General features: G+C 47.0%; 16 protein-coding genes and 1 long non-coding RNA gene across 29 annotated transcripts; 8 read left to right on the top strand and 9 right to left on the bottom strand.

The window, feature by feature from the left end:
• Window positions 1-10,210: 10,210 nt before the first annotated feature.
• On the bottom strand, window positions 10,211-23,626 carry PARM1 (prostate androgen-regulated mucin-like protein 1). Its single transcript, XM_052813019.1, has 4 exons — window positions 23,476-23,626; window positions 11,949-12,641; window positions 11,098-11,176; window positions 10,211-10,501 (listed from the first exon to the last, which is right to left on the bottom strand). Exons 1-4 carry the CDS (start codon window positions 23,522-23,524, stop codon window positions 10,417-10,419), a joined length of 906 nt encoding a protein of 301 aa, XP_052668979.1. The 5' UTR covers window positions 23,525-23,626; the 3' UTR covers window positions 10,211-10,416.
• A 3,185-nt stretch (window positions 23,627-26,811) lies between these two features.
• BTC (betacellulin) lies at window positions 26,812-31,087 on the top strand. 2 transcript variants are annotated; one of them, XM_052813032.1, is made up of 6 exons: window positions 26,813-27,006; window positions 29,658-29,753; window positions 30,066-30,183; window positions 30,325-30,471; window positions 30,763-30,870; window positions 30,983-31,087. In XM_052813032.1, exons 1-5 carry the CDS (start codon window positions 26,931-26,933, stop codon window positions 30,866-30,868), a joined length of 543 nt encoding a protein of 180 aa, XP_052668992.1. In that variant the 5' UTR covers window positions 26,813-26,930; the 3' UTR covers window positions 30,869-30,870; window positions 30,983-31,087. The 2 variants fall into 2 exon arrangements, with proteins under 2 accessions (XP_052669002.1, XP_052668992.1); XM_052813042.1 differs by lacking the exon at window positions 29,658-29,753 and having other exon boundaries at window positions 26,812-27,006.
• A 7,035-nt stretch (window positions 31,088-38,122) lies between these two features.
• DCTN6 (dynactin subunit 6) lies at window positions 38,123-40,741 on the top strand. The gene is given in 9 exon segments (XM_052813006.1): window positions 38,123-38,409; window positions 38,582-38,646; window positions 38,802-38,864; window positions 38,867-38,906; window positions 39,516-39,604; window positions 39,808-39,855; window positions 40,139-40,194; window positions 40,196-40,282; window positions 40,389-40,741. Coding segments are annotated over 9 exon segments (570 nt in total). The 5' UTR covers window positions 38,123-38,386; the 3' UTR covers window positions 40,488-40,741.
• Window positions 40,742-43,684: 2,943 nt separating this feature from the next.
• Window positions 43,685-57,577, top strand: RBPMS (RNA binding protein, mRNA processing factor). Its single transcript, XM_052812972.1, is given in 9 exon segments — window positions 43,685-43,717; window positions 43,719-43,748; window positions 50,480-50,557; window positions 51,120-51,158; window positions 51,299-51,361; window positions 52,109-52,259; window positions 53,199-53,329; window positions 55,204-55,273; window positions 56,716-57,577. Coding segments are annotated over 8 exon segments (588 nt in total). The 3' UTR covers window positions 55,267-55,273; window positions 56,716-57,577.
• A 9,389-nt stretch (window positions 57,578-66,966) lies between these two features.
• GTF2E2 (general transcription factor IIE subunit 2) lies at window positions 66,967-93,016 on the bottom strand. The gene is made up of 8 exons (XM_052812963.1): window positions 92,905-93,016; window positions 92,272-92,440; window positions 80,428-80,519; window positions 79,770-79,877; window positions 77,811-77,993; window positions 77,235-77,328; window positions 68,860-68,975; window positions 66,967-67,827 (listed from the first exon to the last, which is right to left on the bottom strand). Exons 2-8 carry the CDS (start codon window positions 92,432-92,434, stop codon window positions 67,708-67,710), a joined length of 876 nt encoding a protein of 291 aa, XP_052668923.1. The 5' UTR covers window positions 92,435-92,440; window positions 92,905-93,016; the 3' UTR covers window positions 66,967-67,707.
• On the top strand, window positions 82,318-90,085 carry SMIM18 (small integral membrane protein 18). The gene is made up of 2 exons (XM_052812985.1): window positions 82,318-82,904; window positions 87,167-90,085. Exon 2 carries the CDS (start codon window positions 87,212-87,214, stop codon window positions 87,503-87,505), a length of 294 nt encoding a protein of 97 aa, XP_052668945.1. The 5' UTR covers window positions 82,318-82,904; window positions 87,167-87,211; the 3' UTR covers window positions 87,506-90,085.
• A 385-nt stretch (window positions 93,017-93,401) lies between the features above and the next one.
• WRN (WRN RecQ like helicase) lies at window positions 93,402-141,258 on the bottom strand. 3 transcript variants are annotated; one of them, XM_052812939.1, is made up of 36 exons: window positions 141,054-141,258; window positions 139,405-139,519; window positions 137,278-137,393; window positions 136,169-136,314; window positions 133,200-133,348; window positions 130,767-130,916; window positions 128,755-128,827; window positions 127,690-127,798; window positions 126,696-127,110; window positions 125,934-126,014; window positions 124,540-124,684; window positions 123,233-123,308; window positions 122,102-122,169; window positions 121,616-121,724; window positions 119,849-119,917; window positions 119,225-119,307; window positions 117,934-118,040; window positions 116,999-117,186; window positions 115,881-116,058; window positions 115,103-115,284; window positions 113,679-113,780; window positions 113,209-113,301; window positions 111,753-111,894; window positions 107,865-108,035; window positions 107,691-107,785; window positions 105,583-105,658; window positions 105,337-105,410; window positions 103,648-103,729; window positions 103,250-103,362; window positions 102,178-102,292; window positions 100,780-100,905; window positions 98,807-98,969; window positions 97,515-97,729; window positions 95,990-96,061; window positions 95,279-95,443; window positions 93,402-93,660 (listed from the first exon to the last, which is right to left on the bottom strand). In XM_052812939.1, the coding sequence occupies exons 1-36, from the start codon at window positions 141,062-141,064 to the stop codon at window positions 93,538-93,540; spliced, it is 4,497 nt and encodes a 1,498-aa protein (XP_052668899.1). In that variant the 5' UTR covers window positions 141,065-141,258; the 3' UTR covers window positions 93,402-93,537. The 3 variants fall into 3 exon arrangements, with proteins under 3 accessions (XP_052668899.1, XP_052668912.1, XP_052668903.1); XM_052812943.1 differs by lacking the exon at window positions 95,279-95,443 and having other exon boundaries at window positions 93,405-93,660; window positions 141,054-141,079; XM_052812952.1 differs by lacking the exons at window positions 95,279-95,443; window positions 95,990-96,061 and having other exon boundaries at window positions 93,404-93,660; window positions 141,054-141,079.
• An 812-nt stretch (window positions 141,259-142,070) lies between these two features.
• On the top strand, window positions 142,071-168,631 carry PURG (purine rich element binding protein G). Of its 7 annotated transcripts, XR_008238974.1 has the most exons (4): window positions 142,071-142,148; window positions 143,279-144,109; window positions 158,619-163,553; window positions 163,704-168,631. XR_008238974.1 is itself a non-coding variant. In XM_052812901.1 (3 exons), the coding sequence occupies exons 2-3, from the start codon at window positions 143,292-143,294 to the stop codon at window positions 158,752-158,754; spliced, it is 954 nt and encodes a 317-aa protein (XP_052668861.1). In that variant the 5' UTR covers window positions 142,071-142,148; window positions 143,279-143,291; the 3' UTR covers window positions 158,755-168,631. The 7 variants fall into 7 exon arrangements, 6 of the variants coding, with proteins under 6 accessions (XP_052668861.1, XP_052668879.1, XP_052668886.1 ...); XM_052812901.1 differs by having other exon boundaries at window positions 158,619-168,631; XM_052812919.1 differs by having other exon boundaries at window positions 143,279-144,128; window positions 158,619-168,631.
• A 6,941-nt stretch (window positions 168,632-175,572) lies between these two features.
• PPP2CB (protein phosphatase 2 catalytic subunit beta) lies at window positions 175,573-190,045 on the top strand. Its single transcript, XM_052812881.1, has 7 exons — window positions 175,573-175,841; window positions 184,170-184,379; window positions 184,613-184,786; window positions 185,336-185,425; window positions 187,527-187,688; window positions 188,549-188,667; window positions 189,292-190,045. The coding sequence occupies exons 1-7, from the start codon at window positions 175,740-175,742 to the stop codon at window positions 189,362-189,364; spliced, it is 930 nt and encodes a 309-aa protein (XP_052668841.1). The 5' UTR covers window positions 175,573-175,739; the 3' UTR covers window positions 189,365-190,045.
• Window positions 190,046-190,130: 85 nt separating this feature from the next.
• On the top strand, window positions 190,131-194,976 carry GSR (glutathione-disulfide reductase). Of its 2 annotated transcripts, XM_052812868.1 has the most exons (13): window positions 190,134-190,301; window positions 191,056-191,082; window positions 191,376-191,464; window positions 191,879-191,948; window positions 192,121-192,268; window positions 192,385-192,439; window positions 192,519-192,618; window positions 193,133-193,219; window positions 193,416-193,577; window positions 193,814-193,925; window positions 194,010-194,141; window positions 194,341-194,474; window positions 194,664-194,976. In XM_052812868.1, the coding sequence occupies exons 1-13, from the start codon at window positions 190,173-190,175 to the stop codon at window positions 194,811-194,813; spliced, it is 1,395 nt and encodes a 464-aa protein (XP_052668828.1). In that variant the 5' UTR covers window positions 190,134-190,172; the 3' UTR covers window positions 194,814-194,976. The 2 variants fall into 2 exon arrangements, 1 of the variants encoding a protein (XP_052668828.1); XR_008238969.1 differs by lacking the exon at window positions 194,664-194,976 and having other exon boundaries at window positions 190,131-190,301; window positions 193,714-193,925; window positions 194,341-194,477.
• Window positions 194,977-204,047: 9,071 nt separating this feature from the next.
• On the bottom strand, window positions 204,048-378,632 carry FRAS1 (Fraser extracellular matrix complex subunit 1). The gene is made up of 73 exons (XM_052812807.1): window positions 378,551-378,632; window positions 374,198-374,238; window positions 317,485-317,592; window positions 314,280-314,372; window positions 312,222-312,381; window positions 311,493-311,626; window positions 308,626-308,709; window positions 307,896-307,997; window positions 307,601-307,792; window positions 303,274-303,363; window positions 301,620-301,767; window positions 299,143-299,286; window positions 298,686-298,820; window positions 290,802-290,945; window positions 288,907-289,047; window positions 288,335-288,475; window positions 287,265-287,438; window positions 284,615-284,755; window positions 282,235-282,378; window positions 274,680-274,832; window positions 271,667-271,813; window positions 267,991-268,137; window positions 266,340-266,480; window positions 265,971-266,111; window positions 265,189-265,332; window positions 264,291-264,561; window positions 262,995-263,079; window positions 259,689-260,015; window positions 254,713-254,866; window positions 250,768-250,946; window positions 247,793-247,909; window positions 242,901-243,015; window positions 242,258-242,395; window positions 241,386-241,418; window positions 240,529-240,660; window positions 239,687-239,812; window positions 238,638-238,885; window positions 236,996-237,144; window positions 236,387-236,549; window positions 235,496-235,631; window positions 234,236-234,432; window positions 233,677-233,830; window positions 232,833-233,096; window positions 232,529-232,717; window positions 231,994-232,113; window positions 231,373-231,552; window positions 229,175-229,299; window positions 228,356-228,496; window positions 227,180-227,407; window positions 226,782-226,895; window positions 225,372-225,522; window positions 224,155-224,314; window positions 223,494-223,656; window positions 222,778-223,024; window positions 221,492-221,836; window positions 221,011-221,171; window positions 220,476-220,623; window positions 219,336-219,541; window positions 218,696-218,852; window positions 217,826-218,026; window positions 216,281-216,468; window positions 215,819-216,094; window positions 214,540-214,772; window positions 213,980-214,140; window positions 212,988-213,202; window positions 211,439-211,589; window positions 210,301-210,408; window positions 209,988-210,147; window positions 209,130-209,246; window positions 208,339-208,505; window positions 207,815-208,020; window positions 206,475-206,621; window positions 204,048-205,455 (listed from the first exon to the last, which is right to left on the bottom strand). The coding sequence occupies exons 1-73, from the start codon at window positions 378,630-378,632 to the stop codon at window positions 204,871-204,873; spliced, it is 12,009 nt and encodes a 4,002-aa protein (XP_052668767.1). The 3' UTR covers window positions 204,048-204,870.
• Window positions 378,633-392,557: 13,925 nt separating this feature from the next.
• Window positions 392,558-411,663, bottom strand: MRPL1 (mitochondrial ribosomal protein L1). The gene is made up of 11 exons (XM_052812847.1): window positions 411,340-411,663; window positions 410,873-410,981; window positions 410,254-410,373; window positions 408,573-408,684; window positions 407,201-407,444; window positions 406,013-406,096; window positions 404,357-404,428; window positions 404,018-404,129; window positions 402,468-402,568; window positions 394,940-395,021; window positions 392,558-392,984 (listed from the first exon to the last, which is right to left on the bottom strand). The coding sequence occupies exons 1-11, from the start codon at window positions 411,661-411,663 to the stop codon at window positions 392,830-392,832; spliced, it is 1,515 nt and encodes a 504-aa protein (XP_052668807.1). The 3' UTR covers window positions 392,558-392,829.
• Window positions 411,630-449,650, top strand: CNOT6L (CCR4-NOT transcription complex subunit 6 like). Of its 3 annotated transcripts, XM_052812834.1 has the most exons (14): window positions 411,686-411,740; window positions 413,494-414,482; window positions 416,297-416,733; window positions 432,166-432,287; window positions 432,757-432,943; window positions 433,417-433,502; window positions 433,958-434,047; window positions 434,865-434,933; window positions 436,935-437,092; window positions 438,132-438,286; window positions 439,713-439,864; window positions 441,033-441,257; window positions 441,944-442,146; window positions 442,517-449,650. In XM_052812834.1, exons 4-14 carry the CDS (start codon window positions 432,176-432,178, stop codon window positions 442,727-442,729), a joined length of 1,650 nt encoding a protein of 549 aa, XP_052668794.1. In that variant the 5' UTR covers window positions 411,686-411,740; window positions 413,494-414,482; window positions 416,297-416,733; window positions 432,166-432,175; the 3' UTR covers window positions 442,730-449,650. The 3 variants fall into 3 exon arrangements, with proteins under 3 accessions (XP_052668780.1, XP_052668794.1, XP_052668786.1); XM_052812826.1 differs by lacking the exon at window positions 416,297-416,733 and having other exon boundaries at window positions 411,687-411,740; XM_052812820.1 differs by lacking the exons at window positions 413,494-414,482; window positions 416,297-416,733 and having other exon boundaries at window positions 411,630-411,740.
• Window positions 414,656-415,648, bottom strand: LOC128153457 (uncharacterized). The gene is made up of 3 exons (XR_008238964.1): window positions 415,575-415,648; window positions 414,839-415,002; window positions 414,656-414,732 (listed from the first exon to the last, which is right to left on the bottom strand). It is a non-coding gene; the product is annotated as an uncharacterized LOC128153457 (long non-coding RNA).
• An 810-nt stretch (window positions 449,651-450,460) lies between the features above and the next one.
• LOC128139102 (interleukin-8-like) lies at window positions 450,461-452,017 on the bottom strand. The gene is made up of 4 exons (XM_052781035.1): window positions 451,948-452,017; window positions 451,268-451,403; window positions 450,850-450,933; window positions 450,461-450,728 (listed from the first exon to the last, which is right to left on the bottom strand). Exons 1-4 carry the CDS (start codon window positions 452,009-452,011, stop codon window positions 450,590-450,592), a joined length of 423 nt encoding a protein of 140 aa, XP_052636995.1. The 5' UTR covers window positions 452,012-452,017; the 3' UTR covers window positions 450,461-450,589.
• Window positions 452,018-452,542: 525 nt separating this feature from the next.
• LOC128139101 (alveolar macrophage chemotactic factor-like) lies at window positions 452,543-453,476 on the bottom strand. The gene is made up of 4 exons (XM_052781034.1): window positions 453,405-453,476; window positions 453,044-453,173; window positions 452,774-452,857; window positions 452,543-452,653 (listed from the first exon to the last, which is right to left on the bottom strand). The coding sequence occupies exons 1-4, from the start codon at window positions 453,466-453,468 to the stop codon at window positions 452,587-452,589; spliced, it is 345 nt and encodes a 114-aa protein (XP_052636994.1). The 5' UTR covers window positions 453,469-453,476; the 3' UTR covers window positions 452,543-452,586.
• Window positions 453,477-454,696: 1,220 nt separating this feature from the next.
• On the bottom strand, window positions 454,697-456,990 carry LOC128139100 (alveolar macrophage chemotactic factor-like). Its single transcript, XM_052781033.1, has 4 exons — window positions 456,873-456,990; window positions 456,348-456,477; window positions 455,510-455,593; window positions 454,697-454,974 (listed from the first exon to the last, which is right to left on the bottom strand). Exons 1-4 carry the CDS (start codon window positions 456,988-456,990, stop codon window positions 454,962-454,964), a joined length of 345 nt encoding a protein of 114 aa, XP_052636993.1. The 3' UTR covers window positions 454,697-454,961.
• Window positions 456,991-491,126: the final 34,136 nt, after the last annotated feature.

Raw genomic sequence — 491,126 nt, 5'->3', positions numbered from 1 at the left:
TGGAGAAATGGAGGCTGGTGGTCCACACCATCTCTTTGGGAAGGGTTTGCCCACCCTAACCAGGGGCTGCATTGCCGCCCCAACGCCGGTGCTGGTGAGCCTTTGGGCAAGGATGCTGTTATCCCACCGGGTCCAGTAGACCTCATGGTTCTTTCTGGCAGGCCTTCTCCCTCCAAGACGAGCACTGTGGCCATGAAAGCCTGAGCGCCGCCGATGACAGCGGGCCGTGCAGGACGTGAACCTCTTCAGCCGGCAGATGATTGCTGCTGGGGGCAGCTAGAAGCAGCAATCCAGCCTTAATTAAAAAACAAAAAACAGAGCAGGCAAATTCTCCCTGCGAGCAGCTGCTAGGGAGAAACAGATGCAGCAACTTGTTCATTAACTCCATGAAATATATATTTCAAGAAATACGCTATTCCAGGGCTGCTGCTGAGGTCATGGCCTTGCAAATGCAAGCGGGGACAGCTAACGGAGGAGTGGATCGGTTAGGGCTGAAGGATATATGTACAGTGGGTAGTGCTGCTGGGGAGCACGGGGGGACAACACAGGCTTGTGGCTTGCCAAGGTTGACGCTGAATTTCTATGCATCTTGCAGCTATCGTTTCCAGAGCACTCTGTTCATTACCAGCAAATTGTTTCCTGTTTGTGCTGTGGGTTTTTGGGTTCTGGTTTGTGTTTTCTTTTCCCTGCAAAAGTACTGTCAGTTCGTTTAGCTGATAAATAATATCGTGGTGCAGCTGGGAAGCCAGCTTTGGAAAACTCGATAGCGAAGTAGCCTTTGGCTATGTTGCTAATTGTAAAACTGTGCTGGTCAAGTCCAGAACCAAGCAGGTTTGATACTAAATGGTAAGCTAACTTTATCCCAGCTGGAAATATTCCTGTTCGGGTTCCAACCACAAGAGCAGGCCGAAAGAAAACCCTTAGTTGAGCTGAGCTTTGGAAGAACAGCTCCCTCCCCAGCAGGGCTTTTGCATTGGGTTGAGAAGGAAAATGATCTTGGGAGTGGCATCCAGCTGATTTTGACCTTTTGCTTTTATGATTTTGGTATTTGCCTCTGCAAAGTGAGGGGGGCAGCCGGGGAACCCGATGCCACCAGCTAAACTGCTGTATCCTGCATTTAGCTTGGCACCAAGCCCTTAACTCCCTTTGCCAGGGAAATAAATTGCATTGCACAGCAGAAAAATGGATGGGTTTCCAAAGTGATAAAGATAAAATGTAGTGGATAAAGACAGGCAAGAAGCTGCTATATGGGGTGGAAAAGGTGCCGCACTGAGCTTTGCTGCCCTGTCCCGTGGAGATGCTGGATATGCTCTTCTTTTTGGGGGGGGTGTCCTGTATAGCAGCACATGAGCAGTGCTGTCGTGCAAAGTGGGCTTCATTGCCATGTCCCTGGGGTTCAGTCCCGTCCTCCCAGGGACTGGAGCATCTGGGGAGGCTGGTGCCCTGCATCCTGGCCCCTCTGCTTCGATGGAGCAGCAGGGTCTGCTCGGCCTCTGGACGAGGGATGCAGGGCAGGTCGTGGGGCAGTCAGACCCACGATTTGTATAAGGGTGAGCTGGTGCTGCTTTCTGTCCTTGCTGTGGGCTGGCATCAAGGGGAGAGACATGGTATTGACCTTGGGTGCTTCCCTGGGTCAGGCATGGTGCCAGCGATCTCCATCCTACCGTGTGCTGCCTGAGTTTGGATGTGCCCAAGCTGCCGTGCGCTGCTGGGAGCGGGAAGGACGCTTGGATCAGAGGGATGCAGTGGTCCTGGGATGAAGGCAGTGTGGTGGCTCAGCCAGGGCTCGCCCACTGGCGAAGGGGAGCTGTTGCAAAGTTGTCCATAATGTGGGACCCCAGATTTGCCTGGACTTGTTGGTGCCGAAGGCAGAAATCGCTGTGAGCCGGCAGGGAGTAGCGGGGTTTGCTTATCTTGCAAGATAAAACGGCATGGTCTAAAGCTGCTGAGCGACGCCTGAGGTGACGTGAAGGTGTCACAGCCTGATGTTGCTTTAGTAAAGCTAGAAGGACTCTCGTAAATCTGCACTGGGTTCCCTGGCCCCCATACTGACTCACTGGGCCCCGCAGAACTTGCAAACTGCAAGCCTTGGTAAGGGCCAATCAGCACATGATAATTGACTTAGTCCCACCTCACAAGAGCATAAATTTGGGCTTTAGAATCCTCCATTTTGAGGATGAGAACTCCAACTACCGGATGGGTCGACAAGCCCGGACCTCTCCTCCCCAAGCAGGAATGCCTCTTTGGTAAGATGTGCACCTCCGACAACGTCGGATGTTACCAGGGAAAACATCTCTAACAAAAGCGCTGAACTATTAACTCGAGCTCGATTTTTGCAGTAAGCGTATTTACTAACGGCAATTCCGAACTTGTTATGTCTGTCGCCTTAATAAATTATCTATCTTTTCAACTTTGCGAAGCTGTTTCAGTGAAAGTCTTTGAGAAGGCTCTGACAGGCAAACATTAACTCTGATAAGTGGCTATACGTGCAATCCTTTAGATGTAAGCCGTTGACCAAGCCTGAGACTAAGACTGGACCTAGCCACACCTAGACTCCTCTCTGAGAAGAAGTTTAGAAAGCAAGGGGGTCCTTTCTGAGCCTCGTGACTCAACGGGAGGTTCTCCCCAGCCACGCGTCAGACTCGTACCCCTAACGTGACATGACGTCGCAGGGCACGGCAGCGAGCTCCCACGCTGCCTGCCACCCGAAATCGAGCCTCGCTCGTTGGTGTAGGGCAAAATTAGGAGCAGATGGGATTATCGCTGCCTTGTGGGAAAAATGTAGTGATCCAGCAGGCGCAAGGGCCGCAGGCACAAGCAAGGTCAGCAGAGCTATTAATAAAGCCAGAGCCTGCCAAAGTATGCAAAACTCGGGAGAGGGACTTGTTAAGCCAATGAACGGAGCGATGCAGGACTGGGGGCTTGGCTGAGCCCTCCATCTCCCCGGGAAGGTGCAGGGTGATGGCTCAGGAGCAGAGTGGAAAGGGGATCCCCGATTTTGGGCTGCAAGAATGGGTGTAATGACTCTGGTGTGGTTTTTGGCTTGCTGGCAGAAAGCAGATAAGTGTGGTCTGACGGCCTTGGGTCCAATAACATCATTTGTGGGGGAAGTGTATAGCCTTCCCCTCCCATGGGCTCTTCTCAAGCTGGCTGTGTGCCCAGGGATGGGGGTGCGGGTGCAAGGCTGGAGCTGGAGGGGTGCTGGGGTGGTACCCTAGAGCTGACGGATGCTGAGCTGGTGGCAGTGGCTGTGAAACTCAACCCTAAGCTCTACTGAAGCAGCAGCAGTGTGTGTTTTCAAACTGCATCCCTAGGAGGGCTGGGAGAAAGGCAGGGAGTGCTCTGCTGCTGGCCCCCGCCTCTTGGGCGGGAGAAGACCTTTCCCTGAAGCTGTGCAGGTTCCTCCTTGCTTGTGCATGCTTAAAAACCCCTGTCCCGCAGCAGAAGAGCCCTGGCTTCCCCGGGGCCGAGGCTGATGTCTTGCCGCTGCCTGGCTGCAGAGAAACCGTCTGTTTTTCCTTTCCAACTGGAAGGAACACAATTAGGGAAAGGCTTGTCATGTCGTGCTATTTATAACTCAGAGGGCTAGCAGAGCATCTGCCTCTCCAGCTCCAAGCAGGGCTGGCTTAGCCTAGGGGTGTGTTGGGACCTCTGCACTGGAAACAGGGTGATTTTCTTGCTTTTTCTCCTTGACGGTCCTAATTGGAATTGGGGGGAGAGTTTGCACGTGGGGCTTTACCTTGTCACTTTACACTGTCATGAAATAGTTGCTCTCTGGCACCCGCATCTTGTGCAAGGAGCTGGCTCTGGTCTGGGTGGCGGAGGCTGGAGCAGAGCCGCAGGGGGACCTTGGGGTGCTGGCCCCACCACTTTCCTCCTCTCGCTCATCTCCTACAGCTTTTGAGGGCAGGAGTCCCTCAGGGCTGATGGAGTTATAAGTCCAGGTCCCTGTAATACAGCTGCTGCCCAGCTGAGCAGATAGGATAGGGTGGGTGGAAGAAGTCTGGGTGCTCTGCGGAAAAAAAACAACCTTTCTAAACCTGTGAAATAATTGCAAAATAATGGATTTTCTGAGGACTTGTGAGAAATGGTTAGGTCTTCAACACTTATTTTTCTGGTTGTGCTTGCAAGTAGCTTTGTTAGCAAAATAGAATAAGAAATCGCACACCTGGAGCTCCTGGCTGGCTGTAGCTGCTGGCAAGCGGTAGTGGCTTTTGGGAGCAGGGGAGGTGGCAGGATGGTGGGTGGGCTCCAGCATGCCCTTGGGAGGTTGCTCACCCAAGGGTGAAGTCCCACCAGAAGCTGATGGCTCTTGGTTGTGTCCCTTGACCCAAGCAGAGCTGCTGTTTGCTTGCCAAAGCTCAGACATTCACCCTGCCCTGGGTGTGCTGGGGAAACGGAGAGCAGAAGACCTCCCCAGCTGAGTCTTAGCTTGCGTTGAGTGCCTGAGGCTGCACTTGGCTGATAAATAAAATAAAGGGCTAAAAATAAAAATGCACAGATCTTTCTATAGCATCCAGGAAGACAAGCTGGATGGGCTGAAGGCCAAGTAGTTTTACTGGAGGTAGTTGTGAGCCGTGGGAGCTAAAGGAGAGGGCTTCCCCAAGCTGCCTGGTGCTTGAGAAGTGACTTTTGAATAGGACTGGCACCTGAAGATGACAGCAATCCAGCGATGTGTGCTAAATGGGCTACAGAAACAAATTCGGTGACGTTTAGTCCTCATGTTGCAAACTTTCCGGTGAGTTTTTGGTGGAAGTGACTGTTGTTGGAGGCTGTAGCTGTAGGAACATGCGGTGCAAAGACAAGGTGATGCCTTCAGCTGTGGTCTGAGCTGCTGGGTGCTTTACGTCCCCTGCTCTCACCTGGGAGGTAATTACTTATCATAGAATCATAGAATGGTTTGGGTTGGAAGGGACCTTAAAGATCACCTAGTTCCAACCCCCCTGCCATCGGCAGGGACACCTTCCACTAGACCAGGTTGCTCAAAGCCCCATCCAACCTGGCCTTGAACACTTCCAGGGATGGGGCATCCGCAACCTCTCTGGGCAACCTGTGCCAGTGCCTCACCACCCTCACAGGGAAGAATTTCTTCCTTATATCCAATCTAAATCTCCCCTCTTTCAGTTTAAAGCCATTACCCCCCGTCCTATCACTACACGCCCTTGGAAGAAGTCCCTCTCCAGCTTTTTTGCAGGTTCCCTTTAAGTACTGGCAGGCTGCTCTAAGGTCTCCCCGGAGCCTTCTCTTCTCCAGGCTTAACTACCCCAACTCTCTCAGCCTGTCTTCATAGGAGAGGTGCTCCAGCCCTCTGATCAGCTTCACGGCCCTCCTCTGGACCCGCTCCAACAGGTCCATGTCCTTCTTAAGTTGGCAGCTCCAGAGCTGAACACAGTATTCCAGGTGGGGTCTCACGAGAGCGGGTCCTTATTTACCGAGGGGTCCATCCGTCAGATCCATATCTCTCCAATTTAGAGACAGGGATGTTGCGTGGGACTGTCAAATGGTTTGCACGAGTCCAGGTAGCTGATGTCAGTTGCTCTTCCCTTATTCACCAACACTGTAACCCCCTTGTTGAAGGCCACCAAATTTGTCAGGCACGATTTGCCCTTAGTGAAGCCATGTTGGCTGTCGCCAATCACCTACTTCATCTCCTGAGCATTATTGCTCCTGGAGGCTGCAACCAAGAGCTATCTCTGCTAAGAAGTCATTAATACTTCATTGATTCCACCAAGAGTCTGAGAAGATGACACTTGGAAACATGGTGATGAGATATTAGCGTATTCACAAATAAGCCAAACAAAAGCACAATGAGTGAGGCTGGACGGAGCGTGGAAGCGGTGATGAGAGCAGCCTGCCGGCTCTCCGGTGAGGGCAAGGCAGGAGACCTGGAGAGGGATCACGTCATCTGCAGCGCTGCTGCCAGACTCTGCTGCTGCCTGAAAGGCCAGGGGAATGGGATGTTCTGCACAGAGCTATGTGAACTATTTTTTCTATATAAATAAAATATCCCTGCGATGAAATCAAGCCAAAGGCGGGGAGGTGGGAAGCCTTTGGGAAAAACGGGGGGGTTGCTATTTTTGTAAATAAAACAAGCTGATGGCAGAGACTTTTCCTCATCTTTTTAAAAAAAGAGAAGAATAAAAGCAAGTCTATTTTTAGGGCATGTCCTAGCTGGTTTTTTTTCCCCTTCTTTGCCATAGTACTGCGGGAGGACAGAAATTCCTGGGTAAACTGGAAGGTCTGAGGTGGGAATATGAGAGGGGTGTTTGCAGCCATCACCTTGAACACAGGCATCGTCCCTTTGAGGGCATCATCCCCCATAATAAAATGCTTTTTCCACTTGGCAAGTGTATCTGTTATTTTTCAGGCTGTCTTGCGCCTTGGCCCTTGCTGGCGTACAGTGCTGTAGACATAAATGCATAATTGGTGTCGCAGGGTGGATGCATTATGAATAAATGAAATGGGAAGTCCGGTGTATCTGTGGTGTGGGTCACCCAGGAAAGCCCTTTGGTGCGGTGTCGGCACCGGCTTCCTCCGCCTCATCTCGGAGCTGCCTGCGCAGCACCCTTCCTCCAGCAGACCCGATCTCCTGGTACCCCTGAAGTCCCCAAATTCAGCAGGCAGCTGAATTTAGCTGCGTGTTTCTGGGCAGGCAGGCTGGGATGGGGCTGTCTGAGTTCAGAGAAGTGGCCGGCGAGGCTTGGGGAGAGCTCTGGGCTTTACGTGGGGTTAGCTGAAATAACACCCAGCTCTTTACTCCTTGCAAAGCGACGTATTTAACATCCCTGAGGCGGTGCAGAGGGCTGACTTGCACCATCCTCGTGTGGGCAGAGTCAGGGCATCTCTGCACCTCAGTCCCGTTCCCTGTCTCTGCCCCCCGCAGCTTTTATCCAAGGCTGATGCTGGATTTCACCCAGCGATGCCTTGGAGCTTTATGGGGTGTATCTTGCGGTACCCAACCTGGCAAGCCCTTCCCCAGCTGGTTTTGGCCCCAAACTGGGAGCCTGGCTCAGCTTCGCTTACCCCTTTCATTTTAAGGAGGATGCTCTGAGTCACGGGGGTGGTACCACAGCACATAACCCAGCCTGCTGTTTTCGGCTCCGTTTCCAAACTACGGGAACAAATGTGTTATATTCATTTATGATTTGCTGCTTGTAGTCGGTGGGTAACGGCCTCACAGTGCCTTTTCTACCCGCAGCAGCGAGCGCCATTAAAAAATAGAAGCCGTTTTGCAAGAAGCCCTTTTTCACTAGAGGGGGAAATAAAGCTGAAGCTCAGGTGCTGTGTAAATGTCTTTAGAAAGGCTCATGGCTGGCTGCAGGGGAGAGGGCAACCCGCTGAGGGTCTCCAGCGGGGTGTGCCTTCCCTTCGGCAGGCCTGAGGCCCGGGTGACGGGCTGGGAGGCTTGGGCCGTGTCGGGAGGTGGGATGTCCATCCTTTCTTCTTTATCTTACCTGTTAGGTGAGTGCTTTAGGGCAGAGGCTTTCCCTTGCTGCTTAAACCATTCCAGGGAGCAAAGAAAAGGCACTGGTGATGGTTTCTGGTCCCAGGCTCTTGCGGGAAGCAAGGAATCCCCTTTCATGCCAGGATATCCCTAAAAATACGTACAGCCTCTTCCTTGCATTGTAGGCAAGAGAGATTAATTCATTTTAATCATCCAAGTGCAGGGTTGAGCAGGAAAGCGGACCCCACGTGCGAGCCTTGCAGACCCACAGCTCGGTGGTGCTGGGGACGAGACAGTGTCTCTGGTTTTCGCCGCTGATGCAGAGATGAAGTGTGAATTTGCGTGTGAAATCAGCCCACGCTGATAAGGTTTGGTTTAATTTCTTGGCCAAGCCTTCCTCCTAAAAACTCACAGCGTCCTGCAGAAGATGACACCCAATTTTTGTTCTCCTTCGTGAGAAAGGAATTTATTGCCCTGGGGATTATATTTTTTTAAGTGAAGGTGATGGCTTTTCCTCTCCCTTTATTCCCTCACTTATTTGAGCAGCAGCATTTGAGCAGAGTGAGTGATTTTTTTAATAGCTTGGGGTTTTTTTAATGCCTGCTCTTTGCTGTTGCTGGACAATACTGAACTGTAGCTCAGGAGGGGTTTTAAAGCCGAGCAAAGCAGACGAACTCCCCAATGGGTGACTTTTTGCTGGCAGGGGTGAGGGAGAGCCTTTTCTGCGTGGTTTCAGGGAGGGCGAGTGCAGCACCGCATGGTCCAATTTATTTCAAGAGAAGGGTGGGATTTTTTTTACTTAGTTTGTGTTTTTTCTTAGCTGAGGTGGCCTAATTCACTGCTTCTTGGCTGCCAAAAAGGTGAAAGGGAGTTTTCCTCGTCCCGAGCATCCTCGGAGCCTGCACCGCCGCTGTGCTTCCCACCTCGGCTTCGCATTCTCCTCTCCTCCCCTGCCTCCCTAAATGCATCCCGTCTTTCCAGAGCCTGGTGGGAATAGTTAGCGGCTGGCAGGATGCTGTCCCAGGACAGAGATGGGATACAGAGCAGTCCTACCATAAATCTCGCTCCATATATGCTCCCAGCCCCAACAGTTTCCTGGGCTGGGTGCGGTTTGAAGTTGCAGTGACTGATCGCTGCTTTATTCTCTTTTTCTACCCCGTTTGAACTAAAAGAAGGTGAGGAAGAGCTCGGTATCCACACCTTAGCAGGTACACTTAGTGCCAGCAAATCCCACACTGAAGTCTTGCTGTTGAGCCAGGCTTCAGCCACTGGACTAATGCTAATATAAAAAAAAAGGTGAAAGGATGGGCCACTGAAGTGGCTAAAAAAGGCTAGAAAGGAAAATGCATAATGATTGCATTTCCTTTGGGGAAGCGGAGCTGGAGGAGATGTCCTTTTTTCTCCTGACCTTTTCAGGTGGCTGCTACGGCCGCATTTATTATGCTGGCTTGATGAAAATCAAGAGATGATGCATCTGTTGTGGGAAGCAATCATGCAAACGCCCCGAGCTTTGATGTTCCCCAGGACGCTTTGTTTAGCAGCCGGGGCGAACAGCAGAGCCTGTTTCCCAGCCTGTGCCGCCGACGCCGATTAAACTGAAGCAAACCAACGCCTGCGTTTCGGGTGAGATGGCAGCTCGAGCCTCTCCTGCCTCATCTGTTTACATCCCATAGGGAATGGCGGCTTCTTCTTAGCCGCCCTCCCTATGGCAGCAAATGTCCCCCTGCTTCAGGGCTTCAGCTTTAGCGAGAAGGTGTCTTGGAGGATACCCTGATGAACTCCATGCCCTCCCCATGCAAGAAAATAGTCAGTAATTAAAAGCAGGGACATAAACTGCTGCAAATGGGCACATCTCTACCTTCCCGGGGGTGCTGCTGCCTTTCCCAAAACTCCTCCAGAAACTCGGTCATGCTGCTGTCTTGCTGAGGGTCCCTGGGAAGAGGCTGATCTACAACCTTTGGGGTGATGGTGACCAGCTTTGGGGGCTTGCTGGGATGCCCCAAACCTTTGCAGCATTGTTTAGAGTCGATTTATTTATCAAGGCCATGCGAGCCAAGGGCTTTGCTTTTCACTGCCGGGGGATTTAGCCAGAGGTAGAAGTGGCTGAATGAGAGGATGTGGGCTGGGGTGAGCATCCCCTCCCCAAACCAGCCCTGGCATCGGCCACCCCCTGGCTTTGCACGCTAGTAGCTGAATGCATAACTTGGGGATTAAAAAAAACACTTTGCGGTATTTTAGCAGCCAAGTTTTTCAAGGATTAAAAATAAAGCTGTGGAGCAAGCACCCACGTGTGTGAAATGGGCCACCTCTTGGCCCAGGAGCGTGGGTGGTCAATGCACCTTCCCACGGGCTCCCAGCCTGTGTCTGGGGGGGAAAAAACCCACAAATAAATGGAAAAAACTGAAATGACGAGCTCCTGCACAGAAGCACCTGCAGGAAGAGAAAGGGAGCGGTGACGGAGCTGCCCTGCAACTGCTTGTGGTCCCTGGCGAGGCAAGGTGAAGGATTTCACAGCGGGGCGATGCAGGGAGGTGATTTTGGAGGAAGGGGCATGTGAAAGCATGGGAGACCCCCTGTCCGCTGCTGGGTCCGGCTCAGCAGCCCCCGTGTCCCCCTCCCTGAGCCGTGGGGCAGCAACATTTCAAAGGATGCCATGGTGCTGGCTGAACCTCCATCCTCTCCCTTTACCTCCCCCCATCCCTTACCCCTGGGGAACTTGGGTTCCCTTGCCTACAAACCAAGTGGCCAACATGCTCCAGGACCCAGTTTCCTACGCAAAGGCCAAAATTCAGGTTTATTGTGGGCGCCGCGCACCTGCCCGCTGGTTGCCTGTCATCCGCCGGACCCGCCATAATCCTGCCCGTGGTGGTGGCTCGGCGCCCGGGCATCTCCTCGACAGCGGATGTTGTGCTGCAGAAGCGCTTATAAATTAAGGATTTTTTTTTATTATTATTTTTTTTTCCTCGTCCCTGCTAGGAGTCGTCATAGAGAGGGTTGTTGTAGTTGCCCCAGGAGCCATAGTCGTGGTCATCCAAAAGCCTGCCGTAGGAGGAGTGCCTGCCAGGGGAAAGCAAGCAAACCGCTCAGTGTTACCGATTGCTTTGGTGGTTTATCAGTTATTTTACCGTGGGGCAAAAAAAAAAAATGCATGCAAGTCCTCACTAGGTTGAGCTTTGGGATATTTTAGCAGGAAGCACCAGGAGAGAAAATAAGCGCAGGCAGGATTTTGCCCCCGTTGAACCAGACTGGGACATGCCAGGGAATTAAAACAAGACCTTTGCTCGTCTCAGTTGTCGGCAGAGCCTCATTACAGATGCTCAGCGCTGGGCCGTGCTGCTGTTTATTGTCTAAGTCACGGCAAGACCCGTGGCAGCAGCTTGCCCCAGGGATAATTACTGGTTATGACTATGCTGAACAGCGTCTCCGGCATTTGAGTGAGGCTGTTGTAAATCGAGGAAGAAAAACTCTGCTTTTTCAATACAGACGTGGGAGAAAATGCAGCAGTGCTGGCTAGGACCAGAGACTGCACGTCACCCCGCTGGGCTTGGGGACAGCATCTCCCCAGGGCTTCGCCCCTGAGCATCACCCTTGCGATGGTGAGAGGGGCTGCAGCCTCGGAGGTGGGGGGGGGGGCACCCCGAAAACAGCCTTACCTGATCTTGAGATACGCCGCTGCCCCGAAAACCAGCACCACCACCACGATGACCGTCACGGTTATGGCCACGATGCTCCCTGCGGAAAGTCCATCAGAAAGGGCAGCGCTCAGCTTTCCCGAGTCCCAGTCCCATCGCCGGCCCCGTAGCACTCAGCCCACACCCCGGCTGTTCCCGATACACCTGTGCCAGCTATCTCTGGTGGGTGGGAACATTCCCGCACTGCTTCCCAAAGCTCCTGTGGAAGATGCTGGGCACGCCTGTATTTTTGCAATGACCTCCTTCCCGTAGAGGCAAGGCAGGTGGATTTGGGATAAAACACAGCTGGGCTTTGCTTGAGGACTATGGACTTGATCCTTGATGCTCCTCCCAGCACCAGGCAGCACTTAGTGCTGAGTCAAGGCTAGAAAATGTTCCAGATCCCTCCCTTTTCTGGCCTTATGAAGTGCTTTTAAGCTATGTGAGCTTGCAGAAGAGGACAGGTGAAAGCTAGTGTCAGCTTAGTGAGCGCTCCAGGAGGGAGAAGAAAAACCCACGTCTTCCTAACTCAGGCTGCATCCACCGTCCAGGCACTTGTTTCCTCTCCTCTTTAAGTGTTTCGAGTCAAATTCGCAACTAAGGATTTTATTCACATCTCTGGGCAACTGAGGTTTGGTATCTATGACTCCTTGTCTCCGTTGGTGGAGCAGATGACATAGGCTCCTCCAGGAAAGCTCAGCTTTTGCTGAATGCCGCTCTCAGAAAGTTGACCACCTCTTCCCTTCCAACCTGGGGGGTCTGCCCCTCTTATCTAAGCACCTTGAGGTTGACCTTATATCTTACACACACATACGGAGAGCAGCGGTACTTACCTGCGCTCAAGGCGCGCGGGACCTCTTCCATCGTGACTCCGGTGGAAAGGGTGGTTTTGTCAGTGGCGACGGCATCGGCTGCGGTGGGGCTTGTCACAGTCACTGGTGGGGACGTTGGCTCCGCGGCCAGGCTCGATGCCATGGCCAGCGTCCCCAGCGAAGGGACATCCTTGGTCAGCGTCGGTGGCTGTGTGGTGCCAGGGCTCATGAGGACAGGCGTTGGGGACAAGACTGTCGCGGGGGACGAGTACAGGTGGCTGGTGGCGAGGGAGGAGGAGGAGGAGGATGCAGGTATACCCGTGGGGCTGGGAGCTGCCCCCAAATCCATCGTGCCTCTTGCCAAGCTGGCAGTATTTGCTGTCCGAAGACCTGGGGCTGTCTCCAAGGTTGGTGGCACCGAGCTGGGGTTGGAGGCTACGGATGAGCTCTCTGCTATGGTGACGGTGCTCACAGTGACGGAGGAAGGAGGAGGGGACAGTGCCGCCGCGGCGGTGGCATTGCGGCCATCCCCCTCCGCCGGCCTGGAGGACACCCCGTCTCCGGCAGGTCCCGTGGACGTGGGCAGCGAGGTCTGGCCAGGAGCTGGCACGGGGACAGCCGCATCCCTGGAGCCCGGCCCCGCTGGGGTCCCCTCCGAGGGGAAGGGAGGGCTGGCAGGGGCGAGGGGCAATGCTGTGGAGTCATCCCCCAGTCCTAGGAGTGAGACGAAGAAGTATTAATAACGGGGAAATCCTTGGGGCAACCTGGTGTTTGGGTGAACATTAAAGGGTTTGGGAATGAAGCTGGAAATAACTTTATTGTTTTTAAAATGCTGAGAGCCATCTAAAATAAACAGATGGGAGATACCCCTGCGTAGCTAGAGGTGAGGTTTAAACCAGATCAGTTGCCCCAGCATGGGTCGGCACCATTTTTCCCCAAGGTTGGGATCCCCCCCCCCATTCCCCAAACGCTCCATCCTCCCAGCATCTTCTCCCAGCAGCCAGCAAAGCAGCAGGGGAGCAAGCTCCTCCTCAGCAGCAACAACCACGCAGCTGGGAATGATAACACAAGACCCTTCTTTCTCCTCTCCCCCCATTTCCTTGTGCATTCATTCATTTGTCTCCATTTCTTAGCCTGAAGATGAGTCATTTTTTCCTCTATCCCCACCAGGAGACTGCTGGGGCTTTCTCCCCCCCCTCCTCCTTTTGACTCGCCAGGGCTAAGCTCAGCACTGGGCCAGCGCTAGCAGCTAGCTCCCTCGGCACGGTTGGGCCAAGGGAAGAGCATGCCAACGCTAAGTGACATTGGGAGGGATTTTTATTCCCATTTATTCATTTATTTACACCCCCAGAGCATCCCAAGCCCAGCACTGGGAAGAACAAGAACTTGCTCTGGTACAAACAAGCCACAATGAACTAATTATTATATGAGTGTGGAGGACAAAATAAAAAACCTCAGCCAAATGCTGATTTTGTGGGAATCCTGAAGCCAAACTCCCACCTCAGCTCCAGAGACAGGAGCTTGGCGCTTATCTAAGTGAGAAGCAATAGCAGTGAAAGCACAGACAACCATGACGGTAGCTCTTCATGAGCAGGAGCTTGCAGATCCTACATGGCTGGGCGTCGCTGGCAGGCACATAAGGCTCTCCTCCCCATCACCACGCCATCCCCCAAGGAGATGTTATCAACCACCACAGCCAAATCTGCTCTCCCCCCCCCCAAAGTCAAACTGAAATACCACCCATGCAGGTGACACCCAAGGTAGCGAGAAAGGACACAACCTGCACCAGATACGTGTTTTAGACAGCACAGAGCTGTTGCTGGCCCACCATACGACTCTTATTGCACGTAAAGCTGCGCCAAGAAACACTGGCTTGGGAAGGACTCAAATTTGGGAGCAGGGGCCGTGCAACACAGGGTTCCTCCAGCAACACCCCTCGCCGCTGAGCACCCAGGAGAGCCAGAAGTCTCCCAGGGCACAGACAGCATGTCATGCTGAAGGAGGGATGGAAACACTTCGCATCCGTGTATAGAAATGGTGGGTTGCAACACTGGCGAGCAGGGACTCACTAACCATGTTTTTGGGTGTTTTCAGCCATCAGTACAAACAGAAGGCTGCAGGTGTCTAATACAGCTTCACTCAACCTGCACACCTTCAGTGGAGGACAGCAGAAGGGATGTCTCAGCTAAGGACCTCCAGCTCACTGCAGCGAGCGCTGGGTACGTAGAACACCTTTCGTGAAGGTATTTTCTGTCTAGAAACTGCAAACATATGCTTGGCCAGGGATTTAAAGCCAGCTCTGGGGCATGGTTTCATTTAGGAGCACAAGTCCCTGACACACTCGACCCAAATCTTTTTTCTCCTGGCACTGCAGATACTCCTGTGATGGGCCCCATTTCCCAAGCAGGAGGGTCTGGGAAGTGGGAGCAAGGCCATGGGTGCTCTTTTCCCAGGGACAGGCACTTGGAGATGTCTCCGAGCTTTCACCTTCCTCAGGCTCTCGGTCTGCTGAGGTGCAAGTCTGATAGGATAAGGGAGAGGAGACGGATGACAAGCTGGAGTCTGGTTACCAAATAAGCCACCTGGCTCAGCACCAATGGTTTCCATCCCCAGCCCAACCACAGCAGCAGGGAAGCACCCAGGCATCCCACCTCCTCCTTCTCAGCTTTCCAAAGCATACCAGGGTCCTGCAAAGCTTCTGCTGTCAACAGGGCACTCTGATCTCTCCTCATCCCAAGACCTCTACATCTCAGGCTTCCTGGTTAATACCTGGGAGTTACTGGCATGCAAACTTGAGCTGCATTACTGTGATAATCCTGAGCTTAAAAGCCATTAGTTCGGATGAATGCACTGGTTTTCACAGCTTGGCTTCACCCGCAGCGTGTCACCAGGACAAAGCCTGCCCACAGCTTTGGCCCCAACCGACAAACCCAGTGGGTCCCCACTCCTCCTGTCCCCTCCTCTTGCAGAAGCTGGTGGCTCCCTTCCCTTGCTCAGTTCAGGCACTGCAACACCATAAAACCAAATATTCCCTGTGCTGCTCCATCCCCTTGCATAGCTTTCCACGCTGATGTGCCGCAGGCAGCAAGTGCCTGGTCCCCTACAGCACAGGCAGGTCCCGTGCCAGTGTGGTGGGACCTGCAAAGCACCTGCAGCAACATCTGTTAGGGACCAACACCATTCAGTACATCGCTTTCAGTGGCCAGAAACAAGCTGCAAGAGCCTGCCTCTTCAACATGTTGATATTGAGGTTCAAGTGGTTGATTTGTGCCCTTTTTGCTTTTACACTGCTACCCACACCACCACCACCCCTTGCCCTTTCTTGATTGGGTTGAAGCATCCCCATATGGTCTTCCCAACACACTCACTTTGGAGGCAGGTGGTAGAGTACAAAGAAGGGAGGCCGCCGAAACCGCATCTCCTTTTTTAAGGGAAAGAAGGTGAAAGTGCCATTTCTAGCAGGTACTGTTAGTCCACAACTTTCCACATAGCAAGAGCTGAAGGTGCCATCAGCCACAACTCCGGGAGAGCACAGTCCGCTGGTTTTCACGGCTAAAGGTGGGACACGAAATCCCTGGCTGGATTCACGAGGAGCATTGACCAACAGGGTCTCTCTCAAGTATTTAACAGCATGCAGCCATCCTGGGGCTTATGCAAGAGGAGACAAGGTCTTTGCCAGAGAGCAGAGGGTCTGCTTTAGAAATGCACAGGTCGAAAGGCATATCAGAGATACAAGTTGATGTAAAGGCATAAGCAAAGAACCCAAGTACTCTGGCCCAGCATGCCCTGCCCCAGCTCCACCAGCCTCCCTGCACCCGCGCTTCTGATTACAGATAATTGGATTATTTCCCCACACTCACAAGCTACACCGACACCAAGTCAGCCTCCCCCACCAGCAGTGATGCAAGGCATCATCACCGCAAGTGCTATTGCGACAGCAAAACCCTCAACCTCCGCTACGCTGCCTGATGGTGCCCAGCTGACCTGACATTGCATTGCCAGAGCAGCTTGCAGCTCCCGCATGCCCTGAGCAGAGAACTCATCCACTGTTTTAAGAGGTCCGCGCTGGAGGTGGCTAAGCCAGGGCAGAAATCAGCTGCCACGTGGTAGCAGAGGGTGCTGGAAGTGCTGACAAACCTGGACCGAGCATCCCTTCACCCTTGGTGTTCTTCAGATTAGAGTTCAACATCTGTATTTCTGTAAAATAAGCCTCGCAGTTCAGATGTGCAACTTCTCCAACGTGTAACAGACAGCTTCTGCAGCCCGTAGCACAACATGTTGCTGTTACATCAAGCGCAGCGAGACCCTCCCGGGGCTGGTAGCACCTTGAAAGTTTATTACTTCTCTGTAAATGTAGATGCTTCCAGTCTCTTGGACACAGGCAGCTTATCACCTCTCTGCAAAGCCACCCCGGTGTCCCCCGTTGCTTGAACTTTGGAGGCAAACCAATAGAGACCTCAAAAAGCTGGCGATGCTGCTACCCAGGATGAGTCAGGAAGTTTCTGATAATATCTAAGGGCTATAAATTCAGAGGATGAGCCAAAACTGGATGCAGGAACAATCCTTGGCTGCTGGCTGAGCGCTCCCAGCCAAGCAGGTCACAAGTCACAGGGACTTTTCCCAGGAGATCAAGCACAGCCAAAGGCAGCACGCTGCTCAGCTCAGCCCTGGTTTTCCCCATCTCCCCCTGCTCCCGCACGGTCATTGCCAGCCAAGCTTTGGTTTCCAGATCGATAATGCTGCATTCATCTCTGCTAGCAAACCCCACCTGTGCCAGCCCTCTGCTATCCTCTTGTTCCCCCGAGCCATCAGCTTCCATCGGGTTTTTCGGGACCAAGCAACTGCCCTGGGGTCCAGCTCTCGCCCACAGCACATCACCCCCTCACGCACAGGCTGTGCCGCAGGAAAAGCCCAGCCGGGATCCCAGAGGCAATGCAGGCTGCTTCTGAACCGGGTTAGGATGAGGGGACAAAAAAGGACCTGGCTGAGGACCCCCTTGGCTGGTAGGTCCACATGTCCTCATGCAACTGCAGCCAGGTCACGAACAGCCTGCCCCGCAGGTGGGTGGGCCAGAAGACCAGCCAGCTCATCTGCAAGCCCAGTCCTCTACTGACACATCTGAAAAGGAAAATAAAAGCCAAGGTGGGGGTTTCCTTGTTTTTCCGATACCTGGTCTGTAGGAGCTGCAGCTGTCAGCAGGAACCAGAGCAGTGCACTGGAATAAGGGACAAAAAACCACTAGAAAACTTCTTTTAGGACCACATGATTTCAAAGGCTAAAAAAACTCAAACAAGGGTTGTCAGAAGGACTGAAGGATGTTAGCTATCAAAGGATGCCAAGCATAGTTCAGCCCTGAGGAATTTGCCCATCTAATCCACTTAAGGCAGTTGACCACCCCGCTAGAATCCAGCTCAGAGCAGAGGTGGGCAGGGAACTGCCAGGACAAGGTAACCACTTGGAAAGATCCTTTTTCCAGGTTGTCTCCCCTAAGAGTATGGGAAACAGCCAAGAAAAGAAAAACCCAAATCCCTATAATTGTACTATCTTGCTCTTAAGGAATATTAACCCTAACCACCTGCCAACCCAAGGAATAAACCATCCACCTGATGGACCATCTCCCTCTCCTATTTTCATGCTGTTCTCCTGGCTTCTGCAAGCCACACAAAGGTAGAGGTCTCACCCTTGCAGAAGCTGAACATTTCTGTTCTCTGCTCGGGAAACCGCTGCCCGACCTGGCAGCCTCTCCAGCAATGCATCTTTCAGGCACTCCAGAAGCAATTGCAGCAAGCTTTTAAAATTGTTCTGCCAGCTGAAACGCAGCATAAAAAACAAGAGAACATCTCCAGCCCAAGTGAATGACATCAGATTGGAGCAGCCATGCCACAGCAAACAAATATCTACTGATAAGGCAGAGATGGAGCTTTTAACGAGCTTTGCTTCATGAATCATCACATCTGATGTAACCACCAGAAGGTCCACATGACCTAACCAACACACCACACGCCTGCTCTCAGCCTGAATTAACTAAGGCACCCGTACCACAGCTGCAGTAGGTGACGGTCCTCTAGCAGCCAAGGCCCCACGGATAATAAAAGTTTCTATAACATCGATATTATTTCTTCTCCCTCCCAGCAGCTTATCCTGAGTGTAGTTACACAAGGAATCTAGCCACCCTTTCTGAACAAGAAATGTAACGATGGAAGAAGAAGAAGCCACCACAACAAGGAGGTCTGGTGGGCACCCACAACATACTGTGCTCGTGCAGCAAGGTTGGGTACCACTTGCCATGCCGGCTCAGCAACTGCTTCCAGGGCAGGCACTAACAAAAACTTACAACCGAGACAATATCTAAGCACCACACTTTTTTTTTTTTTTTTTTTTTAAGGCAAAAGTCCATAATAAACTCACTATATACCCACAAGACTTAGCCTGAGTAGGCAAAGAAGGATGCTGATACAACCCCATCCTCTGCTCAAGACAAGGAGATAAATTAAGTTTGGGGTCAACACAAAAAAACAATTAGAAGCAGAATCAGAGCATCAGCCCCACCCCCCCCCCAAAAAACCAGGATAAAGATAACCTATGCACAGCACAGATCTAAAACCCACCCAACACTGTAGACACATATACCCACCACACAACAGAGACAAGGAGGTGAGACCTGAGCCCAAGCTTAAATGGAGGTCCCGGCCCAATGGGCAGAGGGTGCGTGGGTGGGGGGTCCCAGGTAAGGCTTGTCAGGGTGATTAGGTGCTATTAGCACAATGGGGGGCTCTGACATAAAACCTGGTAGCTGGAGCTGTGTCCTTTCTGTATAGTATTGTTGAGAATATAGGAAAAACATTATGGATAATTAATTGCAAATTATGGTACCAGTGAAGGAAAGTACATGCACAGGAGAGAATTCTTCTTTCAACTTTTCCAGGGGAGCAACTGGAGCCTAAAAGCCAAGGTAAGGTGATATGGCTCATGCTGGGTGATGTATTTGGCAGTGCCCAATCTTCTTTGATTTTCTGTGGGTCCTATATTATGCTGGTTCTCACCAGGTAATGATGATAGAGCAGCCCTGACTCCTCTGGTCCTGCAGCATGCGTTGGTTTATTACCAGGTTAAATGATGCAGAGCAGTAAAACAATTTATTTTTAAATATAGGGTGAGGACTTCCTGTTCATGACCTTGTTGGCTTGGCTTTGGTTTCTGTGGCTGGGGATTCCCATACCTTGTGCTGTTTTTCTGCAGTTCCCTTCCCCCTTGCTCATGCTCAGGTGTAACTTTTATTGTGCTATTGCTTCTTGGCTATAAAACTGGTAGCATCTAGCTGTGGATGGCAAAAGGTCTCTTTGTGGTGGCTAAAACAAAATAAAACTGGTTTTTGCTTTGGGTTCAACTTGTTTTTCAGGCTGGTCAGCACTGGGCTGCCTCACCTTCCCTGTCACCGTGTAATTTGGGCTTTGGTGGCGTTCATTTCGCTGTCCTCTGGTTGGAGGGCCCCATCTGCAGTAAGCAAGGGTCTGATTAAGCTCTGTACTGATATGGGAGAAAGAAGAGGGAGGATGTGGTGGTTGCCTTGGGCTTTGAACTTGGCTCTGCTCTTGCAGGGCACTGTTGCAGAGCCCTGCCTTCTTATCCCCAAGAAATAAGGGTGACGGGGTGGTCCGGGAGCAGCTCTGCAGGGTCTGAGCTCCGTCTCAAACCCAACAAGCTTCCCATGCCATCCCAGAGGGAGCACTCAGATGGGTTGGTACTGGGAAATGGTAACTCTTGGGGACATCTCTGACTGCCGTTGAGCTTCAGTGAGGAAACCAGGGCCAACACGGTGGCTCTCCAGGTCTGTAGCAAAGCTCCAGCACTGCATGTGCCTGCTGGTGACCTATAATGCCAACAGCAGCGGGGTGCTGGGCACCCCTGGGTCGTGTGCTGCTTCCTTGCTGCCAGCTCGGCTCCTGCTATATCACCTTTCTTTTCAGTGCCAGGTTGTGTTGGCAATGGTATAAAACCGGTTGTGAGAGGAGGAGGAGGAAACCAAGTGAGAAAACCGGGGGCCAGAAACATCAACAGGTAAAAGGCAAAGCTATCAAATAACTCCATAAAGGAGCCAAGGCCATCGGATCAAATAAATCTGCAGTTGCTCTCATTTACTGCTGAGCCGAGCTGACTTCCTGCGTTATTAGTTTTCTTCTGCTGCGTGGTCGTTAAGTGGTTTAAGTCTAATTGCTCCGAAGCCTGAAGCTTTCCGTAGCAAAGAGAAAGAGTTACGCAATGGAAATCAGTGTGCTGTCTCTGTGTCCCTCACCATCCAGAAGCCCCATCCCTGGGGGAGAGGCTGTCCCAAACACGCAGCTGGCCAGGGCACCTTGGGGATGTCCCTTGGTAGCCCTCCTTGAGGACGTAGCCCCCCCAGGGACTGCTGCTGAGGAAACCCATTGGAATCCACCTCCCTGGACGTAGGGGTTTTACCAGCATCTCTTGTAGATGCGTGGCCCGCCTTTTGCAAAAGGCAAGAGCAAAATCCATGTGGCCCAACACATAAAGTTGGGGGCTTTGGGCAAGGAGGGGCTCCAAGCGAGGTCTTCAGCTGGCTGGTGGGTTATGGCCTGGATTGGGAGCAGCAGCCGCTCTTCTCCATTGCATGGGGGGAAAGGGTTAACACGGGGGCCTGGCTCGCTCTTGCATGTGTTTCAGACCCTGAGGAAAGCTCTTGTGGGCAAATTGCTCTCAAGGAACCAGGCAGACAGCTTCACCATCCTGTGGCCTCTGCTCTTCCCAGCTAAAAATGATAATGGCAACTTGTAAAATAAAGATGGTTGCCTGCACGTTCCCTATGACCAGCTCCTTTCTTGCCTGGGGTGGGTGTCCAAGTCCTCGGGCCACCATCTGCCCTACTGTCCAAACCGAACAGCAGCAAGGGCTGTTGGTTGCACAACAAATCCACCCCTGATCCACAGCAGCCGCAGAGCTGGGTGGCCACACCACCCTCCGTGCAAAGAAAAAGTGATGTTTCCCCCTGCCCTGCAATGCTAAGTGGGGCTTAATTATTCAACTCCTGAAGCACTGGCTCCTGAAGTTGCAGTGAAATTATAGCAGAAAAGAAGGTGAAGAGGAAGACTTCAGAGGTTTTTTTTTTCCTTCGGAGAGTGACAAAGCGACCCGCGGCTACCCGTCAACCCACGCAGCCAGAGGTGTCTGATGAGGACCTGGGGTGGAAAGCCTCTGCGTTCCTGGAGAACCCCTGGCTGGCAGGGCTCTGCGTCCCTCTTGGGGGGTGTTGGCAGGCTGTCACCTCACACGCTGGCTTTAGCTGATTGCTGGACATAATGAGGCTGCTGGGCACTGTGGGAAGTTTTCCTCTTGGTGAGCTTTGCCCTCATTAAGAGCAGTAGTTTACAGCGCCAGCTCTTTCTAAAATGATTTTTGCTTGATTTAAATAGAAAATACTTTAGATATTGCATGTTATGTTTTTGAAAGACGCAAATATATGCGAAGCTGTGCGTATTTCCCTGGGATGTTACATGTGTCAGCTCTTCGGGCTGGGAGGCTGGCAGATGGACCTACCTGTCTGCCCGTGCAGCTGGGCTCGGTCCCCCTCACAATACATTTTTGCAGGCGAATATCTTGGATGTGGCTCGCGAGCCGGCCAGGCATGTTGCAGACAGCAGCTCTGCCCAACTGACAACGCACCAGCTAAATAATTTTCCTGGCTAGCTGCTAATTACTGCTTCTAGGTGCAGCTTTCAACATGCAGCAGCCCCATGCCAGCCTTGCCCAGGAGGGGAAGCAATAGGGTTCAGCAGAAGAATTTCTGAGCATTCTCTGGTATTAGAGACCGAAGCTGTTGCTTGCTCGTTTGGGCTGAGAGAGGGGATAATTAACTACTCATCTTCCCTGTCCTTCAGCTCGCGTACAGGGGAGTGGGGCCAGGAGAGCTCAAAGCTTTTTCTCCTCTGTGGCAGCTCAAAGCAGCTCCGAGACCCCCAAAAAGCAGCTTTTCCTCCCGAGAGGCTCCTTGCAGAAGCACCCAAAGCCTTTGAAGCTGAAAGCTGCATCTTGCAGGTACTTTAAAATGTCTCAGCTGCTGCCTGGGGAGCAGGGCGAATTGCTAAAGGGGAAAGCAGGCTCGGTGTTCGTATGGGGCTGGGCATCATGTCAGGAAAGCAAAGCAGGTTTGAATTTACATCCAGCGTAAAAAGTAATAATAGGATAAAAACTTCCTTATGCTATTATTTCATTACGTGGCCAGGCAAAGCCCAATCTTATTTTGCTCCTGCCCAGTGACGTCCTCTCTATCACTAAGTCCTGAAGAATGAGCTCGAAGCATATTTACGTCATGCTTTTTGTTTTCTCGTGGGTAATAAATATATATATTAAGTATTATTTCTATGGGCACAAAAAACTCATAGAAAGCATCTGAAAGATTTGGGGCTTTGGGGGTGCTTGGGAGCAGCCCGAGAGCCACGGGACCGTACTCCAGGGAAATCTTTCCCCGCTCTTCTGCCAAGCCTCACTGGCGTTGGTGCTTTAGAGAGGGATGGTCGTGGGAACAGCTTTGGGTTTGGCCTGGGTGCTGGGAAAAACCCGCCTCCCAACCCCAAAGCGGCCAAGGGCTGACTCCCAGCAGCGGCTGGCCGCTTTCGAGCGGCTTGCCGAGGCGGTGGCCGAATCGGGGCCGGGCAGAAGCCCACGAAGGTAGGCGAGCGGCATCCCTGCGGAGCAAAATGTAGGTTCATCCCCATCCTTCCCAAATGCGCTTGCTTGGAAAGTACAGAAACAAGAGCTTGTTGGCAAACTCCCCCTTTACGAGGAGAAGGATTTAGCCAGCTCTCCCTCCTCTTGTGCTAGTGGGGGCACTTAACAGGGGAAGATCTCCCACAAGCCGATGTGGTCCAGGATGATGGTCTGCGGCTCCTGCAGACGTGGCCTCCCCAGTTGCTGTTTTGGGGATATGGCTGCTGGCTGCGGGCTTTCGCAGGCAGCTCAAAACCTCCCTTAGCCTTGTCCCCTCGCGCTGCTCTGCTGCACACCGACAGCAATTTAATAACAGCAGCTTTGCCCGATGTATTTCTCCTTGTGCGCATCCCCGTCGCTCGGTTATGCAAGTGTGTTTTTCATGTTTCTGAGCAAGCAGCTCTCGGTGGTGTTTATCCAAAACCCAGCCTGGACGGAGGGATAAGCTGTGCGTGCCGTCATTTGAAAGTGCTCGCTGTCGCACCGGCCAGGGACTGAACTGTCTCCTCTGACCGTTTTAGCGGGGGAAAGATGTCAAATCGGGTGTTGTAGTGAAATGGGGAGGCTGATATTGCTTCGAAGGGGGGGCAGACGGAGGGAGATGCCTTTAGCTGGTGGGGGAAAGTGCCAGGTGCTGGGTGTGCGGGAGCCTCCGCTCAAGGCCGGGGCGAGCGATAAAAGCTCCTTCAAAGCAACTGGGGGGGGGGGGCTGCCTTTCCCATCCCTATCGCATCGCTCCCAGCCCGGCACCGGAGGTCCCCGGTACTACCCCCCTCCACCACCCTCTCCGGTAACCCCTCAGCCCGGTACGGCGGCGAGCTCTTACCTGCCGGGAGGAGGAGGAGGGCGAGGAGGAGGCGGCAGCAGCAGCCCATGGTGCCGGCGGCGGTGGCGGCCGCGGCGGGGAGGGACGTCCAGCCCGGCCCCGCTTCCCCGCCGCCCCGGTCCGGCCCCCGCCGCCGCCGCCGCCGCCGCCCCCCCCCCGGTCCGCCTCCAGCGCCGGGCGCACAGCGGCACCTGCCGGTACCGGGGACCGCGGCGGGGCTCCGGGATGGAGCACCGGGTGTAGGATGGAAGGCACCGGCAGCCGGGTACCGGGTAGCGGTGGGGACTGGGGACCGGTTGTAGGGGACTGGGCGGTTCGTACTGGGCACGGGCAATCCTGCTCTGGGACGAGGCGCTGGGCAGGCAGCAGTGGTACTGGGCGCTGAGGAGCGCGTCAAGACCCAGTCCCAAGCGTCACGCACCGGGCATGGGGTGCTCTTGTCCCAGCCGGCGGCATCGGGCGGGTGCTCGGGGTGGCCTGCGGCACTGCCCTTTGCCCCTCTGCTTCCCCGCCGGCGCTCTGCCTGAATATAACTTATGCTTTTAAAGAAATAAATGCTGGGTGCGCCTTGCCGGGGCATCCCTCTTCCCTCGGGGGGGACGCGGGGCAAAGGCCCTCCCCTGCCCCGCTGCTGGGCATCGTCTGTCACATCTGGGGGGGCCGGGGCCCGTCGGGGGGGACACCCCGGGTATGTGCATCAAGGGGAGCCAGGCCAGAGCCAGGCAGCCAGGGCCCTGCCTTTCCACGGCATGAACGACTCCCAAAATGCAGCTCCCGGTGCCCAAAGGACTCAGCTGGGAGACACCTGCGGCGCAGCGGGAGGTACGAGTACCATGGGTTTTATCTCTTTACTTCTGGAAGGCGCTTTGCCGCAGGCGAAATGTTTTCAGGCTGAACTCGTCTTCTCCGGGCTTTCGCACGCTTGCTACAGAAAAGGATGTCATCGAACCCTGGCCGTGGCCGAGCTATCTTTAACTGGGGTTACGCAGCCATCTATTCTCTTGCATTGTGTGGTGTTTTCTCGGGACGGATCCTGGCTCCGGGCCTAAAACAGCAGGACACAAAATCCAAGTCAGCTGGCTTTTCTGGAGCGGCCGGCATGCCAGCTGCCTTGCCGTACGTCGGGCGGCATCAGCATCTCAGCTCTCCTTGAAACTTTTCCTCCTCTTGGGAGGAGGAAAAATAATGCTCTTATCGCTGCGGGAACTTGGTGCCGTGGGAACTGCTTGATAATTTCCCTGCCGCCTGTCTCCCATCCTTTTTTTGACTTCCTTTTGCAGAAGGTGCTGCATGTTTCCGCAGGCAGGGGGAGAGGGAAGGGCTGGGCTCGGCCGCCGCTCCCCACCGTGGCGTTGGGTGCAAACCCCACGCCTGAGCTGGGTGCTGGGGTGCAAAGGTCTGGGCTGTAGGAAGCCTTGAATGCCCCTGCACCGTCCTCGGGCTCCAGCTGCCATCTGCAGGCCACTTCTGCCTGCTCTCATCAGCACGGTCACCTCTGCCTGGTCACCTCTGCCTGGTCTCATCGGCATGGTCACCTCTGCGTGGCCACCTCAGTAGGGCCGCACCTGCCTGGTCACCTCTGTATGGTCACATCTGCCTGGTCAACCCTTGCCTGGTCTCATCAGCATGGCCATCTCTGCCTGGACTCATCAAAATGGTCACCTCAGCAGGGCCACCTCTGTCTGGTCACTTCTGCCTGGTCTCAACTGTCGGGCCACCTTTGCCTGGTCTCATCAGCAGGGCCACACTTGCCCGGTCACCGCGGCATGGCCAGCTCTGCCTGGCCACATCTGGGGGTAACATCTGCCTGGCCACACAGGTCCCTGGGCCTCCCTCGGGAAAGGTGTGATACTCGCGGCGACAGTGAGAGCGGAGGACGTACGGCCAGTGAGAGGTCCCTTTTTGGAGATACCTTCTGCCAGCCCTTCCCTGTTCCTACTGGAGAACGGAAACCATTGCCTCTGGTGACATCTGCCCTGGGGCTCCAGCTCTTTTAAAACCTCTTTAAAATGCTTTCTCTCCTCAATTTTATCCAAATATGAAGGGTGCTGAAGGGAGACCGTTTTCTTTTGCTGGGCACAAGGATTTTTGCTGCTTGCTCCCTGCCTTTGCCTGCCCCACAGGGATGAAGCTGGCTCCTCTTGGGTGGCCCCGTGCCACATCCAGGTGCTAGCTGCTGGTTTCCCCGGTCTTGCCCAAGTCGCTGCCGTCCCCGCCGGAGCTTTGCAACGTTTCTCCAGTGGTTTAGCACATCCTGCCTGCTTTCGGGGGGTTGGGGCTGGGGTCTCCCCCCAGCCACCAGCCGGGAGCCGGGGTGGCCGCGAGCCAAGGGGCCGGCAGTACCGATGTGCCAGAGCTTGTGGCTGGGTTTTTTGGCTGGCCGAGGCCACGGGAGCTCGCTCACCCCCTGGCCGGCGGCCAAATGGCATGGCTGGGTGGCTGCCAGCGCTTGCATTAATAGCTGCCAGCTTGCGGTTTGAGGTCACCCGTTCTTTCCAGTCTTTCATTTCCCGCCCCCCCCCCCCCCTTATTTCATGCCTGTAATGACACCGAGCAGGCAGCAGCCCCACCACCCCTCCCTGCCTGAGCTCCTCTTTGCCGGGCGAAGTTCTTTTGCTTTCCTTAGGGCCAGCGCAGCATCAGCTCGTGGCACCGCATCCCTACTGAGCATCCCCAGATGCCAGGAGGGGATGTGCCAGCATCCTGGGGGACACCTTCACCCCAGTGGGGCTCTCCTCCTCCTCCTCCTCGGGACATCGCTCGGGGCAGGGGGGGACCAGCAGCATCCTCCCAGCCACCCCAAGGCAAAAAAAAAAATCAAAACAACCCCAAGGCCGGCGTGCAGAAGGCTTGTGCCAAGGCACAGCCCCTCGCAAAATTATTTGTAGCTGCCGTCATTCCCTGCCAAGGGCTTTGGGAGGGTGTTTTATTAGCAGCTCGCTAGGAATAAATCTCCCTTTTCGTAACACTCCGGCCAGGGATAAACAGCTTTGGGGAGGTGAGGCTGGGCTGCGGCCCTTTGGGGAGGGGAACGCCCGGAGCCCCACTCGGAAACCGGGATGGCGGGATGAGTGGGGGGGGTCCCACTCGCTCCCCGAATCCCCAGGGATGCCGGGGCGAGGCATCTGCTCGACGCCTCCTGCGCTCGCTGCTCCTGCCAGGCCGGGCAGGCGGGGGCCAGGAGTGGCTAATGCGGGGGTGGGACACGCGTGGGGGGGACCGGACACGCGTGGGGGGGGGACGGGACACGACACGCGTGGCGGGGAGGCAGGGGGCCACCCCCGGTCCGCCAAGGGATGCCTCCGGCTGGGTAGGAGCCGGGCAGCTGGAGGAGGAGGAGGAGGAGGAGGAGGAGGAGGAGGAGGGCGGCGGTGCTGGCAGCGGCCGCCCCCGTCCCGCCGCGGCCCGCCCCGCCGCAGCCGCCGGGCACCGGGCAGGCGGAGGCGGCGGCGCGTATGGAAGCGGCGGCGGCGGCCCCGGCCCCGGGCGGCGGCCCCGGTACCCTGCTGCTCTGCCTGGCCCTCGCCTCCGGTAAGTAGGGGGTACCCGAGGCGGCGGGGATCGGCACGGGGGTCTCCCTGCCACGCTACGGTCCCGGTCCCCGGCCCGGTCCCGGTCGCGGGCTGCCCCTGCCCGGCTGGCTCCCCCGCCCTGTCCCGGCCCGGTGCCCCCCCTCCGTCCCAGCCCCGTCCTTTCTCTGCCCCAGCCCGGGCTGGTCCCAGTCCCACGCTGGTGATCCTCCACCTGCCTCCCGGTCCCGTCCCGGTGCTACCGGATCCCATCCCGCTGATCCCCTGTACCCCCATCCCACCCCATCCCCGTGTTGCTCCTGTCCCATCCCAGTGCTCACCGTGCCCGCCCTGGTGTTTCTCCAGTCCCATCCCTGTGTCCCCCGGACAATCCCATCCCAATCCTTCCCCCATGCCCAGCCTGGTGTTTACCCAGTCCTGTCCCTGTGCTCCCCCATGCTTCCCCGCACCCGTCCCAATGCTCCCCCCACATTCCCCCATCCTGGTGCTCCCCACCATCCCATCCCAGTCCTCCCCCCTGCCCATGCCGGCTTGGCTCTGAATCCCTGAACCCCTTGGGGCCAGGGTGTCCTGGCTGAACCCTGGAGCGGGGCTGGGATGCTTTTACCACCTGTTGATGGGACACTGCTCACGGATGCCCAAATATCCATGTTTTGCCATCCTCGGCAACGCCGGGGGATTGGGGGTGTGAGAAGGGAGGCAGTACCTATTCGGCAAGTGCGCGACTGACCCCGTGTTAGTTCCTAAGTGCTCGGGAAGCAGGCAAAGCTGCAGGCAGCTGCCTGCTCGGGGCTGGCGGGAGATAACCACGCGTAGGGCTGAACATCAGCCGGGCTTGGCGATGCGCCCTGGCAGAGAGTGCCAGCCCTGGGGTTTTGGGGGAGCCTTCCCCTCCGCCGGGAGCAGTTTGGGTTTGGCCCTTCGGCAGGGCTGGTGACAGCGCTCTGCAAAACCTGCCAAACCTGTGCTGGCAGGAGGAAATCAAGGGTGGCCAACCTGTTTTGGGGCTGGGGTGCCCATCAGACCAAGGCAATGCCCCGGGCGGTTGCTCTCCTGCAATTCGGGCTTTCCCAGGGAAGCATAGGGGGTGTTAGGGCAAAATAATCCGGTATTTGGGATGCTTTCCTCAGTTATCTCCGGCTGCTCAGGAAAGGGCACAGCCTTAGATAGCGGAGCTGGGCTCTCCGTGCATCAAAGAGGTGAGGTGGTTTGCACCCGCAGCTCCTGGGTGCTGAGATCTGGGTGTCGGGGGGGACCCCCCTGCACCCCCCCGGGAGCTGGCGGTGCCGCCGGGGCGGTCCTCGCCGAGGGGCTGCCAGCCCGGAGGATGCCAAATCTCTGCATCTGGTTGCAATAAGGGTGGGGATCTCGTCTTGGTGGGGAATCTTTCCATGCCGAGCTGCGAACTCGGTCACCGGGGGTGAAGTCAGCCTCCCGCCCTGCGCCGCTGCCTGCCCGTGCCGCCCGCAGCTGGTTCCCGGGGAGGGGGGGGCAGCCGCCCCGTGGCTCATCCCTTGGCTCCCACCGGGCAGATCCCACCCCGCTGCCTGGGCCAGATCGGGCGGTGGGCTCCGTCTCCTCCCCGGCGGGCTTTTTCGGCCGGGGAGGGGATGCTCGTTAGCGGAGAAGGCCTGGCCAAGGCTCAGCCCCGGCCTCGTTGCAGCTCTGTTACCCAAAGCACGTCGTTAGCGCGGCGGTGGCTATATATAGCCGGGAGGGACGCGTGTGCTGGGAACGTCCCTGCCATGGGACGGGGGGGACGAGGCTGCCCGGGCTCGGCTGCCCAAACTTCCCCCTTTCCAGGAGGCCTCAACGTGGCCGAGATGCAAAGCGTACCCACTCGTGATGGAAACACCCCCCCGCCTCGGTGTGCCACCCCCCGTGGGAGCCACCCAGCACCCTGCCCCATCAGGCAGGACCTGTCCCCCCCCTCCCCTGGGTGCCACCGCAGCAGGGTGAATCCCTGGGGAGGGCCAGGCTGGGAGCGGGGCCCTGCTGAGTCAGTGCTGGTATGCCAGCGATCCGGTTACTGCCGCCGTGACGTGCCGGGGCTGAGCCGGCCCTTGGCTTCGTCCCGTGGCCACGGCGAGCATGGTCGCCCCTTTGCCGGCTCGCTTCGTGCCGGGCATCCCGTGGCCCGGTGCGGCAGTGACCGGTGTTGCAATGGAGATTTAGCACTTGCGCGCCGGGAGCAACTGGGTTTCGGTGGGTGCTGAATGGCAGCGCTGCCGTCCCCTCGCTCCCATGGCAGGTGTGTTTTTCAGCGGCCCTGGCTCTTCAAAAAGGGCAGTGGAGCGAGCCGGACCTCCCTGGGGATTCCCCCCTGCGTCCTCCCCGGGCAAAGGGGCCGCTGGCTGCCTGCAGGCAGGGCTGTGCCCCCCAAAACCCACCCCGCTGGCTCCCGGATCCCCCATGCTGGGGTGTTGGTGGGTGGAGGAGGCAGGCGGGGACCGGCTTTCCCTTCTCCTCGCCTCTGGGGAAAAGCTGATGCTGCCAGGGAAGGGGGGCCGTGGGCGCAGCTGCGGAGCCCTTTGCCAGTCCCCTCCCTGCGGCAAGGGCCAGGAGAGCGGCTGCGGTGGGGCGGCGGTGGTGGTGATGCCGGGGCTCCGGCCGGGCTTCCCCCCCCCGAGCCACCTCCGCTGCTTGTTTCAGGCTTGGCGTTTTTCAGTTGCGTGGGCGCCGACGCCAACGTCACCGCCGGCCACGGCACGGAGGGGCTCACCTGCGGCGCGGCCGAGAACTGCACGGGTAAGGCGGCGGCACCGGTGCCAGGATGCTCGGGGGAGCTGGCGTCGTCGGACGGGAGGTGTGGGGGAGAGGGCCGGGATGGAGGATAGGCAGGGTGTTTTGTCTAGTGTAAGCCGTGCGGCATCCACCGAGCCGGGAAGCGGCCAGGGCCGGCACGCCACGGCCAAGGACACACATGCCGGTGGCTCTTTGCCTCTCGCCGGGCTCAGACCTGCCGTGGAGATGGACCAGCTCCGGGATGCTGCCACCACCCCCGGGCAGAACCGTAACCCCTGGGGGGGGGGGGAATTTCTTTGTCCTTGTCACCCCCAGGGAACGTGACGCAGCTGAGGCGACAGGGTCACTTCTCCAGGTGCCCGGAGGAGTACAAGCACTACTGCGTCAAAGGGAGATGCCGCTTCCTCGTGGCCGAGAAGGCTCCGGCTTGCGTGTAAGCCACTGCCGGCGGGGACGTGGTGGCACGGGGTGGGGACACCGTGCCCGTCCTCCCCCGCTGAGCGGGAGGAGGGGGGCACAGGCACCACGGCGGTTTTTCGGACCCCCCCTCTGCGTCCCCTGTACCACGGGGCAGGTGCGAACGAGGCTACACGGGGGCTCGCTGCGAGAGGGTGGACATCTTCTACCTGCGAGGCGACCGGGGCCAGATCGTGATCATCTCCTTGATCGCCGCCATCGTCAGCCTCATCATCCTCATCGTTTGCGCCTGCCTCTGCAGTCAGTACGTGGCGTGGGGGGGACGCACATGGGGCGAGGGGCAGGAAGGGAAGGGGCAGCCTCGGATTGGGAGCAAATCCTGCCCACGTCCGCTGGCTTGGGGCAGGTTGAATTTGGGATGCTTCGTTCGCTTCTGAGGGTGCTGGGAGGTGCACGGGACGTCGCTTCGGGGCTGGAAACCACGTGCGATCCCATCCAGGGCTTCTGCAAGGTGAAAGCAGAGGGAGGAGGAGCAGCATCGCCACGGTGCCTCGTTCTGCTTTTTAATTATTACACACCTCCCCCCCGCCCCCAGCCACTGTCGGAAGCAGCGTAGGAAGAGAAAGGCAGAAGAGATGGAGACGTTAAACAAGAATTCGCCTTCCAAAAGCGAGGACATGCTGGAGACGGGCATCGCGTGAAGGTGCGTGGGGACGGGGGGGGGGGGGGGGTCGGCCGAGCCCAGGGTGACGGGAGACCCCCGCCCTGTTGGGGGTGGCCGCTGAGGCTGAAGGCCTCCTGCCCTCTCTCCGCAGGAGCTCCAGGTACCTGCAGGCGGGTCCCGGACGGCGGCACCGGCTGGCTCGATGGGCGAGGGCTAAAACTTACGACGGCTTAAATAAAGGGGTGACGGAAAGGTGTCCCCGTGTCGCCGTGGTCCTTAGGGGCCCCCTCTCGCCATCACACCCCCACCGGTGGGAGGGGAAGGGGGGGGTGTCAGGCCCAGCCGTGCCGCTGTGCTCCCCAAATTCCTTCCCCCCCCCGCTCCCGGGCTCCCACCGGCCTCCACCCGCCCCGGTGGTCTCACCGCTGCCGCTTCGCGTCCGCCAGGGGGCGCCGCCGTGCGGGGCAGGTGCGCGGCAGGTCCCCGAGGCTTCAAAACCCACGCGCGGCCGCCAGGGGGCGCCGCCGTCGCGGGACCGGCGCGGCGGCGGCGGGAGCGGCGTCCCGCTCCCGGTCCCGCTCCCGGTCCCGGTCCCGGTCCCGGCTCCCAGGGACCCTGTCGGGCTCGGGGCCCGGCTCCGGGCGGCCGTGCTGGGGCTGCTTCTCCGTCTCCGTCGCGGCCGCTCCTGCGGCTGCCGCCGCGTCTCCCCGCCTGGGGCCGAGCGGACACCGGTGCCTCCGGGCGTGCCCCGGGCCGGGGCGAGGGTGTCGCTGTGTCGGGTACCGGTTGTAGCCGCGCCGGGGGTCGGGTGTCCCGGCTTCTCCGGGGCGGCTCCGGCCGTGGTTCTCGGGAACCGGGGGTGACGCCGCCTCCCGCCTGCCCTGGGCGGCCTCGGGGTGCCGGGACGGGGCCGGGCGAGGGAAACCGGGCAAAACTGGGGGGAGACGGGTGAAAACCGGGGCCGAACGGGGCGAGCCGGAGCCGTTTCGTCCCTTCTCCCCCCCACGGGCGGGCTCCGGTGGGGGAGCGGGGGCACCGGCCAGCGGGGGCTGCCCCGTCCCGTCCCCTCCCGCGGCCGGACCCCCTGGCTCTCGGCGGGGGGGCTCCTGCCGGGACCCACGGGGGACCCGGGCCCGGCGCCGGCTGGCTGTGGGCCCCCGGCTTTCCCAGCGGCAGGAGCTGCCGTCGCTGCCTGCCCTGGCAGCCGCGGGCCGGTGGTCCCTTTCCCTCTCCCCCCTGGAGCGGGACCCCCCGTGGGTGCCCGGTGACCTTCCCGGTGGGTTTGGGCACCGACCCTCTGGGGTCCCCTCTTGGGGTGAGGGGTGGGGGTAGCGGCTGCAGCTCAGACTGTGGGGCTGGGGGTCCCCGGCAGCTCCCCGTTTCCACCGCGGGATCAGCCCCTGCTCGAACCGTGACCCGGCGACCGGCCGTGGGGGCTCTGCATGCCGCGTCTCCCACCTGGGACCTGGGCGAGATGGGGACCCGGCGGGGCCGGGGGTCTGCCGGGGCGGCCGGTGACCCCTCCTGCGGCCGGGTCCCCTCCCGGCACAGGCGCCGGCTGGTTTCTTCTCCCCAGCTCTTTTCCGGAGCGGCTGCCAGCAGGATGGACCCCTCCTCTGCTGGAGCCAGGGAATGCTCGGACTGGTGAGTGTGGGACCTGCTGCTGGGGCGAACTGGTTTCCACTGGGGTTCAGCCCTTGGGGCTTGCCTGGCGTCATCCTCGCTACGGCGAGGGCCTGGGGGTGGCTCTGGGCCTTGCACGAAGCCCTGCTTCGACTGAAATCCTTCTTTTTTCAGCTCAAAACACACTGCGGTGGGAGCAGAGGCCGCTCCAGGGACCCACACCGGCTCCCACAGCCCCATCGGTGAGATGGTGAAGCCGACCTGGCCGGGAACAGGGACCGACGGCCGTCCCAGTGCTGGCGGCCCATGCGGTGCCGCACGGCTGTGCCGGTGCATGGGGAAGGCTCGTCCCGACGCCCGGGCTCGGAGCGCGGCCCCGAGGGCCGGGGGACACCGGCGGGGAGGACATGCCTGGTGAGGTGAGTGTCCCGAGGCGGCGACTGAGCGGAGCTGTGCGGTGGGACTGGGGCGCTCGGCTCCTGGGGCCAGCTGTGCCTGGGGGATCTCTGGTGCCAGGCCGGGTCCCTGCAGGGTCCCTGGGAATGGAGGGGCAGGCGGGGGTCCTGTCCCTGGCCGTGGGAGCGGGGCACGGGGGCTGCCAGGACGGAGCGGGTGTGAGGGAGCTGGGCCTGGCCGGAGCTCGGGGAGCAGTTTTGTGCTTGGGGCACGTTGGCTTTGCACCTTGTCCTGCCGGCCGAGGGACGGGGAGGGTGGGTGCCTTTGGGGGGAAGGAGGGATCCCAGTGCACATCCCTCGGGTTGTTCAACCTCGATGGTTGTTCCCCCCGTGGCTGTTTGTGGGTGCAGGGGGGCCCTGGGGGGGCCCACGGTTCCCCTTCCCGCAGCCCACCCCGAGCCAGGGCCAAGCAGGTCAGTGCTGTGCATTTGCAGGGGCAGGAGCGGGTGCTGCTGGGGTCAGGCCCAGACCCCGCTGGCACTGGTGCGGTGCTGGCCCCAGCCCCGGGGCTGCCATTTGTCGGTCTGTGCCGCCGCTGCCGCTGCTGCATGGGGTGTGGAGGGTTTTCAGCCAGCTCCTGGCTCTTGCCCGCTCTCCTGGGGAGAAGTTTCTGGTGTCCTGTCCCTGTCTCTCCCTCCCTTCCCATCGTGGGTATGTGGCACTGGCAAGACGCTGCCAAAAGCCCGGGCAGAGCTGCCCGTGCCCGGGAGGCAGCAGGTTTGCAGGGGCAGCAGCTCGGGGGCTCTTTGGTCCAGGCCGTGCTGCCAGGACCTGATTGTCCCACATCCCTCCCTGCGCAGGGACCGACGCAGGAGCCCCAGGAAGAAGCCGGGCTGCCTGCACCGAGACTGACGCTGATGCCTGCCCTGCAACGCTGCTGGGACTGCGCAGCTCCAGCTCAGTGGGGCTTCAGGTCAGTTGTTTGGGCCCCCATTTGTTTTCATTTCTTTATTGGTTCAGGCTCCTGTTTGTTTGCAGGTCCAGCTCGTTTCTGCCCTGGTTTCAGATCCAGCTCGTTTGTGGCTCCAGCTCATTTGCAGCTCCAGGTGGGTTGTTTCTGCCCCTGTTCATGTTGGCTCCCCCCCTGTTTTCAGCTCCACCTTGTTTGCACCTTCAGCTCATTTGTTTCTGCCTCCATTCATTTCAGGCCCAGCTCAAGCTCTTGGATGGCTCTGGCTTGTGTTCCAGCTCTAGTTCATCTGCAGCTCATTTGTTTCTGCCCCGGCTCATGGACAGCTCCAGCTTGTTATAGACTCCAGTTGGTTTCAGCTCCATCTCCTGTTCCAGCTTGTGTTTGTTAAGACGATCTTGGCTTTTGGCAAGGTCGTAAATCAATCACTGTCATGACTTGAATATGAAATGTCATAACTGTACAGGCAGTGACTCGTGTGTTTACTGTTCAATCACTGGTCCGGGGGTGGGACACCCCTTGAATAAAGAGTTGGAAACCCGCAGCGAAAAGCACCTTTTCCCCCAGAGACTATCTCAGACGTTTAATTCGGCCTGGTGCATGCCAGCCTCCCAAGCTTCGGGGACCAACGCGACCAGACCCCCACCTCCGGTGGGGGTCCACGCACCCTGCCCACCCCCCCCCACCCCAGCCCTCACCCACCACCTCCCACCACCCAACCCAGGCCCCTACACCTCCCACCCACCACCCAGTGCCCCCCCAACACCCAAACCAGTTCCCCACCACCCAATTCTCCAACACCCAACCCAGGCCCCCACCACCCAATTCTCCAACACCCAACCCAGGCCCCCACCACCCAGTGCCCCCCCAACACCCAAACCAGTTCCCCAACTTCCCCCAACTCCCACCAACACCCCCCGGGCTCTGGCCGCAGCAGCAGCCGCCCGGGGCTCCGTTTCTGAGCCCAAACCAGCGGGACTGGGGCTCTGCTCCAGCCCCCGGCCCAGCCCCATGACTGCAGCCCCGGGGCTCTCTGCTCCGCCCGGGGAAACGCCCGGCTCGGGCCGGGACCCCCGCGGCTCTCGAGTCCCCAGAGCGCCCGGCGGAGCCCCAAACCCCGCCGCTGCCGGGCCGGGGGGACCGGCGGGGCGGGCCCGGCCGCGGGCGAGAACGAGGACGGGGCGGGGGGCGCCGGGCTGCGGCCCTCCGGGCTTTATTCCCCGAGCCCCGCCGCCCCTCCGCCGGCAGCACCCCGCGGCCCCTTCCCGGCTCCGCGGCCCCGGGCCCCGCCGGGGGAACCCGGCCCGGCCGCCGCCGCTGCCGCCGCGGGGGAACGAGAGGAGGGGGCCGCCGGCGGCCGCCGGGGCTCAAATCTGCTCGGCCCCGCCCCGCGCAGGCGCACCCAGGCCCCGCCCCGCGGCCCCGCCCGGTCGCACCTGTGCCGCCCCGCCCCGCGCAGGCGCCCTGCGGCCCCGCCCCACCGCACCTGTGCCTGCCCCGCTCCGCGCATGCGCACGGAGACCACGCCCGCTCGCACCTGTGCCTGCCCCGCGCATGCGCGCCGAGGCCCCGCCCCTCCTCACCTCCTCTTCCGCCGCCAGACCGGCGCCGGCAGCGACCGCGGCGGACGTTGGTAGCGGGTCGGGGGCGCTCGGCGGGACCCGTCGCTCGGGACGCGGGGACGGAGCCCCGGCTGGGCCCGGCGGCTTTTCCGGGGGTGGTGCGGAGGCCGGGGGCGGTGAGGTGGGGCCGGGCCTCGCGGGCGCGCGGTGCCGGCGGGGTGCGGGGCCCGGGGCTCTCTCCCGCCCCGAGCAGCCGGGGAACCGGCCGCTCCGGAGCCCCGAGCCCCGCCTGGCCCTCCCCGTCCCGGCGCCGCGGGCAGGAGGAGCCGCGCTCCGGGGTCGGGTCCGGGTCCGAGCCGGGAGCGGGGACCGGCGGCCCAAGTCCCGCCTCTCCCGCTCCCGCCGGGGCCGGTGTCCCGCAACAGGCACCGGCGGCTCGGCGCAGACGCCGGACGAGGGCTGGGGCAGCCCCGGCACCGTCTGCCCGGGTCCCGCCGCACCCTCCCACCCCCGGGGAAGGGGCCTCCCGGCTCCTCCCGCAGCGCCGTCTGCCCCCGGACCCTCGCCGGGAACCCGCGGGGCTGGGGCTCTGCCGCCCGGCCCCGCAGCAGCGACGGGGGCCGGTCCCGAGCCCCCGAACCCGGGGCCGGGTCTGTCTCCCGAGCCCCAGCACCGGGCAAGTGAGCCGAGCCCGGCCGGGAGCCCAGGGAGGCCGGGCTCGGTCGCTGCCTTCCAACCCTCCGGCTGCCCCCGTGAGCCCAGTCCCGGTCCCAGCAAGGCCGGGCTGGGGCTCTGGTTTTCAAGCACCGACACGGGGGATGCGGCCTGAGACCCAGCATACAGGACTTGGGCTCCAGTTCCCAAACCCCAAACTGGCCCAATGAGCCTGGTCTGCTGCCCCAAAATGGGCGAGGTGAGCCTGGTTTTGAGCCCCAGAATGCAGGACTTAGTCTCCAGTTCCCAAAGCCCAAACTGGCCAAATGAGCCTGGATTGAAGCCCCAAAATACAGGACTGCCTTAGTCTCTGTTTCTCAACCCCAAAACACAGGACTTGGTTTCTCTTTTCAACCCCTTAAACTGCCCAGATGAGCCTGGTTTGACACTCCTGAAACACAGGACTTAGTGTCTCTTTAGGAACCCAAAACTGGCCAAATGAGCCTGGATTGTAGCCCTGAAATGCCAGACTCAGGCTCTGCCTCTGAGCCCCGAAGCGCAGGACTTAGTCTCTCTTTTCAGAAACCCCAAATTGGTCAAATGAGCCTGGCTTTTGAGCCCTGAAACACATGGCTTGGTCTCCAGAAACCCCAAAATTGGCTGAATGAGCCTGGTTTGAAGCCTCAAAATGCAGGACTTGGTCTCCAGTTCCCCAAATTGCCTGCATGATCCTGCTTCTCAGCCCAAACATGCAGGCCTTAGTCTCTTGTTCAGGAGTCCAAAACTGGCCGAATGAGCCCGGACTGAAGCCCTAAAATGCCAGACTTGGGCTCTGCCTCTGAGCCCCAAAACGCAGGACTTAGTGTCTCTTTTCAGAAACCCCAAATTGGCCAAATGAGCCTGAAGCTCCAAAATGCTGGACTTGGTCTCTGCTTCTGAGCCCCAGAACGCAGGACTTAAACCTCCCGTTCCCAAAATTGCCTGAATGATCCTGCTCTGAAGCCCCAAAACGCAGGACTTGGTCTCTCTTTTCAGAAACCCAAAATTGGCTGAATGAGCCCGGTTTGAAGCCCCAAAACGCTGGACTTGGGCTCTGCTTCTGGGCCCAAAATGCTGAACTTGGTCTCCTGTTCAGGAACTCAAAATTGGCCAAATGAGCCTGGATTGAAGCCCTGAAATGCTGGATTTGGGCTCTGCTTCTGAGCCCTAAAACGCAGGACTTGGTCTCCCTTGTCAAGTCCTTAAACTGCCATATGAGCCTGGTTTGACACTCCCAAAATGCAGGACTTTTAGTCTCTCTTTTCAGAAACCTGAAATTGGCCAAACGAGCCCGGTTTAAAGCTCCCAAATGCTGGACTTGGTCTCCGCTTCCGAGCTCCAAAACACATGACTTGGTCTCCAGTTCAGGAACCCAAAACTGCCCGAAGGATCCTGGTTTGAAGCCCCCAAATTGCCGAACGAGCCCGGCTTCACGCTCCCCCAACGCAGGACTCGGTCTCTGCGTGAAGCGTCGCGTCCCGCAGACGCTCGGCTCCCTCTCGGCTTCCCACCCCCAAAACAGGGGCCTTGGCCCCCCCCCGCCCCCGCCGGCTTGTTTCCAAGGCCCACGCAGCCAGGACTCGGGCTCCCTCCCCCAGCCCTGACCAGACGGGGCTTTGGGGTTCCCGGGCCGGGGTCTGACCCCACGACTCGGCTTCTGGAGCCCCCCCGGAGTTACTGTCCTCCCCCCGCAGCCCCTTCTCCACCTCGCCAGCCCGGCTCTCGCTGCGGGAAAACCCACGGCCGGGCCCGGTTCTCAGCCCCGGAACAGGCCCCGAGCCGGGCCTCTGCTGCTGAGCCCCACAACCCCTCCGCCCCGCCCCGCCCCGCCCGTGCTGTCGGAACAGGCCCAGGAGCCCCGAGGGTGTTTGGGGACTGTCCGCGGGCCAGGCCGCTCCGCACCCGGCCCGGCCCGGCTCCGCTCGCCCGCCGGAACGGAGAGAACCGGCCGGACGACAAGATGGCGGCCGCCACACGGCAGAGCTCCCTCGGCCCCGCCCCGCGCAGGCGCTCTGGGGCCCCGCCCCGCCCGGGGGGGAGGAGACTGAGCGGGGGCGAGGTCAGCGAGAGGGGCGTGGCGAGTGGGCGGGGCTGCCCATCGGCCTCCGGGGTCCCAGCGCCCGCCCGCTCCCGCCGCCGGTATCACCGGGGACGCTGCGTTCAAACCGCGGCTGCCTTTGAGTCGCAGGGGGTGCGTGGGAAGAACCGCCCACGGGGGATCCCCGGTTCCAGGGGAGAACGCAAGGCCGAAAGTGCACGGCCCGAAGCCCCGCGGCCCGGCGCAGGCGCACTCCACCCCCCCAGCGCTGTCATGGCGGAGAAGGTGCAGAAGAGGTGAGTCCCGGTTCCCTCCCACGCACACACCGGGACGCGGCGGGGCCGTATCTCTCGCTCCCCACACATACTCCCCTCAGCCGTGTGTCGTCGTGTGTGTCCCCCCTCCCTGTTCGCGCCCCAACGGTTCCCCTCACAGACCCCCCCCAACCCTCCCACCCTCTTCCCGCAGCGTGAAGATCGCCCCGGGGGCCGTGGTGTGCGTGGAGAGCGAGATCCGCGGGGACGTGACCATCGGTAAGGGCCCCGCACCAGCCCGCTATCACCTTCACCCCCCCCCATCACCCCCCTCCGTGGGGGGTGTGTGTGCTGTCGGGGGCGGGGGGGGGGGGGGTGTGCTGTCGTGGGGGTCGCGACCGGCCGTGGGGTGACCGTGGGTTGTTCCTCATCAGGTCCCAGGACGGTGATCCACCCCAAAGCCAGGATCATCGCCGAAGCGGGACCCATCGTCATCGGGAAGGCAACCTGATTGAAGAACAGGCGCTCATCATAAATGGGTCAGTTGGAAGCTGGATTTGGGGGGGGGGGGGGGGGGGCGTTCCCCAGCCCAGCGTGTCTCGTTTCACGGGAGACAACTGCCGCTCAGCTTCCCAGCACAGCTTTGGGGTGAACGGTGTCCCTCCGAGCCAGGCTGGACGGGGAGGGGGTTTGTTCAGGATCCCGCGGTGATGTTCCCGCGCTGGGTTTGGCAGAGGTTTGGTGCTTTCTGAGCTATCTCGACACGGATGCCGTGTCAGTCTTGTCAACCGTGAGCTTCTGTTTACAGCTCTTTAAGGAGCAGGGCATTAGCCGAAGAACTCTAGGGAGGTAGAATTTAAAAGAAACAAAAACACCCCAACAAACTAATGTGCTTTTGTGATGTGCGTGGCACTGCGACTAGGGAATAAGTCCTCCCTCTGTGAATCCTTCTCCAGCGGACAGAGGAGAAGGATCCTAATCCTGAGGGTAAAAGACCCTGTGCAAGAGCAAGGGGTCTCATGAACCCTTACAGCCTGGCCGGATTGGGTGGGATATACATAACTTCAGCCTCTTGCAAAATTGAGCTGCCCACCAGGACAGCACCTTTGTGATCTCAAAACTCGAAATATATTGTTCCCGTCTTGCAGGTATCCAGAAAATATTACACCAGAAACTGAAGAGGTGGAGCCCAAACCAATGGTCATTGGCACCAACAATGTTTTTGAAGTTGGGTGTTGTATCCTTGCTGCGCAGCGAGACAGACTGTCCGACACACCACGCTTTCGGATCGGTACAAGGGGAAGCACATGTGGGCTCTGTCAGGGTTTCAACAGCCCCGGGGCTATTTAAGGTGCAGGGTGTTGGTTTGAAAATGGCATCGGGTCTTACCTTTTGAAATAAAAACAACGTTTTTCAGTTTTCTTTAACATGGACCTATAGATTCCCAAGCAATGAAGGTGGGAGATAACAACGTCATTGAATCCAAAGGCAAGTCTCAGCTTATCATCTTGGCCCTTGTGAGGTTTTGCTCTTGTAGATGTAGGGAACAGCTGGGGATTACATGGTGTTGTCTTGCTGTAGCTGAGCCCAAGCTGGAGCTTGTCACAAAGCTGTGGTTTTCACACAGAACCCACGTGTGATACTGCCTCGGTGGGAGCTGGGCTGGGCTGGCTCTGGCTCCTGGCTTTGAGCAGCTTGTGATGTTGATGTTTGGTGGTTTAACCCCACCGTGGGCACGACTCTCAGAAGGATTCCTCTCTCCCTCCGGCAGCATTTGTCGGCAGGAACGTGATCCTGACGAGCGGCTGCATCATCGGGGCCTGCTGTAAACGTCAACACCTACGAGGTGATCCCCGAAAACACCGTCATCTACGGGGCCGACTGCCTCCGCCGCGTCCAGACCGAGCGGCCGCAGGTGGGTGCGACACACGGGTGACACGCCGTCACCCTCCCGTCCTCTACAGACCACCTTCGCGGTGGCAGCAGGGCCGCTGCCTGACCTCCCCTGCCTCTGTTTCCAGCCCCAGACGCTGCAGTTGGATTTCCTGATGAAGATCTTGCCAAACTACCATCACCTAAAGAAGACCATGAAGGCCACGTCCACTCCTGTCAAGAGCTGAGCTCCTTCTGCTGCTGGTGGCCGACTGGGGCTTTCATCTGGTCCTGCGAAGCACTGCATGGCCCCGGGAAGCAGCCGGTCTCCTCGTCCCTCATTCCATCTTTGAAAAAAACAAAACCGTCTTGTTTATTCGTGTCCTTTATTTATATTCCGCCGAGCATCTCGGACCAGCTTTGAATCCGTTGCCTCTCGCGCACTAACTCTATTCTACGTGCTTTGTTTGGGGAATAAAAATGTCACCTGCTTTTCTCTCAAGGGGAGGAACTGCAGTTCTTTTGGGGTCAGGTAACGTGCCGGACCCTGCTCATACAAGCAGTGACAGGGTCTTTCCCTCGCCCAGGGGCCAGTGTCCCGGCCGCCATCCCACCTCCCCGCTCCTTCCCCGGCCTGCCGGCAGAGGGAGACGGGCCCACGCCGGGGGACAGCCGGGTTCCTGGGAGAAAGGGGTGTCCTGGCCCCGTACCCCCCAAATCCATACGGATAGTGGGGTGGGAAAGGCTCCGGGGCCGGTGTCGTGCTCTCTCCCCCGGCTGCCTCCTGCTCGGCTTCCCTCCCAGAGGGTCCAGAGCGGAGCTGAAGCTCCTCCGCTCGGCTTCCCTTCTTCTGGAGAGCTTCGGATGCGTCCACGCTTCCCAGCCAGCCCCCGAGATTCCCCAGGGATGTTGTTCACAACTTCCCCTTCTATCCTTGTACAGCACAGCCCGACGTTTTGTCTCGGCGCAGAAGGAAATCGATGTTGGAGCAGAAATGCCTGTAGGAAAGAGAGGACAGAGGGAATCGGGAACCGGAACGCCAAGTACCAGCTGGGCTGCAGGACTTGGGTTTTTGGTTTGGGACCAGGGGTTTCAGGTGGGGCAGGCCAAGGTACAAAAGCGGTGCAGCGCCCACCGGAGCTGATCAGATTTTCTCCCTGAGTTCAGTTGCAGGGATACCAAAAATAAAAACCTACCACTTTTTGGCTTCGCGATTCCAACCCCAGAGTCCAGCGCTGTTGGGAAACGGCAGCTCTTCCCTAAAGCCGAGTCTAAACAACAGATATTGTCCCGGCCGCCACCCGCCTCTCCAGCCCACCCGAGCGGCCCCAGCCAAAGCTTTTTGTGGAGATGGCCACGGAGCGGGGGAGAGGAATGGGAGATGAAACACGTCTCTCGTCTCCAACTTCTCCCCTTGCTGAAAGACAAGGCAATCTTTTGCCGGGCATTTACCCCAAAAGCAAGAGGCTTCAGCAGATTTGGGTAACTAGATCGGTCCCCGTGCTTTCGATTCCCTCTCGGGGCCACCTGCCCTTGTAGCCAAACATGTCACGCTCCCCCAAATCCACCTGGCGCGGCTCATTTCTATCTCCCTCCCAGCACGAGAGGTTCTGCTCTGTAAATCACCGCTGCAGGGAGGCTGGAAACCCTCTGCTCCGAGGCGGTGGCAGGGCTGAGTCCATCCCGGCAGCTGGCAGGACACACAGGCAGCCGCCCGCAGCTCTGTTTCGGCCGCCGAGTTGCAGAAAGGCAAGCCGTGACCTTAAACGCCCGTTCGGTACAAGCCCTCTGCCATCGGCAGGATGTCCTCAGCGTCACCTCCGGTCCCCGCGCATTGTGCGCGGGCAGCATCTGCTCTGGACACGGCCGCTGGTCAAACTCTTTTCACCCCCAAGGTCTCCGGATCACGCTGCTCCGGAGCTGAGCCTGGCCCTGCGGGACCACAGCCCCATCCGTGGGGATGTGGCTGGGCTGGGATCAACCCAAAAACAAGATATAAAATCAAGTGAGCCAAATACAAGGTCTAGTACAGGCTCACCTAAAGCCCAGCCTAACCAGGGTGGGAGCTTAAATATAACCCCGGGGCCAGGTGGGGAGGTGGTGTGGGTGGCCGGGACCCCAGGTGGGGCTGGTTGGGGTGATGAGCCCCCACCGGCCCCCGGGTCCTGCCGGGGGCGAGGGCGGAGGGGTGGGCAGGGCTGGCACGCCACAGCGGGGACCCCTGCCCTAATGTCACCTGCCTCCCACCATGGCCAGCCCCTGGTGCCCGGCTCCCTGTCCCACGGCCAGCCCTGCCCCTGGTGCCCCCCCTCCCGTGCCCTGTGTCCCCAGCACTGTCCCCCTCCTCTGCCCCACAGCCCTGCTGCAGCCATGTCCCTGGGACTGTGTCCCGTCTCCCCAGCCTTGTGTCCCATGTCCCCGGGACTGTGTCCCCAGCCTTGAGTCTTTTGTCCCCAGCCTGTGGCCCATGTCCCCAACCTTCTGTCCCACGTCCCCAGCCCTGTATCTTGTGTCCTCGGCATCTGTCCTGTATCCCCAACCCTGTGTCCAGTGTGCCATGTCTCTGGGACTGTCCCCCGTGTCCCTAGCCCTGTGTCCTGCATCCTCAGCCTTCTGTCCTGTATCCCCAACCCTGTGTCCAGTGTCCCCAGCCTGTGTCCCATGTCCCCAGCCCTATGTCCTCAGCCTTGTGTCCTGTATCCCCAACCCTGTGTCCTAGACTGTACCCCATGTCCCCAGCCTTCTGTCCCGCTTCCACAACCCTGTGTCCAGCGTCCCCAGCCCGTGTCCCATGTCCCTGGGACTGTGTCCCACGTCCCCAGCCTTGTGTCCTGTGTTCTCAGCCTTCTGTCCCATGTCCCTAGGACTGTACCCCATGTCCCCAGCCTTCTGTCCCACATCCCCAACCCCGTGTCCCACGTCCCCAGCCTTGTGTCCTGTGTTCTCAACCTTCCGTCCCATGTCCCTAGGACTGTATCCCGTGTCCCTAGCCCTGCCTCCTGTGTCCCCAGCCTTCTGTCCCGCGTCCCCAACCCCGTGCCCAGCGTCCCCAGCCCGTGTCCCATGGCCCTGGGACTGTGTCCCACGTCCCCAGCCTTGCGTCCTGTGTTCTCAGCCTCGTGTCCCGTGTCCCCGGGACTGTGTCCCGTGTCCCCAGCCTTGTGTCCTCTGTCCCCAGCCTCGTGTCCCGTGTCCCTAGCCCTGTGCCCCACGTCCCCAGCCCTGTATCCCCACCCCTGCGTCCCACACCGTCCCCAGCCTTCCTCCCCAAGCCCCCCCCCGCCCTCTCCCTCCCTCCCTCCCCGCTCCGCTCCTTCCCTCCCTCCCCCGGCCCCCGCCGCCCCGCCCCGGTCCCCCCCGCCGCCGCCGCCGGCCAGCCCTTCAGCACCGCCCGCCCCCGGACGCGGCTGCCGCCGGCGGGACGAGGAGCCGGGCCGGACGCACCATGAGCAGCCTCCCCGCCGACCGGGAGGGCGGCCCCCGCCGACACCGGCCTGCCCGAGGAGGAGGTAACGGGGGGGGGGGGGAGATCGGTCGGTCGGTTTTGTTTTTTTTGTTTTTTTTTTTTTTTTTTTTGCGGGGGGGGGGGGAGTCCGGTATCCCCCTCCCCACCCGCGATCGCCACGCACCCCCACGCTGGGGGCGGGGGGGCCGTCGGTTTGCGCGGTCCCAGGCAGCCGGGGGTGCTGGCGTGGGAGGGGGGGACACACACGGAACCGTATCCCCCCACCCCACGGGTCTCCCCGCAAACACGCCGCCGCCTCCCCGGGGAAGAGCAAGACACGCAGCTCCCCTTGGGTGGGTGTGGGGGTGGGTGGGGGGGGGGCAAACCAGCCTCACCCCCAGCCCCCGGGGCCGGTGCTCGGTGCTGCTGAGGGTGACTTGGAGGGGTGACGGTGGGTCCCGCTCACCCGGTGGGCTTCGCGTCTCTCTTCCCGCGGGTCTCACCCCAAAGACGGACGAAACCCTCTCGTCCCCCGCGGGGAGACAAACCCCACAGCCCCCGCCACGGGGACCGGAGCGGGGTTTTCCTCCGTCGCGACCGCAAAGTTCCTGGTTTTGCCCGTGACCTTGAGATGGGAATCTGGATTTTGGGAGGGTGAGAGTCGGCAGACGGGATCCTCTCCTTGCCTTTCGCCCGCCGGGCGGCTTCGGCACGTCCCCGCCGGCTTTTCGGTGGTGGGGTCCCTGGTGGGTAGACAACGCCGGGATGCACCGCAGCTTCGCTCTCCTGCTGTCACCTACCTTGATTTTTCTTTTTCAGTCCAGAGGTGGTTCCGGCCTGAAACTTCCCAAAGTTTCCCAAAGCGCTCCAATAATGGGGAATTTTCCCGCCGGCGGCCTCGCCGGGCTGCCGGGTCCTTGCGGGTGATGCGGCGATGCGGCTCGGACAGGCATGGCGGTGGGAGACGTCCACAGAGGCCCGTCGCCTTTCCCAACGGCGTGGCACGTGCCGTGCTGGCGACGGGCGGCCCTCGCCCCGCTCCCGCTTGGATCCGAGGAGGGGGGAACGAGGGGCCGGCCATCGCACTGCCGGCCCTCGGGGACCCCCTGACCTCGCGACGCAGCTCTGCCCGGGGGGGACGGCTGCGAGGTGCCGGGGTCCCCCGCCACGTTGGGGACGTGTTAGGAGGGCGATGGCCGCTCGTGCTTGCGTGCCGGGCTCCTCCGGTGCCAGGCAGGTATTTTCCCTGCACGAGTTTTGCCCAGCCCTGGCTGGAAGAGCCGGTGCTGTCGAGTATTTGCTTAAGCGCAGGCGAAGGGGGTTGCCCAGTTATTGCGCCCTACCTCTCCCCTCCCCGGGGCTCGCCTCCACCCCTCCAAAAAAAAGAGAGAGAAGCAGCACCCGTCCTGGGGAGGAGGTCAATCAGGGTGCTGCCGGGTGGGACGAGCCCCCCGCTTCGGCCCCGCTCCTCCTGCCTCTTCCCCGGGTCCTCCTGGCACCCCGGGGTGGCCTCCCCCCCTCAGGAGGGACCCCTCGGTGCAGGGGAGCTGTGGGCCGGGGGGGGGGTTCCCCCCCCAGAGGAGCCTGGCAGCGAGGTGGGGGGGGGCAGAACAATTTGGAAAGGAGGTCACGTCGCTTTGGCCGGGCGAGAACGGCATGTAAAAGGCTCGACGGAGGCCTTATTTGGTAGCGGAGCGGCTCCAGAGAGCCCGGCTCGTGGCCCTCGTCCCCATCCCATGCCAGATCCCTCATCCTCAGGGGAGCGGGGCGTGGGGAGGGGACCCCAGGGACAATTTCTTGGGGGGAAGGTGCCCGGCGAGCGGCTAAGGTTTGGCCCGTGGCCCCTGCGTCGCATCCCCCCTGGTGCTCCTGCTTCCTTCCCTCCTTTAAGCGTGGGGTCCGGAGGATTTGGGAACAAGCGCCGGGTGGGACGCGGCCAGGCGTGACCCCTGCCCGTGCCCGCCGCTCCTCCGCTCTGTTGCAATCTCCCATCTGCTGCTCCCTTGGCTTCTCGCTGGCTTTTCCTCCGCCGCTTCCTCGTTCCAGCCCTGGCAGCTCCGGACTTGCTCTTCCCCGAGGGCTGCTCCTTCTCCTCCCGTCCTCTGCCGGACGTTTGGCTACCGGTCCGGAGAAATGGCTACGGGTGGGTAGTGGGGCCGGAGGCTGAGCCTGCTCCTGCCGCATCCCCGGGGCGCCGGAGCCAGCATCCCTTGGCCTCAGCCTTGTTTACGTCGGGGAGTTTTGCGGGTTGATGGCGTGCGTACGCACGGCTCGGGAATCTAAACCCGGCCGAAGAGGAGGCTCCATTAGCGAAGAGAGTATTTACGCAAGGATGAACCCCCGCAGGGCTGGAATGCACCCCGCTGCGGGGGAGGCAGCACCCCGCTTTGCTGGGGAGGGAGGCGGGGAAGGGGGGGAAAGCTCCGCCAAGCCCTGTTTTACGGCTCGATCGCAGCCCCGTGCCATCGCCTTCCTGCTCCCACCGGGATCCGGCTGCCCGGCGGTGCCTCCCCGGCAGCGGTGGGCAGTCAAGCGGCTAATCGGCTGGTAGAGAATTAAAGCGAGCCCCTGCTGAAAGGTGGTGGATGGGGAGCTGGGGTTGAAGGAGGCAATTAAATGCCTCGTGAATGAATCACCCGGGCGCCTTCCGCCTCTCCCCTCCGGCCCCCGGCCTGTTAACGTTTACCGGGGTTGGTTTGCGCAGGGGCAGGGGAGCGTGACCGCGCCGGCGGGGCACCCGGCATCCCTCGGGGTGCCACCGTCTGATGGGGGTCCGAGGCGGGCAAATGCCTACCTGGTGCCTGCTTACCTTTGGGAGACAAACCCGGCTTTGTGGCTTCATGGGAGGAAGAGGAGGAGGAGGAGGAGAGCTGCCAGCGCTCCGCCATAGACTTCTCCATGCTGAGGCCATCCTTGAGCCATGGTCTGGAGACCCCAGCCACCTCTTGGCCCAGGTCCCCACCAATTCTTGCGTGTCCCCAGCCCTGACCATCCCAGCAACCCGCTCCCCCAGACCCTCTCCAGCATTCCCTTAAATTGGCCCCAGACGGGACGTGGTATTTCGGGGACAGCAGAAGGTGAGGGTGGGACGCAGAGGAGCAGAGGTGAGAGGGACGGGCCAGAAGTGGGATGGAGATGGCTTCCGAGGGAGAGGAGAGTAGCAGAGGCTAGGAGAAGACTTTCTGCAGGGACAATAAAAGCCAGGAGGGATCAAACCAGGAGCGAGGTGGCAAAGGTGGGATCCAGCGGCCCTGGCAAACGTGGGAGCTGTGGGGCGCAGCGGCAGGAGCAGAGGAGGACCCTGGAAAGGGGACATCGCGTGCTCCTTGTGCGATCCTGTAGCTGTCGTCCTCGCTGAAGGAAATCAAGGTGGTGGTCGCCTGCGAGGTCCTGCGCCCATGGCCAGCAGCTTCCCAGAGCAAACATCGGTACTTCTGACCTGGAAGAAACCTTTGGTTTCACCCCAAATTGCAACAAGAAGGGGAGATGGAGGAACGCTCCACCAAGAAGAAACTCTGAAAAATGTCTGCGCTGCAGAACTGAAACAAAACACCGTGGGCTGCCCTAAACCGGGGGTGTCTGGGCTGCGGGAATCCCACCGCCATGCTCGAACGCCCTTCGCTAATCCTCGCTCGGGAGCTGTAGGTCTGGCCCCGTCCCACAAGACGCTCGGGAGCACGCGTCTCGCCCCATCCACCTCCGAGAAGGGGACATTTTTCCCTATGGAAGAGCATATAGCTGCCTGCCGGCCGGCGATTTCTCTGACAAGGCTTTTTTTTTTTTCCCCCCGTCAAGGGCAGGATTTTGCCCTGGGAGCGTTTCTGGTGGAGGATGGAGGCTGAGCCCCTGGGATCTCTCGGCACAGGAAAGCCTGGAGCAGCTCCCTGCAGGCTGAGGCTCCTCTTCCATTTAAGGGCAGGAGTAATATTTCCGCCTAAAAATCTTTCCCTTGGCAAAAGGATATCCGTCCAGCCTGCTGGGAATTATCCCCGAGGACGCTCCCTTTCTCTTGCCAGTCCCACCTCGTTTTAACACAGCCCAAATCCTCCCACCTGCTCGTTACCCAGCCCAGCGAAAGGACGCTGTTTACGTAGGACCTACTCAAACGTCCCTTCGGCTGGGGTACGCCAGCCCCCCGGCACCCTTTCGCGGGGTGCAGATGGGGAGCACCCGTGACCTCGTATCTCCTCCCTCCCACCTCCCACCCCCGGCCCCCAAACATCCTTTTGGGGCTGGAAACCAGCTGGGGGATCCTTTGGAGCCCTTCTCCCTCTCCCGCTCGCCGCTGTATAATTTTACGGTTTAAAACTTGGCCGACCCGTGTTTGAACTTTCAAAGAAAACAAGTCATTACCGAAGAGAAGGCTTTCCTTTGCGAGGCCGAATTTCAGAGGGTTTTTCAGGGTCTTTTATCTCTCCCATCTCTCTGCCGCTTGGCTATGGGGCTAAACGATCTGGCAAGCCGGGCTCGTAGGGGTTTGGATTTCAGGGACGCGGCAAATTGGCGGCGGGTTCTCCCCCGGAGCCGTCTCTGACGCCTCTGGTGTTCCACGCAGCTCCCTGGGGAGAGGAGAGGTGGGAAGCCAGCGTGCCGGGGAGGACCGGAGGCTCGAGGGATGATGGAGACGGGGAGGACCGGAGGCTCGAGGGATGATGGAGACGGAGAGGACCGCGCAGGGATGCTCACCCTCCTTGGGAGACAAACCCAGCTGGGAAGGTGGATGAGCCGATTCCCTGGATAGCAGCCGTGCTCAGGTGGACCTGTCCGAAGAGGAATACATTTTTTCCCCTAGGAAAGGCTAAATTTGCCGCCTTTACATTGAATTTCAGGGGTGCTCCTCCGGCTGAATCACTCCCCAGCCCTTGCTGGGAGATACTTGAGTAGAGTCTCCGGTGCAACACTGAGCGCCTTGGGATGCTCCATCACCTTCTGATCTCGGAAGACAGGCAGAAAGCTGGCGGGGGGTCCCCCAAGGTGCCTTGGTGGGTGGCTTCCAGCCCACCGCCGATGGTCCCAGCGGAGGGGACAGGCTACCAGGCTGTGCCTAACTGCAGCCCTGGCTCTTGAAGGGGTGAGGACATGCCTGCGCTGATCCCAGCCTGCCGGGAGCTCTCGGCATCCCTCTGGGCAAGGCCCTGAGCATCCTTTCCTGGCCGGAACAGGCCTTGCTTTCCAAGAGGAGTCAGGCGCGGGATGGCCGTCGTATTTTCACGGCTGGCTTGTTTTCTGGCAGCCCTCATGCACCCAGCGACGGGTGCCAGCAGCGATGGGTACCAGCAGCGATGGGCATCACCGGGGCTGCTGACACAAGGACCATGAGTACCTTTTGTCATTTAATAGATATAGGTCAGCCAGAGGTTTTGTTACACAAAGCAGGAATGTTTGCTGCTCCCAGGCTGGGAGATGGGCTAGATAGCTTATCTGCAAGAGAAAGAAGAACTGTCAGCGGAAGAATAGGCCCGGGCTGGCTGTTTCTGGCTGTTTCGCATGTCTCTGTCCCAGGGAATGGAGCGGGCAGGGTGCTTGGCCAAAAAATAAAATTAAAAAAAAAAAATAATCAAGGTTTTCCCCTCCTCCAGCTTGGCACTGGGGTGGGTGACCTTAGCCTAGCCCCTCTGGACCAGCTCTCACAAGGCATTTGGATGCCTGAAAAAATAAGTTACAGCTACCAAATCCCCTAGATTACCTCCCGGTAAAATGCTACGGGAGCAGCAGGAATGGGGCTGGCTCACAAGCAAGCCTGGAGCTGAGTGGGACGGCAAGGCAGGGACCCCATCGACACCGGCACCGTCCCTGGGTGCCCCAGCAAGAGGCAGAGCTGGTGGGTGACGGCAGCCGGGGTCAGACCCCCCCCCCGCCATGGGGACAAGCGAGGCTGAGACCAAGGCGGCAGCTCTCTCCCGCAGTGAGGTCTGAGCCTAAATACAGCCCCAGGGCCGTGGGCAGGGTGCGTGGGTGGGGGGGGTCCAGGTGGGGCCAGTCAGGGCCCTCGTCAGCCCCCGGCCAGCCATCACCAAAGTGTTTGGATGAGATTTTTGGGGATGAGGAGAGGGGGGTCCAGCTGTCGGTCTCCTGGCCCACACGGCTCCCCCAGTTACAAGCAGGTTGTAAAGCAAAACCATCCCAGCATGGGTCTTGCCCAGGTGGGGTTTGCCCGTCCCCGAGGAGCCCCACATCCCCCCTCGGGGTCGGTGGAAGCAGGGTTTCTGCAAGCCGCCCCGGCTCTGAGGATGCTGCACCACGGCAAACATTAGATCCACCCAAAAAAGAGTTAAAACCCCTTAAAATGTGACTTTTATAAATAAGGGACAGGCTGCTAAAAACCAGCTCCCTCCAAAACTGGGCCATTCCTCCAGGAGGAAGAGTTGGGGTTTGCTTCTCCCTGTCCTTAATGAGCTGCTGCAATTAAACGGAGACAATAGGCATTGTCTGCAGAGTAAGGGCTCTGCTGGGGATGCCAGGGGAGATCCTGTTTGCCGGACCGGGGTAGGAAGGCGCTGGGATGCTGGCAGCCTTTTCGACCCGGAGAGCCCTCGGTGCGGTGAGGACGGGTCTCAGTTACCTTTCCACGATGCCTTAGCAGCTTGCTCCGCCGTTGCCCGAAGGATGGGGACACCCCTCCCAAAAATGCCACAACCTCCACGTGTGGTTTAAGGCTTTTGGCTGCCCACGAGGTTCCACTCGGGCTGGCATCATCCCTCTGGCGTGCCACCACCTAAGGCTGCGGGAGGTGTGGGGTATCCCCAAGTTAGGGATGAGGGAGGGTTCCCAGGAACCTCCTTTCTTCTTTTTTAGGTGAGGACGCTCTTTGTCAGCGGGTTGCCTTTGGACATCAAGCCCCGGGAACTTTACCTGCTCTTCAGGCCCTTTAAGGTACCAGATTGCGGAGGGGAGAGGGGGGCTGGAAGCGTGGGGCCGGCCCCCTGCCCCATCCCTGTGGCCCCTCCAACCTTGGTGGGATCTGGTAGCTCACTGGTTTCCCCCCAAAAAAGTCTAAATTGGGGTCATTTTATTCACAGAAACAAGTTTCTGAGCCTTTTTCCCCTCAGTAAACCATAGGAAAATGGCATCGGGCGCTTTGATTGCACTGGGGTTTTAATTGCACGTTGACTTGCACCCCATTTAGCAGCAGCAGAACATTGGCTGCAAACCTCTCCAGCCTCTTTGCCCTGCCAGACCCGCAGCTCAGACACCGGCTCTTTTCAAACACGAAGGATAATATTATCAGGCATCCAGCATCCCTACAAAAATCCAGCGGCGGCCAGTCCCTGCACCGGTGCTGAGCCTTGGCGAGCTCCCCCCCGGCCCCGTGCCCACCTGATGCCCCCCAGCTGTAGGGCTGCCGGGTGATGGATGCCAGAGGTTTCCCTCTCCCAGGGGCAGCTGAATCGCATGGATCTCCACCAAACGTCCTTTTTTTATTCTTTTCTTGCAGGGGTACGAAGGATCTCTCATCAAACTCACCTCCAAACAGGTAGGAGCTGCTCAAAACGGGGCAAGCATCCCACGCCAAGCTCCCACCCTCCCCTGGCATCGCCGGTCCCTGGGGTGGGGGGGTCCCCCCTCGGCTCCCCGCCAGCCTGATCGATGGTGCCTCCTCTCCTTCCTCCGCAGCCCGTGGGCTTCGTCAGCTTCGACAGCCGCTCCGAGGCGGAGGCGGCGAAGAACGCGTTGAACGTGAGTGCGCCCGACCGCTCCATTTTTTCGGGATGTTTGTTTTCTTTTTTCCCCCTCATTTCCCCATCCCCGGATACTCTCTGAATTCCTCCATCCTGGGGACGGGCATCTCCCGCACCGGCTGGCCCCACCGCATCCCCATCCCTCCAGCTGATCCCCATCGGCTGCTTCTCATCTGCATCCTCTCTCCCGGGGGGCTGCATCCCTCTCGCCTTTCCCAGGGCCATCTGGGGGGGGCCTGAACCCTAAAGATTAGAGCCTTAGATATGAGTCAGCGAGAGACGCCCTTCCCAGCCTCTCCTGTTTCTTCACTGGGAAAAATCCCAGCTAAAGCTCTAAAAGAAAAAGCAGGTTTTGCTTTCCTTTAGCAGCTCCCTCCTACCTCTGCGGAGTTAACCTCCTGAAAACAGTCACGGGGAGAACCGCGTGGAGCCAGTTCTCCAATTCCGCCCCGGGTTTTGGTTTGGTTTTTTTTTTTTCCTCCCTTGTCTTCATTTTCAACGTAAAACTTTTTTTTTGGCTCTGCTAATCCCTCTGGATAAGAGCTGGGCCGCGCGGGATACCGACTGCCAAATATGGTGCCGATGCTAAAGATGCTGGAGGAATGCGAGCTGCCTCGGGGCCCGGCAAATTAGCTCATTTCAAGGCTGGAAGTTGAAAAAAAATAAATAATTGGGAGTTATTTTTGCCGCGGGGCCGGCACGCGGCAGTGCTCGCCCACCCGCCGTGCCTCCTTCCCTCCCGCAGGGCATCCGCTTCGACCCCGAGATCCCCCAGACGCTGCGGCTGGAGTTCGCCAAGGCGAACACCAAGATGGCCAAAAGCAAGCTGGTGGGCACCCCCAACCCCAGCACGCCTCTCCCCACCGCCGTACCTCAGTTCATCACCCGGGAGCCCTGTAAGTACCGGCCCTGGCTCTCCCGAGGGAGCCCCGCGCGGTCCCCCCGACCTGCCGCCACAGCAGTGCCAGCGGGTTTTGGGGTGGCAGGTGCCAGGGGTTGCCCCCATCCTCGTTTCGCCTCGGGAAAACACCTTATTCAGGCAATTCGGTGTCGCGCAGAAATCGCGGGTGGACGTAGCGATGCCGGCTCCCCGGCACGGGATGCTGGAGGGAGCAGGGGTGCCGCGGCGGGGGGGTGGCGATGGGGAACGCCAGGTCCAAATGGAAGCAGCAGCGCCTGCTCGCTGCAAGCGCAGTGGCACATGCCGGCCGGTGGCCAAGGGTCCCCACGGGGGTCCCTAAAGGCGTCTGCTGGCGCTGGAGAGAGGACCCGGGGGCAGGAGACAGCCGGCTCAGCACGGCACGTGGGAGCGGGATGAACCCGTGGTGCTGCTTCATCGCGCCGGGCGGTTTCCCAGTCGCGGCTGGGGGTCTCGCCGGAGACCTCGGCGACGTCGTGCCGTGAGCGCGCCGTACCCGTTTCCGCTACTGGAAGAGCATTTCTCACGCGGGCGCCGCCGATTCGTCGTCTCGCTGCTGCGCACGGGCACGAGCCGCGTGCTCTCCTTCGTGCCCGCCGACGCCAGATCCCCCGGGGTAATTAAACCTCTCGGAGACGACGAACCCAGCCTGGCCTCCCCCAGCGACGCACCCAGCCCCACGGCATCGCTCGCCGCCGGCCGAGCCCCACGTTCTCCCAGCGGGCGAGTTCGGCGTTGGCTTTGCGGGTCGGCTCTCGCTGGCAGCGCCGGCATGCCGCGCTTCTCCGGGGGATGCTCTGCTCCCGCCTGCTTTGAGGGGAGAAGGAAGGACCAGGGGTGCCAAAAATCGGCGCGGGGTGTGGCAGGGGCCGCGGCCCGGCGGTCGCCATTAACTGTCCTTCTTCTTTTCTTGCAGATGAGCTCACAGTGCCTGCACTTTACCCCAGTAGCCCTGAAGTGTGGGGGCCATACCCTCTGTACCCAGCGGAGTTAGCACCTGCTCTACCTCCTCCTGCTTTCACCTATCCCGCTTCGCTGCACGCCCAGGTAATTCAGACCCATCCACCACCACTGCCGCTCACCCTCCCACCCGCCCCGGACCCCCCCTCCCTCCTTTGCCCTCGGTGTTCGCCGCACCACTAACCTCTACCCGGCTAACAGGCGCTCACTCCCCTCCTCTCCCTGAGATTTAGGGATGGCACCCAAACCGAGCTGAGCGCTGGCAGCGGGGTGGCGCGGGCAGCACCGCCTGCCTCTCCCCAAACACCTCTCTCTGCCTTCCTACCTTCGCTCTCGCCCGCGCCGGGGAGGGAGGGAGGGAGGGATGGGGGATGCTCGCCGGGGCTGAACCGTCCCCCAAATAGCTCCCGGCACCGAACGACCCGGCCGGCTGCTGGCGCGGCTCAAGACGGGGGCTCCTGAGCCCCCGGCCGCCCCTCGAGCATCGCTGGGATGCGGCTTGCCGGACGCGGGGTGTGAAGCAAAGCGACTCTGACGGGGAGGAGAGAGCAAGTGAAGCGCAAATGGAGGACCCATCTTTTATTGACGAGGCGCGCTCGTCACAAGCGCTTTTCTGCTGGCTGCCACCGCCGGTGGCCCCTGATGACAGCACGTGGCTGTTAAAAATTAACCACCCGCCCCGGGAGAGGAGCGGGGAAAAGAAGAGAAGAAGTGGAAATGGAGGTGGCAAAGGATTTCTTTGCAGCACCAGCCTTTGGGATGTTTGCCGGAGTGGCATCGCAGGGATGCCAGGAAGAGACCCCCGCCATGGCGGGGGGAACGGGCAGCTGCCTCCCCAGCAGCCATGCCGGATATCATCCTGGCTTTTGCTCCTCACCGCCGGCTCCGGCTTGGCGGTGAGCAGGAGGAAACGAGCGTACGGAAACAGATTTGCCGGATAAGCCACATCTGAAAGGCTTTTGGCCCTGGCCCGCCAGGATTGAGCCGGGTTATCCGGAGCCGCTATCGCTGGGAGCCGGAGGCAGCTGGGGGCTGGTTGGAGCAGGAGGGTGAGGAAAAGCTCTCGGCGCACAAACCAGCCCCAGCCTTTGGATGAAACTCCGGCTTTTTGGGCCCTGCTGTTTATAGGAAGAGTGGCGGTAAATATTATTGCAGCTACGTACTTGCCTTGTCAAATAACCGCTAACAGGCAGCACCTGCGCTGCTCGGGAGGCTGGGGAAATGGCCGGCGAAGGAAACGGAGGCGTAAGGAGGCTCCGAGGGCCCCCCGGGAAAACCCAAGCTGAGACGTGATGTTAGATGCTGTTAGAAGAAACATTATCCGCCGCGGTTATAGAGCCGGTGCGGCGGAGAGGGGGGTGGTGGCACTTTCCCCGTCGCCTCTGGGTGCTGCAGTGAAGCAGGCAGCGTTCCTCTCCTGGGGCCTGCAGCCGGTCCCCGTCCCCGCCGTGCAGCTGCCGGCATTGCAGGTTTGGTGGGGGTCACTGGAGATGGGTGCCACCACCCAAACTGGAGCTGCTCGCTGCAGGGTGGCCTCCCCGGCTGGGTCCTGCAGAGAGTGGCAGGATGGTGGGGCCGACCTGGCGTTATCTGGCAGAGCACCGAGCGCCCACAGGCAGGTGGGGAGAGCCGCCGGGTTTTGGCGTCTGACATTTTCCCCACTCCGTCTCACGTGGGCTTTGCAGGTGTTAAGAGGGGATGAGTGCACGTCGTGCCTGGTTGAGACCGTGGTGGTGCCGTCCTGGCTCATTCCTGCTGCAAGCAGTGATGCCGGGGGGCCGCGCTCAGTCCCAGCCAGTGTTACTGTCCGAACTGGAGCTGGGACGGCTGTACTGTTTCGCTCCACTTCCCTCCGCCCTCTGCCCACGGAAGGCCAGGAAAGGGGAGCCCAGAGGCAGCCAGCTCTCGCCAGGGTGGGTGGCCACCACCCCTCTCACCCTGTGCCCCTCTTGTCTTTGCAGATGCGCTGGCTCCCTCCTTCCGAGGCTGGTTCTCAGGGCTGGAAGTCCCGTCAGTTCTGCTGAATGCCGGGTGAGTGCCGCCTCTCCGCTCCCATCCTCCTGCGCCGGCGTGGTGGGCTGGGGGCCACCTCTGCCCTTACCCTGAGCTCCCCCCGCCGCGACTCTCGGGGTCTCCAGCAGCTGAGGGTGGGTGTCCAGACCCTTCCAGCCACTTTCCGGCAGACACCGTAGGTCCGGGCGCCCTCCGTGCCCTCAGGGAGGGGATATCTCTGCCACCATCGACTCCAGCGCTTTCCCAAATTTCCCGGGGCAGGATGGAAAGGCAGGTCCGCGGTTTGCCAGCCCATGCTGCTGCAGCAAGCGGAGACTGCGTGCCTGAGAGGTGTAGCGATGGGGCTGTCCTGCAAACGAAAGCGGCAGCAGCAGGGCCACCCGGCTGAAGGCAACCTCCGCCTCTTGGTGCAAAGCAAACATCTCATTAAACCCTAATGAAAACTCTCCTGGCAGCCTGGGGTGGCAGGGCTGCCAAAACAAGAAGCGTTGCGTTACCAAGTGCCCGGCTGCCTGGCAGGAGGGAGGGGGCTGGTTCGACGACACCTGGAACCTCTTCGGATGGAAAAAGCCTCGCAAGATAACGCTCCGCAAATAACTCAGCCTTTCGTGGATAAATAAACAAAGGGGATTCAAATGGAGGAGGGGAAAGAAGCTCGGTTGATGCTGAGCATCGCTTGTCCCGTGACCCCAGCCTGCCTCGACCGTCCCCGCTGCCATCCCGCTGACCCTGCCGATGCCTGCCGGGAAGCCTCTTGTGCCACGTCCGCACCCACCTGCGGAGAAACCCCAGCGGATCCAAGGAAGTGGCGAGGCTCTGGCATCGGCTGCCCGTGCTCCTGTGCCATCGCTCTGCCTGTCCGCCTGGCACCTGCAGCCCTGCGCCGCGGCCACGAGGCTCGCTCGCCCGGGGGAGGGCAGGAGGACCGGCCGTGGCTGCAACCGACCCGAGACTCGGATCTGCAAAGCATTTACCGGCTATTTTAGGCCCAGCAGCTAAAAATAGGGAGTGGCGAAGCTTTGAGAACCAGCGTTTCTTCCAAAATACGGAACGTGCCAATGTTTCCAGCTAAAATGTAAGCAGAGCAGTATTTGGGAAAGGGAGATGAGCGACTCCCTTAGAACAGGTCCACCTGCCCGCAGTGATCCCAGTAGCCACAACGGGTGGCGAGGATGCAGGGTCGAGGACCTCCCGGCTCCCCCCCAGGCTCCTTCAGCCCCGAAGGGCTACGGCACAGCCTGGCGAAGGGTTTTGCTGCTGCCCTGGCTCTCCCACCTCCATCTTCCCCGTATTTGCCGCGTGGAGCCCATCAGGGCAGGGTTAAGCTGGAAACTGCCCCTTTAGGAAGCACCGACCCCGGCCACTGCAAAATAACTTCTCCCCGCAGCACACCGACCTCAGCCCTTGGCTGCCGGCTGTCCCTGCCGGCGTCCCTAACCCTCCGCTGTGTCCTCTCGCAGGTCTCAGGTGTGTGATGGTGGCCTACAGTCAGTCTTGTGGGTATTAACGGAGTCTTCCAAGGCGGCTACTGGGTTGGCGTGCTCTCCGCATAACCACAGTGTGCTGGTAAGGCTGCAGCGGGGCGCCCGGCTGGGCCAGGGGGATGCGGCCCCTTGGGCTTTGCTGCTTTGGGGAGGGGGTAGAGGGGTGAGGAAGGCAACGCGATGTCCCCGAGGAAATGGGCAGCGAGGCGGGCACGTCCCTGGGATTGATCCCTGCAGGGTGGCATCGCAGCTCCCGCTACGGCACGGCACGGTGCCTCTAGCACCGAACCACGGCTCTGCCATTCCCGCGTTTATCCTTGTTATCTGGGGCGAGAGTTTCGACAGCCGAGGAATGCCTCTCGGCTTTGAATTACCCCCGGTAATCTCATCTCGCTGCGGTCCTCGCTTCCTGCCTTGGATCAACAGAGACTGAATTCCTCTTAAGTGCAAAATTCAATGCAAATTTAACTCTCAGCTTCCCAGCTGGTGCCTCTTCAAGTTAAAACCCCAGGGGCCACAGTCATCGGGAGGAGCAAACTGGGACCAGTGGGGTCCTTCCCCTCTGCCTGGCCAACCGACCCTGGGGTACTGACAGCCCCGGCTCTCCACGCAGGCATTTCCCACCTTGCCCTTTCCCGGTTAAACAACTGTCCTTGGAGCGTGGTCCCGGCCTGGGCTGCTCTCCCTTCCTCGCCCCGTTTCCAAAACAAGCCTCCCTCTCCCCCAGGCTGCGGCACAGGAGCTTCCCCACGAAGTAAGAGAGATAAACCACAGCCCCTTTTCCACTTTGCCTCAGCCCAAGATTACAGCAGCTTTTTTTTTCTTTTTTTTTTTTTTTTAAACACCTCTCTCTGTTGTTACAGGCTTGAAAAAAAAAAAAACCTCACACAAGTTTGGATTCCTCCAAGACTTTCCCACAGCCTCTATCACACATCTGCTCTCCTAGAAGAAAAACGAAAAGCATACCTAGTAATAATGTTTTCCTCTTTTACACTGTATATTTGTAAGAAAGAGTGTGTTACTTCTGAAAGCATGGTTTGACAGGCATTGCTGTAGCGTTTGAAAAGTCTTTTCAAACAGAACCATAGGAAAGCAGACTACAAAAAAAGCAAAACGAGAGCAAGTATTTTTGTACCAAACCTCCTAAATAGGACAATCTTACACTGGGTCGGACCACAGGTTTTGTGCTTGACTTTCAAATGCGTGTAATTAAGAGCCTCTATCCCCCCCGCCCCGTCAACTGCATGTCAAAGGCATGATGTTCACGTGCGCGCAGGTGTCGAGACACACGATTCAGGTTGGTAGGAATTGTGCTCCCTCTGGCAAAGGAATTGTGCTCCGGCTGTGTTGGCAAGACATCTGCGGACGCTTACAGTATTACCGTTTTCTTCCCAGTTGTACCAAATGACAACCAGGCAGGACAATCAGAAACTTTCTTATGGTGATTTTTTTTACCTTAGGGCTATGTTAATAGCTTGCTGTGCAAAGCTTCGGCATGGTACAACGGCTCGGATCAGGGATGGGCAGAGACAGCCCGCACATGTAGCAAGGTGACAATTTGCCTCCTCCTCCTGCCATGACTGCTTGAAGTTGTTACGGGCAACGTAAACTGCTGTATGAAAGAAAAAAAAACAACAAACCCGCCGTTCGCCAGCTTACTCGAGGTTGGGTGCGAGTCCCCGAGCGGGCCGAGGGGCTTAGACACGTGCCTACCGTTACGCCAAAGCGCTGGGCTGAACTGGGGTTTTAGCGTCAAGGTTATGCCGGCCCGGCGGCTCGCTGTGTAGCATTTCCATGTTTCCATGTGCAAAGACAAGAAGGGAGGCTGCTAACACCCTTGGGGCAGTATCTGTAACCTTTACAGAGATAGCGTACCAGCAAAGAGACCGCTTGACATACTAGTTTCTCCTTCTCCTTGCTCCAGGAGGAATTTGGAAAAAGAAAGATCAAAGCAAACCAAAACAAAACCTCCAACAGATTTCAGTTTCTTGCAAAAGGAGGTGCAAAACTTCTCCTTTCATTGCCTTTCCCCCCACCCCATCCCTGCTGCAGAGCACACCGAGCTCAGCCGCTGCCCGGGCTTTGCTGTAGCCGATTTGCCAGCTGCGCTGAAGGCACAGGGTGCCCGTGGCCTTGTTAAACATCATAACCTTTTTCTTTCTCCTTCCTCTGATTCTGTGGGTGGGCCAAAATAAGACGGCTGAGATTTCGGCTGCAGGAGCCGAGGCAGGGCAGGGGGTGAGACGGTGCGATGGGAAACTGTCTTGTTGGGGTGTTCTGTAAAAAGTGGCATTGATAAAGGCAATGTGAGAAGAAATCAATTCCAAGACAAACCTCTGAGCGGCTCTAAAAGGAACGATACCAGCGTTTCCAAGCGACGGACTAACTCTTTTAGCAAACTATTTCCTGTACTTTGTCTCGTGGAGAGGAGAGAAGCTTCCACATTGTCTACTCCGCTTTTGGAAATATGTTTAAAGGTACTTTTCTATTGTAATTTTTTAAAAATAAAACCAGTGATTATTATAAGTTACACGCAGAGCGTCGGTCGTGTGCTGTGTATCTGGTTAGGAACAGGGAGAAGGATCCCAACATACACCCTTCGGGGCCTCGGGGAACAGCAGCCTCCTTCCTCCCTCGGGGTAGTTGAAGGCAACGCTCCTGAGGGACACAGCGATTTTTCAGGGCAGATACTGTCCTCCTGCTTGGCTCGCTTGGATCTCTAGGAAAGCTCCAAAATCCAGGCTGGAAGGAGCAGCAGGCTTTAAAGGAATGACTCCAAGTTTACAAAGATGTTATCAGTTAGTTATTAAACCTACTAATCTTGGCACCGAGCACAGGAGCTAAGCTGCGATTTTCCATGAGCTCAGCCACAGCAGAGGCAAACGTAACCTAGAGACGAAGGGCCAGATTATTTTTATTTTTTTTTTAACACGCTGAGAATTTTGAAAAACTCGGTTCATAGGCCCAACCTAGAAATTCCTCCTCCTTCCTCCACTCCGCCTCCGCCCCGATAAATGTGACCAGCGTCCCCAGGAGCCTCAGCCAACAGGCCAGACTCCGAAAACAAAGTACAAGGAGCAAGCTCCAGCTTAGCAAACACAGCCCAGAAAATAGTGTGTAAAGGACATTATTAAAGCAGGCTACAAACTGTCAAGGGCGGAAGAAAAAGGCACGGTGGTGTTACTTGAAACCCCCAGCTGGCAGGGATGAGCCGGGGAGTTAAGCCCTTAATGTTGGATGCTAATCCCCCCGCAGCCACCGCAAGTCACAGCTTTCTTTCCGAGTTGCATTCAGGGGAGAGGTTTGTTGGCAGCCCCGGCCTAGGAAGGGAAGAGCGCGACAAGCTGCAAGCGCAACGCGAACATATTGCTCAGCCCAACTGCTATTCAGAGCGGCGGTAACTGGCCGACACCACTGTCCCAGGCACCGCTTTAGCAAGACACGCAGATGCTTTCGGGAGCGGATTCAACAGCAAACATCCTCCAGCTAAGAAAGCGATGAAACACGCACGCATCCTCCTGGATTTTGCCTGGGCACGGCCTCTGCTCTGAGATCTGCCCTGCAAAAGGAAGCGGGGCCTTGCTGAAAATATTTGACGTCTTGAACCGTTTTTTTTCTTTTTTTAAGTTTACCCAGTAAGCCAAAATGTTTTCGGCTCCGTGCTGATCGGCGTTGCCCGTATCGGTGAGGGGCGGGAGCGGCAAGCCGCTCGCCCGGTCCCCGCGTCCCCTTTGCCATGGTGACCTTTCCCCATGCGGCCGGGGGAACATTCCTTCCCTGTGACCGTCGGGGCATTTACAGGAAGGCCCGAGCTGCTGGCTGACGCCGAGAAATTGCAAAACAGGACCAGGGACTCCCGGGCCGGTGCTGGCATCCGATACCAGGGATAAATCCCAGGGGGTTATGAACAGGCAGAGCTGGAAAAACCAAAATGAGAAAATTTCACACTCTCATTGTTTCCACTTTCCCAAGTCTTTCTCTCCCCATCCTTCTAACACCAAGGCGAAGCTCGGGGAGGGGGGGCGGTGATGCGAGCAGCTCCCTCCTATGCATCCCTGCAGCTCCTTCCTATGCATCCCTGCTGCCCTGAGGCTGCCCGCTGATGAACAGCAGGCTGGAAGTGTCGGCAAAGGCAGGGAACAGGCCGGCAGGGTCTGCGGACAAAAACACGGCGCTAACTCCCCACATCAGATGGGCACAACCGAGCGGCGGAGGAATGGGAACAAGATGGGAGAAGGAGAGCTGTATCTCCCAGAGGATTGTACGGGGGGCCAGGCAGCACCATCAGGGACTAGGGGATCGTGCTGCGGGAATGGAAACGGGCCAGCCGGGGCAGGGACAGCAAAGGGCAGACAGAGCCGGCGCCGAGGCCAGCCGGCAGCACCCACAGCCCGGACGGGGCAGGGAGGAGGAGCGAGCCCAGAACCCGCTCCTGCGGGCCTCCTCGGGAGAGGGGGGGAAGGAATAACAAGGCCGGGAAAGGAAAGATGAGATAGCACTGGGGTTTGGCCAGGCAGCTTTAGAGGCTGAGACGCAGGCGGGGAGGGAAGCTGGCGGCTAAGAACAAAGAAGTGGCGTTGCGAGGACAGCTGGGGCCAGGCTGAGGGCGCACCGTGGATTTGCTCCCCGATTCTCGAAGCTTGGGGAAATAGAGAGGAGTCAGCCGGCAAGGGTCAGGGCACTGCCTGAATGCTGCCAGGCAAGGCTGCTCTGTGCTCCCTGCCAGCACGAAAAGGCTCCGTGCACCTGGGAAAGCATGCAGCTAAGGCATCGGCCATCCGACCGCCCCTGGAAGGAGGGGAATAACTGCACACAAGGGATTGCACAGCACACCTAAATGCCTGAAGTTTGCCCTGGGGCCGTGCCTGCACCGGGGAGGCATTTCAACCCAGGGAGATGAGCAGGGTGCTGCAGACATGTGCCCTGCAACTGCAGGCTGCCCAGAGATCCAGGCTTCAGCTAACATTTAAACACCGTTATCTGCCTCGCTGCCACGCTCAGGCTAGAAACCAAGATGACGGTGGAGCTTAAAAAGCAAAGCTAAGAAATACCATTAGCAGATCCCTGAAATGCTTCTTGTAAAACACGGGGAAGTCAACCATTAGCAGAGTCTGGACTTCATCTCTGCAGTCTCCATAATTAATAACTAGCTCAGGAGGGAATAGAAAATACAACTAACTGATGGAGGCAGGAGGAAATCGCAAAAGTACTTCAGGCCTTGGATGTAAGCCCAGAAGCGCAGGTATAGTAAAAAAATTAACTTAATGGAAGGACAACCTCCTGCCTTAACCATCCTTTTCCCCTGCTGTGCTTGCACTCTGCACAACGTCCAACCCACGAGGCCGGTGGAGTCCGACACGTAGGTCCCAACCACAGAAGCACCGATGGGTTTTCAGCGTCACGGCTGTTTTTTTTCCGTGCTGGTGGGTAACACAGAGGCCGCTGCACACACTTGCAAACCAAAGCAGCAGAAAGCAAGCCAACGAGAAACAAGGAGAACTGTTCTTACAGCAAGCCGGGCGGCAGTGAAGGAACCGGGGCTCGGACTCACAGGAGCACGCAGATAACAGGGGCCGCAGGAGATCTCTGATGCAACCTCCCTCTTGCAACAGGACTGTTGCCAATATAAGATCTGGGCAGCCTGGTCTTGTCTGGGCGATGCTTGAAACCTCCATGGATGGAGACACCACCCCACCAGCTTTTTTTTTCCTAATATCCAAGCCAAACTTCCCACGTTGCCCTATTACGTCACTTGCCATGGCTGCCAAAAAGAGTTTGACCACATCATCTTCCTAATTGCCCTTCACATCGCTGTACCCGTGATTAGATATACCCCCAGCTGCCTCTTCACCACACCCAGCTGTCCCAGCTCCCCGCTCCCCTCCCAGGCTCTCTGTCCCCCAGCCTGGACCAGCCCAGGAGCCCCAACCAGACCCTCCCCACCATCCCTGCATCCCTCTTGAATGGAGGCAGGAGGAGGCCCAAACTGGGCACAGTTTCCCGGCGTGACCTTCCCAGTACTGAGCAGAGAGCCAGCAGCTTCCCTTGCTCCGCTGGCCCTTGCCGGAGTGGCGCAGGCTGCGTTCGCCTCATTTGGGAAGAGAGCAGCTACAGCTAAGCAATACCCAGCACGACAGAGAAGCTGCTTTCCTGCTGAGAGCCCTGCTGTGTCCAGACAAGCCCTCTGTTCTGGGGAGCTGCCATTCTTCCTTATCTGCTTTACAGGGATGCATCCAGAGAGCCTGCACGGGACTAACGAGACAGACACGGTTAGGAACGCACCTATGGAGCCAGAACAACAGACCTGAGAAGCCGCGCAGCAGCAGACCCTCTTTCTCCTGGGAGGAGATCGAGCCCCAAACCACCTGGCTTTCTGCATTACAACAAAACGCTGGCCCAGGGCTCCTGGCTGGTGCGGCACTGCCTTTTGCAAGCACCCTTAGAGCCAGGCTGGGCAGTGCTGTAGCAACGCCAGCTACATGAGGCGGCCGGGAACGCTGCTTTCAGGCTGATCCTTCTCTTGCTGACAACTCGGCGTCGGGCCTCGACGATCCAGCTGTATCCCTGACTTTGCCAGCAGTAGAAAGCCAGTACCAGCAAATTGGGGTCCGAGCATTCCTCTCCCTGATGGTTGTTAGCGGTTAGCCTTGCCGGTCTTAACCAGTCAACAGTAAGCACTCAACCCTACTGGACATCCTCCCCCAGATGCAGTAGCTGCCAGAGGCCCCCGAGGCAGTAACACACATAGGAATTTGGGGCTGGTACATTAGCAGCGACCGGAAAGCAAGCAACAAAGCTGGAAATAATGAGATGTCAGTACCATAGTCGCTTCTAGTCATCTGCAAACACAGCCCCTCCTCATCAGCAGGTACTGGGAGCCCAGCTCTCCCTGGTGGCCCTGCACTGCCTGCCCATGCTCATCAGAAGTGACAGCCCTCGCTGGCTACATCCACGTGCGGGGTCTTTATACCATTTGTCAGGGCTCCCTTGCCTCTCTCCTCTGCTCTCTAAAAGCCTTGAATGATCATGATGAATTATAGATTAGCTCTGGTACACACCGCCTTATGTCAGATTTCTCATTCAACCATACAAAATCCTGCTGTTTTCCATTCCCTTCCAGAATGATCGTTGTAACAGAGGAAGAGGTGGAATAACTTTTCAGTTAGAGCAACTTTTAGGAGAGAAGCCAGTAGAGCTCCATGATTAGAGGTGCGACACCCCTGGGCTATTCAACTTCAACCTTAAAACAACAACAGTGCTTTTATTTTGGGGGTGAGGAGAGGCAGATGAAATAAAAGGTCTGGTTCACATATATAGACACAAAGAAGTCCTAATGAGCTCCTCCCGAAGAGCCAGTGCAGCCCCTGATCCCCACGGGCAGGTACGCTGACATTGCTACCAGATGCCCTACGAGGATACTTTTTCAGAAGCAAATCCCAGACCAGCAACGCCCAGCTAGAGAGGAAGAGCTATCAGCGACGCGACCTGGCTTTCCCTACCAGCTCCCTCCTCCTCCAGTTTCATCACAGTGGAATCGGTACACCTCCCTTCCAACAAGACAAGCTAGTGTAATACTGAGGGGGAAACAGAGGACTGAGTGCACATCTCTGGCTGCTTGCAGACCTTAAAAGAGCTGCATTCTCTTGGGAACAGCTCTAGCGACCGCTGCAGATACTGTCCTCGCAGCCACAGGCTTACAAGATGCAATTGTGCAAGCGAAAGGATGACGAAGACAGCCAAGATATACCTCGGAGAGCTCCCACCATTGAGAAAGAGTGTCCTCCTTTTCCCCATGGCCCTGTCCATATGTCCGTCACCATCATAGCAGGTGGGAACTGAATGCCTCTGCTCCTGGCTGATATGGCAGGGGAAGAAGAGAAGGATGCTGCATCAGAACTGTTCATCCGTGCCTGCATTCCTCCATTGCCCCAGAGGGTTAGAAAGGCTCAAATGACAGCCCCACCAGGATCGACACACCGAATCCTGGTGCTGTCCTTGCTGGACAGGACACGCATCACCTGAAGAGCCTCAGGAGCGTGGAAGAGGCAAGTCTTCACCTGGCAGGGACAGGCAAAGACCGCACTGAGATGGGTTTGCCAAAGAGCCTTCCTGAAATCCATGAGATGAAGGTGCCTGCCACAGGCTAGATGACCATTGTAGGTCCCTTCCAACTGAAATGTTCTATTCTATGTTCTGTCTTTGTCAAGGGCAGCCGAGTCCCCTTATCTTCCTGGTTGGCAGCAGACTCTTCCAGGGAAGAAAGAGAAAAACGGACTAATAGGGCCATGGCCCCTAGGAGAGAGCATGATGTTTCTCAGCAGCCCTGCCAGACTGAGGGAACAAGAATTTTGCCAAAGAAACCAAGCTGAGGGCATGATGGTTTTGGCCACTGGGAGAACCATCCTGCCAGACAGAATACATGAGAACACCCTGAAGGAAGATGAAGCAGGTTTACATTTTTGACAGCTGTGAACTCCTACGCTGAACTTCAGCAAAAAGCCTGATTTGGACATTACGCTGTCAGGAGACTGAAGTGCACTGGAGTGGTACTAAAATGCCTTCAGCAAACAGACTCCCGTTGATATAGTCTGAGACGTTTTCAAGTTGCACCATTTGATTTTTAAGAGGTCTTGGAAAAAACTCGTAAGGACTGCTGGGAGCATCTTTGATACGGAAACAAAACCCAACTCCCGAAACCCACCAAAAGAGAGGAGCTCATGCTTATTTTCTGAACTTGTTTTCTCCATGACTGCTTCTCTATATTCCATGCCACCTCTAACGCACCAATGAGAGCTTCCCTTCAGCTATTTTTGACACTGTACCCTAACAAGTTGTAAAACTTATTATGCCCTCTCTGCTCATACAGCAGAGGAGAAGACTTCCTCCAGTAAGACAACACATCTAATCCAGTCTTTCCAACTGGACATCAACTGGACCGTTTTGTTCCTTTGAACACTGGAGCCTGACAATGCCAGCACAGCACACAGAGCTGGTAGTCAATCTTCCTTTCCTGATCTCCTATTTTTTGACCTAACATATTTTTAATCTTTGAAAGTAGCTGGAGGCGTTTTCTTTAGACTTCCCTATTATCTTAATCACTTGAGCAGAGAAACAAAACAGGTAACCTACCTTACAGTCTGCTTTGCAAGCTTTGGTTCACAGAGAAAGGGTAATGCTATGTAAGATGACTGGGAAGTTAACCCCATAAAAACCCCCAAAGGTATGAAAGGCAACTCAGAGCACACTAAGAGCTCTGCTTTTGTCTAAGCACCACCACCAAAAAAAATCACTGCTCAAAAATGCAGCAGATGGAAGGGAATTTTTTTTTTTTCCCTGAGCGAAAATGACAGAAGAGAGGTGAACAGTTTTGCAAGTGTGCCACGGGTGCTTTAAAGCAGAGCTGTAACGGAAAACTAAAAAGCTCCAAGAGGAATTGCTTGTGCTGACCTGGAAGGTACCAGCTGGAGCAGCATGCTTTTTATATATATATATCTATATTTAAAAAGCATGAAAAAAAATCATATATCTATATAAAAAAATAATAGAAGAAACCTCCTACCGGCATTTAGCAACTCTTTAAACAGGGCTGACGTGTGCAATGCTGGAAGTATTGTCCGTTTCTCAAAAGAGCAGTCTTCAAAATCAGAAGGATAAATGCTATGCTTACAGAAGTATTTTTCTCCTGCGCTTCCCCAAGCAGACATAACTTGTTTCAGTGCGACAGCAACAAAGCCTTATTCTTCACCTGTTCATGTGTTCAGATCTGATGGCCTCTGCTTCAACCCCCGATACATCAAGCAAGACAACAGCTCATGTGCACGCAGCAGCAATCTACTGTCAGTGGAATATCGCAGTCACCTATTTTTATCTTTGATCCTAACCCTAGAAGAGCAAAGAAACAGCTCCTCTCCTGCAGTGCCATGAAAACAATATCAGCATTGATTGACTCTGGTTCAGTATGTAAAAATAAGTTATCAAGAGGACATAAGTTGGCCACATTCCACATTGGTCTGTACTGCACAGAACATCAGGCATCTAACAGGGAGCTTTCATTTAAGGTGGTTCCTCCCTCCTCCCCAGCCAAGAACGATTAAAAAGATGACAGTGTTAGCCCAGAACAATAAGTCATTGAGAAGATAAAAATATAGCAAAGATTGCTTTACCTCCTTGAAAAGGAAAACGCAACGCAGAAGATGTTAATTCTCTCAGTCTTTAAGGAAGCAACACTGGAAACCAGCATTTTAAGTTTATTACTTTAAAAAAAAAAATTGCTTCAGTATTACACTGTCATTTTATTTCCCTCCGGTCCATGAAGTAGAACTGTGCAACACACATGCATCCACTACAGTGAGGAGAAATCGCCAAGGGCAATTTCTGATTAGCATTAGGAAGCTACAGCTGCATTGCCATCCCGCAGCCTGCTGGGAGTTCGGGAGAGCGTTTTTTCTGAGTTTGAACCTCAGATATCACCCACGTTCAGTAAAGCTCAGTCCCACGGCAAGGAAGACGCATACAAACCGAGGGTGTATTTGACTGTGAAAGAAACTTGCCTGCAGTGATTTTAGGAAAAGGTTTGAAACAGGTAAAACAAATACTGTATTCAATTCTATTAGAAAGCCCCTTGTAAGTAAGTCCGGGTAAATACCCATTAAGCAATGTAAAAGCAGAGTTAAGCACTGAACAGGAACTCCTGCATTACATGCTGAGCACCATTTATCACTCTATGCCAAGAGGCAACTAGTGAGAACCTCTTACTTAAAGACACATTTCCCATTAGCTAATTAAATTAAACTCTAAATTTAGTAGTTCATACTTGCTCTTAAACTGACCTGTTTCATCTCGGCAGTTGCTGGGATGGGGGAAACATATCACATTTACTATATACAGTCAGTCTTTCTGCGAGCAGACACTGAGCCCGAGTGGCAAAAAGCCTTATAAAAATGCATGTTTGCTCCAGAATTCAACTGGTCACTGTTTGCCAGGAACGACATCAGAGTAATCTTTTAATACTCCAGCCAAGTGGTCATTGTGAGTCTTAAATCGACGTTTCTTCTGAGAAGCGGGTTTCTTCCTCCTCTGAATAGGAGCCTATAAGAAGAAATAAACAGTAGTCAAAAAATCTGCCCTCCAGCTGTGACATCTGACCTGATGTGCGCTGTGGTAGTCATCACTTCTGCGAAGAGCCCTGCTTGAACCAGGGGTGGGCAGGCAGGGAAGGAGCTTGCTTTTTTTGCAAGAAGCAACAGATTTCACTTCAAATCCAGGCAGAGAGATGACCCTGGGGACAGAGCAGAGTCTCTGTATGCCATGCACAGTAGTAAAGCTGGTGTTTATAAGTAAAGTTTTCAAACACTCCCACACAGCTAACAGAAGCAGGTACATGCCCCATAATTCTACCCACAATTATGTGCTCAAAGACGCATTTAACATATAAGGAATTCATGAGGGGTTCCTACACGATGACAGGCATTAAAGCATCTAGTGTAGTGACTAGCAGAAACCAGGAATGAGTCTTGTGTGGAAGGGCTCTCTTGAAAGGACAGTTTGAAGCCAAGTGCAGAAGAGACGAGACATGCTATATCACATACAAATAAACGTAAAAAATAAAAATAAAAAAAAAAATGTTTGAAGCCAGAAGGAAAGCATCTTTAGAGAGCTTGCAGCCATTTTGGCCTCCCACCAAAACACGAGCGTATTGCACCCAGTTTGGAGAACAGTGTGTGTGTGGTGGGAGGCATGTTACTCGGTTCCCATCAGGATTTCAAAGCTACTTAGCAGAAAAGCGAAAGTTAAAAAAACCCCACCCTTCTCCCCCAAAAGTAACTATTCTACTCCTAATGTATTGTACAGCTTCAAGCAGAAGCTTCCACTTTGGAGCTCACAGGGATTTCTGGCATTTGCCCTCTTCTTGATGCTGCTTGGATTACACCGGCTCAAACAAGTTATAAAAACACTGACTGCTGGCTACAGCATTGTTTTTTGCAACTTCTTAAAATTGGTCACACTTCCCCGAGCTACACAAAGCAGCTGTGCATAGGCTCACCAACATGTTTTGGAATTAACACTGCAGGGTCAGGAAGGGGGAATCTCCTAGAAAGATCTGTAATTTGTGTCTCTTACTATTTTCTTTGGTCCGGTTTCTTGCATGGAAGAAATACCCTGTCGTTTCAGATACTCTTCAATTTTCTCCTCATCCATAGAATCCACGGGAATGCTCCTCCACAGCTTCTGAAATTCTGAAACACCAAACAAACCCTCATTTTATATCCCAATGTACAAACCCTGGGCAAAGCCCCCACACGAAGGGAAAGAAACAGACTTGATTTCAAATGCTGAAGTATTCTGGCATGTCAGTCTGTGATTGTACAGATGCAGCGGTCACCACCAGCAGGCACCCAATTAGCACAGCCTTTATCCACTCCAAATGCTGGATGCACTTCCAAAAAAAAAAAAAAAACCCCAAACAAAAAAAACCCAACAAAAACCCCAAACTCCAACCAACAAACCAACAACAAAACACCCCCAACACTTAATGGAAAAAGATGAGCTGATTCTCATCTGTGCTAACTGCACTCCAGCATCCCAGCATCAGGAGCACCCACCGGCAACACGTGCTTTTACTGTTAATTTGCTATAGATTCTCTAGCATCTCTATAGCTGTCAATGTGTTTTATAAGCCTCGGTTCAAAAGATCTTGGTGAAGGGTAATAACTAACCATAAATGGCAACTTCATTTACACATCTTCAGCTGCCATTGTCTTGGGAGACTTGTCATCTCATAGTCCAATTTACTAAAGATTCAAGACATTTACTTCAGTGGGTTTAAGCTCGTTTATCACTGTAATATAATACATACCATGCTATACAGACAATAAATTACTAAAATTCCTCGGGTGTTAAAAAGAAGAGAGATACCTTAAAAGCCACAGCAGCAGGAAAAAAGACAGAGACAGTAAGTCTTAATTAGAGCAGCTGCCATCTGCCTGCACACTTTCTGCCTCATGTAAAGTTTCACAGAGCCTTTGGAATGCCTTCTCCAGGCAGCGGCTGGTACAATCCTACCTCCCTTCATTCCCCAGGCACTAAGTTAGATATATCCTGTCAGCAGGTTTGGCTAACAAACTATAAATAAAACACGAGGCACACATAGCAACGCAAGACTAAAATTTTTCCTTTATTTCCAGATAAATTTAGTATACAGTTGTCAAAACAACCACAATTTCTGCATGCTTAAGAAGCTGTCCTATGCAGCAGGCAATGAAACGCTTCAGTGACGGTCTGCCACAGATACACCGGCCCTAGACACGTCGCAACAAAACGGCCCTGTACGAAAAGCGTACGCAACAGACTTGGTTCCTGCACTTGGACTAATTCCCTTCCTAATGCATCTTGTTTTTCTATGAAAGTACATGCTTTAAGTCTCAGGTCTTTCTTTTCTTCCCATTGCCAACAGTAAGGGACTGTTCAAGCTTTCCAGGAAACAAAAGAAAGGAATTTTGCCAGTGAAGAACAACAATGTTCATTTTTGGTAATGCAGCATTTTTGAAGAGAAATAAACCCTGTCAAAACACCACTTTTGGTTACACAGAGATAGCGCTCAGCTTGTTTCTCATACAGGCTATACAGCACAGTGGGATCACTGAGACTGCAGTTTTCAGATAACTTAATGCAAGGACTGACACTGTGGTCAAGACATTCTCCGTCTGCTCATCCATTTTGAGTGTAATTCCGGGCTTTCAGCATCGCTTGCGGTGCCGGCTATCACAGGTCATCCCTCACCTATTCCTGCTGTGGCAGGTGGAGAAGGTTGTGTTATGATTAAAGCTGAACATGCAAGAAAGATTTCTCAGCGATGAGCACTCAGATTAAGTCTTAACAGCAGAAGCCTGCGCAAGGGTCCTGTTGCATCCTCCAGACTGAGGAGAACATGCTCTTTCAGGCTATTTTGTTTCTGTTCATGCTCCCTCCCTGTCCTGAGCACCCAAGCTGGACTCAGCTGGACACCATGACCCGGTGGTGCTTGGAAAGATGAACCAGGTGATGGGTGTGCAAATGCAGTATCGCGCTTGGCGAGTTAACTGTACTGCAAATCACGTGTTTCTGCAGTTCACACATGAAGTGACAAGGCTGCACATAAATGCATGACTATTAAACAGATCCCAGTTAGAGATACTTTGAGGTTGTGTTGTGCTATACAGCCTTTGGCTCTGCACAGTCGGCTCCTGTGGGAGGTGGAGAGATGCAGGTCAGTCCTCCAAGATGCACGACAGGCACATGTACACAAGGTAATAGCAGATGAGAGACTTGATAACTCTGAACTTTTACAAGACAGTGTCCTTTTATTGATAGTGTTCTGCTACAAACACAGATGTGTTGTTTCCTTGTTAGAGTTCATGATATATGGACAAATATGCCCCGGTGCAAAAAAAAAAAAAAAAAAAAGGAAAGAAAAAAAAGGCTGATGATAGGTGCTTAATGTTAAACTGGTCTACATTCTTCTGGGGAACAGAAGTGAAAAATTAAATGCTAGAAAATAAATGGTCAGCTCTTCAAGGATCAACATGCACAAAAGTGCAGATCACAGTTAATATCTAACCACAGCATTTTGCATTTCTTGTAATGCAGCGGTTATAGCATCATTACAGCTTCACATTCACCTTTTAAACTTGGCCGAGAAATACGAATGTAACAGTCACCAAGAATCAAAACCGCGAAGCGAAAATCGACTTTACATACAGATAATTTAATCCACTAATCGGCCCCACCAGAGTGACTCTACACATTATTCTGCAACTCCATTTAAAAATTCCTTTGTAAATCAGGCTGCTTACAGTGCTATTGCTTTGATTGCAATAACTGCAAAAGAACCTTCTTCCCATGCTGAAGCTCCACGTAGGGCAGTAAAATACCTTATTGCCTAGGAAAGGGGGGAGTCACAACAACACGGTCCACCCCCATCCACCCCCACCCCCCAAATACTCTGTGTTAAAGGATTGGTTCGGAACTAAAAGCACAGGATAAAGGTGGAGAAGCGTACAGAGCTGCCACCCTTCAGACGGCTGTGCATACTAGCTGTTTGTATTTAGGGTGCCATCTAAAGGGAAAAGGAGATATATCTATCATCTCATCACAAAAGCGATTCGGTGTAACACCAGACACTGAGCTAAATGTAAGAACTGAAGAAACAGATCAGCTGCCTGGCTGGCACTGAACCATTTCAACATTACCTGTCAGATTTATTCAGAAGGCTCCAAGGACTACGTCCCTATTGGCTAGTGAAAGTTTAAACCTTGGGAATACGCTATCTGAATTATTGTGACATCCTCTCTGAAATATGAGAACCTATGGGAAAAGCTGGTAATAACTACAGCTCTCAAGAAACAACCCTCCGCATTTGTAGCTGTGGTATTTCTGCACCTCAAAATTCATACCCTTGACCCAAGACAGAAAGAGATTTCTCCAACTTCTTTGAGGAATATCTGAAATATTGTCACCCTGGCCTTTGCTATGTGGCTCCAAGCAAAGCGGGTCACGACTTGTTAAAAGCAGTAGTTCATGAGAGGGGCCAGGGAGGAGGAAATGACACACAACAACCCGATTACTGTGCTCCACCACCTCTGGCACAGTGTCCACGCTTATGGTTGGCCAGGCAGGAGGATGCGGCAGGCTGGCCTGTCTCTGGGGAGGGGAGAAGACAGAAAGAAAAATGCTGTGATGAGCTGATGTGTCTGAAGAGCAGACAACAGTGACAGAAGGCAGTTCCTACAGATGGTTTCAATATACCGGATCTATTTTTCACAATGTCTCCTTTTCTCTGTGGACAGGGCACAGGGAGTTCAGTACTGGTGTGAGGAGCGGGAAGGGGATTGTTGGAGCAGAAAGCTCACCACATGCTGGCCTGCTTCAGCCAGGCATACAGAACAGGTTCAGATGCACACATTCCTGCAGCGCACGTAACCATTATGATTACTGAGCACATTCAATTTTCCTTCTCCGTGTCCTGTCAACTGCTGGGTGATCTTTACGCCGCCAGAACACGGTGAAGGTGAGACGCTCTTCTATCAGAGCCACTAAATTATTTGATAGATCAGCCAGAACAAGTGTATAATAGCTATGGAAGGAAAAAAAACGTCCAGCAGTCAAGACAGCAAGGCTTCGCCTGACTGCAGCAGGCTGCTTTCAGACAAGCTGACAATTTCTCCTACCGCTTAGGCTGCTATGACAAGATGGAGCCCAGAAAAAGTCCCCTGGGGAGAAATTTCCAAAGAGTTTCTGGCCAAAGCAAAGCAGGTGCCGCGAACGCTCAAGGAGACACGCGCATTTTCAGCAGAGCTTTCAAGTCGTGATGCCAGTGCAGATCTTCCCCAGAAGAGGCAGAAAGTTGTGATCCTGGTACCCGAGGTAGGTGCTCGGTGTCTTGCCTGGACTACGAACAAATCCTATATGCAGTATATTGCAATTTGATCACTAAAAGATTTTAACTCAGAAGCTTGACAGAATCAACATTACTCACAGGCTGCTCCCTTGCTCCTCCACATAGCTGACTTCTGGTCTTTCAAGTAATGAGAGGAGGGAATGAGATTACAAGCCGATTCAAAGGCCACTTTAGATGTTTGCTGACATCTCCATCATCACAATGTCTGCACGCACAGACTAAAAATAATGAGCTTTGACCAGCAGTAACCAACACACAGCAAAGCAGAGGGCAGCATAAGAAAAATTTTGCAAACACCTTCTCTCTCCTAAACACCCAAGGGGTAAGGATGCACAGTTACATCAACTTTACTGCATCACGAGGTGCCTCATATACGAAAACAATTTGCGCTGACATTCCCTGAGTGATTATACTCTAACATGCTTACGTTTGGGGAACCAAGTCATGGGTAAATGGCTGCATGGTGACTTCAGTGCAGCTTATCCTGCACTTCTGACGGCCTCACCTGCTCTTGCAAAAAGGTTGAGATGGCTTCTGGAGATAAACTGCTATATCACACTGGTAATGAAATCTGCCAGAGATTAAAAACAGCTTAAAGATCTTCACTGACCTGAGCCAAAATCTTAGCACAGGACAAGAACAGACAATAACAGGGCAGAAGGGAAGAAACAACTGAGTAGCGGGGAAAGACAGAGTTCTGCTTCCTAACAGTCTCAAGGAACACAGTACTAGATTTATACCTAAAGGAAAGGGTGCTTGATATTAAGTCTGTGCTGCCCCTGGACCACCTTGCAATTCAAAGCCAGAGCAGTAAGTCATCACTGATCCCAAGCAATTTTTATACTGTTAAATTTAAGAGGCTTTGGCCATTCTTTAAATCTCTTCAAAGGTGCTTAGGAAGAATATTAGAAACACATATAATTAAGTATCCAAGTTTTTAGGCATTAAAATACTTCCTATATTGCATTCAGATGTGAAAGATACCATCTCTAACAGTTAAGCAATCAGACTGGCATTTCAGCATTCAGCCGGCACGGGGTGAAAGCTTGGTTCACATGCAAAGTGCTTAGCCCCAGCACAAAAACGCAGTGCTTTACTTGGCTGAAGCACCTGAAATCTAGCCCGGCTTTTATAAACGCTTTCAGCTACACACTACTGACAGAAGATTAATTAGTCAGGAAGTCAAGAAGGAACACATGCAATCTGAACCTTCCTTGGCTAATCACATAAAAGGAAGAACAAAAGCCGTTCCTTACTGCAAAAACCTTCTCCGGTACCCTTGAGATCACGATATATAGGTACTGCACCACTGCTGCAGTACATTAGGATTTATTTTCAAAAGGGGAGAAAGAAAAGCTTGTTCAGCCATCAAAACAACTGTAGCAAGGGCAGAGGCAGGCACTCCCAGAAAGCAGTTCCTCCCACTAGTTCAGACAGAAAGCTCCAGACTGCCCCAGCAGCTCCTCTTTCTCTACTGACTAGCGATGGAGCTCAGACAGCGATGGGAGAGGATGCCTAACTTGTAGAGGATATTAATCCTAGCCAACATACGTTCGAAACTGGAGGGCGTCATGCAGCAGAATCATGCACTGAGGAGCGCAGAGCCCTTATTTCTAATGATAAACATTAAACTAGAAACATATTTTGAACTGTCATCAGCTGCTAGATCAAAGAGTCTGACAACACTTCAAGGCTTATTTTGCAGTCTTCTAAAAACTTCGTTTTAACGTTGCTGGAGATAATGAGCTGAAACAGCACTGCTAACGCAGAAACGTGTCATAACTCATCCTGTACGAAGACAATTCTGCCAGTGACTCCCTAAGAGACATGCTTTTGGTGCTCTGGAAAGAATTGTAAAGCAAAACTGCTTGGGAATGATGGGTTTTCTTCATCACAGGGTAACATAGTTGGAAAAAGGACCTGTTCCAGCTGCAATAAGTAAGCGAACTCACTCAGGGATGTTTTAAGAGTTGTGGCATACACAGGCAGATCACAAAATTCACAAAAGAGAAAGCATTCTCGCTCCCTCTCAGAACAAAGCACCATCATCCGCATGAAAAGAAAAACCAAAATCAGCAGGAACAGAACGAAAAAAAAACCCCAAACAAAAAAAAAAACCAACCCCACACTTTCTGATCAGATGGGAACATGCTGCCACCTGCGGATGAAAGAAAGCAAAGCCACCTTGAACTACAAACAACACTGCACACTAGCAATCCCTTCATTACAGACACTGCAGGCTTAAATGCCTGCCTTCATCGGGAGACTGAGCCAAAAGGCTTAAACATTTTGTTTCAAGGGGTTTTAGAGGGTTTTGTTTAACCTTTTCTCCCCTATCATAGGGACAGCCTGCATTGCTTGTTCCTAAACACAGATCAGTGCTGGGTGTGCTAAAATATAATGTATTGTACATGAACAGCCTTGGATTTATACTGGCTACCTGATGAAGAGTTGGCAGATGTCTCTTGCTACGTCTAAATAAAATGGGCTCTTTTATTAACTTTCACAGTTAATCCCGGAGTTATTACAAACTAAGAGCAATAGGATAGAGATCTCCCTCTGATAACTCTTTTAGGATGGTTGGGTGCCAGTTATCTGCAAAAAAATTGCACAAGAAGAAACTATCAGCAATCATGACTGTAATACAACCAGTAGCTGCTAAAAACTTAAAAGCTTTGTCTTAACAGTTACTGCAACAGCACTGATTTCTAAATGTTTTGGCCATGTTCGGATCCCTAAAAGCTGTGGGCTGATGGACTGAAAAGACACTATCTGAACAGGATGACAGTGTTAATGGTAAACTCATAGGTGTTTGGGAGTTTAGAAATTCCTGTGAATGCAGACTAAAGGCTTATAATTCTGCATTTCACAGATAGTTCCGACTGCTGCTATCAAGAAGTGACAGAAATTAAGGTTTAAAAACAGATTCACATCAATACTTTGAAACAATTTTTGTATTTTTAAATGCTGTAGATGTCGCATCTACTTAATTATCCTTGTGGAAGAAAGCTATTATTACTGAGAGTAAAAGTGTGGTACATAACAAATAAGTTAATGATACACATTTGCAGTTGTTTAATTCTACTGAAAATAAATGAGCCTCTCTGAGCTAGCCAAAGAAAAAAAAAAAGAGCTTTATGGTTTGTCCTACAGTCCTGTAAGTAAAGCAGTTCAAGTTTCTATCAAAACTCTTCCCCCCCCCTTTTTTTTTTCCGTAATGTGACATTATATGATAAGATGGCTTTAAGTGGCATGTTGCAAGAACAGTATGTTAACAACAGAAGTGTTCAGTGTCATTGGAGTCATTTAAAGTAAGGTCTTTTGACACAGATTGCCTTCTCCTTTCTGTACTTACAGGCATCTGATGTTGGCATAAATGTCATTATTGGAACACACCTTGATTTGTGTAATGAATTTCTGTGCCTAAACAGGCACATTGTACCAGAGGATTTTACCACTATTTGTTAGACAGAAAACACATGCTGACCTTCTGAAGTCCCAAATCTTCTCCAGCTCTAGGCAGCAGCACTACCTCACGTCTGCGCTCTCCTCCCAGTTGTAAACTACCCCTTCTCAGAACTTTTGCTCACATCTCCTCCCTGTTTGCTTCCTCCTTCTGTTCTATTTGTGGCTTCTCATCGCGTTCACCAATAAAAGGCATGTGATTAATAACCTGGAAAAAACGCCAACAAACTTGCACCCAGAAGCCATTCTTTTGGGTTTTTTTGGCTGCCCTTCACAGAGCAAAATGTTAGATGCTGTTTTAGTCACGGTCAGGTGATTGTTAGTCTCTTCTGTACTGCTACGCTTGAAGTGAGTTGTTGGATTCCTGGTGCCACGTTCAAATGTACCAGTATAAAACAGAGGATATTACCCCAGAACTCACTCGCTAGTCTTGTTAGCCTTATGTTAATATAAACCGTTCTCCTGACATCTGGGTATGCCTAGTATTTCATTACCACCCTAAAAGACTGCTATACCTGAAGACTGCTTACACATATAGGTGCTTAAGATAAATTCAAATCAACTAGCATGGAAACATATGTAAAGGAACACCCACCTTCATCCACAGTAAACTGACAGCTCTTGTCATTGTAGAAAAGAATTTTCTTCTTATCAGGGCGATTAACAAAGATGATCTGGTCCCCTAAAGCCTCGGAAACAAATGCAAAAGAACAACTCAAAATCACTTCGCTTCCAAGAATAAGAATTCCAACTTGAACAACAGACCCAGATCTTGTGCTACAAAAAGCACAACAAACTAGAGAAAGAGCAAAGTAACTGGCAATGAAAAGCATCCAAAGCAGATGCTGATAGTAAGTACACTAATAAAACAAAGATGAGATATGGAGGACGGAGATCAAGGTATAAAGCAGAACTAAATGCCTACAGTTGGAATGTGGGAGATCAAGAGTCTTTTATGAGAAAGAGCTTTGACAGCTGTGCCACAACATCAGGCCAAATCTGAAAGTAAAGGATGAAATACAGAAAAAACTACAGCATTAGATCTTCTGAAATAGCTTTTGAGTTATCAAAAGCACAGAAACAACTCATGAGAAAATTCTCTTAGCCTCTGCCTCCCCTTTGAGAAGCTAACCGGAACGGGTTCGCTGAATCGCAGACATGTGCTACTCACCTTTATAGCTTTCTGTGCATTGGGTAGCCCTTCCTCAATATCTTCTAAAAGGATTCCTCCCAGCCCTCGCTGGTCATGCTTGTCCAATAGCCTGAGCAGAGCCTTCTTATCTTTCAAGTTGTACTTGGGTTTGAAAGCATACTTCCCATCTACAACTTCTATTTTTGGATTGTTGACTAGAGCCTGTAATAGGGACATAAATTTTAAACCTTAAAAAGAGCACACACTAGTACTTTTTTTTCTAGTGTGCTTTTGAGCAGCTAGAGCACATCAGCCACACGTTACAGCTGCCAGTTTGGAGGTTTGAGTTTGAAACAGATTTTAAATCCTTGGATCCTAGATCCACCAGCCTAGGCTTAATTCGCCACAACATAAAGCACAAAGCACCAAAGGAGGCTTAACGTCATTCACTTAATGCCTTTGGGCTCGAAGGTCCATGAAGCCTCTTATGGCAGAAAGCTGCACGCATTTCTTTTTAAGAAAGGAATCAATATAAAAAGAAGAGGGAACACAAAAAAGCGTGATTTGGCTGAATATAAAGTGCAAACGCACAACTCGGCATATCAAGCTCGGGTCATACGGATGTTACGAATGTGAAAGGCATTAACCTGGGATGAACAAAACAGGAATCAGTCTTCCCCAACTGCTGCCACTTGGCACCAGCAGCTGTAGAAGAAATTGAGAAGAGCAGACCTCCTGCACAGTAGGATTTTACTTATGATGCCAGCTTCAGAGTGAAGCTGACCAGAAGTTCATGGACAATTGAAATGATTTAAGATAAGCTCCGAATCAGTTTTGCTGTGCAGCCAGTACCACAGTGGAAGTTCACCTGTAACAGAGGGCAACTCTACTTAGTTTCTTCTGCGGATGCCAGCCTGACCCTGAAAGGAGAAAGAGAAGAGACACAGAAAGAAGAAAGGAGGGAGAAAACACCTGTAACAGAGAAGGTAACTAACTTTGGCGCTGCAGGGTGTTTGTTCACCTTCTCTCATCCAGTAACAATTCAGTGATGATTTTATATGCACTTCTTGGGAGGAGCTTTTTCATTCCATCTTGATATTCTAGTTCATTATGGAAACAACTTGGAGCTACCTTTTAAAAGACTTCAGCAAAGTCAAGCTTCCGTCACAACCAACACTGCCATATTGGAGGTTTCTGTACCCCAGAATATTAGTACTGGTAGCAAAGGAATGCCACAGGCTGTATTAGTTAAAACCATCCTAGTTTTACTATGCAGAGATTTTTTGCCCATTTCTCAACAGCCTTTACTACTCTGTTGCGAGGATTTTAAATATGATCTGAGCAAAACCAGGTACGCCAATCAAGTACAAACAGAAAACATGTTATTTCGCTGATTTATTCATCTTGAAATTCCATGAAGACATTCAGATTGATTAAACATGAAGATGAATATGGTGGCAAGTTACAGTGAATCTGTAAGAACGAAACCTAGCATCTAGAGTGAGCCTAATGAACTCCAACAGTGGGATTTGCAGATCTGTTGCCCCACAATTTCAGACATAAATTTCACATCAGAATTCTTCATTTCAGTAAGTAACAAAGAACTGTAAGCCTATGAATTTTGTGCCGTACTCCTTCGGTTTAGTTAATTTAACATCCTCGATGTTGGAAGAGATCTCCGCTTGAAATTGTTCTTTAGAAAAAATGCCTTAAGAAAAATAGCTTGTTTATATAAAATTAGTAATGAATAAATTCACTCGACATAACATATACTCTCTGTGTAACAATTCCAACAGGTCCTTAAAAATGTCATAATAGCTTTCATTTCAGAGTTACCTCAACAGCAGGAGTTACAAGACAGACAGACATGTGAATCAACGTAGTTTCTTAAAGAGGAAATTATATATTTATAGAGCTTGTAGTTAAATAAACGTGTGTAATTCAGGTTTATCATAATCCTTTATCTCTAATTAAAATCTAAACATATGTTTTCTTTACCTCGCTCATTAACCATTGTTTCTGTTTGAGTCCAATATCTAAATGCTGTGTCTCATCCAAAATCTCTTCTAGGGTTAATGGATGTGTATCACCACGCTGGTGCCGAGTCTGGAAAAGTAAATACTATCTATTAGAGTTCTGGACTTACTTTATTCAGTGACTCAATTATCATAAAGTAAATAAAATTGGTATAATGTGATGACAAAACAACTTTTGCAAAACCAGGATGGACACAGTACACATAGCATATGAGTTTCAATTTAGGGTTTTTGAGAATATAAGCAAAAATAATTAGTACCAGCTGAGATTGATGACAAAGTCACCTGTCAAGCACCAAATTACATGTTATTTTGATAAATAGCTCATGAATCCTAGAAGCTGACAGCATCTAGCAATTCCTATTTCTACTGCAAATAAAAAACATTATCCTGGTTTTTAAGTGACCTGGAATAATTAGAATTTCAGTAATGAAACAATATGCTGACCGTTTTGTTTATTGACAGTATTTTTTAATTTAACGAGCAGTTTCTTGAAGTTCTCACTCTTGCAGTAAAAGAATTTTAGAGTTTGAAATATTCAGCATCTTTCAGCTACCACAAGAGAATAAGGAACAAAAAGTATTTAAAAACATTATATATTTAAAAACAAAACATCGTACCTTCATATAATTCACTATTTTAGCAAGGACTCCAAACTTGTAGCCAGAGCCTCCTGAAAGGGCTTTCAAGTTAAATGACCCATTACTGTGATCTGCAAGAGGAGAAAACAAACAATTAAATGATGGTTTCAACAACACCCTGTTGGCTCCGCACGGCATCTCTTTCTCACTCTACTGCCATAAGCTTTCAGAATTACAACTATGAGCAGAAATGTGTGTTGCAGGAGCGGTCACCCTCAGAGGACTCTGTGCTAGCACACATGTTGATCCAGACGCACAGAGCTTCCTGTCGACAGGCATGGCTCTGGAACACTTCCGAGCAGAGCTCCATAAATATAAAGTTATTGGGACCTGACCTTTAAGAAAACAGCAAGCAACTGCAGCATTACCACCATAAGAGTACATGTTTAATTCTGTGGCTTAACATATCACAATAATTTATCATATGAATTAACTCATGCTGAAATAATGCACTGCATTTTTGCCCAACAATTAGTAGATCTACTGATAGCTTTGTGCTGCTGAGATAGGAGCAGAAAGTTTCACTTATTCCTAAAAGGTATGCAACAGTTACACACCAGGTAAAGGAAGGCTTTGCTGGTTGTGCTGGGCGGTTTTTTTGTTTGTTTGGTTTTTTTTGTTGTTTGTTTGTTTGTTTAAAATAGCTCTAGTGGAAAACTCATTAAAAAAAAAAAAAACCTCCATAAATTCAAAACAATTCAACTTGGTGTGTTGCACCAGAATCCCCTCTGTTGTCAAGTCCGGTTCTGTCTTAATGTATCGTGAGTTTGCTACTGTGTAAAGCTTGTTTTAAAAATTTGTGCAAGGTTGTTAATGACTATTTTATTAACTTTAGCTATTAGCACAGCACATTAAACAGAAATATCCGCAAACCACTACCAAAAGCCACAGGCCCATTACCAGCATAACGCTGCTCAAACTTAATGGTAACAGCTTTTCAGAATTTCAGCTGCTCCAGAAAAAGAACATTTCCTCTTTGTCACCACAGGAATTTTTTAATCCACTGGTGATTTCTAATCATATTTGACAGGACAGTAGGTATCTCAGAGATACTGAGTTCCTATTATTTCTGTGGAAAAATCAGTCGAGGGAGAGAAAAGAACAATTAAAGTTAGTGCACTACCTGAGGAAGAGGTTGCAACGGCTGCTGAGCAGAGCTGCTAAGCAAAGTCTTTGCTCTGCTGGGCAGCTGGAGGGTACGGATGAAAGTGGTGATAAGGAGGAGTGGAAGGGCTCAGGGGTTTGCAGTAGCAAAGAAAGAAAGAAAAAAGAAAAAAAGATCGTCATATTCTAGAAAATGCACCTAAGGTGTTCGACAAAGACCCATCACCTCCACCGAGTAGAGAAAGCCTGCGACATTCACCGTGTTTAAATTTAGATGCCCTTGCCAAGTTCTTCACAGGAAACTCCAAATTAAGTTTCCAAAGTCACCATGCTTCAGGTGAATTTTTTTCATGTCTGTCCCACTACATCTCAACCTACTTCTAAGTTCATCTGTAAGTCACTATAAAAGGCAACTGCAATGTGGGACTTTTGGATGTAGTCACGTTTCAAACAAATCCGCTTTTGACAATTATCGGGAAGACTTCATGGAAACTGGTGCTAGTATAGTAAAAAACAATGCCGAAGGAACAAACATCAAATTTAAAACTCGGCAACTGGTAATTGTGAAGCTATTGCATCGTATTAGAGGCTTTACGTAGTACAACAATTCTAAAATTAACGTAGAAGAATCAGTATAACTCCAGCTACAGAAGAACATTTTATTCTGGTTACTAAATGGAAAAAAGGGAGAAAATCAAAAGCCAGCTCCCCCTGAAAATACAGCCTATAGGGATTTTCCCCTACAGGGTCCCCTTTTATCATTAAAAATTAATGTCTATGGAGGACATTTTACAAATAAAACAATCATATGTGTAACGAGAGGTCTAAAGTGACTAAAATAAATTCAGAGGTACAACAAATAGTTAAGATGACTTATCATGTATTTGTTCTGTCAATTGAATCAAGAAGATTATCGTGTTTAATCTGCCTGGCTACAGCCTGCTACAGTTCATGACAAGTAAATCTAACCACACGGCGAAGCTGGAAATCTGCAGATATTAACACTTGAACCGTCATGGTTTGACCGGCTGCTTTCCAGCGCAAAGCAAAGCAGGGTCGCAGCCACCGTCGCCCTCCCAGCACGCTTCTCCGCTAACAAGCTCATCACGCACAAAGAGCATCCCCAAAAATGAGAGCGGGAAGGGGTTCGTTTCTTATTCAAGACAGTAAGAGCCAAATTTATGAATGATTTACTCCTGGGGTTGAGGGCTTGATGCAAATGAGCATAAAGGAAGTTGTCAGCAGCATCATACTCTGGCCAATGGTAGGAAAGCTCCATCTTAGCAGTGCCATAGGCTGCATTAAAAAAAGGGACCAGAACAGCGCTCTTTCAGCATCCTTTCAGACAAGAGGTAGGTGTGTATTCATTTTATAACATTGTCTTAGGTTTATCTTGATTACTAAAAGAAAATATGCCTGTAACCTACAAGCCTGTAAAAAGCTTCTTAGAATCAGAATGATTTTTCTCTAGGTTTAGCAGGATTTTATTCCGCTGAATGCAGAGGGGCTTGTCTTGCACTATCAGACAAGCACTTTCACCATCTGTGCACTAATGGAAAATTGATGACCACTCCATCTTGCAGAAAAGCTAATGCACCAAGCCAAGATTCAGTAAACAAAATGGATTTCATGCTTATTGGGGAGGTAGCTTGTTTCCTGCACCCTCACGTTCCTTGTAACCGATGCTGTATGTTTTTGCAGAAATGACAGTGAAAGGATTTTCCTTAAAACAAAGACAGCTAAACCTGAAATTTAAGAAATGTATCTCCCAAGTGGGTATTCTGTAAACCGTATCAATTAAGCTGCCTAAAAGAGATCTATGTTCATGGATATGCTAGAAACCTGTTCTAGAAATTTGGTACATTAGGGTAGGAAGAAAATCCCGTTGCATATTATTATTCCTGTAAATACTGGAGCCATGATCAACACAATACAAACAGACAGGTTAGAATCCATCTGAGATTTGTAAATGCTATTACCCCAAGATGTCTATTCAGTGGTTTCTTAAACAGGACTTCCTCAGTGCTGCATTGAAAAGATTTTTTGCCAGTCATTTCCCTCTGCTCCATGCATATGATTTCAAATAAAGCTGCTCCTCTGCAGTGTCTAAAGATGATGGTACTTTTAAATTAAAACCTAATACGGGTATTACAGAAGCCAATTCATTAAATATTTAACTCACTGCATTTTGGATACGTACAATAGCTGAATTGCATTCAAATCACACTGGCTTAAAATATTAATTTAAATTGTGCCATTACAAAATAAGTAAAACTGCATGAAACCAGACCATCTCTGACAGCTTTCAAAGACGCTAACCTTATTGGTGCTGTGTTAATTCTGAAGGCTTGGCAATGGCTACTTCAGTCTTGTATTTTAATAATTACAGCAACGAGTAGCTGATATTTATCTGCCTCGCCTCATTCAAATCTAAGGAGATCATCATCATCCTCGAGAAGCACGAACCACCTCCGGCACAGGCATTAAATTTCACCTCCCTGCGTAAAGACGAGTTTCTCTACGCTGTGCAAATCGCTGCCCTAATGGTGGCTGTGGAGTGGGAAGGGGACGGCTGCTGCACTGCGCCGGCAGCCGAGCGGCAGGGACTCCTGCCTGGGGAGCCATTCCATGCCATGCCAAAGATGCTCCTCTCCTCTCGGGAACAGAGCTATGGCCTTGGCGGAGAGCTGTGCCGGCAAAGGGTTCTGGCTACGCAATGTAAACATGCCCAGTCTCTCCGGCGGCCCCAAATCTCGATCACTTTTAGCAATTACTAAAATACTAAATTTCATACATTACTAAATTTCATTAAATACATCAGCAGGAACAGTTAATTTTTGTGCCTGGTGTTTACAGAGTGGGCAAACTTATGTGTAACAGATTCCAAGAAAATTCTCAGTGTTAGAAATCTGTTTAAGAAGATCAAAACAAACCCCCTCTCCTTTCTTTCCCAAGAATATTCTCTTGCCATTTAAAATACACATTTAAATCCTGTTTGTTTTAATTACTCCTTAAAGGGGACTCCAAATCCTTCTATTTAGCCCCCTCTTTCTCTCTCACAGATTTTCAAATACGTCTTCAGACCACCGTTTCAACAACCCTCCTGACTTTTTAGCCCCATAAAACACGTCAGCTGAGTCTCCTTCCTAGATCGTGACCAAACCAAGCCACGCTTGCAAAGCCAGGACCCAACTCAACTCAGGAGTATTTTTAGCTTGGATTTGCTCTGTAAACTTTTGTTTAAGAAAAAACTAACAGTTTAATTAATCCTATCCATCTCAGCCATACTTTGTATATTCAGTTATAAATTTGTGTATTCAGTTACAGATTTAACAGAGGAAACAGTACGTTACTGCAACTGCTCCAATAAATGTCTGTATCAAATGCTAATGCCAGGTATATTCCCAACAACAAAGTTGTTCCGTTTCAGTTTAAACCCATTAAAGACAGAAGAATAAAAAACAAAATGTTTAATATTTGACCACTAAAAATAAGACATAAACCGCAAGCTGGTTTGGCTACATCATCCTGGTTTTCACAATATCCTTTTTTCAAACAATGACACAAAAATAATGACGGGTGCTTAGACTGCTTTAAGTAATCTGTTTTAGTAGACACCATCACACTTTGCCTTTGTCACTTGCCATTTATTCAGGCATTTTGTAGTTTTCGACGTCTAAACAGGTTGATTGCAGAATTATTTCTGGGATACGCAAGGTTCATTAAAGTATTACCGGTGAGCACAGTTTAACGGACAAACATCAGCGTTACCCCTTCATTCCGTAGGTTTGATTACTGAATGAAATTAAACTAAATGCAGGTAGCCAGGACCATTTTGTAATGAACGTAGCTAGGTTTTCACTTTCTGCCTTATGATCAAAGCAAAAAAATCTTTCCTTGAGGCAGGGAAATAAGACTCCGGGTTTCTACAAAGTTACCATCTTGTCTCTCTCTTCCCCTTCCATAATCCCACGTTTTCTGGGGCACCCCAGCAAAGGAAAGCACATTTTGCGAGCTGCCCCTTAGCCAGCACGCACACACCCACAGGCTTACGCGTGGGGCACAGGCTGGCCCGTCAGCGCTGCTCACCACCACGTTTCACCTAAAAACTCTTTGCTATTTCTTCAAGGGAATATGGAGATCTGACTCGATCTCCTTCTCCCACACGCAGTTTTAAATCGCCTGAAGGATTCAAAGGTTATTATGGCACCCTACGGTACGCTACGACAGGTAACCAGAAGTTACTGTCGCTCCTTGGACGCTTTTTATTCCATTAGACTATATACCAAAAGTACTGTAAGTTACCTCAGTTGTGGGAGGCAAAGCCAGGGAAAGGAGGCAACCGGGGGAAAACCAGACACAACTGTAAAGATGTTATTGCCAAACACCTCATCCGCCTGCTTATCCGTAATTCACAAAGAAATTCAGACACACACAAAACTGCTTTTTTGTTCTAGATATACTACAGAAATTACTGAGGCACAGCCTACTTCCACACTTTCGAGCAACGGCCCTTCCGAAACAGCACATCTCGACAGCAACACCATTCATGCCAAAGGCAGATTTGCTGAAGCCAACTTCTTGTTTCATCTCTCCCCCACACCACAAAGCAGTCTTTTCTTCTGCTGGGTACAAACACACAGTACTGGACCAAAGATGACATTCCTTTCCTAGCAGTTAAGCAGAGAATACAGTTGAAAATAAGAAATCAGAACTCCTCAGAAAGAGCTGGGTTTTCCTTGTTATCTATCCAAATGATCACAGCACCACAAACGGGCCGAGATTTCCAAATGCGCTCAGTGCCATTTGGGCAGCTGAACGAGGCATTTGGATTTCTCGAGCACAAGCTTCTACTCAACAGTGCAACAGCAGGGGAATGAATGCATCAGGAAATCTGGCCTTCTGAAGTCAAAAGACTTCTGCAGGGTTAACAAGTCTGTGCTAATAGGCGATTCTAAAATAATGAGTTTTAAAGAACCAGGATTGTTGTTTTGTACTAGAACGACCAAAAGTTCCGTTCCGTTCTTTGAAAACATCCTCCAAAAGAGTTATGATTTATACATTTTTTTAAAGAGTGATTTCTTTCTTTCTCCCAAGTAGGAGAAAAAAACCAACCAACCAACCAAACTCCAATGACATTAACATGTATTAAGTTCTTCTAATCACTCAGATATGGAAGGGCGGTACGCAGATCTCCTGTTTTTCTAAGAATGCCAAAAGAGCACTGAGGACTTTCACACCATGCGAGTACCAACCTCAAGAATAACAGTGGACAGGTCATTGAAACCACTGTATACCTTGAAAATTATCTTTGTAAGCTTTCTGTCTTTGCATATACGTGAAATAAAGCAGCAAAGCTCTCTCATTCCAAAATAACTTGCACTACGTGATGCGTGCGTGGACCAGTCATCACTGAAATGAACATTCCAGACAAATCACAAAGTTGTACATTTAGAGTTTGATAGTTTTGTGAGCAAATAATGAGTATGCAACAATCCATGTTTGTAGGATGTGCGAGCACTTAGTCTGAGCTTAAGTTCTAACAGTTCGGGATAAAAATCACAGCGTGTTCTTGGTCAATGCAGTCCTCAACAGCTTTATTTTTCTGTTTCAGCCCCCAAATCCGTGACAGTGAGCACACCAAGACAACTCTTCAAGAATGGCAACCGTCAACACCACTCACTGGAACGAGACTACATCGATTTCCCAGTATCTGGGCTTTCAAGTGCAAAAAATTTACCCTTTCCATGATAACTGGAACACTGCCTGCTTTATTATTCTGATCATATTCATCTTTACTGTAGTTTCTCTGGTGGTGTTGGCTTTCCTCTATGAACTGCTAGACTGTTGCTGCTGCGTGAAAAATAAAACTGTGAAAGACTTGGAGAATGAACCCAATCCTGTCAGAGCAATGATGAACAGCTTCAGAAAGCATGAAACAGAGGTGGTGTAGGAAGGACTGAGCATGAGCACTTGAAGAACGTTTAACACCTTGAATGAAGCCTCTTGTATCTTACAAATGAGCAAGTCACATGCTTTTTTTTCTTTTGGACTTAAATATAGCAGCAACAGTTATCATTTTACCTCTGGATGTGAACTTGAGTAATTGACAAAAGCTTTCCGAGTACTTAGCAGAAGGATAAGCTGTTGCAATGTTATGGGGGGAGAAAAGATATTTGTTTTCAAATGAACTTTTGTTGTTTATATTGAGTTACTAGCATAGATCTTTGTCTACCTAAACAAACAAATGTTGCCTAACATGCATAAAACTATGTTGCTTAACTGGAGAAAACGTTTATAAAAACACTCAACAATCTGATCATACATACTGCAAAGACACAGCAGTGTCCTCCCACTGAGGTCAACCACACAGACATACAAGGGATGAGAAAAAAGATACAAGATAGAAGGTTGCATGGCGAGAGATCCCACGAGACAGGAGATGCTTGTGTGAATTCTTGCCTTTGACAGCTCTTCTTAATTATGGGTTTCTCGCTTTTAGAAGAGAGGGTGCTGGGAGGAAAAGTAAACCAACATGAAACGTATCCCCTAAAATGGTCTTTTCTAACCTCCTGTGGTACAATTTGACCCTTTCTCCCTCCCCTTCTACAGTTCCAGAGAACTGCTCTCCCCTTACTTCATATTCAACCTGTTTAATGACTTCTGGGTGTTGAGACGTGACTAATGCACTACCTTAAGAATATCTGACTGTTTCCACAAAAGCATATTGTAGTGGCACTACGGTCTAGAAGAAACAGGGACATTTTTCTGCCCCAAGGCTGCTGCCTCTATGGCAACCACAACACCACAGGGAGTCAGACATGCTGGAGATTAACTTTTCAAAGCTGAACTAGAACCGACTGAGTTCTCGCCAAGGAACACAAGCAGACGGGTTGCACATCTCCCACACCGACGACAGTAATTTCGATCAGCCTGCACACAGCTTTCAGGTGTCGACATGCTTCACAAAGGAGGCCACACCAGGATAAGCCTTGCGCTAGAGACAGCAGGATGGATGCACGGCGAGAAGCGACTTCATTTTGCACAAGAGAATCTCAGCTTGCTTCATCCGCCTGCCGATGCATCGCAGAGAGTTCACACTCACACCTTTCTCACAAACTGACCGCCTAACACTCAGACCTCTAGCTCACCAGATTGCTTTTCTTCTGTAGCTGCGTTGCATCTATAGTTTTTAAAACCATAAAAGTTTTGCAGTTACAAATTACAACTGTAATAATGGCGTCCAACAGCGTGGCCATCAGTAAGGCCTGATTAAGTCTTTCAAACTCCTGAACCCACAGAGAAGCAGGCCAGCGAGAAACGTCCCAGACCAAAGCTACATGTGGGACGAGATATTTAACTATATAAAACCCAAATAACATTCCTGTCATTAGGGAAACAAAACCCACCTAGTGGCCAAATGGACCAGTAAGCTACAACGCTGATCTTGCAGTCTATCCACATCAGAAATACCTTTGTGCTATGGCCAGTACCTGTAATTATCTTTTTTTTTTTCTTTTTTTTTTTTTTTTTTTTTAAATATATAAACTGCCTCTATCAGGTTCAGTATGCCTCAGCTCCAGAAGATCCAGACACAATGAAAGACTCACTGATTTGACTCGTGCTCTTCCTGGTCAGTGAGATGGAGTCACAAGACACGCAGGCCACTACTAACCAGCGCAGCCAGTCCAGTGATTCACCTGGAGAAGCAACCTCCCTTCTGCAATCACAAAATGACACTACCACCGCTGCAACCATTCATCTCGGATACACTTGTTACGGTGAAGTCCCACCAGTACCAGTCCCACGTGCAGAGAATGCTTTTAGCTAAGAATCAAACTATAAGCACAATTAACGGAAGCTGACACCCCAGGTACAAGACAACTTCGGATCCACACCAAGACGTACGATGAAGCTAGTGTTACTGACAATAATGCTTTCTGCTGTCAGGGACACCAGGTAGATGCGTCATTACCTTCCGCTGTATTTGACAACATCAGTCCCGAGAGACCCGTGTCCTGCTCAAGATAGGCAACGGTAGCCATCGGGATGCACCGAATTAATTAACATGCCTCTTTCCTGAAAGCAAACACTCCGAACAGCAACAGGACTGCTGGCCACTTGCAGCGTCCCTACAAAACGCTCAATATCGCTGCACACAAGAAGGCAGTGTACAGGAAGTAACACAGCTAGCCTCTGCTACGCTGGCTTCGTGTGCTCATGCCTTCCTGAGAAGCACACACAACGACAAATCTTGGGACTCATTCCAGCTACTTATTTCACAGACCTATAAAGGGGGCTGGGTGTTTGCACAAGGAACAGAAGACAAAGATCTACCCTTACACAGCCCTAGAGCCTCAGGACGATTCTTTCCCAAATGTAGACCAAGTCGTGAAACAGCTCCTGGAGATTTCAGCTCTCAATTCCTGTTGGCTAAGACCACCAAGACAAAAGTCTTAAGATAAAGACTAAGGTTTTAGGCACAACTTACTATTCATTAATAAAAAGAAATAAACAAATATGATCAATTTCATTTATTTTCCAGTTACTATTCTGAACTGAGTAAACAAGGCAGAGTTTGAATTTTTCAAATAACTTCTCTGAATAACGATTTCAAATAATGATAGGAATAACTTTTCTCACTGGAAAGCTTACAACAGATCTTCACACACAGACCAGATTTAGCTATACAGTCATTTGAAGATTAGCGTGATCTCAATGTCTCTCCTCCCCAGAAAAGTGACAAGGGCAGGTTCTCCAGTCATAGAATCACAGAACAAGGGAGAACCTGCAGGCGCTACACACCCAGAGACTATCAATGCCGCTGCACTATCACTGTGACATTATTTACCGTCTTTGTGGTCACTACACAGCAAAACTAGGACAGATCATGTTCGTTTCGTTTCTTTGGGGGGGCGGGGCAGGGATTCTTCAACATCATGTTCTTACTCCACCTCCCCAAGACCCATCTCTGACACACGCATATCCTGACAGGTACCTAACAATCTGGTGATTCAAATAAAAAGCTGGTTTTAAGGCAAAGGATTTGGACTCTGCAGCATCACAGGGCAACTTGTGCTGCCTGTGGCTGCTTAACCTGTTCAGTCGCTTGCCAGCCTGAACACTTGTTCTGAGCTGATTCCTAAGAACAAGAGGGAGAAAGTTGGCTCACTGGCTCTCCATTATTTTTCTTCCATCCTTGCTGGTTCTGCAGTACTTAGTAAATACTCTCCAAGGGAAAATGAAAGTAGACTGAACTCATTCCGCATAAAAGTGTTATAGAAACCCTGAAATCTTTCTGACGCTGCCTGGAATGAAGCCAGCAGCGTAAAAGTTAAAGCGTATTTTCTCAGAGCCACACGTTCCTATTTGTGTAAGCTAATCATCTGACAGCTGCAAAAGCACTTATAAAAATACCCAGCCCACAAAACCACAGAAAAGAAATTACTTTCTTCATCTACTTTGCCACTCGGCCACATATCTACTCAAATCCTCCAGATCAGACTCACGTTTGAACTGTCCACCCTCTTCCTGCCTCCCCATCCCCCTTTCCCAGCAAACCGCTCTCACGCAGGATATGCAGTTTACGATATTCCACATAGAATTTTATTTTATTTGTGGCAAAGGGACCAATGGAAATCTGGCCTCCCTTGACTTATTTTAAAATGTCTAGCTGATAACTTTATTTGGTGCCCTGAGAACCTGGAGGTACATAAGCAAACTCTGTACTCTTCCCCTCAGACAGAAAACGCTCCACTCCTCCCATCGTCCTTGACACGCTTCTCTGTTGTTTTTAGCTCTGTTGTTTCTTTTGGAGTTTAGAAGACAGCCACACATGGTATTCAAAATATAAGCATGCAATGAGTTTGTGCAACAAGGTATTTTGTGTTTTAGTAACTCCTGACATAAAATTTGACCTTTAAGAGTGCATCCGAGAACTGTCAGCGCTTTCAGAGAACTGAAAAGGCCCCCCAAGTTATGAGTCTCGCACAGTAAAAGCAACCACAGAGCATGCCGCTGTGTGCACACAAATCCTCTCCCTGCTACTCCAGGTACTGCACTTTTCCTTTGCTCCCACTAATTTGGTGCTGCTTTATTAACCGCTTATTTGATATTGAGAGATGCATTATCAGTGCCATCATCCCAGGGAAACAACAAAACTCCTGACCAAAGCAGACAGAAACCTACAGAAGCCCTGATGTTCACGAACAAAGATTAGGTCCCAGGTAAAACAAGAATGACTGCTAATCACGATATGCTAGCCAGACAAGATGGAAGGTGCAAAATCCATCGCACGGATAGATAGCCTATGACCTACAGTTAACAAAATTAAGTTTTATGCGCTCTCTTACCAGAAAGACAGAGGAGGAAAAACAAGAACAACAACATTGTTACCGCTTGTCCCTGGGTCCAGCAAGCACCGAAATCCACAAATCAAAGCTCAGCTTCATCCGAAATAATATTTTGGCAACAGCGATTACTCCAACTGACTATCAGCAAACAAGTCACAGGATGAGGCCTGACACACACACGTGGTAGCAAAAGTGTTTTTTCCCATTGCACAAGTGAATTTCTTAACAAAAGCGACAATTTAAGAAAAAGAATGACAACAGCCACGAGCAAAATTCACAGATAGACTGATTCCTACTAATAAACCACAGCTTAGAGGCAGGTTGTAGAAAATACCAAACAGCTGTCAAACAGGACACTTTCACCAACCTGCATTTTGTTTTGAGCTTGACGAGCCACCCTGTTCTACCTTTGCTTTCTTCTTTTTTGAAGAAGAGGAGTCAGAAGATGGCGCTGGACGTTTTTCTACTGCTGGTGTGGAGAGGGCACGCTTTTTGAATAGCTCTCGCTCCCTCAATAAGCTTGGATCCATAATTCTGTCACAAGAAGTAGAAGGAAAAAGGAAGAAAAAGGTATTAGAGTCAATAAAATACTTAAGAGCAGAGAGATCTGTTTATGAAGTTGTTTATTTCTTGTTTGTACCCTTCTCTTCCACCACACGGACTTTTAAGAAACTGACACGTCTGGGGATTTCAAGTGTCAGAACACCCCCCCCAACCCCAAAGAAGAATCCCAAGATAGATAACGGGATTTCTGAACCAGCCCTCAAATTCACATCCACCCGGGAAAGCGCCGGGGAAGCCTGCCGGCCCCACACCAAGGCCAAACGCCCGTCTGACCGGCACCCGGCGTTAACGAGGAACTTCAAAGTCACCCACACCAGACAAAACTTGGGCAGCAAGCCCAAGCGACCGGATCCACGGCCCGAAAACCACCGACCGGCAGCGACCCCGAAGGCGTCGGCCCCTCGCTGCCCCCACCCCCCCCCCATTTTACCCATCTCCGCGACAGAGCGGGACAAGGCGAAGGGCCGGCGGCGGGCCAGGGGCCTGGGGAAGCCGCCTCCCTCCTTCCCTTCCCTTCTTTCCCTCTCTCCTCAGCGCCTGTCCCACACCGGTCGGGCGGGCTCAGGGCTGACCGCCTCCCCCCCCCCCGCCGCCGCCTCACGGCCCCGCCGCCCCGCGCGCTCGCCGCCTCCCTCACCCGCCCGCCGCAGCGCGAGGCGCAGGCCGAGCACCGCCCCCGCCTATTGGGCCATACAGCCTTCCCGGCAGCCTCCGCGCCGCCGTCACGCCCCGCCCCGGAAGTGGGGTGGCTGTTGCCGTGGCGACGAGCGGGTCGGCGGCCGTTAAGGGCCGCAGCCGGAGCTGTCTGCAACACCGAGAGGGGGCGAGGTGTTCATGTGGTTTCTTTTTTTTTTTTTTTAATACTACATTTTGTACAGTGAAAAAGTATAGACGGGGTGGCAGGGCCGAGTCGCTGTCGCCTCACGGAAGGGAGACAAGAGTGAGCTGGAGGAATGAAGAGTAAAGCAGAAGCAGGCAAATTACAGCAGCGAAGGAGCACTCTGTACAAAAAATACTCTTTGTAGAGGGGAGGGAAGGTTAAAAAAAGAAAAAATCTTCATTTTTATGTTCAACTAAAAATCCCTTTTCTGGTCTCTGCTTTCGATTTCTTCGTCTGGGTTACGGGTAGAACAGTCACCACTGAGGTTCCAAACCATTCCGGCACCTTCCTCTTACAAGGGGGACGCGAGCTCTGGAAGAAGAAAAAAAACGTGGAAAAAGGCAAGCATTTACAAGCTGACTAATTTACACAGCTCTACTCCCCAACATCATGTGCAGCAGGAGACAGGAACTGTCTACATCATCAGTGGAAGGCTTATGTCTCCCTTAAGTGCAAGACCTTGTTCAAGTAATTGAGAGACTAAAAATTAAGCTATAGCTGTGGGGAACAACCAAGGCTGGGAAACATTTGACCTGAAACAACAAAGTATGCTGGCACATCTCTTAAGTGTTACGCTGACCTTCAGGAATTACCTTTAACCTACCCCCCCATCCCCAACCATCAGGTCAAGAAATGCAGCTCCTCAGTGTGACTTGTGAAAGAATGCACCCCCCTGGCAGGGGATGAAAGTGGACACCCCAAATAGATAACATCAGCAGTACTAGCTACCTTCCCCAATTACTACTTGAGAAAGCAGGACCGAAACGCACAAATGCAGCACTGTGTGCCTGCCACCAGCTGTGCAAGGCACCTTTTCTTCTGCTGGACTCAAGCAAGGCTTACGTCCCCCAAGGAGAGTCTGAACATAGGGCACTCTCCATGACTGCTGGGTGCATCTCTTGCACTGTGCTGGGAAGAGATACTATGGCAACACAAAGCCCTGAATTCCTGTAAGAGTTTAGAACTAGGAGATAAATGGGTTTCTGCTCATCCTTCAGCCACCAGTTTTTAAATAATGGAAGACCAATCTCTGTTGAAACGTTCATCTGAAGATGAACAAGACTGCTGGCGAGCTGCCTTTGGGAAAGACATCAGGCAGACCGATCTACAGCCAGGAGAGAGGCTGCTCCAGTGCGTGCATCAAGAGGTGTGCGCACCACACCAGGACTCCCAGCCCAAGCTGGGGTGAAGCAGGAAGGATGCAGAGACCAGGACACTGATCATGCTTTGTTCCCGTGTCACAACAAAGGGGCTTTACTTGGAACTCAGGTTGTGGAAGCTCTCTGAAGCCATCACCCACAATCAAAAAAGATGTTATAACATGTTTAGTATTTCAAATAAGATAGCTGCTGTGCTATTTAGGAGTTATACCTACCTAACGCTGACCAGACCATGAATAATGATTTGTCTGCATCATGTTTTACACTCACATCAATAACCAGCTTCAAACTGAAGCGAGTTGTACAGCAAGTAGTGCTGGTCAGAGCCACACAAGCTCCCTTTAGAAAAAAGACCGTATGTACGCTCATACAACTTGTGTTTATGTAAGCACCAGTGCAAAAATCCTTAAAATGATCAGCATGCTATCTCACACAACCTATACCTGAAAGAAGAAAGGGAGCCAAATGTCCTCTTAAAGTGCTGGAAGCATCTGCCACTAGATGGCTGACAAGATGTACTGGGGAAAAAAATTTCTGTCGCAGGCTGATACTCTGAGAGAGGTATATTCGGGCATAGCAAGGGCAGTAAAAGCAGCATGCTGTCACTGTATCAGGGATATTAACAAGAGAAGTTGACTGGCAATCCAGGCCAAGGTTTCAGGCACAGTAAAGAACCCAGACAGAAACTAGGATTTTGGTTTGTTAAAGATTGACACCCAAATCACCAGGTCTGGGCTCTGCTCCTGGCACAGAGCTACAGGCAGTCTCACCTTTGGCTGAGAGTCAGCAAACAGTTCCTCCTCATCGGGATTGAGGGCAGGCTGATTCCAGGAGGCCAGCGTGATGGGCTTCAGGTGGCCTGCTGCCGCTCCGCTACCTGGCTGGCTGTCATCCACGCTCTGTACAGCCTTTCCATATGACAGTAAGGAAGCCAACTGTTATATGTATCACAGCATTAAAGCTTAAGTCTGGACAAACTAGACTGAATGCAAAGGCTGTGTTTTGGAGGAGTTTGGTTTTGTTTTTTTTTAAGTAAATGATTCTGTAATTATAAACAGAGTTCCAAAACCTCTGCTTAATGAGATCACTAGCTATTCCTTATCCATTTCACCACAAGAAAATTTGAGCAAGTGAAGTGCATCCACTTCAAACACAAGGGAACTGGAACTTGTACTTGGGCTTTTTTCTTTTTGTAGTGCAGAAGAACACTTCCTCCATCCCCATAGCTCTGAGAACTTGAAATACCTGCTTCTGACTGGAAAGTGCTTTGTTTTCAAATGCATTTTTACAGCAAAGGTGTCAGTTAGAAGTGGCACAGTGGGCACAGAGATATTAACTTCTAATTTCTATATAATGCCTGCTGGTCATAAGTGGGAGCAGCCAAGCTGAGATTTTTGGATCAACTACACATCTCTGTTAATGAGAGCATCGCTAATGGCAAGTCTACCTCATGCTTTATTACAGTAAGAACATCTGTTTACCGAAGCCGAAGGCACTGCTTGCAGATGGGTTTTCTCTGCTCCTTCCTTCAATGTCGGATTGATCAAATTACCCTGTAAAAGCAGCAGTAATGTAAGGTTGTTAAAATCCAGGAACATTCATTAGCAGATTTAAAACCTGTTTGCTACAGGGAATTATTAGAAACAGGATATCTTCTGAAGGAGAAGTAAATGATGACTATTTGGATTAGCTTTTGGATTTGCAGTCTACTCATTTGTATAATATTTATTTGATTTCTAATAGCATGTCATTCCTGTTATTAGCTCCAGCAGCTAACAGTAGCAGAAAAAAAAAAAAGTGTAATTAGAGCTCACACAATTGGACTGCCAGGAGGTCAACTTCAGGAAAAAGAAGGCTCAGACACAGATGTGGTAGAAACAAAACAGCGCTCGGGGATGCAAGAAAATCAATTTGACAAAATGGCAAGGCCTGAAAAATTGTTTGAGCCAGAGTTCAAGAAATAAACCCCAAACCCTGTAAGGAACAGACATGAAATCCTAGCACAGGCAGCAAAAGGATTTAGAGTTTGGAATTTCTTTTTACCATTCCCACGAGAAGCCACTCAGTGCAGGGTGGCCTTTTGTACAGGGTGCTGAACTGGGACTTGGGAGACACCGAGAGGCCAGCCGAGGGCTCAGAAGACTAGCCTGGCCTTTCTCAAACACCAACAAAGAGCTCCTTATTTTCTGAGATTTCTCCCCAGTCAGTCAGACTTATGGTGTGACACTTCTCATCTACGCCCAGCAGTTTGCAGCAACAGAGGAACCCATGGAAGACTGTGAGACATTTCTGGCAGGCATTGCCTCTAGCTCTTTCACACTCAACTTTTCTGCTGTCTTAGACCTTTCTGCATGGTAAGAGAATCACTTTTCCCACGTGGGGTTGGAGATCAGGTACCAAATGCACAGAAGCAAGCCAAGGGCAGAACATGGACTTTGTGGCTATGAAGGATCCAGCTTGCCAAATGTTTTCATACTGAGGAGAACTTGGAATTTCAGCTTTTTCCTCCACTGCCCCAGCTACTGTAAATCTGGGATTTTATAGGGGACCTTTGGCATCCACATCCTGAAGGGCTGGACAACAGCAGGTGGTGTTCATCCCTCCTCTCTGAGGCCACTATTAGGCTGCAGTTGTGATGGTCTACAGTGGTAGACCATCACGTGCCTGATCTTCCTGGGCTGCATGTCCAGGACTTGCTGTGGTAGAGATGAGCTGACAGTCCCACATGGGAACAAATCAACTCCAGTGACACGTTTAACAGATCACAGCCGGGCAGCCCCCTTCCCAGGTCAATACGTTGCAAGGGGAACCCTCTGGTTCGGCTCTGAGCATTGGTCTCGGAGGAGAGGGAGGCAGTTGTACTCAAAGCTGAGGGAAAGATGGATTGTGAAGATGAGACACTAAGCGCTACTGGAAACAGCAACAACATAAAAGGGCTTTTAGTCTGCTCCTACAAAGAGGAAACACACTTTTCACAAAACCAGTTTTATACCTTCTTTTACTAACCTTTGTTTTACTCCACAAGGCATCCTCCCTGCTTGCTCGATCTGCTCCTGTTTTTTCCTGCTGCCCTTCTGACCACACCAACATCCTTTTGACACCTGAGCCATCCTGAGACTTCTTTCTATCCTCTTTCTCCAATAATGCAATAGTCATCCTGATGAGATACAGTTCAATATTTGCAGGAACAAGTTTTCTAATTACTTGAATTTTGGTGGTGTCTTGGAAAAAATATAAATACAATATTAATTGTTTTTTTAATCCTCTTGGCCCTTACTCAGCTTTCTTATGTTGTAAAACACATCAGTTGTCCCTCATTAAAGCATAGGATAGATTAAGGCATGGAAAAGACAAAAAATAAAACAACATGTGGGTTTGACTCATAAGAAAACAGATCATGAGCTCATGGGATAAATCCCCACCTCATTTGTGCTCACACAAGCTTACTGTCCTCAAATTTAATCTAAAACATCAGAATCGCCTGCCTCTAACTCGCGTGTCCTATCAAACATTTTCTCTTGAGAGGAAGGCTATTTTTAGCTCAGGCTGAAAAGCCTCTATGCTTTCTTAAATATAGTGCCATGCCAGTTCTTCATTCCAGTGTGGCACTAAATTTAAGCAAGCAATCTGAGAGTCTGTTTGAGCATGTAACCGCTGCTGAAAAGATGCATTAATCCACAATAGGACAAAACTAACGAAGCTAGCAAGTCAGGAAACTCTGCCAACCTAAGAAATTAAACTACTAGGGCAAAACTGAACTTTTAAGTCACTCTGTCTCAGAACCACAAGTCTGTACATCGTTATCTTCAGCCTCTGAACTAGCCCATGGCACCAAATGACAGTGTTAAGAGGAACAACTACTTTTCCTGCACTTCTCGGCCTCCTCCTCATAAAAAAAAGTATCTTGCAGAGAAGTTGCACTGGGGAAGTCCTACAGCTCTTATTCAGCTTATTTTCTGTGGATGCCAATATTTACAGGAAGACTTTTGTCAGGCTGATGGTTTTTTACAATTAAGAATGATGCCTGAATCTTTTCAACAACCCAACAATTGAGTGACAGGATTTGTAAAGGGCTACCGTCTTTTGTTCTTTAATGAATCACAATTGCCTCCTTTACAACATAACCTTGAAAGGAGAGCAATGATACTGGCATTTGCATGCTCTGCCTTGCCACAGCCACAGGCCTTCCAGAAATGATGGGTTCTACCTAAAAAAAGCAGCTGATCTGTCAGGTTTTCATTCCCTTCACCTGTATGCCACTGTCATGAGAAGCTTCAGGTAAGGGCTGCGATGCTCACCCGAGTTAATGGGAGGATTACGGATAACATCAGAAATTATCTGTTGAACTTCGGGAGTCAAACCTGCTCGCTCCAGGTTGACAGGGTAGCCAGCTTTCATCGCCTGGAACAGGTGAGTGCCAATCTCGGAAAGACGCAGAGATCTGCTCTCACTTATAGTCCTCTAGGGAAACAAAGGCAGAAGGAATTGAGATGGCAGAAGTGTCTGAAATACAACTGAAAGCTCAAAACCTGGCAAACTCCAATTCCCAAAAAGCAGTCAGGGCATAATAGCACACAGCAGTGCAACAAAGCTCCTCAAAACACTTCGTTACTCCGAGTATTTATCTCATTTCTTTTCCAGCTTGTAAAGAGCATTTTTCTCTTGAGGCTACTGCTTCTCAGCTCGAGTGCAACATCTCAACTTGAACTTACTTCAGATGAAGAGAGATTCTACACAGGAAGGGTGCTGTGCGGCCACCTCAAAGGCTCACTACAGCCTGCTTATAGCTCACGTCCCTTGCGTCACAACATGCACTACCACCCTCTTTCCACCCTGCGGGAGCTGAATCCCAGCCATTTCTACCACAACGGAAACGGATGCTCTCGCCTTACAGTTAAGTCTGAGTTATCAACCCAGCTCCCACTTCATAAGATTTCTGTGTCAAAGCTTCAGATATCTCCTGCTAAGTAGCTGTGAGGCACCTGACCTTCCAGTGGCCCATCTGATTCATAGCATCTATGCAGACCATGGATAACAATGCCAAAACAATTTCCCCCTCATTTTCACCTCTATTAGATGAATTCTGCTCCTAAAACATTTGCCTTGAAGGAAAACATCTCAAACTTCATCTACCCAAACTTGTACTTTTCAAGGAGAGATTTCGAACTGGTTATTTGTCTTCCTCAAAAGAACAGGTTTCAAGCTTCTACCGATTTCTCCTCAGACAATACACATACTGTGCATATAATCATCAGGATTAGTGGATACAGAGCATCAAGTTACCCACTAATAATTATACAACCGTTTCTTGTTAATTAGTCCTTATGTAAGGTACCCCTTTAAGTTAGGGACTATCTGACAAGGTTTACCCATACTCTTGGGAGGGGCGAAGCAAAACTCAAAGCAGCTTCAGTTTCCTACTGCAGAATTAAAAAGCAGTAAATAAAACTATATCAAAGCAGCTCACGAGGCTCATCTTCACAGGCCACATGGCGTGATGCCAGTTTAAGCCACATGCCCTGTAGCACTTCAACAGCTTAGGTGTGACAGGTAACTCGTCCTCAACTTTTGTTCGTAACAGGAAACACAGCTTTCCAAAATCTGAACTGGAAAGCCACGATAATACTTCGTACTTAGACTTCAGTTTTACGTTGAATCTCCCCACGAGCTTTGTTTCTTGAGATGCAAGTCTTACACACGGATATGTCATAGGCAAAGGAATAGGTATTTGCTACCGAAACCAAGAACAGAGTTAGTGAAATTTATCCCAATGGTTTTTAACCTTAAAGATATGCCTATATATAGCCCCAGGCTTGGTGTCCTTTCCAGCAGGCTACTGGATCGGGAAGTTTTTCCTATAAGCCCTTACTACTGTGAAAAAAGAAAAATACAGAAACAGGCAGAACTAACCCCTGCAATAGAAAAGCAGGCTGCATAACTGTACTGGAACAGGCCAATGACATAACAGCAACAATTCTGCCTGATGCCCTGCCAATCTGTGCAGGCATTGTAACGAGTAGGGAGCTGTATCTTACCTCACTGTATCCCACCTCACGGCCAGCCCAGTTTTTCATACTTTTACCAGTCCATAGAGATACAAGTTAGATGAGCTACCATTTGCCAGGAAAGATACTGCCTCAGTGTTTTAAAGCAACCGTACCCCAGCACTGGGCAGAGGATTTAAGAGAACTTGCAAATCCCCGTCCTCTAGACAAAGCATCCTTGTCATTAGTTTTCAAAAAGGAAGGGACATTCACAGGGAAGAGCTTACCACAGAGAGATTTTTCTCTTGGAACAGGACATACGTGACATGCTCTGAGGGAGAGAGGGTTCTAGTACACTTCCAAGGAGATGCTTCTTTCTGATCTTTAGATCCAGACGTGGGGAATGTGTCGGTCTAAGTGACATAAAGAGGATTTAGAAGAATTACATCCCAGTGACAACCAGTGGATCACCCTCCCATTACCTGAAGGTATCTGAAAAAGTAACACAGAGTCATTCATTTCTACGGAGGTTGGTTTTGACCCCAAGTCCATGTTCGGCCAAAAAAAAAAAAAAAAAACCAAAGCAAAGAGGGAATCCAGATGGACACCCACATACTCCCATCTTAATAAAACAAGCACGGGATTGTCCAAGGTACTTGCCAAAAAAAAAAAAAAAAAAACCAAAACCCCCAAATCCCCCCAAAAAACCCACGAAACCAACTACAACAATCATGTCCAGGTCAACCAAGTTGTCAGGTGTTGCTCATTACACATAAAACTACTCCATCCGAACAAACTGTGGTACTCTGTCTGGTGCTCAGTATGGGAAACTCCTCCAATTGTTCTGATCTTTTGCTCAACACAGATTTCTTGGGAAAAAAACCAAAACAAAACACACCAGGAATGCCTTTGGTCCCCCATTCCTAGATTGTAATAGCTTTCTGTGAAGCAGAAAGAAGATTCCACAGAGTCTTCTCAAGCATTACAGAGAAGTAGTATTGCCACCCTACCTGCTTCGTAGACTAGATAAGCCCCTTCAACAGTAGATTTACATAGAAATTAAGATCCCCAAAGCAAAACCGCTTCATAGTTCCTCTAATCCTCTGCTCCATGGCCCCTCCCTAGTGGTGTCTCTCACCATAGTGACAGATGAGGAGCCACTCTACAGAAAGTCTCGGAGAAAAGAAAATCAACTGTGTAAGGAGAACCAACAGGAGTATTTCCAAGTACCGGAAATCTAAGCTCTTCTGCCAGTCTCCTAAGAAGAAACTTAGAGGAAGCAAAGCCCTGCCCTCCAAGTCTACCAAGTCAATAAACCATGGTGAAGGAACATTTACTATACCTTCGGCCTCCAGCCCCAAATCACAATAACTAGCTGCAAGCTCTCAATAACATGGCACCTATCGGACACTCAGCCTGGCCGGATGGGTGACCTGTATAAGGTTGTCCTGGACTTTCAAGATGACCACACCAATCTGGAACATCAGCCAGGTCCCAATGTCATTGCCAAGTAGCACATTCAGATTTGGGAAGCCTATTTGTATGGAAGGCTACCAAGTTTCACTGCCATGTTTGGATGGAATAGCTGTGACGAGGACAAACTCTGAATGAGAAATCTGGCAGCTGCAGACGAAATTATGTCTTCAAGGCTCTTGCAAAGTAGCAGACACTTTACTAAGTCATACCTGCAAACCATTCACTTGGCAGAAGTCCGTAATTTCAGCCAGGAGAGGGACCAACATGGTGGATTTTGCTTCAGATACACCATCAATTCTCTTCAGATTCTCAACATTCGTAGGCCTGGTTTAGGATAGATAGTAAAAGCCATGGAAACGTCTTATGCCAAAGCTTTGAAACATCAAGTGTCTGTGAATGACACACATTTGGACTACAAATCTATTAGTCAAAACTTGAAAATGTTATTACTGTACCCTCATTGTCTCTCCAACTCATTAAGTTCACTGTTTGTGCTTCAGAATCATGAAGCTTGACCACAACAAAAACTTCAAGTTTGCTGCTTAATACTTTGGAGGATCAGTTTACTACATACATCTTTATTTGCTTTTACCTCCCAAGAGCACATAAGCCCAGAGCTCTTCCATGGAATAAGAACATACACACTCCAAAAGCAGTGTTGTCTAATGCCTTTCAGTAGCTGGGGAAGGCACTTCAGATGCATTACCAACTGAGCTGCCCCACAATACCCTCTCATACAAGGAGAAAAAAAGGTGAAGAATTGTTTCGCCTCCTTTAAGTAGTTGAGAGCAACACTAAATTGTGCTTATTCTTTTACACTACAGAGCTACCCACGCAAGGTAAGGGACAGCTCCTGACCTGTAGCTGACCCTTAGCAGGATAAGGGCATACTAAAACGATTAAAACACATTGGAAAGAAACAGATGGAATGGTAAAGATTAGTAGAAAACATACACCTTCCTCCTCTGACTGGTCAACCTAACAGGAGGTTTGGACACAGACAGGCAAAGTTGTCATTTGGGGGTTTTTTTTGGTTGGTTTTTTTTTTTGTTGGTTTTTTTTTTTTTTAATAGTAACTAGCATGAAGCAGCAAGTCTGATGCCAATAACTGTTTCACTTACACCAGTCAGTGGCCTACAAGGGTATGAGAGCAAATGAAGATCCTCAGAAAAAGAGCTGCTCCTCTACCAGTGAGGCATATTCCCACAACAAAAGCAGAAAGGGGATTTGTGACTTGGCATGCAACCTTCCCAGTTTGTACAACATGCATGCTGGTTTTACCTTATTCGGGCCATCTCCACCAGGATCTTATTGGTTGCCAAGACAGCTGGAGGAATTACCTTCTCATTAGCTACCTTCTGTCTAGCAGTCAGCAACTTGCCATACAGAGCAGTCTGTGAAGAAGAGAGCCAAATTCTCATGAAGCAGCTCTAGCTCGCTCATGTAGGTATAATTAATATAAGACAAAAAGATATAACTTCCCACATCTTTCCACTAATACACAGAAAACCTGCAATCCATTAATCCATCTTAACATATTTAAATCCTCTTCTAGGACTTCTATTCAAAACATCTTTGTAATATTAAGAGCTGCTCAAGCCAGCTGCTCCAATACAGGACGAACATGGTCTGCAGGTTGACAGCAATTCACAGATATCCTCCCTCTTCCAAAAACTAACCTCTAGTTCTTTTTCTCGGGATGAAACAACAGGTTGCAGGGACTTCAAAGGAGAAGATTTCACCGGCGAGTGCTCTGCAACACTAATAAAAAATAAAGAAGTGTGAAAAAACCCCTACGTTGGATCAGTTTCTTCAGGAACTTTGCACAAGGCTGTGGGAGAGCAGCAGCCCAGCTTATTTTGCCTGCTCTGACAGCACCATCAGACTGTGGTCTGGCAGCTCATGCTAGCACTGCACTCATACAGGACTTCAGCTAGTTGAGGCAGAATCAGCAGTATCCCTGATGTAACAGAATTCCTCTGTGCCTGCTCCCGTAACTTAAAAATAGCCTCTTACTGTACACAGCTCAAGCAAATGAAATTGCAGTTTTGCGGAAAAAACCCACAAACAAACCCACCCACCCATATGCCTATCATCAGCTGGATTTCCATATTGTTAACAAAAGCATGCTCTCACAAGCACTTGTCCATTCATGACATTATTCTGACAGCATCCCACACGAAACACCTTACATTTTTCCCCCATGGCTGGTAACATTAATCCTGGCCAAAAGAGCTAGTAACTTCAGAAGCATCAATGACAAGGACACAGCTGCTATGCTGTAAGCAGAATTAGCTGATGTTACCACTAGGCACGTCCACCTGGAGAGCAGCACCGCAGCTACCAGTCCATGGGCTCTCGTACTTAAGGACATTTACCTCTAATTAGACTGCTTCATGATTAAACTGCAATATCTGTTAGCAGACAAGCTGAAGTAAGAACGTCCTTTCCTAAGCAAAGCGTGAAATAACACTTGGCTTTGACTGTAATTGTCCCTAAAGTGATTTTTCTTCACACAGCTACAGTGGCAATTTTTCAGCTTAAGTGACATTACCCTATTTTCCTGTCATCTGCCGGCACCAGGCTGCTTGCCTGAAGGAGGAATCGAACTGCTCAGAAATGCAAGGTGCATTTACTCTGAAGCACCGCAGAAGCCAAAGAAACAAATTACTTGGTCTGCTTTTTGCAAAAGCTTGTTTTATTTCTTCTGACCTCAGGGAGCCTCAACTTGATCTCAGTCTTCTCCAGACTAGTGTAGAAAGGCAAAAACCTACACACTTACAGCCCCTGCAGAAGGCATACATTCAGTTCTGCCAGCTTTAAGAGCGAGTCACAACTTGATCACTTTTTTTTGCCTGATTTGTATTTGCTAACTGTTTGAAAAAAAACCTATCCTCCATTTCTTATTTTAAATCATCACAAGTTAAAAGCCACTACAGTTTCAACCATCACATAGAAGACAGACTAAAAAAACATGGGCTCAGTAAAAGTATCCAATTTAAATCTGCTATTGCTCCATTTTTATCAACATTTGCTATTTTTCTTGCTTGGATTTGAACACCAGTGAGAAAGTCTGCACTTCTGCAGTTAATAAAGCTTGCTTTGCACCTGTGACACTACAAGTATACACAACTTGTCAAATTCAGCAGAGCCCATTACATATTGTAACAGTTCAATGTTTTGAAATATAATGCAGTGTACAGCAAGGTTTAAGCACTTCTCTTTTTCTTTTTTTTTTTAATATATATTAAACATTTTTACCATCACTTCACATAGGAGAATGCTGGTTTTAAGGATCATCCTACAAACAGTATTCCTATTAACACAGTCAAAATCAGGTAATTCTGTTTTAATTTAGAATACTGTACCTGTTAAGCATGTTATTGCCTTTTGGAGGAGTTTTACCTTTTCTCTCATATGAAAACATATCATACAGAGACATCTATAAAAAAACCAGAAGAACAAGACAAATAAATGCTGATTTACCAGTGTTTCCACTGAAGCTGCTGTTAGCAGCAAAATATTAATTTGTGACACCATGATACACTTGCAAGATATTTTAATACCAACAAGGACGGCCCACATAGTGCAAGAGGGGTTCTACTCACACATACCTGCTTCACTGGTGACTGCGTAGTTCCTTTCGTGTCTGAGGAGCGCTGCGTTGAGAGCACAGGTAAAGGTCTACTGCTGTCATAAAATGAATGATATCTTAATCAAATCAGACCAAGTCATTTGTATAGCGACACTGCCATTTAAAAAAAAAATATTTTTGCTAAGCTAACTGATTTCAACTTGGTAGGGTATATCTTTGGCAAATCAAAAGTTCTAATTGATTTTTTTTTTTTCATTATTAGAATCACTGCTCTGTGAAAACACATTGAGGACCTCAAAGCCTGTTAATATTAAAACTTTAACAAGGAACAAGGATCTTGTCTTATGGAAGAAACAAATATTCTGGTGACAAAAATGGAATTTTTGTGGTAACACTTGAAAAAGATTCAATTTTAAAGACCCCATTACTGGAGAAAACAAGTACCAACTTTCTGGTTTGCACTAAGCATACAGCTTCCGCTGTTGCTTACTATTTAACAGTAAGCAATTTTTTTTTTTTTTCTTCTAGAAGACCTGTAGACAGTAGCTGAAAGAGTCACAACAGTAGAATATTAGAAGGCAAGAGAAAATTGGTACTTAGTCATTACCCAAATTACTTTTTTTTCAGCAACACTAGGACAATCTAGACACCAGAACAGGCTCCTAAGGCCAGCACTGAAGAGCTTTGTTCTATTATTATTTCTGATCACAGCAAAGCCTCTGCAACCTCCAGTTCATTATCTTTCACTTCAAAAGGGTTGGTCAGAATTAGTGTTTGTGAAGACCAACACAACACTGTTTATTAAATATAACCAGAAGCAAAAGATAACATGCAAAACTTCACATGCTATTTTCTTGGAGCGATATACTCTGATGGCAAATACCTGACCACCACTGAAAAACACCCCACTTTCACAGACATACTCACCAAGACTTTAAATAGTTAAAATTTCACAAAAACAAATACACAAAGACGGACAAACTACTACACGTTTGTGTTGACTCAATCCTTGTTAGAATAAAGGCTTTTCTGTTTCATTCTTATCTTAAATTTTATGAAAAAGTAGGTCAAGTGCATGTTGTTAGCTGCTCTATTTAAAGCATCACGGTTTAACTCATCAGCATTAACACACTTTCTGACTAGTTTTGGTTGGGGAGGCCAGGAAGTGATTTCTCCGAACTACATTCCCCGCTAACCTTCCCAGTTACACGACCATCCGATTGGCTGCATTGAAGACCTCAGTGATGAGGCACTGTCACATTTAAGCTGCGAACCAAGCACTCTCAGGACCACTAGACAACATGTCACCTTTCATACCAGCAGTCAATAGAGATGTCTATCCAGGCACTTCCAGTGACTTTTTTTGGTGTGTATTACAATACTGCCTAAGGGAAAGCTTTGGCTAGAAAAATCAAGTGCAGAAGTCTCCTGTCCAACTGTCCTGGTTTCAGCTGGGATAGAGTTAATTTTCCTTCTAGTAGCTGGTATAGTGCTACGTTTTGGGGTCAGTATGAGAAGAATATTGATAACACACTGATGTTTTCAGTTGTTGCCAAGTAATGTTTAAACTAAATCAAGCATTTTTCAGCTTCTGATGCCCAGCCAGCAAGAAGGCTGGAGGGGCACAACAAGTTGTGAGGGGACACAGCCAGGGCAGCTGACCCAAAGTGGCCAAAGGGATATTCCATACCACGTGATGTCACATCTCGTATATAAACTGGGGGGAGTGGGGGTGGGGGGATTGCCGCTTGGGGACTAACTGGGCATCGATCGGCGAGTGATGAGCAATTGCATTGTGCATCACTTGTATATTCTATCCTTTTATTATTACTATAGTCATTTTATTAGTGTTATCATTATCATTATTAGTTTCCTCTTTTCTGTTCTATTAAACCGTTCCTATCTCAACCCATGAGTTTTACTTCTTTTCCTGATTTTCTCCCCCATCCCACTGGGTGGGGGGGAAATGAGCAAGCGGCTGCATGGTGCTTAGTTGCTGGCTGGGGTTAAACCATGACACCAATCTAGCCATCTCCAGAAGCAGGCTTCAGAAACTGATCTGATGTTAAATTTATGGAAAAAAAAAGAAAAAAAAAGCACTCAAGAGAACACAAGTACTGTAATTACCTTCTAGAAGGTCTCTGCAGATTAAGGTCTTCGCTGGACTGTAATAGAAGACTTGGATTTGAGGCAGATCCAGCTTTTAACAGCCAATTTCTACCCTGTAAGAAATAAACCATATGGCTTAGCTAGATATTACTCAGAGAAGCTCTTGATGGCTAGTTTCACAACAAAAAGTACCTTCTGGGTAAGCATGCACGTGGTTGCAAACTTGCTATGCCCAGAAACTTCTTTGAGGAATCCTTCCATTATCAACTCTTGGCAGAGCGATTTCCACCAGTTCTCTGGCCAGTCTTTTCCACTACCAAAGAGAGGGTGTCTTCGGTATCTGTTTGGCAAGCGTTGAGAACTCTGAAATTATTGGAAGAATTGGTCAGACTTCTCCAGTCCTTGTGGAAGAAAGTTTCCAATATAACCAATAAACCAAAAACCAGAGATGAGAGGAGCATGTCCTCAAGAACACTTCTCCATGGAACAACTTTGCAGAAAAGTCACAAGCCAGAATATTTTATTCAAGTTTACATAATACCCATAACAATAACCACACCTACAGCACCTCAATGATAAGAGCATAAACCGTGCCCATTGCCTCGTTCACCTCACCTGAAGAGCAGTTTCACCTCTGCTGATCGAATCTACTCCTGCACTTTCTGCCAAGTCTGTGACAAGATCATGACTTTCTTTTGTAGTAAGGCCCCAGACAAACCTACACTTAGATCAGAGAACTGTTAAAACATCTCCCTTTGTATATGAAGAAGGTTATAGGAACGACCCAGCCATCCACAGCAGCAAAGTAAGTAATCTAGTGCAGTTTGTATTCAACTGGTTCAGGTCTATCTTACATTGCATGAGTTCAAACAGCAGCAGTTACCTGTTCTGTTTTTAATTAAAAAGAGCCTACAGAAGTAACAGTAAATTGACGTGCCCTGTTTAAATCCCAGGACAAGGGTACAAAGCCAGGAGGAAGTTCACTACAAATGTCTGTTCTACTCCTCCTCTCCTCTGGCCTTCATTGCAAAGTGGTTTTTGTTTGGTTTTTTTGTTTTGTTTTGTTTTAAAATGTTGCCGATTTACTCATCTCTTACCAATGGTTCAGACTCTAAGCAAGCTGATTAGCTCCTGTCTGATGAGTTTTCACCCCCGCCTGAGCTCAGGGCCCAAATGGATGGCAAAGAGCTAAAAAGCCCATTTTCACAAGAAGAGAAACTCTTGGCATGACCCTTAAAAGTTGCGAGCTTTCCTGAAACAGGGAAGTAACAGGGGATCAAGCACCAGCAGGTAAAAGTGTCTCAGACAGAAAGAAGTTTCGACTTATTGCTAGCATATGAAATCAACAGGAAGGCAGGCTTCAGACCCTGTTATTTGCAGACTTGCTGAATGGCCCCTCCATTGGGGAAACCACATAGTCAAACAAGTATTTTTTGTTTATATATATACACACACGTGCATGTATATACACCAATGCTATATCCTCCAGAGAGTGTATGTGTATATATAGACTTATCTGATGCTGGCTAGATAAGGACATCCCATGGGAGGGGGTGGTGGGAAAAAAGCAGGGGGTGTGACTAACAGTTATAATCTTGGACGACAGGAGACACTGGGGTGGAGACTCATCTCTCACCATTTATAGGGCTGGTTGTTAACACACGTTATCCAGATTCCTGTCAGTACTTCTACCAGAATCCCTTCATGCCAGGTACCATGCAAACACAGAGCATCTATCCCCAAGAAGGCAGTTTTTCTTATAAAGGAAAATAGAACAGGCTGATGTAGAAGAAAAGAGGAAGCCAAGTGAAGGAAACCCAGGACAAGCAGCATTCAGCACACAGTGGCCTGCTGAGCTCTATACCATCTCCAAGGACCACAGTAAGGAACAATTTGGAGAATTTCAGACAGTCAAGGAGCTGTTATCCTGCACGTACAGGGAGAGGAGCAGCAGGAAGAGGGGCTTGTTTCAGACCTTTAGCAGCAGGGGATGGAAGCTGGAGCAGCCAGCCGCCGGCAAGAGGGACTCGGCTTGCTGCCCGATGGGACCAGGGCACAGAGTCCTTACGGTGAACACAAGTGAGTCACCTATTCAGCAGGCAAGGAGGAAGCGCCAAGTCTCATGTCCTCTCTTCTAGAGAGTCCTCATTCAACTTTTAACACACGTTACTTAAAGGCATGACTGCATTCCTAAGCTTTTGGTTATGCCAGTTACATTAATTACTCCAATGGCTGCACATTTTCAGAGCATGGTTTTGACTTAAAGAACAAATTCAAGGATAAAATAACTATAGAAGGAATAAGATGCAAACCAGTAAACTCTTGGGCTAAAGTCTGTGTTTGGGCCAAGCATCGTCAATTAAGCTTGGCATAGGACTGACCAACAGAAGCCAAGATAGCAATTTCAGCTTTGTACAAATTATTAAATGCTAGAAGTAGCACTAAAAGCCACTCACAAAGAGTCACTAAGACTACTAAGAGCAACAAAATGATTGCTGAAATAGCTACAAATACCCCTGTATGCTGATAAAAAGGAGACCTTGAGAGTTGCAAATTCTTCTCTGTTTAGCAGGGTTAGTATAGTATTTCTGTCAATGCAGCTCTAATTCAGTTTCCCACAAGACTCTGTTCACTTTCATGGTCTGACTCAACTTTCAAATATTAAGTGAAACATGGTCTCCCTTGTGGGCCACCCAAAGCCTGTTGGAGGCCACCTGGACTTTGCAAAAAAGATACCACTAACTTAAGAGCATGATTTCTCCATAAGCTATATACAAGCTTTTAAAGCAACATACCAGTCAGCCTCAGACAGATATAGCATGTAAACTTATGGTGATATTGACTATTTCATACACTCATTCTAGAGTGTACATTGATGCAACAAAGAAACTTTTTTTTTAAAGTTATGTTAGCCCAGAAAAGGGTATTCTTGTAGGCAGTAAAAGGTTATTCTGTATTTGCAGTGCAAATCTGGCATCACCTTCACTTCTTCCAGTAAAGTCTAATAAATTAACAATTAAGACTACATCAAAAATCTGCAACAGAATATTTTTCCCCTAGACACACTTGTGTGACAATTAGCAACTTAACTTTCTTATTAAAAGGAAAAAAGAGGGACAACATTCACCCAGTTTTATTAAGCATTACAGGTTATTTCCCCCCTCCAGGTTGTAAACCTGTGATTCTGTTCTTACTCTCATATTTTATTTCTGGTGAGTTTCTTGCGTAGTATTTAAAAAACATTGTAAGTAAGGGTATGTAGAAATCATTTATATTCATTTTAGTATCTTACTTCCCAGCTCACTACTCCAAGTCAGCCAGCAGTACAAAGCTAGAATGCAAGCCATCATTTGCTTTATTCAAACAATAAACCAACTGATTACCAAACAAAGACGTGTTCATTCTTCATTTTGAAAAGGCTATTCCTTTCAGGATAATGGGAATCATGCATCTTCACAAAACCACACTTAACTATCTCTATGAAAACATCAAACTCACCATGAAGAAAACAAAAGCTCAAGCCTTACAGGAAGAGCTTTAGAACCTCTGCCAATACTTGGGCTGGCATTCATGTGTTTAACAGACAATTGTCAATAACCAACTCAAAACAACCCACAAAATACAGGACAGCTCCACACAAGGCACAGAACAGGTACTATTTCTAAGCCAAACTCTTGGGCCATAGAGGGCTGAACATTGCACTGTCAAGAAAAACAGAACTCAGATGGCAAGAGCTTGGAGGCTGAAACTGTTCCTTTGCTGTATGTGCACAAAATTAAGTACAACATGCTACAGAGTTCTGCTATTTTTATGGCTGTTGCCTTTAAAGATAACAATCTAGTTTGCTGCATGGGAAGTGCTGCTGAGCAGCTTCAGAAAGTCTAAACTACCTCTATTTACAGATCCAGCTCTCCAAGAAAAACATACTAAATATATATACATATATATATATATGTCTGTGTGTGCACACACACATTTTTATGCATGCATATCAATGCATTCTTTGGTATATCAACAGAGGAATACTGTAACAGTCCCTCCATTCTCAGAACACATACAAGGATTTTTACTGTCACTTACAGACCCTCGGAGAAACAGAATGGGAAGTCTAGTTCCAAACTTCTCTTCCAGGGCACTCACTGCAGACAGCAGCTGATATGCTTGCTTCCCAAAGTCCTGTAAACCACCTTCTGAGTCACTGGGGACTGCAAAACAAGAGGCTCTGAAATGCACAAAGAAAACCAAGTTTAACACACATACAAATCAAGTCCCCTCCCCTTCTTTCAAATATTGTCTATCAAGTGATAATGAAATAAAATACACACTTCAAGTTACATTAATATAAACAATTAAACATGTTTAAGCTTAAAGAACTAGGACTGAAAGCATGAGACCAAGCAAAAGTCAAAATCCCTTGTGGTTAATTTAAGACAGCCGCCCCACCCAACAATAAGCAGTTCTTCGTAACACTTGCTGTGACACAACAACATTGTCCCAGCAATCTTCTGAGTTTAGTATTTAAATATTTGGACTGGTTTAGGCATAGAAGACATTTCTTTAATTGGACCTAATCGCAAAGTTTTTGTCTGGTTTTTTTGGTTGTCTTCTTTTTTTAAAACCACAAAGAAGAAAAAAACAGAAGGAAAGAGCAACCCCATTAAAGATTTTCTAGGGTTTGGTAACATATTTATTACTGACTGGAAAAACCCATCGAAAAATTATTGGCACAAATCACTTCCAAAGAGGAGAAAAAGGACAATGATCTATATCAAGTGATTTTAGTTCTGCAACACAAATTCACTGTGTGGCTCTTGACTGGCATAGCAACGTGACTACAAACATAGAAATTATGACCTGTCAAATTCTCTTCTTGGTTAATTTTAGTAAAGGCCAGGCAAAGGTTTCTTAATGCTTGAGCATACAGGAAATGTAGCCGAATTGATAACGTTTTTCCAGAAAGCAACACAGCATAACATCTCGTCTCTGATTAGGAAGCATCGGGCTAGCAGCGAGAACAAGGAATCCTTTGTTATAACTTGAGGGAAAACGTGTACATGCACACAGGAGTAACTGAGGAAGGCGTTTCTGCTCATACCTGTGTGACTACCGACCCCCTGGCTTCCCTTCAGCACATTTGTGAGATTATTAGCAATGCTGGAAAGAACGTATGTCAGCACACACTGTAACAGAACAGCTCCCTTAACACTCAGGCAATTTAACCTTAGACACATGGTATTGCACTCCACCTGCAAGTGTCTTCTTTTGGGAATAATTACCAAACAGGACTTACTTTTAGGAACCATGACTGTATTTTTTTTACAGGCTTTCCCACAGCCTAACTTAGAGCTTATAAACTGCCTCATGGCTTGCTCAGCTATTTAGGAGAAGGTTAGAGACAGTTGTTCAACGACAAACTTCAGGCTAAACATCTGCAAGATCAGAGGCATAATAAGTCAATTCTTTTAGATAATTTGCCTTCTAAGTCAGCCTGAGAACACGTTAGCTCTTGTACCAGTCTTCAGGGAAGAAAGCTTACCTGGACCTGCAATTATCACAGCATTCATCTGTGCCCATGATGCCAGAGGAAACCTTTCGGAGTTGTCTGTCTTCAAAATGAGACAGGATGATTCTACCCAAGGGAATGCAGAGAATTAAATGAAAGACCAAGATTTTACACATTAAATTTATTGCAGAAAACAGAGTTGAAATCAGCATCAATTAATTAATTCACTGGGGAGCCAATTATTTGGCCTTGATTTCTCTAAAGAAAAAGTTGGGGGTTTTTTTTTTTTTGAAAAGTAAATAAGAAAACACTTGATGTATATGTGTAAATATGCTGAAGGCTGTATTTTTTGATGCTGCTTCTTCATATAAAACATGTTTGCAGAACACATTGTGAGTATAAGATGCCTTCTGGTTACAACCTCCAGTTGTGACCGAGTCGCAATGGCTCTTATCAAAGCTGACTGAAATGACATAAAGCATTAAATAGATTCCAGTACTCACTTCCTCCTGCAGCTGTTTGACACAAGGTACTTCTCTATTTTTGCTAACATCTTCAGTTTGTACAACCGGAACTTTTCATTGCGTATCTCACTTAGACGATGTCTGTCAGTCAAGAGGAAAAACAAAGAGCCTTAAATACCGACTAATATTCCCCTGTCCCACACCAAAAATGAAATACACCAGATAACTGTCTCAATCAAATTCACCAGAAAGAGCTACAAAAAAAATATCCTACTAAAACCAGATCCAAACTGCCTGCCTGTTTCTCCACAATCTTGATCCTTATAGCACGGGGCATACTCACAAGAACACCTTGTTCATATTCCTCCAAATACGACAATTATTCTAAACAGAGCAGCAGGAGAGATAGAGAGCTTCTTCCAACCCCACAGGCTACTAAGCTTCAGAAATCCATCCCAGAAGGCACAGAGGAGGGAGGAAAGGACAGAGGGCATTGAGAGAGGGCAATTTCTCTCACTCTCTAGTTTTCCAAACTCTGGCAAGTTCTCATCAATGCCACTGCCAGATCACAAAATATGCTAGGATATCATCACTCTTCTTTCAAGAAACTCAGAGGTGGCATGTTAGGACACATCGACCCGTTGCCTAATTTAATATCCTCTATAGTAATTACTGGAAGCATCCAACGGAGAAAATAGCGTGGGAGTACTTGATGGGCGTATGGAACACTCGCTCTGTCCATGCCCTGAGCTGCTGCATGAGCCAAACCTGAGCTACCATCTGCACCACACTCCCTGTGCCACATGGCATCCCAAACAAGCCAATACTGCAGGTGTTGGGCACCACATTAACACAGCTAGGCCATTCCAGCTCAAAGACGAGCAAAGCAAGTTTCTGCCTGCCTGGAAAACAGAGCAGGGAAGTATATGGTTTCAGAGTCTGGCAGTCTGCTGACACAGGTTCAAATGACTGAGTTCAGACATTTCTGTGGTCCTATACCAGCTACGTACAAAGTTAACAGGAGATATCTACAACCGCGACTCCCCCTCCCAGAAGAAAAAAAATATGTATTTCTCCACTTAGACATGTAGATAGTGGAGAGAGAAAAGTAATTGTACAGCATCAGCACTCTTAAGGGGTGATGATAGGTCTAAACCCAGGTCAGATGGGTCTAAAAACAGGTCAAGTGATTTACAAGGCAAGTGATCAGGTTTTATCACTGCCTGCCTTGCAAAGCATTTTCAGAAAGCAGTACTGGAACAAGGACAAACTCATTAACATTAGTGCACTTGTGGATTATCTTCCACAGAAAGTATAGCATACTTAGTACTGTGTGTATGCAGCAAATGACTTGGAACCATTCTGAAATATTAATCACATTTTCAACCAAACCCATGCTGCTCCTCCTTTCGTTTGGTATGTTTTGGTTATCCCTGTCAAAGCAGTTGTCTTCAGTCATTTACCTGTTAAGAACCAAGTCTGCCGCAGTCCACAGGATGTGACAAGAAGCAGGAAGCCCATCACGACCAGCTCTCCCAATTTCTTGATAATAGGATTCCATTTCCTTAGGGGCACCGTAATGAATAACCATCCGGATATCTGCTTTATTGATGCCCATTCCGAATGCCACTGTAGCCACAACACACTACAAAACAGAAGCCACATGCTGAATGTTTTGAAATGAGCATCAAGAATATGCCTGGATTAATGCTCACACACTTGGTGACAACTTTTTGCTACGGACTCAAAATTCAGCCTGAATTACAATGGCTTCAAACTCACGCTCTAATTCCACAGTACTGTTAAGTCTGATTTTGGTCAGAGCATGAGCATCGGATTATAAACGTAGGAGTGATGAAGCGTCATGGCAAGTGCTAGAGTGTTTTCAAGCAGTTATTCTCAAACAAAAGGCACAAAATCTATCGTGAAGAGCAACACAAGAAGTCCCAGGATAACTCTTTGCCTGCTTAGCTGCAGGAGGAAGAAAGCAGCTCACAGAACTTGTGATGATATTGTTCCAGCTATCGCTATTTTCCTCAGTTGCTATGCATTTTTAAGAGACTTCCTTAGGAATTCGAAGCATAAGCCAGGAACCCTATTACTGTCATAGACAAGCAGTTTCTTTGCCCAGAACTGGAGACAGAGTAAATGGGAAACACATGCTGATATTTCCAAATCCTCTCCTCTACCAGACACTCTACAATTATAAATAGGACCAAGTGGACTTAGTTTCCTACATACCTGAATTTCATCCCTCATGAACTGGTGATGGGTCTCTCTCCTTTGTTTGATTCCCATACCAGCATGGTATGCACGACAGGCCACATTGAGTTTCATCAATTCAAACACAATCTGTTCAGTGGCCTTTCTTGAAGGACAGTAGATGATAGTGGGGCCTTCAAACTCATACACAGGACTGCTATAAATAAGAGCAACACGTAAAGACACAGAACTGAAGAAGCCGCCCTTCTGCAAGGAGTCCGACTGAACCTAGCTGAAAATGCAATGTAGCTTTTCCAGCAGTTCACCTTCTTAGGGATTTAGAAATGGAAACAGATTTTAACTAGCCTGCTCGTACACAAATTGTCTGCCCTTTGAAAAAATGGGCTTGGAAGTTATTTGGTGCTCTTAAATTTATTTTGCAAAACACAGAAGATTTTGGTCTCTGCAGAAGCAGCAAGATAAGGCCTCCCAATTTCCTTCAAGTCATCAGGAAATATGCTTTTACAGCTGTCACTTTTGAAAAGGTCTACATTTACGTAACAAGGTACAAATGAGCGACGACGAATTCATTTATATTGCTGTAAGGGTATACACTGTAGCTTGCAACAAGAACAGGGCCAAAATGGCTACACCACTGGGTCTGCTAACAGAAAAGGACTGCAATTCTACTCAGATTAGCTTTATTAAAAAATAATCTTACCACAGATTTATAATGGACTCACACGCATTTTGTACAGTACTGTTTGGAAAGTTACCCACGAGCCAATCCATCATCATCATGCAAATTGCTACAGTGTCAGCAGGTCCTCTGAGGATCAAATGATCCCAAAGATCCTTAAGCTAGCAACACACAAAGAGCGAGAGTCCATAAAGAGCGAAAGTCCATCGCTCCTTGCCTCAAAAGCCCTTTTTTTTTTTTTTTTTAAATTGGGTGAGGGGGGTGGGCACAACAACATGGGACACGACACAACACAACAAGTGACTAGCATGACATCAGAGCCAAACTATGGAGAAAGCCCAGGCTCCTCCTCACCAAATGAGTTTAAGACTGCTAACAATTCTTAGTACACACTACCAAAACTCCAAAATACCAAAGTATATCTGAGGGATCAACAAAACCAGGCTTAAATCCTTACCTTTGTTTTCTAGTAAGGAACTGCTTCAAATCCCTAAGGATATTTCCAGTTTGTAATCCAACTTCCAAGTACAGGTTAGGTCTGTCAAAACTAGTACACGTGACCTGGGGATTTTTCAGGTTCAGACAACTCACTATGTCTTCTCTAATCGATGGACTTGCAGTTGCGGTTAAAGCAACAATGGGAACCTGCAATGAGAAGTAGAAGAAAAAGTCTAAAGAGCTCTCACTGATATTTTTTTAACCAAAAAAATCATGAGTCAAAACTGAAATAGCATGGAAGCAGGCACTTTAATCTGTTTATGATGACTGGATCAGCTCAGCTATTTGAAAAATACAGCTAATATTTAGCTTCCTAGAGTTTTGGTCTACACTGTTCAGGAGAGTAGACAGGGACAGAGCACTGCTGAAATATAGGGTTTGATTCTGAATGTGTGCTTTCTTTAGTTAGACCTTCAACGAGTCTACAGTAATTCTCTGATGTGGTTGGCTAAATTTAGGGAACATATGACAAAACTTCCAAGAGCAGCATATAAAGTTCAGGTTTAAGTTTTTAAGCTTATGCAATAAATGCTTGAGGAATGTCTAGAAAACACAGCTGCTCGCTCTTGCGAGCCACTCAGCCAGCCAGTTAAAGAAAAAAAAAAATCCCTCAATATTAAACCAGAAGCTTACAGACATTGTCTTCTACAGCATAAGGATCCAAAGTAATTTAATTTTCAGAAGTTTCTGGTAGTCCAGGTTCAGAATATCCTCCATTTAAGCATTTGGGAAAAAACCACAAAGCTCAGTCACTGACAGGGACTGCATAAACTCCAAAACAGCATGGTAACTACACCCAAAGAGCAACATTAAAAGACTGATATTTCAAACTATCATATAAAATGAGATAGTATCCTTCTCTTATATTGGATATCAAATATGTCAAAACCTCACCGATGGCAGAGCCTTCTTTAATGAGCCTAAACTTCTAAAGGAATTTCTGAAGTCATGGCCCCACTCGGAAATGCAGTGAGCTTCATCAACAGCTATGAGAGTAATACCTGATGGACACAAAACCACAGCATGGACACATTAACAACACAAACCAACACAAAGTGACAAAATACAAACACCCCATTGTGCTCAATTTCAAGCTTTCCTGAGAAGGCACCAGCAGTCTCCTTAAATTTTTGTTTCTAGAATGCCTTCTGCTATGTCGACTCCCCAAGCCCATTGTTGTAATGGCCTCTTTTGTAAAAAGGCCTAAGGGCTTTTACAGACTCTCCCACCACCGTCTCTGCTTCCTTCTCCAAGCTCCAAATCTCCAACATCCATCACAATGGGTCAAAATCTTGAGCTACCTCTCACAGGACCTTTTCCCGCCCCCTGCTTCCCAGACTTCCTTAATAATAGTCACAATGCTGATTACAGATGTCGTTAGTTTTATTTTCTGGATTGTAAAACAAAGCCTGAGTGTCTCAGGTCTGCACTGAAGAGAAGTGAAAGTCCAAAACAATATGAGGGGAGAGGGGTTTAAGATGCCCCTGGAAATTAATCTTACATTTTCCAAATCAGAAAACCCCTTCAACTTGAGTACAGGTATCACATTCTAATCTGCATGTTCAAAGCACCCTAGTGTAAGAGAGGCCAAGCACACAGCTTCTTGGGACTCCAGAAATTCAGATGGCTCCTCTTCTCCCTAGATAGTCCTCCCTGCCTATAGCACTAGAAACTCAGTTCCTTAGTAAAAAAAAAAAAAAAAAAAAAAAAAAAAAAATATCTTGGGAGTTTATGTGCCTTGAATTTACCCTACTATGAGAGATGCATCAGCTGCATCATCTTTGATGAAAAAAGAATTTAAGATGCACTACAGTGTTTCAAAACACAATTTCCTTGTTACTTTCTGAGAAATATCAGAGAAATTAGAATACTTCAAAGGCTAAAATATTTAGTGATAAACATTTCACTTCCTGTGATTTGAAGATTAGTGGTTTAGCACCTCTGTTCCCAGGAACCTGTCTAACATTCCCATGTCAAGACCATGCTAAAGACACTACTCACGTATGACCTTTTTTCATCAATGACAGGATCTTCTGTCACCATTTATTGGCAGTCACTACACTAGCCTCTGAGCTCACTAGTGGTAAGAAACTGGTGAAAAACGTTGAAGTATTAAAATAAGTTTAAATGTAATTATGAATTTTAGCTGCCTGCCAACTCATCCACAACCTTAGCCCCAACTTACCAATAGTTCGGTCAAGATCCTGAAGTAATTCCAAGTTCCCCGAACAAAACTCTGGAGTCATATATATGACTCTGTACTGACCCCTGAAAACATCAAGAAAACACACTGTCACAGAAGGAAAAACCTTAGACAACTCAACCAAGTGAAAAAAAACCATGATTGTCTAGAAGGTGTAAACGAGAACAAGTACAGACTTCTGGATAGGGAACAAGAGGAAGGAAGTGAAGACCGTAGAAAGCGTTCCAGAACAGTAGGAAAGCAAGGTAGTACACAGCGTTACAGGAAAAGGTAAAACAGCAGAGAGATTTACTAGCCTTTAAAACAAGAAGAGACTGTTGTGATGACTTGGTGACAAATACAGGTCTAAGACCCGTGTAAAATCCTGTATAAATCACAACATAAAGCTGAAACAGCAAGCCCCATCTCCCCAGCCAGAGGGCACAAGAGGGTGGCTATAGCATCCCACATGCTCAGCCTGGGTGAATGCAAGCAACACCACTGACTGCCAGGTTCCAGGTCTGAGCCACAATCAAGAGTTTCAGCGATGAGAGATCAGGGAGAGATCCCACCTCTCAAACATAACTCTCAGAACCTGCAGTCCCAGAAAGCTTAGCTAAGACTTACGCTTTGATACATCCTTTGATGTTTTTTGACTGAGCTGAACCAAGCAAGCAAGCTGGAATCTCTGACATTCTGCAGAAATAAAAAGCACAGTCATGAACAAATTTACTCTCAATGCTTTCTGCCTTAGCTTTCAGCCTATGCCAGCTCTTCATAAAGGAAGTTCAAGCTGCGCGGTCAGAGACTACATTCTTCCAAGGATCTTTGTGGGAAAAACCTTTTGAAAAAGCAAGAGGGGTCAGTGGCTATTCCTGCCACCCAAATGCTTTTCCGCTTTCCCTCCATCTGACCCCCACACCACACACACTTGATGAGCGCAATAACGAATCGGAGAAATAAAGACCATTTTCCTTGCACGAGAGCTAAGTTTACTAATAAAACATTGAAAAGAAGAAAATATGGTAAGTTTATTTTCTTTAGCTATTATTTTATGCAGTTCACCACATTTGGATATAAGCCTCACTAGCTTGCAATTTTTTGCCTCTCCTTTCAATCTTTTGTGAGCTACTGGTGCTGCATCTGCTAATTTTCAATCAGGTGGCTGCTTTTTAATGACAGATGCAATAGTTATGCTTACCAGCTCAGCTGCTTCATATTTGACCTCTTTCAAGACCCCACAACCCCTGTCCTCTTAGAACGCAGTAAATCACCAAGTTATCAGTCTTTTGTTTCGATAGCTTCTCCCCACTTATTCCTCTGTGTTTCAGTCCTTGGCAGAACTGCACCCAGACTGATAGACAAATTACTGAATTGCATTAGGTTGTAGGAGTTCAGTCTCCTCAGCCTTCAAAATGAATGACCCACTGAGAAAGTAGTGAAAAAACCCTTTCCACTGAAGAAAACAGTATAAAAATCCAAAAAAGCTACTGAATACATACAGACACCCTGCTGATTAATACTCAGTCTAGAAGCTCGCTATAGAGCCATCTTAGGTTCTCCAGCCACTCATCTGCACACAGTCATGATGTGCAGCAAAAAACACCACACATAATTGATATTCCTTACTTCAAAAAACTTCATATCCTCTCTTTCACAAAAGACCCGTTCTTTCTAAGTTGGACAAGGCAGGAACGAACTAGACAACTCAGCACGATCCCCACAGCTTAAAGGAAAAAACGTCAGAAGTGAATAGCTGTTATAACAGAAAGCAAGTACACGTAGAGAAAGCATTATCAGGTATTAAAATCAAAGAGATTTATCTTGACAACACCTCTAACTGCTCAGGTAAGAGCAATTCGCTGTCACCCACTAGTTCCCCCATCAGACCTTTTAAGTGAAGAGACCAGGTGTTAGGAGACCTACTACACTGTCTGTCTTAAAAGTCTGTGCCATAACTTTGATCCGAATGGCCTACAGCTTCCAGCTCTATGTTGTTCAGATGTTACTTCTCAGACCCAAAGGAAGCCCTACCAAATTTTGACATAACTCTCACAGACTGAAATAGCTTGTGAAGCTTCTCTATCAGTTTGGTCTGCACAAAAAAGGGCCTGTGAATCCAGAAATACTTGAGAAGGATCCACCTTCAGGAACCACCCACCAGCATAGATCCTTTGCTAATTCAGCCTACAGTTCACGTAACTGGCAAATCCAGTGATCTTAGACTATTTACACAGTTTCCATGTGTTCCTTGAGAAACATATGCTTTACAGCTGACACACAAACAGCTTGCTGTACGAAGCTGCAACCTTAAACACCAAGAAATGCCACAAGCAGAATCCGTGGGTTTCCACAGGCAATACAGCAGCAGCTTGTTACTACTGCATTACTTACGTCAGCTGCAGCACCTGGTCTTCCATCAAGGAGATAAGAGGACAGATGACAATTCCTGTACATCCAGTGTAAACAGGAGGAAACTGGTAGCACAAGCTTTTTCCATAGCCTCAAAGAAGAAAGGCAGAACTCAAACATCATGCTTTCTATGCAGCTATAACATACAGCTACAGAAGACAATACTAACACCTTGTTGAGCTCCCCTCCTCCTCCCCCGCCAAAGGATGATATTTGTTCTGCTATAGAGGAACAAATATGCAAGATAAATATGGTTAGCATCCATTCGATACCCCTCCCTATAGCAAGGTCAGCGACAAAGGCTAGGACAGAAAAACAAGTAGCCAGCATAGCTGGCTCAGACTTACACAGTCTCAATCAGGGCACCCTGCTCAGATGAGCCACATGGACAGTCTCTGAGTTTGAGCCCTACTCTCCCCAAAAAGGAAAAGATTTTTCACCACTTCTTAGGATGTAAAGGTAACTTACCAGTTGCCATGACAACAAGATTATCTCTTCTGTCTTCTAAAACAGAATTGATCACTTTCCACTGGACCCTTTAAATTAAGCAACGGGGAATATCTTACTTGTGCCACCACACATAACATGTAAATTCTGTGAAAGTGCATATTCAGTTGAATTTGAGGTTAAAGAAACACTTCTGGCTGCCTTATAGAGTGTTGTCTTTGCACAGTGCAACCACTCAAACACTCCAACTACTGCAGATAGTCCCACCAGTGTTATAGTGCGGATCTCTAAGTAAGGCAAGCAACATTTGACACAGTCATTCACAGAAGATCACAAAACAAACCGTGTTCACATACATTAATAACTGATCCAGAAACACTGTGAAAACTAGTTATCTTCAACACAAGAGATTCTGAACAGGACCTTGATTTTGCCAATCAATTTTCATCCTTTTGTGGTCTCACAAGTGTACATAACTGTAGTCAATTAAAAAAAATCCCCACACCCCCATTTCCAAAAGTTTACCAAATATTTTAATTGGGTAAAACAGTTGCTCCAAGTGTTGCTCTTAGGCTGTGTCTTGCACAGAAAGCGTTCCACCACCAGTCATCCAAGAAGATTTCATCCCACTCCCATCGAACTTAAGAACTGTAACAGCAATGCTTGAGTACATAACCACATACTGCATTGAGACTACACCACACTAGATAGAGGCCTGTCCCTCCTTAATTAGAGCCACGTAACAAAGGATAACCAGACTAAGGAAGTTTATCATACAGAGAATAACATTTGTGCAGTTTGTTGCTCACTGTTTAAATCACCTGAACTAGAACCGACATAATAAAGCTTCGATCACAGGAGGTATGCCATCAGAAGAGCCAAGAAGCTCATCCTCTACTGTGAGAGCAGAGTATTGTAGTTAATGCTCTGCTCATCCTCTACTGTGAGAGCAGAGTATTGTAGTTAATACTCCATAAGATTTATTTTGACATCTTGTTGTGGCAAAGGCTGCTTTTCTTCTCCTAGGGATTTAGAACAGGTCCTATTTGTTAGTGGTTTTTAAAATAAGTAGTAATAAAAAAATCATACGAGTTGAAAGAAGGGAAAGAAAATGAACCCTAGAGTGTACATTTTAACAGTAAATACACTTACGGTTTAAAAGAAGAATGCCCAAAATAAGTCTTCAGACACGTGATGTGGCTTTCACTGGGTACTGGCAGCAATGGATCTTTAGTGGGACAGAGGAGAAAAAAAAAATCATGAGTGATTAAATTTTAAAAGACAAAGCACTGTCTTGACAGACAACAGTCTGCTCATGGTTAGTGATGCCCAGGGCCTAGGATTTGGGCAACTCCAGTGATAAGAGACGTATCAAACTCTAGAGATATTTTTGGGCTAGAATAAGGGATTAAAAAAGCAAACAGGCTCCTCAGAGACCCTGCATGAGAAGGAGAACATATGGCTTGATTAATAAGATAATAAAGCAATAGGTATTGTAACGCATAGCTGCATTATTTGGAACATGTTCAGACGAGGTACTAGAGATGTATTACTAGGCATGCCTTGAAAGACCCTACTGAAGTTACGCTAATCAATACCCAACACTGCAAGCTGCTAACAAAGTCATGGTCCAAAAATGACACACAAGGGAACCCTGATCTTGCTGTAACCACTGCAGAAACATATTCAAGATGTCTGTTGAAATTTACAATTAACATTCAGCAGCAGAAAGCATGACATCTCCACCTAGTTTTTGTCTGTTGGGCCAGCACACATTCCCTGTAACAGCCTGTCTGGCTATTGTTCAGAGATGAACTGAACAAAGCAACAATTAACTCATCCGTCCCCATCTAGCAGCCCACGTTCTGCCTGGAAGAAGCAAGCGGCTCTTCTCCTGCCTGATGCCGTTATTTTCAGTGATAAGGTCCACAGTCTAACTTACACAACCAGGGAAGAAAGCTTTCACACCTTCCAAACAAGCCAAGGTGTATTTCACCTCACATTTCAGCCTCTTGTCCCCATTTGTCTCCACAGGGCCACCACCAAAGCATTAGGTCAAGATCACCCCCAAGCCAGAATTTCCTAAGAATTCTACCACGAAGCAGCAGTAGTGGGACAACAGAAGAAAAGCATGTACCGGAGGTACCATCTTCCCCTCTGCTGTGTTCTGAATAGGCACCCTCAATTCTGCATGACCTCCACATCCCCAGATCAGTTTTACTCCCATTAAGCATACATAACGTCTACTGATAGTGGCAGAAGTCAACTGTGTTTTGGCAAGGACACCTTTAAATTTTCATCTTGACACACAGACAAGTACTCCTTTCGAAACCCAGATGAGCTTTAACTTTCTGCTTTAAGAAACCAAGCACAAAATGTCGCTGTGCTTCCACGTCTGCTTCTATAGACAGTGGGTTGGGTTTTTTTTAATTAATCATGCACTATAATTCCAAACATACCCAAACATTCCTCCTCTTCTTCCTCAACGCCTTCATCTTCTTCACCACCTGGTGCAACGTTCAACTCTGTGTCAGGAGTTTTTCTAGCTTTATTGGACTCTCCTTCAGTTAAAACTCCTTTGCAATCATCTACGTCTTCTAAAGACTGAGAAATCAGGAGAAAAAGTTATTTTGGAGCATGAAAGGGTAGATACAATGCATGTCTGAGGTAATACGATAAAGGGACACATGAGTTTTTATCTACTTATGGCATGAAACTTAGACCTACTGGCACACAGCACAAAGAAAAGCACAGTGGTCAAATGACTTTGAGTAGCATTCACATTCCAAGAGCCACTTCCTGGATACCAAAACAATGGCTTTTGTTTCTTCTTTGCAAAAAGGTCTTTGAAATTTTTAAGACATTAAAATCTGTTATTTTATAAAACCAACAGTCAGGGTTTTGGTTTTGGGGTTTTTTTTTTTTTGACTTTCAACTAGATGAAGGCACAAGTTTCACTGAGAAGTGACTTAGGAGATGAGTCACAAAAAAAAAAAAAAAAAAAAAAAAAAAGAGAAATGATGGGATCCCAATGTCATGCTACACTCATTGTTTCCAAAACATGGTACTTGGAGGAACACTAACTGAACCCCTTCTACTCAAGTTAGCTTTTTTGACCAGAACTGCATTTATAGGAGATTGACATGCAGCACTGAGAACCATCCAGAAGAGACCTGGTCCCTTCCTAGAAGAAAATTCAACTTTTTTCCCCACACCTTTAAGTCTTGCTTCCTACTTAGCTGAAACCAACGCACTTAACCTTCACATGTGTACAAGCACAGGAACACTTGTGACTGCTCTGGTGGAAGTGTTCAGTCATTTGACTTGAAATACATACAGCACTCTGGGGGATCAGGAAAAAAGCCAGGGTAAAGAAAAATAAGACTCAACGTCTAAAACTTCATTTCAGGAAATTAAAGTTATACCAGTAGAAACACTTTAAAAGAGGTCTGCAAAACATGGCTACAGAGCAGTTTCACCTACAGCCCAGGTTAGCAGCACCTGCAGCACACAAACTGCCCTGTCAGCTCAACCCCTTGGACAAGAGTTTGAATGCATGATGCTTGGAGTAGATCAGTTTATGAATGATAATCTACACAAATGCACTAAGTGGGTAGATCAAGTCCAAGCTGGTAAAGTAAAGATGTGGCAAGATGCAAGCGATATTGAAGTCTAACACTAGTAAATTGAATTCTTTAGGTATCCACACATTCATCTGTCTTCTGTCCACCTTCTGTAAGCAACACCGTTTTGCTTCATATTCCTTCCCCTCAACCACACAACACTCCACTGTGACCCAAGAGCATCATCATTACAGAAAAAAGTTAAAAAACCAAAACCCTGAGGCACTCACTTTAAGCATCTCCATTTCCAGTTCTTCATCACTTTCAATGACACAGGAAATATTTTGTTCATTGTCTGTGGAGCATGCCTCCTAAGGAAAAAAACAAAAAATTTCTTCTTATCAGCAAAGTTATTTCTATTTTACCCACAACTTTTCAACCTTCTGTACATACTACAAATCATTTCTCTGTATGCCTTTACTTTTTACCAAAAATAACTAACCTCAACATTCAGCTCTGAAGCTTGCCCATTAAAAAAATATCTGAAAGAAATATTAGAACATAACAAGGCCCTGTAGTAAGAGACAAAACCAGTAATATCACCAGATGTGTCAAACACTCAGAACACAAGGAAATTATAACCTGATTTAAGAGGCATCAATCCACATTCAGCAGTCACTAGAAGGACTGCTATTTACAGATCCCTTAGAAAAAGAACTGCTTTTTATTCAAGACCAAGTCAGAGATGCTGAGGTACAGAATCTGTCCCCATACTGCAATAAGTTCTTTGATAACATATTAGCAACTGAAAAAGGAAAACTAATCAGACTATCTAGAGCTTCTGTATTCAGTACTAATCCTTCCAATCACGTGACTGAAGAGCATCTCAGTGCTTGACTATCTCCACAAATACCCTCCAGACTCTGAGCCCCTCTTCCAGCCCACCTTCACATTCTCTCAGGAACAGAACTTTTTAAAGTCTTGGGAAAAATTAAGGATGAGATCATTTCCTCTGCTGGGTGTCCATGATTAATGAGAGCTTTTCTTATTACCTCAGGTGTAGCTTCGTTGACCAATTCTTTTGCAGCCTGACATTCCAAGATTTGAAGTTCTTGCTCAGTAATATCTAGTGACATGAAATCATCTCCGTCTGCTTTGTCCTTAGAGCTGGCTGCTGCAGCCCCATCTTCCACAATGGTGTTACATCTCCCTGCCTCTTCTTCATTAAGATCTCCCTCCCAAAGGCCAGCTAGTGTAGCATCAGAGCAGATGTTGAAGTCGCCTTCAAGTTGTTTAGCAAATTCAGGCATTTCAACTTTTTGTGCTGCAACGTTTGCTGACTCTGCTTCAAGATTTGTTGGAGTTGCACCACAGCTCCTCTCCAGTACAGGAGGGGAACCTGAACGAAACAGCGTGCTTCTTAAGGCATTTACATTCTCTGATATGTCAGCTAGTATTTCTGCAGCCCTAGAAGGTAAAACAAGTCAAACCAAAATGATAAAGGCAGTTACTACATACATCTTAGCCACAAATAAAACTAAGGATTCTGAAGTAGTCTGTTTTTCCAGATAGAGTTTGTCCAAAACTTCACATATAAAGGCTGATCACTCACATGCAATTGGCATTCCACTTCTGTGAGAAGAAAATTAAACTTCTTTACACTGAAGAAAACCTATAAAGATTCTCCGAAAACACTGTTTGTGCTATTGCCCCCATGCTGGTATCAAGTCTCCAGACTTCTAGTAGTCATGCAACAGTCCCGAGTATTTATAAAAGAAGGTATTGCTGTGCATTTTGGCAAGAAGAAACAGATTCAGCAGAGTTCACTGTCAAATCCATTGCAATTAGACCAGTGAAAACTTAAGTTCCTATGTATAAAGACAATATTTCCCCATCAAGCATACTGTGCTTTCTTTTCTTGGAAAAGGAGTCACAGGTAACAGAGACAGCTGTTAACACACGTATTTTTTTGCATGGGACCTTGTGGATCAAGAGCAAAACACCGATCTTAGGGGTAAAGTAGAGACAGGCTGGCAAAAACCTAACCTCTGCAAATTTGCAAGTTGTCCAGAAGAGTCAGGGATGTGAGAAGCCAGGTCCGTTATCTCTTCAGCTAGTGAAATCAAGCGCTCCTTCACAACCTCTGACATGTCATCTATAAGAAGTGCCATCACAGTTATTTCATGATAATTGATGTCTAACATCTATATGCAAATAAGTTCCATCCAAGTAACTGCATTTCTGCAAGATATACAGCTGATAAAGACAGCCTTTTCCTGTGCTTAAAAAAAAAAAAAAAAAAAAATCAAGTACACAGAATCAGGCTAAGCTTTCATGTACTTCAGCAGTGCATCTCTTCCAGTGGCCCGTTACGCAGGCTCGGGGAAAAAGAACACAGAACAAGACCATTACAAAGTCATCCTTCCCCAGTACACCCTCCAGCTTCCAGAAAAGAGCTGTTAACGCAGATATGCTGCCTAAACCAAAGCCGAAATATTAAGGGGATAGTACTGCCACTTCTGTCTTTGCTAGAAAAGTAAAATTTGGCCAGTACAAAAGGAAAAAAAATCCCCCCCCCTTTTTCAACCATAACCTACATGCAGTACTTCCCTTATGAAACATGGAAGTGAACAAAATGTAAGATTTTAGAATCACTTTTCTAATCAAGTAAATAATGCTAAGCTGCTCTAAAAAAATTTGTCCTATTTATACACCTCAAGAAACACATTACTTCGTAAAATCTATTTTTTTTGTTGTCTTATTTCTTCTTAAACCAGATTTTTGTCCCTGCGTCAGCAGAATTGAAATTAACTCACTGAAGTGCTTCCATAAACAAACTAGAATGACAGCAGGAATTCTTACCATCTCTGTATACAACAGAAACAAACAACATACCAATATTGCATGCCTACATCACTACGGAAAACAGCTACACAGCATGGTAACACAGGTCATCTAAGAGCCTTTACAGTCTGCGCTCTCCGGAAGCGATCTCTAATCGCCCAGAAGCCAGACAATCCTGACACAAAGATACTACGAAAAAACCTGTTGGGAAATAGAATATTCAATCATACACTGAATGAATTCCTTATGCCTGAACTTATCATTTACCTCTTCTTACACAAAATAATTTCCGGTCACCGTTATTCATATTTTTCAGTTTTTGATAAATGATGAAGCCAGCCTGCAAAAGAAAGGGAAAGAAATTGGTACTCAGTACTCTGCAGAGAAACAACATCTTTAGAAACTAAAAAAAAAAAAAAAACCCAAGAATTAATTCAGCAAACCACAGCATGAATACATTGCGAACATCAAATTCCGAGTTGTTGGCCCATGCCGTACAACGGTCAATGGTCTGCCTTACTGCATTGTTCATCACAACCAAGTTACGTTTTACAGAATGCTTCACAAAAGGCAAAGTCCTGACTTGTGGTCCACATTGTAGTGGATACTCTTATATAGATCCCAGCATGGTTATCTTATAAAGTTAGCTGAAAATAGAGAGCTCCAAGTACTCCGCTCCCAGTCTCACCATCTGCTCCACCTCATTCAGATTTTATGCAGTGCTCCAAGAGAATAGCTATGAACCCACTAAGATAGATTCTGTGTGCTTAATATTTCCCTTGATATGAATAATAAGTTCTAACAGGAAAATACAGCCTAAAGCTAGGAATGTGCTAATTAGCCTGCACATGTTAACCAAAGCATCTTAAGGAGGAAAAAGAAAGAAACAAGTTACTCCCTCATGTTTTCCTGTGAGGCTCCAAAAGGCAGGCCAGGTGAACAGAGCATAGCAAGAAAGAGGCATTGCCTGGAAAAAGCTGGCTCCTGCAGCTGCACCAGGCACCAAAAATAGAGTTCCTTTCCTTACTGGCTTGGGTCTTAACAGGTGCTAAACCCTCCACAGTTTAACATTTAACTAAACTAGAAAAATATGCAACGTTTCTCAAGTCAGAAAAGAAAACAGAGACCACTGTCCCACCTCCCTTCCTGTATCTAACCTCATCACAGAAATAAAAGCCTGAGGGGGTTTTATTTTGCTGCGATAAAGAACAATTTTCTCCCAGGAAGCAGGCAGCACCCAGCAGCGTACTGGTAAAACCCTTCACAGAACTGTGGGAAAACTACGCTCTTTTCAAAATAGTGAAAAGCAGAGACTTCTACAGAGCTACAAAAATTCATATGCAACTAAATTACTCTTCCTGGTAACCCATACTGTGGTTCTGCTCTGTTAGCCACTGGAGAAGGTTGTCTGTCTTCAAAGTTGCTTATTAATTTTCTCACATATTACATTTAAGAGGATTTTAGTTCATAAGCAGCTCAAGAACGATGACCAAAAATCCCAGTAAAAAACACATCCAAAAGTGCTAACACACTAAAGCAAATACCTGCAGACAAGGGAACCAAAAAAATAATTGCCCACTCTTCACTTCCATAAGCAATTATTGTACTTAAAGACACATCACCCATGTTACACGTATGTGGGATAATCACGCTGTAAGAATTTCGACTTACTCCATACAGTCAGATATAAAATTCACCCAATTGCTGCATTAAAACTCACTTCCCTGAGGTGACAACTTGAAGTGAGTCCAAATGGACAGACATTCCTCAGGCATACTTGCTGGTGCCTGGGTTACTTGGCACTTTCAGAGCACAGCAGAACTTCCAGGAGCTCTGTTTTGTGAACAGACTTCAATAAAAAAGCAAATCTTGCAACACCATGAAACATTAAGAGGTAAGGATCTCATGGGAGGCTCAAGGCTGCTGTGGAATGGGGTTTCTTTCTTCCCTCTACATTCAATTTTCTATGCAAAACGTTCACCACAATATCCTCTTCAAGTGATCTCAGTATAAAAGTCAGGTACAAGCAGTACCATCTTCAACAGAGAAGATATTATGAAGCTCTGGATGGGCAGTGAGGTTTAGAAAACTTAAAACAGACAAGGAATTGTACAGCACCCTACTTGGTGGCATTTCCACCTTTAAGCATCCCATATCCTCAGGGTCTTCCTACATTCATTAAGTTCTGTAGCAGAAAGGCATTAAAAACAGTAGCTATCAGCACAGGAGAGAACAAATTTATTGATACAGGTGGAATGGCGATCTCTTCTTGTACATACATAGGCATCTGTGGCTGCGTACAGTTTCTGCTCCTCATTGAGTGGAAACTCCTCCCAGTTACTACAGCGGACAGACTTATCCTTCAAAAGCTGCTTGCCGAAAAGGTGTTTTACCAGACCATTGAGACTCCATATCTCCTTACACTTCAGCTGGGGAAAGAACAAAAACCAGAGGTCTTGTTTAAAGGGGAAAGCAATTGGACCTGGCAGAATGTATTACTAGAAGCGGCAAAGTGTACTTAATCCTTCATTAGAAACAAAGAGCTCTGGGTTAGTCAAAGCAGTAACTGTTCTCCAGGCCTAATTCTGCTCTCGTCATATTAAAAGGTAGTTTGGCCATTCGAAAGCTGTACTTCCCTGCCCTGAAACTGTATTGTTAGAGGGCATACCTACATTGTCAGGCTGGAAGGATGGCATTAGGGTCAGCTAAGTACACACAATGTGAGGTGGTACTGTCACACTACCAAAAAAAGGAAACAGCTGTACAATGTAGTCTCCAGGTTGATAAAATAAAAGCCATAGACTTAAGCAGCAACCCCTCTCTCCTCCAGGATTTTTCTGGTTTTTGCCTTGCTAATTAAAGAAACTCAGTATCAAACACTAGGAATTTTTTTAATATAAACACAGGAATATTGAAGTCTGCCTGTGAGTGTTTTGTCATCTTTTGCAAGTCTGAACCCAAGTGCAAGCAAAAGAGCACAGTTCTAGACCACACTAACCACTATTCAGTGTGCTGGGAAGCAGTTCATCAGAAGTCTCTAGAAGTCACCCCACCACACTGCTATTTTCAATTGCTTTTGTAATCACACTTGTCAATCACAGTTGCTACATGCTTTTGTCTTAATAGCCGGTTTGGGAAACTTTCCTTCAGACCCCAAGGATCCAGGACTTACGGGCACAGTCTTCTGCTATCCCAACTTGCAAGCACTTGCAAAACATTCAGAACTGTTGAGCCTAACAGCAGCAGTACAGCATTATCAGCTCATCCCCTTAAATCTGGTATAAAAAAACCCTACCCACTGTTCATTTTAGGTTCCCCCAGCCCTCCCCCTCACACTGTGCCATTATGTATAACCCTATTCTTTGTTCTCTCAAGCTTCACTTTCAAGTTTATTTTTGGTTTGTTTTCTCTTTAGCAGAAGACTTTAAAGCTGCTATCAGAGATCACATTGCTTATCTTCATTACAAATTATTCTGGAGTCGGATGCTGGGACAAAAAAAGGGGGGTGGGGGTGGGCGCACGAACTGAGGAACCTCCAAGTTTGAAAAGACACAGCTCCTTCTATTGCTTGAGCAAAACAGTTTAATTTGTACAACTTCCAACCCACTAGGAATTGAAACGTCAAATTTGCTCATACGGACAACACTGCCCCAAACACTGATGATACATCATGTTCCCCTCTCCCCCACTGTGATTTAATTACACAGGGTACATAAAGCACAGAACAGAGATAGGTATAAGTAGTAGTATTTGCAGGCATAAATCTCTGTCCTCCACCAGGCAACTCCAATTGTTGCTACTGTCCTACCAAACAAACAAAAAATAAAAGCACAGAATGAAAGAGAAGTCCATGGAGAGACCGAGTACAGGTAAGGATACATATACATATACAAGAAGACAGAAAAGCTTTAAGGGACATGCTAGAAATAAGAATGGCAGGATGACTTGGAAGGTAATGAACCTTTTGCTCTCTTTCCTAATAAGAAGGCACAGATCTCCCTACTTCAAATAATATCTAACCAAAATCCAACTACACTGAAATTCAGGGTGTGCCAAGTGCGACATTACTTCTAAACAATGGGTCATCAAGCGCTGGAAACTGCACCCACGTGAGAACAGAGGTGACACTAACTTGACAGCCACGGAAACAAAGATATTTCTACAGCTCCAGATCATGTGGCAAACACCTCTGCATGGAGAACTTCACGGAAGACCTTGATGCTTCCTTCCAGCACCAAGCAAGCCCTGGCAGGAAGGCTGCCTCCCTTCAAACAGGCATCACTCCTTCACTGCCTCCGCAGCATTTCTTGCATCTTATTTTAAGGGTTCAGCCGTTACTGGGACAAGTACACCATCACCATTAGGACCCTGACTTGACACAATCTGGCAATTTCCATCACTAAGAAGTAAAGAAAATCTATCTGCAGCTGAATAAAAAAGCCATACCTTGTAAATGCAAAAGGTGAACAGACCTGAAAGGGGACAAATGTTCATTAAGAACTGGCTCACTGAAAGACAGTACTTAGTTCTGCAGACTTGCTTGAGAGTTCTGTTTAAACTCTTTTTTTTTTAAATAAGTTAAATACATAACTGCTTAATTCTACTGAATACATTTGCGATCACAATTGAACTCCTATGAAGACAAGGAAGCCTCCTTTTGTATAGCACAATAACCAGATCCCCTCCCACACCAAAAAGGTTTTAAGCTTTACTTTCTCATTAGCAATGTCAGCCAGCTCCACAAAGCTCTTCAGTCTGATTTCAAAGTCACTCATCAGCTTCCATTGATCTCCCTCAATTCCTACGCCAACCTTTTTAATGGTTTCATCTTCGAGCAGTCTTTTGAGTCCCTTGGGAAAACCTAAAATAGATTAAGCCCAAACATGAGAAACTAAATACTGGAAGATGCCAGAAAGTCTAATGGAAATGACAAAATCCTAGCACAAAGGCCATCTGCAAAGACCTGTGCTTTTAGAAAAAAAAGCCCCCAAAGTTGCTCTGTTGATGTGGCCATTTGTACTCTGGAACAACTGGAAACACCAAGTGATTGCAATGTATCATCTGCAGACAAACAGGAAAGAAATATTTGAAATACACAAATTCATTCTGCATCTGAAAATATATCAAGTAAAAAATTAAACCACCTTATTTCATTTGTCTTACTGATCATTAAACCACATAACAAAAAGGCAACCTCTAACTGGAAAAAGATACTTTAATTCTCAGAATCACATGCTCATGAAACCAAATGCAGTATTATTTTACTATTGTCCACATTATTCCTTCCCAGTTTTTGCCATTTCCCATTCCCAGGAAACAGTTCAAACCATAGCCACGGGATTCTGTGGAGGCATACTCAGTGCTAACGCTGAGATGGTCCAACAATAGCATTTGGAAAACAGACTTCACCAACCAGATCCTCCGCCAAGCCCAGGCAAGTCAGTCTTGTAAGTATGAAAAAGAAATATTCAAGGAAGTACACAAATGCTAAGTATTATATTTTAATTTATCCCAAACTGTTGGTACAGCAATCCTGCATCAAAGGGTATTTTCATATTTACAGGACCGAGTAAAAGCATGCAACTTTCATATCTGGTTTTCTACAGGAGGGAACAGCCACAGACACTTCATACTTGGAACAAAAGCAGCCTTCTTCTCCCCTCTGTGTTTGTTTCCATTTAAAATTCAGAGCATGTTATTTAAATACATACCTTCAGGAACCCACAGCTGGATACCCTGAATTAGTCTCAAGTGTAATTCTAGTACCTACAAACAGGCAGTATTGCACAAACACATAGTACTTAATATCTGGCTTGGTTCTGATTTCAAATTTCACCTTTTCACTACTGTAATACCTATTTATATACTTCAACAATCAGTTTGCATCACTGATTTTATTTTTACACAACTACCTCCACACTTCCGTGGCTACCACTGACACACTATACAAACACTTTTCCAACTCTAGCCACAATCAGCTGTGTTGTGGACTGTGAAGCTGCAGGTCCAATTCAAAGCATTAGAAAATTACTGTTAAAAAACCTCAAAACTGTAGTAGCCCAGTGCTGTAAGATGCAGACAAACTACAACACTGCCAAAGCACCTCAGCCATAACACAATATGGAAAATCCTCTGTAGAGGAGATAAATACAACTGAGCTGAATAAAAGCCTGCAACGTATGCAGCTGACTTACTGAACAAGGGATTTTCACCTAAGAATATCACGATGAAAACCTTCAAGGATGGTAACTTCCCAGTAGAGGACTTGTGCTCCATTTCCACCACCTCATTTCTAGAAAAGTGACTGTATGAACTAAAAAGGTCTAAGTTCAGACTATACAGAGGCTACAATCTGAGAAACAGGCCTCATTTTCTTAGAAGTCTGCAAGAAAAAAAGAAGTAAAAAACAAGATAGCTATCAAGAAACTTCCTGATAAATATATGTAATTTTTGTCCTTAATACAGAGTCCAAGAACTCTCCACTCTCTTCCTCCTGCAGAAGGAAGCATTATTTTTTGCAACAAAAAATGGTAAATCTTATCCAACTGGCTAATTCTGCCAACATCCACATTTCTGTAGATCGAATGTATTCTGCATAATAAGCAAAAGTTGGCTGTGGTTCCTGTAAAAACGTTGACATTTCACGCAGTTCAAGGTACATCTCCCATTGGCAAGAACAGAAATTTTAGAAAATTATTCAGGAGAAAACACCATCTTCTGCTGTAACACACAGTACCCTACATGCAATCGTATTCAGTGTCAACACACAAACATCTTCACTTTTAGAATCAAAATCATTTCAGCTTTTTATGACTCCTCTTCTCTTAGCTTCCTTTCCTCAAACCTTTTTCTTTTGTGCGCTTGTACCTTTCTGCCTCCCGGATTGAATAGCCTCCAGCAATTAAATTTTCCACCCCATTTGCTATAAATGACAAAGGATTGAACACCAACATTAAAATTATCGCTATTATACCTCAGCATACACACCCCAGGGAAATCAGAGACATCTCACAGGCATAGTTCCAATCTAACATTCAAACCAAAGGTTATAAAATTGCAGCCTCCTTCCCTCATTCCTATTTTCCCCTATCTGGAAGCTTTTATTCACATCCATAATGAATTCAGACTCTGTAGAGCACACCCCCTTCTTTCCCCACAGCTGCATCACACCAGGTATCCAGTATTCTTTCTGAAAACCAATGTCACAAAATGCAGGTATTGGGAACAAACAGCACAACAGCCATCATTTTTGAAGGTTTTTGTTATTGAAGCCAAATTAAAAAGAAACAGCCTGCTAAATTTAGGTTCGTTGTTTATTTTGGCATGAAACAGAAAGCTCGTTATAGGAGCAGGGAATTAAATTTTTTAAAACTGAATTAAAATATTCTTTCCCAGAGAGAAAAATAATCCTCAAGAAAGATTCTTTTGCCCTGTTCAGAACCTAAAATGCTGTATGCCAGCACACAGGGCAAGACTTGGGCTAAGACCCCCTTGATATACATAGGCAATACTCAAAGAATAAATCCCTTTATTATAGGCGGGGAAGGGGAGAAGGATGGATTTTTACTATCCAACGTAGTGTGAAATACCAGCTATTGCTCAAGGCTTAAGTTCAAACTTAATCACAAGAAACAGAGGGCAACTCATGCCCTAACTAATAAGAAGAGAGGAATTACAGTACCTGACATGGAAGAGATGTGAAACAAATAACACTTCTCCTCAGTTACACATATCTGGATTACAGCTATTTTTGCCATTTTTCCTTTAGTATATGACGGTGGCCATTCAATATCAAATCCAACAGCAGCCCCATTTGATAAACTCTGCCTGAAAAGAAACAGATATTCTTCACATTTAACTGTTCTTCTACCAGTATTTAAAATACCAGGCTTAAGTCATCTTACATAAAGATGATCAAGAGAGTCACAGCCAGTGCATCTTTCCCTTCACAGGTACAGGACACAGAAACCATTTTAAAATCAAGACTATAATGAGGTGAAATTCCTGCTGGTCCCAAAAGCTACAAGAAACCCTTCAAACCTTAGCAGATCTTACTGCATTCAAAGAGTAGTGTATAGCAAGCCTCAGGCAATAGCCAGATACAAAAGCTGATGGAATAGTTTATATTCCCTTGAAAGCTTGTTCTTTATCTATGCCACTGCACTGAAAGTTTTGTATAGAATTTTTTTCTCCAGTAGCACGAGCTGTACTGTGCAAAAAGGGGGGAAAAATAATTATCTGTTTGGATCACGTATGTAGTACCTTTTTTCCAAACATACAGTCCGTAGTTATGAATTAACACATACGTTTGATTTCTTACACCTCATACTTCCCGTGAAGTCACTGAAGTTCAAGGAATTATCCATACTGCGAAAGGCAAAGAACCTGCGTTAGAGCCTTTACTGCTTCTGCTTAAAGGGACCGCAAGGTTCAGCGATGGCGTCTCCCACAAAAAGACCAAATGGGAAACTGTAACTGCATAGCACAATGGAGAGGTATTTTTAAACCACCACACAGTGTAGACGAACCAGGGATCTCCCTCACAGGATAATTCACCATCATGAGAAATAGGTTCAGTTTGTGCTTGCAACCAGTAAGACACATTTCCCACATGTAACAAGACAGCCAACATGACCAGACGTTTTCTCTGGCTGAACTGTTGACCTCTGGACACATCAGATGCACAACCAGCCCAGGAAAAGCAGACAGAGAGAAGAGCCAATTCCTTTTCAGAAAGGAAAAAGCACTCGAAAAAGAAAAAAACAAAAACCACAGAGTAAGAGCTATTACCTGATATCTTCCGAAATAAGGGAACAGTCACTGGCTTCGTAGCTGTAAATGACAGAGCCGCAGAACTCTAGGAATGGCAGCCCGTCTTCCAAAACACTCTGCTGAACAGTAGGTTTCTGTCAAACAACATTTGGAAGAGGCTTGGTTACTGGCCACACCTAACCTTGCCACAGAGATGTGTCGGCACTGCAACCACTGCATGCAGCTTTAATGCTGTATCCCAGCAAGGCTGGCACCGGTGGTTACTGAAACCTTGCAGCAGAACTGCGCTCCACACGCAGGGCCGGTATCACTGTCAACTAAGAATAGGGTGACCCCCCCCCCCCCCCCTTTATAAAAACATTCGGGTTCATGCCCTGATTCCTTTGCATAACTCTGAGCATTCGGACTGAAATCGTGCAGGCTGAGTTTTCACCTCAATTTAGTCTAGTTGGATTCTTCGTGCCAAAGAAATACAGTAGCTTTCCAAGAACAACGTTAGGGAAAACATCCACTTTTAACAGTGTCAAAACCCCCTCAATGTTACTTCAAACGCTGTAGCACTTGCACACCTCAGATTTGAGGAAAAAAAAATTAAATAATGGACAATAATTTAAGTAATTTTTCAAGTCAGTCAAATCTGGTCAGGCTAAAAACCTCTGGCCCATCTCTATTTTGGTACAGCTGTATTCAATAGCTCAGTTTCCCCATTTCCACAGTCCCACATTTCAGCCAGCCCACTTCACTTAACCCTAGCAGACATAATATGTGAGGAACTTCACAAAGGTCTAAGTAAACTCCATGGATTTCAAACTATGTGCAATATTGAAAAGGACCAATATCCTCCAGCTGATGAACAGAAGTTTACAAACTGAAGATTTAAGCCCACAAGGCAAGGTGAATCGTAACACTCAGGTTGGCATTCCCCCCCCCCCGCCTTTCAGAAGCATATTTACTAGAAGTTACTGACTGATAAACTTACTTGAATCGCAATACTTCTGGTAACGTTGACCTGCCTGAAAAACCTTGAGATTGATCAAAAACACGCAAGTAAGCTACGATGCCAGTAATAGCAAATATGGTTAAATACCACCGGAAAACACTTAAACAAAACAATCTTGTCAATCAAAAGAGGCCACAATATCCAAAACAGGTTTTAATACAGTTTCAGAAACAATAAGTTGCCTGGAAGGGGGAGATTGTGAAACAAAGATACTGCTGGTTTTATGCTTGCACAACAAAATATTTCCTCCACTTAACGAAGGGTGAAAGTTTAATCAAAACCCTTCCTCAAAAGAGCTTGTTGAGGCAGGGTGCCACAGTACACAGGCTGCACCACAGAGAAGTAAAGTCATGTTGGTTTTAACTGACATTTAATATCCATGCTACTAATTTTTCAATTCCACTTTATAGAAGGAAAACTGCTGAACTGAGTTTCCTGCTCTTCTCACAATTAGTTTTCTAATTGTTAAACCAGTTTCACATGTTAAAAGAGGAGGCCCTTTTTAGTGGGAAATTTTATACTGAAACTGCTTATATGTGCAGGAAAAACACAACCATCCAAGGACCCATTGACATTCTTGGAATGCCAGAAACGGACTTAACCTTGATGATCAATTAATTCTTCTGATACCTCAGAGCTGCAAAATCTTCTGAAATACTGCAGACGTGCAAATGCAGAGAGCTGGAGGGCCTTACCAGAACAAACTCCCCTGTCAGGCTAGAGCTTGAGGTCACTGCATTTTGAGCTCTCAAACTACATAGATCAAAAATCCTCAGTCCTTGCTGGTATACAGCCCACAATACTGGGTGAGCAATGTGTCAAAAGCTCCCTTATACTTGGGTGGTTTTGCCACTGAAATTCAAGATTGTCAGGAAGAAATTTCTATAGAGATAATAGCAACAGCCTTTGGTCAATACATGATCTTTTAATTTAAAAAAAAAAAAAAAAAAAAAAAAAAGACTTTAACAAGCTAATTCAACCAGTAATAACACAAGAGTACCAAAATTTAATTACAGTTCATACAACAAAACAGTAGTAAGCATTCACAAATATCGGAGGCATAGGTCTAACTAAAAGCATGCGGTCCAACGTTGTTCTATTATGCAGCCTGCAACCAACTAAATTTCCCCCATGTGATGACATACCTTTTTATCACCCAGAACTCCCTCTTGGTTTTGGGTAAGCATCCACTGCGGATATTTATTCTGCAGACCAGTAGCATGCAAATCCATTTTATTCATTTTTTCCACATTTCTGTTACTTTTACATTAAAAAAAAAAAAAAAAATAGAGTAGTCAATAGTTTGTATAGACACAAGCTGTTATTATCATCAGGCCAGAACAATGTTAAGGAAGATCACTAGCTTGAACCTAAAATGCTTTGTGTACAAGAATGGACATTTACAGAGCTGCCCACATTAAACAGCGGAAGAGCTTTAGGCATTATCTTCTTGCTCACACGTCAGTAAGAAAAACAAGACAAAAGCCAAGAAAAACTCTTAAAGTTCTTCTAGGGAAAGAAGTTAAGTCTAGTTTTATGGAGAGCAGTGACTCCGAAGAGAAGAGTACACCTAGTGCCATCTCTGGTGAGCACAGCCCTCGTTAATGAGACAAATTAATCTGGTGTTTTAGATAACAGCACAGGAACCAGCCACCTAGCTTAAAAGCAGTCAGCTGCATTTGCTGATAAATAGAAGTCAGGAAAAATTCAAATTCAAAACAAGACCTACCAGACTCAGACAAACACTGCCCCAAGGCCTGCATTCCCTGCACAGGACCTCCGGGCTGTGAGCCCACAACCAAGATAAAAAGCATGCAGAATTTCTAGGGCAAACTACAGCCAAACAAGACACGTGCTGCTAAACTCTGTGGTGCAGACTAGATGACGGCCGAGGTTACTTACGAATTTGCCAGCCCGGGATTCAAACAAAATGAGCTCACCAAGCAGAGGCAGCCTATTCCCAGGGCATGAGGAAGCAGGGCGCACCCCCTGGAACGGGAAGGCACTCCACAGAAAAGTTAGAAGACATTTAAATTTGGAAGACACGCTGTCTGAAACAGCAGGAGATTTTCAGCCCTGACGACTGGGGTTTCCTTTCAGGAAAGTGGAGCAGGATTTCCTAGCTGTGATGCAAACGATGACTGGATCGGAGCTGTTCCAGCTTCTTCCTGGACTGCTTCTAGCATCATTTAGAAATCCTCCTGGAGATGGAGCAAAACAGTTCACAAAGAAGAAATTTCTCATCCTGCTTCTTCCCACTAGTCCCTAGGTGCTCAATACACTTTAACAACAAAACAGGACCACTACTGTCTTAGGAAAAATGTAACTTCCAGCTGCACTTCCTCACCAACAAGACAGTACAAATCCTAGGCCAATCATGCCATTTCAGTTCTTCAGGACTCAAAAACACCTTTTGATTTTTTAATTGATTATCTAGTCCAGGCAGAATTTTTCCCTTGGTTACCCGTCCACTTCTGCAGCAGCATAACCAACCTCAGCCGCCTCAGAGACAACTTTAAAAAATATTTTAATACTAAAACAGACACAGAATAGCCACTAGCAAGATGCCTCAACTAGAGCCACTCTGTTCCTGGGAGCTGCAAGCGCTGGAAACGAGAAAAAGCAGCAGAGAGGCTAGAAACAAAAAAGAACGGACACCCTGCAGCACCCACATCACCAGTTGCCACCCTCGCAGCTCTAGCAAGGCATTTTCCAAACACCAGCTAAAAGTTCAAGAGCACCCTTTGTTAACTACACCACAGGAGCAAGCACTGCTCGCCACGGCATCACCCACCTTGCCAGCATTAAGCCAAGCACCTGAACGTGTGAGTTCCGAGCCTTGCACGGGCAGCTGCCAACCAACACTGATGAGACGTGCTCCAAGCTAGCACGGATCCCCGGGGGACCACCAGCAGCGGAGCCACAGCGAAGTTTTCGCACAGGGGCCAAAGCTTCGTATTTCTTCAGGGAAAAATTGCAGCCTCACCGCCCCTCACCTCTGGGCGGGCACGAAGCGAGCACCCCAAACCCACCCGAGCAGCAGGAACCCCCTTGAGGGCGGGGAGGGGGGGAGAAGCTTCATCCCGGGAGGCCACCCCGCCTGCACCCCCCGTCTCCCGGTACCGCAAGGCGGGAAGGTCACGGCGAGAACCCTTCCCGGTCCCCAGCCACAGGGATCGGGGTCCCAAAGGCCCGGCGGTGCCCGCAGCAGGCCGGGACGGGCAGCGGGACGCTGACCAGCCGAGCGGCGGCGGCGGGCTCGAAGGCGGCCCCGTTCCACCTCCCACCGTCGCACCGGCCTCCCCCCGGGCCCCCCTGTGCACGGGGGTGGCGGCGGAGACACCTCAGCCCCCCCCGCTCAGCCCTCACGGACGTCCCCGGCTCACCAAGCTGCTCACCAAGCTCCTCACCAGAGGCGGCGCACGCATTCAGCGTCACGACGCCTCACGTCGCGCCGTTAATACGTCACCGAAGCAGCCGCCTCCCCGCGCCGCGGAGCCGGCCGTCTTCCCGCGGCAGCGGCGGCGGCGGCGGCGGCGGGAGGTTACCCGAGGTGACGCGCATGCGCGGTAGATGAGGCGGCCCGGCGGCCGCGGGGCATTGTGGGCAATGTAGTCCCGGGGCCGGGCGGGCCGCGCACCCTCCGGCGAGCCGACGGCGCCCACCGCGCCGCCGCCGCCGCCGCTACCGCCGCCGCCGCCGCCGCCGTCCTCGGCCGGGCGGGGCCGGGGCGGGGCGGGGCGGGGCGGGGCGGAGCGGGCGGCGGGGGTGCGCCAGCCCGTGGCTCTGCGCGGCGGGGGGGGGGGGGGGCGGCGGCGGCGGCGGGGCCGCCGGCTGCGGGCGGTGGCGGCGGCGGCTGAAGGGCAACGGCGGCGATGGGCGCTGTGGGGTGAGTGAGCGGGCGGGGGGGAAGCGGAGGGGTGGGGGGGAGCAGCGATGGGGCAGGAGATGCCGTGCTGGGGGGCGCTGGGGGGGCAATACTGGGGCAGTGGGGGGCAGTACTGGGAGCACTGGGGGGCAATATTGAGGGGCTGGGGGGGCAGGGGGTCAGTATTGGGGTACTGGCGGGGCGGGGGGCACTTGGGGGGGCACTGGGGGGGCGGGGGGATAGTGCTGGTGGCACTGGGGGGGAAGGGGGTGAAGCTCTGGGGGTACTGGGGCAGGAGATGCAGTGATGGGGGGCACTGGGGGGGCAGTGCCGGGGCACTGGGGGGGGGGGGCGGGAGTTGAAGCTCTGGGGGCACTGGGGCAGGAGATGATGGGTACTGGGGAGCAGTGCTGGGGGGCAGCAGAGGGAGCAGTACTGGGGGGAAGGAGGTGAAGCTGTGGGGGCACTGGGGCAGGAGATGCAGCGATGGAGGGCACTGGGGGTACCGGGGGGGCAGGGGGGCAGTGTTGGGGAGGACCCCAGTGGCCCCCCCCCCCCATTCCCCCCCAGTGCCCCGGGTAGGAAGGGCAGAGGCGGCTGACAGAGGGGAAATGCAGCGGCATGGGGGGACGACCCTGCAGCGGGGAGCGAGACCCCCGGGAGCATGGGTGCCCCCCCCCCCCAACAGGGGCACCCCAACCCACCTCCCCGGGGGTCCCGCTTCCCGCTGCTGGGGGAGCGGACGCTGGGGCAGCCAGAGGGGTCTGTAGAGCCAGAGGGACTGGGCTGGGGGGCAGGTTGCCACACTTGGGCCGGGGGGGGGGCGGGGGGCATGGGGAGGTCTGTAGGGCAGGGAAGGCTGCCGGGGCAGGGAGGACAGACGGCGAGGGCGCTGGGGCCGGCGTGCCGCTGGAAGGAGGGCTCCCTTGTTTGGGAGGACGTCGGCCGGCCGGCCGGCCGGCGGGAGCCGAAGCAGGGGAGGGGAAGAGCACCCGGGATCCTTTTGCTGCGATGCTGCGTGCCGTGGCAGCGGAGAGGGATGCGGGCGTTTTTGTAGGGAGCGCAGCGCCGAACAGAGACGCCGCCGAGCAGGCGAGCAGGCCCCTGATGCTGATGTTGTCATCTGTGTCTCTGTTATGTATTATTTCCAGCTGATTGGTAAAGATGGAAAGAGGGAGAGGAGGAGGAGGAGGAGGAGGAAGGAACCTGGGAGGCTCTGGCCTGCACAGGAGCATTTATTCCCAGTCCCAGCAGCAGTACCATTACCCGGCCTCCTCCCAGGGGGGCTGCATGGAGATCCAGGAGCTGGCCTCCAAGAGGGTGGACATCCAGAAAAAGCGATTTTATCTGGATGTGAAACAGAGCTCCCGAGGCCGCTTCCTGAAGATCGCCGAGGTCTGGATAGGAAGAGGCAGGCAGGACAATATTAGGAAAAGCAAGCTGACCCTCTCCTTGTCCGTGGCCGCCGAGCTGAAGGACTGCTTGGGAGACTTCATCGAGCACTACGCCCACCTGGGCCTGAAAGGCGGCCACGGTCACCGGCACGAGCACAGCAACGGCAAAGAGCAGCATCCCCGGAGGCGGCAGCAGCACCCGCCGCCTTCGCCTCCGGTGTCTGTCGGCTCCGAAGAGCACCCTCACAGCGTCCTCAAAACGGAGTACATCGAGAGGGACAACAGAAAGTATTACCTGGACCTGAAGGAGAATCAGCGAGGGCGCTTCTTGCGGATTAGACAAACTATGAGTAGGGGACCTGGCATGATGGGTTATTTTGGCCACAGCTTGGGACAGGAGCAGACAATCGTCCTTCCGGCGCAAGGGATGATTGAGTTCAGGGATGCTTTGGTCCAGCTGATCGAAGAATACGGCGAGGGGGACATAGAGGATCGCCGGGGGGGAGGCGATGAGCCCCCGGAGCTCCCCGAGGGCACCTCCTTCCGAGTGGACAACAAGCGCTTCTACTTCGACGTGGGATCCAACAGGTACGGCATTTTCCTGAAGGTAAGTGAGGTGAGGCCGCCCTACCGTAACACCATCACGGTTCCATACAAAGCGTGGACACGGTTTGGGGAAAATTTTATCAAGTACGAAGAAGAGATGAGGAGAATTTACAACAGCCATAAAGAAAAAAGAATGGATGCCAGAGGGGACAGTGGTGAAGAGCAAGAGGGTCTCGAATAGAGTGCATTGGACTGGCCGTCTGGCAAAATAAACAAAACAAAACAAGCAGAAATTGGTGAGAGGGACTGACCTATAGTAATTTCAAGTTGCCCCATTTTTTTGTAAAGTCCTTTTCCGGTAGTTCTTGCTAACTCCGGTCTGTAACGTTATAGGAGTCTGGTTATCACGTTAAATTACGCCCAAAACATCTCCATATGTCTTATGAAAGTACCAACCTCCTGAGTCCGTATGAGTCAGCTGCTTCGAGTGTTGAAGACTATGGAAGTACGCATATCAGCACAAAAAAAATCCGGCACTCTGACCTTTAAATAGTCTAGATAAGGCTTGTGTTGCACTTCAACGTGATACAAAAAAAAAAAACAAACCCCTAACCAAACCTTATGCTGAAATGTATCGGTTTCTGCTTATGATGGCTTTTCCGGACTGAATTCTGCCCGTACTCGGTCAAAAGGCTGAGCAGCATAGCCGTAGGGCATTTATGACAAAAATCAACTTCACGTGAATTGCTGGTATGTGTATGAGGAGAGGTAGAGGTTTTAAAATTGGCATCTGCTGGTTATTGAGGTTGAAACGATATTCCGTGTGAGTAAAACCTCGATAACTGGTCAGACCTTTATAACATGCTGGTGAAAAGCAGAAGATTTGTTATTCATTTTGTAGTTTTGTGCTGACCGAATAACCCAATTATCCCAGGATAGCAAAGCTCTACTCGAGTGCTAAGCCTTCTGAATTAATGGCAATGAATAATAACCCACTCCTCATCTACGTGTTCTCCCCGTGCGGGGCTGGTGATTTTTTTTATTTTTAATGCATTTGTCCACAATTTCAAAAGGTATTTTTGTATTAGGGTGTTATGGGTTCCAGCAGGCGGCTGCAGAGCGGGTATTCGGAGGTGGAGGGACCGCTGCGACCGAGGCTCCCAGCTTCTCTCCCAAATGTGAGATAAATGCGGTCGTGACGTTACCCATGTGAGGAAAACACCCGGGCGTTTTCTCCTCCCGCTGCAAGAAAGACCTTTGGGGGGTTTGGTGCACCATTAGATTCGTATAAAAAGGCATCTCTCTCTCATACCTACCCGTAGCGTGTTTCGGAAGCTGTGGTTAACGCTGCGTCAGGTTTTCTGTCGTGTTGATTTTACAGGTGTTGTTGTTAGGAGATAATATCTCTGCAGTGCCATCACCCCCTTCCCACCCGCTCAGAGCTGGGACTGTCATCAAGCAATTCGATTCCTGATCGCCCACCACCAGGTTTCAGCGTCCTCCCGCTGAAGTCTCTGTAACGTAAATTTTACATCTCACAATATGAACTCTGCCTGGAGGGAAAATGTGTACGATTACCTGTTTAGGAGGTTGAAGAAAGATTTTTGAAAATTCTTTGTTGTTTCCTAAAACATGAATACTTATAACGTAAGGGGGTTTTCCAGCCCTTGGGTGACCAGCTCCTTCCCCTCTGAAATCAGCGGGAGTTTGATTGAGCTTCAGGTACTTCCAATTACGTGTTGCCCACCTTTAAGATTTTTTTTTTAAGTAGGCATTACTATGTCTAATCAGATATTTGTAATCATTTGAATAGTTTTTTTTACAGAGTGGCCTAGTGTGCACATGGACCAGCTACCTTTCCATGCAACCATTACATGTGGGTTTTTTTTAATCTGTTGAGAAAAGTATTTATCTCCAACCAGACCATTCATCGCTCTTAGTCTGGACCCACCTGCACGCTGCACGGCCACGCTCAATCTGAATGCTATTACCTGTTAATGTCAGTAACCATAACAAGAAAAGTTGGGGAGGCAGGGGTGGGAACCAAGAGGATAATCTGGACTTTAGTTTGGGTACTAAAACTACTTGATCTGTTTTAACTTTAAAAAAAAAAAAAAAGAAAAAAGAAAAAAAAAAAAAAAGCTTGCACCAAAGTCACCAAAGAACCTTTAGGAAAATGTTACGGTTGTGACAAGAAGTAAGGAAGTTAATTTCACTGTTTTAGGTGATTCCCCCTTTAGATAAAACCACACATAGCAGTTACAGCAACCAAGCCTTTGGCTTAGTAGTGTCAAAAACTCCCATCCGTTTCTGCGTAGATCGCTCTTTCAGGTACTTTTTCAACTCTTGGAGAGATGTTCTCGCTCCACCACTCAAACAGCTAGCGGACCGTGATGAATCAGCTGGAGGTTAAATGGGGTACTGGTTCATCGTCGCTCTTAGGGCTTTGGTCCCAATGGTTTTAACAGGTCAATTAAAAAAAAAACAAAACCAACATTAAAATAACTCTACATCCTATTATTGGTGTGAAACCAGAATTTAGTAAATGAGTCCTTGATGCGTACGTTAGCGTATCGCTGACTGCTGCTGCCCATCACAGTGCCTGGAGTAAAAAATTAACTTATATTCCAACAAACTGGAGCTATGAATGTACAAACTTTTTACGCTCTCCTTCCTGTTTCTACATGGCATTCCTCCCCTACGAGCTTGACATCTCCCCGTCCCAGCCTACCTTTGCCTCAAGGGATCATAAAAGCTCCTACGTTGGAATTAGCCTGAGTGACCGCGTGTGTTGTAAGTGATCATGCCTTTCCTGTGTTCCTGTAGCGTTGGTGAGGAAAATACTTGCGACGGGCAAAGCGACTGGAAGGGGATATTTTCTTCACCGTTTTAAAAGAAAAAAAGATGAGAAATGGCTTTCCTTATTGCTGCCCATTTTTTTAAAAAACCCTTTATCTTTTGTTAATGAATTGGCCTTCTGATGGCATTAGTTTATTGTAAATATCACCCAGGAATTCAGCGTCTGCTGGCTACTGGGTCAGGCTCGGTTCTGGCACGCAGGTATCCTGTAGGATCCACTAATGCATTTATTTACTCCCCTGGCGCGGGATGCACCTTAGTATCCAAAACTGGATCGGTATCTTCACATTCATAGCCGATCACCCATGGGTAAACTACTAGCCACGGGTTTCCACCGCAATGGAAAGCACCGATGTTTGCAGATGTTGTCGTTGGAGGGTAATGCAGACTCACTCGAAATGTAGCAATGCAAGACTTTTAACGGTGAGATTCGGAAACGGGTTCCTTGTTATTTTTTGGCAGCGCGTCTTCAGCTTCCGAGAGCGGCGATAACGTGGGCTGCTCGCACGCAGAAGGGCCCATTGAGATGCTCGGGAACGCTGAATCCCTAATGCGTTTTAAATGTTTGTTCCTGATGCCCTGAAACTGCCATGTCCCTTAAACTTGAGAAAACACAAGCTTATTTGCACTAGAAAGAACGGCCAAAAACAATCCTTAGGAGGACAGGGTGAAGAGCACCAGTCTGAACCTCTTTTTCTCATGAGAGAATTTCCTATTCAAGCCCTCACCTCTGTTTCAAAATTGTATGGTCCCGGCAGGAAGTCTGTCAGTTCAATAATTAAATCGTAATGCACTTTATATTGTGTAAATAATACTAGGAGCACATTTCTGCTCCCGCTCTGGTAAGGGGATGCTTCGGTAACGTAGTCTAATGCTCAAAGAAGCCGTCTCGTGCATGCACATGTCTGTTAGAGACCTATCGTACTCGCTTGGTCCAGCTCCGCTCGTATGTTAGAGGAGGACAGGCGCTATATTGAGGATCCTCTCAAACCACCAAGAGTGGGACATTTTTTTTTTTTCAGTTGCGATTTGCAGAGCTGCTGAGCATCCTCAGCCCCAGCGTCGCTGCGGCTCCTCGCCCCTTCTGCAAATCGGGCCCCCGATGTTGCCGCTGAGGCTTAAACCCACGCTTTTCACCTAGAGTCTCGACAAAGCCAAGTCCAGCAGCTCCCTCGTACTTGGCTTTCCCCGCTGCTGGCACAGAAGCTGGGGCGATCCCTAAAAAGCTTATCCGGGGTGGAAGGGGCTGCAGGGGCTTCCCCTGCCTTGTAGCCCCAGGGGGATTTGTGTTGAGTCCAGCCCATCGAGCCGGCTTTCTTGGTAAAGTACAGAGGCAGGGGCACGCTAACGAAGGGTCGGGAAGTGTTTTGCACTGGTGCAGCAAGGGTGACCCACCGGACGCTCCGGAGGGGATGGCAAAACCCGCCGGCGCGGGTTCGTCACGTCAAGTCTGGATGACGGACTTTACCCAGCGAGAAGCTGCAGCGGTTATTGGTAATGTACTCGTCGTCGTAAGTGTTTCTTATCTGTATCCGATATATACAAATTCATATTCGCATATAGGCATTAATGTATTTACGTGAGTATATTGTAGCCTGTAGTAGCTCGTAGTGAAATAATCTTATTTATCTGAAGTATGCAGTCTAAAGAGGGGACGGTTTTCTCCTACTACCGGTCTGGATAAACGCGTTATTTCACCGAGAGCTGGTTGCGTGCTGTTTGTCGTGGCCCTTGTAAGATTTCTGCTTTTAAGCGCTCTCATCCCTTAGGTTTTCAGCAAGGCTGCAAGGGAAAACGTAGTCAAAAGAAGGCAAAAATCTTCCTTGGAGGCGTCGTTGAGGTGAGGTGAGAGCTGTAAGGAAGAGGCAGCTGCAGGTACTGCCGGCCACATCGTGTTTCGGTGTCATTTTACAACCCCTGGGTCTGCAAACCTGTACTACCATGTTCATAAAATCCCAGGTAGAAGTATTAAAAACCCATTCTTCATACAAAAAAAACCCCAAGCAATTACCAAAATCAATGTCAGCACACTTTTTTTCTGCTAAAGATGTTGTAGTCTAATGATAGCACGTTTTTTTTTCCCTGTGGCCTATTGAAGTGGCCTAAACTCAAAGGGAAGGGAGTTGGTATTGGTTAGGAAGCCTACTGCTTGCTTGACTTGCAGCCCTTTTATCCAAGTGTAGTAATTTTTATAGCAGAAAAAGGTTTATTCTTGTGTATTTTAATTGGGCAGATTTTGCACCAGGTCAAAAATTAATTAATAAGTGGTTTTAGTTCCATGCCATTCGTACTTTTGCTGTACGTACAGTATATATATACAATTTATAAAGTAATTTTTGAAGAAAAGTATACCTTCTGTTTAATTTTCTATGCTGCTTCCTCCAAAATTAAAATGCCCTTTATTTTTAATTACTTAATGTGTTGTGATGTCTAAAATTCACCTTTCCCCTCCTACCCCTCCATTCCTTTCAAGTAAAGGTTGTATTTGAAATAAAGAGTTTATCCAAGTAAGAGTGGAAATAAAGGCTACGCTTGACGTATCACTTGCATAAACCCGAGCGAAGCTGTCGCCCCACAGCCTCTGCCGAAACAAATCGTCCCTCTGGCGTTGATCCGGCAGCGTGAACGCTGGCATTGCGGAGCAAAGCTTGTCCAACATATCCAAGATTTCCTGGGAGAGCGTGCTACATCCCCATAGACGCCCGGCAGGCCGGGACCACGGACCTTGTCCCCTCGGATGGGCGTGTTGGTGGTGACTTTAGGTGGGAGCAGATTTCAGCCATCCTCCTCATACCTGCGGATGATGCCATATACACAAGTTGTTTCCCAGCGGTAGGGCATACTCCCCGTTGGGCAGTGGGTATATCATCTTTACATTATTAACGCTAGCATGGTGATGTCTTCTGTTGACCCATCTGTCCTTTCACTTTTATCTGGAGTCGTTAAAATTTCTTTCTGTAGATGCAAAACCAAGCAAATTGGAGCATCTGGAGAAACAAGATTCACCTGTTGGGCTTTTTTCTTCTCTGTAGAAGTGAAACCTGTGGTTCGCGTGAAGGGTCTTGGTTGCCCTCTGCGTCCTACATGCTTGCAGTTCGTTATCGCTTAGCCCGTCAGTGCTGCGAAATCGTGGATGCGGACATTTTGGGGTGATGCCGTCTTGCCTAAAAATGGCTGAATTCTGTCATGACCGCAGGAAAAAAGCCGTGGCCAGGGGACAAGGTGCTTCTGGACTCAGGCATTTTGGAAAAAGCTAAAGGCAGATCTTCCACTGCTCTCTTTCTCCAAAATCTGCAGAAGCTTTCATGGGCTGACACTGATTTTTCTTCCTAATATTTTGTCATGCCCGTGTTCAATTCCCCACTTGTACCTCCATAAAGGCAACAGTATTTTAAAGCATCGAGGTAAAATAAAATATCAGGAACTCCTGATAGATGACATGGATTAAAAATTGGTTTTCCAGAAATGTCAAAGCATAAATTGAGGTTTTAGAAGGCTGACATCGTTTTGGCGTTTCTGTGATGGATGTAATTAGATTGTTCCTTCCGCATGCCGAGTCATCATGCGAAACGTGAACCCGCAGCCTCGGGGCTCTCTTACATACATTAACTTCTAGAAATGTGTACGCTGGATGTACCTTCTGGCCTTTTCATTCTTGTTGGACATATTTTCTGTTTGTACTGTGTCCAGAAGTACTGGCCTAGCCTCGAGCTGCCTGGCTGCCACCCCAATAAAACCGTCATTAACGAATTGCTAATTCATCTTCCTAATTGATAGGCTACCTCAAAACGCTTGGAGTGGCACATGGAAGTTGCTAGCTCTGTACAGAGTAGCCACCATAAATAAAAGAAGATATTTTCTGTCTTTTAGGTGTTTCAGACCCATCCTATGTACTAGTATTCAACAGGGCAGGATAACGGCTCCTGCCTTGGAGCTGTTGATCGGAGATGCAGCCGGTCAGATGGGTTTCTTAACCGCGGTGGGGGAAATCCATCCTGCAGGCAGAAGAAGTTTGCATCCAGCTGTTTCTTCATCTTGATCATTTGCCGCGCAGAGATTAATTGGAGGAAAAGATCGCCCTTCGTGTCGGTTGCTGGAAGACAGCTAAAGCTAAGGCGCTCTGCCCAGCCCCACTAAGCACAGTGCTGACAGAACGTCTGTGAATTTATATGTGACACACAGATTAACATAGAGAGAAGGGAGAGAGGAATATTAAATACATATATATGCATATACATACTCAAAATAGTGATTCGTTTCATGTTTCCAATAGGTCCTTCCCTTCTGAGACGTTAAAATGTTAGCTGTCGTCTTTTATGTTTTCCGTATCAGAGATGTTCAACGTGCAATATGAGCGATGAGATAGATTTCACAAGCAATATCAACATACTATACTATTAATGTTAAATCTTTACACTACAAATCGCATGCAATAGAATCTGCATTTCAAAACAGCAGAGAGTATGTGGGATAAAAGACACGGGTTAACCTCAGGCTCTTACAAGTATTCCCATCTGGTCGTTGTTCTGAGCGCATGTTGTTGGCACGATGCGGAGGGAGAGGGGGAGTAAGAGCAGAGATAAGCGCTTCCCACCGAGGCAGAGGAACGAAAAGGCAGGAGGGGGCGGAGGGAAGCGAGGACAAGATTCGTGCTCCAGGGAATCGCAGAGCATGACGACAGTTTTATCTGCGGTAGGAGGAATAGGTGGCACCGTCAGCGCTGGAGTCCCGCAGAGCCGGGGAAGGAGTGAGAGCCTGGATCCTGACGCTCCTCTCGGGGACCAGAGTGGGTCTCTGGCTGGGTCTCCTTACTCTTTGGGGCACATCTGGCCGGCAGTAACACGCTCTGCAAGCGTCAAGTCTTGCCGACAAACCCATCGGAGCCAAGCAGGTCCGACGGATAGGCTTACTGCTTTTGCAGCTTGCTTTTTGATTCAAGTGGTTTGGCTCTTACTGTGCTGGGAGGCTTGCCCAGGAATACCTGCAGAAGCTTAGGGGAGATACAAGCATTGCTGGCCTGTCAGGTTTGCTCGTGCCATCCCGATTTATGGATGCTCACGGGTGCTTTTCACCGGAGCCTTGCTCCGCACGCTGCGCTGACTGCCTCCTGCTCCGGGAACTAGCCGGGGCTGCGTGACGGAGGGTTATGTTATCGATGGGGCAGCTGCTCTTTTCCATTGCACAAGAAAGGTGTTGGTGAAGGCTGGAAGGGTTCAGAGGGAGAGAAAGCGGCTTTCAAGACACAAACTCCGTGCCTGTTTTTGCAATGGGGTTTGTGTCATTTTTAACAAGACTCCTTGCAGAGGATCACTACATGTATCGCCTTTGTTTTCCTGGGCACCGGCGTTGGTGCTCTGAGGTCTGATGTACTGAAGCTGTCGGTGTTAACAGCTGTTGAACACCGTGCTTTGAACGAGTGAAGTGCTGTAATACTTGCGAGGACCCTGGAAAAGCTGTCAGTATCTCAAGCTGGGCCTCCTGATAATGGAGACTGGATCACTTTGGCTTTATTCTGCCTGTGCCTATGTTCCCCACCGATAAAACGGGGTGAATGATACTTCCCTACCTCAAAGGGTATGCGGTAAAGACGGGTTCCTTTGGCGTTAGAGTTTTTGTGATGATCTGATACTGATCAATACTGATGGTCTCCGAAAGCAAAATAAGCAGAAATTCGGTGTGAAACGTACTGAGTAGATACATATGCAGTGTGTGGAAGGTATGCGTAGGTAAAGCTTGGACTGCATACAGAATGATGAATGAAGAAGAAACCTATATGCTAGAGGAGGAGGGAAGGTTGTAAGAGATGGCGTAATTTAAGCCCTCTATGCATACGTCCAAAGCAGTCAGAAGTAAGGTTACTCAGAAAATCCTTAGTTCTGGCGCTTCCTGACCTTCGATTGCTCAGTTTTCCAACTTTTTTTTTCTCCGCTGTTTCATATGAAGCTATATCGGCGTACTGTTCAGTAACACCGGGTTGTTCAATAGATTTGGGGTTTCAATCCTGAATGGAGTCTAACAAGCCTTGCAAGAGCTCCTCCACCTCCAACTTCCCTTCCAAGGAGGAAAGACCAAAGAAGTTTAAGGGTGAGGACCACGAGAGGACGTTGTAGAAGATGTACTACAGTGGGGCTGGCAGGGACCTCTGGAGAACATCAGATGTGGTCCCCCGTTCAGAGGTGGGACTAGCTAAACCCGACCCGTTCCTCACACTGGTTTTTTAGCCACACTGGTGCTCAGTGGTCTGCAGAAAGTTACAAAGGAGTAACCTATGTGACTCTAAACTTAAATCTGCAAGTACAAGGGTGCCTCTAATGGTACGTTTCAGGGTCCACACGGCAAAAAAAGCACCTATTTTTTCCCCAAATTGAACAACCTGGAAAAAATCTGCTCTTTTAAATCTCCAGTGATAGATATTCCCAGCCTCCCTCCCCAAGCTGTTTCAGTGGTTCAGCCTGCTTACTCTCACATACTTTTCCTGCTGTCCAGCCCGTCTGACCCTTGCTTCCATCTAATTCTATCACTTTTTGCCTTCCAGGCCATTCTTTCGAGAGGAGTTATGGAAACAGTTTGTTCCCTTCCTTGCTGCAGCTCTTTTACATAATTAACGACTGTTGTCAGGTCTCTTCTGCATCCTTTTCTAGGCAAATACAAAGCCTTCCACCAAGGGTAATTTTTAGCCTTCGTCATGTTCTTGTTGCTTTCTGATGAGTCCGTCTTTTTCTTGAATGCAGAATTACAGAATCCAAAATTGGGAGAGGTATTTTCGCTGCAATCTTACCAGCTTCAAGTGGAAGGATTGCAAATGATACAAGGTTTTGTACACCCAGTACGCTGGTTTTCTGCAACAGCGTACTTGCTGCCTCTGGACCAGTTTATAACTCTGCGTCCTCCCAGGTCCTCTTTGGTAGAGCCGCTACCAAGGCAGTCAGTTCTCACTCTCTGTCTGTACAGTAGTTCGTGCCCTTCTTTAATAGTTTTAGAAAATCCGGGCCATTAAAACACGAAAGCGCACATCTTCCACAAAGCTTTGCAATAGAAATCTTTTCTGTATGTGATGGGGCGGCAGAACACCATCTATCATTCATGCCCCTGCTTATTTCTGAATTGGACATAGAAAAAATAGCCCTTCAACAGGCATTCTCCTAAATTCTAAATATCCTCTGAAATACTAAATATTATGACGCTCTCCCCATCTTCATGATAGAAGCAGTAACTCTAGCACTAACAAGATACCTGTTTAATCACAAATGTAAAGAACGCATCTAGTAACAATATAAGCTCCCTGTGCCAATTTGTTTGGAAATACGGGCTTTCCCTTGTGTTCCCAATCTCCAAGGATTGTTACACAAAAGTGTATTTTCATCATGCAATAATGTGAATAGTCACCAAAATATTTACACGAACTTTGCTACGTTTAACTAAGTTTTTGTCTGAATTGGCCCTCCTCTCTGCTTGTTCTGCCTCTCCCGTTTCCTCTCCTACCATCGTCATTCGTGCTTGTGCTCCGTCTTTCCCTCCTCTAACATCTGTGGGCTTTCAGATTTTCTGCAGCATTAGTTTGGCATTGCTGTTACTCGTCTCTTACAAATTGGGATCTCAAAGCAAAACTGGCCAGCACTTGAATTTCAGATTTTTGTGATCTGTCTAGCAGTAAAACACTCCATAGAGGAAGAACGCATTCTGCTTTGGACAGAGTCAGAGCATCTGGTCGTTATTGGGACCTGGAAAAAAAAAAAAGCCCCAAGTGAGCAAGACACTCAGCGTTGGCATTCAGTCAACGTGGCTCTGTCTTCCACGGGGATGTCCCTCCTTCTTCCAGAGAAGTTTTAAGTCCCGCTATTGATTTCCTGGGTGGGCAGCTACCCATTATGTGGCTCAGAAAGCCTTTCGGCTACCTTGTCTTAATGTGGTTGTGTTGCCATCTCCTTCTTGGCTGCGCTGCGAGCAGTGCCCACCCAGCCATGCCAGATAACTGCCTGAAGAACCCAGGGGTTTTGGTTTTTTTTCCAACTCCCAGAAGCTTCAGCCACACTGAAAGCTAATTGGATTTTCCTTAGTAACATTTTTATTGTGAGGAGATCTGTGAGTTTTGTGTAGGTATAACTGTAGAGAAGTTCCTCCTGTTCCATGCAGGTTCTCACCCTGCTCTATAATCACTCAACACGTATATCCGAGCACCTTCCAGAAGTGCATTTAAGCATATGACTAACATCTGTCAAGCCACAGTTGCTCTTTCTTCTCTCTTCTTCCTAGGGGAACGGCTGAATGTGCCAATCCAGTCCTGGTGTTTTGAACATATTATTTATTTGAACAAATTAATTATCCCTGCTGTTCTGCCTTAACGCTGTAAAGGGTGAGCTGAAGCACGTCGTGTGCTGGCAGCAGCAGACCCCGACGGCTTCGCAGCACGGGAGCAAACCAGAGGGCTCGAGGGGGGCAAAGTCCGGCGTTCGCGTCGCTCCCACCGCTTCCCTCGGGAACTGGTGTTGAACTGGTTTGTCTATGGAAGTTCCCCTTCAACGGTTGCTGCTTTGCAAATTGTCATTTTTGCTCTGAGCGTAGCATAGAGGATTTTGCCGTGCTGCTGCGTGGTTGGGAACTACCTGATGTAAAAAGACCGTCTCTCCTCCGGGAAGCTCGCAAGGGGAACCTAAGGCCAGAGACAGCACGTAGGTTCAGGCAGAGGAGAGGTGACGGAGCACTACTCTGAATTAAATGAAACTCGGCGAGCAGTCAACAGACGTATTTCTTTTTGGGATGCATTCACGATAACTGCTTTTTCTTTTCTTCCCGGTTTTTGAACGCTCCTGAGATCTCTGTAGCGCCGGTCAGAACAGATAGTTGTAAGGGAACTGAGCTGCCTCCGAGGGCAGTCTCTTTGCCGAGACGCCAATGAACTGTGAAAAGAGTTTGAAAACTGTAGCGTTGTGCTGGTGCCACTTGTGAAAGAGTTCTTCCCAGCGAGGCATCGCAGCAGGGATGAGCAGAGGCCGTTGACAGCCAAGAACAGAGGGCAAGGCTTTGATTCAGTTCTTTGCGGTAGTATTTATCCTAGATCCTATCACTCAGTTAACGCATGCCGAACGCTTTTCTTCTCACTTCGCCTGTCGTGGCAGGTGCAGGATTATACTAGCATGCCTGTGTCTAGTAGTTAGTCCTCCAATCTGGGAGGGATTTTGGGGCAGACTGCTGTGTTTCTCTGAGCTCCAACGCTTTTGCAAATTCACGACGGTAAATACCAGGGGAAGAACTAAACACAAGGGCCAGCCCTAAAACTTTGTTTGACTAAACCATTTATGTGTTTCTAGCTTCTAAAAGTTCTCTGGCAAGGGGGTTTTGTCAGCTGGTGTCAATTTAACATGTCTGTCTCCTGTTCCACCCCTAATTGTCAAAAATTATTTTGCTTTCAAGTCCTCTAAAGCTGTAGCGTGTCTCCTGTTGATGTGATCACTTTCCTTCCTCTCTGAGATGTAAAAAGTTTTGTTGGACCCTTCCCGAAGGTTGTGCGCACATCACTGTAGTTAGTGGAGAAGGTTTTTAGTTTAAGCATTTTTAATAATCCCCCCCCATCCTGGTGAAATTAGGGAAAGAGTTTTTTGGCTCAAACGCTTACTTATAAAGCTGAGAATAGGCGCCGTGTTTCACAAGGTGAACCAAACCTCGTGCCTCTTATCTCAGAGCGTATCCTTTAAACTGGCATTTTATTTCTTGCTCCGTCTGGTTGCAAAACTAAAGCAGCATGGGTAGCAACCCCTGTAGATGTTTATATGGCTCAATGTGTAGGGACATTTTCCTCTCGCTTTGCTCACAGGGCCCCGTCCTGGTTGTGCTGTTCCTTTTCCCAGTTTGACCACCAAGAGTATTTATCAGTCTGGTTCACGTCTCGTGGGCAAACTGGCTCGAGAGCCCTAAATCAGTTTTTTTCTCAGAAGTTCACCACCTTTTTTTAAGCCCTTGCTTATGAACCTCTCTGGAAATGTTGTGCAAAGCCCAAATGTGCTTCTGTTCCCTCCATCCCTGTGCGTTCGCTAACTGCTGCAGCCGATGTCGGACAAAAAAGATGTGTAGCTGGTTATATTTTTCTCAGGCAGTCGTTTTCCTCTGTGTCTATTTTGGTATGCTTTGGCCTTAACCATTCCAGGGACCAAAGGAATCATGTTCTGCAGCTCTCATCTGCTTCTGCAGCCGTTGCATGGACGGTGGGGCTTTGGGAGCTGTTAACTCTAGGTTGAGGCAGGTTCTTGTGGGGCTTGGGGTGATGCTGCAGCAAAGTAGTAGTTATTTAACCATACAGCCATTCATTCCCTCTGTGATCGTCCTCATGTTGAGTAGGGTTGCTTGAACCAGTTACCTGGGGCAGATTTGGTCATGCGCTTATCATAGGCTAGCTGCTTCCTCCGAACAGCTAGCGTGCAACATCTCGCTTGTAGACAACGTATGACAGCCTCCCCAGGGATGAGTTTTACTGCGTCTTCTACAAGTATTGCTCTGAGCTTAGACTCTTGCTTCTCGCCACAACTCGATGCTGTGCCTGGATCCTTTGTTATGTGTAACCTTAATTTTGTTTCTCTGAACGCAGAAGTAGGCTGCAGTCTGGAATTATGCGTCTTGAGCTAAACGTTGCCAGGATTTCATCCTCCCCGGTACATTTAAATTGGTTGCAGAATAATTGGAGTCGCTTTTTTTCTGTGTGCGTAACAGCAGGGCGCTTCCACATCAGTTTGGGAATCGACCCAAGGGTTTGATGTGGGTTAATAAATTCAGGTACGTGAGATGAGCATACCCACAGCAAAGTAGGTGCGAAGATGTTGAGATAAGAGCTGTGCCTCTGCCAAGTCTCCCGTCTACTCTCTTACAGTCCTGCGCTGGCTCCGGTTGCTGCAGTGGGTGACGATGCAGGGAGCCACCAGGACCAGGGACCATCAGAGCCTGCATGTGGGACCTGGCTCAAAGTGGCAACAGAGACCTGAGCTAGGCAAGGCACCACCGCCCACATGTATTCTATATCACAGTATAACTACAAAGGGAAGGCGTCAGCAGCTTTATCCTGGATACCCCAGGAGCCCAACTCTTTTAGCCTTCCTTTTCTGCCTCATGGGACTTTTAACTCTTGCCTGGTGCTCAAGTGAGGCAGCCACTCTGGAGAGCGTACGGACATTTCTGTCCTGGGATCGGCGTGTGCCAGCGTGCAGTCTGCACGTAAGCTTGCTGCATCCCAGCCCCTGCGCTTGCTAACAGCATTTTCTGCTTACGCAAGCACAGTCATCCCTCAGTGCTGTCGGGGGTGACCCTTGGAGTTAACAAGTGGTAAGTTCCTTCTAGCTATCTTATTAAAAAAAAGGAAGAAAAAAAAGAAGAAGAGGGAGGCGCTGGAGTCACCCGATGAACATTTTCATGGATGCTGCCAGCTTTTAACTGTGGGTTACCTTGGTGAAAGCATATTACAGAGACTTTTCTTTTAAAAACAGCTTAAAACTGCCAGTTTATTTGGCAGTGCATGTTTTGTGCTGATATGCGTGCATCCCCAAGAAAACCCACAATCCAGAGCGTAAGGCAGAGGTGGTGCCCACTTACTCCTCCCTGCAGCAGCACACTGCAGCTTAGCCTATTGCTTTTCTCACCTCTTTTCTGCTTTTAGGAGACACTCTCTAAAGTAGGGATAACTTCCCTAAACGTCCTTATCCCTTTTTAGACAACCCACAGCCTCACAAGGTTTCAACAGCAGCCCACGGTTTCTGAAAGCTTCTCGCCATTTCCAAGATGATCCGAGAACGGGAAGGGACTGCAACTCCAAACCTGGCAAAGATGCAGTCGCTTTTGCTGGCTAATAAAGGAGAAGATGTCACCCCCAAAGTATTTCTGCAAGCCCCCCGAAAGAGGAACAGAAAGTTAGAGGAGCAAGCTCTTGCGACATGAGCCGAGAGGTAAGAGTGAGGACTGAGCCACGGCTGGGACTTTGCAGGCTGTTTTGGAGAGCACAGTGGCTCTCTGGGGCGGACTGGTCTATCACCTCCGTTGTTTGTCTCTGAACCTCCTCCTGAGATGGGCTTTGAAGTGCCCCCCTGCAGAGAGATGCAGCCTTCTCAGCCCCTCTGTGCCACAGGAGGAGAACGAGAAAGCACCAACTGGAGGATCCTCTTTACTTCCTCACCTTCTCAGGCTCTCCATGTAGTGAAGTTCATCCTCCTCCTCCATGCTGCAGCCCTTGTGCTGTTGCAATAAGCCCTAGAGCTGCTCTCTCTGGTTGTTCAAAACCTATGCCGAACTCTTCCTCTCGGCGAGGCTGAAGATGCTGAGCAAAAGAGAACAAGCAAGAGGCTAAGACATGGGTGTTTTTCACTTGCCTCAGCCAAAACACCAGCTTCCTCCAGACCTTCAAGCCTTCCAAGAACTTCCCACCTTTCTAGCCAAGCATTTTGTTTTCTAGAAGAAGAAAAATTGGTAGTTTTGTGCTAGCAATAGCTGGAGTCCTCTTTTACTAGTGAAGGCATTTTCTCCCTCTCCTTTGAATTTTGTATGAATGCAGAAACTAATGTGAAATAAGAGTTGTAATATCGGGAAGGGGGAGATCAGAACAGAGCGTTCCTCTGGATAGGGTTTGATGCAATTTGAAGCTGCTTGTAGAAGATTGGCTGGAAGGTAAAATGATTTGGGCTAAAAAAGCTGATTCTGTTAAACTATGTTAGTGATTCTTTAGTAGATGGTCCGAAATAGCTTTGTCATGACCTCTGACCTCTAGGAAAGATAACCGTATTTTTTATCTTAGATTGAAGGTGCAGTGCATACTGGAAGAAACTTACATTCTTTAGAAACCATCTCAGGATGGCATTTACTGTCGAAAACATTGCATGGAAACTTAAAGAAAACAAACCAAAAATTACACATCTGAATCAACACCAGGTGAGCGTTTGCAGAGCGTTGTCGCTGAGCTAGCCAGCCACGCTGAATTCAGGTTATGTACGAGTTGTAATCCACCTTTCTGCTTTCATGGTGACTCAAAATTTCCGATAAACGCCTGCGTACCGCAACAAGAGGCTGCGATTAGACGAGCAAGGAGCTCCTGTATTTGCAGCACCCTGCTTTGCACCTAGGCTCGATCCATTGACTGCAGAGGTGTCATCCCCCCCCCCCCAGCGAAAGCGGTCCCCTCCGATCTTCCCGCATTGTGTCGGTGCTGCGGCGCCCGTGCAAGGTGGTAGAAGCTGAGGTGGGTGTTGAGTTGGCGGGGTGCATTTCAAGGGCAGCACTTGGTCACCAGCTGTTGTCTAGGATGCTGTGGCTTTTTGTACAGCAGAAAAAAAAAGATTTCTGGTTGAATTTCAAGTTTGGGGACTGTTTTCTGCCAAGCAGCCCCTCCCCCGCCGTTTCAACTGTATGTTATTCTCTTTTTCTTTCCACTGGTCCTGTTACGCACCACTCAACAGCTGCTGCATTTAATCCCAGAAGCTGTAGTTGGTAGCGAGCAAAGTGATCTCCATATAACCTCTATCTTACTCATAAGTGTGCATTATGAAGCTTAACCGATGGTAATAAAATGTTTTGCTTTCAACATGCGGTCCCTGTAGTCCAATGTTCCCGTCTTTAGGCACCGTCATTACAGCAAGGCGATTTATTGGAGTTATTCTGCTGCCCCCCAAGAATGTGTCTCGTAATGCTGGGTACAGGCATCATCGACGTCTAGCAACGCGTGTGGATACGTAGCGAGGAGAGATGGAGAACACCGAGCAGAGCCCTTTCTGCAGCAGCGAGTTGGTGGTACTGGTGGTGGCATCCCCAGGTAGACACAGCAGCTGCGGTCATGAGGTCCCTGTGAATAAATTTGTCACGTACACGTTGCTCCCCTTGACGTGTTTGCTCTTTGATGAAGACCATTTCTTGATGGTCGAGGAAAAACTGCTGCAACGGGAGGACTTGCCGAGGCGCTTGGTGTCTTGCTTGGCTGTGACCCAAAGGTGCAGGTTCACGTCTCCATGAGACAGTTGCGCAGTGCGATCTTGTGTTAGAGCCTTTTCGGGCACTACGGTGGTATGTGGGGGGACAGAAACAGGTTGCATGCCTCCTACTTGGAGTCCTTTTCATCCCTTTCACAACTGCTCTGCAGGTTCATGGTTTTATACATTGTTTTTTTCTTTCCTGCATACAAAAAAGGGCATTTTTATGTCATCCTGCATGATGGATATTTTTGTGCGAGGGGGGAAAAGGTGCTTCTCGTCCACGTTTAAGTAATTATACAAAATGCAGAAAGTCTGCATTTGGAATTTCATTTTGGTTTACACATTATTGATGCTTTTATTGAAAGCATCTTTTCACATATAAGTCGTGTAAAGGTCATATGATTTTCCTTCTCTAAACCGAAAGCATGAATTTCAAAGCAGGGATCTCCAAGCATCATTTCTGTGGTACGGTGGGTTGCATTAGCCCTACAGCTGGTATTTGTTGAACAGGATGCCGTTTCCCATACTTGAAGTTTATAGAGTTTAGTTTCAAAGCGGAATTTCCCAGGCAGAGGACCCCCAGAATTGTAGCAGTACGTACCTAAATATATAGCTTTTTCAAGCAACAATAACACAGCCTTTTCCTGGAGATTGCCATTTTGTAAATAAGCTTCTTCTTGAGCAGCGTGGCTAGGACTACAAAAGATGGATGATTATTTCTTCCCAGAATCGGTCTTCCGCTGCAGGATCTGTTTTTTGTTGCGATAATTAGCATAGAATTAAAAATGGCCCCGCATCTTCAGTTCGCATTATGCCTCCGATACCAAGCGATCTGGGATCACATTTTACTTGGCAATAGGCTTTGTCTGGGAATCACTTCATTCACCGCTGAAAATCAGCATTTAATTGTGGTGCACAGATATCTGTAGGCTTCGACGCAGCAAAAGCCTCCGCCTCCAAAAATAAAACATTGCTTCTAATAAACTTTCAAATGAGGTGTTTTTTGGAGACTGGAAAAGTTGCCAAGAATATTTAGATGAAAAACTAGCATGCTGGCTGAAGCAGGATTTTACAAATGCCTTTAAAATCCACAGCTCAGGCTGAAGGTAAGGTCACGGGCTAGCACACAGCCTTTTCTCCCAGAAAACCTGTAATAGCTTTTCTTTTTAAAAATCGAACAGGGTTGCCAGTCCAGGTGGAGGCAAAATTGCAAGGAGCCTCAGACGTGGCCAATGGTGTGTCCTTAGGACAAACTAAGGCAGCAAAAATACAACATGATGTGAAAACTTCCTGGTGAGAACAGTGCAGGAAATTACTGAGCAATTTGACGCAGTGTCCTAGCATTAGATTTATTATCCACTTCCAAATCATCTGCCAAAAATCCTTACAATCGGAAGACAGGAAAGAACATATTATAAAAAGATGTGGAAAATGAGCAGTTTTGGTACGGGAGTTTTCGCGCTATATGTAAGTTTTCGATACATACAATGTTTGGGTTTGGTCTCAACGTTGAGGTCAACGGTACTTAAACCAAATGTTATCCCAGCACCTACGTGTAGGAAGTGATGATATATGCCAGTCTTGCAAGATCAGGCTTGAATACGGTCCTGCAAGATGCTCCTTTGCCCAGCATAATGCTCAACGATGGCTTTTAATCCTGCAAGACTCCACCATCGTTTATGATAAAGCCGTGGTGTGCCAGCGGGCACACTTCTCCCCCGTAGCGCTTGCTCTCCTTCGCTGATGGACTTGTTCCTCGCCTGGGTGGCAGGGTCGTAGCAACGTACACGCACTTGTGTGCTTTCCCCAGACCTCGCTGGCTTTGGCAACAAGACTGGATATGTATCATTTCAGCAGTTTTCTTATTATCTGGATTGTGGACTGAGATGGTTATGTTTCCCCACCGTACACCTGCAGAAATCGCAAGCCCAGCTCGCTGCGGGGCACCACCAGTCTCGCGCTGCCCTTCCCCAGCTCCCACATCTTTTCCAGGCTCCATTCTTTCTGGTTGTATGTCTGCAAAGGTGGATCTACATCTATAGCCCCTGGATGCGCAACCTTGCTTTTTGCTTGTTTAAATACAGGTCTTTGTGGCAGTAGTGGAAATAAGCGACCTGGGTTTGTAACTCTTTTTTTTTCCCCTGAGGTATCAGTGTTATCTGCTTCTGAAAAACCGTCTCCCTAGTGCTTGCTCTCTGATTAGGAAAATGTCTGCAGCTGTATCTGAAGCATACCCAACATACCCTGCCAACTCCAGCAAGTCAATACTTTTGTTTTAAAAAGAGCTTTCTCCACATAAAAGATTCGTACCCATCTCAGACGCACCAGATGCTGGATCTTGCCTTGTACAACACTTGGGAGAGTTGACGGCGATGCCTGTGGGGCCGGGGGAGCCGCTTAGGCTATTCAGTGACCTTTTTTTTGGAGTGCCTACTGAAACATAGTGAGAATTGAAGGTCTGGTTTCCCCTTTGTCCTTTGCCACTTCTGTTTTGGGAGGAAACACCCTGTTTTTGCAAGCGCTGAGCTGCTCAGATAAGGGGACGAAGGGCACTGCTGGAGCATGTCCCAGCTTGCAAGGAGCCGCTTCCAGCCCAGGGTGAGGACTGGGACCAACACAGACCTTAGCGGGGAGATTTTCTGCACCCTGTTTCCAGTGAGCAGAGTCGTTGCTTTTGCAGCACGAGTATAAAGGTAGGGTTGGGCTTGCAGCTCGATGCAAGGGAACAAAAAAGCAGATGTCAGCAGCTGGAAGAGGTGATGGGGCAGTCGGTGGGAAGCGCGTGTTTAAAGAGAGAAAGGGAAAGTGCCTGACGTCCATCGGGATGAATCCTCCTTTTCCAGTCTCTTTCCAGGAGCGTGCTGATCCAAAGTCCTTCTCCGGAGCATTTTCCTTCATGAAAATGAAGACGGGACGTTAGGAATGTCAGTGTTTACTAGACCACCTTCATTGTCTTGTTCTTGCATTAATTGTCCTTTGACTGGTAGGGTGGTTAAGAGAAAAAAAAACAGCTTAATGCATAGTCAGAAAGCTAAAAAAAAAAAGCAAACCACAAATAAATAGGTAAATAGGCTAACTGTATGATAGCGTGTAAAAGGAGGCAGTCTGTGGTGCGACTCCTCTGTAAAGTGCATGATAAGCATTGGCGAAGCTTGTTGCAGACACTGGGCAGGCTTTCCAGGGTTGCTTTTGCTAGACTTTGAGTATCATAGTTGCAAAGACTCGTAAATGTTCCGAGAGACTCTTGGTTTTGGGGTGGTTTTTTTTTCGTAAGCTGTGACCACTTGCTTTCTGAATGGGTTTGTAGTGATGGAGTTAATGGAGCTGTTCTTTATCGTAACCTAAAAGGTGTCAGTCGTTTGCTCGTATGTGTCCACAAGCTGAGCCGTAGCATTATGCATCTCTCCGCAATGGTGTGATTTGAAGCACTTTTGGTGTGGCATGTGCAGTTGCAGTGCTGTCTGTTTTTAATTTCACCCCTAGCTATCCCCCGCATTTTAGCTGTGTTTTGGACACTGAACCAAACCGACTTTGAAACTAGCACTTTAAGTACTAGTAGTCACTTTGCTTCTGACTATATTGAGCACTGCACTTTTGTAAGTACTATTAGCACTGAGTTTTGAACTGTTTATTTTCCCCAGTCTATTTAGCCTCTTAGGCGCGGTGTTAATTACTTAGGGGCCATCAGAAGATAATTTTGAGGTGTACGTGACCACTGTCTGGTGCCTGACTTCCATTACATATGCATTAGCGATTTTATAAATTAGGGAACTAAACCCATCCAAGCTTATTTGACACAACAGGACGAACATCTAAATCCCTGACGTCCAGGCAGACGTGGTTGTTGTAAACTTTGAGGTCATCCGGAGACCCAAGCGCATGGCTTTTAAAAACACCAAAGATACAGGAGAAGTCTCAAAAGGGATCGGGATGGTGCAAGAATGTCTAATTTACACTTGGAATTGAGCGGACCGCAGGACGCAAAGCAGACCCGGAGTGAGAAGCGTAGGGCAAGACACTCTTGGTTTTGGTACGAGACCCCGGTCTGCATTAGCAGGGTGAGTCCATGGGACAGCGAAGTTAAAACCAGTCTAAGATGCTGGTATCAATAAAGACTGCGCTCAAGCCATTGCAATAAAAGCCATCATTGTGCCTGTACTGAAAGTGCTGTTGAGATTGATTGTGGGCTTAAACTACAAAAGGTATTTTTAAGTCAAAAACCTTACAGATAATTTAGAAAATGGAGCATAATAACCGTGGGGTTTGCAGTTGAATTTGAAAAGCGGTGTTAGGAGTTGATCACGTCTCGTGTTAGGAGGCAGTTCAGATGTGCATCGCTATTCCTGTTAAATTCCTGTGGTATTTCAGTATGGATGGTCAGGGACCAGAACTCCCTTCCAGCAAGAAATCAGTAGGGTAGAGTTTGTAGTAAACATAGTCATAAATCTCTCGGATTTGAAATGGGCTGATGATCCCTGGGATGCAGAATAATCTGGGTTTTGATGTCCCAAACCATCCACTCTCAACCAACTGATGGTGTTTTGCTTCTTTAAAAGCCCTCGTGGGTTTTCCATAGCAGCAAATAAATCACGGTGCTCGCGAGAGTGCTGCGTTTCCTTCACGCTGGGGTACCCGCACTTGGGACTCCTGCTCATCCTTGTTGACGAGCCAATAGTTGATCCAAGTCCTTCTCTGGCGATACTCCTTGACGGGAGTTTCTCCCCGGCGATACTTGATGGATAAACCCCGCCGTTACAGCATGATCAGTTTGAATGGAGAGAAGCGAATTAGGTCTTCTCCTTCACTGCTAGCAAGCTGACATGATGAAAATAACCTTCAGCAACAAAAAAAATAGGTGTATTGGGTTTGCTTGTTGCAGCAGATGGAAGTATTTTTCTTGACCAGCTCCGCTTTTGGTGGCTGTTTTTGCTTGGGTTCAATTCAAGCTTCCTTCTTCGATAGACCTTCATGGGTTTGGGTATTCAGTGGGAGTCGAAGGTGGTTAAAAAACACAAACCTCGAGCAGCCCAAAGTATTATGCTCTTATGTCCTCTATTGTTGGATTTAAAAATGGAAATGTAAATAGAATCCAGATTTTTCTTTTTTTTTTTTTTTCTTTCTCCCCCCAGCCAAATTGACCCTGCAAACCTAGCTTTAAAGAAATACCGCCTGGTGATGTTGCTGCTATATCTGAGCCCCTCAAAACGATAGCAGCAGAGGGGACGGTCTCTTCAGAAAGTACCTCGGTGACTCAGAGTTTACATCCCGCTCACCGTCACGAGGGCATAGGCGAGCCCTTTGGAAAATTCAATCCCCCAGCGAGCTCACTTGAGTTTTTGGAAATTAAGCTTGCAAGAAAGGGGGACGTGGAGCAGGTCTTTTGTTTGTTTGTTTGTTTTCCCCCACAGGTGTAGTTTTTTGCCCCTTGGAGTTGGCATCTCATCCTTCGGGAAGGTAAAAGTAAGCGTTTTCTCCTGCGTGGCACACGTGAGCCCCGAATGCAAAGCCTAGCACAGCACCTCTCGCTTTGGAAGCACCTTTTAGGCGGAAAAAAGCTCTTGTAGGGATTTTTTAGTTCTTTGGGCTTCAAGATGGCTCATGGGAAGCGCATTGTAACGACACACAGGCAATGTTTTACCGACCTTTTCTTTTTCTCCAAGAGAGACTTTTTAATTCGCTTCAACAGTTTAGAGTTTGTTTCCTTCAAAGGCTTTTTGGACCCATGCAAATGCCCTTGAAATGAGTCAAGTTTATCAAAACAAATTGTGCATTGCAGGAAGCAGTCTCAAAATGCACACACACCCATGCACCTATCCACGTGTACGTGCATGTGTGTATGTGTGTGTTTACATAGAGATAGATATATTATTTCCCCAACCGTTCCTTTTTTTTTTGGGTTGGTTTGTTTTTTGGGTTTGTTTTCCCCCGTCCCCCAAGATATTAACCAAAAGGTGTTTTGAAGTCATGGCATGAAAACTCCTAAATGTAAATCTGAGTACCTTGTGATGCTAATTAACAGTTTTTTCTGAAACTTTATGTGATGCTTACTATTTTTCTTAGGAAGTTTTGTTTAATGTTAGATCATTGTTCTGGAGGATGTTGGTCCTACTGGCATTAAACTAATGGAAATAAAATGCATGTGTTACAAGTGTAGAAACGGTGAAGAATTAAGTGTGAACTTACTGTACGATACCGATTCTGTTTTCAAACAATCTGTTTTGCTGTTCAGTAGTTGACATATGGAAATGCCAATGTACTGTAATTTAGCACTTTTCTAATGGACCCTGTTCTCACTACGCCCGAGGGAAGAAGTGGGTTTGGCGTGGGGCCGTCCGAACTCAACCTCTGAACCTTTTCTGCGTGTTTCGGCACCAGAATTGGCCAGGGGGAAACTCCAATTTGAGGTTTTCTCATCGGTTCGGTGGCCGGTGTGGGGCGGAGGGGCGGTGGCTCTCCATTTCCCTGGCCAAATCAGGACAATCTGGGTGAAGACCTCGCTGCGGGCAGATGGACTGGCAGCATCCCGGTCCACCAGCACATCCCCGCGGGAGCCAGGCTGGGGATGGGCTGTCTGAGCTGGGGTGGGACAGACATGCGTCTGAAAAGCAGCTGAAGCAATCCGCAGACCCTGAAACGAAAAGGCAGAAGGGTTAAACTACCAGCCACCTCCCTCCAGCCCAAAGCCTCCTTTCCTAGTGTTAACAGGGTGCAAAGTGTTACTTGTCATGTACTGTACTGAAAGGGTTAATTGATCAGTGACTGTATTGTACTGTATGAAAACTCATGAATTGCCTTGTATTGTTTCTAATGGACTGTACCATGTCCCCCCACCGCCCATTCCCAACCTGTCCCCAGGTTTTCCAAATGACGCATGTTATCAGTTAGGTCCTCCAAACTCTCTGGTGCTAACTCTTCTGTATCCGATGGTGCTTCTGCGGATGCTAACTGACGACATGCCGATCCAGAGCTTGAAGTTCACAACGTCTTTATTGTCTGTTTGTATGAAGTCGACACACACACGCACGCTCACGAAAGAAAAAAAAAAGATAAACTTGAATTTGTTTCAAAGCATCATTGACAATCTAATGTTTTCTATGTCTGCTTTTATTTGGGATGGCTTTTCTAGAAAGCAGCGCGCCAGCACCTTCGCACCAGGAGGGGATTTCGTCCCGTTCACGCCGCGGCAGCTCCTCCGGCATCCGAGGTGAGCTGCTCCCTCGCTGGCTTTTCAGGCTCGGCCGCGGGAAGTCGATCCATCAGGAGCCAGCGAGGAAGAGGAGGTGCAGGTGCCTTCAAAGATGCCTGACCCTAAAAAGCAGCCGGCATCCCCGTGACCGCCCCATCTGTACGTAGGTGGTAGGTGGGCACCGAGGGTCTCGGAGGGGAGGAACCTGCCCCTTGCTTTGTGGCAAGAATTGGCTTTTTATGAGAATGGAGGCAGAAAATTGAGTCAAGGGGAGCCGGAGCTCCCAAAGGCACCTTCATCTCTTTCCGGCATCGCTCATCTCCACTGGCAGAGGAGCCGCCTTCCGAGCGTGGGGTTTTGCAGGTGACACACACCTCGGATGGCGTGAACTGACCCATCCCCTCCCAAACCTCCCCGTCCCCGACGCGAGCTGCTTTTTGGACAAAATAAAATCTGACTATATTTTATATCGATTTGAAAACAAAGTCTGATATTTACCCCTGTTCTCAACGGAATTTGCATATTGTTGTTTGCCACGATACTTGTTCTGTCTTAAAATAAATTTGCTTACTTGTGTAGTCTTAACTGTCTGCTCTGATTCTTATAATCGGATTTATTGCCACTCCCAGGTGCCTGCATGGCGGCTGTCCTTTGGGTGCTTCCCGTGAAGGCGAGAAGGAAATCTGCCTGCCCGGGAGGGGAAATCATTTCAGCCGAGACTCAGACTATAAATGTTTCTCTCTCGGTTATCTTGCATTCATCTCCCCAGGGCTTTTCAATTTGATGCCCTTTATTTTTTTCCAGTCTTTCATCATCAGACCCTTCTATCTGGTAAGTGCGCGACAGAGGAACGGCTGAGCTTTAGCCCGCTTAATTTAAGAGATTAAATTGTTGCTAACTCGTTTCTTGAGGGTAAGTCATTTCTGACGGCAGTATTTTGCATTTGAGAATGAAGGGGTTTATGGCTATGAGCTTGCTGAAAGCAACGAGCAGCCAAAAGCTGTGGGCATCGGCACCAGCATCTGACACCAGTTCGGTCTTACGGCACGTTGCGTTAGCGGGAAGCTGGCATCAGTCACTGGAGACGTTGCGGCAGAAGGCAGTGTCCTCAAAAGGCTGGAAAACCAATTTGCACATGCGTTTCCAGGGACGTAATCAAATCAGCCAGTGGGTTCAATAAAAGGAGTAAGCAAATATTCCAGATTTGTGTGCGTTTGCAAACAAAACCTGTTGCAAGGCTCTCAGGTTTTGAGGGTTTTTTCCCCCAAAAAAGCTATTTTTGGATTAAAAATGTTGTGGGCTGCTGCAGGAGGGCATTTTATATTCCCTTAAAGATATATCTGTATCTAAGAGGAACATTTCAGGGGCGTCCATATGAGAGCTTGGGCTGTCACCCTTCCTTCCCATCGGAAACTGTTCCTGCGCATATGTTATGGCCACAAAGTCCCTTTTCAGTGATTTATCCCCCTTTCCAGGCACTGTCCCCCCTCTCTTTGCCTCTTTCCTCCTCTCTGACCTCTCTCCGGCTTTTTTTCCCAGTTTATCAACGTTTTATAGATGTTTCCGGCTGCTCCTCGCAGTACGAGCAGCACTGCCTATGGTGATGGACGCCGGCAGGGGAAGGAGGGAGCAGAGATGAATCCCATGGGGAGAAGCTGGGAACAAGAAGCCTGGCTTTGCAGAGGATGCTCTCAGGTACGGCTGCCTTCCGACCTCAGCAAAAATGCAGTGTCTGTACCCCGAAATCCTCCTTTGTCGCCTTTTAGCCTCAAATCGGGGGTCGGTGGGCTCTGCTCAGTCCCCGGGAGTGCTGAGCATTGGTGCGTCACTCCAAATTATGCAGATTTGCTTCCTCAGCTGATTTTTGGCGGCTGCACCCTTCCCCGGGGCAGCTCTGCTGGCGCTGCCTCTCCCACGGCCATGCCACCACTGTCACGAAAGCGCCGGGGCTCAGCAGCAGGTGCTGCGAAAGAGGTGCGGGGTGACGGGGGGGTGCGGGTCCCTGGGGGGGTGACACAGATCCACGCGTGGCACGGGGTGAGGGTACGCGTGGGGGGTATGGGGTGCCCCGTCGTGGGGTGCAGGGGTCCTGGGATGCGTGTGGACACGGGTTGAGGGGACACAGGAGAGAATGAGGTGTCCCACACTGGCATGTGAGGGGCCCCAGGGTGCCCACGCAGCATGGGGTGAGGGTGCGGGGTATGGGGTACGCTGCTGTGGGGTGTAAGGGGTCCTACTGCGTGTGTGTGACGTGGGGCAGGGGGGCTGGTTGGGGGCACGTGGGCCAGGGTGCCGTGCTGTGGGGTGGTGCGAGGAGCCCCGGGTTGCACGTGTAAGGCCCTGGGGAGCGTTGGGGGTCTTGGGGTGCACAGGAGACATGGGGTGGGTGTCGGGGGGAGCCTTTGGGGGGAAAGGGACAGTGGGGGGGGGTCGCGTGTGGGTGCACGGCGGGGCAGGCAGGTCCGCATCCTCGTGCCCCTGGGCACCCCGATGCTCCCCTGAACCCTCCCGGGGGGTCAGGTGCCCTTTGGGGGGCACCCAGAGCAGGTCACGCCGGGGCCATCTGAGACCCATCTGGCAACCCCTCCACCCGTGGAGAAGGGGACAGTGCCACCAGGAGCTCTTATTTTCCAGGGTGGAGTAACTCCCTGCAGTAAAAGTTGCAGCAGGGGAAATTCGGATGGGCCCGAACGGGCCAAAAAAAAGAAGGGAAATTCAAGTAGCTCCTTTTTGCTTCGTGGGTTTTATTCCCCCAAGCGAGGACAGCTACTAGAAACCGTGTGATGACTCTAGTCCGAGGACATGTCCTGGTTTGTGCACCCTCAGCTGCTGACAGAAGAAAGGACTTTACTGATTTATTTATTTTTTCACTGTGTGGGTTTTTTTCCTCTCTAAAACACAGGAATACACCGCTCTCTGGGAAGCAGTGGATAAGCCCAGGCAATGCCTTCCATAGGTGGTGGTGGCAGTAAGTAATTATTTCTGATTTGGGTTCCCTTGCGTTTTGTATCATGCCCTAAAAGACCAAGCTTCAGTGGAAAAATCAGAAAAATAAGAAAGCAAAGGTACCCAATGAGTGGTTTAATGTTACAGAGCCAGCACTTACTTATTTTTTCGTGGCCTTTTATGCCACTTTCACCGGCATTGCCTTTTCAGAAGGTTTTATCGCAGAAATTATTAGATTTTAGAGAAGGTAGTGGAAAATCCGCTCGCTAAACACTGGAAAGCGCCAGAGGCCGGGGGCTGTTGCCCGGCAGGATCTCCAGGCAAACAAGCCCAAAAAAAGAGAGAAAACCAACCTGGCACCCCGAGCAAATCCGCTGTTTCTGGACAGAGAGGTGGGAGCCTGGCACCCCCCAAAAATCAGAGGCCAGAGCTGCCGGCCGTCCCGGCTCCTAACAGAGATGCTCTCTGCAAAGGCTGCCTTCACCAAGACTTGCACATCCGCAGCCCCGAGGGCATTGTTCTTTGGCCCTGAGCATGTATTTTTTGAGGCAGCTAAAAGCCTTGTTGGGAAGAAGGATGTTTTTAGAAAAGGCTGCTGAGGAGGAAAAGAGCCAGCTTCTCTTTGAACTTGACCAGGAGGCCCTGTCCAAACCCAGTGAGGTCTGTCAGCTTAAAACTGGAAAACCCCATAACAGGATGGATAAGAAACATCAAGCCCCAATGTTGAGTTGTTATGAAAGTCCCACCCAAGAAAATCCCGATTTCACATCCTGATATTTGCTGGAAGAAGCCCACCCTGCGGATCTCGGGAAGGTGCAGACACTAACGGTGAGATGTAGGGAGCATTCTGAGACCCTGAAAAAGTATTTTCAGATTTTGCAGGAGGAAGGTGTAAGCACCCTCTTGATCGCCAACAAGAACACACTGGGCGCAGTGAAGAAAGGCAACCTTAGTACTGCCATCGTAAAGCCAGAAGCTGTTGAGACCCACGCTGAGGTGGCCGTGATGTGTGAAACGGTTCGCTTCCTAAAGAATTCAGTAGCAAAAAAAGGAGGGGCAGAAAGATTTCAAAGCTTATTGTGGTTTGATTTTTCACTTCTCCCTGAGTTACTTGACTGCCAAGAGCAAATGGCTTCCTTCTCATTACTGAAAGATCATTGCAGAGAGACCATGGGAAGAACAGTTGTGTTGGCCATCACCGGTAGCCAGCTAGACCACAGCCACAACCGGTTTATGGGATCGCTTGGACGTTTCAAGTCGGCTGCCAGGAAAAATTTGGGGAAAATGGCTCATACCGTGAGAATGATGAAGACCATTGAGCACATGAAGTTTGGCTGTGCCAGGGAAGGGCACTCGGTCCTCTCATTGCCTGTCCACCAAATGCTGAGGAATTGGAAGAAAATTTGCTGCTGTGAAATAAGGGGGACTGTGGCAGCTGACCTGCCCAGCAGCCGACGAGGGATCGGTGAGCCTCGGACCTTGGCATGCCACCTCAAACTCCTCTCTCGCCCGCCGGGGAGCAGAGCTACACTCTGTCTTCTGCACAGATAAAGCTTTACACACTTCAACCGTCGGAGCAAAGCCACGTCCAGGGCAAGCTATGCCTCCTGACTCCCGTTTCTTAACCACGTCCTTCCTCCCAGTCCGCCCTGGGATCTCGGAGGACATGGCCAGCAGCGATGACAGCGTGATCCGGAGGGAACCCCACAGGTACGCTTCAAATTTACAACACCCCCTCGGTTTTTGCACAGCTGAGGATGTGCTGCGCAGCACCCGCAGCACGCCCGGCCGGGTTTTCTCTCCACCAGGCTCGCAGCCAACATCCAGATCACAGCGTAGCGCCGCAGGCTCCTGCCTTCATTAATTTTCTCTCGGTGAGGCTTTTCAATTTTCCCTGCCGGGGAGTCTGCTGAACATCCCCCATTGCTGCCTGGTGATTTGGCAGGCTCTGTGCCCCGCCACTCCTTTGCAGGGAAATCTGTGCCTCTTCCCGAGAGCTCGCTCTTCCAATAAACCACCTCGGGTTGATCCGAGGACGATCCTGGTTCACAGGCTGCAACAGCCGTAGGTGCGAGGTTTTGCTGGTCCTTCGCTGATGCTGGGGAGAGAACCCACCATCTTGGATCGATATCTAAGAAACCTCTTTAGCTCCTGATAAGGAGCCAAGAGAAATACATCTATTCAAGCTTTCCATTTAGGCTTTTCCTATTAAACATTTTAATGGTGGTAGGGAATCAGTAAATAGAAACATCACCAAAGTGTATGCGTACATGGATATATAAACGTATGTCTCCGTATACCGGGATAGAAAGGGGTTGGCAAGTAGTTACCAGATAGTCGTTTCCAATCTAAAACTTAGGATAATAATCAACTTACTAGTTAGCAAGTACATAAATAACTAGCTTAACTAGCTTGCTAGCAGCTAGTTAATGCTGTTCTCTGATTTTGCTGCAAGACTCAGGGTACATGGTATTTCTCCCAACAGGAGTGATGTGTTAACCTGCGGCCTTCTTTCTGATTTTGTTTCCTCGTATTAAATAACAGGGAAACCTTAAAAATTTGAAAGACGTAAATAAAAGCCGCTCAGCATTTGTTTTAATGCTCCATCATAACCTCCTGAGACCCAGGACACACTTTTTTTGGTCGTTTTGGACAAGCCACGGGATGATTTTTACAGCGGGTGTTGGTCTCCCTTATGCTCTTGAAGGCACATGGCACGTGCTGTCCTTGGGAAGCTCTTGGGTGGTAAGATTTATTGTTCACTGCTACGCTGGAGGTTTCGCCTTATCCCAGGGCTGTTAAGGTCTCTGCTGCAGTGCCACGAATGCGAGCAATTTGGTTAAAAATAACCTGCTGGAAACAAATGAGCAAATAAACCATCCAGGTGTATGCAAATGGTTCCTGTTAGGTGTCTTTTCTGGATACCGAAATGGCAAACTTTTAAGAGTAGCTACAAAATTGTGTTTTATATCTATATATTGCTCCCTTTTACTTTGCTTCAGGGATGTGATGTTTTGAATCCTTTAATTTTCTCCTTCACCTCAGGGTGAAGTCCACAAGTCCGGCTGCTTTACCAAGTGGGCATTAAGGAAACTGTGACCCGCTTTGGTGTTCTTGGTAGAACACCTGCACAGCCTGAGTAGGTCCTCAGCGATTCTCAGCTTTTTCATCTGAGATGGAAAAAAACCCCACCACCACAGGGACTTCACTTCTCTTATTCTGCTAAAAATCCCAGAAAAGTTTCCCACCCGTGATCTAAAATCCCTGTCCTCGCTGCCTGGGCCAGGCACTTGCAACTCAAGCCTACCCAGTGCTTTGGGCTGACTGTGAGTACCAGTACAATCGAGTACCAGACTGTAAGCAAATATATTCATTTCTATTGTTAATGTTAATTAATACTGTGCTGCATTTGGTACGTGCGCTCCATTTTCAATCGCCCTTGTATAAAATGGATGGAGAGTCCAGTGTCAAGGTAGCCCACCTCACAGCAAGCTCGCCCTTAACCAAGTCATGCAGCAGTGATCATTGGGGCCAGCCGCAACCTTGGAGGAGGCACGGCCTCTGCCGATCCCTGCCACGTCTGGCACCGCGGTGGCAGCAGCCAGCTGCAGAGAATGGACCTGGCATCTTAAAAGTCCCGGCAGAAGATAAAAACGAAGAAAAAATTCCTCCAAAATGCTGCCACGACTTTGAAGTCCGATTGGCGCCCTCATGCCAACAGGTGATTGTTGAAAGCCCCAGTCTCGGATAAAAACCTGAATTTGAATTGGGCAGCTTCAACCTTTTCCTTCATTGTTAAGTTTTCCTTCTCGGAGGATGATGTGCCTGTGCGGGAGACCACAACCACCCCAGCAGCGTGGAAGTTCCCTGTTTGAGGATTTCAGTGGCACTTGAAATCAAGCACATGCTTTGTGTTGGCCTCTTACGGGGTGCAAGCTGCACCTACTTTGCATGATTTATTTCTTTTCGTACCCTGTTTCAGTCACTTTGGGTGGAATAGAGTGACCGTCTCCTGTCAAACAGCAGCAGCGAGATGCCGCCTACCATAGACACACATGCACCTAAACCCCGGTGAGAAGAGAAGCAGCCTCCTGAATCACAACTAGCGCAGAGGCAAGAGCAGTTTCTTTCGTGACAGCGAGTTCACCTTTTCCACACACAAATCTCCGGGCCGGTCTCCGCCCGGTACCTCCGACCTTCCCCTCAGCAAACCCATAACGACAACGGGTCCCCACATTACCAGGAGCCCGCCAGGCCTCCCCGCCTCTTCACATTAAAGCCCAAACGCGGTGACAGGGGACGGGGAGGGATGATGTCGCTGAGGGAAGGGAGACAGGACCCCCGCCCGCGATCTCCGCCTGGCTTTCCCTCATCCCCCCGCTTCACCCCAACACGCCTCAAGGAAAAGGGGATCGACCGTCTCAGGGGAAGCGGGGACCGTTAACGGCTGAGAGGGCGGGTGGGGGGGGGGCGCGTGCGCCGGAAGGGCGCGCGGCGTGGGTGTGGCCGGAAGTGCGCAGGACCGGGAGGGAGGGCGGGAGGGAAGCTGGCGGCGGAGGAGGAGCAGGGGTGTGTGAGGTGAGGTGAAGGGGGCGGGGGGGCGGACCGCCATTACGCGGAGTATAGGCCTAGCGGTGCCGGTTAGTTGCGCCGTCTACTTTTAGGTGGGCCCGGGTGTCGCGGGGCCTTCCCCGGCCCCCGGCCTCGGCCCCACGCGGCGGGCAAGGAGGCCGCCGCCGCCGCCATCATGGAGGAGAAAGGTTTCGCCAAGGAGCTGGACCAGTGGATCGAGCAGCTGAACGAGTGCCGGCAGCTGAGCGAGAGCCAGGTCCGCAGCCTCTGCGAGAAGGTGAGTGCGGAGGCCGGAGGCGGGGACGGGGACAGCGCTGGCGTGGGCCCGGCTTCTTCTCCTCTCCAGGGCCCGGTGAGGGATTCCCCCGGCCGGCAACGCTGGAAGCCGGAGGGGTTTGACTCGGGGTTGGGGCTTGCGGTCCCTCAGCCCCGCTGCTGGGGAAGCTGAGGGCAAAACCTAGCGAAAATGGCAGTGGGTGTTGTGTGGGGTACTGTGACGGGGAAACAGGTTTGCTTCTCCTCACTTTGCTCGCTGTGAGAGCGTGGTGCTGCCTGGAGTATCTCTGAGGTGGGGAGTCCTCTTGGATACAGCGGCAGTATATTTCTGGCGTCAAAAATGCCACGGTTATAGTTGTTGGGTTTTTTTCCCCGCACATAACTGTCTGCAATAGCATGGTTTTTACCTTTTGGCTTTGGGTTCACGTGGGTCGCGGGGGAGGCTCAGGGGTGGTGTGGGCAGGGAGAAATGTGTTCTGTCTTTCGGGGGCATCACGTTGCGCTTATCTCTTCTGTCTCGTAATGTGTAGTAACCACGTACTAAAAAGTCAACTCTGAATCAATGAGGAGACCTTCTGACATCTGATGTGTAATCTAGGAAAGCAGAGGGGGATAAGAGATAAGCTGTAGTGCCGACCTAAACAGAGGCTTACAAGCTGCCGAGGGAGACTAAAATAGAAGGAGAAATGGTTGGATAAAGGACATCGCCTGCTATTTCGGACAGTGGTTTTGACAGTCAAATTCCTGTTTGGACTTGTTTAGTGTAGACTGTCAAGAGTCTTTCTGGGGTTTTTTCTTTCCGATCAGGAGACCGATCTTTAGACTTGTGTCAGATTTTGTCCGACAAGTTAAATACCTCTGTGTGAACACTCCCTCACTACTGCAATCTGTGTCTAAGTTAGGATTTTCTTTGGACTTGGCAAGATGTGACAATTAAAGAATTCAAGCGGTAACAAATGTAGTAACAGAGATTATTCTATTTGCTCCTTATCTCAGTGACCAGCAGGGACCATTGCTGCGCATCAGGTGGGCTAGAGAAGCTCTCGGCTTCCTTTCCCGGATGGACTGATAATTATCAGGTGCAGAGGATAGAGTAGTTAGTTCAGCCTTCCCTTTAGCATCATATTGCTGATGGTGAACTTGGCATTGTCACGTTATTACCTCTGTGTCTCGCTCGGTTCTCTCAGAAGTGGAACATATTTTCTGATGCCTGTTCGTGGCAGCACATTTTGGCCAGTGACTAAACATCTCAGTGCCAACTTCAGAAGACACAGCTGTTTCTTTCAATCGGATCCTCAGTAGACTACCGCAGCGATAAGATCTAAACAGTAGAGAGGGTCTGCGCTGCAGCCTCGTAATGTGCCAGGGGTGCTCATCAGAAAGGTAGGAGCTGTTTGTTTGAATGCCGCAGGCAGAGACTATGCAGGACTCCAGGCTCTGGCTTCCTGGCAAATGCTTTCACTGGTGGTCCTGAAATCTAGCTAGCCCCCACCCGGCCTCTGTTTTCTTTCTCCCTTTCCCTTTTCTTTATCCCATGCTGTCCGTTTGTTTTATGACTCTTTCTCCAGAGCTCCATCAGTTCCGAGGGAGTGTGGTGAGAAGGGCTGGTGCCGCAGCAGGGAGTGACAGCAGTGGCTTGAAGAGTAGATATATCTTGAAGAGTGAGTAAGAGCTCCTTGTGGCCGTGCTGTCTCCTGTGTGAGGCCCAGCTAATAAGCCTGAAAGAATTTATTAGCATGATCTGTGCCCTGCTTCAAGCATTGCTGGTTGGGAACTGCTGTTCTAACCAGCAAGCTGTTACAGAAAACCATTTCCCTTCTTCTCCGGCTGCGTTGTTAATTAAGGAGCTGTGGCTGCTGTGTTTTGAGAAGCTGGAGGACAATGCCAGCAGGTTGTGGCTGTACGTCAGGGCTGGCACAGCAAACGGGGAGAGTGGCAGCTCAGCGCACCACGTTGCAGCTGGAGGTGGAGAGGGTGTTTGTCATCCAGATGATAGGTGGGAACCCTGAACCTGTGGTGCCTGGCGTGAGATGAATGTCATCTATCACAGCACCTCATTCTTCAAGGGTGAATGAAAGGCTGATCGGAATGACTTGGGTATGAAGTACTCTGCGATGCTCTTACCTGCCTTATTCTTAAGTTTCTGGGGAGTGGTTGTATTACCCAGCTGGTAGTGGAAAGGAGCTTACAAAAACTTTTGGGTGTGCAGGCTTGCTTTTGGTGTGAAGTAGCCCTGCCAGAAAGCTAGTTTAGTTTGTTTCCTTCAGATAATATTTGGAGAAACCCTTACCAACCTTGTCTCACTTCTTAGCACTCCCTGTTGTGTGACAATTTTCTAAGAGGCCAAGCACAATAGGACCTCTTGCAGCAGGTTTAAATTTGTGGAAGAGTTCAGCAGTGAAAAAAAGAAAAAAACGTTTAAATCAAAATGAGGGATTAAACACACACCACCACCACCCCACCCCCACCCCCACCCCAAAGAAACAGATCCCAGACTTGCCTTCTGTGGGTCGCTCTTGTTTTTAATTGCTGGCATAATGGACAGTAATGAGGGAAAGATTGGGCATAGCTAGGGTTGATGAGGGTATGCCAAATTATTCTGCACTCTGAAAGTTCTTGAAATTTGCACCTGTAAAAATCACATTCTGTCATCAGTTGTCCATTTACGACATAATTTTGGCAGCTAATCAGTCTTGTATTCTTCATGCAGTTAATCAAGATGTCATCTCAAGACAACATGAAAACACTTGTTTCCTGTTCTTCTGGTCTTTAAAATGAAATCTAGCTAAAATCATGCTGACATTTAAATGATAATAGAAGGACAAACAATTATGATCACTGCTGGAGCTTGTAGACACGAGAAATGTTCCAGCATGTTGGTGAAATGTGTGTCAGATGTCTCGCATCTCATACTACTTCTCTTAACATCATGGTCTTAGACTCTCTTTATGGTAGAAGGTTGTTAAAACCTTTTTCCACTCTTATTAAATAGGCAGTGAAAAGCTATACAGTTCTGCCTTTGATTATGTCTGAGCTTCATCAGAGGTGCCACGGCAGCTTTCTGTGCTGGTGCTAGCTTTGAAATTGTTAACCTGGATACTGATAGCAGGGTAGTGCTGGCTGTATCGAGCTGCCTTTGAACTTGCCCAGGTTGTAACCTGTATTTTGGACAGCTAAAGTCAGGCTAAAAGGCCAAGAAGTTGGATTCATTTAATGGCAAGCACTCCCAAGTTTGGACTTGGAAATCTCTGAATACTTAACATTTTAAAGTTCAAGTCAGGTCAGCAAATGAATTCTGGTGCAGGTGAGGGAGTTGAGAGCCATCCTGCTTACCCCAGGGAAAAGGGTTTTTCATCAAGGTAATACAATGGGATATGAAAGAAGGCAAGTAAAAGGCTGTCTTTTAAATTAAACACAGGCAAGCAACCATCCATAACTGTCTCTGTCTTTGTAGCTTCTTTTTTCTATCTGTGTTCTTTGTATGTGTAAGAAGGGTTACAGTCTGGTTGCTGTGAGCAGCTTGAGGGCTTTGTGCTGTGAAGTGGTGGGAGGAGAAGGATTCTAATCGCTAATGAAGACTTGCATTTCTTGTACGGTTATTGAATGGTAATTGTAAACTGATTCTTCAAACCAAGCAGCAGGAGCCAGTTGATGCTGTAGGGAGTATTGCTGTTACTGCCACGTACTTATGATGCTTCTGCCCTCCGAGATCATTTCACCTAAGAATAATTTTAGGAGAATGAGTTAGCAGCTCTTCTGCACTAATTGGTGAAATTAGTATGAGTGATGGAGCCAAGTAGCATCCTGGATGCTGTTCAAACCATGAAATTCCGAGTGTCATGTTGAGTTGTGGCCAGGAATATTTCATCTCTTCAGCGGTGATGCTCGTCCTGGGGTATGCTGGCGCAGGTGCCTCTAGGAGCACCTGTGCACCTTGACGGTCCCTGTCATGCTTGAGGCTCCAGGGTGTCCTCTGCTGCCTTGTTGCTGAAGGGCAGGACAGCTCCATCTTTCTGGCTTCCATCTCATTTGGGGAGAATCTAGCTGGTTCTTGTTCTGGCCAAGCTCCTTGAGATTTAATATCCTCAGCACACTTGTTGACGTAGTAGCTTGGTCTGTTGCAGCTGATGGAATCACAGTTCAGTTGAATTTTGATCAGAAGCTCCATGGCTGGCTTCTCTGATTCCTGAAGTAAGAGCCTTTATGGGTCAAACTGAGCTTGTGGTGCAGTAAATGAATGTTCCAGAAGGAGTTGAGTTTCTGTGCTCTCAAAGGATCTTGTATGTAAAGGAGGTGCTGGGGCGTCTTTGGTTTTCGCTAGAGAAAGCACAATGCTGAAAATATGCCTCCTGGTTGGATCATAATCCCCTCAGCCATGGAATCGGCCTACACAATTATCATAGACAAATCTAAATAGCATAATAGTTGATGTGGATTTGATTGTTAAGTCTCTCACAGAGGGTTTAGTCTCCTGGTGATCCTGACGGTAGTCTCAAAGCTGGTGTAGCATCTCAGGTTTCGGAGCAGCGCATTAATGGGTTGTGTTCAAGCCCTGAGACCGCTCGGTTTCCTCTTGCAAGGACAACACAGTAAATTATTGGGACGTGCATTCTCCCGCCTCTCTCCACGCAGGTTGAGGACTGGACAGCAGACAGTCTTGTGTTCCAGTCTACAAAGGTGACCACAGAATCTAAAACTGAGAAAGAGAGGGGAGTTGAGATGATGGGCAAGCTCACAGCCAACAAATAGTCTTCTCTTCCAAGTAATTTTGAGCACAGGCATGGTAACTATTGTGCTTAATGGAGGTTTATTTAATAAAAATACCTAAAAGCTGCTTCTTTTTATTCTGACCTGGGTATGGTTTTCATCCAAAACAATTGGGACACGCGCTTAGGTAGCTGATAACATTAGTCACCGTTTTCTAAAACAAAGGTAGCTAAAATATGACTTAAAGTCATAGTTATTTAACAGCCTTCTTAACTAAGTATATGATGATAAAGCACGGCAGCTTACTTGCATCAGAGTCTTTTGTCCTTGTTTTGTAATGGTGCTTTTGTTATTTTAAGTCATTTGACTTCAGCATTAGCTCTGCACAGTGAAATACGTGAGCAGAGTGCATTGGTTAGTTACAGCTTTTCTAGGGTGTTTTTAATGACGCTTAAGATTTTAAAGGTCTTGTTCTGCATTAGAAAGTCATGTGAGGGCAAACTTCTGTGGCCAGCCGAGCTCAGCTCCCAAGCCTGATTTGAACCAGCTCTGCAGTGTTAAAATGACAGACTTAATCCATTAATGTGCCTGTATGTTTGTCTACATAGTAAGTTAAATAGGCTACACAGTAACAGCTGGTAGGCAGCTTAAGAAGCTGCTGCTCTTCAGCTGCTAGCTCCTCCTCTCTCCTGAGGGGAGCTTCTTGATTCTCCTAGTACCAACATTTCAGGACTCAGCTGGCCCACCTTCCTAGGATGCATTTAACGTGAGTATGTTTGCCCTATTATTGCACAAAAGGAGCTCTTCTCTGTTGCCTGTGCTGCTTTACCTGTACATGTTCTCAGGATGGCTGCACGGGTTTTCATGATGGGCAGATCAGAGAGGTGGAGAGTGGCGATGTGGTTGAGACACTGGTAAGTATGTATGATATCTGTACAGTGTCCCGCATCTTTTCCCCGGACTCTTGAATTAAGTGGATTTCTTTTTATGCATCTGGGAAGGCAGCAGTGTGCGTGATACAAAAAGGCAGAAAATATCTCACACCTTTTGTGGTTAAGTTAGCTCCAGCTTACAACGAAACCCTGTCTGTTGCGTTGTGCAACAGTCAGAACACATTGAGCAGCTGTTTTGTGACTGTGTTTTGTGTTTGTCTCTCCCAGAGGGTCGAAGCTCTCAAAAGGTGCTAGGGGTGCTTTTAAAGATACTTGAACAGAATTTGAGTGCTACTACTGCACTCAAAGACGCAACGTGTTCAGCAGCTTCCAGTCAGTTTAGAGCTGCAAGGTAGACCCCATGTCATCAAGTCCATGTGCAGGGTGTGTCTTTGAGGATCAAGGTCACATCCCTCGGGTTACGTACAGTGCAAGGGGCACCCTGGATGTTGTGCAAGCCCTTGGCTGCTTGGATTTTAGTTATTCTTTCCGAATATGAGCTTTCCCTAAAAGAGGCAGGACAATTAACATTTGAATGTGAACACAGGCATCCTCGGGGAGCCCACTAAGGGTGTCCTTGGTAAGCAGCTTTTTCCTGGTAGCAGCAGGTGGGAGCTACATCATCCTGAGCTAAAGGACTTGGCGATGAATAGCCCGATCATCGCCTGCTGGTGACTGTTCAGCACTGGTGATCTTCCATCCCTTTTGCTCAGATCGGACCGAGCCTATCTGTGGGTGTTCTCTGTGCCTCAGCTGTGCCTGGAGCGCTGATCTGCATCAGTTGATGTGCTGGAGGCAGCAAAACAAACATGCTACTTGATAATGATAATAAGGTGATGCAGATAGGCTACATTACATGGCTGTAATGAGCAGAGGAACTGCTGGGTGTAGAGGAAGAGATGACTAAATCCGGGGATGCCATCCCTCCATCTGTGGTCGTTTTGTTGCCAGCTGGGTACAGCCAGGGAAGCTGCTTGTGGCTCTGTATGTTTAAATTGCCTCTGACTTTGCTTTCCCAGTTGTATGTGACCTGCCTTTAGAAGTTGTTAAACTGTTGTGTTCGGAAGAGGATTGGAAATCTGGCAGGCAAAAAGTGCCCTGGGTGAGAGAAGCACCTGTTGCATATGCAATGATGTTCTGTGCCAGGTTAGTAAAGTGAAGCTTACGAATACTTGTTTTCCTCGGTAGCTTAAGCAAGAAGAAGAAATCTGCCCCTCTGCAAGGGAAACGGATTTGTTAGTTCCTGTGTGTTGTGGGAATGTGCAGAGAAGGCTCCCTTTCCTGACATATGGCTCCAGTCGTCTCGTACTCAACCGCAATGCAATCTGAAAGCGCAGTACCTCCAGAGAGCTGGGGCAGCCCCATCAACTCCCAGTACTGGTGCTCGCGTTGGTTACTGTTTGGCAGAGTAACACAGCTCAGCTCATCTTGTGCCGTAGTGGTTGCCCAGCGTTTCTGCCAGTTGAGCAGCTTTGTCGTGTGCAGCCTTTCTTAGCATCATCTCTGCTCAGTGATCACGCAATGAGCTGGCTTTGTCGATGTGGAACGAACATGCTGTTCGTAGTGCTGTTTCCAATGGCATGGACCCGCTGCTGAGAAATCCTGGTCTTGGGAGAGCACTTGAGGTTTGTGGGTGTGCCGCAACAGGGGGAACCCTGCGGGATCCCGGAGGAGGAAGGCAGTGAGGAGTAGCTGTCAGCGCTGGCGGAAGAGTTATTCCAGCCTGCTGCTGTGTTGCCAGCAAAGGTGGAACGCGAATGGTTCCACATGGCTGTGTGGGATTGAGAGCAATCCGTTGAGCAACTGAGGTGGTAGTCAGACTAAAATGTGGCAGGAGGGAGTCTGTCTGTAAGTGCATCATTGCAAGTCAGATGACTTCTGATAGAAGTCTAGAAGGTTGTAGTTTTCCTACTAGTGTAAGTACCGAATAATATCTAGCTTTATGTGTGCTTTTGCAAATCAGGTTGTTCAAAAAACCGTAATAGTTGCCTGAGCGGCGTGCACTATCTCCTCTGGTATTTCTACCCTTACAGCAGACAGCAAGAGTATTGACTAATCTCTGTTCGTACGAGTTCCGCACTGAACTCTTGCTGACAAGACATGGGATGGTCCGCAGTACTGAGGGGACAGCTGTGGTTTTTGAGATAAAAGTTTCTAGGTATTGTGAAACTGAATACCACTTGACTTTGGCATTCAGATTAGGGTGCTGAGTGCTGCCGTAGTTCGCGTAGCTGAGATGAACAGACCTGAGCTCTGTTGAATGTATAGATAGAGAAATCTGTCAAAATCTGTATGTTAAAAAAAAAAAAAAAATCAATTGTGCTTAAGAAGATAACGTCTGCCCATGATGCTAATGAAGCTTACTGGAATAGTGCTTTGTCTTGTGCTTCATTTCAGGGGAGGCTGGGAATTAACTTGTTTAGTTACTACTTTGAATTTATTTGTCAGTGCTTGTGGTACAATAAGATCTTCATGGCCTGGCCTCACGGTAGCAAACCTGCTTGTCTTTGTGCACAGGGATTTGTAAAATGCACTTTGTCTTTGCTTACCCAACAAACTGTGTTTCCAGTAGTTACCTTGAGCTGCTGGAGTGAAATCAGGTTTCCAGTGCAAATGCAGTGGAATAACATCTGCACCTGCTTATGGAGGAGCTTCCTATCTTTTTGTCCTAAATGTTTTCTTCTTGCTAGGCTAAAGAAATTCTTACGAAAGAATCGAACGTTCAAGAGGTACGTTGCCCCGTCACCGTCTGTGGGGATGTCCATGGTCAATTCCACGACCTTATGGAACTCTTTAGAATTGGTGGGAAATCTCCAGACACAAATTACCTGTTCATGGGAGACTACGTGGACAGAGGCTATTACTCGGTGGAAACTGTGACTCTTCTAGTAGCGTTGAAGGTATGGTTTTCTACAGCAGCCTTGGACAAAACTGTGCTTTCGGGGAGTTTTGAAAGAATTGCTCCTCCCATTGATGCTGCTGTTGGCTTGAGCTAGAGGGACATAAATTGAAATGCATTAATGGACTCATGCTATCCTATAACAAAGCTGAGTGCTTGACTGCTATTTGAAATACTCTGTTACTATTTCTTTCCATATCGATGGTGTTAAAGAAGAGTTTTCTTTGTCAATAGGTGCGTTACCCAGAACGTATTACAATACTGAGGGGCAATCACGAAAGCAGACAAATTACACAAGTCTATGGCTTTTATGATGAATGTCTGCGAAAGTATGGCAACGCCAACGTCTGGAAGTATTTCACAGATCTGTTTGATTATCTTCCGCTTACAGCTCTAGTAGACGGCCAGGTAAGCCTTGAATAAGGAAAATGTTCCATTTCATAGAGTTATGCAGACTGTATTATCTGACCTCTACATGAACAGTCTCAAACAAGCTCCCGTAACTTGTGATCCAAATTTTTTTAAAGCCCATTTATTATTGTGAGTTTGGGGAAGAATTTAGTGAGGCGTTAATACAAGTAGATGGTGTGGGAAGGCTTTTGATTCTGCTGCTGAAGGAATGGTAGGGTATTGCATGTAGGGCTAATTTTAAATGACTGCTCAACAAGTGGGGATCCCCTCGTGATACATCAGATGTGAGTTGAGTTGTGGCTGTGAGGCAAGATATTCTTAAAACGGAAGGCAGGGTATGTTTGCTGTTGCTTAGATCTCTGTATGCAAGGTGCAGCATTTTAGTTTTGTTTCCTTCTGCAGGAATTAAATTTGGTTTCTCTGCTGCAAGGGTGAGACGGCTGTAATTGTAAAAGAATGATAACAGAGTTAAAAGCAGCTATTTTTGAGATCAGTCTTCCCATAACAATATGCACTGAACGCATTGCTCTTTTTTTTCCGGAACAGATATTCTGTCTCCATGGTGGCCTCTCTCCATCCATAGATACACTGGATCATATCAGGGCTCTGGACCGCCTGCAGGAAGTTCCACATGAGGTAATGGGAAAGGAAATGCATCATAAACTTAGATATCTGTTGATGGAAAATGCAAATGCAGCCTCACACTGAAATCCATTTAAACAGTGAAACACATGGTATCATGGTTTAATCCCAGCGAGCAGCTAAGCACCACGCAGCCGCTCGCTCACTTCCCCCCCACCCAGTGGGAGGGGGGAGAGAATCGGGGGGAAAAAAAGTAAAACTCATGGCTTGGGATAAAGACAGTTTAACAGGACAGAAAGGAAGAAAATAATAATAATGATGATGATAATAAAATAAAAGGGTTGGAATATACAAAACAAGTGATACAAGATGCAGTTGCTCACCACTCACTGACCGACGCCCAGTTAGTTCCCGAGCAGTGATCTGCCCCAGTCAACTCCCCCCCAGTTTATGTACTGGCCATGATGTCACATGGTATGGAATATCCCTTTGGCCAATTTGGGTCAGCTGTCCTGGCTGTGTCCCTTCCCAACTTCTTGTGCTCCTCCAGCCTTCTTGCTGGCTGGGCATGAGAAGCTGAAAAATCCTTGACTTAGTCTAAACATTACTTGGCAACAACTGAAAACATCAGTGTGTTATCAACATTCTTCTCATACTGAACCCAAAATATAACACTATACCAGCTACTAGAAGGAAAATTAACTCTATCCCAGCCTAAACCAGGACACATGGTTACACAGTGGATTATTACCTTTCTAAGAACTAAAGCAGATGAACATACATTTAAGCAAAACACACACAAGTCAACATGCTTTGATTACATCAATCTACAAAAGGAGAGTTATGGGGTTTTCACAGCTGTCTTTCACAGAATCATGGGATTTCTTGACTGTCACGCTGACTCAAAGAATAGTATTTGGCAGGGGACAGTGTTTACTGCCTTCAGCCTCATCACAGAATTGCTTGTGAACAGACAAGCACCATGGGAAGCCATGTTGTGTCACCATCCTTCCTCCCCAGCCAGTCCTTTCTTCTGTGGTGTTTCACCTTGTTCATCGCTTTCTGGGGGCATGAGATCAGGACTGAAGAAACCACCTTCTGAGCTCCCAGGGTAGCAAATGGCTCTTCTGTGTTGGAGTGGTTGGGGCTTACAAATGGACTTGAACGTTCCCTGATGAAAATGAACTGCTTGTCCTGCAATGTCTTTGGTATAACAGCAAGAGCAATGCATTAAGGTCTGCCCAAGCCTTCCAAAAACCTGAAATAAGCTGTGTAAATTACTCCCAGAGTTGGGGGGGCAGGGACTACCTGGAGGGACATCTACCTGTAGTTAGGTGTAATGATTATATTGTTGCTCTGGGGTTTTCCCAGTCCTGTGCTGCGTATCTGTGTGCTGAAATCTGGCTGTCCTGAGGACCTCCACGGGTAGTCGGTGTGATCCCTACCGCAGAGCTCAGGTCGGTGGGTAGGAAACAGAAGCAGGCTTGGATAAATACTAGAGTGTCTTTACTGCCCCTTAGTACCTCAGCAAGAAAAGTCACTGAGCTTCATTTGTGACTGTTAGAAGATGTACACGGGGATGTTTTTGAATATGTCAACAGTAGACTGTTTAGGAGAGGAAATTAAATGATTAATACGCTGCCAGAAGGGCTGCTGAAGGCTCAACATCAATCTCTGGACCAGTTAGTTCATAGCCTCCTACGGGTCATTTACCTTTCTTTCGTTTACTGCAACTTGGCTGGCACCAGTGAACCCACAGTGTATCCTTGGACGTGCATACCTTCTCACGTGGCCTTTTTTTATTATACTGTGAGAGTCAGGAGTAAGAATGTGGATCTGCTCTCCATGTCTTTGTGTCTGTGACTAGTGGAAGTGAAATGGTAAACGGTGTGCGTGGAAGAGGAGATGGGAACTGTTTTCTGGTTACGTGGACTCCTTTCTCAGTCAGCTGTGTACGTATTCATTTCTTTGGGAAGGATGCTGACTGATACAGTAAGTAACTAGCCGATATTTTGTGTATTGAATAAACTCATGTGCCTTGTGCAGAGAAGGACATGCTGCCAGTCTTTTTACTGTAAATAAAATACACTTTAAAAGTGGCTTTTTATAACGATCTTGCTAGTGATCTAATGAAGAACACTTAATCTTTTTCAAGGGTCCTATGTGTGATCTGTTGTGGTCGGATCCGGATGATCGTGGCGGCTGGGGTATATCTCCGCGTGGTGCTGGCTACACGTTTGGGCAAGATATTTCCGAAACATTTAATCATGCCAATGGTCTCACACTGGTCTCCCGTGCTCACCAACTTGTCATGGAGGTAGGGCAAGCACTCTGCTAGAGGGGGCTAACAAAACATAGATGCCAATTCTTGTCTCCTCTGCGAGACCTTTTGCTGATGGGTTTGCATAGGCTGACACCTAAACATTATGCAGGTAAATATCAAAGAGGGACTTCAGTCATGTGAAAACAACAAGAGACATGAAGTGGTGTGCTTTGACCTGTGATGTAAATAAAGCGATGTTCTGCCCTTTTCCCCCCCCTCCCCTCTCCCTGTACATTGTCAAAGGGACCCTGTCACACCCCATTTGTGGAAGTAATAATCTCCTTACATGCTGCTTGCTCTACTTAAACTGCTGCCGCATTAAGCAGGCTGTCCTGTAATACCCAGCAGTCAGATGTGGCAGGGATTAAGCCACAATTTTGGCTGTTGATAGGCTATTCTTGTACGTCTTGCTGGAAAAATGCCAGGTGGGTCAATAGAGCAGATGTATTTTTAAAATGTAGTTCAAGTAGATCCCTTAAGTAGTACTGTGTGTCAGAAGTTGCTTGCATCCAGCAGGCAAATTCTCGTTTGTGGTGGATAAAAGCTGAAGGCATACCAAAAAGTCTCGAGGTTTCTTTGTGGTGCAGTCCATAATTGATATAAAAAATGAATAAACACACGAGTGACGAATGGCCGATCTCTCTGTAGAGTGGTTAAAGCTGGTTTTGCTAGGTAACTACCGCTTCTTCTTGTGGTAGAGTACTTCTTTTAAAACGAAACTATGTCAGTTGGGAATACTTACGAGAAGACTACGGTTTCACAAATGCCTTGGATCGTTTCAGGCCTTCAGAGGAACTTCAGAAGGGCTGAGGTTTGAGGTTTAACAAAGACCTTTTTTTCTCTTTTTCTGGCAGGGTTATAATTGGTGCCACGACCGAAATGTGGTTACCATTTTCAGTGCGCCCAATTACTGTTATCGTTGTGGGAACCAGGCTGCTATCATGGAACTAGATGACACTTTAAAATATTCCTTGTGAGTAACCTGGCTCGGGCTGTTCTCTCTTCCTAACTATTCTGTATTATGAGGAATGTCTGATCCTTTCCAAAGGGGTTCCTTTGTGAAAAGCCAGCTCAAACCACTCTGGAGTTAACATTGTGTGCTCTACCTGCAAGAATATCTAAAAATAAGTAGTGAGTTAAGCTCTTAAAAGCTTCTCTTGGGTACTGCGTTATCTCCTCTTCCTGGCTCTCTGGAGAGTTGGAGCTTCTGCATTTTCTTAATCCCTCTATTGCCCAAGCTTGATGGAGAGAGTAAAGAGAGATTGATTTTATGGATTGGTTTTTATTTTTGGTAGCACTACGCTTTGTAAAGATGGGTGAGAGAGGCTGAATTTTGCATTCAGCTGAGCTCACGTGAAAGTAGCGATGGGCTGCTGAAGTGCGGACTGCTGGGGGCTGTTCACTCCATAAGCAGCATTCCGACCAGCTGATGAGTTTAAACTCCCACGGGTGCTTGTTTTGGGACCTGGAACGTTTTACGTGGAAGCAGCTGGGATGAGTAAAGCAACAGCAGCAGGAGAGCAAGTCTAGTATTTATCGTGGCATTGGGAAATAACCTTGTGGAGGAGGGAAAATGATCCCTTTTTCTTTCCTGCAGCCTCCAGTTTGACCCAGCACCTCGTCGTGGAGAGCCTCATGTTACCCGTCGTACCCCAGACTACTTCCTATAAACCTCTCCTAACCTTTGTAGAAGGAAGTACACCTGGCATTTTAAAGAGCAACAATATTTACACGTTTCTGTAAGAAATCAGGGTTCGTCTCAACTTAAAATCCCCATCATGGACCAAAATGTGCCATACAGAGGACAAAGAGCGTTTAGCACAACTTGAGACTGAATTCCTTACAACACTATATATATCCTATGCCCATCAGTCCAACAGTCAGTTTGCCTGCTGTATTTGTAGTCATTGTTTTTCTTCTGGACTGTTCAGAGAGGAAAAGGTAACTCTAATAACACTTCCATCTCCTTTGATGCTTCTTTGTAAATTTTTAGTTCTAGTGTTTAACTGGCATGAATTAGAGTTTATTTTCGAGGGAAATGCACACTAACTTCTTCCCCCACCCCCCCACCCCCCTTTATTTTATTGAAAGACCGATCGACTTAACTGGAGAAAGGAAGCAATTCCTGCTTGGGAGTACGTTGTCATAACACGGATAAAAGCGTTCCCTTTCTAGCTCGATTCCCGTTCCGTGTTGATCCTACTTTTTTTTTTTTTTTTTTTTGGTTCTTGTTGTTTTGTTTTCTTCTCTTTTGTTATTTTCCCCTCTCCCCTCTGTATATTTTGTCCTGGAAGTGCTTGCAATCCTTCTCGCTGTACCTGAACCAATAAACTTGCCATTGTCAACCCTAACCCGTGGTGCTGGTGCTGGGGCGGAACGGGAACGGGGCGGGATGGGGGGGCGGCTCCGGGGCGGAGCGGAGCGGTGGAGAAGCCGGGGCGGGAGGAGAGGAGGGTTGGCTTTACCGAACCGGGAACCATGGCGGCGGCCGCTTACGAGCTGCTGGTGCTGGGCGGTGGGTCCGGAGGACTGGCCGGGGCCCGCCGGGCAGCGGAGCTGGGTGCCCGAGTCGCGCTGGTGGAGCCACGTCGCTTCGGTGGCACCTGTGTGAGTCCCGGGGGGGCACCCACGGGTGGGGGAGTGGGGGACGCCCGGTTCCCCCGGAGCTGGCCTCGGTTCCCACCGGGGCCGGTGTCCTACGGTACGGGGAAGCCGGAGGGCGGGAATCGCCATTTCGGTCGCGGAGGAGCGTTGTGTCTTGTCACGCTGAGTTGCGTGGGAGGGGGTCGGGTCCGATTTCCCCGCTCCCCGGGGTTCTTTTTTTGGCCGTTTTCAGGGCGATAAAGGGATGCTGACGGGTCCCGGGTCTGCAGCACAGCAGCTAGCTCGGTCGCTGCGGAAAGGCAGTAAAGCAGAACTAGCAGGCAGGGCGAGACGGTAGCAAGCAGAAAAAACAAACTTGTTCCTGAAACAAGCCAGGGACAGGCTCCGCTCTTAGGCTTTAAGTGCGTTCCCCTGAAAGAGTTGCTGTGCTAGGACCAGAAGTGCAGGAAAGGGGTGGCAAACACCTTTCTACTAGTAAATTTTTTTTAAATTATCGATAGGAAAAAACTCCTTGTATATGAAAACTGTGTACCTTCCATATTCTCTTTCAAGGAAGTGAAGGAAAACAGGCAAACCGCAAGACCTTGAGGCACCGAAGGTGGTTACAGCCCTCTTTTGCCAGAAATCCAGAATCCTCCCTTTATTTTCCCACGCAAAGAGCTGGGATTTGGTACCGGCCTGATGTAGGATGCTCTCCAGAGCCTCGCCTTTGAAAAACTAAGCCTTAACGCTGAGACTTGCTCTTATTTCCCCCCAGGTCAATGTTGGGTGCGTGCCAAAGAAGGTAAGGACGCTTTCGCCACCGGCTCCAGCGCCGCCTCGGCCGTGGGTTGGGTCTGGTGTGGGTGGGTGTCTGCCAAATTGTGGGGAGGTGCTGGTGTGGGTCATGGGGAGGAAGGAGCGGGGAGGAAGCAAGGGCTCGGAGTGTATCATCGAGCCATCGAGATGCCGTGAAAGCGCTCAGACCCGTGTCCCGTGGGCTGCTCCGGGCAGAGGCGAGGCATCGGGAAGCATGGCAGGGGTTACCCCAAAAATCAAACTGGTCTTCCCGAGCTGACATGCGGTTTTTGCGGGCAGGTGATGTGGAACACGGCGGTCCACGCGGAGTTCATCCACGATCACGCTGACTATGGCTTTGAAACACCCAGTGTCAAGTTCAACTGGCGGTAAGTACGGAAAGAGCCAGTTGGGAACGAGCATCTCCCAGCGTGTTCCCCGTGAGGAGCAGCCGCAGGTCAGCGCCGCGGCCCCGTGGCTCGTTGTCCACCCCAAAGGGGTCCCTGCCCGCTTTGAGGCTTCCCATGGATGGATGCTGAGCTGGTTACGCGGCCGGGATTCCCGCTGCATTTTGGAAAGGAAGGGTGGCAAACTGGCAGTGGGAAAAGACTCCGGAAAAGACGGACGCGGGGAAGGCAGGCAGAAAAACCTCGCATGGGTGGGGAAGGCTACTGCCTGATGGGTAACTCGGGGCCATTTTATTTTGTGGTGTGGGTGCCATGTACCGAAGGGATTGAATTGTTTTTCGCTGAGCTCTGTAGGTTCATTCACTTGTGGTGACAGTAAGCCCTGCTGTGTTCCAGAACAATTAAAGAGAAGCGTGATGCTTACGTGAGGCGCCTGAATGAGATCTATGAGAATAACGTAAAGAAGGTGAGGATGCGTTTATCCCGCGAACCAAGCAGGGAAGCAGGCTCTGCTGGATTTTTGGCCTTTTTTCCAGCTTTCACGGGTGTCCTCTTCTCGAAGCGTGGGAGCCCTGTCTCCGTTAGCTGGCTCTCGCACCTCCTCCTGCTGTTAATCACATAACTGTTACTCCCCTAAGGCTCACATCGACATCATTCGGGGCTATGGCAAGTTCACCGCCGATCCCGAGCCTACCATCGAAGTAAATGGGAAAAAGTATACAGCTCCTCACATCCTTATAGCCACGGGTGGGCGCCCGGCCGTTCCTCCCGACAGCGAAATTCCCGGTAAGCCTGACAAAATTCCCCGGGCTGCCTGGAGAGAGGTCCGCCAAAGAAAAACGGGTTTTGGGAGGCGGGAAGCGGGGGCTGATGAAGGGTGTGAAAGGGGTTTTGCTTTGCAGGTGCCAGCCTGGGGATGACCAGCGATGGCTTCTTCGACCTAGAGGAGCTGCCCAGGTAAAGCGGGGCTCACCCTCCCTCCAGCCGCCGCCGCCGGCTCGGCGTGCCTGCACACGGCTTCGTCGCTTCTCCGCAGGCGCAGCGTTATTGTCGGTGCTGGCTACATCGCGGTGGAAATTGTGGGGATCCTTTCCACGCTGGGCTCCAAGTCATCCCTGCTGATCCGCCAGGACAAGGTAATGCCACCGGCTGTCCCCAGCCATGCTTCCCGCCCGGCAGCCGCATCCCAATCTGCCTGGGTTTTCTAGTCATCAGCTCCCGTGAGCTGGTAAAGGAGGGTCCGAGTCGGCGCAGGCTCAGGAGGGTGGAAATGGCGATGCAGAGGATGGTGGTGGTAGGCTGTTGGGTGTAAGGAGGGGCTGGGGGGGGGGCAGATGGGGCGAGAAGAGCGTAGGTGTGCTGCTAGGAGGATTTCGGCAGCACCGACCCGCACACCCAGCATTTCTGCAGTCATGCGTGCCGCCGCACCCGTTTCCTTGAGCTTTATTTCAAGTCGCTACTTGAAAAAAGAAAAAAAAAATATTAAAGGAAAAACAAACAGAGGAGAACTTTATTGTTAATGAGAAGCACCCCAAACTTCTCTGGGCCCGGGTGAGGCATGGGCGCAGGGAAATGCTGGTGGAGGGGTCTGCCAGGCGGTGCCTTCGCCTGCGGACCCTCATCTGACGGGGCTGGTGGGTCCCTGCCCAGGTCCTGAGGACCTTTGACTCCATGATCAGCTCAAACTGCACCCAGGAGCTGGAGAACACTGGGGTGGACGTCTGGAAGCACACGCAGGTACGGGCACGCAGAGCCGCCCCGTGGCTTGTCCCATCCCTCCTGGAGAGGCAGGGCTGGGGGAAAGCCGGCATTTTGGGCACCGCTCGCCAAGCCACGGCTTTGGCAGCATCCCTGGTCCTGCGGTGCCGTCGCCTGTCGCAAGGCAAAAGCCGTCGGCACCTTCTCCCCCGGCGGCTCCTGTTGTTCCCTGCAGGTCAAAACGGTCACCAAGTCCTCTTGCGGGCTACTGGATGTGACGGTGACCTCCTCGGTGCCTGGCCGCAAGCCGACAGAGGGAGTGATCCGGGACGTGGACTGCCTGCTTTGGGCCGTGGGGCGGGAGCCCAACACCGAGGATCTGTGCCTGGACCGAGTGGTGAGATGGTAGCACATCCCTTCCGTGCTGATGCAAGGATGCCCGCAGTTCTCCGGGGATCCCACGGTTTGCCGGGGGTCCCCTGGATCTCCGGAGCCTGCCACAGGATGGTGTTCCCACCATGCCCTGCCCCTAGGTGGGAATACGATGGCCACCGGCACGGGTCCCCCATGGGCATCGCTTGTCCCGTCCCTCCTGGGGCACGTGCCGAGGCGGCTGCCGTTTCCCGTTGGCAGGGCGTGCAGGTGGACGCCAAGGGCCACGTGGTGGTGGACGAGTACCAGAACACCACCAGGAGAGGGGTCTACGCCGTCGGGGACGTCTGCGGGAGAGCCCTCCTCACCCCAGGTACCGCGGCCGTGCCCCCCTCCCCTCCACAGCCCCTCGGTGCCGCGCCGTGCCGCGGCTCAGGTTCCCCATCCCTCCCCGCAGTGGCCATCGCAGCTGGCAGAAAGCTGGCCCACAGGCTCTTTGAGGGCAAGGAGGAGTCCCGGCTGGACTACCATGACATCCCCACCGTCGTCTTCAGCCACCCGCCCATCGGCACCGTGGGCCTCACCGAAGGTGGGGACGGAGAGGACACGGGGGGGGCGAAGAGGTTGGGGACATTGTGGCTCAGAGCTGTTGCTTTGATGCTTGAGGAAACGATCTGATCTCTGGCAAGCGGTCCAAGCCTTGCAAAACGCACTTTGACTCCCTCTTTATAAATGCCTCGTGTGTACGGTGCAACCCCTTGACCTACGTGCCGTGTCTTCTGGTGCAGACGAAGCTGTGGCCACGCACGGGAGGGAGAACGTGAAGATCTACAGCACGTCCTTCACCCCCTTGTACCACGCCATCACCCAGAGGAAGGTGAAGTGCGTCATGAAGCTGGTGTGCGCTGGCAAGGAGGAGAAGGTGCGTGGAGGGGACCTGGGGGGGACAGCTGGGCGCTGCAGGGGGGTCCTCTTGTCCCCGCGGGGTCGGCTCTGACCTGCTCAGACCGGGTCTCGAGCTGAGATCCAGCTCCCCCAGCACCAAGCCCAGTGTTCAGCCTGGATTTTGCCGGTGCTGGGTCCCACCCGGCCTCTCGCTTCTTCCCCAAAGGTGGTGGGATTGCACATGCAAGGGCTGGGCTGCGACGAAATATTGCAGGGCTTTGCCGTGGCCATCAAAATGGGGGCCACCAAGGCCGACCTGGACAACACCGTTGCCATTCACCCCACTTCTGCCGAAGAGCTGGTGACGCTGCGCTGAGGCGGTGGGCGCAGGCAGCCCCAGGGACGGCGGCTGCAGCTGGGGAAAATGTTTTATACGTCTTAAAAAAATGCCTTAATGTCAGGTGGTTGCCTGGAGAACGTGTCTGTAAAATCAGCGTGGCTTGCTTTGGAGTGGAAAATAAATACAGTGATGCCGGCAAGTCTCTTAGCATCTTACGCCGCTTGTCTCCCACCGTGCCCGACCGCGGGGGGTGGTGGCACGGTCCCTTGGCACCGTTTTGGGGAAGGCTGCCGGTGGCTGGGCTCCTCCTCTACCGTCCCCGTCCCCGGGGCTGTGCGGGGAGCAGCAGAGCGGGGCAGGACGGCTGGGTGCTTGGGGTACTCGTGGGTGCTGGAGTATCCCAGGTGGGCTCTGTCCTCCGCCGCGGGCTCATGGAGGAGTGAATCGGCATCGCTGTTGGATGTGGGATCATGGGGGGAGATGCTGGCCCGACCCTGCTGCATCCCAGGGGCTTCCAGATCCCCTCCGCTGTCCCGTCGCTATCTGCTCTTGGTGGCTGCGGCTTTCGAGCTCTCAAAGCTTGAGGCAGCTCGAAGAGGCTGAGGGCAAAGCTGGTCAGGAGGGATGGGGCGCAGCGCTGGCTGGGGAACTGCTGGTTTCTGCTTTGCTTTTGCTAGAAATAAATAGTTTGCATGAAATCAAAGTATCTCCACAGTCAAGAACTCCCTGAAACCTAAGGGGGAGGTGGGCGGCCCAAGGAAGGGGACGCTGGTGCTCGGCAGCTCCAGGCTTTGCTGGGGTGTCTCCCTCCCGGCCAGCAAAACCGTGGCAGGTAGGAAAATCCTGCCCAGCCCTCCTGACCCCATCAGCATGTATTTAAAGAGTATATTGGACTCCTAGAGGCTCAAGTACAAGCAAAAGCTCAAATATTACTGGTATCCTTGGTTATCTATGTTAGTCTTTGAAAGAATTATGATTTACGAGGCTTATTGACAACTGAAGCTCACAAGATTTCCTCTGGGCTTGCTACAGATGATCCTCAGGCACGTTAGGGGAGTCAGTTGGAGTTAATTCATAGTTAATTGCTCCATTTGAATCACAGTGACTTGACCCTCTCAGTCAATATGCTGTAATGGCATTTTGTCAGTATTTTTTTTTTTCCTTTCAAATTACAAGTTTGGTCACTTGATTTTAAGGCATATTTTAGAGTGTTTCTGAGAATTGTCCTGTACTTCATGGCCAGAGAAATTATCAAAGTGTCTAAAAAAAAGAAAGGCAGGGACACACAGGCACAGGCAGGGGCTGAGTGTCCGCAGAAGCCTCTTTTCGGGGGGAAATGGGGCAAAAAAAAGCAGAGGGAAGCTGAACTGGGGGGAACCGAAGGGAAGCGGGATGGGGACCAGGGCGGGAGGAGGGACACCGGGGGCGGCCGGGGGGGTCTGGAGCGAGCGGCCGGGTCGGTGTCTCCTCCCGCAGCCGGTATTTAGCCCGCAGCGTCCCCGGTACTACCGGCGGCGGGGACGGGCGGGCGCTAGGACCTAGCGGCCGACGGGCAGCTCCGCTCGCTGACCACGCCCCTCACTCAGGGCACGCCCCCGTCTCCTCCCCCCGGCGGGCAGAACCCCAGAGCGCCTGCGCGGGGCGGGGCCGAGGGAGGTTTGGCCTGTGGCGGCCGCCATCTTCTCGTTCCGCCGGTTCTCTCCGTTCCGGCGGGCGGGCGGAGCCGGGCCGGGGTCCCCGGACCGGGTCGGCGGCCCCGCGGGCGCACTGCGGGGGCCCGGCCCTGCCCGGTGCCGGGAGCCGTGGGGCGGTGTCCGCCCGCCCCAGGTGAGGAGAGGGAACCGGCTGGAGAAGCCGGGGAGGGGGGGGCCCGGCCCGGGCAAGGATGTGTGGGCGAGCGGGGCTGCTTCAGCCCGCAGCCGCGGGACTACGGCGGGGAGCGGCCGCCCGGTGGACGGGACGAGGAGGAGCGGCTGCGGTGCCGGTGGCTCGGTGGAGGAGCTGCGGGGCTCGGGGCGCCGGGGAATAAAGCCCGGAGGGCCGGAGCCGGGCGCCCCCCACCCCGCGTCCTCGCAGCCCGGGTCCGGGTCCGCTTCGCCGGTCTCCTCGTCCCGAGCAGCGGCGGGGTTTGGGGCTCCGCCGGGCGCTTCGGGGACTCGGGAGCCGGATCCCGGAGCCGCTGCCCGGCGACCGATGAGTAGCTCCGCCCAACTCGCCACGCCCCCTCGCCGGCCACGCCCCCGACCAGTCTCCACCCCCCCGGCGGGGCGGGGCTGAGGGAGCTTTGGCCCCCGGCGGCCGCCATTTTGTCGTCCCGCCGGGCCGGGCCGGGTCACCGGGCGGGGGCTGCGGCTCCGCGGGCGGAGCGGCCTGGCCCGCGGGCAGTCCCCGAGCACCCGGGGCCTGTTCCGGGGCTGAGAACCGGGCCCAGCCGTGGGTTTTACCGTAGCGGGAGGCGGGCGGGCGAGGTGGAGAAGGGGCTGCGGGGGGAGGACAGTAACTCCCGGGGGGCTCCAGAAGCCGAGTCGTGGGGTCAGACCCCGGCCCGGGAACCCCAAAGCCCCGTCTGGTCAGGGCTGGGGGAGGGAGCCCGAGTCCTGGCTGCGTGGGCCTTGGAAACAAGCCGGCGGGGGCGGGGGGGGGGCCAAGGCCCCTGTTTTGGGGGTGGGAAGCCGAGAGGGAGCCGAGCGTCTGCGGGACGCGACGCTTCACGCAGAGACCGAGTCCTGCGTTGGGGGAGCGTGAAGCCGGGCTCGTTCGGCCAATTTGGGGGCTTCAAACCAGGATCCTTCGGGCAGTTTTGGGTTCCTGAACTGGAGACCAGGTCATGTGTTTTGGAGCTCAGAAGCGGAGACCAAGTCCAGCATTTGGGAGCTTTAAACCGGGCTCGTTTGGCCAATTTCAGGTTTCTGAAAAGAGAGACTAAAAGTCCTGCATTTTGGGAGTGTCAAACCAGGCTCATATGGGCAGTTTAAGGACTTGACAAGGGAGACCAAGTCCTGCGTTTTAGGGCTCAGAAGCAGAGCCCAAATCCAGCATTTCGGGGCTTCAATCCAGGCTCATTTGGCCAATTTTGAGTTCCTGAACAGGAGACCAAGTTCAGCATTTTGGGGCCCAGAAGCAGAGCCCAAGTCCAGCGTTTTGGGGCTTCAAACCGGGCTCATTCAGCCAATTTTGGGTTTCTGAAAAGAGAGACCAAGTCCTGCGTTTTGGGGCTTCAGAGCAGGATCATTCAGGCAATTTTGGGAACGGGAGGTTTAAGTCCTGCGTTCTGGGGCTCAGAAGCAGAGACCAAGTCCAGCATTTTGGAGCTTCAGGCTCATTTGGCCAATTTGGGGTTTCTGAAAAGAGACACTAAGTCCTGCATTTTGGGGCTCAGAGGCAGAGCCCAAGTCTGGCATTTTAGGGCTTCAGTCCGGGCTCATTCGGCCAGTTTTGGACTCCTGAACAAGAGACTAAGGCCTGCATGTTTGGGCTGAGAAGCAGGATCATGCAGGCAATTTGGGGAACTGGAGACCAAGTCCTGCATTTTGAGGCTTCAAACCAGGCTCATTCAGCCAATTTTGGGTTTCTGGAGACCAAGCCATGTGTTTCAGGGCTCTAAAGCCAGGCTCATTTGACCAATTTGGGGTTTCTGAAAAGAGAGACTAAGTCCTGCGCTTCGGGGCTCAGAGGCAGAGCCTGAGTCTGGCATTTCAGGGCTACAATCCAGGCTCATTTGGCCAGTTTTGGGTTCCTGAAAAGAGACACTAAGTCCTGTGTTTCAGGAGTGTCAAACCAGGCTCATCTGGGCAGTTTAAGGGGTTGAAAAGAGAAACCAAGTCCTGTGTTTTGGGGCTGAGAAACAGAGACTAAGGCAGTCCTGTATTTTGGGGCTTCAATCCAGGCTCATTTGGCCAGTTTGGGCTTTGGGAACTGGAGACTAAGTCCTGTATGCTGGGTCTCAGGCCGCATCCCCCGTGTCGGTGCTTGAAAACCAGAGCCCCAGCCCGGCCTTGCTGGGACCGGGACTGGGCTCACGGGGGCAGCCGGAGGGTTGGAAGGCAGCGACCGAGCCCGGCCTCCCTGGGCTCCCGGCCGGGCTCGGCTCACTTGCCCGGTGCTGGGGCTCGGGAGACAGACCCGGCCCCGGGTTCGGGGGCTCGGGACCGGCCCCCGTCGCTGCTGCGGGGCCGGGCGGCAGAGCCCCAGCCCCGCGGGTTCCCGGCGAGGGTCCGGGGGCAGACGGCGCTGCGGGAGGAGCCGGGAGGCCCCTTCCCCGGGGGTGGGAGGGTGCGGCGGGACCCGGGCAGACGGTGCCGGGGCTGCCCCAGCCCTCGTCCGGCGTCTGCGCCGAGCCGCCGGTGCCTGTTGCGGGACACCGGCCCCGGCGGGAGCGGGAGAGGCGGGACTTGGGCCGCCGGTCCCCGCTCCCGGCTCGGACCCGGACCCGACCCCGGAGCGCGGCTCCTCCTGCCCGCGGCGCCGGGACGGGGAGGGCCAGGCGGGGCTCGGGGCTCCGGAGCGGCCGGTTCCCCGGCTGCTCGGGGCGGGAGAGAGCCCCGGGCCCCGCACCCCGCCGGCACCGCGCGCCCGCGAGGCCCGGCCCCACCTCACCGCCCCCGGCCTCCGCACCACCCCCGGAAAAGCCGCCGGGCCCAGCCGGGGCTCCGTCCCCGCGTCCCGAGCGACGGGTCCCGCCGAGCGCCCCCGACCCGCTACCAACGTCCGCCGCGGTCGCTGCCGGCGCCGGTCTGGCGGCGGAAGAGGAGGTGAGGAGGGGCGGGGCCTCGGCGCGCATGCGCGGGGCAGGCACAGGTGCGAGCGGGCGTGGTCTCCGTGCGCATGCGCGGAGCGGGGCAGGCACAGGTGCGGTGGGGCGGGGCCGCAGGGCGCCTGCGCGGGGCGGGGCGGGCACAGGTGCGACCGGGCGGGGCCGCGGGGCGGGGCCTGGGTGCGCCTGCGCGGGGCGGGGCCGAGCAGATTTGAGCCCCGGCGGCCGCCGTCGGCTCCCTCCTCTCGTTCCCCCGCGGCGGCAGCGGCGGCGGCCGGGCCGGGTTCCCCCGGCGGGGCCCGGGGCCGCGGAGCCGGGAAGGGGCCGCGGGGTGCTGCCGGCGGAGGGGCGGCGGGGCTCGGGGAATAAAGCCCGGAGGGCCGCAGCCCGGCGCCCCCCGCCCCGTCCTCGTTCTCGCCCGCGGCCGGGCCCGCCCCGCCGGTCCCCCCGGCCCGGCAGCGGCGGGGTTTGGGGCTCCGCCGGGCGCTCTGGGGACTCGAGAGCCGCGGGGTCCCGGCCCGAGCCGGGCGTTTCCCCGGGCGGAGCAGAGAGCCCCGGGGCTGCGGTCATGGGGCTGGGCCGGGGGCTGGAGCAGAGCCCCAGTCCCGCTGGTTTGGGCTCAGAAACGGAGCCCCGGGCGGCTGCTGCTGCGGCCAGAGCCCGGGGGGTGTTGGTGGGAGTTGGGGGAAGTTGGGGAACTGGTTTGGGTGTTGGGGGGGCACTGGGTGGTGGGGGCCTGGGTTGGGTGTTGGAGAATTGGGTGGTGGGGGCCTGGGTTGGGTGTTGGAGAATTGGGTGGTGGGGAACTGGTTTGGGTGTTGGGGGGGCACTGGGTGGTGGGTGGGAGGTGTAGGGGCCTGGGTTGGGTGGTGGGAGGTGGTGGGTGAGGGCTGCGGGGGGGGTGGGCAGGGTGCGTGGACCCCCACCGGAGGTGGGGGTCTGGTCGCGTTGGTCCCCGAAGCTTGGGAGGCTGGCATGCACCAGGCCGAATTAAACGTCTGAGATAGTCTCTGGGGGAAAAGGTGCTTTTCGCTGCGGGTTTCCAACTCTTTATTCAAGGGGTGTCCCACCCCCGGACCAGTGATTGAACAGTAAACACACGAGTCACTGCCTGTACAGTTATGACATTTAATATTCATATTCAAGTCATGACAGTGATTGATTTACGACCTTGCCAAAAGCCAAGATCGTCTTAACAAACACAAGCTGGAACAGGAGATGGAGCTGAAACCAACTGGAGTCTATAACAAGCTGGAGCTGTCCATGAGCTGGGGCAGAAACAAATGAGCTGCAGATGAACTAGAGCTGGAACACAAGCCAGAGCCATCCAAGAGCTTGAGCTGGGCCTGAAATGAATGGAGGCAGAAACAAATGAGCTGTAAACAGGGGGGGAGCCAACATGAACAGGGGCAGAAACAACCCACCTGGAGCTGCAAATGAGCTGGAGCCACAAATGAGCTGGATCTGAAACCAGGGCAGAAACAAACTGGAGCTGGACCTGCAAACAAACAGGAGCCTGAACCAATAAAGAAATGAAAACAAATGGGGGCCCAAACAACTGACCCGAAGCCCCACTGAGCTGGAGCTGTGCAGGAGCGGCAGCTTCAGTGCGGGCAGCCCGGCTTCTTCCTGGGGCTCCTGCGTCGGTCCCTGCGCAGGGAGGGATGTGGGACAATCAGGTCCTGGCAGCACGGCCTGGACCAAAGAGCCCCCGAGCTGCTGCCCCTGCAAACCTGCTGCCTCCCGGGCACAGGCAGCTCTGCCCAGGCCCTCGCCGGGGCTTTTGGCAGCATCTTGCCAGTGCCACATACCCATGATGGGAAGGGAGGGAGAGACGGGGATGGGACACCAGAAACTTCTCCCCAGGAGAGCGGGCAAGAGCCAGGAGCTGGCTGAAAACCCCCCGCACCCCATGCAGCAGCGGCAGCGGCGGCACAGACCGACAAATGGCAGCCCCGGGGCTGGGGCCAGCACCGCACCAGTGCCAGCGGGGTCTGGGCCTGACCCCAGCAGCACCCGCTCCTGCCCCCGCAAATGCACAGCACCGACCTGCTTGGCCCTGGCTCGGGGTGGGCTGCGGGAAGGGGAACCGTGGGCCCCCCCAGGGCCCCCCTGCACCCACAAACAGCCACGGGGGGAACAACCATCGAGGTTGAACAACCCGAGGGATGTGCACTGGGATCCCTTCTTCCCCCCAAAGGCACCCACCCTCCCCGTCCCTCGGCCGGCAGGATGAGGTGCAAAGCCAACCTGCCCCGAGCACAAAACCACTCCCTGAGCTCCGGCCAGGCCCAGCTCCCTCACACCCGCTCGGTCCTAGCGCCCCCAGGGCACGGCAGCCCCCGTGACCCCGCTCCCACAGCCAGGGACAGGACCCCCGCCTGCCCCTCCATTCCAGGGACCCTGCAGGGACCCGGCCCGGCACCGGAGATCCCCCAGGCCCTGCCAGCACAGCCAGCCCTGGGAGCTGAGCGCCCTGGTCCCACCGCACAGCTCCGCTCGGTCGCCGCCTCGGGACACTCACCTCACCAGGCACGTCCTCCGGGCATCAGGATGAGCCTTCCCCATGCATCGGCACAGCCGCGCCGCACCGCATGGGCCGCCAGCACCAGGACGGCCGTCGGTCCCCGTTCCCGGCCAGGTCGGCTTCACCATCTCACCGACGGGGCCGTGGGAGCCGGTGTGGGTCCCTGGAGCGGCCTCTGCTCCCACCGCAGCACATTTTGAGCTGGAAAAGAAGGTTTTCAGTCAAAGCAGGGCCCAGAGCTGCCCCTGGGCCCTCGCCGTGGCGAGGGTGACGCCGCACAGGCCCCAAGGGCTGAACCCCAGTGGAAACCACTTTGCCCCAGCAGCAGGTCCCACACTCACCGGTCCGAGCTCTCCCTGGCTCCAGCAGAGGAGGGGTCCGTCCTGCTGGCAGCCGCTCCGGAAAAGAGCTGGGGAGAAGAAACCAGCCGGCGCCTGTGCCGGGAGGGGACCCGGCCGCAGGAGGGGTCACCGGCCGCCCCGGCAGACCCCCGGCCCCGCCGGGTCCCCATCTCGCCCAGGTCCCAGGTGGGAGACGCGGCATGCAGAGCCCCCACGGCCGGTCGCCGGGTCACGGTTCGAGCAGGGGCTGATCCCGCGGTGGAAACGGGGAGCTGCCGGGGACCCCCAGCCCCACAGTCTGAGCTGCAGCCGCTACCCCCACCCCTCACCCCAAGAGGGGACCCCAGAGGGTCGGTGCCCAAACCCACCGGGAAGGTCACCGGGCACCCACGGGGGGTCCCGCTCCAGGGGGGAGAGGGAAAGGGACCACCGGCCCGCGGCTGCCAGGGCAGGCAGCGACGGCAGCTCCTGCCGCTGGGAAAGCCGGGGGCCCACAGCCAGCCGGCGCCGGGCCCGGGTCCCCCGTGGGTCCCGGCAGGAGCCCCCCCGCCGAGAGCCAGGGGGTCCGGCCCCGGGAGGGGACGGGGCAGCCCCGGCTGGCCGGTGCCCCCGCTCCCCCACCGGAGCCCGCCCGTGGGGGGGAGAAGGGACGAAACGGCTCCGGCTCGCCCCGTTCGGCCCCGGTTTTCACCCGTTTCCCCGCAGTTTCGCCCGGTTTCCCTCGCCCCGACCCGGAGGCGCCGGTGTCCGCTCGACCCCGGGAGCAGCCGCGGCGCGGGCGGGACCCGGGCGTGGAGGGGAAGATGCCCCGAGCCCGGCAGGGACCGCGCCGGCCGGAGACCCGGGACCGGGACCGGGACCGGGACCGGGACCGCGCTCCCGCCGCCGCCGCCGCTTCGCCGGTCTCCGCGACGGCGGCGCCCCCTGGCGGCCGCGGGGAGGTTTTGAAGCCTCGGAGGGGCTGCCGCGCCCCTGCCGCCGCCGAGGCACGTGACTGCGGGTGTGTCCGCGTGGGCGGGGCCTGGCTCGGGGCGTGGCCGGCTGTCTCAGGTGCGAGCGGGGCCGGTGTTTGTGGGGCCGAAGCTCGGGGCCGCGTTGGTGGGAGGTGGGGGGTTGGGGGGCCTGGGTTGGGTGTTGGGTAGTGGGGGGGAGGTGGGGGGGGGCTAGTGGGTGGTGGGTGGGTGTTGGGGGCTGGGGGAGGCGTTGGGTGGGGGGTGGGCAGGGTGCGTGGACCCCCGCCGGAGGTGGGGGTCCGGTCGCGTTGGTCCCCGAAGCTTGGGAGGCTGGCATGCACCAGGCCGAATTAAACGTCTGAGATAGTCTCTGGGGGAAAAGGTGCTTTTCAGACCCTCAACGGCATCTTGGAGTCCTGCCCTATTCAACGTCTGTACAATGCCCAGAAGAGTTATTAAGTAATTAGTTAATAATTATTCAGTATTAAAATATGATGTTAATATTCAGCGGATGCGTTACAGCCTGTAACAAAGGAGCAGAAGGTGTCATCAGCTCATGCTGGACCTGCACCGAGGTTCAACAGCCTCAATTTCCACCCTTTTTTCAGTATTTATACACCACCTTCAGTATTGATAAGCTAAATATTCCCAATATATTCAGCATGAACTTTTAACATTCGTATTGAAGGAGTGGGAATGATTTACACCCTCACAAAAGGCTCTTTTCAGCGCTGAAAGACAAGCAGTGCCGAGCTTGCCGCTCCTCAGCCGTGTTTGGTGCCGGGGGTCCCACCCCACCTGGGAACGCGCAACGGGGGCTGAAAGGGGGAGGCGCAGGGAAAGGACACCCCGGTCACGCTCTTTATCAGGTTTATAGCCAAACTTTATTCTCTGGCGTGCGCTGAGACAGTACAGTTAACACCCCGTGTGACAATTCATGTCCCTGCCACCCCCTCCCCACGGCCAGCACCACCCCAAAATGAACCTCCCAACCCCTGAAGACCGAGCACCGGGTTTGCCGTTTGTTTTTCTGTAGCGTTTTGCCTCGTTTTAAGAAGCAAACCAAGGCCGCTTGCCTTGGGCGTTAAACACGGAGATGTTGCCCTTCTTGCTTTGTTCCCCAGCGAGGCGGGGAAGCGACCCCGGGGCCGGGAGCAGGGGGTCCCGGCTGACGCAGAGCCACCCCCTCCACGCCGGGCGGGGGACGTACAATGTGCCCACGATGCCCCACCACGAAGGTGCAGGTCTCCCCGGGCCACCCTGGGGGAAGCGGCAGAGCCGGAGCTGGAGGAGCGTGGTGGGGGCGCGGATGGAGAACTCTGCCCGGCCTGGCTCCAGCGGTGCTGTGCAATGGGGCAGCTCAGCCGGGAGCAGAGGTGAGCTAGAGCCACTCCTCCTCCTCCTCCTCACAAGAGTATAAAAATACCAGCATAACTTTTCTTAGCTTTTCTTTTTTTCAGATTATTTCTTTTTTTTACAATTTATAAAACGCTTTTACCAAACCGAAGGGCGTGCTGCACTAAACTTCCGTTCCGTCGTGCAAATTGCTGTGGACTTTGACTTCCAAGTTCACCTGCTTCACCTTCCTGCCTTTCCCCTCGCAGACGCCCCCGGTTTCCCTCAATATATTAATGTTCCTCACGGTGCAGTACCGGCCGTCCAGGGACTTCTCGGCGCCCCTGGGCAGCTCCACCTTGGTGTTCAGGGGATGCTCCTCCGGGGCGGCTCTGGCAGCCTCCCGCTTCCTCCTCAGCTTTCGACATTTCCTGGTGAGGAGGCAAACTCCCGAAAGCACCAGCAGCAGCAGGGTGACGGCAGCGAAGGCGCTCCCCAGGGAAGCGCCCGTTTGAGATAAGGAGGCTGCGACGGCGGCTTCCTCCCTCTCCAAGATCAGCGACTTCATGTTGGTGCCGTTCTTGATCTGGTCGCCTTCGTTGTCGTAGATCAAGGAGTCGTCCAGGATCAGCCTGCCGTCGCTATCGACCAAGTCCCTGCGGCCGCGTTTCCAGCGGCGAGTGAGGGATCGCTGAACGCGAGGCCCCGCCATGCTCTCTGGGCCAATTACATAGATGACTTGAAGGTACCACTGGTGTCCAGCTTCCACCTGTGAGAAAGGGAAGACATGCACACAGGAAATTTTAACTACAGCTTTTAGATCAAGTGATTTTGTTACGTAAAGGTAGAGCTGGTTGCATTTTTTTGTCCCGTTTCTTGACTCCTGCAAATACCAACAAAAAAGCTCAGTGTGTTTTTATGAGCACCTGCAATAGTATTTACCACCAAGTGAGGTGTTCGGTCTTGTTGTCTATCTTTGGCAACGGCAATAATTAATTTAGGAATATTTATAATATGTTTTTAAAGAGCTTCTTTCCTGAGTGTTTTGGGAAAAAAAGTCTTAATCACCAGAATAAATTCCTCCATTTTCTGTGCTGGAGTTCGCTTCTTAACTGGCTCCACCATTAATTTATGGTACAATCCTAGCAATGCCAAGAAGCCCCTTAAGCAAACAGAGGTCACTAAGAGGGCTTCTCTGGGGAGGGACAAAAACCCCCAGAAATCAGGATATAAAATTCTGCCCTCGATCAAGAGCTTCCTCTGTCCCCTTCCTGTTTCTGCCACCATCTGCTCGGCTCCTCCAAGTCTCGTACTCGCCAGCCTCTGCGGACAGAGAGGAACCGCAACCAGAGGTCACCTGCCCCTGTAATTGGGAAGGGGTGCGGAGAGCTCTGAGCTGCAGCTACCTTCAGAGGAAGCGACAGCACCGTGTGCGCGCTCCACCACCGAACAGAGACTCTCATCTCCCACCTCGCCTTTATACCCAGGCAAATCAAGGAGAGGCCTGCTACAGTACGATCTGCAAATGCGGATGATCACGTGTACGGGAGGCCACCTCGCTTCACGGAGGCCATGTTGCGGGTGGGTGTGGAGGCAGCGCGTCCCACCACGCCATCAGAAAAGTTGGTTGAGGGTTGCCGTTAAACTGCAGAAGGCTGCAAGACCTACCCTCGCATGAATCTGGTTTCTCTAGGCAGCGTCAGGGCCAGAGCCTACAGCTCACAAAGTATTTGGGACACCCTGGACAGAGAAGTGAGTTTTGGGCTACCGATATCACTTGGTACGTACCTTGTAGAGAGCATCCACCTTGAGAGTAAATCCGTCGACTCCGGGCATGCTGCTTACCGAATGAAACTCAGACAGTTCGGAAGCAAAGTGGGCATCGAAAGGCACATCGTGGAAATACTTATCCGTCACTTCTGGTTGGTTTCGGTCCTGGAAATGAGAGAGGCGTTATGAAGAGAAGTGCATGCTGTCATCTTTCCAAAGAGGAGCCAGAAGCCAGGTCACTAAATAACACCTGCGTACTGCTGCAGAAATCGAATCCAAATGCCCAGTCTCCGCACCTACCTGTGGGCATGGACATTTCTTTAAACGCATAGCTTACTGCACAGAAAATATTTATGACCTATATGATTTGTAGACGCTTCATACTGGTTTAGCACTGATTGTGTCAGTATTAGGTTTGTAGAGCTGAAGATCAGGAGAGGAGTTTAACCAGCCTGCTCAAATACGTATGCCGAACTAACTAGTAACATTAACATTCCCCTCGTCCTGTGAGTGGTAACAGCGCTGCCAGCGAGGACGCTGGCAAATGTTAACTACAAAGCATGTAAGAAGAGCTGAACACATCTTGGGAGCTAGTCGTAGATTTATACAAGAAGAATTTCTGTGTAACTGGTAAATAAATCTCCCTTTATATGGTGCCAGTTCTGACAATTCCAAGCCATAGTATAAGCAGAGATCAAGGGAAATTTTAAAGTTTGGTACATCACTTCTTTTTCTTCCTAATTTGTGGTTTGTTTTTTCGTTTTTTTTTTAGACTGAGAAATACTCATGGATAAAGATGGAGGAAAAAGAGATCTTGGCTTCATGGTTTGCACCTCTTTGCCCCGTACTGCAAAGATCCACAACATTTCAATTCTCATCCCTTTGTAGTCAGAATCTGTTCGTAGCTGGGAAAAAAAACAAACAGAAAGCAGAAGCAGAGGACATTTTTGCAAACCAGTACTTCAGACCCCTCACAGACGAGGGAAGTGTTTAGCACAGGCATCATGCTTTATTCTGGCTCTGGTTTTCTGTGGCTGCACAAACGTGCAAGTGGCTGGGAGGGCGGCAGGGTCTGCCTGGAGACTCTGCAGGATGTTGCAGGGTTTGGGGGTGCCTGGGGAAGTCAAACAGAAAAACAGCAGTGCTATGTCACCTGGGACAGTCAGGCTAGAGAGAACTTGCGGACCGAAATAGCTAATATGAGCTAAATATCAGTACGTGCAGTGCCTCCCCCAAGTAGGAAGGCCATTTAGTTCCCAGGTCTCTTAGGTCAGCAAGAGGCTCAGAGACCAGACTTCTCTGGACATGATCACACACAATCCTGGCCATGGCGGTTTTGTCCACAGCAGAAAACTTACCAAGAGCAGAAATCGGTGTTTCAGGTGCTTGTTGGGTTGAATACAGCCATACTGGGGCCCCTCGTTATAGACGGTGCCTGTTGGGTCAAAGAAAGGCACGTAGCCATCCTTGCCTGTACACAGATAGACTTTTTCCAACTGCAGTTTGTAAGCGGCATTTAGGTTTTGTTCAGGGTTCCAGAGCACGCGGCCGTACAGGATTTGCCCTGAGGAGGTTGGGAGAAAAACAGTCTGGTTAAATTCTCCAATTCAACAAGAGAACCACTGTTAGAACCAAATGCACCAAACTACACATGGCTCTGGGTTTTGATTTTTGTGTGCAGATAACAAAATACCATGCCAGAGCACATTCTTGTCTTGTCGTGCTGTTACAGGGCTGTAACGTGCTCAAAATGCCATTTGTTGCTGTAGAAGAGGCAAAGCCAAATCTGGGTTTTACCCTTCTCTTTCACAGCAATGGAAGTTGTGAAGACAGAATCGTTAGGTACAAGCAGAAATGGAAAGAAAAAGAAAATAAATCCTACCCTTTGAAAAAGCCCCTTTGTAATCCATTTCTGCCAGAGACATTTCGGATTTGGTGGGGTCCATCAGAAACACCTTCTCATTGTTACAGAGCTGAAACTCTGTGTTTAGGGAGTAGACGACAGGAACTGGGCGGTTGGTCTGCTGGAAGGCAATCGGGATCAAAAATCTAAAATTGAGACAGGAAAGGAAAAAGGAGAGGTTTAGTTTGGACACACCTGAAGTTACATGCTGGTGACCTACACAGTCTGCTTCACCTTTCTTCCCTCCTGCTTTACTATTTTTAGTCTAGCAGCCTGTACTATGGTGGTATTCAACCCAAGATGACTTGTTGCCCCTCACCCTGACCCAGTTTTCCAGTAATGGTGCAGTGCTCTGCACGACCAGCTGAAGCCTCCTCCCAACAGGTTTCATTTTCTTTCTGTCTGGGGACAACCGAAGGCTACGCGGGCTTCTGCAGCCCCGAGGCTGAAAACGGTGGCCTGAGACGTATGACAGCCCAGGACAGCCCCTGGCAAAGACGCGTGCCTTGTGCTCGGGAGTGACAGAACCTGCCGTGCTACGGGCTGTCTGGAGCACCCCGACCACCAGCCCAGCCCAGAAATCTTTCAGGTCTCGGTTGTAGGGGGACTCCTGAGCCAAAGGGGAGGTTCCTCCCCTCCCCTTTTCCCTTTTCTCTTCTCCCTTTTCCCTTCTCCTTTCCCTTCCAGCGTGCCACACGCCTGCTGGGACCACAAAAACAACCCAAACGGGCTGAAACTGTCCTGCTGCCATGATGATGGGGACTCCTTACCGCTCAGGAGCGTGAGCTGTACAGGGCAGGGGCTTGTCTCCAGGCTCTATCCACGGCTGTGTGGGCTGCACAGTACAGGGGATTAAGAAGATCGTGTACTCTCCAGAGTAGTCCTTCCTGGGAACAAGACAGGAGACACTGCGGTCACCAAACGAGACTCCAAGCTATTCACCCAGCTGATGTGTTTGCTTAACATCCACCGTTTTCTAATTAATGTAAGCAGGCAAGACAAAGTTCATAGCAGGACCTCTCCCTCATCCCAGAAATCTCCAGAAGTCGCAGGAGCGACAAATTTGACCTGCAGTGTTTAATCTGACCCTCTGTGCAAGGAGCACAGACTGTAAGAATAAACAGTCACAGACAGAGCTACTAATGAGAAGCAATTTCTTAAAACAGTGAACCAAGTATTTCTAGATCCTTATATACCTACCTCCACCAAGCATAGCACTACCGATTAAGCCAGTCGTGGACATAAAATCCTGCTTTTAAGTTGCAGACTGCAAGACGACCTTGAATACATTGTCCCCTCTGGTATCTACCTACTCATTGGCTTAATTGCTAGAAAAATGCACGTACAAGGAGATGAACTGATTTTTCCCTCTAATACAACCAGTAGAGGAGCGTTTTCAGCCCTGACAGCGGCTTCCTGCGTGCTCTAGCTCTGAGCCCTTGAACAAGGCTGGCTCCTGACCACTCCACACTATCGCTGTGGCTGCTGAAAGGGCAACAGGGATTGCTCTCTCAGGCCTGGACTTGAAACTGCTTCGCCGCTGCTGTTAACTACATGCACGTTCATTGCTCAAGGAGAACATTGTGCTGTGGGAAGCTGCTGAAGGTGGCTGAACCCACAGTCCTCACCTGTTGTAGGAGCTGGTTGCTCTCCAGAGCTGGTAGGGAGAGTCAAAAGTCTGAGCGCTCCACAGCAGTTGCAGGTCAAATTCGATCCCTCCCAGGTGGTCTGGAGTCATTAAGAAAGACTTGACATCTGGCAGGCTGTGGTGCTCCATTACAAAAAGCCCTGGGGTGAGGACAAAGAGGTGACGGATGAGGCAGAGTACGGGGACACCCCATGTTGCACACCTCAGCACAGAGGGACACTGCTACCTGTGTTTTCAGAACAGATCTGTATTTGTAGGCTGACTCCTTCCTCTATCAGGACTAATGCTCTCACCTCTGAACTTGGCCTGTGTCTTGAACTCGATAACCAGCCTGCCATCCTCGCGGATGTAGATCCTGATTATCTGCAGCCGGGCTGAGAGAACGCTGTCCGTCTGAATCCCTGCACAGTGCAGCAAGAACAAAGTCACTGGGGAGGCCACACAGCACAGCTGGTCCTCAGGTGGGCTCTCTCAGCCCCATGTAGCTCCAGAAGCATTTGAGAGAACTCCAAAAAGGCATGGTTTAATTGGGATCATCCTCCAGTGAGTCAGCTATACACTTCCTCCATGATACACATGTGCCTCCTAAGTCTCACTCAAGCATAAAGGAAGTAAATATACTGAGCTCCCCTCTATGATTAGCCTGTGAATGTAACTTACTTTACATAATAAGTTGTAGATAATTGTTTCTGGGTGCTCCTGGCCTTAATTCCTGAGTGGCCCTCCATGACAAAGCTCTGCGAGTCCCTCCTCTACAATACTCAGTGTCACCGCTGGCAGGATAAAATCCAAGGTGAGGCATTGTCTGTTCCTCATAGCCCTTTGAGCAGCAATACTGCTCAAGGCTGCAGGCACGGGTTCACGGCACACACGGGCTCCAAATATTATGGGAAAGGAAATAGAAGACTCGCAGGTGCAGGATAAACCACATAGACGCACAGATTTTACGTCTTGGATGTAACCACCACAGAGCATAGGAACAATTTAGGGCTTGCCTCTGGGAGTGCTGCTGTTTTAACGAACAAGGGGATACTATGGGAAAAAGTCCATCTGTGAGAGCCAGGAGGCTGAGGAACGTGACTGCAGCTCCCACACAAGAATCACTGAAAAGTGTCGGAGAAATCACTCCAAATATCCCACAGGGAGCAACCTCTGCCTGCCTGTGGAGACTCTGATGAAGAGAGAGCTCTTCTCCTGCAGCACTTTCTAGGGCTCAGTGATAACTGTTCGCATTAACAGAGAGAGGCTGGGGGGAAATGACAGCCCCCTTGCTAAGCTTACACAAATGCAGGCATACCTGGACTCAGCCTGCACGCCCTTTACTTCAGTGAGTGCTACCCATGCTCAGGACTGCGGTGGCAGTGCAGAAACTAAGGGAAAAAACGAGAACAAACCAATTCTCCTGTACCCCTTCAAATGCCTCAGACCTACCCGTCCTCCAGAGAACAGTATCGTAGAAAAAGGAGAACTCCATCTCTGTGTGATGCTCAAGAGAAGCCCAACCTCTCGGCGCTGTCACGTAAATATAGGACACATAGAGTGGGACGTGGACTGTTAAGAAGGACTGAGCAGAGTCCCGTACCTGTCAATAAAACCCCCAAAAGGTAGTTATGCACCTTCCAAAGGCGAGACACTGGCCCAGACTCACAGCACCCACTGCATTTGCGTTCTGCTCTGCAAATGGGGAAAAAAGCCAGAGTACCTGCAACAGAAGACTCCTTTTTAGTTCTGGACCATAGGTGTCTTAAACACAGGGAGGATAATGTGGGGATGAAGTGTTTCTGAAGCAATATAATGTCATTGCTCCATAAAGCCTGAGCATTATTGGCAAATAATTAGCTGATTTGCAAAAAAGTTATTGCTGGACTGCCATTTGAAAAATAACAAACAACTGCTGGCAAAAAGCACAGAGTGCTCCTCACATACTACAAAACTCCTACAATTAAGTGACAGATGACTGTCTGAACTTTCTTTACCTTTACATGTAGGTACTTTAGACAAACCTGCATTTTAAATAAGGCTAAGCACTGAAGCACACTGGTGTCATGGTACAAAAGGAGCTGTGGCCACAACTTCACCTCAACCCCCCGCCCCAGTTTCCAATTCCATGAATTAAAAATAAGCATTTCTGCTTGCTCAGGACTGGCCCTAAGAGTATCTGAAATACCACAGCTCTCTGGCTATATATACAGCATTTATTAGCTGCAGAGCACAGCTGTACTCTGGAAGCCCCTGAGAGAGACATTCCAGACTGGTTGGTGCCAGTCTCCACTTACTAAATTATGCAGTTGTTCAGTTCAAGCAGCTTCTCTGGATTTCTGCAAATAATTGGAGCTATAAAAGGAAAGTTAACAAAGTATTCCAGACTGACAGGAATTGAAAGAGATGATGTTGGCCATAACAGTCTGACTGGGAATTTAATACAAGAACCTAACGAAGATGAGATACTCACTTAAGTGGGATGTACGTGTATAATCCATCCATGAGAGGGCAGTGAGACATGCCTAGTAGCAAAAGCCACTATTTTATAGAAGAACATTTTTGGCTTTTTGTCTGCCAGTCGGTTAGTTAAGAAATTACTTAAAAATTCCCATGACCTCGCTCCACTGCGGAGTATGAACTGATGTGCCTCTGCTCTGTTCTTTGCTCATTTATATTGGCTAAGAATACAGTCAAAATTGTAAAAGAATAGAGCACAGCTGAGAATGTTTTGTATTTCCAGTCTGTCCTTACATTTAAAAAAAATATTTTACTGGCACTCTGAAGGTTAAGAGAATAAAACCTATGTTACCCCAAGAAAAATAAACAAATTGAGAGCATTTCACAAAGCACTGTTCTTTTCTAGGTAAAAGGGGGATAAAGCCACGTTCCAGTTGTACAAAGCGGAGCAGCAAATATACGCAAACACAAAGCGGAACTTTACCTAAGAACTGAGAAAGATCTGGATTACATGGAACGAGTTTTGGATATGGCATCTCACCTGGAAGTCAGCGGTGACAGAGCCCCCACAGACATCAATTAATTCAGTCATGTCATAATAGGCATCAAAAGTCCAAATGCAGCTCTTCAGGTTGAGGTGCTTATAAAGCTGGATCGTCTTCGGCTCTCTCACTGTGGGGTCAAACTGGTAAGGGCGGTCGTAGCCAGGACCGAGAACGATGCTGTCGTAGGTCACTTCATCCAGAAACCCTGCCTCTGGGATTAAGAGACATCAGGACAGCGATCACTCCAGATTTCAAAGAACCTGAGGCCAAGTACTGAGGTCCCATTTTCACTCTCAAATCACGTCAGTGACTTTTATTATATTAGAGACTTAACGGGCTAGAGGTCAAACTGAATATACATGGGTCTTCACAGGGGAAAATGTTATAGGAATGGGGAGAGAATCCTAAAAACCAGACTTCTGAACCTATCAATTAAAGGTTGAAGTTAAAGTTTAAGAAATGCAGAACAGCTCGAGTATGAAATGAACAGAATGAAGTACAACAACCCCCCGCCCACCATGGAACAAGCATGGACCACATTATCCTTAGTGTCAGAGACACACATTGCCTTTTTATTTCAGCTCTGCCATTTACTTCAGCAGTGAATTTGCTTTTGCTGCTTCTTGTTGCCAGACGGGAGACCTCAGTGACAGAGACACAGTGATCCACTTCCTGTGGATCCCTCTCTAACCGCATAGATATCACAAGACAGATTTGAAAAGCAGAAAATCACCAGCACGGTGTGAACCTATAACCTTCTGGAACAGAGCAATGCTGCTTAAACCCATTATCTTTTAAACATTCCCATGCATCGCATCTCATCTTTAATGGGGCAACTCTATTCACTGCTGTTAGTTTAGGAAGATTAATTATTATTTACATAATGTCAAGAGAGCCCAGAGAAAGACAAAGCCGCCTTCTCTGCATTTCTTTACTGGCTTCTCCCTACCACCAAGTTCAGAAAGCAAAGTCTGGCTTTAAAGATTACCCGAGATGCCTCTGAGGTCTCTGATGGTGACCAGGTTTGAGCAGACATGCTGGTGCCTGTAGATAGACTCGGAGAGAAGGAAATGCAGGTTGTGCAGTGGCAGGGTGGAGATGAGGGGCAGCATACCATCCTGATGGGGGATCTGCACCGAAATGTGGATTCTGGAACAAATAGTGGATGAGACGGCATAAAAAAGCAGCCCTGGCAGGCACGGGAGCATTACCCCACGCCCCCCAGCAGCACAGCACAGCACAGACCGGGTGAGCCTGCTAGTGGCAGCCTGATACTTAGTTTCAGCTAAATTTCCCCATCTACACATCTGCTCCTTAAGCTGTCCCACCAACTCCAATTTCCTGAGGGGAAGGCGCACCCCCTCAGCAGAGTAGGGTGTGAGGAAGAGAGTGGGAGCGCTACGCTAAGCACCCTAAGCTGTTCAAGAGGGCACACAGCATGGAGGGATGTGGTTTCGGACACATCGGTTCTCCTCTTGACCCAAGCCAGCTCTGTAACCGCAGGGGGCCTGGTGAAGGACTGCACTCTCCCCTTCTCCAGGCTCATACCTGTTGGGATGCTCTTTGTGCTTGACATCCAAGTACTTCAGAGTGGCAATGAATGACTGTGCCTGGAAACCTCGGGCTGTCCCTGCAACCACAGGAGTGTGACAAATGGCACTGTCTGTGCCGATGGTAACTACATTGCTTCTCAGGGGGGTCCCCACATGGCCAGCCTTGTCCACAGCCTTGGCCACACAGCGCACGTGGAACCGCCGGCTGAAGTAAATGCTGTCCAGCACCTGCAGGGAACAAAGAGGGAGAAGCATGCATGTGGGTCAAAGACACCAGCGTTGCAACATCTGACCGTGTAGCAAAATCACATTATCCCGGTGTTTCGAGGCAGCACGGGGGCAAGGCACATGCAAATGCAAACACAAACCAGGAGCACGCGCGTGCCAATGTCTGCTTGGCTGCTTGGGTGTGCAGGTGCGATTGGCCTCTTGCTACCTACGCTGCAGTAGATGCTCAACTATGTTGGGTGCTTTACAATTTCCAAACTCTGCCCACATACTGAAGGGAGGGGAAGAGGGAGCCTGAGCTGTTATGATCTGCCAGGCTCCATCTGTCTCCTGCCACCAGTGATTTACTGAAGTGTCTGAGTGTCACAGCTACTTCCCACGTCAACAGAAGTGGTGTTTTTAGCAGGCTCAGTAAAGAACAGTGCTAAATTTTCTGAAGCCAAAAAAAAAAAAATCCCCAAAGAAGCACCCATACGTCTCATGCCGATTCCCAAATCCGAGGAGATTTTGGGTTTTAATCTCTGTGTTAACTAAGGTGTGCACTACCCACTAAAAATGTCTCAGACTCATGCACGAGTAGGCATGGTCTAGAAACACACCTGGATGCCTGAGAAGAGCTGAGACGTCACAGCTGGGAGTGCCTGGGAAAAGCCCCCAGAGGAAAACAGTAATTCTGTGTGTGGGGCAGGACGTGAACAGTCCAGGGACAGAGAGGTCTCAAGCCACACATGGAGCAATGCAGCAAAACGAGCGCCTGAAGGAACAGCGGTTCAGAACTTGAGCTATGCCCTTCCTGCAACTTGAGCAGGATGGAAGGAAAGCAGACAATACCACAGCCAAACCCCGGTAACACAGGTCACATCAACGTGCTGAGCTCTTATTCAGGCACGGCCACTTTTTCAGGTGCGTGACTTTTCAGCTGCAGGAACGCAACCAAATTTCACGTGTGATCGTACAGTACACAGACCGACAGAGCTGCCCCAAGCTCTCGCTGACTTACGCCACACGCTCTTGCAGCTTTGCCATGCCAGTACCTAACCATATACCTTATGGTTGATGCTAGTGAATGGTGTGTTGTCAGTGATGGTTTCAAAAGGCGACCTGGCTCCATTCCCATCCGTGGGGGTTGCTACCTCCCAGCTGAACTGTATTGAAGACTGATTGATCCCAGCCTCGCTGCAGCGTTCCTTCGTGACCGTGTACTTGGGGAAGTGAGGGTCACAAGGAGTGACACAGATGAGCGGATAGCCTGGGGAAGGGGATTTCTTAGCACCGTCCTTGGTCACTTCTTCCACCCGGTCGTAATCAGCCAGGGTGACGACCTGTATGGATGCAAGATGGTAGCATTCGCCTGGGGCTGAGGGGAGAGGCAGAAAAGGCAATCCTTCCCACACACTCCAAGCCTGCTACATCATTGCAGTTCTTAATTTTACTTCAGAAACCCCGCTGGGGTTTTCAGTCTGTACTCAAAGCGTACTAAATCATGTCCATTGGAATGGGTGACTTACCACGGGAGGTGCTGGTAGAATCAGACTCCCTGCTGCCTCCTGATCCAAAATAGTCACTATTGCAGTGCTGGTGTCCCCAAGAACAGCTTCCACTGGATCATCTGGACCCAGCACCAGAGAAAAGGACTCATGCCACTCCCGGTCTTCATTGGACATGATCTCCACCCTAAACATGATGTGGTTCACGCCTGTGAGAGGAAACAGAGACAACTCAATTCATCATCAGATATTGCTCTGAAGTCCTCATAAAAAAACTGCACAGCTGGTCAAGGCTATGATCACTGAAACATTATGATAAAATATGCATTATAAATTTTATTTCCACTCATTGCTACTAATAATTTAGTCCTGTCCACACAGGAGTCTACTCTATACGTAAAACTCCAGCTATGACAATTGATCAGGTGACAGATGTACTAGCAGATGCCATCTGAGGATTAATAATGCCTGTCTTGTATTAGCTGTCTGTAGTAAAAATCTATGATCCAAAGTACATCCCCACCCCTGCTGTAAGGATCTCTGGTCTCTCTCACACCAGTATGCAGAACTGTTTGGTGAGGGCTTCTTGGTCCAGCAACATGGTCTGAGCTGTTGCACTGGATCCTGCAAGATCTCTGCTGAGCTTTACATTCTCTGAAGACTGCTTTATTCTCGCCTGCCAGATGCTAGTGCTTCTTCCTCTGTTCTGATCACCCTTCATTTAACAGTTCAGCCTTTTTGCATAACAAAATTATAGCCACAGCAGAGTGCAAGGCTGCAGCCCAGAAGAGTCACACTTTTTTAAAAAGACCACATAGTAAGTGGTCTGTGTAGTATATTTAAAATACATTACCAAAAAAACCAGAAAAAAAACCCCAAACAAACCAAACCCCAGATCCTTCTCATCCAGCAGGGCATTGTGAAGGGATGAAATGTTGTACACAAGAGAAAACATGGCAAGATTTGGGATGGCCCTCCCATTTTTTCAAGCGACATTAATTCCAGTGAGCAGAAAGTCTCAACCCTCCTTCTGTCTCCTTAGGCATTTACAGTCTTCTCAGTGAAGAGCTCACCACCTCCAGGCTTTCATTCCCTCCTCCTTTTCATTGCCCCCCTGCTTGGGCAGCAGCTTGGCACTCAGCTTAACCAGCGGAGAGGGCTGGTGCTCAGAACACCAGTGTGTTTGAACTGAGAATGATTAGGCAACCAGAAGGGGAAAGGGGAAAGGACATGTCTAATGCAAGGAAAGGGGAAAAGTCTTGCACCCCACCTGTAACACACTGAGGAGCTGGATAGGTGTTTCCTCCCACAAAGACCGTGATGAGTCCAAGATCAAACCCCAAATCAAATCTAAACCCCAAAATCTAAGGGTATTTTATGCCTTCTTACAGTTAATACAGTTCGCTTCACTGGGAGCAGTTAGACTTGTGTTACGTTGTAAACCTCATGCAAAAAGTGGCTTTTTCCAAATCTGCTGAATGTTCCCCTTCAATGCTCTTTCCTGATATACACAAAATGTCGCTGGTCACGCCACCACCTCTAACCTTCCCTCCAAGGATGCTTTACCTGGGCTGAATTTGAGCATTCGACTCTTGGGATAGTAATCCACTCCGGCCTGAGCTGAGCCATCGCGGGTGCTGCAGCGGACTTTTGAGGTCCTGTTCTGATCCCCTCTCCGGACCACCTTGATATTTAAAACAGCAACACCCTCCGGGCCAGGCGGCTCCCGTACTTGGTACGCAGCTTCTTCAAACTCAATGGTGGGTGCTAAAGAAACAGCAGTGAAGAAAAAGCCCCAGGTTAGCACACCAGCTGACTGTTTACAGATGAAGTGCATTCAGCAGCTGGGGCGAGCTAAGCTCAGCTCCTTTTAGACTCTATCTACAAGTCTTCAGAGCAAGGGGGTCCTCAAAGCAGGGGCCAAAACTGCAGCCGTAAGTGTTGGATGTGAATTAGGGCAAGGGGTGGGGCAAAACCCAACACATGTATTGGGCTACAGAGGATGGCAAATGATTCTCCCATCCCCTGCCTCCCACTGAACCGCACAAGCCACGTGATGGTGCTACAGCCCCCACTGGCAGTCACACCGGAGGGACTCGGCATCCCCCTTCTTCCCCACAGGTCTCTCCAGGCTGTGATGCTGTGGAGGGAAGGCAACATCTCCCAGGGGAAGCACAGCAATTCCCTGTGCAACTGCAGGGGAATGGGAAATGGGACAAATGGTGCGTTCAAGCCACTGGTATTCGATCCCTCCCTTATGACCAGTCCAGTGCACAAAGCCATCACATCAGTGACCTGCACGCAGAGCTGTGACCATGTGACCGGAGGCATTCACGTGTACTAAATTAAACTGCAGACTGTTGATGAGACTGTGCTGACTACCTGGGAGCTGCATCCTACACTACAACTACGCCCTTGTTGAGCGTCCTCGCTTACCGTCTTCGTCATTGGTGACAGTTACGGTTGCCACGTCCATCTTCCCAATCCTAGCTCCACTCCAATGGTTTCCAAGTGGGCTACCAAGATAGACCTGGAACTGCTCTTCTGGTTCAAAGGCAGAGTCATCGCTGATATAAACACTGCAGTTCTTCACCTAAAGCCAAGTAAGCAGGAGAAAACAGCAAACATTCATAAATCCGATGAAGCCACTTAAAGGCCACTCTGTACTTCACTATCTAGGGTTTAATGTCTGAGTACTGTCAATCCTGGAAGAAACACTTCTATTTTTAAGGCTGCTACTTCAGTGTGGACAAACCAGACAGTTACATGATGAGACACAGCAGTGAAGACATCTACTTCCACAAACCGACAGGTCTCTGCTACAACAATCCTGAGTCCTACTGACACAGAGGATTTGCATTTCATGTTTTAACCAGTTTTATTGTGAAACAAACAACCCCTCCAGGGTCATGTCATATTTCCAGAACCAGAAGAATTTGTGACTTTAAGCATCTACGAAACCAGTTTGGACAGCCTCTGTGAGCTCCCTCTGACAATGAATGCAGAGGCAAGGAAGAAATCTGAACCTCTTCTATCAATGGTTCTTCATTCTCCCTATAAGCCAGGCTCAGCTCACCTTCTCCCCTTTCAAGAAAGTGATGCGAGACTCCTCCGCATTTCTCCTCTCTGCAAAGTCCTCCATGACCTCTGCTGTCTGGCTCTGGGTGTAGCACCTGACAGAGGACTCGTAGCTCAGGTCCCCGGTGCGGAAGATGGGGATGTGCAAAGTACCCTCCTTCTCCTTCACCGTGTATGTATCCTTGGTGAACTGCATGCTTGGTACTGCAGGAGGTAATGAAAAGGGTCAAGCAGCGTTGAAGCTCCACAGAGAGACAGGAGCTAATCGAGGCACATACACCCTGGGAGAACTGCTGCATGGAGTCTGACAGCCAGAGAATAAAACAGCCGCTTCACTGTGCCTCAATACACGATTTGGTTTGAAACAAACAAGTGACTATTACTGCCATCAACCCTCTATAGAGCACAGGCTGAGCAGACCCTGCAGCGCTTCAGAAAGAAGGCATCTCTCCTCATCCTCTCTCAGTCACCTAACTCCAACAGTTGATGAAACTTGTTCCTTCCCTACCATTTTGGTGCTCTTGGAATGCACTGGAGAACAAGACAGGGCTGGTGGTACAGGGATGGTGTGCTTATGAGGCACGTCAGGAAGGGATTATATCAGGACTCAGTACTGCAATGGATGCTATGTCTCAAAGCATTATCCTACCGCCTGTGGACAGACACAGAACAAATAGTTTGCAGCAAAGAGGGCTGACCTCAACAAAAGATACAAAGGCAGAAATGATTATACGACAAAGTTAGATTATACAGTGTGTGCCTTCCTCAGGCGAGCAAACATGAGAGATGTTAAAACACAAGAGAAAGTAAACATGCAGTAAGGCTTTCTCACATAGTAAGGGGGACTTCAGCTCACAGAAAGCATGAAACGAGGACTGAGCTCTGAGCAGAGGAGGCAAAGCATGGCTGAAAGTGAGGGGCACTACAGGAAAAGTCATTCTGCACTTCTGAAGACTCCAAATTCTTGTGGACAGTGAAGCATGGAAGGAAAGAGGGCAGCCAAATGGAATGGGAGGATCCCAGGAAAATAGGCTAAATCCAGCCAAGAAATAACCTAACTTGGACTAGCCTCCTGCTGCGTGGAAGTGTGAAGGAAGAGGCTAGGATGGACTGGATGGAACTGCCATGGATAACTTACCATCTTGGAAGATGTCATTAATGGCCACGATCGCTTGGAACGGCTTTGTCAGCTCAGCTCCATGGGGTGAGCTGAGATAAACAACAAAGGTCTCCAGCCCTTCTATCACTGGGTACTGTGCATCATCCAGGATTGTCAGAGTGCAGAACTAGAAGAAAAGCAGACGTCCTGCTTTTAGAGATGCAAAGCTGTCATCCTTGCCAGTACTTGCATTTGGGTGTCTAATGTAAAGTCATTATGTCAGGCCTTTTCTGAATTCATTAATCAATGGAAACAATGTTCTAGATAGATCTGGCGTATCATTTCAGAGAATTGGCAGCCATCTTTATCCTGGGAGAGGTGGCCTGACCGAATCTTCTCTGGCTGGAGCGCTGATCAGATGTGAGTCTCTGCCTAGCAGATTAATTAACAATTCTCAAGTGGCCCTGAGAGGATTTTCAAAACAGGCAAATGGCAAATACAGAGTATGCACATAAACAAGAGAGAGGGGTCACCAGACAGAGCAGACTCATCAGGAGTCAAAGTGGCTCCTCACCTCTTCCGTCTTGCCTGGCCTGAACTCTATTTTTCTGGAGCTGGGGACATAATCAATTCCCGGGCTGGCAGATGGAGGGTCTGACGTCCGAGTGGCACACCACACCGAGATGGGGGTTGAGAGATCAGGTCCCTGTCGGAGGACTGGAATCTCAATGTTTCCTGCATCGCCAGTTGCACGTGAGAGAGAACCAAGATGAGAAAGCAGCCACATACCACAAAACCATTCCTTTCCCTTCAGCATGCCCTTCTCCCTTCACCACTGCTCCTGCACCCAGCACAGGCTATTGCAGAGAACAACGCCCAGCCTTCCCCACAGGGGCAGAGGGAAGAACAGAAACGCTCTGCAGACCTTTTACAATTCTGCTGCTGTGCCCTAAATCGCTCCTTCTGATACCTCTTTCTGGTGAAAGCATGCTTTCACGGTAAGCACCCCAAGGCGGTGTGCAGCAGCCCTGGGGGAGCCCCCTGCTACTCTTCACCTGCAGCCTCGCTGACGGTAAAAGTAGCATTCCCCAGGAACACCGTAGAGGCATCGTTGGGACCACCGATGAAGACGCTGGCTGATGCCCGGCTGCCAATGCGTGCATTATCTGAGGCATCGGCCAATACGATCTCAAACTCCTCTTCTTCTTCGTATTCACTGTCATCGATCAGCATGACGTCACATGTCGTCATGGTGACACCCGGACCAAAAACAATGCGGCTGTCATCCGCCATCCCCCGGGACTTGAAGTCGGAGCCTGATTCCAGCATATAAAGGCTGCTTCCCTTGGCTGATTTGGGGACAGTGTAGCAGATGGCGGACACAGTGCTGCTGGTATCCCCTAAGATGCAACAGGGAAAAAACATAACTCCATGGGAATACTTTTACTCTATTTCGTGGAGAAACCATTCACTTAAATAATAAAGCAGCATTCAGAAAAGAGGGTGAGGAGTAAAAAAGAACACCACCCCTGCTCTAAACTTGCATAAAAACTGGCTTAGGTCTGACTTCCAGGCATACTCCAAATCTGCACTCTTGGTTACTACGATCAGGAAACGGGTGGCACTTGCCTATTAGAGAATATACAGTATAGTGATAGGGTCCACATAAAACACAGTATCTAGATCGCAGAGAAGCAGCAAATAAATACAAGGGTTTGCTCCTGCTCATGCTGGGAAGAGAAATGAATCTGAAAGTAAGGAGCTTTAACTGCGCTGGTGAATCTTACAGCAGAGCTGGGAAAAATAAAAAACCTCACCCATCTGCCCTGTGTTGTTGCTTGTTATTTCAGTTGCGCCAGAAAGCTACTTGCAAAAAATCAAAGAATCACCCCAAAATCATAAACAAGCAAACCCCAAGGAACACCACTTGTTTTGGGGGGTCACTGTTATTTGCCTGCCAACAGGAAACAGTTGTTTGCCTGAGCCTGGCAAAGGTATATACTGCAAAGACTCCTCAGCAGCTTTGCAGTAATCCTAGTCATGTGATAAAAGACTGCAGGATACAGGCACTAAACTGCTTTTATTATCTAGAAAGTACAGAATTAAAATCCAAGCTCTAGGCAGCCACACATACTTCACAGTCTGTCCACAGGTGCTTCACTTCTCTCTGTCCCCAGTTTACTGTTGGCCACAGTCTCCAGGGCTCCCCATCCACTCTCTCTGCTGTGCGGGTTCAGACTCTGCACGTCTCACCCACAGCAGTGCCTGCAGAGCCGCTTTCCCTCCCGTGCCGCAGAGCCCCGCGGCAGCACAGAAAATCGTTCTGCCCGGCTTGACCCACCTTTCCTTTCAACAGGAGCAGAAAGAAAACCAGCGCTCTCGCTGATATGGTACGTCTTCCTGTCGAACTGCAGGGTGGGCTCGTCCTCTGTGTCAGTGATGGTGACTGTGGCCCGGGTGACGTTCCCCAGCAGAGCGTAGGCTGGCATGCTGAGCTCGACGGCGAAGCTCTCCGTGCTCTCGAAGATGTTGTCATCATTAATGATGATGGTGCAGGCCTTGGTGTCCTCCCGCTCCTCAAACTGCACCTGGAAGGCAGCAAGTGGCCTGCTCTCTTTGGACTGGGGTCTGAAACTTTCTGTCCTTCCTGCCTTACCCTTGCCTGAGTCACATACCCTGTGCACGGGTGGCATCAGACACCGACCTTAACCAAGGATAAATGGCTAGTGGAGGTCAAAGGCAGCAGCAAATGCAGTGCGTAGACCCCTACCCCTTCTGGTCTCATTCATGGTTTTAGCCATTTGCATGATGAGGAATGACACTGCTACTTAGGCAAGCCTGTAACCTTTGTGGGCTGCCAGAACACTGCTGCAAAGTGTATCTGCCAACATAAAAAACTGATGAAAAAAGAGACCCTCTTCTGAAGCAAATAAACCACAAATTCTTAGAAAGGAAATACAGTCTCTGTTGTGTTTTTATCAGTGTTTATCAGTTCTTTCATCCAGGCCTGATGGCACACATGGTCAGACCTTTCCTTTCCTGGTGTCCCCCACCTACCTGCCCTGCGTACTCCACGTAGTCCTGCTCTCCCGGCTGTGAACCAGAGCCAGAGGTGGCCGTTCCCTGCTCTGTGCGGCACAAGACAATCGCATACTGGTTGAGGTTACCAATCCGCCTCACGGTGACGCTCACAGAGCCTGCGCTCTCTTTGACGTTGTAGCTGAAAACGTATCAAGCAGATACAAATAACAGGCTGGGGAGCAAACCCTATGTGTTTACGCTGACTCTGAGCACCACAGACTCAGGCTGACAGTTGCCTCCACAGAAAATCTGAGGGACACTAATAATCGGGGTCTTGGGCAGGTGGCAGCTATTCAGCAGCCCTGCTCTGTGGTTTAACCCAGCAGGCGCTTCTCCTCACTGACACGCATGTAAGTTCCCACTTCCATGCTGGCTGCTGTTGCCCCCCCCACCCCATCCCCGTCTAGAAATCAACAGCGTTAATTCAACAGGAATGCCACGTGTGGTGCTACACTGCACAGCAGTGAGACCTCAATCCTGACGCGGTGCCAGGGAAACACAGGCAGAAATGATGGTAACTGCCCCAGAATTTCATTTCCGTGCTGTAGGTCCAATCACATATTACAGAGCTCAACCTGCCTCCCTCCAGATAAGACCCCATCTGTCAGCAGGGTGCCGTAAACCCCATGCCACTTACCTGGTGTATGTAAAGCTGATGAAAGACCACTGGACGTGGAAGATGTTGCCACTGACCACATTGGGTTTGCTGTCCTTCACTAGGAACTGAAAGCTGTCCGTGGTCTCCTGAACCTTCTCCTCATGCATCACGTACCGAATGAGGCCCTGGTTCACATCCTCTGCCGGAAGGAGACATCCAGTGAGCCAACCCAGAAATTCAACGGCAGTTTTATAGATGAGCAGTGCGGAGACGTGTATCCGCATGGCCGCAGGGATCGGGTTTTCCACACAGCCTTTATGCTGTAGCAGCTTTTCTAACTTCCTTGGTCTTACCTGTGGTAGAAGCCAGCCTACAAGCTGTGACAAGACATTCCCTTGCCTAGTTTTTATCCGTACTGGCTCATACTTAAAAGTAAGGTAAATTTAAAGTAGCTTTGATGAAATGCAAGAAATAGGAATTTGTTTGGGCAGCAGATATTTCAGCTCTGTTCTATAAGCTGGCATGTCCTAACAGGGCTCCTTCTCACTTGCTGAGACAGTTCGAGCTCTCTGACCTTCTGCTGTATGTTTCCCAAGCTTCAGCCCTAAAATAATGTAGGTCTCTTCCTTTTTTTTTTTCCTCCTTTCCCTGAGCACACGGGAGGCCAGGCATTGCTGGCAGGGCCTGATGAGAAGAGACAGGCAGAACTGCTGACTGCATTTGTACAGGACCTAATGCAGTGTGGTGCAAGGCTCTGTGAACGGCAGTAGCAGAAATGCTAAAAAAGGGAAATGCTGCCTGGGGGAGGCTGGAGGGAGCAGCAATCAGAAAGAGCACAGTGGTGTAGGAAGCAGGTACTCCCTCAACTCCCCTTCCTAATGGAGGGCCCCTCAGTCCTGCAAGAGTGACCTTTCCACACGTTGTTGACTGTGCACTGATAGCTAAACATCTACCAGACCTTGTGATGATGAGGTCCACATGCAATATCTGCAACTCCTTTTTACTGTCCCAAGTCAAATCTCCAGCTCTAAGAAGTCCAGAGAACCTGGGTGTGCTACAGCATACATGTTGACATCGATAAGAAATTCTAGGATTTCTGCAACTGAGAGCAAAGTTCATTTCTTACTTTTGACACACTTTTGAGATTTGCCCCTTATCTTCTCCCCTCCCACCTTCCCCCCACACCCCCCGAAGCTATCTTGACAAACTGAAGCAGCTGAAGGAAAAAAGCAACAGTATACAGCCCAAGTCCATACCCTGCGTAAAGGTGGTCACAGTTGTCCCTGGTTTCAGCTTGTTCTCCACGTAACCATTTCTGGGACCAGTTGTTATCTCATAGATCAGCTGTTTGTCATCCGTGTCAGGATCTGTCGTCAGTAATTCCTTCTTAGTGATTAGATTGGTTGCCTGGATGAAAGCCAAACCAAGGGAGTAAAACTCTGGAGAGCCAGCAGTGCAAGTCTGATTGACTGTTCATCTAAAAAGCCCAACCATCCCTCTGTCAAACAGTGCTCCACGAGGGAAAAGCTAGGGGATGTAAAAGCACAGAGCGGCCTTGAACAGACAGATGCCCCACAAGTTGTTTGACAGCACAGGAAGGATTCAAATTCTGCCTCACATCTGGTTTGTTTAATAAAAAAACATTGTGGCTCAAAGAAAAGCAAATGCAAAACAAGCTGCCCAGCCCTATCTAGCTGTGGCTAAAAGCTATGACAAATCTTTTGGTTTCACCTAGAAACCACTGCTCCATGAACTGTGCTGATGCTCAGGTGAGGCCTGGCTTTGCAAAAAACATTTGCAAACAGCCTCAGGTTGAAGGATTGACTCAGGACAGTTCATGCTGCTTTAGTGAGCCCGCAGTAAGTCCTCTTTCAAATGACCTCACGCAGATGTGCCACAGTTCCACCACATTTTGCTTTCTCTTTAAAAAGAGAACACCTATAACAGCAGGAGAAAAAAGAGAGAATTGAACTGCCTGAGGCTGCAGGAGTGCTTTTTCTGAAGTCAGGAATTTGAGCTGAGGTAGCCACTTCTTAATACAATTTCTTACTATAGTGTCTTCCAACCCTTTTTCCTGGGAAGAACCAAAGTATTTCTTTGCAGTTAATGCTGGGTCCTCAAAAACAAGCATGAGAGAGAGAGTTTCCTGGGGTTTTGTTTGGACTTCAGCAAAACAAAGGCATGTCACAGCAAGAAATCCCTATACCAGATTTCTCTGAAAGCCATATATCTCTACCATGGCTGCTGCAGCACGTAATCAAGACTTCTCCGCCATCAGCAAAGCTAAAAATATGCCCTGGGGAGGAGGGACGAGGGGCAGGACATGTCTGCCCAGGAAAGCGGGCAGGAGCTGTATCGCACCGCACAGCTTGTGCGAGAGCCAAGAAGAGCCAGGCTTGATGATGGTCCGGCTGAGGTATGGGAAGGAGATGGTCCAGGAAGCAATTTAGTGCCCTGGAGCCACGTTGCCTGGTTTAGCTAATGGGGCTGCAGTGCAGGCATCCCTGGACACCTCTGCCTTTTCCAAGGCACTTCATGGGCTCAGAGGAACACCTGTTCTCTGTCGCAAAAATAAAACTGCCGCAGGATCAGGAGGTTCTCCTGTGAAGCTCCTTCTCCTGAACAGCCTCAGAAACAATCTAAGCTGAACCCAGGCAGGCAGTTACCTTGCCATCCATGTACTCGAGCCACTGCAAACCCAGGTTGGTGACAACCCTGGGTGTCCCATCATCCACAGAGAGAACATCCACTTTGAAGCGCTGTGGTGCTGCTGTCACAACCTGACAAAAGTTCAGAGAGATGGCTGTTACTTTGGGAGTCAGGGCCTCATGCACCACATTACCAGCTTTGCTCCCTTCAGCTCTGTTGGGATCAAGGTCCTGGGGCGAATTTGCACACACAAAGGCTGGTACACCAGGGAAGAAGCGTATGGCATCACATAACTGAGAATACTCAGCCTTTATCTTCAGTAGAGCAACAGCAGCCAAGTCTCCCCTTCACTGAGAGGAAGTAGCTTTCTACTAGCTATAGAAGGTCTCCGTGACATCCCTTCTCCTCCCCTTACCTTCCTCCCCCCATCCTCCATAATGAAAAAGGGATTGGTCCCATCAGACACAGTGAAAGTGAAGCGATCCTTCAGCGAGTTGCTGCCATCATGACTGTAGCTGATGCGGTTCTGGTAGATGTCGTCCATCGTGAAGGTGGTGGCTTGGTGGTAACGCTGCCCGTTGCTGGTACGTTCGATCAGGCCATGCCGGGGGGGCTGCACGACTGTGAACGTAATTGACTCAGCCTGCACCAGAAAGACAGGAGTGGCAAAGCTGGTGACATGACCCCAGGACCAGGACAGGCATGTCCTTCCAGCTCAAGATGCCTGGAGAGGGACTCTATGCCGGGACAGCTTTCCTAGCACAGTGTTTCCAACCAGTGGCTGAAAAGCAGCACCGCACACTGAATTGATTCACCCTGAGCCCTGCCCTGTCTTTATCCCTCTCCCAAGCTGGCTGTCTACAGAACAACCCCAATCAAGGAGACCTAGGCTAGACGCATCACAGCCAACTACTCGTTTGGCTGGTCTGAGAAGGCTCCCACCCTTGTGACAACTCCCTGAACACAAGAGCAGTCCCCCATTCTGCAGCCATTCTAAGCAACATGCCCCTTGTCACTTCTGTCAGGGTGGAAGCAGCGATAACCTTTGGGGCAGGATCTTTGGCTCGGGCAATAACAGGCAGCCAGGAGCAATCTTGCTGCTGGGAAACTGCAGCGCAGTGAGGTGGAGCCAACATGAGACCGCTTAGTCTCCAGCCAGACCCAGGAGGAGGAAGACGAAATGTCATTTTCATCTGTGCTAGGCATAAACTCCGTGGCAAGGCTAGGCATAAGCTCAGTTCAAATCCACAATGTTCAGAGAGAAGGTGGGACAGGGCAAGGATTAGCTCTGATCACAACTTCTAAATGTTTTCCATGCAGGTTTGTTGCTTATGTGTCTGAGAGACATCCCAGATGAAGCCATTTCTCAAGCCAGGGATTTGCTTTGCTCGAACACTCATTCATCTATTTATATACAAACTGGGCCTCTGACAAGCTGCTTGTCTGATGTTGCGATCAGACAGGGTATGATCACAGCGAGAGATGACACTCGCTATAATCTCTCTCTCTTTGAACACAAGCCCATTTTTCTGATAGCCCAGATGTGCAGCACAAGAGGGGAGGGAGGAGGCGAGGGGGAGTCCTGCCTTACCTCTGTGTCAGCATCTGTTGCCTTAAGCTCAAACTCTGTGATGGTTTTTCTCACCCCTTCCTGAACTGTCATCCCGAGGCTTTGCACTACAGGTAAGGAGTCATCCACAGGCTTTATGGTGATGTCAAAAGACTGGCTCACCTGGAACAGGAGGAAAAGCCTCTCTTGATGAATTCAGTCTACCAAGAGTGCAACTCCATTGAAACAGTAACACTTTAACGAGACGACGGTGACCCAGAGTTTGGGTCACTTCATTTTGGCCTTGTCTAGTGAGTAAATATGAGCTTCTAAGCTCAGATCATATGAGCATGACCTCTTCTATCCCTCCCCACTAATTTATTCTCCCTCTTTCTGTGATATTTATGGACATCCACTTTTCCCTCCCTCCTTCTTCTTTGTCCCTCTCCCTCTACTTGCAGCTATGATTTTTCTCTTTCAGAAAGTAGGAAGGAGACATTTCTCAAGGGTCTAACTGTGCTTCTGTGTATGTCTTCAGCGCACTGGATCAAAGCTGAGCTCCAGGAGCAATTGGTAAGGAGATGAAAACCAGACACTGAAATCTTGGTAAACCAGTTTCGTGAAGCTGGTGGCTCCCTCTTACCTTCACAGGCCTCATTCCCTTCCCTGTGGTCCTTAAGATCTCTCACAGCAGGGGAAGTAAGAGCACCCACCGTTGCCAAATGACAAGCCCATGTGTGGCTTGTTTCATTTCCTTTGCTACGTCTGTCTCTCGCAGGCGTGCAAGAGAAAAACTGACTCCCATCCCATCCTACAGAATCAATAGCCTGCTCTGACTCAAAAAAACATGCTGGGACTTACTTCATTTGTTCCATCAGACACAGAAAAAGTGAACTCATCCTTATGCTTTTCAGCATCACTGGTGTGGACATACTGGATGCTGCGAGAGGCCAAGTCTGCCTGGCTGAAGGAGCTAATTCTTCTCCCTAGAAAAAGAACAATAGGGGAAAATGTGCAATAGAAAGAGCGAGGCAGGGAAAAATATAGGGAGCTGGACTTATCTAGCCATAAGCATTCAGTCTTGGCTTGTCCTGCTCCAATTCAGGCTGTACCATAAACCTCAGCTGAGCCAGGGATTTAGCTGGCGCGGAGCCTCCTAGAAACTCTGCTCAACAACTTTTAAATTAATGTAGTGGCACCCCTTCTGCAAAAAGAAGTATAGACTTCTTCCTAGACTTACAATTTTATGATGGCACCTCACACTGTCTGGACACGCTCTTGGGGATGGGCCTCTCAGGGCAGAGGACAAGAAAGAAGCTGTGGGAAAATGGTAGATGTAACACTTTGATTTTCACTGCTGTGCAGGACTGATCTAACCAGGGCATCACTGAGTATGAGCAAAAGGTTTCCTGGCCACACAGCAGTTTTCAAAAATGTCTTCAAAGTCTCTGCTCTCTTTTCCCCTCCTTGTACCCCTGCATTTAGAACAGATTAAGTCCCATTTTCAACGCTGACTTATAGTGACATCTTTACAGGCCATTAGGTGTGACACAGACACAGAAAGGTACCCGAAAAGCATTTTAAAAAGCACTTGAACCTTTAAGTATCACTGCTGCATTTGACAGGTTTACTGCAACAACAAAAACCCCTACAAAAAGTTTTTCACCAGTTTGGCACACTAAATGGCTACTGACAAGTATTGGCCACACTACAAAAGATACCAGGATCCGATATAAATAAATGAGTCAAAACTGGATGATTAGCCAAGGTTTCCTCAGAGCTCATTAGCTTTAAAGGTTTGTGTTCTCTTTTGAACACTCCAGTACTCTCTCCTTAGGTTTAGGTCATTTAAATTGTGAGAACAACTCTTTCCCAGTGTGTGACTCTGTTATCTTTCCTAGTCCATCACAGACATGAAAAAGCATAGAAATCAGAATCATCACATTTTAAATAACAGGAGGAATAAAATCCTTAATCCAGCTCTTTCAGGTCTCCAAAGCACAAGATTCACTGTTTAGTTTGCAATTTAGACAAAAATATTGCAAGTTTTTAATTTCCTCCCAGCAGGGCATTTGCTTATTATAACTTTCATTCATTATTCTTACCCTTTCAACATGTTTGCCAGAGGACATCTTACACTGTGAGAAGATGAGGCGAATCACACACTAAAACTGAGCTATACAGGGACTGTCTGCATCTTGAAAACACACAGCAGATATTTCCACTTTAATCTCATGCTAATGAGAAATCTAATTCTAAGAAGGAGTATAATCTTAGATGAGTATAATCTAAATCAGAAGAGCATATTATATGACAGCAGAGATTTAGACTAATTCATCAGAGAGGGGTAGGACACTCATACTGTCAGTGGGCATGGAAGGCAACTCTAAAATTCAGATCACATTTGCAGGTAATTATTTTCTGAGTTTCACAGGATTGACCAATCCCCCCTCCATGAACTACCAGAATTCATTATCCAGCAAATCCATCAAAGCACAACGTAGCTTCCTTTTAAACTAACTCAGCGGTTAGTTCCCTTCCTCTCTCCAAAGTACAGGTGGGAAAAGAGGCTGGTTTTTAGGGATCAAGGGACATACTGGCCAAGAGGGGGACAGAAAGCAGGTTGTCTGTTTACCAAGGTGGGCTCTATTACCATGGACATTAGGGGATGAATTCTTTGGGGCGTTGTACTATATGTGGTCACAGAAAAGGCTGAAGGTTTGCCTGTCATGCAGATGCAGCAATAGGTCCTGAAAGAGGAGAAGCACACAGCGGCAAGCTGGACTGATCTGCAAAGTCTACCAGGCAAGGTTACCATGGGGCATAAACTCACCCAGAGGCTGAATAAATCCTCATCTGTGATTATTGGGCTGCCTTGCCTCCACTCACCCTATTCTCCAACTCTCTGGGCTAATGACCATTTGATTTCTAATGGGAAACATAATTCTGTGCTGCTGCCTCCAAGCACATTTTTCCTGCAGCGAATCTTTAGGGCTCAAAAGCCCTCCAGTGCTTTGCTGCTAGGAGTACCGAACCGAGTAAAATACTGTCCTGCTAACCTGGGGAGGCTGCATGCTCCAGGTGCCCCAGCTGTGGCTGCTTGGTGAGCTTGTACTGGAGCTGGGTCGGCTCACTGTCCTGGTCAGTGGCAGAGAGCTGGAGGGTCGTGATCGTCTTCGCCGAATTCTCATCCAAGACCAGCCCTTTGTTAGCGATGATGGAGGGGGGAAATCTGTCCTCTGAAAGGGTGAAATACAAAGCTGAGTTAGGAGACAGTCACCCTCCTTTCCTTGGTGTTATTCAAATCGGGTACTTGGGCTCAAGCAAGAGACAACATACACACAAACACGTCCCAGACTGCTAATTCCGAAACAGGTACTTGGCCTCGGCATTAATCGAGGGCACGGTAACACTATAATGTCTTAAAGACAGTCTAGACAGTATAAAGATATTAAGGGGAATTTTTCTGCCTTCTTCAGTGAGTTTGTCAGAAGCCAAAGAACAAATCCTTACATCCGCGAACTCTCCCCATGCCCCAAACTTCAAAGGCCTTTGAATTAACAGTGAATAAAAACTGCATCTCAAGAATGACGTCTTAACTTGCAGTACATGCGGGATGGGAATCTGTGAAGGCCTCAGCTCTGCAGCAAAGAAAACACAACTTCAGCACTATCTTTTACCTAATACGCTAATATAAAAAACCTGGTCCATCAGTTTGTTGCCATCTGCATCCATCACATCAAAGATGAAGGGGAAATTTCCACCAGGATCCCCTTTCTTGTGACTGTACACCACTTGCCCTAGAGAGAGGGACAAGAGAAGAGAGATGGTTTATTACAGGCTGCATCATTTAATTCTTAGTTTGGAACCAGGCTGGCAGTATAAGCCGAGGGACTTGGAGCTTGACAGAGCTCCTGGATTTGGGTTTCATTACTTTTTCTCTTTATTCTTTTTCTCCTGCTGAGAGAGACTTTTTAACACTTCCTTAACGATACATGTTTCTGTTCTAACATAACAATCTTATCGTACTTCTTTCCCTCTCCCTTCCCTGCTTCAAGTCATCCTCCCCCTCTCATAAAGATCATGGAATCACAGAATATTTCAAGTTGGAAGGGACCCATAAGGATAATCAAGTCCAACTCCCTGCTCCTCGCAGGACTACCTAAAATGGCCACATATTACTTGCCAAGATTATCTAAAATCGAGCACTATCACCTTTATTTATATCAGCCTGGGTGAAACTTTTGAGAGGTCCTTCGACAGAGATCTGGACTGGATTATCAATTTTGGTCAACTGCAGATGGCCCACGCTGGGATCCCTCTTCATGATGAATCTAATCGTTGTGTCGTCTGAATAAACAGCTGCTGCTTTCAAGTGCTGATCTGTGAGGTATGCTGCAGAGCCTGGACCAGAGAAAGAAAGTCCACAAACAGCTTCAGCCAATCCAGCTAAGTGACTGGTTTAGACTGGACCATACAGTGATACCAAGCAATACCATTATCCTCCCTCTCCCCGTACCAACTGGGAGCTGCAGGCCCCTGTTGACAGCTAACGTGGGTGGCTGCTTCTTCGGCAGCTCCATGAAGAACTCCAGCCTCCCCGTCTGCGTGTAGAGACCATCCGTGATGGAGAAGCCAAACTCGTCTGTCTGTGCTGCTGCACCACTCTGAGTATAAACGATCAGCTCATCCAAAATGTCCTGGTAAGTGAAGGACGAGCCCATGGACAGCACATTTCCACGCTCCGGGGGCTCTGCAGCAGTCTGCCTCCTACGGAGATGACCTGACAAACGACAGATGGATGAAAATTACGGGGTGAAGACAGCCTGCTGGGGACTCTTTGCGTGCCAGCTCTAACTGGGACGCACAGAGGTGGACGTAGCCTTACCGGAAAAACTGAAGGAAGTTATCTGCTTATTGCCAAAACTGGCAAGAATGTGGCTATGTACATGAGATCTGAAAAAGGGTGCACAGCCCTCACTAGTTTAACATGGCACTAGTCTTCACGTGACACCCTACCTTGCTTTATCACTGCAAATAGATGCTAGTTGCTCAGCTTTTTGGAACTGAACCCCGCTACAGGAAATGGGGTAACACAAAAGGGAACTTCCCAGGGAAATGCGTGCAGCCCCCCCTTTCCCCTCTACCACAAATAGCGAGGGACAGCTCTCAAAGAATAGGTCTAGTCTGAAGCACAATCCCCCTGTGGCTGCTGGTCCAAACACAGACTAAATGTGCTTTATACAAATATGCCAGGCTCCTCTCTCGCATCAGGGGCTGTTACACACACACAGATACAAAGGCACGCAGACACACAAAGACATTCTCTCTCTCTCTCCCCGCCCCAGCTTGTCAGGACTTACCATGTTCAGGACTTTTGGTAACCATGATGACAAGCTCACTGTTCTGGGTGTCCAAGTCCTGCAGGTTGAGGAAGGCCTCGGTAACGACCACACCTGAGTCCTCATGCACTCTGACAGGCTCCAGCACCATCTTTGGGGGCTCATCGTTCTGCCGCTGCACAGGTCCCAAAGGCATACAGTCAAAAAAGGGAAATGGCCAAGGGGAAAAGACTGCTGCCCACCTGAACGAAATACAAGCTTCCAAATGACAGTACTGGTGCTGATATCCATTAATGGGCTAGACCAGCCTCTCCAAATCTAGCCAGCATCACGGCCGCTTCTAAGAGGGAGGAGACACCAGAGAAATAAGCCCTGAGGAAGAGGTCGCAATGCACAACTGTTCTCTGGTGTCACAGGCAAATTATGTGCCTGTACTAGGGGAAGGAAACAGATAGGAGGAAGGAAACTCCCTTTAATCCCCTTCCCATGTATTACAAAGGAGTGAGCAAAGTTTGCACTTTAAAAGCCATGGGTCTATGTGAAAGGAGAGGGGTCTTGCAGCCAGAGAGCACAGGCATACCTGAATTGTGATGTTAATGCTCTGCACCTCAGATTGGCTGAAGCCATCGCTCACATAAAAGCTGAAAACATCACTTGTTGGCTCGATGCTTTCATGGACGCTCTGGAAGTAGTAAATGCTGTTCTCTAGAACATCTTGAAGGGAAAAGGATGCATCTGCAGTTGCAGCAGACTCACTCTGTGGGCCGTAACTCTCACCTGCAAACCAGAATACCGCTAGTGAAAGGATGTTCGATTCACTGGTAAACTAAAAATAAAAGCAGCAGGATTAGGAGAAGAATGGCACATTGTGAACGGTGCAGAAGGATGTTCATTCCTACAACATGGGTTTCACACATCTTGTGACCTTTGTAGAAAGCAGCATCTGCTGCATTAGAGTGGAGATTAGGGAAGCTGCAGTTTTATGCGTAGTACAAGCAATCCCACATCCTGGAATTACTTAGGCTTTCTTCAGAGATGAAACAAGGGCTAATGTGCCATGTCTGGCCTCAACACAAACTCTACATCAAGCTTCACCTTGCAAAACTAAGTCTCACACCCAAGAAAATCACCCAGCTGTTGCCTGTTCAAGGAGAGAGGCTCACCATTACCAAAATGGTACAAACCGGGGTTCCTTCATAGGACACAATTAGGAGGAATGATGTGTAATGGTTAGCAACCTGTGCTCTCCAGAAGAAAGGCAATCACTGTTGTAACAAGTACTACACTGGCCAACCCGTGGTGATATTTTACAAAGGCAAGTTATGATTTAAGTAAAATGATATATGCCACTCCTGGGACCACACACAGGATTAAGCAGACAAGTTTCCTGGATGAACACCTCTGGACAATATGGTATAAATCCTACCTTTTCTTGACAATACGACAAGATAAGAGAACGTTACCAGCCATGCTCTGCCACAGCTCTCTCAGCCTTAAAGCTCGCTGAGACATTTAGAGGAATTTAGCAAAGTTTGTTCTGTGTAACAAGGCCAGCCAAAATAAAGCATGATGAAAATACAACACATGGGCTTGAAAAGGCTCTTAATACCCCAGTCTCACAACACAGACCAGTCTCCAACAAACGAGAATTAGGAGGAAATGCTCCCCAGAGACAGATTATCTCGTAACGCTGACCTTACGAGCTCTTTATGATCAACTGATGCCAACCAGCACTGCACTGAGGAGCTGTGGTGAGACAGATTAGAGTGTGCTCCAGCATGGCAATTCCTACGTTCCCTTTCATCAGCCAGGAGGAAGAAGAGATAACCAAGCAGTTTACCTGTCTTAGTGTTTTCAATGTAGCCATACATAGGTAGAGTGACAACTATGACCCTCAGGTCTTCCTTGGCAGCAGTACCATAATCAGCAGCTAAGCGGTGATGAGCCAGCAGTGGGACCCTGCCCCCCTCATCCACCTGGAAAGCAAAAGCATATGACAAAACTACCACCAATGGACACAACACACCGCAACACACGAATTGTTACTGAACAAGTCTGCCTCTGTGGAAGAGGCTTGCCTGGTCTCTGAAGTCCTGTCCCATCCTCCCCTAGATCTGTTAAGCATGAAATCAGCTGGGAGGTGAGGTGGGATGGGAAGAACAAAGCCTGCCTGGCCCCCAGGAGGAGCCTGTGAGTGCTTTATCAGGGCAAGAAGAGAACTGGCAGAGTCACGCTGACCTCTTGGAAGGCGAGACCTGCATTTCTTGTTGAGCAGAGCCTTTTGAAGGCAAGGGAGGGGGAATGCAAAGCTGGAACGGAGGGAGATGACTTCAAAAGGCTTTGATAAGGAGTCTGAAATGCTGTGTATTAGTCCAAAGCACCAGATGCTTTCAGGCTTCTCTTCTGCTCATCTTTTACACACAAGCTGGTGAAATAAGGGATGCAATATTAAACAAGGATAAGTCAGACTTGTTCCACTGATATCAGTGGGACACCCTAGGGAGAACCCAGCTCCTGACTAGAACAGATGTAAGCAGATGAGGTTCAGGGATGCAGCCGTACTGCAGCCTCCTCTGGCCTCCAAGTAATTTGATAACCCTTTGCACTCACAGGATTGCATGTGCAACATCATGTTTCTTCAGTGATTTCCCCTCAGTCCAGGAAAACCGTTCAGTTCCTCACATCTAAGACATTCTTGTCACTGTTCCTAGTATCCTGGGTAGCCACTTACAGTGATATGGTCAGCAAAAGCAATGAGCGATGGCACTATCTGGGCAGACGTGATAGTGATGGTGAACATCTGTCTGTCAAGCCGGTTGTCATCAGCATCAAAAACAGTGAAGTGGAAGATGTCCGTAACTGGCTGATTGCTGGTCTCAAACGTGGTGGAGTAGCTGTGAAAGTGAGAATGCAGTCTGGGTCAGGGAGTCACACTGACAGTCAGGCAAATACATCTCATCCCTGCATTTAGAGGTGAACGCACACCTTGTGAGAGAGAGGTGGTATTTCAGTTCCCAACTCTCTTTCACATTCACTCCCTGAGTTCTTTTAAATCACTGTTCTAGGTGTTGCCTACCTAAAGTATCACCATGACATTGCTGACACAAAAGAAACACCTGTAATTTGAAGCTACACCAACTACTGACATTTCAGACATGCATAAACACCTAATTCCGCACACAGGAAATGCTCTCATTCATAATCTCATAAGATACAAGAGCCAAGAAAAGAAAAAAAATCTTTGACACATTGTACTAACATAATACAGCCCAGAGATCCCTGCGGAAAGCCCACCGAGCTTTTAACTGGCATGGCTTGAAGGAGAATAGCTCTTTGATACCTGATCCTCTGGCTGTTGATGTCTTCCATGGTGAAATTATAAACCTTGGAAAGCTCTTCATCATGAGAGCCTGACATCCGTAAGAGGGTGCCATATGCAGGCAGAGATATTAACTGGATTCTTATCTCCGAGTCAGGAGAATTGTTGTCCTAAACCAGGAAGAAATAAACCAAATCAAAACAAGACAAGATTAGCTTTTGTTTCTGTCCACTAAAAATGGAAGGAGGAATAAAATGTTTTATAGGGAAATACATCAAGCTAGCTCGGTCAGACCCACAGCTGATGAATATTAAATGAAGCTCTATTGATGAGAAGAGAGTCGAGTGGGTTGACATTTTCAGAATCTACCACAAAATGTATTTTAATTTTCTCTCAGCTCAGAGAGGTTTTCTTTGTGTCCTTGTATCTCATCAACACAATCTCCTAGACATAAACCAGATATTTTTTAATTACTTTGCACTCCTAGTGGACTGAACCATTTATGTAATGTACTTTTCCTGACTTTTTCCTCACAGATAAAGGAAGCCAAAATTTAGCCAACAGCTGGCTGGCACAGGGAGTAACTGTTGCCCACCGCAGCTTCAGACAGAGACACAGAGCTAAGTTAAGTTCTTTGTAAAACAAAGGTTAATGTGGGGCAATGCTGCAAAAGCCAGATTCACATTAAATTAAAAGCCGATTTTGGCTCTTTTTAACTACATCAAGTACAACCACCTCTACGATATCAGAACTTAGATGTCATCTTTCTTCTAAAAGTTTTTGCTGGTTGCTTGAAAGACAAGACCCAAAGCAGAAATCATCATATCCTCAGCATATGGGTCAGGAATGAAATCCTCTTTTCCCTAACTGTTCTCTTACTCAGATTAAACCTGAACAGCATCCTTGTCAGCCTTCCTCCTTAAGAATAGAACAGGACAGACCCCAGACTTGTATCCAGACTGATCCCTTGGAAAAAACATTCATCTGCCTTCTTATCCTACCTCACCCCCTGCAGTTCTCTAATCATCTCTCTGACAGCCACTACTTTAGGTATCTCCAGCCTCACACGTGCACTGCAATCTCTCCTCCCTAAGGGGAGCGTATCTGCATACCTGAAATCCACTGCTAGTGCATTTGCTGCTAAATCATCTGCAAGGACTAAAACACCTTTCTTCTGAATTTTACCAGGAGGATAACTCTTGTACAACACACAACCCCTGGGACCAACTCCAAGCTACCAAGGAGTGCAGCATCTTGGGTTGCTTAAACCTCCCCCCTTCAAATACGTCCAGAAAAAGAACCTGGCAATTTTGGAAGGGGGGTAGGAGGGCTGAAATTTTCAGGGGATTATCTCTTAGCAAGTCCACGTGCTTTATTAGCAAGTCTGTTTGATACAAAAATCTGGGATTAACTCAGTTCTCATGTTTAGCATGGCAGTTCACCTCTGTTACAGTCAAACACGGATAGCCTTAAAACCTTGTTTGATGAAAGAGTCTATTATCCCCTTTTTGGCAGCAGTAGTCAGGACACAGTCAAAACTTGAGCTCTCTACCAAGAATGCACACTGACGGCAGAGAGGTATGTGCGGCCAAGGGTCCGTTGGGGGGATAAGGAAAGGGAAGCTGGCAGCATTCACTGGGTTTAGAAATAGATGAAAGCTTACGATATAAGCGAGGTGCAATCGAGAGAGAGTCACAGAGCTTTTACTAGCCACGGTGATTGCCAACAAGCAGCCCGGGGCCAGCTGCGGACCGTTGTTATCCAGCAGAGACACTTCCACCCTCAGCACTGTGGTCACTGTAGTGACACCGTCAGTGACAGAGATTTCCATGCTGTCGTCTGCTGTTGCTGAACCATCATGCACATACTGCAGAGCATTTCGAGTGACGTCCTCATAGGTGAAGGTGTCACCTTCCCAAAAAGAAAATGCACAAGTCAGAAAGACTCTGTTCAGAGCACCAATCCAATTCAAATGACCTAAGGCCCCAATTTAGCAAAAGACTTAATCATGTACTAAACTGGCATTTAATACCATCCTTACAGGGATGTGAGTTATGAAGACATTTATTAAGGAGCTAGTATATATGCAGGGCAGAGGAAAAGCTGTAACCTTCCCAGTTTCACAGACACAGCAACTCTTCTTGATTCCCAAGGAGTGCACAGATCCTCCTTTCTTCCCAGCTGCTTTCTAACCTCATGCCTGTCATAGCTAGATAAGGCTTCCTCCTCCACACCTTCTGCTTGCACTACTGTCCTACCGATAATATTTGTTCATCTGATCACACACTGGAAACTGCTGCCACCAAAATCAATGGTAAAACTCCACAGGGGCTTTCGAGTGCTGGATCACAACAGGACTTCAGTAGAAACGTTCGCTACGTTACTTTACTAAATTACTTCAGGTACAACTTACGATGTAAACCAAAACATCCTTTTGATTAGCAGCTGGTTACAGTTATCACAATAGAGTGACTGTCAACTAGCCCACACATAATCGGTACAGCAAATGCGCTGACTCAGCCAGGAAGTAAACAACAAATGGGAGAATGTCTTTCATGCACTCTCTCCTGCAGTCACACACTTCCAGACAGAAAATTCAGACACCTGTGTGTGACAGAGGCATCTGCCTCCTCCTGGTCAACTAAACCAGCCGTGTGGACAGGCACACACTGACCCTTCTCCTGCGCCAAGGAAGACTTCTGCTCAACTCACCTGCTCTCATGCGCTCCTGCACGCCTGCGCTGTACTTGAGCACAATGCCATGATGGGGAGGTTTCACCAGCTCAAAGAAAAGACCCTCAGGAGCTGTATCCGTGTCACTCACGGCTAACTGGATCCCTGTGCCAGGGGAAGAGAGCACAGCTTCAGCATCCTCAGACGCTACAGGGAATATCCCTTAGGTTTTGTGATGTGCTCTTGTGAATGGAGTCAAAAAACTGTAATTCAGTCAGCATGTAAAAAGTAAAATAATTCTGGAGCTGCTCTAGCTCAAGAGCTTGCTGGTTTCATGGAAATAGTTTGTCCCCTGATGATGCTCAGATCAGAGGTCGTATCAGAGAACTTACTGCCAGTATGGCTCACAAATGACAGCTAAGCAAACCCGCAGCTTATGAGATGTGCACATGTTCATATAGCAGGGGGATATGTACAAAAACCCCAGAGAACCTCCTAACACAAGCAGAAAGTGGCTTATCCTAAACAACCCAGTGTACCAGATCACACCAGTAACTAATAGTTCAGCAATCGCAGCACAGCCTAAGAGGGAAAAAGTAGAGGAGCAGCAGGTCCCTGATCCTGCTCTCGCCTGCCTCAGCCAACGAATGGACCTGCCATACACTGGAGAAGTACTGCCATATCCCCAGGCACCTTTCTGAGGCACCACTGCACAGTTTTCTCGGTGGTTGCTTCTGCACCTGCACAACCACAGCTCCTTAGCTAAATGGACAGAGGCGAGTGAGACCAAAACTCTCCCCTGCTCCATCCGTGTGGTCTCCTGGCAGTAAACGCAGTGCCTCAGGCTGAGCTCTGCACCCCATCCCTTCCACCCTACTCACCAATGGTGGCTTTGCCCCCCTGGCTGACCTCCAGGAACGGAGCTGCGATCTGGAAGACTGGAGGCTGCTGCTCCGCAGAAAGCAAATGAATGACAAACACCATCTCCGGGGTTGTGTGTTCGCCGTCAGACACTAGACACAGACAAAAATCACACCTGAGTGTAGGGACGTATTTTCAGAGACTCACCTGGGAAATTCATCTTTCTGTACAAAATCGCCACCCCACATTGCTGACTTCTCTCCCACCTTGTCAACCTACACCTTTGTCTACGGACATACACACACAATTCACACCTGCCAAGAGTATTTATCTTTTCCCCTAACTCAGCTCCTAGCAAGACAAATGTAACTTCTAAAAGTCTGTGTGTGTGCATGTGTACATACTATCTTCCATATATCTATCAGGTGCACTCGTAAGTCAGAACATGGACTTCTTGCTGGTGGATCACTTTCATACCTGTGCTAGAAAGCACACGGAAAGGGAAAACAAGCAAGCAGCTTATCGGTAGCAATTTAATTGTGGAAATGTTTCCATGCTATATTAAAAAAAAGAAACAGCATAAACCTTTGAGGTCTTTGTTCACATTGGGGGAAAACGGGAATGAAGCAGGCTTTTAGGTCACATTCCAGGCAACTAGTGGAAAAGCATGTCTCTACCAAGCTGCAGCTTAGCTTCTATAAAATACTGTTGAGATACAGATGAATTAATATTCCCCAGGCACGTGCATTTCCAGAAGTTCCTACTGAGTGCCCATAGGTGTGCTTGCAGCAGAAGAAAGGCCAAGGAATAATGAGCAACGTGAAGGGCACAAGGATAAAAACTGCTTTGGCCAGGAAAGAGCAAATGGTTCACATACCTGTGAATCGGAAGTTCACTGACTCTGGGAGACCTGATGGGACAAACACAAGCACAGAGTAATGGTGGTCAGGACAGGAAAGCACATACTGATGTGGATTTGAACAATTTTTGGAGAAAGCAAGTGCTGACATTCAACCAGACTGGAGTCTTTCCTCACGAAGGAAAGCACTCTTTCCTTGCCTTCACTTCAGGCAATGAGAGATAACATGCTACCCCCTCCTCTAAACTGTGAAACTTGTCAGTGGAGGGTACAACTCTTGATGTCAGTGGAGGGTACAGTGATGCACAGAACTGCATCTACCATGTACTGTCACTTCATCACAGAATCCTGTGCATCAAACAGTCAAAAACGCTTGAAGTTTGTCCTGTTTTTGCCCCTCTACCTCCTGCTCCAGACTGTTATTCCTCTGATGGTAGAAATCTTCTAATATCCTGGCTAAATTGATTCAGTTCATACTCATCAATTCTAGTCTCAATCTCAAGGACTAAACCCCCAGTGCATCAAAGGTCTCAAGGATGGGAGGGGCAACAGTTCCTAACCACACAGCAGAGCAGCAATTTGCCCAGCACACCATCCAGTACTAGTGTTGGCAATGCTAAGTGCTGCAGTGAACACTGCCATATCCCCATAATTCACTGAATGTTGCTATACCAAACCACAGCGGAAAACCTCGTTGAAGTCACAAGAAACGGGTGAGCTCTTGATACACTCCTCCAAGGCAGATTCCTACTACCTTTGTATCGTTCAAGCCTCATGCCCTCGCAAGCATGGACATAACCATGAAGTCATTCCAGGACTGGAGGAAGACCAGCAGTCCACCTACCTCTACCAGTCTGACACAGCGCTACAAAGAACACTTACTTCCTTACCTGCAAAGGAGAACGCAATGATCTCTCTCAAGTGAGGAGCTGCAGTCGGCGGACGATAAGCAATCTTGCCATGGTTTATATCTGCTTGGGTGAAATACCTGACTGGGGAGAGAGGCCTGTCTCTATGCTCCACGATACCTACGGAGGCAGAGAGCTCAGTATTAACGGGAGGAATCCATTTTATTTTTAAAACAAGATACGAAAGGCTACAGCTTCTTTTTCTGTCCCCAGGTACTTCTTTTTACATCTTCAGTGGTTCCTGAATGAGTCAGATGGCTGAGACTGCATCGAGGATGGGTTCTTGGGACATGAGAAATTAAGCAGAGATTCCTCACTTAGTCATTTCTTCAAATACCTCTCATTAGAGGGGTGGAAAGCAGAAAGCCATGCTTTCAGACAATAGTAAGAAAACTGTCTGAGCTCTCCGGCTTACTCCTAAACAAGCCAAAGAAATCAGGCTGAGAAACAGGGTGTTCGAAAGCTAATGGAGGCCAAACAGGGTGTTTGAAAGCTAACGAAGGAGGCCAAACAGATTGACAGATGCCTCCACAGAATGATACTCTGAGGGAAAAATTAGATGTGCTTAGGAAGCATGGCAATTAATTCAGCAGCAAGCTGCCATGTTCTGAATAGGTACACTTGCCTTGGCCAGGAAGGAGAGGTACAGTCACGTTGAACAGGATTTTCTCACCGGGAATCTCCGGGTCTACAAAGGAGAGGTGATGGGGCTCAATCACTGTCACACGGTCCTCCAGCACCTCAATAAACACATTAGACCATGAGCATCAAGGCCAGAGACATGGGAAGATTCACCCAAAAATACATTGAAAGAGAATTCACTTTGCTATAGTTAAATATAAGAGAGTCTTTGAATTTAAATGCTTCCTAGACCTAAAACTGACAAAGAATGGATAGACTGAACCTTTACCAAGTCTCTCAAACTTGTACTAAATAGGGACTATTTGGGAGGCAATTACAGAGGACAGTAAAGGTTGATAATAAGTAAAATTTGCTAAAGTCTTACAGGCCACCTAAGCTCACTTTCAGCTCATCATTACTAGATGTGTAACGCAGAAGCTGGGTACTATCATGCTCAACAGAAGAGCGCTCTATACAAGTCCACCTCTGTTAAGTCCTTTCTGGAGCATCCAAAGGGACTTATAAACCTATGAAAAAGAGACAAACTCCTCTTCCTTCATAAAACTATGAGCTTATCCCCACTTCCAGGCTGTCCAGGAAAGTGCCAGTGTTTTTAGTGCACTCTGTCACCTGCAGATGCACAATCTCAATGCTCACAGGTGGAGGAGTTTCTTTTTTGACCTACAGCAATTACGAAGAGATAAAGGAAAATCTGATTTGATCAAAAACTCCCTGGATGAAGATATAATTCATTGCCTGTGTAGTTTTCTGGTATAGTCTGATGTGGCTGGACTGGATTTCCTTTTAAAAGAAATCCTGAAAATGCCTTAGCCATTTCCATTGGAACACAGAGGAACCAAAGCTTTCTCTTTTGTTTTAAATCTGTCTAAAAATGTTCAGATCCTTCCATTACAAGATTACCATTACCCAAGGGCAGGCAGTGTGTTACAGGAATTACGGTGCTGCACGAACAGACTTAACTGCACAAAGGCCGTTAACTTGCATGCGTTCATGAACCTTAATCCTGCAGAATTAACAGCTACAAGAAGTCACTGAATTAAATAGTTCAGCTCGGTATGAAAAGCGTTCAGCTCATTTCATAATCATGAACAAAATATGGAGAGAACAAGCTAAATTAAGGATACAGGCAACTAATTTATCTGCTTTGGAACATGAAACGATCAGGTTCAGGAGCAAACTACAGGTTTCCACTGGCTACATCAAGTGCAGCCCACTGAATCGTGCTGGTTACACGTCTGTAAGACCACCCTGTCAAACCCGTGTCCCATTCTGCTGGCCTTGGGTCACAGACTGAATGTTGGCTTGGACACTGGCAAGGTGAGGTTTCCTAACTACAGCTCAGTACACCACAAATGCCACCGAACCCCCAGTTCACCTCTCTCCAGTGTTTTTCACCCAAACACATCAGAGGAGAAACCACAGCCTATGAATGACTGTTGTGAAGCAGTAAATAAAACCTTGTCAGTCCTTCTTAGATGTGAAAGTGTCCCATATCTAACTGGAAGCAAAAGCCACAAAGTTTATTTGTGTTATCAGCACTGCCATATACAGCTCTATATAAAAAGGGCAGGCTTAAAATTAACAGTGGTGTCCCTTTCATACAGCCACTTTGGGAAGGGAAGGGAGGAGCACCTCTACACGCTTACAAAATTTTCTCTCCACAAACCCAATTTCAGTTTGCATTCAGCTAAAGCGAAGCTCAGGCTTCTTTTACCAATATAGGGGAAACGGGTAACTTGGTTGAAGAAAAAACAGTATAGATGTTACATCCTGTAATACTGCCAAAGAGTCACCAAACTTTCTCTGACCTTTCTCAGCAGGATGCTCAAAGACAAGACTAGAGGTATGGGAAGACTTAACATTTTGTGCTTGCTCTTCAGCCGAGAAGCCAGTCTAATTCTGAAGGAGTTTGAAGACGGATGAACAGAACTCAATCTCGTTGATGCAAGGAAGTGCAGTTTTATGATGAAAAGATTTAAGGTTATGGTTGCTTCACAGTTGCCTCCAAGGCCTATTTGTCTCTCCCAGAGGTAGGACGTGCAGGTTGCGAGGCGCCCCTCAGTAAAACGTATTTTATGGCACTATTGAATTTTGTGGTGTGTAATTAGCTATAAAATCCAGCACTGCATGGCACAGCCAGACATCTCTCCCATCAATTTTGTCAATAATGACAACAACAAAAAGTCAAGAGCAGAAAGATACATCGCTGGCTATTGCTCCAAGTCGCAGTCTGAGCATGTTTTATTATTGCCCGTGAAAGGTCACCACTATTTTAAACCCTGACAGGGCTGTTGTGTCATGGACTTTCCACTAATCCGTCTCCCAGTGCTTCCTTTGGCCTTTCCTGGTCTGATGCATGGCAGGCTGTGCTGGCTTAGAAGTCCTTCACTTCCCTGTAGGAGGCTCCTCCCGCGGACCCATTGCCGCTGGGAGGTCTGCCACATCTGCTCTCCTGCACTGCATGGGCCTCTCAGTGTGCTTTTGTCTGTCAGAGAGCGCACAAGGACACAGGATTTCTGTTTGATAATGCTGAGCATACTGCTGGCACCTCATGTGCTCCAAATAAATCATCGGGAATGAGTAACGCCAAAGATGACTGCATGCTACGTTCCAAGTTTTTAAACCCAGCTCTCCCTCTCCCTGCAGGCAGCTCCCGCCTGAAGGGTTGGCCTCAGCTGCGTTCACGTTCCTTGCAAGTCCTCATCTCTGCTTTCTCATCACAGCCTGCCCTGTCTCACTCAGCTCAGGACTGCTGCTCAGTGGACGATGATCCTGGTCCCCCTCTGAAAGCCCCATAGATGACAACAAAGCTATGAGGCACTGTCTCTCATGGCATACTCCTTGAGAAGCTGGCGTCTCATGGCTTGGACAAGTGTACTCTTCGCTGGGTGAAAAACTGGCTGGCTGGATGAGCCCAAAGGGTTGTGGTGAATGGAGTTAAATCTAGTTGGCAGCGGGTCACAAGTGGTGTTCCCCAGGGCTCAGTATTGGGGCCGGTTCTGTTTAATATCTTTATCAATGATCTGGATGAGGGGATCGAGTGCACCCTCAGCAAGTTTGCAGATGACACCAAGTTGGGAGGCAGGGTCGATCTGCTCGAGGGTAGGAAGGCTCTACAGAGAGATCTGGACAGGCTGGATCGACGGGCTGAGGCCAACTGTATGACGTTCAACAAGGCTGAGTGCCGGGTCCTGCACTTTGGTCAAAACAACCCCATGCAGCGCTACAGGCCTGGGGAAGAGTGGCTGGAAAGCTGCTGAGCAGAGAAAGACCTGGGGGTGCTGGTTGACAGCCGGCTGAATATGAGCCAGCAGTGTGCTCAGGTGGCCAAGAAAGCCAACGGCATCCTGGCCTGCATGAGAAATAGTGGGGCCAGCAGGAGAAGGGAGGTGACTTTTCCCCTGTACTCGGCATTGGTGAGGCCGCACCTCGAGTCCGGTGTTCAGTTTTGGGCCCCTCACTACAGGAAAGATATTGAGCTGCTTGAGCGTGTCCAGAGAAGGGCAACTGAGTTGGTGAGGGGCCTGGAGCACAAGTGTTATGAGGAGCAGCTGAGGGAACTGGGGTTCTTTAGTCTGGAGAAGAGGAGGCTGAGGGGAGACCTTATCGCTCTCTACAACTACCTGAAAAGAGGTTGTAGCGAGGTGGGTGCTGGTCTCTTCTGCCAGATGGCTGGAGATAGGACGAGAGGAAATGGCCTCAAGATGCAGCAAGGGAGGTTTAGGTTGGATATTAGGAAAAATTTCTTTACTGAAAGGGTTGTCAGACATTGGAATAGGCTGCCCAGGGAAGTGGTTGAGTCACCATCCCTGGAGGTATTCAAAAAGCGCGTAGACAAGGCACTTCAGAACATGGTTTAGTGGGCATGGTTGATGGTTGGACTCGGTGATCTTGAAGGTCTTTTCCAACCTAAATGATTCCATGATTCTATGTCTAAATCAAACTCCCTGCCTCTTGGGTCTTGGCTCTCTGTGCGTCCCAACAGGTAACCTGGGTGCAGAGCCTGGAAACTCCCCTCTAGCTCATGCACTCGGGATCCCTCCCTACAGAACCAAAGGACAGGAGACAGCAGAAGTAGAGAGGAAAGCTGGACTTCACCTACATATGTGATGGGGACACATGGAGAGGGCATGCACCAAAGTCAGACAGCTCACAAAACCAACTTTAGACTTCGAGGTCATCTTTTCAATTAACACAATCAGGGAAATAACTACAGTAGAGAGACCACTCTTATCAAAATGGTCATTCCCAGAGTTGATGCTGCAAGAAAAGGTAATTCAGTTCCACAGAGGCAGATATAACAGGCTTGTCGGAATGTTTTCCACATACATTACAGTCTGTGTTCCTGATGTCACAATGACGGATGAAAACTTTCTAGTGTGGGTGGGCTACAGTTCTGATAAAGTTTACAGTGGAATTACTGGCAAGATGTATTCATTACGGTCTCTCTAACCCACAGTTTTTCACTCTTGCCATTCCTAATGGCTTCTCAGGAAAGGGTAAGAATTCCATAAAAAGATGTAAAATGTACTTTTTCATCTCTCCCCCTCTCCTTTCCAGTCTATACATTCATCACTTTTAATACTGAGTTTTCAATGTTTTATGGGTATTCCTGCCCGCCCCCCCCCCCATTTTCTCTTCTAACCTGTCTTTTTTTTTTTCCATTTCTACTCCAGCTATCTATCTGGTGCATATACCCTGTTCCGTAGATTTAGTTCAATATTTGAATCAAGCACAATAGCATGGACAATAGCAAATACGGGAATCAACACTCAGTGGTTAACTGCTCTATGCGAGGCTCTGGTTGCTGTGCGCTGCTGCAAGGAGAATGGGAATACAGAAACCATCAAGTCAGCGGTGTTGGTTCACACTTACGGCCATGTGCAAAGAGGAGCCGAGGGAAAGCTGAGGTGCTCTGGGTGTTTGTGGGAGAACAGCAACGTTGAACACGTGGCTTTCCAAGGTGGTCTGTGGACCAGCAGAGCTGGACACCTGGGAAGGAAATATCACATGAATGGATACCTGACAGAGAACACCACTGCATTTCTAGACCAGTTTCATACTTTCCCTCTCCTCTCCTCCTGGTCTGGGAAGGCAAAGACACACATTGCCAGCAGATACCAACCCAAAGCATAGACGAATGGTAGTTGATGGGAACTAAGGCCTTTAAATAGCAACCAGCTTCTCCATTATTGCCTGTACAATCTAGAAATTGTTTACTTAGAAAGATATCTGTGTGTCAATTCCCTATCTGCTATTCATTCCTGGTTCCCCCAGTCATTGCCATAGTTTTGCTGAATTGTACTCCAACCGTCTGTATGGCTTAGTGGAACTTTTCGTCACAGGAACAGAAAAAATAATGGGTTTTTAAACCTTCCTCCCACCCTCAAAACGATGACCAGTTGTGCTGACAAGGTGAAAATAACTGGCCTTTTAATAATGGCACTGCCTTGGCAGTGACTCCCTTTGATCCCAACATATTCCAAGACAGGCTGCGCTCCTGTTCCACAGAGACCCATAAAAATTTTCCATACACCACTATAACACCAAAGATAAGTCAACGGTATCTAACTCATAATAGCAAACCTGCAGTAATGACATATAAAGCAAATAATATTAAATTTGTAAAAATTCAAAGGACCGAACCCATCCCCTAGAGAAGAGCCTGCAAATGTTCACAGCAATCCTGAGATAAGGCAAGCACCCAAAGAAATACAACCCCCTTCTTTGTTAGACTCAGTTACAGCTTTATCTTTCAGTAGGGATGGAAGTCTGCACTTGAATTCAATAGAGCACTTTGTGAGCAAGAATAGACTTCAGCACAAGCTTAATTTCAAGAAAATGCGTTAAAATGCATGCTCTGGTGAAAGGAATGAAATTATTTTAGCCTTTTGCTGGACCTGTTCTGAGTTGCTGTGATCTGAATGGTAGTTGCCAAAATACTGATGAAAACAATGTGTTGGCCCTTTCTGAGATGCCCCAATCCGTGGTTCAAGACTCAGACAGATGTGTTATGGTCTCCTGACGTAACGCAGGCAATCGCGGCTTCCTTTCTCAGTAGGGCTCTCCATACAATTATTGCTACCGCTCCAAGATACTAAAACCAAACATTTAACTCATGCAAAACGCATACTCTATAAGAGGAATGTAGCAATTAAGCTAAAGATTAGCTTGTTCAACATTGACGCTCACAAATTCCTCATTATCACTTATGTTAATTACTTTAGAAATTACCTTAATTGCCTCTCCGGTGCTACAGTAATAGCTTCTGACTCGTAAACCAGATGTAACAAATACTACATGCAAGTGTTCACGTAGGCTTAGCATTATGGGAGGCTGTTAAACCTCCCAAGCAAACAGCAAGGACCTGTCTGAGGAATTTTATGGCTGTTAAACCTATGGGGAAGTGGGATTTATTTAGTATTACATCTGCTGGGGAGTATTTGTACCTTTTTGTCTGTTTGCAAGAAGTAGTACTCTACAGCAAAAATTAAATTATTAGCTTAGGGACTGCAGAAAGTAGGAAGGTTGCTTGGTTTTGGAGCTTGCAAAACAAACAATTTAAAAAAAAGGCACTCGGAACACTTTGCGCTTGGAGTAAATATTACAGGTTTTATGATAGGGTGATGTATTTGCCATGCAGTATCAAGGGGTAAAACCTCCTGTCTGAACTGCAAATAGGGCATCAAAACAGCCAGGATACGAGCTGCAGTAACACACCTTGCGCAGGGAAGTCCTTTCACAGAGGTCTGGACTGCAGGGATGCCTTAGGAGAGTGTGGGCCAGAGGACCTCTGTAAGGATCTCCTCATGCAGATTTGGCACCCAGCGGGAGGATCTCTAGGACAGCCAAACGCGTGGCTATCTGGACCCACCTCCCCACTTCTCCCTTGTCCGCTGGGACAAGCCTCATCTCAAAGAAGGGTGGCAGAAAGGAGGCAGCAGGTTGCAAGATGGGTGGGAGTTACTGTCTCTGTTACCCGCTCTCTTACCTCTTCTAAGGACTGCCAGGCAAAAAACATTTCCCGTTCCTATTTCTTCCCCAAAAGCAAGCCCAAGCACATCAGTAGCGTGTTCCCAAGGGACAATCCTACCCCACAGGCAAAAGGCCAGTGGAGAAGGGATCACTGTCACAGCAAGAATCAGTCTCTGGACACGCTATGTCATGTTGATGGGATGTTACAAGCCTGGTAGTTTCATCCTGTGGAAATTGTAAGTGCAGATCTGTTTGCCCATTCCCTCTGGAGACTCCTGATCTCAGAGAGCTTTCCTGCTTAGTCAAGCTAGCAGAACAGCGTCATTGCTTTTCAACAAAACCCCTTCCTCCCTGAGAGAATTGTTCTACAGAAAATCAGGCCAGCTATTAGTTTAATAGCTTAAATGTTAGATGCTACTTGAAAGACAATTTTCTCCAGATCTGCAATATGGCCTGTGATTTGACATCCGGAAGGTTAATGCCATTGCATGCGGCTCAACATTGTGGGTAGGTAGCTGGCTGGTTGGCTGCACTGCCACAGATTAAAACCTGGGGATCCACATGCAGCAAAAGCTCTCTTGTGCATGAGTAAGAGTCTCCCGTGAATACAACGATGGGTTGCATCCACCCTGACGCATAAGCACATGCATATTCATCTACAGGCGAGCAATGTGCACCTGTATACACATAAGTTTGTATGTAAATACAAATACATACTTACATAGGTATTTGTGTGTGCATGCATATATTCATGTATGTGTATCTATTGAAACTTCGGGTCGCATGACACAGGGAAGGGCAGACTGAGTAATCTCAGAGAAAAATGCCAGCAGAACTGCTGTGTGACCCCCCACCGTGAATATGATGAGGAGTACCTGGAACTGGAAGGAGTCGCTCTCTACTTCAGCTCCAGAGTGCCTGTACCACACAATGCCTTCGTTGATGTCCTGCTGGGTAAAAGAGGTTGTAGGTGATGAAGCTCTTCCATCAGGCAAAAGCTGCCACGAGTCTGCTGGGCCATCTGCTGGCATTGGGACCAGAAGCACCACTTCACCTGGGAAAAGCAAAGATGAACAGCCAGGACACAACTTGTGAGAAAACAAGGAGGAATAGGTGCCTTTTCACCAACTACTGAGCATCCAGGACAAATGTCCACCCAGTCTTAGTTTTTTTCCATCTAGTGTGACTGACAGAAATAGCAGCAGAGCTCCTAAAAACCACTAATGGACCTTGCCACATCCCACTGACATAGGGAAATTTCATCTCCCGTTTTGGCAAAGGGCAGATCAAGGAACTCATGCAAGTACACAGAAGAAATACATGGTCAAGCAAAGAACAGGATCTGCCACTTTAAACTCCCCAAATGTCATTCTGTCCACTGACCAGCCTGTTTCAACCTTGAAATGTGCCCATTTGATAAAGTGAGCAGAAAAATAGATGCAAAGGACACACCTCACTTTCTGGAGCTCCTGTGAAGGGACAAGAGAGAAGTGAGACACAATCAGGGTTAAAAAGCATTGCAGCAGACTATCCACCTTCCCCTCAAGGGTACAACTTAAGTATCAGAATACAGCATACTAATTTTTTCAAGGTCAGCTCTTTCCTCGCTCTTTTGGGGACTTATTATGCCAAAAATAAGTCAACCGACTTCTCTGAACAGAAATTTTCAACTGAAAAAGAACTCTTGAACAGATATAGTAAAGGACCTCTGTACCACAGGCTGTATAGAAAGTCAGTATGCCCTGGTTTATAGCTCTTACTCCAAAGACTATGTAGCTTTTATATCTGTAACATCCAGCTTACTTCTGATTTTTGTATTAGAAATAGATTCTCAGCTGGACCGAAACATCACTGGCTTCATTGCAAGTATGACAGAGAAGAGCAGGATGGGGGCATGTCCCACTGGTTATCAGCTTTCCTCACAGACGCCTGCAAAGGTTGGATTTTCATGTCACTAATGTTCAACAGACTTCAATAAAATTACTCAAAGAGCCAAGTGCTACCCATCAAGAGAAGGGTATCAAAACCTTGGTCATCAATTTCATTGATGTGGACATTTTTCCTAACCACACACATAAGTGAAATTAAAACCTGATAAAGAGCTACAGTATTGAAATAGATGGTGTATTTTTCTATTTTACAATGTAATTTACTTGTTTTGTACTTAACATATAATCTGTGAAAAAATTATGTGTATCCCCTATCTTTACTATTCTTGACTATATATAATTTAGCTGCTCTTTAAATAACTTGTTAGTTGTATATTGTGCTTTTCTACTAGTCTTTGAAAGTATCCCTCATGGCTACTAATTCAGAAGCCACATATAATATAAATCACTTCAACTCTCCTTACAGCATTAATCATTCTGTTATGCAAAATATCCATCATAAGCTCTCCCAGTTCATTTCCCAAAACCACCCTCAAACAGTTGGAGTAATAAAAAATAATAATTCAGCAAGCTGAAATATCACACTTCCACTTTATCATCAAACTCTATGCTAATATTCCCTTATCAGTGCCCTAATTACATTCCCAATCCCACCTTAATCTTTCGTGTGATTTCTAAAGATGCCTATCACATACCCAAAGGAGTTAGGGCCTGCAAGTTGTTTATCCCTCCCAAAGTAAGAGAAGAAACAATTATAACATATAGCTGCTTGAAGCAAGACGCATGTCTGTGTCTTCTTATAAATTAGTATTTAATGCCATCAGAAGGAACAACTCTGTAATGTTTACTTATATAGTTTATGATTACCATTGCATTTGAAACATTTTTTTTTTTAAATAGAAAAGCACCTGTTGATAGGTTACACATGTGAATGTACAACTTGTGCACACTCAGGCAATTTATTGAAATATATGGAGACTACAGAGCTGCAATTTCCAGAGCTGTCTAGAAGATTCAGGCACTGTGGTCTCATTCATTTTAAGAAGAGTGGACACTTGCATCACTTTTCATTAGCTTTAGAAATTTCATCCTCGAAGAATGTATGTCACATGGAGCAGCTTAGGGTATAACAATACCTATTCACATAGAAGTGAGTGTTTTTTCCATGTAACAGAGCTGTGTTGAGGCATCTTGTGTGCTGGGAGGAGAGCCAGGGAAGACACTAGTTCTATTTCTAGAGACAAACCAGGAGGTCCAGCATAGAGAGATCCTTAGAAAGACCAACTGCTCTCCGGTGCCCAATTGTACAGAACCAAATCAAGCCCTGCAGAAGAAGGGGATCTGGACAGAGATCTTCCCTCCCTAATTATATCCCTTTTGTTTGGTTTCAGTGTCTTGAAATAAAGGAAGAAGCCGTCTTTGTCCACACACTTGTGCTATAGAAATGTAGTAGCTAAGTCTAAAGTGGTTTTCTTTCCTATCTAAAAATTGAATTATATATTTTCTACAGGTATGAATATCTTTTCCATTAGTCAAAGAGTAAAACAGGCAGATAAGCCTTCCATGATTCAGGACCCATTTTCTACGTTTCTCTGTCTTATTTTTTTCCTCCCTTTCTGTGAAATAGGATTTTAGATAAAATTTTGCTTATTCCTCACCTGCAGCTACAAACCCATTTGTGTTATTGCAATTAATTACAGTAGAGATAATTATGGTGATACAAAAACAGGATTATAAATTTTGGTTAGGGTTAGGTAGCAGGAGACAAGCTCCTCAGGGAAAAATTCTTGTTTTCATGTAAATGCTTATTAAAAATGAGAAGACAGTCCTTCATCTGCAGAAAACTAAAGGGGGAATACAAATTAATTACTTCTCTTCTAAATTGCAAAAATAACATAATCTATGTTTCCACCAGGTACTGGCAGCTGTTACGGAAACCAGCCTATCCTCACAGCAAAAGGCAAAAAACCAGCACTGATGTTGCTAAAGGGATCCTCTAATTTTATCCAGCTCAGCAAATTAAAAGCAATGATATCATTTCACAGAAGTGCAAAATACATTATTTGAAGACATGGTTCTAGTAAAGAAAATGGTGATTCTGAGCGGGAAAGTAACATTTTTCTTTTATGTCCATATTTCCTTTCCCTCCACATATGACATCTTCTCTTTCCCATCCAGTTTCTCTCAGGTTGTATCTGAGCCACAAATCCCAGTACCTTCCACACTCCTCCTTGGCCTGGGTCCAGAAGATATTCTATAAACTGCAGTCCTACGCATGGGGTTGCTTGTGAAAGCCGTTGCTCTGAGAGATGAGATCAGAGCCTCTCAAAAGGAATTTGAAGACAAGAATTATATACGGCTGCAAATGTCATCAATTTCTGTTTGAGTCAATAACCCCTTCCATGAGTAGAAATGAAATCAAATGCCATGGAATTTAGGGAGTTCTCCAGATCTTCATGGCAAACTTTTGCTCAGCAGTTTCTAGAGGGAGATATTACTCTATGCTCCTCTTAAACCAGACATTCAGTGCAGAATATTATCTTTTGGCTGTGAGTAAGATTCTGCTCTCACAGGGCTGTAAATCCACCGGAATTTAACTACCACTAGAGACACGCAGTTGCAGAAGTTCAGATTACTAGGCAGGACAATAGTGCTTCATTACTTTGCATGCCCATTTGAATTGGAAAAAGATGAGGTTAGCAGCAGCTATTCAGCGCAGTATTATAAGGAAATGTTCCCTTCAATTCTATTTGTTGTGGGCAAAATACCATGGAAGAATCACACTCTCATAGGTCTGTGAAGAACACCCTTTTCCCCAGAAGTAACCAGAACCTTGCACTTTTATTTAGTGGATGGACACCTTGGCGCATGTGGGGTGAAAAGCAATGCCCTACAGCTGTTTTTTGACAACAAAACTCCAAAGGGACTTACCATGTCTTGGCTGGTCCTTGATGATGGTGTAGGTTATCTCGGAGTCACGGGCACCGGGTAGCTTGGCATGCAGAATTGTCTTGGAGATCTGTAGCATGCCTCCCTGGGGCACCCAGACCAGGGAATTTGTCACAAGCTGAGGGCTTCTGTCATTCTGCATGCAGGGGGACAGCAGAAAAAGGCTTAACTGAATGTCAGCCGTGCTGCACTGACGGAAACAGATTTTCAAGTGGAAAGGATCAAGCAGAGTATTTTGGAATTTCTTATGCATTCAACACTGGTTGTCTGCTTCAAGAAACGGTTGTACATGCTTCACCTATATCCCTTGGGCCCAGTTCTCACCCTGTAGAACTGACCTTGTCCTCCAATGTTGCTAAGATACTGTTGTTGACCTTAAACCTTCTTGACCTCAGTCTCCCTCCATAATTTTGTCTTTTACCACCACCCTCATTCTCTCTCCGCTTGACTTTTGACACGTATTGACAGAATTTATCTCCACGGCACAGTGGAAAATTCACTACTATCAACATCCAAAAAAAAGTGTCCAGTCTACTACACTTGTTTGATTGGATCCACATTTTCTCTCACATCTCTTCATTTTATTTCTAAAAATACGCACCTTTCAAGGGTACTTATAGAACAACAGCTTCTTACCCATTCAAAAGTATCTCTCTATGGCACCTCCACTAGCTTTATACACATCTGTAACTCTTATCACCTCTCCATGAGCAAACCCAGGTTCCAGAGCAACCTCATGCTTTTCTACAAGATGGGGGAAAATTGAACTTGACGCTATGCAAATGCTAATGATGAATGTTGGCAGAAACATGAACTATGAGGTTTCCATCCTTTGCTTGAACAGAAGCAGTTTAACATTCAGAAATGAGGTATACAAATTTTACTTAGTAACTACTGCACCAGATCCACATCACTTTTTTTGCTAAGTTAGAACATACTTGTAGAAAGACTTGTAGATCAAATATCTTTCCCCCGTGTGGGGACTTACACCCATGGTCAAGTCACCTCTTAACCACTTTTGTAAAACTGAAGTCTGCCTGAGCATCCCTCAAAGTCTTTTGCTACTTGGTGGGTTTTCTAACCTTCAAATCATTCCTGCGGCTTTTTTTCCAAATGAATATTTATCCAATATTTATTCAAGCTTCTTGAAATGTGGATTTCAGGACTGGACGCAGTAATGACTTCACTAATATTTTCATATACTTCAGTAACACTACTCTGGCATTCAAGGTTAATATTAGCCGCTTTTTGGCTCTAAATTACTTTGTTAGCTCATGCTCTGTTGGACAGGCCCCAAAAATCTGTGTGACCTCTTCTGTGCCATGGTTCTTTCTTATAAGCCCAGTTGCTGTACATGTGACTTCTTTTCTTGATTTCTGCAGATTCACCTTGAAACTGGCTGTGGTGAACTGCATAATCTGTCAAAATCTTGACTGCTCCATGTAAGTGATCAGCTTCCTCCTCATTTACTACTCCACATAATCATGTGTCACCCCAAAACTGATAAACAACTCATTACTATGTTCTTCTGAATCTGCAACAGAGAGAGTAGAGAGCTAAAACCATGTTTGTGAAAAAGAATCACATTAAAGGATGATTTCCCATCTCCATTTTGACATGTCTGCTGAGCAACTTTTACCCGTTTAATTTGTACTACACTTATTTTGCACAGTGTTAATTTTTAAATGCCACATGATCTTAGACTGTGTCAGATCAACAGTTTCCCAGCACAATGGTTGCTTTATTTTTTTAAAGAACAGTGAAGAAGAAAACCAGACCCTGTGCCAGTCAAGAGAACCCTACCAATATATACGATAACTTTCCTCTGACCTTATTGATTCGATCACATCATGATGCATATAGGCCTAGCAAAGTATAACTCTGAAGCAGTAAACAAACTAAAAAGGTCAGAAAGGTCCATGGATTTATTGTGTAAGGAAAGAAAAGAGAGCCTAGCCACTCTTCAAAGAATGACAGGTGAAATGCAGTGTTTGAAAAGAAAATGTTTCTAAGTGAATGCTAATTAAACACAAGGCTGTGATTTTGCTATAAACGTGGAACTCATCGGCTTTTCAGTAACTAAATGATTGAATGTTCCTTCAATGGCCACGTTAATCCAGTCCGGCATTTTGTAATACCATTTCCACCTGGCTTTGATGCTGCGATCCTGCTTGTTAATAAGAACAGGTTTGTGAGATAGCTCTTTTTGCTTGGTAATCTTTTTAAAAATATGTTTAGTGACAAGCTATTGTCTGATCTGAGTGCTCACCCTGTGTTCAGCAAAACAACTAGAATCCCATTAGATTTTTTTGTTTTAACTGATACCTGAGCACACAGTTAGCAAACTCTGGGAACGAATTCACAGCCCAGGAAAAGTGTTTTCAGAGAGCCCGGGCAGGCTAACATGCCCCCTGGTCCATGCTTCAGTTACCTGCTCCTCGGTAGGGCAAGATGCAGTGCCTTGCAAATAGCTTGGAGACCTCCCTTAGATGGATCTGCTCTAGAGGTCCCCTAAAATAAACATCTTTTGTCTTTTTCCTGTATTCCCCCTAGCCTCTCAGAAAAGAAATGCTTCTATATCCCATCAGCAATAGGCAGATCACATGTGGGTAGGTCTGACCTCCTCTGACTTACAGTACATAGCCTGCGATTATATTTTCTAGGGCATGGGCTCCTTATTCCCCATTGGAGCACCATTGGTGGTGCTCTGCCAAAAATGAAGCACCAGCAGGTCTCAAATTAACTTCACAGAAGCTGTAATTGTTAGAGAACATCAACAAAAATATACAGCGGTGCAAATCATTATTAAGAGCTCTCAAAATAGAGGCTAGCTGTTCAGACTGCAGTAGGTCAAACGAAGTATTTGGATGGGGGCAAACAGGGAAAAGGAGGCTATTAGCAACCAAAGGGACTAAAAAAAGCACCTTGCAGCAAACAAGGCACACCTATTGTGAAGAAACAAAACCCTCTAATTCATAATATTTGGACGGTTATGCTGTTCTTCGTTTATGTTTTCACGCTTTCGCTGCAGTGCGCCTGTGAATTAATGTCTGAGAATTTCACTGCTTGAGCCCATCGAATAGGAATCTTAGAAATGTCCTTTCACACCAGGCCTTCTATATAAAACCATCCAGCAGCACATTATAACAAGCTCCATGTACTCAGATAAGCAACGTGGTTAAAAAACCACGCCTTGAACTCCCACACCTCCAGCCAGGGTCCTACCAGCCTCTTTAGCAATCTTTGGATGTAAACCAAGGAAAAAAACCCAAGTCTCTTTGCGTGTGTGTCCCAACAGCACCTTTTCAGAAACAAACCCTGCATGCATTTCAGCTCCCAAGGCTACTTCACAAATACAATAATTAGGATGAGGCAGGAGCTGGGTATCTGCCAGCTCTACCCTCACACTAAACTGCTCCGCTCTCACCTCTGTCACCACCCTCATTCTTCTCTGTAGGCAAGTGCTGCATGGAGAGACTTGGAAAGATAATGAGAGACAAAGGACCGCAAAATCAGCTAATAAAAGAAACTATACTCAGCAATTCACCTTCACTGGCATTTACAAGAACCTGCTTAACCAATAGCAAAAGAAAAAAAAAAAAAAAAGGTGTTACAAGCAATGCAGATTGGCGTCCAAGCATTTTTACATTCCTTCTGATCTTATACAGGCTCCTTAGGGCCACAAAAATGATCTGGGTAAAGAAACCACAGGCAGGGCTGCTCTTATTCCAGGAGTCTAATAACTCAGCACCAGCCTTGAAAGCAACCCCTTTTTCATTCCCAGACTGATGTGTGAGTCATGTCACTAATTACTATTGTGGCTTTAGGAGCACCTGCAGGGTCCAAATGGGATCAGTCCTTCCTTGTGCTAACTACGCAGACGCATGTAGCGTCTGTAAACCTTACTTAAATGCAGCAGAGAAGAGGACAAAAGAGGGGTAATATCATCTCCTCCTAACTCCTTTTCATGGAGCGGAAGCACTCAAAGATTGTGTAATTCTCAGATCCATACATAAAAAGACTGCAAACAGCGGACTTCTCTGACAGCTCTATTTTTCATTACTCTCTCACATTAACTAAGGGATAAGGAAATTTTCAGCTTTTTTTCCTTCTGTTTTACTACAATACCACAATACCAGAACTAAGATGTTTGCAAGCACTTCAACAACTTTATTTTTTTCTAGTCTCCACCACACATACTATACGTATTTCACGCCTTGTTTGGCTGGGGTTTGTTTCATAAACAAATGGAAAAGCACCACTGTTTCTAATTTTACTGCAGTAATCTCTATAAAATTTAATACCAAGTGCCACTTCATGTCCAAATACAGAAGAGACGAACAACCATTATTTAATTATGAACTGCAATAAAAGCAAGAAAGAAAAATTAAAACACTTCTTAATAATTTCTGACTTTAGGTATCTGTGCCCTGTCCTTAGGAAAGTTATCAAATAGCAAGTTGGATCAAGTGAAAGATTTCAGTGGAGCAATGCTGTGTGAACAGCAGAGATCCTGACCTTGGGAGACACCACCGCCACCAAAGTACCAGTGATAACACGTTATTAGCCAAGTTGTTCATGCGCGACCCTTTTGTGTCTCCCATCACACTCCCATCAGCCCGATGATTGGTTTGCCTATCCCGTCAGCTCTCTCTCCCCACCATCCACTCATTCTCTAATTCATTGCCCTTACCAGTGCCAAACTCTCACCTGCAACTCCAGAAAATCTTTTTATCAAATAACTATGGACTTTGAATTGTCAAAGCTGCACAGTTTCTGCTGTGCCATTCCTGTCGCAAACCAAAAATTCAGGTGACCTCCAAAACTTAATCAATCCACTACTTTCTCCTGCCTCTGACCACAGCCTGTCGGTAATGCGGGATTAGTGACGCTTCAGGGGCATTCACACTTCTCCAGACTTCTAACTTGTCTGTGAGGGTTTATGTCACAGCACGTACCTTGGGAGCAATCTTAATGTGGAACAGGATGTTCTGGAAGTGGTACCCATCGTTCACTTGCAAAAGAACTGCATCATCCCGGGTGTCAGAGCCATCGTGAGCATAACGCAGCAGTCCACCGGCAAGGTCACCCAGGTGGAATATGTGGACTGCGGAAGCCGAGTCCCCAGGAGGTTTGATCAGCCGCCCGTGACGTGGAGGCTCTAAAACCATCAGCACAACATTCTGAGGATTGTCGCTGTCTCTCACGCCAAGCAACAGTTCTGTTATAGTTCCAATTTCCCCTCTGCGGACAAGGAGGGCCTCATTTCTGAACACATATGGGGCCTGAAACACAAAAGCAGCTCTTAGGTGTTTGCTAAACCTTAGCAATTTGATCATGATCAAAGTCTGGAATGAAAAATGTGGGGTTAAGGAAATTAGCACACCTCATTCCTGGAAACCTTAGAAATCCTATTTCTAAGCAGCAGAGAATCGCTCTCCACACTTCCCCCCCCAGCGGGCAGATCTAAGAATATCTAGCAGTTTAGACTGATTTAGTTACATTAAAAAAAGATTCTCATGCCACAGCAAGCTTAGGAAAGGAAAAAACCTTAGGACATTTATATAGAAAGCAATTTAGTTATCAGCTAGAGGCTGTATTCCCTTTGCTGTCTGCACAGATTAAGAGACAAGGGACACAGCTTTGCCTTATTACCATCCAGGAAAATTCAAATAGAAATGTGGACCCCAACTGTTTTGGAAGGTCTACATATTACAGGTGTGTTGGCAGGCCCAACTGGAATGCAGGCACCTGAGATGCTGAAGATTTGTGTATGTGAACAACGAGTTCAGGGTGGGTGGGGGATGGAGACACATCATACTCTCCCTGTGTATAACCTACAGCTTTGATAACTTACACATCTTTCAGAGCACTGATACTTGAGAATAAGACTCCACACAATCTGCGTGCCTCGATTATCTGTTTAAAATGAGTTGCAGAGAGGGGGAAAAAAGGAAGCAAGGAAGAATGCCAAGAGAGAGAGAATAACCTACACAGGATACTAATAGCAGTGAGCCAAACTGGGAGGCAGAAGCTTCAGTTAGTGCTTCTAAGTAGAAATGAGTCAATCAACTAACACTGAAGAACGTGCTTTTGCTTGTCTCGAACTGATAAAGTCCATCTCAAAGACACCAAAACTGGGTGTCATCAGCATCATTATTTATTTAATTTCAAAGACTCCACGCACCTATATTCATGCTAGAATGAAGATCAGCTAGAGCCCACATTTCTGCTGGTTTAAATTAGTTCTCTAATTCTTCGTGGTCAAGAAAGTTTAGATCTGCAGTCTCTATTGATCCCAGTAGACATCATTTGGCATCGGTAATACCTTGCCTCAGGAGGGAGGTGAACCACAGAGACAAAGTCAAAGCCCTGGGAACATTCATCAGAGAGCTAACTGCTGCCATCTCACCTGTGTACAACTTATCAGGGTTATTAGGGATTGGCAGGCAAAATTCCTGTTATTAAACTTCACTTATGTATTCTGGGGCAGTGACTGCAGCTCTTACTTAGGTGAATGTCCTACTGAGGTAAACAAGAGATTAGACTGAGCAAAGATTTCGGCACGAGCCAGAATCAATATACACACAACAGGACCAAAATCCACAGTTTGTCTTACACTGAAGGACAAACTAGAACACTTCTAATTTCCAGAAGTTATGGAATGACTAATATGGAATATAATGATTAAAAGCAACAAAGTGCAATTAAAAAAACCTGTAACTCTTAACTCTGAAGCTACCACCTCTCCGGAATCCCAATCCAGAAAAAACCCAAGCAGTGCAAAGTCTCAAGAGTGTCAGAGAACCACAGGAATTATGCATCTCGGGAGGAGTTGTTTCCTATAAAGAACACTAAATACATTAAACTGGAGACCTCCCACAGGCCCCCAACATGGTACGTAGTGAGCAAGTGAGCAGCTCACCACGTTTTTGAGCTGCTGGCTACATTCCTACTGCACTCAGCACGAAGTACAGAATAGCACCAGTGCCTTCAGACACAAACCCATCCACCAATGCAATGATTAAAAGAAATACATTTCTTAAATTACTCATTGTGAGGAGGGACGCTGAGTCAGGCTTGTAGGCAGGAAGGAGTCAGCACTAAAAAAGAAAGGATGATAGCCAGATTTCCAGTTACAGTTTTATCAAGCCATTTAATGCCCCTCTGAGGATGTAAATGGGCCTTAAGAGTAGTGGACTCTGATTTGCACTTTAAAGTCTCTTTATACTGCTAAAATATGCCAAGTAGCCACAACAACTTCAGTTCAAGCAAAGCTGCCCGATGGAGCTTTCAACTAGACAGTTCGGCTATGGAAAAAGCTGAGTGCAAGCTGCAAAGCCTCCTCAGAAACCTGGACCTCGTTAAAGTGAGTCCACGGTGAACTTGCTGCCAGCACGACCAGCAGCAAGCGGCAAGCTGGGCAGGGCAGCTCCAGCACATTCACTGCCCTTGCAGCAGCAGCAGAGGAACACCCGTAGCTTGAATGGGAATCAAAACCTGTCCAGAGGGATGTGATGATATGACCTGCTGATGGGCTGAGTTTGGCACACGCAGCTAGGCTGGGCTTGAACAACTCCTGCTTTCTGTAATGCTCTGCCCTCTCCCTTAATGTGTATTTCACACACCTCTTCATACCTTGCCTTTTAGAGAGCCCACCTTTGAAAAGGAGTCACAATCGTACTGCCTGTACACCATCTCTTGGGTGAGGCCCCTCCACGGTATCGTGCTACAGACTTTAAATGACAGCAATATGAGAAACATGGACACTTGGCAGTACCATCAACTTGCCTGGAAGTGGTGAGCAGTTTAAGGGACACACTTTAAATAGCTCATGCTGATTTAATTCCCAACTGTCCCAGAACAGAGCATTTAAGTAAATGCTCTTGACTGCCAAAGCATCCCTACCATAGGGATCAATCATTGTTCAATTGCCCTGCAGTAAGAGACTGAACATCTGCGGATCCAAAGAATAATTTAAACAGCAGGGACTCCTTCACCCTCACTGATAATTGCTCTATGATTGCACAGCTACAATTCCCCGCACAAGCAAAATTACATGGGCCAGCTTCTTCAGTCATTTACCCCAAGTCCAGTTCTTCCACGTGGCTCTTGGCTGCCTCTCAAATAAGTGAGAGTTGAGTCTAATTTGCCTGACCTGAACTCCAGCTCAAGTTCTGCCCAGCTCCTTTGTTACCACTGCAAGAAACCAGGGCTCCAAATGGTACAAAATTTGTGGTTGTTTCCAAGCTTTGTTACATTACCTGTGTTGAAAACGCTTGAATGTTGACCACCTCAGAATGGGAGAAGAACTGTTCATCACCAACCTTCAAGGAAAACTGTCCTTTCCTAAACAAGTCCCCAAAAAGCCAAAATACAGGATAATATAAATTATTGAAGTGCTCTTGCAGGACTCAATAATGATAAAAATATTATATATTCAGTAAAAATGAGTAGCTTAGTGACAGAAGGTTTAGCTCAAGTTTTTTCAGTTATGTTTTTATAGCATTTTTTTCTGAAGATTCACAACAGTCACAACATGTAATAAAATACCTTTAACTATGTAATAATATAGCCTCATTTCCCTTTAACTAATGTTACCCACATAGGATGGCATTTCCAAGATAAAGTACCAATTCTAAATGTCAGCTATTCACTGCTAAAGAAAAATGTCATTTATCTGGCTTCGGAACAGAAGATCCCACTTTTCAGTATTTTTGTTTCCTATTTACTTTTCAATAATGCCACCCGATAACCTTGAACATAAAGTAGCTATGTTTCTCAAGACAAGATCCTGACATTTCATTGTGACTACGAGGCAGACAAAAAAACCCACCATGATACAGAAATACATGCCATAAGTCTAGTGAACATGAGCTAACCCTTGGCATCAGAAGGACACCCTGAAAGTCTTATTGAAAACAATGGATCAAAGAACACCCTAATATATACAGGCAGAAATTTAGAACAATTCCACCAATATCAGTCTAGTCCCAAGGTTTTATGGTGATGTAAATCAAGTGTGAAATTTGGCAGGATGACTAGCTTATTGCCTGGCAGCAGGAAAAATCTGCTTCCTTGCAACATGCTTGCAGTGTGAGCATTGCCAGCTACTAATCACCACTAATTATCCCAGGACACTAATGGAGCTCATATTGCATGCAAAGAAGTAATGGCTGAATGCAGATTATGCCACAGAGCATAGTGGTGACATCATTTGAACATCCTCCTGACAGTATCAAGAAATTGTTGTAAGAACCAGACTAATATGCCAGTTTTAAACCCATAGCAGAGTATCCTAAAGATAAGACAGACTCCTGCACCCCCAAAGCACAACAGGTTTGGTAGCTTGATCACAGTGACCTCTTATACCATAAACAGAAGTTTTGCACCATCGTTTATACTATGGTACAGTGTAAGTACATTGGTAATTTATTTAACAGCAGTGAGAAGCGTGCTTCGCTGTAAGAATGTTTCCTAGGAATAAGGAAATACATGTTCTCAAGATACGTCAGGTTTTTTTAAGGCAAGAGCTCTGAAAAAAGTTTCAACAGAGTCACCTGGATTTCTCTTTGCTGTGCACAAAGCGGACTCTCTTCTCCTTCACATCCTTGTAGGTGAAGTGGTCGCCTTTGCTCAGCTGCACCTCTTTCCCATTCACCACCGTGACCAGCCTGCCGTTGGAGGGAGTGCTGTCGATATGGAACAAGAGCTGTCCTGTGTCACCATCCAGATCACGCACACCCAGTAAGGAGATGTCTAGGGGCTTTACCGCGCCAATTCCTACTGTGAGGGTACTGTTCACGTGGAAGCTCGAGGGATGCTTGCTGGCTAAAAAGAAAGAAGGGAAAAAATATTACTGAATGAATTACAGCCATGGGCTGTGTTAGCATCTTGTCTGTCACTACCATCTTTTGGATGACACACCAGACCCTTACAATGCCCTGTTCATTACTGACCTAGGTGGACAACCACTATATCTCATGAAGAATTGCAATCCATCCCAATCCCCACTATGATTTTGAGAGGCTTGGGCACATCACTTCCCATCTTGAGTTCCCCATCACAAAACTCAAAGCCAATATACATTGGCCTGCCCTGCAGACAGACTAGTAAATCTTCATTTAGAACAAAGAAAAGATAAGTAAGTACTACAGTTGATTTAGTAAGGGATTTCCCCCAAGATATTTTTTCATTTGTTTTACAGTGATGATAAACGATGCTGTGATTGGAAAGGTGTGCCTCCATACCTAACTAGGTAACTTCACTTAGAAAACCATGTATATGCATATTTTATGAAACAAAAAAGTTGGAGAAAAATAGCTGCCAACTTTCAATACTCAACAGAAAACCGCACAAAACTGAATTCCAAAAATGCCACTGAATGAACACTACTTCTAGCCTTAAAATCTGCTGGAAGCCTGCCAGCTCGGTTGCTTTATCATGAGAGACACTCACCTTCTTCGCACTCTCTGGTCCACGTATTGCCATAGAAACCCTGGCCACAGGCAGAAACGCAAATCTTATTCTTCAGAAACGTAGTGCTGTCACAGAGGTGGCACAGGCTGTCGCTGTCACACTCCAAGCATCCAGAGGGACAAGCTGAATCGGATGGAAAGCACAACCCCATTGAGACACTGCAAAAACAATGCAGCCACTGGTACGCAGGGCTGTCCCCCAGGGTCGGAACAGAAACAGCACTGCTATTTGTGTGTTACATACCTGACAAAAATAATCAAAAAGAAGGGGCAAAGAGTTGAGATAAAAAAGTTGTTAAGAAGTTCCTTCCTCATTTGACCACTGTTTGCCATTGACTACAGAGCACCTGAGATGATCTTCCAAATGGAAGAAACATGTTTTTAAGTAACTGTTATACTAACTTGAAAAAAATACTGCAAATACACATTCAAGTCCTACACAGCTTGTTAACCGACAAATACAACCGAAACCTTTCTAAAAATGTGGGGTTTTTTTTTTACATACAGTGTGTACACACGTACACACACACACATACACCAGCAGCCATCTACACTGAATCTCATTCCTCCTGAATTAGGCATGTCTAAATGCAGATATAGCCTGTTATCTAATTCTCAAGTTGACTGCATCACCTCAACAGCAAGTTTAACACAGCATCCAAGCCCCTCCTCTTCACTCCAGCCTTGCAGAGAAAAAGCAGCGTATAGAACATAGACTACAAGCCTGGTCCCTCTCCACCACATCATGCTCCCTTTGCTTACCTGTGCACTTTCGCTGTGCATGGTCTGCATAATATCGCTTCCCACATTTGTGAACACAATGAACGTCCAAGAGGAAAAACGGGGCTTCGCAAAGGCTGCACTCATCGGGTCGGCGACACTGAAGGCAGTGTTGGTCACACCCTAAAAGTCATATGTAAAGAGTTCATCTCAACACTGCTTTCAACTGCTTCCTGCACTGTGCTGTAACACCCCGCAGGAACCACAGCTCTATTGCGTGTGTGTGCTGGAGGGCAGCGAGGGATCTGAAGGTAGAGCGTGACTTCTGAATGCAAGACGTGCACAAATTGGAGACAAGCAAGGAAACATGTTGGCAGCAGTGATTAGAAGTAATGCTCAAGAAGAACTCACTCTGGCATGTCTCTGATTCCTTGTAGAAAGCTGCAGGGCACTGTTCCACACAAGCTCCTTCATGGAGAACATAGCCCTCCATACACTGCAGGCAGTCGGTCCTCTGGGGACCTTTACAAGCATTACAGCTCCAGTCACACTCTGGAAGAAAAAAAAGTCAATGCAGGGCAGCCTTTTTGTATAGGTGTTCACGCTATACAAGTGCTTAGCACTTGGGGTCTACAAGCTATGGGAATATAAGCCCTAGGAGCAAAGAGCACAGTAAAAACTGTTAAAGAGATACTAAAAAAAAAGAAAGCATGATTTGTACTGAATGACTTATTACAACTCAGGATATGGGGTTTGGTTTTTTTCCCTCTTGGACTTAACATGTTCTAATTATGTCAAATTTGAGCAGTCTGGGCTCTTGTTCAGCATTCAGACCTGCTAACACCGGCACAATTTTGCTTCCCATAAAGCCTGACTTTATCCCGTAAGGAGCAATGCTCCTTTTCTGCCAACCCTGAGTTTGTTGCTCATTAGCAATTATCCATGCCACTTCATCAATCTCACGCTTTCAAATGACTCTGACCAAAAGAAAATGAAATCGTTGTCCCTCACAGTCCAAATGTCCCCCTGGAAAGTCCACTGGCCAGAAACACACCGGATCCAGCTGGGGTCAGATCTGCCTTCACATGCCCTCGTACTACCTCCCCACCAGTCTTCAGCTGAGTCCCAGTCACACACAGGCACCCAAGGGCTACTCAGGCTGCCAACACTACTGTTTGTTCTTGGTGGCACTTAGAGGGTCTGTATCAGCAATTAATGACAGACAAACTTGGCTGATGAGACAGACAAATGACGAGAGCAAGAAGCAGGGGAAACAAGGACTCATTGAGGTGAGGTGAACTACTCTAGTCCATGCAGCATGTCCAACACAAAGCCAGGACAAGAGTCTTGCCTCATTCCAACACCCTAAACACCAGACAATGTCACCTCTCTGAAGAACCACAACTCTAAGGGGACAGACGTTACTCAGTTAAGCTAGGTTCAGGTACTGAGACAGCCAGCTAGAAATGAACACTGAACATCAAGTCATTTGTATTATATCCTAGTCTTAGTGGTGCCAGCTGCAATAAAGCCATGTTATCCTCACTTATTTCCATTATGGAACACTCTCCTTGGGAGTTCTGGAAATCTTTCAAGTCACGTGTCTTTTAAATCTCTCCAAACTGTTGTTTCTGCAGTCATCCAGTGATACAGTATTTAATAAGACAGAGAGAAGCAGGTAAGTACACAAGGCCTTATAAGCACTCTAAAAAAGATTTAGCCTGGTAAGCTCACTCGTTATTCAGCTGACCCATGACTAAATGAATTGCTGGACCTGACCCTTGAAAAGTTTGCTGGCTCACTTACTAAATCATTTACAAGAGACGGATTTGCAATAATCTTGTTTCACTGAAAGGCTGAGGTATGTGACAGCAGACTGCCGAAATACAGAAAAAACTGTAAAAACCTTGGAAGTAGTCTGTCACTGAACAACTCCCCCCCTCATACACACTTTTTAAAGCAGGCTGCCTGCACAGATCGTGCTGCAATGTGATGGATTCTTAGCCAAGGCACTTGCAATTTTTTTTTTCTTTTTTCTTTAAACCCACAATGTATTTTTCACCTCTGCAAGTCTTGCTGGAAAAATCCAGATAATACTGCTGAGCACAGTTCTCATACTGGCATTCTCCAAACAACAGGACCTTAGCTGGATCTCTGCAAGACGTACAGCCAGTGGCTGATTCACAGCTCAGACACTGGCTGTTGCAAGCTGTGGAAAGACAAAGACAGAGAAAATAACTGTAATTACTGATGCACCAGGCAACTGTACAAGTAAAAATGGTATTATCCTGTAGCCCTGCTACTCCTCTGTCCTCTTTGATGAGACACCTGTGGAGAGTTTTTGCTTCTTATGTTCCTTTTCACAGCCTCCAAAATGTAAAAAGCCTCCTTCCATTTGGAATAGACTGTTATGTCTCCTCACACTGCTTCTTACTCTCCCCTGGACAAGTCAGGGTAAAACACTGACCCTGAATTCAAATCCCCAAATAAGAGCTTTCCCTGTCTCTGATTTTCTTATTCTCTTTAAACAACCCGTGTTTCGTATAATTCCAGATTCAACTGGTAATGCACAAATTAGGAGACCATAATAGACTGCTGCAATCCAGTTAGCAAACCTTGGTGGGACCGAAGGCCCATTTAATTTCACTTAATGTTTCCACCTTTTTGTTTGCACACAGTGTGAAATTTTGGAGCTGTAGGGAGCAAATAAAGATGCCAGGAAAAAATAATTCGGGGATTTACTGAATCTAGGATCAAAGTCCAGAGGTTCAGAATATTTCCACTCTCATCTTTGATGTCTAGGGTCTAAACTTCTCAGGGGGCTGTACTAACAGCCAAGTGTACTCAGCGCCGATGTCAGTGCTCTTGGCTATTTCACAGCAGATTTAATAGCAATGTGCTATGAAAGACTGAGAAATATTTCCTAGCCTTTTGTCTATGCGCTGAAAAGCTCACTCTGGTTCTGGTCAGACGAAACTTTACAAACATGATATGCAGAAAACTTACGGAGGTTCACATGTCTGCTTTATACAAACAACCGTAACTGCCCTGCTAGCAAGTACAATGATGGCATATGCAAAAGGGACTGCTAAATTCCCAGCAAACTACCCCTGAGTGTCACTAAACCCATACGGAGTCAGAATCTTTGCCCAAGCTCAACTCTGTACTTACGATAAATCAGAAAAAAGCTCTGGAAACACAGCCCCAAGTGTTGAAAGTAAAGAATAAAGCATAGCTGGCCATTAATGGAAAAAACAAACAAATCCTCTCATAGGATTTAGCGCAACTACAGTTCAGGTGCTAAACACCAACATGTTACTTGCGGTAACATGTCGGTGATATGCTAATTGTGGAATGCTAATTTAGCGATATGCTAATGGTGGAAATCCATTTCAATTTGCTTTTAATTCAAGACAGAGTTTTATAACCACAAAACCTCAAAATACCAAAGTAAATGTGAAAATACCAACGTTGCTCTAACTGAAGTGAGAACCCAGTGCCCTTCAAAATAGCTACTTGTTTTAGCTCATCTAAAAAATGTTACAGAAGGTCTGTATTTTATTGAGGTACAAATGCTTTCTAACAAAAAGTTTACCTAAAGAATCTAATAACTGTTTTTAGGTGTTCTGGTGCCAGTCTGATTTCACTTAACTTAAGAGCACTACATGGAAAAATTACTATTTGTAAGTGCTATGAAAACCCACCTATTAAAAGTATGGTAAAACATTCCACATGAGGTCTACATCTGTAGAAATCAGGTTACCCATGAAGGCATGCCAGAACAGTAAGCAAAACCTGTATTTGAAAGCAATCCTGTTGCTTGCTTTATCAGCATGACTCCATATCTGCATTTTTAAGCTCATGAAGAACTTGTTAAGCTTTGCACTTTTCCTCGGCCAGTGCGTCACTGAGTTTAAAAATATCTCCAAGAGTCCATACATGCACTCAGCATCTCTCTGAACTTCATTCCAAACCCAAGTTCCTCAAAAGTGCAATGCGACTAAAATAAACGCTGAGGAGAGACCAAATTTTCTCAGCCTAACAGCCAACCTCCATTTAAACAAATTTCATTAGCTCTAAGTGGCAGTCTTCCAGCAGCCTGGGACAGTTTATATCTACATGGCTTATCAGCAGTACTTCACTTAAAAAGGCACAAGTGACACTTGGAATGACAAAAATCCAATGCACCAACACACTTTGCCTTGAGCCTCCTGCCACAAGGATTACATACACTTTTTAAAAAGCCATTTGCAATAAGGAGATTAGAGTAGTTGAATTTGCTTGCAAAAATCTATTTGCACTTGAGCTACTGAACCAAATCCAGGAAGGGTACAGTCCTCAGGAACATTCCACTTCTACCACAATGCCCTGAGGGAGGAGCTATCAATAGGAAAGTTTTCAATAGAAAAGGGCATTTTAATTAGGAAGGGAGGTATTCTGGTATAATTAGCAATAAGAGAATCCATACTACAGGAGAGAACAGTGAGTATCTTGTAGAGCTTGTAGGAAACTAGCCAGGACAGTGAGAATCCCATGATTCCTTTTTTTTTATTCATGTTTTTTTACTTTCCTTTTTTCATTATTATTGAATAGCCTTTTTTTATGTTAACAGAAGAATGGTACAAAGTCTTCCACATATTTCCTTGAACTTATGCAAGGTGTCTCCATTTCTGCTGATAAGATGGAAATAATAGTTTCAGGAGAGCCATATATTTCAACAAAAGGCAGGTAAAGCTGACAACCATATCAGCGTCCTCCTATAAGACCTCACCAGTAAAGAAATTGGGTCTAGATAGGATGACATTGATACCTATACTCAGTGCAGTGCAACAGAGTTGTTATATCATAAATCGGGATAATTTAAATCAGGGTAATGCAGGACTTAACAAATTTGAGCGTTCAGGTTCACAGCAACCAAACCACTTAAGCACTCACTCATTTTTAGGTGTGTGTATTATAGTGGGTCAATTCAAGGAGGGTTTTTTCATATTTTTTATGTCTCTGGGCCATGTAATTTTGCATTTTGGAACATCAAGCCCAGTAATCAATGTGAGGAATAAACCAACTGACGTCAGGGCCAGAGTGAACATAGGATAATAAAAGGAAAAGAGAGGCCCCGAGAGATTCGCAAGGGATAGCAGGAGTAGGATAAAATGTTACTGGACTTAACACCAGATCAGTTGTACCAGATCATTAGAAAGTAAAAATACAACAGCTCAAGTCAGTTGGGGCTGTGCCTACCACACTGTACCTTGTTCCTACTGAGGTTTCATATGTGGAAAAATGCAGCATAAATGCTACAGTCTTAATATAGCTTCCATGGCAGGTATTGGCAGGCAGTGCAGTGGGGAGGGGGTTTGCCTTAGTAAGAATTGATTAAAACTGGTCTAAACTTGTCAAGTTTTCACAAAGCCCAGAATCCACCTGTACTTTTGGCCACTTCTCTATGTACCACCTGGACAACAGGGAAGACTACACAAACTCTCCTGCAGTTTTTAACTACAGGACCCAAAGCCTCTTGTCGTTTGAATAACAAAACTGCAACCGTGTTCAAATTTAAACCATGCTGTAGGCTCCGTTTCTAAGGCAGCTAATCACCTCTATCAATTCACATCGAATTTTTAGGCACTTGAAATCTTTCTTTTCCTGGCAAGAGGAACAGTAAGTGAAGGAACAAGAAAAGACATGTCGGAGAATACATTGTGGAAAGGACAGATGGCTCAGAGAGAGACACTCACATTTGCAGATCTGCCGGTCATCCCTGTAGTATCCTGGGGAACAGAATGGCGCACACATGCTGGTGTGGGAAAGAACCAGGCTGGTGTTGCAGGAAGAGCAGGAAAAAGGACCCCCGCCGGTGCAGGTTTTACATGAGGGGTGACACCCTGTAGAGACAGCAAGAACAAGTGTTTCTGTTCAAGGAAAAGTAGATCTTTGAGCAACATTCACAAGGTTTAGCAGAAGCACTCTCAGAGGCTGAGCATGGTGATATTGAATACCAAAAGTTCCTGCTAAGTCTGAGCCTTTATTGGTACAGAGCACTCAGGAGCAGAAACACAGCCGACCCAGCTTGTGACAGACAGACTAAATAGGTTTATTTGCGCTCTGTGTGTCATGCACACTAGCTCTCCCCCCTCCTCTCCTTTCTCTCTCTTTTTACCCTTTCCTCTTCTCTTCAACCTTCCCTTCCCCTCAAGAACAACCCTACAGGATCTGGCCAAGACCTATCTATCAGAAAGGAGTAAAAAAAAAAAAAGGGCAAGCATGTATCAGTACCTCCCTCTCATGCTTTCTCTCAACTAGTTTCAGGTCAGACTCTCTTGAGCCTGATGCGCTTTGTCCATTTAGGAATCATCTAGTGCTTTCCTGACAGCTCCACACCTCCCTGAAGATTTACATCCATCCCTTCGGCAGGAGTTGCACAGCTGCTACCTATTCCAAGAAGCAACACTGACAGAGAACAGTCAATCTCTATGTACCCTCCCTCCGTTTCACTCATGGCTTTGTAAGCCTCTGTCGTATTTCCTCCCTCTTAAGGTCTCCTGTTTTTCAGGTTGAAACACTGTGGTCTACTCAGTTGCTCACTGTACAGAAGCCCTTCCTTCCCCACATTCAGTTCTGCTGCCCTTCCCTTCTGTGATGGGCAGAATGGCTCACAGCATGCAGCTCCTTTAGACAGCGGCAGAATGAATTCTTCTATTCCTTTTGTACTAGCACCTAACATTTGATTTGCTTTTTCAACGTTGCTGAACACTGGGATGCCATTTTCACAGGCTGATTGATCATTTCTTCAAGATCACGGCAAAGATGCCATCATTCTGTACGTGAAGTTAGAACCGGGTATCCCTGTGTGCATCATTACATCTGCCTATACCAAACTTTCATCCCTTTATTGCCCAGACACTCAGTCTTACAACATCCTTCTGCAATGCTTCATAGCCAGCAATCCCACTGACTGCCTCGAGTAAGAAAGTATATTACTATCTTTTTCTTTCCCTGCATTTTTTAAGAGATATTTGTATACCACCCCTCTTGTTTTCTTTCCCTGTTTCCTTTGTATCCCTTCATCTCCCGCTTCTTGTGCTTCTTAGTCTGACTGAAGAAATTTAAAATACCACAGTGGATGACGCCAATGTATCCTATCAATTTCTCCGAAGGGGGTACGTACTCACAAAATTATTAGTCTGTTTTATTTCTTGATAGGCCTTTACCTAAAGATTGATGCCATCATTGCGCCTATCAGGCCAAATTAATCATGAGTGAAAGTGGGCAAAGAAATCAGAGAAGCAACTGCATTACGTTGTGCTGGAGATCTTCAAAGCTAGCACAAAACGTAGTATGAGCTTTGACACAGTCTGAATAATGCAAAACTTCTTTTAAATGAAACCTTTATACCAAAGGGAAGAAATGTTATCCCTATGCTTAAATTTCCAGGAAGACAAAATATCTCTCTCAGGGGTCTCTCCAATTAAATGACACAGAGTATATTTCATACGTCTCTCAGATTTCATTTGTCAGAAACAGGTAAATAAACACACAGCTCCCAGAGTGCTTGAGAGAAGCTTTGAAACATTAACCAGCAGTTGTAAGACTGGATTAGTAAATGCCACTTCCTGCAAAAGGCGCATCTAAATCTTAATTCTAATGTGCAGAATTTCTTGGTTTGATTTCTTTCTCTTAAAATAAACTGCAATAGCCTTTGCTCAGTGTTGGGCTTTAACATGTCTCTGTTGGCCACGTAACAAGAAAAGCAACCTACTTCCTTCTAAGAGTCCAAGAAATATAAAGCAGCTCAGACAATGATCGGAATATGAAACCACATCAACAACAAAAACTGGAGGAGATCCAGGGATAGGTGAAGGCGCAGAAGGCTAGAGAATAAAATGTGCTATCAGTGCAACTTCACCCATGCAGCCGGAGCGCTGCATCTATCACGCCAGCCTAAAAGACTGAATGAAATTGGCTTTTTGTTTTACAAGCTGCTATGAATGATCGCTTTTTGGACCATTACTGTAGCAAGACAAGCCTCAGTGAGAGACCTTATCTAGGATGATGTTTCATCTCAGATTGCAAACTTCCTGAGAAGTTGCTACCAGCTAGTGTTCTGCCTTCTGTGAGCAGAAGTTGCATGGCCCTTCGAAGCACATATCCAGAAAGTATTTTCAAGTTTTAGCATCCCAGAACTGTGCTGGTGCCACACAAATTGGAGACTTGGTGATGGGCACATAAAAAGGCTCTGTTGGAAGTTATCCTTTCTTGTGCTTAAGAAGCCCATCTCTTCCTAGGAGTGATCTCAGGGTAGCTACCCTACACAGAACATAGCATATTGTCATCCTATTCTCTGTGCCACCATCTTTCAGAGATGGGATTTAACAGAGAGAGAGAGAAAAAAACTCACCTTCACCTCCTCCTCATAAGCATACTGCTGTCTGGTACTCATTACACTTATTAATTGTATTGTAACAGCGGGCTAGGTCCCAGTAGCCTCAGCACGTGCTCGGGACAGTACAGCACTGTCTGCCTCAAAGAACTTCCAGTCTGAAAGCAGACACAGATTACGGGGAGCAAGGAGAGAGTGCTCCGAGCCAGCTCGCACAGTTATTAGCTGGGAAGGACATGCCTAGCTCCCAGTGCAGTGTCCTGCCAGCTGGACAAAGCTTCTCTACTTAACAGGAACCATTTCATGGAACATCTCGCAAGGATCCAGGTGGTCCCTTGCAGCTACTTGAGGCCTCTGTAAGGACTACTCACTTTTGCAGGCACCGTTCTCAGCATAGTATCCCACTGGACAGTCAGGAATACAGTGATCCCCCAGGAGCAAGTGACGGGTGTTCTGGCACTTCAGACAGATGCTGCCGGTGTCCCGCAGGTTGGCCACACACTGACGGCACAAAGGGTGGCAGTCTAAAGGAAGCAGGAATAACGGACACTGTGATCACAGGTGGACAAAACAGAACTGCTAAGGGGAAACACACTCCTGAGAGCTCAAGGAAGACATTAGGGATGTAACTTTCAGACCCCTTTCCTGCTATCTGGTGCACAAGGGCTGGGATCAGGTGCTAAACACTGCACTTCCAGATGTCTGCAAGAGAGATGACCAGAAATTACCACATTCAAAGAGCATTCCTTTCCTCTTACCCTCATCCTCATCTTGTGCTCTTCCTGAGCATCACAACATTTTCACTTTTCCTCAGCAACCACATTCTCTGCATCTCTCCTGCCTCATTCAGGCATCCTCTTTCCCATCCTTAAGTGGGCTTCAGAAAGCTTTGTACAAAGCCAGTTCAAAGCTCTTCGTTTTCCCCAAACCCTTCTCTGATTTTAGGTGCTTCTACCTACAGGTTTATCTTTAACAAACTATGCTGGCAGCTGTAGGCATTCATCTCCCTCTGCTCCCACTGCTGAAAAACGAAGAGCACTACCTGTACAGCTGTATGACCTTCTCCTGTAGTTCTTACTGTTCAGATTTTCCCACACAAACGAGACATGCATACCCTAAAGAGGCCACTGCAGACCTCAAAGCCAAGCCAAGAGCAGCATTTAGAGTTGCATGAGTGCCTCAAAACCTTTTCCTTTTTTCATTTTTCCCCAGGAGCACACAAGCCTGTGTCTCCTGACCTCTGCCTGAACTTAGGTGTTTCAAAAGGTTTTACAACAAGCCTTTTGTATGTACAACAGTGCAGTGCAAGGAAACCTGGAAGCCAAATTAATCCTCATTGTGGTAATTTGGAAAATTATAAAGGAAATGACAACTGTCTTGAAAGAAATGTAATAACGAGGCTTGATTTGATTACCTGGCCTCTTGTCAGATTTCTGCCGAAGGTTCAACTTTCTGTCTTTTGTCTCTTGCGACAGCATTACTACAGATTGTCAGGCAATCTAATTTTACAAGCTGAAGACAGGCTCACATTGGAGTCCAGGGGATTTCTGCATCCATATCTGCAAGACCATAATAGTGACTGGAGTCTAACCCTAGCTTGCCTTCTCCTGTACGTCACACACAGATGATTCTTAGCAAACACTGGTGGAAAAGCACAGATGCAGCTCAGAAATTAATGCAATTCTGACTGCATGCAGGGATTCAAAGTCCTTAAAGCAGCTGCTTCCTTCACCTCCTGACTTTACAGGGCATATAATCTACCTAGTTTCTGCCCCACACTCTCAGCCTCGCGGATGAGAAATTAACAGCCAGAGGGGAGGTAAAGGTGTGTGAGAAGAAACATTATGCTTGAGACAGTGACCCTGTAGGTTCTCAATCCATCACTGTCAGGATAGTTCTAAGAAAAGAAAAGCAGCACATGAGGTCATGCTCCCAAACTCAGTGACAAACCTCAAAACCTCCTCAGAGGCGTTACAGCTTACAGGGGTTATCATACTGCAGCTTCTGACTGCACAGGAGAAGAACTCAATACCCAAGGCATCATCCCATAAGTCTTTACAGCCAAAGATCCCAAACCTGTGCTGATATCAGACTGGAAAGACCTGCCATCTATCTGTAGCCTCACTGAAGCCAGAAAGGATCACACGCAGGTCACCGTAGAGAGCAAGGACTAAAATATCATCCAAAAGGCCCTGAGCACCATATGTAATTTGTATGCACAGGACTGGAGGTTGGGTGAAGAGTTTTATGCACTTAAATTCAATAAAATTAACATAAATCCAATTAGTTTCTCACGCTTCCACGTTTACCTGGCAATGTGTCCACTCCCCTTATTGTTAAAATAATACTCCTCCAGTTTAATCTCTTGCCGGAGCCACTGGTCTCTAATAGAGAGCTTTGGTAGATATAATAAGTAACCCAACTCACTGTGTATGGTCAACAGGTTCCATAAACAGAGCATAAAAATGAGACACAGAAAATGTAGGGTGCCCAAATAACCCGTATCTACTGTAAATAACTAGACTCTCCCAAACTAACATTTAAAAAGCTAAGTATCTACAAAACTAGGTGCTGTTGCAGTAGAGTCTTCTCTTTACAGCCTCCATGTTTGCTCCTATATATTGAAAGAGTTCTTTTTCTCAGCTACTGTTTTAGGATAAATCAGCCCCATCACTCTCTTGTTCCTTGGCAAGCCTGGAGATCAAAGAGCATACAACACCAAAAAAAACCCCAGAATCGATGCTCATGGTGAATTTGAGGGACGTTGGGGAACTAGTGAGAGAGTAAAGGAAGAACTGAAGTGCTTTGTTTTGGAAAAGATTATTCAAATTTTTCACAGCAGGCTCCCTTTGAAGCAAGGACTACCAGAAGCAGAGTGTTTTCCTTATGCTTCTCAGTAATACCGCACAGCCATATTCGTTTCCTACTTCTGCCTTCTCCCTGTCAATCTCCACTCCAGCACAGCTAGCAGGCAAGTTACTGCCTCTGGGCTTTGGGTTTTCAGAGGCTTCACATCCCGTGTTTGTTACAGGTCAGTGCAACACAGTTACTTAATTCCCTTAGACTTCTTCCAGTATCCAAACCGGATTCTTCAGTGCAGCATGTCACCACCTTGCTCATAGTCCCAATGCCTCCCTTCTCATCTTTTTGAGACTACTGACTTGCCTCCCACTGTCCAAACAAAACTTTTTCCTGCTACCCTTTCAGCTGGCTCTAATTTCCTCCTTGTCAATTCACCTCTATGCAAAAAACCCCCCAACCACCTTACCTATCACTGACCTTCCTATAAAGCAATGTTCATTGTAAAGTATAATATAATTAGTTACACAGATTTCCATTTCCAGAGTTACTTTACTTCCACACCCTCTTTAGCTTTCTCTTAGCAAGCCAAGAAAACAAAGAAAATAGTGCCCTTCCTATATGGAAAGTATCTATTATAAATTGTTCACTTGTCTGTCAAGACAAAGAAGGCTGTTTGGGGAGACAAAATCATCTCTAAAGTGTTTGTGAATGCTCGTAAAGGAAACCAGAGGCATTTCTACCTCTCACTTCAACCATTTGCTAAGCAATCAACCACTTGTACTGTTTAAATACACCTCCCCTCTTAAGGGCTCTTTAGAAAAAAATTTCCTGATGGAAGTTTCGTCCTACACTCTAAGGTAAAGTATGAGGTTTACAACAGAGCACTACTTTAAATCAGTACTTAAAACACCATGCAATTTACAGGCATGTCAGCATGCAAACATTCTCTAGCACCTTACAGTAAATCCAGAAAGAAAACCAATATGGTTGATTCCGAAGGATGCCTAGCACCGACCAGGATTTTTGGTTTGATTTCGTTGTTGGAAGGGGTTTTTTGCCCCTGCTTTAAAAGACCCAAAAGGGAATTCGTCACACAAACAAGTGAGGTGAACTCCTGGTGAAATGCAACCGCATTTGCAGGGATCTGCTTGCATCTTCTGAAAAGGGTGGGAACTTCCCTACACAGCATAAGGTGGGAAATCCAGCTGGATGGTGCCTGGCACAAATGAGCCCACACCAAAGTAGGGAAATGATCTTCTGTTTTCCTCCTCTGGCAGCTCAGCTGTTAAATTCTGTAGGAGGTTGCATGCCAGTGACTAAGTGGAGCTAAGCCCCCAATTTCCCTCTTGCTCTGCTCAGCAAAACTGCATCTCTTTGTGATGATATCAATGTCTCGCTAAGAGTACGGCAACAGCTCATTAATTTTACAAGGAGCTGAATGTATTTCTTGTTGTCAGAGTGTCCTTTCTGGAATTTTAAGAGCAAGGCAGAAAGGCTTGTTACAGGCATCCTCCTGAGCGAGCTCTTCTGGTTTATCTTGGAACATTTTCACAACTGCACACAGCCTAAGGAAGCAAGGGCCTGAGCAGCTGAACATGGGGATTGGGAGTTCCCTTTCAAGGCAGATGTAGCTGGAAGTTAAGATAGGACCCTGGGGGATACTGTATCTGTGGGTGTTTTGAGTTTCATTTCGTGCCAGCTGCCACTGCTACTAATTCTGGTAGGTAGTCCTTTGCATCCTTTTACGCCTTAGGTGAGCACCCAGTAGACCTCAGTCTGTGAACCCCTTGCTTCGGCCACTGCGCAGTCCCTCTGCATTTTTCTAATTGCCCTTCCACCGAGTCAGGAAAAGATCAACGAGGAAGCCTCAAGACCAACGAGGAAACCTCAAGACAGGCATACGATATATTCGAATCAGAAAAGTAAGGGCAGGATTTTATGAGCAGGACAACAGTTTTAGCGACTGCTATTTTTTAGACTGGTGACTGCAACATTTCCTGAAGCTGAAGTTGTCTTGGATAAGAGGGAGAGGGAAATCAAAGAGTGTTTTCAAACTGGCAAAACACAAAACACAGAAGCCCTGAGACTCAACAGGGGACTGCTAAAGCCACACATTCCTGTACATACACTTTAGCTATAAAATTAATCAACTGAGCACTCTCAAAGAAGATTGGCACAAATTCAGCATGCCCCAACCAGAGCTTAGAAAGTCATTGATCTTTTGAAACTTGAGGCCATTTTGCCTTTCTTTTGTTTACATTTGAATGCTTATTTGATAAACTGCTGAAAACAAGATCTCTTTTTCTATTAACAAGGCGAATGTTCCAATCCTCATTCAGGTAACATGTACAATAACAACATTAATTCACAGGCAACGGTTTCAAGTGACAGTTGGTTTTCTCCATCCTGCATGAAAGATTTTCCCCTGCAGGTCCATAAAGTATGACAGGTGGCTATAATGCACAGCAGTCCCTGTAAGTCGTAACAGAGTTCTGCCTGGAGGGTCGGGAATTAAAGATAAATGGGAAGATAATTGTAAAAAAATAATTGCTTTGGGAAGCAAAGGAAAAAGCTTTGTTAGATTCTGATGCAATTCATATATTATGCAAGTGTCAGGGGTTTTAATGTTCTCTTTTATGGGACAGCTGCTCTTTAACTGGTAATTAATAACTTGCAAGGGCAAATTTAGCATTTCAATCAGTACTGAATAAGAATGAGTGAAATTTAACAACCTGGATGTGGAGCTCTTTATCTCTAGCAGAACTGGCAACACACATCCTTTGGTTAAACATCAGACATAAATTTGGCATAGAGAGCCACACACTTCAGACTGCAGATCTGAGACCAAAGCACAACTTTTTTTTTAAAGGCAACAAATAACTATGTTCCCCTACAAGGATTTTCAAAACTTCAGTTAGACAAAGAAACATCAATGCATCTATATGTGCAAGACCATGTGAACATTAAGGGTTCCCACCTTACAAGCAACAGCTGTACTGGCCTCTCGAAGGCAGGACTGACGTGAGTCACACAGCAAGACTAAGGTCAGAGCTGGGAGGAGGAAAGGTGTCTCCTTACGCTCTTACTATGTTGCACCTGGAAAGCCTTCTCTCCTGTTTTGGGGGTACAGATCCAAACACTCGATACTGACACTCAGTGATGCCAGGCACTGTGAACTAAGCCTTGAAAACATGTTTCTACTTTGAGAAGACAAGCCTCCAAACAGTGGACCATGTTCATGACCTACAGGGCTTCGAAATTAAAGCTTGTTGGTTTGCAAGGAGAGGATGCATCACCAGACTGCAATTGCTTTGGAGCCCAGAAAGCCAGGCAAGGTTCTTTGCAGACGATTCACCACTGTCAGTGTAGTGCGCCTGGAGGTCAAACCTTGCCCTCCATATTGCCTGAGTGAGCCCATTGTTTCCAATTTCTGCTCCTCATTATTGCCAGGCACTGTGACATCTACCTAATCCCCTGGGATTTGGGGAGCACACTTATTGCTCCATGACACCTTGCCAAACTTACAGGTAACGGCAGTCTAAAAGGCATAGTTAAAGCACATAGCACACAGCAAGCAGCAGAGTAAACCCCCCTCAGAAAGAATCCTGGTTTATGATAAATGGTACTAAGTTTTTCCAATGAAATTTACAGCTGGAAGATCACATTTCCACTGGCCTTTCTTTGTAGGAAGCATAATGCAAAGTAATGGGAAAATAAGGTGGAAGAAATAAAGTGCATACAGCTATGATGTGACAGGACATTAGTAAGTATCATTGTAGCCCCTAAAATTTTACAGGGCAGAGACAGCTCTTTACACTGAAATGCTGAACTATTTCCATACCGTAATTACTTGACTGTATGAAACATCTTGATTCCCCGACCTGATTTCTTGTATACCTAAGGAGCTGTACAATAGTTTTAGGATATTTTCGTACTCCTCAGATACTTTGTTTCCCCCCCCTTTGTCTCTGCAGACAAAACAATAACTGTTGTTTAAAAGGAAGATGAAGAAATCGTTCATAAAATTAATCTGTGGAGAGCAAAGAAACAAGTCTCTCATAAAAAAACCCATGACACATATATGTAAGCAAAAAGAAGTCTCTGTGAAGGGGAATCATCTATATTAAATTGAGAACAATAGCCTCTCAATGGATATATTTATTACGTCTAATGCATTTTTCCCTTTTCTTACGATTCCTTATCTCATTTGGAACTGTTCAGCCTAGATTAAGCCTCACACACCGTATCTTTTTTGATAAAGGAAAAAATGGCCTGATAAAGCTCAGAAATTGTTGGAGCAGTTCCCAGGGTATGTTTACACATGTCTGGGTGATGGATTAAAAGCAATTTTTCTTTTTAAACAGATAAATGCAACCAGTGTCTTCTGATGATAGGCTTAAGTGTGGGCACCGAGCACCCACAAAGTATAACCCCTATACAGAAATCCTATTACCTCCCAAAAATGCGCAGGGCAATGCTAGCTGTGCCAATTTTTCTTTAGGGCCCCATAAACTGTTTCTCTGAATCACAAATGTTTCCTTAACTCACTTTACTGAAGCTCTGTGCAGGACCTAAGCAGCTTTCCTGGCTCTGGGTCCCCGAGGCTTGGCTCTACAGTGACAGGCAGTATGCTGTAAAGTCCAGACTGAAGCAAGACACAGATAAGCACTTGGCCTGGCAAAGGCAAGCACATCGCCGCTCAGCAGAGCAGAGCTGCAGCCCATCCTATTGTTAAGAGCGTGCTCATTATGATATTAATAAGTATATGAATGCTCTGATGATTCCCAGACATACTGGTCTATACATGTGATCTCAAGTCTTCACACCAAACCATGCAGCAGCAAACCTGGCAAAGGAGAGCCATGTCTCCCTCTCCCTACTGCCTGCCTTACACAATTTGCAATTGACTTCATGCACCTCTAGTGAAGATATGTATAGCAGGAGTGGCAAGCGGCTTTGCTCTATACTATGCACACTGGAGAGTTTCCTCATGGTATTTTCACCTGTGCGACATTTTATTCATAACAGGAATTTTGATTTCTTCATGGTGTGTGCTCAAGTAGCTGGTTAATGCCACAGAAAGATCACCACACTGTATGACCCGTGCCATCTCCTCTTACTTACCCACACAATATCCCACCAGGTTGAGATACTGCTCTTCCTTGCAGCTAGTTCTGCACTTTCCACTAGCTTGGGTCGCATGGGGATGGCAGGTTAAGCACTCCAAATCAGAAGGGCCACGGCAAGTCTTGCAGGATGGGTGACAGGCTGGGTAAGAAAATCAACACTTGTTACGCTCTTGGTATAGTCCACCTTACACTCTCCCCTCCCCAGAAAGCCAGCCCCTATAATAAACATTTACTCCTACGAAACACAGACATAAAATGATCTAATAGCATCAGTGACTGCAGATTTGTGGCTTGGAAGGCTCTTACATCCTCATTTTGAATAAACAAGATGATAAATGAGTTGTCAATTTAAAAATGTGATTTGTTCTCTGCATTAATCAAGGTATAGATCTATACAAAACATAAAATATAGAGAGTGGCCCTTTTATTCCTCCCTCCACCATATGCTTGTGCACATAAGAAAGTGAGTGGGATGTACACGGGACATAAAATCATAGAATCATTTAGGTTGGAATAGGCCTTTAAGATCATTGAGTCGAACCATCAACGCGATACCACCATGCCCACTAAACCATGTCCTGAAGTGCCACGTCTACGCGTTTTTTGAACACCTCCAGGGATGGTAACTCCACCATTTCCCTGGTCAAATTAACAACAACAAAAATCCATCAAAAATTAAACATCTTGGGACTGTATGAACATTACAGCAGCATGAGTTTGATATTCATGAGTGGAAAAATCCAGGAATGATTTCGGCACAAAGCCCTCCCAAACTGAAACCTATAAAACCTGAATGCCATGCCAGCTCATTAGCTATTCCGTCTGCTAAAAGATCAACAAAAAGAAAAAGTGGTTAAGATTGCTCAAAAATATTTCACTCAGACTGCTTTTGCATCCTTCCACCTTTAACGACAGATGCCATATTTCCAGGATTTCCATGCTACAGATCTGAGGGAGACAGAAATACTACGGCTAATGATCTGTAAAAAAAAAAAAAAACTTAAAAACCACTTTTAAAGCTCTTCTACGAAGAAAAGCACACAACTTCAAAAATCTCCCACCTCAGGATTCCCTCAGGCTACATACAGTTGCTCACTCCCCACATGGAAGCTGGGCGTTTTGCAGCTGCCACAGCATAAGGCTCCAGTGCTTAAGACCTAGCACGTCATGTCCCACCACCTTCTCAGCTTTTCAGATATCATGCTCATGAATTCGGTGTTCAAAAGGAAGAATCAATTTTCTAGACACACCTATATTAACTGAGCTTCGCTGTTCAAAAACTGCAGGAGATCTAAGCTGGCAGCATACAGAAAGATGCCTCTTTCCTGACACTGAAATTTTGTTGCTAAGACATTTACATAAGCCTGAAACTGCATAATGCAGCATTCAGCAGTTACCTCAGCTCTAAGGTGGCAGCACACAACCTCAAAATTGATGAATCTTTACAAAGGCCTGCCAAATAAATGTATTTATAGAGTTGTTCCTTGGGTGAATAAATTGAATAAATAGAGCAATGGACTTTAGAAGAGGTTTTTCTCTCTAAACTTGAGGCCTCCCAGGGAAGTGACCAGTAAATTTCTCCTACTGCCAGAACAGATACATGGATGCTGACCCAATTATAAAACAGCAGATGACTTTCAGATGACTTTGAAGGGACTAATCAGATTTCAAAGGCCTGCATTTCCTCACCCATTGTACTTAGCAGCTCATAATGAATGGCGGCATACTCTAAAAGCCACCGTTTTCTGCAAGTGGCAAACAGGATTTAATCATTCCAGTCACTCAGAAGGTCAGTAGTCACAGTCATCTGCTTAGATGAGATCAAACAAGCTAAATGAAGGCCACTTGTGGGCAAGGCTGAGACACAAATAAATAATGCTGTCCCCACTACCCATCAGGCATATTCATAGATGTAATGGCTTTTCTCCTGCACCTGCAGAATTCCTTCCTTCTAAACTCAGCCCTACAGCCAAGAGTGGATTAAAAAACAAAGCTAATTCATATGGACAATATTCTCATCTCGCCTAATAAAAGCAGACCATTTTTCAGCGTTGTCCAGTAAAGACTTCTTTTGCCACAGCGCACTGGCTAAGAACATCATCCAAGCCTACTGAAATGAAATGCAAAATATCTTCAGGGAAACAGTCCAGAGGAGCAAAACTGATTATAATTTATGATTCAATGTGTACACCTCTCTCCCATTAGGAGGAGATTCCATTTCCTGAAATTGGACTATCCTATTCTCCCCTGAAAATACTTAAATAGCCTCATATAAAACTGACAGCATCTCTAATTACATTGAGAAATGCATTACAAAACGTGCATGCAATGAAATGCAGTAGTATAAACTGCAGGTGCGTGCACTATGCACTCACAGTAGCAGCGATCTTCGTGGCTGAACAGCCCCTCTGGGCACTCAGAGAGGCATTTGCCTTCAAGCAGGACATGGGAAGACAGACAAGCCGTACAGTCCTGGGAAGTGTTCCCCGCACAGCCTGCACAGGAGGAGTGGCACTCTGCAGGGAAGAGAAAAAAAAGAAGACAGAGAGCGCCAAATTTGTTCTAGCTTAGCTTGGTCATTACTGTCCTAGAGTATGGCTAGACTGCTTTCTCCCCAGGGACGACAGGAAGGTATTTTCTTTACAGGATTCACTGCTTGCGAAAGGTAGAAAGGGCAGGAGTACAAAGGCTGGATAGCACACTTCTTGAAGATAAGGAGCTACCACAGATAGCTGCATATTTAATCTTTCTTTGCACCCACACAATTCATTACTGAAATGGAAAGCTGAGATGCACAATACCGTGTAATACCGTTCGCCTCCCTATAAGAGCTCTGGGGTTCTGCAAACTTACCAGATTCTGAAATCATCTTTCACTATTACCCTACAGTTACTCCAGGAAGGATTTGCTATCCAGCATCACTGCATGGTTATCACCAGCCATTCTGGAGCAGTAAGAGCAAATATACATAGAGGTGGGCTCGCCACCTGACTTCACAGCTAGCGAAGTGAATGCTCATTACAAGGATGATTCAGCAAGAATGAAAAGAGTGCAGTTAAAATGTTAGACTTCTTCACCTTTACTGGTACTGACCCTAAAACAAGCCATCTTAAACTAAGTAATCTGATTAAATAACTATATAGAGTCATTCGTTAAAAACCTAGTATTTATTAGAGCAGTGACTCGAGGCCACAAGTTCCACTGTGTGAGTCTCTGTTGAACACAAAGAGAGGCTTCCTGCCCTCTAAGGAAGGGCACTTAGCTGTCTGTCAGAGAGCCAGAGAGAGAAGTCAGGGATCCTCATCACAAATGCAATGTCTCCAGGACTATCTTTGGCTCAAGTGACTCAAATCATATCAGAGAGAAATTTCTTACAGTTTCATCAGGGAAATCTCAAGCATTAGAAAAATATAGAGATATTTCTGTGGTTTGGTGAGAAATTCACAACCACATAGGTAAAACCTTCAAAGCCAGCATTTTAACCTACATATGAATGTGCTTCTGTTCTGCGCAGGTAATGTAGGCATGGTACCCATCTGTTGTGGGTTTACTTTTTCAAAAAGGTGCATCTATAAACTTTGCAGGAGTATTTTACAGGGGTAGCTCAAAGTTTAAAATCTTGAATCTTCACACCCTTCTGCGATAAATCAAACTACTATTCTAATGCTATTACTAATACAGCAGAGCTAGTAACATATGGGGCTGTGCCGGCATTCTTGCCCAATGACATAATTCAGCACTATCACCGAACTCTGCTCAGGCCTGTTTGTACAAGTCTGTTCACCCATCTGAGGCAGTGGTATATGGAATTCTTCACTCAGTTTCTATACCATAACCTGGACTCAGCCAAGAAAACCCATTACCTGCCAAGGAACGCCCACTGCGTGGATTGGAGGCTCTACATTAATGCCTTCAGGAACCAATCTAAAGCACTGCACACCTTATGGGCTGTGTGGGTCATTGTTAAAGACGGAATCATTCCACCAAAAAAAATGCCACTGCTTCCTTTTTTAAGATCCCCTAGAGCAAAAAAATGAACTTGTACAGACTCTTTCCATCAAGTTGAGATGAAGAGATAAAATAAAAATAAATGGATTTTAAATTGCGCCCACTTTTAGAAAATGTTTTTTCAACAGGAAGAAACAGCCATCAGTAGCATTGTTGCTATTGTTATTACTGTTACTTAAGTGCTGTAGAGTCACTGTCTCTATGATTGGTCTTTCCACACAGGGAAATCACTGCCGTTTCTGAAAGTATCACTTCTCCTTAGGTTTAGGGTGGACTGTGTTGGCGCAAGATGCTCAGTCTAACCTCTCAGCCTGCTTCTGTCTGCATCATTTTCAAGATATTGCAATACGTTTGTTGTACAGACATCCACACCAGCTGCCACAAGCTCTGTACAGCCAGGCAGACTGGCTTGCGGATCCACCCAGTAAACATTCTTCGCTTAAGTCCACAACAGTCTTCTCTCAAAGCGGTGGGAAACCACGTATATCCCCACGTTAGCCTCTATTCCAAACTTTAGCCTTCATGGAAACGCTTCCTACTTGCTATTTCAGGAGAAGTGATGGCATGTGTGCTGCAGGGCATGTATCAGAAGAACTTCCTCAAAAGAAAAGACTGCTGTGGGATGTCTTGACCTGCTCCAAGGGCTAATAAGGAGACAGCTCAGTCTTTTCTGAAAAGGATTTAAGGATTGATTCTGTTTCAGAATAAGTCAGTGGTAAAAATGACATTCTCGACTTCAGTGAAAAGAAAGCTAAGCTGTGCAGACTCGAACACAGTCATTTTAGAAAAAGTACCTGAATTCTTTAGTCACAAATTATATGTATATTTTCCCTCAAAAGTACTAGTATATGCCATTCTGAAAGTTACCGAGTTTAAACATTCATGACTATCACAAGGCAAACACAGGAGCTCAAAGCACGGAAGAATCGAACATTGTACAAGATCACCCTCAACACCTAAAATCCAGTGCAGCCCTGTGCCAAAGGCTTTGAACAACCGTTCCCATTCTCTACTCACGTTTGCAGACTCCAGTGCTATCCATGTAGAACTGGGCTTGGCAGTGAGAGAGGCAAAGGCCATGTACAGCTCCTTTCATGGGCTGGTGAGGTTGCAGTACGTCCTCTGGTGCCCTGCACTGCAGGCAACGAGAGGCCCCCGGGCCAACGCAGGTGCGGCAGGATGGGTGGCAACCTGTGCACAGGTCAAGAGAGCAGTCAGAGCCGCAGCTTTGAGGACAGTTTTCTCAGAGAGATGGACAAGGCCCAACAACCTGGGCATCAGGTCGTAAACGTGAGAGAGAAAGGGGAGAAAACACCGGTTTGGACCCTCTTGTTCATCCCTCTTTCCAGTTTTGTATTGCTGTAGACAGTCTGATACTCAAAGAGCTAGCAAAGAGCATACACTTCACAGCAACTCACAAGCTAAGAAATCTTTTCCATAAACTGATGGGGTGCTGCATTTTCTATAATGGAACAGGGATTTTAGAAAAATATTTTGACATCTTTTCCTCCACCCCCAAATAACAGCCCTTTTCTTGAATAAAGTTGATGAACAAATAATATTGGGAAAAAACTGCAGTACTGTGCCATAGGCAATCAATTTTCCTTTAATTTCTGGAACCGTTACGGTGAACACAATCTCACTAGGAGAAATATCAAGAAATGACAGTCTGAAGGGCTCATAGGAAGCATAAATTAATCTTCCTAACTTTCAGGTTTTCCATTGCTGCAAAAATGACCTCAGTCTTAGCAAATCTACTAGGTGTGTGCAGAATTTCATCCACCTCTTAACTCGTGTCAAGAAAAACTTCGAAGCAATGTACGTTTATTTCAACAAGATAAGAGAAAAAAATGTCCCCAAGATCACTAAATCCTGAGGGTGTGAAGCAGAAAGTATTTGAGAAGATTTGCTTTTTCTCAAAGTAGAAAACAATCAGCAGGCAAACACAGGAATTACTCATTGACCAGTTCAGCGTAGGATAAAGGATCAGCATCGTAGCTGGGTAGTCCGAGCACAGCCCGACAAAAGCCAATACAGATACGCTGGTTTACAGCAGCTGGGGAATTTACTCCAAGTACATAGCTTACCCTTGCAGATGTTGTGATCCTGGTAAAAACCCTCTCCACAGCCCTGCAGGCACTGGCCCCAGCGCAGTGCCAGAGGAAAGGAACAGGAGGTGCAGTGAGTGGCCAGAGGTCCCTCACATGTGGAGCATGAATCATGACAAGCTGATAAAGAAACAGAGCACACAAAACTGAAATATCCCATTTTTTTCTCCTTGAGAGTGGTGGGGTGCTGACTACTACAGCCTCCTCCAGCTGACTGAAAACTCCCAGCTGGCATGATATTCAGCTATATGAACTAATGAGAGCAGAAGTGCGTGAGTATTAATAACTACTAACAGTAATAATTCTCACTCACACAGCGTTTTGAATATATATCTCAAAGTGTCTTAATATGCTTGGCAAGGCAAAGAGGTTATTTAAAACAATCTATCACAAGTGAACCAAAGAAAACAAAAAATCAAATTCCCTGTCCCCGCTCACACTTCTGTGCTCTTAACATTCCCTCCCCCCAGGTAAACATCTGGGGAAAAGCAGACAACATGTGGAGGGTGCCTTGAGAGCCTTAGAAAAGGTCATGCAAATATGCCTCTTACCTCTGCATCTTCCATTGCTACTTGGGAAATATCCATCTGGGCAGTCTGAAATGCACTTCCCATCATGTAACAACTTATCTGAAGCACAGGTCAAACACCTGGGTTGGTCTGAATAGCATGCTTCACAGAACTGGTCACAAGCTGCCAAAGACGACAGCTCATTAATGAAATGCACTCAATAAGCAAAGAACAACAGACCCATCAACCTGGCCACACAGATAAAATCAAGTAAGCCAAACCATGCCTTGTCCTTTCTTTTGTCAAAAAGGCATCTTTAGACATTGCTCTCCAGCACAAGTAACCTTTCGTACTTCCCTGGAATAAGTAGTGACATTCACGGAGGTAGACGTGTGAGTGCAGACAGGTATTCACTGACCTGTATCCCATCTAGGACTCTGAGTAAGTACAAATACCAGAAATGAGTCTACACCAGCACTCCCTCCGCGCCTGACACAACCCCCTCCAGGGAATGTTTTTCCTGTTCACCAACCGTCTGTGAACAGGCAGCACCATTCTGAACAATTTCACGTATGAAAACCATCTCATAAATCTTTACATACCTTTGTACAACAAGCATCAGTTATCAGACTGTTCAGGAATTAAAAGATGGGGGAAAAGTTGATCAAAAAAATTGCAATTCTTCCCCCCCTCCCGCCCTTTTCTTCAAGTCAAAGTTTTAAGTGTGAAAATGCATCTAAAGTTAAGCGTAATAATGTTTCTTATCAATTCATGTGGTCTATATTCTCCCAGGCAGTCAGTTCTGAAGCTAACTGACCTGAAGTCTGAGAGTGCTCTAAAACTGGCTTCCCTAAGTCAGTAGCACTGCTGTTGCCGTACATGCAGAAGAGCCAAGCATTTTACTTAACCAATTTTTGTTTCTTTCCACCAGTCAGACAGCCTCCCTTTAAAACAGCTTACAGCTCTCTGGTTAGGTATCAAAGTGCATGTTTTTGGTAGAAGACAAAAGGCCTGAATCCTGGAGGGTATGAGGAACAGCTATGCAGTTTTGCGAAATCACTGGCAATAAAAATCAAAATTATGCCCAAGCTGCATCTAAGCTAAATTTCCTTTTTAGTTTAAATGACTTCCAGCTACAGATGTAAGATTTCAAGCCTGCACACTTCAAAACACAGGTGAGTAAAATTTACTGGTATAGACATCAACCAAACTAAAGGGGAACCTGGTCAAAGTGAAATTCATCCAGAATCTGCCAGAATAGCAACAATTTTGTCACCATTCTCCAGGTTTCAAGGCCTCTCTAGCTAGCTGTGGCTCAGATAGACCTGCATGAAGACAGACAACCCCTGCGTCACTTGTACTGACTATGCTGGACAGTCCTTCAAAGCAGCTGGAAGTGGTTGCCAGCAGAAACCCAGACTTGACCTGAATGGTTGCGGCAAATTTTAGATTCTTTATTTCTTTGAGACATTTTTCCCCTTCATGATCTGTTTGACTTAGGTCTTTTCATTCCCTCCAGCCATCTCTTCCCTTTTCTCAGCAAGCCTTCCCAGCAACCAAGTCTCATCTGTTGTGCAGGTATTAGTTATTGTGATGCTGAATTATAATCAAATTTACAGAAACCTGCTGGCAAAGGCCATTTTTCTTCCCGCAGACAAATGGATTTGTCAAGCCCTCAGAAACCACTCAGTTAGGCTTTCAAGCTGTTCACTGAGGGAAAAAAACTTAAACCTTTCAGCATCTGATTAGCTTAAATGAATTAATAATCTTACAAACAAACAGCAGCTTTCCTCATCTGATATTTATGCACAAGGTGCATCTGGCTTCTTAGACATGAATAAAATCACAGCTGCTGCACGGCTAAATGAAATATTGATTCCTTTTTTGCAGAGCATTTCTCAAGCTTCTTGCAATTGGAGAAGAAAACAGGTATTTACCGCTGCAGATTCCATCCTTTGTATAAAATCCCTGTCCACAGCTGGCCACACAGAGCCCTGCTTTTAGCACGCGTGATGTGTCTTTGCAGGACAAACAGTTGTTCTCAGCAGCACCCCAGCATGAGGAACAGGACTCGTGACAAGCTGCAGGAAAGAAAGGTGCAGGATTAACAGACAATCAACTTCCAGTCACCTCTTTAAAACAAGCAGTTTGCAGTAATTCACTTTTTTTGCAGTTTTGTTTCTTAAATTCACAGGCATCCTCTGCTTCAGAAAAGGAAAAGAAAACAAAAAACCACTGCTCTTCTTATGTTAGTATCTTTTATCCAAGCCATCTCAGGGGTACAATTTACAGCTTCATTTTGTACATGCAATACTACATGCTGTATACATCAGAGCAGTTTCTGTAGCTGTAATCAGACTAGGAGGAGTGTTGGTAACACTGTTAAGTCCTGTTTGTTAATCCTGGTGCTAGGGGCTGTATGAGCACAGAGGGAAATAGGAAGAGATCCCATCATATGCAACTTAAAAAACCAGACCTGCAATCAGATCCTTGCAGTGACTACCGACATGAACGCAGCTCCATGTACAAACACAGAATTAGACTGCAGGACTGCAATCAAGGTCCTGCAAAATTATAACCAAGACAGCCTACTTCTGGAAACAACTGCTTCTGCCCTTCCAGGACCCTGCACTGGCACAGAAGGAACTGACTTCTGGCTGTTGGCCGATCTGGTCAGGCACGGCAGAAATCCTCACGTGCTCAGACTGAGTAATTCATGGGGAAAGGTGGGCAGTGGGTCCCAGGTCCAGTACAGCGGGCACTGCATAACTTTTCCTTGACACTGCCAGCAGAAGAGAAGGGGCATTCCCTCACTGAGTTGAGATACCAGCTACTTTTCTCTCTGGGTGAGACATGTACCATGGTTGGGACACAGTAACATTTCAGATATTCCTGAAGTATATCACATTCCTGCAATGCAAGTAGCATAAATGCCCTCTCCGTGGCATCTGGGTACAGGAACACATAGGCAGAACAGAGCGATCCTTGTGCGTGATGACATCTTACAATGAAACTAATAACTGTATGAAGACCAATTCTGCCTCCCAAAACATTTGTTGAACGAACCACCTTATTTGAAACTGTACAAGTTCAGCTGTGGGGGAGATTCAGCCCACTGTGGTTACTGTTTATGAAATGCGTGACGCAGACTCATGTTAAATCCTGTGCTACCAGTGCTTGCAGGAACTGAGCAAATTACAGTTCTTTTAGCTATTAGATTTTTTCTCAATTACACCCAAATACGTTCCAAAGATATTCTTAAATTTATTATTTCACAATAAGGCAGGTACACGTTTGTGCTCCCAGAGCACGGCAGGTGGGAGAAAACAGAACCTTTTGACATTTGCCCTGTATCCGCAAACACGTCTGAAGTTGCACCCACCCAAGAAAAACTCATCTGCAAGTAGTCTCAGGGGAATGCAGGAACCAGCAGACACAGCTCATCCACATAACTAAGAGCACATTTACATACAGAACAGTGACAAAAGCAAACACCTTCCTGCCAAAATAAACCCACTAAGTGAGAGACAATTCACCCTCTCCCCTATAACAGGTGGGAGTGTTTGCAATCCAGGTAGCTGTAAGTAAGTTTACAGCAAACTGGTGATCACCACTACTCCCATCTCACTCCTGTTTCGCATGGTTTCTATGCTTCTTCTGTCTGCTCGAGGCCATAGTTGCTCTTGGGTTTGTTAATTAATGAGATGGAGCACCTATGTTTGTGCTTATATATGAGTCACACCGCATAGCATAAGATTAACACCCCATCTTAGTGGATCTCACTGCCCCCTAAGGCAACGAAGTGTTATCATCTCCGTCCCGTATATAGGGAAAAGAAACAGAGATGTGACGTGACATGCATGGGGTTAGAACAGGGAGTATTTAGGGGGCCAAGACACAGAACATTTGAGTTCATGCCCAGCATGTGGTCCTTTGACAATCTGGATGTTCCTTCTCCAAACTTTCACCTTTGCTTATTTTCCCTTTTCTTGTCTTCTTCTGTTGCCTTGTAACTAGCTGTTTGCTTTCCCTCTTCTCACCTTCCTGCATCTTCCTCCTGCCCCCCCCACTTAATTCCTGATCTGTCCAGAATGCTATGGCTCTTCTAGTTCCTGAACGCTCTTATGTGAGGAGTGTCTCATAAGGACGCTAGGTATCCCGTACCCAAAAGGATCTTCCCCCCGACTCATAAAGCAACTGCCGTCACCACTATCAAGCACATCTAATTGGGGCTGATTCACAACATGATGAATACCAAACATCCCATCCCAAGGTAAAGATTGTGCACACTTTTCTGCTCCAGTCGATAATTTCCCTTGCTGATAAAAAGCTGCATCTTGTTCCAGCTTGGATGATTCTCAGGGCACGTCTACACTCGAAAGTTAACTGCAGTGTATGAGTTCATGCTGTAAATTCTTAAGTACTGAAATGTCCTCACTTCACCTTCCAGCCATGAGTGTTTTGCTCCTCTCTGAGCTCACTCTAACTTTCTTTTTGAAAGAGTGGGTACCAGGACTTGGATCCTCTAATTAAAGACTTCCCACTGCACAGCTTGACCCCCTTGCTGTTAACCTGCCTCAATATGTTGACACATCTGAATGTACCCAGTTATTTGCAAAGTTCTCAAGTCCTCTCTGGAGGTGCTGCTCCTTTCCTTTCTCTCCTGGCAGCCTGGCCTCCACACTCTGTTTCTAGACAGGCAGCCTTGCATACAGCTGTATTAAAAATGCACTTTTGATGAAAGCCAGGTCAGTTGGGCAAATGTGCTTTGGCTCCCACTGTGCACCATTTGCTGCCTGCACTAGACCAAGCGCTCCTGAGCGCATCCTCACCTCAATCTCTTCTCTCAAGCAGCTGCCTCAAGCTGTGCCTCTGTGTAGGTCAAAATAATGCCTTCACCTCCCGCCAGTTCCACACATTTTGCTGGATGTAAGTCTACCATAAACAGTACCCACGCTGGAAAGGTCTTTGGCATGGCTAGACCCACATCCCAGGCTCTTCTCTGGAGACGGTGGTCAGCAGTATTGCCTCTCTGCCACAGTCTGCGCACGGCCGTTCTGCTGGGCTTTTTTCGTCGCCACCACCACTGTCCTTGCCCACAGCTACCTGCAGTGCAAACAACCCTCCCTCTCAGCTTGCCTTCCTTTCTGGCTCTGGCTCTCTTAAGCCCTTCTATGGACACATAGCCATAGGACTAATAAAGCAGCAGACAGGCCAGGCCAGCCCACTCCCCTTTTCTTTGCTGCCAAAAACAAACTCACCACAAATGTTACTCTAAACACAGCCACGAAGAAAGGGAGTGAGACAAGAAGGAAGGGTATCTTAGACAAGGTGGGCTAAGAACACTCCCAGTGCCATACTTCTGTAACATCTAGGCTCAAGCCAGGTACTGATACAAACCAGCAGTCTGCAGGTTGGAGGAGTTTAAGATCTTACTTCACCTCCTCTCTCCAGTTCCCAGCTGGCTCTCACTGGCCCTTGGCAAAGATCCTGCAAATCCACTCGTGGCTATCACAGCAGCTTTCAAGTCTTCTAGTGAGGCAGCTGTTGTGTTAAAATTGCTTGTCTTCCTAGATGGGGCATGACTTCTTGCTATCTCAGCTATGGGTAGTGAGGGAAGATGAAGTACAACCTACCAGAGGTCATCAGAACTTCTGAGAAGCTGCAGTGAATTTGGCAAACTGATATGAAACAGATCCTCTGGACTCCGAGCTACTAGACAGAGACCAGGTCCAAATGGCTTCTTTGAGACCAAAAGGGACAGAAAGGGAGGAGATCTAACTAGCAGAGTTCGGAAGAAAGGAAGGAAAGGAGAAAGAACGCAACCCGATTTTTAGCAAGACAGCCACATTTAGCATTTGGAAGTAGCGCACATGACACACAGTACAGGATCGGTAACAATTTCCTCAGGCGGGCCAACAAAAAAAAAGGCTTGCAGCAAGAGACTCAGCTCTGATGTGCTGCTGCAATCACTAGCTCTGCTATGCAAGCCCTCCCCGGGAACAGGCTCCACAGACTCCTCTAACACAGCCGTTTCTGTATGCGAGGTGGCAAGCACCTCCAGGAGTTATCAGCTGCCAGTCTCCAGATGACAAACACGCACAGCCTAATTCATGCTCCTACAGATACAATCCTTCACTTCTCGTGCTTGCAGCGACAGGCACCAGGAAATTTATTTTCACATGTCTTGAGGACTTTTTTGTCACTAGTCCAGCAGCTACTAAATCCCAGCCAATATCTCCACTCTGTTTGCCATGAGATGGTACAACCACAGCTGCAGTTGTAAGCAATGGACCCCCAACAGGTAGGACCTGGGTTCGTACGGATGGGACGGCAGCCCCAACCCATTCCTGCCCTGTGTTTATACACACGCACGCACACCCTGCCCGCAGAAGCTTTGGCTCTTTCAGCACTGGGTCAGTGCCAGACTCAACAGCTGCTCCTCGCCCAAACAGCCAGTCACCAACTCCACTAAAAAAGCAGAGGAAAAAGTGGAAGCATTCAATGAGCCACTGTCAGCTGAAACATCTTTGCCTACAGCAACTAAATGTCTGTGTGAAAATAAATCAACAGAATGACTGCATCGCCAGGAAACTGTTTTCACCCTTCCTGGCTATTTTCAGTTCAGATTTGTAGGGACTGTTTTGCATTGCCTCCTCCCTTCTGTGTGGATACTGGACTTATATGCAAGACCCTGCAGCTTAACCAGACACTGTTGCTGAAGGAAAGACGTTCAAAAGATTATAGTCAACCTTCCAGTCGCAATAGGGTGTGCAATTACTCTGCCTCAGCTGACGTGATGGTATTCATTAAGATGCAGTAACACATCTTTCCAGAAAATCAAAATTAAACAGACAAAACTTCCAGGGTCCCGCTTCTTGGTTAAAGCAAGAGCACTCCAGTGGCTCCTGAGCCAATGGGTCTTTTTCTCTGCTCTGTTACTCAGGAGTTACAGGGGTGTAATGTAGAAGTCACACAGAAGTGACACAGGCCCAGGCTTTTAGAAGATGAGAGCTCCTGCAAAGTGATGTTTCTGTTCTTTCACGATTGACCGGAAGTCAGAGAATCAATTAAAGAACCACCCACCAAACTTTCTCTGATCCGCATCAGTGCAGCTATAACATTGCCAGGTTTGACGACAACAGGAGGGCTAACGCAAATGGCATCCCAGCAAGAACACAGTAAGAAGTCACTGCTTGGCTTTGGGAAAGCACAGACGGGGTCCGACTGCTCTGCGCCGCGTGGTAGCATTAACCACCTCTAACTTGCCCTCCTCACCGTGAGCTGGGCAAGCTCCGCTTAGTCATGTTCCGTCGTTTATCCTCAAGGTGAGCCTCCGCAGCCAGATATGGCAGAGAAAAACAACAGGTTGTGAATAAAAATTCAAGCGCTTTGCTACAGAGTGAGCTGGGTCTGCTAGTGTCAAGTTACACATTTTGACGTTCGCATTTTGGGAGATCAAAGCAGAAACACTTGAGTTCTGCCTAGGCTTTTGAATAATCTTGAAAACATAAATAATTAAGTTAGAAAAATGCAGTGAGAGCACTGAACACTGCAAGTCCTTTGAGTACTTCTGTTCTACCAGGCAGACATCTCTTATTTTCGTTTCCCTTTGCTTTGCCTTTGGTGGGGGGTTTCTTAACTGTTTCCACAGCCTATTTCTGACAAGGAAGACTTCATCTACCACTCTGCTCTAAGCCTGATACAAACTGATCCATAATCTTTAAATACACTGCCACGTAACTGAACCTATTACCTTTTATTCTCAACTTTACATTCTCTTAACGGTTTTAATACTTTACAGAAGCAGGTGGAGGGACGGGGGCAGGAAACAATGCTTGTGTAAGATTAAAATAGGGCAGGGATTAAACAACTGTATTCCGAAATTCAAAATAGATTCAATTAGACCAGATGTTATAAAACATGAACAAAAGGAAAGACTAATTCATTGTGTTTTGTTACAAACAGTGTTTCAACAACAGGATGGAGTAAGAAACCTGGTTTTATAGGTCTTTTTCATCTCCAGAGCGAATTCCTCAAAAGGGAGTTTACTGGAACTATAGCGATTAACGCAGTCTAGTTCATTCTTTTTGTGATTTTGGAACATGCTTATTGTAGATGTTAAAACCATTATGAGAAAAATGTTTCTGAACAGTCTAAGGCTCGTCTGGACAATCAGATTAGAGATTTGTAAAAATAAAGAGGATACAAGGAAAGAGTGAATGGCAATGAATTATGGACCATATCTGAAATTTAAGACGTTCTCCACTGGTGTGACTTTATGCAGAAAACGCAGCCAGGCAGAACTAAAGCAAATTGGTTTAATTCCCTTGAGGAAACAGGAACAAATTTTCCCAGCAACTTTCAGCTACAAGCATGTGTGACTGCAAATTTGGATGGAATGTACAATCAGTAATCTAAAAACCAGTAATGAAATGAAACATTAGCCTTTCCCTACCGCTTCAGCAGTACATGGGCACTGCCAATTAAAACACTAGGAGCAGGTGGAAAGGAAATGGCAAAAGAAAACCAAATGAAGTAGAAGATTATTTGATACTTAAGTCTATAAATTCTTTTGGACCGGGTCTCTCTTTTCTATTTATACACGCACAATGGGGCCCTAGTCTATAGTCACTGCTGGAGGACAGAGGTTTTTCAGACTTTGAAAACCTGAAACAAATGGTCAGCTCTTCAAGGCAAACCACTTCAGAAAAGGAAGCTGGACTTGGAATCTAAAGTGCTTTCCCCTGAAACCTGCCAAAAGCCCTAAGCCTGTATTTAAGCAGGAGGGCTAGTTCCAAAGAAATTGAAGTGATGGCTCAAGAAGTTAAGCATGTGCTCCACCCCTTTGATGAATTAGAGCTGCAGAAATAATTAGAAGCCTTCTAAAAAGGCCAACATTAAGAGGAGAAAAGTGTTAACTTTAGAGAAAACAATTAAACTGTCACGATGAAAAAGCAGCTGCCTTACAGTTTGGGAAAAGTAAAAATACTTCAAAGGAGCAGGGGAAGCTCATAAAAGCACTATCATACTTCCATTGAAGAGAAAACTGAAACTTCACGATCTTATTCTCAGTCTTTCCAATCACTAACATGCAGGATTTAGACACATCTCAGTGTTTTATAGAATTACTATCTTACTTTGTAAATATGCTTCCTGAGAACAGTTAGTCCAATCAACTTGCAGGAACAGCACGCCATATGAAACAAATGAATGGCAAAACAAAGCAAAAGAAGTTTTCCAAATAGTATTTTCTGTGCACTTTTCTGACTTCTATCATCCCATCATTCTATCACCATTCCGACTTCCCCCATCCCTCCAAGCAATTTTCTACGCACTTCAAAGTACCAGCTCCTGAAAGGTCTGGCATTAGCCGCTGCAGTTAGTCTGCACTGAACTCAAAGAAAACCCCCAAGGATCAGATGGCCAGGCATGGCTCGAGGTGTTATATCCTTAGTAAAAGTAGTGCATACATCCTGCTGTGTACCCTTAACACCACAAAAACCACAGTCACATTTCCAAAAGAAAATTCTGAATTGAAAGAGGACAGTAGTGAAAAAACGCAGTGTTCAAAACCAGAGTTTTATCACAACAGAACTGATCTGCTGAGGAATTTTAATGAATATTTCCCCAAGCAGTAATCAATTTTACACTGTATGACTTAGTTCCTCTGTCCACTCCTTCCTTTACTCTAGGGTGAACATTAACACCTATGTCAACAGCAGATCCCTCAACAGAGAGCATATCTAATAGCTCAGGTACAGCTTTTGGCTGCTGTTTTGCTATCACAAAGTATTGCAGTCTTTTTTGCTTTGAGTTACCTGTGCAGAGGAGCTGATCCTGAAAGTATCCCTTCCCACATGAAGTCACACACTGCCCGTTCTGCATTAGCAGGGATGTCTGGCATGAGGAGCACTCAAATCCACTGGTACAGGCTGAGCATGTTTCATTGCAGGCTTCCAAGAGAAAGAGTAGAGAAGAAAGTTGTATTAATCCCAAATGTCTTGGATGCAGCAACACTCCCCTGCTCTGACAAAAGGAGATAATTTTGCCTCATTTTGGCAAAAGAGTTGGAGAATTTGCATTTTTCAGGGGCTTCCACCTGAAACCTCCTGAAGTCTTAAACCCATGGTTACTACTCAGTATGTGCCTGAATGCTTTTCCAGACAAAGCCTGGCAATCTCTTTATAATAAGCTTGTGGGATCCTACAAACAAAAGCACAGCAAGCCACAGAGAAGACAGTCATCTGACAGGGTATAACCCTTTGCAGAAATTACCTAAGCAAGTCCCTCCATCCTGGTAGAAGCCCGAGGCACATGTTTCCACACAGCGCCCATCCTGCAGCTGCCTCCTTGTGTCTCGGCACGCATTACAGTGATCAAAGGACTGAGAGCAGGTCAAACAGTCTGGGTGGCACTCAACTGGCACAAAGAAAAGACACAGAGGTAAAAACTATCAGCAGCGTTTTCAATCGGGAAGGCACAAAACAAGGCATGCTCCGAAATCAAAGTGAAATTCTTTACTTATTTCTGTTGGTGGTTCAAGGTGTATTAGTTTTGGAGTGGCTTTTTTTCCCACGATTGCATGAAAGGGGCTAAAAATTATACTGCTGTGTTCTAGTATGTGAGAAGTTATTACACAGATTCAGATTTTCTAGACTATTGATACAAAGGATATTCACTGTCCACATGGTTTCTCAGCAGTAAAAATCGTAAGGCATCAGGAATGAATGGTCCGAAACAACCCGAATTTGAGTTTCCTTCGGTCAAACCCTGCGAAAAGTCAAGACTGTGTCCATGCCAGGTCAGAGTACAGGTGGCAGACCACTCCCCCTCCAGTCAAAAGTTTTGTGTCACAGCACCGTAGCAAGCATTTCCCGACCACAGGTATTTTCTCAAATGGCATGCCTGGTCTCTGCAGAGGCCAAGACAAGGACTACTTTCGCTTTACTGCTGAGCCATTTTTGCTTGCTGGAAGAAAACCTGTCTGTTCCTTTCTGACAAGTCAGCAGAAAGGATCCCAATGCTGAAAACTCTCCTTCATTTACACTGAATAACCTGCAAGTTTCCAGGGAGATGTACCCAATGAAAAAATGAGGAATCAAGAGCTACAGAAGACGTACAGGTGAAGATAACTATGAATCCATAGTGACAAACACAAGGAATGAATAGGAGGCTCTCTCTCTATCCATTTCTTTCCAATAACTTTCCAAAGGTATATGCAGCCCCATCCTTCCAGTCTGACAATGAACTGACTACTTGGAGAGGTACAAAATGGACAATTTTTCTCCAGGTACAAAAAAATTCCCTCTGCTCCAACCCAAATGTTCTCAGTGAGAGGGCATATTTGCTGGCTTTAACATAAATACAGCTATGCTTAGGGCTATATGCTTTGTACTGGCTGAGAATGAATGGGTTCTCTCTGCCTGCTTCCCCCAGCACATGTGTGAGAAGCAGCAATAAATTTTTACTGGCTTTAACGAAGCAGATGCGTTAGGGACTGATGCTCTGGGCTCACAGATTGAAATGCTGCAGGCGGGATTTTGCATTTGTTTCTCATCGCTTCCAATGCAAAACAGAAAAAGACAGAGGGAAAACAGCAGGCTTCGGTAAAGTAGATTTCCATTTACGTTTTAGGACACCAAAATGCAAGTTTATCTCTGTATGTCCAATACCGTGACTTCAAAGCTTGTGTTTTCCAAAATGGTACCATTACGGAAGCTAAACAGAGAGGCCAGATTTTCAAGGGTGACCAGTACACAGTGGTACTTCTTGATAAGAGGGAGAACACAGGGTTGCTGAGGGCACTTTATAATCTGTCCTCTCCTTAGGAGCCTGTGCAGATGCTGTTCCCTTTCAAAAATCCAGGACAATTTTATCTGAACTGTCCAAAATCCATTTTCCTCACTTTTCAATTTGTAGTGCTTTGCATTTTTACTAGCATGCAGTAAATAACAAGCTTTAAAACATTAATATGGCAAATATGCCAAGGCACTCCTCCAAATGACAGCATAATTAAACTGTGAAGCTATTTGCTTTTTACTGAGATAAAACATTAACTGGAGCACTCGGATAAAACCAAAGTTATATGAATGCAACAAGAAGAGCTACCAACATGAAAAGTTAGCAAACCACAGCTAAAGCCTACCAACTATGAAATGTAAATCAAAGAGAATGACAATATCCTGGAGAAAAACAAATTTATATGCAAAATTAACATCTAAGCTAAGGCTATCCTAATCTTTCCAAACAATTATTAACTGGCAGCCATTCAGCCCCAGGTGAGCTTGTGGCATAACAGTGTAAGCAGGTTCTTCCCTCTTTTCACTCCCAAGAAATAATCAGGAGCCCATAAATTCCAAAACCCATGTTAGGATTCAGAAAGGAGCGGTCCCCTGCCGTATAAAACTCATGTTGAAGAAAAAAGAAAAAGACAAAACATTTTGAAAACACCAACACCAAGGAGAAACTCTTTTGCCAAAACAAAGCTATCATTTAAACCAGGGGAGGTCAGTGGGAGCCTTTGGATGGAGCCCTAAACCTCCCTAAGAACCCTAATGAAATTATATGAAACCCAGTTAATTAGCAACAGAAAACTGAAGACAAGTTACAATTCAATGCAGGTATCAGACCGGTACTGGGGAAGCAAGGGTTGCAAGGATGCCGGAACAACCTCCGTGGAAGAGGTGTATGCGACGCACATGCTCCCACCCAACACGAGCGACGGTAAGAAACAATTGACCCTGGGTCTGTACCTGGCTCGCAGTGCGGGCAGCAGTCACCCTTTGCCTCAACAGCCAGGCTGCCCAGCGGGCAGGGTGGGCAGGAGCGCTGGAAGCAGGTCACCTCCGCGTCCCGGCATTCGCATTCTGTGCACAGCCCTTCTTCCCATTTCTCTCCGTTCTGCACAAGAAACGCCGAACGGCCAGCATCAGTAGCGAAGGAGAGCCTTTGCACAAAGCGGTTTTGCCATGCATGGAAATGTCTGGGTAAATTGCAAGGCCACATCTGTGCTAGTAGTAAATTAAACATTTCTGGGACTGTTTCAGCACTGAGACCTGCCGACATGGGACTGCGTGCCTCTGTACCATTAACCCTCTTGCCCTCTTTGCCTTTCCAGAACAAGGCAGCCTGCAAAGCGCCTACTGAGAAGAGTCCTTGGCCTGTGAACACCTGAACACCTTCCCCCTCAGCACTCCCTTCAAAGCAGGGTGTTTTTCAGTTAGCAGTAAGTTCTTTCTACTACTTCACCTCCCTTGGTTTTCTCTGACTCAAAGCATTTTCTTCTGTCTCCAAACTTTGCTGCCTCACTTGTCCACTTCTTTTTCACAGTCCAGTAACAAGTGCTTGAATCTGCTCTGTATCTGAACAGATAGATACCTGTAACCTGTCCTCTGTCTGAATCTACATCTTTGCATAATGACCTTTTTGTCACACTTTAAATCTCTTTCTAACCTTCACAGCTTTTTATTTCCTCTCCTCCTCTCTTCTATTGCCTTGTTTTCCATCACCGAGGACTGGCCGAAACACCAGAGATGAAGAGGGTTCCCCTCCCGCGACCTGCATCCCTGGGTCTGCTCAGAAGGCCACTGAAGCTGCCCTCAGTGGCTGAGGCTCTGCTGGCACCACATAAGAAACTCAAAAGGCAGAAAAGAGACAGCAAGCATTTTAAATGCCCGTGAAGCTTTTGTGTCAGTTCCTCGCTTAAAAGGGATAAAGCACAAACTGGAATAAACCTGACACCTGAATATGTTTTACCTCACTTGGGTCAGAGAAAGAGATTTGAGGAAAGAAAGGGAAGTATTAGCATTAAAAAAATCCCCAAACAGTATTAAACTTTCCATTTCTCACATCTGCTGGCCAACAGCAACAATTAGCTCCAGTCCTCATCTGTCAGAGCAATGAAGAGTCCATTACTGGTATATTTGAACCAAGATACATAATGTTTCCTTTCTATTTAACTTCAGAAGGAAAGTGCCTTGAAAATATTCATAAAATAATGGACTCCTCTTGCAGCAAAAATTATAATCAGTGGGATATATAGGCAGAAAGCTATGCATTGCCCCAGCTCTGTAGCCTCTACTTTATAGGATTCAAGTCAGGCATCTTTAACTCCATGAGATGTGCAGGAAACCTATGAGTACGTATATTAAATATTAAAGGGAAATGATTGATTATACTGCACAAAGGAATGCAAGGCAAACTTAAACTCTGCAGCAGATGCACACGTTATAAACAAGTGTGTTCTGTAAAGTGTAAAGGCAATCTGCAGACAATATTAATGGATTATTTTTTTCTGCTACACTTGCAAATAATATCCTTCTCCGAACTGGAGAGGGAGAGCCAATTCCTCCAAACCTTTACGAGCAGAACTCACTATTACGTGCTCCGAAGTACCAGGATACTCACAGCTTTGGTATGTTCTTTGTAAACACAGTAACGATTACTTGAAATACATTCAGGACAGCACTTCCCATCTAAGTGAATTAATTCTTCACCCTGTGAAGAGAAAGGTTGCAGCAATTCAAACGGAATCAACACCACCAAAAATACTGTGGAATGCAGAGGCAGAACAGCTCTTGCCCTGGAATGCAATCTTCAATATCTAATTTCACCTTATCTTCTCTCTATCCTACTTCATCTCTGTAAGGTACGGTTTGAAAAATGCGCTGAGTGAATACTGCAGTTGCCGAACAAACCTCAGAAAAGGCCTGGGAATTCAGCAATAAGGCCGTTACTTCATCCCTAAATCCCGCAGAGGAAGACCCCCCAGTATAACCCACTGCAAGTACAGAGAACAGGAATGCAGTATTTTTATTGTGGATCATTAGGATCTTACTGGACCACTGTCAAAATTTCAATGCATAGAAGCTTACCTTCATTTTGAATGTTCTACTTTTTTTCCCAAGAGGATTTCAAAGCACATGCTCTATTTATCCCAGATGGAAAAAGCCTGTTCTTTGTTACAATGTACAACTCCACAGAATCCACTTAAATAACTTCAGTTTGAAGATCAGAATTTAGCAGCAGGAGAATGGAATAAAGTGTCCTAATTCGTCACAACTTTTTGTGCCCGAGTAGAAGCTGAATATTTAGAAAAGAGGGAGACTCTGCCTGCGGGAACCAGGACACAGGTCGAAAGACACGGCTTTGATTTCCTGACCTGAGTAGCTTTTCCAGACCAGATTCTCACGCACTGTAAACACAGGCAAGGTAATTCATTTCATCCTAGTCAGAGAACAGACATATGTATACAAACCCACTTCAATTAAAAAGTTACAAATGAATGGCTAAATTAGATTTGGTGCCGATCTGCACTGAGCACTTGTTTAATCTATGCCCATTAAATGTCGGTGTTAATACCCATTCCAAATCTCAGTGGGCATAATCCTCCTCACTTCGCAACCAGGCTGATTATTTACCTGCGACAAACAGAGAAGTCATGACCGTTCGTTAAATGTTTGCAAGGGGCTCACATACCCAATGAAATCACACAGCTTACACCGGTTTCCATTTCAGCATGTTGCTGCTTTCTTCTGATGGCTCACAAAATTCAGCTGAGTGCCAAGTTTACCAAATAGCTTTGCTGATTTACACCAACCGGACATCTTTTCCAGCAGTCACTCCAGGAGATTTTTCACTGTGCCACATTGGCACGCTCACTAATCGGTGTACGTGAATTACTTTCTAGGCATAGATAGGGCAATAACAGCACTGGTCGCTGTTAGTTTCACCAAGGTAGAACAACTAAGCCAGGCCCCACTCTGGCAACTCTCACGCATTTCTGACAATGGGTAAGAAAGGAGAAACCGTATGGTTCTTAGTCATCGAGGACCACACACAGTCTAAATCTCTCTCTGCTGGTTCTATACATTTTTGCTCTTAAATCATTACTTCCAAATGCCACAGGCGGTGGTTGGATCTCATGTCACCACTATGTACTGTAAACTCTCCTGTCCCTATCCCTGCCCACATCCCCACCCACATACATAAACACACACTATAGGAAAACTGAGAACAACTAGCCGTGGAACAGGGCTCGCCTAGCCAAAAAAATGCAACCATGCTGCTCTGCCAAGACTCAGAAAAGGGAGAGGCTGCATGAGATAACTTGTGGCTTTGCTGAAGAGAGATTCATCATATTTCAGGTTGAGAACACTGAAAGGCAGTGATGGGCTAGGAAGCAGAAGAGAGAACAAAAAGTTTTATGCAATCTCTCTCAAACATGATGTACACACCTACATCCACGTGCACCATCCGTAACTCTCAAGCCCCTGGCTCCGTTTCTTCTAAATACCAGAAAGACTTCTGCAGCTTGCGGGCAGTATGGTAGTCACGCAGCACCCTGCAAGCTCTGTCTCACTGATCCTGTAGTTTCTAGGGCTGGCAGGGCTGCTAGCAGAAATGCTCCATCGCCAGCCTACTCAGGTAGGCTGCAGCATCCCCTGCCAGCACCCATGAACCATCCACCTCTGAACATCGTCACGCATGTGCTTACTTAGCTGGGGTGCTGGCAAGTGCTCCAGCAGGATTATTTGATGCTCTGACAGTTGGAGTGGTTTTGGTTGAGCGCATCCACTTCAACAGCCATAGCTAACCCAGCCTGCCACATAACTTGTATTTCGAGCTCATCGGTAACCTGCTGAAAATGGCTTTTTGAAGATTAGGTCAGAATCACCACAGACACTTTCATTTGGCAGTTGCTGGACAGGTTTGTTTGAAAGGGTTTATAAGCTAAACCTCACGTAATGCTGCTATACTATGTCGAGCTGTCTAGGATTTGCAGTTCATATCTGTGGCCTCATTACTTTTTAAATAGGATGATGTGACCAGAAAATTAATAGTGCCTTAATGAGGAGATGAATCCAAACACTCCTAGCTTCACATCAGCTCTGATTTATTGATGCAGGTGCCTAAAAAACAGACCTGCAACTCAAAAAGGAAAATGAAAATATTTCATTTGGTCTTTGAGTAAATATTTTAGTGTAATTAATTAATGCGCACCTTGTATTACTGAGGTAAACTATGACTGAACATGACTTGAGGAAGCTAGTTTATCTTAAGGGAAGCCATGCAGAATAATAAATCCTTGGACAAATATCTTCTATCAAGTGGGACCGTAACTCTTGTCTACGACAAAGGACACTGTCTTCCTCCTCCTGTCCTCCTAGCAATCATGTTTTGTTCAATTCAAAATTGCAGCGGTTCATGCTCTGACAAATAGTATCACTTTTTTAGAAGCTCTGGCTTTTAGATGGGTGGTTACCTTTGAGGGTCTGAGTTCAAAAAATTGCTGCCAAGTGATAATGCTGCACACTTTTGAACCCCCCAGTTTTGAATCCTACATGTTAACATCTCCAGCTACTGTTCTCTAAAATATCCCTGCCTTTTCTGAATAATGGATTCTTTGTCAGTACCCAAGATATGAGCATGAATATTAAATAATTCTCCCTACTGAGCCATGACAGCATGCCATCATCATTAGTGTAAATGATCCAATTTACAGCCATAGGCACGCAGGAAGCTGACTGAAACAGATGCAAGTGCACAAGATTTTATGACAACCACGACTTTCCACCCAGCAAAATCTCCCCGTGCAGTTTAAGGTCAGATGATCACCGGCAGTACTACACCAGTAACAAAGAGTTTGGGTCCCACACTCAATGCATTTTTGCTATTTAAAAGGCACAATCTCAGATGAACAAGCATACACTCTTACTCCTAGATATATCCTCTCTGCATGATCATAATTTGGGACCCCATGTGTGGATTCTCACTTTTTTGAACACTCATTAAAACGATCTAATCCAGTGAATCCATTATGTCCAGATTTTGGCTGGACTTCAGACACAGCACAAGGATGCTGCTACTCAGGATTTAGCACACAGGCAGAGTTGCCAGAAAAGCACTGCCACTGAGAGAGGAAACTCAGAAGGCTACAAGTGCTTTCCTTCTCTTCACTGACACTGTGGAGTAGTTGGTATAAAGCAGGTACTAGCCCTCCAATTAAAACAGATGCAGTGACAAACAACACAGAACTCTTATCCCACTGCAAAAAGGCAATTCAAAACATATTTGCACACCTGTGTGTGTGTGTGTGTTAGTGTGTGAAGCATTCAGCCCTATGTAATGCATTTTGCACATACACTACAGAGCAGATATAACCTGCAGGAGGGGGATGGTTAGTTTTGGAGTAAACAGCACTGGGAATAAAATACCTTACCAGCTTCACTTTCATGCCAAGAATGGCATGGAAAAAATGGGAGAAAAGCGAACACTGACTTCCATATCCAACTACCTTATTGAAGCCCACTGTAGCATACAGAATGAAGATAAATGGAACATTTCTTAAGCTCTTAACTCCTTCTGACCTATACGTCTCTCCCCACGTTCAGCTCCTGGTAAAGCCGGAGATCACTGAAACCTCTGGGTGTCTGACCCTCCATTATAGCAGGCAGACAACAGCGTGGGAGGGAATCCAAATTAAATTAGTCACTGATTCACACTGGCTTGCTTCACAATGCAAGCCCACTGAGCAGTCAAACTTGCATGGAAAATCCAAAGTTTACTCTCCCTTCCTGTGAAGTGGTTTCAAGGTAATTGCACAAAACAAGCCCCGAGAGAAAGGCAGGTCCTCTGAGCATCTCAAGATGTCAGCCGAGAAAAAAGAAAAAGGGAGGAAAAAAACCCCACAAGACTGGACAGATACATTTTGAAAGAAGAAAACCCTTCTTACCTTGGCACACTCCACGTTGGCACACTCTGCTTCCTGGCAAGTGACTTGCCCTTCATCGCACACACAGAAGTCACAGCGAGTACTATTCCACATCTCACTGTGGTACCTGATAGTGCCATCATACAAGCAGTTTCCCTTGGAAGACACACACTCCTCACAGCATTTCCCAGGACGCTGCACTTTGTTCTCCTCCTACAAAACATCAGCAACCATTGAGCAGGACTGTCTGAACCCGTTGGCATGGGCACAGTGATAGGTGGAGCCAGGGTATCAGAGGTGAATGATTTTTAACTACCTTCTCACAGGTAATAGAGTCACAGGTCTCTCTCAGACATCTGACTTCTCCTCTGTGACATGCACATGCAGTGCAGGTATTTTTTTTCCACTGTTCGCCATGCTGTTCAAAAAGAACATGTATACAGTTGTTAAGCACTCTTCGTAAATAACCAAATTCTTTCCAGATATCTGTGCTGCTTATGGAATATGATGGCTCCTTCTGCATGTCTGTATCCGATAATAAACTTTTCTTTACAAATACTTCTCTCTTCATGATCAGCAAAGAGGAAGAAGTGTTATGAGGTCTAGATGACACTGTGATGTGTATTTCTCATTAACTGCAAGCTAGTGACATTGGTGAGGCCTTAACTACTATCACTAGCAAAAAATAATCATTAAGAGAAAATCCCACATACATACATTCATTAAATAATGCATTAAATTAATTCCAGATGATACAATGAAAGCTATAAACACTTTGACCTTCGCCAGTGTTTTCTGCTTTCCTCAAAAAAGTGTGAAAAGAAAGTGCCTAATCTGCTTCACCCTGCAAACTTCCTTTCTGCTTGCCAGCAAATTCTTGTCTAGTCCTAATTTCTTTCAACTCTTCTGGCTTTCCAGGGAGAAAAAAAGCAAAGGTTGTACTAAGCTATCCATGCTGGCAGAAGTCAGATGTCGGGGAGAAGGGAAAGAGAGATGTGCCAGAACTTGTGAACAACTGCTTTTTGGTGTGGCTCGTCAAACGTTACCTGGTACACTCTTCCTGACACTGAGCAGGGCTTTGGAACACATTCTGGGCAGCATTTTCCAGGAGACATAACCATAACTTCATCCTAAACAGAAAGCAGGAGAGACAAGTAAAATAAGAGCATGAACAGTTAACACGGAGCTCAGCACCACCGCCTGGAATTCAAGGCATGTAGTATCTGTGTGACAACCCACAGTTACTCAAGGCTCCATTCTGGCTCCGATATCTGGGGGCAGTCTTAACGGCATGAGATCATTGTAGAAAGCTAGAAAGAAAGATATTTCCTTCACCTCATTTTCTGGGCTTCTTGGGATGGCAATTGAGGTCCAAATGCATAGATAGGTATATAAATGCAGATAAAGACAGACAGACAGACAGACACACAAGATAAAGTACATATATATATATATTCAGGTATACAGATATACAGAGGAAAAAAGGTATATATAAACCTATGTAGACAAGCACACTAAAGCATGAGATGGAAGAGAGAAGAGTGTTTTTTTCCTGGTACTGCCACATTTTGAGGCTTTGAATGTGTGATTTACACTCGCCATCTCTCAGGCATTTGCACTGTTTTACTTAAATCTATACAGCATAATTGTCTGTACAGCTGTTAAATTATGCTTAAAACTGGATTATCCTAATTTAAACTTTTTCGTGACTGATTTAAATCACATTGGAATAGGTTGGCACTTCACATCAATATAACAGTTTCTGCATGCCGCAACTTTATCCATCCAAAACGTGTCTGTAATTCCCCTGCTACAATTTCACGTACATCCAATGATTTGGAATAATGTTGTTCACCAGCACCTCCCTCCAGCCACATCAGGATGACCAGAAGACTGACTTATGGACTGAAAGTAGTGTAGAAATGCCAAGTACAATTCTCTCATCTGCTTTGTTAGTCAAATCACTAGCTTTAAAAGAAAGAGTGGAAGGTTTTGTATAAAAGTTATCAACAACAGATTTCCCAGCAGAGTTAAAAGAACTCTTCATGGATTTTGGTGGGATATGTGGTGGGACATTCAGGTATAGTCCTGCATGCAACAAGCATTTCTGAAGTTCCTCTCCCTCAGCAACCAGGGAAGTGCACGGTTATGTGAAAGACGGAAGATGAGAGTTTAATATTGGGAGAATTTATGTATTTGCTTTTGACAGGGACTGGAGAATGAAGAAAGTGACAGAGATAAAGGCACATGCAGGAAAATGTTAGGTATGACTGAGAGCAGAACAGGATCCTTGCACATCCTGCTAATGCCCCTTCCATCGCGCACCTTGGTAGAAAATATCTGGAACACCATCAGAATTGGCTTTCTGCTGCATTAACTTGGATGCTCTCAGCCAATTATTCTCAGATACATCACAGCAACAACACAGTCATTTCTGTTTCCACAAATTAAATCCTAATGATTAGCTGATTAAACATTAGTGCAATCAGTCAGCAGGCAACATCAGTCCATTTGGAGTGGGAAAGGAGGAATCTAAAGCAGGCATAAATTTGTTTTAATGCACAGTACTTAGTCAACAAATACTAATTGAGTATCTCAGGATAAAGCAAAACACTATTAGCATGCACAGAAACAGGTGGGCTTTCCTTCTATCCAAAAAATAAAAAAAAAAAAAAGTGTTAATTGCACAAACATCTGGTCCAGTAATAGAAAGCTGGGTAAGCATCAACAGGAAAAAAAGTTTATGACTACTGCTTTTGTTTTTCTCAGTGCTACAGGGAAGTGTCCTCGGCCAGAGCACACATTTCAAGGGAGCTTCTGCATTCATCATTGCAGTGTGGTAATAGATAAAAAAATATTTGGGAAATGGCAGCCCCTAAAATGTAAAGTCAAGGTCAGAAAGAGGGATTTCCAGGGAGCCAGTTCCTGCATTTCCTTAGCATGGCATGCTGTTGTAAAAGAGTACTCCAAGATGCCCAAGAAAACTAGTACAATGGGCCCAATGAAAAGAAATCCAAAGAGCATAGTCACACCCTGAAGCACTTCCAATATAATAACAAGAATTTAAAAAAATGAGTCACTTGTATAGACTGTGGAGCACCGTGCATAGTTTGCTGCCTTTACTAGCCCCTGTGTTAACACTGTATATAATCTTGCAGTGTTTTGGTTGGGTTGATCACTGCATAAGTGCTAAGAACACATCATTTGTCCACAGCAAGGACCCTGGAGACAGAACTGTCCCAGATCTCTCAAGTGGACTAAATCCGTGAGTCACTACTTGAGCTTGCCTAACTTATCTTACTGGTTGTATTGATTTCTAAACACAAGCACACGTGAGGAATAGTACTCTGAGACTTTTCTTTCAGCTGAAGTTATCTTGTATTTCTAAACTCTTTAAGTCAACAGGGAACTTCATCTGCATTTGACTACCTTCAACTGTATTTCTTGAGTTCTTGTGAAAAAGAAGTAAACAAGACCTGCAAACCAAACTTTTCAGCTGCAAACCAAACACTGAAATTTGTAAAGATAAATTCCCATTAAAAATCTTGTGTTTTCATTCCTTCCCTCACAGAAACAAAAACATTTCCTGATCAACTCGACATAATTTTTTTAGTATAGAAAAAAAAAAAGCAGTTTCTTTAGACATTATTTGTGCTTAATTAGCCAGCAAAAGCGTAATAAGAGTTAAATGGTGGGGAAGGAAGATATTAAGGAAGAGACAGACAGCACGTGTATACTGACAGACTTAACCGTCACTCCACATCACTTCCACACATCAAAACTCCCTTTTCCAAATCGCCCACTGTTGACACAGAAGATTTGCCTGCTCATTTGTACATCTGCATGAGAAATGCACCTTGCCAAGGGAAAGAGGACAGTCATGAGTAATGTCCCCCAGAAGATGGGTCCTGACCTGGCTGCACAGTAGAGGCTGGCAGGAAGCCGTGAAGCACTGAGTCACGCCGTCCCTGCAGACGCATTTGGAGCACCGACCAAGGCGCCAGTCCTCACCATCCTGGAACAAGCGTCCATCAAAGGAGCAAGGCTCTAAGAGATATGAAAACAATGAGTAATTTTCTTTTCCAATGCCCTTTAATGCCTTTCCGTCACCCATAATTAAAACACAGATTTTGTGCATCTCAGAATTCAAAATTCTGGTTTGTCTAAGCAGGTAATGACAGTAACAATTCCATCAGTTTTCAAAGGCTTTAGACTTGTGAACCAAGACCTCTGGATGCACTTCTCCCACTGGACTTCTATGAGAAAAGGTATCCAATAGCTCAGGCATTTTTGGAACTTGCAGTCCCAACTCTGCAAGTGCCAAAGGTACCCTCAGTACATAGGAAATATCTCCACCTTTTTTTCCAGATTTTAATCTCCAAAACAAGAACGTATTAGGCACATCTGCTCACCGCTTAAAGCTTATCACTTCCTCTTGGCCTATGGGTGAAGCCGTTAAAAATGTAAATATGGTAGCAGGACAGAAAGAGAATTAAGAGACACACTTGATGCCAGTGTCTTCCCAACAGAACTGACCAAGAAAAGAAAAGCTTTCCAGATTTGGGACTAAAAGGAGATTTCCAGTGACCTACTGCTCGGATCAACGAAGCCAGACAGTGCTCCATTCACATCCAATACTCACCGCCATGGCCCACACATTTGGGACAGCAGGATCCCTGAGCAGTGTATTGCAGCTCCCCTCGTCCACAACTGAGGGTTGGGCAAACCATGGGGGTGCAGTTCACCTTCCCGTGGGCACAGGAGCACCGGACACATCCAGAGCTGGACCACTGCATGCCATGCTGCAGTGCACAACACAACCAAAGGCACAGAAAACACATGCATGAATCCAGCTGCCAACGAGACCTGTAAATATATCTTCTCCCTTTTAAGCCCCCTTACACTAGTGTTAACTTTACTCTTTTGCAGGCCCAGTCAATCTTTCCACATCGTACACCTTACTCCTGCCTGCACTGCTGGGGCAAAAAGTATGTTAATACTAGTAAAATAGCAAACCTGGAGATCAACCTAATTTCGCTTCCTGTTGCAGAGCAGCATCCAGCAGCAACCCACCACCAAAGACCCAGGCTATTGGATACACCTCCTCTCCACTACAGTTTTTGCAGGGCAAACTCTAAATTTAGAAACATGTTTAGTTTAGAGAAATATTCAACATGGGCCACAACACACACCTGACCACAGGGTGGTCAGGTGAACACCGCCCACCCCACATACTTAACGCACTCCACTATGAGTAAAATCTCATTAGATTTGCTTATTCATTAATGTGGAAACAAATATCTCTACCCTGAGGCACGGTGAGGAAAAATTGACCCCAAGAAGAAACACGTTGGTGTATGGCAACACTCTCCAACAAATAGAGAATGTTAATTTTTACAAAACATGTGATATTGAATTAGGCAGGGAGTAAAAAAGCTCTTGCCAACAGAGGATACAAATTTTCTTCGATGGAGCTACCACTAGGGCCAGCGTTGCCAGCCAGGTACTTGTAGAATGAAGGTCAAGCCATAAAGCGTTACAGTGGCTTACTGACAAAAGAGAAAACTCCTTCCTTCAGGAAATCTGTGCCAGCCATCAGGATTTGCACTGACAAAAAAATTGTTTAATGACCACCTCACAGTGGAACTGGGGTGTGACGTATGTCTATAGGTACAAATACGCCTGTGACCTCTGTGGGGATGACTACTTATTCACCTGACTTGTGTCCCAAAGAACTGGCTTACAGAGAGCCAAAAGACAAAAGCTGCAGCAAGAGTACGACACAGCAAAATGCAGCAACAGCAACAAGAAGAAGAAATACAGTGTAATATGATATAATATAGTATCACCCAAATCACAGGCAAAAAGACATATGAGAAGAGGATGGATGTGCTATCCCTCCTCTTCCAGTCTTTGCCTAGCTCTTAGATTCATGCTGCTCATGCCTCACGCTGAAACAGAGGGTTAGAACATCCATCTCAGGTGTAGAGTGTAAGGTCCAGATATTCAAATCTATCTGGGCATTTTAGCATATTTCTTAATATTTGGACCTGACTTGCCTCTTGTCAAGCAGAAAAGTCTGTAAGAGACCAGATGTAGGACTTGGGCTCACTGTTAAGCTATTTTTCCACATTTGCCTATTGTTGGACATGATTCATTAACTACTACCCATGAATCTTTGTTTTTTCTTTATCCGTAGACACTTACTCTTATTGTTTTGGCCTTTCAGCCCCCCTAGGTGAAACCACATCCTGGAACCTGCTTCTTGAATAATTCAAGATTACAAAATACGTAACCCAGGCCACACAACAGCAATCAATCTCTACCAGCATAGATGGCTCCTGAGAGAAAAGCCTTCTTTCAGGATAGCTAATATGTCAAGTTCAATGTGCTTTGCTCCCCTCCTAACATTACTATATTGTCTCAATCATCCATAGAAACAGTAAAGTGAATGAATGAGTAGGAAACTTTCTCCCTTTAAGCCAAGCAGGACACACTATTGCTCAGCGACATTCCCTTTTTGCAAACCCTGCCGACCAAACTCCCATTGTATTACATTATCTGACAATGACAGAATATAAGCCCAATGAACCATCCTTCTCCCGCACAGCAGCTAAGCATCCTTCACTGACATGAACCAAACAGAGAGCTAAAAACTGGAAAGGATTGCCACTGCCAAGGAACATGACAGAGCACTCACGCTGTGTATCTGTCCTTCATGCTGGCAAAATCCTTCAGCTTGGGAGGCACACTCAGGGCAGCACTTGTTGGGGGCTATTTGGAACACTTCTCCCTAAAAAGATACAAGAGTTCAATAAGAAGTTCACATGAAATAGAGACTTTAATGGGAAGGTAGGGACACGGGGCCTTGCTGGACGCAGTGCTCTCAGTTTAGAGAGGAAACATATTAAGTGAAATACATAACGCTGCTACACTAGATCCCTTTGTTGAGAGGTGGCACACCAGTTTACTGTATTTGACATTCTACCATCAAAACAACAGTAGGGGAATTTACCTAACAGTGCAATTAGGAAGTCCCCAGCCAGACTAGTTTTCAAACCAGAACAAAGAATAAGTAGAAAGCACTTGTTCAAGACAAAAGCCAAGATTACTCACTGAAAGACCTCTGAGAAACGTGGTATAGATGTAATTTTTCAATGGATCGTTTTCTACATGTACAGAATGGATCTTAGTCTAACAGAAGCGCAGGTGGCAGGCAGAATGAATGTGTACCGATTAACTGTATTTCTTTGGCTTAATAATCACCACTTTTTTTTAATAACACTACTTTAAAGTTAACTGAAAAGTACTGACCACTTCCAACCACAGCACAGTCAGGTGATGCTGCTACCACTTTGCTTTGCATGTTCCAGGGGCTCAGCAAGCTGACCGCTTGCTACGTCCTGTTCGGCAGCAGGGAAAAAGATGACGCCGATGGAAGCAACTGATCAGACGAAGGGCAAAACACATCAGTAAAGACATGAGCGAACACTGGGAAGGATCATGGACTGCTGTCACTGAAAATGTCTCCGCGGACTCTCCCAAGCATTGCTTTCATGTTCCTCCTAGCTGCACGTTAAACACCCCAGGCCTGGCACAGTGCCCCACAGACAGGACAGCATCAGCTGCGGGAAGATCTTATTTTGCAAGGGTGTCTGTCACTGATGGCAACTGCACGAGGGCCCCCGGCTCCACATGAGGTACCACTGATCTCAGTATTTTCCTCCCACAGCTAGTAACAAAAAAGGACCAAACAATTTTAGTGATGTGAGCATGTAGCTGGAGACAGAGAGGACACAAAACCAAAACCAGGAAAGAACATGTCAGGTTCAGGAAGTGAAATGTAGAAACATTTTATCCACGAGGTCACCTTCTTCAAAATATTGCAAAGGTGTTTCTCAGGAGACATACTCCATCCTTTCCTCTTTGAAAGGGTATGGCCAACGTCTGAGGGATTCCCGCTCAGAAGGGAGTCATTATTTGTTTTGTTATAATAAAAAATGAAGGCACTGCGATGCCAAAAAATTGTCTTACCTTTCACCTCTTTATTTTTTGTATGATAAAAGCAACCAGAACCATTTGAAATCTCACAAGTTCTCTTTCTCTGTTTTCTAAAAGAAACATTTTGGTTTTTCAAACAAAAAAAAGTTTCTCACTTCAAGGTTTCTTTCAATGTCATGGTTTTTAGGAGGTGGGAAACAAAATTAAGTATTTCATTTAGCTTAAACCATTAAACCCCATTCAACTGTGATCCTGCTGTGGAGAAACTGTTCTTGGTTGTTGGGTTTGTTTTGATTCACACAACAGAAATAGCATTTGCTGATTTTCCGCCTACTCAAAACATTCAGTATGCACAGCAGTAGGTTTTACATACAAATGTTTAGAACACCACTGGGTATGCTTTTTGCAGACACTGCCTGGTTTTGTTTATGCCTTGTTGCTGTAAACAAGATCAGCAATATTAGCATAAATCTCATAATAAGCAGATAAGAAATAAACCATGGAGGGGGATGGTGATTTCTGACCCTGTTCATCAGTGGTTGGTTTATGCTTGAAGGATGATCGGATTTTTTTCTTCTTCGATCTTTGATGATCCTTTCTAACATTTAAATAGCCAGACCTTTATGGAACACTTAAACTCTTTTGTCTTGAAGATTACCCACATCAAGGAGTCACACAGATTCATTTCACACTATAAATCTATTTTCCTTTATGAGCTTTAAAGTTGCCACTTTTTCATTTATCCTATTTTTAAAAACGAACAACATCATCTTATCTAGCCCACTCATTATTAGGTGTGACATGACAGCACCCTTTTTTTATTTCTCTCCTCTTTAACACAGAAATTCCTAATAGTTCGGTCTTGTTTTAATCAATACACAGTGATAATAATGGGGAAAACCAGTAAGAATCAAAATTATTTCCTTGTTAATGATGTCATATTGGAAAACATTTTAACCTGCTTCATAAAGCCATATAATTATATTGGCAGTGCCTCTTTAAGACACTAATTTTCATTGTCATTCATGCATACTACCCCAGTAATCCAGATGCTAATGCAAGATCAATTCCATGGCCAATTACCTGTAACCATTAATGAAGGCTCAGACAGAGAAAGATAAACAGCAGACAATGAAAGCTCAACAACCATCACAAGGCAGAAGAAACTGAAAGACAGACAATCTCAGCTCTGTTGTTGTTCATCAGAGTGGAAAGCATCCACCTGCATGTTTGAGGGAGACCCAGCTCCACGTTCAAATGAAAGGTGACTGGAAGCTGGTCTCATGCTGGGAGGTCTGAACCCAGTTCAGGGGCTTCCTTTGGGGACCAGACCGCCCCTGGAGCACAGGCAGCCTGCAAGCTGTTCCAACACCAAGCCTCTGGCTGTAGAGTGGCGAAGGAGACAAAGGCTTCGCACACTGGGTTTTGCCTGTGTGTTTCTTGCACAGGCTTGCGTCAAGGAGAAGTGAAAGGGCACGGAGACTGTGCCTGACCCTGGGCAGTCACACACAGCTTGTGAGGCGAAATGGGATTTCGCTGCTCCCTCTTGCTTCCCTCAAATCCTGCCGTGAATCAGACCCTCAGGTTCAAAGGGAGCTGCAGGGAGGCAGCTGAGCCCAGAAGGTTGATACGGCAGCTGTCACAAAGATAAGCAACCAGCTCACCCCTGCCAGTTCCTCCAGGGAAACACCTCACACTGCATCCTCTTTTTGTGTCCCTCTTGATACAAGAGGCTCCCACCGTACCTTCACATGTAACACAGTGTGGCGGACACAAGCAAGCATTTTGACATAACTATTCCAGGGGTTTAAAGCAGGCGAAGGCTGGGAACTCCAGAGTGACCTGACGTTTCTCTTACCACACAGAACGGGTCAGCTGGCATTTGGACAGTTGCAGCCCCTTACCTTCTGAAAGTCACACTGAAGGTGTTTGCAGACGGTACGTTCACAGGTGACAATATTGCTGTGGCAACGGCAGTCTTGGCAAGAATCTGGCTTCCAAATGGTGTTATTCTGCAAATAAACATAAGTTTTAAATTAGACCATACAGCACAAGGCGTGTGGTATTTTATGCAACAGCAAATGGCTCAAGTAACTCAATAGAGACAGACTGGAAGAGTGAAGTCTGCAACAGACCACCCCCGCCTCCCACACGCTTATCAGGCACAACTTCGGTACTATTTGTTCAATCACTTCAAATATGCAGTTGAAAGACAAGGACATGCGCGGCAAGTTATCAGCTCCAATGGCAAGATAATCCATAGGACATAATCTCCAATAACCTCAAGGTGATTACAGCATCTCTGGGAAACTTCTCTATAATCAAGTTCAGACTGTCCAAAATGCGGCTACTGTTGTGATCACAGCCTGTGCTGAGGCAGCTGAGGTAGCCTTGAGGCTAATCCACTCCTGGACAGACAGCTGCGGCACCATACAGCACCCCATGAGCTGATGGGAAATGCAGGTAACTATTGACATGCTTGAATCCAAATGAGCTGTTGAACATAACATTGAAAATTTTGAGTCTGCAGGATCACAGGAAGAAAAAGTTCTTGCATCAAAACCATGATGTAAACTGTGCACGTTACGTTAGGCTATAAGATGGAAGGAAAGGTCTGAAGAGCCTAAGGTGCAATTAAACTGATTTAGTCAAAAATGCTGAATGCATGGCCAGGTATGCACAGGCTCTACCTGGTCACGTTTATTCCCAAACGTCATGAAGGGGACTCTGACCAAGCAGATGGTCCAACAGATTTGGAAACAGCTGTCATCACCACTCGATCAGTGCACCCAACTGGAACACCCACAGCTAATTCGCAAGGGTTTTCACCACCCCTGCTTGACCCCTTTTCCATTCCCTCCGCACTGAGGTCATGATCCCACGCCGCCACCATGCTTTCATAAGGCAGCTCAAGCCCTCATCCAGTTGCTTGGACACTTGCCAGACTTCTCCTTCCCTCCTGCCAGTGTCTCCAAGGTCTGAGCAGTCACTTGGGACTCATTACTTTCGGTAGGATGCTTGGAAAACAAAGCCGCCTTTCTCTTTACTCCTGAACGCTGACTTCCAGCCATCCTGATATCAAACAGCATCAGCAGCATCCCAGAGAAGCAGCCAAGTCTGCCCGTCACCCCCCTTCCTATGAAAATGTCTTGCCTGCCCACAGCTCCTCTGCAGTGTCACTTCACCCGTGCCAAGTATCCTTTCTCTGGCAGTTTAAAAAAGCAACCAGTAACTACGTACTGCAGTAATCTGAAAGATACAATTGCTACGTTCATATTTAATTATCTGTTTTTAAAAGCCTTCAGTTAAATCCACCAAAAGAAAATGGAAAGAGGAAGATCAGTGTCTCATCTGAACAACTCTTTTCCATCAGACAACCACCGTGCGCACACTAGGCTAAATTTACGCCGTACAGGAAATTTTCCTGTGTAGTACAGGCAGCCGCTATCCAAGCCATTAAGCCTCATTTTTAATTGATTTGAAAGAAGACCAGACTTTGCTAATAATTTACATGATGTCGTGATTTACTCCAATAAGTCAATTTACTCACAGTGTAAAGTATGACTTAGGCAAATTAAGATACGAAAAGATGATTAACATTTTACTACTGAGAACACATTTAGGGCTAACTACTAAAACTGTTAAACATAATGATAAAACACTGAAATGTGCCTTAAAGGTCCATTAGACTGCTTAATGAGAGAAAAAAAATCTTGAAAAATCTGGCCACTTGCTCAGGCACTTACGCAGAAGCTGTCAGGTGCTGCGCTCTTCTGAAAAGTTAGTATGATGTATTACAGGCCAGCCTGCACGAGCCACGGGGAGAGGCGATTCAGAGGTGTCTGACAAGGTTTCACCACACCTGAGTGACTGAAAGAGGGCACTGGCAGAGGCTCTCTCTTCTTCGACCCACCCTGCATCCAGGGCTGACTGTCCAGTAGAAGAGGCCAGTTGCCTCCCCTCTGAAACGGTGCTCTTTGTCAAAACAGAATGGCTTACTCTATGACACTGGATCAAGAGCGCAAACCTACAAACAGTGGGGTAACCAGAAATACTGCTAACAAATCCTTGTGTCTCTTCACTGCTTTACGAAAGCATTTCATTCATATCAAACTGTGCTCTTCTCTCGTTGCAAAGTTCATGCACAGGTAACAAACACTCTGGCGGCACTGGAAATTTAGGGAGATTCTCTGTTAATGTAATAATGGTGGCAACACTAACATTAGTAACATCAAGAGATGGCAGTAAGTGTACAGCCCCTTGGGGCAAGATAGCAAGACAAAGAGAGAGAGAGAAATTTCTGCTCCGGTAATACAGCTGGTTCTCCTCTCGCATACACACGGCTGTGGCTGTAGAACGGAAACCTTGACTTCGTCTCTGCCAACAGATTTACGGTACAGTTACAAAATAAATTCAGGTTAAGTAATGTGTGTGCCAAGCTTTAGCTAACATACATGCCGTAGTTAACTCATTCTACTCTCTTTAACAAAGCTTTATCACATTAGGATCCATCCTAAGACTCCTAAAACCATGATAATACCCAGAACTCCTAATATCTTTCCACTGGCAAAAAGTGACATTTAAACTGCTTGATAAAACCATTTGATATGTCTATTGATTTATTCCTTTGCTTGTTTGTTTCCAGCTGGAAGGAGAATCCCAAAACAGTGGATGGCAAAGGAGAAAATCTGTGCGAGAGGGATGTCAACAGTGAAAAGCAGTCTGCATTTTCAAACCCACTCAGCTCACTGCAGGGTGAGGGTGCTGTCTCAGAAGCCAGCCACTGGGTAAGCACTGGGCACAGGGAACAGAAAGGGAGAGAGCAGATTTAGTGCCTCGTCGCTTGGCTCTCCTAAACCTTCACCCTGTGGCCTCTCTCCTTTATTAAAAAAAAAGAAAAAGAAATATTTCCATGGTGGAATAATAGCCAAAGGACTCGCATGGCAAGAGGTCAGCACAGAGCCACCCTTACCCACATCTTGAGACTTAAGTGCTCAAGTTTCTGATAAGAAAACTCTCTCTTTGGTCTTCTCCCTCCCCTATTTTGTATTACAGTCTAAGCAGGCTGGATCCTATCTGTGGGCTCAAATCAGCTTGCTCTAAATCTACACAGTAGATGCCTGGAAGCATCTGCACGCACCAGTGATTTCCATTTGCCAGGTATCAGATCAAAACCGATATGGCTCTGCAGAGGTTTTAAGAATTCAGAATCTAGTTAATAGTCAGGAAACTATTACTTGATTTTTTTGGATATGAGAGTCTTCCACGCAGTTTGCAGGTCTCAGCGTTCAGCTCTTCTAACAGTTCAATATTTAGCTTAAGATTCCCAGCTATGGAGCAACAGACCTAAACTCAAATTTGAAAAGTCCGGCGACAATTAAGTTTACCAATTTCTCTACAGAAAAGTGTGGGGTTTATTCTCTATAATGCTACCAAATGTGTGAACATTACAGTCACAGTAAATTGAGCAAAATGCAATGCTCTGGCTATGAGCCATTTGAAGTGCAAGGCCATTTAATTCCTTTGAGATGGGAGAAAAAAGCAGCACTTGTACTTCATACGCATGGTGGAAATACATAAAAGAATGAGGAGGTTATTGCAACAATTACTTTTGGTGCTATACCTGGGTGCTGACTATTTTAGGTTCACATTTCAAACTAAATTTAATTAGTTCCCCATTTACATGGAAGTCTGTAGCTGACAGCTGCTAATACAGAAAAGCATAAAAAGATTTATTGGTACGTATTTAGAGCTCTTATGACCTGGAGAACGCAGACTGCTAGTATTTTAATTATTCTTTTTGTTTCTTTCATTTTAAATGTGACTATCGCTAAGGCAACCAAACATGGGCTAACAGCTTAAGACTGTTCTTCCCAGTTTTGCCCTTAGCTAACTGTGAGGCCTTGGTTCACTCAAGCTAGGCTAACATGTTCAGAAGTGACACAGAAGCCCCAGCATTGTAAGAAAGTCTCCAAAGTCACTCTGCAGATAGGAACCAGCTCCAAAACACGGATCAGGATCCCACCTACCTGTCCTGCATGCTGTAAGGCTTTGTTACGATTCATCCAGCACTTGCAAAGACACTTTAAAGCTCCCAGGTATTACTGTTTTAAACACAAAGCAAGACTTTTTGGTAGACACTTGAAGAACTGCTGTAAATCCGCCTTACATCTTCTCCAAGGCACTGTACCTCAGTGGACAAATTAGCTGCTACAATTTAAGCACTGAATTCCATCCTGTTAAGAGTGTACTTTTATCAACGACAATTTAAGGGGCTTTTTCCTTACAAGTACTAATATAATTAACAGTATAAATAATGAAATACTGCGCACAGAGCACTTTGAAGATGGAAAGCACTCCTTAAGCGCCAAGTAGTGCCATTATAATTTATTAATTCTTCGGATTTCCCTACATCAAAAGAAGAAATGATACCTAATTCAACTGAATTTTAAAATGCCATGCTGCAAGAAGAGATATCTACATTACTTGGTTGGTTTGCGGAACGGGCCAAAAAAGCAAGATATGCTCACAAAGCTTTAGAGCTTGCAGGCACCCAGACACAAGACAAAATGAAATAAAACCCAAGACACAGGAGCACAGTGCAAGCTCGTACTCTGTTTGGAGAATACTGATGAGGATTTAGAAAAAGGTAGGGGAGAGAGAAAAGGAGCTGCACATTAAGAAAAGGCTAAGATGAGAAGGAGGCAAGAAAGCAACCAGCAGTAAAAGCAAAGGAGGGTTGAATCAAAAGATAAGCTAAAGAGACAAAGAGCAGACACAGTGCAGAAGTGGGAGCCCAGCACAGCTGGTTTGCTGTTGCCACACTATCATATTAACTGGAGCACAGAAAGACCTAAATCTCTTTGACCATGGCTTTTTCGACTGGCTGTCATAACTTCATATAGCTGCACCTGTTCCTCCTGTACCTCAGCAAAAAAACCACCCAACAAATCAAAAATAATCGGAGTCTGCTATTAATACATAAAAAGCCTCCGTAATTTGATCAGATGCTGCTTAACATGGGATATCATCACACTAGATAACAATCCATGCTCTATTCTGGTGCAGTGACTGTGGAAATAAGAAGCATACAGCAGCTGGTTTGTGTCCTCCCCCCAGCCCCCTTTCCATTTCTTACGGCTTCATGAAAATATTCAGTCAATCCATAAAATGTCACTGGATGCTGGACTGTCCTCTGTAGCACGCCAGACTTGTAAAGCCGGTCATCTGGTTGGTGGTATTGCTGCAATTACTAAGCAGGGCGAAAACAACAGTCTACAGCCGAAGCCTTAATATTAGCCAGGAATCAAGCTTAAAATTTTTACCATCATGCCGAAAACGAGGCAGTTGTTATTATCACGTACCCTACTAATTACCGTTCCTGCTTTTATGAGAAACCACTAAAACTCATGCAATTAACTTTCAAAGGGGCTGCTCTGTCCCCAGGCTGCCAGAGGCATGCGAGGGCGGCACTCTCGCTTTGGGGAGCGAGGAGGCCACACCACGGGGACGGGGGGTGCCGCTCCGCTGGGAACGATGCACCAACACAGCACCCAGCCTGAGCGCTCCCCGACATCAGCACCAGGTTGGATTTACTTCACAAGTCGTCCTCTGCCGGAGATAACTGAGGAAAGGCAGGTATCGGATGTCTCGGAGGAGGAATACCAGGCTGCTTTGTTGAAATTGTAGGCAGAGCCCGGAGCAATTACACTTTTGGTAACAATTACCAGCATCACCCACCAGCTGCCAAGTGAGGAGACTTGGCAGCTCAATAACACCGCTTTCATTTATCATTTCCACTCCAATTAGCTGACAATACCAAGCAATTGGCAGAATAAACCCAAATGTAAGGGAAGCTGAGCGAGCGCTACGTGGTCTGTGGGGATATCCATTAATGGAGTGATGAAGAGATGAAAGTAATTCAGAGACACATAAAGGATTCCTAGTGTCCATTTGGGTTTAGACTTTATGTTTTATCTTTTGCAATAGGGAGCTGTTGCCGCTGCCGAGTATGTTTTCAAATCTGATATGGGCTCGCATATAATAAAAACCCCTTGAAAACAGGCTTTTAATGGGTTTATTCCAGCACGCTCACAAGCAGAAGAACATAGGAATGGCTCGGTCTCTGAAACCAAATAGAAATTCAGCTCATCTCAGTAGAAACATTTGTAGCCCTACACTCCTAGGAGAGAGCAGAGCAGATAAGGCAGAGTGTACAGCTTTATTAACAATACATTAACAGGAAGGCACTGGTTCAGGAATCAGGAACTATTTTTCCCCTTCTTCCAACTAGGGAATTAAAAAGTTACACAAATTAAAACTAGGTACTGTTTTCATGGTTCATTAGTCTGATGCTTTTCCACATTTTCTGTTAAGTCTTTCACCAGTTGTACCCACCTTGTAAAAATCAAGAGTCTACAAATAAAATTTCCCATCAGTCCTAAGCTATTTCAGGGATGGGAAGACTTGGATATTCTAAGTTATTCTTCAATCACTTTGGTGCTGTTGTAAACTTTATCCTATCTTTCATACAGACACAAAAGCAGTCACTAGGAAAGGGCTCAAATGAATCGAGTGCACAGAGCCAACAGGGTAGATGAATTAAAACAACTTTTAAAAATCATTAGTTCTAATCATGATTTAAATCAGCATACAGAAATCTTTATTTAGACCAACAGGTCAATTGTTTTTCTGCAGCAGTGTTCCTCTATAAAGGTTAATGCCTTTTGGTTGGTCACTGTTAAAGTAGATTCATCTGTAGTCAAATATCCTTTACACTAAACATCGCACTTCGTTCTTTTCCTGACTGGAAGAAACACCGCTACCTATAATCAACTTCAGGGACTGTAGTTTACCACATTTCTGTTCCGATTCTTACACATTCCTCCCCCTTTCTAATCAATTGATATCAACACTTCTATAATGAAAAATAAACAGCAGTACTATCTTTAAAGTAATCTTTATTAGTTAAATAACTTCCTCTGTGATGAGTATTTAAGGGAAATAATTTTAGGAGAACATTTTGCATTTAAGAGCAATAATTAAAGGTAACATAGTTGCATCACACTAAGTTTTTAGACCTAGTAGATCGCAGCCCAGTTTTTATCACTGAAAGAAAGGGGTTTTGTCCATTCTTTTTAACCCTTAGCTTTAAAGGAAAAAGGATAAACTGCTCGAATACACTGAAATTAATAATTATTTCCTTGGTCCCTGCATAGAGGACTACCATTGCCAGAAAGAGATTAGTGCTGCACTCGTTCCATGTATCTATTAAAAAACATCCAGAACCTCAACAGACTGACTTTTAGAAAATGGTATCATTTAGAGTTTTCTGCTCCAATTCTGTTTTAAATTCCTTCTACATTTATATATGCAGATATGTGACACAAGCTTGAAAATGTCAGACAGTATGTTAAGCATGTGGTCAATACTAGCACCAATAAATAATGGATACTTGGAACATCACACTAACACTTGCTCTCGTTCTCTCTCACACGCGTTCCCCCCTTCCACACTTCTGTCCAAAACCTAAGCAACATCCAAGCACTTAACTTTTCCAGCTGTCATATTTTGTATTTCATCTCTTCTGTGGCAGCAGTAATTTTAAATTATGTTTATGGTTATGTTGTAAAAACAAAGAACTTTAAACCCAGTTATAAAATCAGCATGAGAAGAAGTGGAGGAGAAAGGAGTATAAAAAGTTTTGAGTTTCTCTCTCAGCACTGCGTTCAGTTTTATTATCTGGGCACATACACAACTTGAAAACATTACCCCAACCAGAGAGAGCCTAAAGACTATACTTCCTTCCGTGTAATCAAGCCCTCTTTCCCTCTTGAATAAAAGTATAACTTGTATTCAACATCCCTCTGTAAACCAATAGAGAATTTTGAAAGAAAAAAAAAAGATTAAACCCCACAATTTTAACAACGTCCCGCAAACTAGAAGATTGGCTTTCTCCTGAGGCCTGGAGGATACAAAGTTGGTTCCATTTTTAAGCTTTTACCTACAGTCAACACAAGCAGGAACTTGGTTTCCTCCTTCTTTCCTTTTGAATTGAAATCAGAAATGTTTTCCTCTTTCCAGGACATTAACAATAAGACACCTCTTATCTAATCAAACACAAGAGACCTCACAGAAACCAGTGGTATCTGGCAATACACAGTTGTTTCACACTTTGATACCATGAAGCCTCAGGTAAGAAAACCCACACCCCAAACCATACAGCATCACCGGAGTAAAGCACCCAGTGCCTCTGACCACCTCACCATGGACAACACACTCTGCTCTTAAAACAGTGTTACGAGGGGTTGAGAAATCAAAAGTGTGAATGCTTATGGTGAGTCATTTTTGCACAGCTCCATTTTTTCTCGACTTGTTTGAAGAACATTTTCTTAAGCATCAACAAGGTGGCAGGAGCAGGAAAACCTTGCCCAAAACAGCTTGCAGCTTCTTCGCAAAATTTCTTCAGACACTGAAGTCCATCTATAAAAGGACACAGCGAACAACTAATAGTAAAAACAATTACCAGAAGGGAATGGGTTGCAATTTTAACACCACTGCACACAGTGAGAGCGAACATCCATTTTGCCCAGGAGCTTGCTTTTGACAACAGCCAAAATCAGGCAGCTGAGAATACAAATAGAGAAAATGATACTTCTTCCAAAAAAACCCTCCACGCAGTTTACAGTTCAGTGACTCCCCAAGTCAGAAGTTGTGTTTCTGCTTTTAATAATTCTCATGGCTTTCTCCTATGTGAATTTGTCCAGTCTCCCCTTGAACTCCTGTAAACTTTAAGCATCGACATCTTACAGCAAGGTTTTAGCGCTTAATAACAAAGGGAGCGAAAAAAAGTATCTCCCTTGTGAAGAACTAAAGCCTGCACCGTGCTGTTATGAAAAAGGGACAAAAACAGGGTTCAGGCAAATAAATGGTATGATAACACACCGGATCCTTGCAGAGAACAGGGATTTTCCTCAGTCGGCAGCTTAGGGCAGGAGAGGAGCAAAAAAAGAGAAGAAAGAGAAAAACCTAGAAGACCTACACTCGATGCCGGTTTCTGCAGATGACTACTGAGATCTCAGGCAAGATGTTTCCCTTCTCCATGCTTGCACTGCCCTTCGTGTCCTGTGTCTGTCTGGACCGCAAATTCCCTGGCATGGGGACCAGCCTTTCTTACACCCTTCTCCAGCATTTGGCATCATGTGCTCTGATCTTAAGGCCTGAAATGGAGCCGACGCCGTGGTGGCTCAACTGAGCCAGCCAAGAAATGGCAGTGCTGCTGATCCATGCCTGACCCCGCTGATGCCATCGGGCCATGAACAAACCCCTCGTGCACATGCCTTTGCTGCAATAAGCTCGGAAAGTGCACCCAGGGGAGGTGATTGTTAAACAAGAAAGTGGGTTTTTTCTTCCATTTTCTTATACTGCAAATCTTTTCCATGCCAAATTGTGTGTTAAGTTTGATGAACTGCATACACCAGCAATTCTCCTTAGCATCCAGAAAAACACTTGGGGTCCTCCCGCTTTTTTTTTTCCCCTTTACTCAAACAGCTCCTAACCCGCCAAGTGGCAAATTTCAAACATCCTCCCCAAAAATGACTTCTGAATGAATATCAAACCCAGTGTTTGATTGAACAGCTGTTGAAAAGAAGGGAGATAAGGGCTTAATTTAACCTAAACTTGATCACGGCTTTAATTAGAGCATTTATTACAATATAATGGCTATCTCTGGAGCAGCAGGAGTCACGATCTCCACCGTGCGATGCTCCGGTGTACGTGCAAAGCCTGCAGGTGTACCTAAGGCAAAGCACAGCTTTACCTGTTCAGGAGCACCAAGGAGGTTATATTCCACCCCCTTAAAACGATGCTGCTTGTTTGAGATTTGAACCTGTGAAAGCTGCCAGGACTTTAGCAGTCAACATCAAACACCGAAGGGTGCAGAACTGCCGGCAACCACTGTCAACTAGTGTGCACAGAACCACAGCCTGAAAAAAAAATCACATATTTGAAATTGGCCATTAAACCGACTTAATCCAGTGCATATATTACAAGGGGTTCCCTGCAGAGCACAGCCTGACTATACCCTCTAGGAAAAACTGCTGGCCTTTTGAGCTTTTTTTTATGTTTTCAAAAGGAGGAGGGAATATCCTCTGTAGTCCCAACATAGATATGTCAAATGATGAAGTAATATTGCCAGCAGGATGCATAATTTCAAATTCATCCTGTTGTGCTGCTGAAATGCAGGCTATACTGGGCCAAATGCTTCAATGTTAACTGTATCTATCCGGGGCAGAATGAACAAGATAGGCTAAGCCTTTTATCCCATTTCTAACAAAAAAACATCAGGGCATGAAAATCATTGCAGCTCAGCCAGCTGATTCAGCAAAGAAAGAAAATATCCTTCAGTAAAAGTCATTTGCAATAGGCCCTCAGAAGTACTGTATCGGGTGAAACATAACTCTATTTCTACTTCTTGAAGGCAACAATGCACTCGAGCAATTTTGCAAGCCACTTCAGCAAATATATAGGTATCTCCAATTCCAAGCTGGATATTTAGGAGGCATCGTTTCAAGGTGCAAAGCAAGGAATTACACACCTCGAATCCTACTATTGTTACTGTGGATCCAAGCACAGTAATCTCTCATACAGCTCCCAGAAAATACAACCCCTTTATGTCCTTATCTTCTATCTCAGTTCCCTGTGCAGCAGATCAATAAACTGGTTCTCTCTTTCCTTCAAAGGGGGAAGGGGACCCCTGCAAAAGTCCTGCAGAGTCATTAATCTTTGTGAACAAAGACTTCATTACTGAACAAAAATGATTAGGAAAGGCCTGTAGAAAAAGGGATTTCACAGGCTGTCTTCATGTCCTCTCGTACTGTTTCAAGCGCCTCTGGTTCACCGGTAGCTGTCAAGATTTAACAAGGTGGTAATTTTATGACCAAACAAATTGAAACTAATGGCAGCAAAAGGTATGTAACAGCTTAGCATTTTACTCAAATACACAGGCTCCGTGTTGCCTTCTGTTACAAATGACTAAATTAATTGACTTTGGCACATAGAAACTACAGGCTCAAAAACAAAATTAGGCTTAAAATATTCTGAAAAGGGCAAAGATGATCTATGTATTTGTGTGCTGCTTTTAAGGAAAGAGGTCTCTGTGACGTTTTTTGACAGACAAGATGTAATAAAAGACACTGTTTTTTAAATGCTTCATACCATCAATCTTTTGCCTTATTTCCTCTCTTTTTTACAACAAACTTTCTGGAGATCAGTGTTTAGCACTCCTCCTTCCCATGTGTTAATAAGATAACACAAAGAGGCTTTTCTTCCTGTCTGCCCCACAGAGGGAGGGACTAACTTGAGGAACTCACCTCTGTTGAACCAAAATACGCAACTGGATTCACAACAGCAACAGATAGTGCGTCTAAAGAACACACACGTCAATCTATTAAATACGACCGCCCAGGTCCTAAAGGACGGGTGGAAAGGGTTCCTTTGCAAAAGCGATTGGCACAGATGCTTGAACACAATCAGCATGACTGGTGAGAAAGTGGGAATTTCAATCAAACAGCCAGTTCAACAATATTTGCATCGAAGGGTAATATCAGTAGAAGGCTGCAGACATTTGACTGCCTGGACAGTGTGCGGAAAATCATTACACGCCACCATTTCACCTTGAAATATGCCAGAACTGGCTTGCTTTCCTGGCTGACTTAAAAAACATCCACCACCAACAAAAACCAACCACCACCACCACCACCCAGGTAGTGATAAATACTTTCAAAAAAAAAACCCCTTCCACTTTAATTTCAGATTGTAACTCCCAGCAAGATTACTGCTCGACAAGAAGGGAAGACATGAAGAAAGACTTTCCTGTCCTCATCCCTCCACCTGTGTACACCACAATGAAAGCAATAATGTCCTCTAGCACACTCACTACCGAAAGAAAAAATTACATGTGCCTATAATTGTAGTTCAAAGTGTTTCCAAGTCATGCGCTGGGACAGCAATTGATTATCAGGACAGATCAAGAGTGACAGCATCGGAGGAAGGAGAGAAGCAGTTGAGTTAAGCAACATGGTCTTTACTATTCCCTGGGTCGCACATGCCCTAAAAGTTACTACATTTTTTACAGTGACAACAAAGTGTACCCCACACAAAACAAGCTGAGGAGAATTACAGCTAATTACCTCTTGCTCTGTGAAAGAAGGAATTCCATGGGTATAAGATTAGCCTGTCTGTTTTGCTGTCTTCATTGCCTCCACACGCATCTCCGTTAACAGGAGTTTTTGCTACCGAACTGTAATGAGACGAGACCAGGCCCTGTTTAATGCATTTTTTTATTCTCTCAAGAGTCTTTCCCTCCTCTTCATCAATTATTCAGTTTTTATGAACTTTTCTTTCTTTATTGCACTACTAAATAACAAGAGCACAGCCTTGCACAGACGGCTAGCTGGAGCTAGAGAGAATGGTGAACACCACCTGGTACACCGCCTTGCTCGGTGACAACCCGACTAATGAGCAAGATGTCACTTGCCCTGAGAAAAGCCACTGCCAAGCATCCACAATGAAATCTTTCATTCAAGCTAATACTAACCAAAAGCAAAATACCTCATTTTGATGGAGGGCACATTCAGCGGCAGAGGGCACAACAGCATCGCCACAACAGTACATGACAGGCTCCGAAGTCAGTGAGAAATAGAGCTGAATATGGGAGATGGCAAAGGCAAAAAAGGGGGATGGGGAATGACAAATATATCCTTGAAGAACCAAGAAACAGAACTAATACTATTGGTAATTTGTACTTGGCTTTAAGTCTATTGAGAGAACAAGATTAGGCCTATTTATCCTTATGGTCTCCGAGTTGTGAGAGCTGGCCAAAAAGTCTAGCCGAACCCAAGCATTAACGCTACCATTTCCAACTGCCTAGCCCCATGGGCAATTGTTCCTGTGAGCAACCAGTCACAGATAGTGACAGGGATTCTTAGAAAGAAAATGCAAACTTTGCTGCGATGCAGGGAAATATGTCCACTTTGCTGCAGTTTCACCCTGAAATGATGATTTCTCAACAGGACAAGAACCACCTTTCCATACCTCAGCTGGGCACTCAGCACTGCTGTACTCCAGTCCCACAGGCTACTGACAGCAAGCCCAGTATTGTTCTTTATTAAGGTTATGAAGCCATCCACATCCAATGCCAAGCATCCTTTTTTTTTTTTTTTTTTTTTTACGACAAACCTGTAAGTTATGCAATGTCAAAACTGCCATCCATCAGAATTTTCCCTAAAATAAATCAAGGGAGACTGACTCATGATACTGAAAACACTGACGAGATCGGCCAGATCTGGTCTACACGCTCAACTGCAGGTTGGCACCAGGTAGTTAGCATCAGAAAATGCAACAAAGGTTCAAGAGGAGTGAGCAGGTTGAGGGAGCAGGGGCAAAACCGGCTGAAGAATGCCGACAGAGGAGCAGCCTTTGCCAGTGGGTGTAGCGGAGGCAAAAATAACTACAGAGCTAGAAAGGGTGGTCAGATGAATCGTGAACTGTTGCTTTTCAGGAAGGTAGGGATAAGAAATAGTTGCATAAGGCATTTAAACTCCCTCTCATGAGACAGATAAGAGAAAAACAAAAAACCAGGGCACGGTCAGTCTCAGCAGGAGAAGTACTGTTGTGTTAATTAGCATGATTGGCCATCAGTCAGAAATAAATCATATTATCCATTGATAAGTGGCAGCATTTGATAGGAAATAAATTGCAGATATCTTTGGGCTCATGCTGGAACAGTTCGTTTTGCTTTCATTATTCAGAAGCACTGCATAAAAGGTCATGGCAAAAAAAATATTTATTTAAAATTAAAGCCCTATAATCCTATCTAAAGTATATTTATTTTTTCGATGCATAGGAATGTGTAATGCCATAGTTCTAGGAACTGCTCTTCCAATATAATGCCAGGGAGATGTCAGGAGTTGCTCTGAAAATAAATACAATCCCTACTTTGCATATCTCTCCAATTTGCTCCCTTTACTACAGTTTTTCTTCTATAGAAAAACCAATTTTACAAAATTTGACTGTCCAGAATAGAAGCAAGCTAAGAGACAAGAATTACCATAACCTCTACAGCTCATGCACATGAGTTTTCCTCTCTCACGCCCTTCTCAGTACTTAACACCTTGCTTAGAATAAATCTGTGGCAAAAGCTTGAGAACAATTTATATGGCAAGCCCGTAATGGTGACTGGAGCAGTAAGGGTAAGAAAGAGCACAGACATAAGCACTTTATTTAGACTCTTGAAAACAGACCGGGTGGTCCTTAAATCTCTCTGACGCTCATCGTTTAGAAAAGGGACAGTTTTATATCAAAGCACTTTATTCCTTCACTGTAGTGCTGTCTTAATCTACAGAAGTTGCTCTATGAAATATTTAGCAGAGGCAAAACATATGCATCCCTTAAATTCAGGATGAAGAAGAAAATGCGTCTTCCCTCCATCCTCAGGCATGAAAGAATGGGCTGAATATCATTGAAAATAACACCTGAGAATTTGCTTTTGTTAACCATTTTAATTCTGTTTCCTTAATAAGCTTAAATGAATGCTTTCTAATGTGTTTTTCAAAGCACATCTCTTGGGTATATAAAGCCTCAGGCATCAATGTCCACACGCATTCACAGACAAGAGACTAACAGAAAGCTTTCATCACATCACTCTCAGTGCTGCCATGGGTATTTGCCAGTCTGAAGATTGCTCACTGACATGGTGTGAGCTAATTCTTGTCATGCTACTTCACGCTTGGCTAGAAATAATTGCTGCCTCATTACAAATTTAATAATGACACTGTGATATGGTATAAGTCTTCTCTGCAATTTTCATCTCTTCAATTTTTTTTCTTTTTTTTTTTTCTCCTTCTTAAACTAGATATGAAACAGATTAAATGTTACAGAGCCGAGGGATTTTTAATTAATTTTTTCCCTTGAAGAAGGAAATCCCATTTTTCAAGATTTTGCTCAGATAGTTTTTACAGCCCTTAGGAAACACCTCCACAACACTTATAACTCCAGGTTCCTGCAGGATCCTGATAAGGTTTTCAGTTTTCCTTCATCTGCATCTACTTTGAGAAAGTCTGGGAAGAATCCCATGCTTGACGGCTGCCTATACCCCTATACCCACAGCTTCCCTGAAGAATGAAGAGATTTAGGAAAAGTGACACAAGAACTGTCCTCTCTACCGAATGGGTTAGGAACGAAAAGCCCAGCATGTAGAGTGCATTTCCCATTCCTCTCTCACCTATCCACCTGCTCTCACAGGGGGAAGTACAGTTTGGAGTCACAGTGAAGACAGCTGTAGGGAGACCAGGGCATTAAACCTACCTTGCACCTCTACGACAGTCAACCGTAGGCTGTGAGAGGGTCACAAAGGAGAACAGCTATCACACTCATCCTCTTCTTGGCGTGGTGAAAGATACGATCCTGCAGGTAAATGCACACATTGCCGAAGACAACACTCTGCTGAGAAAAGATTATGGTGGGTGGATGCTTCATGGCCGGCTTTTCCAAGCGCACAAATGGGTAACACCATTTCAAGAGTCACGACAAAACTGGGCTTATCCGCTTGCTGCACAGATGACTGCCCCAGCATTTTGTTCAGCTTGCCATTACTCAGATACTCTAAGAAATCTGGAAGTATCACCCCAATACACATTCAAAAAATCTATTTGCATTTTTTTGTCTCTTTCAAGTTTAGCCCAGTTTCTGCCTGATCCAAGTTCCTGCTAACTCTGATGAGCGCAGAGCAGCCAAGCAGTAACCCTGTTACAGGGCATGCATCATCTATTCCTAGGCACGCTGTCAAGCAACTGTCAGGAGGCAAAACCTACTCTCCTCACCAAACAGATGAAATGGCTTGGCTGGCTGATGGGAGCAATGCCGTCTGGAAAACAGTAAGTTTTTAAGAAGGCTTAGTCGTCCAACATCATCAGCTGCAAATGAAATACAGAGAACCGAACCGAACCAAACCAAAGGTCAGCCCAATTCAGAGACAGTGAGCAGGACCAGAAGGTCCAAAGGTAAGTACCAGCAACCCTGCAGCAAGTAGACATCTGCCTCTCACAGAGGCCCACTTGGGCGTCTAGTAGCCCAAGATGGCATAGGTATGAGATTTCATAGCCCCCAAGAAGTCTGATCAGCACTAGCTGCAGTACCTCATGAGCCACATAAAATATCTGACCCCTTTCTGGAATCCCAGCACACGGTCACCTTCAAAGACTTCTACGGCAATGACTTCCATCCAGCAGTGAGCGATACATGCGGGGTGAATGCGGCACTATTCCTTTATCATCTGAGTACACAGTTTTCTGGAGGCTCTTCAGTACTCTCTGAATAAAGTGTACCTTGAAAAACACTCTGGGTTTAATTGTTGTCCTGGCCAGTCTGAGCTACACTGGGAGGGAGGAGACGTTCCCCAGTCGCACAGCTCTAAGTCTTCAGAGATTATTTCACACTGCCATTTTCCCACCTTCATCTTGCCCGATTCACACTGTGCCATAAATGCAGCTGATGTAATCAGCAGCCTGGAGACTTCCTAGACCTATAGGAATCCCAGAAAAGGTATGAATGTGACCTGTCTGATTGCATGGATGAACTCAGTTATAAGGAAGACGACCTCCAAAGGAAAAGTAGGTTAATCTTTTGCTGCACAAGACCGATTTCTAAGAACACCGCAGCAAAGCACAAAGGAACATTCCCAGAACTACAAGACCTGACAAGAACTTTCAGCAACTTGAATCAAAAGCCTCGTTTCAGTGCAACCATCTCTCCCAAAGACCTTGGTGATGAGAGTTCCCACTGCTGAGGCCTCGGTGCTTCTAATACTTTCACGTGTCTGTCCACATGTTATTTCCCATGCTTTTCAAATCAGCAGCATGTAAATAAAGCACAGCCTGATAATAAAAAAGGGTAGGGGATTTAGAAATATATTGTATTATACTTTTCCTTCCTCTTCTTCCTCTTTTTTTCCCCAAGCAAAGAAATAAAACTGAACTGGGAGATGTAAGACTAATGAATTTATTTTCTTTTCTGTAAGCTATTTACCTGTGGCCACCTGATAATCTGGAAGAGGAGAAATAAAACCTCAACACACAAATAAGCGTTGATTGAAATCAAGGACACCGCAGATTCACAAGCCTGTTAGACTGAATGATGTTAAGACGTAGTCCCAGTTTCACTAAGATGCACTGTAAAGACAGCATAACAAATTACAGTTCAGAATGCAAGGAATTTGAGAAGGAAAGAAACTTATCATCAACCACCTCCACTATCATGAGACACCTGGAAACATCTGCCATGGACTGTAATTAAGACAGGTGAAACACTGCAGAGACGATGTAGGGCGTGTGCAAATGCAACGTTGTTCAAGTACGCAGTACTGTGAAAGGAATAGATGATACAACTCCAGGGAGGAATCCACACTATATTAACGACGATAGGGTTAGCTCAAAAGAAATAATTCTGGTTTACTGCCAACACCAGAGACAAGCAAGAAGGCAAAATACCTTCTGCAGCACTGCTCTTTCACTCCTCTGCACTGCAATACTTTAAAGAGGCCTATGCACAACAGCGTGATGGATTTTCCAAATACCTGCATTCGTCATTTGATTTGACCTCCACAGGCCACATTCTTCCCTGCAACCTTAGTTAGTTTTATCTTAAAAAGAAAAAAGGGAAGTAACGTGGGCCACCGGAGTGAAGCTCGCAGCCAGGCTTACTCCTTTGCTGCCTGCAGGGAAACAACCATGACTCCCCAGTTCAGTACTGCCTGGATGCGGCACAGATCTTGGACTGCACCAATACAAATCAGATGCTTCCCATCTCACCTCAGCACCAGACCCAGTCCACCCCCCCATCCAGTTGGAGAAGGAGACAGCTATGGTGGTATTAGCTGTCCTCATAAACAGTGGACCATTCTCATCTCCAGGTCGCATTCTCCACATGGCTGTTTAACATCCGAACCCAAGAAACTTTGCTTCCCATGAGATGCCCAGAGTAAAGGAAGTAACAGTGGAAAGCACGTCCCAAATTACAGCCTTGAACTCGTGCCTAATGCTTCCTACTCAGTGCCATGAGAAATGTTGTTTAAAGCTCTGGAAAGAAACTGCCATAATGTACAGTCACGGTGAGACAGCCTGTTTTTCAGTGGCTTGGGAACATTAAGTATTTCAGTGCTCTCTTCTATACTGCAGTAAATACTGCACTTTAAATCCACCCGATAGGTGTTTAAGTCCTGCTATTAATCTTACTTTCAAGTTCTGGGACTTGAAGTACAGGTTTATGGGTTTATTCTGCAAGCTGAGAAAGCCTGAAAGAAGCTATCATAAACATAGCCCTCACCAATTACCGGGCAACAGCCTAAACAAGAACATTTTTGTGCAGGGCAGCGTCCCTGCCATCACTCCTTTACCAAAGAGTTCAAGCAATCTCCTCTGTCTAGCCAAAAACCCTAAAGATCTCCATGTAATATCCTGGAGTTGGATTTATATTAAGTTTCTGTGCCTCCATACAATACGAGTTTGGAATTGGCTGTGATGACACAGCACAGTTTGGCATTAGTGGTACAAAAGGCTACAACATACACATCTGGCAGTGTTGACTCACCAGTTTAATTTTATGATTGTCTCATATATGTAGGAATATACGACCGTCCTTGCACAAGCACCGAAATGTTAAACAGAGGTAGTGCAGTGACAGATGAGTGGGAAGCGGTTGCATTATCACCCTCCAGGACAAACGTGTTAAAATAGCAGCTAGACCAAGTGGGAATTGCACCTGTGAAGCCTGAACGCAGCCATCTAGCCTCCTCCCTTGAAAACATGCACCAGGCAGCTTCAGATTGAGAAGAGACTCCTAAAAACACAGAGGGTTACTGAAAGCAAACCTGCAACTCTTCTCAACACAGCATGCTAAAAATTCTTTAGCTTCCCCACCACCTTCAAAGGGGCGTCTGTCTTTCTGAAGCCTACAAAGCGTGGTGTGTAGCTGAGGGAGGGTGCCTGCCTGCAACACAACTTCTTTTGGACGATGAAAGATGCCTGATGAAAGCCTCGAGAAAGCCAGGGTTCTCCCTGCAAAAGCAGATTGCTCAAGGAAAATCCCAAATTCCCCATCCCATCCCAACCGCCACAGGGCTGAGACATTAAGACAGCCAAGACACACTGTGCTTGGAAACGGGGATCTACTGAGGGATAAAAAAATGCCTCTTATCCCGTGATTAATCTGCAGAGCTTTCCTATCCCCTGAAGAGGAACAGAGAGATCCAGAATTTTGGAGCCTAGCTCAGAGCATACTTGGCTTGAAAGCAAGCCAACACACAGATATTTTTACTACTCTTACCTGTATGATTAATCTGGGTACCACTCCCATGTCTGCAGACACAGTATACCAAGACTGAAGTGCCCATGAGCTACGTGCACAAGTCTTATCGCATCCACCACACCCCTCCCCACACCACAATTTGCACTGTGAAAATAGAGTTTTATAAAATAAGAGAGTCTCCTCTCTAGGAAGAGGATTAGCTACCCCAATATAACATTTTATAGCAGTCATCCATACATTATTACAGCTGCATTTACACATTGGGTCTGCAAGCAAAATGAAAATATATCATCCAGGATGCCAGGAAAGGATGGGGTTTTACTCATGCTGCCATGCTAAAGTGAACATATCTGGCTGCAAGAGCAAAAAGAAAGAAAACCTGGGGCAGAAGGACAGCAGACAGGCCCCCAGGCTCCCTGCTGGCCCTCCAAGCCATGGCCAGGGTAAAGAAAAAGGAATGGCACTTCTAATAATCTCCTCCAGTTACACCACCTGCTAGGAATCATCAGCACATGGTTCCCACCACACGGTAGGGGATAAGGAAAGATCACACAGACTATCCAAAAATGAGAGCCTGTTAAGAATGTTAATCCAGCCTTACACTGTGACCCCAATAAGCCCTGCTACATGCACTCAAGAAACTGAACCGAAATGCAGACGCCTGGCAAGGTGCTGGTTTGCAAAAAGGCAAAGTATCTTCAGAAAATCGATAATGTCAGAAGTTATTTCAAATGCTTTGAATATGGGGGAGGGAAGCATTTTCCACGTCTTCCTATAACGTCCTTCTTTCCTGTCATTTCTCCTTTCTTCTCTCAGCTATTTTTCCATTTCTTATTGCCATCGTGCATTAAATTCCTAATATTCAGGCCGTTTTACTTCATCTACCCTTTCCCACTTGCCCCTGCACTCATTTTGTTTTGTTGGCTGGCTCTGCTACTTTCTGTAACTTTTCAAAACTTTACCAGCTGAGGACAGTCATACTGTGACAAAAGGAAAATCCAAATTGTGCCATCTTGGTGCCATCTCATTGTTCAAATGTCTTCAAAATTTTCAGATTACAAAGTCTCCGAATCTTTTAATATGTAAGTTTTTTAACTTTCCCAGAATGTAAAAACGCTCCAAACGGAGATGACATTTTAGCACTGATTTGAAATACCTCTGAGGGAAAACACAGTGAAGTATTCCAGCAAACCGTCTTGTCTCATGAAAACATTTGTTTCCAAAAACCTAACTGTTCAAAGGAAAATAATTTTGGACAGCATTGTATGCAACTTCATTAACACCTAACAATAACGCAGTGGTAAAATCCTCCGTTGCTAGATCGAAATCATTCCACAACTTTGGTGCAGCCAATTATTCCTTCGAATAGCACAAGAAACACAAGCAGTCTGAAGGTAACCACTACTACCACGCTATCTGTCAAAGCTGGCAGCCAGGGACTCTTTTTTAATGGACCAGAATGTAAGGCAGACCCAAGCCTGCCAGTTTCGGCGACCCAAACCCCAAGGACTGCAAGTAGCCTTTGCTCTCAATGAAGAGTCAGAGCAGCCACTGTTAACGCTAGAAGAAAATCTAAAGCTCAGACACGCTTAGGGTAAAAAATAATATTACCTTTTCTCTCCAAAATGTCTCCAGTGGATGCTGTGCCCTAATTTTAGGTGGTCACACATCCCATCCCAAGAGCTGAGATTTTGATTTGAGCACTGCCAATGTAATGTAAAACAACTTTAATATTTCAGATGGATGGGTCTGGCAAGTCCCTTCCTTCCAGATGTCATTTAAATTTTATAGAGAGGCATAAGAAAAGTGATTTATGCAAGATGGAAGTCCTAGGAGGAGCAGCCTGTCACACACAATACTCATACTTCGTCCATTGCTCCAATGTAACGGCAAATTGCACACATTCAAAGGAAGGAGACCATACCTCTTAAGAAACTGGCAGAAAAACAGAGCTTTCCACTTGTGTTTCAGCAAGCTGGTAATGAACAATGGTCACTCCTGTTTGGTGGCCTTCATAAAATGAGCTCGCAGTGTCAGCTTTACTCCTACACAGTCACATGTCTAAATCACATCTGGAAATAAGTGTACCCTTAAATGACAAATTCAGCAAAATAGACAGAACCAAATGAAATGTTCAGAGGATGAACTGATCTTTGATCCTCACAACGCACTTGTATCAGAACAGACAGGAGCAGCCAAAACTAAGCTATCTACGGGAGTTTTGGCTGCTATATGCCCCTTGTTAGCGTTTTTTTCTAAACAAAAGTATTAGGCATCGATGATTTCCTAGTGTACTGTTACACAACTTGCTTGATCTCTCCAAACTCTGTCTCTAGGAGCCAGGTATACTTGCTGACAACTCGAGGAGAACACTGGCTGTTCAGTAGACCTAAGCACAAACAGGGTGCCACACTGAAACACGTGGAAGTGCTAATAGATGGGAGGTAATTTATAATAGTGAGCAAAACCGCTTCCTTATGAGGAGAACTCCATTATGCCAGTTCAGAAAAAAACTTTGAGCAAGACTGTAAAGACGAACAAGAGAAGGTGCTCCACAATAAATTCTTTATAAGGGACCTGGTAATGGCACACAGCTGCCCTTCTGAAGGCCATTTTAGCATCTGTCAATGAGCAATCCAGAAATAAAGCCATCATTCCTCACTTCTTAAATACTGGAGTCCAACAAAGTCAGCAGAAATGCACCCTTTACTCCACTGTTAGATTTTCTTCTTTTCCCAGCAAAACAATTATTCCTGCTGGTGTTCATCCAGTCAAGCTCTCCTCCCTCTACTTCCAGCTAGTGAATCAAAAACAAAAGCTGCACTTAACAAAACTCACGTTTGACCCTGCATCAAAGCTGTACTTTACCCTGCTTTGATTCTCCAGCAGATAAACAAAGTAAGACTCTGGTCTACAATCGTCTCATTTCATCCTAACCTCCAGGCAAACTGAACTTCAGTCCTGCTAAGGATGGGGGCACTAGAAATGCCCTTATATAAACATTTGGCTTGTCTCAATTACTCGATCTTTGTGTGTTCAGCATTTTACAGACATATGAGCAAGTACAGGCTTCCTCTCTTCTTTTTCTCTCATTCCCTCTTCATATCTGGTTAAATTCAGGATAACTAATCCTTCAATTACAAGCAGAGTTAAAGCACAGTTGCAGGGAAAATGGTGTGCGAAGTGTCTGTTTACATCTCCAGCGACTGAGGGAACTGTTATCATCCATCCCATTGTCACAGGGCTTTGCATCATATGGTCAGGCCACTAGGATTTAATTCCTTTACATGATATCTAAAAGTCATTTACTTGCAGGAACTTGCAATTAAATGCATCACAGCAACCACAGTTGTATGAGTTGTAACATTCATTATCATACTTGTTTGTCAGTGCTGAAACAGGCACTCATAATTTCATTTGAGTAAGTGCTCAGCAATTTATGCTGAAGAAAGGCACGGGTCAATTTGATTTGAGGCTGGTCAAAGAGTGCAGATGTGAACACTAAGACTCTTTGCAACACCATCTCCTACTGACTGAAGACTACTGAACACTTATAGCCAACCTCTCCCCAAAACAGCTTTCTATGCTGCCTGCAAAGTCCCCAAAATAATCCAGCTCCCCTTCTCCCGACAAATCCCACGGTTATGGGTGAGGAATTATCTAAAGCAGGCCTCCGGTGAAGTGGCTTGATCTGCAGCCAGTGCTTTATTCTAAGTCAAGTGGCAGTTCCCGGGACTCCGAGGCTGCTTTCGTCTCCGTTCGTGTGTAGCAGATATGGCTTGTTACCTCCCACCATGCAGAGCTGTGAAAAAATAAGACAGAGCCAACAGTAATTTCACTGTTGCCCAAAGCTGCAAAATGTGTTCCAGTAGCTAACCAGGTCCATCAAACCCTTCCAGTTATTCAGCCCTGTAGAGCACACATACAGTACCTTCCTCCTTTACGTTTGTGCTCCCAGCACACGTGCTACTGTCAAAACCTCATCAGAAACAACCCTTTTTTATAATTGCTTCTCGTTTTAGTGTTTCCCCTAATCAGAGACATTTTGAAGCTTCCCATAGTCAAAGGCAGGTAAGAGGGATGCAAATTAAGGCAAGGTTTGCCCAGAAGGCCAGAAAACCTAGTTTAGTCTTCTTAAACCAAGACAAAAAGAACTGACTCCAAAGTACCGACCTGACAAGAGGCTTTTTGGAAACCCTCCCAAAGAATCCACATTTTACAGTTTTCCAGGGGCAGTGAGGTGGGGAGCATTTTGTCCTGGCTGGGATCTCAATTTCAGGTGGGAGTTTTCCCAGCACCTGCCTCCCTACCAATATATAAAAGTCTGCCCGGTTGCACTCTACCCTTCTCTGTGTTTATGAAGTGATGATCTACATTCACGGCTGTCCTCTCACCTTTCAAACTTTAGCAGAATTTTTTAGACAGGAAAACAAAGACTGGTGCTCGCAAGTAACACATGCAACATCACGTTGCCTTCCCTGTGTATTCTCTGTGATCAAAATATGAGGCGAGACCTTAAGTCGGACAGCAGGCTTCTCTCTGGCAAGGACTCACAGGATGGTTTTAACAGACAGAACCACTGAACATTGCTGAAGTCAGAGGCATGGTCTTTACAGACCCGTTTCTGGTAGGATTATAGATTTGAAGGTTCATTGGCACTTGTTCATTTGAAAAGCATCATGCAAGAATACGACGCTTTTACATCTAGGAGATTTCCGTACTATGCAGTATCTGCCTGCGCATGGTACCAACAGCTATTCTGTGGAAGAAACTGTCCCAAAACAAGAGTATCTGCAGGAAAATATGAGGTGGAAACACCAGATATAGATGCAGAGACATCCACATCACAGCTGGTTGTCAAGCATAACCTCTGCTAACACCTATCTCTTGCTACAGAACCCTCTCCTCTCACACAAATTCCTTTTCCAGACAAAGAGGAGCCAAAAATAAGTAAGGGGGGGAACCTCTTCTCCTGTTGAAATCTAACCCTGCACATTCCAGCCTGCATCAGCTCCCGTCCCACTCATAACAGCCTATTCTCATCTTATACTGTCACTTCAGCAGCACGACTTCTAAAATGGAAGCTGAATTGGACGTTTGGGTTCAGAGCCTGCATGCGCACAGAGTCTCACTTCTCCACTGAGAATCCAAAAGGACTCCAGGGAGAAACACAGTTCCCAGCAGTGCACCACAACAGGACCGTCTGCTCTAAAAAGACGTGAAAAATAAATTAATAAATAAACCAAATACGACATTTAACAGACACCTCAAAAAGAAACAAATGTAAAATATATTTTAAAATTCCAATGTAAAACCTCATAAGAAGCACATGTAGGGTCTGCTAACAAAACAACAAGCTGGGAAACAAAGATGAATGACAACAAAGGTAGAGTTTATTACTACCAACTGCTAATGCCTAGATAATCTTTCAGCAAGAGCTTTGCCAAAGAAAAAGGTCTACAGCAGGACCCAAATAAACAAAAAGGATGTCCAATGGGCAGAATGAATCGGTGTCTCCTAGAGTTTATGCAGCTTATCCCTAGAGATGTTGGTCGTGAAATACAGCAGCTCTCTTAGATGCTTTCTTGCTTTATGCCCAGTAATAGCTACAAAGGAGGCAAAGGTTTCTGAATCTTACCCATATCCAGGAGTAGTCTCAAAATGCAAGACAGCACAATTTGACTCAATGCAAAAGGATTATCCCGATTTCAGTAAGTCTGACCTATTCTTCAGTCACCTAAATAAATATTTCCTTTATGACAAAAAAGAACAACATTAGATTTTGCACTTCACAATCAGGAAAATCCATGCTTTTAGCTAGGTTTTCTTTTAATGCTAACAGGGTTATCTTTCACAGGGAAATGTGCTAAGTCACGATTGAAAAACATAAGGGAAGCTATCTTTAGATGCCTCACTGAAATCAGCTATGCATGGCAGCCTGCCCTTTTTGGTACATTTGCCTGGATGAGAGAGCTTTACCTGTGATCCCATTCATAGCTCTTAATAAGAGCAGGCTGCAGTCCAGCCCAGATGGTGATTTATGTCTCAGCTTTCCATTGAAGAGATGCCAATATTTGTAGGCTGACCCTACACCCTTCATTTTATTCTGTCATCTGTTAATTGCGCTAGACATTTTACGCACAAAGTACCTTCACAAAGCACAAGCAACAAGCAGAATTTATTAGACATGATGGCTCTGCACAAAGAGGAGTCTCCAAAAATCACTTAGTGCTGTACCTGTTTCCCACTCAGAGAATCAGTTGTCAACATACAACAAATGGTCCGCTTGTCTTTCACAAGACACAGCTATTTCCCACTTCGAGGAAAAAGACCATATTTAGCAACTGGCAAAAAACTAAGTGAGTCTTCTACTACCATGAATACCCCTGAGATGAGACAGTTGATATGAGAACAAAAAGACAGAATAAGCTCTGCAATTCTTGTGAATAATTAACTTTGGTACAAGAAAATGCTCTTCTTGGAAAACACCTTTCCTGAGCAAGCACAATGCACAATGATACAGATAACTCCAAGTAACAGGAAGGAAAATGTGTCAAAGAGATGATCATAAACCTAAGATTTCTCAAGGATTGTTCCTTTCCAGGGCATCTGCAGAAAAGCATTTACTGGGCTTGACACAGACCTCACACGCAAAACAAATACCTTGGCAAGTGGGAATGCACCAGTGTTATGACACAATGCACTTAGTCCGAGATGGCCGGCCCTAAGCAAGATCAGCTCTGCTCAGAACAAGTCCTTGACGTCACAGACTTACACATTCCTTACCTTAATGAATGAAGTGTGATAAGATGAATAGGAATAATGATACAAGTTAGATCTTTGCAGCATTTAGCACAAGTTAATGTAATTCTACACAATAATGTAGGTACAATTATTCCTTTGGATATCATTAAAAAGTCTGCACTATGCCCATTTATGCAAGTATAGTTATATAAAAATCTCCTCTTTGCCTATGTTCACAATTCCTAACAGCAGGAAGTCTACAAACAGAAAAAGAGGCCAAATGCACAGCTAGTTGCTGGATCAGGTAGGAGACAAGGTGCTGTGAAGTCCGGAATACCAAATAAGCCTGTTACAGTTCATGCCTTTTGATTTCGGTTTGACAGATGTGAAACACTGTACTTTCTTTTGCCAATTGTTACAGCTACTAAATGCTCAAATGTTTTCAGCCACCAAGGTGAACGGTCTTTTTCTCCAACAGCCACAGATACAGAGAGAAATATCGCCAAGTCACAAAATAAATTATGTAACAGGGCTGAGATGCAAGCACAGTTTCAGAAAATGCATGCGGGATGCAAAATTCACTGAGCTGACACCAGACGGGAGGCAAACTGAACATTTCCAGGCTTGCTGAACATCATTTATCAGCTATACAACAATTATGAATAGGGCTAGTACTTTTAGTGATGGCGTTTAGCAAGCAGGTCAGTCACAAAGCCCCACAAACCATGCGTCAACACTCTCTGCGATCAAACAACTTCATCCACCTAGGGTTATCCAGCCGTGCAACAGACCAAGGAAGAAGCAGGATTTCAGTCCAGGTCCCCTGTGCCTGGTCACTAACATTTGCCAAAAACATTCTGGTATTCGCCATCCACTGCCACCAGACTTCCTACCAGTGTCTAAAGTAGCTTTTAATTCCTATTTCCCCCTAATCCTTACAGTCTTTTTCTTATTTTAGGTATAAAGCACACAAAAATGAAATGCAGGAGACAAAATGTTTGCACATACTGATCTATCAGTCTTTCATCTCTGTCCTTGTGGACTTCTGAACTGTCAGAACTGGATCCTTCCTTGCTGTTGTTTTATCCCTCCACCTTTCATCAGCTCAGTTTTTTACGTGTCCGTTTCCTAAAACTCCTAAAACAAAACATAAAGCTACACATAATTCCATCAAGTCTGGACAGCAATTCAGTTGCCTGCATACATATAAAATGCTGTGGTTTCTCCTCACAATGGCCTTAAATACGTTTTAATAGACTTCAGCTTTGCAATTACATCTCTGGTATCTGCCAGTATGCTCAAGGAAAAAGCAGCCAAGAACAGGGGCATTTTATAATCCCCAAATTTCTAAATAACATGTGGAAAGTCAGTTTTCTCGTCTTTTTCCTATTGATTCACGTCCATAGTTTGTACAAGTAATTCTCCCTGTTTAAGAACCATTCTGAGTTTTACAGACCTACAGAGAGCGCCCACGTAGCACCTGTCCATCCCCCTGCACACTTCAGGTCAATGCAGACCTCACTCCAACAGTTTAGCTACACGTTGGACCCAGAGCAGAAGGCAGCAGCAACAACATGCAACGTGAACTGTGGACTGTAACAGAAAAGAATTAGCAAAGCCATTTTTAACATCCCCTGTGCCAACAGAGCCCTACTTGGGGACCCATCTTTCTTGGGCAATCATGTTTCATGCTACTCCAATACAAAGGGTGATTTCTTTGCTGGAACTTCATCAAACAGTATACCGTCCCTGTAGTGAACAGAAAGCCGTATTTCTTTAAAAAAGAGATGGAATAAGGACCTTTCCATCATTATAGCCTCTGCAGAAACAGCTTAGAATTTGAAAGCACTGCTGTTGGTTAAACCACCCAACACTCAGACCATGCAGAAACGATAGCCACGGTTTAAAAAGTATTTACTGCAGTAGGAGTCTTGCTCTGAAAACTTGCAGTCTCCTGTAATTTGTGACTTTAGGACCATTTGAAATTAATTTTCTCACATAAAACAGCATCTGCCCTTGATGCTTATTGAAGTCAAGTACTAGCTAGTGGTTATAGGGAAGAGACAATAGTTCAAACCATTATTATCTCCTGCAATTGCAAACAAGGATTTTATTGTTTGTTAACCTCAGAAATGTATCATTTTATGTCAGCTTTAGAAGAAGTAATGATTATGAAGGGACAATCTCCATCACCCAAGAGCCTTGTTTAAGAGCAATCTGTCCTACAGTTGCACCTAGGGAGCACATGCTAATACTGCAGAACACCACAGTGCTATGCTCTATAAAAACAAATAGAAGCCTTTGTAAACCTACGAAATGGCAAGAGAGCCAGGAGAAAGGTAAAATCCCTCATGCCTTTGGGAAAAGAACCACAAAACAGGTCATCGTTTCATGCACGCATGCACAGAAATGACACAGCCATAAAAAGTCTGAGTGGAAAAGTTCAAGGAAACAGGCGTGAAGGCTGCAGAACAGACCAGCACTTAGAAGAGACAGGTTTTCAGCTCCGTCACAGACTGCAGACTGGCTTTGGGCAAATGGTTTAGCATCTCAGCACGTCACCTGTAAAACGGGGTGAATGCCACCTTTCTACCATGATGGCAAACCGAATAGAGACCACAGGGGTACGTGATTTTATAGGAAGGACAAACATGCACTACCTTCCAATCTGCAAAAACGCATTACATGTCTGCCTGTCTAATCCGACAGAAAATTCTTCCTGTAAAGTTTGAATACACAAAACCCGTCTCAAAACAGGGCCTGCATACAATAATATGTGTCACAGCAGCAGGCCATAGGGAAAAAAGTGATAAAAACCTGAAAAAAAAATTTTTAAAAATCCATCTTCACTTTGGCTAAATCTCAGGACTATTCAAAGTAGTTTGCAATTCGGCTGGGTTTGGAATTGCATTATTTTATTATTTTTGGTACTCGAGTTGATTGGCCGCTTGCCTAACTCATGGTCTTAGGAAAGCCATGTCCCTCCCTGCTGAAAAACGAGCTAACAGAGATCCCATTGATACTTCACTCATCAGCTTTGTAAAACTACTCAAGTTTAATCATACACACAGGGCACAAAACACACACGGACTTCCTGGGCCATACCCAAGGTGAAGAGAGCGAGGGAGGGAAGGGACAGGCAGCGTTTGGTTCTTGTATTTCCTACTGAAAGAAGCAAGCATAACCAGCCACAAAGCATTTTTAGAGCAACATTGAGGATCCCCTTTAGGGGAATAGCTTTGAGAGGAAAAGAAAAAGGAATTTTGCAGCATTTTATGACATAATATAAAAATTCCAACACTACCCCTAAAAACATGTGTTTGACCCTCCAAACACAGCGACTGTGTCATGTTATCTAATGAGGCCCAAAGGCCAAAATATCACTTCAGCTGCATCTAAACCGTGGGGAACCAGAAGCAATTCCTACAAGCACTTACCTACAGGCTAGTGCAGGGTCAGCCTTCTAGTCCTGGGCTCTTTAAAGAGGACTTTAAAGACAAAAATGCATTTTAAAAAAAACAAGTGACTTAATGCCAATATGAAAGCTGAAATAATTTTGTTGCCCAAAATTTCCCTTTATTTAAATGGTACAACTTTTTTACTTGCTTCCTACATCAAAAAGAAACACTAGGAAAGACTGGTTTCTCTTTCAAGCCCTCCCAAATTACAAGAGAAAGATTACATTTTTAAAAGTCAACATTTTCCAAAACAGGTGAGTAAAGTCAAGCTCCCAAGCCAAAATTTATACATCCAGATGTTCAGTGTTATTCTCAAAATATACTGTATTCAGCTGACCCTTCACAAGTCAAGGGGAGCCACCGTACAGCTAAAATAGCAGAGAAAAGAAAACACAGTCGGGATTCTTAAATCCTGAGCCTAGCTTTAGCCTCCTGATCTTGAAAGAGCTACACAAGTCACCATTAAAGCAACTGTCCATAGACAAGGATTTGGGAGAGGATGGAGAGACAGTAGGGTTATTTTGAGGGAAAATTAAAAAAAAAAACCTCCCTTGGGTATTAGATATACTATAGTTTCTTTAAGGACAAGCTAGTATCTGCTTTATTCTTCAACCAGGCAAAGTGACACAGCTGTGAGTGTATACAGTCAGAAATGTCTAATACAATGTCAACTTTTCAATTCCAAACAACTGAATTAAACAAGGACACAATCTTTTTGCACTGGACACCAAGACATGGCATATTAAAAGCAGAAATGCTTCAGTGTAGAAGCTTGGCTTTTCCTCCTCGGTTAATTCTCCCTGTCTGGTAAGTAAAAGCTCAGTTAATTTAATTGGCCTTTCAGTTCCTCACTACTGCAATAACTGAGTTGCTACGGGTGAAATTACGAGTTACAGATGAACTAATCCCACTGTGGCCTCTATCGTGAACTCTCTCCCCTGACCCATCCTTCTTCGTGCCCTGCCTTCCAGCACCAGCACTGCCATTCATGGAACCCTCCGCTGAGCAGATTCAACTTGCTAAATCAGCAGAGATTTACTTACTTTTCCCTGATTCAAGCTTCTGCCTCTGAGGGAGGCAGGGGAAAATGTGACCACCCCTTTCTGCAGCAGCACACGGTTACATACTATTCGGTGCAATATTAAAGGGCACCCTCACACTACCGGTGACAGCAGGCACGTGGCGAACTTGCATTTGTTGGACTTCTCTTTAAATTAGAAAATATCGCTTATGATATCAACATACAGAAATGCTTAAATTTTAGATTAAAACATGAACTTGCAGCCAAAGTTAGAATCAAAGCCTCCTATCAACCTGTACCATAATCAACCATAGCAGCAGCAATGAAGTTGATCTTCTGTGCTGCTTCCTCTCAGATTTCCCCAAGCAAGAAAGAATTGATCAAACACATGTGGTTGCAGAGTATCAGGACAGATTTAGCATATCAGATAAAACAGGACTTGCTGACTAAGAGGAACTCAGCAGACATTAGCAGAAAGTTGTTATTCATTCAGGCTACCAAGGCTTTACCAGATAAGAAGTTTAAAAGCTTGTGGTTTAAAATTCTACCATTAAAGCACAAGAGGTAGAAGAAATTGCTTCTGCGGATTTAGACACTGAAGATTTTTTTAAACTTCCTACAGAGTATTTTCCTTTTCTACTCTCGTCATCCTACCCCATTTCTCATAGATTACAGCACTGCTACTGAGTTGGTTTAATGAAGTTTACATAACATTATAGGTACTTGATTTAGCTGTCACAGCTACCATCTGTAATTAATCCTCCCAGGAGCTAGAATGCTGCACAGCTTGTTACTGCAAGCTGTGTTTCTAATGTGGTAGAAGCTTATAACCTCCATAATTCTGATCTTGCATCAGTTTTATGCCATCATAATTTCTCTGCATTCATTTGGCCAGTCACACCAGCCAGTGGAGAACATGACCCACAGGAGAAGGTTGTAAACGAGCTGGATGTTATCAGTAACGGCAGGCGGGAAGGAGTCCTTTTCCCTCTTTCCTTTCCTTTTTCTTTCCCCAGAGCAAAAAATAAAGCAGCACACAAATGACCATCCGTGTTTGCAGACCATTTCTGTGTATTTTGCACACAGCTTCTTCAGCAAGAGTTATGTGCAATTAAGACACAGCCGTTAATGCTGGAACAGGTGTGGTTTTTACCTTCTACTAACTTATGCACAGGAGTATTAGTGAAGAGACAAAACTATGGCACTTCAGCCTCCCCTCCAGTGTGACATTAAAGAGTAGGTGAGATGAATACTACACCTTCTTCATGACACTGTCTGTGTGCTACTGTACTTTCACAGATTTCATACCAAAATGGACCTTGCCTGTTTTTTAACGCAAGGAGGTCTATGCTAGTTGAATAAATTAACTCCTGATTCTGGTCCAAAAGCTGCAATTTAAGCATAGCCTAACTTTAAGGGAAAAAAGCCAACCATGATTTAAAGAATTCTAGTGATACAGAATAATTCATAGCACACCTCAGGAAACTGTTTCAATGATTCCCTATCTTCACAGCAAAAACCCACCTAATTCCTAAGCTGAATTTATCTAGCTTTCATTTTCTGGCTACTCCATTTTCTTATGGGCAGAGGAGTTTTATTTACAAGAATTTCTGTTCCCTCTGTAGCCTTCTACAAATTACCCCTCAACCTTCCCTTTGAGAAATGATTCAGACTGAGCTCAAGCCTTTTGTTATGAGGAATCATGCCTCTCCTCCAGATACCCTCCATCCTTGTGCATTCCCGCCCCCCACCCTCAACCCAGTGTCACTGAACAGTGAAAAATCAGACTAGTATTCCTACAGCTGGCACAGCAATGCCAAATACCCCCTTAATATAACACCATTCCTCCTGAACTGTAAGCCCCTAATATTCACAGAGGAATTATATCACCCCTTACCACTCTGGTGTTAATGCACCAGGAGCGCTGGAACGTTTTTCAGAGGCATCAGCAGGGTCCCCGTTGGCTGTTCCCAAATCCATTACCTTGCCTGCGGCCATGCTGAAAGCACACCTTTCCGCCCGAGTGTAGCCATCCTGCCGTGCGTCCTAAAATACCTATCAGGCTGGCCTCTTCCAAGTTACCAACAAAGCGTTCGAAGCTCACGAGTTAAACCACTAAGCTCTGTGGGGCTTGCTAGGCAGATGAAGTGAATGGTTCAGTCAAGGGAACAGTTCTTTTAGACCACCGCACAATATTTTAATCCATCCATCAGAAACCATGCTAATTTTATGTCAGCCTGGTTTCTTAAACAGGTCATCCAAAGACACCTTAAACAAGAAAGCACACAAAAAGTGGATTTCTCAAATCTGCCCTCTCCTATATCTTACAGCCAAATTTATCAAGGCCATGTTCATAGACACTTTTCTTTAGCAGCACACTTGAACTCCTTAAACAATAGAAGAAATGAAAATGAAAGTGTCCCTGAAGTGTGGTACCTTCTTTCACTGGGGAACAAATAAAGAAAAAAAGCTGGAGGGGTTTGTTCTTTGAGAAAAGGGAAGCGTGACCAGGTAGGAAACAGGTCAAATGCTGAATGCCTGAAGACCCCGAACATCTCTCTCCTAATTCAGCTCTGCCTGCAGCCAGTTCATTGGCAACAGAAACAAAAATGTGCAACTGGCCCTGGCCTCTGGTGCGAGATAAGAAATGAATGCTTTTGTGGTAGGTTCCCAAGATAAACTATTATGCATGCCCAAAGGAGTCATGTGCAAACGTGTTTATTGACTCCACACAATAAATCACTGCTTTCCAAAGCAAATCCAGCTTTGCATTTCTAGTTCACAAATTTGGTTGAGACAAACAATGAGGAGCAACCCCTAAGCTTTTGAACCTCTCCATAGTTTGTTCGCTTGAACAAATTAGATTTCCTCTCCTTGGGGCTGGCAAATGATCCCACGCTGGATAAATGCTTAATGCGAATGACACGTGAAGGCTGAGACAAGCTGCTTTCATTTACACAGTCATTTCTAAACAGAGGAGCAGGCTTCCCTCTACACCCATTTGAAAGGGACAATTACTGCGCTCTGAAACCACTGCAAGACGCTGAAACACTGACAAACGTCTGAGTAAGGGGCTTTGCCAGATCAGTACCTTGGTCTTTCCTGTCACAGAGGGACAGGAGCAAAAAAAAGATTGAAAGGGGGAAAAAAACCCATGTTTCCCAGTCTAAAGAAACTAAGACGGAGGTAAAAAGAAATGTGCGAGAAGACCTCAGCTCTGATTAAACTTTCAAAGGGAGAATAACAAAATTAAGTATATCTGCTCACAACAATGCCCTCAGCAACTTTTACTAATTACTCTTATGTGTGTTACAGAGTTTGGGAGACCCAAACGGGCTCAGGGTCCCCTCAGCCTAAGTGCTCTGCACAAACGGCAAGTGCCAGTTCACATGATCGCCACAGAGATAACCTAAAGCTCAGAGAAGAAGGCCAGTTCAGCTGGGAGACGAGCAGGGACTTTGCTCAGCTAGTGGCAGGGGGGCCAGTCAGTGACAGAGCCAAGGCGGCTGCAGAAGTGCTTGCTTCTCTCTGGAGTACCTTCATCTACAGCCCCGGCAAAGGTGACATTTACCAGAGCTGGTCTAAATACTGAACCAAAAGCTTTCAAATAAAAATCATTTTGAAAACAAACAAAAACCTTTATGCACAACCTCTTTTATTTGGACTGATAAATTCTGTAGGGTTTGCTTTGGGGTTTTTTAATGTTATTCCCAGGAACTACCCAAAATACGGTATTTACCAACAATCCCATTTCAGATTTTGCACACACAAAATAAGCTCAGCAAAACATCTGGCAGAAAACAAATCTCCAGTAAACCTAAGGGCACAAAAATATAATCAACCACCTTTCTGATCAGCTTCCAAGTTGTTTTTTTAAAGGGTAGACGCACCTTTCTCAAAAACCTGGCACGTGATGCGCATACCTGCTTTTAACTCTCCAAAGGTTCAGGGTATGCGCTTACCCCTATGCAAGTCAGCTGTTGTGGATTTCCCTGAGCCCTGGCTTTTGCTCACTGCAGACCCACCCAGTTCGGAGCCACACCGGGAACCTGGAGGATGAGAAACCTTTCAGACCCCTTCACATCTGCAGAATAGGGTTCAAGACCTAAGTGACGCACAGGCCTCAGGTTCACCTTCTGCACAGAGGACAATTTCATCAATGAGGTGCTGCAGCACAGCTTTATGCAGTCAAAATACTCCCCAGGACCACCAAATAAAAGCTGGCTTAGATACAGCACCTACACATTTGGTCTTCAGGTTGTTCAGGGTTCCCTGCTAACTGTTTGATGGATCCTGGACACGGCAGTAGCTTTTGCAAAGACATCTTGTCAAAAAGCTTACCTGAAGGTGAGTATCGTGTCTCCTTCCCTCTGACAGGGCTTATCTCAGAATTAATTCTACACTCCAATGAAGGGCTCTGGGAATAAAAATCAGCTTTGGTGCTTTTGAATTCGCAGGTGAGGTAGCACCTTCCAACAACCACATTGCACAGTTTTGGTTGGCGGGCAATTCAGCGTAATGGCGTTTTTTTCAATCATGTAATGGATGTTTGAAAGACAACTGCAAATCAGCTCACTGAGATGGCGTTTCAGCATCGATGCACAGAAAATACCCGTGACTCTGCAAATGAACTCATCCTAACACAGGTACCCTTCTTAGAGGAATTCAGAACAAGTACTACTACAATGCCCTTCTCCTACAGGAGAAACTCTGGACTCCACTGAGCATGTAGAGTCCACAGGTAACAGTGGAGAGGCTCTTTGCTTCCCTAAGTCTATAACAAAACCTGATAAAATCGCAAACAGGCTCCCACAAGTGTAGCTCTTGAAAAGTACTGTGCAAAAGAAGTATGATGCCTGCAGGAACTTTTATTTATTCATATACATGCTTATATTAAAATGCCAGGAAAACACTAGGAGAAAGACAATGGGAAAGGGGAAAGATGCCAGGAACTTCCCCATAAAACCTTGTCACTGATAAATTTTTACTTTCTCTTCTGTGTTAACGATAGCAAAAGACTCCAGCACACCAGTTACACTGCACTGCTTTCATTTCAACGTCACTGTATGGACACCGTAGTCAATAAACTAGCAATTGGAACACAAGGAGGCCAAAAGCCCATGCGAAAATCCTCTGGAAGTCTATATAAAATGATGATTAAGAGAAAGGGGAAATGAAGGAGAGGGGAGGCAGAAATGCAGTTTTCTTTGGATTCCTGAAACACTGTCTTCCAATTCCTTCAGACACACGGGGATCATCACCTTTCTAGTGACCAAACTGGCTGTGCCAAGAAAAAAATAAATCACAGTAGAAGACCTCATTTGACTTGCCAGCAGTCACAGCAACTGCCTTGCCAGGAAACAGAGACACGAACACAAAGCAGAGCCAGGAGCTGTTCCCAGGGAAGCCGGAGGCAAAGCACAGATGGATTTCCAACACTGGAAGTGCCTGGGAAGGCAAGGATAATCATGTTTGATTAGAGTAAGAGTAACTCACTGAAGCTACTGCAGAAACATGCACAGAGTACAAAATACAGCCCGTTCTGTCAAATTCAGACAGTCATAAGAACCCCAGCAGGACACAGACTGTACCTATGCTGAGGTCACCGGAGTGGGTGAAGGGAGGGCCTATCAAACCACCCAACACCTCTGCTTCAAGGGCTCCCCTACTCCAGCCTGGACTACAGCCTCTGGATGCCAGAGCACACTGCCCAGCACACACCATCAGCTCCAGCGTTAATGCAGAGTCTGGAGTAACTCAGATCTCAACACGCACCAGCAGCTCACAGATGATACTAAAAAAAGCAGAGGGGTAACACCAAAAGCATCTCTCGAGGGAGTCCAGCCCACAACTCTCCATCTACACGCTATCCCCAACACCCCTAATCTAACACAAGTGTCGATGTTGCTGCATTTGGCTTAACCTCAAGCTTTCAGACACCCTGAATACTGCGCAATGCCTACAAAAGCCCAGAGGATGTGAGCTTTATGCTTTGCCCATTAGTCTATTAAAACCCACATAACAATCGTTTTTGTATTTGGAAGCTGGCACAACGAAGCATTAGCCCAACAGGACTTCTTCATGACACACAGAAGAAACACAGCACTGACTGGTTTAAGAAAACAACGAGTTGGCCCAAACCTACCAGTCGAGCTTTAGAGCTAGTACCTTCATATGCACAGGGACAGCAAACAGCACAGAGAGGTAAGGGACAAATTAATGAATAACTAACTTCTCTCATCCCTCCCACCAGTTACACACTGGGGCAGATCTCCAGACTGGTCAGTCTGGTAGCCTTCAGGTAAGATTGTATCCTGCAAGCATACTTGTAATTGATTTGGGGAAAAACCCCATACAAAAACCCCAAGTAACCTAAGCAATTATCACGACCCCTCACTTGAAACTGGCCCACAAAAATGGTTAAATATGCATGAGAGTAACACAGGGAACTGCCATTCCCAGCAGGGGTAGCAGAGGGTTAGGGTGTCTGAAGATGGACTAATGAAGGATATCTCAATTCCACCATCAGCACGTCTGCTTTAACACATTCCCCAAAGCCAGCTTCCTCTATAACCCTGTACTCATATCCAATGCTAAATCATTTCTTCATATGTGTACGTGTGAGTTTGACTCAAAGGACCCTAAACTTCACGTGTAGGGCCAAGATGAGGTAAGAACAAGAGACAGAGTAGCGGTTGGGCTTATTGTAAATCTCTTGCAAGTAAAGTTAAAAGGTAAACCCATGCTCTCTTTGGAAAACATCAACTGGTAAACGAGTCGCCATTTTGCAGCCTTGCTTCATGTATTAAATAAGCTCAGTGACTTGAAAGCTGACTGCCAGTGTTAGGGTCAAATGCTCAGCTGGTAAAATGCCCAGCTCCACTGACATCAAAGCAGCTAAAGCCGTTTACAGTAGCTGAGGACCCAGCCCTCTAAAGCTGAAGAGTACTGGAATGTGGGCTCCCCAAATAGAAATACACTGATCACATTTCCATAAGGGACTCTGGCCTTACCTCCAGTTTCTCTGCAACACTGCAAACTGGCAAGTCTACAATCACCATCTAAATCACTCCGGCATCACTTTCCAGAGACTGAAAGATTAAGAAACAGATCAACTCTCCATGCCAGCACAGGGCGGGTATTTGTCGTTTTTCTGACCTGCCCAACAGTCCTCGCACAACCCCGCTCTGTCACTCCAGACAGATGCCGCTGTCAACACCGTCTCAGGGTGGTTTCCAAATACAAATGTCAACAAATCATAGCTTTCTCGCTTCCACATCATCTTGCAGTCAAGGGTCAGGGCAAGCCTGTAACAAAAATAGTCCACTTCCATACCGCTGGGAGAGTGAATACCAGAAAGCATCCCCTGTACTCAACACTACAGAGTTGTTTGGCACACAAACCTGCACCAGGTGAGTTACATCCTTACAGGGATTACACAAATTACACCCTTACAAGGTAGCATTACTCCACCATAGGCTTCTTGATGCAGGTCTAGCAACATTAGGAAAGGACTGTTCTCCCTCAGATGTCCTCCTCGCTCCGGTCCGTGATGCAGTCCCAGCATCGGTCACTCCAATGGCCATAAAAAACAGCTGACCTACAACATGAGTACTCGGGAATTCCTGATCAGGGATAACGGGAAAGGCCACATTCCTGATGAACCAGCCACCACTCAACTCAGGGATTTCCCTGGGAGGAAGCAAGTTCTGCAACGTGAAGCCAGCATCTGCATCAACCCATTCTTAGCTGCAGCAGGAGAGGGAGGGGACATAACGTAGCCAGGAGGGAAGGAAATCCTTACCCAACTCTCAGCTTAGTACAGGGCCCTTAGATGACTTTAACCTAAACCCACCTAAGTCCCTGTCTTCCTACACAAACCTCGTATCCTTTTCTCTAATCCTGTCACACATTTGGACTGAGGTGCTGAATTCAGTCCACTTGTGGATTTGCTTGCACAGACTGGTCTGGAGCGTCACAGAAACTAGACAACTCCAGAACAGAAAGAAAACTTTCTTTAGAAAAATTAAAGTTCCCAGATGCGTTCTTTATTATGTTACAGTAAAGCAAGAGGTTATAAGCAGAGCTCCCTGGGACTAAGTGTAAACTGAAACGTGTCTCTGTTTTTGCAGGTCTCATGGCTAACTTATGCGGTTTCCATTGCAGAAAAGCACAGCGGTGACACTTATGGCACTCTAATTATATTAAATATCTAAAGCCTTTAAAATATTGGTATAACCATCTGAAGGGGGAAAGGCTCAATTACCAAGGTTATTTTTTCCTATTTCATCTAACTGAGAATAACCATTAAGAGGTTGTTCTACAAGATGTGATGGATTTAACCAGATGCTCTCATCATTTCTACTGCAGTGCTTGAAAAAATAGCTTCTATAAATACACTAAAAAGCCAATGAATTACAGAAGCATGAAATGACTTCAGTAAGGTTAAAAACATGCTGGCATCATAAAGAATGCACTGAAAATATTAAGTAGAGAGACCTCATTGCAGCTCTTACATAGACGGCACTACTGCTGATTTTAACAAGGACGTTACTTATTGAAGCTGCCATATGAGAAATTATCATCTCCTCAGTCTGAACATGTGGATTTATCAGTTATTTGTAGAGGCTAAAGAAGGCATCTGTGTAAACAGGACGCTGAGTAAAAGATACGACCTTGAAGGTCAGATCAGCCCCCTTGCTGGTACTTGCAAAACAAAATACATATTCACATGCAAAACCAAAAGGATGGAAATGATCATATACTAACAAACTGCTGTGGTCCACTGTGCTAGACTTAAATATTAGAGAAGGGTCTAATAAACCACACTTCACGTATCAAAGAATTGTTAAGCTTCTAAATTGAAATAAGCCTAACAGGCTGAGTCCACTTTCTAAATCAGAGCTGCCTGAGTCTTGCATATTCTTAATAAAGCCACACGCTCAAAAGCACCAAGCACTGCTTGCTGATACCTAGCTGATAAGCAGTGGAAGCCCAGCAAAAATATTCTGCTTAGAAAGCATCGCTCCCAATTTATTTTTGATACTAATACTTCCTATTTTTATCAGGGAAATCAACATCACAGTAACAATTAAAAAATGCCGATGAGAGGGCTTCATACTACAAATCAGTGCTTCTGACAGCCTGGACAGGTACGTACAGCACGGCACACCAGGTACCCACATCCAACTATTACTAGACAGAAATGTCATGCCAAGTGGATAACTAGACAACACACAGGATGCTAATCATAGCAGGAAAAGCAGTTTAACTGCACAGCCTGCTCCTGGATGCAAAATACCATGGATGACGCCTCTTCCTGGGGATTTCAAGAGGCTTGCCTCTGATCTCACAGATATTTCTCTGCCTGAAGCAAGAAGGAGAACTGACACTCTTACATCTTATGAGCTTAGATCTTCCCCCACAAAAAGATATTTATGCGTTGCAGTAAGGGCAGGTCAGAGGAGATGGAAGTATCTGTAGTAACTCCAGCACACTCCTCTCCAAAGCGTGAGGAGATCCAAAGGTCTCACCACTCTTCTACAGCCAGCAAATCCTTCTGAAACTCACCGGAAAGGATCCCATGACCTTATGGGGCCAGGCTGTTGCTAAAATGACTAAGAGAAACCCTATGTTGCACAATACCAAAGCAGGACAGACGCAGGGTTTTTAAGCCATATCATCTTCCAAAAGAAACAGTAGGATCAGTGTTGTCTTAATTAAGTCTGCATGGAAGAATCAAAGTATTAATGGACCAGACAGGAAAAAAACCCCCAACATTACAGAGGTAAACTCAGTTCTACTTTTTACCATGTCAGTGGGTCTCAGCTATCCTGTGTCATCACAGATAAGCCCTCATTTTACCTTGTCAGTCACACATCACACACATCACTGGATTACACTCAAGCAGCCAAAAACCTCATAGGAAGTAAAATTACAGCATTTTACAAAGCAGGTGTACACCATTTTTCTGCACTGCAGTCATGCCCAAACTTCTGCAGTTGCCACATGTACTACTGTTAGACAACAGGACTTACAGCCACGTTCATGTATGGCTACAAACACAGGATCTTGACAGGAAACCTCCACATTATGTTACGTACCACAGCGTTACCTTCAGCTTTCCCAATATTAACAGGACTACGATGATAGCATTCTGCTTAAACCAGAAAAGGTACAGACCTGTGCCAGGACAGGACATTCAAGCATGGAACATGCTGTTGATGAAACCTAGTATAAACATAGAAGAGACAAAGGTCTGCAGCTCTCCAACGTACTGCACTTGCATTTTCCCTCTTACAGGAAATGGGATTGCCTTCGCATTTAAAAAGCTGTCAAGGCAAAACACAGCTCCTTGTGCTACAGCACGATTTAACCGTGCTTTCAGCACAATGCCTTACTATTCCTTTCGGTGCTTTCCCTGTAATTTCTAGCAGAAAAGCCAAGATGTTCCTGATAACGTTTACATTCTCAAAAGAAAGTCTGTAATGTAAGATTCCTCACTAAATCAGTCTGACAGCACTGAGTTTCCCTAACGCAAACATAGTCCATTTGTGATGACAGATGAGTCACACGCGCTGAACGTACATTCAAAGTGCTCATGGGCAGAGGGAGCACATTACGGACTATTTAAGTCTCTCTCGCCCTGCATCTCAGTTTTTCTCTGGTCCGTTACCAAGCTTTGTCTATAATAAGCACATAAAGATATTTCACTGTATTTGCCAAGGTAATGCAAAGTTAAATTCTGGGACAAATTCTGCTCAATTTATATTTGACTGTATCTCAATTAGTTCCATTTTATCTAATATGATGTCTCCAGATGCCTTTGAAAGTAACATGTTAGCCTTTGTTTTGTCCTAAGGATTTCATTAAATTATAAACAGATTTTCATTAAGTTTATTGTTTCATTCCAGGAATCTTTGTTTTAAACAAAACATGGAAGAGAGACTTCAGAATTACTCCTTAGGTCACTCAATGGAAGCACATAATTCACTTTTGTTTTGGAAGGTTTCCCTACAACAATAGATTAAGGCACTTTTAGGTTCCCTTTGCATAAGCATGATGATCCCACAGTTACACTGAGAAACTGAGATAGAAACGAGTAAATTCAGTTTTTAAGTGCCTCCAATTTAAAATCAAACCTAGCTTTTCAAAATGGAACGCTTCAAAAACTCTGATTCTTTAAAACAACAACAAAAAATCCACTGGAATAAAAATGCAGCAAGTTACCTTTACACTGTAATATTGAGAATTTAACTGTAAATAACTCCTTAAATACTGAAGAAAATCAGGCTTTTTACATACATAGAAGAATCTACAAAACTGCAAAAAAATGTGGGAAAGAAATTGCTAACAAGTTTGCTCATGTTTTCACCTGAAACCACTCTACCAGGCTCAATGCATAAAAGGATTTACTGCATCCACTAACTCAGAACTAGCTATTAGTGTGTCAGTAATGACAACTCTGTCTAAATCAGCGTATGTTTTCAAGTTCATAACTAAACAACTAACCCTGTATTACCTCTGAAAATATGAATATCCATGAACCACAAAAGAACACTTGACTTACAGCATATCGGTCTCATGCTGGCTAGCACCCAAAAGTAATTATTCCCACATGACTATGACCAAATCCATCAATGTAGGACAACAGATGAATTCCGAGGAAATGAAAAGGTTAAAACTTTCAGGGAGACTACATTCCCATTAGAAATAAGATTTCTAGTTTGATAGCTGAGATAAACAAAAGGGTATGTATATAGCTGCAAGGTCCAAAATTTCTCATCGATGTCATCTCACTGCAAGACCCTAACTTTCAGCTCCCGTTGATGTCACTGAAAATTTATGCTCAGTATCAAACTTAAATCAAAATTTCCTAATTTTGAGCCTGCCAAAAGTTTAATTTGATCTCCATAAAACACACAGGAAGCCATTTATGAAACTTCTTAATTTTTTTGAGTAATGAAACATCTGGCTTAAAATTCTTCAAATTAATACAGGAAGAAATCATGTTCAGGATTTCTCATTTGGGGGAGGAGGATGAACTTTTTTCCAGAAACACAGTTAAGGGTGTCTGAAAATGCCTAGGACTCCCCCTTAGCCGTAGTATTCCAGCTGGTAATATAAAGATACTTCTGATGCTGAGCTCGTGGGGTTAGAGGATTCACTACTGAATGATTCTGAAGTAGCTATAATGATTACAAAATCAAGTAAGCACCGAGTATTTTATCCTAACGGGACTCCTTAATCTACGGCTCAACAATAAATTGCGGCACTAGGAAGATTACAGTGGTCTTCCAATGGAAGTCTGTTGTATGTATTCCCACTAGAAGCTATTTAATATGCATGGCAGAAATATAGACATCCTAGCATCATAAACTTCAGAGCATCACAGCATCACATGGCTCTCTTTACAGCCGCTTTCAAGGCTGACAGATCTGAGCAGTGATATAAAATCAATGCACCCATCTGGAAGAGCTTCATATTTGGGATTTTTTCCATCTATTATATGTCTTCCTGAAAGCACCAAGGAATATCTTAGGCTCCTTGTGAAATTCAGCAGTTACAATAGCAACAATTGGAGAGTTAATGTTTACTGAAAAGGTTCTGAGAATGATTTATCCTGGACAACTTTGACTCAATTGATTTAACAAGCCTGTGCAACAACTATAACAGTGAGGGGGTTTCATACTGGCATTTCTGATAAGGACATGAGTTATTCAAGGGGGAAAAAAAAGGGAAAAAGAAACACATGAAACCAACCTGGAAGATACGAAATTCCACATGGAACCACTGTCCAGTCACAGTAGTCCAGTTTTGCCTAAGGTTTATTATCGATTTAAACACTAGCAATCTATTTCAAAAGACTAGGCAGACATTCACTAGTTCCGTGTAACTTCTTCGCCCGAGATGTTTTCAGGATGAAGAACAAGGTCTCGAACACATCCTGGTCTGGCAAATGCACAAGTATAGCCTGGTACTAGTATAGAGCAAAGCTGCCTCTCCGGTGAGCTCTCTGGCACACAGGAGCAGACAGAACTCCCACAAATTCCCTTATCGGCAGCCTTTCTCCATAGCTTTTGCTGTTTCTTCCAGCTGTCTCCCTGAAAGCATGCCTAAAGGAACAGGACATGGGAGAAACACGTCTAGGCTTTTCCAGTGCGAGTAGTTCTGCTTTGACCCCTGAACCAGACAGCACCAAGTCCTGTTTTTCAATACTAAAGACCCTTTTTTGCTGTCTAAATGACTATTCAGCTACCCAGACACAAAGCTCAACCTTAATAAACTTGTCCGGTATTTTGAGACTCAGTTGAAAAGATCACATCCAAATTATCTTTTATATATTCAGTGCCATTTTGTGTTATACAGATCCATCTAAACCAGGCTGTTTCATTTGTCCTGACTGATGTTCGTGTCAACTGATACCATACTGCAAGGAGACAGAAAGCTGTTTATATGGGAAGGACAGAAGAAATTCAATCTGTACTAACAAACAGTTTCTTTTCCATTTCTAAACAAAACCAGCTTGGTTTAGGTTTATTTTTCTCTATAGAGGGAGAAGGTTTCTTGCTGATACATAGTAGTAGCTTCAATGTTTCTATCTAACAATTAAGACTAGGATTTTCCTATAGTCTTACTAGAGGAAAGTGCCCAACTTCCAGGCAATGCCAGCAAGAACTGGGGATCCACTTTCCTCAGTTACCCTACAAATTCAATCCAAAAGTTCTCTGGGGGTCATGAAAAATGTACAGCAAAGTTCTATCAGTTCTTGGCAGTCATATCCAGGGCCAATTATTTTTCAAACTACCAAAAAAATCCTAGCACAAAATTCCTTGGTAAGATGCCCAGTGTCATCCCAAAGGAAACTTTCACAGCTGTGATATAAACCTCTGATAACTAGTATTACAATAGAAGTTAAAAGCACTGACAGAATCCAGAGCTGCCAGAAAAAGATGCACCTATGATGCAAAGAAATCCCATGTTTATCTTCTAAGGTGCCCTGCAGCAAGCAAGGTTAGGGTGGAATTTCAATTGCCCACAGAAGTTAAGTAACACACTCGCTCAGCTCCACCGGGCACTTGGGTGACAGCAGAAGAAGGAGACGTGACATTACTGTCATCGCGTTAGAAGTCAGCCTTGTCTCCCACAGAAGGGTAGCTAGGGTTATTTTCCTCTTCGCATCATTTCTGGTTTTAGCTATTAGATCAAATGAAACCGTCAAAACCAAGTTTGCTTCTCCACTAGGAGATATCAGTTGGCCAAAAAAAAACCCAAACCGCATTGGTGTTTACAGTATCTTTTTCAGATTCGGTATCTGGCAGCCCCCCTCCAGGAGAAAACCAACATTGTAAGAAAACAGCCTGAGTTCCCAAATCACAATAGCCTTCAATGGGACTTGCCCACACCTGTACAGAGTGATACATAGAGAGAATCTGTGTGTATTTAGGAATTTGAAAGAACATCTCGGACACTCACATGAGGGCAATTGCTTGCTCCAGTGAGCCACAGCAAATAAAGAAAGCAAACATCTCAAGTTCTTTAGCAAAAGTCATCTGTTCTCAAAGCACAGAAACTGCCAGACAAAACTTGTTTCTCCCTTCAGGGAGTGGTAAACCTCTCCCTACCATCTGTGGGGTGCAGGATGTACCTACGAGTCATTGCAGCGTATGCTGCAGTCACAGTAACGCAACAATCCTGTACCCCATATGCCAACGAGAAAGACATATGCAAAGAAACTGCTGCCCCACGGGGACTGACAAGTGTGCGTGCGTGGGTGGGAGCTAGCAGAAAAGCGAGACTGAAAACAGACTTGCTGTTACACCTCTAGCTGGAGGTTACATCCCTCTCCCTCTTTCAGCTACAAGCGAGCTTAAATCACCTTCGGTGAGCTCCTTTCATGGCAGCGCACTGTCAACTTTCTTTCCAATACATGATCTTTTTGTTTCTTTTCTAACACAAAATAGGAACCACAAATTCTCCTGACTTTTTTGAGTAGCCCATAAAAACGGTAAGGTGACCGTCTCCAGAACTGTGCCCCACGGGGTAATTTCTGCAGCTCTGAATTATTGGGCTGAAGAGAGGAAAAATCAGTTTTCAAGTGAGCTGTCATTTACAACTCACACAAGAAAGAAGAAAAGAAAAGCAAGCCCTGATTGTTCAGAACTAATGTCACGTTTGACACAGAAAGATATAACGAAATCCCTTCTGGAAAAGCAGGCTATGACTTTCAACACAAACACCCTCTCGCCTGCCTGTTCTGCTTGTGGCACGCAAATCAGCTGGTGCCCAGCACAACTGAAAGCCCCTCAGAGATAAAAGGGCCAAGTCTCATACACATGTATGTGCACATAAACCTACCCCTACTAGCCCTGCTGCACAAACCTGCTTCTCAGCTAAACTGCAGACATACTTCACTGCTCCACAAAGAATAGCGTCAGCTTATGCTTTCATAAGCACCAGCAGAATACAGTAACTCTACAGATTTGGTAAGCACCGTTTTCCATTTCTGCTTTTATCATATAACCCACTACAGAGACAGCTATTTTATTTTCTCCCAACATTTTCATCAGCTGTGGGACACTGCTTCCAACTCCAAAGCTGGCACTTGCACTCCCAAACCAAGAACAGGAAAGTTTTCAACGCAAGGCCCAGATTAGGCACACACACCAGTATGACAATGGTTTGTTGCCCATTTCGCCCCAGTGAGAAACTACATTTGAGGCAGGTCCGCCGGTGATGTAAGCTGTCACCTTCCTATAGCTACATTAATTTGCAGTCTCCACAGGTCTCAACTTTAAATGCATTATAGGCTTTTTCCACTGGCAAAACCTAATCTCTATCATTTCTCCTACCAATTAACTAGACATTGCAACCCCTACTCTAAAGATAAAATGCAAATCGGAAACCTGATCAAGGTTTTGATAGGGTTGAGGAGAGGGAAGGAATGAGGAAGTGACCAAGCAAAGGAAAAAGGAATTTTTCATCCTGGGAATTTAAAAAGCAAAAGTAAAGGACAAGTTATGAGACAGTATTTCCTAAACAAGGCTCTTCAAATGCATCTGGAAAGACGGAAGGGATAATGACTTGTGAAATTTATAAACGCTGGATAATTGTTAAACTGTTGTCCCGGTGAATGAATCCATGAGAAATCCAACATCTCCTGCCAAGGCTCTGGCATATAGCTCCTGTAACTGTGTTATTAAAAGTTAATCATCTACTTAAGTCAGCGTTTGTGGATGAACAGCTACCATCCAGGAAGATCACTGAAACGGAAAATGTGGAACAGGGCAGCTCTTGTAAAGACCCTGATCTCCAAATAAGACTGACGCCAGATCACCACCCATGACACAGTGAAGATTAAAGTGTGAGTTTCTCACCAGCCAGGACAAAGGGTGGAGAGGAAAGACCCCTGAAGCAGAACACTACAGCCACCAGACACATCTTCAAGGAAAAAAACCCACAGGCTGCCCAAAGTCATTGCGGACAGCCCAGAGTCTCTGATTAAAGCTCAAAAGCCCCACAACCCATAGAACTGTCTCTTTTAGTTTGTTAATTTATCCATGTTTCTTCTGTGCTATCTGAAGTAAAAATGAGTTGTTTCAAAAGCTCTTTTTGCCACAACCACCACCTGTGCCTGAATGTTTAAAAAAAGCACCCCACAGGTTCAAACCTAGGGCCAAAGGCGGTTCTTAAACATGCACAGATGACTGAGGACCATGGCTTCACCGCTGGGCCCTGGAGTGCTAGAATACTGTGTTCAGTTTTGGGCCCCTCACTACAGGAAAGACATTGAGCTGCTTGAGCGTGTCCAGAGAAGGGCAACCAAGTTGGTGAGGGGCCTTGAGCACAAGCCTTATGAGGAGCGGCTGAGGGATCTGGGGTTGTTCAGTCTAGAAAAGAGGAGGCTGAGGGGAGACCTTATCGCTCTCTACAACTACCTGAAAGGGGGTTGTAGTGAGGAGGGTGTTGGTCTCTTCTGTCAGGTGTCTGGAGATAGGACAAGAGGAAATGGCCTCAAGTTGAGGCAAGGGAGATTTAGGTTAGATATTAGGAAAAATTTTTTTACTGAGAGGGTTGTCAAACATTGGAATGGGCTGCCCAGGGAAGTGGTTGAGTCGCCATCCCTGGAGATATTCAAAAAGCGAGTGGATAGGGTACTCCAGGGCATGGTTTAGGGGGCGTGGTTAATGGTTGGACTTGATGATCTTGAAGGTCTTTTCCAACCAAAATGATTCTATGATTCTATGATAATAGAGATCCCATTTACACAGAGGGGGAAAGAACAATTTCTGACCAGCAAATGTACCATGAAAAAAGGCAGACACGTATATACGCACAGAAGAGGTGAAGAAGAGGGAGCTGGATGATAAATTTAGTGTATGTGCAGCCCACTGCAGAGCAAGCTGTGAAATATGCATCGTAGGTAACTATGGCAGGTAAATCATCTCAGGGTAAGCAAAGACACCAGCTTCGTGCTTCACCTGCATCAGGTTAAATGTGCTTGATGTAGAAAAGTCTGCCTTACCACTGCTTCGCTATTTCTTGAAAAGGGACATGGCTACTCTCAGAGAGCAGCACCTGGAGAAACCAACAGGATGCCTTGCAGATGCAACTCGCTGCTGCCAGAGACAGGGGCTGTAGGGACCTAAACTCCTGCCCAGCTCCGAGCACAGGGGAACTGAAAGACACTGCTTCTGCAAGACCAACCACAGGGCCAAGCTGTGGGAGAAAAGTGCCTGGTCCCAGAGACAAGGCTAGCCCAGCCACCCTCCACCCCTACCCCTGTCCCTGTGTTTATCTCCTTCTGCATCCATTACAGGGCAATGTAGAGGCAGCTGTTGAACAAAAGTTGTGTTGTATGAATGTCTTTCATATTATGAACAGCCCTGCAGTTGCAACTTTTGCCAGTTGCTGCTTCTGTCATTGAAACACAGATGTAGCAAGTAAGAAAAGCAGCATTTACCCTTTCATGGGCAAAGCCATAGTTCCATTTCTGATGTGTGAATACTCTCACAGCACTCCTGAAATGTGAAAACCCATGAAAGGCAATAGCTTACAGAGTTGTCAGAGAGCTCTGGATCAGAGCCATAGTTTTCCAACTAAAGTGTAATTCACCTCTGTTTACAGTAGGGTAGGGTATAGTTTAAGCAGATTCCTCTGGGTTTTTAAGACATATTGATACCCCAACTCTCAGCACTTTCTCATTACAGAAGTTTTTAATAGAGCTGATAGTTGTGTAACAGTGTTAGAGCTCCACAGGACTTCGTTTCTGAGGTAAAAGTGAAAAAAGAACTAAAAAAACACTGATGCACAAACTGTACTGATTGTACTGTGTCAAACTGCTGCTATTAAGATATACACTATCATGAGTAAGGGCTCAGTTTTCACTGTGTGTCATTTGGTATTCAGAATAAGTCTCAAGTTGCTACAAAACAAAATAAATGAGGTAATTCTAGAACATACCAGCTCTCAGCTATGCGAACAGCTTTGTGTTTCCTTAAAAAATGAGAGTTCATTTTCTCAGACCAAACCCCAACATTTAGCAGTCTTCTGTATGAGAACCACTAACATAAGAGAAGAATTATTACATATTAAAATGTGTGCCTCAGTCCACAAAAACACTTCTTTACTGATTAAGAGACAAGAATTCACTACATCCTTGGGAGAATAATGTTCATCTCACATCTAAGCTGCTTTCACGTGGTGCCATGAAATAAAGATCCTACCCCCAATCCTCTATATTATAATGTTATTTTCAAGGAACACAAAGAAGGAACACACATGTAGCACATGCTTTATTCAAAAAACACTTTTGTCTTTATTTTTGATCTTCAGCTGATCTTAGCTTTCCAAAACTCACAAGCAGAAGGGATTTGCTACATAAGAAGCATCTTATTATTATAGTAATAAACCTTAACTGCATACCATTCATGTAAATTGAAAGGTCTATTTTCCATCACCTTCCACTTCCATTCACAGCCACACAAAGCAAGGATAAGGTGGAGATTAAGCCCTACACACCGCACAAAACAATTACTCGGTGTTATGCACTTGCTCTAAACAGGCTTAAAAAGCTGCTCAACAGCACTGCAGAATCAGGCCCCCACTGCACCAAATGCCCCCAGTCTTTCCGTCACTACTCTTTGAAGTCCTGGGAGAGTCACAGCATCTAGTTATATCTGTTCAATAAATAAAAATCATCACATATAGGATATTAGTCAACTCATGTCTACAAGAATACATCTACCCGGCAGCAGCAGGAAGAAGCAACCTCGATCTTGCAAGTCTCCAACACAAATAACTTATTACGTCCCTAGTACTCAGGTCAATGTGGGACACCGCAGAAGAGCAAATCAAGAGTGCAGACTGCAGGCTGCTCAAAGAGGAACCCCCACAACAAACTGGATAACATCATAGCATTCTACAAAATGTTCATTTGAACGTTACACAGAAGGGAGATTCATGCTGCTGTAAAGTAGACTTTACAGCTACCAAGTGTTATATGCATGTTATAAACAAAAATTTATAGCTTTGTTCCCTGGTGGAACAGAGGATGTACCCCCAGGCTAAGTAGGAGCATTTCTATGACAACTTAAAAACAAAAACAAAAAACCCAAAAACATTTTGACCATTGTAAAAGTTAGCAAGCAAAACCTTCAGCTGAAATCTTCAATTCTGATCTCATTTTTCAGTAGTAATTTGTTATCCTTCTAAAGAAATTAAAGTGAAGCTCATTTTCCATTGCTGATGTGAAACAGTCCCTAACCAAAAGTGCTCTGCACCTGCTAACATTTATTTTAAATAGTCACTAAATTTATTCAGAATAGAAGCTATCTAGAGTGGGAGATGTAAATTTTTGGGAGAAAAAAAAGCATCTTCTATTTATTATATTGCTCCTTTCATTTCTTACTCAGCACAAACTACAGATGAAAACAGAAATCTGATTTAAAAAGCATAAAATCAGGTTTTCTTTTAACTTCCGCCAACAAAATGTACACATGTAACAGCAAAATGTTATCAAGTTTATCAGAAGATTTAAAGGGATACTTTTTTATTGAACAAGAATGTGTTATATGCAGTCGGTCATGTCGGATACTTCAAATTGTTTTATTGTCACAAACTTTAAAATTTTAGCATCAACATTTTCATGCACTTTTTTCTTCAGACGCAGAACTTGAAACTAGCACTTTGTTTCTCCACTCTGATTACACTTGCCACTGAAATGAGCTAAATAAGCCAAAGGTAATTATGTAAAAAGCATCTCAAACTGAGCAAGCAGCTACCTCCAGCATAACAGAGCTCCATGCCTCCACCATTTTACCTCCTTATCTTTTGCTAGTGTTCTCCCCTATCAGTCCAGCTCCTTGCAACTGTTTATAAAAAATTACAGTTAATGCATACATTAGTTTGATGATCTGATTTATAATAGAGCTGACTGAAGTAGTATTTATACAATAGGTATCTGTCAACATGTGATTATTTTTATTATTTTGTGACCTCTACCATGACTGATTGCAGAGCAGAATTAAAAAGATGAAAAGCTGAACTATCTGAAGGGCTACAATAATTCTTTCTTTTTTTCCTTTCCTGGAAAACTCATATTGCTCTTTTGACTGACCACTAAACCCAAAGTCTCTTCTTTTAAGATGTGCAAGTCAACTAAGCATTTCAATTATCTTGAATTCCTTTTCAGGCAGTTTCAAAAAGAAAAAGGAAAGCAAAATTTTTGGTAGAAGCACAAGTACAGTACCATTTACTATGGATTAAGTTAGAGCTTTTTATTCTGTTCATAATTTTCATTCAAACTCTAAGATTAAAAACATATTTCCTTTCAAGAAAAGCTGCTTGGCTTGTCTGGTGCTTTATTGTGTTAGGAAAGCCCCATATGTGTCTCATGAAACTTCCAAAGGAATCTGCCAGTCCAGAAATTCATCCTTACGTGCATTACCAGCAGCTGTTGCAACAGACAACATCCATGTTTTAACACAGACAAAGTAAAAATTTACTTGAGATGGCTCAGCTGGACTTGTCCTTCCTTATTGCAGTGTCTACCAAACATGAAGTGTCATTTATCAAGTCACACTTTCCATTTAAACCAACTCCCACCTTAATTCACAGCCCCGTGCTTCCCCCTCTCCTTCTCCCAGGGCTGAAAACTCTCCTTGGCACAAGCCAGCTGGCAGAAAGATGCAGACATGGACTTGAACAATACCTCCCACACACATTTACTTTCATTGTGGCATGAATGTCTCTTCATCCCCACCTACACTACCCTCCAGCTAAGAAAAAAAAATAGTAACGTGTATTTTCTTCTTAGCTAAGCAAAGGAAACGGCTCTGCTGGTGATGTGAATCTGAAAACTTCCTCAAAGGTTAAGACAGAGGGAGGAATACAAACCTCCTCAGCACAGTTGGAAATCACACACAGAGATGTGTTTTTCCTCAGAGGAAACACATGAACACAAGCTGACCCTCGATAGACAAGCAGCTAAGTCAGTCAAGCAAGACGCAGAACTTGAGCAGCCTTAACAATTCAAGCAATTCTGCAGTGCTTGCATTCACTACACTTAAATGTTCAATTTATGCACCAAGGATTTTTTAAGTGACTTCAGAATTTGGGTTTGCAGCAGAAGCAAGACAGCCAAATGCCATAAAGCAAGACTTGCAGCAAATAGCATTCCTACAATAACCCAATAACAGCTCACCTACAACTACTTGCACATGAAACACTGAGGAAAACGCAGAATAACACCAGACACTGGAAGGAAACAGTGTTTCTAACCATAGTTTAAAACACAAAAAAGTTTCTACAGATTTCTCGTCAACAGCTCTATTAGTGCCACAGGCATACTGTGATGCTGCCGCTCCAGGTGACAGCCATCAGGTGAGGTTGCAGCGTTTGGCCCAATGCCTTCTTGTCATTCAGAAAAGCTTTCTTTTCAGTGAGTAAATGGTTTGTAAGCAAACACACCCAGAGGGCACAATTCTTCTCCTGAACAGATTCTGTAGAGATGACATCCTTAGCTTGCATGTTGGTCCTGTCACTGGGATTTCTTCACTGAACACGTTCTTTCACGTGCAACTTTCCAAAGTCGTATAGAAATGCTAAAACCACAAAATTATCCCCCCCGTCTGCTTCTCTGCTCCCCTCTGGGCACATTGCAGCACTACTAGTGAAGAATCCCACAGCCAAATTCTGCTGTCGCATCCATCCATGCTCTCTTACGTCAGGGCCCCAGACTTGTAAAACTCAGTTTAACCCACGATGCAGCCGACAGCAGAGAAGACCAGCAAGCGTTGCTCAAGCCAGAGCTCCAACGCTGCTGCACACAGCAGTGCACAGCCCAACTCAGCTTCCCTTCAGCTGTGCTGCGGTAGTTGTGAGCCAGTGCATACCCAGGCTGGGACATGGCCTCCCCTTACACACTGGCTTTTCAGAGCACAGCCCAACTCACAAGGCCAGCGTAGAGAGCACCTCAGGTATCGACAAAGTCACTCGGGTCTACTTCCGTCACGCACACCCAACTCAGCCACACTAGGCAAATCAATCACACGCTGCTCTGGCACAATGCTAAGGGAAAGACTGCTAGAAAAATATCCAAATGAAATCCCTTCCCCATGCCATCTCAGTAGTCCAATTTTGTCGAGCCACAGCTTGAAGCAGCGCTCTCGCTCCCTTTTCATTTAGCTGATAACACTACTACTTATCACACTCACTTACAAAACCTGGGGCGGTTCCATGTTACCACTAGCTTCCTCCTCTTGGTACTATAATCAACGTATTAAGGCTCCTTTTGCAGCTGCTGCATGCACAAGAGGCTTCGGTATCTTCTGAAGAAATAATTGTCCATCTGTTCCTCTTTCTTCCCCCTGCTCAGCTTCTTACCTGTCTCCTTGTCTACAGACTTCAAAGGAACAAGTCAATAAAATAACAGCAACATGAAAAGCTGAAGACCAGCTACGGTGGGAGGCTGGATAATGGTTTGGGGAACAAACAGACCAAAGCTGTTCTCTGCTCTAGTAAAAAAGGCTTCATTCATGCTACCAAGCAGGTACACAAACCCAACTGAAAGGGACTGAACTTGTCACAGGAGTGCCATTTTTGTCCCATTCCATAGATTATTCTGCCCGTGTTAGCAAAAGCCTATCTGTTTCACGGAAGACAGATGGTGAGAGATACATGCAGCAGACTACACACCCACCAGCTCAACACATACCCCTAAGACATTTCCATTAAGTGACCCACATGGAGCTCCCAGCAAGGCCAGCTGCAAATGGCAGAACTGCCTTGTACCACTATCCTGAGCGTACCACCGACTCCACACAATACTCACCAGCCCTGACAAAAAGGCCAGTGAACACAGCTCCCACCAGTCATACCAGAGAGATTAAACAGCAACACAGACACAGATTACAGGCAGAATAGGCTTTTACTTTTCTCGTGATCTGGGATAAAGTAGAAAAAAAAAAAAGTGTTCATTAAGACAATAGTGTAACAGATATGACACTTCCAGCTTGCACCTCCAGAATCCCAAACAGGGAGTTCAGAAAGACCCTCCTCCTCAGCTCCAACAAACATAATTGTACCAGTAAAGCCATGAGGAAATAGCTCCCAATCGTCATTTGTCAGACAGCTGCATCAATGCTTTACGGGCACCAAGTTTAACAAACAGAGCAAGTCTCTCACATAGGGGTCTTCATTTTTCATATTTTTTTAATACAATGTTCATCCTGAAGCCAGCGAAACCGCAGGAACTGAAACGATGCCAGTGGCAGGATTGCTCTTCTTGTCACCTTCCATTTCAAAGCTGACCTTTCTGAGACAGCGGTCTTCTGCAAAGATAACACAAGCTCTGCAGCTCTATCACAGCTATGTGCCACCAACCCACAAGTACTAACTGCCTCAAAAATCACTCATGTACTACCTCTAGTGTGTGATTTCTACCACGCTTAATCAAGCCAACTCCAATACTGCTGTCAGGAGTGGCACAAACCAGAGAGTGAAATGAGTCCTATTAAAGGTTCTTTTCCATCTGTAATTTCCATGGTTGTCTGTGCAGTTCCTGTTTTCTCAGGGAAAACAGTCACCCAGAGAAACCCGTGAAGCAGCATTACAGAGGAAGATGCACCTAGCCCACAGGTTTGGTGCACTGCATGTGATATTTTCCCCATCTGAGTCAGAAACCATGTGGATTTAGTACCTGTTCTGAGATTGCTAGCTGAAGCCAGAGTCTGTCCTTAGATCTATATTCAGTTCCTAAGAGTAACCAAAAATCATTACATTAGTGCATACGAAACGGAAGAAATACCAAAATACTGGTGGAAAAGCAAGCAAAGGCCTCTTCCCACAGCAAACATCACTCAGATAGGAAAGCAGGCACATCTTCAGACATGACAACGAACAAGAGGCAGGATAGGTCCTTGTTCCAAGAACAACGAGCTTGAGTTGTTCAAGTTTTACTTGATTACAAATGCCAGCTGTATACCTGCACCAGTTTTGTGTCTGCTCTGAGTTTTACTGCAGAACGATCCTCTTGTACAGCTAATAAAAACTACTACAGCTACAGAAGCCATTTATTAATAAAAACAGAATAATCTTACTAAATACAGAGATAAAGACAAAATCGAGGATACTCAGAGCAAGTTCTTTAAGCAGGAAGCATCTAACCTAGAATATCCCAAAGTCTTTATGTACAAATGTTACGGCAAGATATTATCGAGAACCACACTAGCATTTCAAAACACACAGCAGCAGTAAAAGAAAGAGCAGAAGAAAAAAAAAACAAAACCAAAAACAGAACACCAAGGATACACAAAAGGCAACAAAAAATAAATCTGAGTGACATGCCAATAGCAATCAGTGACAGATGAAACCCCTCACTTGCTAACCCTTCAGCTCTGATACTGCCCTTACTGAGCTGCAATCCTCAGCAGAAAGGGACCTGCCATACAGTTCACTGAAGTTGGAATCTAGACAAACTTTCCAACTGCTGTTAAGACACTGATGCTCACAGTGCATTAAGAGGAGCAAGCTTATTCAGCCTGCTTCAGCTTCCTCCCAAGCCACCCACTGAAAACGTTTGCCTCCAGCAATTCCCCCTACATTCCCTTCTTGGAGCAGAAAAACTTCCGAGCCCCTGAGTCCATGTTGGAAGGCCAAAGGAACCACTGCTGCCAGTTATTTCCAAGATACCCAGTGGTCACGTGTCACACACGCAGAGAACATGTCCAGCTTTGCTGGAGAGCTCTAAGGGAAATAAAAACCCAGGCCTTCCCCAACAGCTGCTGCACACTGCCTCCCAGCCTACAGTAACAAATCCCTGAGCAAGTCTGCTGTGGGATCGGAGGCAGGTACAGAAGCACTCCAGAAATGTAAAGTTGCTCAGCCATTTCCTTTTAGCCCAGAGTACTGAAGCAAGGCAGACTTGGGTTACAGAGCAAAAGACTGTTTATGAATTGTTAAAAACTGTGATTCTTGTACAAAATTATTCATGGATTATGTACACGCAAAGAGGAAGACTATAAAAGAAAATACTTGGGCTTTATAAAGAAGAGTCAGGGTACACAGTACTCACCATAATCAGCTGAGAGGAAAAGGTGTTAAATAGTTGTCATTAATACCTTATTAATTCAGGGGAAAAAACCCACAGAACATACCCTGGCATTACAGTGACATTTTACAAAATATAACCTCTACCCTGCCTAGGACTGCACACTTGTGATTCATACAGCTTCCAAGAACCTTGAAATCTCTCACATCTTTTCACACGCTGGACAAAGGAGCCCCAGTTAGAAGCAGGCAGAGCTGTGCTGAGGAGAGTGGTTGGGTTCAAAGGCCCAGAGAGAATTTCTGACCTTTCCGAGGGCAATATTTATTTTGCTGCTGCTTTCCAGCAGGCTAAAGGCTTACAGCTCTGTGACCTGCTGCAAGATCAGCCATCCCCATTGCAGGGGTGACAAAAATCAGGACTTAGAGTCAAGTTCAACAGCACCTTCCCAAACATTTCCCCAGCATAACGCATTCAAGCTTACCTACCTCAAACAACAAGCCTTGGTAGACACAGGCACCTGCGGAACAAAACAAAACAAAAAAATAAATAAAACAACCAGATTAGAAGGGAGTAACACCAGCACACTCTCCACTGAACCTGCTACGTAATAGCACTTGCAGCACTGAGCCGCCACCTCTGGACATGCACTTGCCCAGAACAGAACAAATGCAGTTTTGGTGCAGCAGGGTAACCTCTGGGTAAGCTTCAGACTGCCTCGTCAGGGACTCTAGCCAAGATGGACTCAAGAACTTGGAGAGTGGCACGAACAAGGCAGAAATGAAAGGGGAGACCTGCCAAAATAATGCCGCTGATCTTCAAGAAAGGGTCAGCACGTGCCTCTGCAGCACCTCACCAGACCGCTAATGAAGCATCACAACATTGTAATTGCAAGAAGTTGCCCAATCTTCCTCAGACAGAAGTCAGGGACACAGACCACGATCAAAGCAAGCAGGAGAATGCAAGGCAGTAAAACAGGGACGGACACTAACCTCACAAGGACCTGACTGCACCATCACCAATAATCACCCATTTTTGAACAGGGCTAGTATCGTCACCCATTCCCACAATCACCTCACACTCTCAGATGGGTGACAAATTCAGACATTTGGTGCCAGGCGTGCAAGGGGCATATGTTCTCTCCCTCCACTGTCACAAAACCTGCCCCCTATAAGAAGGGAATTCTCACAATATACACATAAGGTGAAGCTCAGAGTTGTAACTTTGACTAACTGCCCGAGCTCTCACTGAAATAAAGGGAAGCCACAGTTATTCGAGAGCAAAATATGGCCCGTAAAAATGCAAGGTTACACAACATTTAAATTGCATGCTAAAGAGCAGTCTCTTCTCTCTGCTCCTATAAATCCTTTTACTATTTGCAGGAGAAACAAATAAGCACATGATTATACACATAAAAACACAAACATGGCAAGGAGAGCCAGTGTGAATTCAAGCTCCTAAATCACTCCTCCATGGGCACCGGGTCACATTTCTCCTAATGGCAGTCTCATGGGACTACTCCTGCTTCAGTCTTGCTACTCCTCACCACTGACACTGCCAGCTGAGAGAAAGGTTCTCCAAGCAAGTGATAGAGATATATACCCATTCAAGCATACTTTATGTATTCTACTTCAATAAATCAAGTAAGAGGTTAGAAAATAAAACCATGAATAAGTTGAATGACAGTTCTTTCATTGATTTTCTGGGAAACAGCCGTTCTTGAACAACTACACATATCTGTCTACTGAAAACGTGACAAGAATGCGAAATCAAAAGCAACCCAAGAAACTCAAAAGATGAAAACAAAAGACAATGTGGGAAAAGCTGTCTCAAAGGACCACCCAAAGAACTAAGAATTTCCTCATCGAAGAGTGGTGTTTCCCATAAAATGCATATTAGACAAATTTGTACAGAAAACCTTGGAGTTACACTGCTTTGAATCAAAAGCCCCTCCTCCGAGCCCGTCTTCAGCTCAGCTACAAGAGGCTGCAGAGGCACCATCAGGAATTATTTTCCCTTGCCAAGTAGATGAGCCACAAGAGCCCAATCATGTTTCTCTCAAATTCAGCAGATACCTTTCTACTCATATTGACAGTAAACAAATTGAGCCCTACCCATCACACGCACAGACTGAGCACCAAAGAGGACTAACATGCTGAAACACTGGGTTTCACTCTCACATCTGCAGAGCCCCCACATGCCACCCCACAAATCGCGTGGTTAACCACTTTACATCTGACAAGCTCATGGTGGTGCCAAGTCACTTGAATGCAACTAAGACTCAGACTGTCAGCAATTACCTGTTCATTTATTTGCTTGACTTTCACAGCAATTTCTGTTTACGGAAAAACACCCAAACACTTGACCATACCTTGACTTCATGTTACTGCACTGATTTTCAAATACCAATTATCTTCCTGCCCCCCACATCTCTCTCCTCCCCCACGCTCTTATTTTGGCAAGAGAGGATAATTGCAAGGTTCATCATCCAGTTGCAACTCAAAACCCAGTGCAAAACACGAGATCACATACTGTTGGAAAGCATGTGGAAAAAAAAGAAATACTTAAAACCAGTTAGTTAAGACCAGCACAACTCGACTGTTATACTCCTAAAAAAGCGCTAGCTGCCCTTTCTTTATTGCTCACTGACAGCTATAGTTCCTTAAAAGTACCAATGTAACAAAGTAACTAACAATGGTTTGACACCCTAAACTGTGAAACATGGCATCAGAGCCCCCACTTACGATTTTAAACCTTAAAGACACAGGGGAAAACTATCAACAACAACAACAAAAAAAATCAGCATTTCCTACTTTTTCTTCAAGAGGCTGTAATTACATCTAGGGCCCTTTGTGCCAGGCACTATAAACACATCGCGAAAGAGCAGTCATGTGCCAAAGAGCTCATCGCCTATGGGGGCAGAGCACAGAGTAAGGACCAAGGCAGCGGGGCGAGAGCAACTGCCTCAAATATCCCAGGCAGGCAACAGCAGGAATGAGACAGACCTTCAAAAAATTCTCTCCCAGCTCTACAGCCTACTCCCTCCACTGCACTCTGTAGAGACAGGCTTGCCCCGGCCCATGTGGGACGAGAAAGCAGACACAGAAAGTCTGATTCTTCCTCTCCATTAAAGCAAAGGCGTATTTCACTCCCTCACAAGTTACCATGGGGGATACCAAGATATAACCCATCTTTACAGAACTTGGAAAATCCTTAGTTAAAAAAACCTATTAGCTATTTTTTATTCACAATTGTGAGCGAGCCCAAGACATCACACACAAACGTTAAGCAACATCGCTCTTTGTTACGGTGCCCTGGCTTCGCATGCAACTCCAAGTCACCAGTGTGATTAACGACTGTTTGCAAAGCTCACCTGAAAGGGTTTCCTCAAATGACCACATTGCCTTTCACATACTGAAGAAACTTTGGAAGAAATACCCCAACTTTTTGCTTTGGTATTTTTGTGTTGGGCATCTTCAATGCAGGTGGTTGGTAGTGTGGTTTTCTGATTTGGGGGCTTTCGGGTTTGGGGGTTTTTCTTGGTGTGGTGTTTTTTGTTTTGTTTTGTTTTTTTTTTTAAATAAAAGTTAAGTCTCTCAGAGTACTGCCCAACAAGTTAATATCCCAAATTCATATCTAACAGCTCCTCAGCTCATGTACACATAGCTATTTTTAACTACTGTTATTCACTAAGACAACTATATCAAATGGGAATCCCAGTGTTATGGTGGGAGCAGTACTTGGGGAGTCTGCCACTTTGGAAACCAACGGCGTACAGTCGCACTGCCAAAGGAAAAGCTGGAAAACAACCTAACAGCACAAACGCAGCCACGCTGCACTCCCAAACTTAAAACGTCAGTAACTTTACTGCCTGACAGCATCGTAAGATCATAACCTTGCACTTTTTACCAGTCTGTCCAGAACACTTTTTGAACAATAGAAGAAACCAACGCTTGACACCTGCTAAGGCACTCTTAGAGCAACATCCACACGTGCCACATCGAGCTCAGCCCTCTTCTCCTAGAAGAAGAAAAGATGGATGGACTCCTACCTACTCTCCACAGCTCCTATCACCACTGCCCAGGCTGCCTCGGCCGGCAGACTACAAGCGCACACCACGGCGTTCCAGAGTCCCGCGGGCAGGCGGCTTAGCCCTCCGCACCGCCACGAACACCCGTGGAGAGCGTGTCGGGACAGCTTGAGGGCTGGCTCTGCCCCAAGCCCTGCCGCTGACTGACCTAGCTCAGCCCACCTCACACACGGGCTCTGGGTGGTTTCTGTGGGTTTGGACAATTAACACCACAAAACCAAACAAACAAACAAAAAAAAAAACCCAAACGCCTTTTTGGGTAACCCCACCCTCAGCTTGGCACGGGGTTTACTGCTATCCCGGGCTGCCTCCTCGCCCTCCCGCCGTCAGGAAAAGCTGCCGAGCAGAAGGGGAAGCCCGGCAGCCCCGGGGCCACCCTCCCGCCTCTCATGCTCGAAGCGGGACACGCTCCTCCACCGCCGGCGCTTAACGCCCGCCAGCCCTCAGCCGCTTGTGGGCACTCCACCACCGCCATCCCCGAGCGGGAAGAACCGGGGGGACACCCGGCATGGGCACGGCTTCACCCCGCTCCCCTTCGCCCCGCCTGTGGAGAGGCCGCCAAAATGGCGGGGGGCTGGAGGCGGACCCCCGCCCGGGCCAGGGAGAAGGAGAACGAAAGAAAAGATGCCCCAACCACCACCACCCCGCCGAGAGAGGGGGACTTCTCCTCAGCCGAGGAGCTCAGCTTCTCTCCTCAGGTCACCAACCACCCGCGGGACGGGGGGGACCGGGGCTCGGCGCGACGACTCACCTGAAGAGAAGGAGGAGGCGGCGGCGGCCAGCGCCGCGCTGAGGAGGCACAGCGTCGCCCAGGCGGCGGCCGGGTCGCCCATGGCCCCGCCGCCGGAGGCTGCAGGGGGAAAAGAAGGAGGTACGCCGCGTCGGGGAAGAACGGGGAAGGGAGAAGGCGGGGAGCCGGGTGGGGAGTGTGACCCTCGGCAGGTGCCGGGGCAGCGCCTCGACCCCCCCCCCCCCACCCCTCGCCCCGCCGCCAAACTTTCCCCGCAGACAAAGCGGCAGCGGCCCCGCAAGAAATGCGCCGTAACCCGCCCGCCCTCCGCCCCGCCCCGGGCAGCGCTTTCCCCCTCCTCCCCCCCGGCACCTTTCCACGGGCGAAGGGGGGGGGGGGATCGAAGCCGAACGGCGGGGCCGGCAGAGCCCGGCCACGGCCGTGCCCCTCGGGTGGGTGCGAGGGGAGCCGAGCTTCTCCCTCCTTCTCCTCCTCAACCCCCCCGGCTGCTACCTGGTGAAGTATAGCAGCCCACGGTAAATCTGCGACCCGTCCTGGCTGCAGCGGCGGTGGTTTTCTCCGACGATCAGGCAAAGCGAACGTGTTGGCGGCTGGAGAGCCCTGCGGGAACGGAGGCGAAGAGCGTTTTTGACAGCGCGGGGAGCTCTCGGGGGCTTTATCCAGGTCGCAAGGCGATGGGCTGGAATGGAGAAGTCGCCTTGCGTAGGGGTATTGAAGCTTTTCAGTAGTTATTTATGTTTGGGTCTCAGTTTTGTTTGCAGGATTTAAAAAAAAAAAAAGGGGGGGGGCAGGATCTGTTTACTAAAAGAACTGTTTTCTTGTCACATAGGTCCACATTGAAACAATCTTTCAATTTCTTCCTTCAATTTCAAATCCTTTGCTCTTCACCCATTATATAGACTTCCTCTATAGAGGAAGACTCAAACATTACCCATCACAAATCAAGGACTCAAAGCAAGAAAAACTACCAAAGCACTCCACAAAGCCCAAGTCCGACTCTTCCCACTGTAACATTTCCTTTCTTTAGGCACTTCCCCACACGCAGAGTACCCACGGCACTTCCCAGCTCCTGGCCGGTCATTAAAAATTTACTAATTCACACCTCCAGCACCGCACACTCAGCAGAAGGTACTGGAGCCAACTTTTCCAAGTGCTTACGCAACATGAAAGTTGGGTTCCTTTAAGTCGCGGGACAAGGAAATCCAGCCACAACTTTTGAAGTCACAGCCATTAAATCGCTACGTGCAAAAGCCTAAAACTGAAACAAACTAGAAAAGTGATCCTAGCATTGCCAGTCTATGAATGAAATCTTTTTTTTTCCCCCCAGGTAATTTCAATGTACCTGCTTCATAGCAGTACCCCAATTACCACGTAGCAGTCAGTCAGTCGTACAAGGATGGACTGCTGCAGCTGCCTTCTCCCGCTTGCTTTAAACAAAGTCTGTCTGATTAAATGCAACTATGCCAGCTAAATTTAATAGTAATTCCTCATGGTAATTCTATCTGTTCAATTTTGATTCACTTTGATGAACACTACCATCTCGAACTCCAAGTTGGAGGTCAATTTTTTCAGGATTGTATGCCATTAATTACTGTACCATAATTCCAGCAACAAATGTGACAAGTGAGATGTACAGCGTGGCACTGAGCCAAGAATCAAACAGCAATTTGCATGATGAGTTTCTCAGTGCTTTACCGAGTTAATACTCATTAGCTATTAGCAGGAGCTACTTTTTATAAAAATAAGAGCAGGGAAACATAGGAACCACCACTGCACACACAAACACCAACCAAATATTTCATGTTAATTTCAAATACAGTAGAAATGATGAAAGAAAGAAAGAAATACACAGGCCCTAATTCCCTTCTAATTACTCAAGTGAAATTCAGGACAACTCGACCAAACTCAAAAGGAGCACTAGCAAGGCAAAACAGGTGGAAACAGTAAGAAAAGCCAGGCACATACAGGCTTCATTAACTCAATAGATGTGTAAAGTCCAAGAGATGCCTGCCATGTGGAGACACTCTTATACCAGGTGCATGTTAAACAAAGCAGCAGCTCAGTGGAACATTTCTGGTTGCTCCCTGTCCTCGCTTTCTGTTAACTACCGGTAAAACCAAGGCAACCGAAGACAACGCTGCCAATATTTTCTTGCTATATTACCACCTTGCCAAAATGCACAGCTCCTTTCAAATTACCACTGCAGAGCGGTCTGGCTCTTAGCTTTGGATCATCTGAAGATACGCAGAAACACAGCCTCTGACATCCGAGGGTTTCAGGTGGTGCAGGAGAAAAGCTCCAAGAGACAGCATAATTTAGTAAGATAAGGTATTTTTCATTGACACTGCTCCACATAACAGCTGAAACAAAAATTTATCACCTGCTCATGCTCTCCATGAGATTGTGATTCTTACCAATGCATTAACAGAAGCAAGATAGGTCCTTCCCTACTACCTAAGATTGAACAAGACAGAAATAAGCAATTATTAAGGAATGGCAACTGTACTTGGGAGGTCAGTTTCATTAGTCTTTCCCTTTCACCTGTATTTTTCGTTGCTGTGCTCAGCTGCATGCTAGTCTGTTTCCTTCTCCCTCCACCCTTTTCTTCAGGGGGAGGACGCACACACAGAAGGAAGCCACAAAGCAAACTGCTTACCTGCACATTTTTGGACTAATTTATGCGGCTGTCCATCTTTCCGCTACTATTCTCTGTGCTTTTACAATTTGTTTCCCTCGTTCAGCTGCAGCTTCCCCCACCCTATTTCTCCTACCTTCCTTTCTGCGGTTCTAAGCTTGATTCTCCTTCCCTCTTCCTTTTCTGCCCACCTCCAGAGTACCGACCTGCTCATCATTCCCATGCCACCATCTTGCTTTTGTCATTTCTCCAGCTTTCTGCCAACAGGTCCTGCTGCACAGTTCACAATTCCTGACACCCTATGCAGCCATAAAGCAATAACGTTTCGCTTTCTGGGAGTGGAGAGCAAAACATACTGCCAGGATCCAACTCCTCTGGTAAGAATGCTGTTTTCCATGCTCAAACTGTCTTAACAAACGAAATGAGGTTTGAGAAGGTCAGACCTGCTATGCTTCCTCACACTCTGTGTGTTTTTTACTAGTCCTGTCTACATTCATACCCATTCAGCAGGGTCTCTCTGCTACCGGAGTCACCCCCTCAGTAATACTCCGTATTCCAGCTCTCACCTATGCCCACCAGCTCCAACCCTCCTGCTGTGATGCACTTCCCTCCATGCCGTGTCCTGCTGGGCCCTACTACTACACACTAGTAGCCCTAAAGCCCTTTAAGAAATGAAGGGATTTAAGAAGGAAGTTCAGGAGACCTCCAAGTCAGCCAAGGCAGCTCCTTAAGGCATGTGTTAATAGCCAGCAGGCAAGAAAAGAAAGATCCAGGCTGAGCAACAGAAGATACATGATCCCCGAGGGAATCCATTCCTACACAAAGCCATTTCGGACCGTAACGCAAGTCCTGCTGCAACACAGGAGAAAAGCAAAGGCTGAAGTCAATTCCTTCCCACCTCACCGACATACCCACACAGAGAAGCAAAACACTTGTCAGAACTCACACCATTCTGATCTCACCAGACCTGAAAAAGTAGATTTGCTATCACATGGAGAGAACAGGTATTTCACCACTATCTGTCAAAGGCAAATAGTGTTACAGGTTTGAAATCGTTTCAAATTACCATAAAAGCAACTTACATTAATATTAACACTGTTCCAATCAAGCTGTTAAAGTCAGAAGAACTGGAGATCCGTAATATACATAGTTTTGGAAATTTACCCATTCCATGATATGCATTAAGAATTTTTTCCCTCTGGAGAAGAAAACATTTCTCAAGTTTTACACCAAGGCCTCCCACACTGTTTCAGAAATTCAAAGTTTAGTAAAGTCTTGTCCTTCACATCTGTTTTTTTTTAAACTCCTAAATCAATACAAAAGCAGAATTTCTGTTTTGAGTCTACTTACAAGTTAACAGCAAACGAAGTTACAGAATAAGCTTTAGACTGTCTAGAGAAATATGAGATTGTTCCAAGACTGAAAGCTTGAAGGGTGCATCTTGCAAAGCAATGACCCAACTGTCAACTGCAGCCACATATCTTGGAACTAAGGGCACAAGTCACTGAGGTTGTATGAATAAACCATTTTTTAGCCATCCTTTTATCAAATCTCTAGGCACAGCTCAATTTTCTGCACATTGGTGTTAAAGATCTGTTTCTCAGTTTAGCATGCAAATCACCGGTTTGAGCAATTCGAGCCAGGCATAACTTATGTTTATTGAAAGCCGGGCATGTGCTGGCACAGACTTACACAGAATAGCTGAAGAAACATGTTTCTGAAAAGGATCTGTCTCATTCCAGCTCTGCTGGCTGAGGTCTCTTCTCAGCATCTTTTGAATTTCTTGGAATTTAGCCCACACGGTCCCTACTCGGAAATCTGGGGGTTAAACCTTCCAAAGAAGATTATGACCTTCATACAGGAACTTGTCAGACAGAAGTAGACTCAGATGTACTCCTATACTTGTTTCAAGACCACTGCTTTCTGGGACAATTAAAAAAAAGCTGACAAGTAGACAATTATGAAATGGATTCTTCTGTGAATCCCCCACTTCCTGAATCCCTGGCACTTCAGTTCTTACAGTTAGAAATTCTTCCAAATTTTACCTGATATAAATATGGACTCCTTTCTTTAAGGCTGCTAAATTACAGAAATGAGTCATGTAAATTATTTTTATATGTATTAATTACATTTAATCACTTAGAACTTCTAACTTCTGGTTAAGTTGGGCTCTTCTGTGGAAAAAGGTAAACAGGAAGCCAGAATCTACCCTCTGCACAGCTCTTCTTTCTTCTGCTGTTAACGTTTCCAGCCTGTCCTGTGAGCAGAATTTTGCCATAGCTGATTTTTTTTGGCATGTTGGTCTATTTCTGTTCTGTCTTTTTTTGCTCTCTCTTTTTTAAGAATAAGCTGGTCTGTTGAACTCCAGAGAATGGTAGAACAAACTGACCTTCTTCAGTGAGTAACGGTACCAGTGCTGTGCTTGCATTGACCAGAGCTTTTCGCATCTCTGGGAAGAAAAAAATGTAGATGGCTTTCTCCATAGAGAAAACGGAGGGTAACGAAGCAATAGCCACAGGTACAAACATTCCACAAACAAGAAAATTACACTGTACCTTCTTCCCTTGCCTGGAGTTAAAAGTGCACGTCAGATGCAAGTCTCCTAATCAATATTAAATAGCAGAAAGAACTCATGTCTGATAACAGTGCTTTGCTGAATTCCAAGCAGCAAACCCTGTCAAAGTTCAATGAAAATCTCTACTGGTAGATGTTTTGCTTGGCACAAAACAACAATGTGCCAGAGGCTGCAACTGTGCCATTAAGTAATTCACAGTTCTCATATGAAAAGTAAACGAACGCCGCACGAAGTGGCCCAAGCTTTTTGGGAGAGGACTTAATACTCATTGCCTAGCATGTCAAGACACTGTCATTGACTAGGAGCTTGGCCTGACTTTAATGTGTTCATGGTTATTTACAGATGGTATTGTATCACCCGGAAGGATGAAGGATTTATTTCTTTAATTTAAAAAAGAAAGGATTTTCTCTAATCTAAGTGTGAGATCAAGCACTGAATGGGTTTTATCTGGCCAAAGAGAAAACAACTTCCTTTCATAATATTCTGATGCTGTGATAAGGCTAGGAGATTAAATTCTCTCTCATGCCCCATGAAGCCTGATATACCCTAGCCATCTTTCACTACTACATATTTTATTTTGGTCAGTCTTTTGCCAGAGGTAAGCAAAACTGCTTTTTTTACCAATATATGTATTTGGAGAGGAGAAATGTGTTTTTAACAGGATGCCTTGAAGTTACTCTTCCAATATTACTAATTTGATCTTCTCCCCACTTGGTCAATCTCCCTCAGAAACACTAAAATATACTTTTAAAACACCTAAGTGTGTGTGGCTCAATACACACACACACACACTAGGATACAATGTCTGTCCTTGATTTCAGTTTCAAGTTCTCCAAATTGTAGGTAGCCTTTACAACACCTGTTTTACAAAAGCTTTGGTAAGAAAATGACAGAAGAGTCTGCATTTCAGAGTCTGGAAGCTCTACATCTAGTAGACATTTCACCCCTTTCACACAACATCCAAGACCACAAATCACTACCAAAATAAAGGAAATTCAATCTTTTCCCAATGTCTCTGCACACAGGCAAGGAATAAGACTCCACCTCCACGCACTACATATAGTGCTACAGATTTTGTTAATAAGCATTTTTAAAACACAGTGAGATTAGGCCATTAAAAAATTGCATCTCTTTGAAGCCACTATCCATTGATAATGGACGCTCGTAAGGATTTTGGAAAAAAACCCAACCAACCAAAACATATTAAAAATAGTTTTCTTGAAATATGAACAACTTGAGCTTTCACTGCCATCTCATCTACTCACAATCCTGTTGAAAAGCCCCTGAGAAGCGGAAAAGCAACCCTTCCACAAACCGAGTGCCCAGCACAAAATTACTTCACTTCTTTTTATGCAGGGGTGCCTGCATTTTCGCTTGGTATAGCCAATGCAGACGTGCACTTACATGTGCTGCATAGCACACCCAGACGGGGCCTTTAGTTTTAGGGAAGCGTATGACTGACCGCACTCACGCGGCACAGCTTTCCAGCAGAACCGGAAAGTACAAAGGCCACCAGGCAGCACACTGGTAGTAAATCCAGCAGGCATTTCCAGAAACCTCAGAAACAGTAAATGTCTTTCTACTAGATGGTAGACATGCATACGTAGCTTCAACTAGGATGACGTCCTTATGTTTCACTGTCCCGGTCCCCAAAATCCGCTCCCCATCCCTGACAAACCCTGGGAGCTGAAGGCAGGTGTGTTTGGGAAAGCCTTATTACAGGAACCATGCTTGCAATGGCGCAAAGTCCCTGAAATAAAGCTTTATTTTTCACAAGGCACTGCTAGCGTAAGGTCACTGTCTACCTTTGTTAGCACACCATCTTTTCTAAAAGCTTGGAATAGTAGCTAGCCCGTGTACAGGTCGCTTCCAAATTTCTCTTCTCATAATCAGTTTCACTAATACTGAGAAATGAAATTTACCTGACTTTGTCAAGGGGCATCTTCAAGAAAAAAGTTTTGCCTTACTTTTCTCTTATTTCCGCACCAGTCACTTCTCCTCCTAGATACTCAAGAGTCCATGCTGCTAGCAATGTAATCGCAGGACTCCTCCTGCTGGCAAGATGAAGCTTTCAGGAAAGAGCAAAGTATTTTTAATCACTACCCCTTTCACTGAAAACACTTAACGCTTTAGGGTTGGGGGTTTTTAAGCCGTCTTTAGGCTGACAGAACAGTCCCCCAAACGTTTCTCCATTTTAACAATACAAACGCCTTTACAAGTCCAGTTGCAAATAAGTACCATCGGCACAGGTTTCTAATATAAAGATGCCCAATAGAACAACCTACAGGCTCACAGAAAACCTGCTACCCCATTGAGGTTCCCACCAAAGCTTCCAAGTGCCACAGCCCCTGACATAGACACGTCTAGCTCTGCCAGTGACCAACACAACATGGCATTGCATAGTCACCATGTGCAGTAATAGTTTATCTTAACCCAGCATTTCCCAGTACCTGGCAATTTGGGAAGACTGGGTTTTCCCCCTTGTTTTCCAAGTACTCTTGCAGCTAAAGAACTTCATGTTTAACTTAACAGGATTTGACTCTACGGAATTCAATATTCTTCCGATTACTTTCGTATTTTTCACAGGCAGTTTTGGCAGAAAGCCTGACCTTTGTTCTCAAAACCTTCACAAATGAGCACTCGCCTTTGCTAAATGGTAGAACACTACCCACTAGGGGTAAAAGTAACCCTAAAAATAAGCAGCTTATATTGAAGGCCACTGATGAAAGACAGTACTAAACCTTAAAGGTCAATGAGTGTCCCCAAATCAAGTCTCCCATGAAGCTGCCTCCTTTCACAAGGATGCTAATACAAATCCCTAATGGACTGATTCCCATGCTGCTTATCCTCATGGCATAACACTCCTATTTTCCAAGAACAGTGATAGAAAGCAAGGACATGGCTTTCCTCCCAAACCAGCTTTCCACTTGAATGACATAGCACTCGTCCCCAATATTAAAACTACTTGCACATGCACTGAACACTAGCCCTGCAAGGTACAACCATCAGGAATTCACTCTGACAACTCTCCCCTCACGTAGCTGTGGGATGAAGCGTCTAGCCACCTGCAAGCTGAGGTACTGACAGAAATGACTACTTGTAAAACAATGATGTTTATCCCTAACAGTATTTTTAGTCAGCCTTAACAGCTTTTTTTTTTTTTTTTTTCCCCTCTGTCCTATTTAAGTCAGTGCAAGTTTTACCATACTGACAGAATTTAGGCTACGGTACTAGCTTCACCCAAAGTTTGGAGGCTGACAATACCAACGGTACTGCAGAATATGAATGTAATAATTCATAGTGCCTGTCTCGGCATTTAGAAACATCTTACTCCTTGTAGGCACAATTAGATTTTTAAACAGACCTCATCAGTGACATGGTCTGGATGGGCTTTGTGCTTAGCCCAGATCTTCCCAAGGAGTTCTGTGTGCTTCAAATGAAGCGCTCAGCCCAACAGCTTAGACTAGCCTAACTTCCAGAACAGAGGCAGACACACAGCAGAAGTTGGCAGCTCTGTCCCTCGGAAAATTAACATCAGTGTCTACAGCTGAGAAGTTAAATTCAAAAGGTGTACAAGGCTGATTTTACTTGACATTTCCAAGACTATGCTCAGCCACAGTACAGCAGAAGAGCAACTGTGGGACTAGTGCCAATTCTAATCGCTAGCACCCTGGAAAACCCCCAGTGGGTGCAAAGAGGCTAGCCTTTCTCGCATCGGTTTTGAACGCAGCATTTGTAACATCCCTGTCCAGCTTTTCCAAGTTTACCTCCGTGCCATAATTTACAGCAAAAGCCCCGTGAACTCAGTTTGACCTACACAGACTCAAAGGTTTTTGGAGTGCAGCTAATTCCCGTAGAAGTCCAGGTTTAGGCTGAGTGTCAGCCTAAACCCTCCATTCCCCATGACTGCATGCGTGCCTCTATGGCAATTTCTTCCTTGTTTGGGCAAATGTTTCTGTATGCACTAACTGTCAATCCGAGTTCATTGCCTGCTTCTCCTTAGTTAAACTAACAGCAGTTTCATATAAGACAATTTTAAAAGCAATCATACATCACCTGCATCACTAAATGTATTGCAGCACTCCGCTTTTTTCCACAAGGAACATCAGTGAGCTCTTTCAATACTCATAAACAGTGGGCATTCCAAACCCCACACATCAACTCCTGCTTTCTTACCATCAGCAAGAGCGCACTTTTAGAAGCAAAGAGGCTATGACCTCACACGCCGTAACCCAATACTTGCCCGAGAAATATTTTTGGTTGAAATGAAGCTGCCACCCAAATTCAGCATAGCTTGGATTGTGCTGCTAAAAATGAAGACAGGAGAGAATGAAGGGTAAATGCACCAAAAAAACCACAAAGACCTTTGGGAGAGAACAAGGGTACACCGATCAGCCTTCATCACTTCTGTGGTACATGGGAAGATGGTCTCGTCCTTCCAGCCACCCTCCCAGACATCTCCCCCTTCTTGCTGAGGGCCAAGCATGCACAGCAAGGTATGGTTTGTTAAGAGGAGGTAACATTTAGTAATTAGTCAACTGCTCTGCAGGAAGGAAAGAGTACGTGCTCTCAAACCCAAGTACGTGCAAAGAGTTTGCCTAGAGTAGCTTTCACTAGGGAGTAACGTACTTAAAGTAAGTTCCCACTGACTGCTGATAACATCACACAAAAGCAGCTAGCACGGACTGGTTAATGCCTTGTAACACATCCTTCCTCACTTGACCACATATTTGGGTAACCAGCTCCTGGGTTACTGCCATTTTGCTTTTGATAGAAGATCTGTGTTCTATTTACCTACCAAAGGAGTACTGAGCACTCATTAACAGCAACTCTGGTAAAAACGGTGCCTCTCATTATACAGGACTTAAAAGAACTTAATATTCAGGACAGATAACCTGTTTATATACTGCTCTAACTAATCAGAAACCACTAAGCATTACAATCCCACGCTTCGCAATGAGTACACTGGTAATAACTTCTAGAAGCCAGCAATGCCATTTTAGTTAGGCTTACTGTAACAATTAAACTGGTTTCTAAGGCATATTGGCACAAGAACCACATGTACAACAATTCCCACTCTGCGTGTTTCAGGACTAAGCTTATTAAACGGGAATAATCTCATGTTGTCTTCCTCCCTTTCATCTCTCCTCCGTGTCAATCAAGCATTTCGGTATAAAAATCACAATATACTCAACAGCTTGTATAACGCTATTTCAGTATTACACAGATCAGGGGCATTATTACTTCCTCTATTAATAGCATAGTAACACGTACGCAGAACTGCAGGATTACACCTGAACAAATGCAGCTGAAAATTTGCTAAGTTCATTAGTTAGTTTTTTTTCTCACCTGACTCCTAGAGGTTCAGATTTACCTGAAACAGTATTTCCATAGTGTTCAAATTTTCAAAATACAGATTTCTTCCGGAATATTTATTATTCCACACTTTTATTCTTTCAAAGTACACTCAACAGTCTGAGAGCTTATGATTTAAGTTCACCTGTATATTTATGCTTAAACATAACTTTTTTTAAAAGCCACCCATCATCAAAAGGGCAGGTCTACCTTTTTCCATAATGGATAGTAAACTCTTTGAAATTCCCCATGAAAAAATAGGGAAGAGACCAAGAAACCTACACAAACGGTATCACAAGCCTTGCTTTTCTACACTGACAGGTAACTTACCTTCACATTGTTCCTTTTGGGTTGCAAACAGCACATAACTATTATAGTATCTCATACTATTCCTTGTATAGGTAATTCATTAGTAATAAAAACACTCTTTGCTTACACACAGGCACAAAAGGTTATTTGCAGGGTGAAACAACATTCCTGTAAAACAATATCCTACCTTTTGCTAAAATTCAGAGTGTTAATCAACTGCTCCTGATCCATTTGAGATGCATGTAAGTTAAGAGCCAGGTCCTCAAAACAAAGCTCACCCCCATGGCTTTCTCTTTTCCGTTCATGCAAGTATGCACCCTTAGCACAAACTCCAAGCAGAAAGAGGTTACAGCATAAGTGATGTACTTGCAGAGGAAGGTGTACTTGAGCTAATGAAGCTAGACATACTGCAGATGAGCTTATGCAACATCATTAATTTTTTTTCATTAGGAAAAAACATCTAGGTAAAACTTGTCACAAGTAATCAAGCCTTTTGCTACAGCCTGATTAAGCTGCTACCCCATTCTATGTTGGCATAGGCTAGATTGCCAGCACACAACTATCAGTAATCAGTACAATCGATCACTTAAGGCACAAGGTGGAAGGGAAAAAACTCATAAATTTGAAACACTTAAAAACCCCCGTTTCCTCTTGATTGCCTACTCTCACCTATCTTCTGAAACTTGCCTGGTGCTCCAGACCAGAAATTAATAGACATCAGTATTACGGAACTAAAAAAGCTTTACTATACAACTTCAACTTCTGCATAAGAGAAAAGGGGGGGGGGAACCAAACAAAACAACCAACCCCAAAAAAACCGCAACACATGATCCGTTCTAAAGATACTTACAAATGACTACCATTATCAGCCTCCTCATCACCAATTCCTGATGTAAGACGACTTGGATCAAATGGGATGTTTAGGGCAGTTAACATCACTGAACAAATTTGACAATATTTTTGCCAGTCACATCAACTCTTCCCTTTGAAACGTAAGAGTTTTAATTTTCTTCTTTCTACCATGCATATGAGCAGACCCCACAGTAAAAAAATGTGTTTAGGTGGCTATTCAAGTGCACTGGCATTGCTTTTTCCACACACTACCTAATAAGTCTGCTGAAGTCAGCGTGAAGCCTTCCTTCACCCCTAAGAGAATTTTCTGATCAAACTCTGAGCAAAGCACCCCATATAATAAAAAATACAGCAGCATGGCCTAACAGTAATCTGTCAAGCACCCTGACTGACAGCAGCCAAATGCTTCAGATGGGAAGTACGAGAATTTCTATGCAGACAGATATAGGTAACCTCTTGGAGGCGGGGGGGGGAGCGGGGAGAAAAAAAGAGCCCCACCTCCAAAAATAGGAACGGTTTAATGCTGCAAACACAAACCACCCATCCAGATTTGGATAAGCTCATCCCTTTCATAAGTAGCCAATCTTTTTTGGAACCATCTGACATTTTAAGGTGCAGTTTTACTAACATGTTTAGCAACAAAGTCCAAAAAAAACCCCACTGAGAAACTCTTTTCCCAACACCTCTACAGAAGGGAACAAGAATGCCACCTGCTGGAAACAACGTGGAAAAAACCGGCAAAGAAATTCTGCAGCAAAGCAAAACCCACCTATTTTTGAAGAGCCAGTTAAAAGATGCATGGATATTTATGCTGGGCTCCAGTTTATATTTAAGAACTATGCTGGGTAAGCAAAATAAGACTGAATTAAATCAGGCAGAACGGTAAGATTACATTACAAGCACACTCAAGACTGGCTATTGCAAAAAAGGGTTAGTGTTTTTGTTTTGATCTGTTTGACCCACACCAACCAGCCCCAAAGAACAAAAAGCTAACTGTGCAAAAACTGGAACCATTGCCAAGTCGAGCCTTCTCATGTGTTTAAGAGCTCAAACCCCAGCAAGAGTTCAACTCATTTATTGGGAATCTACCACTTCAGTCAAACTGTGCTATTGCTAAGACGGACCTACATTTCAATTGGAGAGTCTTTATTTTCTGCCAAATCTCAGTGGTATGCATAGCTACTAAGAGTCAGAGGAACAAAGTTAAGCAGGTAAATAACCCAAGGTGACGCCCGCTGCCTTTTGTTTTTGCCCCCATACACTGGCAGAAGGAACTGGGGGCCTCTATCCAGCCACTAGAAAATCAGTGTCTTCTAGCCAGGTCTCCAGAGCCTAGGCACCTCCAAGATGACTAACCTAGCACAGGACCACAGCCCTACAGCTCATAGCTACTCACCGCTCCCATTATATACATGCTGTTCATCTACATACAATAACAGATGAAATCCACATAAAGCATCAGTCAGCATTTTTAGGAAAAAAAAAAAATATCTTATTAGGAAGTGTAGCATGGGAGTCTTCCTCAGAGTCAACTGTATGAAAAAAGAGATCGTCTGCTGCTTGTTGTGAAGCCACCCCCACTCCCCCAAACCCATCCACTTATCCCGAGTGGTTATTCAAAAGCTCATCAAGAAGAACCTCTCTGATAGAAAAAAAAGACAAGAAGCTGACACTTACAACTTCGTAGCTTCACTCAGGTTTCACCCCAAAACATTTTAAGGATAATTCCTTCCAGGACAGTGCAAACAAACCACTGACTGGATTCTCTAAGGGGCATCGTATCAGTTACGCATAGATTAAATAGCAGTATTTGAAAGATAAGGTGCATGATCACTCCTCCCACAGAATACATGCAATTTTTCCACAGAAAAACCTCACCTATTACAATTTGTCACAAAAGACTAACCTGCATTCACAGGCTCAAAGTAGCAGAGCAGTAATCCTCTGTATACCCCTCCAGTATCTACGTATGCAGATTAAATGAAAACCAAGTGAGATATCACAAGCATCAAGTAGATGTTACTCCCAACTCAAAAGGGACACCACATCTAACGTCACAGAAAAATAGAACGGTAAATAAAAACCAGTTTCCTTCATTGGCGAGTTATACAGCAGCTTTCCACAAGTAACTGCATTAGTTGCTCTGTGGGGAGGACTCGAGTCAAGACAACAAAAGCATTGAACATTCTGCAATTTCAACAGAGTAAAGAGCCCAGCATTACGGATATACCATGCGCTCGCCTTTTGGCTGCAGTTGCAGAAATTGGATGGCAATACTTCAGAAGTTACAGAAATACTTTTATTAGAGTAAGAACTGTTATGTGCAGAGAAAAAAAACAACCACACAAACTAGGGAGCTTTCAGCTACCAACAAAAGGAATCTAAAATGTCTTCAGGTTTGACAACAGACTCCTGTTTGTGACAATGTTTCTTGTCACAAAGAATTTACCAGTGAAATTCACAAGTTAAATTTATTTTTTCTTTTCATAAAGTATGATTTGAATTACACTATTTGCTTTCCAAGGTTGATCACCAGATCTACAAAGACAGACATCAGGTACTAACAGGTTCTTGGACATGTTTTTCTTCTTCATCTTCTGCATTTTTTTCTTCTTCTACTTTTTCCACCTGAGGTAGGAGTCCATCAAGGTTCAATAGCAAACCTTCACTGGTTGAAGATCTAATAACCAACTTCTGCACAAAAGGACCTAGAAAACAAACAATACCACCAATTCGATCACTCTACCACACTTCATGTCTCGGGGCTGATTTGTCATAGTACTAATCCATACTGCATCAAGCACACGACCAGGATCAGAACTATACATGTACACACTTCAGTACAGAGTGTTTAACATCCACCCTGGCAGATTGGGTTCAAAATGCAATTCACATTCTGGTGCCATAAAAGATACTAACTTGATGGCTACCTTACTCCTTCAGTACCTCACCAGCAGTTGACATCACTGGTGCCCCTGGGCCTTTGAACATACAAGTAAAACTTCACACACGCACTCCTCCAAAAAAAATGAAATACAGGTGAACTCACTTTGGGAAGCAGTCCTGATTGGCAAGATATTGGGGGGCAGTGGTGGAGTTTTGATCACCCAAATATTCATACATAACTAAGAGCACAAAAGACACCATTTCTAATTCAGGATCCTACCACAAAATGCTGAAGGAACCCTTTGACAAGAAGAACTACAAAAACAGTCAGATTGCTTTATGGAAGATTAAATAGATCTACATTATAGTCTGAGAACATTTGCTTGGTGGTATTTTTAGTCTCGCATTAGATCAAGTGACTCGCGGAGGAATGACATTTTAGTGATAACTAAATAGCTGCATGAGGACATGCTATTACATATGGAAAGTCTGAAAGGAACTAATGAACAGATATCTGTAACTAGTTGGTCTAAGTGATTGATAGTTAGCAAGCATACCTAGACTCCACTGTTGCAAAGATGTGTTAATTACCCAGTCTACTTCCTATAAACGGCAAATACTTTTAATGAAGCCAGTAAGAGACCCACTACAAGAACCAAGCTTGATACTGCAAAATCAGTAGAAATGCTACTAAGACCAGAAGAGCTTACCCTTCCTTAACTAGATTGGTGTAGTTCACATATGAACTCATTAAGGACAAAAATACCACCACTTCCTGCTTCTATTTACTTATATCTCAAGTCAGCCAACCCCTTATACGTTTTATGTGGGCTGAAATGCTTCTAAAGGCATGTGTACTTGGCTTTTCGTGGTCTCTCCTCTGTACAGTAGCTACTATTAACAGCATCACTGGAAGAGATGCAAGATTGATTCTTTTTGCAGACATTAAGCAAATATTAAAACACCGTTTTCTTAGCTCAAACAAGGCTATTCTTCCATAAAATTATGTTCATAAATCACCATTTCCACTGCAGCTAAGCAGATGACATTTGTTTAAAGTTTACTTCATTATGACTAAAAACAAATAACATATCAGTTGTTCACATTCTTTGCTCAGAACAGTGAGCAGAACCCACAGGAACAACACGCAGAATTCACACCTTTACTCCTTTGTAACCTGATCCTTTTGCTAAGGAATTAAAAAAAAAAAATTAACAGCTTTTCCCTTGGAGCAGCTGAAATTTTAAAAATATCTTGGTAATAGAGGAAAAAAAAAATAAAAGGTGGTATACCTTCAAACAGGGTAGCTAACCAGACTAGATGTTAACTGAAGCACAAGCTTTAACTTAGGCAACTGCAGGTGGATTCCAGGTTCAGATTCTATACATTGAGCCACAAAAGGGTCACGTCAGTGGAGTAAAACCAATGCACACAGACACTGAAGACCTTTGTGTCCCATAAGGATTTCCTTGTATGGCTTTAATCCACTTAAGCACCAAGCCTGCAAACTTAAGTTTTGTACAATACCTCACTCCTTTCCTCACACAGACACTTACAAGGTGCAACTGGAGTTCACATCAATAAGAGCAGATGCTATTCATGCCCTTAGAGGCTGTAATTTCTTAGGTCTTGATTTACTGAGTTGCCTAACAGCTTCCTCCTGTCCCAAGGCAGACAAAGCAGCAAGGTCATTTAATGACAACCCGGTAAACAAGACTCATTTCTTAATTTTGTTTGCTGTAACGTCAACTACCACAAGAGAAGAACAGCTGCTTACCGTAAGTCAATGGCTTGAATGTGCAGATATCATGGATAACTGTTTTTAGATTGGCAACTATCTGCTCAGTAGGCATATCCAGCTGAAAAAGGATAATGCAAAGTTAGCCATGGGGATACTTAAAGTCTAGATTAATAAATCTGAAAGCACCGCGTACATGTTTATTCTACATTTGGATAGATTTTGTTTCTCTGCATTCCCTGTTAAGGAGTTACAAATCCCATTAACAGCCATATCCAAATGACTGGGAGAAAAAACTATTTTATACATGGTTATACGCTCATCATCATTCTCTGTATTTCTACTCATGACATTAAATTTCCATGGCTCCGTAACAACATGTAGCTTTAGAGAGGTAAAGTGTTAAAAACAATATATGTACAAGTGTTTTTGCAAAAAATCACATTAAAATAAAGTATTTGCAGAAAAAAGCCTCAAGAAGTAGCTGTCAAAACAGATCAACTCAAAAAACACAAGCATCTAAAGTTGAAGGTATTAAGAAATTTAACAGAACCAAACAAATAATTTAAAAATTATAAAGCTTCGTCCCCTTTTCTCTCCCATTTTAACATATTAAACGGAATTTCTACTTTTTACATAAGTTACATGGAAGCATTGAGCTGTAAACATATACCAGTTCTGTATCTACCGTTTTTACGGACCCTGGTTCCCGTCCATGGTGTTTTTGACCTTCCAACAAAAACTGTGGACTGATGGCTCCTCGTCCTGCCCGATGTCCTCATCTAATAGAGCACTTAAGTGCACCTTACTTCCAACACAGATGTGATCCTCACTGGACCAATCACAGATACTTGGAAGGGAATCAACACTTCCCAAAAAATTAATACCTCCATCTTCTCTCTTAGACCAATCACCTTAAACCATGACTGCTATTCATCTTATCTGGACTCTCTTCAAGAACATGCAACTCATGATCAAGAGATAGCCCAACCTGAACAGCCTCAGGTCAAAGCCAGGACTGACCTGACTCTCAGCTCCTGGACAGCTTAACATGCATTTCTCAGACTTAAACGTTTGGCTGCTATAATGCCCTGCTATGCTTTAATTAATTTGCTGTCTGGTCTCGCCCATATCATCCACATTTCTTTATCTGAATGAAAAATCAAGTTCTTTTTCTAGAGCTTTCAAGTATAGAATTAAAAAAAAAAAAAAATAGCATTTATTCTCACACAATTAACTGCGTTTCAGGGGAGCGTACAGGCACCGTTGGGATCTCCTCTTCCTCTCCACCACCTCCCAAGGCAGCATGAGCAGATTTTATTAATATCTCACTTATCTGTAAATGTATGCATTATTTTGCAATAGAGATACAGTTATACTTGACTACTCTCCTCCCAGGTCTGGTCCATTAATCTCTCTTTATGCTCTTCTGGCAGTCTTACAATCTAAATGCAGTTCCTCTGTTACACAGGCCAAAACACATTTGTCTTTATCATTGTTATGCTGATTGCAACGTGCTTAATCATTCATAAATTAACGGACATAAAAAAATGTTTGTTAATGCTGAGCATTTCACTTCACTGACAGACACACCATGCTCTACCGAATACAAAATAGAGGAATACTCAGAACCATTTAAATAAAAAATTCATTGGTAGCAACTAATTAGAAACTATACTTCAAATGAAGGTTCGAATAGTGTTTTGCTTCCAAACCTTACACTAAGTTCAGGTCTTAAGCTAAGATCTGTACAGTTGTACAATTTCAGGGAGCTATTTGGCATTCATCATATGTAACAAAGTCTAGAAACTTTCAGAAGAGACAGAATTTGCAAGTTGCTCCAAACAAGTTACAACTTCTTATAAAGATTTAGAAGTACAAGACGTTTTGAGACAAGACCCATCTCAAAATCTGAAGGTGTTAGTAAATATTCTGTAGTTGTTAAGACAGGAAAATAGGACAGAGTGACTTTCATTCAAACCAGACAACACAACACATCCCAAGAGATCACGTACCATAATTTACTTGAGATGCCAACAGCTCCATAATGAAAAAAGGTAATGGTCAGAGGGTTTCAAGTATTTCAAAATAGCTTACACATCCAAATAAATATTCCAGCTTCCAAGTAAGTATTCCACAGTAAACCCTTGTGTATACGCAGTCACTGTGTATCAGCAGTTAGATATTTAGTTTAATTCCAACCTTCGCCAAACTGACCAAAGTACTCTGGACCAGATCTTCAAGACTGTGCAAGCTACTCTGTTCAGACTGACTGCAATGACAACTAAGTATCTTTAAATCCTGAGCCTTCCTGAAGAATAATCATGCCTGCAGAGGGAGCAACTATAAATCAATTTCTAGTCCACTTTGTATAAATACAACCTAACCACAAGGTACCTTAGAAAATGACAGTATATACTTCAATCAGAACACAGAAATGAATCACTACCTATCTTACTGTTTAAAGTTTAGGACACTTCTCTCTAGAGCAAGAGAAGGTGCTGTAAAAAGCTTCAGGGAAGTTACTGGTTCCTTTTTTTTTTTTTTTTTAAATAAGAAACATGCTATATTTGTCTTTAAAAGGGCCTCCCCCACTAACTCTGCTGCCTAGTGGGAAATTGCCTATTAATATTCAGCATTGCACAGGTTTCACCAAAACAGATCATGTTTAAAACTTGATTGATGAAGTCTCAATGCTTCTAATCTTCTGGGGGGATCTTTGGAAGACTGCAACTGAATGCACAGAAGAGCCACTCAGCTATTTGCTGGCTAAATATGCAACTGAACAACAAAAAGATGCCCTGCAATTAAAACACTAGCTTTAACCACAGAACTGCTTTTCTAAACTCTATTTAGAGAATTCTACCAAGAGATCATTCAGAGCACTGAAACTGTACTGCAGACTTAACTAACAGGCAGTTCAAATATAAGACACATGTAGGGAATGGCATTCATTGCAGGGCAGGAACACTTGGTACAAGATGAGAAATGATTAACACAAAATGATTAACACTCTGCAAAACAAGATTCTTGCCAGCTATTTAACTCAATACCTTAAGAATCAGTGGGCAGGAAAATAAAGCTAGCAACTAGCCAGTAAGAAAACTGTCTTTATCTCAACCCACAAGTTTTCTCACTTTTACTCTTCTGATTTTCATCCCCATCCCACCAGCGAGCAGCTGCGTGGTGCTTAGTTGCCAGCTGGGGTTAAACCACACCACCATTCAACCAGAAAGCTACATCAGTTCTCAGAGCACCTTAATTGGGCTTATAGTTGTGGTATCGGCTGGGGGGGGGGGGGGGGGAGTAGGCAGAAATCTACTCCAAGTCCCCTCCTACAGCTGTTGAGAGACAAACTAAGAACAGAAAACCCATAGAGACCCAGAATTTCAGGTTTGGCTCTCTCAACAGTAAGATCTAGAATTCCAACTATCCACAAAAAAAAAAAAAAAAAAAAGAGGTTTCTATATTTCAGTTAAATGCAAAACAAGAAGTGAGTTCACGAAAACACACATGAGTTCATACCTCTGTTTTCCAAGCAGGGACCTTTTGTCTCCTCATGCTGTCTATTAAGACATTTACCTTTTACACCTATTTTACCTTTTTGTAACAGTGAGCCATTTCTGGAGCACAGTAAACGGCGAAGAAATTACCAACGGTAATTTGACCAGCATCCCATAACAATATGCAACCTCTGCATCATTATAATATAACCAGATTTTCTCTTAATGTCAACGCAGAACACTTGACTCTACTAAACTCTAAGAACTTGCCTTCAAATGCCTCTACACAAAACGTTAACTACACCTATTTTAAAAATCAGGTTTAGAGCTACTCCTAACAAGTTTTATTTTGCTTTACAGCAGCATCATGCAGCAACTCCACTTGGCCATTATTCTGGGACATCAAGCATCTTTTGTTACACAGTGAGGCCTGAAACTCGCATCCCTGCTTTCAGAACAAAAAGCAAGCCTCTGAACCAACAGGTAAGTGTTGACTAACATGGCAGAACAACATTTCTGTACCACTTGCAAAGACATCTGGAGGACTGACAGTATCAATAAGAGAAAAGCACTGATGTATTTTATGTTGCCTCGCTTTCACAGGTTTCTGCTCAGTTATGAAGCTTCCTGAGAAGGTCAGAATAAGGGAAGAAACAGAGTTCTGTGCAAGAGCCTAGAACAACATCGACCATGCAGACAGCATTTTCTCATCCTGGCACTCAAAGATGATGCATTTCTGAGGTAGTAGCCCCATGCAGTCCGCAGGGGAAAAAAAAAAAAAAAAAAAAAAAAAGAAGAATGCAGGCATAGAAATACCCTTACTGAGGCTGTTGTAAAGGGTTATTTCCTATTCCTAGTTTAACTTGCTACAACTTCTTCCACGTCCTTGGTCCCATTTGGAACAAAACTCAAGCCTTTTGCCAGTACCAGACTACTAGGAAGACATTATGCAGGTACAGTCCAGCACATACCATCAGGACTTACGCAACACATGCAACTCCAAGGTACGTAATTTAAGGCTGAAAATCTCTCTCATCCTGGACTTGTCAATAGTTGGAATCATTTAGACATAACTGCAGACAGGCAAGCCTTTCCACATAGTATCAAATAAGAGAACAGCTCAGACTGGTAACGACAGACAACTGTTACAACCTATGCTTTTTGCATTATTCCCTTCATCCCCCAATAAACATATTTCAACTCTCAAGTATTCACAGTGGCAAGAGTTAACACATATTCCTCAACTGTGGGATTTTCTCCCCTGCTCCTTTAGGGAGTTCAAAGCTAGGAATCCATTAGTCTTGTCTTTTTTTTCTTTTTCAAAGGACACTTACACTTCAGGCCTTCAATCACATTAACAGACAAGGAACCTAGATGCTACTTCTAGTGCAAATGGGCATTTCTGTTTCCTGCCTTAACTCTCATTTCCACACATCTGTACATTCTACGTACCCAGTTTCAGATATGTCTGGTTCAGTACACATCTCTCCATACTTCTAACCCTCTGAATAAAACAGTGCTCCTGTAAACATGTCCCTTCCCAGAAAATACATCCTTCCGAACAAACCTTAAAGTCTCCCCTCCTGAAACCATCTTACTCTTTTCCATAGAAGAATCATTTTGCAGGCAGCTCTCTGCACAGATAGGAAGATACGCTAGAAATTCCTTCCTGGTGTCACATGCGGACTCTGATTTTTCTGAGGACAACTCCAACTTGGGAAAAAGAGAATTTTGTAATGATCAACAGCACCCTGTTTGGACTCAAGACTTATGTCAAAACCCTCAAAAAAATGACTTTAAGCTGCCCTCTGCAGACAGCTCAATTCTGAAGAAGATATCCCAAGTGCCCTCATTTGTTTCCCTTCTGCTTTAAGCTCCACGTCTTGAAAGACCATTTTACATTCTCAGTTTTACAACTTCAGATCTGCTAATCAAGCTTAACTGCTGCCAACTTCTGGGCTTTTCAGAGACATCTCAGTTACTACTAAGAATATGACACTGAGACTGCTGACTTACGTGGGAGTGCAGCATTACATCAAGCCACTGGCCATAACTGAACTAACAGGCAACATGAGACAGCAGCACTAAAGGGAAAACATCTCTTTGAGAAACGCCAGCTTGGCAGACTCCCAGAAACATCTACGCTACTGTTTGGAATACAGCAATTGATCTTCATGCTTCTGTGTAATTCATAAATTATTATTTTCTCACTGACAAGATTTAAATTTAAAAAGCTCTTGATTTAGTGGTGAGCAGATATGCATAATCACTCAAGGCTCTCGCAGCCTCCCAGAGCCTTGCCTACACTCGATTTCCTTCCAGCACCGCTGCGCAAACAGTAGGAAAACTAGGTCAGGTAAAAGATAGTAGCTAGAGAGGGTGGAGACATTTTACACAAGGCATAACCACTGAGTCACCCCTCCGCACACAACTCAATACGCAACAGTGTGACAGAGCATGACACACTGTGTGTGCAGGGTTAGAGTCACCTCTGCCACGTAGCTGACATTAATTTAGCACGTATGAACTCTGTAAGGACACACTCATCGTACTGCTTCTGATCCAAGATTAAGAGTTTACTCGTGAGAACCTACTGTTTACTTCTACAGAGTGACATCTCTGGCTGCACCAAATCTTCGGAAGTGCCGTGAAACTGCAGGGCTGAGCTGCCTAGACACAGAACCAAAGGTAACCTGTAACACCAACACCTTACATCAGTAACAGGACGTGGTTTTAACTTCAGAAACTGTAGCCACAGCTGCAGGACTAATACACTAAGCAGAACCAACTACAATTGCACTGAATACTGTCAGGACATCAAGAGTTCTTCATTCACCTTTATCAAACACCTGATTTTTCTTCTTGACTACACAAGAAGAAACTTTACAGGAAGTTTAATTTGCAGGTATTTTTTAGGCTGATCTACAGTATAAAATGATTAAGGTTTAAGCAGTCCAAAGCAAAAATTAAAGAATACAGTCACAACACTTGAAACCAAGACTGATCTATGGATTCGAGGCATTTCACACAGTCCATTAAACTTACGAACAGCCAAAGATACTTCCTGCCTGTATCAAAGTGCAAGATAACACACACTTTAGCAGAAGAGTCCCAAGAACCTCAGTTTTGAGTATCATATAGATGAGCAAGCCATTGAAATTCACATGCACAACTCAGAGCAGCTAGCCAGAATTAAACAAACTTGCTTATTTCTAACCACCAGAGCTGCAGGGGTTAGCTATCTCACACACTTCCTTTCTGTACCAGTATCAGTTAAAGAAAAACTAAAAATCAGGCAGGTTTACAAATAGACAAAACAAAACGAGCAGGGAAAATAAATAATAAAAAAAAACATTAAGGAAAACATATTAAGGCCTAAAAAAAAGAAATAAAGAGAGAAAAGATACTCTTATATAATGCAATTTCTTATGTGACAGCAAAGCACAAATTAATTTTATATATCAAGTGTAATGCACAGTTCTTGCTTTTTGCTCCAGCCCAGGACTAAAGTTATCAAAGTTAAATGAGTCTTTAATTATTAGGTTAAGGGTCACATTTTTTGATCCACCTGTGCATATTGACCATGTACTCACGACCCATGGTTTTTTTACTTAAAAAAACAAATAAGTTTTATTTTACTCACAGAAGAGTGCTGGGGAAGGCAGGAGGAAAGGGAAGCCTACGTTAAGATGTCAACTCACAAGGAGATCACTAGGAAGAGTAACTTTTCTCATCCTGTTTTGTTCATTATTATGATTCCTTGCCAATATAGTGGCGAATACAGATCCCATTCTTGGCATTCTTAACGTCTTAGCATCAGGTATGCCTTGCTCTCAGTTTTAGCAGAACCATCTTCTATGACCACACATTAACAACATACAGCGCTCACATCAGCTGAAGATGTCACACAACAAAGAGTAAGAGTTCCATTTACTTCACAGGTCAAAGAACATGGTTAAAAATCTTGGGAACAAACAGATTAAAAACATTCCCCCTCCCTCTTTTAACACTAACTTCAGTTCTGCCCAGTAGAAAAAAACTTAAGAACTCTATATACAACTTACTCTTGCTATTCTTGTCTTGATTAGACGCTCGCCTTCTACCATGTACTCAAGACCTTCTCTGAAGAGTTGCAGCATTTTAGGAATATCATGGCCCATGGAATCTAGGTTTTTTAAAAAAAAAAAAAAAGCAGAAAAGTTGTCTGAGTAATGCTTATTAGCGTGGCTAAGTGTGATATTAGTAAAGAGAGAATTCAATATTTCAATTAAGGCAGTTAGACTCCAATCAAAAATGCAGTTTCATGGACAAGACAGTGGCGCCCTCCTCTCACATACTATATAAGTCATTTCTATCTTCCCTCCTTCCTTATTAATCAGCAGACATGAATAGCCAATACAGTAGGAAACGTAACAAAGGCTTCACGTCAAATAAAGAACCTGCTCATGCATATATAAAGCACAGCTTTATTACCTAACACAATTAAAGCAGCCTGAAAGACCAAAAGCTACTGAGTTCGGTTTAGAACAAGCCTCAAGTCTTCCTTGCAAATGAACTCTCCAACTATGTAATAGCAAAGTTAACACACTACCTGGAACACCCTGGCCCAATCCAGCCATTCCCACAAGTCAAGCTGTTTCTTATCTCAGCTGCAAGAGCTCATTTGACAGATTTACACCATCACTCAATTGCTTCAAATACAAGCATTACTTCTCCCACAGATCTTTTGATGGCTCCAAGAGAAATTGGCCCTGGATAAGCTACAAACCAAGTAAGCTCATAATGGCACAACATACTTTTTGGAACAAATGAAAGCTATCTGGAGTATTTTCCATTGCAATGTTTTGGACAGGTTAATAGGTTTGTCTTAAATGTTTAGGAGCCTAAAAACACTGCCTGCAGCTTGTAAAACATTAAGACAGCTGGGGCAGGGAAGCAAGAGATATGGTTCAAGACTCAGTGCTTCACACAGCTGGCACAAGCTCTATGTTTGAAAAACAGATTTTTTTTTTTTTTTTGTCGTATTTGAAATAGACTCCTAACACAGAGCTAAAATAAAGTAAGTTCGCAAGAGAGGACAAAAGACTGATGTCAGTTGCTGTGAAAACCTGACCTGAAGAGGAAATGTCTTCAGCATTACAAAAAAGGAGAGACCACACAGATAAGGGAGCAGGCTGTACTAAGGAGAAGCATAAGTAAATCTGTTGTTGAGTAGTAACGAACAGGCAGAAGGAGCAGTAGCAGTCACAAAGCTGGGATCCAAACAATTGCCAACAGTTCAACAACTGTCTCAGTGAATATGGTTTTTTTCAAGTTGTTTCTGTTTTCCTGGGTAACTTCACAATACTATTACCGTTCATCAGGACAAACAAGCATAGGGGCAACTAGTAGGCAAACTTAATCTTGCTTCTAATCCCACATTTGCCTGTTGTAGGAGAAAAGCACAGTCCTAGATTCCTAAAACTACTCTTATCTAAGACAAAACAAGTGGTTCAGTCACATACAGTCTAATACTCAATGTAATCATACATCTTCACCAAAAAAGTTTCAGTGTCACCTCTGGAGTTAAATCTTGTTCAGTACCTGGGATTTGTAAGAAAGAATTGCTTCTTACTTTTTTTTGTGCTTGGGTATTTTCGTTTTAGTTTGCTCCTTAACGGTATTAGCTTAGGCATTATTGCAGGAACAGCTACATAGAAGTCCACTTGGATTTCATCTTCCAAAATCTGCAATAAAAACAATTAAATATATTTAGGAATACAATAAATCACCTCAGTACACAAGCTGACCTACAAGGATGTCCGAGCACAAAAAACCATCTCTTACGCTTCACAATGGCTGCTAACTTCAAGCTGGAGTTTACTGGACATGAGGTTTCTCACTCCCCTCAGTCACTGTTTAAAGTTAGGATACTTATATAATTCTTAAAAAAAAAAAAAAAAAAATAAAATACCCATTTGATTAATTCAACTCCTCCCACAACAGCAGCTCCATTCTCTCGAGCTATTTCAGCTTCTTGCTCATTCTGTTGAGAGAAAAAAAAAAAGTTCACTAACATCTGTGCTACCAATTAGTCTATATCAACAGCACTGGATAGGTGATTTATCTTGGACAACTGGGTATAAAACCAGGCTATTTACAGGTTAAAAAGGAAAGAATGGTTTAAGGCAATCAAAGACCCAAAATATCTAATGCTGGTGATGTAGGAGCAGCAACTCCACTCCACTCCAGGTCCCAATAAGAAGGAACACTCAAATCTTTAGTTGACTTCTACTGGAGAAGGAGAAAAGCCCATCCCGTTGCCGAGAAGCTCTATCAAAAGCCCTTTTTTTTTTTCCACCTCCATGCCCTGGAAACTATAACGAATCATCCACTGGATGGAGCCAACATTGTACTCTAAGCTTAAAGAAAAGCACAGAACATGCTACTAAAAACCACGGTAAAATAAGGCTATTCAACTTCTGAAAGCGCTATTAAACTTTGGCTTCAAAGAGCATTTAGAAGTAAACCTCATCTGTCCTCTGCAAGGTTTTGCTTTTAATAGTCTGAAATATGGAAACGTAAAAGGCATCAGTTTTGTAAAAATTTTGGCTCAAGCTTTCGATACAAGCAGATATTCATGACTCAAAACCAGAATCAACTTTTCCTCACAAGAATAAACTGAATAGCTCCACGCTTCCATCCCAAAGCACTAGCAAGTGTTTCAGTCGCTCAACCTTTTTCCACGTATACACCTTCACAAGGCATGGTACCTCTTATCCCACGTGAATTTGAGTGAAGAGAGAAGGTTGTGAGATACAGCACCAAAGAACCTGGCATGCTCGGGTCTTTGGTCAGCCCTCCCTTTTGTAGGAGGATTCCTGCCTTGTAGCTCAGGTAGAGAATTCTACAAAAATTAAGCCCAAAGGGTAGTCAACTAAGTCTGTGACAGTTCTCCAAGATAATCGCATACAGATACAGGTAGGTCTATTCTGTTAGAATGATTAACTGGCAAAGAACGGCAGCAGAGGCTGAAACTCATCTCATACAGATGCTACAACTGCTCTACACACATTAGTTCACATTAGTGAACTCCTAGGAGAGCAGATAAAGGGTTTGGGACAGAGGGCTGTTAAGTTGTTTAAGGTTTTTGAGGAGAAGTTACTTTCCCCTCCTCTCCCAAGGGTATCCGGTTACAGCACAAGTCACTGTGAATAACACCCAGTTCTAATCTGCACTGCCTACTGAGGCTGAAGACAGTGGGGTTGGACACGGCTGCTACACTAAACCATCTGCCTGTATTACAGAAAGGTGACAAACGTTTCACGCTATATATGATCTTCAATCACCTCTTCCTTAGTCACATTTATGCAAATGTTTACTGCCTAATTGCATTGCTAGAATAATCTACATCTATGTAAACCTATCAAGGTGAAGGAAATCCTGCAAGATGCTTGTTACTAGATTAAGATGCTGCTGAAGACGAATCCTAGACAGACTTAACAGTTCTGTAAAGCACTCGCAGAGTCTTCTCAATAAAAGGTATAGTACTTGCATAGGAACTAGTTGTGTTGTAAGAGCACGCTAGACATGCAAAACGTATAAAAGCAAATAATTCAGGCTTACCCACCTCTGTGAAAACCAAGACCTTATTCATTTCATCTGTAAAGCGATACGGAAGAAGAACAGTGCTGGCAAATGGATCCACTTTTTTCTAATAAGTAAAGAAAGAAAAATATTAGAACAACAAAAAAAAAACCTCATGAGGTAAGGCAAGTTACACAATCGTGTGGAGTTGGTCCCCTAAATAGCAATCTTACCCACAATTTCCTCGCACAGAGGTCATAACAAACAAACACGATGCAGAAGTTGTGACCGCTCTTTTTAATGTCCAGTATATACTCAAATATAAACTTAAGAGACATGAATTACTTATGCTGCAGTTTGCCCAAGAGAAAGGGGCCATGATCAGCAACTCCAGTGCAGGATTGCTACCAGGCTCAGGTACAGTCAATAACAAACACCGAGGTGCCGTAGTTGCAGCTTATCTAAATGATGTTTCTGATGCTATGGCCAATGCAAACCATCAGCAAGGAATGTGTCTCTTACCAAGCCTTGAGAATACCACACAGCCTCCGACAGCAGGAGCAAGAGCTCTGCATTTCTTTAAGCGTGAACTCATTTTCTGGCTCTAAGGGACCCCTGGTGTACCAAAGGGATATTTAGTTACGCACATGAAGAAAGCAATTCTCAAGTGGCGTAACTGTTTTCAACTTATGGGGGAAGCAAGAAGAGTTTTAGGGAAAGACTAAACCGGGCTAGACATCTCTATATCAAAAAGGTCATAGGCAAACAAGCAATAGCATACTTTCAAGGAACATTATTAAAAAAATATAAAATCAAAACAAGGTGAAGAACAGAGGCAGGGAAAAGCTTGTCTTTATACTTCTCCCTGTAACAATCATCCCAGAACAAAGCACACACATGATTTTGGTAACACGTCTTTAAGTGGAAAGCCCAATCAGATGTAAAACTTAGTTTGATCGGTACTGTCCAGACATGAATTTTAGTCACATAATAGCCTGTTTTCAAATCCTCGATGGTGCTATCTTCACCTCAGGAGTATGCGGGATGTTTGTTAATTATACATATATAAAGGCACAAAGCCACCTGCAAAAGCACACATTATTCTGACAATCAGAGAAACTGCAACAGGCAGCCGACGAGGCCGACAGCAGTATCTGCTCTACACTTTCAACACAGCCTTCCCATGTTAAAAAGAAAAAAGTATCAAAACTTGCATGCGCTTCCAACCTACCTTCTTCTGTAGTGCCATATCTAGGAATACGTTAATATAGACATACTGTTTGGGGTTAGTGAAGTCCAGTTCCTGAAATTTCTTTAGCATACCCACAGCCTCTTCCACATCATAGGATGGCCGCTCATAATACCATGTCAAGTATACATCATCCACAGGCTTGCTCATAAGCGGCCACCTCCTAGTTACTTTTTTCTTTTTTGTTTCTTCCTGCTTGGTCCTACGTGAACCTTTTTTTGCAGTTCTAAGACAAACAAAAAAATATTGTTAGATCATCAACCAAAGAGTTTGGCACATGTTCTAAGAGAAAAAAGTAGATACTGTCATGTGTCACTTATTAAGTAACAATTAGTTAACAAGGAAGGTTCCACACAAAGATGAACAGCATCCCTAAATTCATTCCAGTTACTTGTCTCAGGTGGCCAAGATGGAAATCAAAACATTCAGAACCCAAAAGCTCTGTGGGCAATTAAGCTTCTCAGACAACATAGCCACATTTGTGTAGCGTGGAACCAAGTTAACAACCTCCTACTGTATCAACACAAAACCAGTTTAAAATAACACACCAACTTTTACAGGTCTTGCCTTCACACAGGCTGGTAGCGGGCACTGTGCCCAAGCTGCTTCTAAACCCGGCAAATCCCACGCACCTTCCTGGTCATGAGAAGGAGCCACATCTGCAGAGTTCTTCTTCTTCTTATAGTGGATCGTAGCAGTCCCACCTTTCAAAAAAGGTTTCTCCTCCCTTTCCTGTATCATTTTGGATGCAGTTAAACACTAGTCCCAAACCCTATTCTCCTACCTATTTTCAAAGGCTCACTAATCAAGGAAAAAATATTAAAGTAACAGCTAGCTACTCCATTCCTCTATTAACTACGGTCGAAGAGTCTGCAACACTTCAGAACACTTGGTGTACGGCACGCTTCCCTCAGTACACAGAGTTCATTTTTAGTTCTCCCAGTTACACTGTAATATTAGATTTAAAGAGAGAACAAATTCAACAATAAAAAGCAGCATGAAGCAAGATGAGAAACTGTTTGAAACTGATTCCATAAGCTTATCAGCTTTGATGCTGACAGTACTCCTTAATCTATAATCCAGCCACACCTTCCAAAAGCACACACCAAACTAATGAAATAAATCTTTCCCCATAACTGTTACATTCATTATTACAAGAATAACATAAAACACTCCCTGCAAGTCCAGCTTAGATCTTCTCTCCCCAAGCTGTTTCTCTAAGAGCTAGCAGGTTGTGGGATGCCACCAACGCCTGGTCGGCTGTTAGAGCAACACCGCAGACGCCGAAAACACCCCCCCCCCAGGACACCCGACGGCCAAGAGAGCTGCTTCGGATGGAAGGAGACGCACTCACTTCGCTGCCACAGCATAGGGCCGGCCGGGCGGCGCGACGCTCACCAAGGCGGGGGCGGCGGCGAGGCGCTGGTCGAGTCCGGGGAAAACCCACCCGCGACGCGGGGCCAGTGCTGCAAAAAAAAAAAGCAAACATCGCCTCAGACAGCCGCCCCCACCTCCCTCACTTCCCCGGGGGCCGCCCGCCAGGGCAGGCCCCACCGCCCCTCAGGGTCACCCCCCGCCCCGCGACCAAAGGAGAAAAAAACACCGGCTGGAGATAGACAAAAGGCGATAGCCAACGCCCGCGCTTTCCCGGCGGTGAGAAAGACGGCGAAACCCCTTCACCTCTCCACAAGCAGCGACCAGCGGGCGCCGCCATCTTGCAGCGCCAGCGCGGTGCAGCGCGAAAAGCATCCCCCGCGGCGGCAAGCACTTCCGGCTGCGGCCGGAAGCGCCGCACTGTGTCCCGCTACCGCCGTCCCCCCCCCCCCCCCGCCCCGCCGCTCGCCGTTCCTACGGTGCGCCGCTCCCCCCTCCCGGCTTGTGTCCGGTGCCCGGTGAAGGGAGCATTACCGGGGCCTGATTAAAAGCCTCCGGCTCGGTTCTTAACCGGCCCGAAAGGCAGCCTCGGTACAAAACCCAGGTTGTCCCGAGAGCCCCGCGAACAAAACTGCCCCCACCCCCTCGCCGAGGCGGCGGTGGGTGGGCAGGGCCTGCGCCACAGACACCCAACATGGCGGCGCCTGCTGCGGGCCGCTTCCCTCAGAAACCGGCGTGCGTCCGCCCGAAAGAAACATTTGCCTGGGTTAACGTTGGCCGTTTCACTCTTAACGCTCTTGGCTGTGATTTTTCGGGCTGCCCTCACTCTCGGTCCCTTGTAGATGAGTTGGGAAAAAGATCCGCCTGGTCTACAGACCTACTCGTGGAGCGGCATCCGTCTGCGAGGACTTTGTTTAACCGGCTCCTAAACCGTTAAGATATCTGCCGTAAACTATAATCCTGTCTCTTGCTATATGTGCGCTCGTTAAAAGGGGCCTCTATATTCCCCACCGACGTGCTTTTTGACTAAAAACATCCCGACCTGCAGTTCCACTCCTCTCCCTGATAAATTTGTGTCCAAGAATATTCTCTAAATTCAATCAACTCCTTCCTGCTCCGAACTCTTGAACTCAGGCTCATCTTGCCTGCTGGTTTCTTCGGAAATATTTGTAAAATACCTGAGTAGCAATGACACTACGTGTCTTCTTGTGGTGCAAGATGATGCAAACTTCCCGCAGAAACGGCAGCGTTTGTCTCTGTAGGGGCCACGGGCGCTGCGAAGGCCCGGCAGCTGTTTGGATGTTTACATCTCACCTGGCATTCCCCGCACTAAAATTGTTATTTTTCAATCAGATGTATGTGCATATGTAAAACCAGTCGTTACAAAAAAAACGATACGTGTTTGTCCAATGTAACTATATGCTCAGTGTCCTGCAAAAAGATCGAGATGGGGAGGTGTGAGAGTGGACAGGAGGAAAAAAAAAAGAAACCTCCTCGCTTAAAAAGTCTCAGTGAGGAGTGAAAAAGCATGAATTTAAAACACAGAGGCAGAGCGGGTTTGGGGAAGGGGTTCTTTTTGGATGGGCATTAGGTGTATATGTCTCCTACAGTGGTGGCAGACGTAACACAAGACTCACCACGTGACTCTGTTTAATACGCACCTCTGATCAGGTAACGACGACCGGCATCCTTCACGGTCTTCCTGCATGACTCCTCAATCCCCTTGCGAGCCTCCGACTTGTTAGACACAAGGTCGCTGCTGTGGATCACGGATTTTGGCCCTGGGAGGGAAATACGGGCTCACGGTTAACGTGCACCCATTCCCGATTACTCACTCGCTCTGAAGCCCAATTCTCATCAAAACCCCTTGCTCTGTCGCAGAGGCTCCTTCTGCATTTCCCGCTCTCTGACCATATATGAGCTTTTTTGGTCCAGCACAAGTCCAGGCAGCTGCAAGTTCCAATAAAAAGCTCTTGGGCCCGATCTCTTGTCCCACCTCATGCCCTCCCCAGCCGCCTGCTGCTCCCTCAGACACCTCCCTGCACCTCTCCGATCCTTTTTTTTTTTCCAGCACCATTTTTCCACCTGGGCTGTCCCACAGGTCAGCACACAAAGCCCTACATCCCTCCCCGCCCCTGGCTGCTGCTTTTATTTTATTTTTCAATCCATCTTTCCCTCACGGTAGGCCCACGTTCCTCCTCACTGAACGTGGAAACGGCTACCAGAAGAATTTCGGTGTGTCTGAGAGAAGATGAGCTGTAACGCTGGAGTGACATTTACCTGCGCTTCCTTGCTTCAGCTGCCCAGAAGAGCATCCCCCCGTCTCACGAGGCTCTGTACAACTGAAATTTGGGCGCTGAAAAAGATTTCCCAGAAAAGGAGCTGCTGCCTGCGGAGAAACAATCGTGACCGACGATGAAGAGGAGATGTCTGCACCCTCAAGTAAATCCCAGGCTGAAGACGGAGGTCTGACCCCCCGGCCCCCCGGCTTCGCCTGCGGCCATTTCCCTCTCCCGCTCTCCCAACCCCGGGGGTGAGCAGCCCCCTACTCACCCCCTCGCCTCCATAACTTGGGGGGCAAGCAACCCCTCACAAGTCTCCCCCAAACCCGAGCCCCCGTCCCCCCGCTGGCCCTCCGGATGACAACACCCTCCTCGGCTCCCCCTCCGGAGAGGGCTCCCGGTTGCCGCCAACAAAATCATGAGGTAAAAATGGGGTGTCTTCCCCCCCTCAAGCGTTTCGGGGACCTGCCGCTGTCCCCCCGGGCCGGTGGTGTCCTCCCGGGGCCGGCGACGCGTCGTTCCCCGCCCCGGGCGGGTGTTGACACGGGCTGCGGGGGGGTGACAGGGCCCGGTGTATGCCCGCGGTTCCCGTCCCCCCCCCCCTCCTCCGCCGCGACGGCCCCGGCACCGCCCGCCTCCCGCCCCCGCCTCCGTCTCCTCCGCCCTCCGCGCCGCCCGAGTCCCCGGCCCGCTCCTCCCCGCCGCCGCCGCCGCCGCCCCGGCCGTCCCCGGCCCCCGCGGCTCCGTCCCCGGCCCCGGCGCCGCTTCCCGGCGGGCCGCCGCCTGCATGTCGTTGCTGCCCGCCGCCGCCGCTCCCCCGCCGCCCTGCCGCCGCCGGCCCCGCCGCCCCGCCGCGCCGGATGCAGGTGAGCGCCGCGGCCCGACGGGGCCTGCCGGGGCGGGGAAGGCGGGGGGGGGGCGGAGGGGGGAAGCGGGCCCGCGCCGCCATGTCGGGCCCCGCCGCCGCCGCCGCCGCCGCCCCGCCAGCACCGGGGCCAGCACCCCCGGGCGGCCGCCGCGGCCTGGGCCGCCTCGCAGCCGTCGCTCCGCGCACTCACGGGCACACGGATCCGCGGATACGGGGTTTGGGGGGGGGGTTGGAGGGCATATCCCCGGTGAGGGGCGGCCCGGAGGGGAATAGGGCCCCCCCCGAGGGACCGGGGGTGAGGAGGGAGCGGGGGTCCGCCGGAGGCTGGGCCGCGGCGGCGTTGGCAGTAGCCCCCAAAAAGGTGCTTTCGGGGATGCCAGGCTCACCCCGTAGCCCCGGCTGAAGGCGGCAGCAGTGGGGCGAACCCCGGTCGTGAGGCGAACCCCAACTGTGAGTTGAACCCTGGTTGTGGGGCGAACGCAAGCGCTCGGCCCCGATCCCCTCCGGGCCGGCCAGCATCCCGCGATGGGACCTTTGCCCGGCACCGTGGGTGAGCCGGCAGCGGGGTTGGCGAGGGTGTTTTTGGGGAGATGCGGGTCTCGCTGCTTTTTCCCGGTGGTCCGCAGCGGTCCCGTACGAGGAAGATGGCAGGGACGTCACCTGCAATAAAAGCTGGGCTTCGCGTTCAGGCGGTGGTGCTCGCAGATGAAGTAATGCACCTAAACACCAAGTTTTTGTAACAGTTTGGGGCTTGCTTTTCAAACTTAAGTACTCTTGGTAAATATGGCGGAGGGCTCGGTTACTTTCTGCCGTTTTGCGGCCACACCAAGTTTTATCTGACCTTCTGAAATCTTTAGAGGAGTAGACTTTATCAGGCCATTTTTGAAACTTTGAATAGGCTAAGTATTTGCTTTGGGGACTTACAGCTTACCATGAGGTGGCCTGCTGATAAGAATTTTAGCTGGCCTTGTTAAGCGGGGGGGGGGGGTTGCTACAATTAAATTCATACCTGTGCCAACCCCCCTCTGTGTCGCTGTGCTGCTCAGCCAAGCACAAATGCGCTCCCCTGCAACCTAAAACCAACCTGGAGGGGAAAACGCCTCATCCTGAAGTTGCTCACGGTTATACTTCTTGTGTGTGTAGACATGGCTGATAATGAAAGTGATGATACTGTGTCTATTTTTACCCTCTGCTGTTCCTTTGAGACGTTTTTGCCCTGGTGCCTTTTTTTTTTTTCCCCTAAAAAAAAAAAACAAAAAACGTCGTTTCGAACAACAGAGTCTTCCGTGTGATACAACCCAAGGAATTCTTAGAAGCTGTATCCCAATTTGGAGGGCCAGAAAGCTCTGACGAAGGTGGAGCATGGCCTTTACAAACACAGCACTGCCAGTGATTTTATTTCTGCGTTCTCCCTATCAAAATAGGAAGCGACAGTGAAATTTGTACTGCCGGACGTCGCTCTTCCAAAACGCAGCCCGCTTTAGGTGCGGCCACGTGCTGGCGATACCTCACAAAACATAAAGGCAGGCTTTACATTTGAGGTTTACTTTGCACTGCGTGCAAGCACCGCAGCCTGACCTGACTTCCTGTACGTAGCCCTTCTTTCCACAGCCCTGCGCTTCGGACGGCTTTATTCAGTATTGAACGCAAGCAGGTTCGGAGGCACCGAAGCACTTGCCTGTAGCGTTCTTTTCCCTCATGGAGGGTGGTGGGAGTTTATTTACAGCTTGATTTTGTGATTTTTGCTCCAGAACAGATCGGCAGCGCACGCTTCTGACGTCTTGCTGCTCCGTGCTCTGGAATAACGATACACATCACCGTACACACGACCCGCAGTACCGTGTCGCTTCATCCGAATAGAACTTATGTTTGAGCGTCAACTCGGGTGTTAAATCTCCTTGCCCGCTGTCTTCAAAGATGACTGAAGATGACAAAAGCCCCGTTACAGTTTGACCGTTCAGTTTAACTGAACGGTGGGAATTTTGCAGTGCTTTGCTGTCTGCTAAACAAATCCCGTTAAACACTTTCAGTTTTGTTCTTTTCTTACTGTTAAAAGTGAGGGCAGTCTACTCTGAGTGCTAAAGCACAGCAGAATTTCATTTATTCCGTTCTATCTTTTCTTCCTACAACTGCTCTTTCTAATTTAGTTTGTGTATTTAATTGAAGGATAAAGTACAATGTAAATGGCTGATAGGTATTGCCACATTCCTGAGCTAAGTTTAGGTTTCTTCTGTCCTTGGAAGCCGAGATCCTAACGTGTCAGCAGCACAGGAGTAAGACTACCGATCATCAGACTGTTAGAAAAAAATTAGTTTGGCAGCAGCACGGAAACCACAAAACTTTGCAGATTGATTTTAGTCGCTGTTGAGTTTCCCACCAGGTCTATATGGTAAACTTCTGCTGGCACAGCTCTGTCTGCGAGCACTGTGACGAAGTGTGACCCGTGACTGACATAGCTGTGCCAGCAGAAGCCCCAGCTGTAGAAGCAGTTATCTGCAAAAGTGCACTTTTACTGATATAGCTTGTTTTCGTTTTTAAAGGGTGTTTTTCCCTGTCCTGCTAGCAGTGCTGCTGCCAGTAAAGCACCGTGCTCCCAGGGATGTAGTGCAATCAGACATTTATTTGCCTGGCTTGGAAGGGACGACTGGTCAAGGGTGTATTTTCTGTGTGTGGCTCTCCTCTTCCCATCCACAGTCCGTAGAAGCTTGGTCACGTTTGCAGTGGGAATTCTCTCGTGGAAGTAAGTGATGTTATGGCTGCTACTGGTTTTCTTTCCATCCACAGGTGTTTATAAAACTTCCATTTCATGTGATAAGCTGGGATTATTTTTTTTTTTCCACGTGGACTGTGGTTGTTTTTCATTAACAATCTTGTTTTAGTGAAAAACGAGGCAGGCTTTTGACCAAGTTTGCCAAGCACAGTAGTATTTAGCTTTCACACCAGTCTTACAAGAAATAAGCCAGAAAGCGATCCCAGGGTGTGTGTGGACTCTGGTAGTAAAATGAAAAGGCACCATTGGAGAAAAATTAATTAATTTCCACACTGGGGTAAGTCTTTACTTAATTGAAATCTAAAACACTGAGAATAAAAACTTACGTTTAGATAGATCGCAGCAGCCGCTTTTTTGTTCAGAGTCAATGTGCACAAATGGGGAGGTGTATTTCTGTTTTCTTATTAAAACCTTTCTGAGGGCATTCTGTTTTTAAGTGGTAAAATTATGCGTCAGTAACGTGCATAATTTTAGAGTAAGCTTTCTTTAACTGCAAAAAAAAAAATTACTGCTTAGATCAGCTTTAATCTGTTGGACAGTTTTGGGTTACTTGAGTTTAAAAGGGGAGATAAATAAAAATAAATGGCTTGCTTACTATTTATTGGAAAGAGCTTTTGGGATGCCAAAAGGGCACTCGAGGCACTGGATGTAACCTGGTTTGCAGAGTACCGCGAAAGCAAACGTAACGGTGGAGCTTAGCTGTTTGGGAGCATAACATGGCATTTGAGAAAACTTTAAAAAATAAGTTAAACTATGTCTTAGGCATATTTAGATTCAGGAGGATTTGCTGTGGATTTACTACTTTAAAGCATTAAATGCTAAGCCTCTTGTAATATTTTTTTTTTTTCCGAAATTCTGTGGTTCTCTTGATGATAGCCTGTAATCAAGGCTTGAGTGCTTGTTACTTGCTTTCTTCAGTTTAACAGAGCGTTTCCCCTGTCTCAAGCAGATTTGGTAGCACCGTAAAGATAGAGATAGCTCTCCTCTGCATTTGTCTACGTCCCCTGTGCACCACTGGTGGCTCAGGCTAGGGGAGCAAGCTGCCTTTACTGCTGCACTTACCTTGCTCAGGACACCCGGCTGTCGGGTCTTCCATCGCTCTGGAAAGCTGCGTAGAAATTGTGACTAAATCCAAGAGCTGCGCATTCTCCTCCATTTGTCAGGTTATCAGTTAACGTACACGTCAAAACATGCAGCAAGCTGTTTTGATGGTGCAATTGTCCCAGCTGAGCGGACTGAACTTTGCTGGTGCCGGAAGGGGAAGTGCTGCTTTGCTTCCAGCCCTGCCACACATCGGACCCTGTGCTGAGCCTCTTTCGCTCACTAACCTGACAGTAAATAAATAAAAAAAACAGGAGATGGAGGCTGCAGGGTGTTCATGTGTTTTAAAAGTGTTGATTCTTAGATCAGCAGCGACAGTACCGTGTAACGTCACCTTTTGATTAATTCTTTGGGTTTCAGTGATTTGTCTGTACAGCTTCTCCATCTCACCTGTAATGATAAAAAAAGAGACTGTCTTAGAATGTTTCTTCACTGGTATCTTTAGCTGGTGACAATGTTTCTGGAATTCTCTTGCTCTCCTTCCCCATCTTAAAAGGCTCGTGCATCTCAGGTCCATGTTGGCAAACTTCACACATGTACCGCCTGCCACAAGACACCCCCCCCCCCCCAAAAAAGATCAAACAACTCAGAGCGGACTAAGTAAACCCTGAAGTATCCCATGGAAAATAGCAAAAAGACTTTATATGCACAGGATTTACTGGATCTATTTGTGCCTCTTTCAGGAGTGCCTTGGAATAGATCTCAGAACGGGGTGCAGAGAGGACCGTGTAAGGCCTTTAGCTGAACACGCTGACTGGCTTTGTTTGAAGCTTGTTAAATTCACAGAAGGGCTACGTGATGCCTACCTGTAATGGCAAGGTACTGGACGTGACTAGGTTTCTGTTATTTGGGAGAAAACTCCTCTCAAAGTTGAAAGCAAGAGAAAAAAAATCCCCCGAAAAAACCCAACCCCAAACTGAAATTACTCTGAATAAAAGAGAGCATGGGAAGAAAATCTCTCCAGAAAAGGTGTTCTGGAACCCTGTTTAGAAGAACGACTTTTGCAGTCGCTTGCGCGTTTCCCTTCAGAGGATCAAGAAGAAACTTAACAGTGTTCAGACACTACCAGAAAGCTTTCCCTCCAGGGTTTGAGAGGTGGTCATTGAAAATATGATTAAAGGTAGGCAGAAATGGCTTATATAAGGCAGAAATGCGTTATATGATGTTCTACAAGAAACAAATTTTATCCCTTGCAAGGGGAGACATTAAACCAGCACTGATAAAAATGCTCCAAGATGAAGAAAAAGCAGCTCCAAACAGTTTTAGCTACAACTCACGTGCAGTCAGTGAACACAGAGATTTTTGAAGCCGTATGAAGTCAGCACCCAGGGCCAAGGAACAGAACCCCATTTAGCCGTTGTGTGTCAAGCATAGAAGTAATTTAACCAAAGCTTGTACCCTCATGTGTACACAAGGAACAGATAAGGTTGCGTGTGTTCGCCCTTACTTTGGCATTTCCTGATGTAAATGATTAATGGCGTTTTATGATTACACGGCATTGTAGCTGTTCATGCTTAGCATTTCGCTAAACGGGTTACTGTCTTTCACATATGATTGCACGGCATTGTAGCTATTTATGCTTAGCATTTCGCTAAACAGGTTACTGTCTTTCACATTCTGCTTGCCTGTAAAGGAGCTTTATGTTTTCTCTGAGAAAGGTATATAAAATGAGGTTAAAGGGGCTGTAGGACTCTTATCTGCAGATTTCCTAGGATATGAGGTCTGTGGTATAGGTGCATATTTTAAATAAACACCGCATGTACGTTGTCTGCAGGCAGATTTCACAGCAGCAGAGAAATTAAATACTACTTTTTGTCAAAACTAAACAGGTTGGAGAAAGTGAAACTTCCACTTTGAGCACAACAATGAGAGTAGGGCCAGAGGAGAGAGGAAGAGGAGGCGGTTTTGCTCATTACCTCACTGCCAAAAGCAAGCTGAGGCTTGCTTGTGACACTGATGGTTAAAAGTGGCGGTGTCAAAAATAGCGATCCCTGGATCAAAACAGCAGCACTGCTGCCAGGCTCCAATTCAAGCAGGTCCACTTGAGGGAATAAAGATGACAACCCTCAGGAGGGGGCATATACTTTCTGAGTCCATGGGGTGATGGATCTTCAGAAGGGTTTTCAGTTTTGGGTCTGTCCCCCCCTGCCGTTTGCGGCTTGACGATTGGTAAATCTTTGACTGTTTACAGACACAAACTGACTAATCCTTCAGAGCACCCTGCCATCATCCCCGCCAATGTGAATCATGATTATTCGTCAGCCTAAACGAAGCGTAAAGGAAAACCTATTGGGCCCTCAGCTAGGAGCAGCAGGAATTTTTATGGCTGGGAAACTACCAGAGGCAGCTCTCCTCTGAAGAGCCCGTGGGCCTTTGCCCTTCCCGAGTTATGCACCCACCTGCGATCTCCAGAGGCCTGTGTTGGAAAGGGGAACGCAAACCAAAGCTCCCGAGTAACGGTCCTTTATCCTGGCCACCAATCCTTCCACAGCTACTACTGCAAGCCAACAGCTCCCAGTGTCCTCCTTACAACCACCTGAAACTAAAAAACCCAGTTAAGCTATCTTAAATGCTTTTTAAAGGCAAAAAATATTCGTGGGCCAAGGCAACTCTGCAAGTAGCAAAAGAGGAATGTTTAACCTTGTGTTGCTGCGGAGGGAGGTTTTGTTGTCCGCTTTTGGGGTGGGCAGGGAGAAGGAAAGTCTTCTCAGGAGTAGCGAGGGGGAAAGGGAATTGCCTTCTGCTTAGCAATACACATGCCACAACTCACAGCTACAGACAGAAGGGATACGTAACCTTCACCTTGCGGGGTCCCAGTATTGAAAAGGGAGCTTTCCCCATGTAAAAAATGGCTTTGGTTTCCTTAAGACATTCTGACAGCTCCAGAAAACTGCTTTACTGACAGATCATTTTGAAAATGAGGTTTTTATGGGCTGGTAAGCAAAGTTTTGTGAATGCTAGAGATGTATGCCTTTTGGGTAAATTTGAGACCCGGAAAGCCTCTTTTGTTTTCATTTCTTTCAGTGTCCATTACCAGCTGGAACAGCCTTTTTTAGCAAGTTTCTTCTCTGAGCGAGGGACCTGAACCTCACATCGGGAGCAATAGTGCAAAGCGACCTCCTCTTCTTTTTGTCCTCTTTGCTTTGGTGTCAGGGTCCGTCCAACATATTATTTTAGTTCATTGGATTTCACAAGTACAAACATCACTACAAAAACCAGCCATGTTTGGTCAAGCTGTTAATAATAGTTGAGATTTGTAGCTTGTGCTCAAGTTTGCTGTTTACCCTTTAGGGCAGCTGAATGAATTGATGGTGTAGTTTTCCCCTCGCTTTTCAGGAATGCTTCCATCTGACTGAACATCTTTGTGCCTTCTAATCACAAATTAGTTTTGCTTTTTTTTCTTCCTAAGAAATCAATCTAAAGGCGCTCTCAGAACGTTCTGGCTTGGCTTTAAGTATGGAGAGAGAGAGGCGTGTTGAGGAAGACTTACTTCTGCAGATTTTTAGCTGGTTTTTTCCAGGCAGAACTCGCAAGAAAACTGAGAAAGGGGGAGAGCAGCAAACATACCTCGTATGCTTTGCTGGATATTACCATCCTGTGTTTTGTAAACAGTGGAGTGGAGGGGTCCTGCAGGTTTTTATGTTTTCAGCTACGTGGCCTGCAGCCATTCCTACTCCTGGTGCTTAACGCTAAGATTTCATGGCCTAAAAACGATATTTGAGAGCCTCCAGTGGAAGGGTCTTATTCAAACACTCTGGATGCATGTGTCTCTTCCATGAAAGCTAGGCAGTTTGCTCTCGGGGGGTGGCGGTGAGTGTGCACCCAAGACTTGCTTGCCATATGTAGTTGTATGAAGTCAATAAGCTTCCCAATGGCACAAGGGGCGGGGGGTGTATCTCCCTCAAGTAAATATCTTTTATCTGGAGTCAGCCTTGACATGTGGAAAATATCCTTTGCTCTTCTAGTTGCTCTTCTAGAGCTGGAGCAGAATTAAAACACTCGGGGGAAAGCATAGGGTTGTCACTCAGTCGTCTGTTGGGAGAAGTGCAGATAGGAACTGGTACCAGCGCTGTGTAACTGCCAGCGTTTCCTGGCTTTTCGGAAAGGGTTGGTTCACTCGCTTCTTGTCGGAGCACGTATCGGTATGCACTGCTCTGCTCTTGCACACATGACAGGCTGCTGCAAAACAGAGCTTCCTGCTGATGCAGGTAGGGAACTTAAAACTGATTTGCAAGGGACATAAAAGCAGAACAGTTGTCAGAAACTCTGCTCTCCAGGTAAAAGAAAACACTCTTCTTGCATTTTCTTAGACTCATGGAACTTGCAGTTCTGGGCAGGAAAAGGCCAATTGGGGCAGTGCTGAATGTAGTTTCACAAAACTGGTTACTGCTTCCTCTATACCTTAAAATTCAACTTATATTTACTCTGTTACATGAATTTACAACTGGCCCTGGAAGTGAGAGAGAGCTAGCACAGGATGAATTATCTACCCAGCAGAAATTTCCACTTGTGAACGCCTTTCCTCTAATCCCTTTTTGTTTTGGAAAGTTAGGACGGCAAAAGGAAAACGGGGCCAGGCAAACTTCTCACATACCAGAATATAGTCAGAAGTGCCAGGAAGAGTTGGGTTCAGATTATCAGATGGCCCTTGGCTTGCATTTTTTCCTCCAGCCAAATTATGTCTTACCATTGGGAGTAGTTCAAACTCTAGGCACATTTTTGTACCTGTGCAATGATCCTCTGTCTTCTCCTCCTTAGTCTGGAGCGACAGACTGTGAAGGAGTAGAGTTCATGAGATAAATTAGGAATATTTTGAGTGGATGAGAAAAGCACATATATTTATTATTTGAGACCTGTGGATAGAATAGGACATTTGGTTTTTTTACAGTACTAAGATCTCTTTGAAATGTCTTGGATTACAAAGTTATGTAGCCTTTTTGCAGATTTATGTGGCAAAGTCTGAGTGAGGCTGTGACCTTAGGATATCCGTTTCATTCTTTGATGTATTTTTTGGTGTATGGTTTGACTTGAAGACTGCACAGTGACTAGTCCTGTGATGAACTGCAAGATGTTTTTCTGCCTGCTACAGTAACCCCTAGGTGCTGCAAAACAAAGCTCCCTCTGCATGTAAAGGTGGAACCGTTCAGTTTTAAATTGATGGCCACTTATTTCATGGCAGCTGCAGGTATGGACAAAACAACCCTGGACGCGTATGTGGGGAGATGAGTACAACTCAGAAGTATTTTCTACTTGAAAAATTATGTGCTTTAAAACCTCAAGCTGTCAACAACGCTACAGCATTCCTGAATCCGTACCTGCCTCTTCCACATAGCCCCTGTGTCTGTGCTCTTGCTTTAGGCTCCATTTCTGTAAAGCAGTGGTGAGTGTGCTACCCAGCGGTGAGTGATGCTTGGTAGGGCCAAGGCTTCAGACTGTATTTCTCTTCTTTAACTTCCTTTCAGATATCATTATCTTCTTTTCAGCTTTTTACAGCATTTAGTGTCATGAGTGCTTGGACCTCCGCAGCTCTTCCAACAGTGCCCGGTGGCTTGCATAACTCTGAATCCATGGCAAAGGACCATGACCAAAACTCAGTGTGACAGGGAAGGAGGGGGGACTGCGGGGAAGCCTTTGCAAACACAAACATTAGGGAACTCTTGAATTAACTTCTCACATGATAGCATATTAAGAAATAACAGAAAGCTGACTTGTTTGAAAAACTTCAGCAAAAATTGCCAAAGGAATTGCCTGGTTAGGTAATGCACGCACTTTAGACGAAATCCCTTCAAGTGGCTGAACAGAGGAATCCACCCAAGTTCAACCTGTCTTCTAACAGAGGAACGAGCGCAATTCATGTCAGCTCAGGGTTTGTTCCCATATGGCTTGCTTCCCTCTAATAAACTAAATATTACAGTGATCGTTCTGGGCAAGAGAATTAGCCTTCTGCTAATTTTGGTTTAGAGAGCAGGATACCTGCTGCACTGGGTAGCGTGTTGACCCACTGGACAACACAGCTCTCGTGTGTCTTGTTGCGGTCAGATTTCATAGATGCTCATAGCGAATTAACCTCCAGATATCTGCATCTCAGTTTTGTTAGAGGTGAATTTCCTGGTCCCCACAGAGATTGTCTTGGGCTATTGTTGCTATAGTTTCTCGTTTTCCACCTTGCTGGAACACAACTAGAAGAGTATATGTTACTCATCAACATGTATTTTAAAACTAAATCTAGTGTTTGGAAGTTTAAGTAAGGTGTAAATGCACACAGGAAAGATTTGGATAAACAGATACAGAAGCAGCTGAACTAACTATCTTTTGCTATACAAATAATATGCTCTTCTCAGGCTACCAGGCAAGCTCTTTTACTTCTTTGATTAAAGAAATAAAGTGCATTTAAATATACCCTACTGAGAAAGGGGTTTATGCCTATAAACTGCTTTATTTTAAAGAGATTCCTTTTCTTTCTCCTCCTCTTCTGAGCATACAAGCCTAGCTACTTTAAGCGCTAGTGCAGCATCCTGTGGCCTGCTGAAACTGGGCTGTAATATAAAAATGGCTAATTTATTACGCCAGTGATTGCAAAACAGTTTCCACTATTGGTGTGTACTTTTTTCCCTCTGGCTTTTTTCTATTTTGTTTTTTTTTGGGGGGGGGGGGTATTTGTTTGTTTCTTTTAAAATCTTGAGCTTTGACTCATCCAAATCTACCTGTAGTTGAACAGGGCAGGCCTTGTAACTTTAAAGCTGTTTGAAGTAAGTTTTATGGTGGCAGATTTCCCTGTTAATTATTGCTGCAAAGAACAGATCATGAGCGATAAGCTGGCCATTATCTTTCTATCATAAAGGGAGAGTAGCTGAAGTGCTGCTGGGCTTTGCTTATTTTCTTGAAGTGTTGGCAGCCTACCACTTAAAGGGCAAGATAACATCGTAGCCACGGAAATAATCTCATTTGTTCTTCTCTCCTAGCATGAGCTTTTCTTTGAAGGATGAAAGGTTATTGATGATTCAAATTGTATTTTAAAGAAAGGAGGAAATGTTCATTGAGAAGACCACTTCCAAGTTGCTGCAGTGGTGTGCGTGAATTAATAATTCTGGTGTAGTTTTGCTCAAAAAACAGGTCGATAGCTGACTTCTCTCCAATTATTGATCCTGAGGAGTTGAATGAGACAAGGTGTTGGCTCAGGGCAACCTGAACAGGGTCTTTTTTGTTTCTAAGCAAGTGACTGAATGAGCTGAGGTGTTGGATTAGGCTTGTCTATAAAACAGTTCTTTCCCTAGAGGCTCAACGGGATGCTCGCACACCACGACACTTTAAGCTTACTCAGTTCTTGGTGTTGTGAGCTTTCTGTCTCCCCAGTCCTACCGCTGTTGAACCGGTACTAGGAAAACCTCCTGCTTTAAGTTGCAGCCACGCACAGCTGCTTTTCTTCTGTGCGCAAAGCCCAGGACAGTGTTTTGCCTTGATGCTTGCTACTGATCCGACGCTGGCTGCTTTCTTCCCCAGACTCCTAGTGACTTCAGTTTCTAATCCTTTAAGCCACTCTGTCCTGTATCTCATTAAAAGACCGGCACTCTCCAGGGGATGGGGTAGCATTGCAAATGGGTCATTTCTTTGAACTAGCTTGGAATACTTGTGTAAATAAATGTGCTATTTAAACCATCCCTCTGGGGGCTTCTGATTAGGTTTATTTACAGGTTGACTGTTGAAAGTCTTCTTGCCCTATAATAGATCCCTTGTACGCATTTCTGTTAAGCAGAGCTTTGCTTTTGAGGAGCTACCTGCCCTGTGTTGGCTTGTAAACTAGCCCCTAAGAGCTCTTCTGAAAGCAGTAAGTATAAAAGGCATCTGCAAAGGCAGGTATTCCTCTCTGACTTGATGCAGATATTCAAGAGTTGTCATGTACGCAATAAGAGGTAACAGACTACTTCAAACAGAGCAAAAACTGTTCTTTCGGAGTAAGGACTAAAATGTTAATTAAGTACAGAAATTAAAAATAACTGTGTAATGCTACATAGTATTTCCGTGCAGTAAGTAGTTCAGCTGTTCTTGTAAGTGGGGGTGTGACACAGAGGAAGAGGAAGGGTGGAAACCTGCATATTCTTGCATTACCTGCGATTTAAGAAAAAACTCTATACTTCATTTAGAGGAGATGAGGGAACAGGGGAAATAATTAGTGGGTGTATGTCAGTAGGACAAATTAGCATTTCCATCAAGCAGGTGCCAGTTGGCTCTAGAATTAATCTAATACAGCTCATTCCCTCCCTTCCCACTCCTCCCCTTGGCTTTTGCTGGTTTTTTTTTTTGTTTTTTTGGTTTTTTTTTTTTCCACCTGGGTTTGCTTCTATGACTTTTCTATGCTTCTCTGGGTTTTTACAGTCTTTGTTGAAGTGGTAACATGAAGGCCCCTGGATCCCACTGCCACTGAATTTACTATCAGGCGCAGGTTCTTGGTTACCTCTTGTGTTTCACTATTCCCACCCCTAACTTGAATTTCCCTGCGCTCAGGCTTGTACCATGTGTCAAGATGGGCAGAAGAGGCGAGAAGCCTCGCAGGATGCAGTTGCTGAACGTCACTGCAGCTGGTCCTGCATCGTGTTTTGCTTGCCTTACGGAGACTCGACAGCACATGAGCAGCTCTCCATAAGCTGAGCCGGTACCCTAACCCGTGTACCAGGCGTAGGCAATTCCTTAGTGGAAAGGAAGAAAGCTGCATAGTTCAGGTAACGGTGACTGTGTTTTCAATCCCTGAAAACAGTCCCTTTGTACGACAGCCTGTAGCGGATCCCTATGAAATGCTGCATTTCTTGCACGATGAAGAGCTTGCTAATGAGCAAAGAGAGGATTTTCTGTGAAACTGAACATGCGAAACTTAAATAGCCTCCTCTTGCTGAGCCTAATCTAAGTACCACATGGAATAAAAACTAGAGCAAGGTTTGGAAAAATTCCATCGTATTGTCGCTGTGCTTGTTGTCGACGTGTCCTTTTCACCACACTTTGGGGTTCGCTAGCTGGAGCAGGTGAGTGCAAGTCCGAAATCCTGCATGCAGGTTCTCACAGGATTGCCACCATTCTGGTAAGGACTGCAACGCTTTCCAAATTGTCAACCAAGTTTATGAAACAGTAGTGCTCTCTTCCCAACCCTGAAGTTACTCCATGAAGAAGTCTCCTGGCTGTGCAACCTCGTTCCAAACCTGGTGGATGGCTACGAGTTTCCCTTGACTATGGCAAAGATAAAATTGCTAGGCAGGGGCAACACCGTAGGTAGAGTCTGTTCCCTTCCACTTCTCAGCACAAACATGCTTCCTGGCCAGTTACAGCTTGGAGGAACAGCTTTTCATCCTCTCAGCATCAGTATAGAGATCCCACTACTGAGGTCCTTCTACTTCTGCGTAAACATAAAGTTATAGTCGTTGAAGGAGATCTGCCTTGTGATAGGTACAAGGACGGACTATGAAAATTACTTCTGAAGTTTATTTTGTTGAAATATTTTCTACATCTAATATTTATCTTGATCACGTAGAAGAGGTGGTAGTTTTATTAAAACATTCAGCTTGCGATAGGTGTGAAGACTCCCTAAAAGTTTCAAGTTAAGGAATTTAAGTACTGAACCTAAGAATAACAAAGGTCTTACTAAAGCAAGTTTGGTTTTAGATGCATGACTGATGTGGTTCAAGAAAACCCCTGTATTACGTTGCTGTATTTTTAAAGGCATTAGCAGATGAGAAGAGTACAAGCTGATGTAATTTTCTAACAGCATTACAGAAGTAAGGTCCTGTCTCTTTCCCACTTGGAGCTCAGGTTATTTAAAAAAAGCAAACTGGGCTGAGGCCCTGTCTACAGGTTACTATAGAGGCAGAGTTACTGTTGCTACAGACTTGAAAGGAAATAGAAGTAAATGACCCTTAATACTCTAGATTTCCACAGTTCTAATATAGACTCTTCCTGCTAAATAAGAGATTGCTAGTGAGTAGAGATAGGTAGTCCTACAGAGTTCATGTAGTGGAGCCCTCTGCACAGCAGAGTCAGTGCGCCTTCTCATGAGAAGCAATTTCCCTGGATGGATGATACAAAGATAAATACATCTTTTTACAGATTTACAGAATAAAAGATTTTTTTTTTAGTTGTACTTGTGGACTTCATCATTTGTTGCTAGCTCCGTGGTGCTAAGCTTGAAATTTTAGTAGTTATTCCTTAGATTTAATATTCACTTCAAGTTTCATCTTTTGCCTTGCGATTTATTTCCACTTACTGTTCAACTATCCTCCTGTTGGTAGAATACTTACTTGTGTCCAAGTAGTCTCTATTTATGTACTTTGATTATACTTTCATCAAAGATAGTTTGAAATCTCAGTGTAGGGAAGTGACAGTAACAAAAGGCTTATTATTTTCTCTTTTTAATAAAAACCCACATTATGAGGCATTTTTATTTGTTTCACTGATAAAGTCTATTCCCAATCAGGTTACTTGGAATAAGAAACTGAAAAGAGACAGTACTTTTGTTGTCAGACTCACAGTGCTCGTTGAACTCTTCGTAGAGATGGCGTATGCAGCGGTGGTTGAACGTGTTCCTGCAGGAAAGCACAATGAAGACAATTCAGATCCAAGCAAAAGACTATCAAAATTCCCTTTGCATATTTTCTTGCTAGTATATTTACACTAGATACTATATATACTGATACACTAAGTAGTTCACCTTAAGCTAACACATACATACATATCCTAGTATTAGCAGTTTTGATTTAAATCTCCTTAACATAGCCTTAAACAATCGCCTTATTTTCTTGATCTTCATCCCCCCCCTCAAAAGTACTCTAAGTCAGTTTTTGTATTTGTGGGTATTGGCTATACTTCCCCTTCTCCTCTGGCAGGCTGAAGTCGGGAGACTTTTGTCATACAGTCATATAAAACCAGAGCATGCTTGTTACAGACGAGTAGCCTTCCTCTCCTCCCTTTGCAACCATTTAGTCCTGTTTACAAAATACATAGATAAAAATGGCTCTGGTTTCCAGCTTCCAGTCCAACTTTCCAACATTAAATAACACGTGCCTGTGTGTATACATGCGCACGCACACACTCTGGCCTCGTCAGCCAGAAGGATTTTTAATTCCTGGGAGGGATCACCATATGGAAGTGGATGGACAGTAAGCTGTTACTGCGCAGAGGAAGGAGGAATGATTCAGGGCCGTCTGCTGGATAGTTTTCAAAATGCTTTGGCAGTTTGACTCATCTATATACAGAGACTGAAAAAAAAAAATCACAAAGAATGTCACTCTGCTGGAGGCGAGGATTTTGAGTTGTGCCAACACATCCACGAACATCGGGCTGAAGCGAGGTGAAATTGCAGCTCTTTTCTATTTACTTCCTTGTTAGAAACAGACAATTCATTTATGCATCGAGGTATGAAAGAACTTAAACGGAACAACACATTCTAGTTGCTGTAATTTAAGAAATTCATCTTCTAACCTCTCTGGGGAAGGGACTAGTCATTATTTTGCAGCAGGACACAGCTCTGAGGGACTTTGACCTATCTGGCTTCAAAGCCCTCCTGCAACATAAATGCCAAATCATCTGGACAGCTTTGAGCAGCCTTTCTCTTTCCACTGAACATACATTAATCCTTCTGCTTGATGGGGGATATTTGCCTTCAGAAGAAGAGATGTGACTTTATTAAAAGTGGTAGCGATGCAGTTCATCCCTCATAGCAACCCTGAGATAGTTACTTTGGTGTGTTTGGATGTGCTATGTAATGGAAGAGCTTTTTCTATGTTCACAGCTGCTGTTGATTTCCCCCACCCATACAAAAAAAAAAATACACTATGAGTTAAGAAATTTCTTTTCTGTTTTCTCTTGTTGTGTTGATGCAGTTTGTAGGGCTTTTCCCTTAGAAAAAAATGACAGTTTGTATTTCATACTGCTAACTATATGCTCCCTATCTCATATTCTCTGCACCTGTATTACTCAAGAAAGTCTTGGATAGTTAAGTCTAGAAAAGCAGTGCTCTTTTCTGTTATTACCTGGTTGTCTGAAACTCTGAGCATGCAGAAGCTCCTGTTGTTTGTGGCCCAGAAAATGTGTCTTCAGAGTAAAAGCCTGTGGCACAGCCTGATATCTCAAAACTTTCTTCTTTGACACTCTTCACACCTTCAGTACCGTACATTATTCCTTTTTTTTTGGCTTTAACCGATAGTTAGCATGCCCCATACACAAAAGCCAGCAAACACAACAGCATATAAAAACAAGAATGCAAAAAAGGCAGCCAGAAACCTACTACTTGCAACACTTCTGAAACAAGTAACTGCCCCTTAACCCTTTTTATATACAGCTGAGCTAGAGCTGCTTAAGTTCACCTGGGACCATACTTAGGATTTCAGCTGAGTAACCCTGCTATGCCAGTCATCTCTAGGCTTTTGAGGATGGGCTTGTAGCCAAAGAGTTAGCACATAAGCATGACATTGTTAGGAACCTCCAGATTTCGAAGTTTGTTCAGAGCTTAAATATTGTCCTTACTAATGCACTGGTGTTCTCATATTCAGGTTTTCTTTAATTTACATAATGTCAGGGTCATACTCCTTAAGTTTACATGGTTAGATTTGTAGTGGAGAGCAAGCTTTAGTAGCTTCAAAAGTTTTCCATGGGAACTCTTTAGAAGAAAAGCCAGCAAGAACTTTTTTTTTTGGTCTCACTTGAAAAACAAAGAAACTGAGTCCACATATTCTGCTTACATCACACCTGTGTTGTTAGGTGAATTTTAGCAAAGGCCTTGCTTGAACCTGCAGGGTGGAACTCTGCAACAGCTCAAGCTGACCTAAATCCGTGCTATTTCAGTTCCCACACCACTGACTGGGTCTTCCTGCTTTGTTCCTTGCCACAGCGCTAATGTGTGTCTGATTTTGGGGTTAACTGATTCAGGGAACTTGGTGTAGCTCCCTGAAGACCGAGCAAAAATAGGCTGGGATTTTTGGATACTGGTTTAGTTCCAGGACAAGCAGAGGGGGAGATGGGAACGATAGGAGTTGGGAACCCAGGCAGAATTCATTTTTGCTTCAAAAAAATGCATGTGGTGGCTTTCAAGTCTTGCTCAATGTTGCTGTTACGCACAAGAAAAAAAAAAAAATTGATTTAGGTTTGTTTTCCCTTTTCTGTAACTGTGGAAATTACACTGGTGCTCATTTGACTCACTACTATTTCAAAATAATATTAAAGTGACTAATACCTGAAAAATGTGCGTGTCGTTTGACTCGCAGTTCAGGGCTCATTTCATTGGAAGGCCTCTGACTGCCGCAAATTGCTTTAAATTGGCAGAGCACTTCTCATAACGAGCGATATTTCAACATAATTTAATTGGGTTCCCTGCCAAGGAGGAAACTGTAATCCTGAAGCTTTTTGATGGTGTCACCCGGTCAGTGGTCATCTCTTGGCCTGTGGGCAGGTATGGATGAGTATGGGGTGACTCAGATGGTCTAACCACCGCAGTATTAATGACTTCATTGCCAGGCCCTGGGATATTTGTCCAACTTCTGTCCCGCTGCGAGGAGCGAAGCTGCTGGGGTCTGGCAGTGGGAATGGCAAGCCCTGCTCTGGTTTCCAGCGAGGCTGCTCAGCAGCTGGAGGGGACTGCTGCCGCTTCAAGACTTTGAATCGACGTGCGTGTGTGACAGCAAGGACCCCTGGCCGGACTGAACCTTCCTGAGCTGTTAGCCATCTGTGTCTGGCTTGCGATGAAATGGCGAGCAGAAATACAAATAATTTCCCGCTTCCTTTTTTAGCTGGAAATGCACCTTGAGAAGCTCATAGGAAGCAACCGCCAGCAGTATGCGGGGCAGGGAGGAGTTTCAGTATGTAGAAACTGAAATATAAGCCTGCCTGGGTCTGATATCACTATAATATTATGCTGTAGAAAACAAGAATGTGAAGACCCGGTAAGCACAGTGTGTTGCTTCACAGAGCACTCGCCCAAATGCTGATGCTGGGTATTGGACAGCAAAGTTTGCGATGTCTTAGGTCCAGATGTGGTAGAAGTATGAATCGTTTTAAGATACAACAGATTAAAAAGCAAAATGAAGACCCATCCTGGGTCAGTTCAAATGTCTGATGGTTAAGACTTAAAGATCCAAAACACTCCCTTCTGCCCTAAACCCTTAATCCTTTGTTGGTATTCTGCTCGATTTTCACCACCCAGCTTTTAGGTTTCTCCCTTCTAAGCTGCAGTATGCCTTGCGGATGAAATAAATATTGCCAGGTAATGAAATCTCATTTTCTATTAAAGGATCATTGCTGGTAATCCTGTGACAGTGATGTGACACCTTTACTTACTACAAAACTTGCTTTTTGGCACAAAGAGACTTGCTCCGTTTATGCCGTGTCTGAAACGCTAGGACTGTGGTCTTGATTTGAGTGTGTATCATGTAAAGTTTGTATTGAGTAGGATGTTAGATAATACCCTCGGTGCTAGTCGAGGCAATTAGGCTTTAATACAAAGTACGGTAGCATTGCAGCGTGCTTCCTCGCAGGCGCTGGGACTGGGACAGTGCTCTCCACAGCTGCCAGGGACTGCAAGCTCTCCCAATGCTCGGGTCCTGGCCCCCTGTCTCAGCAGTGATTCACGGCTCCGCTGGATGTCTCTGGTCGGCTCCAGGGGTCTAGCAAAATCCAGGAAGAGCCGTGTCGAGACTCGCTGGAATGTGGATTAGTTTCATACGTGTCTAAGGGCAAGGATGCCTGGGAGAAAAGGTGAAATAGGGCTCTCGTGGCTCTCGGCAGGGGCTGGGAAGAATCCGTTCTTGGGGCCGGGGCTGCTCCCTGCTTCTGCGCATGCACGTATTTAACAGTGAAGCTAAATCCAGCAAAACCCAAGCGCTGGAGAGTTAGCACTCCCGAAGCATAGCCTGTAACTCTGATTGTGTCGGGAAGTACCGTTCCCGAGTTTGGGGTTCTGAAATGAGGATCGAAGGACTTCAGGTCTAATCCCATGTCCTTAAATAATCTGTTTCATTCATCGCCCCAAACTGAATTGCTGCAGCTGAGCAGCGTGAGCGCAGAATCCTCTTACCCTGTAGCTTTCCTCGCCGTATGACTTCACCTGTAAATAGAAGTTGGCTATAATTAGACGTGGTGGGGCTCACATCTCCCCTGCGCTTGCAACAGGGAGCCTTAGTTCGGTTTAAATGGAATTTCCTTGGGAAGTTCCTTGGGAAGCACCAGACCTGTAACTGAGACCCTTTGCAGGGGACAGCCCTGACAGCTCCTGCTCCTGTGCAGTGCCGGAATGGTGGTTTGGCTATCTGCATCAGTTGGAAAAAACCTGCAGTACTTTGAGCTCATAAAACGGACATGTGATCTTTGTTTAGTTGGACTAGCTAAAAAAAACCTTGAAGTAGTTTCCTCAAATTCTTGATAGTTTTCTCTCCTGTCAGTTCAGCAAACCAAACAAGTTATAGTTGTTTTAAGAGCTTCACAGCTATTGCAGCCAGTTGTAGTAGAGATGTATGTATGAGGGAAAAAATGCATCCTGTAGACCAGCTGCTTTGGATTTGTATAAAATCAAGGTTTGTGTATTTTGTGTGTCTGGGGAGGAAAAGACGGGTGAACAGCAAATTCAGCTAACCTTATGTTTTCAAACCAAACAACCCCTCTGCCCCCCTAGTGTTTCTCGGCACAACGGTCTGGGGAGGTATGGAGGGAAACCTCCCCGTGTCATCTGGAAGGTGTATGTTTTTTGAATGGGACATCGGAGCTCTCTTCTGACAAGAATCTGGAAAATGAGATCAGTTGAATTTGTGTGTGTGCAAGCTCACCCTTAAGACGTGAGTGCATCTGATATTAGAGTTTTGGACTGGGCTGAAGCCCTGTACGCACAAGAACAGCTAATGAGAATTTTACCTGAGCTCATTTTATGTCTCCTAGGCCATTAGGAGTAAAAAGGTCTTGACTGATACTGAGCATGAAAAAGCACAAAACAGAAAAGCTAGATAGTTAATGGAAAAATTGAGCTAATTCCCCTTCAGACTGCAATTTCAAGTCTTGTATAAGTGGAGTGCAAAAGCGGGACTTTGTACGTTGAAAATAATTGCTGTAAAAGCAAAGAGAAGAGCCTTCCCTTCAATCGTTGGTTCCCTGTGAAAACTACAGGAGGGAGCAATCCGTGTGCTTTCGCCGTGAACAGCGAAACACTGTCATCTTGTCTGCAGGTTCTGCACACAGCAAATAACTCAGCAGTGATGTAGGTTATGCTTCGGTCTGGGGGATAAACTAGGAAATCCAGAAAGTCTGCATTGGGACAGTACAAGGTTGCACTGTGGATGACTGCAGAAAACCAAACTTTGTAGGAAGAAATGTCCTTTTCCATTACGGGCCCGTATTCTGCAAAGGCCTGAGCACCTGCTTAACTCCATGCTGCTGGGAGCTATTGGGCTGACGTCAGCATAATATTTATTGTACATAAACTCTAGGGCATTTGTTTTTGCAGAGTGTCACTGGGGAAGGTAAGCTCCTGGCAGGCTAGAAATGAAGAAATGTTGCCGAGTGACAGACGGTAATGGTTCTGATGGTCTTTCAGACTAACAGGGATGCCAAAGGAAAAATATGATCCTCCAGATCCTCGCAGAATTTACACCATCATGTCAGCAGAAGAGGTAGCCAACGGGAAGAAGTCACACTGGGCTGAATTAGAGATCTCGGGTGAGTTGATTTGGTGTTGAATTTTGGTTCGACAGAGTTGTTGGTGCCCCAGAATCGTACCAGACGCTTTCAGATAGGGGATCCTGTTGTGAAGACAGTTTTTCAGAGTTGGGGGAGGAGAAGTAATTGACTTACCAGATTGCCTTTGAGCTTGGCTGTCTCACATTCAGCCCAGTTGATTTAAAACACCAACTCAGATTGGACGCGAGTTTTTGGATACAACATCTGCTTCCCTAGAACTGTACCTTTGTCTCTATCCTTTTAACTGGGAGGGTTAGATAATTATTTAAAGTCTGCTCACAGAAAAGATACACGAAGGTATCTTCTGCAAGTGTCGCTGAGTGTTCCAGTGAAGTGGTAGGGTTTCCACAGTGGAAATCCCATATTCTGACATCCCCCATACTTTGTATCTGATGGTTTGAGAGTGCAGACCAGACTGAAGAGGTGGTTCTTTGCTTTTCTTTTTTAGGTAGAGTGCGGAGCTTAAGTACGTCACTTTGGTCGCTGACGCACTTGACTGCTCTTCACCTCAATGACAATAATCTTACTCGCATTCCACCTGATATTGCCAAGCTTCATAATCTGGTTTACCTGGATCTGTCATCCAACAAACTCAGAAGTTTACCAGCAGAACTAGGAAACATGGTGTCTCTCAGGTGAGAGAAATTATTCTAGTTAACTTTTCAAAAACCTGTGTTCTGGCATTGGGACCAAGAATTTTATTTTGCTTGCCATTCTTGTATTTAAAATAATTCTGAAAAATTCAAGATTGGTGCAAAGCTTCAGTTCTAATAATTATTTTGGGGTTCATTACCCTCCTTTTCTGATCTCTACAGATACATGTCTGTAAGCTATGTAGTCTTCTTTGAAACATTCTTTGAGAGTAGGTGATTGCCTGCTGTTTGAATTCTCCCTGATTTAATTTTGTGTTTGGGGGTTTTTGTGGCTTTTTTTTTTCCTAATGAAAGTATTTTGGTCATGCTTTGAAATGGGAAGATTGGCATATCTTACCATAATACAAAAAAATTCAGGGTGAAAAGTATAATCTTTGAAGATGAGTGGCATATAGCGCTTTAAGAGTTTTCTTCTGATGTGATACTCATCAAAAGTGTTTTTGCATTTGCTGCAGGGAATTGCTTTTAAATAACAATCTGTTACGGGTTTTGCCTTATGAACTTGGACGGCTCTTCCAGCTACAAACCCTAGGTTTGAAAGGTGAGTGAGTTCTTTACAGCTAAATACTCCTAGGAGTACTCTTGAATTACTGAGGAGGTGGGCTCAAAAGCTTTGTGTATTACCTCAATATTTTCTTACAGTTTATTTGAGATATTAAGCTTGCAGCAAAAATGACCAGCCAGTTTGGAAAACAAGGCTTTTCTTTTTTAATGCTATTAAACTTTCTTACGAGCCTATTTTAAATCTGTAGATAGGTAAATAAACCCTTTAACCTACTGTATTATTGATTGAGGTGAGTCGGAGGAAGAAAGTCTATGTGTGCTAGCTAATTCTATAGCATCTGTTACTGTGGTATTCTACAGTTCCAAGTTAAGCAACCTAAATATCTTCTGGGTCAATTTGTCTGTTCTCATTACGGGGGATTTTCTTTGGTTGGAAAGCCTCAAGAAAGTCAGGCAGCTAATCACCCAGTTGTTGTTTTATGCTGTTGGCAGGCAATCCTTTATCACAAGATATTCTCAGCCTTTACCAGGATCCGGACGGAACTCGAAAGCTACTGAACTACATGCTTGACAATCTAGCAGGTGACAGCCCTACAAATCTGATTGACGGAAGTGGTGTAAAAGCATGCATTTCTGACAGTATTTGCTGCTAAAACAAGAATCTGAACCACTGAAGGGAGAGTGTTTTCTAACTGCGTTTGTGTTTTTGTCAAGTGGTTGCAGTCGTACGCATAAACACACACAGTGGAAGAGGTTGACGTATTTTCTAAGCTTTTCCCATGTTCCCATGTTCCAGCCAGTTGTTCCCACTGTTCTGTTTGAAACCCTTCAATTGCCAACAAAGTGCTAAGTCTTCCTTGCTGAAGCCATTTTGATACTTTCCACTAGAAATTATAATCCAAATGCAAGCAGAATGTCAAATGTAGATCTAGAAATACCGAAGCCATTAAGAATATCCAGTACCTGACTCAAATCCTGCTTCATGGTTCTGTAACTGAGCTTTCCATTTGCCACTTGATGTCTGCTAAGTTAAAGCATTGCAGGAGTGATGGGTATAGGGTGAGGATCCTGGAGAAGGGGAGTGCAGGATGTCTGAACCACTACAGGACTTACCCTTCCTTCTTCAGCAGTGTATTCAAGGTGCAGGAGTATTTCGGTGGTGCTTCTAGATTTGAAAGCAAGAGACAAAAATAGTTGTGATTCTTACAACTGACAAATTTGCTCTTGCGATAGCTAGCTATTTAAATGATTCTTGCCTCCCCTGGAGCGTAAAAGGACTTGGGGAGTCGGGGTTGCAAAGCACAGTATGGAACATTACTGTTCAGTCACAATTTTGACTTGGAAATTGTAACTTACAAATACAAACCCTGAATTAATCACTGTTTTAAATTTTTTTTAGTTCATCCAGAGCAGCTGCCTCCAAGGCCATGGATTACTTTAAAAGAACGAGACCAAATTCTGCCCTCAGGTAAATCTGTGGTTCTTTACCCTGTGTTCTCACAATAACGTGCTGAAAAGCTTTTCTTTGGCTTTATTTTCAGAGAAGTCTTCTGCCTTACATGGATCAGACTGAAAATAGCAATTTGTGTTCATTTGTACTAAAACAATTAACATATGGCTGTGCTGTAAATATAATTTTTGTAATTTGAATGGGATGCTGGTCATTTCTTTTTCATGTTAGGCTTTTTCATAACTGTTCCAGCCACTGATGCTCAAGCAGAAGAGCTTTTTTTGAAAAATTCAGTTCTCAGAAATAGCAAGAACTGTAAAATAACTGTATACAAGTGCCGTGTCTGCGCACAGGCTGACTAAAGGGAGACTTTGAGAAGTTGCTATCTGCAAGTAAACACGTGGAGTGCCTGGTACTGAAGTCAGTTTAATGCCCTCTATTGTTGCTTTCGGTAAAGTGCAAGAGGCAGCATGTCTTCAGGCTGTCTAAATCCAGTGGCCCTTCTTCCCCTGTGCATCCTGAATATAGCCCTCAAAAAGCATCGGTGAGCTTGTATAAAGAAGAAAAATGCTAATATTGTTATTGCAGAAGATCAGATTAATAACCAGCAAGAATAATGTGGCAGTCCTCTGTACTTTTTCTTTTTAGAAGCGTGACGATGGCAGGTCTTCAAAACTTAACTCGGTCGTGTGTTAAGCAGGCTAATCTTGCAGTTAAGCTCATCTGTCACCTTTTTTATATCAAAGAACAACAAACCAGAAAAAAAAATAGGAAGAAATGGAAAATGCCAAAAGTCCTGTAAGCCACCACAGCATTAAGTTCTGCATTTCTGTTTCAAATTCCCTTACAAATCAGTATCTCAGTGGAGTTTTACAGACTTTGGTTTTATTTTTTAAATCAAACTTCCTGAGCAGAAACAGAATTCAGAAGTCATTAGAAAGCATAGCGTTAGGCAAGTGAGCTGTGCAATATTTCATGGTTAAAACTGTAACAAGCCAATTGGTTGTTATTATAAAATTGAAACAACCGAACAGTGGAAATCTCTGATGGCAAGTATAAACAAATACAGCTGTGGGGTAGCCTCATAGTAAAACCTCAATTCTTTCCCTGCAAATATGAGCAGGCTTTTCCAGTGGCACAGTGCTAGGATGTTGCATTTACCTATCTTTTTTTCTTGGTGTAAAATCTAAGGGAGTTGAGAAGTTTGTGTGTGAAGGACGTGTGTTTCAAGTTGAATGATCAGATAAGCTGCGTGCTGACTTCTTTCTCGTTTTTCTGAAATGCGACCAAATAATGTATTAGGTGCTTGCTAATTTATGACTTAATTTCTTCTTCTTTTCCTTGCCCTCACCCAGACCTCTCTCCCACTTAGACTTGACAGACACAGCTACAACTGTATACAACCTAGAAATGTTGTACAGGTGCTAAGAAAATTGTACAAATGTTTTGGAATCAGACTGCCTTAAAATGAAGCGTTCTAAATCAGCATTTCTCTCTGATGCTGTGGTATCATGACATAGTAACAGCTTCTTTAGCAGTTTGGCTTTCCTTTTGCTTTAGAACTGTACAGGTCACTAAGTTGCTGTATCAAGGCACCTCATGCAATAAATGCTGGGTTTTGACTCTGTCACTGAAATAGCTGCTCCTTTCCCTCTCCTTACCAAAGAGAGAGACTGTTCCTAATTGTTGCCAACCCCTAAATCTCCCCCAACCCCAAAGGTAATAAAGAATTGACTGCAAAATAGGATTGCATTGCTTTGTGACGCACACGATGCCCTCTCGTTTTGGTAGTAATGCTGATTTTTTTTCAGGAAGAGTTTAGCCTTACGTGGTAACCGCTGGCTCAGCAGGGCCTTTTTAACTCCTGCTCATGAAACGCTAGTGGAATAAGCCCACTGACTTGTGTTCAGTAGGCCCTCCAGAATAGACCATGTAAGGTTCAGTATTTTGGCTTGAATAAGTTCAGCATTTGTAACCTTCAGAGGTTGATAACCTTGCCCTTTCTTTCTTTCCTTCCAGCTTCATTCACAGTTATGTGTTACAATGTGTTGTGTGATAAATACGCCACCCGGCAGCTCTATGGCTACTGCCCATCTTGGGCACTCAATTGGGAGTATAGAAAAAAGGGAATCATGGAAGAAATTGTCAACTGTGATGCAGATATCATTAGTCTTCAGGTAATTGGAAAATAACTGTATTTTTCATCAGAAACAGAAAACCTTAACTTCTACCTTTAGAATGAAACGCTGCCTTTAGAACAGCATATTCGCCTGCTGGCTAACAAATTCTGGGGCTTACCGGTACAAGCTGTGTGCACAGCAACTTGTTTAGACATTGGCTTGTGTTTTATGAAATGAGACAAAGTAAGTGAGATAAAATTAGCTAAATGAGTAGGTGATTTGCGTTGGAAGATCTGGGTCTTTTCCCCCTCAGATAAACATCCTAAATATTCTCCCTCTGGGTGTATGGGGTTTACGGCAGGAGGGGAGAATATAGAATGCTATATCCCCAAATGCCACTGTTCCTAGTCCATTCCTGCTTGGTACAGAACTTAAAGTCTCAAAAATACTCTCATTGGCTAACAACGGGACTCTCATGGTCAAAGTTAAATATCAATTGTCATTGGTACATGTATCCTGCTGTGTTATTAGAAATTTATTGCCGATGTTTAGAACAGTTGAACGCTTCTGCCTTTAAACTGATCTTTCGTTTTTTAAGCAAGTTTTGGTAAGCAAAAATCTTGCACAAGAAGAGAGTCATTACTTTGGTCTGAAAACCTCGAGATCAACATCTGAAATCCTCTCGGAGTCCAAATGTTACTACAGAGAAAATGTATTGTTACAGAACAGCGAGAGACCCTTGTGCAAAAGAGCTCTCCAGATTAAATACTAATTGCTGCTGGATATCTGTCGACCTCTCAGAAGTTTTAACCTAGGACGGTATCCGCATTCAGATGTCAAAAATATCAGGTGTAATCTATTGCTATACAGAATACACCTGTCACTTTCCCTTTTGGGGGGATTCCAGGATATCCAGGAATGCAGATCTGTTTCCAGCAGGCCATTAATCTAGGAAGTGATGTGATTTGTGCAAACAGAAGCTTTTCACTTTGGTGAGAGCTGTTGACTGCAATCCAAGGCAGGCCCAAGTTGCTGTACAGCGATAGGAAGGGTTTACTTGACTTTGTTAGCCTAAGGCATTTGTGTTCAATTCCAGGAAGTGGAAACAGAGCAATACTTCACCCTTTTTCTGCCAGCCTTGAAAGAACGAGGATACGATGGATTCTTTTCTCCCAAGTCACGTGCCAAAATCATGTCTGAGCAGGAGAAAAAGCATGTGGATGGCTGTGCAATATTCTTCAAAACTGAAAAGTAAGGGGCAGAAGCAGCTTTTTAAAAATGCATTAAAACCAGCTTGATTTAGGTCTGAAAGTTTTCGTCTCTCAGGGTGTATGGTAACCAAAGTACTGTGCTGTAAAACGAAAGATAAAGTTCACTACAAAGAATGATCCTCCCTTCCTGTTTGCTGCTCTATTTGCAGCACAGTCCCTCCATTCCTTTCAGACTATGAACAAAGGTATTTCTTCAGAAACATGGAAGTTGCGGGAGAGCGAGTATGAGTAAAAACTTACGTGCTTTGTGTGCGCATTTTTTGGCAGATCTAATAAATAGCTCATCTTCTCTACACACTTTTGCCTTGCTTGACGGAAGTTTCACCCCTCTAAGATTAAAGATCTGTAAGCTGTGCTGGCTTAATCTTCAGGTATTAAAAGATGTATTGCTGCCGAAGGATCACAGAATTTTCTCTGCTTTTATTAATCGAATTTATGTATAAATTACATAATTGAATACCTGATCCAAAAAAGTTCTGCTACACTAAAAGCATCAAACTATTGGGAAGGGAGGAGAGGTGCTGGCATTCACACTTCTCATCTGTGTAAACTGCTCACGGGTTGTACCACACTGAGTTTGCCTCCGAATATTCCCTCTCAACAGTTTTCAGTCCTTGAAATGGAAGTTTCGCAAAGCCTTAGCTCCCTTTCAGAGTTTTCTCTGCTTACAGAAACCAAATTCGGCCTTTCAGATCATGTATAAAAACAACTGGATTGGTTTTGAATAGAGGAGATCTGTGAAAACAAACAACTGATGTTTTTCAAACCTTGAAACTAACAAGGGTATATAGAGAACTGGTTATTATGCTGTGGCTCTCACAGGTGAAAACAGAAGACTAATACCACCCTCTTTTAATTTTCTTGGAGCACAAAACAACAAAAAAAACCCTTTCAGTAGCCTTCAGTTTTTCCTGAAGCAAGGCATCTTTGGGCATCCTAAGGCTGGAAAGGAATGAAAAACCAATTTCATTAAACTAATGGTGGTAGCTAGTAGTTTGTAAGAAGCTGTATTTTAATAATGCATTTGCCCAAAGTAAAAGGCAAGCCTTTTATTACCATCTCATCTTAATTTTTTGCCTAGAACACTCCTGAGGAGGTGCGATAACCTCTGAGCGTTGCTCTGAATAGTCCTCTCAGAATGCTACACTGAAACAAGTAAACACATCCTAAACCCCAGGTATCTCGTATCCCCTGAGAGTATCTCACTTGCGAGACCGAGAGCTCTATCCTGACTGGGGCAATATTTCTTAGAACTTTTTTCACTTTTATAAAGCAAGAGGACAAAAGAAACATGCCTCACCCTGTCCTGCAGGCTCTCCCCTCGGACGTGGTAGACTGGAGTGCAGATAGAAACCATGTCTTTTCATGTAGCTGTACATCATACATGATGCTTTTTGTTTAATCAGATTTACACTGGTGCAGAAGCATACAGTGGAGTTCAACCAGGTGGCGATGGCTAACTCTGAAGGTTCAGAAGCTATGTTAAACAGAGTGATGACGAAGGACAACATCGGAGTTGCCGTGGTGTTAGAGGTGCACAAAGAATTATTTGGAGCAAGTGAGTACAGCTGTGGTTCTCTCATTGATTATTCAGTTCCACGTAAAGGCATGAGTTATTCCTAGGTAATACAGCTTTCTAGAATATTATTGCCATTGGTGGTGGTAACCAAATACTCGCAGATGAGTGAACGCTGTTCGCTGTGCTAATTTGAGAAAGGATAGCCCATCGATGGCTAAGACAGGACACAGATGACGTGATTTCCTGGTCTGGTTGCACTTGCAGCCAGATGCCCAGCATTTAGCTTTCTCCTTTCAAGCTTTTGTCCCTGCTTACTTATTCTGTTAAATTCTACTTGAAGAATTAAGCTTTTCCAAGGTCAGTGTGTTTACATGCATATGCTCTTACAAGTAGTTGTCAGTAGTGTTCAACTTCTACTTTCAACTGTCTTTTTTTCCCCTTGATTGAATCCTTCCATCCTCTCCTGGTGATTATATGACAGTGCTAATGTACTGATGTGCAGGAATGAGATTATCAGGTATCTTTTCATGCCACTTGATTGACTGACTGTCACATTTTCATTACGTTTGATCAGATGCAGTAGACAATTTCAACATACTTAAAATTGCCACCCTGCTCTGTCTGCGTGTCTGGTTTTTTGATTGCTTGTTGCCGGTGTACCCTTCAAAGGAGCGGAATGTCTAAATTGCAGGACTGGAAGGAGCTGCCTGTGACTTTATGCCCCATCTTTCAGAGTACTGTTTCTCAGATAAATAGTAAAACCAGCTATAGCTGGTTGCAGCAGCCAGGTTCATACTGCGTTCATATAAGCAGGTTTGATTTTTTTCCCAAGGGAACAATTTGCCGTACCGTGGCAGCTAGGAGTCGGGAAACTCCCTTGTGCCTTAAATATTGAATAGTGGTGCACGGTCAAGCGATGACCACTTGAACAGTAGAGAAGGAATGCAATTGTAACGGTATCAGATTATGCTGGCTATTTCTTTCCTGTATTGGAGAGATTTAGTCACATAATATTATGTAAAAGCTGCTGATTTAGAAAGGAGTAGTGCTTCAGGTAATATCGTTTTTTCCAGCAGTGAAAGTACATCCATCTGCTGGTGTGTCTGACTTGGAGTCCTTAGTAGCTAGACCCTGAATGTTAACGGGGGAAATCTGCCGTATTCACACAATCAGCCTTTCGCTGATAAAAATGCATTTGTTTATCCAGGTATGAAATCGCTTCATGTGGACAAACAGCTGCTTATTGTGGCCAATGCCCACATGCACTGGGACCCTGAATACTCGGATGTGAAACTCATTCAGACTATGATGTTTGTCTCAGAACTGAAAAATATCCTCGAGAAAGCCTCAAGCAGGCCAGGTAGCCCAACAGCAGATCCTAACTCTATCCCTCTGGTGCTGTGTGCGGATCTCAACTCACTGCCTGATTCAGGTAAGACTGGTTTTGGCTTAATTTTTAATTTACCTGTTTAGAACGTTTGAATCCTCTTTTCCTCTGAGGGCAATGGGGCGGTTTGCACTTCCCTGGGTAGGTTTGGATGAAAGCCTTCTTAGTAGCAGCTGTCTTTCAAAATCCGGCTGAAGAGAATGCAAGTCCTCCGGTTGAGTAGTCTGCTTTTTGTGGTCTGGTGTACACTCCAGAAAAGCTGGTTACACCTACAAAGATGTAGAAAAGAACAAAATAGATCTTAAATAAATTGTTAAATAAATACCCACGCCTTGAGCAGCAGTAATTAGGAAAGACGTGAGTTTGTGATGGAACATGAAAACTTTCTAAGGAGAGGAGTTTGGTAATTATGACATCCGATACTGTAGTATCAGGTATACGTACGAAAGCTGTCCCTCTAAGCACTCCGTCACATGCGTACTACAGTACATGTACTGTGGGTTTACTGTAATCCTCAAAGGAGAGCCTCAGCTCCCTGGCTCTGTGTCAGAAAGGTATGTATGGCTCAGACGTGGACAAGACAGCTGCTGTGTAGATTTCCCCTTAGGTGGAAAGCTCTCTTCTAATCTCATGGTGTGTCTTACTGGTGTTTTGGGTTTTGACTCCGAGGCCAACATTCCCTGAATGTTGTAATTTAAAGCAACTCCCTGAATCCTTTCCTTTGCAAACAGGTGTAGTGGAATACTTAAGCAATGGCATAGTAGCTGACAACCACAAGGACTTCAAGGAGTTGCGTTATAACGAGTGTCTCATGAACTTCAGTGGCAATGGAAAAAACGGGGCTTCTGAAGGAAGAATTACGCATGGCTTCCAACTCAAGAGCGCCTACGAAAACAACTTGATGCCTTACACCAATTACACTTTTGATTTCAAAGTAAGCAGCGATTTTTCTGAAATGGCAGACATTGGCCTGGTCTCCCCAGGATGCTGTCTTAATTCTCTGACCATTGGCTGTCTTTCCCTCTGTTCCTGTAAGTGCTTCATCACTGGTTCCTACACTCGCTGGACACTTTTCCTACCGCACACAAATCCTTGATTTGCTGGCATTTTTAAGCTGTCGACCTGGCTCTGGCCAGTGACTTAATGAGAACGGATGCAGCGCTTTGAACGCAAAATGCCACGCGCGTTTCTTACCCTAATTCCAGCGCTGTGCCTCTTCCCGTGAATTGCAGCCAGAAGCCAGTCGAGTTCAGGTTGCCAGAAGCGAGGTCTGTTCTCACTGTCATGTTTCTCTTTCTCCCTAGGGTGTGATTGACTACATTTTCTATTCCAACACTCACATGAACGTGCTTGGTGTCCTGGGGCCTTTGGACCCTCAGTGGCTGGTTGACAACAACATCACTGGGTGTCCACACCCTCACATCCCTTCAGACCACTTCTCACTGTTAACACAACTAGAACTCCATCCTCCGCTCCTGCCTCTTGTCAACGGTGTGCACTTGCCTAACAGGAGGTAGTGGAGCCCTGCCCCTTTGAGGGCAAGGACCTGTTGTTATGGACCTGTACAGTTGTAAATCAAAGTATATAGGAGTGAAGTATGGCCAACCTTAAGCTGCTTCTTCAAGCTCCTTTCCTTATGTGTTTGATATGAGATTTTGCACATTTTGGTGCATATTGGTATCATTTGGCACTAGGGCTGGAACCAAAGTATTATTCCCTTTCCAGGTTTTTAATTTAATTTTTTTTTTTTTAAACTGGCAAGCTTTTTCTTTTCAGTAGGAAGCTGCACTTAGAGATGGACAAATGAGATTAAAAACTTGCATATTAACATATTTCAAGGTAATGCTTTTTTCCAGAACGTGGCAAAATGAGCCAACCTTTTAGGAGAAAGAAAAAACAAAAATAGAAATGCTTGTTTTGTAGGAAGAATATTAGAAATCCTGTTTGTTTGAACCCAAAACGGAGACTGAACTCTGCATCCAAAATAAATTTTGCACATTAGCAAAGCACTTAATACCTGACTATAAATGATTAGCAGTGCGGCCCTGCCCCTCGTCTACCTAATATTGAAAACCAAAGATGGCTTAATATCGGTGATAAAATTTGAGGTCTAAATTCTCCTGATGTAATTTCATTTAGAATGAAATTTCCAGCGAAGCTACGTCTCACAAGACTTTGCAGGTGAGCATTTAATGCTGTGTATAGACCGCTTGCTCGAGCGACGCCACGGTGACTTTTTTTGGAGCTCTGAAGAACTCGGTCCTTTCTGGGCGAGGTACACAGGGATCCAAGGGACCTCTGTGAAACAGAGCTGCCTCCCTGCTTTGGCCAGCCAGGGCGACACACTGTTCAGCAGCACAGTTTGGGAGCAGGACTTAGAAATGGTAAGAAATTGCATTTGAAGCGAGCCGTTGCAAGCGTTTGGGTTCCGGGTGAAGAAAGGTGTTGCAAATCCATCCTAGGTTCCCTTTTCCGAAGGTCGGTTGCAAAGATGGGAAACTTGGGATTAACTGCTTAAGTGTAGGGTACAGGAAAAACCGCTGGAAATGACCTTACTTCTGTCTCCGAAAGGGCATGTGGAATAGCTGTCGGCATGCTTTTTTTCACTGGGGGAGCGAGTGGTAGCCGTAGTCATTCCTTGGATCCTTTTTCCTGACCCTAGTTGCCAAATAGCCATCACACTTTTTTAATAATCTTTCTTTTCTGTCGTCGGTCAGGGTTGAATTAAAAAGCTGCTGGTTCATTCCCAACTGTTAATGCTCTTTGGATGTGTTGGAAATCCTTTTTTTTCCCTTTTTATGCTCTAGGTGGCCAGTTCAAAACCTTGTGCCTGAAGAGGCATTAAACATAATGCAATTTTCTGAAAAATTGGTTGGCTGCTTAATGTTAGAAAAAAAAAATGGCACAGTGATAGGAAAAGGTTGTGTCTGTGTTTTTAAGTTTTTCTTTATTCTGCTTTTTTGCTGCTATAAGATTTTCTTGAATTTATATTTTAAACTTTTCATGCACTTTACTGTTTCTAGTCTCAAAATGTGATATTTTTAATAAATGAAAAAATTTTCCATTATGTGAATGAAATTTTTAAACAGATTGATAGCCTGTATTTATGTCTCATTCGTATACTTCAAAAAGTCAAATTTAAATTGTGAAATTAGTTTTAAATACTAAGGAGCCATCTTCTGTCTTGCAAAACTGCTAAGTCAGGCTGTTCCTCCACTCTTTAATTAAACATTTCCTTTGTCGTTTTATACATAGGAAATTATCCATAGGGAAAAAAATCAATTGGACCTAGAGTAGAAACTATTCCCTGACGCTTGTTGGGGGCCGGGGAGGGGGTGGTGTGGGACAGAACGCAAAAATCGGTTCAACGAAACAACAGCTCCCTTTTAAAAGAAGTGCCTAAAAAATGGAGGCGTCATCTATTGTCTACTAAAAATTGGAAGTGATCGTAACTGGGTGAAATTCCTGTCCGGCAATTGCTTTGTGCAGCACCAAAAAAAAAGCCCTTTCTAAAGACGGATTTTCCTCTAGGTGCAGGTATCTCTTTTTTAATATACCTCAGCGTTCGCCACCTAGCCATTGCAGATAAATTGCGAAAGCGATTTGAGAGTATAGTACTGGAAAGTAGAATAGCATGAAAAACTTAATTTTGTGGACATTACCTTTCTGTATCAGCTACTGTATCTTTTTTGGAGGGAGGGGTGCTCTGCTCTGGAGGTGTGCACTAACAAACCCTTGTCCTCCTTTTCCTACACGCATGTTAACTAGCAACGTGAGCAGTATTTCCTACCATACTTCACTCCCAATATTTTTTGAGATGTTTGTATAAAATGGAATTTAAAATTCGCCTATGATTGTATATGAACTGCAGAGGAGCCCATTTATTAATAAAAATAAAACCCAACAACAATGTTTTGTAATATCGGGGTGGGAGAGGATGGGGATGAGGGAAAAAACCCTGGCAAACATTGTAAACTGCTTAAGTTTGACTTTCCTTTGGTTTCTAACCGATTGAAGTGTTCTGTTGCGGGAAGGTGTTAAATTGGATTTTCTCTGCTGCGAAATGCACTTCCGAACGTCCATTACGCTGTGCGATTTTTTTTTTTAAAAGTTATTTTAACAGACGTTGCACAAAACCTCTGGATTTTAAAAAAAAGAGTCTTGTTGATGTTTCAGTCAATGCACATAACTGGGGACATGTTTACCCACCTTTCACATGTGTGGCTCCCTCCCTGTTTTCCTTCTGTTTTTTTTTCTCCTTTCCCAGCAGGAGCAGTAAGGGGACTGCGCTTTTTTTTCCAGCCGAGCAGAAACGCCGCTCTCCATAGCGATTTTCTACTCTAGGAAGAGAGGGAGCGGGGAGCAGGCAGCCTTTCAACAAACATATGCATCATCCTGATGGCAACGCTAGTTTTCCTTTGACCCAGATGGAAGCTGACGGTAGGGTGTTTGCTAGGGAAGAGGGAGTAATACGAAGGAAATTATCCCTAGTCCTTAGCAGAGATGGATGGGACTCCATCAGTTCTCTCTGTCGCTGACCCTCGGTTCCCAGCACGTCGCAGTGTCCTCACAGCCGACACCTGGAAAAAAAGCTCTAAGCCCTTTACTGCTCCTCGCTGTCTTGGTTTGCTTTCAAAAATATGGTGCCTGGTGTCAACTTCTAAGCAACAGCACTGCCTAAAGCAAGCAGAGAAAAAAAAAATCCAACACCCTTCTTCATGCAACTTTTTAAAATTCAATATGGTAAATCTGTTAGATATGGGGTTTTGTGTGTGTATATATATATAAAAAAAAAAAGAGAATTTTGTACAATGTAGCTGAATATTTTTGTTTCCTTATTTCGATGTAAGGAGCGTGAATATTTGCGTACCACACGCTGAAGTCAGGTATGGCACAATGGGGTCTGAGACCAGCTTTCCTTCCCATTTGCCTGGTTAAAAGCTTTTGTCGTCCCTTTCTAGTACTTGTTGAAAAAATATTTCATTTTATGGGTAAGCTTTCTCTGTTGGAAGTCACTCCTGTTTAGTCTGCAAAAACATTCAGAAAAGGTCTCGTTAGTCCCAAGTCCTCGCTGTTCTGTGTTGTATGGCCTAGAAAACCAAAATCTTTATGACTCTCAACCTTTTCAGAAGCACTTGCCACTGACCTAACGCAGCTTTCAAAGCCTTACCGTGATCTTCAGCGTTTGGGTAATGCTGCGGATGGCTGATGGTCTCCCACCTTGCTGGCTTTGCCACAGACACTCCTAAATCCACATTCACACTCTCGAGCTCCCAAAGGCCCACTTCACAAAGGTGCTGAGCATCTGCAGCTCCCACTTAATCCCAAATACTGCTCTTTCGGAGACCGGCTTTCCACACCCAGCTTGTGAGACATCGGGTCTGAATCACGAGTGAGAATTTGAGACCTCAAAGGTTCATATTACTTTTTTTCTCTGGGGTTGGTTTTGGTCAGGTGGCGAGGGGGAAGCCAAAAAGGCTTGTTGAAATTCAGAGTTTCTCTGTTAATTTAGAAGATGGGTTAGGGAAACACTTTTAAGGATTCCTAGACCAGGAGGTGCAGTATTTACGCCTTCTTGGTAGGGAGCAGGAGCCAGAAGGGGCTGTCAGTCCTTAATATCTGAAGACCAGATTTAAACCCAGCAACACAGCAGCAGTTACTTTATTTCCACGATGCATTTTCAGCTTCTAGCATCAAAACTTTCCTTTGGCATGAAACTTGGCACAGTGGCGTGGAGTGAAAAGTCTTTTAGTCCTATCCAAACCAAATCAATAGCCTGCATTAGAAATATCACGCAAATGCGATACGTACCCTCGTACTGGTTTAAAAGGAAGTTAAATGGCAAATAGCAGTTGTCCTCCCCCCAGCAACCTCAGCTTTGTACATAATTAAGATTCTTCTGTTCTTGGTTTCTGCATAGATACTTTTCTTGTAATGGTAATGAAGATCTAAGGCCCGATTTAAACCTAAGGAAGGACCCTCTCCATTGTATGGGGAGATGACTGATCTAAACGCACCCTTACCTAGCACGCTGGTACACTAGGCAGCAGCAGGAGGTGGTTCAGCTAAAATCAGGCTGTCAACATAAAAGAGCAGTGGGTCATTGTCCTACTTGGTCACCACAGAGGTGTGACGTTCTTCTGGGCCGTCTTCGCAACCAAAACTGCCTGGTAGGAAGCAAAGTGGCAGACGAGGCTCGCTGAAGTTCATGTTGACTTCAAAAGTGATACGGTTTCGGCAGCAAGCACACGCATTGAAAAACCTCGCCTGCCTAATTTCACGTGTCCCAAAAGGAGCTGAAGTGCTTGGTCTTGGAGGGGTTTTACCCAAGGGGGCAGATTTGTTAGAGACCAGAAAAGAAATGAGCCCTAGATGCAGAGAAGTTTGAGTTTTTCTGATAGACGCTGTTATTAGCTGAGTCTCTCCATCTCATGGTGAGGAAAAGCGTCTTGTGGTATGCAGCTCATTAGTTTTTTTATAAGATTACAGAAGCATAGTCACATACCCTCCCTTTCTCACCCTTCAGTGTTGAAAGGCGACACAAACCCCGAGAGAACCTGGTGAAAACCGTTCATGTCTTAAGCCTCTATGCCAAGAGTCAGCCAAGAACTCACTTTAAGATTAAAAACAACTTTAGCAGAAGATTATAAGGCTCTAGATCCAGGCACAGCTCTAAGTGATAACGGTATCTTCTCCTGTGACCACTCTTTGCACTGACACCGACCACGGGTTTGCTTTTCCTCCAGGAAACGAGTCGAGAGCAGGGACAAAAAACAGAGCGGATGAGACAAGCGCAGGCATTGCACGATCAGAAAAGGGGCAAAATAAACACCTTTAAAGAACTCCTTCATCCTAAGAAAAATGATTTGGCTCTATAAATAAGAGACGATAAAGTTTGCTGGTTTGGCTATGTTCGAGGATGACGGACTTCAGGAGTACAGTTTCTTGGAGTATATCTGAAAACAAGCATGAAGATAGAGAAATGCTGGGGTACTTTGGTACTTTAGGGTGTTTTAAACAGCTCTGATGGCAAAGCACGCCAAGTGATACGACTCTCTTTTTTCCTTCCCCTCCTGCAACTGTATGGTGTGTTTAGCTTGCGAAATCTCTCACCGTTTGAGTGGTGAAGGTTAGAATGATCCTGGTACTTGGTCTTGTCCTCTTTGTTAAACAGTTCCAACAATTTAGGCATTTACTGAGTTTGCATTTGTCTGTATTTGTCTTTGTTCCAAAGCAAAAAAAAACCCAACCAAAAAAAAAAACCAACCTCATGGTGGCTTTCTTTACAAGTGATGTTACATGACTTTGGCTTGTTTTCCATTTTTAATTATTGCATCGTGTGTTTGCTTTCCGAGCAATTAAAGTGTTTTGTGTGCACCATGTTAGCTAAATATGCCCTTAATTCATAAACTCACAGGCTGGACCGGAGCAGCGGTGATGGGAGCCCGGGCTCCCCCTCCCACCCCATTTCACGGTGGTTATTTTGGGAGGTCCGGGTTTTTTTTTAGTTGGATTTCTTTCTTGTGCGTTGCCTTTGCAACCGCAAAGTCCTGTCCCTCAGAACGTGGAAGTGCACGTGGAGAGGGGAGAAGCTGCAGTGTCACTCCCGGCCGTGCTTACGCTGAAATTTTAAGGGGGGTTTATGTCTCGTTTTATGGAAATGGTAGCTTCGCTTTAAATCGAGAGCGGGCTGGCCTCTCGGATGGGGAAATTGCTGCCTGCAGAGGCCGGAGCCGCTGCTGGCCCCCCGGCACCGGTTTTCCCTCGCCTGCCTTGGGCCAGCTCGGCAGCACCGACACCACCCGGGGGGGGGTCCGGGGGGCTGCCTTCCCCACCAGCCCTGACGTGGGGACGGGGTAGGTCTCCCAGGCAAAAAGCTTTGCCACGTTTGACACCAGTCCTAGGCACCATGCTTGCAAAGAGCAGCAGCCTTCAACTGAGACCTGAGCAAAAAACCTGAGTAACTTGCTTGTTCCATGTTTCCCGTGGGAATAAATAGTAAGAAACCTTTTCTCCAGCCTTCTGATTTGCTTTTACAAAAGGATCCTTTTTTCTCTCCCTTTGAAAGAACTCGTGTTTTGCAGAAAGCGCCATGCCATGCTGCAATTCCCCCCGTAATTATACTTTGCAAAGAAAAACTCACCGAGAAAGCGAATTCCCGTCGAGTGGGGATGGTGCGGACCCAGGCAGGGGGAAGACCTGCTCCCCTGCACAGACCCGGCCTGGACAAAATAACGATGATAACCCTGAACTGTTACTTTTTTCTTGCCTTTTTAAAATTTTTTTTTTTTTTCCATTGAAACACCCCCCCCCCCCCAGCACTGTGGAGATGGGGGTACTGCTCGCACATGATGGATAGGGCTAAATATCTGCTTGTTTCTTCCCACCTGTGTACTTTTGTTTCCTTCTGTAGGCAATAAACAGCCCTTTTGCAAACACTCTCGTCCCCTGCTGTGGTTCCTGAGAAGCACAGGGTGGGAAGGAGGGAGGACATGGGGACCGGCCGGGTGTTTCACAGCTGGCCGCCGCCTTGGGACGCGCTTGTGGCATCCAGGGTGGTGGGGTGGGTGACGCAAGTTTGAGTCCTTCCCTTTTGGGGGGATCCCCAGACCTCAGACACCTACTACCGGTACGGCCAAGCCAGATTTTTAAACGGTGATCATTTTGTGCAGGCTCGCAAGTCACACCTGCGTCGCCTCGGTCCGTGTGGCCGAGGGACGTCCCTGTGCCGTGCTGGCATCCCCGCGGGATGTGCGCATCCGTCCTAGGAAATTGGGGGTCCGCGGAAAGAGCCTCAGCCAGTCAACTGGGAAATTTCCCAGTATCTCCCGTTTCTCCTGTGCTTGCGCAACTGGGAGCCAGCAGCGTGGGGCTGCAGAGGTCAGACCCCATCCAACTTCTACCAGCATCCCATAGCACGACACGCTCCTCCCAGGAGCTGTCAGAAAAAGGCACGAAAACTCGGGGCAGAGGAAAGGCGGCGCGTTAGGAAGCACCCTGCGGCAAAGCGGCCGAGGGCTTCACGGTGCCACGGTCCGGTCTAACTCCCCCACCCCAAAAATCCCAATTTTTACACCAATCCGTGCAGAAAGAGCTGCCGCAGCCGTGCGAGGGAAGCACGTTCATCCTTTTATTGATGGCGCCCGGGACGGGCTGCCATCGCGTGCAGGAACAGCGCGGGCACCCGAAATAGAGGGTGACGCCGGGCGCCCGAGGAGAAAGCCTTTTTTTGGGGGGAGCGGGGAAAGGCTCCTGCCCCCCGCCAAAACCCCGGGAGCAGAGCAAGCGCCGGTGTCGTGCCGTGAAACCCGGCGTATCTCGGCACGGAGGGGTTATATCGCTGCTGTCCCCGCAGAGGAATAAATAACCGCGGCTGGTTATTTATTATGGTACGGGGACAGAGGCAGAGATGAGGCGGGGGGTCTGCGAGGGGGCCGGCACCATCGCTCCGCTCCCCCAGCCCACCGCTCCGCTGCCCGCCGCGGCCGCGCCGCCCCTTCTTTTTTGGTGAAGTTCCTGCAGATTTTGGGGAAGGGGGGGAGGAAAGAAATGAAAATAAAGCGGTCAGGAGGAGGGGAGCGTCCTGCCAACTCGTTTTGATACGCCGCTTGTTTTTCGCTCGCTGGGCGTCGCGTACCTCTGGGTCAGCTTGTGGATGAGCAGCTGGATCCAGGGTGCCTCGGGAGCCACGCACACCTTCTTGTTTTTCTTCAGGGTGAGGCTACAAGGTGACGACACCCACCTCAGCCCCACGCACGCCTCTCCCCCAAAGTTTTTCTAACTGCACCGCAGTCTGCAGAGAAAACCCCTCCAGTTCCCCGGCAGAGTTACGAGCGCACCCCTGCAACCCTTGGGGGTCTCGACCTCGGCTCCGTGAGCCACGCCGGGGGTAACCCCCATTAAAACGGGCAGCGGCATCCCGCGCAACAGCCCGTGCCTTGCAAGAGTCACCGCAAGATTTAGGGGCTTCGGAGAGGGCGCGAACGCCTGCGTGTTTTTGCGCTGGTACCCGAGCGAGCAATTTGCGGGCATTGGTTTGCAGGCTTTCCACTTACATGATCTCCTTCCTCCTGCAGTGAATACCCGGCGGCGTAACGTCGATGGCAAGGATCAGCCCCAAGTTGATGACCTGGGCGGTCGATTTGATGCACTTGCACCTCATGTTGGTCAACAGGCTCTCCAGCGACAGACCTGCGCCCGACAGCAGCCCACAGCCAGGTCTCGGCCCCTCCGGGGGGGAGGCAGCTGGGGATACCCCCCCTCCCTGCCGTCCTCCTGCCACCGTCCCAGTGCCACCATCCCGTCCCCTCCCCGGCACCCACGGGGGTCTTTTGCAGGGACGGGCTCGTGTTAATGGGGTTTGCAGCGGCAAGCGGCAAGGCTAGTCCCTCCCGGCACAGTCTCAAAGCTTTCTTTTCACACGTACGGAGGGGGTTTAGCTTCAGGATTTGAAAACTTAACCAACATTTTACGAATTAAACCCGTCGCCCACCCACCAAGCGCTCGAGTTTCACAGGGGTCTGGAAAAGAAGCCGCTTAAACCCATCAGCCACATCCCACCTCCCGGTCCCAAGCATCCCCCCCAGATTTAAAAGATAAACTCAAAGATGGGCAAGAGACAAATTTGAAAGCTTTGAGGAGCCCATGCTCAGCCCCATCCGGGGCACCCAACGCCTCTACCTAGGCATTTGGAGGGGGAGACGGACGGACGGACAGACACCCCAAGGTCACTCACCGTCCCCCGGCACCAAGTTGCCGAGGAGCAGGGCCAGGGCCAGTGCCGCCGGCAGCGGCCGCATCCTTGCCACCTGCCCCGACCTGCCGCGGGGGGTTCCTTTATAACCAGCCCCCGCCGGGGATTTCACAGGCTGGGAAACGCCGCGGGGCGGGGAAAAAAAGCTGCCCCGCTCTTCGACTTCCCTGCCGTCGCTTCCCCCCCGTTGCACGTGGCCCCCGCCACCTCCCCGCCGAAAAAGGCAGAAACCGCCATGGCCGCCTCCTAAAACCCCCCGTTTGCCCCTTGTTTCTTCATGGAGAAACGCCAGTGACCCCCCCTAGCTCTGCTCCCCATCCCATGGAGGGGGGACTCGCTCCCCCGAGCACCCCCCCAAGTCCCGGCACGCCGCGGAAAGGGACGCGAGTGACGGTGACGGAGGGTTGCCGCTTTTATTGGACCCGTTAGGTTGCGCCCGAAGGGGACACCCAGCCCGTGGCCACGGGCTGGGAGGGTGGGCAAGCTGGGGACTGGCATTTCCAAGGGCTTAAATGCCTAAAACGCAAAGGCAAAAGGGGCTCGGGGCATCACGCAGCTCCCCTCCTTGCACCGGGGCAAGGCGACAGTGGGATGGAGGGAAGAGACGGGGGGGGTCCAGTTTCAGGCCCCGCACATCTGGCCGTCCCGTCGGTGGCAGCTTCCTCTGTGGGGAGGCTCTTTCTTCCTCCTGCCAAAAGCAGAAGGGGAGGAGAAACGTGTGAAGTCTGGTCCCCAGGGGATGCGACTGGTCCCCAGGGGATGCGACTGGTCCCGTCGGGAGCGCGATGTGGAGTGGAGGAGGGCTTACAGGTTGGGGAGGTCCTGCAGGAGTTTCTTCACCCAAGGGGTGTCAGGATCCACGCAGACCCTCTCCAGGCTTTTTAACCTTATCCTAGAAAACACACGGGGTTTCGGCAACGTCGCTTCCCCCTCCTCCAGTGGGGCGGAGCGGGGGGGGGGGGGGCCTCAAGCAGCCAAGCCCCCCTGCGCTTCCCGGAAGGAAAAACAGCGCAAAACTGAAATAATTCATGGAGGATGGGGGGGTGGAGGGGGCTCGTACCCCCCCGGAGCCACTTACACCACCTCGAGGCGCCGGCAGCTGCTCCCCACCGGCCAGACCTCGATGCTGCTGTATTTCCGCGGGGAGATGAAGGCCCTGGTAGTCTTGGCACAGCGGCAGCTCAGGTTGCCGTTGGCTTCCAGAAGAGCTAAAGGAGCACACGGCCACGGCTCACGCATCGCCCCAAAACCCGCTGCCAGCCCCAAAACCCGTTCCGGGCAATGCATCTCCCCCCCCCCCCCCCCACGCCACCGGGATGACCCCGCTTGCAAAAGAACCTTCAAGCCCCGGAGACGGCAGCGGGATGCCGCCTCCGAAAACCTCAACGCCCTTCCCCAGCATCCTCCATCCCCACGCGTGGGGGCACGGGGAACCTCACCTGCATCCCCGGGGCGGTGGGTCACCAGCAGCACCCCCAGGAGCAGGGCCACCCACGCAGCCATGCCGGCCCCATCCCTCGCCCCGGCAGCATCCCCTCTATTTGAGCCGGAAAATAGGAGAAGTGAAGCGGCGCAGGCGGGAGGCCCCGGGGGTGGGGGTCGGGGTGGTTTTTGCCCGTCTCCGTTCCCTGCTGACAGCGCTCGCTGAGATTGCAACGCCGCTGGTAAAAAACAGCTCGGGGTTTAGTGGGAGGCCCCGGGCTTCCTGAAACCAGCTCCGTTTTCCCCTCCCTACGAAGCCAGGTCTTGTAAATATATCGGTCGTTTCCCCCAACGCTTTCCCCCACGTGGCCGCACAAGCCTGGAGGTTTCTGGGGTTATTTTTCTCTTCTGCGTCGTCAGATATTACTCATTTCTCCTGCAACCAGATTTTCCCCCCTGCAAGGTGCATCCCAGCCCCAGCTTTGGTGGAATTTGCTTTTGCTCTTTTCCCCCCGCCGTGGCCGATTATCCCTAAACTCTGCCAAGTGACCTCGCACCCATCCCCTATATTTCCTTACTGGCCTTTACTGCGTTCAAAATCCTTACGGCTGCCTGCAAAACCCCAGCCCTGTCACGAACGCCGGCGCTTGGATTTGGCTATATCCCCCGGCTCCCTGCCAGCAACATCGTGCCCTCAAATCAGCACGCGGGAGACAACAGCTCATGTCGGGATGGAGCTTTGCTTCCCGCCGGCTGGGCCGGGGCTGCCGGACCCTTGCCGGCAGTTCGGGGCTGGGACACGCATCCCGGCTACTGTCGCTGCCTTGGACAAAACTTTCCAGCCCTTGTCTCATTCCTTCACGTAAAAGGGGTTTTTGTTGTGCCTGAGATGCGCCTGGGTGCTGCCCTCGTTCCCCTACCTACAGCAGAAATGCCTCACCTGACCTATATTCAAATGCACATTTTAATGCCTGCAGCATATCTGTGAAAGAGCATCAATACCAGAGTGCCAGATGCAAATGACGATAAATTCAGCTCCAGGAAGGCTACAACAGTGGGGTTTATCAAAGCTCTGCCGAGTTTCTTCGAAGCTAGGAGATCCAGGGAAAAATACAACAGAAGAAGAAAAAAAAACAACCTGAATTTTATTTGACTTGAGCTCTCAGGACGGGACACGCCATGCTGCGTAATAAAAAACCCAGACACACACTCCGTCGATGAGCGCTTCGCACGGAAAGAGTCGCGAAGTCGTTCCTACAGAGACGGGAGCGGCCCCTGCCAAAAAAAGGCTTCACAGCCTATGGGCGAGTAAATAAACGAAGGGTTCATATTCACGCTGATCCAGGCACCGAACGCAGCGGGGAAAAAAAACACCCCCACGAACCTGCCGCGGGGCTGGGCTCAGCAGCGAGCCGCCCTCCCCGCAGCGGCCGACGCCAGGGCCGGGACGTGGGGCTTTGGGGAAAATTGGGGGGGAAGCGAGGGCAAAGTGAGGAGCGGCCAGGTTTGCACGCCTGCACGTCATCTGCCAGCCCGTCTCGGGGCTCTGAGCGTCCACTTCCTTAGCAGGAAACTTATTTTTTCTTCCTGCGAAAAGCAGAAGGAGGGGAAACGTGTGAACGCGGAGAAAAGCGGGTCCGGGGAGGGGGGAGAAAGCTCCTGCCCCAACTGAAGGAAATCGCCGCCGTTTCCCCGGGGTGGGCATCACTCGCGGGGACGTCTCCCGGCCGTCCCTACGCTATGTCGCAAACCCGGGCACGACGAAGAGGAGGGCGGCTTTCCCACCCGATCACCGACGTGCTATTGCCCTCGCAATGAGCAAACCCTGCTCCTGCCATTTCCAACCTCCCACCCCCCAATAATTTTTTTTTTTTTTTTTTGCCAAAATGTTCTCAGAGGCACAAGCTGGGGAGAGCACAACCCACGGACGGCAGCATCGACGACCGAACGCTGCTTTGCACAGCGAGGTCTCACCCCTCGTCGCCTCGGGAGCGGGTCCCTCGGCCCCCGGCAGCCCCCCCAAGAGCCCTCGGTCCCCGCGGGCGCTCCCCAGGACCGCAGAGGCGACGGGATGCCGTCCAGGGCCACCCGAGCCAAAGGGTTTTTCAACAAAGCAACTTACGTGCTAGCGATACGCTTCAGCAGTTTCTTTACCCAAGGGGCGTCAGGATTCACGCACACTTTCCCTGGGGTTTTTAATTTAATTCTGAAACGCAAGGAGAGCTTGTGAGCATCACCCTCCTCTCCAAAGGCAGGGATTCGAGCGGCCCGAGCTGATCTGCAAGGCTCGGCTTTCATTTACAGTGCCAGCGGATCGCAGAAAGCTGCTAGCGACAGAGGGAAGCCACAGGACGGTCAGGAAAAAGCAAGATGCAACATGTTCCCGTGCAGAGCGGAGACCGTGCTTGAAGTGTGTTCAGAGACAATTTTCTCTGTAGACTTACAAATGTATCAACGCCCAGCGGTTAAAGAAATCTTACACTTCTGCTTAACCCGCTGCTCGAGTCAGAACAGGAGTAACGAGATAAGGGCTTGACCCGAGATGCTGTTTGCCCTCAGGAGCGTTGCATATCGGTAGCGGAAAAATTGTTTATGGCTCCTCCTGCCTTGGTGTCCGACGATATGCTTCCTCCAAACTGCAAACACCCCCCACCAGCACGCTCCCCACTCAGCACCAGCATGGGGAAATCATGCTTTCCGTTGCTGGAAAGGGTCATTTAGGTCCTGGGGATCTCTGGCAGGTCGGCTCGGCTGCCTTTCCTCCACTGGAGTTGACCTGGTGTTCCTCAGCCCCGAAGCGTAAGCCAGCTTGCCGGCATTTTTGAAAAGCTTTAGTTTTCAGAAAGAGAGGGGAAAAGCGGGGCGGTTGCAGAAGAAAAGGTGCAGCAGTGGCCCCACTGCTCTGCGGGAGCCGGAGGAGAAAGCAGCTTTCTGCCCCACGAGGCACCCGCAGCACTTACATGATTTCTGTACGTCTGCAGGTGCTTCCCACAGGTCTTATCTCAATGCTTTCGTATCGCTTTGGACTGATGTAGTCCGAAGTTGTCTTTACGCACCTACAGTTGAGGTTTCCGTTCACCTCCAGGATGGCTGAGAAAGAGAGAAGGTAGCAACTTAGAGACAAACGGTGTTATTTAGAGATGCGGCAACTCCGAATCTGTTAGAGAACCAAAGAAACCGTCCCTTCCCGTGCTTTCACTGACAACGCTTTAGAGACCACGGTAAGAAACTGTTATCTGAGCCTCTACCTCGGTGCCCTGCTCTCACACAGCTCCTGAAAGCTGAACCGGGTCCTAACAGAGGAAGACGGTCGCTCTCTTTCCTTGGCTACGAGAAAAACCCTGGGCTAAATGGCCAGGAGGAATCCCCGTCTCCTCCGGTCCCTTTCGGCGCAGGATGCAGGCGATGCCCGCCCACGGCGAGGACCACAGCAGGCTGGGAGCTGACAGCCGTGGAGTATCTCTGCAAAGATGTCAGAAGCTCACCTGCGTGGGCTGAGTGGGACATCATCATCATCATCATCATCATCATAAGCAGCAGCAGCAGCAGCCGCCGCCACGGGAGCACGGGGGCTCCTGTCCCCATCCCAACCGGCGCTCGCATCCTCGCAACAGGCTCAGCCCCCAGAGACGGTCTGAGGAACCGGGTGAAGAAACACCCCTATTTATTTGGGAGGGTCACGCTCTGACACAAGCAGCAAGATTCAAACTTCAGCAGTCACATCTGACCAGCGGACCGTGAAGAGGTGACGTAATTTCTCGGATGCTCCCCGCAGCCGTGTCAGAAACTGAATTTACGATATTATTGATTAAAACCAGCCCTTGGAATCGAGTGCATATTTGGATTCCCTGCGTAATCTTCCCCACACCCTGTTTCTCATTAGCTGCGTCTGTACAAACATCGCCTTTTGTTCCCTTCAGCATTTACCCCTCGACCACAAAAAGAGTCCAGCATAAAATCGGAGCGCAAACCCCGGCTAAGCAGGGGTTTTTTAATGCACTCAGATATTTACATATTTCTTTCTTAGGGCTATAATTCCCCCACGCTATTTTTGCTATCTCTTACATCAGCAAAAATGCCTAGCACCGTACCGGGGAAAAATAATCAAGATCTCTGCTATATGTTTCCACTCAGAGCCTTCAAATCCAGCACTTCGCTGTACGAGTAAAACACCCAGGAAATGCTACGGTACCAGTCATCTCTTGCATCAGTAAAAAGCAAGCTATTCCCACATCTCTGCACATTTGTGACTAAGTGCTGATGCGCCCATTTATCAGCAGCGACCTTCTGGGTACCAGCGGCCTGGGAGTAAAACACAGATGGATGCCAGAGAACGGCAGCAGGAAAAGCAACGGAGCTGGGATGGACTCGGGGATTTGCGAGGGTGAGACCCGAGCCGTCCCCGTGCGGCGCTGGGACTGGAGGGAGAGGGGCTACAGCCCCACCGTTTCCCTTGCGAACATCTCTCTACGTTACGTCCAGAGTGCCCTTCGATAACGCAGGGATCAAATCCCCGTTTGGATCCGCAAGGAGCCGTGGGGCGGCACCAGGGGTAGCTTCAGGGGTCCTCCTATTTGGCCCCATTTAGTAGCCTGTTACAGCACTTCAGACCTGAAATAGTCTGGGCTTAGTTAGACGCGTCCTGCCTGCCTACCGTTTCGGGAAAAAGCAGCTTTTATTACGTTATCAGCTCAGAGGCGCAGTGTGCTCTGTGGTTCGTGAGCCAGTTCTCCATCATTCACGGCAGGGACAAACAAACGGGAGCGGGCAAACTACTGACACCAAAGTAGACGTGTTACGTAGCACTGAGAAACCGTAGGAGCGTATAAAAAGGGACGTCGGACCAGGCACATCCTTACAATGCCGCAGAGCCACGTGCCCACAAGGCTTTAAGGCTTTATTCTGGCAACGCGGCATCCTCCGGGCCTTACACACACGGAGATACGCCTGCCCATTTTGGGGGACCATTGCCTGGTGCTTGTTCCTCCACACATTTCCCAGCGTCTCTGGGGTTTCTTTCAAAATGAGCCGTCGAAGGACTGAAGTGACGCGTTTCGGCACGCAAGGGGTCAGTCCTGTAATGCCGACACCTTGGGCTCTCACACGGGATATTCAAGGGCCACCGCCGCAAGGCGACGGCCGCACCAGCACCCCACGCTCTCGGGTTTTGGTGGGACAGGGACTGGCCTGAATAAGGCAAGTTCACCAGCCGGGAAGCAAAAGGGGAAGGGGACACATGGCCACGATTGCGAGGCAAGGAGGAAGGAAGAGGGCAGAAGAAAAATGTTGTGGTTGCGTGATAACGTTGTAATTCGGAGCTTTCAAATCACATCAGCATTTTATATAGTAACAAAATGGTAAACTAATAAAAAAAAAAAAAAAAAAGTCTTCCACTCAAACTGTAAGCTACTTATCTTTCTCTTAAAGAGTCTTTTTTCCTCCAAGATAGGTCCAAAAGTCTTGTGAAGATCTTGGTCAAGAGATCAAGGTCAAAAGCGGACAAGCGAGGAGTTTAACTCCCTGTACATCAGGGTCGCAGAGAGGCCAGGGAGAATTTCCATGAGCTATTCCCAAAGTCCTACGGAGGGAATGAGAGCCTTGCTGCTATGGCAGCGGAAAAGGAGATGGCTTTAAAACCGGGTTTTGTTCAATACTTTCAGAGTTTTCAATTTCCTAGCAGAGAGTTATTAGAAGGAGCCCAACCTAAGACTGGTTTAAGTGGTTTTGCTGGGTCATGGCAGGGGTCTCTTCAAACAAAAGTCTGCAAGACGGTGGGGAAGGCAGCCGTTTACCAGGAGACATGACCGGTCACCTACTCAAAGTGCTACGGAGGCACTAAAAAAAGTTTCAAGCTGTTTCTGAAGTTCATGACTTCTAAAATGATCCTGCTTTTACAGCTGGGGAAAACAGGGAGAACTGAAAGCAACTTTCCCCAGAGCTGCATGGTGGAGAGGACGGAGTCGGGGCACACCGCCGGTGCCCCAAGCGTGGCTCTTCCACGACTGAAGAAAACCAACACCAGCGCTGGCAGTGCTTAGGAAAACTGGTACGGGAAGAAGTTACCCCTGGGAGACATGCAGCGGGCAGACCAAGATAACTCATCAGTGAGATCACGCCCCAGATCTGTGGCTACAGGGCAGGTGTCCATCTCCCGGCTACCCTGGAAAGAAGTAGGAGCTACAGAAGCGTGTTTTGGCTGGATGGATTTAGAGAGGCGGCTTTAGAGGGGTCCTGGGTCATCAGTTCGGCCACAGTGACCTCAGTTTTAGCCTAGGGTAAATGTTTGCCCCCAGACCTATGCAAGATTCCAGGTGCTTTCACCGAGGTTGTCTCCTCTAAGGATGTGCTGCTTTGTGCTGGTACGTTGCTTTATGCCTGTCCTCGCAACACTTCTTCCACGACCGTCGTGGTGATCGTTAACTCACTTTGTACCCAGGATGAAACCCCCACGTCCCTCGGGGGGAGGACGGGAGGGCCTCTTCTTCATTGCGAGCACGGAGAAAGTTGTCTCCTCCGCAGAGGTGGCCTCGGCAGCAGCTCCCTTCCAAGGAGGAGAAGTCAACGCTGCCGGGACAAAAATAACACGCTCACCCTGGGGCTGCAGAGAAGCGGCAGCCATCAGGGCATCCTTTGGGCAGGCAGTGCCACCCAACAGCGTCCTTGGCCTGGCCCATGGGTGCTTCTGGAAAGACGGTTCGAAGCGCGGGCTCAGCTCTGCGGTTTCGGGTGCTGGGGTTGGCATGGCAGTCATGGTCTACACGGCTACGAAGATGAACGGAGCATAACCGGCGGTTCCCTTTCAGGCGCACCCTCTTGATTCATACCTAGAGGCAGATTTTCATAGTGAAGCCCAGCTCTGGCTCCATCCCTGAAGCCACGCGCTTGGGTTTCCCCCAGGACACTGGGGTAGTTTGGTGAATCCCCGCCACATGGCCCCAGAAGACGTGCATTTGCCTAGCTGGTCCTCAAGCTGCTACAAGTTTCTGCTTCGGGTAGGAAAGGTGAAATAAATGCGGACGCGGCGAGAATGGAGAACTTGACTGAGATGCTGTAATCCCAGGGTTTCTGAATTGTCTTGGTAGTAGTCACTGTGGTTTTGATGTATGACTAACATGGATATTGATAAACATTGTGGTGTTTTCTCAGGAAGGAAAAGCTTGCAGTTATTGCGGGCAGCTAATATTTGTGCATGCTGAGTGGTAATTCTGAAAAGGGAGAAGGAGGGTGAGGACCTAGCCTGCGACTATATGTAAGCTAACCGCTTCCTGGATGCCAGTAATTCAGAAGAGTGGCCCTCACATGTTGATCTGTGGACTTATCCAGGCCAGCATCAACTGAAACGTGTTAGAAATATCCTAACAGCTTCTGTATTTTCTGCAGCAGCTATACTTTTGCAGGGAAGAGTTTGATTTGAGTCATTTTTTATTTCTGTTATGTTTAGCAGATGTTTTAAATTTTTTTTACACCCACTGAATCCTCCAGACATCCTTCCCACGGTACCTAAATCAGAGGCCCACAAAAACGTGGTGCAAATACCTCCCAAAGGCCAGGACCATGGCAGGAAAGAAGTGCTCCGCTGCCTGGCTTTGCTGTGCTTCTACAGACATTAAACTGCTTAAAACCACGTCATGTAGTGGCAGCAACCCATAGAAAGCCTCAAGTTAGTTGAGCGAGGTCAAACATTTCCTTGAAGACACTGAAAAATAGGTGATGGGAAATGAGAGAGGAGGTAGGTGAGCCATGTGTGGAAAGCAGAAGAGAGCTCATGCTCTTTGGCAGACGGAAACTGGAGGTTTTACATGCCTGAGCCCCCTCTGGAAGATGAGCATGGAAAACCTGTCACAGCATCAACAAACACAGGAGCCAGGGATGGAGCGAGAACTTGGTCTGTAACAAGGCAGCTTCCAAGAAGAGTAGAAAATGGCCTGAGCTAAGCGGAGCAGGAGGAAAAAAACCCAAAAAACAAAAACCCTTTTCCATGTTTGAGCAGGATGGGCAGAAACCCAGCCCTGATGTAAATGCCATGGAGATGCCGGCTCTCCTGCCCTTCAGCGAGGACCTGCGTGCTCCACCAGCAAGCGCGTAAGGATTTGCAAGAGGCTGCGTTGGAGACATCCGCAGCAGGCAAACCTCTCGGCCACGCTGAAACCACTAGGTTTGTTTTGAGAGAAAGTGAACTTTCAGCACACCTCTCCTTTCTCCACAACTCACCCAGCGCTCCTTGCGGGAGAGATAAAAAACTGTTGCTTGGTTTGGTTTTTTTTTTATAATTACCCCCCCCCCAAAACCCCAACTGCAGTGAATTGACACCACTGTGGTTTGTGGTCCATCATCTGCTTCTAAGATAACGATGCCTCCTGCCAAAACCTGAGGGAGAGCTGCACCCACACCTATTTCAGCGACAACCAGTTCAGCACTGCATGAAAACCCAGGCAAAGGCACCCAGGACCAGAGCACAGCGTTGGTTTCTCTCTTATCATACAAAAGTGTGTCTTGGCTGCTTCGTGCGGTGCCCAGTTTCCAGCCCAGGGCTCCTGCCAGCCCTACTGGGATGTTCTCCATCCCCTCGTGCCTCCTACACCTCAAAACTATGTTCCCAACCAGCCTGTGTTCATTTATGCACATACGAAAAGAACTTCTTTAGCCCTTTTTTTCCCCTGATGTCCCTTCTCCTGGCTGCATTTTAAGAAGAATTGCTCCCTTTATACAACTGGCCTTCCTTTCCTCCAAAATATGAATAGCCCAAATCTGCAAAAAATAACACCGATGCGAGGGTACAGCCCAGGGGAAGGGAATGACTGACCAGGACGTGTGGATCTCCCAGGCCCTGTGCTGGTGGCTACCAACTCAGTGGAGTTTTATTTGTACTCAGATACAAAACAGACGGTCCTTACTGCAGCAGACGCCAGGTATAGAAGTGAAATTTCCACACGAGAGCACCAGAATTAGCCAAAGCCTAACGAAATCAGTCCAAAATCAGGTTGTTCAAACCAGCTATCGAGCTCGCTGTCACTTGCTGTCTTCGAGCGAAGGTGCACAGGCTTGCTGGTGACGTGGCATGGGGACAAAAATTCATTTTTGGCTCATTTTTGGAGATACCAGAGCGGTGTGATGACACCTCTGCTCTGCATATCTGCAAGCGGCTGAAAAAACCTACTGTGGGCATCTTTAAAAGTAGGGCTCAAGTATTTGGTCTGCTTGAGGGCTAAAGAAAGGGAATAATACAGTAAGAGGGAGCTTTGAAAGGGGATGGATAAGGAGGAAGGGGAAAAGCTCAGAGCAAGAACAAAAGCTCGATCGGCGTGAGAGAAATTTTAAAAAACTTTGAAGAAATGTGAATTCGATATGCCTGCCTCCCCGGTCAATCCTGAGCCATAGGACCTCTGCAGAGCAGCAACGGGGTGCTTTCTGCCAAAGGGAAAGCAGTGGTACACGTTCAGCAACATGTCAGAGCGTGACCCCAGAGCAGGGACAGTTTCTGGGACACTCCGTCCACCCCAGAGATGCAAATGGTACCAAGCAAGCGGAGGAGAAAATCCCCGGACCGCTGTGCTAATTTGCACTTGCTGCTAGAAAAGCACGCTGGAGAAATACCCCGGCACCCCCGCACTTCTCCGCCTGAAGCTCTCGCTTTGTTTCAAATACGAGTTAATCCGAAATGAACCCAACGCGAAGCAGAGAAGCAGCGTTATTCCTCAAAAGGCACGGCGGAAAAGCAGAAAGCTCTGTGCTGCCTGGCACGAAAAAAGGCGAAGCGGGAACGAAACCCAAGAGCTTTACCAAAAAGTGTCGGTGGCTCGGCCGCAGGTCTGGGCTCCGTCTCCGCACATTTGCATGGGGGTGCAGGAACCGGTCTAGACGCTGCAGGTGCTGCCGAGCGAACGCCGTTAGCAATTTGCATAGGGGCTTCGTGCGACGGTGACGACTCGACCCCCCCCGGCGCGGGAGGAAGACGATGATGAGTTGAAACGAAGTCAGGCTGCGACAGGGAAGGGAGCCAATAAATTGCAAGCCGGCACATTATAAGCGAGACGTGCCTGTTGACATGGCCCTGCTGCTCTTGTTGTAGAGTTGGTGAGACTTCAAGCCGACGTCCTCCGCGTCTCCGCCGGCTGGGAGGAAGGTCTCATGCTTTTAGCACTTCATTCTTGGGCGAGCGAAGAATTGGTCCAGGTCTAAATTACAATGGCTAGACCAAAACGTGCTCCTGGAAACTCCCCCAAGCTAGACCTAGCCTGCGCTTCGCAAGATGGGAAGTTGCCATACTCAAAGGCGGCCCCCGCAACCGCCCAGCGCCTTTGCCTGGAATAGAAAGAGGATGCTGCAATGCCGGTGAGGATGCTCCAGCGCTTCAGGAGACTTACGCAACGGGTGCTAAAGAGAAAAAGCTGAATCAGAGCGGCAGGGTTACATCGCCTGCTCGTCCTGCAGCGCCGACGATCCAGCCGAGCCCACGGTGCCGGTGGGAGGCCGGGTATCGAGCACATCGCTGCGGCAGCTCAAGGTTTTAGCTGTCTTCTGCATCTGTGTCAACAATTGCACCTCTAGCTGGGTGCCTGGAAAAAGGTATTAGACGCGGGGTACTGCCACGATACGGAAGGATTCAGGCGAGCTTTTACCGTTGGACCTTTCTGCTCATGACAAGGAGGAAAGAGGTGCCAAAAATGCCACAAAGGCCAAGGTGCTGGTACGCAAGCATGTTTCCCCTCTGTACCTGAGAGACCCGCCTCCTGAAGGCAGATCTTAATTGCTTGAGCTGAATTACATCCTATTTGGGTAATTTATTTCGGCAAACACTAAGCAACAGTCCTGCCACCAACCTCCCAAAGAGCATTATGGCAAGGTCTCCTCCCCTTCTCCTCAGAGTTTGACATCTTGATAAATGCAGCTAGAAGCTGGCAGGCTTGCTTAAAGTGGTATTTTTTTTTTTTTTGGTTTTTTTCCAAATATTAGTGGTTTCCATTTTAGTTGAGTCAGTAATTAAGCTGTGTCCATGTTATTTGGCTTGCAGAATAACCCATAACTATTATTTCTGGTAGAGCTAGACGGTCTTGACCCTTTTTCTACTGGTTAAGTCAGAAGACAGTAACTCATCTTCAGAAACGTAGCGCCTCTTGCTTTTTTCTAGCTTGACACAAGCTTCCTCAACCACAACAACCAACCTCCTTGATGTCTAGTGGCACGTCTCCGCTTCACACGTATGTTAATGACTCATTTCCCAACAAAAGTCATCTCTTTCCAGACTATCTGAGTTTGATTGCCACGGCATATATGACCTTTGTCTCCGCTGTTTTCCACCCATTCAAAGCGGTATTTACAGATCTTGTGCTTGCAGTAGCTTGACATTTCCCATCTGACCGAGTAATGTCCTCCCTACTTGCAAAGTTCACCAACCACGCATGAGGTCCAGCTCCCCACCTCAAAGCAGGGTCTCGCCTGATGAGGTCCAGGCTGATTAAGTAACCCGAACGTGACAGAAGCTAGATGAAGGGTTTGCAAATCCCCGTTGCCCACAGGACCCACCTCTCCAAGTGGGAATTGCACACAGGGATCCCAGCCTTGTGCATTCACAGCCTAGGATGACCTACCTAGAGGACGGGAAGCCAGCAAGGCAGGATGACCAGCTAAATGGACCAGAAGATGAGCCACAGTCCCGCTCTGAAGCGAAGAGACGCAGAGAAGCCACCCGAGCACTAGTCCTCGCAATGCACAGCTACCTACACCAAGATCTGCTCTATAGAGCTGGTACAGTTTAAGTGACACGGCCAAAGGAGAAGGACGTGCCCAGCTACCTTTGAGAGCCTCACTAGCCCCGTCCGACGAGCATTTCTGCCTGTCATGTCTACAGATGCCTCTCCAAGTCCTAGGCCCACTGGCCTACGGTTGCCATCCTGCCAGGGTTAATCACTGCTGAGGGTCACGGGAGTCTGCGAGGGGTGGGAGGCTACTCGGCTATTAAAAGTTCGTGGGGAAGGAGAAGGTTGAGATACGTGCGAGATGGCTGAGGGGATGGGATTACGCATGGGGAGTGGGGAAGTCCCACCTCCCGGGACATCTCGGTCACATCCAGCCACGGCTGCGGGAAGGACCGCTGCGTGCCAGCCCCATCCAGCCTCCCCTCCCAAGCTACTGGGGGATGATGTTTCTGGCTGGGGTCCCAACCCCGGTGCCGCACAACGCACTGGAGTATATCGCTTCTGCCACGAGGCACTTCATACCCTAACATACCAGGAACGGACTCAACCTCGACCACCAGACTTGGGTTTACACCTAGAGTCGTTACTTTCATTAGTGTCCACTTAATGTTTCGAGGCCTTCCCACATCCTCTTTTTGCCAGATGTCTCCCCACCTCTTCTCCTTGGGGAAGATGCTTTCCCCACATTTCACCCGCAAGCCACCGTAGGAGTAGTTATATTAAAAAAAAAAAGGCGAGCCACGAGCGACTGTTCTCTAGCAGCGAGTAGAAGTGCACGTGGTAAAGAGGGGAAATCCAGGTCTCCACCGAGAAGGAACCATGTCGCTGCAATACGAATGTCTTTTGGGGAGACGAGCGGCCCCCCCTGCCCCTGGAAAGCCCCTTCTCAACCGTTTCTCTTGGACCCAGCACCCCTGAATCAGCACTTCGAGCATCAGAGCCTTGCGCGTGCTGCCAACGCAGCTACCCGGAGATGCTCTCGACAGGGAAGTAGAAACTCAAGCCCAACTTCTGCAAAGGACGTAAATCTCACCAGCTAAGAGAATCAATACTGAAAGGAGTTGTCTCGCGGCTAAAATAATCCAACATCGCTTCAGGTTTGGGGGGATGAAAGAAAGGCTGGTCGACCTCACAAGTCATGCTCAAGGCTGGAAGGTCAGCAAGCTCTCGCCTGCCGGGTGGAAACGGGGAGGCAGATGAAAGGCCAGCATGCAGGGAGAGAAGAAAGGCTTAGGGAGATACTGGAAAGTGAAACCAAGAAGCATAAACCCATAGAAACCATGAAATCTGCTTTGATCTTTCCTCAGCTTTTATCTCAGTTGTCGCTTACAAAACACACCCTGAAAACTAATAAGGCCTAAAAAGTCACATCTATCGCAGGGCGCAGCCTTGGGTTGGATCCAGAATGTCCCTGAAGCTATTTGTGCATCCCCCCCTCCCTTTCATACCCCACCTTCCCGCAGCTGGGGTGACTGCCTCTCGCAAGCACAGACTAGAGCATCTCCTGGCTTGAAGTTTTGTTGTGTGAGAAAGGTTTCCCATCCCAAACCTGAAGTTTCCTACCCCTGCTAGCCATGTGCAAACGGAAAACCGGGGAAAAGCAGTTTTTACCCAACCGGACCGATTTTTCGGGGGTACGCACCAAGGAAGCTGATCTAGAGAGGAAAGCTCCTGGCTTGATCTCAGCCTGAAGAAGAAAGGTATTCCACTTAAATTTTTCTCCCACTGTTCATTTCCCAGCGATCCAGAAAGGATTCGTTACTACTCTCCTCCTCCTTCCATGCTCCTCTCAGCACGGCGATTTATTCCCTTCAGGTCAGAAAGGGCCGTTCCAGTCCCATCTACATCGGCAAGTAGCCTGGACCAACACGACACCCGCAAAGCATTGACCAGTGTGAAGACCGGGCACCCAGACTCTATGCACGCATCAGGGGGGGCTTTTTCGTTTTCATTCTTGACCCAGCCTAGTCCAGTTTCGTAGACCAAACACCCACTGGAGGCTGGCCCACGTCTGCTGTGCTTTGTCGTCCCGCTTAGTTTTACCAGAAGGGAACCGAGTTCATGCCCGTGAAGACCACCCCATCGGATGAAGCACAGCATTGTGAGCGGGGATGCTGGGGATGTTTGGTCCAACAAAGAAAAAAAAAAAAAAAAAAACCCCACCCCTCCAAAACAACAAAAAAACCAACCCAGCCACCCAACCCTAGTGATCCAAACCGAAACACTAATGTAAATGCACCCTAAGACCGGTTCAGCCCAAATTGCCTCATCGTAGCGAGCCCCAGACTGTTTCTTCTTTCAGAAACATGCTGCACCAGAAAAAAGGGAGAGCGGGGCACCCGCAGCGAGAGGGAGCACAGGTTTTCTCTGTCCCGTGGATGTGGTGGAAGAGATGGGGGGGGGAACATTAGTAAGCTGAATAACGGCGTGGGTACTACAAGAACCAATCCATCTATTTGCCACAACCCTGCAGGAGAATTCAGCTATCCCTCTTTATAATTGCCACGTTAATCCCACTTTTGAACACCACTATATTTTTACGACAGGAAGGAAGAGGCATTGCTATTCAGAGTATGAAAAGCCCACGATGTACAAAGGACCGGATTAGCTTCTGGGGAAAGGCAAAGCAACCAGTTGCAAAATACCTGGCAGCGAGACCACGCACACCCTGACTGCGTGGAGGAAAGGCGCACAGGCTGTGGTAATAGACCCGCGCCACTAATTCTGCCACTACGGGCTGCTCAAGGAGGAGCATTCCATGAGGCACGTTCCGGGTTTTTTGAGGTTCATTCCCACCGTAGAAATCCACGCAAATAAAGAAAAACCCGATGGCTTGTCCTACGGCTTTGCCTTAAACTTCTGCAAGACACAGTCCATCGTGAACGGAGATGTTTACTTTGAGTCAGCACAGGCATCTGCATGTACGAGAAGATCGTGCCTTGCGCAGTACTGGAGAACCCGAGGTGATGAAGGGTCAGTGATCATCATAACAGCTTAGAAATGATCTGAGAGTGATTTTTAAAACCTACAGGGAAACACAAATTCTTTGCATTTGGGGGTATATAATCACTATAGTTGACTTAAACCCAACGCCTAACAGGAATAGCTCCTAATTCCAACCCCCATCTAAGAAAAAGAAGGAAGACAGCTGAGTTGAGAAGTCAAAATATTGGAAGGAGCCAGAGAAACTGGTCAGACCTTCAAAACCAAAGGGGCACCAGGCTGCACCGGACTGCAGTCAGAGTATAGGACATACCCTTCGGAAGCGCGTGCTTCCCAGCAGCCGTGCCAGCCCTTTCCAGACTGAAACACACGGATGGCTGGCGCTGACATGATAATACATGTCTTTCCGAGAAGGCATGCATTTACGGCTGAACACGCGTGGCGTTGCAAAACAAAGATGCTAATAGGGTCAATGCAACGTTAAAATCTTATTTAGAGGTTCAGTGATAGAAAGCAGAAAGAAGTGCAGCGTCTGCTGAGCACTGCAGATGAAACCCTTTAGTTTTGCTCTATCCTTTACACCATTATAGCCCTGCTGCCTACTTGAAGGCTTAACAAGGCATTTAGACACGTTGTGTGTCTCCAGTCTCATAAAACCATCCATATAAAACAGAAAAAAGGCACACTTACAAAGGTCTGGAGGCAAAGGCAAGCACTGAACATGACACAGTTCGAAATACCTTTTTTGACTACATGGGTACTTGCGCAGGTTATTTTCCAGGGCTCAGAAGGAAAAAAGAAAAAAAAAAAAAAAAAGACATCTTGAAACACCTTTATTAAACAAGTGACCCTGCTATTCAGTCACTTGAACCTGTTCATTTTTTGTCCAAAGCAAGCAGCAAGCCAGTACATCAGCAAACCACCTGCTGCAGGCTGGATTGGACAAAAAAAAAAAAAAAAAAAAATTATCGAAGGTGTGATGGGCTGAGCTGGGTGCAGGGTGGGAGCATCCAGGGCCAGAGGGTGCTAAGCCACAGCCAGCGAGCGAGTGTGCACACCCCGACATCTCCTGGTGCCTTGGGGTGTAACGAAGACACCGGCACCGGCTTTGCAGAGAGGCTCCCAACCGGGGGAAAACCCTTTCTTGAAGAAAAAAAAAAAAAAAAAAAATTATTAAATCTCACTGGCTTCCTAATTGAGGGAACATCAGTTTGACATAACTGATATCTGAGGGAAACTTGCTTTCATTTGTTTCTATAAATATTTATCTTTTTCTTTCCTGCCAAATACCCTCTGTGAATCATACACAAGATAAACTCCTGCCCTCCCCTGCACCTGGATTTGTCAGTAAGCAACCTTTTCCTTTCCTTAGTTTGCTGGTCCCCCAAGGAAGACGCACAGATTGCTTGGAAGAAAACTACAACGAATATCCTGTAGAAAACGTGGATTCTTTAACACATCAACTACTTTGACAAACACAGAAATTTTTCTTCTTTTTTTTTTTTTAACGTCTAGGGTCTCTTTTTCCTTGTTCAAACCACAGTAAAGAAGCAAAATCGCCAAAGGGCTATAACATTTGTGCTTCACTTTAGAGAAGTATCACAGATGAGGAGGACTGTGACGTGATCCAAGCTGACCCTCCCCAAATCTATCTGATTATGGTCCTGTATTAAAGTGCGTTTTCCAATGAAGTGAGGTCATCTGTTGCGTGTTGTTCTGGCATCAGACAAACGGGATTGGGACTCAAATCAAGTTTGGCGCTGTATTTCAGATTGGTATTTCAGATTTGTACTTGGGAGTACTGTTTGCTAGCAAGTTGATTTAAATGAAATTTTATTTACTTATTTATTTTATTATTCCAATGAGGTGCTGCTTATACTCCTTTTTCACCTCTGAAGTTGCGACTTTACTTTTAAATAGCAAAACGAATCAAGGAACGGTAAGTCAGATCCCGGCGTTACGCCCTTTCTCCTTGATTTATATATACATCCACTGGGAGACAGTGAGGAGCCACTGAGGCGGCTTGGGGATTTAAGGGTCTGAATTTCAGCTGACAAAAATCCAACCTCCTGTTTGATGAATGGGCTACCGGACGGAGTGAAACCCCTTCTTGTGCTCACCCTAGACAACGAGGTCTCCCCAAAGCTTTCCCCTTCGCTGATGCAGAACAAGCATCCAAGCTGCAGTAACTGGAAATAGTGAGCCGGAGCAGAAGGTCGTTAAGGCTAGAAAGGGTTTTTCCTCTCCCGGACAGGGGATTTTCTTTCCTACAGTATTTGCTGAGGACATCTAACTGGATATCAATGGTCTCGGTGGCAGTAGTAGTGGGTATTTCACCCGGCAGTTTGGGCTGTGTGGAAGGCAGAGGTGATATACAAGGGAGGTGCTTGGAAAGACATTTCCCCAACATAACACGTCCACATAAAATATCACCTTAGCGTAACAAAATGAGGGACTTTCCTTCTGCCTCTGAGCATGGGACTGGGGAATGTGGGCAGCTTAAATGCCCGCATCGTGTAGATACAGGATTCAGACTTGCCACGGCAGAAGCTAGCTCCGTAAAAAAAAAGCACCAGCTAGGTTCTCACTTTGCAGTGACACCACAGGATTCATGTACGGCAAGTCAGGAAAAAAAAAAAAAAAAAAAAAAAGCCTTCTCCTTTAGTTTCAGAGCTGTATTATTCCATTGCACCGGTCTCAAGGCACAGCTATGGTAGCTAAACAGTTTGTGCGACACACATACTGATACCCAGAATATTTTTTTGCCCTTCTCATAGGAAGACATTTAATCTGGTTTGAGAAAAGACCCTCAGAATGGCTATACTGGGTGAGATAGGGAGCCCAGTAACTAACTCATTGTGCGCAGGGTCCGGTGGCGGATGCATGGACAGGAGCGGACATACAGACAAACAGACACCGAAACTTCCCCCGAGCCCTTTCCAGCGCCTGCACATGTGTCCGTATTCAGCAGTTATGTGAAAAGCTGGTGGAAAGCAGGGCTCCCAGGGAGGCTCAGAGCTCAGCACCACTAGAGAGCGGCAGACACCAGCTGAGCAGGGAAAAATGGAGTGGGAAGGGAGATTTTTGTACTGGGAATCCACCCAAACGTCCAGGTCACAGGCAGAAGATGACAGTCAAAGCTGACCGACAGTACAGGAAAAATTTTAACAGCTTTGGAGGTGTTACATGTGACCGCTCTCATCACGGAGGGTTGGGTTTTTTTCCACTGCCCTCCCTTAAGAAAAGCAATTTTCCAAAGTATTTCTGAACCACCCGCTTGCAATTTTTTCCCAGTTTGCCATTTTTGTCAGCGGTGGAGGAGCGATAAAACTGGAGCTGGCCAGTGCCACCACATTGCCCGGTGTCATCAGACCCGAGCACAGGCGGGTGCTGCACAAAGACCGGGGTACCCCAAGGAGAGGGCACGGAGATGGGACGCAGCTGAGAAGGACCGAGCGACCGGGTGTCGGGGTGGGAATGAACAGAGGAAACTCGGACCTGGAGAAGGAAAAAGGGAAGGAAAGAGATGAGGGAAGAGGGCTTCCTCCTCTCCCAAAACACGCAACTTGGTGCTCTTTGCTCAATTCCCAGGCAAAAGCAGTAGCAACCTGTGGAACTGGCTTGTCTTGATGTTCTGCAGCAAAGCAAAGTTTAGGGTAGGTTTTTGGGTGGGAAGAGGTACGGAGGCATCCTGGAAATCTAGAAATGCAGGTTAGACCCTACAGACCGTGCAGCAACGCGAAGGGACCTTCGTTTGAGGGGGGATGGAGGAAGACTGCGGCACTGAGCGGCAATCGCCCCGAAAGATGAGGAAGAGGAGATGTAGACAGAAAACTTGCTTTTTCTTGCATTGCTGGGGGACTGGCTGAAGCCTACAGCGTGGGAAAGGAAAATAGCCTGCGGCCAAGGCATTGCCATGGAAGGACAGAGCACTCCCAACAGGAAAAAGTGCCCAGGACCATCTGTGGGTGGAAAGAGAAGGCTGGAGAGCAAACCAGAAGGAAAGGGACACTCCTGTACAGCTCCACCATCCACCAACGCATTTAGAGGTGTCCCCCAGTTACAGGGAATGGAAGCAAGGTGCGTGTTGCTGTGTAGGCAAAGTACTTCTGTGACTGAAAACACGGAGGCAGGAGGGCACCGGGGCAACACGCAGGCCAGAAGCTTTTGCACTGCTCTTCAAAAGCTGGCATCATCCTCCAGACCAACTCTTGCTCTGCACATCAAACACAGCAGGCTTATGGATCACACGGGTGCCTGATCCTGTCTTACAAGGGGCATCCCTCCGAGCAGCACCAAGTGGAGGCTGCCCTTTGTTAGTCTGACGAATTGCGTATGTTGTACGCTGCCCTGCTTTGGGCTCTAAAGCCCAGCCTTTCCTTCAGATACATTATAGGACCCTTCTTTGCAAATACACCTGGAAACCTTAGCAGATACAACCGCTAGAGCACATCGGCCTGACTTTGCAAGCAGCCTAAAATACCAGAGTTACTTCTGAGTTAACCAAAACACACGTTTCTTGTGCTTATGGCCTGAAAGAGAATTAACGTAGCTACACGTCCTAACTAAAGCCAGCATGGCTGCGGACTATGCACTGTGAAGGACTCCCACTGCTGAACTATGCTGCGACACTTGACTCTACCAGCATGCCAGCATTAAAAGGATGGTCAGCTAGGAAAGTATCACTCCTGTTTTTCCAAGTCCGGAGAGACTATTATTATATCTAGAGTTTTGCTAGAAGCATGAAGATGCAAGTTGTCCTGGTTAAACCATGACACAAGTTTACATCCAATCCCTTTTTAGTATGTGTATACTAGCTATATTCCTAGCTGGAAAGCCTGAAGGTTCAGTAGTCTGAAGCTGAGACGCGAGCATTACTGTTCAGCTGCACACCTGGAAACAGCTGGAACCTGTTAGTGTCAGAGGAAGCCAGCGTGCCACATATAAAAGTAGAGAAATACTACAACGGCCGAGGCTTCCCGCCGGGAGCAGCTGGAGAACCAGAGCACAGGCTGCCAGCTTTGACCGCTTGAGTACGTGATCTCACATAAAATTTATGTTTAATTGCCAGGAGAGCACACATTTGGGACCTCTGTTTTCCTGAATCCCAAAGAGAAGCACTGGTGGAATCAAAGGGAGCTCGAGGTGAACTTCTTTCCTAATTTCTCCCAGGTTTTTGCTTGCAAGGAAGTTCTGCGTCCCATAGACATGCTTCCCCCAAAACATTGTTGGATGCTTATTTGTTAAGAAGTAACATGGGTGCAAGCCTGCAGTGTAGGACTTCCAGAGGTGAAAGATAAAGGGGGGAGAGAGTGAGGAACGGTACTGTTACCCTAACACCTAGCCAAGCCTGTGAACCTCACAAGAAACTACGAAGTTACTCCAAAGTCCTCCAGTCCAACAGTTGCCGAGATTTGCCCCGTCAAGCGCAAGACACAGCTAGTGAACACGACACAGCACGATCTATTTGCTTTTGCACAGTATTTCTTGGTTTTGTGACAGTCAGTACTTCTGAGTAGAGCGATACAGGTGTCAACTGACTGAGTAAACCACACAGTTCAGTAGAAATACAAAATCCCCCTATAACATGGATGTATACATAGACACAATACCCGGTTCTTTCCAGACAGCCGCAGGAGGTCAATACAGGAGCTGGGCTAGGATTTTTCCCCAGGGTTTGCACAAACTACCGCCCAGGAAGCATTCAGTCCTGGGTGCTGGTTGATATAACCAGCCCATCTTACAGTTATGTCTCGGCCTCACTTGAGCCTGGTTTTTCCTGTTTGATGGTACAACTGGTTATCATTTGGGCTGGAGGGAAGTGATACTGGGAAAGCCACCGGGCTGGAGGGCATTCAACTGCTTCCTGGAAAACAACACAACTTTGCAGGGAGGGTGGGTAAAATGCATTTCCACACCAAACCTCCTCAAAAGCTGGGATTTTTAATACTTCAGAAAAAATAACCAACAGAAACTAACAGTGAAACGATGCTTTAGGTCTCTTGCATGGTAGGCCTTTTCTTCTTCAACACTTATCCAAGCATTTGTAGGCAACTGCAATGGACCCTCCCAACTGTTTAATTTGTCTTGCTAAATGACAAATGATGTTTATCTGCCCAGAACTCAAGTGCATGGGACTGGGAGACCGCGTAATGCAGCGGACAGCATCACAACAGCGTGATTCACAACAGATTTACATTGAGCCCTGCCTCACCCGAAGTGTTTTCTCTACTCGGGTTGAATCAGCCCGTGGAAGTGTTTAAAGGTCACGGTGCTAAATGCCGTTGGAGTATTTTTTTGCTACTCAAAGGACTCCTTTCTGTATCGGCCCTAGGATCGTGCCTCCACTGCTTCAGGTAAGGAGAGAACGGCTGCTGCACCCTGCCTCTGCCGCCAGTAGATATTTTAGGATGTGCGCGAGGTCCGAGTCCCTACCCCAGCTCTCGCACAGGTCCAAGGCGAGATAGCCCTGTTTCGTCCCCGTCACGGGCTCCGCATGGCTTTCTTGTCAGCCTCCCCTGAGACATCATCTCAGATGGGCAACGACAAACCCAGAGGCAGCAAGCCCTGCCTGCCTCCCGTCCTTCCTCCTCCCCTTCAGACGGGGGAAGTCGAGGTGAAGGTGCAAGTCCGATGACACGTCTGTGTCACGCTCCCAAGCTGTCACCGGTTCCACCTCCTCATGGGTAATGCCACAGCTATTTGCCCTACCCAGCTGATGATATTTCCTCAGTTTCTGAGGTCCCAGAGTGTCTTCTGAATTGCTTGAGCTATCAGGGTGTTTGCATAAATAGCAGCACACTCACACCTTCCTTCCCCAGCCCCTCCTAAGGTTAGTCACCGTTCTGCCTAACGTCAGACTAACCTGCAAGCAGGGAGCCCACGTTTCTACCACACCTACAGAAAAACCCTTCTTTTGAGGCGCAGTTACTCCGTGCCACTCGTAACCAAAGCGCTTGCATTTCAGGGTCATGACAGACGCCCACCACGAGCCTGCTTCTGTATAATCGAGGCTCGGAGACATCAGGAGGCCCTTTGCCAACACACAAGATCTGGAAGATGGAGGAAACGATTCGAGCATGTTATTCTGTCCCGCGTAATACATCCCAAGCACTGGTAGTCAATCACAGGACACGCAGTGAGTGCCCCACACCTCCGTAACTGGGTACACGACAGCGCAACCCCTTCAAAGCCGTGGTTGAAGAGATAGGAGTCTTTAAGTCTTTATTTAAGCCTGAGCGAATTTATTTGCTGTCAGCAAAATCCCCGCTCCTCATCAGAGCCTCAGACTGTTTTCGCTACCGAGGTACGGTTGCTTTTCCAGAGAGGCTGGCTACCTCGCTGCACTCGAAAGGAAACGGGATCCTCGCAGTCCGTATGCGCTTTGAAGTGCACGGAGCAAGTTGCGGTTTCTTCTAGAATTAGTAGCAAAGAAGAGCCAACTCTCCTTCCGCCTTTTCCCTCTGGAAGGAGCCTGGGACCTGCCAGCAGCTTTGTACGCATCACTCTGTTTCCAGAGCTCATGCGTTCACCAGCAATACTAGCATGTTTGTGAAGTTACTTCAAATTAGGAGTACTGAAAATGGAAGTAAAACCAATCGCTGTCCTAATCCGAAACCTCTGTTCTGTAGACATCTTTTTCGCCGAGAAAGACAGCTTGGTTCAAAGACACAACGGGAAAGTTCTGCATGGAAAAAAGTAGGATCCTGGGGCAATACCAACCGAACGCGGATTTTCCAAATACAGAATTTCTTTCCTCCTCCAGAGTCCAAACAGCCCCGGCCAGTCCCCAAAAGCCAGAAGATCCTCTCACAGGGCAGTAAGTCTTTTTCTCGCTTGCTGCTCTATATAAACAGTCACAGCCCTCCGCAGCCAACATCACAAGCCCTTCCTGCGCTTTGAAACCACTCGGAGGAAGGAACACGGCTTTTCCCCCTCCCTCCCTGTCCCTGAGCTCCTCCGCTCCCAATATTGGGTTGGAAAAAGCTATGGAGAGTTTCAGAGCAATTTCTCTTCCCCACGGCTACCATGAGGTTGAAAAAAGTTTCTCGGGCAGTGCTCTGAGCTGGTTTTCGGCTCCCCAGGGCAGAAAGAGGTTGTTTGTGACCTGGCGGCAGTGCGCTGCACTGCTGTTACCTGGACCACTGTGTCCTGCTAGACAGGGACATAATTTGAGAGCCTAACAGAGGAGCCCACGCTCCCATCACCGGTGGTCTTGGTGGAATAAAACTAGCACGAGTCCCTCTTTTCATCTGTTCCTCAGCCTTAAAAGCCTGACTCTACCCCTGCTGCCTATTTCCCAGCTCCTTATTTCAGATGCTCCACACCTCCGCTGATAGCGTGTTGCTTGCTGCCTCTCGGTGAATGGAGAGCAGCTACCCAATTCTAGAAAGTTTAGGACTTCTCCAAGGAGCAGGTCGAGTTCATGAGTTATTATTTTATTGAGATGAGGTTGCAAGCCCTTGAAGTTGTCATGTTTCCTCTAGGAAGCTTTTAAAATGTGGAGGTGAAGAAGCCCCTACGATTCACTGGGACCTTGGAGCTAGAACATCAGCAAATCTTTGGGGATCAAATGTAGCGAGACCCAAGGACTACACTATCTACACGAGCTTCAGCACTGTCTGTCCATTCACTTCCTCAGGTGTATACTGGCTCTGCTCCTTCCCCCATTCATCCTCTTCTTACCCCTCTACTTCCATCTGTAAGACAAGCCTGGTTCAGCAGACAAAATAACACATCTCTCCCGAGAAAAAGCAAACAAGCCAGAAGCAACCCAAAAGACTATTGCTGTGGGTTCAGGACAGGGTAACAGCTGCTCTTCCCAACACACACTTTGTTCGTTTCAACTTATTAGAGAAAACAGACTCTTTCCTTCTTTCCCCAAGACCACCTTTTCAACCATTCAGAAAACTGCCAGACCGGTACAAAACTTTCTAACAAAGAGTAAATTTCAACTCAACTTTTTCCGAGACGAGTTGCATTGACACCAACAAGCCTGTGTTCTTCAAAGGAGAGGATGTACTGCCTTGCCCTCATGCCTGATAACACCTAGCTGAGAGAAAGGCTCTCCACTGCGCAAATAGAGACTTCTACTCGCATCTGAAAAAAGATGAGATCAAGATGTATTTCTACAAATAAACAAGTTCCTATCCAAGTTCAAAAGCAGCCACCAGCATAAACTACTAGTAAAACAACTGGAAAAACCGTGTGTACTTACACATCGAAGTCTAACCGCTGTCAGGCGCTGCAGGAGGAGCAATAAAGCAAGAGTCCTGTCCTTTCTGCAACCAGATTGTGCTTCACAGCTCTGTTCCCAAAGGCCTCTCTGCTAAGAAACGTGGCCATCGGGTTTCCTACAATCAGCGGGCAGCTCGCTGCGAGGGCAGGCTCTACACCTGGGCTCAGCTAGGAATTGGTGTGCTGCCCAATTCCTTGTAAAGCACTCCCACCTGGGAGCCAGGGAAGGCGAGGGAGAGGGATGCTTGCTTCTGTGCATTCCTCAGCTATCTGGTGATTGGCAGCAAGAGGAGAAGATGAGTCGAGCTAATTAGAGGAAGGCAGAAGCAAATTAATGACATTTAACCCCCTGACTACTTCCCTACAGGCTTCTGTCGTCCCCTCTCCGCAATGATTTCCAAGCATAAATTTTACAAGCTCCGAGCGGTGTGTTAGTTCGCAGAAGCACACGACCTGTGAGTGCAGTACGTGGTTTTTCTCTACCGGAGAGTCCACCACATCATCCCAAATGCTAGGACGGGGGACTTATACCGTACCGTCTCTGCCAAGGGCAGGGTAATTCTGGGCATTGCCTTTGGAGAGCAAGGATGCTAACGGAATTCTGCAAGTGCACAATGAGTTTTCTTCATCACGTGGAAAGTCATTTCCATAAAGTGGTACTGAAGGGGGAACACATTTCCAGAAAACCTCAAATGCCTTAGTAAATCACTGTTGCTTTCAGAGGCACAGGTCTTCCCTTTCCTTGATGTTCTGCTGCTCTCTCCCCTCTTTGTCGCAAAGCATTTTAGCACGTGTCAATCCCTCAAGTCAGAAAGTAGTTTAGCATTAAATTTGTGCTCAAGGAACCAAAAAATCCAGGATTAACAGGTTCTCCTCTCTCCTTTCATTCTGCTTACGTGTTTCCAGTGACCCATTTTACACAGCCTGGAGGGCTGAAGGGACTCTGCAGCCGGATTTCTCCCAGTTGTTAGCATTTCAACACATACGCAGCCCTGAGCTTGTTTTTCCCTGGCTGTGATAAAGAGGATGCAGATTGCAAAAGAAGCAGTTTCTGACTATTCCAGCCACTTTGTGGCAGGCTACCCAGACCAGCGCTGCAATAATGCAGTAGGAAACAGAGATAGAATTCAGATAACTGATTAAGACTGACATTAAGTACCGAAAAAATTCAAACTGCCCTTATTGTTTCCTTTTTTTTTTTTTTTGAAGCCTAATTCCCTGAGAAAGCTAATGAAACCACAGGATAAAACATATGATTTTCAGGAGATTATTTTCCTTCCTAGCCTCTCAGAAGGCTTTTTTTTTTCTCAGTACAAATAACACTCACACCTAAAGAAAACTTTAGGAAGTTCTTGATAGGATAGCCATACTGTGGGATTAGTCATGTTCATAGCCACCCTTTCCATCAGTGGGCTGCCAGGCTTAGATCACGTAGCATTCGTCCACAGTGCAATACCCCAGATAAATGCAATGCCTCGGTTTAAAAAAAAATCCCCTTATAGGCTACATGTAGAGGCTTGTCAAGCCTCAAGCGCCCTGCAGGCTGCACTTTAAAAACCTCTGTCCTAGATGATTTCTCTGTCAGGTAGGTTCTTTTTCCCGCCAGCTCTTCTTATTTGCAGGTTGTTTTCATCTGTGGAAGTTTCATTTCTGCTGATGCTAATGAAGCTGAACCCTAGGAGAAAAGTCTGACTTCTGTCAAGCCCTCCAACTCCCTGGAGAGCCGGTGTGAAGTCAGCTAAGAAATCATTTCTCTCGACATCTGTTTTCTTCCTACAATTTCTTCTCTTAACAGGCTCCTCTGCATGAAAGCATTTCCCTGCCATTTCCCATCAACTGCACACGGAAGAAAAGACTACCACGTCCCTAATCTTTGTCTTGCCGCTCTGCGCTTCCACCCAGCCTTCCCTCAGATTATCCCCCACCATTTAAAAATTACAGACAGGCACAGCCCCCTTTTTATAGGGTAAGCGGCAGCTCCCTCTTCTAAATTTAAACACATGGGGTGGCTGAATGACTTCTCTTTGCTCCTTCCTCCCCAGACAGGCTATTTTATAGACTAGTGACAGCTGTCACTCAGTACTTCTTCCCTATATAACCCCTGGCCCTGCAGCTTTGCCTCCCTATCCCCCTGCAGAAGTGGCTCTATTACTCTTACCAGTCTAGCACGAAGCATAAGCAAACAGGGAACGTCTGTGTCTCGACTTGAGCATGTTGCCCTTCACCAAGAGGACATTTTGGGCATCCTTTGGCCAGCTCTTAGCTTGCAGAAGACTCACCTGTCTATGCGGTTTCAAAAATCAGGAGAACTGATGCGGCTGAGTGTATCAGTGTGAGACTACACCAGAACTCCTGGCCTCTGAAAGGGGCTGACCCTGCGCTCTTTGCTCAGGTTTTCAGCTGAGGTGATGTTGCTGGTGTCGATCTTGCTGAGCAACACAGGCGCAAAGTGAAAATGGCATCCCCTAAAGAGCATTTTGTGGTAGCATCGTCATCTGCTCCTCTGAAGACAGGCCAGCCCACAACACAACTGGCAAGGGGGTAGGTACAGGTGAAGGAATCAAGCCGTCTATAAAAGCCCAAGAGAGGAAAAAAAAAGGCCTCTGCTCTTCGTAATACACTCCGAATAAGGGATTTGCAAAACGGCCGCGTCTGAGTTATCAAGTGTGCTTGAAGGAAAGGGCTTGAAAGGCACCCAGCTACACCGGATTGGATGTTTCCCAGCTGTCAGCAGCAATTTCACTGGAAGACTGGAAATGAACAGCCCTGGAAAAAGGCAACAATTCCTTGACAAGGCTGGGCACAGGCACCACTGGCAGTGCAAGACACGGTACACCTTGCTTGCTTGCATCCTTTATGGCTAAGGGAGTAACTGTACCCCGTGGGGTTATATCTGTTGCTGTACATTTATCTGCCACAGGTGAGCAAGGGCATGTTAATCAGCAACTACCTATTGTGCTGATCAACTTAAAACTACCAATTTTACCTCTGAACTTGGATTTCTGTCCAAACCTTTCTCTTGGAAACAGTCTGATAGCTTATCCATGACAAGTGCTGGTATTTTGCCATTATCAAGCGACCGCATAAATAGCAAAGGCATCCTCTGTTGCTTTCTTTTGCCATATAGGCACCTGTCCTCCACGAGTTTCCCAGCTCCAGGAAGGTAAAAACCCCACCATGTTGTTGTTCCCCGCTCACTTTTGTTTCTCTTCATTTGGCGAGATGAAAGGATTGCTGCCCTTAACAACTTGAAGCATTTTGAGAGTTTCAAACTGCTGGCAGGGACATAAAATGTCCTGATTTTTTACCCAGAAGGGCATGGCAATGCTATCGGAAGGTTCAGGTAAGTAATCATGGTTAGATACCTATCCAAAAGCGTACCAAAAAGATTTGCATGCCTTACATATGCCAGAAATGGGGGAAGAAGTGCTCCTCCAGCCTGTCTTTTCATACCCCACAGTAGCTGCTCTAAACAGCAACAAGCCTGTTGCTTAAGTAAGACCTTACCTGATGAAAGCCAGGGAAGGCAATAGTGAGCTGAGGATGAAATACCGTGCTGGCACCAAATAAGAAAAAAATGACAGCTGAGGTAAAAGGAAAGTGAAAACAAACTATTTGCTAACGCTCTGCTCTTAAGACACAGCAGAGAATGTTGTAACACCTCCTTCCCAAAGCTAACCCCATCAGCCCAAAGTACAGAGCTGGCGACTAGGCTCAAGGCTGTTCCACAGGGGTATTCGCTGGGCCTGCGCGGCTCGAGCGAGTCAGCGTTTTGCTAGGTTGGGATTTTGGAAACCAAATGTTAGCGTAACGGATGGCTACGCAGAGCAAACTGTCACAGCTTCATGGTATGGGGGACCTGTGTCTCAAGGATGCTCTTGGCTGTGTGCCAGATTGTAGATGACTCACCGGTCCCCCCTCGTCCTTTAAATTTTTCTTTACATGCTTCTCAAAATAGTTTATTTTCAGTCCTTTAATGAGAGAGTCTTATGTCCAGAATCTGACATTCCTTCTCTGGCCTTGACAGGGCATGGGAAATGGTTTCTTCTAAGCCCCCGCTCTCTAGAAATTGTGCTCCAGCCTAGATCCGCCTCCCTGCACATACACACAAAACCATCGGCATCACTAGGCAGCTCTAAAAATGCGTGCGACTAAAGATTAAGTGGTAAAATAGATATTCTCCATCTTACACTTTGTGATCTTTGCTTATGTCTGTCTGCTCAAAACGTTCTGTTAAGACACTAGGTCTGGCCAATTACTCCTGGCTCAATCTACTGCAGGGTATTTCCGCTTCTGAAATGGAAATTAAAAGACTGGCCCAGTCTCAAAGTGCAGATTTGAATTTCAGACTTCCTGAAGTTCAGGAGCATTCTGACTTTGTTTTAATTCAGCCCACAGTAATGCAGAACAATTTTGCTTGCTTGTTTGTTTTCAAAAACCTGTTCCTAAAGATAAGAACTTACTTAAGCAAGCATTTGCAAAAGTCAGGTGTTGGATAGGTATTTTATAGCCAAAGTTTTCCCTCTGGCATAACCCTAGGATGTACAAGACCTGAGTTTCAGAGCTCATGAATCACTTCAACTCCTTCAGAAAGTAGTGGCAGATGGAGGTGTTCAGCTGCTGGAAAAATCACCCTCTTTGCGCGTAGGTGGAAAAATGCTGCCCCTGTTTCACATCCAAATCTCGGCTAGGAACTTGAACGGTCCTACTTGAGCAGTATTCTTCAAGGAGTTGCATATAACGTGTATGCATCGTCTTGAAGGAGCAGTCTTGGCTTCAACGGCAAGCTCTATGATTACAGCCTGGCCCACGTTACGGTGCTGATGGGATCCGATGAAGGTGGACCGGCAGCTGGAGCACAGACGGGCCATGCTCCAGCCTTAAGATTTATTGTGAATGTGTTACAAGAACTGTTGCAAAAGCAAGTCCCTGTAGCTACCTACCTCCCCTTGTTCAGCTTCTCCAGAAATAGTGAATCCCGAGTATCCTTGAGTGATGCAACACCACAGGGACTAATCCAGTCCTTTCACTATTTCGTAGCCAAGATGACACTAGAAGACCGAGCCCGACACACACCACACCGACGGAGGCAGTAGCCCAGGGATGCGCAGGTTCTTTCGTACAGAATCAGTTGCCTTGCAAACTACCAGGCCAAATTTTGCATGCAGATGTGCGGGGTTTTCCAACCGGGTGGGAAAGTGGCTTTACTCAGCTGGGTAAATTTCCATAGCATAAACATGCTTCTCAAAAACCAGCCTCTTGAGGTCAGGTTCGAAGCCCAGACAAGAGGAAGTTACAGATAAGTGTGTGCTGCTGTTAGCTGCTTGAAAAAGGACTTTGATCTCCAGAGCTGACAACCTAGCACCTCCAAGCAGCAATACATTTCACGAAGCATTTTATTTGCCTTTTATATAATGTAAGGCACGCAGGACATCAGTTGAGGTATAAGTACCAGATACAGAGCACTGTCATCCGCTACTGCTTACTAAAACAAGGGCTGGCTTACTGCTCACAGCTCAAGAAATAATGCCAAAAGATATAAACTGATCACAGGGCAACAACATCAAGTGATGGCCAGCACGGACCTAAGTGCTCTACACGCCACAGCATCTAAAAGATTGGCCTGGAAAGATGAAAAGAAAACAATAACATAAAAGCTTGAACCCCAGTGAAGCAGAAAATGATTCATGACCGGAGCTGGCGTGGCTTTAACCCTCTGAGAACTGAAAGCTATATAGAGAAAGAGTTCAGCCCTGTGACTTCAGGTGGACCTTTTGTAACAGATAAACCACAGGGGCATTCGGAAAGCAGGCTTCTACGGCAACTGTGGTCAAAGCCCATTAAATAGAGTAGGAGAGTTAGCAAATTCTCCATTACACAGGGTCGCTTTCCAACAACAGCGACAGTACAAAAAAAATTCCAAATAAACCCCAATTAAAATGTACATCAGCATACCCAGCACAGTGTAAATAGGACTTATTTTAGCAGTCAAGCCTTTGAATCTTTTTTACTGAGAATTACATGCCAGTTATAGGTTAGCCTCTAGAGCATCCCATATTAAATGCAAACCCCTCATCAACCTTCTTGCAACTCTGCATTTGTGTGCAACGGATGTGCATTCGCGGGGTGCATTTCTTACGGAGGCAGAATAGAAAGCCCTCGGTGGCATCAGCAAGGACAGCAAGGCATGGGTTAGCGCCGAGTGCCTGGGGAAAGTCCAGCCCTATGAAATTTAACAATGTCACTGGGGCTCATTTAGACACAAACACAGCTCGCTATTTGCATTTGAAGAACAGTGCTCTAACCAGAAGGCTGGCTGAAGATCCTGCCCAGGGCAGACAGATGAATTCTAGGTAAGGGGGGGGCTGAAGGGCTTTGTTTGTCTCGTCTTCCAACATTAAAAGGGAAAAGAATAAAAGGATTGAGAGATTTTACACATTAATTCAGTGCTATGTCATTGGGAGAGAGGGAACACTGTCCCCACCCATACAGCAACCTGCTGCTCTGAAAGTGATGGTAGGAAAAGGCAAAAAGCAGCAGCAAGTGACCCTGGTTCCCCCTCAGGGTATACCTGGCAAAGTCAGCTCAGATGCCTCTTTGTGGGCTGCAGCGTGGGTTTACCCTTGTTCCTGCCACAGTCCAACTTTTCTAACGCTAGCATCAGTCTCCAGAAACTCCTGAGAAGGCTACCAGGCTTCCTTCTCATTCCAAGGGCACTTTGAAACGCTGACTACTGAGATCTTTCTCCGATTTGCAGAGAAAGGCTTTCCACACTGCTCACGCCCTCGATATCTTCACACTGGTGGCTCACGCTTCTCCCCACCTCTCCTGATACTCCAACACGGTGCTCTTGGAGCTGCAGCCGCTGCTCTCTCTTTCCTTCAGGCCCCGAGATGTGTTGATTGCTTTTCATAGCAGGGCATGTCTGTAGAATTGCACACCTCCAGCAGCCTCTGCAACTAAACATCCCCCCTAAAGGAACTAAAAGTCACCCTAAAGGAACTAATAGGACACAGCTGAGCCATTTGCAGCCACTGTCTCAGACAGACATTGTCTTTTTGGAGAGACTGAAGAGAGGGATCCAAAGTGGTTTGTTGAGGAAAAGAGAGGTGGTATCCTAAAGAAGCGTTTTCTAAACCCAGACATTGAATAGCAGCATTCTGCACAGGAATGGCTGGTCCCGCGTCCTGCTTAATTACATCTAATTCCCCAAATTTACCTTTGTGAATAGGTGCTTGCTGCCTGTGCAGCTGCCAGCAGCCTATCTGATTGGTGACGTAGGAATAAAAAGGTCCCCGCTTTCTACAGTCCCATCCTCTGATCAGCAGACAGGTAAATTGCCTGCTTTTTCTTCAACTACACATCTAAGATCCAATGGTTTTTCTGCTTTGTAACTATGGCCTGGCAAGATCAAAGCTTATCAGCAAACATCCCGGGCCAAATCCCCCGCTGAGTGAAAGCTGCCCGCTGCACCCTGAGGACCATGTTATCATAAAACCTAGTTGAGCTGAGCAGCAGGCTTGGCCCTGTTAAGCCCATAGTCGGCTGTTACTGATTTTTTTTTTTTTTCCTCTCTCGGGTCCTAAAGTCGTAGGAGTGCTGAAATAGTCCCTGGAGAAGAAAGCAAGCAGGTGACAAAACCCAGCACTAACCCCAGCTCCTGATGTCTTTGGTAGCTGAATCTGGCTGAAGGCTGTGGGCCAGTGAGTATAAATGTCCACCCGGATTGAGATTTTTGCCTCCAGGAGCACCTTGCCGGAGGAACTGAAAGGTGGAAGAGGGAAACGCCGGAGAACGCCCAGTGACACGTAACCAGAAGCTGTGGACTAAGAGCTCTGATGCTAAATCAATCCCGAGAGGAAAAGCTGAAGGATTACACTTGACTGTAGGCACTCAGGAGTCAAGTGTTGCTGCCAGGTGACTTGAAGAAATAAGAGAAGCAGAGGCACTGAGATTATACACCAGTGGAAGTTAAAGCTGCTGTTATTCCCCTGGAAGGAATTAATCCGTATTCATCCTGGAGATCTGAGAAGAGTGCTAAACTACCACCACAGGTAAGTTGTTGTTTATTAAATCAGCTAGTAGACGAGAGGATAAGAACCCAGACATTATTATAGCCAACAAAACAGCCCTTAATTATAGTGATCCTTTGCATTTAGCTGTATCCAAAGATACCAGGTGAGACTGCTATATGCAAATGGAAATAAGATACGCTACATACACAGCACATAAGCACACAGCACTTGCTTCACTGCAGTAGCACGCCAAGCACACAAAAAAAGATAGGAAGAGATTTACCATCCTAGTTTTGCAAAAGGGACAACGGTTACCTACATTTCTATAGGGTGGGACAGTAGCTACTCAAAAGCCATGTTGAAAACCCAAGACAAGGCTAGGAACCCATCCCATATCATCTTTATGCCAGTCAAACACTTTAACCAACCTTTCCAGTCTGTAGGAAACCTCGTACCCTTAACAGCCATGGATGACAGCAAAGAAGATGGGCCCTTCTCTACAAAACCACGGCCACAGCCTTAGGAAACTTACCTGCGAGCAGTGACTGTATCAGTACACAACTGGTATATAAACAAAGATGTTATAAGCAAGGTCCAAGACTTAGCACGCTATTCGTTCTTCTCCTTCCCTCTTCCTTTTTATGAGTGCAAAGGTGTATAGCTGCACAGTGGAAAAACAAATCCAACCCCCCTGCCTCTCAAACCCTCCTCTAGAAAACCAAAGTAATCCCACAGGCTGCCAAAGGGGAGGGGGGAAGGTCTGTTTCTGTTAGAAACTTGTGGAAGATCAGCAGTATTCAACCATTTTCTGCACCATCTCGCTGCAACCCAGAAAGCCTCAGTGTTGTGCTCATCACTGGAAGAGCTCTCTTCTGCACTGACCCTTGTCTTTTATCAGCTCCTTAACCAAACCATGTGAAAGAAGAATGGAAGTGCATTTCCCCCCACTTGGATATTTAAGGCATGGTACACACTTTAAGAATAGACCATAGGCTGCCCATAAAAATAGAATGCCTCAGTCTTTGCCAATTACCCCAAATCAGCCTTAATAGCAAGCAACAGGAAAGTAAAACCAAAGAAAAAATGTTTTTAGTACAGTCCCAATACTACAGCTACCTTGTTTGGAAAAAGTTGCAGAGGAAAGAAAATGGTACTGATTTCTAACCATACTTTTGAGCAAGTCTGTGAGATATGCTCTGTTCATCCAAATAAGAAAATCTCAGGACCCAGACCCCCAGATGGAAGCCACCCCTCATGCCAAATGTTCACACCAGGGATTATTTTCAGAGAACGTTCCCCTGGCTAGCATACCTGGGGCAAAGGTATCTCCCATCTAAATGATAAATATATGTAATAGCTGTCTAGCACTCAGCTAACTATGAACAAACATTTGACACGTTCTATGACTGCGCATCCTCAGCAGGATAAGGCGCAAAGGTTTTTTACATTGAAACAGAAATCCGTGTTCTCATAAGCATTAAGAGCCACACAGCATACATGCATACAGATCAGAGGAGTATGTGTCATCACCACCGCTCGCTTGGTGTTGTTTTCTTTAACACCACCCTGAGAACTAATGTGGAATGAGAAAGTTTAGGGTGCAAGAGTGAATCCCTAACTTGGGCTTGTAAGACTACTACAACAGCTATTCCAGTGGCAACGGTAGGCTGTGGAGGTAACTGATCAAAGTACACATCCTGAGAACCACACAAACCCAAATTCCTTCAACGGAGCCACATTTGATTTCGCAACTGATATAAGTAGCTCGTGTTGCATTTACAGCATTGAGTGAGTGGCTTTTCCCGATTGCCCAGAGAGGATAAAGGTGGCAGGATTACATTTAATGGAACAACAAAAGCTTAGAAAAGCAAAAGGCATCAGACAGACGAGCTCTGGATGCCCTGGATAGTGCCTCTGGTAAGACAGCGCTGCTGAATTTGATAAGTGGCATTCCAAGAAGGGGAGGTCTCGGCCTCATGAGCAACACACCAAAATTGCTGCTTACAGCACGGTTTGAGTGAGGGACAGCACGCAGCTGCCGCGGGAGCATCGCCTGGGACCCGCAGCGTCCCTTCGCTCTCCTGACACCGCGAGGAAGGATTAACGCTACTTTGCTCTTTGTCGCAGAACAGCTTTCCCCTCCTATTTCTCTGACACCGTGCCAATGTCTTGGGCAAGGAGCTGGCACGTAAACCGCACCTAGGAGCTGATCGGCGGCGGCACAAACCATTAGGCTACTGGCCTTTGTAATCTTGGCAGGACAGCAAGCCAAACCCAGGGATCGGCCCGAGTCCTTTTGCTTCTTAACATAGTTAATAATTGAGCTGCCGATGAAAAAGACTTGCGAGATCCCTGGCTCAGTCACTGTACAGAAGACTGCTATTTAGACCACACTAATGTTTTCCCAAGTCCCTCGGAGACTTGGGATTATAAATTCAACTCTAACCTTTGAAACATTTCACCCACAGCTACATGAAATCCTCAGAGAACAAGCATACAGGCCCTCGCAAAGTCAACAGAGATGTTGCATTTCCACCCTTGCGTAACTTGCACGACTGCGACTCTTTTCAGCTCGGTCCGCGTACCCACGTGTAACGCACGGTGGGCAAAGCTGCTCTAGGGGCACGCAGGAGGCTGTTAGAGAAACGGGACCCTTCAAGGCACAGCACAGGGCATTCCCAGCAAACAGAGGGCATCTGTATTTGGAAAATGCTGAATACCTCCTCCCACAGCGACTGGGGCAGACGGGGGATGTCATCGACCCGTCGTAACGCCGGTCCTGCCATGCTAGCAAAGGCGACGTTACATTTGAGCCCGAATCTCTGTCCGGGCACATCTTTTTATAGGAAATGCCCCGCTGGGAAGAAACAGGTGGCCTAGCTCCACTCCCACCAAAGCCTGCAAGCCCTATTTTCTCACGGGCCGTTACGCATCCCGCCTTTCCACAACAGCTATGTCGTTCTCCGTTTTCAGCTGATTTATCCCGGACAGCTGAGAACTACAGTAAGGAGCGGTTCCTATCTTTGTTCTATTGAGGGGGAACAAAGGAAGCGAGAGGTTCAGAAATACACAGAAGGTCAAGGAGGAAGCGTGTGACAGAGGAAGGAGTTGCATTCGCCTTTCTAGGTCCAGGACAAAATTTCTCACCATAGGCTAGCTCTCCCATTGCCTTCACTGGGTGGGAGTGAAGCCAGCGCCGAGTGCTCTGGAAATCCCATCAGGAATGCTTCCTTCATTTAGATGTTTTAATAGCGTTCACGTCTCTCTGATGAAGACGTACTCGCCGCAGCCAAAAAAAACCCCACCAGCACTCTTTGAAGGAGAAATCAAATGCTTCATTAATTCAAAAATTGTTGAGACTGCAAATCAGGAACAGAACATACAGGTCTAGAGGCAAGATTACTAATAATTCATAAGCAAAACGCTATGTTTATGCAACACTAAGGATGAGATTTTAATTGCTTATTACTCTAATTGATTTCATTCAGTTGTTATGGCAACTTTCTCCTTTTAGTATATGCACTACACCAGGCGCTTACACATTTAAGCCATGAAGTAAGGCAACGTGACACACCACAGCTGCAACATGCATTGTAAAATAATACTGACTGTCTGCTCATATGATGCGTAGTAGGCAGAGACCATAGTCAGAGCTGGCTAACATCTTCTAGTCTATGACGTTTTATTGTTATATGCAGTATCTCTCGGCTGTCCCAACTGATGACTTCCATGCTTATCTCCACCACTAACTACTCTCGGTTTAAACTACTTGGCACTCCGCTTGAGCAAAAACAGTGGCTGTTTTGTGAAGAAGCTAGTTAGTAATGGCAGTTTTGTCAGCACATATGTTAGACGTTATCTCATCTATATTCTGACTCTTTTCCAGAAAAGCTTTTACACAACATGAATTCAGAGCATGAACTCAAAACCTGGCAGCTGAGACCTGAAGTCAAAACCATGCCTTTTGCTGTTTGCAGTTCAGTTAAAGGAGAACACCCAGCACAGGCTTTGCTTCGCTATACTTACACATCCGCTCCTACTTCTCTCTCTTGCCCAGTCTCTCCCCAGTGATGGTGGAACTGCTGCTCACGTGCAAACATATCCATCAACTTGCACACAGCAAAACAGATCTTGCTCTCCGAGCACGTATGCTAGCAAAGCACGTTTTGCAAGTCCCTGGAGTACATACTTAAAATCTCTTGCGAGTCATCTCTTTCACATATACCAAGTTTTTAGGGAGCTCAAGACAGCAGCTGTGAGTTAGAAGTTGTTTGGAAATGGAAACAGATGTTGTCCTTTGTCAAAGGCCCTACGCAACATACATTGAACTGTAAACTGCAGAAGCTGATTTCTGGTCTTGCCCCAGTATCTACTAATCCACATTACGCTGAGCTTCAAGGCCCCGATAGCTGACTGGTATCACAAGAATAAGGCATTCACCTATTAGTCCAGCCCCTTCACAAGCAAGCAAAAAAACGGCATGAGATTGTGAAGCAGCGCCGTCCTTTAGATCAACCATTTGACCATTTGTGTGGTTCAACCTTTCACGCTACAGTCAAGCGCAGAGCCTGCTCTAAGCACTGACCAACAGAAACATATTACTTATTCCACCAAAGAGGAGCTGTTAAAGACCAGGGCCTGAACACACCGATGGATTTATGCTGAAATATTTTACTGCTTCGTGTCACTTGTTATGTAACCAAGTGGCGGAGAAGTCAAGTTTCACGTTTAAAAGGCCATCATCATGATTTAATTACGGAATGACAATTCACTAGGAACAAAAGTGGTTCCACTGCTGATCCCTTGCAGCCCAGTTCAGCCACAGGAGAGCAGGTGAGCAGTACGATAACATCTCAAGATCCTCTCAGAAACCAGGGCTCATCTAGACCCATGTGAACCATCAGCGCTACACTTTTACATAGGTTAGGCAACACGCTATCTCAGAAAAACACAAGGAGTAACACCCCAGAGCTCATACAGAAACCATACAGCCAGGAGCTCTCCCAGGAGATGTCTCCCCCACAACAACATTCCCTTTCAGCCCCCTCAGCCTCCACCCAAACCAGTCTTACTGACAAAGCAGTTATGAAAATGAGCACATATTTAAACTCCTGAGACTGCAAGCGTTCGAAGTTTCACCTCGTGGTACAAGAAAGCCCAAAACAGCATTTAAAAACCATGCACACCTCTGCTATTAAAAACAAGCCAACCACCAAAAGCCACATTCTTTGAACAAAGCCAGGCAAACCTCCTTTGAGGGATACCCAGCTATCTGACCCGGCAAAATCAAAGTCGAGCCTAAATTATCAAACCACAGAAGTAAGCCTGAAGAACGTTCTTGCAAGCAAACGTCTTTTCATGCTGGGACAAACTTGAAAGGGGCTGACTGGTACACCTCAAGCTTTATTAAACAGATTAATCTCACAAGCTGTTAGTAAACCCGGGGACATTGCCCATGGCTTCCTACTTTCCTAACAGCCCACCTACGCAGCACACGCATCATCTGTCGACTCCTGAGCGAGGTGGTTGCTGTACTGAAGCGACCCGAGTGAGCGCCTTTGAAGTAGAAGCTCAACATCTTTGCTGCAGCGGCTTTCATGTTCAAAGCGGTCACAACAGACAGCAAGGAAGCCATTTCTCTTCAAACATTACAGCGTGTGTTTCGAAGACGAACTGTTCCTTTATATAACTGACTTTGTGGTACATGTGAGTTATTAGAAGGGAACTTCATACAGAACTGTTAGTAATACCAAGTGTCCATCCCTCATCTGTTGTATGTGGGAAGTCAGAAGCCTTGTAGCATGTCCCTGTATTGAAAAAAAGTAGCTATGAAGGCCATAAAGAAAAA

Source organism: Harpia harpyja, chromosome 2 (genome assembly GCF_026419915.1).
Source record: "Harpia harpyja isolate bHarHar1 chromosome 2, bHarHar1 primary haplotype, whole genome shotgun sequence".
Classification (NCBI taxonomy): domain Eukaryota; kingdom Metazoa; phylum Chordata; class Aves; order Accipitriformes; family Accipitridae; genus Harpia; species Harpia harpyja.
This window is presented reverse-complemented; position numbering and strand designations above follow the sequence as displayed.

Bases quoted from the DNA above. Each gene is read 5' to 3' on its own strand.
- PARM1 (XM_052813019.1), bottom strand. From the start codon at position 23,524: ATGGGCTGCTGCTGCCGCCTCCTCCTCGCCCTCCTCCTCCTCCCGGCA. The intron at 11,177-11,948 runs GTAAGTACCGCT...GACTTTCCGCAG, and splicing joins CCCGCGCGCCTTGAGCGCAG to GGAGCATCGTGGCCATAACC. The intron at 10,502-11,097 runs GTAAGGCTGTTT...TTCCCCTGGCAG, and splicing joins GCGGCGTATCTCAAGATCAG to GCACTCCTCCTACGGCAGGC.
- BTC (XM_052813032.1), top strand. From the start codon at position 26,931: ATGGAAGCGGCGGCGGCGGCCCCGGCCCCGGGCGGCGGCCCCGGTACC. The intron at 30,184-30,324 runs GTAAGCCACTGC...ACCACGGGGCAG, and splicing joins GAGAAGGCTCCGGCTTGCGT to GTGCGAACGAGGCTACACGG. The intron at 30,472-30,762 runs GTACGTGGCGTG...CCCCGCCCCCAG, and splicing joins TGCGCCTGCCTCTGCAGTCA to CCACTGTCGGAAGCAGCGTA.
- SMIM18 (XM_052812985.1), top strand. From the start codon at position 87,212: ATGGCAACCGTCAACACCACTCACTGGAACGAGACTACATCGATTTCC.
- GTF2E2 (XM_052812963.1), bottom strand. From the start codon at position 92,434: ATGGATCCAAGCTTATTGAGGGAGCGAGAGCTATTCAAAAAGCGTGCC. The intron at 79,878-80,427 runs GTACGATGTTTT...TTACTTTTCCAG, and splicing joins AAATAGTGAATTATATGAAG to ACTCGGCACCAGCGTGGTGA. The intron at 77,994-79,769 runs GTAAAGAAAACA...TCCCTATTACAG, and splicing joins AACAATGGTTAATGAGCGAG to GCTCTAGTCAACAATCCAAA.
- WRN (XM_052812939.1), bottom strand. The intron at 124,685-125,933 runs GTGAGTGCCTCA...CTGATTTCTCAG, and splicing joins TGGAAATGGAGATGCTTAAA to TCTTTAGAAGACGTAGATGA. The intron at 111,895-113,208 runs GTAAGCTTTCTT...TGTGCATTTCAG, and splicing joins TGTGATAATTGCAGGTCCAG to AGCCTCTTGTTTTGCAGTCC.
- PURG (XM_052812892.1), top strand. From the start codon at position 143,292: ATGGAAAGAGGGAGAGGAGGAGGAGGAGGAGGAGGAAGGAACCTGGGA.
- PPP2CB (XM_052812881.1), top strand. From the start codon at position 175,740: ATGGAGGAGAAAGGTTTCGCCAAGGAGCTGGACCAGTGGATCGAGCAG. The intron at 175,842-184,169 runs GTGAGTGCGGAG...TCTTCTTGCTAG, and splicing joins TCCGCAGCCTCTGCGAGAAG to GCTAAAGAAATTCTTACGAA. The intron at 184,787-185,335 runs GTAAGCCTTGAA...TTTCCGGAACAG, and splicing joins CAGCTCTAGTAGACGGCCAG to ATATTCTGTCTCCATGGTGG.
- GSR (XM_052812868.1), top strand. From the start codon at position 190,173: ATGGCGGCGGCCGCTTACGAGCTGCTGGTGCTGGGCGGTGGGTCCGGA. The intron at 192,619-193,132 runs GTAATGCCACCG...GTCCCTGCCCAG, and splicing joins TGCTGATCCGCCAGGACAAG to GTCCTGAGGACCTTTGACTC. The intron at 193,578-193,813 runs GTGAGATGGTAG...TCCCGTTGGCAG, and splicing joins ATCTGTGCCTGGACCGAGTG to GGCGTGCAGGTGGACGCCAA.
- FRAS1 (XM_052812807.1), bottom strand. From the start codon at position 378,632: ATGGGCGACCCGGCCGCCGCCTGGGCGACGCTGTGCCTCCTCAGCGCG. The intron at 266,481-267,990 runs GTGAAAAATACA...TTTTTCTTCCAG, and splicing joins TTCCAGCAAGACTTGCAGAG to AGTGTGACTGGAGCTGTAAT. The intron at 231,553-231,993 runs GTAAAAGATAGT...TCACCCTTTCAG, and splicing joins TTTTTATATTAGCGTATTAG to AGGACAGATTTCCCCCCTCC.
- MRPL1 (XM_052812847.1), bottom strand. From the start codon at position 411,663: ATGCAGGCGGCGGCCCGCCGGGAAGCGGCGCCGGGGCCGGGGACGGAG. The intron at 410,374-410,872 runs GTAAATGTCACT...TTTCCCTCCCAG, and splicing joins GCTGAAGCAAGGAAGCGCAG to GGCCAAAATCCGTGATCCAC. The intron at 408,685-410,253 runs GTGCGTATTAAA...TTTTTTTTGCAG, and splicing joins TCGTCGTTACCTGATCAGAG to CACTGGCCCCGCGTCGCGGG.
- CNOT6L (XM_052812820.1), top strand. From the start codon at position 432,176: ATGCCAAAGGAAAAATATGATCCTCCAGATCCTCGCAGAATTTACACC. The intron at 433,503-433,957 runs GTGAGTGAGTTC...TGCTGTTGGCAG, and splicing joins ACAAACCCTAGGTTTGAAAG to GCAATCCTTTATCACAAGAT. The intron at 434,934-436,934 runs GTAAATCTGTGG...CTTTCCTTCCAG, and splicing joins AGACCAAATTCTGCCCTCAG to CTTCATTCACAGTTATGTGT.
- LOC128139102 (XM_052781035.1), bottom strand. From the start codon at position 452,011: ATGCGGCCGCTGCCGGCGGCACTGGCCCTGGCCCTGCTCCTCGGCAAC. The intron at 450,934-451,267 runs GTAAGTGGAAAG...GTCACCTTGTAG, and splicing joins TGCAGGAGGAAGGAGATCAT to CCTCACCCTGAAGAAAAACA. The intron at 450,729-450,849 runs GTACGCGACGCC...CAAAATCTGCAG, and splicing joins ATCCACAAGCTGACCCAGAG to GAACTTCACCAAAAAAGAAG.
- LOC128139101 (XM_052781034.1), bottom strand. From the start codon at position 453,468: ATGGCTGCGTGGGTGGCCCTGCTCCTGGGGGTGCTGCTGGTGACCCAC. The intron at 453,174-453,404 runs GTGAGGTTCCCC...GTGCTCCTTTAG, and splicing joins CCACCGCCCCGGGGATGCAG to CTCTTCTGGAAGCCAACGGC. The intron at 452,654-452,773 runs GTAAGCCCTCCT...TGCTTTTGGCAG, and splicing joins CTGCAGGACCTCCCCAACCT to GAGGAAGAAAGAGCCTCCCC.
- LOC128139100 (XM_052781033.1), bottom strand. From the start codon at position 456,990: ATGCGAGCGCCGGTTGGGATGGGGACAGGAGCCCCCGTGCTCCCGTGG. The intron at 456,478-456,872 runs GTGAGCTTCTGA...TCTCTTTCTCAG, and splicing joins GTCCCACTCAGCCCACGCAG to CCATCCTGGAGGTGAACGGA. The intron at 455,594-456,347 runs GTAAGTGCTGCG...CTTGCGTTTCAG, and splicing joins TGCAGACGTACAGAAATCAT to AATTAAATTAAAAACCCCAG.